The sequence below is a fragment of the Molothrus aeneus genome, chromosome 8, assembly GCF_037042795.1.
Source record: "Molothrus aeneus isolate 106 chromosome 8, BPBGC_Maene_1.0, whole genome shotgun sequence".
NCBI lineage: Eukaryota > Metazoa > Chordata > Aves > Passeriformes > Icteridae > Molothrus > Molothrus aeneus.
In genome coordinates, this window is record NC_089653.1 from 7,280,694 (window position 1) to 7,855,872 (window position 575,179).

General features: G+C 43.7%; 9 protein-coding genes across 15 annotated transcripts; 6 read left to right on the plus strand and 3 right to left on the minus strand.

The window, feature by feature from the left end:
• The first annotated feature begins 30,400 nt into the window (after window positions 1–30,400).
• ANK3 (ankyrin 3) lies at window positions 30,401–223,290 on the plus strand. The gene is made up of 44 exons (XM_066555067.1): window positions 30,401–30,672; window positions 85,387–85,488; window positions 85,938–86,036; window positions 86,416–86,514; window positions 89,835–89,933; window positions 93,158–93,343; window positions 95,174–95,272; window positions 105,152–105,250; window positions 112,365–112,463; window positions 116,948–117,145; window positions 118,894–118,992; window positions 120,661–120,759; window positions 121,997–122,095; window positions 124,150–124,347; window positions 124,837–124,935; window positions 125,653–125,751; window positions 129,438–129,635; window positions 132,104–132,202; window positions 139,646–139,744; window positions 139,840–139,938; window positions 140,256–140,351; window positions 143,413–143,485; window positions 143,678–143,740; window positions 151,453–151,576; window positions 154,504–154,606; window positions 159,898–160,004; window positions 166,928–167,152; window positions 170,204–170,358; window positions 177,294–177,505; window positions 179,331–179,538; window positions 180,072–180,168; window positions 181,366–181,594; window positions 182,176–182,301; window positions 183,113–183,235; window positions 183,741–183,767; window positions 185,495–185,576; window positions 188,857–196,542; window positions 197,181–197,255; window positions 198,089–198,220; window positions 199,229–199,372; window positions 202,787–202,874; window positions 204,778–205,156; window positions 218,779–218,871; window positions 221,883–223,290. Exons 1-43 carry the CDS (start codon window positions 30,559–30,561, stop codon window positions 218,845–218,847), a joined length of 13,005 nt encoding a protein of 4,334 aa, XP_066411164.1. The 5' UTR covers window positions 30,401–30,558; the 3' UTR covers window positions 218,848–218,871; window positions 221,883–223,290.
• Window positions 223,291–230,792: 7,502 nt separating this feature from the next.
• Window positions 230,793–282,028, plus strand: CCDC6 (coiled-coil domain containing 6). 2 transcript variants are annotated; one of them, XR_010783995.1, is made up of 10 exons: window positions 230,793–231,104; window positions 250,424–250,573; window positions 257,799–257,927; window positions 262,858–262,961; window positions 264,244–264,404; window positions 266,931–267,087; window positions 270,256–270,356; window positions 274,061–274,185; window positions 276,520–280,353; window positions 281,461–282,028. XR_010783995.1 is itself a non-coding variant. In XM_066554386.1 (9 exons), exons 1-9 carry the CDS (start codon window positions 230,793–230,795, stop codon window positions 276,709–276,711), a joined length of 1,431 nt encoding a protein of 476 aa, XP_066410483.1. In that variant the 3' UTR covers window positions 276,712–282,028. The 2 variants fall into 2 exon arrangements, 1 of the variants encoding a protein (XP_066410483.1); XM_066554386.1 differs by having other exon boundaries at window positions 276,520–282,028.
• Window positions 282,029–298,109: 16,081 nt separating this feature from the next.
• Window positions 298,110–317,194, plus strand: SLC16A9 (solute carrier family 16 member 9). Of its 5 annotated transcripts, none has more exons than XM_066555038.1 (7): window positions 298,110–298,148; window positions 302,863–302,918; window positions 304,359–304,585; window positions 312,464–312,607; window positions 313,448–313,543; window positions 315,058–315,966; window positions 316,284–317,194. In XM_066555038.1, the coding sequence occupies exons 3-7, from the start codon at window positions 304,390–304,392 to the stop codon at window positions 316,460–316,462; spliced, it is 1,524 nt and encodes a 507-aa protein (XP_066411135.1). In that variant the 5' UTR covers window positions 298,110–298,148; window positions 302,863–302,918; window positions 304,359–304,389; the 3' UTR covers window positions 316,463–317,194. The 5 variants fall into 5 exon arrangements, with proteins under 5 accessions (XP_066411135.1, XP_066411134.1, XP_066411136.1 ...); XM_066555037.1 differs by lacking the exon at window positions 298,110–298,148 and adding an exon at window positions 298,734–298,816; XM_066555039.1 differs by lacking the exon at window positions 298,110–298,148 and adding an exon at window positions 299,234–299,393.
• Window positions 317,195–345,624: 28,430 nt separating this feature from the next.
• PKD2L1 (polycystin 2 like 1, transient receptor potential cation channel) lies at window positions 345,625–361,969 on the minus strand. The gene is made up of 15 exons (XM_066554824.1): window positions 361,552–361,969; window positions 357,652–357,765; window positions 356,195–356,322; window positions 354,828–355,084; window positions 353,750–353,974; window positions 353,141–353,369; window positions 352,602–352,772; window positions 351,719–351,900; window positions 350,611–350,731; window positions 349,932–350,030; window positions 349,072–349,193; window positions 348,639–348,756; window positions 348,273–348,409; window positions 347,387–347,531; window positions 345,625–346,348 (listed from the first exon to the last, which is right to left on the minus strand). The coding sequence occupies exons 1-15, from the start codon at window positions 361,844–361,846 to the stop codon at window positions 346,163–346,165; spliced, it is 2,529 nt and encodes an 842-aa protein (XP_066410921.1). The 5' UTR covers window positions 361,847–361,969; the 3' UTR covers window positions 345,625–346,162.
• Window positions 361,970–377,103: 15,134 nt separating this feature from the next.
• Window positions 377,104–398,242, plus strand: SCD (stearoyl-CoA desaturase). Its single transcript, XM_066554517.1, has 6 exons — window positions 377,104–377,492; window positions 381,249–381,531; window positions 388,156–388,286; window positions 391,594–391,799; window positions 393,045–393,277; window positions 394,501–398,242. The coding sequence occupies exons 1-6, from the start codon at window positions 377,466–377,468 to the stop codon at window positions 394,698–394,700; spliced, it is 1,080 nt and encodes a 359-aa protein (XP_066410614.1). The 5' UTR covers window positions 377,104–377,465; the 3' UTR covers window positions 394,701–398,242.
• A 23,356-nt stretch (window positions 398,243–421,598) lies between these two features.
• On the plus strand, window positions 421,599–433,364 carry WNT8B (Wnt family member 8B). The gene is made up of 6 exons (XM_066554804.1): window positions 421,599–421,657; window positions 427,707–427,740; window positions 428,681–428,819; window positions 430,158–430,283; window positions 432,271–432,413; window positions 432,807–433,364. The coding sequence occupies exons 1-6, from the start codon at window positions 421,599–421,601 to the stop codon at window positions 433,362–433,364; spliced, it is 1,059 nt and encodes a 352-aa protein (XP_066410901.1).
• A 4,720-nt stretch (window positions 433,365–438,084) lies between these two features.
• Window positions 438,085–473,192, minus strand: SEC31B (SEC31 homolog B, COPII coat complex component). Of its 2 annotated transcripts, XM_066554453.1 has the most exons (27): window positions 473,109–473,192; window positions 468,707–468,795; window positions 466,586–466,709; window positions 465,598–465,793; window positions 464,757–464,852; window positions 463,537–463,677; window positions 462,908–463,050; window positions 462,572–462,671; window positions 460,497–460,658; window positions 458,525–458,677; window positions 457,557–457,787; window positions 456,043–456,117; window positions 455,417–455,497; window positions 454,379–454,487; window positions 453,816–453,994; window positions 453,042–453,168; window positions 451,830–451,975; window positions 450,268–450,441; window positions 449,465–449,647; window positions 448,543–448,759; window positions 447,850–448,173; window positions 446,771–446,809; window positions 443,864–443,919; window positions 442,488–442,634; window positions 441,953–442,069; window positions 440,478–440,549; window positions 438,085–439,953 (listed from the first exon to the last, which is right to left on the minus strand). In XM_066554453.1, exons 2-27 carry the CDS (start codon window positions 468,783–468,785, stop codon window positions 439,774–439,776), a joined length of 3,651 nt encoding a protein of 1,216 aa, XP_066410550.1. In that variant the 5' UTR covers window positions 468,786–468,795; window positions 473,109–473,192; the 3' UTR covers window positions 438,085–439,773. The 2 variants fall into 2 exon arrangements, with proteins under 2 accessions (XP_066410550.1, XP_066410551.1); XM_066554454.1 differs by lacking the exon at window positions 446,771–446,809.
• Window positions 473,193–475,234: 2,042 nt separating this feature from the next.
• Window positions 475,235–477,909, minus strand: NDUFB8 (NADH:ubiquinone oxidoreductase subunit B8). Its single transcript, XM_066555060.1, has 5 exons — window positions 477,787–477,909; window positions 477,491–477,617; window positions 476,766–476,865; window positions 476,148–476,303; window positions 475,235–475,460 (listed from the first exon to the last, which is right to left on the minus strand). The coding sequence occupies exons 1-5, from the start codon at window positions 477,884–477,886 to the stop codon at window positions 475,368–475,370; spliced, it is 576 nt and encodes a 191-aa protein (XP_066411157.1). The 5' UTR covers window positions 477,887–477,909; the 3' UTR covers window positions 475,235–475,367.
• A 1,998-nt stretch (window positions 477,910–479,907) lies between these two features.
• On the plus strand, window positions 479,908–489,486 carry HIF1AN (hypoxia inducible factor 1 subunit alpha inhibitor). Its single transcript, XM_066554917.1, has 8 exons — window positions 479,908–480,173; window positions 481,120–481,370; window positions 482,614–482,762; window positions 484,427–484,572; window positions 485,056–485,162; window positions 485,559–485,622; window positions 485,849–485,959; window positions 487,079–489,486. Exons 1-8 carry the CDS (start codon window positions 479,943–479,945, stop codon window positions 487,121–487,123), a joined length of 1,104 nt encoding a protein of 367 aa, XP_066411014.1. The 5' UTR covers window positions 479,908–479,942; the 3' UTR covers window positions 487,124–489,486.
• The last annotated feature ends 85,693 nt before the right edge of the window (window positions 489,487–575,179 follow it).

The following is a 575,179-nucleotide window of genomic DNA, read 5'->3' on the forward strand; positions in this document are numbered from 1 at the left end:
GAGCTTGAACATGATAAAAATAGTCAATTTCATCTATGCCAATGTCTGGAACTGGCTTCCAGATTTTTCTCAGTTCACTTCCTTTTCTCCCTGATATGTATTTAAAATACATATGTGGCTTATAACGTTAAAAAAAAATAAAGTTCTGATAGGTTTTACAGACATTTTAGCTAATGACAGTGGCTTCTATAGCAGCCCCTTTAGCATTTTTGAAAAATGTCAGGTATAATTTGCAAGTCTAGATTACTTCATTCATACAAGATTCAAAAATATATTCACATCCAGGACAAGTTAAAAAATACAAGTTGATTGGGTTCTCATTTTTCATTGCCACATATTTTTCTCAATAGCTGTTTCAGCAGAAACCAATGACAGTTCTGTGAAAAAAAGCCCACACCACAAATGAATGTGCCTTAATAACCAGGTGTTTACAGGTTAATGAGGCTTGTCATGAAATCTCAGTGGATTGCCAGTTTCCTCTCTTAGTAACAACCTCTTGTCTGAAGACTTTTATAGATTATATCAAGTATTAAATAATGCTGGTAAAAAAATAGTTTGTTATTTCAGACAACTGTAATAATTCTATATATGAATAGTTAGCACAGAGCTCAAAAATGTTCTTACTTGACATATTCCCATTAATTATTCTTTATTCATGCTGGGTTTTGTGTACATACATATGTATGGAAACAAAGGTGGAGGTTAGTTTTTCTTCCCTCCTTTCTTCCTCTCCAATGTGTTAGATGCTTTTTTTACCTAATTTTAATTCTATCTAGAAATAACAGTGAAAGATTATCTCCCTTTTTTATGCCGTTCAAACTAAACACCCTGAATGTTGCTGTTTTTTGTAGCTACCTGATGCATCCCCTTAACAGGTTCTCACGCCTTCAGATTGGGCTCAGATGCTGCAAATGTATCTCAAAACATTTAGCTGAATAAATGGTGGAAAATAACATGGTTGAGTGCAGCAGTTTGGTGAAGTGGTAAAGCAAATGTTAACCAGGCTCAGGAACAAACACAAAAAAACCCACTTGTATTTTACCCATCTTCATAACAGTGGGTTGGTTCTTCTCTCAGGACCCCTCAGCTTTCTGATTTGGGGAGTCTACTTCCAGTTGAAATGACAGTTTAGTCTGTTTTTTCTTCCCATTTGCTGCCCCAAAATGACTCAGCATCTTCCTTCTTCTTCCTAATGCCTGCTCCCTGGGGTTACATTGTGCTCTTTTTGGGTACTGCATCCACCAAAGTTGTGTTCTTAGAAGCTCTCCTCACTTTTCAGGACTGTGTTACCATGGAATAGTTTGATTTAACAGGGACCTTTAAAGTCATCCAGTCCAACCCCTTGCAGTGAGCAGGGACATTTGCACCTAGACCAGGCTGCTCAGAGCCCTGTCCCTGAGTGTTTCCAGGGATGGGGCATCCCCCACCTCTCTGGACAACCTGCTGGTGTTTCACCACCCCCATTGCAAAAAAATCTTCCTTATATCGAATCTAAATCTGACTTCTTTTAGTTTAAAACCATCACCTTTTCTCCTACCACTTCAGATCCTTCTAAAAAGTCTTGCTTATAAGCCCTTTTAAAATGTTGTAAAGCTGCAGCACAGTCTTACCATGGGTTTTGTTTAAATCTTGAGTTGAATACAGAGATGATTGTGTGGATTAAACTTTTCTAAAACACTTACACCTCATGAACTTTGCCGCTTCAGATGCCCCACTCCTTGCAGTGCTGTGGGTCTGCTGGAAGCCCAACATGCCAGTTTGCCTTTGCTGCTGCTGAGTTTGCCAGAACTTGCAGCTGGGAGCTCTTCCTTGTTGCTATAGCTGTGGGGTGCTGTTCAGGCTGCTCAGGTACTCACTCACCTTCCCAGCAGTGTAAATTTAGCTGAATTTAGCCCCTGTTTCAATAGGCTACATGTCCATCCTAACAGCAGGACTGCACTTGAGGGAAAAGAGGCTCAGAAGCAAATAGTTATAAATTTGGGGGTGTATACCGTGCTGTCCCCAAAGTGGAAGCTGCTTTACCTCACCCTTTGCCTTGGCCATGGCACACCTGTAACCCCAGGCTTGTGCAATAATGTCAGTCACAGCCCTTGCTGACATTTGGCTGCTCCTGAGCCCCTCTCCCTGTTTTTCTTACATAATTTCTTCTCAGTAGCCAAACCCTGAATCTAAACCTGGCTGTAGAAGGCTGGGAATAGTGTGTCAGTTCTCAGAGAAGGTTTGTGTTGGTGAGGAAAATGCCTGTATTTGGAGGGGCAATTTTTGACTTGACTCTACGTGGTCCGTCATGTAGCCTATGTGATCCTTTCTAAGTACACTGGACAGTGCTGCTCCTGTATGAAATCTGCATAGCCAGCATAGTTCCACTGAAAAACGAGTGGGAAGAGTTTGTAAAGAGCCTCTTTAGCCTGTTCCTCAGCCTCAGAGGGGATGTATCTCTGCCTGCCTGCTCTGTGACCCTGTGCCTCTCCCTGCCCTGGGGCTGCTCTTCCCGATGTTCACCTGCTGGGTGTGTCAGCAGAGCTGTCCCTGCTCCTTCTTCTTTTGAGGAAGCAGCTGAAAGCTCCTGCCAAACGCAGGTTTTGGAGTTCCATTACAAACCCTGACACTGAACTGCTGTTCAGTCCATGACCTCCTGCAGTCCCGGGCTGTGGCCACCACCCCAAACTCGTCAGTGCTTTGCTTCTCAGGTCGTTTGCAGTTCAGTCCTGCTCAAGGGCTGACTGGGAACCCCCCTTGTTTGTTTTTTCCAGGCAGAGAAATAAGAAGGGAAGCTGCTCAGAGCTCTCCTGAACTGTTATCCATGTTTACTGCCTGTTCTGATGTTCACTTTGGTTTTCAGATCCAGGGCTGAAGCCAGGCTGCTGTTAAAACATCATGTCTTTTTGAACAAAAAAATAATGGAAATGGTAGAAAGTCAGTCATACCACTGCTGTAAAAACAAACCTGCAAACAGCAACAACCTAATGGTTGGGCCTGGATAACTTGGTAAATCCTGTGATGGAACTTGTACTTTTGTAAAAATTTAGCTGCCACTCTATACAGAGTCAAAAGTATTGAAACCAGCTGGAGTCTAAAGCAAGACAGTCTCCCTGGCTCTAGAGTGTGCGCACTGTCTGCCAGTTGAGTTATTTGGAGAGCATGAAGGGAAATAATCCCCCTGAATGTAAATTGAACATGCTGTACATATGTGGTTCAACAAAATCATTGAAAGAGTTGAGTCATACCAGGAGCGTTTTATTATTAAAAAATGTTATCAGTAATTTCGATTTAAGACACAGAACAACTGCACCCTCTAGTGACAGACGGCAGCTGTGCCAGGGCATCAAAGCAGCCTTTGCACTGCGGCGTGGCACGAGAGAAATAGAGATTTCACCTTGCAGAACAGACCACCTTTGATGGAAAAAGAGCATTAGTTATTTTTTAAGTGCATTGATGAGCTTCTCAGAGCACTGCTTTTGCTTTTATGGACGGCTTAGCTTGTCACTGTGTGTCAGACCATGAATTGCTATTTACGTTGAGTACATTTGATTAGAAAGGAGCTGTCACATTACTTGTCAATGTGTCATGTCATGCTTTTGGTTACTGCTTAAAAGAGCTTACCTCTTGTTAGGAATATCATTAATAACCCCCTGTATGTTTGAGTGGTGTAATGTGACAGTGTGTCAAGCGTGCTGTAAGCAACAACGATTTCTCCTGTAGAGAAACAAGCCATGTTTGGGTTATTTGCATGCATTAGAAATGCACTTTCCTCTCTGAACCTGTGCTCTCTGGGAGCCTGCTGCTATAATGCTGCCATGGTGAAGGTTTCACTGGAATGCTCCCAAGAAGTCAGTAATTAGCTAAATGTAGTTGCTGGTAAGGGCTTACGGGGCAAAAGTTGAAATTCATGTGTTGATAGACAAGAATATTGTTAAAATATGTAGCTAAACTCAAAGCAGAGTAATACACTGTTGGTGACTGCATTCAAAGCAGCTTTGAATCAGGCAATATTTTGGCTTTAGATGTTTAGGTAGAATGTAGGTTTTAGCTGCACTCTTCTCTCCTATAACTCCTCAAGTGATTTTGATTTTTCTTGGAAGTGCTGCTGATGGCGCATTGATGTTGCTTTGCTTGTCACCTGCTGATTCAGTGGTGTCACCTCCTGCCATCCCTGCTCGTGGCCACTGCATTCCCTCTGGAAACCACCCCTGAGGGCTGATTTTCCTGGGAAATGGGAGCTGTGTTTTCATCAGGGAGCGAGGGTTTGTGTTGTGCTGGCTCGAGGGACTCTCAGATGTCAGGATGTGTTTGTCATGTATACTTCTGTGATCTTCCTGCTTGTTGTTGGACTGGGTTTGGAAGTAGCCCCATAATTAGCAATGGGACATGTTGTGGTTTTCAACAGAGAGATAATATCACCATCAAAATTATTTTCACATGAAAATTATTTCCGTTGTTGTTGTTGTCTACTAACGAGCCCATTTCTTTTGGGGGATATTAAGTTACTGTTGCTTGCACTAGTCAAGTGCAAGCAGTTATTTCTTCCTTTCTAAAGACAGATATTACATAAAAATTATGGGAATATATTATTGGCTGTCTTAACTAAATATTGATATTGTGATATATTTATTACTAAACCCCTTAAAAGTCCAAGTATTTAAACTATCAAAGGTGTGTTTTAAAAATATTTCTAAAAGGAAACCATTACAAATATGCATCAACTCTAAATATAAACCTCAACCATTTTGTTTGAATGTCAGAACACCAAAGGAGCGGAGCTCTTTGAAAACTGTTAAATGTCTTCACATCTATATTTGCCTCCAGTTAATGGTGACAAATGTCTGTGCTCTGAAGCTCATAGTACTGATACCCTCTATTAGGTATGGATGCACAAAGGGTACACGTGTGAATTTTTATACTTGAAAATTTTCTTTGCTGTAAATACCATTAGGTAATACTTACTGTAAACTCTGGGGTGGAAGATCTCACTCCCAGTTGAATTTATATTTATTTAAAATACAATCTTTAAAAATATTTAAGAGAACATACTTCATCAATTATATTTTGCAAAAAGCAGGACATTGCAGATGGCAAATTTTAGCAGCACTTAAAAAATAATCCTTAAACAAGGCAAAGATTGGATTTTTTTTGGGTTTTTCTTGGTTTTTTTACAAAGTCACAGAATAGTTAGGGTTGGAAAGGACCTCTGGAGATAATCCAGTCCAACCTGCCTGCCAAGGGAGGCTCACTTGAGCAGGTGACACAGGAGTGTATCCAGCTGGATTTGGAATGTCCCCATAGAGGGAGACTCCACAACCCTCCTGTGCTCTGCCATCCTCAGTGGAGAGAAGTTCTTCCTCATGTTGAGGTGGAACTTCTTGTGGTTTAGTTTATGGGCATTCCTACATATAATATTTTCACAGAAGGAATATTTATTCTTAACAAAAAAGTATTATTGTCAAGGATATTCCAAGGCTCCCCTCTTTATGGGACAAGTTGGAATTGCTGTCAGTATACAAGGGATTAGATTAATACTGAGATGAATGTATTCTACTTCAGTTACTTGTTTCTGTTGTTCAAGGGCATTTCTATTAACAGAGCTCAGTGGAACAGCATCAAAATCTGAAATCTGATCAAGACATTGGTTCAAATCCCAAACTAAAATTTGCATGTAATTTTCTCATTAGATACAAATATAAATTCTAGTGGCATTTCCCACCATCTCTGCAGCTAAATCACATTTAGTGACTCCAGGCATCTGAAATTAGAAGGAGCCTCTCTTGGGCACTGTCACATTGGTCACTGGCTGTAACACAGTTTGCTAAAGGGCAGGCCATCACTTCCACTGCAGTAACTCATGTCATGGATAGTTCAGGGTGCCCTTAAGCAACCCTCATTTTTATAAATTCAGAAACCATTTCATAGAGCAGGCGTGTTGTTAACTCTGCATTAATGACTGAGCTGTGAAGCTGCTTTCAAAGGAGGGTATTTTTTAACCACCCACATCCGTGATAGAAACCCCCATAAGGGTGTGGGTTTATGAAATGCCATGGAATGTTCTCAGTCAGTGGTGCTGTAAATATGGGCAAGAGCAAACCAGGGTTTGGGATTGGCTTGTCCTGCTGTGCTGATTCATGGAACTGATCCAGGACATCCAGCAGCACTGAAGGCTCCCATGGGCTGCCCAGCATTTCCCATTCCCTCCTGACACATAGGCTCATATCCCTCTTTGGATCAGGTATAAAACTGCCAACAAGAACTGTAATTTCATTTCATTTTGGATGAAAACCAGGCTGACCAGATTAGTCAGGCTCTATCTGTTGTCTTCATGTCTGCGATTTTCAATCTAGACAGCAGTTTATCTTTTCTGGTCTTTATCTAAGTGGTGTAGGCACTCCTTCATTAAGAGGTGGATTTGAGCTCCTCCCATCCCACTCCTTTAATGTCTCTAGTCAAGTGTTAATGTGTGTTACCATTGTTTTTTCTGGCTTGGGTAAATTTTCAGAATGATGCTGTACTTTCCCTCCTTAACGACATTGATATCTCAAGTATTTTTAAAGGTTTCCTCTTCCACAAAAATTTAAACAATTGACGCATTCTCTAACTCGCAGCAGAATTGATTCTTCTGGTGGTGGTTGTATTTTGAATTGTTGCTATATTTCCCTGCAAATAAAGTGAAAAGCCAACAGGGTAATTTAAAAGTTCTGATCTGTGATTTCAGTCTGGTCTTTAGCAGTGATTGGTGGCCAGCACATGACTAAAAGCAGAAAGCCACACTTGTGTGTTAATCTTTGTAGCAGTACCTTACTCAGAAATGGTGACTCCCATAAATACCATCTACAGCAGTACCTTAGTGACAGCTGGTGACCCCTGTAACCACTTGATCAGTTGTAGGACTTGTCAGATGGCTCATTACCCATGCTAATCCTAGAAGAATTTTTGCTTGCTGTGGAAGAGCTGCCAGGTATGGTTTTAATTCCTGGCCTTGAGAAACATTTCTACAATGTGGTTTAAGTATAATTTTGGGAGAAATTGCATTTGCTCTGAAATATATTTTTCTGCGTTTTTGGTGGACACATTATGTTGATGCAATATCATGTTTCTTTATAAGTGTTTTAACTTTTTTTTTCTGATGACTTCAATTCTGCTTAATGCTCATTTCTTTCTTACTAAACTATGCTATTTATGATTTTCTTTTTAGATAATCTGATACGATGCAAGTCTAGGAAAGCTCTTCTCACAGAGGTGGTGTTACACCTTCCCCTCACACCTTTCTGTTCAGGCACTCCTAATCAGAATTTGTCTTTAAAGTTATTTGTTGTGACTTAAAGGGGTCTGTCTGAAAGCTATAGGAAACTGGTGCTACTGCAAGAGGTGATGGATTTTTGAAGAAGAACATTTTGGGTTGAGTTTTGTTTTGTTTTTAGTATGTGCGCCAATTCTGGGTGTTCCTGGAGCTATAGGTTAAGGTCTGCTCGTCACCAGCTTTATAAAACTTGCAATGAAAGGTCTGTTGTACTTTATTGATCAATGTAAACTAAGTAGGTCACCAGTTTGAAGGTTTGGCTTGTTTTCAAGGTCAGTGTGTCCTCTTCCCCTGAAGCAGGGCTTGGCAGAAAGGAGGGCTGGTTGTGGGTTCCAGGGAACAATGTGATGGGGGCGAGTAAGATGAGGGAGCGCTGGCAATGGACTTTTTAGAAATAGAGAGGGAAGGCAGAGTATTGCTTAAAAATTGACAACACTCTCAACAGAAATACTTGGAATGGTGAGAGAGTTTTGGATTAGGGAATTATCAAGAAGGGATAAAGGATTAGGGTATCACTTTTATGCTGGGGAAAGAAGTGGTGCTGTCTCTGTTAAATCCCTGCATGTGATACTGGCTGTTAAGGCTACTGAGTTGGGAGCAGGCTGTTGGTAGTGAATATAACCAGGCAATGAACCAAAAGGCTGATGTGGGTTCTTGTTCTTTATATACTTATTTCATTACACTGAGTTAAGTTCTTAGATCATGTCATTCTTCACAGTTTAAAATTTGTTAGCATATTTCTGGATGCTCACAAGAAATATCTTATGCGAGAGAGAGATATGCAGAAGAATGAATCATCATGGAAGTTTGACTCTATTGCAGAGAAGTAACACCCACAATAATGAGTTCCAGAAGGCAACTTACCATATTTTAAGTGTTTACAATATGTTACAATATGTGTGTAAACACACACAACATTTGTCTATATACACACATGTAAATAATGTCTTAAAATGCATTTTCACAAATATAACATGTATACATTCACATGTTTATGCACAAGAATGTGTGGTTAAACATTGCTAAATTAACCAGCCTAAGCAAACTCCCAACACTGGCATTGAGTACCAGGCTGTGGTTTTATTCTTCAGGCCACAAAGTGCAGCTGCATCTGCAGGGGAAACTCCCACACCTGTGCAGGTGAGAGCCTGAAATTGTGCAGCAGAGGACTGGGGCCAGCACAGTATTGAACTTTATCTTCTGCAGCTGCTCTGTGTGAGCTTGCAGTTGTGGTAAGAGCCTTCTCCCAGGAAAGGCTGGTGCCACCACACCTTGGTGCTAAGCTGTCAAAAAGAAGTTGGATGCAATCTGCCAAGCACTAAGAAATAAAAGAATCATTCCTTGTTCTATATAATATTTACCCCATGCAGTTTTGGGGCTCTTTTCACAAATTAGTGTATCAACTCTAGTTATATATATATATAAAACTCCACTTACTGTTTTTCCTAGATAGTCCACAAGATGGTAGTGCACCAAAGTTATGTCTCTGTATATCATGCTGCATAAAAATTTTATCTAAAACTCATATCAGTTCACTTTCAATTCAGCACACAAAAAAATAGATTGTGGGTTCAGCTAGGTTAAGTAATATATTTTGGAAGTAGATATACTCGAATTTATCTGGGTAACTCCTATTAATGCTTGTCATGCAGTTAAATACATCAACTCAAGAGGCTCTGTGATCTCTGAGATGGGTTTCTATTCTATGCCTTTGGGAGAAAAGCTTAGAGTTAAGAATTAAGCTTCAGGCACCTGATGGGACTTTTTGTTTTTACTGCCTAATTTCACTTTTCTCGCTCTTGCACACTCTGTGTGTCAGTACTTTAATCAGTAAATATTTGTGTTGATAATATTTTTTTATTGATTTCTTTTAATGTTCATCAAAAGTATTAATTTTCAAAATATTGAAAATTCCCTGATACTGTGATGGGTATGAAAAATTTCATAGGGAATAACTTTGTTAATTTCTGGTGACTGCAACTTCCACTTGTTGGGGAAACACTATTGATCACTCTGTGTGCTTAGTTTGCTAGAAATTGTTGTTCTGGGATGGAAGGAATGGATAGATGTAAATCCCTCTGCTTTCTGTTGCTCTTTTACTCTTTAATTACTGTGGCTGCTTCAGCTGATTCTGGCTTTCTCATGTGATTCCAGTGAAGTCTGCCAAAATTTTTCATTGGTGCTCTGGTTGTCCCATGCCCAGTTGTGGCTGCTGTAATTGTGCTGCCCTTACTGATCTTAGTGCAGCTCTCCTGGCAGATCCATGCACGTGTCACTGGTTGGTGATTATGCTTTAGGCTGTCATGAGAATAAAGGAGCCAAATGCTTTTCTTCACAGTCTGTACCTCTTTGGTCTTCAGGAAAACAAGGTTTGATCCTTGACAGTTGGAGCAGGAGTCCTGTGGCACCAGGAATATAAGTAGAATAATTCCTGAATAATTAGAAATCCAGGTTACAGGTGCTCTCAGACTTGCAGCACCTCTGTCCCTTTTTGGGCCTCCACTGGGTCTAAGGGGCATTGAGTTCTGTCTGACCTGGATATGGGGAGAAGGAATCCCATCTTATCAGAGACTGGAGCTGCTTTCTCCAGCAGCTTTGATTCAGGGAGCAGCATGGCCGTGGGTGATGTTGGTGTGAATGGTCCCTGCTCTCAGCTTCCAGGCTGCTGCCTCCCTTGCTGAGCTGTCAAATCCAGCAGGTCCTACTGAGCCTTGCAAGAGTTCCCCTCTGGGCTGCTCACAGGCACTGCCTCCCTCTCAGCAACTTGCATTTATCTCAGTTCCTCCAAGCAGCTGAGCTTGCAGCTGTCCCCTGCAACAAGAAAAGGATTTGTATGGGTTGGACAGGGATATCTGTGCTGTAGGGAAGCTTTTCCACACCCTTTCTTGGAGCTGCATGGGAGCAGCAAGAGGGTGGTGTGCTCACAGGCCATTCAATGACAGCAAGATTTTAAGTCTTTGAAGTGCTGGAGTTGCAGGCTTGGGGAGATGAAATCTTAGTGATCCCAAAGCCTGTGGACATCCTGTTGCCAGGATGTAATGATTGCACATACCACTACATGAAGAAGAATGCTGATTTCTAAACCTGCCAGAATGTTCATAATTTAAAGGAAAAATCAGGAGATGGCTGATGGATAACAGCTGGTTAATAAGTACCAGTTTGTGTCTCTCTAAATAGGTGATAGGTGGATTTAATGTCAGCTTTATGGGTCAGGTTAGTGTCAGGTGTCAAGATACTGTGTAAGTTTCCTTACATTTCTTTTCATTTTGTTTGTTAGATGTTTTTCACTTTGACGAATCTATTAAACCACGTTTGGCTACAGCATTTGCCTGCCAAGTTTAGTTTTAGAGTAAAATAATTTTTTCCAGCAATTGAAGCATAAAATAGTCTTTAATGAAAATAGCAACAGACACTTAACTCTAGCCCTTCCAGCCAGATGTCACATTAATGTGAACCATCAAAGTGAAAAGTCATTGTTCACAGGTATCTTAAAATCAGTATTGACAGGAGGTAGTTGGTATGATGTGCAACTTCACCATATTCTTTGTACCTCTTTTTGAAGACTGTGGTAAAACCAGCTTGGTTTTGTTGGGGTTTTTTTAACGAGCTTTGCTCCTAAACTGGGTGGCATTCCTTACTTTTGGTTAATTTACAGTGCCAACTAGAAGTATTTTGTTCATGTTGTTGTTCAGAGAGTCTGCCCCTGAGGTGTATTTTGACATGCTTGACTCGCTTTGCTGCCTCTTCTTGTATGGCCCTGACTGTTTGCCTATGGCTTCATCTGTGCCAGGTATGACACAATCCTTTGCAGCTCCCAGTGTGAACAGCGTGTCCTAAAAGCAGCAGGATCCAAAAGGGGAGCAAATGTTCTGCTTGGGGCCAGGTTTTGGGTGGCTTTGTTGAAATCCATTCTCTGCTCTCACAATGGTTTTGCAGAAGCATTCAGTATATTCTTGACTGAAGACCTTTTTTTGGGGGACTTTTGCCTCACTTTTATTCATTTATTCATTTACTTCTTTCAAGGGGCCCGGTGCTTGCCTTCTGATGCTAGAAGCTGTATTATCATCTGCATGGTGAACAGGTGACCTGAAAATTCAAATACTCCATAGGACTGGGTGAAGTCAGCCTTTCCCATTATCATATGCATAAAACACAGTGGTGGTCACTGGGCTGCCTGCAGTTATTAATGTGTCTTCTGCATGGATTTGTGCTTGTGCTATAACTTTGTCCCCTGCCAAAAAGAGGATGATAAATGATGCTTTGGGTTATTTACAACTTCCTTGAGAAAGATTTAAAATATGAGTAAAACGTGAAAAGCTGTTGCTCATCCAAGTTGGGCGAGTTTGTTTTAATAATAAAGCAAAAAACCCAACCAAATATATTGCACTGAAATTTGAGCTGGAGAGAACTGGATTTATTCACTTATTGCTACAGTGCTCTTTTATGAAAAGAGTTTGAAATCCCAGTGATGAAAAGAACTTTATTTCTTGCTTTGGTGAAGCAAATAAATCCTGAGTTGGATTTATTAACTCCAAATACAGAGCTGAAGTTTGCTGTGTCTTGTGATCCATGATGGCTGGAGTTAGGCTTGTGGGAAGGACTCATACTGGAGCAGGCTGCAGTGAAGCACATGGGTTTAAACAGATTGGAGTGGAATTGCAGGTTCTCTTTTGCACCTGAGGGAAGACCTAAGGTGTGGTCTCAGCAGTAATCCACTCAGTTATACTGTTCTGTGTTTTTCTAATAATTAGTCTCAGCCCACTTCTTTTTTCACACTTGTTTTTTGTTCATTTGGGTTTTTTATTTGGTGTTGGTGTCAGGTAGCTTTTGCAATTATGAAAAGACAAGTCTCAAACTTCAAGGGAGTGGCTGGTCATTATAAAAAAGCTGCAGCACCTTACCAGAAGTCTCTGGAAACAGCTCAGAATGATTTTATGCTCGTTCATCAAGAAATCAGATCACTGTGAAGCAAGGAGATTGTTTGTGGAATAAGGGCCAAAATTTATCACTTCACCTTTGGAAATGCTTAAATTCCCTTTCTTTTAGACATGTACCCTCCTGCCTCTTTGAGCAGATCATTGGGAAGGGCTTTTAAACTTTAAGTTGACTTTCCATCTGGGTTGTATTTAACTGATGCTTTTAACATTGCAGACAAGTTTCAGCCCCTTACTGGGATGCTGCCAGGGCCGTGGATGAGGGAATATCTTGTAGCTCTTGCCTCTGCCAAGCTGTTACTAGCTCCTGTTACGTCATTTTCAGAAACTCTAACTCAGTTTTGTCCTGAAATAAATGAGCATTCATTTGTCTGTTGCTCACCCTTTCTTCTGTAATGCCATTTGCAAATGGCTTTCTTGTCTTGGTGGCATTTCTGGGAACATGCTTTTAGGCTTGCCCTGCCTTGCTTTGTATCAGTTACTCAGCTATTGCTTCATTTGCCTCAGTAGAATGACTCCTGATTTGTGCACCCATGGAATAAGATCAGAATTGTGTCCTTTGTCCATAAAAGCATTAAAGGATTTCCAGTGATTTCAAATCCTTTGTGAAGTTTGACTACTACTGAGAAATACATTGTACTCTTGGGAAAAGATGAAAATCAGTCAGTTAAATCAGAATTGGATAAAGCAGATGAAGTGTAAACATATTTAACTCTTCTTTCCTGAAAGGCAGACTGGAAGAGATTAACACCTGTCTTCCTTCATCTGGTGCATATCAGTATTTGAACAGAGCCTTGGTGTTCTGGATTTCTTTACTTCTTTGTTTAGTAAAAACAGTGTAGAACATGCAGGTATTTCCTTAATGTGTCTGCTCACAGCCCAGTAGTATGATCAGAAAGGTGGGTAAATAACACTGGGAATAGTTTGCAGGAAGACAAAACAAACTTACATTCCTTTGTTGACTCTTGAATTGAGAAGAGCTTCTGTGTTTCCACTACCCCATGTCCTATTTATTAAAAGAATGTAAAATGAGAATGGGTCTAAAGAGTAGCAAAAGAATCACTTCTTGTGTGAGAGGAGATTAAATAGAGTAGATCTGTACAGCTTGAAGAGGAATGAATAAATGGGAGTAGATAAAGGGGAATAAAATTGTGCCTGACGTGGAAAAAATGAGCAGGAATAAATCACTGGTGGTTTTATACAGCTTAAAGGAAACAGCATTTCCATGTGCAAGGTGCATTAAATTGTGGAGTTGCTGCTGTATGGGTGTGAATGCAGGAAGTGTCTGTGCTCCCAGCAGCAGCTCCTGCTCCCAGCCTTATCACCTGCTTATCTCTGTATGGCCACATCTGTCACTTTGGAGCCACCAGGTGTCAGTTCACTCAACCCTTCACAAACACAGGCCTTGAAAGTGCTTCTCAGACACCTGAGCCAAAGCCCTGCATCAGCATCAGGCTGCCTTTCCCTGCAGAGTGCTGGAGGCTTCCTCTAGACAAATGGAGAGTGAAAAAGGAGTACCTGCTTTCTTATGCCCATGGTGGTCCTTCTCAATTTTTCCTGCAAGACTCCCATGGGATCCTAGAGAAGTTTTTATCACCTCTGGTCCTAATCTCAGACCTGCCAGATGGCAGCAAGTATACTCAGGTTTGTCTTTTCTGGCTTCCTGTTCTTCAACCCTGATCTTGCTGTATTCTCTCCAATAAAGCCAAAATCCCACCCCAGCTTTTTTTGCCTTTATTGTAGCTTATACACTTCAGGTTAAGTAGAGATGGTAATTTGTACTTCAAAGGTAATTTTCAGAGAGGCAGAATTCTGTTTCAAGTCCCTGAACATGGTGTGGTCTCCTGGCCAGGCCTTTCTGAAGGGTAGGACACACTAGGTACAGGCATGTAAATGGAATTTAAACCATGTGGACATGGCTCCTATTTCCTTTCTTGGAAAGAAATTTTGGACAAAAGTGCTATCTAGTTATTTCTTGCTCTCCCTTGATTTAAGGGTCTAGCTTATGCACTAAGAGATAGCCCAGGCCTCCAAATTTGCTGCTCATCAAAACCATTTATTGTAAAAAGCATATAATTCAGCTAATTTCTTTTTTGTTTGTGATGTTGATAATGTTAATTGTCCACATTTTTAAATTGTTCTCTGAAACCCCAATTCTTTTGGTCGCCAGATATTTGCATAAGGTTATAAGAACTGTCCAGAGAAGCATGGCTTTGGGAAATATGTTTTCCTTAGCAAATGATTTTCAATGCTAAGAAATATGAAAGAAACAGCAGAAGTAGTTTGGTGCTTTGGAAATGAAAGTTCTGGAGAATTTTAAGTTTATGCTGCTGGGTCACATTGCTGTAGTAACAGTAAACTGTGTCCTCATCTATAATTTTAAATGCAGCTGAGTTCAATAATCTGATCAATGCAGTTGGGTGCTACTCACCCCATCTTGGTGTATGAGTCTGATCTTTTCCTCAGCAGACTTGATAACAAAGGTGCAGAACATCTCTGATTTGTGCTTGGAGCTTAAAAAGTGAAAATAATTAAAACTTATTCAGTACCCCACTGTGCAGCTTTAAAGATTCTTTACATAGGCTACCTTTTCAGAAAGGGGTCTCTGTATGTAATTTTTCTTTCATTCTTTCATTCTTTCTTGTCAAAACATCCCATAAAAAAAAATCACAATAAGGAATGTAAAAATCTATTATTATTTTCCTTTTGTGGGTCAGGCAGGCAGAGATGTCTTGCTGGTTCTGGTTGATAAATCCTTGCTTCATTTTACTTAATTTGTTGCACTTTTTGCTGATGTACTTTAAGGCAGTAATTATCTCTGTCTCCACTACTATTTGGAGAGCAGTAGAACATGGAGGGAGTGCCCTTTGTAGGTAGACTTAATTTTTCTTATCAGGTTCTTTGTATTATCAGGTAATATTGACTGTATCAGTAAATTGGGTTTTTCCTGTATGAGACAGATTGCATTATTCTGAATCTCCATAGGTTTTGACTTCAAAATCCCCTTTGGGCCTTTGCAGTTCTGTCATCATGTAATTTTTTTTGATTTTTAAAAGCCTCAGATACTAGAAGTTGTCCCACTGAGAGAATAAAAATCTGTCCAAAAGCCTGCCAGCTGAAGGAGAACATTGAGGGCTTCAGCCTTACTCACTGTGATCTTTTCTAGATGCCTTGAAGATTACCCAAGCACGAAATTGAAAATTCATCTTCCTGTTTACCTATTACTGGGCTAATTAATTTTAAGTAAAATTTAAAAAGTGCAGGGAGCCGTTATTCCACAAACTGTCTCTGATTTGCTGTCACTGTGCTTTGTGGTGGGGAGATATTGAAGTACAGAGAAAAGCTTGTTCTTCCTACCTTTTGTAACAAAATACCTACAGTTTCCACAGGGCTTCTGCTCTTCAGTTAGTGTGTGTGTGTGTGTGCAATTTAACTCTGGTTTCCTGAGGAAATCTAAGACTGTGCAATCATAAAAGGCATTTTGAGAGCCACAGGGATTGTGTCAGAGGACAGGATGCTGTGGTGGTTCAGTGATGTGGGCAAGGACCAGGGAAGGGCTGGAAGGGGAGCAGCGGCAGGAGCCCGAAAGGAGCAGTGGGCACCTAAAGCTGGTGTGCAATGAGTGCTGTGGAGACACCTCACCCACAGGGATATGGAAAATCAGACTTAATCAGCTCTGATTTCAGGGAGCAGCTTTAAACTGGAGACTTTATGCAGGATTTTGAACAGTTTACCTGTGGTACAGAGGGAATAAATTCACGTGCACATCGGACTGAGTGTGCCTCTCGTGGCACAATGATTTATTTTTTTCTTAGGAATAAAAGTGTGTCCTTCTGAGAGATTTCTATTCATCTCTTTCATGTCCTGGCAGGACAGCTCCTAGTCCAGGGAGCATGACAACAAACTGCCAGAGAGCTTTTCTCTTTTCCCATGTACAGCAGTGGCCAGGCTGGGCTGTCCTGGAGCTGGCTCCAGCAGCATTCCAGGAACTGGCACACTCTGGTGCTGTGGCAGCTGTTCTCTTCTGCACTGAGGCTGGGCTGCTGAGACCTCATGTGCTGTAAGAGCTAAAAAGGACAGACACGCTTCTGTGAAACTCTGGAGGGTGACACTATGTGTCTGGGAATGAGACTCGAGGAGTCTGTAGGGTGGAAATCCAGCTGGAAGCAATCCACAGCCATCCTTGACACCAGTTTGTACTGGTGATAAATCTTGGCTGGCACTTTTAAGTTGTTGCAAGGGCTTCTCTTTCCTTGACCTATCCTTGTGTGTGTCACTTCACCACAAAATGTATTAATATCTTACTAAGGCAGGTAGAGAGATGCTTCAGCTCTGTGGGTGGGCTGCTTGTAATGCCCATGTCATGGGGGCAGAAGTTTCTGCCCTTTCCAGAAGAGGCAGTGACAGCTCAGAACACACTGCAGTGAGGGTGCTCTTCCTGCCTGTCCATCAGGAATGGAAATCTCTCATCTGATGCTCTTCTTTGTACCTTGGCTTTCTCCATGGGCGTTGGTGGTGGAACACTGATCAGCTTTCCTTTCCTTTTTACCAGCGTTTACATGCTTAACCAGACTTGTGGCTGGTGCTGATTTCCACTGTTTTGTTAACTCCGAGAAAACAATATAACTGTGCTTAAAACCAGATGGCACCAGGCTCCAATAAGAGAGGAGAGAAGGGGAAATGGTGGCAAAAGGAATGTTTTATCCCCTGGTCTCAGTGCAAAATAGACCCGCTACCTTTGTGAACCAGAAATTAAATGGAGAAAATGAGCTACAGAACAAAAAATTGCATCTCAATTTTTATTTTATTTATCAGGTGCATACTGCTAGTTTTTATTACTGCTGATAGCTCTGCTATTTCTTTTGAATTAATGGCAGAATGGGAGATGTCTTCATAACAATGGGAATGCCTGCCTGTGCTAGTCTGTCTGCAAAGGAAATCTATAGGTTTAGTGGTCTGAAAGCAAAGGCATAGAAAATAACAAGATTACACCCTGCCTGCATTAACAGGCCAGGGCTGGAGCTCCAGAGTAGGATTTTCCTCAGTTGCAAGGAGCAAGAGTGCCTGTTGTGGGTGTGAGAGTACCAGCAGCATTTTGGATCTTTGAGTGCACTGGTGAGATCATGGTTATCACAAAGGCTGTTATCATGATGAGACAATTATTCAGCCTATGCAGTGGGAGCCTGTGAGAACTGGCTGATTCTGATTAGTGCTTCTCTTTTTTTCTTTTTTTTTTTTCTGAATAGTGTGTAAGTTTTTCATTTGCTATTCACAAACACAGTTCTTGTGATGCAGCCCGGAATTTGATTTTTATTATTGCTGTATCTGTAGCCTCTGCCAAACTCCACAGCTACTTAGACTGCAGTTGTACTGGATTGTGGCCTCTATAACTTGAATATTTGTTAGTCTGTCTTGATACAGTCTGTAAATACCCTTCAGAATATACACTGTAACTTTAGAAAGCAGCTCTATGGCTAAAAATCAAATTTTAATGTTTTTACTGCTTTTATAAGCCATGTAATATATATTTAGAAGAAATGCATTATCAATTACTCTGATTTCTCTAAATAGTTGTAATTTTATGTAGTGGTTTTGCAAGTTAGTGCCAAAAATGTGGCAATTTCTCGAAAGAGTCCATATAAAGTCTTGATTTTGTGTGTGCTGTAAAACAGGGCATCTTAATGTGTAAGGAAAAACAGTGCCTAGGATTCCATGTGGTTATAAAATGCTCTGGTTGGGCTGGAATGGACCTTAAAGATCACCTTGCTCTGACCCTTCTTCATGGCAGGCACTGATACGAGGCTGACAGGTTCCTTGTAGTTTCCTTCCTTTCAGGAAATGGGGGTTATGCTTCCCTTTTTCCAGTCAATGGGAATGTCACCAGCCCACCACAAGTTCTTGAATATGGTGGATAATGGCTTAGGAACTTGAGCTGCCAGCTCCCTCAGGACCTGCAGGTGCATCTCATCATGTCCCATGGACCTGTGCACCTTCAGGTCCCTCTGATGGTCTCAGACAAGGTCTCCTCCTGCAGCGGGCAGCCCCTCATTCCCCCAGTCCTGCCTTTGCCTCCTGCACTCGTGCAGTGCAGCTGGAGCATTTTTTGGTGATGGCTGAGGCAAAACCTGGTTGGGTACCTCAGGCTTCTCCATGCCCAGGGTAACCTGGTTTCCTATTTCCTTCCAGGGAAGGCCCACGTTTTCCTGCATCTTCCTTTTATCACCAAAATACCTATAGAGACTTTTCCTGTTGCATTTGATGTTCCTGACCAGGCTTAATTCCATCAGGGCTTTATATTTCCTAACCTGATCTCTGTCTGCTTGAACAATTTCTCTGTATCCTTCCCAGGCCACTTGTCCTTGCTTCCACCCTCTCTGGATTTCATTTTTGTGTTTGAGTTAATCCAGGAACTCCTTGTTCATCCACTCAGACCTCCTGGTGTTTTTGCCTGGCTTCCTCTTGGTGGGATGCATCACATCTGAGCTTGAAGGAGATGATCCTTGACTATCCATCAGGTTTCCTGGGTCCTTCTTCCCTCTGGAGGCTTTATCCCACTAGGCAGATCCCTGAAGAAGCCAAAGCCTACTTTCCAAAGCTTGCTGTGCTCATCCTCACTGGCCTAAAGATCTTCAACTGCATTTTCTTTAGAGTTCATTTATGTGCCTGTAATTTAGAGCAGACTTCTCAGCATACTCTATGGTTCTATATGGTTTATTTTGTTTAATTCCTCTTTATTTTTAGACTTATGGAATAAAAGTAGTTTTTTTTAAATTCTATTTTTGATACATAGAGAAATATCTTTTTAAGACTTTCAAACTTGCCAGAATAATTCAAACACATCACTGTTGTCTTTTGATTTGGATCTTCATTTGGAGCTCTGCTTCTGATCATGTGAAGCAGCTAATGGTCATAGATTTTTATATTAAGAAAATATATTTCTTACTGTCAACCTTACTGAAGTATACAGCACTGAAATCAATAAAATAGTTTTGTTCTGTCTCAGTAAGCTTGAATTAAGAACACACTTTTGGGAGCTGGGATAGCTCTTGGTACTGTGCTCATAGGATGGTCACAAGCAGCACTGATGAAAGAATGACCAAGTGGATCCTAATAAATATTTTACAAAGGAGTTAGAAAATTTCCATTCTGGTCCCTTGCATGCTGTTGCAGAGTTCCCTTTGTGTTAAAAATTCTCATAGTATCTCACCCAAATCTGGTTGCTGCAATTGGAACTTCTACTTCTACTACTATCCATAGTAATGGTGGAGAACAGACAATTTTCTTCTGTTTTGTCAGGTTTTGATGGACTTGAGGACTGTTGCCATATTCCATCAGCCATCTTTTCTTCAGGAAAAAAGAGGATGTGTTTTACAGACTTCTGATTGCTCTTGTTGTTTCCCAAATATCCATATTTTCCTGGCAGCAGGACAGCAGAAATCAGTCACAGTATACCTGTGGCTTTGCAAATACTGAATGGAAGAGAAAAGTGATTTCACTGTGCAGCCTGTCCCTTCTGTGCTCTGCTGCTTGTCTGTTGTCCTGTGTTGAACCTGCAAGGTTTTATACCCTGCAGACAATGCTGAACAACAGTCCTTACTTGTATAGCCTGTGGGAAAAAAAATTCTCCTTATTTTCACTGAAATTCATCTGTTTTGGTTGGTTTTTTTCCCCCACACCATTCCTCTGGTCTTACTTATCATTTTGGTCTAAAGTTTCACTCTTGAACCTGCACATGCTCCTTGTAGTTTCATGTTTGCATCGGTAATAAACATTTCTTATTGCCCAAATCATTAATAAAACATTGGAGAGAAGCAAATCCAGGACAGACTCTTGCAGAACATCCATCCTTTTTGACAGTGAACGTTAATGTCTTGTTCCTGAGTTCAATTACCAGATCCCTCCTGGATTAATGTAACAATCTTTTCATCAACACCATGTTCCTTTTCTTGCTTATGAGAATGTCAGGTACAAGTATTGCTCTTCTCCAGTCTCCAATGCCTGTCACCTTGCATGAAATAAAATAAAATTCATTGTATACAGTTCTCTCTTCACAAATCCAGATTGATTGCAGTTCCTCCCGATAACTTCCAGATGTGACAGATTCAGACACAGGAGATCTCTAGAACTGGAAGTTTGGCCAGACCAATGTACAATTTTATTGTCTCCTGGTTTTTTGAGTTTTCTTTCCCCACTCTGTTCTTTCAAGTTTAGTACTAATTTGGTCTTCAACAGTGTTTTGCTATCCTGCCTGTTTTCCAGGAAGTCTCAAAAAAAAAAAACAAAACCACAAAGCAAACCCAGAACATCACAAAACTGTAGTGGCTGGAATTTTATCTTAAGCCTATATAATTCCCATGTCCTAGCATGAACTGCATGGAATCATTGTTGTTGTGTACCTTTGTTGTTAGTACCCATTTTAGTACCCTTGGAGCTGTTCTGGGCAACAGTTCTTTTTATGTTTTCTTCTCTTCTGCTGTGTGAAGTATTTGATTATTTGAAGTTCAGGTTCATTAAACATTTTGGCCAGAATTTATTCTATCTTTAAAAGGGGGACAGTGCCTTTATCCCTGAACAGAATTTCCATGCAATATTCCTCCTTCTCAGCTTCTCCACAAACTGATTTAAAGTAAAACAAATCACAGAAACAGAAATTTTAAAAATTCTAAAAAATTGAAAAAGACTAATCTTTAGTTTTTATGTAGGTTTGCCTAATGTGGGGGGGGAAAGGAAAAGCCAAGGGGACTGTGAGGGGAGAGAGGCAAACGAGCAAGGTTCAATGCTGGCTGCTGTTTGTCTTTGCTTAGAGTGTATGGGTATGCAAGTCCAGAGCTATTTATTACTAACCACAGATGCAGGGTTGTTTTCTGAAGAAGAGCAATTTCAGAGTTAAAGCAATAAATTCATCCCATCTCCAGCTGACAACTTTTTCCTAGAAATTTAGTGCCTGAAATAGGACAGAGTGTTGCAGATGAGACCCAAGCAGAGCTGTGGAGGAGAGAAAGATTTCCTTCCTGTGTCTTCCAGGCTGTTACTTTTGTGTTTACATCCCCAGTGCATAAACTTGTGTTGGTGTACATTTTTTTTGCCATGCCATACAAACTAAACAGCTCCCCTCCATCTTCATCCTCTGCTCTTTGCAGTCACCTCCTCTAAAGCAGGAGGGATGCACTCCCTCCCAACCCTGAGTAGTGTGTGTTCAGCTCACAGGCAGATCTGGGCAGGAATTGCCACATTCTGTTGTTCTGAATAGGGCACTAACATTACCTGGGCTTTCAGGCATCACATCAATGCTCCTATCCTGTGATAATTACAATTGTTATACAGGTAAGTGGGTTTTTTCTTATGCCCACTTGCTCTTGCTAGGCCATGAAAGAACTTGGCCTCCTATGAATATTAATAGCTTATGTGAGATTTATGAAGAAACAAAACATTTCTGAATTTTTTTAGTGGCATTGATTTTTATATTTTCTTAATGAATATTTTGTAGTTACCTTTCTTGCTCCAAGGGATTCTTCCAGCAGGATTTCAGTATCAAAGTACTAATGGCTGGACTTTGTTGTTTGGTTTGGGGCTTTTTAGGTTTTGGTTGTTGCCTTTTTTTTTTGTTGCTGTTTGGTTGGTTTGTTGGTTGATTTTTTTGTGTTTTGGGTTTTTTGGGGGGGGTTTGTTGGTTTTGGTTTTTTTGTGTTTTTTTTTTGTTTGTTTTTTTTTTTTTTTTTTGGTTGTTGTTTTGTTTGTTTGGGGTTTTTTTTTGTAAAATATATATCTCTGTTAATTACCCTGAGGAGGGTTTTTATAATACTGGCTGTTTTTTTAAAGAAACTGAGAATTTTCACATACAACTGCTTCAAGTGTAACCTTGTAGATTTTTTGACTGGTATATGAATTTACTTTAGAGAAAGTGAGAAAAATGTCACCTGAAAAACATGCATTTGATACCTTTCTGCCTCTTGTTACTGATTGCTAATGATTCTGCTTTTTTGCATTTTTTTCCCCTATAAAAGTCAACTTACTGCTGCATGGAGCATGCAGAACACTTAAAGCACTAAAATCTCACTCAGGCAGCGTGTTGAGATTTTAATGGTTCCATGACTTAATTATGGAGACAATCCTTTGGGAATGAGGCAAAGATGGTCATTTCAACATAGGAAAAGGAATAATGAATAATTAAAGACTCTAATTAAATGAGTTTCTTATGCTGGAGTGGGTGGGAGTTATCTTTTTTGCTTTATATTTCCCTTTCAAATGTTTCTTTTTGATTAAGAAATTGTGTGTATACTGGCAGGGATTAGTGTCTTCACTGGAAATTCTGCACTTAGCTTGGCTAAAGTGGAAAGTATGCAATGAAAGTCTGAGTAAATATGTCCTGTGTACTTGCTGAGGGAGCCTTGGTCCAGCACAAAATGTGGCAGTGATCAGGGAGAAACTGCAACTCTCCTCCATGGCTCACGTGTACCTGTTTTCCTTGTCTTGGGCATGCTACATGTTAATAGTAGATTTTTTGTGTATCTGAGTAGTTCAGGGAAGTTTAAAAGGAAAAAAAAAAAACCTACCCTACAAACAAGCCAAAGAGCCTTTTTTTCTTCCTTTCTTATAATTTCTGCATTTTTGCACCACAGAAGATCAACAAAAAAAGTTATACAGCTGGAAGTCTTGGGGCAACTGGGAAATGCTGGCAACTTCAAAGAGCCTTTCTTGTGACCTTTGCAGATGGGTCCTTTGTTACACTTGCTCAGCAACTTTTTATTTCAAAATAAAACAAGTAAGCTGCTCATAATGTGCAGAGCTTGACAACAGGAAAATATGCGGGCACTGGGTCACTCAGTGCACTCCCTACTGTTGGCAGTGGGTGGGGGGAATAACCCATTTCAGAAGGTGATAAAGAGCTGCCTTTGTCCAAAGTTAAAAGTACTTTTCCTTTTGGGGCTGTGTCGTGGTAGGGAAGGTTAAATGATATTTTCATGATCTCGGTACCTTGCTAAAGCAGGGAGGCCCCTACCCTGGACACACATTGTGCAGTCATTTAAGGCTCGCTTGGTCAAAATGCCTTCTAGCCTAAAGTATATATTTCTGACTGAAACATAACAGAAATCAAAGAATATTAATTAAAGAGTACTGGAAAATTATCTACTAACTACAGCAAAGGTGTTGCATCTATTTGTGACTGATGCCATATCCCACTCTGTTTGGTAGCTTCATTTGCTGAAGCACATTCACTTCCTGGCACCATTGCAGGTTCTGCAGTGGTTTTTAATAAAAGCTTTTTGTGTAGCTTTTATTATTATGAGACTGCTACTGCTCCAGAAAAGAGACAGCAGGCGGGGGGACTTGATGCTGAGAAACTTGAAATACCACAAAGACATTTTCTGCTGCTGTTTTGGGTTATTTTTAAACCACCCTGAGACAGGGAGTTTTCCATCTGAGATGAGCAGGGAATAACTCATCTTGTGTCTGTTTGGGGACTGGATGACCTGGCAGAGGAGCTTCTGAGAGCCACCTCCTTGATACCTGTTCTCCTTATATTGGGGGAGCCCCCAGCTCAGGCTCAGCGTTCACTGGATGTGCGAGCAGATTGCTTTCATGTGTTGGAGCAGAAGTGAACAGATGCAGCAGTGATTAATTGACCACTCAGGGTGAAGTTTGTAGCTGAATCATAAAATCCTGATGAATGGCATTTTGTGTTTCTTTTTTTGAAGCTCTCCAGGATGGGATTGATCCTCCTATCATATCACAGACAGCGTTCAAGTTCTGCATGTGGGAGTGCAAAACTGATAGCAGACCTGCTTTTGCACTTATTCCTATATATGCTGGGGTAGCTTTCCCTGTCTCTGCTGGTGTTGTTTGCAGACACATCTAACTCAATTTCCAGATCAAAACTCAGTTTGATTCCACTGACCTCCTGGTCATCCTGCTGTAGTTTGCAGTAGCTAGGAGATCATGGTGAACTAGGCAGAGAGAAATGATGAAAGTAGGAGGTTAATATTCTGAAGTTAGTATTCTGAAGATACAGTTTCTAACCACCATTGAGTAGTTCCAAGAGAGGGTTGGAAACTATGTCACTGTGATCTAGTGTCAGTTTGGGATACAAGTTCTGCCCCTTAAGATGTGTGAAACCAGTTTAATACCATTTCTTAGTGATCTTTGTCAGCATCCCTAAGACACTGACAATTCTATATGAGAGTTTCAGTCCAGGCTGAAAATGCCTGGTATTTGAATTGCAGGGGAAAAAGGTAGAGAAATGATTTTTTTGAAGTGCATGTTTGTTGCACTTGCAGTGGTTCCAATAAATATAGGGTTTTAGCAATGTTATTCTTGGCAGAGGATGAATGGGAAGAAAGTTTTTGGTGTGTTTGCTCTGCAACCATTTAGAGGGTATATATAAAGTATAAAACTCTTACCAGTGTTTCTTGCATTGGATAAACTTCCTGGGCTGCTCGGCAGTTCCATGCACAAACCCCCACAAAATCTATCCTGCAATTAGTGTGCCTCTATAAATGAGATACATCAGTACCTTTTCCTCAGTTGGTCATGAGTCAGAGATGAAACTCTTTACACCATCTTCTCAGAAGAGTTAATACTAATTTGTCACAGTGAGCTCCCTTTCTCTGTGTAGGCCTCAAACAAAATCACCCTGTTTTGAAAGTCAGGGTTGGTGATCTCCAGTCCTGGGTGCTCTTCAGTCTTCTGAAGTCTTTTCTCCTCTGCTGCTGCATGAGCACCTTGTTTCCCTCGCCCAGTTTGTTTGCAGGAGGATTTACCATGCTTGTGCAGTGGCCTGGGACAGCTGAAGATTTATTTTCCCATTTCTTCTGCCCCTGAACCCATGGGCTGAGTGGGCTTTGAGTCAGCTTTTGAACTGTCCAGATTTACCAGATGTTCAAGTCTTCAGGGCAAACAAGAGCCTGTAGTAGTTTTCTTTAAAAGTCATGCCTCCGGCCTGAAGTTAAAATTCACAAACGTGTCAGCCATCCTCATACTCTGAGTAAGCTGGACCACAGGAGGTGTAATTTCATCAGTTATGCCAAAATGTGTCATCCTTGCACAGAGAAATAGTAATTTTGCACTTCATTCTATGAGCTTAAAAGTGGCTGCTGCTTTGATCTTGTATCAGCTCAGAAGGCAGGTGATGTGTCTGGGGAGGGCTTAGTGGAAAGCATATTCCAGGATTGTTTTCTGTGTGGGTGTTTTGGGGTGGTTTTTTGAGGGTTTTTGGGGTGGTTTGGTTTAGTTTTGGGTTTTGTGGTGGTGGTTTGTTGGCCATGGGCTTTTGTTTGTTTGCTTGTTTTTGTTTTTACAATTGTTATCATTTCTACTTAAATTTCCAGTCAGAAATTTAAGAAGGGTCATTTAAGAAGTACTAAGCCTCTGGCTTTTATCACTGCATCCCTGAATTTGTGTCATTTCCAAAGCATTTTTAAGCTCTTGTGCTCCAAAGAAATCAAATAAGAAACAGAACATAAATTCAGTGCCATTCCAAATTTTATACTGTAAATTCAAAGAAGGTAAGGGGTTAGCACTGTAAAAGTGGTGTACAAAATGCAGTTTAAGTATTTTCCTGCTTTTTTAGTGCAGTGCATACATCCCTTTCTGACTGTCATGTTTCCCCAGTTTTTTTGGGACTGTTATTGCCAAAATAGAATTCTGCTAGAAGAAGCAGGTGGTGGGAGAAACTCAGTGCAACAACACAAAAGAGCCAAACAAGCCTTAACCTTTCTTATTTTCAATTCATTTGCTGCTTAGTGATCTTGATCTTCTGCATGTTTGGAGATGGGTCCATCCTATCCTGGACATCAAATGTGTGAAGTAGAGCTAAAAAGTATAACTAGATGCTAAATAGGCTTTTAGTCTTGTTTGGGTTTGTTTGTTTGATTTTGAGACACAAGGCCTGCTAGCCTGAGGAGCAGATGAATCTTAAAAGACTCATGAGAAAGTTTTTTATGGTTAACCCACTTTAACATATTTTTTTTAACTTCTGCCTAGTCTTCTCCCCAGATGTAATTTTCATTAATTTCTGTCTTATATCTAATAAGTCTTGTTCTTCTTTTTTTTTTTCCCTTCTCATTTCCATTGCTTTACTCAACATAATCCAAAACAGGGCAATAGTGGCATTTGTTCTGTACCAGAAAACTCAGAAATTAAGAATATAAGAGTAGCCTAACAAGAACTGGGTTTACTTCTCTCCATGTGTTTTCCTTTCCTTTGCTCTCTGCTATTTCTAGTCTACCTATAATGCTCTTTTCATCTTTGGGAAAATGTAACATTCTTTACCAGTAGAAGTTGTCAGAGTGACCTTCTAGCACTGTGTGTGATTAGAAACCTTTTTGGATTCATAGTGATCTGAGAAGTGAGCATGTTGAATGTTTCTGTGGTGTTCCATCTTACCTAAAACCCTTCAGATTTTCAAAAATCTGGTTTTTGGCATTCTCTCAGTAAGCTAATATTTTCATGAGTGTCTCATCTTTTTTTTTTTTTCCCTAGTGCTGTATAATTTGTTTAAAAAAACCTGTAAAAGTGGTAGTGCTATCTTCACTCTATAAGCTGCTGACCGGTTGATGAATTAACAGAAGTAATTAGATTGTGAACACCTTTTCCTCCTATAAAATTTCATGATTTTTTCCAAATCCGTCTCAATGTTATATGCTAATGCCGTTTTGCAGTCTCTTGCATCTAACCGTGGGACTAACATCTTAACCTAAACCAAATGACAGAGTTTCAAGTTGATAAAATCACTTCCTGACATTATTATTGTGACTTTATGAGTAGCTGAAGCTAAGTAGACATTATCCTTGTGCTAACAGAAAGTGTAAATTTCCCATTGTTCGAGTGAGATACAGTTTATCATTCTTTATCAGGACCCTATGGATTGTGCTGAAACACTCATTGGCATTTCATTAACTCTGTAATTAAGGGTGAAATCAAATAGCTTAATTATTTTACTGAAGTCTGAAAAGAAGCACTTAATGAAGATTTCCAGTACCCAATTCCCTTGAAGTGAGTTATGACACATCTGGCATGAAAACCTTCACACTTCACCCAGCTTTCATCTGGCAGTGCCCTATCGCCTTCCAGTGAATGGTGCCACTTCACCATTTCCCCAAAAGCAGGAGTTGTACTTGTACAGTTGCTTTTCCACAGGAGTCTGAATCTTTTACTCACACTTTATTTGTAACCTCTTTTCTGTTGGAGACTATCCCAGCCTACAAGCTGTAAGGGATCTTTCTTTTCTTACGTTGATTTTTTTTTTTTAATCATAGCTAAAAGATAATTTCTCAAAACCATGGCTTGAAAAGGCATTTTTCTCTTTCTGAAGTCTAATTCTGGAGGAGTTTGGACTCTGTAGTTCAAGCAGGGATTGTAATCCACATAATAAAAACATCTGCATGTTATGTCCAATTGATTAATTAGCTGAAAAGATCCTTGGGATGAAGCAGTCTTGGCTGACAGATAAAATCCTCCAATTTATGCATATCTCAAGGGATTGGGTTAGTTCACTTATTATCCTCATTTCTTAGCATTTTTCCTCATTAATAAAAGCTTGGGCTGCTTTCTACCTGCATAGAATACAACCTGCGCATAGGGTGGCACTTGGGTGTTTAAGCTGGATATGTGGATGCTATTCCCTGTGCCAGCATTTTTAAAAGTATGCTTCAAGTATTTCAAACACCTTACACTTGATAATGCATTATTTGTATTTTCATTTAATGAGGTTATTTAGGCATAAATTACAGGCTTGTATGGTTAAAAGGCTTATAGGACATCACAGGATTAGCCAGCAAGCGGTGAATGACAGCAGCATTCACTTCAGCTGTGGCTCAAATAAAGTTGGTTTCCTAAGGCAAAGACTCATGAGTCTTTCAAATCCAGATGGAAATATGCTGGGAATAAGAGGGATCCAGCTCTATTGAATTTTGTTGAATCCACTTTCAGTTCTGGTTCTGCTGTATTTTCTAAGCATTTCTCTGCTAATAACTGCTTTCTGTCAGACAGGGGAACTAATTTCAACTTTATTTTACAAAGATCTGAACTTCCAAGAGGGTAACTGCCAAGGTCATGCAGGCAGCTTGTAGGCTAGAAAGTAAAGCTTTGGGTGCCATTTCTTTGCCTTTTTTATTTTTTTAATATGCACAATGCAGTCTTCCATTTCCCACCAAAACTTGAGATCACTGTCGTTGTTGAGGTACCTTCTTCAGCCCCCATGAATCAGCAGCCTGTCCAGCTCCTCTCTCTGGTAGGGCTCTGGTAGTGCTAGAGCAGAGTTTCCTCATGGCTGCCCTGGGTTCCCTTGAATAGCTGGGCCAAAATCCAGGTGCCTGCCTGAGCCTGGCCTTTGAAAGCCTGCAGTGGTGCCCTGCAGTTCAAAGCATGCTCAGGGCATCCCTGGGGTGTACTCTTGGCATCTTCAGAAATGTGTTTATTCAGGTCTCTATAGAGCATAGAGAAGTGGGAGTTGACTGCTTCTGGTTCAAATCTAGGCATTGCCCAAGTGCAGCATTCCTCTTCGCACAGCTTTCCAAAGGCAGTGTTCTGTGAGGCTTCAGAAGCCTTTCAGTCGTGGAGGGGGAGTGTGGAGAGTCACACGGTGGTCTATGGGTACAGGAGGTTTGCATGCACACAGAAACCCTGGTTTTACTGCCCCAGCAAGAAAAATCCCTACGGTCGCACAACTGTGGCCTCCATCCTTGAGCATTTCTTAAAAATCACTCCAAAATAAACAACTTTTTAAACCTGGCTTGTTACCTTGTGAACAGGAGACAAACAGTGCACTGTGTGCTGCCCTGTGGACAACATAGGATGTGTTCAAAGTAGTTTCTGTTTTGGAGACTTAAAAGATTATTTTTCTTTTAGCCATGTTATGTGAAAACTAAAGCATGTTGCTTGCTGGGCCTCAGCAACCAGAATTCAAAAAATGTCTTTCAAGTTTAGGGGAAGAATATTTACAAATGTGTGAGACATCTCTGGATTTTATGCTGCCCTGAGAAGATTCAGCCTGATTTGGCTAATTGCACTTCAAATGTAAATTTAACTTAATTTTTACAACAGATTCAGGTTTCTTTTTTTTTCTGGAAAGAAATGCTAGTACACTGTCTAATACACTGGTTTTGCTTGGAGAGACTTTTGGGTTTTATCTGAAAGAAATCAGGCTGCCTTAAAATGCTGATCTTCATTACAGTGAAGCATGCTGCTAGGAATACTGGGAAAGGTTAAAAACAGCAGTCTTGAGGCAAGCTGCTGATTGTTCATATTTGTGCAGAAAAAATATGGTTCCTTATTTACGAGATGCTTGCTCTGTGTTCATCCTAGTAAAAGATCCTCCTGCAGGCCTTAATACTGCTGCTATTTTACCTCCCCTAATGAATATTCAAAAGCTGCAGTCATTGAGGACTCAGGTGGCAAAAATAGTAAGATGATTGAAGCAAGCCTTGACATAAAAGCCTAAAAGTACATTTCCAACTACATGGCAATAATGCCGATTTCCCTTTCTGACCACGTAAATGAACAGTGCCAGAAAATCTCCCATGAATTAAATGCCTGTTTCACACACCAGTGTGATTGCATCTTTCTCTCTGTATGATGTGTTGTAATAAGTATGTTAAAAAAAAAAAAAAGGAAAAAATACAACAGGGCTTTTTGTAATCCTCTGTCACAAAATGTATTGGAATTGAAAAATCGGTATAAAGGACACACTGTTAAGATATGGCAATGCATGCATTGTTTTCTACATAATGCAGTCAGAGTCTCCGTGGTAAAAAGAAATTTTTATTTTATTTTTTTTGTCACCATCAGCAGTTAACCTAAAGTAGGAGCTGCTCCATTTCATTATAGGTTAAATGGCTTACTATACAAAACTAGCTGAGAGACGTACAGTGCTAACACTGCATTTTTCTAGTAGGTTTTAAAAACGTGCTTGAAGATCAGTGAAGAAAAAACAGTGCAGCATATGTTATTGTTCTGGAATTTTTTTTAATAGAAAGCGCTCCTTTTCAGCATTCCCCCTTCAGTGGAGTCACTTAGACACTTCCAGCTGGTGGCAGGGGATACAGCCATAATACAGCTTTCTCTGTCCCAGCTGTCTTTTTCATTACGTTAAATGCATTACGATGGCTGCACTGCTTTACAAAGGCTCAGGTGCAGGAAGGTATAGGAAGAAATCTGCAACTATGTGTTTTTGTAGTGACTGCAAGCTCCTGCGAGATCTCTGAATCCTGAATGTGTTCCTGGCTCTGGTCACAGATCTCCTTCCAATCACTGGAACATTTGCTGTAAGGGCTGGCTAAAGGTGCCCGAGGAAATCACCTTTTACAAGGGAGCATTGTTGTAAAGGATTTTTAATGCATTATGGCTCACGCAGCATCACAGTTAAAGAAAAACAGGGATTTAGAAATAAATGCTGAGGAAGAAACTGAGAAAAAAAGAAAACACAGGAAAAGATCCCGGGATCGGAAGAAAAAGGTATCTAGATCTGTGCCAAATTCTGAACAGGGGTTCTTTTGTTTTAATTTTCTTACCTTGCAATTGAAGTATTAAAAGCTTGTTCTTGCCTGTAACTTGGTAGCTGTGGGAGTAATTTGTTAACATTGTAAAATAGCATTTGTAACCACGGCTGTGGGGTTTGCAAAGCAATTGAATGTTTAATTGGATATTAGTTGATTGCAGTGATGATGCAGAAGGTGTGCATTCGTTTCCCACTTATGTTACTGTGATATGCAAACTGTCTGTGAGTTGAAAATAGTTTGTAACCATCATGTGGGGTTTAATGCTGAGCTCTCTTGTAGGTTTAATAGCAAAGCATAGCATAATAGTTTAGTCTTACATGCAGGTTACTTAAAAGGGATGTGTGTAGAGGCAGATTTTTTTTTCTTTGTGTTGGGACTGTGTCACATGTTTGGCTTCTGAAACATCCATTTTTGGGATAATGTTACAGAAATAAGGTGTTTCAGTGTTTCTGTTTTTTTCTTAACAGTGAGCTGTTAAATAGAATTGAGCTATAACAGTCTGTTACTAGCAACTTTCTTTTGTTAGGAAAATACGTGGCTGAGATTACAGAGCCTGGTTTTTCACTGCTGTAGATTTGTCTTAGCTGCAGAAAACCCTTCAGCAAACTAGGATCTGAAAAATTCAGTAGGCACTGCATTGCTCATTGTTCAGGTCAGGAGCCTCTGTGTGATTCCAGGCTTACTGTTTCTCTCTAAGGTATAAAGCAAAATAGTTATGGTTTGTGGCATAATGACAGATAAAGAGGCCAGCTACTTTGGCAGCTCTGAGGCTGTGTCCTTATAAATGACACCTTGTACTCTGCTCCATAGAAATAAGGCCCTGCCACAATTTCTTGTCTGTGGCTGCATTTCATGATAATTTTTTCAAGAACATATCAAGGAGCCAGCTGCCTTTAGAGAAACCTGGGCATGTAGTATTTCTGTGCGCTTTTGTGAAATCCCCCTGAGGGGGGGATTGGGTAATCTTCATGTGCTCAGAGAAGCAGTGCATGTGCTTCCTAAATGACATATAGATTTCCTCTAACATATGTGCATCTTTTGCTTGGGCGAGAGTCAGCATTTCCCTGCCCTTTTCTCTTTTCCCTCTGCTGTGGCAGTCCTACACCTAATGAAAAGCACTGAGAAACCCACTGCCTTCTGTTCTAGGCAGCACGTTAGGAGACTCTTAACATGCTGCAGTACATTTGCTGCAGCCAGCTACACTGGAGGCATTTTTTCTGTGTCAATGTATAGGTTCTTCTGAATCATCTTCCAGGATAAAGGGCAGTATGAAGATAAGTTTCTGTCTTTGAGGTGAATTTTGAGGTGCTGCTGTTTGAAAGCAGCCTGAAATAGTGATATTTTTCTTGGCTGCTGTTTAGGTTATGTGCGGGTTTGTAGTGTTGCTGTCAGGGTGGGTGTCCCCCCAGCTGAAAACGATCACAGCAGTAAGGAATTAATTGTAGGAGCTGTCCCCATAGCCCATATTTACCTATGGCTTGTGAGCTAAGATGAATAGTCTCTCAGCTGAATTTACTCATGCTGCAGGGAGCCCACGTTGTTCTTGATGTGCTCAAGTTTAACAATAGCGTGCCCAACCAGATCCATGCACTGTCTTTGTGTAAGGGAGCTTCCTCAGAGCTCAGAATTAGAACAATATAGAAGGGATATGGCAGTGAGAGGCTCTTTATTCAGTGAGGTGAGACAATTGCTTTGTGGACAAAAATGCTTTATTGTTTATACAACACTGCTGTAGAAAGGAAATCTCTCAGCAGCCAGAGTGGCACATGGATAAATATCTGCCTATTAATCTCAAATATATGGGTTTCTCTCAGTGTTTTATTTCTGCATCTTAAGAATAAGAGAAAATAGAGAGCTTTTGCTCCCCCAAATGCTTTTTTTTGGTTCTCCCCCCCCCCCACTTTGGAATTTGGTAGCTTATTCCAGTTTCTTTCTGAGTTTCCTTAGGACTCTGCAGATTCAGGACAGGTAAAGGCCCTCTCTAGTAGGAGAATGGAACAAAACCCAGCAATTGCTTCACTTTACTCTCATACATTGGGGCATCATTGTCATGTCAAAGACGTGGTTTTGCTACCCAGTACATAGGGCGTAGGAAGTCCAATAATTTGGTTTGCCATTTTGTGCTTTCCTGGCTATTTAAAACATTTTCCCCCCAAATTTTCCACTATGAGTAGTGAGTCACTTCTTGTTCCTCTGCACCACCCACAAGCAGGCAGTACTCGGGGATTTTTTTGTTGATCACATGATACTGCACAAAGCTTACCCTTTGCTTAAGCAGCATGCAGAAATATCCTTTAGAGTCTTCCAATCACTTTGGAACAACAAAGAATGCTAATGTTTCTGGATAATTTATACAGTGAAGAGCCCAAGGCAACCAATGGTTAGAAAGTAAGGCTGGTGGGATCAGCCAGTGTCTTAGTCCTGTGTGATACTAGCAACAGTCATGCTGATTTATGTTCCTGTTTAGTTGGAGGATGGCAGTCTGAGGGGAATATTTCACTGCTTTTGACTGGTTAAGCAATTTACAGTGCAGTAACATTCCTGTGAAGGCTTGCTTCGAGACTTGGATGAGAGAAATGACCTTTTTAAAACACACACAGAACAACAACCTGTGTTTTGTCCCATCCCATTTAATTTCAAGGTGAGATATTTTCAAATTGCCCCTCTTAGCTCTGTGGAGAGGCTGTGATTCTGTGCCCTATGGCCCCACTACACTCCTTCTGTTTGCTTGCATTCAGGACATTCCAGGCCTTTGCTGAAGGTTCTGAAAGGTTCAGAGCTTACCGGGCTTAACTCAGGCAAGAGAAAGGGATAGGGCCAGCAAGTGAAGGATCTGCATTGTACAGGTTTCCCATTTATTCTGTTCAAGTTCATATTACAGCTTCATACAGCTCTGCCTCTGGATGGTTGTGCAGTGTCCTACACTGAAAATAGTTTGAGTACATCCAAGGGCAGACCTGAGCATTTAATGGTTATCACAGAACAAGCCAAACCACTCTTAAAAAGAAGTGATTGATAGGATAGCTTGCTTGATACTTGCCAGTGCAGCTCTGTCATGTGTAGTTTTGTTTGTAAAAACTAGAAAATGTTTATCCTATAATACTGTCTGGACAGAAATTGGTTGCTTAGTCAGTGCCTTTCCTAAAATAAAGGTGAAACCTCTGAAGGGTTTTTTGTGTTCTCTCTTGGGTACATATCAGAAGAGAAGGACGGGTCTTGGCACACAGTCAATGATTTATGTTTTATACAATATTTAGTAGGACTGAAGTGATTTCCATTTACGTGTAGTGCTCAGGAGCTCTTGTGTTCTTTGGGAGCACAGAATAATTTGATCATAATGCAAAGCCTGGCTGCTGCTGTCCCTGAGATGTTAAAGGCTGTTGCTGTCACAGCCTCTGCTGCTGCAAACTTGTGGGCAGCAGGGAAAGTAATCCATGTGAATCTCACAAATCCTGCTAATTTCATCATAAGGCTCACGGTGTTTGAAGGTTTTATTAAACTCTCAGATATGCTGCAAAAATTGCCTTGCTGTTTCCTAATGGAAATAAGTGGAAATGCTGTGTCAGGAATGATCAGCCTGTAGGTGTTGCAGCTGCTTTGAGGGGCTTGTGCATCTTCTGGGCTGGGCTCTGCTGCCAGCTCCAAGGGCCTGTGAGGGATGTCTTGGGCTGCCCAGCCTTGCCGAGCTGGGAACACCTCCCAGGGACACCAGGACCCCAGGAGGGCATCATCATATCCCACTGGGGGATTCCCACTTTTTCCTTTCCCCTCAGCACTCCTGGGGCTGTCAAGTGTTTAACAGATCTCAGCCATGTGAAGGTTTTAGTGCAAATGGCAATTTTCATACGCAAACAAGTCGACCAGTTACCAGGTAAAGCTTTAAACTCAGATAATAAGTTAAAATCCCCATTCTTTTTTCTTTCAAGTAATTTCATTATTTTTAAATAAATCTCAATTAGAGATCTGTTTCGTGGCTTCTGAACAGTTGGACTTGAATGTTGTAGAATCTAGATATGTTGAGTACAAGTGATTGTCCTTTTACTCATTTGTGTTAAAGCACAAACCAGGCAGATGTTGTTTTAACATCTGGGAACCATGACCTCTGGTAAGGGAAAAGATTGTGTTCATTAAGGGTCTGAAAGAAAAATTGATAAGTCAGTGATCTTTCCTAAGTGTGAGAAAAATTTCAGTCATATCCTTGATTTTGGACATGATGCTCTGTCAGAGGCAAATCAAATGAAATAGAAAGGTATTTCTGATAGATGATTAGGGTCACTGGTGGATGGGATATCTACCAACAATGCTGAATTCTTACCAGCATGGAGCTTGGTGGTGAAAGAGTGTTTCTATTCAGCTGGAGAAACAATTCCCTCTTTGAAGATGACCCCTAAAGGAATGAAGCTATTCCATTGTATTGTGTGGGGAGCACTACAGCATCATTTGAAGTGGGCACTGCTCAGCGTTACTCTGTTGTTTATAAACCCAGAAAAAATTTTGCGCTGTTACATTTTTATTTAGTGGGGTTTGGAACATTTACCTTTTCCTTTTCACCTACCTGGTGCCTCAGGGTTGTGCTGTCACAAGGGATGGCCATTAGTCACTGTGCAAGTGTCAGTTTGGGTTAAAACCTGTGTTGTGCCAAATGCTTCCAGCTTGTGGTGGGAGGGGATGGGCAAGAGCAGGGAGGACCAGCCATGGGCAGCCTCACTGTTACAGGGAGGTGGCTCCACAGCTGGATTTACAGCTGGACTCTCAGGCAGTGTGAATCAATACTGCTGCTACTGCCTGGTTGGTGTTAACACAGAGTCTTTTATCCTTCTGGTTTTTCCACCCAGGCTGTGCTGGTTTTTTGGTGGGATTTGTGTTTTGTTTTTTTTTTTTTTAATTGAGAGTTGAGGGAAAGGGAAAATGGGATGTTCTTGAAAGCAAAAGGAAGTGCAAAGATGGTTAGTGAACAATGATTTAAAAAGAAAAAAACTTCTTATATGATTATGAGTGTATGAATATTCAACCATGTGCCAAAAGTCAAAACTCTGCTGATTTCAAGCTCGTAACTTGCCTGAATTGATGACTTCAGGATAAATGTTGCATACTTTGATGCTACTCCCTTTGGGCATTCACTAAATATTTGTTACTGTGAGCCAAAATACTTGTCAACTAGTGGAACTGACTGAGCACCTGCTAAAATTGAGTGTTAGACTCATGCAGACCTAGTTTGACTGGAGCTGGGGGGAGGAGGTGGGTTGAGAACTAGGCTGATGTGATGGAGCATTCGTGGACAGAGGAGACAAATAGAGAAAATAAAGCGTGAGCTGTAAATTGTATTAAATAGAAAAATTACTTAGACAAAGCCTGAGATTGGCCTGAAGTTCAGGCAATAAAAGGCTGGATTTGCTGCTGTTCAGAAGTTTGTGCAGGCCACTGTTAAGAGTCGTATCAGGGATTTTGTGGCTGAGGAGTGGGATTGGCACAGAGCTGCCTTGTGAGGGCAGAGCCTGGGGCCTCCAGGCCTTGATGGGCTCCTGTGCTCCTGTCCAGCTGGAAACCTCTGGAGGCCTTTCAGCACTCTGTAAAATGATCCCTTGATCCCTTCCTGTTAGACTGGGATGTGCTGGGGGGACTGCAGGTGATGAGCTCAACAGAGGTGGCACAGCTGCCCCACCTTGTTCCTCGAGTTACCTAACCCAGGCTATACCCCTGTACCTTAAAGCCAAAACTCCAGGTGCCTTCAGAGGATAATTCAGTGTGTGGGGGGCAAGTTAAAGGAATGCTCTTGTTGTCAAGGTATTGAGTATTCTCCAGCCTTGCAGCTTCAGCTTTGGCCATACTGCATATCAGGCTCTGGTATCTCTGGTGGATTTTTGGGCTCATATAACACTTAAAAAAAAAATTTCCTTGTGTCTTGTGTCTGTTGCCTGGTGTGGTATTTTTGTGGAGTTCTGCTTGGTTAGTGCTCTACAGGGTGGATAATTACTGACCACCACAGAAGAGATCAGCTTCACCTTTTATTTTTTGGAAAGATCACTGTGTGGTAACCTTGGAAGGGAAATTCAGCATGGTATTTCTTTAGTATTTATTCAAGACTAATGTGGAAAGGAGAACTAGATTGAAATAAGAGATTGTCTTGTTAATTGAAAAGAAAATTCACTCTGGGATGTATTATATTTTTTTATAAATCATAATTTTGCCAGTAAGCTGAAAGCTCTGACAATTTAGTAATATGAGTTTGTCACATATAGGATTTATTGCACTGAGATTTACACAAGCAGTTGCCTTTGTATTGTGTACCAGAACTAAAACTTTGTTTTGCTTTTTTAGTTGCAGAAAGGACATGATCTATTTCATAGCTGCCTTCATCTGAAAACTTTAGACAACTTCATATGATTTTGTTTTAAAAACCTGAATTATGTGTTTTACCCAGGATTTTGTTTATTCAGCAGTGTTATATTCACAGTTTTGGATTTCACCTTATTGGGCAGCCAAATGCTATGCTATCACAGTTTATTTATAATTTTTAAATCTCAGTTTGAGAAGTCATTTCAGCATCTTTTATTTTTTCATTGAAAAATCATTCAGAATTAGAAAGTACAAGGTAGAAGGGTTCACTTATATTTCTGATACTGTAGTCCATATTTATCCAATTGAAATCAATGGGGTTTTATGAAAGAAGTTACATCTTGGTCCAAGTGGTGTATCCATGTCCTGTGATGGCACACTGACTGCTAGTGAGTGGCAGCAGGAAATGAAGGTCTGTACCTTTACAGGAATGCACTGCCCCATCATGGCAAAGTACCCAGACTCAGGGTCTCCATTTAATTCATGGGTGCTGTGTGACATTTCACAGAGCCTGCTGGAGCTGCCTCAACAACATCTCCACCAGTGCCATTAGGCCTGATGTGTTTGGGCACTCCATCTCCACCAGGAGCCTGTCAGGCTCCCAGCTGTGCCTGGTGCTTCACCTGTTAAATTCATAATTTAAATGATAAAGAAAAACCTCTCTTTGATCTGGTCACTTGCTTCCCTTGTGAAGAAAGGGACACCTGGTCTAGTGGAAGGTGTCCCTGCCCACGTCAGGGAGGTTAGCACTGGGTGATATTTATTATATTTCCAACCCAAGCCATTCTATGATTCTATGGATTACATTCATGTATTCCACACTCATTTGTAATTGCCCTGTAAGTGCAAATGCATAGATGAGAGAAAGGTGTAATATGTCAGTTGTTTGATTTTTGAAAGCAGTGAAGTATATATGGTTTTTCTGTGAAATCCTGTCAGCTCAGCTCTGAGCTACGGGCCTGTCCTTAACCCTCCAGCTACTGCCTCTTGAACTAAGCTGCTCTTAAGTACCCAGGCTCTGCTGGAGGAAGAGAGGAGAGTCAGAGGAGGAGACAGGTAGTTGAGTTGTGAGTGCCAGGAAAGGATTTCCTGGAGCTGCTGTAGAGGCTGTTCTTGCATTATTGTGTTCTCAAAGCAGATCCTTGAACTCTGGTGGACTGTGGGCAGCTAGTAACTGATACAAATCCAAGGACTTGCAGGGTTCCCTAATGGTGAGGAGAAGCCACAGGGTGTAACACAAATACCCCTCTGCACTAATGATGATGTGGTCTGTCGAGCTGGGATGGTGCTCTGGTACACAGCTGCTTGTGTGGCATCCTTGTGCTCTCCTCAGTCCTGCTGCCCTCTGTAAGTGCAGGATTTACACACAGCAAAACACCTTTAATGCTCATATGGCATGGGTCTGTGTGTGTGCTGGGGGGAGCTGGGGTCAGGGCCTTGCCTGGGACTCCCCACCTGCGTGTTTTGCAGCAGTGCATCCTGAGCTGGGCATCCCCAGAGTGTCCCTGCTTCCCACAGGGAGCCTCCTTCTGTGTTAGGGACCCCTTACCCTGGCAGAGGTGGCATGGTGCTGCAAGGGGTTTCATTCCAGAGGAATTGTGTTCCCTTTCCAGTGGCTCCAGGAAAGCCTGGCTCACCCAATGCCAGAGCTGCTGGCCAGGCTGGGTCCTTAGGGAGAAGCTGCCCACAAAGTTGTTAACAGTGTTTTCAGAAGTGCTCTGGTAGTGTATGAATATTTTGTTTCTTCATTTCTGTAATTTACAGTGATTCTGTTCCATTGCTGTCATTGTTTCCAAAAGGAATTATAAATCCTGTTTTTAATGAATGGACAATTTGAAAAGAACAAGTTGTTAAAGCGAAAAGTTTAATGGTCTTTTTAAACTTGTCTCTTTTCCTTTAAAATTCTTCAAATTAAAGTATCAGCAGTGATTTCTGCATCACATTCTTAGTTCACAAAGCTCAGAACAATGCACAAGTCAGTGTGGTTGTTGATATCTAACCTTTCAGTTAGAGCACCCTTGTTTGCATATTCTAAAAAGCTTTCCTTAAAGGCTGTATAATAAATAGAAACCATCTGACACTATCCTGCATGTATCCTCTAATAAATGCTACTTTTACCTGCCCTGTTTCTTGTTGTTAGAAGACACAGTTATGGAACTCACTTTGTGTTCAGCACATTGGTTCATTTTCTGGTGAATTGTAAATGTCAGGTTGCAGAATAACTCCATCATTGACTTCCTTTAGTTAAACAAGACTTTCACAGTTAGCTGGGCTGTTGTCCTTCCCTGTCTTCTCTCCAGATGGGTGAACTTGAGGACGTGCTCCCCAGCCTTCTCTGGGAACTCGCAGAAAAGCAGAGCTGTGCAATATCCATTGGATAGGTGTTCCTTCTGCTCCCCAGCATGAATTTATAGAGCATTTTACTAACAAAAGGCAGAGGTGGAACTGAGGCACTGACTGTGGTTAGCTACAGTCACTTTTCCAGCGTTGAATCAGTGTCTTATATATACAGGCATTCAGAGCTTTAGATGAAATTCCTTCATAGGTTGAATAATTTTATTTTCTCCCACACAGCTTTTTTTTTTTTTTTTTTCTTTCTCCCATAATTGCATTACCACTTTTTCTGGACCCTACTGGGGTATCTCTGAAATGGCAATAATTTCCCTTTCATTAGTCACTGCCTGGGTGGTGAGCATTTGCAGCCATCCCAACAGCTGAATGTACCATTGGCCCATGAGGAAAGAGTGCTCTCAGTGACTTGTTCTCCTGCTCCCTTTGGATTTGTATGAATCTGGCAATCACCCCAGGTGCTGAGGCCAGTGTTGTCATGCTCAGACTGTAGGAGGAATGAGTGCAGATGTTTTTCACAGACAGACTGCTGGCTAGACCCTGAAGCCCAGGTGGATGCGCCACGCTGGGTGCTCGCTGTGCCCAAGGGGATAGATCTCCCCAGGGAAGAGAGATGTGCACCAAGCTCCTCGTGCTGCAGCAGGTCAGAAAAGGGGCTCAATCTGTGACTGAGTCAATGCAGCATTTTCCTGAAGGGCTGAGGAGGCCTCTCTCAAAACAGGCCTTTTTTCTTGGCCAGGCAGGAGCAGACAGTATGTTCTGGAGGGTGGCTTCTACAAAACAAAACTCTGAAAAGTTAAAGCATTGCATAGTGAAATATTGCTGAGATGTGGGTGGCAATGGTTTCCTCTATTACATTTTTACCATCTAAGCAGAAAAAACATCTTCAAGGAGAATTGGTGAAGGCACTGGATACCTGCAGTCCTAGTTTTTCTTGCCACTTGATTTAATATGAAAACACCACCACTTTGAAGCTGTTAAACATCAAAATTCTGATAACTAAAGACTGCTGTTTTTCTACCAGCCTGAAAAGATTAAAAAGATGTTGAGAGGAAAACATGTCTCATGACAGTGGGTGCACAATCAAAGTTTCTAAGTAGGGCAGCCTGAGGAGCAGCCAACGCTTTTTAACAGTTATGGGAAAGTGTATGTTTTTTTGATGTTCCTATCTGATATCTTTCTACCTTTTTTTTGTACTATCAGACTGTCTGTTTATGCCCAAAGAAGCCTTAATAAATGTTTTGCACACTCAGCACACACTGCCCACATAAAAGAGGAAAAGTATGCCAACTTCCAAGTCATCCAAGCAACAAACAAAGAGTAGGGGGTTCACCACTGACTCTTCCAGTTTCATCTTAAACAGTTTATTTAATTGCTGGGGGTTTTGTCCATAAAATATCTCCATGTTTTTGCTCTTGTGCATTTTAAGCATCTCTTTTCAAATGTCAGGCACTGGCTGTTTTTCTGTTCTCGATATAGAATGTATTTTGTATGTCTTGCATAAGGTTCATGGCTACAAAATACAAAACCCTGTGCAGGGTTTAGAGTTTTTTAATGACCTTTGAGCTGCTGAGTGCTGTCCTGGTGTGTGACCTATTGGCTGTGTCCACAGCTATCAGGAACATTTTTGCTGGTGTCTTGGCATAATTCTGGAGGAGAAATAAATTTTTTTAAAGAATTGTGTGCTTTTTGAAAAGCTTGTGGTGGAGAGAGGAAGCATGCGTGATAACAGTTCTAATTATGGTTCCTGGTATTCAGTATAAATATCCAATTTAGTGTTTTTAATTATACCAAGCCTTTGATTAAAGGCTGTTTTAGAAGGACTGATCATATTAGGTAAGTTGCAGATAGAAACCCATATTGTTTACGAAAATTTTGCAAAGCTCTTTCGAATTTTTTCTGTGTCCCACCCAATATACAGCAAAGTTATCCAAATCCTGGTTTTAGAAGTGCATGAGCTTAATCTAAAACAGCCAAATACAGTGTATTTTATAATGTTGTATGTGTCTTCTTGTTGGCCTATGTGCTTGTTATCCTTGAAGTTAAACTCACTGAATTGTGGTCAAGTCAGAGGTCCAATTAGCAGAACCACTGAACATATGCAATAAATTCAGCTTGAAAGGCCACATGCACAATCTGCCTTGGGTTGGAAAGCCAAGAGACGCTGTGACCAAACAAGATCCGCAGGGAAGCTGCTCAGAATTGTAGCCCTTTGTTCCCAGCAGCAAAGCTGCCCCTTTCTCCTTGTTTACTACCAAATGCAAATGAGCCAACAGGGCTGGTGCACTTTTAAAACTAGTCAGTTTGAGGGAAGATGGGAAAAAAAGGAGTGAAGGGATTAGAAAGAGCCTTGATGTTGAAATGGGAGCAGCAATGGCAGAGAGGGAAGGAACGGCTGAGGCAGCTGACCCAGAAGTTTGAGTTTATTTTGGCTGTAACTAGGTGCTGGAAGATTAACTCCTCATTCTGAAGAGCTCCTTATTAACTCAAAATGTTTTCCCAATGCCAAGTCAGTAGGTGAAACCTGGGAGAGAAGGAAGCAGAATAGGAAGGACAAAGTCAGCAAAAATTCACCCTCTGCTGGGGCCTGGGCTCCCAGCCCTGCTGAGTTCAGGGCGGGCTGCAGCTCCTCTCAGGACAGTGCCAGCAGCTCTCTGGGCAGCAGGGGTGATCCTTGCCTGGAAAAGTGGCCAAGGGGGGGACATGTCTCTTCCTTGAGAGCATCCTCTGCACTGCAGGTGAGCAGGCAGGGAGCTGCCTGCAGGGCTGCTGCTCTCAGAGCATGGCTGCAGGGGGACTGCAGTGGTGCTTGTGAACCCCCCTGCCTAGGCTGGGGGAGGGAGTCAGCCCTCAAGGTGGGCAAAATGACAAAACCCTCTAGCTGTGTATAGCAGAGTGAGAAATTTAATTGTTTGGGTGACATCCAAGCAGTTGCATCTGATTAAGTCCTTGAAAAGATAATATCTGTTACCTGGTTGCATGAATTTATACAGGGGTATAGAATATAGTGCTTTGTCAAGGTCCACATACAAAGAGTTAACCACAAATTAATCGGGGCTTGTCAGGTTTAAGATATTTCTGGTACAGTGTTGAACAATTAATGTACGCCCACAAAATAGCAATTGTTCCCTAGAATTGTAGTCTGCTAACCAAAATATATTCTTTTAAATTCTTTAAGGGTGAAAATGAAATTCAACTTAATGTCTTTCTGTGTGTTTCTTTTTCATTTGCAGTAAAATTTTCTCACATTTTCTCGACAAGTCAAAATCTCTGTCCTAGTTTTTGTAAGAAATGCTCTCTGTGCCTTTCTATTTCCTAGAAAATAGTTGTCCAAATGAGTTGTCTCAGAAAGGAACAAAGGTCATGTCCCAAAAAGGAAAATTAAGTCACGGATTATATTAATTTTCAAACTTAATAATATCTTAAGGAAAGATTGAGGAAATACACAAAAAGAAAAAATAAAACTTGAAGGGGGGAAGCAGGAGGAGATTGGGCAAAGCTAGCCAGCAAAATCCCTGCCAGAGCTTCTGGGGGCTTCTGACTGGAACTTTACAATGCGTTGGGTCCTCCTGTTCATTCAGTTTTGTCTGTTTTAGTTATTCAAAATAGCATTTTTTTCATAAACATGTGTGCTTTGTAGTGGTAGTTGATTTCGTTAATATCAGTTATTTTGTGCATTTATTGTTCAGATGGCCATTCAGTCCTGTGCCTTGGATAGTTTTGTTAATGCAAACATAAATTAAATATATGAAGCCTTATTAACACAAGGGCTGCCAGGAAATGGTTTTATTTTGTAGCTAGCCAGCTATGCAATTCAATAAATGCCATTGTCTGTAGCTGTTATATTTGACAATTACACATTAGGCCTGCATAGCTTTAAGGGAGCATTTTCTAGCAGTAAAATTTAGGTTTCACATGTAGAGACCTTATTTTGAGTAGATCCTGCTGTTTGGTGAAGAGACATTGGTGGCTGCTCAGGGGAAGGGTGGTGGCAGGAGAGGACAAGGTCAGAGGGAACTCAGGGGGTTGCATTAACCAGCCTGAGGATGACAAGATACATGTGTTGGAAAGGGCACACCCACAATGTTTAGTAGCTGACAAATAACAATTATGTAGGATTTTGGACCCCCCTCGGTGCTGAGAAAAGGATGAGTTGTTTCCTGGGAGAATCTGCTGGTACTGGATACCAACAGTGCAGTCAGGGGAGCAAGCCTGCTCCTTCAGCCTTGCACTGTTCATGTACTGCTGATATATTAGAGAAAGATTTTCTTCGCTTCTGATCATATTGAAAACATCAGGGTTTCACTTTAAAGATGCTGCAGGTCTCCTTAGTCTGGTTACATTGTACTTGGAATTTTCAAAAACCTTAGAGCCATGAGCCAGGGTATTCTTGCCTTTCCTGAGTAATGCTGGCAAAAGCAGTGGGAGTGCACATGGGAGTCCACACTGGCAGCACAGCCTGCAAAATGAGGGAAATTCTCATCAGGAAGGAAGGACTTAAATCTTTCCCTCTAGAAAAACCTTTGCATTAGAGCAAGGAAAACTTATCTTTGCTTTTAAAACCCTCTAGCTGCTGAAGATGTACGTGCTATTGCAGTTGAAATGCATGGGAGAAAATGATGCTGTGTGCTAGGCATATATTTTGGGTTTCAGAAAACAAGTATTTTGCAACTAGCTAGATTGATCAGCTTTATGTGTTTAGTTGATAGCAAAGAAAAGCTTTGGGCAGCTTCTGGTTTTGAAATATTTAGCTTTTACTTCTACTTTCAGACAGAAAAGCAGCTGGTGGAAAGGTGCACTGTTGTTTCTCAGAGCTCTCAAATGACTAAGCAAAGTGCATTCTATCTTTGCTTTTGTTGTCATGGGTCTGGTTGGTCAAAAGTGCCAAATATTCTGGCTCTAATCCAGCCAAGTTTCTAAGCCTGCACTCAAGCCTATTTGTAATTGGGGTGAGTACAGAGGGAGCACTGAGTGCTTAAAGCTGAGACCATTCTGGAGTGATGTTTGATTACCTTATCAGAAGAGGGAGTTTTCAGGAGGAAAGGTTCATCCTGAAATGCTCTGGATGATCCCAGCTCTGAGGGATATGTGTGAGCACCCAAGAGCTGGAGTTGACATAATTTACCTTGACTAGTAGATGGAAATCTGATCAATTCAAAAACTTGGTATTTTAAAGACATTCTTTTCTTCATAGACATGTTTTGAAAATTGGTGTTACCAATATTTAAGTAGGTCAAACACTGAGAAAACCCTGAAGACTGAAACAGTGCTAAGTCCATTACATATGGCATGGAAGGCCACTTAGCACTAAGTCACAGTTAAAAATTTCATTCTTATTATTGATTTAATCATGCTTATTAAGCAGCTAATTAACTCATTGTATGGATAGTGTTACAGAGGTATTAATCCTATTCATAAAGTGTTAAGCATATAAATTCTCCTTTGGGTAGTTAAGTATGTAGTTAGTAGTAGTTTAGTAGTTAGTTTGTATGCCACAAACAGCTGTAAATTTGGAAGATACTAGCCAGTGCCTAGCAGATAATTCAGGCCAATTTTTTCAGCTAAGAGATTCTTAATTTGAAAAATATAGAGTTTAATATGCTTGAAGTCACAAATTTAGGCTCAACAAAGCATTTAAGTCAATAACAAGATGAACACATTCTAGAAAAGTATGAAGAAACAAACCCCAAAATAAACAACCCATAAAATGCTGATTAAGTTCTGAAAATTAAAAGTTCCATCACTTGAAAGCTTTGTTTTGACATGTTGAACCAAAGGATTTTTTGTTTATTTGTTAATTTTTTTGTATTTTGAAATTTCTTTGCAAGCGTTTTTGGAAGGTGAAAATTTTGATTACCACATGTCATTTAAATTCAGAGAGGGATTGCTGAAATAATTTCTGTGTAATCTGGTGGGGTTTTTTTCCGGATTTTTTTTTATTGCTGTGAGCAAAGGGAGCCTTTTCAATCACTCATGCTGCTCTCTTTGTGACAGCCCTTCAAATACATCATGACCTGATAGCAAAATCAGTCTTGTGCAAAGTATTAAGGATCAGCTTGCCCTAAGTCTGCAAGTGAAATGAAACCTGAGCCCAAGGTGATTGCATTAAGCATGTGTTGTCATTCTTGTCACATCTGTGTTCTGGAGACTCAAAAAGCAGTAAAATGGTTAAGTATCAGTGATATTTAGAAGAGTGTGTTCTTGGTGACATTGCACAAGTAGAGCTCATCTTGTAAAGCAAATTAATTTTCTAAAGTGTTTTCCCAAATCCAGGGGTGAACCATGAACATCTCCATTATCATTAATACAGGCATTTCACGCTGTGTGCTCCTCTAGCCACTGTTCCATTCAGCACTCACTAATTACAAGTCACTAAAATCTGGGCTGCCTGCTGAACTGGGGTGAATTATGCATCTGGAGGTTCAAGGTCCTTCACCTTCCCAGCCCCTGAGGGGAAGGCTTTGTACAGAGGTGGATGTCAAGGGGAGGCCAAGGGCTGGAGAAAAACACATCAGTTCTGTAGGCAGGTTGATTTACATTTGTGTGTTTCCCTTTCTTCAAGATAATAGACAAATTTTTTTAGTGTTTTGAAACCTTTTAGACACTGATTGAGGTCAATGGAATAAAACTTAAGATGGCAAAAAAGGGTGTTTAAAATCATAGCTATTATCTATTTTAATTTTCTCTGCTGGAGTGTACCCCAAAACATTCATTATGTGGAGGGTATAATCTCTGAACAAATGACATGGTGGAATTAATGAACAATTAACTATGATCATACGTTATAAACAGAGCTGATTAGAATCCACACATGCCTGGGTTTTAGAAAGACTCTTTTTTGACTCTGCTTTGTGTTGCTTAGATAGGACCACACAGCTCTCATTTCTTATTCATTGTGTGAGCATAACATCATTTCCTCTGAGGTAAGGCTACATCTCTTAGTTTTCATGGCAACCAGACAAAGAATTAATCTAATCTTCAACTTACTATGTGTGGGGAGGGTAGGGGAGAGGAAAATAATGTGTTTTCCTCATATCCATTTGTCTAATATGCTTAAGTTATTGACTTCCTCCTATAACCTGGAGACCATTCTCCAATATCCCACATGTGATAAATCAGAGTATTTGATAAATCAGAGTATTTCCATGTGATAAATCAGAGTATTTTCTTCAAAGCTGGAAGAAAGGGAGTATCTGTCCCCAGTAGCTGCATAGTGGTGAGTGCAGCCTGGAATGCAGTAACTGCACTCTGCAATTTACTGTCTTCATTAAGTCAGACAAGAGTCAGGTGAACTGTATAAACTCCATCTGAATTCACAGTGGGCTCCTTGCATGCTATTTGCACTTCTTCCCTCTCGCTTTATTTAACTTCCACATGTAGGTGCTTAATAAGTGAATACCATTAGAAACTAGGATGTTTTCAAAACCATAATGTCAGATACTGTGATTGTGAGTATTTTTAACCTTAAAGAGAAGGTGCTTCTGGCATTTTAAAATAGAAGCAGGCCCTGGGCTTTCCTAATGTCATTGGGGACAGGCGAGGATTTGTTTCAGGAGCTGCAGTGCAGCAGCAGGCAATGACTGGACACACAGCTTGATGATTTTGCATCACACAAAGGCACTGGCTTCCCTGTTATCGCCTCCCTGCTCTGATCATCCTGAAAAGTGAGACAAAAGAAGTGGCCCACTGTATACTGACCTTCACTGTAACAGCAGAAACCCTTCGTTATTCCATCACAATACTTGATACCCTCAAGGGCAATGCATTTGAAACTAGGAAATTTCACTTGCAGGAAGCAGGCATGCAAAATTTCCATTACATAAGGAGAGGTGGAGTTTTACACATGTACTCTGTGTGTATATGTGCTTCTCAAAATATATACACTTGAGGGATGCTTAGACAGTAACTTAAAGAAGAGTTCTTTAGTCAGAGACTATTTTATCTGAATAATTTGTTTTCAAGGGATAAAAAGTTGTTTCTGAAGTAGGAACATGTCAGTCAGGTACAGCACTGTATGTGGGGGAATGGTTGGTTTGAATTAAACAAAGATGTGTTCAAATGGTGCTTTTCATATGCCTAACATGCTTATTGAGTGTTCTCCACCAGTAGCATTCTGTGCTGCTAGGGGCTACCTGCCAAACAGTAAATAACTGGTCTGGAGGGCTTTTAGCAAAACCCTCAGAATTCTGAGGCCATTCATGTTCATGACATTGACTGTTGTACTGCAGGCTTTGGTCTCTCTCTCCTTTGCAAAGGTGAATGTGAGGGCTGTGAAATTTGTGTGCATTTGTGCAGGCTCTCAGCAGTTCTGGGGCTGGAGAGGCAGTGCCTTTGACCAAAGACTGGCAGTGAGTGTAAATTGGCCCCAGCGCCCTTGGGGGACTGTGGTTCTGTTTGAAGGTCACAGAGCACAGTCCCCAGCAGGACATCACGAAGGGAACACTGCAGATCAGCTGCAGAGAGCTGTAACGGGGCCTGGCTCACTGTGTTCCAGTGGGAGGGAAAAGTGTAACAGGTTGGGGTGGGGGTCCAGAGGAGAGCAAGAGTATATGTACAGGAGGTAGCAGGTTGTCCTTCTTGGCTTTTGTGCAGGCTTTGTCCTTCTTGGCTCTTTCAGCTTTCCACAGACTGGAGAAGAGCAGCTCCCTGGGCCTGGAATATCCCCTCCCACCTGCTCAGTTTTAGAGCTGCTTGACTGTTGGCTGCCCTGCCTTGAGCAGATTTACAGTTTCTGACAGTGGTTGTCAATGTCAAAAGTTGCCATTAGGAAGGATTTTTTTTACCTTCAGTAGGAGTGACAGTGAGATTTTGTTCTCCCATCTCACAGTATCAGGGAGTTCCAAGGCAGTGAGATTTGAGTTTAACACTCAGGCATGGAAGGCTTATCCTGGTTGGTGTCTGGAGTCCCAGAACTTTATAGCTTGGCAGTGATTTGCTTTTAGTTTTAGAGTTCACTACTGTTCTCTTGTTTCTGTGGTGGATCATGCAGGCATCTTTAAAGATACAGAACTTTAAAGCTCGGTTGTCTTTGTTTCCACAAGCTTGATTGCAATTTTGGCCCCAAAAGTAATTGTCAGAGAGAACTGTGAATTTTCAAAATCTGACCCTAAAAGTCACATTGCTGTCAAGTCTCTGAGCTTTAGCATTAAAATATTTTAATTTCCTCTCAAGAAGAAACTGAAGAAGAGCTGGTTGGTGAAGCTTTTGCTGCACACAAATAACGAGTCACAGCATCAGTAACACCCAAGTGTGTGTGCTAAGGTACAAATGGAATGCCTGGGAGGGAGCAAAGGCAGCTATGATCTGCCTGCTCCCTGGCTGGATGGGGTCTGCTGACGAATCAGGAGGTCTGAGCCCCAGAGAAAGCTGCAGGCCCAGTAGATGGAACCTCTCCCAGCAGTACTGACAAGGGCAGCAGGGCTGAAGACAGGCATAGAATCTTAGGACTTAATATTTCATGGAAAACAAAGTGAATGCTACCAGAGGCTGACTTCTACCAGTACTTTCCACTTTCCTCCTTCTTTCTTCCATCACACTGAACATATGTTGGGTTCCTTTCTATGCAAGAGTTGGCCATATGCTGAACAAGTCCTCTAGGAATGGCTTTCAGAGTGCCAGAAAATGCTCTGCTGTGGCAAATTGACGGGTAGACTAATGCTATTATCCTTTAATGATGTTTTAACATAAGCAGAGATTTGATGAAGGAGGGCCTGAGGTTTCATAGCAGTGGTACAAGAAAATAAAAAATCATGAGCAGTGGTTTAAAATTTTCCCCCTAGCTCAGGTAATTTTTATTAAAGAAGAGGAGAGTTTAGGCTTAATTTGTTTTTATGTTGGGTCCTATGCGTGTGTTGACCTGTTGGTTTGAAAGGAGTGCTACAAGATTCAGCTCTGTTAATGGTTAATCTCTCACCTCTTTTGGTTCAGAAGTAAATAGTTCCATGTGTAAAACCTCAGAGAAACAGACCCTAGTGAGCAGGTTTATCCCATTTAATGTTTCAAGGAGGAGGAGTAAAAAGCTCTCCATTTAAACCTAGCAGCAAGCATACACATGGGCAGGAAGAATCAGAATAGCTGAACACAAAGATTTCTTGTCAGTATTTAGAATCAATTGGAATGATTTCTTTGAATACATATATTTTGCTTATAGACAAGGTATGTTCGTTGCTTGCAGACAGAAGTCTGTGTATGAAAAAGAATCAATACATTTAATTTCAGTTGCATCCTCTTTTGATAATGCACACTAACATTTCTCCAAGGGAACAAGTGATTCCAGGGTTCCTCAAAGAAGAAAAATGTGTAGGTGGGGTTTTCTTGCAGTATCATAAGAAAGCACCCTTCAAATGGAAGCTTTTGAGTGTATATATAGCATAGCAGTAAAAGCAGACACATTCCTGTGGGTGAGCAAATATAAACTCCTAAAGACTACAGAAACTGAAAATGAAAGCGGCAAATTAATCTAGAAACCTTTCTGCTGTGCTCCTGATCTGGCCCCAGGTCTTCACAGTAATTAGAGGAAAGAATGATTTCTGGGTTTTTTCCTTTGGTTTCTTTGTTTGTTTATTCATTTTAGAATGAAAGACGAGGATTTTGAATTATTGCTTGATGTGCATTGCATAGATAACATTATTTGTTGCCTGTGGCTTCTCAGGAGACTGAGCAGAAAGTAGGAATAAGTAGCAGGTCTTGGGAGACCACTTTGGCTGCAGAACTCTTGTGGAATTCAGCACATTGCCAGTGTTGTGGCTGTTCATTGTTTGGTTCAGCTTGGCTTTTTTTGTAAACTAAATTAGTAGAACTTTTCTTTACAGGGTTGAGTCTTACTTTTCACTTTTATGTTAGTGCAATATTCAGTTCTCAATGTCTCAATAAGCATAGGAAGTCTAAGGCAAACCATAATATTTGTACTCCTTTTGAGGGTTAGCATTGGCCATTTTTTTTGAAATGGTAAATGTTTTTCATGCACAAAGGTCCATCATCTCTTGTCTGAGTTTACATGTACGTGTGTGCACACACTGAAGTTATTGGGTACCCTCTATAGTTACTGCAGAATGCCAATGAAATGACACAGCCACCATGACACAGAAAGAGTATTAAATATTTTTCAGCTCTAGATTAAATTTCCCAGCATTCCTTCTGCAGTGATTCCTGCCCTGATAAAATGAATAGCTCATCAACACCTCAGTAAACATCAACTGCAGCCTGCAGCTTTATTTGTCCATCATTAAACAATTGACAATGCATTCAGTATTCCAGCCCAGCTGATCATGAGATAAAGTGTGACTAAAAAGTAGATCATCTGGTGGCTGCTGCAGTGTTTGGTGGGACACAAAGGGCCCCTCTCTCCTCCCCAGCTTGCCCGTGCAGCTCCTGCTGCAGCCAGGGAGCTGTGCGTGCCTGTTTGGGCACGCTGCTGTGCCTCAAACACTCGCCCCATTTCATCAGGGACAGCAGCTGAGCAATGGGGACATTCAGGCCAAGCACAGCCACTTCCTGCCTGTTTGTACATTCAGCTGCTTGCAATGTTAGCTTTAGTAGCGGCTGAGCCTCTCCTTCCCGTCTCTGTGTCCCGCACAGAGTCCTTGCATGGGGTGTCTGCGCATAGTTTATGCTTTCCAAGATGCCTGAGGATGGTATTAGACATCTCCATTAACTATCCAAGAAGGATTTCCTTCTTTTCATGGAATGATGGCTTACAGCTGGTGAAGGTGCAGCTTGCACCGTTCACACCAAACCTTTGTTGGGAGGACCATCCCTGGGTGGCCAGCAGGCACTACAGCTCCCATGCCCAGGTGATGCTGGAGCCACTAGATGTGACCTCTGAACAGAGCTGCATTCTGTTTCTGAATGTCTGTGGGTGCAGGAAAAGGGAGCTGAGCCTATCAGATCTCTTCTGTGCTTCTTTCACATGCAAAATTCCAGAACTGAGATTAATTTGGACTAATGTTAGGGGCTGAGAAGCTTCCTTTGGAAGGTTTCTGCTGCCAAATGTGTCATTGCTTTTTCATGGATGGAGATAGTCTATAACAGTAATTATTAAAGCCTTGTGTGCTTTTGAACTGTGGCTTTTGTCCTTGTCACAGGAGGGGCAGTGGAGATGGCAGTGGTGTGTCACAGCCTCTGTGCTAGGCAGGGCTGACCCCTGTTGGCCTCTTGGTTTAAATGTTCCTCTGTATCCCAGTGCCTGGGAGCTGGGGAGCTTTGCTTTTTTCCTAGTACCCTGCAAGGGACCAGAGACCTGTGGCTCACAGGCCAGACACAGCTGGGAGCTCCTGTGGATGTTGTGTTGTGGGTGTCCAGGCTGATGAAGACATTTGGAAATACTCAGCCCTCTGTAAAGAGTCAGCTCCCCACACATGTGTGGGAACTTGTTGCAGCTCTTTTCCCAGCCAACACTTTTGTAAAGAAATGAATTGGGACTGCATCTATTGCTGCCTGTGTGTCCAGAACTTGATTTGTCTCCATGGGAAGCCTTTACTCAAGCTTTCTGTCTGTATTTTAGACTGTATCTCTGTGGACTTTTATCTGGGCAGACTCTGTATTTCTAAAATAATGGTGGAGTTAAGGTGGAGAGCCATGCTAGGAGCACAGCAGCACCCTAAGAGTTGAGGTGGCCTTCCCAGTAGAGTCTATCAGGTCCAACCTGTCAGAACCAAAGGTGAAGATAGGCTTGTTGACAGAAGACTGCCCACTCTGCCATTGCCAGCTTACTGCAAGTGTTGACATGAACGCAGTTCAGAAGAAGAAATCAGGGACAGAGTACTCAGTTAAGAAACATTTACATCTTTTTCTTTTAGCTGTCATTCTTGTACAGTTGTACATTCATTGTGGGTTTTGTTCAGCATTATCTTTTTTAGTGCTTATAAAAGTTGATCATAACTGGGAGAATTTCTTTCCTATTTAAATATGTGAGCTTCGTGCAACCAGCTGTACCTTTGCATTCCTGGATCAGTTCAGGTGTCATCCAGTGGGGTTTTTTGCACTTTGCTCAGTGGATGGTTCTCAATTCAGGTTGTCAGGGGCTGATGGAGCCTTAGCCTTCTGTCTGGAGCCATAAGGAGGCTGTGTGGTGTTTGGCATGTACAGCCTGGAAATGGCTCCTTTGTTATACAGCACATGGACATAAGAAATTAAAAATGCAGTTAGGGTAAGAAGCAAAATGCAGTCAGGGTTTTAATATCCTGAGGGACTAAAGAGCACCCACACAGACCCAACTACACAAGGGGTACCAATGGCAGCGTGGCAGGCTCAGAAAGTTTCAGTTACCAGCACATGCAAAAATTGTAAATGGTCTTTTTCCACAAAAGCTGAGCTTTGGCACTCATGCATGTGAATTCTAAATCAATCTGATTGATCTACCTCATAATTGTGATTCCGGTATGTTCTCTCTTCTTATAAAACAACCTCTGATAGCACTGAAGTGAATAATTCTATATTTGGCAATTATTTATTAACTGCAGATCTCATAAATACAGCAGATGCATTTCCTGGATGGCAGCCATTAGTGCATCTGGGAATTTATTTACTAGTTACTGAAAATACTGGACTGGAAGGGAAAAAGAAAAGATGCTGCCTGTTCTTCCTAATTTTCATTTAATTTCTGAGGTGCTCCATAGCATTCCTTCCTTAGATTTGCCATGTTAGAAACAACCCTTGACATCTTTCAAATATTCAGTTGTCTTCCAGAGTAACAGCCTTATAGAATATCCTGCAGGCTCTGCTTCTTGGAGATTTGTATCTGAAACCACTTAGGGCAGCAGCCTCTTAATTTATTCAAAGAAAAATAAGAAATCCTTGCAAAGGATTCTTAGCTGGTTATTCTTACTGTGCTGAGTGTGACTAAAAATTAGAGAGAATTTTTAGGGTAGTTGAAAAGTGAAATTGGATCTGTTTGATGCCTGGAGATTTTCTGTAATCTACATGAATAAACCAAGGTTTGTAGTGGAGCCAGGCACAATTCCCGTGTGCCCTTAATGCACCTGCTCTCCTGGGCTGGTGCTGGGCCTCAGCTCACCTGGCAGGCACCAACAAATCACAGCTCCTCCTGAAATTTTGGGGAGGGTAAAAAAAAAAAGCTCTGGGATACAATGGAACCCTTGCTGATTTTTGCTGTTTTGCAAATGTAAGTGTGCAATCATTCCTGATTTCAAAACTAAGTAGTAATAAAATGGGGAAAAACACCTGCTTTATGCTCATCTTGAGGATTTTTGATCTCAATGACAAGATCTTACTTTATGTAGATTTCTTTTGGTTTCTTTCATCCAAAACTGGTCCCAGTATGGGGACTATTTGATACTCTCTTTCTTCTGCTTATTCTCATTCCTCCTATTCCTCCTATCTTCTGGGTTTGTTTTTTTTTTTTTTTTTTGTTGTTGTTGTTGGGGATTTTTTTGTTGTTGTTTTTGGGTTTTTTTGGTTTTTTTTTTGTTTTTTCCCCTTAATGGCTTTCTTCTGAGAAGGACATTTCCAGTTGTAATTAGGACAGGCCAAAAGGATGGCATTTGGATTTGTGGGTTTTTTTGCCTCCATGCCTGAGGTGAAAAGAGGGATGATTTCAGGCCATTAAACATGCAATAAGGCATGAATATCTTTGGGCTTAGAATTTCCTCTTGCTGAAACTTATAGAGATTCAATTTTAATATGGACTTAGTCTAGGGAAGAGCATGTTCTTTACGATATGGAGCATTTTGCTCCATGTGTTAGTATTTCAATCGTGAATCTTTATGGCATTGGAATTGAATCCCTCTGACTTCCTTGGGAGGCAATGTAGAGACAGGGTTTGAGTATCCACTTCTGTTCATGGAGTGTATTCATCTTTAATGGGAAAGCAAATACCGGGGTAATTTCTTTAGCTGTGCATGATCTTATTCCCTCTACACATTTGCTGTATGTTGTATTTTATATGTAAAGTCCAACAGTTAAAGACACAGAGTAAAATAAGTGCCAAGTCAAATACTCATAGAAAAGCACTTCTAATAGGCTTATGAGAACATACCTGTTTTTGTGGTAGGCTGTCACACTTGATATGTCATTGGCATTTTCCATATTGAGCTGAGGCCACAAGAAAATGCTTAGCAAGGGACTGGAATCCTAGAAGCACGTATAAAAATGTTCCACTTCTCTACTGATTGTACTGATAGTTGTGAGCTTTGGTGTCATCACTAGTTGAATATTTTTGAAGATGCTTTTGGCTTAATTTTGTTTTTAAAACAATACTATTAAAAAAAAAAAACTGTAATTTTCCCTCTAAACAGCTTAACTACAAATATTCTACTAGTCATAATAGAGTTTGTCATTTTGAATATGAATTCATTTCCAGTCTTCAAAAATGTCTTGGGGCTTGTTAATCTACAGCGTGGTTGCGAATGTCATTTGTGATAATTTTCCTCTGCCGTTTCTTTCCAAGAAATAGCTTAAATTTTCTAAGGGGCCATTAGGGTTTGATGCAAGACAACAGCCATAGCAGTAACACACAGCTCTCGGGTACACACTTCTCTGTTACCTTTTGTGCAACAAAACAGCATTGAGATGCAGCCTTTCAAAGTGAACTATGTTCCTAAAAATAGATTAATTGTTTTTAAACAAGATGTGGGTGGAAGTGGACCCAAAAAAAGACCCCCTTTCTCTGCCAGTGGGTCTTTAGGCATTTCTGGTAACTGCTTTTGTATCGGCTTCCACGTGAGCCCCTAAGCTTGAGGGAGGCACTCAGAGAGGACACTACAGAGCACTTGACAGGGTTTTAAGTAGCAAAGTGTGTGTGGTGTGTGCACCTCAGGGCATTTTGTAAGGTAGGAGTCTGCTGTTAAGGCACATCTTTGTGTGCTGGCTGTGCGTCTGTCAAAACCAGGCTTTTTCGTGTCACGTGAACTCCCTGCTTTCATTTCTCTGCAGTCTCACAAGTCCAAGTCTCAAGGCCAAGTCTGCAAATAGTCCACAGTGGAAACTTCTACTGCCGCCTCCCTGCCATTCCCCAGAATTCATACTGAGTCTGTAGGTTAATGGCTCTCACTCACTCATCTGTGACCCATTAGAGGCCCACAGAGTATTTGCTGCTGAGGTGATCTTCCCCTTTTGTTGCTGCTTTAAAAGAAAATAAATGGAAAATACCCGATGTCTGGGAGTTTATTTGTAGAGTGAGCTGGGTCACAGACACAGGAAGATAAGGAATATCTGAGTAATAAAAGGAAAGAGGGTCCACAAGATTGTTTCAAGTGAGGGGTTGCCATTGTATGGCGGTGAGCTTGAAAAGGATGGATTGCACAAGGATGCAGGCAGACTGTGCCCTGTGTTGGAAGCCAGGCCTTGCTGAAAGCTCCATTCAGCCCCAGACACGTGGGCTGTGGAAATGCAGACATGGCAGCACGAGTGGTTCCCTTGCCAGGCTCCCAACCTGCTGCTCTGTGCAGCAGCCACTATTGATCCTCCCACCTGTGCTGGGAGCTGCAGGACACAGGTGGGACAGCACGTTCACTGCAATCTCCCACTCCACAGGGCCTCTTTGGAAGTAGCTTGCCTCAGTTGATGCTGGGCTTGAGCAGTCTCCCTCAGGTCTGTAGGTCCTGCCTACAGATGTGGGTCATTTGGCATCTCTTCCTTCCTGCTGGTGTCACTGGGGATAACGCCGTGACATCAGTAAAATGGCTGCCATCAGCAGGACGCCAGCACTGTCAGCTGTAATTAAAGTCCTTAGCCTAAATAATCTCTTCTGGACTCAGGCAACAGAGGGACTGTGTGCATTCCCCCTGTCCCTGCTGAAGTGAGTGTCAGCCCCCAGAAAAGCACAGCTTGCCCAGTGTGGTGAATGTTTTTGGCTTGCAGCTGGCACGAGCAGGGTGTGTCCTTGGCTCTGGAGGGAATCAGGTCAGCCTGGTGGGGCAGTCCTTGGATCTGATTATTTTCTTTAGGGAATCACACAATGTACAGAGACTTTGGAGTGGGTCACCTCCCATCTGAAGAAGTGAACCAGGTGGACAGTGTGGACTCATAGTGATGGTGGTGATCCTTTCTGCACAGTGCAGTTCCCATCAGGTGAAAATGTCAGGAACAATAGCAGGATAGGGCAGTAGTGCTTGGGCACACAAGGAACCATCTCAGCCTGATATCTGTCCTTTTCTGGGCCTAAAAAAAGGGCAGCTTGGTTTTAAGCTAGGAATTTTTGTGCCTGTTTTGGATTTTTTTGTGCTTTGGTTGGGTTTTGGGTATTTTTGCGGGGGGGGGGGGTTGTTTGGGTTTTTTGTTTTGTTTGGTTTTTTTTTTATTTTATTTTTGGTATGGTTTTTGTTTAGAGACTTGAAGAAAGACAACTTGGCCTCAAAAATACTCTGACTGGTTGAATTGAATTTTTCAGAGGCACTTGAAATATGGTCATAGCTGTAAGTCACAAAAAACCCCAAACCAAATCAACAAAAAAAAATACATTAAAATCCTAAAACCAAAGCAAAAAAACAAGCAAGCGAGCAAAAACTCCCTAAACCTCAACACATCTTTTCTGTGGGCAAAAGATCCTCTTGGCTACTTTGAGCTTTATTTGGGCAGTTTGTATCCCACCTAAATCTCTTATCCTGGTATTTGCTCTGGGCAAAAAAAAAGGGGCAGGGACTTACTGCCTCTTCTGCCTTTTGTGGAATCACCAAGAAGTGACCTCAGTCTGAAGTCATGTTGCTTCTATCCCTTAGAGCATACAAAATGTAGCATGGGAAGAAATGGTATTTACCTTTGTTCTTGCCCAGTTGCTCACAGTGGAAAGGGACCTCTTCAGCCAGTAAAATTGTCTTTTCCTGGAGGGAAGCATTGTGAGGAAGTGCTACCACAGAAATGGGAAACCGGGTCCTGGCAGCTCTGTGGTGTCTGCAGGTGGTGGCTGTGGCAGCTGCTGTGCTGCTCTAGAGAAGGCTCTCTGAATCTCAGTCTCCAGAGATGCTTTGTGTCAAAACCTGATTTATGCTATTAGCTTACTGTTGGACAGCATATTCCTCTTGCCAAACCTGTGAGAAGATGGAAAGTACTTGGTGAAAAAATGTTTTATAATTGCATGTAGTTTTATGTCTATTGATTGTGTGTTACATGAGTTTGCTGAAAGATCTCCATCAATGAATTCCTGTAAAAGCTAATATCATACTGAAAAAATTGCCAAGCAAAGATAATCCAATTAAGCAGCTACACATAGCTGAGTTTCTAAATTATTGATATTGTCTTAAAATGGGCTGCCTTATAGTGCAGTAAAAGCTGCAATGTAGATGATATATTTAGCTGTAGTCACATTGTGATATCACTGTGCAGTAATTTTTTTTAAAAGGTACACAAAAGAAATTTTTAAAGAGACATGGATTTTTTACGGAGCACATACAAAAGAACATGTTTCAAATGAGCATCTGGGAACTAAATTATAGACTTGTGCCTGCATTTGTCCTTTGTTTGTCTTCAGAGAGATGGGTCCTGTCTTTAAGGCTCAGAATTTGCATGGTGTTATTGGCAAAACTCAGGACAAAATCCATATTGCAGTTGCCCAAAGGGAAGTCCAGCTGCAGCACTGCATTTGCTGAAAGGAAGTATTTTTCTACGCTGGCTCTAAAAATAAATAAATAAAATAAGCCCAAAACTCCAGGGCAGTTGAGGAAGTTGAGTGTCAGTGGTTCCTGTCCATGAGCTTGGCTGCAGAGGGCTGCAGCTCTGCTCACTCCCTGTGGCGTGTGGGGTGGCTGCACAAGGCTGTCAGGCAGAATGATCCAAAACTACTCAGATCTTTGGTTTTTGAAAGCTTTCAAACTCAGCAAACAGGCAGCAGCTGTGGCACACTGATGTTATGTTTCAAGGGAAGATAAGGAGCAGCTAAAGAAGAGTGCCCTGCACTAATCCAATCTGGAGGCGATATTAAAGCTTGGATCATGGTAACAGAGCCTCTGTCCAAAAGCAAAGGGACAAAACGTCCTCCACAGACAGATTAAAGCAGTGGTATTGATTACTGTCTCTGTTATCAAGCATCTGGGACTCTAATCAGCATCTCAGTTATGCATTTTAGTAACGAGGGAGAGCAATGATTCAGTGGTTGGGAAGGCAGCAGGATTAAGTGGAAAGGAAAGAGAATCATTATGCTATGTTCTCAGCTGCTGTCCACAATGGAACATTAAAACCCATCATGATTGATTTTTGTTTTCTAAAGGGACTATATAAAATATTACTCCAACAGAATATCCTATTTTAAACTTAACCTGGATGAGTTTACTATTTCCCATATGTTTTTGTTAAAAACAGCTTGCAAAGGCTCACATACTCCCTTAGTGAAGGCTTTGTGCCAAAGTGGGAATTAACCCATTAGTCATTTAACAGTTAAAAGCTACTGTTAAATGTAATGTGTAAATCCCTATGAGATATTTCAGTTCAGCACTTGTTATTTGCTGCTCTTATAGTGGTGGTAAAACATAAATGGAGAGAGAGCTCAGATCAGATGTCCACGACATGCATATGAAATAAATGAGGAAAGGGGCTGTTTTGAACATCTTTGGTGTTGAAAATGAGAAGGTTGTCCCAGCTTTCAGCTGTCTCTGGGATCAGGTTGATGGCACCTGAATTAGGACCCTCATGCCCCTCAATAGTCCATGGGAAGAGACAGGGCAGTGCTTTAGAGTAGTTCAGGCAACCTCTCTCCATGCCCGTGACCCTGCCTGGACACCTGAGGTCAGCCAGGGCAAGCTTGGCTCTGTCTGCCTGGGCCAGACCTTGTTCTTTTGTGTGTTAGTATTCAACTGCCCTGTGCCCCAGCTGTGCCAGCTCATACCCATGAGGTCAGTGGGTATTTTATGGCCTTGCTGGCCTAAGAGGGAGCTTATTAAAATGTTGTGATTTATTGCTGTGAGTTTGTTGTTCGGTGTAACGGAAGTGAACACCTGTGCTGGAGGGCTCTAAATTCTGCTTGGCAGGGAAGCTCTTTAAACTGCTGTCAGCTGACTGTATTTAAACTAACTAAATAAAATATCTACAGAAATACAAGCTGGAATTTCCAGTTTGCACTTTCTGCAGAGTATGTCTGAAGAAACTGAATCTCTCTTACTAAGCTGTATTTCACTCTGCAATTCTTGAGACCTCATTAATAAAACTGTTCCAAAAGAAGAAGGAACACTATATTTGCATTTAATCCTCACAGGTTATCCATATTCTCCCTTGGCCTCTATATATTACATAGCTTTAAAGGTGTCTTTCAAAAAATATTGAGTACATTGTTCCCTGTTGCTAGAAATCTAAGCCATTTAGGGTTAGTATCTAGTTTGCTGGCTAATTGTTATAACTGAAATTGCACAGCCATAATTTCTGGGAATAGTGGATGTAGTCAAGACAGGCTGAGTGCCTGGCAAGTTGAAAAAGCAGTGGAAAACGTTAGTCAAGCTGGGATTGTTTGAATTAATTTTGCAGACGTACCTGAGGCTGAGTGTTCAGTGGCATTGACCTGTTGCCATTATTTGCATCTCTCCTTTGTGGTTTTTTTCATTATCTATTATATTGTAATTTTAATGAAAAAACCCATTTATTTTAATTTTAAGAATCCTGAATGGCTTTGCAAACTGAATAATTCATAATTTTTTGTATATCCAATCTGTTTCTGTGTGTGAAAAGTAAGAGGGGGAAAAAAGTAGTGTAAGAAACCTCTAATGTTGGCATCGAAAATGTAGGAAATGCAGCCAGGAGCTGAGGTCAGCAGATAAAGGCTCCTAATGTAAGTAATTGCCACTGCTCTGGGAGCTGGGCTAGGGGCAACTTAATTCCCTGAGCTGAAATTTTGTCATGACATCCCCTTACCTCTAAGTTTGCAGAAGGCACCCTGGGATTTTTGTAGACTGTACACTTCAAAGGGGGATTGTGCTTCATCCAACCTCTGAGTGTTAATAAATAAGTGAACTATAGCAGCATAAAGACATGGGGGGGGGCTTTTTAATGTAAATTTATGCAGTTGTACAGGTGTGTGAGCACTGGAACAAGCTGCCCAGGGAAGTGATGGAGTCACCATCCTTGGAGGTGTTTAAAGATGTGCAGATGTAGCACTTAGGGGCATGGTTTAGTGGGGGATTTGGCAGTGCTGGATTTATCGTTGAGCTTGAGGATCTGAGATCCTTTCCAACCCACACCACTCTGTGATAGAGTGAGAGCCATGTGCTCTGTGTATCCCTGTCCAGTGAGTTTTTTCCAAATAAATACACACTTAACTCCCAAATCTTGCTGATGTTTCATCCTAGTACTCCCCCCTCTTTGTTTTATCATCATTTTTTCAGAGTCCAGTGATATTTTCCAGCTATCACAGTGCTCTTACACAGCACAGATTTACATGATGGGCTGAATTAAGCAGGAGGACACTGTGGAGGGATAGAATGTAAGAAAATAGTGCAGAAGGCAGTCTCACACCTGAGGAGTTGCAGCTGTACTCATCACCAGAGATTAGGAACAGGCCTGCCCTTAATAGGCCACAGCTGTGTCCAATAAGAAGATGAGTGCTACAAAAGAGTTGGAGTTTGTTGGCTGTGCTGTGAAGAAGGAGGAGGAGTCAGTGCTGTGAGGAGATGCCCTTGAGAAATCACCAAGAAGGTATGGGGACCTTTGCAATAAGATGGCAACAGGACACTACCAGGAGCAGCACATCCACCATCACTATTGTCACAAGGGGCAAGGCTGCTGCCTTTCTCTTTTTCTTTTGTAAGCTTTTAAAAGGAATCTTTCAGTTTTATATGCATATGGCAAGATTAGATCAGAGCACTAATGTAGTCAATAATACAAATACAGGAGACTGGTTATTTATGTTCCGCATGTATCTCTGCTAACAGTCTTAATCATAAGGACAAGAATAATGAACTTTTACTCGAGTCATACATACTGATGGGATATTAGGTGTGTGGATGGTGCTTATTTGAAAGAGCACTCTTTTGCCACTAATTTTTAGGAAATATGATTAGTGTCAGTAATGACATGGTTTTCCATCCTGGAGCAGTCTGTCAGGGCTCTCAGGAGGGTTCATTTTAGTTTAATATTCATAGATGAACTAGCCCTTTTAGAAGAGCTTTACTGCTTTTTTTTCTATTTGCATTTCAAATAATTCCATGGAATTGTGTGGGAGCAAGAGAATTGTCTGCTGAATGCTGATGGATGAAGTAATATTAATAGTAATAATATCATTATCAGTGGTAAGGAAATAAGTAAATCACAGAAATTTGCATGTGCCTTATTCTATTCGGTCCTGCAGCTGTGTATTTTTCCTTAATTTACAAGATGCTTATTGCTGTTTATTCTGAATGGATAAAGCCCTCCCACCCACTCTGCACTGGCATCCTCCAGAGCCCAGACACCAATTATCCCCAGGTGAAGGTCAGCATTGTGCACCCACAGTGCAGGATCATCTTACCAGAGTAATGTTTTACTAAGTGCTGGATCTGAGCTTTTGTGATGAGCACCCTCTTCTAGGGTTTGGTCTGTAAATCAGAAATGACAGTTTATAACAGGGGAAGGGAAGAGAGGGAAATGGAGCTGAACTCTGCATTATGGAGGGACTGTAGTTGCTCATTACAGCCCCAGGAATTCTGATCTACAATTCTTTGCCAATGAATGGCAGCTCTGCTGCCCACAGGGCTCTGTATGAAGGTGGGGACAAGATTGCCTTAATGCTTTGGGTTGGAGGAGAGCTTATTTTTGTTTTTATTGTGGGTCTGGAAGAGGTGAGAGAAATAGTTTTATTCTTGTTTGTTCTTTGTGTCATGTCCAAGTGGCATTCCCAGCCAGTTCATGAGAGGAATTTATAAACCAATAGTTTTACTAATCTGCAGGCTTTGTAGTTCCACAAGATGGTGCTTACAATTCAAATCAAAATGGAAGTATTTCTCCTCCTCTTTTCTGCTGTTAAATCTGAAATGAGATCCATTGTTACTGTAGAGACTACTTGCATGCTCCAAACTGCATCATATTTGCTAGACAGTATGTAATAAATCCAATTGAATTTGAAGCACAGGTACTAAAGAACATTAATAAAGTACAGTTTCTGATGCATTCATTTACCCTTTTCATGGTGTTTGTCACTTTAATTTCTACAGTCAATTTATGATGCCTGGTAATTAAAAATGAGATTCCTTAATACATCACGTGGGAGCTGGGTCAAATTTTGAATTCAGATTCAGAAGTGCCATGTCCTAACTTTGAGCAGGAGTGGAACATGTGCAAATCTAAGCAGTCTTTCATTATTAATGGAAAAAAAGATGGGTTTTACTGAGTGGTTATGCTGCTTGGAGTCTCTGGAAATCTTACTTACATTTTCCTCTTTGCTAAAGTCAGTAAAATCCAGTTGATGAGGTCCATGGCTTCCTTTTGTTTTACATGCAGGATCACACCATTCTCTGTGGTTTTCAGCAGCCATCTGCGTGTTCAAATGTGTTGGACTGGGGAATGTTTTTCTGAGTATCTAAAAACCCACAAATTCTCTGTATATGTGTGTGTGTGCAGAGTATTGCTTGTCTAAACATGAAGATGAGTCTTGGAAAAGATCTGTCACATTTCCTACCATTACAAAAATGTAGGTGAGTTATTGGAGAGATTACTTTAGCCAGAGTGGATCAGTGCTACGTTTATAGTGTGCTTTAAATGTCTTTTAAAAAGCACATTAAAGTCTTGGCTCATCTGACATGGCCTCAGAGTAGAGCTCGTTAGCCACTGGCCCGGGGAGAAAAGTTGGGAAAAATCAAAAAACTTATGGAGTCTGGGATTATTCACAGAAGGTGTAGATGCAGGATTGATGGTTTGTCCTGGCAGTTCATGAGTGATAACTACATTTTTAGTTAGCAAATCCAGCATGCTATTTGGATGCATTAATAATTTTGGAGAAAGCTCTGGGCTGCAACATGAGATACGGAATACTAAATTTATATTAAATAGCAGTGCCTGCTGGGGGGCAGGGGGAGAGAATTAGGAAGTGCCTTCTCTGTGTTATTAGAGAAGTTGTAATTGTTCATGTCTTGTTCAGAAGTGAAAGGGTTTTATGGAAAAGGAGAAAGCTCTTGTCTGTGCAGGGTGCAAGATGCCCTCCTCCCTCTGATGGCTCCTCTTGAATCCGCAGCACAGCGAGCCAGGGATGCTGTTCAGTGAGGCACCAGCTCCTCTGGCTGCTTCTCTACAGAGTTTTATTTTAGGCTAATAGGTAACTAAGGGAAAATGCCAACTTATTGGGCTGTTAATTGAAGCTAGGATTTATAAATAGGATTTTCATCAATCAAAAAAGGCATAGCTGTAACGGTAAAATATCTGTAAAATAAATAGATTTACAATGGAGGATAGCGTTCAGCACCCTAAAAATAGCAGCTGCTGCCTCCTCCATTATGCAGTGTGAACACTAGCTAGTTTGTCCTGCCAAGGGACTGCTTTTTCATGAAGCATCGTGGAGATAATACAGATATAAGAAATACTACTGCTATACAGTAATTTTAGAAGTCCTTTGAAAGCTATTTAACATCAGATTAAAAAAAAAACCAGTTCACAGAGAGAAAGGAAACGTGAGAACTAGCTACAATAATAGCTACAGGCTTAAAGGTTCTTCCAAGGAAAAGAAATGCAGTGCTAACTAAGCAGGTTAAGAAGAAACAGATTATGGCCATGTGTGCTATTTAATTGACTGCATTATTCATGCAGTCATTCCAAGGTGTATTTCTGGATCTGCTCAAAATGTTTGATGTGAAATCAAGCGACAAAAGCTTCATAAACCCCTTTCACTGATGTAGCACTGAGAAAAACCCTGTGTTATTCTGACCTCGTGTAGTTTGAAATGCATTTGGGTAAGTGCAGCATGACTGCCAGGGATGATGGAGTGTGATGCAAAGAGAGCTACAGAGCTCCGTTATGAAGATCTTCAATAGCTGTGGCTCTTGTATTTCTCTATGCAGATAGGAAAAGGAATCCTACATTTCTGAATTGGAACTGCTTTACTGTAAGCTTTACTGTAGTTTGAAATACCTGCTGTGTAGCTGGACACTATTGCACTACACCAGTGTCAAATTCCTGTGCATCTGGAAAGCTCAGCCTAACTTCAGGAGTTACCCATTCTGCAGCTTCCTCTTGCCCTCCCATCCCTAATTCCTGGGAAGCCATATGAGGGTTGATGCAGTCTCTGAAGCTGCCATTTTCTGTGCTTTTGTAGTTCTAATGCAACATCAGAAAGCATCTGTCTTAGCTGTGGCCAGCCTCTCGTGTGTGGGAGACACACAGAAGCAGTAGCAGCGCTCCAGGGACAGCATTAATATTTAGCCAAGCTGCCAGCACTCCAGTGAGAACTGAGAGATGTTTTCATACATCTGTGCTGACAAATAGAAGTCCTGTTTGGAATGCAGTTTGCACAGCTGTCCTCATTCCCCAGCAGCATGTCAGAAATGATCTTGATGAGATAATTTTTTTTTATTCATTTTACTAATTTTCCTCTGTTTTAGGGAAATTCCTACATCACCCCAATGCAGAAGAATGTTTACTCCTTCCTGGTCTAAGACATCTTGAGGTTTTTTACATCTGAATGCTCCCAGTGTTCTTGGAAAGCTCTGTGCACAGTGTTAGCTCTGTTGCAGTAACAAAGTTGAGGCAGTATGAGTCCAGTGTTACTGCCCTACCTAATATTTGGGAAGAAAAGGTTCTGGAAGTTGCTTGTGTTTGCTTCCCAGACATTTCAGTGTGGAATTTCTTGAGAGATATTTTTGTACCAGTTCAGAACACTGAACCTGTAAGAAGCTGAAAATTCAGCCAGTTCATATATATTGCTTTATACATTGTCCATGCCTCGATTCTGTGCCATTGGAGAGCTTGGAGTGAAGGTTCAGAAAGAGGAAATAATTTGAGATTTTGCTGTGACTGTGTTTAAGGGCAACAGTTCACTTCAGAATGTGTAACTCCTGGAGCTTTCCCCTTGGTTCTTTGAAAATAATGGTGCCTTAGGAAAGGAAGTTGATAAGGAGGAACCTACTGACTGGAGAGCTTAACTGGATTAAGTTAAAACTAGATTTTAGTCATTCTGCAGAAGAAATCCAGGTTAATTTATTAACTGAGAGCAACACCATGTAACTGTGAGTGGTTACTCTATGGCAATCTTTTGGCTATTGGTGACCAGCTTGTGTCCTAGCAATTGGGCTGTGTTAATGCTAAGACTGGGGATAACTTTTGAATTATGCTGAAATCAACCACAATTACATTCATTTATTTTTCTTTGGTTTCATTGCATTGTAACATCTTGGGGTTTCATCTTTGTAATGATTATGAGAAATTAAAATTTTAAACTTGCATTTTTCCTGGAAAGTCTTCCCAAAGTGTAATTTGAAGAAATTTTAGAGTACTTTGAAATGCTGACTGATGAAGGGTGAGAGGTCCCTCAGTGCTGACAGAGTCCTGGCAAACAGCACTGAGGCTGAGGTGAGAGCAGCAGGTTCTCCCATGCAGTGTCTGTGGGCAGAGCTCAGGTGGATTTTACCTGCCCAGGCACTTGGGTTCAGTGGCATCTCCCCCTGTGACTGACCCTGAGTGTGGCTTGCTTGCAGAGGGGCTCTGATGGCCCAATAAGTCAAAGAATCATTGGAAATAGGGGTAGGTGTGGTGTCAAGAACTCCCTATGTCTACCTTCATCCATAGTTGTCTTTGTTCTCTTCTGACCAAATTCTTATTTTAATTCTATTTTTTAATTTAACTCTGTACATATTAGAAATCCTGGGCAAGCTATTCTTATGTTAGTCTTCTCATGAAAGTTTTACCTTGTGTCTGCACACATTTTTACAGTGTAATAGTTTGTCCATAGTCTGTTTGTTGGAGTTGCAGCCTAAATGTTGTTCAAAAGCCCTGGTCATAATATTGCTCCACTGAATTGTCTCCTTTGCATCTGGGAATGGACTCATGGGATTAGTTATAGTTAGTTTAGTGTTTTTCTTTTTATTGAGTACTGCCCTACTCCATCTAGAAATGAAACAAATGAGAGGTGTGCTCAGCTGTGCTCGTTTCCCAGGGCATTGGACACTTTCATGTGCCTGTGCTGAGTGGATACACTTGTCTATTTTTACTGCATTTCTTTTTTTAACCAAGCTTCCTTCTGTTTTCATTTGAATTGTTCCTTTAAAAGGCCCTTGAGGAAGGAACAGAATCAAGGTGCATAGTCAAATATCTTAATTGTGGGTTGGGGGTTTTTTGGCCAAGGTCTTGCAGACAGTAAATTTGTCAGTGTCCCAAAAACTGCTGCTTTCGGAACATATCACATGATATAAATTTCTTTTTCTCTGCGGAAGTCATGTCTGAGCATTTTGAAGCCATCTGGCAGTTTAGTGGCTTCATGTCGTGGTTATGTTCTGAATAAGCCTAAAAGATAGCCAACAGAGAGAGGGAGTGTTTGGAAGGGCTAATTTGGCAGCAGTCACATTTCTGGTGCTTAACTCAACTCCACAATGAAATACTTTGCTGTTGTCACCATGAATCTTAATGATTAATTCTTTGCTTCTGGCAGTCATGGAATATTGAAAATTGCTAGAAATACGATCCAGACAAAGAGTGAGCCTGAGCCAACTTCTTGTCACATGGATGCCATATACAAATGGATGGTATATTTTATATAACATCCCTCTAACACTTTCAATTAGGGTTGTTTTGGTTTTTTTTTTATTCTTAAAAAAGTGAAAAAGTAATTTCTGAGCTGTTCATTGTTTTCCTGTGCTGTGGTGAAATAATTAGATTTGCATGTGATTTTTATGTGCCTAGCTATGTGTTCACACACCTATGTAGACCAACCAACAGCCACAAATTTCACAAGTGCACCAGAATTATGTTCTGTTAACAAGTAGAAGTTCTATATTTAGTCAAAATGCTGAGGTCTGCCGTTCACATCCAAGGAATCTCTACTTTTTGGAATCCTATGCATCAGTGACTTATCTCAGAGAAGGAGCAAGGCAGCTGCTGTACTTGATTTGTACAAAATCCCATTTTTCAGTAGGACTTGGAACAAGATGCATGGCATGCAACAAGCCATCTGATTAATCAGCAGAGAAATTGCAAACATCAGCAATGTTTCAAGATGACATAGGAAGATCTGATACTGTGTCTCCTTGTGCTTTCCATATATAGATCTTTGCCCTTGCTCTTCCCCTCATCTCCAGGAGAGTTCATGTGAGGTTTGTAGTTTGACTAAACACAGGCCTGCCTGGAGTCTCTGCCTTTTGTTTTTTGCCTTCCTAATTGGCTTTTACTGGTTATTTTTCAAGCATGATGGTGTCAAGTCAATTTGCTCAGGAGTCAATCATGTGACATCTCGATGCTTATGTAAACACTTCCTCCAGTTTGCAGCTTTATTACCTCGCTGTTTTCCAAAGGTGCTGTCCAGAGCAAATCAATGACATGGGTGTCCTCTAGGGTGATCAGTGGGACAGAAAGAAATCTTAATAAAGCCAAGGGCTTTTGGTTGGCTTCACTGAAGCTGCTTCTCCTGGTGCTTACAGAATGATATAATGAAGCTCTGCTGCTCTTTTTAGTTCTTTATGATCTGAAGGGTGTAGAGTGGTCTTGACAGCAAGAAGTTGCCTTGGTAGGTATTATCTTAACCTCTATTTTCACAAAGTGTGAAAATAGAGGTTAAGATAATACTTACCAAGGCAGTTGTGGGATTTCTGTGATACTGTGGCAGTGGTTTTGCAAAATCCCACTTCTCCACAATACAGGTGGAAGATGCTTTTCCATGTTGAGTCAATGCATTGATGGGGGAAGAGAAATTGCTCAAGTCTCAGTGGTGGAAGGTGTGACTGACTTATGGTCCCTTTTTTGGGTTTAGCTAACAGTTTATATTCCAGCTGGCCACAGTTTTTCCTATTCCCAAGAGACAGGGTTATGTTTTAGTCCCAGGGTCACTGGAAGTTAAAGGAGCTTTAGAACCTAGGCACAAAAACTGCAGCTGATGGATGAAAATGAAAGAAAAATTGCTCTTTCAGAAAGCTGGAGTTGATGAGGGCCCACTGGAAACACACATTCTACTCTGCTATCTGAAGGGAACAATGCAGGGTTAAAAAAAGGAACTTGGAGCGGATTTGTGGATCAGATGCTGTGGGCATACCACTCATACCTTGCATGTATCATTTATTTTAGTCCCGCATCCCAAGAGCCCTTTGCCTTGCTGTTGAAAACACAGGCACACTCTGGGCAGTGCTGGGGGTGAGGTGAGGGGAGCTGCCAGGGATCCTGGCAGATTAAACACTGCAGTGTCCTCCACAGGCTTTTGGGATATCTGCAAAGGGCTGGATTTCACAGGTCACAGCAGGGCTGGCTTCGAGCTGTTTGGAAGGGTTTGGAGACTTCTGAAAAATTACTGCAGGCTTTCCTTTCATAGTGATTGCATTTCAGTCTTTGAGGTTTGATCTCACGTGCTGCTAAAAAATAGGATGGGACCACAGGCTTCCTGTTCATTCTTTTGGAAAGCCTTTAAAGAGAAGTTTTAACTATCTTCTAGCAGAAGTTAGAGAATTTGCTGTTTTAAATTTTGTATGATAGCTGATATCCTTGTCAAAGTAAAGGAAAAAAGTTAACTAAAGGATTTACAGGAATGGTAGATACCTTCTATTCAAGAGCAATAGACTACAGAGGAGCATATGGCAGATTTTTTGGGGGAGAAAGTGTTGGGCTTAGTGACTTCAACTTATTTAATGAGTATTGTTTTCCTATCCTCATTTTATGTTTAATTTTTTTTGCATTAATGAAAGAGAACGTATGCTTCTGGCTGTAAAATTCTAATTCTGTGGATGTTTTAGCAGATGATCTGAGCTGGCATAATTTAAATGGCAATATAGCAAACATAATATTTACATGATGGATGGTGGTTGAGCAGACATTTAAAAAAAGTATCATACTCAATTCACACAGATCCTTTTGGCATTTTATAACTCTGAATTTTGTTCCTGTGGCTGCACATTCTGTGTGTCCACAATTTCAACAGTTAGCAGTATAAATGAGTAAACGCCATGCAAATGTAAGCAAATTTTGTCCTGATAGTAGCCCCTTGTAAATGCCTGTTAGATGTGCACAGAGGTGTGCACTTGAACTCCCATTCACAAGTCTCATCTGGGGCACACATTTGCCATTATTTTAATGACTAGAAAAGAATTTTTATATAAGTAAATATCTCAGATGCTACCATTGGTTTCTCTGATATAAGAAGTTTTAAAACGAAGGGCCCTTCATAGGTGTAAGCTGCATGAACACACATCTATCCTGATCCTATTTGTCAACCATTTGCTCTCTGAAAAGGGGTTCTGAAATACCACAGAGATAGAAATCCCCTGCACTGGTGGGCTTCAGCTGACTCTTCATCTTTCTGAACTGTCATCCACTATAGTTACAGGAAAAAAAAATTCTCCTTGCAAAATCTGGACCAGTAACTCCAGATTATGGTTTAAACTATTTCAGCCTGCCTTTCCCTTTTTTGGAGAGCTATTTATATTGTTTTGCATCTCATGTCAACCCATGTTTTTCTTGCTGCTGAATTCTGCCATGTGTTGCTTTGTTTGCAAGTCACTTCCAAGCCAGTAATCATAAGCACTCCATCTGGCTGGGGAGCAGCGTAGTGATAATGTAAAAGGACATTTCTACTATTCTGTTTAAAAGAATTCTCCATCTGTACCAAATCTGCCATTTTAATGAGATTGTAAAGGGGTTTTGTTGCTTTTTTTCTAGAGGGGAGGAGATTGATTGTTGGGATGGTTTTTATCTCGTGTATCTACTAATTACATGATTGTATCCAAGGCCCTTTCTTTTTCCTAAGCTAAGAATTACTATAGGAATTTTCAGATCATGTAATTCAGGATGCAAAGGAATAAAAGGATCCTGGAAATTTTATCCAAAATCTATAAGACATTGATTTTGCCATTAGTATTGAGCCTGTCTGTTACTACCCTTTGTTAATAGTATGCATTGAGAAATCATACTGAATGCTCTAAAATGGATTCACAAGGTTAAAAAAGAAAATACAGTGTCACTGTGATTTATGGCAGTCAGTAATCAGAGCTGAATTGATGGATGTGAATGTGCTGAGATGATTTTTTGGTGCTGGCAGATTTTAATTTTTCTTTGTGCTTTCTTTTGTAATTCTGATCGTTGCTCTTTTAAAATTAATGGAGAGAGAATTGGGCAACTGCTCTTGTGGGAATGTCACAGCCTAAACCAGGCTGGTTTTGTGGAGGTTAATAGGCAGTGGCCTGGGTCAATCATCCACTGGTGTCATCACAATGATGTGAACTCAAAAAGCCAAGAGCCAGCGACTGAAAAGGCAGAGCAGCCGTGGCAGAGGAAATGAGCAGGCAGAGTGTGGGGAGGGCAGTGTCAGGGGGCTCCTGGAGGAGCAGGCTGGCACCCAGACCAGGCTGGCGCTGGCCACAGCCCCGGGCTGCCTCAGCAACAGGGGCCACGGCCCGCCAGCAGAACAGCAGAGGCTCTGTGGAATCCTTGTCCCTAAAAATGTTCTTTCTCCTCTGCCAGCTTGGCTTTGGGATTGCCAAAAATTCTGTGTCGCCAGCCCGTGCCAGGAGGCTGCACTCCAGAGGCGTGGGGCACCACCCCACAGTGGCCTTGGTCCTCTGCAGAGACTTGTGACTCTCTGTGAAACTGCCCCATTTAATCCTTTCACCTACAAAGGAGACCTATTTGGCAAGTTTTAAATTTCACGTGATTCCCTTGAATCCTATTGCAGAAATTATCATATTTCCTTTCTCCTTGTTCTCAAGCACCTTTTCAAAGGCAGAAGAAAGCTATTTAGGTACCTGGGCTTTATTCAGAGCCAGCTTTTCTTCAGTTAGAAACAAAAATTCAGACACTGAATAGTAAGCCTGTGATCTTGGCTTTCTAGAACTGGGATGTTTGCATTTATTGTTTTGAAATTACAGTTCTCAGCTCTCAAAATTAACAGTAATGCTAAATCAAAATCCAGTTTTACAAATTGAATATTCAGGTTACTTTGTTTTCTGTGGTGGCTCGCAGTAACAGCATTGCTGAGGTAGCTGTGGGGCAGTGGTTGAAATCTCTGCTACAGGGAGCTCTGTGCAGGTATGTCAGTGAGGTAAATTGATTTAAACTGGCTTGACCATCCTTTTGTGCTTAAATTGAGGTGGAAGGCTCCTCCACCCTGCAGACAGCTGTTGGCTTCACTGTATTTAGTCAGTGGGAGAAGTGGGTCTTACTCATGAATCCTATAATGCCCTCAGCAAAATGTGCAGGAACACAGGGTAGCTGTTAATAGATTGCATCATCAGTGACATTAATGAAGTATTTTCCAGCCAGGTCCACCTGAATGAATGGCTGGTGCACCAGGGCCTCAAATTTTGCATCTTCTGAATGCAGAGGTGTCTACATAGAGAACTGGTGTGATAACAATTTGGTGTTTAAACTCAAGAGCACAGAGCTCCTCCCTGGTGGCTGCGCTCAGGTTGATGCAAACATGGAGATCTATTTCTGGAAAATTGAAATTATCCCAATGGTGTTTTACATCCAGCTTATTTCCTTTCATCAACGTGTCTCAAATGAGACATAAGGCCTGACCAAAATATTAGGCCATGATTATTTTCTTCTTCCTCTTTGCTGTTCTTCTGTGCCAGTGGATATCTGTTTCCAGCTCAGAGCTGTGAGGTGAGATGTGTGACAGGCAAGTGCAGTGCAGGAGCTTGTGGTGAATTGAAGATATTTCAATATTCCCCTTCTCAGAAGGTGGGTATTTTTTAAAGCCACTCCTCATGCAGGGAAGCACAAAGAAAATTCCTGTTGCTGATGATAGCTTCCATTGAAAAGGGAGAAGTCTGCTTCACTAAAATCAGGAACCTCTCTCTGGGCTTCCCTCTGAAGCAAAATTATTTTGCCCTGGTGTTGCTTTTAATCTCTCTAGTTTAGGAACTTGAAGTACATAGAGAACAGGCTTTTAGTTCAGGAAAATAGCCTCTAGAACAAACGGCACAAACCTATCATAATTAGTCATCAGAAAATCTGAATAAATATAAAATTACCATGGAGTGGGAGGCAGGCATATGTGGTATTCAAAACACACGGAGTGTAAAATGATGTTATTGTTGCCTTTAGAAATAGTTCAAAGTAGTCTGCATTAGAAAGAGCTGATAAGCAGAATGACAAAAGCTTGTTTCATGAGTGATTCCAAGCAGCAGTGGTTTTCTGATCAGCTGATGCTGCAGCTATTTTGGGTATTCCACAGATCATGATTACATACACGGGGAATGATTGGAGGCAGCAAATATGGTAAGTGAGCCAGGAATCCTGGGACACGCTCTGTCACTAACTTAACAGTCTTCTATTCACTTGTCCTTTGCCATTTCAATCGCCAAGGGAAGTGCAACAAGTGACCGTGCTTAGTTCCATTAAAAAAAGAAAAAAAAAAAGAAAAAGGAAAAGCACTTCCTGAGGCTGCTATTTTTAGCAATGGTGCAGTGTCCAAAGTGTTAACTAATTGAGTCATCAGGTTTCATATCTGGCCACAGAAAATGGCAGTGGAAGAGGGAGAATGCTTTCCAGAACAAGTAAGCATTTGTGGATTCTGAAATGAGTGAAATCTGCATATCGAGTTTCTTGTGTTGGTGTTTTAAGTCTTTGATTGTTTGAGGCAAAGCTGGACGTAGGAAGAGGTACGTTTTGGATTGTTTGGTGTGTTTTGTTTTTGATGGCTGGATTATGGTATAGGCTGAGGTGGCAGTCAGAATATTGCAATTATTTGTTCTGTCTTGCCAGTGGCTACATCGTGTTCAGAACGCTCTGTAGAAGACTCCGATTAAAATTGCACAAACATTTTGAACATTGTGCTCTGTGATTAGGGCCTTAAGTTACACAGATATTTGTAACACTTGAAGTCTTTTAGCCAATCTTGCATATTTAGAAAAAAAGTTTAAAATCTATGCTTTAAAGGTGTATTTTTCAAGTAACACACCTCTTCTACTGACAGTCCACAGGTGAATTAAACTTGCAGAGGAGCCAGCTGTAGTGCTAGTAGTGTGCTAGTAGTGACCTTTAAGGAGGAACACGTACCACTCTTACTCTGAGAGAGCCCCAGTGACCTTCAAGGTGCTCCCTGTGGGATTTAAAAATTGCTGAAGTGAGGAAGCTGCTGTGGAAGGACATCCTTGTACTCCATGAACCAGGTTCAGAGGGTTTCAATAGCTTGGGTGATTCACATCAGTTAAAAACCACAAAGCCAAATCAGTTCTCTAGGCTACTCTACTGCAGAATTAAAAAAAACCAAAAAACCAACAGGTTCCCAGGAAAGTGGATTTGTGTTTTTAGTACTGATGAGTGCCAAGCTTTGTGGAAATGTCAATTGGTGGCAATATTTTTTTAGCTAGAGATGCTACTGATGCCAGAACAGAGCTGTTTAATAGCTAATTTCCATGTCAGCAATAGCTTTGTGCTCTGAAAAGAGTACTGCAGTGAGTCCTCTTAAATGTGTATGCTGTTGTTTACTTGTGTCAGCACAGAACTAGATGTTGTTCTCTGCTAAAAAGCATCTTGGAAAACTTTAGTTGTTTTCTACTGTAGATGTTCTTTCTATAAGCTTATTTCCACCAGTAATTTCCAAACTGTGAAAACATTTACTGGGTTATTTTTTTTGTGAAGAAATTTTTTGAAGCAGCTCTTATTATTCAGATATCTTACAATACTCGATTAAACTCTCTATTGTTCAGTCCTGAGAACTTTATTTACTCTCTCCTGCCTTTTGTAGCACGGTGGTGTCTATTTTCATGGTGATAAACATCTTTGCTGATGCTCCACACGAGCCCAGCAGCACAGAGCCCGCCAGGCACAGTCCCTGCAGGTCCTGTGTGCAGCAGCTGGGCGAGCAGAGCGAGCTGCACGCGCTGCCCCAGCCCTGGCGTTGGCAATGTGCTGGTCTGCAGGATGCTCTGCCCCTCTCTGCTGCACCAGGATGGTATTTTCTCTTGCTTTACAGGGGTTTGTTACCAGCTGTATAGAAACTGCTCTTTCTGTTCTTTTGGATGTTATTTGGGGAAGGTATAGCAGCACTGTTATTTTGGGTTTAGCATTGGAGAAGGGGCAGAGTATATGTGTGTTAAGCTTCTCCTTGCTGATAAGTTTTTTTCCTTTATGATAAGTTTTGTTTTCATCCCTTATGTAAATCTTACATAGGCTGCCCTTCATATTTGAGAGGCAAGAGAGAAACAAACTCTATTTCACTATGTGTTTATGCTGTGAATTTGCTGTTCAGGAGTGATACTTTAGCACTGTACAGTAATGGCCCATTCTATCATCAAATTCTAGGGGAGATTCACTGTGTAGGGCTGGTATGGTTAGTTGTAGCTTATTTCTGTGATAAACTGATCTTCACTTAATTGATAGCACTAAAAACAAGTTCTAAATCTGTGTCTGTTAGATGTAGTAGGAATAAAGTCTTTTTGGCCAGTTTGAAAAGTTTTAATTCACTAGTATTATACCATTATATTTGATTAAACTGTTATGTGTTTTTCAAACGTACTTCATTCTGATGCTAAGTGGAAGTGGTAATTTTTGGACTAAAATAAATTAGCAAATCTGGTTAAGGTGAGGTAAAATATTAAAATTGTTCTGATGTTTGTATTTTTGTTCAAAAAATTGAAGGCTCTCCAGAGATATTAAATTCCTTGTGATGGTTCTGCCAAATCCTGGCTTTCTAATGCACAATGGCTTTGAAAACCAGAAAAATATTAGTTCAGCTCTGTAATTGAAAAGTCACTGTGTGAAAATGGCATCACCCAATCTGCAGTGATTTAGCTGTATATTTGTTAATTTTCTCTCATTATGAAACTTTTCTTTCTCCCTGCATTGATCTCAAAGATCCCATACAGCTAAGGTTGTTCTCACTGTCATACAAACCTGTTTGTGTCTGTAAATGCTGGTCCTGCCCTTGCCCCAACAGGGATTTAGATTCCTCCTTCTGCTTTAGAACAGAATTTTTTATTTATGCAGGATTTAAGAGTTTTAAACTAGAGTTTAAAATTTAGGTAACAGATGCAGAGCTCTGATTTTTGGTCACAGATTTTGGTGCTTGGGCTGGAAAAAGCACTTTTCCTATTGGAATCTGAGCTCATCCTCAAACCCAGAACATGTGGAGTGAGGAACAAAACACTTGTAAACTAATTTACGTTTGCTGTGCACGCCACTGAGTGCATTTCATCCAGACAGCCCCAACAAATGCTCTGACAGAGCTTTCCATGCCACTGCACAGATTCCCAGCAGTGAAATGCCAGTGTTTAATCGTGGCAGGGAGGGGTGGGGGCTGGTGGCTCTCCTGTGCCCAGCCCCACAGCTCTGTGCAGACCCCATCCCATGGCACCACAGCTCGGAGAAGGGGTTCTCCTCTGTGTTTGCAGCAGGAACAGGCTGCAGTGTGTGTAGCACCTGCTCTGGCTTGCTCTGCATTGCCTCTGTGGTTTACAGAGGTGTGGTGGGTTACAAAATGGGCCTGGAGTGACTGGGTCAGGTCCACAACAGCAGGCTCACATGGAAAATGAGCCATGGGAAGTTGTGGGCAGCAGGGAATTGCAGCTCCTGTAGGAAGGACATGGCTAAGCCAGCACAGCCTGAAGTATCCCTGATGGTATTCCCCAGCAGGGCTCAGGCATCTCCAGGCCAAGATTAAAATTGTTTCCTGGCAGGTTGCTCAGCTCCTGCACTGGGGACTGCTAACCCTCCTGTGTGAAATTGCCCTCATGAGTTCGGGAAGTGCTGGGTAGGTATTTTTCCTCCTCAACCACAAAATTACCTCGGTCAGTCTTTAGCTCCAGGAGGACGTTTGAAATCTTTAGTTTCTTGGTTTCATTGATTCTTTGCCATTGTAGCAGGTCTGTGTGTTTCACAAGGAGGTGTCAGGACAGCTGGTTCTGTAAATGTCACAAGCCCTCCTGAGGTGAGCTGCTATGACAGACCTCATGTGATATCTCTGACTGCCCCTGCAGAACTTACTGATAGAAAGTTTACGACTGTTTTGCAAATCTTGAGTCCTCTTAGTACTCAGAAACTCTTTAGATAATTTCCACTGGCCCTTCAGGTTCTCTGTCTGTCACATCAGCCACATGGAGTTCTCCAGAGAGAAACCCTTCCACAAAGTGCCCAGGTGTGTAAAAGGAAGAGGTTCTTTGCTCCTGATAGGGGTCAAAATCCCTGCTGTGGAAACCCATGCATTGGCACTCACAAACTGATCAATGTTTGTAATTCTTGTAAGAATACTAAACCATATGCCCCCTCTCCCCACAAAAAAATTAAACCTCTAGTATATAGCTTTAGAACTACCTATTCAAATGCCTTTAAAACCTAAAAAGGCAGAAATTGTAATTATATGTGGGGTTTGCAAAGCTTGCAGTGTAAATTGGTGTGTGTCTGCGTGTATTTTTGCCACCTCTGAAATGGCTTGACCAGTTATCATCAAAATCTTTCTGTTTAATAATTAGAATTTCAAAGTTCCAAGGCAGAATCAATTTGGTTTTAAATGAGAGTTGAATTCAAAAGCAGGCATTAAGTAGAAACTTATGAATTCATGGTACTGAAAGCTCTTAATAGATTATGTAGTTTGTCTATAATTTCTATAGTTTATTTGCTACCGTATTTTTGGGGAAAATTTATGTGCATGACACTTCCCCTGACATGGAGTTTTCTCCATGTTACTACCACTAATTTCACCAGATCTGATTGACGCATATTTACATGATATTTTTATAATCAATAAAATCTCTCCCCCTAAAATCAATGGTATTATCTCATTTAGGTTTGTAAACCCTCCATCACCCTCTGAAATTATAGACAAATAAAAGCAGTGTACAAAATATTTCAACAAGAGTTGCAGAACTCTTTTCCTCTCCTTTTTGGGTCCTGATTCTAAAATGATACTCACAAAGGGAAGAGGAGGTGTACTGACTGATGTTATTGATGCAGTGATCTGAAGAAAGTGACTTTAGCATGGAAATGGCTTTAAACTTGGGCCTGAGATGTGCTGAAATTATCTCCTTGCTCTTTGGGTAGTCAGCTCCTGAGAGGAAAACAGCAGGGAAGAGATCAATGGCATCTCATCTAGCTTGACATATAAGAGAGTTATTATCTTCAGGTGAATATAAACATGAGAAGAAACCCTGGAAGCACATCCAGCCCTTCTCTGGCTCTTTGTGACTGTGGTAGCAGTTATGAAAGCCAGTGATTTATTTTTCACTTGTAAATGCATGATAGGAAAACTTAAGAGAGGGAGAGATGAGTCATTATGGATTCAGGAGTTTCTTCCCAGAATTTGAAATAAACTTCTAGCTGCTGAGACCTTCAGCCTGGAGGATGAATCTTGGATTTGAAATGCCAAAATCTTTTGCCTTTTTATGCATCAGATCCTTTTCATTACGTATAAGTGTGAGTTGGTCACAAAGGGCCTGGTTCTTACGCTGGTTGTTACTTTTAATGGAGTTCAGTGGTTCACTGGTGAAACCAGGGATTATCCCAGTCTTAGGGTCTTGAACAGAGTGTGTCCCAATTTACCTTGTCATTTGTCTTTTCATCCAGTCCAGTCTGATAGCTGAAAAGTCACTATTCAAGACTTTTATGGTCTTTTTATGGACTTCTTTGTTGTTTTCCCATTTAAATTATTCTTGTAATTTGTTGGTCTTGCATATTTAGAAAGATTGTGTGTGTTTTGCAGTTGTACATTGATTTTTGTAGTCCTCAATCTTGCTGTTGGTGTTACTAATTTGATACTTTCATACCAGTAATTTTTTTCATAAATTCTTCAGGTGAAGCTAGCACATGAAACCTGTGCTTCAAAATCTCAAGTCTTTGTCTGTGCAAGCTGGCAAAGCATATGGAAATAGTGCAGACATTCACCTCCTGTCTGAACTTTGTCCCTGTGGGGATCTGACCTCAGTTCAGATGGTTTTGGTTGGGTTGTCAGATCATAATTTTGTATAGAATGGCAGCTCAGTTTTTCTGTTTTTGTTGAGTTATCTATGTTGGCAAATAAATAACGTGGAGATGACATCTTTAGGAGCATTTTCAACTTGCATGGTGTGTTCAACGTATTATAGATATTATATGTGGATGTTAGGCAAGAATTTGCTATAACTCTATATCTTTTGTGCCTTGGAAATCACAACCCTCTTTGCTATTTGCAGCAAATCAAAAGAATAACAACAGTTTTTCCTTTCTATGTTGTGCTTGAGCTTTCTGAGGAAGCAGGCCTTCAGGCATTTAAGGACACGCAGGTGGGATTGGTGGTGTCACAAGTCACAGGATTGAGTGAAGGAGGCTGCATGCACAAAGTCTAAGCACCTTTCACAGTGAGAAAGCTGCATCACAGCTCCACAGCAGGTGTTTGTCACTGCAAACAATGTCCTCTAGACCTCTCTGTGCTGTTCAGGGCAGTCACAAACACCTTTTTTACTGATTGGAAGCTGTGAAATGTTCTTGGATGTACCAGCCGTGACAGCTCAGGCTCTGGGTCCTTTGGAACCACCTTCCACTCCAAGTGGTTCATTTTTCATGGGAACAGGGTGCATATTCAGCATTTTGACAAGACAGACTTCATGGGACCAAGAAGGCTCCATGGGATCTTGAAAATGGTTTATACTAAACCTGCACTTTGTCCTGTGGTCTAGTAAGCAAAGAGGCTTGTTTGCATGAATGTTTTCCTAGTTTGGCCAAAGATTTCTAGAAGGAAGGACCTGCATCTAAAGTGCATTTTCCACTTTTGTTTTGAACTCCTTAGATGTGTGATTTTTTCAGGAAATGTTTCATTTTTCTCTACAGGCATGATAAGATTGATCACTGAACAGGGATGGAGCCTCAGTTGTTGAAAACGCAGTTGGTTGTAGATTCACATGCATATTTTGCAGAAGTACAAGAAGTTTAGTCCCCAGCAGTGTGACCAAGAAGAAAGTTTCACACAGCCTAATACCAGTGTGGTTTTTAACCTGTGGAAAGCATACTGTAGTTACCTAGTTGGAATAGAGCCCTTTATGGGGACATTGCAAATAGCATCACATCTTTGGCTGCTTTATCATGCACAATTCAATAATATGATCAAAGAAAGTTGATGATTAAATTGTGTGATAGGGCAAACAATTAGAGGGAATAATTTGGTTTTTGATTAGTAATTATGTTGTTTCTCTTTTTGCAATCATATTCAAAACAGCTGGCCTTCCCTAGCCAAAAGATGTGTCCTCTGAATTGTCAGGCACTGGGAGTGAAGCTTTTCCTGCTGCCCTGAGGTTGTATTTAGAGCTGTGATCCCAAAAGCAGTCTCTGGAGGGTAATTAACAGCACAACTGCAGATAGCAGTGGGCCCCAGGCTGGTACATCCTTATCAGAAGAAAACACATATGGTAGCATGGTGTGTAAAGTGTGAGTACTTGTTTGCACAGAGAACATCATTCATCCACTGCAATCAGCCCCCTTTCTAATAAAGAGGATACAATTGAAAATGTTTAATAGTGATATCACTAAAAGGTAGCAGCAGAGAGATACGAGGGATTAGAGCCTCTTGGAGGATGAATGAAGAGGCTCCCCTTGACAGTGATGTCACTGGTTTATTTCATGTGGTTCAGACACTGATGTTAATTTGCCACTGTTGTTTATTTGAATAAAAATTCATTGCTTACCCAATGGGGTAACACATTTGCATGGAAGAAAATTCTAAATTAGCATAGGAGCAAAATCTAAGAAATACCAAGGTCCTCCTGTTTCTGGGGTCATGCTTAGTGCCCATCAGAGTTGAGCCTTCCTGCAAAAAAAAAAGCCAATGGCTGCAATAAGCCCACCCTTATCAAAATAAACTTATCATCCATTTCCTCAGGTCACCTCATGCTGCTGCAAGGACTCTCTTTGTTGAGCACATTTCCAAATGGAAGTAACATAAGTTCATCCTTTAAAATGAGGTCATTGCCTCTCCCCACAACAAATGTTAGGCATGGTTAGCATCTTTTTGTTGGGACTCAAGCCAGAATGCATCCTGCTCTGGCACAATGGGAACCTGCTGGGGGTTTCCCTTCACAACAGCTACTGTTAAAGATGGAGTGAAAAACAAAACCCTGCTCCCAATGTGAAAAAAAGACTGGATTTTTAATCTGAAAAAGAGGCCACTGTAAGCAGAACACAAAGGAAAGAGAGATGAGCATAATAAAATACCACCAGTATGGGGGGAGGCCTGTGCATGTTAAAAATAATGGCTTTGCACTTTAGAGGGTTCACTCAAAAATACAGATTCTGTTTTCTTAAGGGACCCTCTCTAGTGCCATGGGAAAACCAGGCCAGGCCCTGGACTGACAGTCAGTGAAAATTTGCTAATAGTTTTTTCTCTTTAGCCGTGATAAATAATCTCTTACTTCTTTGGAAGCACTTAAAGAAAAAGAGTGAATATGTATTTGCTAGCATGAGTCAGCATCAGCATTTTCTGGAGGTTTAAGGTAATATCCAAGTGGCTTAGGCATTAGTCCTTGCTGTAATAGAAATATTTTTAATTCATGTAGCTTTTCCTGAAAATGGAGAAACAGTTCTCGGGTCCCTTCGTCTTGTGGCAGGACTAGGGGACCATAAGGTAGAGAAGAGTTGGCAAATGGAGTGCTGCTGCCAGCACAGCTTATTCAGCCCCAGCCCTTTCCTGAGATGTCCCTGGGATGAAAATGAGCTCCAGACTGGAAAACCTGTTGTGTGCTACAGGCAGTCTGCAAGCTCATCAGCCTGCTGTACATTAGAGAGGGATTTTTTATAGCAGTGTACCTTAAAGGGAAATGCATGAATCTAAAAGAAATACACATTGCATAAAACCTTCCTTCATTAGCCAGTTGAGCACATTTGCACATTTCTTAAAACTAGAAACAGTCCCTTTTTCTTCCAAGAAAGTGTAGGGAGAGAGGGGAGAAATCATACCATCTGTGAAGAAAAAGCTTGGTATTATGCATTCACCAGTACTGGTACTCCCATAAATCCACTGTTTATTAAATATTCTCTGAATAGCCATTTCAGAGCTCAGTGCTGTGCACAGCACCTGAAGTTTGTCTCTCCAAGAATTAAAACACTTGTAAAAATCTTGATTTTTAATTTTAATCTGCATGTAAAGTTTGAAAAGGCAGCAGCTACAGGAAGCCTAGGAGGGAAGGGCTGCACAGAAAGGGCTGCAATATTCATGGCTGACTGTAAGAGGTGCTTTGATGTGTGTTCCATGCCTGTTGTTCTCATGATATCTGTCCAGACCTTGGAGAATCAAAAACCACTTTTCATCTCCATTTCGTATTGGGATTGATTACAGAGAAAGAGAAAGGGATTTGAACTGGCCACAAGCATCCAGAATGCTTCTCAGGAATACTGAGGTTTAATTAGTGAAGAATAAATCTTTGAGGTCTGGGGGCAGAATGTCCTGTAGACAGAGTGTCTATGTCTATTCTGTCTGTGTGGAACTCTTATTCTCAGATGCCAGCGAGCGTGGAAGGTGGGAATGGGCACATGGAGAAGAATTGCCCACAGACAGGAGCATGTGGGTGTCCTGAGTGATGGTTGGAAACCCAAAATCCTTTTCCCCCCACTGTGGTTTTAATGCATTTCATATAGCAGGATCTTTATCAATTTATGACATGGGCTTCCAGGAATGATGGCAGTCCAGGTAAATAATTACTAACATTCTTATTGCACTTCTTTGATCTTTAAAATTCTCCATTGGTTTAAGCCTAGGCTCTGTTGTTGTTTCTGTCTGTACTGAGGCAATTTACAGGCTCTAGCAGGGACTCCAAGAGGCTCTTTTTTAAACAAAACAGTGTCAATTGAAAGTAACACTTTTCTACTCTTCTGAAGTATTTAAAAAAAAAAAAGTCAAATTTAGGCTTAAAATACAAATGTAAAGTTGGGAAATTTTGGGTTCAGAAATGTAAAAGTTTTGGATTGATGTTTTTGATCAATTCCTTAGGTTTTGGATGGAGAGTGTTCATTGGTTCTCGTGGTTTTGAAAGTGACATGTCTTAACAAGGATACTCAAGACATTTTGTGAGACAGAAAAAAGTTTGCAGTCTTTCCTCTGTGTGGGTAGGTCTGAAGTAATGCCTTAGTTCTAGGGGAAGTAGAAGCTGGCAATGCTGCTTTTAGGGAGGCTGAAACGCTTTTGGTTTCCAACAAGGTCGTCTCTGTTTTCTCTCTAATGTTACTGCTTGTTTCTGCTGATGGTAGAAGTAGAAATGGATGGAGGGACTCCCAAAAGCCCTCTTTGCACAATGGTACACCCTCAGTCTGTTATCCCTCTGTGCAAGTCTCAAAGCTCCTGTGCGTGGTGGCCCAGAAAGGGTGAGCTAACCCCATCTGTAGGCTTGGGAGCATCAGCCAGGGTCAGACACAAAAGGTTTTCCCCTTTCTCAGAGCACAGGGACATGTTACACCCTGTGTGCTAAGGCAGCTCGTGCACTTGCACACATTGGCTCACATCATGTTCAGGTAACTGGAAACCAGTAACAGTTAACCAGTAACCAGTGCTGGGTTACTGGTGCAGGCTGACAGGTGAGCAGGATGCTGGGCCCAACACCTCACCAGCCCCACTGAGGGATGGCAGCCTGGCTGCTGGTGTGGCTGGACACTTGTAGCTGCTTTGGAGTGAGTTTTGAGGGATGACTGGCAAAGGAGGACCTGCTGTTGGCTTGAGGGATTCCAGGAGTGGATTTGTGCAGCACCTGAGATAGTTTGGTCTGAGACATTTTGATATGGCCTCAGGCTGGGACTGTGACCTGGACTTTATCCTTCCTCCTGTTAGTGAGTGCTTCCAAGGCTTAACAGCTGCTAAGTCTTCAGAACCCCTAAGTCCAAAAGTCATGCCCAAGTCTGTAAGAGACACAGGCATTGTTCTCCTTCCCCAGTGAAATTGCAGTTAGAGATTAATGTGATTATCAAATATTTATTGCTGCTTCTGCCTCTCCCCCTCCATTTTGTTTGAGCAAATAGACTGGGACGTGTCTGCAGAGGAGCAGTGCTCCTTGTCTGGCTGTATTCCTGTGACTGCCTGCTGGAATCTGATTTTCCCCTCCCCACCCAGAGCAGCTGTAAACAGCTGATGTTAATTCTGGTCCCCCTGCTGACTGTGCCAAACAGGGATGCCATTGCCCTCTGACAAAAAGGCTCCCGCTCTATTGAGTCCTCCCTCCTACCTTTAGTAATGCTGATAAAATGCTGACCTGTTTTTTTACCCCAGTGACTGCTGTTGCTAAGCACTGAGAATATGACCTGTCTCCTGTAATAATCTGCATTGCACAACTCAGATGATCTCCCAAATGAAAGCAGCTCTCAAGGCAGCTTTTCTTGCCCATGGTCTTTACAGTTATGACTGTTTACTTTGCAGGGGCACCTTATTTTTGAGAAAGCTTGACTAAACACCAGTATTTGGGGGCTGGATTTGGGGGCTGTTCTGTTGGGAAGGACATTGCAGAAGCTGGTTTGTAATGATCAGTGTGGCATGCTTGGAAAAGAATGATAAAGAGCAGGGAAGGCTGTAAACTGGTGACTTATAACTGCAAAGTGTGCAAAACTCAGGAGAAAATGAGGAGTTCATAAGTAATGGTTTTCTCCTTAGAGGGGAGAGCTTGTTTTATTGGAAGTACCAGTAAAATGGTCTTGTAGCTTGTATGGGTACAAGAAGAAAAGCAGATTTTCTACCCACTTATCATTTTGCTGTCACCATGCCCAAGACTGCTTCATCCTGCATGTGAAGGAGGCTTCTGATGGGCTTGGGGCAATTCTTGAGCACAACATCCAGCTTGCAGTGGCTGTATTGACAGGAGAGGAGAAAACTCTATAGCAAATCCAGAAATTTGGTGTTAAAAAAAAAAAAAAGAAAATTATTTGAGCAACAGATAAGTAACTGTGCTTTGGTGCCAGGCTGGTTCTTATTTCTCTTAGCACTAACTGCCTTTATTGTTTAGTGTAAAGGTAGTTGTTGCACTCTTTCAAAATGTTAAAGCATCTCAATGCACTGGTAGCTGCAATGATGTAAGCCTGGGAAGAAATGATACTGAGAGGCAAAGAACCCAGACAACTCCTGCTTTACCAGTCTACAAGAGGGCACAAAAAATATGTTGACTGCCCAAGATGCCAGGGAAAGCTGTGGCACACATAAAAATCAAAGACTGTGTGATTTGTCCCTCTTGAAAGCTAACCCAGTTCATTGCATTTGCTCCAAGGCAGGATCAGCATTATCTAAACTGTCCTCCCTGGATATTTGCATAACTTGTTAAAACCCTCTGGGGACGGGACTTCCTCTCAGTGATTCTGTCATGACTTAACCAACATTTCTGCTGTCCTTACATTCAAGCTGAAGTCATCATAAAGTAAATTTGTGTAACTATCTTTAATGTAAGGTCTGAAAAAAAGGAAAATGGAGTTTATATATTGACACTGTACCTAGAAATTTCTGGCTTCTTCACTGAAAGTGGACAGGTATTGTCAATAAAATGTGCTATAAAATGAAGGAGAATGGAGAAAATAAACCAAAATGTTAGCAGATGTGAAATTTTATAATAGATTCATTTGTAGAACCATGGGGTTTTTAATTGCACCAACCTGGTCCTTCAAGGTTGAGTATTTTGAATTTTTTTTAATCTCTCAGATTAATTCTCACAGTACTGGTTGGGTTTGTTGAGCTTGGACATGGGAAGTGGTGTGGCACCCTGGGGAAGAGCAGCATGGTTGGTTTCCCTGCAGCCCAGTCCTGAGGGAGGTTCCCCATGGCCGTGTGCCACACGGGGTGCCAGACGTGTCCCTGGCTGCCGACCTTGCGTGTGAGACCCTGCTCCATAATTCATGTTCATGTGTGGAGCCGAGCCTCCTGCTGCCTGCTCGGGGTTTGACCCACATTTCACAAGGTGGTTTGGGATCCTTTCCTGTCTAGTTAAGTGGATGTACAATGTGCTGTATCATTAATAATTTCTTTGCCACTGAAATGTGTTTTTATACCGTGCCGTGATTTCTCATGGGACTTCTCCTTTTTTTCTTGTAGTCTGACACAAATGCAAGTTACCTGAGAGCAGCTCGAGCTGGCAACTTGGAAAAGGCTCTTGACTACTTAAAAAATGGAGTGGACATCAACATCTCAAATCAGGTTGAAGAATATTTTGGTCAAATTTTCTGGATAAATACCTTTCTTGCTGTTTCTCAGATTCCTCGTTATATTTGCATTTCATGTCAAAGATATTTACATGTTTTTTGATGAACCATGTTTACATATCTTATCAAATTATATTTCTTAAAACCCTTTACTCAGGCACCATTTCACTTGCACTTGGGGAATATGCTACCTTATCTTTCATTCCATTTGTATTGCATTAGATCATGGAACAACATACAGAATTCGAGACCGCAGAGCTAGTATATATTGATTAAATTCTTACTCTGTCCTTATAATCTAATTCTTGTGAAGTTTGCCTTAGTTTTTGTAAGCTCATCTCAGTGGGATGGTAATAACTTGTCTTCTCATATGCTTGGTAAGCTGGAAAACACTTGGTAATCCTTCTTATTGCTTTACTTTTTCCCCTCCCTTTTTCAAACCAGAATGGGTTGAATGCTCTCCATCTCGCTTCCAAAGAAGGGCATGTAGAGGTTGTCTCCGAGCTGATCCAGCGAGGTGCCAGTGTGGATGCAGCCACAAAGGTCAGTCAAGCCTATCTGGTTGTTCCCTTGTTCACACTGCTGGCCTGGGCACAAGGTGTTGGCCAAGTGATTACAGACTGTGCAGCAGTAATTGCCCATTTTCCACTGCTGGGGGGGGGGGTCCTCAATAATTGCCTAATAGAAGCAATTATAGTAATGATAGTAAATGTCACAGATTGCTAGGGAGGAGATTTACTGAACAAACTGTAGATTCCTGTTTTGGATTCTGTCCATGCCATGTCTTCCAGAATAACACACCCATTAGAAGTATTCAGCAAGAAATTCTGTATTGTAAAGTGGAAGATGTTCTTGATGGTATTGTTATGTATTCAGGCTCAGGTTTTGTGATCTTTTCAAATGTCACTGTCTCTAATTCCAGAAAGGAAACACAGCACTGCACATAGCATCCCTCGCTGGACAAGCAGAAGTTGTCAAAGTGTTGGTTACAAATCGGGCCAATGTCAATGCACAGTCTCAGGTAAGGCCACATGTCCCTGTTCGCTACTGCCAACAGCTCTGCTGACACTAGAGCTGTCCTTCTCTTAGAAACTCTGTTTTTAGCAAATATATTTGGTAGATCTTACTGTATTAATGTTGGCTCTTGAAAATAGAGTTGATAATCAGCGAGATCAACCTCAGATGTGCCCTATGAGCTGCTGCTTGTTACAGCTGGAAGAGACAAGGCTAGAACAGGAAAGTGGGAGAGAATGTGTTCAGAGGGATCCTGTTTCACATCATTCATTGTCTCAGGCTTAGCTGAGCCCATCCCCTTTCCCTGTACAGGGAGGTACTGCAGGCATATGCAGAGTTTGTAAGTCTGGTTCAAGTCCTTTGAATAAATGTTTAGGTCAATTATAGAAAATTTGAAATGAGAGAAAACAGCACTGGTGCTACAACCAAAGCAGTAAAACAAAACAGAAAAACTCTGGCTTGAAAAATGCACAAACTACAGATTGTTGAGGTTGCGTGGCTGTGCCAGCAGTGTCCTGCACACCACCCCATTCCTGCTCTCCCTGCTCAGGGGCTGGCAGGCAGTGTCAGAGAAGGGACAGTCTTCTCATCCAGCCCAGGATTACCATTTTGCGGTATTATAAAGATGTGGGCATGAAAATAAATGTTTGTTAGAAAAAAAAATTAAAGAAGGAGGTTGGGGTGTTTTATTGGTCTTTCAAATAATAGGAACAAAATGCTTAACAGGATCTATTTGGAAAATGTTGGTTATTTGTCGTCTATATTTCATGGGTTTTTTCACTTGAGGAAAAGAAATAAATGACTCCGTTCTCTTTTCTTACTCTTTTATACTAGCTTAATACAGCACTATTTAATTCCAGGAACCATATAACTTAAATTTAAAGAAAACAACAACAAAGTGTTTTTAGGTAAAATCTCCCATGGCTGTTAAGAAGTAAAACAAAGCAGAAATATTTGCCATAGTTTTCCTGTTAAAGAACTTAAGATGGGATTGACAGGATTCTTTTCAGCTTGTGTTTGAGAACTTGTGTATTCAGCCCTGAAACTAAAAATAATCTGAGATTGTAAACATCTTATATAACTGCATTGTCCATACACCCTAAGGTTTTGCCACATGTTACTCTAACTTTGCTAACATGCCAGAATTAAAGATTTATTTCTCCCCCACCCCACTATGGAGGCCTTGGATGTCTTTACTTGGAACACCCATGTAACACCTCTGTTGGCTATTCCACACCAATACCAGCTGGAATTCAGCTTTTGAGGAGGTCCCTGGTGCTCTCTGTCACCAAATGGCCCTGGACCAGCTTGGTCTGTGGTGCTGAGCTCCACTTGAGCTTTGTTTCCTCTTTCCTTGAAGGTAACAGCTCTCCCATGCTGACAGTTCCAGTGTTAGGCCTTCTCTAACCAAATCTTCCTGTCTGTAAAAAAGGCCAAAAAACAAGCCAGAATTTTTTGCCAGGGTTGAATTTTACACCTGTTCTAAGGGTTATTTATTACTATTCAAGACAAAATGTTTTTTTCAGACTTGTCTGGCAATTCCAGCCTCTTTTTAAAGAGAGAAGCAAGTGTAAAGTGTGGGGTGGAAAAATATTTAAAACCCTACAAAAACTTAACATAGGAGAAAAGGTTCTACTCTGCCTCCAAATGCTAATAATATTTGGTTTTGAGAGTTTTTTGCCTATTTGTTATTTCATGAAGCTAACTATTAGGTAGAGTTTCCTGCTTCCTTTCTAATTGCAAATGTTTGAAACTAAAAAATTAATCTTTGTTTCCAGCTGAGTTAGTAAATAGAATATGCCATGAAACGATAGAATGCCAGACTCAAAACCAGACTGCTGTAATAACTTGTAGTGTGACATATGAGGTACCTTAGCAAGTGCTTCCTGGCTTCTCTGTTTTTTAATTAAATAGAATTTTGACTGTTTGGTGACTGAACTGTTGAACCTCTGTTCAGGAGAGTGCATTAAACACATTTCTATGTTGGGGCTTGGGCTCTGTGAGCCCTTCAGTGCCTGCTTTGTGTTTGTAGCAGTGCCTGCCTGCTTAGAGACCAAAATATCAAATCCTGGAGCAGCAGCAGGCCCTGCCACCTGGGCAGGCCTTGTAAACATGTGGCTTCACAGCTGCTGGGTGCCTTGCTGCTGCTGAAGTTCCTCTTGGATCCAACATCCATTTCCTCCCCGAGTGTCCTTTGTTGTGACCCCCTGTGTGTCCCTGCTGCCGTGTGCTTGGCCTCAGGTCACCTGTGCTGGGTGCTGGATGTGTGCCCTGACCCTGCTGGGACAATCAGGTGTCCCTCAGCTGCTCCCCTGCAGCTCAGCCCAATTTCACTGCCATGGGTCTCCCTCTGCATCTCTCCAGGGCCCAGAATGTGGATGTTTTTTCCTTTGGTGTAAACATACGGGCAAACTCCTTTCAGCTCATCTGTTTTCAGCCCCATTGGTTTTCTGCAAAATCTAGGTCAGTGTCCTGTGTAACTGTAGGAGAGATTTCAGAATTTCTTTGAACAAAAGGTAAAAAATGCATTGCCTTAATATTAATCCCAAAAAATTCAGTTTCTCACAGGCTGTTTACAGTTAAGGCAAAGACAAAAGGTTTGACTGTGAGACAAAGGCATTCACCAAAGAATGAGTTAAGCTCTGCAGCCTCTAATACTTGCATTGCATTGATTGAAATCAGTCACTTAAGCATAATTTGAGAGATGCTCTAATGTGTTCAGAAACACTGATAAATCTCTGTCTCCAACTGCTGAGCACCAATGATCCTCACATCTCCTGGTGCCTGAAATATGAAGTAGCTCGGTGCCCAGAAGCAGAGTGTGCTCAGAAGGCAGCTCTTTGAGGAGATAGTAGGCAGAAGTAGCTGGCACAAGTGAAAGAGAAGTCAAAGCTAATGGAAAGAAGAGAAAAAAATGTCAATTACTCTGAAGAGTCACTGCTCTTGCTTTCACCACAGACTTGTATTGTATTTCCCTGTCCTATTTTGTATTTCCAGTGCTGTGGCTGTATTTATCAGGAATCATAACTCATTGCCACCAAATCATCTGTCCAGATTGATTTTTAGCTTAACTTCTCAGCAGACGTGAAAGGAATTGCTCTGGCTTAGCTGTGGGAATTGTACGTGGTCAGCTGAAAGATTCTTCTGTGTACTTTTAAATAATATTGCCCTTCTCACATCTTCACTTAGGCCAGTGTAGATCATGCCATTAACTCATCTGTGAGCAAGCAGTTTTTTCACTTTTCACCTAATCTTCCCTCATTTGGCAGATGAGTTTCATGTATAAAATGTTTGTGGGGTGTTTACACTCTTGTTTTTGTGTTTCAGAATGGCTTCACTCCATTGTACATGGCAGCCCAAGAAAACCACCTGGAGGTTGTTAAGTTTCTTCTTGACAATGGTGCCAGTCAAAGTCTTGCCACAGAGGTAAAAGTTTGAATTTGACACTTTATGAACAAAGCAAAATGTGTTTCAGCAGTGATTTCTGCCAGCTTATATCAAACTAGTCTTTTAAATACAAAATTAAATACGAATAAAAAGCTGTCTCTGTGAAGTGTGCTAATGAATAGAGTTATGGGCTTTTCTGCAATTTAAACTGTCTCTTGCCATTTCTAAAATAAAAAAAAATTACTTTAACTAGAGACAGTTCTAAATATAGATGTGTTCTTAGTCATAACTGCTAATCTTTCAGGTTAAATGCTCACATAGGGAAGCTGTGTGTATAATATAAAAGTTCTCTGTACTTTTATTAAAAAAAGTGAACAATGAGAAGGGTGGCAGCCATAAGGCAAGAACAACTGTTCACCTGTGCTTTGGACCAGCCCTGGGATATGAGAGAAAACCCAGGGTTCCTTGGGGCTTGGACATTTGCTGAAGTGCCTCATTACCATGGTGGTACCCTCTCTGTGGCACCCAGTTACCCCACCTGTGATGCAGGGAGAATTTCAAGGTGACAGAAAGATGCAGAATCCATCCTTGAAGGTGTTCTGTGATCTTTCTAGAAGAACACTTCGCATTTCTTTCTTTGAAAAGCAATTCTAACTCCAGTACAAAAATAATTCTAACTCAAATAAGGCAACCTGTGAGGAAAATAAATAACAAATATATTAATAGTTGTAAATGTATGGCATTGAGAAAGGTGTTGAATCTGGTCAATTTTCAGTTGTCTTATTACCAAGGTTTTGCTACCAAAATATAGAAAGGTACTTCAGTGTGTGCTCTCTTTAATATTTATTGAATTCTGATTGCTCTACCAGTACTGTTTCCATGAAGGAAATAATGCTTTTTTGGAAAGGGCCCAGTTTTTGAAAAATAGGAAATGCACAATTAGTTTATTGCCACCTATACCTGATAGTATCACTGTAAAATGGTGTAAAAAGGAAATCTTATTCCACTGTGAAAAATTAAGTGCTAATGGATCAAAAAAAATCACTAGAAGTTAGTTATAACCTGAAGTGTGCATCAGAACTGCTTCCTGGAAATGCTCAAGGATATGAAAGTCAAGATAGACCAAAATAAAATAATTTACATCTGGAAAATTAATTTAACATTGTCACTTACAACTGTATGATTTTCTGCAAAGAGATTTTAGAAAAAATTTTGAAGGGCTACTAGGTTGTTTTGGTTTTTTTTTTTTTTTGTTTGATATTGTTTTTCCTTTTTTCCCATCTCAGCTTGATGATAAGGTACAATCTAATTTTATCCATGGAGAATTTATTTGAAGATAGCAGACTACAAAACAGTGACACCTTTATTGCCTTCCCTGTGTGGGAAAATTGCTTATGGGTTCTTTCTTATTTTCTCTTGGTCCAAGTTTTCTTAGAAATCTGATTTCTCTCTATCATTCTAAGTGCAAAAACTTTTTAACTAAAGGATTGCCACTTAGCTAAATATTCTTTAAAAGTAACTATTTAATCATGGCATTTTAATCTAATTAAAGGAAATAATTGGTTCTATTTCCCTGCAAGACAAAATGTTGTGGGTGTCCACACCACTTTTCTGTGCCATTTTGGGATGTGTAAATAGAGTAGGAAGCCAAGGCCTCCAGGGTTTCTGCAGGCAAGAGCCCCCATTTCTGCCTGAACAGCAGAGCAATATTGCCAGAGCCCTTTCTGGGGGTGCTCAGGGAGGTTTTTTGGCCTTCAGGGCTGCAGAGCATCTTTCACACCCTGTGGCCCTGTGGCTGTTTCACCCCAGCACTGCAGCCCAGTGCCTGCCCCTGCTGCTGGAGGATGGGGAGCTGCAGGCAGCAGGGAAACCTGGTTAAATGAGCATGAAATTCCTTGGGAGGCAGGGAGGGTGTGGTGGAAATTGCTTGTTAGGACCCAGGAATTTCAGTGGTTTTCTTGGATTTTCTTCCCCTCAAAAACTTTGATAAAGCTCTCTTTTTCAGGACCCCTCCTGTTTCTCGTCCTAGATTGAGGTGTTCTTGATTTTGAAGCTAGAGGGAGAAATTCCATTTTGAAAATATTACTTTTCATTCCAAAAGTTATAAAGTTAGCACTTCAATTCTGCACTGTTGACATGGAGTGAGGATCTACCTCTTTCTCTGTCACTGCTGCACTTTTATTTCACAGTTGCACAGTTTCACCATGGTAGCAGAACTGAAAAGTGAAAGAATGCGTTTGCTTGCTAAGATGCAATGAGGTTTGGTAATACAGGTTTTGGATATATTCATCAGGAGACAAACTGAATAAATAAATATCCAGAGTAGTTTGCCTTTGTGATTTTTTGAGTTATTTATGGGTATTATCTTGGGCAAAGCTGGATGTGCTCCTGGGTTGCAATGACAGATATTTGGGACCGAGTAGAACGTAAATGACAACTCCTTCATTCTTTCGTTTTCTAAAAATCCATAACATAAAATTAAAATTAAGATGTAAAGCTATAAATTCCACACTGTACTTTTTATGTGTTTGAGGAATCTGCTCTAAAATCTGTTAAATAAAAACCTTCTGTTTTTTCAGGTTTTTTTATTCTACACTATTTTGGTTATTAGCAAATCTGAAAGGAAATAACTTGTTTTTGTAACAGGATTGTCTATCAAATTATATAAATTTTCATAAAGGGAAATCGTAGTAGAACATCACTACATTGAGAGAATGTGGTATTCTTGATCAATTATTATATTTTAAATGTACATATATATTATGTTAGAGGATAGAGCTTGTTTTGTTTGTTTTTGTTTGTTTAGTTGTTTGGCTTTTTTTTAAATAATCATAAAAATGTAGATTATAATCTGTCAGGAATGGATGATAATTTACTATTGAGACATCATTAGCAATTGTAATTTTAATATTCCAGCTTTTTATACTTTTTATATCATTAAGCACTTATATAAATATCTGCATAATTAACTGTAAATCTGTGAGCAATTTCACGCTTTTTTTCCATGAGTCTCAGTCATTTGTGTCTTAAAATTTTATGTTGTGTCTGGAGTGCCAGAAAGGTGTTTTTGAGTATTTGGAACCTTGTTCACCAGCACTTTACTCCAATTTGAGGGTCATTGCAGGGTACTTTTAACTTGCACCATGTTACACTGGGTTTAATTTGGGCCAGCTCTGTTCATAAGGCTGCGATCTCTTGGCTCCCCCTTCCCGCCCCGTGGAAGGTTTGGAGCACACCTTGACGGTGCCCGTTGTGTGTTGCAGGATGGTTTCACACCTCTGGCAGTAGCTTTGCAGCAAGGCCATGACCAGGTGGTTTCCCTGCTGCTGGAAAATGACACCAAGGGGAAGGTTCGCCTGCCCGCCCTCCACATCGCAGCGCGGAAGGACGACACCAAGGCGGCGGCTCTGCTCCTGCAGAACGACCACAACGCTGACGTGGAGTCAAAGGTCAGTTGGGAAAAGCAAGGAGCTTTGGTGCTCTCAGGTGCTGACCACAGCCAGGGGAGGTCTCCCTCGGTGTGAACTGTTTTGCTGCAGTTACACAGAACTTTCTCCTCTAACACCCCATAGAGAATAACATTTGACTTGCGTCCTTTGCCTCTTTCTCCCCTGTTCCCCGTCTGTTTAAATCAGGCTTAATTCCTGTTGCAGAAACCTTGCAAATGGAAAATAATAAACAAAATATCATTTGAATTATTATCTTGGCAATGAAAGCCACTCCTGAAAGCAGTGGCGAGCCGTAGGTACTGCACAGTTGCCATTTGATCGGCTGTCTGTGCAATTGCTGCTTGGAGAACTTGGGTAAACAGGTAACAATTAGCACTCAAAGTACAATTAGCACTCAAAGTACAATTAGCACTCAAAGTACTCGCTGGTTCTGCTTCCACCCTGTGGAGCTTCCTGTGTGTGCCGGGCGTGCTGCCCCCCGAGCTGCCGTGCCCCACAGCCATCATGAAGCTTTCCGCACCCATGTCACCAGTGGTGGACTAACCGTGCATTTTTTCCCCCTCTTTGCTTCCCAATGTGTTAACCTAGATGATGGTGAATAGAACAACAGAGGTATATATAAATATATCTATGCATCATCACTCCTCCATGACTTAGTGCTGCTGCATCATTTCTCCCTCCTGTCTGCATCGCATATTTTAGGATAGACACCTGCTTTAGATGAAATGAAGTAGCATGTGCTAGAGAAGACTGTAGTTTAGAGACCAGGGCTCTCTGCAGCTGGAACTAGAGTTTAAAAGTAAGAGTGAAGCATTCTTGGGAACTTAACTGCTATCATAAAAAGCCTGTATTACGAGAGATGGAGTTTTCAGGGATTCTCATGGAGCATACGTTTATCAGATGTTCTCAGAGCTGCAGACAACCCTGTCATGTTGTGCATCCAGGTCTGATTCTAGGCTTCTGCATGACACTTACCTTGATGGTGTCAGCAAATAGAATGATCTGAGAGTGGTTTTACAGCTGCAAAATTCCCAAAGCAAGGCAGTGGCAGCTAGCATGGCTTGCTAACAATTTAGAAATGCATCTAGTTCCCATAAGGTTTCATACTTTGCAGGACTGATGGAATTGCTGCATGTTTTAGCATTATTTTAAAAGGAAGTAAAACTACTTAAATATGAAAATCAGTTGCTGAAGTAATTTTATCAGTAAGACGTGTTTTAATTAGGGTGGTAACTCATGGTGTCTGAACATAATCCAGTGTGATTGCCCACAGTGGGAGACTGGTCCTTATGGCGCTAACCCTTGGAAAAAAAACCCATATTAATAATTTAAAATAGCCTTTGATGTTATTTTCATTTGCATCTACTTTGAATTTATAAAAACCAGTTAGCAAATATCATTAAATGACTTGTATTTGAACTTCTGCAAAGAATCTTTAAGATATTTAACTTGCAAGATTGACATAATACCAATAACTATATTTTTCTAGTTAGCAGCTAATTTCTTATAAAAGTCTGATCATTGCTTTAATACTCAAATGTTTTGCTGCTGTTTTCCTGGAATAACTGAAAGTTTTATTCAACTTCTTTTCTTCTAGAATAATTATGTTAATTTTTTTCCCTCCTGGATAGCAATGTGATTTTATTTAGATTCTCTGAGATACTATAAATAAACATCAGTGAGTGAAAACCAGTACAGAACTGGAGTGGTGACTTGCAGCAGGCTCCTATTACTAGCCTTTGTCAGTGATGTGCCATGAATTGTGGAATGCCAGTGTGATATTGTTTTTAAAGTATCTATTGGTTGTGTTTTGTTTTGTTTATTTTGCAGAGTGGGTTCACTCCCCTGCACATAGCTGCTCACTATGGGAATATCAATGTAGCCACGTTGCTGTTAAATCGGGGTGCTGCCGTGGACTTCACTGCAAGGGTGAGTGTGGAGCCAGTTGTGCTCAGTTTGCTTTGTGGCCACAGCTTTTGCACAGGGCTGTGAGAGGCACATCTCCCTCACCAGCCAAGGGGCCTGACCTGGCTGAGCTGTTCTGTTACCACCTGGTGTAAAGGGGCTTTCCCTGGGCTGCTGAACCGAACCCGAGCTCGAGACCTCACCTCCCAAAACTTCTGCTGTCATCAAAAGGAACTGCTGCTCTCGTGGCTCCAGCCTTGCAAAAGGTGTGCTGGGATGCAGTGGCACAAATGGTTCCACCTGTAGCTGTGACATATGGCAGGAGTGATGTGTCCCTGCTGAATTCTCCTCATCGTGCCGCTGCTTCCAGTGAACATCAGGTGTGGTGCTGAGGAAAGCATCTGTGCTTCCATTGCATGCACAGGAGCAGGTGATTCATAAAGGAAATCTGGAAACTGGATGAGTAGGAGATGAAGTGAGACCTAGGGGTGGAGTCCATAGTGTAAGGAGAAGGAAGGCAGGAAACAATAGAGGGAATTTAGAGTTGGGAGAGCAGGGGAAAGACCCAAACAGATATGGATAGGGATACAGCACGAAGGATAGGGGTACAATATGAAGAGCAAGGAAAGATGGTGGTGCCAGACATGAGACCAGATAAATAAATAAACCCCAAAACAAAACAAACTGAGGCTCTGCAAGGCTTTGGCTCACCAAGCCTTACCCAAACAAAGCCAGGCAAGAGATGTGGTGGTGATCCAGGACAATAGGGAGATAAAATCAAGGCATTCAAAGTGAAGGCAAATGCTGATGTAAGAGTAAATAGGCATAAATTGACCATGAATAAATGTTGTCTAGAAATTTAGATATTTCCTATTAAATCTTAGTAATTAATGTTATTTAATTAATAACTGCTTAATAGTGAATGTTAAATATAACTAATGAGTTTCTGGAACAATCTTTCAATTAAAGTAGAAAAAGTAAAAAAGATCCAATGTAAATTCAAGAGTATACTTATGAGGGGAATTATGTCACGTGGATAATCCAGCAGCTCCTCTTCTGAGGTTTTGATCGTGTGTTGTTTATTGCTTTTGCAAGAGGAGAAGTACTCCAACACTGCTTAGAGCATTTGCACAAAGGGAAAAGTGCATTTGCAGTATTCTACTTCAGATAGTTTGTATGGCTAAAAACTTGAATGCTTCTGTAGTTAAGGGAATATTTACATGTAGCAAAGTTTTTCAGAGAAGCATTGCAAACCCCTTGCTCTGCTTTCACTGATAGCATTGACCTCTGATTTCCAAGTCCTTTAGCTGACCCAAGTAGAGCATTAAAGCATTTCATACCATCCCAAGCTTTGGCATTGTGGATTTGATAAGCCCTAATCACAGAAGCAGGGATGACAAATGGGGTCTTGGGTCAACTCTTTCCCACTCAGAAACAAGATTAGGGATTAGCAATGCTACTACATTAGCAATTAGCAGCATTTAGTACCAGTGCACTAAATACCATCTGCCTATGCTTGTTTTAATAGAATAATAAGTCTTAGGCTTCAGCAGCTCTGTTTTGGATTAAGGGCACTTGTGGAGAGCACATCCAGAGTAAAAAGGCCATTCTTGCCTCCTCTTCAAGATCTGGACATTCTAAATTCTGCCTCCATTGGTTGTCATCATCAGAGTTCTGGGATGGCTGGGGAGGTGGGGATGCAGTAACATCAGCCTGAAGGAGCAGTGGGCTGAGGCTGTGGCTCAGGGGGCACTGAGCTCTTGTTTGTGCTTGTGGTACTGGGCAGGGGCATCCAGAGAGAGAGAAGAGAGCTCATCTCCAGTCCGTGGCAGTTGCAAATCTAGATAAAGTTGTTGTGACAGAAAGAATTGTAGCATAAATAACAGTAATATGGAGCTGAATGTTGTTCTTTAGTGCTTATCAGGCTGCAGGGGATGAAAGCATGCACAGGAGGATGGGTTGGGTTCCGGCAGAGCAGTGGATATGTAGGCTAACACAGCACTTCCAATTATCAGCACCAAGTAGCAGAGCCCTTGCTTGACCCTTGATTACCCAAACTGCAGAACAGGTACTGAAAATGACCCACAGGTACAGCCTGCTCATTGCCACCTCATGGCCTCTTGTTTTAATTTCTGTAAGTGCTATCCACTGTCTATCTTCCCTCTGCAGGAAAGGCCCTTATTTGAGTTGCTGACAATGTGAGATGAGCAACAGAGCAAAGATATGGAAGGGCTGTAACCCAAATAAAATATTACCATATGTACTGTAGCTTTCAGAAGTGCAAAGAGCAAACTTTTAAGATGGGGGTGTCAAATGCACTTTGTGCATTTTTGCTTTGTTCTCACTAAATAAATAGAAATTAGCACTACTTTTCTATCTCTCAGTTTATGTTCAGACTCTTCAGGAAAGTACGTATTTTAGGGAGGGGTTTGAACAAGAGAAGAGGATTATGGTAACAAAAGAAGCTTGTGTGAGCAGGGTAAAGTGAAGACAAATGTGTGACAAATAGCTATCTGCCATCTGCCACCATCAGTGTAGGCAGGGAGGGGAAAGGTGGAGGAATGTGAATGGATGTGTAGGATGAAGGCAGAGCTGTAAGGCCAAGGGCAAGTGTGGTGAAAGGATGTAAGGAAAAGGAGGGCAGGCCTGTGGCAAAGGAGATCTCCTCAGCTGCTGTTCCCAGCCAGTTTCCAAGAGCCCTGAGGGAAGGAAGAGGCTCCAGCAGGGAAGGCAAGGAAGGAGATGAGCTTGCTGCTGGCTCTCAGTGTGTGGGCAGGAGCAGCAGTGGTGCTGTGCTGTAAGTAAATGATGTCCCCAGTGATATTCAGGAGCAGCTGCTCCCTCAGCCCCGCTGGTACACACCTGCCTGCCTCTCAGCTGTCACATATTCCCTTGGACCCTTCTTTCACTGCAGCCAGGGGACAGGCACAGCTCCAGCAGCTCTTACAGGTGTCACAGTGCCTGCCAGCCTGTGTACCTGCCTACTGTAGAGGCTAGGGGTTGGAAATGTACCTCCTTTTACAGGTTTGCAGTCCTGCAGTCCAGTGACTGATGTCATGTCAGCTCTTCCCATGAGCTGCATTAGCACTTCTGTGTCTGCTTTCTCCTCTTGCCTTGCTGCAAGTGCAGGGAAGGTGGCACAGCAAACTCCCCATTGAGATGGATGGAAATAATTTCAGTAAATCAGCTTCTGATGCCCTTTATTCCACCTGTAAACAAGGAGGCAGCTCTGGGAGCCATCCTAACCTCATTCCAAATGAAACAAAATCTCCTTATTCAGCTGGATGTTTGCCATTTGGTAACAAAGCAAAAACAATCATTCCAAATTGCTCGACTTCTTGGGCTCAAACTCAACAGAAAACCTGTCACAATTACTGGCAGGGTATGCATTGCAGGGTAACAGGCATTTTATGACTACTCATCATCCTTTTCCTGTTGTACATTATCGTGTGTCCACCTTCTCCAAAATACTTCAAATACTTCATTGCATCACCATATTTCCCTCTTGCTTAACTGGGAGACAATCACACAGAAACTAAAGAAGTGCAGGAGGACAATAAAGGGTAACTGAGGGTGAAGTCTGCCTCCTTTCTTGGCCAGATGAACACTTGAAAGCAGTCACTGCTTGGGCTTTGAAGGATTACAACACCTCCAGGCACCCTTCTCTTAGCTGACAGTGTGATGAATCCTACTTACAAGCTGAAAGGTAGCCAGACACATATAAGTGAATCTATTTTATCAATTTTTTCAACAGGAAAAACGAATTCCTGTCATTTTAAAACTATTGTTTATCAGCCACTTGTGCCTTTAAATCAAACTGTATCCGATGTCTTACCTAGAGTTTTAATGACTTAATGGGGGTCTTACCTAGAGTTTCAATGATTTTGAAGGCATTTTGAGTAAACTGGGAATTATATTTAGGTAAAAGTTATCTTTTGGGGGTTCACACAGTCTTCAGATAGCCTTCTTCTGTCTGAGATGGTCTTCCAGTGGCAAGATCTGTTTAGCCCAGGTGAGGAAATGCCTTTGAAGCTGCACCTGTCTCTGAGGAAAGCAGTGCTTAAAAAGGAAGGACGAAATTCTCAGCAGCTTCCAGAGCAATGGCTGAGAGAAACCTCTGTGACCCCCCTCATCCACTCTGTGCTTGAGCAAGTCAGAAGATGGAGGCAGCCAGGGAATCCTCTATGTGAAGGTGACCTCTCCCTCTTACTTGCCAAAGCAAACAGGAGGAGCTCCTCACTGTGCCATAAAACTGCATCCAGCCCTGGGAAAGCCTTCCTGATCCACAGCACTCCTTATCCTAGAGGAGATCTCGGTTCCACTGGGAATGAGCTTTGCCTGCAGAAAGTTTGCTTACTGGAAGGTTAGGAAAGGATTTGGTAATTTTGAGGGTGGTGTGAGGACAACATGCATTAATGATGACCCTGAGGCTGAGGAGCAGAACACCATTAGCCCATCAGAAAGAGCAGGCAATATCTAAGTGACAGTGGCATAAGAGAAAAGCATCTTTGTTTCCCCAGTGGTAGTTTGCCATAAGAGCCCTTTGCTACAGTCTTCCTTGTTTTCTTCTAGGATTCATTTTATACATCTCAACCCTGAATAAAGTTAAATATATAAGCATACAAGAACTAAAATAGCACAATATAAGACTTACTGGCATTAAGAAGAGAAGGAAAAAAGCTGGAAAATTGTGTACTGTTGAGGGTTTCCTGGAAAGCATCTGATTGTGCATTTTTATCTTTAATTTCTGAAACATCTAGACAAGCCTCAGTGATCCCAGTGACTGCTACTAGAATATAAGACTTTTCTCTGCAGGAATTCTGTGTGGTAGCTCCAGTTCTGAATTACAGAAAAACACGGGAGGATATTGGGTGTTTTAACATACAACATGTTGTGTTCGTGCATAGTTGCATATGAGAATCTTCAAATGCACACCACAACCTTCCATGTCTCTAGGATCTGGTAATAGTGGTAATAACAATGCAGTGGTGCTGCTGACAATTCCAGTATGCAAAAACTACCATTATGCTATTTTCTCTAATGCTGGAGGGATTTTCTAGGCTCTATAAGAAATTTCTGTTGTAGCAGTCTGGCTGTTTTCAGCTTCTGTCTCGCTCACACATTCTGTGTCAATATTAAGCTCTTCCTAGAGGTTGCTCTTAGTTGAGGAGTGAGAAGAACTGTCTTACTAAATCCCAACTTAATCTGAACATTTTGGTAAGAAACTGTTCTGGTTTGTTTTAAATCAAGGAAGTGAAATTTGAAATCAGATAGTGTAATTTTTCTGATTAAAACTGCACTCCACTGAGAGGCTGGGAGAGCTCAGAGGTGGAGGTAAGTTCTCTCATTGGCAGCAAGAAGAAATGCCAAGTCCATGTGACTGGCAGTGACTTTTCACAGTCCTGATGTGATCAGCTGCTCAGTCAGCATTTAAATCAATGCAGCACATGACTAGGAGTTGTTTTCCCTTTGTTTCATGCCTTCCTTTAAGGTGAATTTCAGAGCCCAATATGAATCTGTAAGTGCAAACATTTACTTTTCTTGGTTATTATTAGCATCTTTATGCTTGTAAGACTCCAGCTGTGATAAGAGAAAGAGGCAATCTCATAGGACAGCATAGCACACCAGAAACCCAGGGGGAGTTCCTGGTTTTCTAAAAGCATTAAAATGGAACCATAGAAGGTCTGCTTTGCACACTGACAATTTTAACCCTATTTTTTCCTTGGCTTCCTAACCATCCATGTGGCTAAATTGTCATAGAAAGGAGCAATTCTGACTGCTGTGATGGATAACACTGAGTGTCATCAGGGCAGCTGGTCTCATTTCAGCTGGGACAGGTTAGGTGGCTCATTTCTCAACACAAGATAACTGAAAAGTTTTTGAGTTTTCTTGGGAAGCTGTAGATAGAGAGCTGCAGCTGGAAAGGCTCGGTGTTCCCTCTGATCAGGCAAAGGCCCCTGATTGTAAAAGCAGGTCACTCCTCTCCCATTGTATTTGTGGATGTTGTCATGTGGATTTGTGGCTCTGGAGGAAGGCACAAGCCCTGTGTGAGGGGGCTGCAGCAGGCAGTGGATGGACACAGAGGGAAAACCACCATCCACAATGCTGTGAAGTGTAGAAAAGGTTGCCTGCACCTGATCCATGGCATTTGAGCTACGGGCAGCCTCAGAGGACTTGGGGTCACTTGTCCCAGGAAGTCTGCCAAGGAGAGGAAAGGCTGTGTTCTAGCTGATAATCCTATGGCCATTTTCTTCATCGTTTTAGCTTGCTATTCTCACAATGATGTTTCATGTTCCCTGTAGAATTTATACTCGGAAACTGCACCTCAGTGTGAAGGGGTCTGCCTGAGACATTACCCAACACTGGATATTTCAACAGCAAGGGCAAGCAGCACTCCAGCAGGAACTCTAGATATGATCCACATATTTTAACAGCAACTTTTGAAAGGCATTTCAGCTTTATTACTGCAGGAAAACAGCTTCAAAAATTTCCTGATTTACTATTCTATCTTAAGAACAAAGGGAGAAATTTATAGAAGATCAAACGGATAAAAATAGACTGAAAAGACAGCAGATGCTGTTGATACACTGAAGAATTAAGAACCTTACATTTGGTGGCTATTTTGTTTGCTGATACCACAGTTTTAGTGTTAATAAACAACAGCAAAGTTGCACATATTATTAAGCTTTTTTATCTCTTGTTTCTTGTGACAAGTACAAATAACTCCATTTTGAGTTCCTTGCTTTACATTTTGTCATCAGAAGAATTAATGATGGTGTTGTCTGAGGTTTTTTCACTTCTCAGTTTGTGATCTTAATTGTGAGGTGAGAGATGGAGAAGGACCATACATATGAAACTTCTAGCTGTGATTCTTTAAGACTTGGTACAGCAGAGTATTGACCAAAGCCAAGTTTCTTGGCCTGAACATCAGTGTGCAATTATTCAAGCATTCAAATAATGCATCTCTTCCTTCATCTGTTTGGAGTCAGAACTCTCAGCCAGCTGAATTATTACTTAGCATTCTTTGCTACCAGTAAAAGCTTAAATAGCTAAACAGCAAAATTAAATTCTAATAAAGACTTGCCCCCCCCTTTTTCCCCCCCTTCTTTTCCTCACAGTGTTTTCCTGAGATGTTAAGGGTGAAAAAGGTTAAAAGTGTTTTTAATTATTCATTCCTTTATTTTTTTTATGAACTGCCTGATCAGGTTAGTAAAGTACAACAAAAAACTGCAAACTACTGCCAGGGAAATGAATGCTCTTTCCTAGGAAAGAGAAGCTCTTTGGTCATCCATAAGGATAAATATTACACTGGACATATAGAAATTAATTGATTCCTCCTGCTCCATTAATTATTTCTGGGAAGCTGTGTGTAGTTGGTTTTTCCTCACAAAACTTTTCTGGAGTAATCACATTCTTTGTCCATCCATCTCTTTGTAATGTGAACTTGCTGACTATTTTCAATCAAAAGTAACTCCAGGTTTCAAGATGCTGAAGACATTAAATTTATATGTTTTTTGTCAAGACAGGTGATCCCATAGAGCAAAGATGGATTCCTGGCTCCTGAGCTTAGCCCTTATTCAGTGCTGGAGAATTTCCTCACATTTCCAGCCAGCATGATCACGCCTGTCAGAAGCTGGGAGAGAAATATGCTGTCCTAATAGTTTTGGTAGCAATCCAGAAATCTGAATGTCATTTGAACAGGACTTGGTTTTGAACATGAAAGTGGATGTTTTTCATTTTTTCATCAGTGCAAGGAAACAGTGTCACCTAACCCTTAATTGCTAAGAAGTCATCTCTCCTAGTTCTGAGCTGTGTGTTTGCCAGCGCTCATCCCTCTATTCCAGAATCCACTCTGCTCCATTCATGGCAGCAGGAGCTTTGACTGGCAAATAATTAGATCCAAAGTGAGCGTTCTTGTGTGGTTATGCCCTCCCTTGTGCTGCACTAGATTCAGCTTAGTGTTGAGATGAATGAGTAGCAGACTTCTAACAGGTGTTTGTCTTTCCTTTTGTAATGCTGTCCCTTCCTCCTCCATTTCTTTCTTGATGCTTGGAAAATGCTTTTTTTCTTGTCTGTGTATGAGGCAGTAAATTCTTAGTACTAAATTATTTTGATGTATTAACAGGGCACTAGGATCTGTTAGGCTGAGTTAACCTCTTTACCCTTTAACATCAGCAAGTAGAAAAAGGTGTTTCTTTAATCTAAATTACCTGCAGTACTCTTTACTTGAAGACAAAAGTTATTTCCTTTACCATTTTTTCCTCAGGAAAGTAGAATTCATCTCTCTCTCCCTCTGACCTCAGTAACATCTTTCCTTCTGGGAAGAGAAAAAAAGCAGAAAGTATCTCCACATAATTGTTTCTCTCCTTTTTTTCCTCTCCTTTTTGTGACTGCTACAGTAATGTAGTGACCTCCTATTATATCCAGTGTCAGCTCCCAGTCAAATAGAATTAACTCTTTTTTTCAAAACCATTTCACAGAAAATTTGAGTGATCGCACAGTTTTACCTCCCTGAAAGGACCAGACATGATGCACTTTCTGTTTAATGTGCTAAGCATCTTCTTGCTTTACTTTGCTTTTTAAAGGAATGAGAAGCTACCCTCGCACAGTCATCACTTTGATCCTCTAATGATCATGAATATTGTAGAAAGGATCTCTGTCATTTAACCTTGCTAACATGTATTTTACCTCTCAGATAACATTAATTAGTACTTTCTAGTAGCTGTGAATTTGCTTCATAGTGAAATTTTGTGTAAATGAAAATGTAGCAGCTGCATGAGGTACTTGGTGTTATGATTAGGCTGTGAGTCAGCTTGTCACAGCTTAGAGGGGATCTTTTCCTGATGCTGGCTCTCCATCACTGCACTCACCTGTGCTGCTGAAGGCTCTGTTAGCCAGGTCAGACAGCAATACCCCTCCCTGCTGCTCAGGGTGCCTTTGATCCAGCCAGCCACAGGACACTGTGTGTGCTGCTTTCTGCTGGGTGCCAGGGCTGCTGTCCTACACAGCCAGCTGTTTGTGCTGCCCCCAACACTCAGGAACACATCCTTTACAATTCTCTGTGTCTGCATACCCTAGCTGCGTGCTCTGTTTAGATCCTTTTATTTTTCCTTGGCTCCATATGATCAGATACACACAGGATGTGGCCTTCATAGGGCACGAGATAAAGGAGTCAGCAGAGCATGAAGAGACGTCCTGGCTGCATCTTGTTGAGGAGTGCTGCCTGTGTGTGCTCACAGTGGCTTATGTAACTGTCCTGGATGTGCAGCATCCCTGCCTGTGCCAGCCTGCCAGGCACACTCAGGGAAGCACACACACTTCTCTGCAGCCCCACTTCCTGCACGGTGTTACACCATTAGAGGAGCAAATTGAGGAGGCAAAATTAATGGTGGAACTGAAATGAAGGTGCTTGCCAGGCTTTCAGGGTTTGCTGGTAATGTTCAGAAATAAGTAATGCTGGCCTCTCATAATTTTTGTATGAGATCTGCAGATATAATGGTTTTGTTTATTTTTCAATGGCTCCTACAAGGCCGGTGAAGTTGAGGTATGAATCCTTATCATACAGGCTCATAAACAACCACAGCTGGATTAAATTGCTAAGATTCAGTAAAATTGTATAAGTTCAACCCTTAAGCAAAAGTTGTGAGCTGAGGCACAATCATGTCATCTTATAACTCTAGCAACAATTTGACTTTTGTCTTCACTGTGTGTATGTTGAGATATAAGGCCAGTAATTCACATGTGAAGTTGAGCACAGCTTCCCTTTGCTTTCATGCTCCCAGGGAAACAAACTGTGTTATGGTTTAGCAAATTGGGCATAATTCATTCTGTGAGCAAACCAAAAATGGAATTCCTGAAAGACAGATATATGCATATTTATTTTCATGTTGTTTTCTTCCACAGAATGATATCACACCGTTGCACGTTGCATCAAAAAGGGGAAATGCAAATATGGTCAAACTCCTACTTGATCGAGGAGCTAAAATTGATGCCAAAACAAGGGTAAGCTCAAGTGTGAGTGCTGTGAGTGGCTGTGTGGAATGACCGCCTCTGACCTGTGTGATGCTGTAGAGCTTAAATCATTCATCTTCCCAGGAGGCTGCTACAGCTGCACTGCATTTATTTTTAATGAAATTATTGCAGTAGGACACTAACATTTAAATCTCTTACAGCAGTGTGTGAAACACCAAGGATGGCAAAGCTCAGAGCCAACCATTTTCCATGGTTTTTTTTCCAGAGTTTAATTAGGAGCTGCTTTTATCTGCTTGGGGAGTACAGGTGAATGTACAGGAACATGCTAAAAGATGAGAATTCGAGTCAGATATTTCAGAATTTGAATGCTAGCAGGGTAACTTTGAGCTGCAGTGTGTGTTTGCCTTTCACTATGCACAGGCAGTGTCACAGAGTGTGCTGTGGCTGATGATTCTCCTGCAGCTCAGGCCCTGTGTGGGATTTGTCAGCACATGGGGCAGGCACAGGGATGGTTTCCATCAGGCTGACACCTAACTCAGTGCCCTGAGTGACTTAAAAACCCAATGCATGGGGTTATGTCCAACTGCTGTAGTTAAAACCCAGCCAAGCCAGGGATATTTTATTTACTTGCACAGCAGGAAAAAAAAAAGAAAAAGAGAGAGAAGGAAAAAGTTCAAATGTTTGGAAGTAAATGGGGAATTAGTGGTGCTGTGGGCTGTCAGGGCAGTCTTTGCAACACACTCAAGAGCTGTCCCAGTAACTTCCTGACAATTATCATTTTCTTGACATATTAATTTATCACCTCTACCTTTTCCATTTTGAATTCATCAGTATAAGTTCTACCATTCAGAATCATTCTAAGCAAAGTACATGAATAACCTAAGAATGGTTTTTCTGCAGTTGTTCCTGTATTCACAGGTTTTTGTTTGGTTACTGTAGTGCCTGAGATTTCCTGCAGTGCTTGTTAGGCACATTTGTGTTTTGGTTCTCTGTCGAATTCAGAAACTGGGTCAATTTATTTTGTCATCTCTTCCTTCTCTCCACATGTTGTTCTATTTTACCTTTAGCAGCTGATGATTTATTTCTAAAATGTTTAAGTTCTTTTCTAGTTGGGCAACAACATGGAAGAGATTACTTTTCATGGGTGATGTGGACAGTGGGTATAGTTCCTGGACTGAAATTCCAGCCTTCTCTGTGCCACACAGGGGTACCAGGATAAGGGGTGTGCCTCTGCCTTGTGGTGGCGGAGGGACACTGTTTGATGGTGTGTGACAGATGTGCATTTGGTTAGAGCAGGGAGAAAGGGACTTGGTGGGGGATTAGTTGCTTCCCTCTGCATGTATTTGTATGGCCCACTGCAGTCCAAATCATTAGGGACCAGTATTTTAAATAGTTGGAGTCAAGTTAGTTCTTTCAGTTAGGAAAATTCGTGCTCTGCTTCATTTCCTCTGTCACAAGCTCGGGGTCAGACACTGGGATAATTTATGTAACTAAAAATACAGGCTGGGACGGAAACAGGATCTAGGAAGAGGGCAGAAGCATTAACAGCTCCCGAGCCTGGCACAGCTTCCCACTGAGGCAAAGGCAGCGATGAGCGTGGCTCACGAAGCACTGGTTTGTTTTTCCTGGCTCCCCCAGAGCCTGCCTGCTTCCCCAGGCACCCATCCTCTCCAGAGGCCAGGAGGGGTGTGCCCAGCTCCTGCTGGACGTGTGCCCCAAGGCTGTGGTGCTGGCGCTGGCAGGGGCGGGTGTCCTGCAGTCGGGGCTGGGTGAGGCTGCGCTCCCGGCGGCTCCCGGAGCCTCACACCCCGAAGGGAGAGCACCAGCAGGGCTCAGAAATCAGTACCAAAAGGCTGAGAGGAGTGTGGTGCTGGGTGAAAAAGGGCATTGTTTCAGGAGAGCCTGCCTGGTTCTCATATTCAATAGCAAAGATGAATTGCTCTGAGCTGGCGCAACACATGTTCCTGCTAAATCTCTCCTGTTGTTCCAACCTGACCCAATGTTGTCTTCCAAGGCTGAACAATTAAGATATGTCAACTTTGCAAATATTCCTTTTTTTTCTTTTTAATCACTATTTTTCTTTTCAATGTCCCAGATATAGAATGGCCCTGCAAAAATACAGGCTCTGGTCGTATCCTTTACAACAGCATCACTACTGCTGAATGCATTGAAGGGCAAAGAGCAGCTGAGGCTGTCTTTTCTGATACATGTGTCAAGCCCTGCTTATCAGCTGGATGCCCAGGCAGAGCCCAGCCTTATGTGTTCTGTGAGGGGCAGGTGCTGAATGCACACACAGCTTGATAACAGGTGGGATTTGCATGTGAAAATAAGTGAGTCTCCTAGTGCCATATTTATAAATGTGAGTCCTCTCTCTTTTTTTCTATTTTTTCTAAGAGATTTACAGAATTTTTGTATGTAAGAGATAAGCAGATTTTTTTTCTATTAGGATAGTTTTTTTTGTCTTGGGCATTCTGATACTGTTTAATTCAAAGATTGATTATTGAAGATAAAATACCTCCTTAAAGGAAAATGGCAAAGTTTCTGTACCTTTATGAAAGGATAAAAATAAAATCTTGAGATTTCTGGTTTCTACTGCTCAGGAGTAAACTAAGAAACTCTTAGACCTACCTTTCTCCTGTTTCATGTCTGTATTTCACCTTTAAATGAGAATGCAGAACATACTGTTCTGTGTTGTTGACCAACAGAGCCAGGATTTGCTACTCTGACTCTTAGATGGGACAGATTTATCTATTCAGCTGGCATTTTGTTCCTGCAATCCATCCTCTGTATGGGATATTGGCATACTCTCCACATAATGCTTTTTTTATTGTTCACAAAAAGAATAATTTTATAGATAAATTAACCAAAAGCCTTTCCTGAGCAATAAGTTGAGGTAATGATTTCTTTTCCTTAGTCATTAACATGAGCATTTGCATTTGCTGCTGACAGATGGTCCAGGAAACTGCAGTGCTGAAGTACTGCACAAAAGGTTAACACGAAGGGCTAAATCCTTATCCTGTTTAAATTACTGGAACAGTAATCCAGGAGCTCCCACTTTCTCTGGATTCATTAGGACTGGGATTTGATGAGCACCATTATCCTCTTACACACCTGCACACTGTGTTTGGGACTTGAGAGAACATGTGAGACACATCCCAAAAATTATGTTCAAACTATTTTGAGACTCAGACAAGCCTTTTTTTTTTTTTTCATTTTAGTTCACGCTATGTTGCATTGTTTATTTTAACCAGCTGTTCCTCTTCCCTCTGGTTTTTTTGTGTGTGAGATGTCTAGCAACTGGTATTTGGGGCTGGGTACTGAATTCTTAAGGGTACCCCTCAAGAGCTATGTGCTGCCAGGGCAGCTTTAATCATTCTGGTTTTTAGCCAAGAGTCTGGGCAAAGGCCTGTTAATGCCTCATGTAACATGTTTACTGAATGTTGCCCTAATTATGTTTCTTCTGTCTTCCAGAAAAGACTTTAAAAAAGTAAAATTTAATTAGAGAGGTTGATTAAATTAGCTTGATTTGCTTTGGCTGTCTAATACTGTATATGCCAAAGTGAATTTGTGTCTGAAGCAGGCAGCAAGCAAGTTTTAGCCTGGATTAACAGTAAGTGTTTATAATCTTCATTCTACTGATTTTGCAGCTGAACAACAGGCCCAGCACTCATATCTGCATGAAAACACGTGGGATATGCTCTTTGAAGATGCATCAGATCATGCATAAGCTGCTCCAGAAAACCCACATGTATTAGGATATGAAATAACTGCAGTGGCACTGCCTTGGCATTCTGAGTGTGCTTTGCCCGTGCAGGGAGAGCAAACCTTGTTTGTTGCCCTCTTGCCCAGGAGGGGCCATTTGCAATAGTTTGCCAATGGAGTGAAGAATTCAGGAGAGCTGGAGCATGGAGTGGGACAGAGCCCTGCTGGGCTGAGGGTGTGCATGGAGATAAACCCTGGAGGCAGCAGGAAGGGCTCCCCTGGCAATGTGTGCTGCTCCCTCTGGCCCGGGGGACAGGAGGGCCTGCTGCTCCTGCCAAGGCTGGGGACAGGCTCTGGGGGCTGGCTCAAACTCTGACAAGCTCTTGCTGAATGTTTACATCACATTTCAGTTTTATTGTGCTTGGTTTCATCGCTCTTGGACCAGGTTAGAGGCTGATGCTCACTGGTGTGAGAGCTGTGTCACTGAGGCTGCTGTGGCTTTGGGAGACAGCCCAGGGGATGCCACGATGCAAGGGGAATCCTGAGTGAGCACTGACAGGAAATTGGTAGCTGGGGAGCACAAGGAGGCTGCTCTGTGCTGACCCCACACTGCTCAGGAGTCCCTTAAAGCCATTGTGGTGGTGAGGAAACACACAGCAGCAGGAAGGCTCAGACTCAGGACAGTTTAGAGTCCAGTGTAACAAGATCAGAGAGCTACACAGGTACCTGAGTGTCAACAGGGACCAGAAACAATGCTTAGGTCTCATTTGTGTGTGTTTAAAAGAAAAGCTAAAGCAGGCAGCAGCCCCTGAGATGGGTGTGCAATGCTAATGGGCAGCTTGTACCTAATCATAGCTCCTCCTATTGTCCTCTTGGCTTTGCTGAAGCTGCTCTCAGGCTCTCTGGAGGGATAGATAATACAGATGATATGATTTATCATGTCAGTGCACACTTACAGAGTCCTTAATCTGCAGATTATTGTCATAATCGTTTGTAATGGTTTTTCTGAGTCATTGCAGACTCATATTAAGGCAAGTTTGCTTCCTAATACATGTAATATATTTTATGCTTCACATGGTATAGTCTATGTGAACAGTAAATAAGCAACTAGAAAATCTCCTGACAAAGTCAGTGAAGTCTTGCTGAGCTCATAGCAGTCTGTTTTAATCTTAGAATCTCTTTTTAAAAAAAAGAAGTCTTTCTTATCTGCGTTTAAGATTACCCCTGCACATTTCTTTACCTGCTCTCAGTGTCATGTGCCAATTAACTAAACCAGTGAATAGTGAATTGAAAATACAAAAAAAAAAAAAATCCGTGCTGCTAAATTATCTGTCTTGGAGTGTATTTGCTCTTTGCAGAGGGAGACCTGACATCATGGGAACAATAACTGTAGATCAGCTGTCCTGACAAGCACCTGCATGCATTGTCCTGTTGTGTCACACAACAGTGACACACACCAGTGATGCCTCTGCTGGTAGTGACTGCTGTGTGGCCCAGAATGAGGTGCAGCTGGCCAAGCATGGCTGCTTGCTCCTCCTGAGCCACAGAAACCTTGTCAGCCAGAAGTACCCACAGAGGGGTGGGTGCTGGCAGCACTGGAAGGGTCTAGCCTGGTACAGGAAGATGACCAAATGTGTCTCATTCTCTGTGAGCTAACCATGGTATGTTGGTGAAATGACTTGGGGAGGTGTTAAATCTGGAAAATGGTCTCTAACTTTAGTGCCTGATCTCCTTGAGTATCTGTCTTTGATGTACCTGCAGAATGGGATAATTATAGAAAGTAAAAAGAGTGAACAATTGAATGTGCGTAGTGATCTTCAGCTCTTGCCTACAGGTCTGTAGTTGCCTGGCCTTGCTGGGTTTGATTTTCCTTCCCATACAAGTTTTCCTATTTTTGTGGGTGATATTTTCATATCAAATGTTTGTGTCTGCTCAGTACATGAAATGCCCTCACCTGTGGGAGCTACTGGTATAAGAAATATGCATTACCCATTTTAAATGCTTGTGAAGCTGTGGCAAAACATTTGCAACTCAGCTGAAAAATGCATAATTTGTGGGTTTTGGTATCTTTTCTCTTTGTCTTAAGTGTTTTGAGCAATACATCTTGAATTTGTGTAGTATCATTTTAACAAGATGCACTTCCCAGTACTTTATGGGCTGAAATAGCAGGAAGAAGCAGAAATTACAGTAGAATTGACTTGAGAGGTGTCAGTAAGAACATTGTGGGCCAAGCTGCATTCATCTTGTGGGGAAAAATGACTCCCTGAGTTAAGGGAGTTAAGTCTGAACCAAAATATTTTTTTCATCTATGTCAAAAATATATTCCTTACTTTAAGTGAAAGAACAGGCACAATGAGAACCATGCAAGTTTTAAATGAAAGTAGCAGGAAAAGTTTATCATGAAAATTCCTACTTGTTATCTTCCATAGGTTTATCAGGAGCAGGCAAAAATGTAGAAGCAGGAGAATGTAAGGCTCTCTGAACCACGTCCCCCCTCTCCCTGGCTGCCCTCCACACTTTGCAGGGCTTAAGCTGATATTCCAGTAGAGTGTGGTTTAGGAATTACCAAGGAAGAATAATATTCCACATGAAAAGTATTATTAAAGAGGTACCTTAATAATACTTGCTATCATATGGAAATAGAGGGGCAGTGCATGTTGTGAAGAGAGTATGTGAGAAGGAATTTTAGATAATCCCTTGTATAGAAATGATGTGACATACATATTCTAGACAGTACAACGTAGGTGTTTTAAGAGCAGTAGAAGACACCAGAGAAAAGCCCCTTCCTTTGTGATTTATAAATGGAAAAGCCAAAGTTTCTGAAAACTTTGACATCATTATTTGCAGCAAGCATTAGGATGTTGACTATTACCAAGCCAGCTATTCCAAAAGGGGTATGGGCAGTTTGCCTTGACTCTAGGCCAGTCATTCAGCTGGGGGTCACATAAGCACAGTCTGCACAGAGAGACAGAAGTGAATCCAACATACTTCCATCACCTGGGATTAAGATGCTTTTCTCATCTGCTGCACACTTGTCAAAATCAGTGTAATAAAAAAGTCTGAGGAGGATTTTTTTTCCTCTCAGACTGACTGACTATCCGCTGACTCCGATGCATACTGACAAATGAGAGACCCACTTTTCTCCAAGGCATGCAGGCAAAAAGCACCTGAAGTGCAATCTCATCTTTTTCTTGCATGTGCAATGAGGGCCTGGAAGGAGCCCATTGCATGAACACCAGTGTGATATGGCTATTTACATGTTCAGAAAATCAGAGCCAGAATGTGCTCTCTTGGTTTGAACAAACAGGTTCAAGTGTTCATCTGCAGAAGAGCAGCGCCTTGCAGGAATTAATGAGCCTCCTGGGACATGACAGGCCTCTACTAAAGTGTGCAGGACTTCAGCATGTCTGACACTAATCAGTTATAACTCTGTGTCCCACAGGATGGGCTGACCCCCCTCCACTGTGGAGCAAGAAGTGGCCATGAGCAGGTTGTAGAAATGCTGCTGGATCGTGGTGCCCCTATTCTTTCCAAAACCAAGGTAACTGATCCTCTTTCCTGGTGGGATAATCCTTGCACCTTTTTTTCTTTTTCCTAATGTAATTCTGTATGTCTCATATATTTAAGGGTTTGGCAATAACTTTCCTATTTCTTAGTTATTTAAAGTAACTGTGTGGGAGCTCTCCAAAGTGAATGCCGTATGTAGAGCACGTCTGCATATGTAAAATGTGTTAAATCCAGATATACAAGAAAAGATTTCTGTGCCAACCAAAAAGGCTTGTGTGGCAACCCTATCCCTCAGAATTTCAGTAGCTGAAGAACTCTGTGTCTATCCTGGAATAAATACACAGTGATTACAATAAATCTTCAGCTTGTACCAATTTACCCTAAGGCTAGAGAAGAGACAAGAGATAAAAATAGAGCAATGTCCCTTTGCAGAGACAGCTCATATTTCCTAAGGACTTAGCCTGATTACCAGATTCTCTCCTTTCTGTCTCTCTACAGTTTATCATGCAAAATTTTTCCTGGTAATTTCAAATCACCTGTGCCAGGGTGCACAGATTGCTTTAGACCCAAGGGCTGGCATTAAAGGAAGCACTTGCCAGAACTCTGCAGGCAGTGGTCTCTGCTGTGCTGTTGGTGCTGATTTCAAATCTCAGAGCAGCAGCCTGCTTTGCACCACTGCAATCCATGGCTTCCCCATTCAGGGATGACATTTGGGCTGTGCAGTTTGTTGAGGTTCTTTCCAAAGATAACCTTCCACTACATGTTTTTTTTTCCCTTAGTCCGTAACCAATGTGTTTCAGCAGCATTCCTGTTCCGTTGTTATTTCTTTTCTCTCTCTGTCATCCTGTCCTATTCTGTCTCAGCACCCTTCTATATTCTGCTTTTCTCCTCCCTCCTTTTTTCCCCCCCTTTACTGGATTATATTTAGCATTTGTTTGGGGACGTTGGCACCACTTTCCTCTGCTCAGTGAGTCACTGGCAAGGGCTGTCATGGGTAATCTGACAGACACTTTTCACCCATCCTCTGCATGTGGGATTTCCATGGGCTCCCACAGCCCTAGCTTGCAAACTCCATGAGCAGGGGAGAACCACAAGGGGCTGTCTAGGAACCCTTTGGGCCACATCTGCCACTCCTGGAGCCTGAAGTTCATACTCCAGGGAGAAAGGCTCTTCCACCCTCTTGGAAAGCTCTTTTTATCACTTAAAGGAAAAAACAAACAAACAAAACAAAACAACCACCAAACAAAACCACCAACCAAACAAAAAACCCTGCAATAACAACAAACCAAAGGACACCCACATAAACATACACCAAATTTCTTCCATTTCCAGCATTGTAAATGAAAATCTCTCCTAAGGAATTACATTTCTCTGTTGAGTGGATGTTGTATTTTCAGGTGTTACCCCTAAACTTAAGCTGCTGTTCCAGGACTGTAGGTTTTGAATTTGTTGCTCTTCCTGAGCAGACTCACAGAGCCTAGCCCAGAGTTCACTAGACAAAATCAGGCAGATTACAAGGGATAGTGGGTTAGAAATTGCCTAAGGCTGAGAGGCAGACTGAATGTTGATCTGCACAGGCTTATATAAACAACTTCTGCAAAATAAGAGCCTCCTCTGGAAGAGGGAAAGCTCTTACATGTTAAAAAGTGAACAGAAGAAAGTGCAGAGCTTCCTGCATTTCCTTCTGATGTGTTAATTTTGCCACTTTCAGAAGGTGAGCTAGGAAGTAGCTCTGAATGGCATAAATGAATTCATTCATTTGGCACTAAACTGCAGTACCATCCTCTGCAAAAATAAGTGGCTCCATTCTCTTCAAATTAAGTCATATATTATTGGAAATAGGACACATCTTTGAAAGAATTTGAACTTCACAAAGTTTTCTCATGTTATATAAAACTCTTTCAGAATAATAACCAGGCTGCAGTTTGATAGCTATTTCCTGCTAGAGATGGTTTAGTGTAGTGCTGACCCTTTTTTGCACTGGAAGAACCTTAGATTTATTTTCAGGGAAGGTGATGACCTAATGGATTATATGGGGGTTTCTATAGGCAAAATGAAAAGGGAATTCTAGTCCTGAACATGCCAATGATTTTGGATGCAAGATATTACATCCCTGTCAATAAAGGTCCATCTTTTTAAAATTACTCCACACTTCTTTGGCTCTTTGTCCATTTTCTTTTTCTTTTTTCTTGCCCTAAAGCTAATGCCACCCAGCTACAAAATAAGCTCAGAAATTTTATGTTTATCTAGTCAGACAGGTGATACTTTTTTTCCTCTCTGTGGTCCTGTCTTCTTCTGAGGTTTTTTTATTTGGTTGTTTTAAGGTAAGGTGTGACCTTATGGTCCTTAATGGTCAATATCTTTGATTAATCTTGACCTTCTTTCCCTTTAATATTTTCTTGGCAATCTTTAAAAAAACAGTAATGTAAGAGTATTTATAAAGTGGCTCCATCCTAAAGTGCCAGATCACTTCTTAGGGTTGTTGTGTCTCTCAAGAAGGATATGGGCCTGGAGAACACCCTTACATGTAATATTTTTATTTTGAATGTGGCATTGAAATATTGACTTGTGTAAGGTTATACAGTATCATCAACTGCAACAGAACTAGGCCTGGTTTAGGGTATAACAAAAGAAAATTCTCCAATTTTATTTTTGTCTTTTTTTTCTTCTTTAGCATCCAGTCTTGTCTCTTACTTTTCTGCCTGAGGTCTGGCTAGCTGCTGCGCTTCTCACATCCATGACAGATTTTTATCAAGTATTTTGCTGACTTTTCAAATTGGCTCTGTTTCTTCCTTTCTTTTCCATCCATGTCAGTCTTTTTGATACAAGTCTCTCCTATGAGAGAGTCCCATATCAACTTCTCAATCTCTTACTCCATTAATAAGTCATGGAGTAAGAGATTGAGTTTATGGTTTATTGGCTGTTACTGTGAAGAACGGCACTTTTCACCCGAAGGATCTTTCTTATAAAAATGGAGCAGGATGGTGTTTAAAGTTTCATGATTTTTTTACTCTCACCTCTAAAGCATCATCAGTTATAAACTGTTCCCAGGAGGACTTGGTGACCAAGGGAAATTAATCTTTTTTGTTCTACTGTTAACTACACTAGAAGACAGTGAAAACATTTAAAATGCCTTGCTTGTATGAAGCTTCCATGCAGCTAATTGCTGTAGTAGCCTTTGGGAATGGGAGAGAGGCTTATCCAAGCCAACATAAATCACAAGTGAGATGCCCATGAGATAATCTTACTTGAAAGATGTTACTGTGTCCGAGAGTGTCTGTGTCTCAGCACTGCCAGTAAACTGCTCCTCAGCTCTGACAGGATTCACCTGTTTGCTTTCACCATCCTGCCTCCATCTCGATTTGAAGTATTGCTCCACGGCGTATTTCTGCCTTTCTTTGGAGTTCTGGCTGTTACCACATGGCCGAGGGAAGGGTCTGTGTCAGAGCCCGAGGTCCCGGCTGGTTTTGCCTTTGCTGGCTGCGGTCACACGAGGGCACTGCGCCTGTGAGCAAAGGTTTGTGTTTCCCGATGCAGACACAGTGTGCTGGCAGTCACTTACAGCTTATAAACCATTGTGTGCTGCTACAAGAATAGATTCTGCACTCAAAACTAAATTTGGCATCAGAAGAATCGAGTTAAAAAAGCCCCTACAGCTGGAAGGAGGAGCTATGTACTGCTGCTAACAAAGGCTCTTTCCTTCTGGTGTATATTTTTAATCTTTCATCATGAAATAGTGTCAGTCCTTTCAATTTTTGAGAATTTTCTCTCGTGGTTTTATTCTGTAAATATAATATATTTTGGCAGCTTGTTCACTATTTTAAACATGGCAAGACACAATTCACTGGTGCATGAGTCTCTCTCAGGTGTTTCCCTGGTGGGACAGCTTTACCACTGCTGCTGGTAGGTCACAGCATGGAGGTTTTATTCAGAGATTGTTAGCCCAGTTGAAACTTCTGGTGTTTTACCTATGTGGACTGGGAAGAATGGTCTCCAGAGCTGGACAATGTGGTGTAAGCATGTGTACAACCCAAATTCAGGAAAACACAAGTGGAGGGATGAAGGAAGGCTGTAGTGTTCACTGAGGGATGCTCTGACCTGTGCTGTCATGCCTGGTTTATACAGGCCACGTTTAGAGTGGTGAGTTTAACTCAGCTTTAAAAACAAGCAAATTCCCTGGCTGGGGTGTTAAAAGTCACAAAGTGCTGTTCCTCATGTAACTCATGTAAATTGAGCAGCTTGTCTGAGACATGCTGGTGGAAGGAAGCTGCATTTAGAGCATGGCTGGCATGTTATGACAGTTTTTCAATGTGGGGCTGCTTACAAACTCTTACCAAATAAGCTCCAAATTCTGGAGTAAGAACCCCCATCCTTACACTGAACATTTTAGTGTTTATTTTGGGTTCTCTCCGAGCTTGTAAAATTCTTCATACAACAAACACTCCCAAGAACGGCGCGGAGGAGTTTCCCTTCTCTGAGCATCCTCTAACCCATCCTGCTGGGTCTCTCTGTTGGCAGAATGGCTTGTCTCCATTGCACATGGCAACACAAGGGGATCATCTAAACTGTGTGCAGCTCCTGATCCAGCACAACGTGCCTGTGGACGATGTCACCAATGACTACCTGACTGCGCTGCATGTTGCTGCCCACTGTGGCCACTACAAAGTCGCCAAGGTTCTCTTGGACAAGAAAGCTAATCCTAATGCCAAAGCACTGGTGAGTACACAGCAGGGCGCTGTTCACAGCCAAACATTCCTGCAAAGTTGTGCTGGGACTTCCTGGGAGATGTTTTCTGCCTGCTGATGGCTGACAGAGAGGATGGGCTGTTATTGCCACAGCCCAAGAACAAACGCTGGAGGTTCAAAGTGTTGATAATGTACCCTGCAATCAGAGAAGACCTTTGCTTGCAGACAGTCAGCAGTGATTTATGAATTTCTAGTGTAACTAGAGCACTTTTGCCTCCTGGCAGGTTTTTATGATTATGAGAAGATGAAAGAGCTGCAGACATAACTGCTGTAGTTTTTGGTATGGAGAGAATCCTTATTTTCCAAGTGTTTGTACACAGAAAATAATCAGTGACGTTTAAAACTGAGGGAATTTTTATAAGTTCTCAGTGATGTGAAACAGTGAAAGGTAGGAATGAGTTGCATAATGAGTGTTTGTGGTATTCCATGTCAATGGAGTCATATGCCTTTCTGCTTTAGAAACAACTTCAGCAGCAAAATACATTAGTGCAATTAAACTGCATACAAACAGAATACATTAATGCCTTTTGTTCAAATTGCAATCTCAGTCCATTCTATTTAAAATGTCTCTTTGATTTGTTCTTCAAGAACTGTTCCAAACAAATTTACATTCTGACATGAATTGGGTTGATTGGTCTCACAGCCTGATGCTAACTCATTCAGCTCCTGAAATGTTTTGTGAGCTCCTGAAACCCTCTCGAGCCAGGTGGGATTGACTCTCTTGGAGGCAGCACAGGCTCCACAGGTTTCCTTCCCTCAGCTCCTGTGCTTTTTGTGGCAGACCAGCCTGCATTCAGGTGTCTGTGGTCAAGCTGTTAGGATATATGGAGCACAGCTGAGCTCCCCCTGGGCATTGTGCACTGCCAAGGAGAGGGGTGGGAGCTGCTACACTGGAGCAGACAATGACATGGACCTCACATCAGGAAAACAATATTCTTTACTATATGGCAGGTAAAAAAGGATAACTTTGATCAGATCTGAGGGACCAGCTCTGCTAGTTGTTTTCAGAATGTTCTGCAAAGGCTCTTTTGTACTGAGCAGCGTTCAGTGCTCTGCATTCAGTGCTCTGATGTTGCTGTACCAATCGTGGTAGTTCTGGACAGCCTATTTTCCTGATTTACTTTTTTTTCTGTGGTATCATCTCACACTAAATAAAATGGCAGTTCTAATGTTCAGCCCACTGCACACATCTTTTTTAAAGGAAGGGGTGAAATACTTCTAGTTGCAGTAAGCTGACAGAGAATGAATGGAAAACAAACAAACAAAGAAAACAAGTAGTAAAAATAGTTTAGAAGATGTAAATTCCAGAGCCTGTAAAATGTAAAGTGCTTTTTTTACCAGCAGTTCTAAAAGGTTGAAAGAAAATCAACCAAAAAAACCCACCCCAAATTCCCCAAAACCTCCAGCAGAAAACCCTAGCCAGGTAAAAGTGAATATGGTAAGCAAAAAAGAAGGGTTTGACAGTTTTGCATGACTTGAGATTTTTAAAAATAGATTAATTATTGGAGTGGGCAATATATTTCATAATTAAAACTGGATATATGAAATAGATCTTTATCTTCAAAATATTTACTTTCTATTACATGAAAAATGTAGTAATGCCAAAATAAATTTGGGAGCTGTTCCTTTAAAACAGAAAAATCTATTTTGTGAATTCCATACCCAGTTCTATTTTTTAACTACATGAGGGCATCAAAAAGTGTGTTCTCTCATTTCCAGAATGGTTTCACACCTCTTCACATTGCCTGCAAGAAGAACAGAATAAAAGTAATGGAACTACTTCTAAAGCACGGTGCATCAATTCAAGCTGTAACTGAGGTAAGAAATGGTCTTTCCATGCTTGTCTTTGCTTTTCTTACAAAATTCATTGCCTCTGTATTGATTAATATTTCAGTATTTCTGAAAGAGCATGGGCCAATTAAGTCAACGATTATTTTCAACTAGATATTATGAGATATAAAACTGATCAATAAATCACAAATCACAAACAACTGATAGATGTTGGGATTACAGTGAGAAAAACAAGTGAAATGTAACAGAAGAACTTCCTAAAATCCACCATTTCTGCCAGTTTTCTTTCTGTAATTCAAGATCTTAAGGATGAAATTTGCTCTGCTACAGACATCAAGGTGAAGACTATGCTTCGCTCAAGTCCTGTTTTAAAAGGTGGTTTAGTTCAGACCTTTTTTTGGCTTTCCACAAAGAAGTTCTGTTCTCCCAAGATCATAGGGCATCACAAATCAGCTAGACAGAAATCAATAAGCTGTCACTTCAGTCAGCATGAGATAGTCTGCACCCAGACTAATTGTTCTTGGAACAATTCTGAGATTGATTAAGTACCTATGGGAATTTTTATCTCCATGCATGTATATTGTACCAAGTTAGGAGTGGAGCAAAGATCACATGTGTGACCACAGTGGAATGGCCCATGTTAGAAAATGACAGTTAATTCCATGGATTAAACAAGGTGCAATGGGGAATAGTTCATCTCCACAAAATGGAGTTTGATTTCATGTGTGTGGGGTTGTTCTAATTATGCAGCAGCAAACCATACAGATCCCTTCCTGGCTTGCTTGAGGGAGAAGAGTCTGCCCTGGCTGCAGTTCATGTAGCTCCAGACTAGTGTTTAAAAACTTTTAAAAGCATTTACTAAATTGTTTGAAACAGGTAAAAGAATTAACACACTTGGCCAGTTATTCTGCCTTTCTGCTCATGTTTGCTGTTTTGCATGACAAAGGAAGAAAAGTGCTTTCCTCACTTCTGCTTTCTGGGACTTGTACATATCTGTGGGGAAGCTGCCTAAATCATGGGGATTTCCAGAGCTCCACTGAGCCTTCTCCTGCTCTTGGTGGCCAAAGGCCCTTCTGGAGGCTCTGGCTTACTCTTGGTGCAGCTGTGCAGAAGCAGCTGTGAGGAGGCTTTAGGGTGATTCCACGTGGGGAAATATTAACTGCTGATTGGATTTTTAAAGCAAAGTCCTTGAGGTCATGCCCTGCTGAGTGACTGCTCCCTTTTTTTTCCCCTCTCCTCCTCTCTCCCTCTCTTTCTCTCCAGTTGGGCTCTCATATCCTGTGTAAGGGAAGTGGTGCAGATTCATGATGGTGATCTTTTTTGCACAACCTGAATGTTTCAGAAAGCCTTGCCTTTGTGGCAAGAATGCTTCTATATATTCTTTTTCATGTTCCAAGACAATATTTAGCAAATGCCTAATCTTAATTTTGCTTAGCTATGGTTGATTTTGTTGATGAAGAACTACTGAATTCCTAGAACATTTATATATTTGCTCACTAAGCACACTCATAGGTGTTCCCAATTCTGTGTGCCCTTTCATTTAAGCACATGTATGTGGTTTTAGGAAGATAAAACCCTCTCAGAAGAGCAAGCAGCTGGGTTTACTCGCTTTAGAAAAATTTATGTTTTTTCCATGATGTCTTGTAAAGGTATGTGGAAATAAGCATTTTAATTGACCTTTGGTCTGTTTTTCAGTCGGGCCTAACTCCAATCCATGTTGCTGCCTTCATGGGACATGTAAATATTGTATCACAGCTAATGCATCATGGAGCATCCCCCAACACTACCAATGTGGTGAGTCACAGGCTTCCTTTCAGCAAGGCAGGACTGGGAATGAATGTGTGATAATATCTGGGAGCAGTACTGGGATGGAGTGCCTAATTCTGCTGTCCACCACCCACCTCCAGAGCACCTGTGGCTTGTGCTGGAGTCATGGCCAAGTGCAGCCTGCTGACTCCTACCTGGGAGATGCTTGGCAGGTTGAGGAAATGTCCAAGGGGGCTGACCCTAAGCAGGCTCTAATCTCTTGATTTTCTGAAGTAAAGAATGAGAACATACTGTAGCTTCTCAGTTGTAATTTTTGAGATCTGTGCTTGACTGTTGAGCGCTGTTTTCCCAAGACCCTGGGGGTCTGCCATGTAAGGCAAATTCAACAGATTGCAGCAGATTGTGGGGACATATTGCCTGTGTCCATCCAGCCTCCTCTGCTGGCTGCGTGCTGCATGCCCCAAGGCTCCCAGGGCATGTGTAAAAACTGAACTTGCTCTTGGATGGGTGTGTGAAAATTGGGAAGTGGAAGAGAAGCAGAAGCATGTTGATCCTCTTTATCAGTTTGGCCTCCTTTTCACTTTCCATACACAGGTGCAGCTAGGGGACAATATTTTGTAAAAGTCTTCACCTGCTGATTCTATTAAATTGTGTAAAAATGCAGCACCTTTTGTTAATTAGCAGATGTTTGTACTTAAAGACACATTGATAACCAAAAAGGTAGAAACCACTTTTCCCTCCTGAGTTGTTCTAGTCTCCTTGGATTTGTCTTTCATTAAGTCCATGAAACCTTAGATGAATGTATTCAGTAATGATTTTTTTTTCCTTCTTGTTCAGTTGCTTCAGTGCTTGTCAGATAACAAATGATAGTAGAGGCATAAGGCATTACAGAAGGAAAGCCAAATATATGTGTGCCTGAATATGCAAAATTTGAAATACATTTTTTACTAAATTCAGGATATATTTTTAAACATTGCTAATAAAATACTAGTAATATAAAAATTGCACTGTCTCTTTTCAGCAAAAAAATAATGACAAAGGCATACTGAGGTTGGGAAACTGACCCTGCAATAAATTGCTTTGCAGCACACAGTGTCAGGTCGAATACTGATTTAATCCTGCATCTTACAGACAGCTGCAGCAGAGTTGTCTAGTGGAAATCATTCTGAGCTGGGTCCCTGGTATTTCTGTGTTTATGAAGCACGCTGGTGTTTGTTCTCCCTGCAGTGTGTCTGACTCTGTTCTGTCTTTGCTCTGTGTGCAGAGAGGAGAGACAGCGCTGCACATGGCAGCCAGGGCTGGCCAGACCGAGGTCGTCAGGTACCTGGTACAGAACGGAGCCCAGGTGGAGGCCAAAGCCAAGGTGAGGACATGGCCCAGGTGGAACAAACCTACATGATCCATGCTGGGCAAAGCAAGGACTCACCTTCATCTTGGCTGTGCCCTTCTGCATGAGGAAGAGGTGAAGCCAAACCTTTGTGGTGCCCACTGATATTTTGTTATGTACCCTCCTACTGTAGCCACGAGTGATCTGTAAGAGACAAGGCAGAAGATGTCAGGTTGATGCCATCCCAGTTTTTAATATAAATTATCATGGGTTTGAAGAGTTTTGTTTTGAAGTGGGATTTGAGGAGGGAGAAGAGTTCCTCAAATCTGCTTTTATTTCAGCAGAACTGGAAACCCTCGGCTTCTGGTGTCTCCTGTCACGTCCCTAAAGCAGCAGCCTATATATATGTAAAAATAGTTAGACTTCTAAAGAACACCACCTAAAGGCAGGAGGCACAGTGAGGGGATGTAGCAGAGGGCTGGAAAGAAGGAACAGATCCTATAGAAACAATTGCAGTTGAGGAAGATAAGGGTGGAGGAAAAAGAAATAGTCAAGAGGCATGAAGGAACACGCAAAATTAGGAAATCAAAAGAGTTCCAGGAAACAGGCAGGGCCAGGAGATAAATGGGTGTAATAAATAGCAGTCTTAATAGGTAAACTCAGGAAATATTTTTTCCCCAAATGGTCATAAAATGGATGTAGCCTAAAAAAAAACCAAACTATTTTTCATTGTGAAATTATCTGTGAATTGGGTCACAAGGAAGTTTGCTGTTGAGATTATCTACTTATAAGGAACTCTGACTAAATATTTCTAGCTGATACACTTCTGCAAGGAGCCTGACAATAGAACTGATTCATGTGGTTTGTAAATCTCCAAAGACAATCTTGAAGTGAACGGCTTGTGCTCAGAAGCAGTCATGCAAATATTTTCTGAGTAAATTCACAGAATGATTTAATTTGTGCAAACTGCCATTGCCTGTGATCAGTTTGTTATCATAAATAACAACTAAATGCAAGCAGTAGATTATACACCAGTGCTAACATCAGCTGTGAGAAATTTGTAGGAAAAAGGCACAAACTGGGATCATTTAAGAACCACAAAGATGCTCCCCCAGTCTCAGGGGAGAATTGCCCTGCAGAGGAGCAGCATGTGTATCCTGGCATGCTCCCATCCTAAATTCAGAGGTGTAAAATCACTCTTGTAGGATGGGCATGGGCAGAAGTCTCCCTTGCAGAGAACAGCCCAGAACTGCAGGACAGTTCTCAAAAGGTAGGAAATTCAGCAGGGGAAAATGGGGATCAAAAGATGCTTGGCCACACTGTTGTGATAGTGTGCTTAATCCAAAGATTGTACAGCAGAGAAGGGAAAGGACAAAAATTCAAAAACAAGATAGTGAAGAGGTGAGAAATTACCTCTTAAACGCTCAGAACAAGGTCACAACACCCTAATATTTTCAATTAAGGAAAAGAAATAAACCATGAGCTTCGTGACAGGGAAACACCATACTTAAAACTATTCAGATTATTGTCTTCTGAATGAGAAGTAGAAAGTGACTTTGTTCCACTTTATAGTAGGAAGTGAATTAATTTCTACACCATGTTCTATCATCAATTACACTTATGGAAAATTTAACTGCAAAATTCCAAACAATCATTTACCAGTAAAAAAAGCACAAAAATTATGATACTTCATGCAAGTTTGCAGGTAATAATTGATTAAGCTATTAAATGTAGCTGTGGAGTATAAAAGAGATCAAGATGTGAGGGAACAGAATTATGCACTAGCTTTGTTTTCAGAAAGGCCTGCAAAGCAAAGTGAGGCAAATCCAGATAAGGAAGAAAATTGATCAGTTTATTAACTTTTATGGATTATGTCACTGTCTGGAATATTTTGTGATGCACTAACAGAGAGCAAGGTATCTTTGTGATATGACACAGAGAAAGCCGGTGTGCACCATTCCCTAGCTAAGACCTCAGCAGAATTAACGCTCATGTGCAATTCTGAAAAGTGCCAGAATGTGGGCAAATATTGCCCCCAGTGTGAGGGGCAGTTTTCTCATGCATGTCTGTGTTGTTCCCTGTGTGTTTAGGATGACCAAACCCCGCTGCACATTTCTGCCCGCCTGGGCAAGGCAGACATCGTGCAGCAGCTGCTGCAGCAGGGAGCATCTCCCAATGCAGCCACCACGTCAGGCTACACACCCCTGCACCTCTCTGCACGGGAAGGGCACGAAGATGTGGCTTCTGTTCTTCTGGATCATGGTGCATCTCTGTCTATCATCACCAAGGTGAGCGAGCTGCAGGAGTGGCAGAATCACAGAGCACACCTGCAGCAAGGGCTGCTTGTGAATTAAATGCTGCAGGAGCCATATGCGCATACAGTCTAAGTGTGATCTATGTTTATTAAAAGGGTACAAAGCTTCATGCTTGTACCTCAGGCCCTGATGTTTAACACATCCCAGTGAGCAGACATGAATTTTCTTGGAATGGGAGGAATGCAGGGCAGAAATTCCGGGTGGGTGTTGATAGGCTTGCCCTTGGGTCTTTGGTAGTGTGAAGAAAGGAACAGACTCATCCCCTGTTTAAAGTGCTTTGCCTTGCAAGGGAGGGGCCTCCAGACCCCACAGGGCAGTTGGGAATCTGCAGACTTGCTGCCTGTACTCAGGACTGTGTAAGGGGGTGGATGGAAGCAGCTGCATCCTTGCAGATCAGAGACAAACCTTGTTTGCCCTGAGAAGGAGTGCCCAGGGCTGCTATATTCCTGCTTTCTCTTACAGAAAGGATTTACTCCACTTCATGTGGCTGCAAAGTACGGGAAAATTGAGGTAGCCAACCTCCTCCTTCAGAAGAATGCATCTCCTGATGCTGCTGGAAAGGTAGGACAGAAGAAACCACTGCACAGCAAATATCTCAAATCAGACAATAATTTATTAATGTGCTCCTACTTACTTACCATCACACTAGTATCCACAGCCTCGGTTTAGCTGGAATTGGTTTCATTTGGCATTCCAGTCCCTGCTGGGGCTGCTAAGAGCCAGCAAACTCTTGACAAAGTGACTTTTAATTGTCATTAATTGACAACAAAGTGATGTGCTCTGTGTTCACATCCAGGGGAATGGAGACAAACCATTCCCCTGTGTTCCTACCCAGACTATTTACAGTCCTTATCAGAGTATTTGGGTAGCTGGCTCTGCTTCCCCAGCTCTCGTGATGGGGTAGGGGGCAAAGGCCAATAGGACCTCAAGCTTTCTAAACCAGCCCAGCTTGGATTTTTACAGATCCAAGGGGCAGTTTACTTATCCACTGCAGTAAAAGGAAAATATTGCCAAGGGTGTGACCTCCTTACCCTGGGGCAGCACAGATTTGTGCTTCTCTCTTCATCTTCCCTGGGAAAAGTGAACGGGGCTTTCACAGCTTGAGAAGGATTTCCAAATTTGTTTTATTTTTTGATTTGAAAAGTTCCCAAAGACTCTGGATACACGAAGGAGTAACAAATATGGTTTTTCACCTTATCTACTGGAATTTTCCAAACCCCTGAGTTTCCCCTGGAGAGGGTCTGTAACAGCACTTGTTTGTTCTGCATGTGTTTCTAGAGCGGTTTAACACCACTGCATGTAGCTGCACACTACGATAATCAAAAGGTGGCCCTCCTCCTGTTGGACCAGGGAGCTTCACCTCACGCCTCTGCCAAGGTACAAGTACTGCCCACTCTGGGGAGCAATACCCAGGCTTTTTATGTCACTTTATTCCCTGTCTGCCCCTGTTCTTTCTAGGCTGTTATGCTTGCAGTTACAGGAGGCTCGGTGACCTTGTTTGTTAATGTCTCACGTCCACATAAAGCTGCTAAGAATAATCCTGCAGGTGAATAAAACAGCCATAAAAAAAGCAAATAAGGATGCAGAAACACTTTAAATCACCAGTTTCAGTCTCAGAAAATGCTGAGCCTTGCTTTCATTTGTCCAGCCTCTTCAGTAACTTCTCCAAGCTAGCCAACTTTGTATCTTTGCATCTTAAGATCTGTGCAGGGCAAGCTTGGGGTTGAAGCCCAGCTATGCATGGGTACTTCTGCTTGTGCCACAGGATGACATCTGAGGCCAGATAAGTTTCTCAGCACAATATATGTAATTATTCATGTGCTTCACCAAAATATTTCTAGCCCAGTGTAAATGGACTGGCAAGAAATAAAAGTAGTCACAGCCCTGCTTTGATTGTAATTTACTGTAGGCAAGACAATGCCTAGTGTAAGGTTTCAGAGGATATGAAAGAATAAATATGTAAATTTATTCTGGTAGTGCATAAAACAAAGAGAATCTAGAGAAGCTTAAAGTATTTCTTTTGTGGATCCCAGTTTTAAGTATGGGATGGATAAATACTATAATCAATCAGAGTATAATTGATATTTGAGCAGGAACATTAGGTAAAGCAGGATGGAAACATATGTAGGTTAAAGCAGATTAAGTGCAGTGGAAATACCTAATTTGAAAGAACCCAGACAATTTCCTTAAATCTGCAAAAGAAAAGCCCTGTGGAGAAGGGAGAGCTAATGGAAAAGCCAGTATTGTAGTTAGATGGGCAGTGCTCCTTGATTGCCTTCTCTCACACATGGCTGAGTGCAGCCATACCCTGGAGCCCTTCTGCATGGCTGCAGGAGAGGATGGAGTGGGGGTCCCAGGGTTGGTAGTGCAAGGAGGGGGAAGTTAAATAAACACGGGCTGCCAGCAGCACAGCTTAAAATCAATGCTGTCGATAGCGGCGATCTGCCAGAGCAGTGCCCGGGGAGGGGGGCAGCCAGAGTGATCTCTGATCTTTCACTGCTGCAGCACAGCACTCTCAAATGCCACTGGGGGGAAGGAAGGGCCTTCTGGAGAGGATGAGAAGGCACTGACCCAGTTTCACTGAAAGAAGCTGCCAGTGGGAGCTGTGCATCCTATAGGGACAGGGATTGCAGCAGCCCCTGCCAAGGGCTTGGGAAGTCCAAACAAGGTGGAAGCCCTGCAGACTGTGGTACAGCATGGCACAAACCCTCGTGTCAGGTCACCTCAGCTTCCCCATCTGTAACAGAGCAGTTCTGCAGCTGCCACTTCAGGCCTCCAAGTGCCAGCTGTAAGTGTGCCTAAAAGAAAGCATTTGTTAGTGCTCTGCAGCAAGTGAGCCACGGCAGCAGCCAGCAGAGCGTCAATACTAAATAAAATTAACCATAACATGTTTGTTGCTTCGGGCACCCGCTGTGCACTCATCCAAAAGATGATGTTGGTAACAGCAGATGATTTCCTGTACTTTTTGTAAATGTGGTCCAGTAAATAAATGTTATGTCATATCTCATCACTGGCTCCACAGTTAGTTCCATCAGTGGTTGCCTTTCCTGTGACACTACTGTCTTTAACACTGATCTTAATTTAAGAGTGGCTCATTAGCCAAGACCAGCAAAATTTGCCCTGAAGATTCGTAAGTGACAGGGTATGGGAAATGAGCATGTCAGAGTCTAGTGCTGTGGTACAGTTATCCTGATGAACCATTCTTCTCTTTCATAGGCAAAAATTGTGCCTAATTTCATGTGCAGCTTATCCCTAATTTGAATTTGGCATCCACTTCACAGTGCCTTTCTTCCTCATCATGCCATCCCCAAAGCTTTAATTTTCCTCTGTCCTTTTATGTTTAACCATTTTCCCTCTTTCCACTCTTTTCCCCAGCAAGCAGAATAACCCAATACCCTTCCTTCTGAACTTCTCTGTTCCCTTCTCCATCTATGCATTGTGACAGAGTGCTGCCCTTATGAGGAGAAGATGCAAACGGGGACTGAGCTGAATTTCAGCTTTTATTTTTCAGCTCTCTTTTTGCCTTTTCTTGGCAACCTGCTGCTGTCCATTCCACTGAAAGCAATATATGCCCATTTCTGAGGAAAAGGCTTAGAAACTGCATTTGTTATTTTATATAATGTAATATGAGCTCCATTTCAAGGAGTTATGTTTTAGCAGATATGCAGGATTTAGCATGTAGTATTTAGGATTTATTAGGTGCTCATGTGGCAGTGGTTGTTTTACATGGCAGTGTCATGCAGGAAGTCTAAGGGAGAAGATTGTTTGTTTTTCCTGAAGCACTTTATCTTCAAAGTGAAAATTCAGTGGCCATGTGCTTCCTTTATTGATTGTGGCACTGTGTTTCCTGAGTGTCATTTTCAAATACCTTAGTATCCAAGATCTGAACTGAATCTTAATTGAATGTTGAAGGTTACTGAACCTTTTCCACATGAAACTAGTGCTGTGCATCTCTTGCTGCCAGTTTCCTATTGAAGCTCTCTTGTAATCATTGGTAAGTCCCCATGTATTTATTCCCTGCTCATACCTGCATTGCTCTGCATCTCTTCCTTTTTAGACCAGCCCTGCTGCCCTGTGGGTGCAGGGAGGAGCCCAGCCAGGTGAATGCTTTGTGCCTGTAGGTAGATTTTATTGGGCATGGTAATCTGAGATGCAAATGGCACTTATGATGCCATACAAAAATACAAAATGGTTTATGCAGCTTAGGTCTCGTCCCCCCTGACCTTGTCTCTTATTCAAGTGCAAATGTGTGCACATTTGTCATTTACTTAAAAATGAGGCCTAATAAATTTCTGAAAGACAGGAAGTTCTTGACTAAACAGTCATTGCAATCTGTACCACAAAGTGGTCATACCGCTATCAGAGTTTTGGTATTTGTGTGCTGATCAGTTATTCTTTATATCCATTTATCTATTTTCTGCCTATCTGTCTCTTTTTAGAGTTACAAAATTGTATCAGGCAAGAGATACTGCATTTTTAGTAGTGGGCTCCCTGGGTACACATATTGGAAGGAATACAAAGATGCATGACTCTAAAGTTACATGCTTCAGTTTTCCCTTGATCTGAAAAAAACCAGCTTGTCAGTAAGGTTTAGGGTAAATTCTGCAAGAAAGGCCATATTTCATGTGCATGATGCTTTCGTTCACATTGGGAAATGGGAAAAAAACCCAAACAATAACAGCTGTTCTGAGTTATGAACACTTATGTTGCTCTTCTGTTTGTTAAAGATTTTATGTACATTTAAGGAAAAGGGGCAAATCTCTGTGAAACAAAACTCAAGCTCCTATTTCTATAGATTGTCCTTTCCTGAAAAGATATTTTTTCCCAAATTTGAAAATTTACTTCAGAATCCTCCTCTTTCTAGCAGTACTCTAAAAAAAAAAAAAGATTGCCTAAAGGTCAGATACATTGGTTCATGCAGCTTGTTAACATTGCATTTGACTGAGTTTGACAGAATTTTTAGGACTAATGGCATAATTACTCACAGAGTTGAGGAGGTACAGAAAAGTGATTTATCACCCTGTTGAATGAGCAGCTCTCAGTGAAGTGCTCTCTGTTGGCAGAATGGTTACACACCCCTGCACATAGCTGCCAAGAAGAACCAGATGGACATAGCCACCACGCTGCTGGAGTACGGCGCCGACGCCAACGCCGTCACGCGGCAGGGCATCGCCCCGCTGCACCTCGCCTCGCAGGACGGACACGTGGACATGGTGTCCCTGCTGCTCGCCAGAAACGCCAACGTCAGCCTCAGCAACAAGGTGGGTGTGCCCCAGCCCGGGGCTGAGGCTGTGTGTGATGTGTATGTCTATGGAAGAGGAGTAGAGGGCCCTGCAGTTACGTTTTGCCCCCTGAAAGCCACTGCAGGTGTCTGAACGCACATCGTCATCTCTGCTAGCAAAGAGCAGCGTGCTGTGTCACACTGAAGGAGCCTTTGTAGTACCCGAGGTCTGGTGATAACTCATGCTGCAGTGGAATTTATCAATCCAGCATTAATTTATGCTGGTCTGCCAAAGCATGGCCAGAGAGAAAATATCTTCCCCACAGGGGAGCTGTGGCGCTGGCACTCGTCATTTATCAGCCTCTAGGAATATGCCTGCCCATTTTTCAAGTGTTACATGTGTAAAAGTAATTGTAATTTCCTTTTTTTTTTGTATTTGTAATTTATTGTTATTGTAATTTTTTGTATCTTTTTTGTATCCTCTTTTTTTGTATCTTTTTTTTTGGTAACATTTTTAGCACTATAATATTTTATAACAAAAAAAAATTGAACATGTACCAGAGAATGGTAACAAGTATTACCACCTCATGGTAACAGCTGACTTGTTCAGGTTGGTGACTTTTTTAATGGGATAATAACAGCAACTTTTCTGAGATTTTGTTCCTTAATATAAGTGGTTCTTCCTCCCCAAGGTATGTTCCTTAGCCCACAGTGACGTTTGGTGTAATTTCTCCTGGTGGTAGGAAATGAAAGTTGAGGTATTTTAGTTTATGTGTGAATTCATAGGCCATTAATTCTGCTCTATAGTAGTGTTTCTAGCAAATGTGCAGCCTTAGTTCTTTAAATGTCCCACTAGACATTGTTATTTGACATTGTCAATTGCAGTTTCAGAATGTATTTGTTTGGCTAAATTAGGCTATAGAAATTTTTATTCATGGAAAATATTTCTTAGCAGGTAGGAAGAGTCAGTATCCTCTGAGGCAGTAGGTGTTCTGCACAGGGCTGCTGTGTTTTCCTGCTTCTAACTTTCCAATTTGATTATCTGTGGGTCCTCCTTCAGAAAGCTTCTCTTGCAGATTTGTTTTTTTTTTCCCCACAAGTCTTAATTGTGTGGGGGCTTATGCAGTATCCCCACAGGGAAATTTGCCACCTACATGTTCTGCATCCATTGGCTATCCCATTTTGCTGCTGAGGCTAATACAGGGAGCATGATTGAAGTGCTTGGCACATTGATTCAGTGCCACCAGAGGTTAATTACCTGCAGCATCCAGCAATCTGTTCAGTTGTAATCTCCAGTTTCTCATTGTGCTGATAACACCACCTCTGGGGAGTAATTCCCCTCTGTGCTCTCTCAGGGATGCACATTTCCTCAGAGCACAGCACCTCTACATTCAAAGCCAGATGTTTAAAGCCCACTGACTTCTGCAGTTTTGCAATGGGAGTAAAAAGAGAATTTATTTCTTCAGGACCCACAGGATGGGGCTGCATACTCAGAGCCCCCATACTGAGCACTTACTAAATCTTTTTAGAAGGTTTGGCCATTAATATCCTCCATTAGGAGGCTCCATTAGGTAGTTTATAGTTGGTTACTGTCACATATTTGTGTCAGGTGACCGACCTAAGCTTTGTTGTCACCAGGATTGCATCTTGGAGTGAAATGCAGTGGGGCCATCTCAGAATAACTGGCCTTGGTAGGGAGTGCACCATGGGTATGGGTTTGGGCTCAAGGGTAGGAGACTTAGTGAGTGTTCCTGCCTGATGTGACAACTGCTACCACTTACTCTTCTGTCCTTGGTGCTGTTCCTGTAGGAACAGGACAGAAAATTAACCATAATTTCCAAGGAAAGGATATTCTTTTTCATTCCTAACAACATCTCCTCAGCAGATTCTCTCTCCTTCCCCTTTTATTTTCTACCCCTTTTATGTGGCAGAAAGTTGCATAGTTTTCTGAGGTTCTAAGGATATTTAGATCTTGAGTTTTAAATAAGAAAAATTACTATCAGTATGCATTTTCTATCAAGTCTGTATATTTTCTGAGCAGAGAGAAATGGGCCTGATCTCAGAGAAATGCAGTTTTATTCTTTTGTGCTTATGTCTGAAAATGATCACATAGAGGAGTAAAAGCTAAGGATAAAACTGAGTGATTGTAAAAAACTTGCAGAAGTGTAAACAATGATTCAATATTGCTTTTAAAGTCTGACTCATTATAGGGGAGTAAATTAGGAGGGAAAAAATACTGTGTGACTTTTCCTTAAATTGCTCTAATTTGCTATCCCACATGTAACACTGCATGGAGAAATGTTCCTTGTCTTAAAGAAGCATCATCTTCCTGGCTTTTGAATTGTACTTTCCTGCTGATCAACAGTGTGATAACAAAGCACCTTACACTGTGAAAGTGGAATGTGTAACTTCTTTAAGGATGTTTAGAGTTTTATTAATGCCTGAATTTGTGTTTTAGTAGTCATGTGCCTCCTCTGCAGATTGTTACTTGTTGTTTCTGATTTCCAGAGCGGACTGACGCCCCTCCACCTGGCTGCCCAAGAGGACAGGGTCAATGTAGCAGAGGTTCTGGTTAACCAGGGAGCTGCTGTTGATGCACAGACAAAGGTATGAACATCACTGTCACATGAAACATTTCCTTCCAGGGAGCCATGAGCCTCCAGACAGGGCTAGGAATGGATTTCAGGGTGAAACTGAAATTGCAGCAGGGAAACGTTCCTTGCAATAAATTATTGCAGAATATATTCTGAAAACTGAAGATATATAAGCTTAGGTGTTTAATGTCAAGCTCAGCCTTTGAGCAGGAAGCTTATTTCTTGCCAAATATTTAGATCAATATAGGTTTAGATTGTATCCTATTACTGTGCTTCACTGAAGGTAAGTGGGATTGATCTAGTTAGTGAGTAAGGGAACTGTTATCTAATGTGAAATACATATATGCAGTGGTGGTCCATTTCAAATTTACTTGCCTAAAAATAATTTTGCCTAAATGTTTGGGCTCCTAAGTAAGAGATCTGGATTTTCAAGGTGCTTGGGGATGGCTTTTGAGACCCCCAGCAATGACACCTCCCTTCACAGTATTGCTTTTTAAGATCCATGTCCTGAAGCAAAGACCCTTTGCAGAAGAGGTTTTATGCTCCCTAATGGGGTACAGTGCTCAGAATTTAATGATAATGATCTCAGTGTTGATTGCACTTACATTCCTCATGCATTGTCTAGATCTTGGAGGCATTCCTTTAGCTGGGCAAGAAATCAGTTGAGGTCAAATACTTGGACTGTAGTAGATCAAATCAGCTAAATGAACCGGGTCTCACCATCTGACCTGCACTCTTTTGCAGAGGAGTAGCTTTCACAGCTCTGTGCCAGGTGTATGCCACAAGTATGCTGTGCTTGCATCCCAGGAATGTTCAGGTGTGTCAGACTGCCCAGCAATATCATCACATTACACTGACAGCTCAGAAAGGGCTGAGTCCATCATCATGTCTGGCTGCAGCTCAGCTGATTATGGTCTGTGGCAGAGGGAAAAGTCATTGTTATCTGATTTCTCTACAGTGTAATTCCAACTGTACTGACTGCTGATTTCAGTAATATTATCCTGATGTAAACCTGAAAGAGTTTTGCTAAAATCCCAGGAGCTTCTCCAGGTTTATACTTTTGTAACATATCCTCAGTCTGTATTTTAAAGAAGAATCAGTCAGGGTTCTTATCTGTCAGATCACCCAGTAGTAGATGAGGTCTGCCCTGGTTCATTCTTTGCACAATATCCTCAGATGGATGTGGTTGCCTTCCTAGAGGTAGTTTCTACCTGGTGTTGGTTTCAGTAGCAGGACATTGCAGAACCTGTTCTTTAGACTTGGCCAGAGCTGAATCACCTCCCAAGCCATACAACTCATCTGAGTGTTTGCCTTTGCCCCTCTGTGCAGTGCTCTTGGCTGTCCCACAAATAGCAAGCAGTCTGAGGAGACATTTATACTGACAGGTGCAGGCAGACACACGTGTTTGCTTTGCTGGCTCTCCAGTGTCCCAACAGGATCCCAATCTGGGCTGCAGTGGCCTTTTAGTCACATTAGGGTGGTGGAAACATCTGAGCTACTGTCACAGCTGAGAGGCAGGCAGGGCATGTCCCAGGGACAGCCTGGTGCAGCTGCAGGAGCTCTGCACTCAGCTTCAGAAAATGCAGTCATATTTGACTGTGTGCAGCATGGTCAGTAATGGATATATAATTTTAAAGAAGACAGAAATACATCTCTTGTTGTTTACCCTCATTCCTCAGTTATATGTGTAACTAGTGTGAATAAAGAATAGTTTCCCAGTACACTCTTGTTTCCATGGAACTGCTCCATAATTGTCAGGAAGTGGCTCAGGGACTCATAAGTCAGGTGAAGTCAGGCTGTATTTAAGCAGGACTGCTTTGGGCTATAAGATGTCACCTGTCTGGGGAAATTCTCCTTCCTGTAGGCTTCTGTGGGGAAGAGCATCCACAGCATCTTGTCTTCCTGTTCCTCCTCCTAATTAGTCCTCCCAGTTAGCCCTCCCTGCTGTAGGGCACTGTCTGCTCCTGGGGAAGAGGGTGCCCACATGCCTGGCAGGACTCTGTTAGAGTGGAAAGAGCTCGATGCTCATGCACTGGCATGGGCTTGGTGCTCTTCCACGGGCTTCTGCAGGGTCCCATCTGCTGGGTTTGTGCAGCAGTGAGCCCTGCAGGCTCCACAGAGTCAGCCATGTGGAGCTGTCTGCCAGATATAAGGATATATCCTGGGATATAAGGAAAGGGCCAATGCAGTACCAGGTGTTTTAGCAGGGAATTGTTTCTGGATAAACTGATGATCACTCAAGTTCCTTCCTGAAAAACCCTGAATTTCTACAGTGAGGGAAAAATGTTATGCTCTAAGAATGGCCATACTTTGACCTCATGTTCTATACAGTGAGGGTTAGATATTGCCCTGTAAAACAGCAGCCCTGCAGTTACAAGCTCTCCCATTTAGATGGATTAACTGTACGTTCTGCCTCTAAAACCAGAGGCATTGGGGGACAAGATAAGCAACAGCTGAGTTGGCTTTGGAGAGGCACTGTTGCTATGCTTGCATGTTTGCACAATCCTGTCCAGCATGTCCAGTTGGGATTCATTCCTTTGGACACACAGCAGCAGAGATGTGGCCATCCGTGCCTTAGGAGTCAGTGAAGCAGCACAGCTCAGAGTGACATTATACTGGGGATCTCTGCTACCAGCAGTCTCACCACTAACCTCCTGTTTTCTTCCCTCCATTTCACATCCATGTGCTTCTCTTACCTCAGATTTCAGGGTGTGGATGACTGTTCAGCAGTGCTTTTTTTGGTTGGTTTTATTTATTTATTTTTCCTCCTTATCCTATTTCTCATTTTCCCAGGATAAGCAAGCACAGATTGTGTCACTCCAGCCCAGTACCTGTCAATAGGGGGAGAACACTCCCTGTCATTTAATTTAATATCACTAGGTCACTGAACTCTTGAGTAGGGACCAATGAGCTATCATCTTCCTCATCTTTAGTCACCATTTATGTATAACTTACCCTTCCTGGGGGAACATCTAGAGTCTGCAGTTCTGACACATGGGGGTTCTGACCCTGCTCACACTCTGGGGAGTTTTCAGGTGGTTAAAGGAGAAGATGGGGCAGAAACACATTTTGCATCTTGAAGCTTTATCAGGGAAGAAAAAAAAATCCAGCAGAAAACCACTTGTACAGGGGATTAGTCTGTATGATTAAGATCAGTTCTGGCTGTTATGAGCATTTTCAGAATTGCTCTCAGAAGTGAACAATTGCATCTCTGGGTCTCTCTTGGGGTGGTTTCCCTCCCAAGAAATTTTTTTCCTGACCTTTGTAGTAGAAAGTGGCATGAAAGGAAGAATAGCTTCTGCTTATGAAGTGCATTTATTAATTGTGTTGTGAGATCCTTCTGGTTTTGCTGCATCAATTAACTAAATAGCCTCTAGTCCCAGAGCTGCAGGAGTCTAAATCAATGCTGAAGTGTAAACAACACTGGTGCAGCAGGCCAGAACTAGTGCCTGAGAGGCCATAAGGCTGCTTCTACCACTTGAAAATGAAATTTTTTTAGGTGGTTTAAACTCAGACACGTTAGAAAATACACTTTGGGTGGTAAAGTTTGACATGCTTCAAAATCCTTCACATCTAGAAAGCTTTAATATTTGAATTTGGTGTTCACAGAAGGCATGTTAGTGTCCTGCAGCAAAGGCAGCAGCTCTTGTCTACTCTGATATTGCATTTTTTTGCCTGAATTTAGGTATGCTGAAGAGTTTTTGGTGCTGAAAATGTGTTGTGCAGTATAATGCTTAACACAAAGCATGCTCATCCATTCACAGTAATATTGGGAGTTGAAAATCAGTCTGGAGCCATGGCTGTGAGCAGATATCCCTTCTCTGGTGGTCATGCTGAGTGTCAAAAGCTGTCCTGGTACATGTGATGTTGCTTTTGTTTCAGGGCTTTTGTGCTGGTAGTTGGCACGAGTAAATATTGTTTCATGGCTCAGCAGGTCCCCACATGTCATTTTTCCACTGTTTATTCCATTGGAGAGTGTGGTTGTAGGATACAGCAGTACTGTGATGGACTGGCAGGGGAAGACTGAGAGAAAAGTGCAGCTTCAGTCAAGGATGGAAGGCAGGCTTTGGAGTTTTTATTTCAGTGCAGGTTTTTTTTAGTCAGTCACTACACTGCTCTTGGTGCTGGGGCTCACCTGGGGGGATTGATGGTCTCCCAATCCCTGGCTGATGACAGTCTGGAGAACAAATGTTATTAAAGTATTAAAATGCCTTTTGTTTCTAAAACTGCAGTTTTGGTAGGAGACAATGGTGGCTGAGAGGTCACGGTGTTCTTTTCCAGGTTGAGCTGGGATTTTTATTTCAGATTTATTCAGGTCTGCCTGCTTTGTTCTGACAGGAGCCCCATAGCAGCCTGAGATCATAACAGTGATCCAGCTTTTCCACTGGAATATCTAATTCTCAGATGCAGGAAGAGATAAGAAGAAGGGAGGGAGGGAGGGAAGTACTATTGAGAGAAAATCGCTTTCCTACAGCACAAACACTCAAATACAGGTGTCTTCAGTATATCTTCATGGTGCATTATCTGTCTCTCCTTGGCTCTTTGTACGTGCTCAGTTGTTATCAAGAAGTTTCTGTGGAAATTTCCAGCCTGATAATATGCAATAATGAGCCTTTGCAAGGTACTGCAACATGTTAGGTCCTGATTCAGCAAGGCAGGGAAGTGTCTGTGTGTGTACACCTAGGTTTGCCTGTTTCATTCAGTCAGGCCTTTGTGATCTTTGGATCTAAAGCAATTTCTAGCCCTGTAAACAACAATGCTGTAGCTTCATTGTCTGACATTTACAGCAGAAAAACAAAAACTGAGCAGCTTGAGAGTCAGCATGACTAGAAAGATGCAGTAATTCAAGCTGTTAAGATTTATGGTTATTGCCAGTGGAGGATATTAAAGTAATTCACTGACATGATATACAAGACTTTTGATAATTCCCCTCAAAAGTAAAAATTGAAGGGCAAGAGAATAAGGGATTCTTTATGTGTTCCATTAGAAATGAAAAGTTCAGTATTTCTGATTTTTTTTTTTCTTGGCACTTACTCTTGTAGCTTTTGATAAAACCTTCCCAGCTGCTAGCTCCCCTGGTGCTGCTCATTCTTTAAAACAGCCAGAAGGTGATGTCTGTTAGAGCTGTGTTAAACAAAAGGCCTGGTTTTCTTGGAAGTAACTTTTTCAATATTAGGCTGCCTCCTAAATCCCTTAGTGCTTTGCCAGTAATTATAACTAAGCCTGAATGGCTGTGCAGAAATTTATATAATTGTGAGCTGGGTTTTGTTGTTCTGTTTCTGCTTTTGGTTTTGGGTTTTTTTTTTTTTAATGGAGTTTTTGTTGTTTTGGGGTTTTGTCTGTTTGTGGGTGGGTTGATTATTACTATCTTTTGAAGCAAAATATTTCAGCCTCCCAGGCACCTTTCTATAGACAATGAAAGTAGCAAGCTCAAGTAGCCTTGAGATTTGCTGCTTTTATTGTTCATTTAACTGTGTAATTGCAGAATCTGCCAGTTGGAGTGTTTCAGAGCAGTCAGTAGAGTACCTTAGTTCATGTGGGGACCTTGAGGTACAATTGCTGTGCCTTCCTGAGCTGGCAGGAGCTGAGCGCAGGCACCTGAGCTCTCAGCGAGAAGTTAAGGCTATGCTCCCCAGGTTTCAGGCACTGAGAGGGCATTTTGCTGGCCAGTTGTACTTTGGCCATGCCATCAGTGCCCGTGCTGCTGGCTGGGAGCAGGAAGATGTCCTGTGCTGAGGCCCAGCCAGCCGTGACACGGTGTCACATCCCTGTCCCTCTGCTGTCAGCGGCTGCTGGCCCAAGCAGGACCTGACACAAAGTGACCACAGGCTACAGCAAACTAAAAAGGGAGCTCCCAGGACCTCAGGCAGGGGACTGGTGCTTTGCCACCAGGCTCAGCAGGTGCCCACAAGGCTGCTGGGGACATGTGCAGTGCCTATGGCAGGAGCTGCCTTTCAGTGCACACCCCTCCAGCTGCCACACACAACAGCAGAGCTTCAGAGGAGCCTCCTTCAGATGCAGCTGGATTGTGACCCTGGAAATGTCATGATTTCCAGTGTTAATTGGGAGGAGAAGGAGGAAAAGTTTTCACTTAGTCTCAGATTTAAACAGCAGACTGGTCAAGAGTGACAGAGAGCATCAGTAATTGCTCCTCCAGCCATTTTTGTAGGCACCATGTATAAGTTTGTGTGTACCATTTCTAAAAGGAAACTGTCATTGCACTGCAGTAAATATGGGGGGTTTGAGAGCTCCTTTCTCAGTATTCATTGTTACAGGCTGGAGAGGAGCCTTTACAGATCACTTCAAAGGGAAAGCTGAGATCACAGCTGGTCTGGGCGCTCTGATATGCTCCAGATTTTAATGTTTTAGGGCTATTCACAGGGGGTTCTTGGCAGGTGGTCCTTGACTTTGGATTTCATCTCTCCAGTTGGTTTTATGCTGACTTTTTTTTTTTTTTTGACCTTGCTGGTCATGTTAAGAGGCCTGTATATTGAAGAGGGAGAAGGGAATTAAGATTTTGTAGGACAAGGTCTCACAGCCTTATTTTTTTTTTTACTGTTTTTTGAACTGTTTTGATAGCTTGGCCATCCTTTAAACTGAGTTTATCTTTGGCCCATGTAGAGGCAGGGGCTGTAGAAGCTGTGTTTGAGGTACATGACTGTGAGTCATCATTCTGCTGAAGAATCAAGGCTCTGGACAGCCAGGGAGCCCTGTCAGAGAGTCAGACTCCAGGCACTCCTAGGAACAGGAAGTTATTTGGCCAACCCTAGACTAACAATATCTGTGAGATGAGGTCCATGTGTTCAGTTCATGATGATGTTTAAGCTACTGCTCCAGTTCTTACCACTGTGGGTTATTATTCTGTGCAGGAAAAGTTCCTTGTAGTCATTTGGCATCTGATCCAATGTTCACATAAGTCAGCAGAAAGTTTCATTCTGCTGATGCCAATGGAATTTCAGTTCAGTGCTGTTTCTGACACTGATTAACTCATCCTGGTTGTCAAAGTTAGTAGTTTCTTTAGATGTCAAAGGGTACATCATTAATTGGAAATGATTGGCGCACACAAATTTAAAGTAACTGTCACAGCTACCATCTCCTAGCCTGTGTTAATACAACTGAAATTAGGTAACCTTGTGTGAACTTCTCCATAGTCCAAGGGAAATGGTCAGCAACCTGCAACATCACCTAGAGACACACACACATGTCTATGGGCTCAGATGGGATCCACCTGCAGGCACTGAGGGAGCTGGTGGAAGCATCCACTGAGCACTTTCGGTGACTTTCATAAGAAGTGTGGTATTTCCCAAGGCTGGAGGATTTTTCACATAGTCCAAAGAACTAAAGCTTAATGGGATTTTTCCTGTTTCATACCTGTTTGCTTTTTTTAATTTTTTTTTTTTTAAATCAGGGCACATGTGTGATATGCCCCTCTACTAACTGCTGCTGTTCATTCTAGATGGGATACACTCCTTTGCACGTTGGCTGCCACTACGGAAACATAAAAATCGTCAACTTCCTTCTGCAGCATTCTGCAAAAGTCAATGCCAAAACGAAGGTGAGTGTCCCAGCTGTCCCCTGGGGGGGCTGCCCTGCTGTGTGTGTGTGCTGTGCCCACCTCAGGGTTGCTTTTTTCTCTCCTGGTGCCTGCAGAACGGGTACACGCCGCTGCACCAGGCGGCGCAGCAGGGGCACACCCACATCATCAATGTCCTGCTCCAGCACGGCGCCGCGCCCAACGAGCTCACTGTGGTAAGTGCTGGCCTGGAAAATGGGCCTGGTGGGACAGGAAAAGAGCAGAGGAAGCCTGTTTCCATCACCACCACATCCTCTGCACCATCATCTCTCCCAGAGAGATTTGATGAGAGAGAGAGAAGGACAAACATCTGAAAACCTCCTCATTTTCGTCCCATTTCATCCCACTTATATATCCTACTACCCAATATTTATTTCCATCAGAAAATGTAAACAATTTTTATTTTATTTTACATTCTTCTGTAATTAACCAGCAGTTCCTACATTTCCCCTTGCTAATGTTCAACTTGTGTTACGAATGTTTCATTTGCTAGAATGGAAACACTGCCCTGGCCATTGCTAAGCGACTTGGCTACATTTCAGTTGTTGACACGCTGAAGGTGGTGACAGAGGAGACCATGACTACAATTGTAAGTACAGCTGACTTCAGTAGGGAATGGAAGAATTTTTCCAAAGCCAGAGTATGACTATAACTAAACTTTGTGTAGTTACACGACTACCAAAATTCCTGCCACCTATTTCTTTTTAGCAGTATAAAGTCGATATTAAGTGCAACATGAGCTGTCTGTTTTTAAGGTAGTAGACACTGTGAGGATGTACCAACTAACCAGAAAAAGGACTGGTCACAACTGCAAAGTCTCTCCACAAAATGTTTGTCCACACATCCTGTTGTTTAGGGAACAATTTTGCTGCTGAAAAGATGTTCCTACAGGCTTGTGTAAACAGAAGCTGCTTGAGAGCATTTCCCAACCATCTGATGCTTAATGGCTTGAATTTGACCTAAGAGGACCCATTCCAGTATTTTAAAAAATGGTTGGAATTTACTTGAAAGCTCCTCATTGTGTGGTTTCTGGCCCCTTCCATGGGATGGTGAAAGGCTGTGTTCTGCAAGCAGCCACAGCCAGCCCCTGCAACCCCAAATCCCCATTCCCTGATGTGGATGAGAATTCCAGCTTGTGTGTCCTGCCTCTCAGAGAGCATTAGCCAGGAGGCACTGAAGGGACTAGCAGTTGTCAAACATTACCTGCTGTCAGAAACATTCACAGAATGCAGAATATTTCTCAGAAGGATCTTTTGTTCACTAATGTTTTGCCAAATTGCTCTCTGAAGTTTTCTGAGGCAAGGTACCTCCATGCATTATCATAATAATAAAGCCCGAATTGGGTCTGAAGAACATAAATTCAGAATATTGGCTTTCAGCAACTATTTTTCTTTTTCTGATTAAAAAGATAAAATGCACATGTATGTGGTTTTAGACATACCAGGGGTGGAAAACAGTTACTGTGTGTGTTCCATGTTTTGTCATTGCCCCTTTGTGTGGTCTCTGTGCAAGCAGGTGGTTGCAATATGATGAGCTTTTGGGATGACAGGCAGATTTTAGTTCTGTTACTGCATGCACCCTTTCTTCCTATGACTTTTCTGGCTGTGGTTTCAGTAGTTTACAGAAAATCCACCACACAAACAATAAATTTCAGAACAATAAGATATAGTGGAAAATGCTAGAAAGTAATGCTGATTGTTTTTTTCCTTACATATTTTCTCTGTTTTCTCATTAATAAATTTCTCTTTAGAAAGATTACAAAACATTTTGCCATGCAGAGAAATTTGATGGAGAATTTTTCTGTGATAGCAAAACTTGAATGACTACCTACTATTCAGTTAGATAGCTGCAGGAAAACCACATATTTATGCTAAAAATTCTCAATATCACAAGGCTGTTCTGAGCTTTTAAAACCAAGATGCTGGGAATGTTTGTCCTGCATAAAGTGACTGACCATTTATCTTCTGTAGATGAAGAGTAGAGAGATGGTGGGTCAGGCTCTGAATGGTGCTGGAGGAAATGTTAGATGCTGAAAGACCTATACCACCTCAAATACCTACTCTCAAGAAAAGCCCAGAAATAATTTCCATTAAAATCAGAATATGCTACATATCAGTGTGTAATTTTGGGATCTTGGAAGTCTAGATGTGAAATCTGATTTACAATTGTGGGTTTTAAAAACTCAGTTTGACTGCTGAGACTTACATTTTGAGGCTTGTGGCTACACAACTCCCAAAGCTAAATTTAAAGGCATCAGGGATTAACATAGCTAATTTTACTATAATTTATACTCAAACACCAATTAAAAAAAAAAATTGAATCCAGTAGGATCTGGAAAAAAGTCCAGTGATTTTGCTGGTTTAACAATGTTTTAAAAAGCTTTGCAAGTAATTCCCACAAAATGAATTGCATGAGGATTTTCTGTAGGTTTTGTGATGTTTGAGCATGGAGGAACTCTTCTGCCTATATTAAGTGATGTTAGTAGCCTAAGAAACATGAAATGCCAAGTGAGTACTCATAAGGCCTGAGAAAAACTGAAATCTTTTAAAATAAGTGAAAATGGAAAGGCTATTTGCCATCCTGAACTTCTTAATCATTTTTTATTTGCATATGAAGCATGAGAAGTAATGGTGGTTAAAAAAATACAATCTAAAATCCCCATAAAGATGGGAGTGGGTTTTTGTTTGAGGTTAGGTTTGGTGGGGGGGGGGGTTTGTTGTTTTTTGCTGGTTTTGTTTGTTTGTTTGTTTGCTTTTTTGTTTGTTTGTTGGGGTTTTTTTGTGTGTGTGTGTGTGGCTTTTTTTGCGGTTTAGTTTTGGTTTGGTTGGTTTTGTTTTTAATTCCACTGCACTCCTTGAAAAGTATCTCTGCAGAAGTTCTGGTCTGACCCAGACCTCTACCAGTGGTTGTTGTGCTGGAAAAGTAAAAAGTACATGTGCATGTCATTCTCAGGATACAGGTTTTCTAGGAACAGATTTCAGGTGCATTCAGAAATATTTTTTTTCTGCTTTTGTTTTTCTTTATATTGGTCTTTGAATCTGAATCAATATAAACATAGGGATAAAAACCATGCAACCGCTTCTGAGTGTCTTTCATGCACAAAGCCCTTCAGGGGTATCATTTAGCCTGCATGTGGTTACAATTGTTCTTATTTGTGGGAAAAACACACAATTCATGCTGAGGCACCTCTGAAAAAAATTCACATAGGTTCAGCTGCTCCCAAATTTCAGAATTCCTCTGATGTCAAAGGAGAAATATTTCCCTCAGAAGATTGGTTTTATTAGAGATGATATATTCCTTGCTCAAAATTTAGATGATTACCTGGAGTTCTTATTAAGCCCCTAAAATGAAGTTCATTTCAGTATATGTGATTCTTCTTTTGATATCATCATCTAAGCTTTCTGCTCGTGCTTTTTCTGATATGCCAATATGAACATAGTTTAAAAAACAAATACAATATTGCCTATTTCTGTAGTTTTTTTAATTTATAGTTCAATGCATCTTTAAAATAGGAAGTGAATAAGAAGCTAAAAATTATGTTGGTTTTCTAACTTAGATAAAAACCTTATCTTGCATTTAATTTTAAAGATAAATAGAATTTTGAGAAAAATTATGGCTGCATTCTAAAATTACTTTTTTTTCTATTACAGACTGTTACAGAAAAGCACAAAATGAATGTACCAGAAACCATGAATGAAGTTCTTGATATGTCTGATGATGAAGGTATTAAAAATTTTAGATTTTTTTTTCACTCTTTGTGGTTGTAAGAAATGTCTGTTTAAAAAACCCAAGACTAACACACATTATTAGTTGGATATGGTCATTGCACATCTGTTATTGTTGTACATTGATTTTTGTTGACACATCAATAGTATGTGCTTTTCTTTAATTGTTTTGTTTATTTAAATCATGCAGTGCGTAAAGCCAATGCCCCTGAAATACTCAGTGATGCTGAATATTTGTCTGATGTTGAAGAAGGTATTTGTGCATTTTTGTATTGCACTGATATTTAACTTATTCCTCTTCCTTTTAGTTCATCTGTCTGAAAACTAATCCTTTCAGATAATTTTCTTATTATCCCACTAACAATAACTTCTGCTTTACAATTAAGAGTGCTTTCAAAAATTCTTTGAGCTATTGCTGATAATCCTCTAACTTTTTTTCTGAATATCTTACGATTTTTTGATCAAATTACCTTCACTTTCCTGGAATAATAATTTTGCTGCTGCTTCTATAAAGTAAATGAATGTTTTATTGTTTGAACTGAAAAATTATATACTGGACAAGAGGGTAAGGTATCAAAACATTTTGGAAGAAATGGCTGATAGTCAAAGTCAATGGCAGAAAGAAAAAAGTTCTTGGTTTTTTTAAAGCAAATGACTGGATTAAATTTTCTTGTTTTTCTTTAGTCAATCTGTCTTTCCTCATCCCTATTGATGTATTTACTTCTAATTTTCATAGCATTCAAGCAGCAAGGTGTAAAAGATATTTCAGTTCTTTGTGTGCAGCTCTTGTTTAATTCATGCATTGAGGCTTTTGGTTTGTTCCCCATCTGTCATTGTGCAGTTCCAAAAGGATCATGTTCTTACCATACATACATGTTTCCCAAATAGCTCTCCTGGGCCATTGTCCTGCTCAAAACACTGCATTGTTTCAGCTGACAGGAACACTGATGCATAACAGTGAGTGAGCAGGGCAGGAGCTTGCTGTGTCCCTCTGCACAGAGAGGTACAGACCAGAAACATCCTGTGGGGAGCCTGGGTGCTGGAGTTAAAAATGTCAATTGTAACCTATGGGATCCTTCTGAAAGCCAAATCTGTGGAGGTTTTTTCTCATCACTAACTCTCAGTACAACAACAACAATTAGGAATGCAGGTAGTACAATTGGTTCCTTGCATGTTGCAGACTGTGTTCTGCATCCATGTTGTTGCCAGGGGAGCTGAGAGAGTCATTTATACATAAACAGTTCTGCTCTGCATCCTTGTGTCTAAACTGGAGAGGGAGAGTTGATGGATGGACAGCTCTGTGGCTGAGGAATTGGCTGGATGGGGCACTCAGAGTTGTGTTCTAAGACTCAGTGTCCAAGGGAGACCAGTGATTTGTGCCATTCCTCAGGGACTGGTGTTGGAACTGGTGCCATTTCACAGTTTTGTTGGCAGTGTGGACAGTGGGATCAGTGCACCCTCTGCAGGTTTGCTCTGTGGTGTGGATGACTTGCTGGAGGGAAGGGATGCCACCCAGAGGGACCTGGACAGGCTGGAGAGGTGGGACTGTGTGAAACTCATGATGCTCAGCAAGGCCAAGTGCAAGGTCCTGCACTCAGACTGGGGCAATCCCAAGCATAAATACAGGCTGGGTGGAGAATGGATTGGGAAACAGCCCTGAGGAGAAGAACTTGAGGTGTTGGGTATTTATATACGGAAGCTCAACATGACCTGGCAATGTGCACTTGCAACCCAGAAATGTCCAGCCGTGTCCTGGGCTGCATCCAAAGCACCATGGGCAGCTCTCAGCAGACCCCACCTGGAGTGCTACATCCAGCTCTGGGTTCCCAACGTGAGAAGGACATGGAGCTGCTGGAGCAAGTCCAGAAAAGACCACAAAGATTATCAGAGGGCTGGAGCACCTCTCCTGTGAAGCCAGGCTGAGGGACTTGGGGTTGTTCATCCTGGAGAAGGTTCCAGGGAGACCTTAGAGCACCTTCCAGTACCTATATGGGACCTATAGGGAAGTTTGAGAGGGACTTTCTACAAGGGCATGTTCTGACAGGACAAGGGGAGTGGATTTAAGGTGAAAGAGGGTAGGTTTATATTCAAACTTAGGAAGAAATTCTTCACTTTGAGGATGGTGAGGAGCTATTACAGGTTTCCCAGTGAGGATGTGGGTGCTCCATCCCTGAAAGTGTTCAAGGCCAGGCTGGATGTGGCTTTGAGCAACCTGGTCTAGTGGAAGGTGTCCCTGCCCATGGCAGCAGAGTTGGAGCAAGATGATTTTAAGGTTCCTTACAACCCAGGCCATTCTGTGATGCTGAGATGACAGGGTCTTTTTCAAACCCAGGCTGAAAGGGAGCTCACAAATCAGATAATAGGGTTTTGCAAGGCTTGTGATGAATTACAGGCTTTGAGGTGATAACCACTGGCCTGTGTCTCTTCCCTGACTTGCAGATCTGTAAAAACAACTCGGTGACGCCCATCACTCAGTGTTAGTGGGGTATTTATGTACAGAGCATCCACTCACACCAGTCGAAACAAATCTGTTCAAGATGGTAAGGCACTCTGACAAATCTCTGAGCCAGGGAGCTGATTTCCAAGTGGGAGAAAGGCACAAATTTAGCAAACAAATCCAAGCTCTCCCTGGCTTGGCTGGTGTTCATATCATCAGCCAAAACTCTTCAGTGAGACAGACTTGTTGAATGGCTTCTCAATGAGCCACAACCCTCAAGGTTTCTCTCATAAGAGAAATTGAAGACTTGGAAAGTAGAAACTCAGAGCTCAGGGACAAATGTCAGGAAACCATTTCCTTGTGTTTTATGTCTTGCTGTGCCCACTAAATAAGTATTTACATGGGAATTGTGTAATTTCTCTTCCCTGCTGAGGACAGTTTGGTTTGGAGTCAAACTGGTTGAGAAGAGATATTTTTTTAATTCTTTTTCCTAGACTGTTCTGGCAAGTCTGCCCAAGTGAGGTTAAGTGTTGGGAAACTGCTACACCGAAAAAAAAAAAAAAAAAAAAAAAAAAAAAAAAAAAAGTGTTTTTTGAAAGATGTGAACATGATTTTGTGGGGAAAATAAATGAGGGCTCACCTTCATACACAGCAGAGTTTGTAGAAGAGCAATTCAACGCATGCTGAGCGTGTGCTGTGCTTTTATTTTTGAAGAGACTGCAAATCTTACAAATGTAAACCTGAGAGTGGGAGAACTGGGACTTTCCTCTCACCATCTCCAGCTGTGAGCTGGCTCCCCGTGCAGCTGGGAGTCCCAGCCCTATGCCCATGCCACGGAGCTGGTGGGGAGCAGGGCTCAACCGTGGTAAAGCTCCACTCCAGTTGTCTGCAGGAGGAGGCCTGGAAGGAATCCCCTCCTCTGCAGCTGTGCTCATCCTCTCAGCATCCCTCTGGGCAGCTGCAGGAGCTTTAGTCTGGTGCAGGGAGCTGGAGCCCTGCTGTGCCTGCCACAAACCTGCCATGGGCCCTGTCACTGCAGCCCTCCCTGAAGCTGCTGCTGTTGTCCCAGAGGGGAAGGGACAGCAAGCAAGCTGATACCAAGAGGAGAGAAACTGTGAGCAGTGAAGGGCAAAAAGAGAAAATTCAATCCATAAACCCAATCTGGTGTGGAGAGTTTAGACATTATCAAAACCCAGTTATTCTTGAACTTTGAATTTATTTATTTTTTCATTTGGCCTTCCGGAGATAACAAACTTTTGGGTGTAAACCAGGACACAGTTTTAAACCCATTTAATGGAGATGCCTGCCTCAGTAAGAATAAATATCATGATAATCAATCCCTGGAAGATTAGACAGATGTCCTAAAAGAACATGAATGCACACTGCCTGATCCCTGAGTAGATGTTAAGATACAGCAGTTGTGAGTGCATTTAAGACAGGTCAGAACACTACCATGCATGAAAAATCTGTTACTGGTCATTTTGGGAGGGGTTGGTTTATTTTATAAGCTCAGTTTTTAGAATTTCTTTGGCTCCATAAAATTTCACAGGTTCATAAAAGTTTCAGTGGTTTGGTACTGGCTGTTCTCCATACTTTGTGAAACCAGAGCCTTGGCTACAACTTGAAACATCCTCCTTTTCCCTGTGGCTCTCCCTCTTCTGCCATCGAGACAGCTCTGGATAGGCTGTGATGAAGGAGTGGCAAAATCCTCAGGTATCTTTAGCAGAGCCAAATGACAAATGCTCATCTGGATCCCAGCCTATGATTAAATATTGTCTGGGACTTTTCCCAAGCCACATGATGCCTTCTCTCCTGCTGCCAGAGAGCCTGTATTTCTCACTGGCCTCTAAAAAGAACACCTTCCCTGTGCTCCTGCAGTTCCCAGCTGCAGTTCCCATGCTGGGGGACCAGAAAAACAGGGAAAACTTGGGATGAGAAAGATGATAAGAAGTAAGAAAAATATTATTAGGGGGAAAAGACTAAAAACAGTAGAACCTTCTATCCCGGAAAATAAAACCAAACAAATTGAGTGAGGGATAGGCTGGAATATAAAATGGGTGGCAAAGTGAGTGGCAGTGCTTGCTGGTCTCCAGAAGTCTAAAAAGATGTGGCATCAGTGAAACCACAAGAGGCAGATCCAGCTTGAAAGGGCTGCTTCTCCCGCAGGAGGTAGTTGACTTTTATGACTCCTCGCAGGGGTCCTTGGTGTGGGGAGCATAAAAAATCTACACTAGTTCAAAGCGTAACTGGAAGAATTTAAAAAGGAAAAAAAAAAAAAAACCAAGAAAACCAACCATAAACGTGTTCATGACTATATGAACCTCTTTCAGGTTTAGAAAACATGTGCTCAAGTCAGTGCCAGCTAGAAAAATGTCTTGGAGTACTTCCGCTGGTCCATGTTCCCATACTCTGCTGTGAAATGTGGCTGCTGTCTGAGACAGGGTACACTAGAGCTGATGGGCCCTTGCTTTGACCCATTGCTGCTGTTTTTCCCTGGACTTTGAGCTGTTTACTTGTGATAGCTGTGTTTAACCATTAGCAGGGACATCACCTTTCTTCAACTTGTAGCCTGTTGGAAAGGGAAGGATGACAAAGGCAGCAAAGCAGTGCGGTATCTGTTGGTGTTTTTTCATCGGTGCCTCATTGTTGGGCATTTCTCTATTGTTTGTGTTCGGAGTTTTGTCTTCACTCTTCCCTGGGACCTTCTCCGCAGGAATTCCGTGTGCTGAGAGCAAACACGGTGCTCAGTGTTACCTGGAGCGTAGAAGATTAGGCTGCAGCACCTAATTAAACAGAACGGGATTGCTGAAACGTGCACTACCCATTCTGCCCCAGCCTCCCACGATCACAAAACAATGTGTGGAATTCTTTGAAATTACCACTCCTAGATGCAGTTTTTCCTTTGATGAGAGCATTTCATCAGAGTAATCCTGCCCCGGCTGGATTAGCTGCAGAGCAGGATAACATCTGATGTATTTTACAGCTCGACTGAATGGGGGTTCGTTCTCATTGCCTTTGACAAACGATGCCCTTAAAGAAAACGCCTCCTCTGCTCCTTACGGTGGCGTAGCGCTTTTCTTCAGGTATTGCAAGGGCAGAAGTTTCCAAATTTAGTGGCTCAGTTGGTAGTTGCTGAAAGTCACCCGGACCTCTCGCTTCTTCGTCTCCCAAGCTTCGGTCCTGTTTCCTCTCTGTCCAGCAGCCCCCCCACACCGAGGGCGGGGGATGTGCCGAGGCTGGGCTCCCCCAGCCCCCCGGGCTGTGCTGAGGGTGGGCTCCCCCAGGCTCCCCCAGCCCCGGGGTGCGCGCAGGCCGGACTCCCCCCCTCACAGCTCCGGGGTCCCCCAGGCTCCCCCGGCCCCGGGGTGCGCCCAGGCCGGGCTCCCCCCTCACAGCCCCGGGGTCCCCCAGGCTCCCCCGGCCCCGGGGTGCGCCCAGGCCGGGCTCCCTCCCCCGGCCCCGAGGTGCGCCCAGGCCGGGCTCCCCCCCTCTCACAGCCCCGGGGTGCGCCCAGGCCGGGCTCCCCCCCTCACGGCCCCGGGGTGCGCCCAGGCCGGGCTCCCTCCCCCAGTCCCGGCCGGGAGGGAGGGCGGGCAGAGGCAGCGCCTTCCCCGCAGCCCCGCGCTCCCCGCGCAGCCCCGGCATCAGGTTACAGAAAAACTACACCCTCGCAGCACCCCTATTTACATACAAATAACTGGAGTGCCTGCATTTATGTCACCATTCAAGAGGCTTGCCAAGGGAGGCTGTAATCCAATCAGCAGAAGCTTTAAAGGGATGTCTGCAGAGTGATTAAGAAGGGATTTTTTTTTTTTTAAACTTAGTACTTTTCGTTTTGTTTAATATTTGCAAAGAACTTTAATCTGAGTTGAGAGGACAAAGATGCACATGTCCTAAAATACATACGAAGAGATCAAGATGTTAAGAAGATCTCAGTTGTTGTGTAGAAAGCGAATATGACCCACAGGGATTAGTTTGCTTGTGCTGGTTTGGAGATTAAGTCTAAATCACTGCTTAAGGACTAATAGGACTAATAGGAATTCTTGGAAACACCAGGGGGAAAAAATCTTATAGACCAGGCTGGTGAAAATGGCTTTCCAAAACAGTAAGACTTTTTAAAGTTTCGCTTGATGTATCATGTTTCTGTTTCGGGTTTTTGAATGCTTTACGGTGTATTGTGGACATTTTAGCTTTTTAACTGCTGCTTAAAATGCTGGTTGTCGCTGGGCTGGAGGAGAAAGTTGGTCTGTTTGTTTGCCGTTTGCGAAGCAGTAGCTGAAGGGGTATTTTTAGACTTGATTGTTAGTTTAAAACCGGAGCTCGCCTGTGGTTTCCTGAGTTTAGTGAATGGAAACTAGTCTAAACTCCTTGAATGAAAGCGGGAAACGTGAGTCTGGGCTCGGGAGTCACTCACCTTCGGGATCGCGCTGTTTGTTAAACTTCTCCGTTGTGCAATTTAAACGTAACACACCTAGAACGCGTTCACAACAAAGGGGCAGAGTGAATATCGGCAAGCCGTGAGTCTGCGGGAGCTCTCTGCTCCGTGCTGTTGTGGGAACGGGGCGGGGGGGACCCGAGCACCGCAAAAGGCATATTTTGGACGTGCTCTGTCAATGCAGGAATGTAGGTTTGCATGATGTAATGGCATGCAAATGCTCCCCGCCGGGCAGCTGCTCCGTTAACCCTTTGTGGCGCCTGCCCGCCTCTCCCTACATCGAGCTTTCCTTCCTCTTGGGGGTTGTTTTGGATAAACCAGCTCAGGATCTCTTTCCGTGCGGATGGCCGTGTCCCACGTGTCCCGGCCGTGCCCGGGGTCCCGGCGGGCCCGGCTTTGTCCCCGCCGCGGGGATGGGGACGGGCAGAGCGGGGTCGGGCAGCGCTCACCTTCGCAAACCAGCCTGGCAGCGCGGAGCGCTTCATTTTAAAAACTATAAATTAATTTATAAAGTCCCGTCTTACACTTCAACTTCCAAAAGGTATTGAGAAATACCCAGGGTGGAAGGCGGGCCTCTTCCTCCCCTACTCAGCCTCCATTCAGGCTTGCTGCACTTTTCAGGACTGGTGGCTAACAAGCTGTGTCTCACAGCCGGGGGTTGGTTTGATTTTGTCGATTGGTTTGTTGTTTTGTTGGGTTTTTTTCCCCTTCGCACGGAATGATCCAACTTTGTCGGCTTGGGCTTTTTTCTTTTTTCCATAAGGAAAGCAAAAGTGAGCGCAACGATGCAAAGTACAGAGGAACTCTTTAGCTTGCTGAGACGATTGGGCAAAAGTCATCCCTCGTATAACTTTATTGGGTTTACGTCAAGGTGGAATTTTGCTTCTTTCGTTTGTCCCCCAATAAAATTATTTTCTCAGGCAGACTCAGAGGGTGGATAATTAACATCCAACGTGGAAAGAGCCTTAGGGAAAGTGGGGGTGACTGGATTGATTCCTTATTGGCGAGCAGGGAAGGGCGTTATGACTTAGTAAGCGCACAAACATCTGCCCTACGTGTAGCTCTGATTCCAGCCTGGCTTTTGTCCCGGCAGGTGAGGATGCAATGACAGGCGACACAGACAAGTACCTCGGACCCCAGGATCTGAAAGAGCTGGGAGATGATTCCCTGCCTGCTGAAGGATACATGGGCTTCAGCCTGGGAGCGCGCTCCGCCAGGTACTGTATTTGCTGCTTCTGACGTTCGTGTGTCACCACAGGAACAAGTCCTTACAAACCAAGTGTGCTCTACCGCACAGCTCCGGAGTCTGTTTTGAAGTGAACTAGAGGGGGTGTACATCCTTTGAAGCATATGTTCATTGCAGTTTTATTTCATATTCTGTATTCATGTTGGCTTCTTATGGCAATGATACACAAAACTTAGCAATTCACTTTTTCTGGTCTCTGTTCATGCTCTGAACATCTCCAAGGTACCTCTTTGCTAGCAGTCTGCAGCTGCTCTAGAAACTGATCCTGAGCAGTCAGCAAAGCCTGGTTACTTTTGGCTACTACTGGTCAGACTGATGCTCACAGTAGAGGGCTCCTTAATGGGTGTGTTTTGCTGAAGAATGTAAATGCCAGAAAAACTGAATGACAGATCATTTTGCTATTTGGTGCTTTTATTTCTTTAAAGGTGCTAGTGAATAATCCAACTGAGAAAGACAACATTAAAAAAAAATGCTCCTCCCTCCTAAAAAAAAAGAAAAAAAAAGGCAATTTTCCTCTTAATTTGTTGGAGGATTTATTTTGACAGGGAATGGATTACATGTTACTAAAAACAGGCCAAAATTCCTGTGAACCTGATAAAACATTGTAACATAATATTTTGTCTGACTCATGTTAATTTCAATGCAGATATTTCCAGATCAACATTTTAGATTTTATTTTTGAATGTTGCTAAATCCTTCAGTGTGTGTGTTGCTCAAAACAGTTAAAACTGTGTGAGCAGAGATTGCTTCCATAGTTGTGGATTTGCAGTGTAGTTACTGACAGTTGAATTGTACTGAAGCTAATAATTAAACCTCATAAGCTGGAGCCCTGAGGGCTTTTTCCTATGCTGTAGTTTAAAGATCTGTTTTAAAAAGTGAGTTCATTGTCTAGCAGCAAATGGCAACTCCCATAAGGTAAAGCTTAGATGTCTACCCTTCAGTCTTGTTTCTTATGGCCACATTAGAAATGCAGGCATGCAGTGGAAATTTGCTCTTTAGTAGTCCCCAGCCATGCTGTGCTTGATTTACAATTTTTAGGGAAGTTAATAAGTATTTATGAGATAATACATTTCATGAGAAATGCCAAGATGCTTTAAGTAGTCCATTAGCCAGAAAATCAGCAAATTAGATCTGAAGGGAGAATCTCGTGTCACAGTAAACTGAATTAACAAAGCTGACATGCTGCTCTGCTTTCCAGTCCGGTGTGAGCAGGGTGATCTCACAGCCCTGCCACTGTGCTCAGGGCTGGAGCAGGGCACTGGGGATGCAGAGGGAACATCTCTGTGTGCAGAGCCCCACAATGATTTACCTGTCACCTTTCACCCCTCACAGCTCTCTTCTTGCACAGAGTGTGCAGGTGGGAGAGCAGATTGCACAGTCACCATCTGTTAGGGAGATGTGAGGTTCAGCCCCATGTTATCTTTTCTTTGAGAGGAATCTGATATTCCCATGCTTCTGGTTTTAGCAGTGCCATTACTATTTGTTGCTGCCTAGCTCATTTTTTGCGTTGCCCATGTTATGCTCAGAGGAGACAAATACAGTGATTTTTTTTCTGTGAAGTATTTAATTTAGCAAAAAAAAAGTATTCTGTGGATGTATCTTACTACTGATTCTGAGTGTAACATTAAGAAATGAACACATTAAATATATAAGCCATCCAGCCATAACATCTTGCTTTTCTTGTCTGATTCTTTGCTTTCTATTTCTCCTGTTTCTTTTCCAATGTAAATTGCTTTAGTCCAAAAGTCAGGTAAGAAGGCATGGCATCGTGTTACATCTCTCTCATCTTTCTGCTGCTGCCATTGCTCATCTTCATTTTATTTAGCATTGGAAAGTGACATGCTTTTATTTGGGCAGGGGGTTCAGCCCTAGAGAATATCCCTCTGTTATAACAAATGTAACTTAAATTCTTTATGCCCTTTATCATGTAAAAGTCTGCTTAACATATGCCTACAGTGTGTAATTAAGATCCCAGTTCTGCTTCCAGCACAAGAAGAAAACGTGTGCTAAGGGATTAGAGAAATTCAATTAGCAACTACTAAATGCATGAAACACATTGTAGAGTTCTGAGTGTGAAAAGTGTTGCTAGTTCAAAAGTGTAATATGTTGGTGGATGTTGCTTCGTATTAATTCACGTTTTTTACTACTTTATTTTTTGTCACGTAGCAAGCATGTCTAGGCCTGCAGCATGTTTTTAGCACATACCATAATGTACCTTCCAGGGCTAAATGTAAAACACTCCTACGTTGGGTTAATTGCAACACGTTAAGAGTGATCATAGTTATTTCTGAATAGTTTAACATGCACAAAATAATTCCCAAACATCGGAATCTGTTCTTAGTTGTCATTAAGCAAATTTATTTCTCCTTTCATTTCAAACTTATTACCCTTTCCTTTCTAACTATAGGGATAACTACAGTGTTTGTAACAATGTCAGAAGTGGTTCAGCCACTAAGAGAATGGCATGACATAAATCTTGCTCCCAGTTAAACCTGCCTCAGCAACCTGAGCTCTGTGGGCAGGCACTGTGACCTACCCACAGCTCCCCTGGGACCTGCCCTCGTGGGTCGCCTTCAGGATTAGGGCACGGAGATATTTATCAAAGTTCATCTAAATACTTGAATACACCTCTCTAGATTTATTCTAAAGCCACAACATTACTGCCAAAGCAGTAAGCATCTGCTGAGATTTTGCTTATGCATATTGTAGGGAAGGGAATATTTAACTATAGTCAAATACTTCTTATTCCATTTTCCTCCTTGTATTTATTTCACAGATGATGTATATTTTGCCATTTGATGCTATCCCTGGAAGTTGCATGTATTAATTTTTTTGTTTTTATTTTCTGTTCACCTCATTGTCACCTGCACTTTCTCTGATAAATGGTAAATACAACAGCCTCCGCTCCTTCAGTTCGGATAGGTCCTACACGCTCAACAGGAGCTCCTATGCCCGGGACAGCATGATGATTGAGGAGCTGCTGGTGCCAGCCAAGGACCAGGTATGTGCTGTGTCCCTGCCACAGGGCAGCTGTGCTTCATTTGTGCAGGGCATTGCAGCGTGGGGGCCTCAGCTGCCCTTCCAGAGGCTCTGGCTGCTCTCTTGGCTGGTGAAGAGGGGCAGGAAAGGAGCTGTGAACAAGAGATGGTGGGGTTGCCATTCTCTGGGTTTGATCCTGCAAGGGGCAGGTGGTGGGGTCCCAAACCAAAAGAGTCTTTAGGGGACCAATTATGTCTCTGAGTGTTATTGGCTGAGGTCAGTGGGTGCTCCTGTGAGGCTCCTGTGTATCTTCAGAGTGCTTTGATAACCTGGGAGCAATGAGTTTTACACTGAGCAACCTTTGTACTGCACAGACTGGGAATTACTTTGCCTGCTCTGTCCACATGGAGGGGAATCCAACTGCTGTCCTTGTTTTTTCACTCCTGGGAAGAATTTGGCCTTGTAAAGATTAAGCTAGTATAGACTCTTCAGTTTATATATCTTCCAAACACTTGTGCAATGACTAATGCAACAAAAGCAGCATCTTTTGACCTGATGATAGCGTGGGAAAGTCTTCCCAAAAGCTGGGGATGATTGAGTACAGTATGCTTTGTTTGTGAGTTCCCCAGAATTTTCCTTGGTGGACTTGCTTCAGATTTCCAAATCTAACTGAATTACTCAAAAATTTCTTGGTACACAGAAGTCAAAGACCTGCTAGGAAGCTGGATAAAAATTCACATTAAAATCCTTACTTGGAAAGGACTGGAGTGGAGTGGAACTGTTGTTTATGCCCTGGAAGAGCATAAGGTGGATTGTAATGAAACAGAGCTTTTCTGCTGCTGTTTTCACAGAGCATTCATGCACTGGGGGGGTTATTGATCTCAGAGGATATTTTCATGGGGAAAAGAGTTCACAAAACAGGACTAGTACATTTTAAACCTTGATTGTATTAGTCTGTAAATTCTATTGTGGGATAAGCCATCCAGTTTTACTAGAACTTTTATACACAGTTCTGGTAGTATTATGAGAATGGCAGAAATCGGATTCTCTTTAGCAACAGAATGTTTATTATTAGATTGTTACTTTTAAGTGAAATGCTGTAAACCTCCAATAACCTTAATTTGCAACAGCCATCTAAGGAGAGTTTCCAAAGTTTGCATAGCAGTGATTTTTTTGGTTTTGTTTGGTTTGAAGCCATAAAGCAAAATCTGCAACTACTGGCACTGGAAATTCTATGTCAGGGCTGAGCACCTAAAGCTGCTTTGACGCCTTCTAATACTAAGACTTCATTAAGCGTTCTTGATATGATGTAAATTTCAGAGGAGAGGAAGACTCTTCAATCTGAGAATATATTGCATCATTTTATGATGCTGGCTATGTTTGTGATTCCCATTAAAGGAGATGTCATGGTTTGAGCAGCTAGGGTGCACATAACAAGGCTTAAAACCAGCTCTGTGCTTAACAGCTCTCAAAGAATGTGGTACGGGAAAAAAGTATCAGTCCTGTCTTGAGAGGTTGGTAAAGCCATGATTCTGTGCAAAACAAACATGAGAGCAACAAACTATGTTCATGAGAAAGGGAGCCCAGCTAAAACTTTCTGCCATGATTTCTCCAAACCTCCATGTCCTGACAAAAATATATCCATCCTCTGGAATTCCTGTGGCTTTCTGCCCAGCCCAGCCCTAGCTTTTGGCTGAAACAGGAGAAGTGCATTTGGGAGATGGAGAATATCCCTGCCCCTCTTTCTCATCCCTCTGCACATTGATGGACTCCTAGATAAACTCTGCTATGGCAGTAGAAAGCAGGGGGGGAAAAAAGCACCAATTTGTGTTCCACCAATGGGATTCACAGGAACAAAGATCTTTGTGGTTTGAAATCAATATTCTGAAAGTCTGTCTGGGAACTGGGAGGAGTTAAGGCTATTTTGGGAATCACACTGCTCTGAAATAGAGTCATCCATTGCCTGTCTGTGTATGCCATTTCCTCTCCTTTTGTACAGCTCAGACCTGTCTGGAGTTCATGGCAGCAGCAAAGTCAATTATTGGGAATTAATTTTATCCCAAACATCAGTATGTAAAAGAGCAAGGAACATTTGCCAGCCTCTTGGTCTGGTTAAGACAGCAGATCCCATCACCTTTCCCCAGGATCCTTGGTAGACTTGGGAGACTGGGAAGAGTCAAATGAAGAAGATTTGAAACCATTCTTACTGAACCTCACAGCATAACACATGGAGTGTTAGAGAAGAGCTTCTAATAATTCTTTAGAAGTCATTATATTCTCCATTGTTTGCATTTGGTGGTTTATTGCTGACCCTGTTCCCAGGGAACTCTGAATCCAGGCCACACTGTACCTCATCACCTGGCTGGAGCAAAGTTAAAATTTCTGTGTTCTGGCATGTTACCTTGGATGCAGCAACTCAGACTAAATCCAAATGACTTCTCCATGGAATAATTTACATCAACCTCTGAATTTAATCAGCCAAAGGCAGGATGACTCGAGCTGTCCATTAAATAGCAGCTTGCTGAATCACTTCAGTCTGGATAAATTCATCTGGGAGGAAGCATAAATTTTTCTGTTTGCTGAACTTTGATATTACACAGCCTGGATATTCAGTTATGCAACCAGCAGGATCCTTGCCAGCAGAACCCTCAGTATTTTTATACACACATTTGGATCCAAGGCTACCACACCCTTTAGAAATGCATTTTTAATCTACCTCAGTCCAGGGAGGGAACACTGGGATCTGACCAAACCCAGAATGGATCCTGTGATTTAATGTCACTGACAATGTACTATCTTCTGGACTGCTTATATTGCAACTTACACAGGAAGATTTTTTTTTTTTTTTTGCCTGCATGGAAAATCCAGCACCTCAACAGGCTGAAAAAATGAGATTCACAGATGTGTGCTGTGTGTAAGATGAGTGGGTCCAGCTATCAGCTTTTCCTACTCCCTTTCTCCACCAAAATTATTAGCTGCAGACTTTGGGCTTTTGCTTGCTCTACATATGCCCAAAAGATCTGTTTGATTGCACTTGGTCAGAAAGGAATGCTTTAAAAAAACGCAGTCAGCTGGTGTACAGACCATGTCTGAGGACATGGAGCTGGACTGAGGAACCCCACCCAGGTGTGTAGGCAAACCTAGAGCACATCCAGGTGCCAGAGCACCTCTGTCTAGCACAGATTATTTTGGACTGATGGTATTTCCTTGGAATTTATATGGCTCTATGTTTAGTTTTCCATATCCCACTGCTAAGGGAACATAAGTATTTTTCATCTGTTACAGGACACCTGACCCCACATTTATTTGTTGATGTGTGTCCTGTACCCCGGTGCAGTGATGCTGTACAGCTTAGCAGGCCTTTCAGGGACCAACACCAAATTGTGCTGTTACTTTTGGCCCATTTCTTGTGTTTCTTTCCTTTGACCTATTTTTGATGATAATGTTTATCACTGAGCAAAAAAATAAATTTATTTTTGTTTATCTGAATTTTTACAGTGCCTGTGACAACCTGTCTGAATCTTACACTGTTTGGTATCAAAAGTAATAACGTGCTCAGTATGAGCTCTTACAAATCACTTGGAATAGCAGAAACCCACAGTGTTGGCTTTCCTGCCTGAACCACAGGCTCTCCAGGAAATGTTGGAGAATCCCTAGCATGTTATTGGAAAGACTAAGAAAACTGTCCTCATTAAACTAAATTACAACACATATTTCAAATGGTGCCAATTAAGTCCACTTTGGATGCTTAATTGTCATTGTTTTGACAGCATTCATTTTACTTTTTATGTCTGATGGTGTATTTTGCTGTTTAGCATATGCAAGTTTGCCCTCTATTGTTGTTGTCTGTGCTCGAACTGTCAGGCCTCAAGTACATCTGTTAGAGCACAGAGTTTAACAAAAGATCCTTCATAGAAGCCTTGAGCTAAGGAAGGGAGGAGGCACCGAGCCAGGAGTGACAGAGCAAAGCTGCACTCTGCAGGGGTTTCTGTCAAAGAGCAGTAAATTACAGTGTCAATAGTTTTTGGAAGGAAACCTTGGAAGGAAACCTCATTTCTAATGAAAGAAATGCCTAAAGAGTGCAGATTTTAGGAAACCCCAGAGTGATGGGAGTGTTGCACGTTCTGGCCAGCAGCACAGCAGCTATCTGCCTGCTTATCTTGTGGAAACTTCTCAAGAGAAGTACTTTTGTGTGCTTATGACTGAATTTGCCAGATTTACTTCTAATGCTGATATTTCTATTCAAAATAATTAATTTCCACTACCAGCATGTGTCAACAAATAAAAAAACCCAGGTGGGAATAATAAGATTTTAGAAGCGTGTGCTTGACTCTGGTTTGACTTGAACCCATTGAAATTGATTTGAAAACAGCCCGTGAGGTTTCAGTCCAAACAGGCTCTCTCTAGCTGCATTTGCCTCTAAGCAGCAAACAACCTACTTACAGGAAACACTGACATTTTTAACACCATCTTGGGGGAAGATTGTGTGTTGCTTCTTCACTTACTTGTATTGATGTAATTTATGATGGTGCTTCATAAACTGGGGAGACGCTTTCATATCCCCCTGGAAATAGGGGGAAACAGTATTTGAAGTTTAATTGGTTCAATTTCCTAAGACAAGAGAAACAAAGGAAAGCAAGTATTTTGCTGGAATAGCTTTGCTGCCCAGTAGGAGGATTTGCAGTGTGAGGGATGTTGTGGGGCACAGGATGTGTGAATGTCCATGTGCGCGGGCAGCAGGAGGAACAAGTCACACCTCAGGGAGTTAATTATAGCCTCACAGGGTTAAAGCTATTTCTGTCCACATGAGTAGGGGCAGTGGCACTCCACGAAACAGTGCCCATGTTGGTTGTGTAAAACCAACCTGCTCCTGCCTTCACAGCCTCACTGAAACTCCCAGGAAAGTTATTCCCAGGTTCTGCTTGAATAAGGATCTATCCAATGGCACCCTCTGAGGGGTGGTGTTACACTGCCTGTCTGTATGGTGTATGACTGCAGTACAAATGGTAATTCCTTTTTTTTCAATCTTTTTAACCTGGCACGTTAAAGTAAGTAAAGCTTGGGGAGAGACATTCTTGAAACTGAAGGAAGTGCAAAAAGTGGGCAAAAAGAATGTTTGAAGAGACAAGAGTTTGTGTGTGTATTTCATGTTTCTGTTACAGGATTTCCAGTAATTTAACCCTAGAGGTATCAGCACTGTTAAATGGAAAGGACCAGATCTAAATTTAACAAAATTATATTAACAAGCTTGTATTTAAGGCAAGTGTTTCTAATGTTAATTTTAATTTTCAATGTATCTCTTTTGTTTTGAAGCACCTGACGTTTCAAAGGGAGTTTGATTCTGATTCTCTCAGGCACTATAGCTGGGCTGCAGACACCTTGGACAATGTTAACCTTGTTTCCAGTCCCATCCACTCCGGGTAGGTCACTTAGCAGTTTTCCTTTATCTGTAGATGTGGAACTGTATTGTTAGCTGCAGAATAGAGCCTGCTGTAATGGCTGATAACATGTCTGTTCCTGCTCCACTTGAAGCCAGTGGCAAAATTCACACTGACTTCAAGGAGGGTGCTTAATAACAGGAGTCAGTTTAAATTCTTGAATATCAAACCAAAACCTTGCTTCTGAACTTAATTTTCCAAATGCCTAAACATTGTAATCATGCAGGCTTCTCTTTAAGAGGCCTGTTTTGCTTTTTCTGTTGCTTATGCTTTGCTTTCAGTGTCATAAATGATTTTGTTTGCTTTGTGTTAAATTATTTGGACTATAAATTCAGAGATAGTATGTTATGTTTTCTGTTCTTTCATAGAGGAAAAAATGGGGGGCTTTAATTTGGGCTCTTTTTTTATTTATACTTCAAGCTCCTGCCTAGTCTCCAATAGCTGTAGTTTGATTTTAGTGGTGCTATTTGTTTACTTATGAGTCATCACTGTAATTTAGGTGCTTCTTGACAGTGCCACACAGACTTGATTTAAATGCAGTAGTAGTGATGTCTGAATGCATATTGTAAAAATTTGCAAATGAATGTGTAAGTAATCTTTGCATATTATTAGATTGTCTAGTGTAAATATTTGTTGTTTAGTTTTTGAGATCAGGGCATAAAATCTCATATCCGTTTTAATTTACTTCCCCATTTTGTGCCTAATTACATTCTTGTCATAAAAATGAGTGTGGCACGTACCAAAATATTTCATTTCCAATACAACAAGCCCCACAAATCTAAAGCTACAGTCCCACAATGCACATCTGCACCTGCATCTGCTGAACAGATCTCTGCAATGGTGGATTTTTAGGTCCCAAGCTGATAAAACGCTGGTCAGTGCTAGCTTTAAAATGTCAAGAATTGCAGTATGAGAAGCTGAAGACTGTTGGTTATCATGGAATGCTGCTTTGGCAAAGCACCTCAGAGAACTGGTAGCCCAACCTTTTCCTTTACTGTAGGATAAAATGTAGCCAAGCTATTTCTGAAAGATGTTTAATGTCCTAATAATTCCTGAAAGATGTTTAATGTCCTAATAAATGTAGCCAAGCTATTCCTGAAAGATGTTTATTGTCCTAATACTTGTCCTCCCCAGCTTCAGGAGGCCACTATCTTTTGTTTTACTATTTCTTCCCCTAATGCTCAGCTTAACATTTCATTGCTGCAGACTAAGCCTATTTCTTACCCATGGTGGATATCCATTGTCATGTCCATAGTGGGCATGGAGAACAAGATCTTACTGGTCTCTTAATGATTGTTTTCTATGTCTGAAGACATGTAATCCTGTCTTTTAGACTAAAACATCCCATACCCTCCTTGGTGGTGCTTTCCCCATGCCAGCACATTCCTGCTGCTCTGCCCCAGCTCTCCCCTCTCTGATGGGAGCCTGTTTGTAAGCCAGGAGTGCCACCTCCTTGGTCTGACACATAGCACAGACCCACAGCAGTCCCACAATGAGAGTTATCCCTTTGGTAATTTCAATTTCTGTTGGTGAATGTTTGTGATCTGCTAGAATTTCTTGGCTCTCTCTTGAAATCCTGAAGTTTGGTGAATTTATACTGGTGTTGTGTTTGTTTGGTTTCTCCCCCTGTTTTCATTTGTCTCTATAGTATTTCAGTTTGCTGGTTCCAGCCCCTTTTCCCATTTTTTAGCAAGAGAGCTTTTAATTCTGATCCTATTTTCCAAAGACTTTTCAGACCTTTTTTCTGTGCTGAAATTGTGAAGACGTTTAGCCAGGTACCTGTGCCAGGACAGCAGAGTGAAATATGCCCTTGAAGTTCCCTTTCAGTGTAACAGGAAAGCACTGATGGTATCTCTTTTGAGGTAACTTCTCAGGTGATCCTGCACTTACCTTATCTGTTCTGTACCTGCTGAGGTACCAAGGCAGTACTTCCACACATCAAAGAAGGAATTCAAATTCATTTGGCATTAATTGCTCTTGCCACTTATATTTTTGGTTTGTTTTTATTTTGAGACCGGTGGTAGGAAAGGTGTAATATCTTGATTAATTACCTTGATCCTTTAGGCCCTTAGAGAGTGATTATTAAATAATTTATTCCTGAATATTTCTTGGTAATTTGGGTTAGACTGACTGGTCTAAAATTTTCTGGTTTCTTTTCATCCTGATAGAAGATAGGTCTGATGTTTTCATCCTGCCAGTCCTCTGGGACAATACTTGCCTGCCCTTAGGTCCTCAGCACGTTCACCAGAGGTTCCAGCCCTCCTAACATTTTCTGTGGACATGGGGGTTTCACATAAGATCTGCTCCCTTGGTACATGGCCCCTCTCAAATGCAGAGATGGTAAAGCTGCTGCCCACAGGGGAGCAAACTGTGGCAGGGAGAGGACAGGCATCCTCCAAACATGTATAGCTCTCCAAATGGGCACAAACCAAAATATTCTCCAAACATTTAAGGCTTTTCTGGCCCATTACATTTCTTAGTTGACATAGAAAATCTATCAGAAATGATGCTCTGAGGATTCAGTTCCTTTGTCAAGGAAAAAAGCCCCAAATCTCACTTGTTGCTTATTTGCTTTCCAGTTGTGGCCCCATATTATAATATCCTGTCTGATTTTCCTGGTTATCTTCACCTAGAGGCAATCAACAGATGTTCCCTTCTAATCTTCCAGTACACACATCTGATATGCAGAGGACTATGACTTTTCACATCTCTTCTGCCAGTCTTTTCCTAAACAGCCAATCCTTTTCTGTTTGGTTGGGGTCTTCATCCCTGTCCTTGTCCGCAGTTCTGTCTGTGGCTGGGAGCAGAGGCTGTGGTGGCCCTGTGGCCAGGCTCTGACCCCACTGCTCTTGGCCATCTCCGTCATCCCAGGGCTCCCCTTGTGCCATGCCAGGAGCAGCACTGCTGCCTCAGGTCACTCTTTCCCCATTCGGCCCCTGTCAGGAGAAAGCATCAATGTTTGCTCTCATTTCCTCACCCAGGCAGAAGGGGAGTGCTGGGAGCAGGATGTGGAGATCCAGCAATGTATCAGTGAAAGGAGGAGAAAGGAGAAATTGTTGGCACTGATTTCAACTCTTCTGGTTTTTCCTTTTTTCAAGCCAAGAGAATGTTTTATGTTTTTCTTCTTGAGTTCAGATAAGTTGTTTTGCCAGCATATGTTTTGAACAGGGTCCATTGTAAGCGGTCCATTGAAATGCATCATGAATCTTGAGGCCTCTGGAAGGGTAGAGACCCTCACCAAAATGACCTTCAGCTGTCAGATGTGAGCTTACTCCTGTAGCTTTCCCAAAGGCAAATGTGGGTGTTGTCTCTTTGTGCTGCCTTTAACTCCTTCATTTCCTTAGCTGAAAGAAACAAAGGAGTGTGCCACACTGCCTTCCAATATTGAAAAACTCAGAAATACAGTCTTGCAAAGTGTAATAAATTAGATTCTTTATAGCTTACTGTATTTAAAATTATATTAACTATATGTAGTTTAAATTAAATTAACTGTATATAGTTTACTCCAGCCTGCTGTACACACAGAACTCATTTTTGACAGCAGTGCAATGGATGGCAAGGACTGATACTCCTTTCAAGCATCCTGCCACACATATGTTTGCACATTATGCTCTGGAAAACAAACTGCTTTAGGAGAGTGCAAGAACTGGTTTTCCATGGCACACAGGAGCATGTTTTTGGAATTTAATGAAGAAGTTCTGTTGCAATAAATTCTCTGCTGACTGAGTAAACAGCAAATGCTTTTCTCCTTGTGCTTCTGCATTTTCCAGAGAACTTAGAGAGTTGTACTGACTAATTAAATGAACCCTCCCTTTCAGATTTTTTTCCCATGTGTAGTGTATTTTATATGACATATGTCACAATATGTGAAGCAAAAGCCAAATAATTTCTAAAGCTGGCCTTCAAACATGTTGCTTTTGTTATTTTTCTGATTGTTACTTTTTCTTTTCACTTATTGATATTTTCTGTTGCTTGCCTCTAATTATCTTACATTAATTTTCCCATTTGCTTTCTAAATTATTTTGCAGCTATTCCTCTCCACTCCCCCAGTATGATTCAAGGTGATAACTCGGTGCTTTCTGTGAATCCTCATTTTATTTTGTTTTTTAAACTTTTTTTCCCCACAGAGTGTGTGTAGATGTTTGTAGTGCATCCAACCACATCCTCATCCCTTCCATGTATCCAAGTAGAAATGCTCATTAGCCTTTAGCATTGTGTTTTAGAGGTCATACCGTAGTTTCCATTATTAGTGCAACATTAATTTAGGTAAGCATCAGCTACTAATGTTTTTAGCTAGAAAGTGCATGAAATACTGTTTGGAATTGTTATTGTTTTACACGGTAAGTTACTAATCAGAAAATTAAACAAGGAAATAATTCATTAATCAGCTGCTGACAGTGATTGCCCTTCTTGGGAGCAATGTGCACAAAGGCTGGTCTGCTGCAGGTTTGGTCTGCTGGAGGCTGCAGTTGGTGCACACACCAAGCTGGAAGGGGCTGGCTCCTGCCCCGGGGCACAGGCTCCTGCCCAGGGTATTCACCCTTGCTGTGAGCAGCATGCAGGAGCAGTGCAAAGCTCCTGGTTGCTGAGGCTGGACTGACCTTGAAATCTACAGCCTAAACATCCCTGGTAACTCAGGGACTGAGTTTTTTAGGTACTTAGTTTTAACTTCTATTGATTTTTTAATTATTTTTTTTTTAATTATGAATTTAAGACAGTTGATTTGGGTGCCGAGAGATTTTTGGCAATTCACTCTTACATACTTTTCATCATTTAAATAGTTTGGGTACAGAAGACAGCATCTTATTTGAGTGTAAGTTTTGGCATTTTTGCACTAGATGAAAGCCTCCTTTTCATTATTAATTCTGAGGTGGCTCAACAAGCCAGCAGCCGTGTACACGATAGGCAGCTCTCCAAAACATTGCTTTGTGCTGAGCCATCAGGCCAAGCCCAGCCTTGCCAGGCTCCCCAGGAGGCTCCTCCATGGTGCTCTGGCCAGCTGTGCCTCCCTGGAGCTGCTGCAGCTTCAGCCCTGGGGATGCTCCAGCCAGGCATCCCTGCACCCTACAAACTTCCAGTCTGAAAGGGCCCCAGCTCCTCTGCAGACAGAAACCATGCACGTTTCTAAAAGGCCAGCTAAACATCCATAAATAATAAGATTATAATCACCTATAGAGTGTATAATTTAAAGATTGAGCATCCTGGTTCTGACACAGGCCCAATGTTTATGGAAAGTGTTTGGTTAGCCAAGATCCTGTCCTGCTGAAACAATTCTTCTTATGAGGAGCTGGGATACCCTAGTGGCAACATTGGGATTTGTTAGAGAGTACAGTGCATTTATCTGGGAGAGAATGTGGATAGTTTTTCTGTATGAGAACTACTGTGAAATACCATGCCTCAGTTTTGTTAAGTGTCTGGTGCATGAGAAATTGTAAATTTGGGCTAGGGTAATCTCAGAGAGCAGTTTTACCTCCCATCTTTACTGATGAATTTTAATTTGAAGAAAGGCAATGTAGCAACTTCTTGATCTGGAATTTAGCTGGACAACATTTCCACCATACTTCCAGTATTTCTAGCTTGTGTCCCTACTTGCTTCTCTCCTGCAGACCGCTAAATACCAAATGCTGATTTCTTTCCTGCTTTTGTGCAAATTTTTCCCACCCATGTTGGCCAGACTTCTGAATACAGTTTATTTGCAGTGCCTGTCAGCTGCTGCTGTTGATATCCTGCTGGTCTCAGAGCAAATTGGGACTGTGTTGCACAAATTCCCAGTCATAATTCAGAGCACTTGGGGGCTTTTTTCCAAGAGCCATCACAATCCCCTGGATTACTGGCTGACACCCTTAGTTCACTTTGCTGTCAGGAGCCAGGAAATTGAATGGATTCACCTGTTAGTCATGTGAAGGTTCAGTTCTTAAAAGCTGGAAGTTTTGGCAACAGCCTTGAAAATAGTGAAGCCACATGACAGATGTGTCAGCTATGTCACTGTCTGTCATACAGAAGGAAAAAACAAAATCTGTACTGGCTTCAAGACTGAGCTGGTAACTTGTATCCCTCTTGTTACCAGCCTTTTATTGCATCTTCTACCTGAAGCTATTCTAATATGAATTGTTAATTTTAATTATTCCCATGCTAATAGAAAGAATTTTATTAAAAAATATATCACTCATCATTTACAAATATAATTTCTTACCCCCTTATGAAAAAATGGAAAATTATGCATTGGATATGACACTAGCAAGTACGATTTTTCTTTAATGTCCCTTTTTTTTGCTAATGAATCTAATCTTCAAAGAGAAGTGATGGCATGATTTCCTCCAGGGAGCCAACAGCCTAAAGGAAGTTATGTACTTGGTAGTCATCACTTACTTTCCCCATCAGTGGAAACCCTTGGTAGCCTGGACTCTCACCCATGGTGCTGGCACTTGGTCTGGCAGCCATCAAGAGTATTGGCAAATGAGACAGTGGGAAGGTTTTAAAGACTGAGGTTCCTAAAATAATAAACATTTTTGATTCTCCTTTTTCTGCACTGTCTGGTTGCTTTATGCATGTGAGGCTAATTGCTCTCATTTGTGGACAATAGAGCTAACAGCAACAAAGGGATGTTTTAAAATTCTAACAAACCACTACTAATACACTTCTTGCGTACACTTTTAATCCAAATTGCCCAGTAGAACATGGTCATTTCACCATGACGTTGCTAGAGCTTTAGCAATTCCTGCTTTTGATAACCAGTAGTTAACATGCAAGTACAAGTTTTAAAAGGATCTTCGTGCTCTTTTTAGTTTAGCTGGGATCGGGATGACTTTCCTAATGTTTTGAAGTCTGTGTCTGCTGACTTTTTGCTGATCTTCTGCTTGTTTTGAGACGCCTTTCACTGAAGCATTTCCTTTATTTTGGTGCAGTTTCCTGGTTAGTTTCATGGTGGATGCCCGCGGGGGCTCCATGAGGGGCAGCCGGCACCATGGCATGCGGATCATCATCCCGCCGCGGAAGTGCACGGCGCCCACGCGCATCACCTGCCGCCTGGTCAAGAGGCACAAACTGGCCAGCCCACCTCCCATGGTCGAAGGAGAAGGGTTGGCAAGTCGGCTTGTAGAGATGGGGCCAGCAGGGGCACAGTTCTTAGGGTGAGTTGTTCTGTGAGTTTAATTGTTGATGTTCATGTCACACCTTTTGTTCCCTTTATCCTGTGGATCTAAAGTTGACTCTACCTCATCTGAGCACGTAGCACAGGCTGCTTAGCTTAAAACATTAAAAAACGCCAACCTGCCATTCCTTCTGTAAAGAACCCTTGCATTTTAAGGAGAGTTTTGCCTCTTTGATGACTGCAGGATGGAGGTGAAGGTAAGGAAAACCATGGGAAGGCCAGGTCCCACCCCCATCTACTCAGGCAACCCTGCCTTGGAGGTCAGGAGGAGTCACACACTGAAAACCCAGAGCAGGTTTTGACCCTCTTGCTTGTAGAGTACCTAGAGAAACAGCACTATCACAAAGAATTGTCTGGAGACACCCACAGGGACCCAGATACTGAGCTCTGTTCCCAGCGTGTGCACAGCTCCCTCTGGAGTTGCTGGGAGCTGCCTGTCTCCGTCCTGTGGAGCAAAACCACTTGGAGTGACCTGCTGTGGAGTGGTGGTACAAGTAGTACCAGTGCTAGGAACTGACTGTTTTTAAAGCTTAAAACAGGGGAAACAATCCACTATGATGTGGCCTTTTTTTTCCTATTTATAAATTTTGTTCATTACCGTGAGTGGCACCCTGGTATAAACTGCTGGTTCTGTCGGGAATGACAGCTTGTTCCTAATTTCCCCTTCTCGTTTCTCTTCCTGCTGCATGGATGTTATTCAGTAAACTGCATCTTCCTAAAAGTCCTCCCCCTCTAAATGAGGGTGAGAGCATGGTTAGCCGAATCCTGCAGCTTGGTCCACAAGGAACAAAATTTATTGGGTAGGATATGTACGGAAAAGATACAGAATGTCTACAGTTTTTATTTTGTTTCCAATTTTTTGTTAATCCCATTATTTTCTTTAAGTTTCCTAAAACTTTCAGTTGATTTCTGTCACTGAAAGAAAATCATAGTGGCTTGATTTAATATAGCTCTGCTACTACCTTGTGCTTACAGGCATGTAAAATTCACTGCCAGCATTCTGCTTTCATAACTTCTGTGCTTTTGTAATTTTTTAAATTTGAAGTGTTTCTACTGCATTAAATACATTTTAATACACAGTGGCAGTCCTTTAAGTTCAACCCTGTGGTAGAGAAGGTATTTACAGGCCTCAAGTGAGACTGTTTTGGGAAGAGCATTTGTAAAATGTGATCGCATAAAGTCCATTACTTATGAAAGATTATTCAGAAAAAAATGTTATCAAGTGAATGAATTGATTCAGCAAGATTGGAGAAATACTAATCTTTGCAACCTGCAAGAGGCATCTTGTTAAAACAAATTTACAAAGCCAAGTATGCTACCCAAAGGGACTGCTGTGTATAGTCTAAACATGTAAGGATGTTTCCGTATGTTTTTGACTGTTGTTTTCAAACCACATTGTGAAATTTATTGCATTAGGTTTTCAAAATATTGGTGAGTGTTTGGTGTTCCAAACCTGTTCAATACCTTCTCACTGAGTATTCTTGTTAAATGTCATGCACAAAATTGTGTAGTTTCTAAATATTTACAGAGACAGTATCTGAAATATTAGCCTGCAAAGATTGTACTACAGCCTTAGTTTACAGCTTGTGCTCTTTTTGAACTAGAGAGTAAATATCTTAAGCAATGTATTTGAATTTTTTGTATTTTCTTGATGTGCACAATGGGAGAGAGCAGCTACATTCCTGTTTTTTTGTTAAAGGACTTGAGACTTGAAGAATAGACTGGGTGTTCCTAAAAGCATCTAAAATATATATTAATTCAACTATTTTTATTATTTTCATGGGGAAAAAAAAGACTAACTCTTCTCCCTGGGAATTTAATGTGCAAACTGGGCCTCAAGCTAGTTTGTTTTTTCCCCATGATGGCTGTGGTGATTTCATGCTCAAGTGATGGATTGGTTAATGCACCCAACGCCTGGCAGATGTGCAGGACCACAGAAATGCTGCACCCTTCTCCCATCATGTGACGCTGCTTTTAACCAAGTTGTTACAAAGCAGTTAAACCCTTTACAACCTCTGTAGGAAAATGATGATACTGTCTATTTAAATGTCTTAAAGCTGCATAATCCATAAATGTTCACTTACTGTGTGATTTCAGTCGGTTTGTCTTAGCATACTTTAAAATGCATATCCTGCCTGTGAAGTGTTTGGCAGCAGTGTCTGTTTTGTTGAGGAATGGCACATGAAGTGAATGGTGGTTTCTGTTGGTTGTTCATACAAACTGTTCAGTAATGCACTTGCAGTCCTCTGTTGAAGGTACATTGTCTGGTGACATAGGTGTATTATTAACCACCTTCTCATTCCCTTTCCTTCCCCCCAAAATGTTTGACAGTAACTAATATAAATGTGGTTGTGATGTTGTTCAACCCAGAGAAGTCCATTCTGAAAGGATCTAACGATTCCCCTGTGATGTTTGCTGAGCAGAGGTTGCAGCTGTGATGCTCCAGAAAGTGGAGCTAAAGAAAAACAATCTCTTTTATTTCACAGGAACTGCATCAACAGAGAGCCAGGGAGAGCTTTGAAAACTATGGGACTTAGTTTGAAGTTCAAAATCTGCATAAATGCATGGTTCCTATTACAGTCAGTGGCTGTTGCATGCACTGGGATAGACAGACTGCTTCTGAACTGACTTTGTCCCTTCAAACTCTCTGAGCCAAATCCAAACTTTGGCTATGCTAATGCCAGTTAAAAGTCAGCAGTGCTGTGTGTGCTGGAGGCAGGTTGGGTCACCTACACCCTCAGATAAATGAGCAAGGAGGACTCTCCTTACTAAAAGTTGTCACTATTTTTTTCATGGAGGCAGATACTTCAAAATATTTGCACTAAAAACAAGCTATATATTAGTACTTTTGATTTATCCATTAATATAGTTTAAATGACAAAGGATTGTGCAGCTTTGGCAATTTTAAAAGCATTTTTACTGTAAGAGTGTTTACTATTAAAAATGACTGTAGTTTTCTTAAGGACCCATAGGAAATTGAGGGCAGTGAGGAAATGTAGGGTTAAAAATAACATGGTTCCTTTTTCCCTAGCCCTGTCATAGTGGAAATCCCACATTTTGGATCAATGCGAGGCAAGGAACGAGAGCTGATCGTCCTCCGGAGTGAGAACGGTGAAACGTGGAAGGAGCACCAGTATGACAGCAAACATGAAGACTTAACTGAAATACTTAATGGCATGGATGAAGGTAAATATTTTCTCAAAGCTTTAGCCTTGCCTTTGTGAAGGCTTGCTAACATGGGCTGACTAAAGCAAACTAAAATAAAACAGTGCAGGAGATGTCTGACTTCAGGGAATACAGTGTGTGTTCCATATTAAACTGATGGAAAGGGCGTAAGGAGAAACTGTTCTGCAGTGGCCTGAGGACATCCTGAAATGAGTGGTGAATTTTGGTCTGAAGTCTTGCCAAGCTTAAGCAGAGTTTGCACAGTTGCTTTCCAGCATGAATTTGAGAATAACACCCAGCTGGAGGCACACGTGTGTGTGCTGCTCAGGCAGGGCCACAGGAAGGTCATTGCAAACCAACAATGAAGTGTAAATATCAGCTCTATGGGGCCTTCCCACGGCCCCTAGAGCATTCTTATTTCAAATGGTCTTGTTAGAGATTGCCTCCCACAAGTACACAGCCTGCCTTCCTGATGCCCATCTGGGAAGTCTGGCTCCCTTGTTTTGCTTGAGCATTGCTGTTGGTGCGAGAGTCCCTCAAGATGAGGGGACCCAGCTGTACAAATCCCTCAGAAGATGCTCTCACAGATGGTCCCTGAAGACAAATCATGGGCAAAGCCAGGCTGTGGGGCTGCAGTGATCCCTTGGCACCACTGCTTTCTTTTCCTGGCAAGCATTTTTCAATCCTCGTGCTGATAAACCATTGCTTGAGCTCTTTGCATCTGAGTGTGAATGAAACAGTTCGTGGTGTGATCTTTGGTTTTGTGGAAGGATTTATCCACAGGATTTTCCCTGGATAACCTACAGAAAGTCATAGTGTGAGTACAAGCTGCGGGAAAGTCCTTTCATCATCAGCACAAGCAGGTGAAGGAAATGAAGAGGCTGTGGATGGCAGCTCTGGCAGTATCTGTGGGGCAGCTCTGCCTTTGATTTTGGCCTCTCCTTGTTTGATGAGCCACAGCAAAAGGCATGCCTTGGGAATGTGGGAGTTGTGCTGCTGTGAGGGTCTCCCTGGTCATCTGAAATACAGTATTTTTTATCGATTTCCTGATCTTCTGGCAATGAGGGCAACAGGAAAGGCTTCACTTTGAAGTATTTGAACTACACCTGAGTTTGTACAAACACAAAGCAACAGCAAAGATCTGCTTGTTTCATGAGGATCTATTGTAGCTATTTATTTCAAAATAGATGTAATAGGAACAACCAGACAGGAGGGCAGAAAAAGTGCAGATGTTCTGCCAGTGAGTTTGGAAAAATAAATTAAACCTCATCACTGAGGAGTACCTAAAAGCCGTGGAACAGGCAAGAGATGGTCATGGTCCAGGATAGTATGGCTTGGGGAATTATGATTGCTGCAGGATTGAATGCAGTAGTTGCAGCCTTTGAAAAAGAAAAATCTCACCACTGCCCCTCCTTCTCTGCACACTGGCATGGGATCAGAAGTGATGATTTGCTATTTGGGTGAAGCAGTGGTGCCTTGACAGGGGTGAGGTGGTCAGCACTGATCAGCAGCTTGCTTATTTGCTTCATGAGCTTTTCTATCTGAGCTTAGTTTGATTTGGGAATGGGAAATATGGGCACAGAAATATTGTTCTGAAGTGCTGCAGCTTGCAACACTTAGGGAAGAGCTCGCATATGGATAAATTGACAATTTACAGAGATGAGCTCAACAAATAAAAACACTTTGAGGGAAGTGGGCATGAAGCCCTCGGTACTTAGAGCCTAAAATAGTAAGTTTCACAATATGGAGCCATAGGACAATTTTCTGATCTACTCAGGGTTTCAGGTGGCTCTTTCCTTCTGGGGAACTGCTCTTTGAGGTTGGTGGGTGTAAGTGCAGCCAAATAATCACACAAAGTATGATGGACCTTATTCTGTTAGAGTGAAAATATTTGACACCTTAAAAGCCAAACCTCAGGAATGGCTTCTACAAATCCAGTCAATCATTTGTGAGAGGAAAAGGAGAAAAATACTGTAGACACGTTCACTGTAGTGATTATTTGTTCAGTTTGTTTTAGCTTAATCCTTCTCTAGCTAGGAAAGCAAAATAAAATGAAAAACACCATGCATTAAAATAGTGCAACGGTTTTGACAAATTCCACCATTGTTAAATGACACCTTTGCAATGTAAAAGGCCTTCCAAGCAATGACCAAAAAATTACAAATTTGTAGACTTGAGTGGGTTGGCTTTTTTTTCATCTGAACTATTGGTGTTTTGTTACAAAATACCACAGCCAGACTTGGCTCAGGGGGAGTATCTTGCATCTCAGAAGACATAACTTTGGAAGAAGTTTTATTCCAGGTGTGAACTCTGGAGGCAGAAGCAAGCTTTAATTTAAATAAAAAGCAGCCACATAGTCATTTAGAGAAATTTAGTGTGTTTTTGCAAGAAAACTCATCTGCATAATCATCTCTAGGTGCCAGGAGGTGCTGCAGGAGTGCCCATTTTCTGTTAATAGCAGCTTCTCTGTCAAACGTGCTGTGATCACAAGTCCTTTCCTACCCTGTAGTGCAGGAGGGCAATCAGACCTTTATTGCAGCTCCTTAACAGGCCAAGTTTTAGTGATGCAGTTTGCTGCTGTGTTTGGTTGTTCCGGCTTTGCTCTCCCCCTTAAGAACAAAACCAAACATGCTCTGAAAAACTCTCAGCAAATACTGCAGGGAACCTTCTGAGATTTATAGTGTAGCTCTACCATTTAGCTTTTAGGAAATCAGGAGTAAATTGCTGAATAAAAACTAAACATGAATTTCACTAATAATCACCCTTGAGAAGGTTTCCTGGGGTAAAAGAAAATTCTACAGAAAATATAAAGAAAATAGAATTATCATTTAGAAAATAATTCTGCATGCAGGGATGAGAGCAAGGACATCCCTCAGTCACAAAGCAGAAGCTTGCTCTGTGCTGGGAGCAGCACCATCTGCTGGGAAACCTCGTCCTAGACCCCAGAGGCTCCCGGGCAGGAGGCACTGCTCCAGGGCTGGTGCACCATCAAATAACAGCAGGACTTCGGGGTTATTATAATGAGAGAGCAGTGAACCATGATGTAAAGAGCCTGGGTTTTTTGGTGCAGTCAGGTTTCTGCTTAAATAGGTTTTATTTTAAGGAGGGTGCTGCACTTTGGCAAATACAGGGAACTTGGCATTTTTAGGAGTAGGAGGAGTGTGGCTCCAAACACAAGGGTAGCAATTCACAGCTCTTGGCCATATTACATTTATTTATACTTTGATCAAATAAAATGTATGTATTTCTGGAATTTATTATTTTTTTAGGAAGAAGCTCTCTGCCTTGTAATTGGTAAATACATCATGTTTTCAGACAAGCTCCTTTTATAGATAACTTGTGTTTGCTTTTAACATTCCTTCACCCTTTAGAGGTACCTGTAGACAAATTGTGGGCACAAATGCACACACTGGGGTAGCTAATATTTTAAAAGTTATTTGCAAACTAGGGAGTGAGCCAAGAAATGCAAATGCTTGTGGCTGCAGTAAGCTTGCAGCTGCACAGTGTGGTTTCAGATGGGAAGCAGGAGTTTTTACATAACTGAATCGACAGATCAAACCAGAGTGTGACCTTGTTTATGCTTGAAGTTTAAAATACCACCATAAATCACTCTGCAGTGATTTTACCATCTTTCCAAGAAAGGTTTTTAAACATATTGCTGTTAAACTGTATGCTGTGAATAGCAGGATAAAAGACCACACAAAAATAGCCATAAAGGACATTGCCTTATTTGAGGGTGAAACATCCTTGTGGCACTGGGAGTGTCTGGTTGTGTGTGTGAAACGCTGAGGCTGGGAGGGTGGGTCTGGCTATCAGCACCTTCCTGCCTTCAGCTGCTCCTTGCCATTTGCTCTCCCTGCCTCCATCCCCCTCCTGGATTTTTCTCCATGTGGAAGCTGCCTCCTGCATGCTGTGCTTTGAGTGCAGCAATTCCTGAATGGGCACAGCTCTGTGTGGGGAGATCTGGGACCCTGTGCTCACCCCACCCTGCAGCCTGGGCTCTGTGACAGGGTCAGCTCTGCTTCAGCCAGGACTGAGGCAGGGTTGCACAACTCAGAGCTGTTCAGTCAGGTGAGATTTGCTTTTTCAGTGCTAGCAAAATTCTTTTGAGGCCCTGGCAAGGAAAACCAGATCCACACAAAGACACCTTGAAGCTCATGAAATTTCCAGGTGTTCTGTGACTTGCCTTGTTCTATTTTGAGTCAGAAGATTCTTGCTCTGAGTTACCTTATCTGAAAGTAAAAAAAGAAAGGTATTAGATGTGGATGAACTTGATCCACAAATGCCTCTCACCAGAGAGAACTGGTGTGATTGCTTTCCTTGACCTGAGACAGCCTGTGTGAGGTCCCTCTTGACCTTGGAGGACATGGCTGGGTTTCTCTTCTCCAGTCCTGGAGCCTTAATGTTCATGTGGCAGCGTGCACCACACTCTGTGATGTTCTTTCCCTGCCTCCTTCCCCTCTGTCCATCTCCTCTCTCCTCCGTCACCCCTGTGGAAGATCAGGCACCAAACCATTGCAGGATAAGTGTACCACACACATGGGTGGCAGGAGAAGACTTCTGCACACATTATATTCACAACACCTTTCTCTTGACTCACTACAGCTGAGTGGCTGTAAGAGTTCTTGGGCTGTTAGCACAAGCCTGGCAGACAGTGGCATTGGGAGATGCTTCCCAGTTCTGCCACTGACCTTTCTGCTTTGCCTCTCCATGCTTTGCTATCCCTATCTCCATGATGGGGTGCACAGCATACTGCTCTGTGGCTAAAACCCCTTCCCTGCAAAACCCAACCATCTAACCAAAAAATGCTTCAAGGTTTATCATTGAAACACTCTGCCCAGGAATGAAGTGTCAGCAGCTGAGGGAAATAGTAATGATGATATCTCCCTCTGTAAAATGCATGAGGTGTGTTTGGGAAACGTGACCTCTCCCAGGACTAGTTTTCCCTGTTTCATTAATTCTGTCATGCTAACACTGCATTTCTCAGGGCAGTGAGAGACGTGGTTTGATTGCTTATCATCTTTTTTTTTTCTTTTCCCTGTTAGAGGGCAACTTCATATAGGAGCTTACATATGTATTATCCAAACATAACCTCCCTATATATTGTCCAACTCCTCTCCATGCCTGACTGTTGCTCTGCCGCTCTTATCTTCCTGTCTTCCTCCTCTGAAGGAGAGTGCCTGCCAGGCTCAAAGGACTTTGAAATGTTCTTGTACAAATCACTATTTTTCCACTTCAGGAGAATTTTAATTATTCTTCACCTCTGTGAGCATTTTACAGTGGGTTTTTTCTCTAGCAACAAACAGGAGATGATGAGGATTTACCAGTCAAGATGATACCTGCCTGGGAGTTTAGGAATCCAGTTTGTCTCCTGCACAAGCTGTTGCTTCCAGAGGCTGCAGGCAGAGTGACTAATTCATTAGAGGGCTCCAGATATCAATCTCTGAGTCAAAGTAAATGGAAGCTGACATTATGATAAGAAATTATCCACTTCTGGTAGGTACATATGATCCACAGCAACACTGTGAGATTAATCCAAACTATCTGCTGAATGTTTTAAAATGGAAAACTGACATTTTACCAAATTTGCATTCTAATTCTTTTGGAATTGTAATTGAGCTTACATGTTTAGAGGAGGAAAATGTCTCAGTCACAAAAAGTATTTTACAAGTGTCTTTTGTCTTAGTATTATTTCTGATCTTCCTGCTTTCTCTTGCTGAATCTGATAAAAATGTCATCTTTTGAGGAACAAACTTTATTTAGAAATTCACTTTTTCATGAGGAAAATAAGTGCTGAAATTTGTGGAGTGCTGCAATGAAATCCAATTAGAATAGATAAAAAGGCCAGGTGCTAGAAGTTACAAGGAGAAATGCATGACAGTTATATAATTATCTCCATTTGTGTATGGTGTTTATATTGCAGGAATTTCACCAATGCATTTTGGCACCAATGCAAATAGATATATGTATATATACACACATACACATCCACGTGCAGTTGCAAAAGTCAAATTTTTTGTTGTATCAGAGTTTTCCCCAGTGCATATATGGGGAAAACTATGTCATGTGCTTAACTAATTAACAGGGATAGGTACTCTATGCAGCTTTCTGAGCCCTGGTGACCCTACAAACTGGTATTGTGGCTGAGGGCACTAATGGTTGATAACCTGACTCTGTTTCAGTTGTATGTGAGGATATCTAAGGTTCTCTAGGAACTGAGGGGCACACTGATTTATTTTGGGACAGATAACCAAATGGCTGGAATCCTGATGGGGAAGGGAAGCTCGCTCTTGGTTCACTGGTGGTGCTGGGAGACAGCTCTGTTGCTTCCACAGTTTCATGGAGAGCTCGGTGTCTGGTTGGGATTTTTTGGATGCCAGTCTGGGCAATAACTGTCTCAAGTGCCTCAGGTGGCCAAGCTCTGGATTGCACACCTGGCATGAAGGGAGATAGGTCATGGACTGACTGTGATCTCCTGTGGTTTGCTTTATGTCAGAACTATATGGAGAAAGAGGCTGGGAATGATATGGAGCTATGCTCCGAAAGATCAGATAGAAACAAGAGAGGGAAGAAGCTTGACTATCTCCTTCAGCCCTCCTTGGACTTCTATGCTGTGTGACAAACCTGTCATTCTGTGGCAGCTGCTGAGACTGTCACACCTAGGGATTTCCCTGAGGGATTCAAAGGATTCTATACCTGACTATTTAGGTGTCCTAGCAAGTGTTTTTGCCTATTGCAGTTGGCCCTCATTGTCAAGATTTATACAAAAGTTCACAGAAAAAACAAACCTTAACTGATAACTGATAGCGCTGCATGACTTTTTTTTTACTGCTGTAGTAAATAAACAATAATAAACCTCCCAACCTTCTTGGGCATTTTATGGCTTATTCAAAGGCCCAGATGTGTGTGGGATGGACCTGGGGATGCCTGAATGATTTACCTGTCTGTGCCCACAGAACTGGACAGCGCGGAGGAGCTGGAGAAGAAGCGGATCTGCAGGATCGTCACCAAGGACTTCCCCCAGTACTTCGCCGTGGTTTCCCGCATCAAGCAGGAGAGCAACCAGATCGGGCCCGAGGGCGGCGTGCTGAGCAGCACCACGGTGCCACGGGTGCAGGCCGCCTTCCCCGAGGGGGCTCTGACCAAGAGGATCCGCGTGGGGCTCCAGGTAAGGCTGCTTTAGTGCAGCTTCTCTCAGTGCACCTGGCTGGATGCACGAGACTGGAAACCACGGAGCTTCCAGGAGCTTACACTGCTCCTCAGCAGTGGGGCTTCTTCACACCTGAGCTCTGAGTTGGCACAAATCTGCCTGGGCACGTCAGTGTCCCTGAGGCACGGGTGGTGCACAGTCCTCCTCCCTGTGGCACAAGCCCAGCTGCCCTTGGATCACCTCCATGGTCATTGCTTAGCATCCCAGGAATGGAGAGAGGGAAGCAAAGACCTGGAGCCATCACAGTCCCAGCAACTCTATAGCCCCTGTGCAGTCCCTGTCTGCTGTGGCAAAGCAGCAGCTTGTGAACAGGGTCATTGGGCTGCCCTCTGCCATGGGAATGTGTTTGGTAGGGATTGCATGCAGCTGTTTGCCAGCTGTTACTGGGTCAAAAACCTCCCATCTGCTGTGTACATCTGCTATGTCTTAGGATACCAGTGGCATTTCTAGGGGTGAAATCTGGGAAGATTTCATCTAGGGGTGAAATCTGGGAAGAGCATATAGATTAAATTCTACGTTAACTGCACAGCAAGTGGAGAAATATTCTGTAGGAATAGGAGGCATCTTTGAGTTCAGTTAGTTATCGCTTAAAATTCCCTTAAGAGTATGACAAGTCTGATGGGTTCATGAAAAAGAGATGCTGGTTTGAATTAAAAACCTCCCATGTACATCTGCTGTGTCTTAGGATATTCACCACTGGCATTTCTAAGGGTGAAATCTGGGAAGAGCATATAGCTTAAATTCTACTTAAACTAACTGCACAGAAAGTGGAGAAACGTTCCGTAGGAATAGGAGGCATCTTTGAGTTCAGTTCATTATCATTTAAAATTCCCTTATAGTATGAAAAGTCTGATGGGTTCATGAAAAAGAGATGCTGGTTTGAATTGCAGTGCTTGAAATTCACGCTGAAACATTTCTGTTAAAGATATTTCACATCTCCAGATGGTTAATCTTGAGAAAATGGAAGTTGTGCTGTTCTGGTTATGCAGTTGCCTTGCCAGAGCTCTCCAGTGTGAGGGGAGTATGACAGCTCTGTATGCAGTGTTGTGACTGCTGAGGCTGCAGTGTAACTGCATGTTCTCTGCATATCAGTGCACTCTGCAATTTGAATTATAGCAAGTCATGGGTCAGCCTGATTGAAACAGACATGAAAGTTTAAAAAAATTAAAATGGCAAATGGATGAAAACTCCCATTGCCATGTCTATCACTTTTGACTGTAGAAAATGTGAAATTTACCTCTAAGTCTTTTCTAACTTCATGCATTCTTTGTGATTTGACCCAAACAAGTATTTCTTTCTAATAATCACAGGAAGCACTGAGTACAGAGGTCAGTTGGGAGTGCAGTGTTCCTCAAGAGCATGAATCTGTGTTTGGCAGAGATGTAAGAATTGTCTATCACCTCCAGGAGACAGTGTCTAGTTTGCACTTCTCAAGTGCAAAATAGGCCTGGTTTTGCATTTTGAAATTGTATGTAATGTTAGTAATCACTGCAAATTAAGAGCAAAACCAAACATGCTCTGAAAAACTCTCAGCAAATACTGCAGGGAACCTTCTGAGATTTATAGTGTAGCTCTACCATTTAGCATTTAGGAAATCAGGAGTAAGTTGTTGAATAAAAACCAAACATGAATTTCGCTAATAATCACCCTTGAGAAGGTTTCCTGGGGTAAAAGAAAATTCTACAGAAAATATAAAGAAAATAGAATTATCATTTAGAAAATAATTCTGCATGACTATAAACAGTTTGTAGCTCTAGTTTAAGTATGTTCCCCATGTTGACAGGCTCAACCAGTTCCAGAAGAGATTGTCAAAAAAATCCTTGGAAACAAAGCAACATTCAGTCCCATTGTCACTGTGGAGCCAAGAAGAAGAAAATTCCATAAGCCAATAACCATGACAATTCCTGTGCCACCTCCATCAGGAGAAGGAGTAACCAACGGGTACAAAGGAGACACGACTCCCAGCCTTCGACTCCTATGTAGCATTACAGGTTAGAGAAAACCCTGCTCTCTGCCAAGGTTGCTGTGGCAGCAGCTCTGTGCTCACTCTCAAAACTCCTGCATTCCAGTAAGGGGACCTTGTATGCTGGGCCACTGGGGCTCAGGTCAGTTCTCCTGAGCAAAGCCAGCTGAGGTTATTTCCAAGGCTCCCGCTGGTTCCCTGAGCTTTGTATCTGGTCCCATTGTAAAAGTACTCTCCCAACGCATGTTAAATTTCAGTCTTGGTTGTTAAACGTGCTTTTCAGTAAAAGTAGCTTGCAGAAGCAATTCTGTCTTAGTTGATATCAAGGGGGGGGGTTGCTGTTGACTTGTAGGTATGTTCTTTGCTTACATCTTTGTTTTTTGTTGTGCAACGTGTGATGCCGTGTAGCGTTGTTGATGCTCCATGATAACATGGAGCTGAGCTGTTGGAGAACATTATTGTCTAGGCTCTCTTTCAGTGTGTGGAGATAGAGATGTTCTTTATGCAGTCTGTGTGTGCCTAGTGTTTGAGAGGAAACCTGCCTGGTGTGTGTTTGCACAGGAGGCACTTCGCCCGCGCAGTGGGAGGATATCACGGGCACCACGCCGCTGACGTTTTCCAACGACTGCGTCTCCTTCACCACCAATGTTTCTGCCAGGTATGGGAGCAGACCCTGTCAGCTGCACCTCAGGTGTGCCTTCCCTTGGCCAGCACCTGGCTGGGGGGTTGTATTCTGGCGTTCTGGAAGCCTCTCAGGAGGCTGGCGAAGCGGGGATGGCCCAGATGCTGCTGTGTCACTGCCCATCAGCGTCCCACACACCCAAAGCTCTGGCCTGGCTGCGACAGGGGCTCCTGGCAGGCACACAGCCTCTTCCTCTGAAGGCTGCCATGCCACACAGGGCTTTGGTTTTTCTGTAAATGGCAACAGAGGAAGAAAGCTCAAAATGTTCATCCCGTTAAAAAAAAAAAAAAAGGGGGGTGGGGATTCATAAAAATGTGTTTGTTTAAAAATTTAAAAATGCTTAATTTCTGGCTGTGGGATTTTTAGTTGAAAAATATATTTAATTGCTTTCACAAAAATATATTTTGTAAAAAATTATGTTGAAATTAAGCTTGATGGACTTCATGGACTTACATGCTAAATGGAGGCATTTACCAGGATCTGTACAAATACTAGTGAAGAAAATTCATGGCATAGAAGGTAGAGAGTTTATCAATCAGTAAATGACATTGCAACTATAAAAACCTTTATGAAAAGAGAGAGAATTGCTGGAAAACCAAATAGATAAGGGCTGAAATATTGTGGGAAAGACTGATACAAAGTATAAATTATTTATAATTTGTATCATAGTTGTCTTCAAATTCTTAATCATAAGGTGAGAAATTAGCAATAAGGAACCCTTACCTGTCTCTGGAGACTTCACCAGAAACTTAAAATGGGCATATTTGGTTCAGCCTGAATAGATGTGATTTGCTGTGTGTGTTATAAAGGTGTTTGTTTTAGCAAATCAAATGTATAGTGAAGCATCAGCACATTACAGGAAATTAAAGAAGGTCACATGAAATTCAATTTCCTCACTTTGACTTCAAATGAGCCTTCAGATAGATAGTTTTATGAGACACCAGTGTGAAAAGGGTTAGATAAGTATGTCAGCATTTCATTGCCAGGTATTCCCATTTCTGGATGGTTAAACCTGTGCTGAGAGTAGAAGAAGAATTACAGCTCTGGCAATTTTGCAAGGACAGTACACATGCAAAATGACCAAGGATACAGGACACAGTTTCTCTTTAGGCCTTAAGCAATTGTTGGAGCATAATGAAAAGTTGATTTAATGGTTTGCTTTTCCCCACTCAGATTTTGGCTTGCAGACTGCCACCAAGTACTAGAGACTGTTGGGCTGGCAACACAGCTTTACAGAGAATTAATATGTGTTCCTTACATGGCAAAGTTTGTGATATTTGCCAAAATGAATGACCCCGTGGAATCCAATTTGCGCTGCTTCTGCATGACTGACGACAAAGTGGACAAAACTCTGGAGCAACAAGAGAACTTTGAGGAAGTTGCCAGGAGCAAAGACATTGAGGTACATTCCTTGCAGCTGGCTTCCTCCTTGTAGGTGGGCAGTGTGTTTTCCAAGTAGCAGCAGCTCCTGCAAAAGCCACACAAGCCCTGTTAAATAAAGGTTCACAGCAAGGCTGTGGCATGAAACTTCTCAAAGGAAGAACAGAACAGGATGAGACTGGAGGAGCATGAGGACTTGTGGGTGCCCCAGAGCAGTGTGCAGTGGGGTTTGCCCTCACTGCTGTCAAGTAGCCCTGGCTGGGCTTTGCAGACGGAGGGAATTCCTTCTCATTGGCCCTGTAGGCACACAGGCATGAGTAGGACTGGCTTATGGTGAAATCAGAGTCACTAACTTAATATTTCTCTAAGAAAATTACACACTCTTACTTTAGAAAAGCCAGTCAGGTGGCTTGTGGTTTTCCAAACTGCCTGTACTCATAATACCTTGCCATAATGCACAGTGATATTCTAATTTGTTGTTGAATGTAACCAAGTGGGACTTGTGTTAAACTCAGGAATGATGTTGGGGGAAATCGTGATGTTTATATGCATGAATCTACTATTAAAAGAGGTTTTATTGACTTTTATTTCTTGCTTTGATAGGTTCTTGAAGGAAAACCTATTTATGTTGATTGCTATGGAAATCTGGCCCCTTTGACTAAAGGAGGACAGCAGCTTGTTTTTAATTTTTATGCTTTCAAAGAAAATAGACTGCCATTCTCTATCAAGGTAAAACAAAAACTAAATAAATGATCCTGTTGCTTCCCTCCCTTCCCACAGTCCCACTTCCCTTTTTCAGCCCTACAGGACTACCTTGCCCCTGGGATGTAAGTGTAGTTCTTTAATATGTGAATAACATGGAGAGGGTGCTTTGCTTGAAGCCACAGCAGAACTGCTGGCACATCCGGGAACAGAATACCCATGATACAGATTGACAGCCTTTTACTAAAGCCATATCTCAAATTGGAACCCTCACATATTCACCAGTAGGTCACAATTTCTGAGGGATTAAGCAAAGGAGATGCATTCAATAACATCCTGTACCGCAGAGCAGCCTTCAGAAGGTGTGTGCAAACTGTTCATCTCTAAATGGCCAGGAATGGTGCTCACTTTCCTTAGCCTTGTCACAGCTGCCCTGCTGGAGAGGTTGTTAAGCATTTTGGTAAACACAAGAGGAAAAGGTGGCAGAATAAAATGCAGTGGGCAGACAGTGCCTGTCAGTAACATCCCAGTACGAAACTCTCAGGTTGGGCTCACTCAGCACCTTGTCTTGCATCAGGGAGCTTCAGGCTGACCTAAAACTCTTTCACAGTAACACATGTTCTCCTTCAGCACCTCAGGCTGAGCTCCAGCTTGGTATTACTAGTTTTGTACACACTAGAAAGCTCCTTGTAGAAAGAATTCTGAAAACTGTTCCAGAAACCTCCTCGAGGACTCTGAATTACTACATATTACTATTACTACTATATTACTATTAGTACATCTTACTAATGCCTCAATTACTACATATTACTATGCTGAAGCAAAATTTCTTTTTTAGGTAAGAGACACCAGCCAGGAACCCTGTGGTCGATTATCATTTTTGAAAGAACCAAAGACTACAAAAGGACTGCCACAAACAGCTGTTTGCAACTTGAATATCACTCTGCCAGCACACAAAAAGGTATTTGTTTGGAAAAGTAAACATTTTTCTTAGGGCTGGGTTGGATTTGTTTTTGTTCCTTTAGTTTTTCTCTCTCTTTTTTTTTTTTTTTTTTATTTCCTGCTAGTCATAAAGAAACCTTGTGAACTGTCAGTAATGAGAATGCTTTGGAATATGATAAAGGCTTTGAAAATGTATGTTTTATTGGTTTCTTGTATGTAGAACGCTTTAAAAGTCTCTTGTTACTGTGGTGTCAAGTTCCTATAATTTTTACAATTCTGTTTACAGCTCATGCTTCAGCCTGCAAGTCATAGGTTTATGCTTTCAGTAATGTCACGTGTTTATTTGCATTGGATGTAAGATTTTTTTTTTCTTTTCTTTTGTGTTGACATTTTGGATTTGCTTTGCCTTATAAATCAGCTTGCATTTTGTGCTCCCAATTTGGTCCTTTTCATATCCTGATATTCTTTTCCCTGCTGTCCATTATAATATTCCTTGTCTCTGCAATGCATCTTGGGACCAAAAGGAAACAGAGTCAGATCAAGATGATGAGGTAATATACACACTGTCTTCTGTTTTTATTTCCTTCAGATTTAGTGAAGAAAAGTAGTATGTTATAGAAAAAAACAAACAACTATTTTTAATGGTGGCGTTGAAATGATACCTACAGAAAAGTAACCACATCCTCAGCTTCTGATAAGCTGTTGTAAAACAGTAGAGCTACACAAATGTGGAAAACCCCATGATTATAAGTTATGAAATTAAACCAAGCATTGAATAAAAGAAGTCTAAAATTTAACTAATTTTCTTTTTGAAAAGGATCTATTTATGACTGTCAGAAGTAGTCAAATTTTGGCAAAATCAAGAGGAGTTTAATGGATAATATTTTACCTCTTGAGGTAATACTGACATTGCTATGGTAACTTGTATTTCTGAGAAGGAAAAAGGTACTGCTGACGCCACAATAGTGGCCTTTAATATCTTACCTCTGTAAATAAACTGGATTCTTTCAAAAAAAGCAAACCAGCCAAGAACAATTTCTAAATATTTTGTTCTAATCTATTTTCAAATGAACCTCAGATATTTGCAGCTTAAAACCCCACTGTTTCATGGAAACTGCAACATTAGATTGTCAGAAAACTGAGTGGGTTTTACTCATTAGAGGTAGGTAGAGATGAGATCATCTTGTAAAGGAAACTACATAGGTGTTTCCAATTTACCTAGCAGAAATGTTTTTTTCTGTTCCTGGTGGCAAGTAAATAGCAATTGTCACCTGCTGGTTAGAGTAGCTAAAAAAAACCCCAAACAATGCAACCCAAAGCATTCCTTACATGTTAAAAATAATAATAGCAAAAACATCACTTTACTTCCATAGAATTTGTTTCCAATGAGCTATTATATAGCTATAATAAGAGTTCTCTTTCTAAACAAAGTTTATTTTTAGCCATATATTCAAGTGAGTTTATCTCTGAAGGACTGTTAATATTAAAGACACCACACTAGCAGCTATCCCTCTGAACTCAGCAACTTATGAGGCAATTTATTAGTTAACAAGAGTAGTCTGCTTTCTAATCCACATCTTTGCATTTTGTGCATATTAAAAAATCCCCTCCCATGCCTTTTTTTGTCCTTAATGTATTCACTTTAAAGCCCAGTTGTACATTGTGGTGTGTGTGCTTTTGGGACAAGCTAGTCTGGGGGGAATACTCAATCGGTCACTCACTCTTATGAATGTTTTGTCTGTACCTGTAGTCTTTTGTGTTGACCTCCTGTTTCTAGCCAGAGGTGGTTTATTTTACAGAGAATGAACAAAATCACACCATTTCTAGTAGTGTGAAGCAGTTCATTAAGTGATAATGCAGTAAGACAGTATGGAGGTACTTTAAAGCAGGATAATGAGCTGCTTCTGCTATCTCAGCTCTTCTACCTCACGAGCAGAGGAATGAACCTGAGGGCTCACTGTAGGGTTGCAGTCCCTCCCTGCTTGCTCCAGAAGGGTGGTCACTCACAGCAGGTTTCTGTGCAGCCACGCTCCCTGCTCGGCAGTGCCTGGCACTCATCTCACGGCACCCAGGAACAGAGGCTGCCTCTGCCCCCTCCCTGCCTGCTCGCCCAAATTCGGCTTCAGCATGCCATCCTGAAGCTGAATGGAAGCACCCATTCTCCCCTCTGGGGTTGTGTGCCACGAAAAGCGGCCCATCCTGCTGAGGTTTGAGGACTGGTCTGGTCAGATGGAGGCAGCGGTTCCCCAGCCCTAAATCCTGCTGTGTTTCGTTGCAGACGGAGAAGGCTGACCGGCGCCAGAACTTCGTCTCCCTTGCTTTACGTAAGCGCTACAGCTATCTGACTGAGCCTGGAATGAGTGAGTTGCTCTTACCAAAGTACTAAACCATGTAGATGTGATTGTTCATAAGAAGAGACATTTTTTCTATAAACGTTGTATTTGGTGTCATTCTGGGGGAAAAAAAAAAGGAAAGGAAAAAAAATCCTGTCTAAAACAAAACTCTTGGATGGTCTGTGAACTCTTGTGTTGTGAGAGCTTGAAGAATCCTGACTGGCAAATTATGTGTGTTAGTTAAGTAAAAATATAATAGTTTTTAAAAATGCAATGTAGTTCCAGAGTAGGAGGATTGCAAATTGCTTTCAAAAGAGTCTCTTCTTCTCCCCTTTGAAGCATTAGACAAAGATGCTGTAGTACAGAATGCCAAACAAAAATTCAGAAACCACTCAGATAAGCACTTAAATGTTTAGTTGTTTAGCCAAAATAGAGTCTCTCATATTTTATATTTTCCCTCTTCTTTCTCCTCCCCTTCCCTTTTTCCTCTGTTCCCTGCAGATGCTTTTTATTCCCTGGCACCACACATTGCTTCTTCCTAAACATGTTCCCCTTGGCCAGACCTGTGGCATTCTTTTCCTCCCCAGTTAAATACAATAATGTATTTGGCTTAGCTTTTCTTCCTCACTTCTCCTCTCTAAGGTCAACTGCTATTGTTCCCCATTTCCAGGCTTTTTCTTGCCTTTTTTTCCCCCCACTTTTGACTTCTCAGTTGCTACCCTGCGACAGACCCTTTGATATAATTCCATAAAATCCATAGACAAACTTCATCGGGTCTTGGGAGTTCCCACTGGATGGCTGCTGCTTAATTATCCTATAAGATCTGTGGCTTCTTTGGATCAGATGTGCTCCAGAATATGTTACACTTCTCAGGCCGGGAAGAAGACTCCAAGCATATAACATCTGAAGAAGCTATCAGATCTGCTGAGACATCTTGATGGACTGTTAAGGTATTGTCACAGGCTTGATGGGAACTGAGAGAGAGGGAAAATGAAATTGCTGGAAAGAAGCTTGATGACTGTGTATATCGCTCACAATTCCCCCCCCCCCCCCCCCGTCACTGAGAGGGAAAAAAAGTATTATTTATTCACCAAAGGTCCATTAAGTCTCATTTGCAAAAAATTGGCAGATTTTTTTAGCTCTTCAACTGCAAAAAGGAGCACAGAAGCAGCATCTTAAATGTCTCTGAATCTGTGATGTGACAGACAAAAAGGAGTGAGGAGGGCAGCCTGTGGGTTTGCTTGCCTCTCCAGTCAGTTGTGACAGACCAGCTAGTGAGGGTGCAGTGGGGTTCCAGTAAAGACATGTCCTAACACTAACTGCTGAACAAGTTATTAGCTCTTTTCAGAATCATTTTGGGGTTGGTTTCTTGAACTCAAGACTCTATGAACTTCTGGTGAATGTTAGCAGCTACTGCTAATTAAATCTTCATAATAAATAATAGTATTTATAATATTTCATAATAGTTGGTTTAATGAAGTACATTTTGGGTTGTTTTTTTTTTTTTTTTTGGGTGGGGAGAGAGAGGTGTATTTCCAATTTAAAATATTGTAGTTAGGAAAATAGGCATTTCTTGATTCAGTCTGTGCCAGTCAGGCCTAGTACTCAAGCTCTCTTCAACATAAATGTTTTTATGAAGTATCACCAGCCATCCACACTGACTTCTGGGCTTTGATTGGCTTCTATAGGACCAGCACATTTCTCCTTGCAGGATATGGACCTGTGGTGCACTGAATATTCACTATTCTATAGGAGTGTGTGTGCTGCAACAGTTCAGTGGTAGCCTTGTTGAGCTTCTTTCACTGTGCATTACTGCCTGTCTATAAGACAGATCAAGCAGGTTTGACAAATTATTAGTGTAACTTCAGAGAAAGGTATGTTGAATAAGTTCTTTGGATATTTTAGCTCCATTTCTAATTCCAACTTTAAAGAAAAAAAAATTCCTCGAAGTTGCTTTCAGTGTCAACTCTCTGAATGTTATTGCTGTATCAGAGGATATGTTTGTGTAATGGGATTCCCAGAAATACTTTCTGACATGAGTGCCTCCTGTGATGCAAAATGTGGTTGATGATAATTCTGTTCAAAATGCCTATGAATAAGCTGAGAGTTCTGGGGGATGATAACATTTAACAGGTTTGTCCTTGCTAGGAATTTATTTCATAATCTATTTTTCTTTGACTGCTTTTCTAATGTTACCTTTTGAGAACTGTAAAGTTGAACAGGTCTGTCTTTGAGCTGATACAAGAAATCTCCTCAAAAGGTACCAAGACACTACATCTTGTAGAAAAAGTGTACTCTTCTTTTAATGACCTCTTGTGAAATTATTTTGTAAGGTTTACGTATTTGTGCTTAATACACCATATGAAATGGATTAATCTGTGTGCTCGTTCTGACATGACATTTGTGCATGAATAAAAACTGATTCAGTTGCTTTGCCTGCTCACTACATCATACTTGCCATATTTCATTTATGACATATGCTTCTTAAAATCATTTCATGAAAAGTTTTACTTTAATTTTTATCAGACAAAAGGAATATTGCATGAGAAACAAATGCATATGTTCCTTTCTTTCTTTTTTCTTTTTTTTTTTTTTAAATATTGACTCAGAAAAGCTCTTGCTCTTATTGGCTTTGTGAGTGTGAAGCATATCCGAATTGTGCATGGAAGATATAGATTTGAATTTATTCCAGTTGCTTCACAGTTTGCACATCAATTGCCTGTCACTTAAAGGAATTTTGGTTTCTGCATGAAATAGTTCTGAAGCGGTTTAAAAAAATATTTTAGCTACATAATGTCATTTTATGCAAGTTTATATTTTTGTGTAGGATCAAATCTGAACAGAACAACAATAGAAATTATTAAACAGATAATTCTAATAGTTGCACAAAGCAGAGACATACCTAAACAGGCAAAATAAAGCTGATATGAGTATTTCAGAAGTAGCACATCAGAAAGTCAATAGGAAGTAAGAGAAGAAATTTTGATGTGGCTTTATTTTTACCTTATGGATTCCTTTTGTGTGTTTTCTGTTCTCCATTGTTTGCAGATTTGGTTGCTATGTGCTTTCTGTCTTCCATTTCATGTTGCTTTTTGGTTTGGACCAGTTATCAGTATATGGCTTGTTCCTAATTTTTTTCTTTCCTTTTTTAAATCTTCTTTTGCCTCTTTCATCCCAACTCATGCAAACAATTGTACTTACTTTTTGTAATATTACAACGTTTACTGACCAATTTTCTTCTCTGGTCTCTCTGTTTTTCAACCATTTTTGTTGATTTTTATGTTTGATTTTAATTTAACAATTTAAGAAACAGTTGAACGGAGTGCAGGAGCAACAAGATCCCTACCTGCTACTTACTCATACAAGCCATTCTTTTCAACACGGCCATATCAGTCATGGACAACAGCTCCAATTACAGTGCCTGGGCAAACCAAATCAGGCTTCACTTCCTTATCAAGCTCTTCCTCTAACACTCCTACAGCTTCCCCATTAAAATCAATATGGTCTGTTTCTTCTACTTCTCCAATCAAATCCACGTTAGGAGCTTCTACCACGTCTTCAGTTAAATCTGTTAGTGATGTAGCATCTCCGATTAGATCGTTTCGGACAATCTCTTCGCCAATAAAAACTGTGGTCTCTCAGCCTCCCTACAACATGCAGGTCACTTCAGGCTCTTTCATAAGAGCTCCCGCAGTCACAGAAGCTGCCAGTCTCAAAGGGCTGGCCTCCACTACCACATTCCCCTCTCGGACATCTCCAGTGACTACAGCAGGATCTCTCTTGGAGAGATCATCCATAACCATGACGCCTCCAGCATCCCCCAAATCCAGCATTAACATGTACTCTTCGAGCTTGCCACTCAAATCGGTCATCACATCAGCATCCTCACTTTTATCGTCCCCTCTAAAGTCAGTGGTGTCACCTGCTAAGTCAGCAGTTGATGCTGTTTCATCCACTAAAGTCATGATGGCCTCGTCTCTCTCGTCGCCAGCAAAACATGTAGCTGGGCACACAGACGTACCATTGCTCAATGGGTCTGTGTCACCTCTGAAATACCCATCTTCTGCCAACTTAATAAATGGATCCAAAGCTGCAGGTGTTTTTCAAGACAAGATCTCTGCAGCTGCACATTCTGCAACTTGTGCTGCTAACGCAGTTGCTGACACGGCTGAGAGAGTGTTTTCAACAGCTACAACAATGTCATTTTCTCCACTCAGGTCATTTGTGTCTTCAGCACCATCAGCTTTCCAGTCAATGAGAACTCCTCCTGCAGGTGCTTTGTACACAGCCCTTGGGTCAATATCTGCAACTACCTCATCTGTTACTTCATCAACAATAACAGTGCCAGTATATTCTGTAGTCAATGTTTTGTCTGAACCAGCATTAAAGAAGCTCCCAGAGTCGTCTTCACTTACAAAATCAGCCGCTGCGTTACTGTCACCTATTAAAACATTGACTACAGAGGCGCGCACGCAGCCTACCTTTACTCGAACTTCATCTCCAATAAAATCATCCTTGTTTTTAGCACCCTCTGCTCTCAAATTGTCCACACCATCTTCCTTATCCTCCAGTCAGGAGATACTGAAAGATGTTGCTGAAATGAAAGAGGATCTGATAAGAATGACTGCGATATTGCAGACAGATGTCGCAGAGGACAAGCCGTTCCAACCTGACATACCAAAAGAGGGTAGAATTGATGATGAAGAGCCCTTTAAAATTGTTGAGAAAGTGAAAGAGGACTTAGTAAAAGTTAGTGAGATTCTGAAAAAGGATGTGTGTTTAGAAAGTAAAGGGTCGGCTAAAGTACCCAAAAGTGATCAAGGACACCTGTCTGAGGATGACTGGGTAGAGTTCAGTACAGAGGAGATTGATGAAGCGAGACAGCAAGCTTTGACAAGCCCTCCTATATCTGTTCCAGAGAAGGTTCAAATTAAAACCAAAACCATGTCGGAAAAGGATTATAGCTTGTCAAAAGTTATTGATTACTTAGCGAATGATATCGGTAGCAGTTCATTAACAAACATAAAGTACAAGTTTGAAGAGGGGAAAAAAGAAGGTGAAGAGAGACAAAAGCGCATTTTAAAACCAGCCATCGCTTTGCAGGAACATAAACTTAAAATGCCTCCAGCCTCCATGAGGCCTTCAACATCGGAAAAGGAGTTATGTAAAATTGCAGACTCCTTTTTTGGAACAGACACTATTTTGGAATCTCCAGATGACTTTTCTCAACATGATCAAGATAAAAGTCCCTTGTCTGACAGTGGCTTTGAAACAAGGAGCGAAAAGACACCTTCTGCCCCACAAAGTGCTGAAAGCACAGGGCCAAAACCACTTTTCCACGATGTGCCCATCCCTCCCGTCATTACAGAAACAAGAACTGAAGTAGTTCATGTCATCCGCAGCTACGAACCATCTTCGGAAGATATTCCAGAGCAGAAGGCAGAGGAGCTACCAGCCTCAAAACCTTCCCCTACGTTTATGGAGCTGGAGCAAAAACCCTCTGGGTCCATTAAAGAGAAGGTTAAAGCTTTTCAAATGAAAGCCAGTGGCAGTGAAGAGGACGACCATAAGTGCGTCCTTAGTAAAGGTGTCCGAGTAAAAGAAGAAACTCATATCACTACAACAACTAGGATGGTTTATCATAAACCTCCATGCACAGAAAGTACCTCTGAAAGAATTGAGGAAACAATGTCTGTTCATGACATAATGAAAGCCTTTCAGTCTGGACGTGACCCTTCCAAAGAACTGGCAGGTCTGTTTGAACATAAATCATCAGTAACGTCCGATGTTAGCAAGTCTGCTGAAACTTCACCACAACATGCAGAGAAGGACAGCAAAATGAAACCCAAACTGGAGCGAATAATAGAGGTCCATATTGAACAAGGTAATCAGGCTGAACCTACTGAAGTCATTATTAGAGAAACAAAAAAGCATCCAGAAAAAGAAATGTATGTATATCAGAAAGACTTACCTCGGGGAGATATTAACTTAAAAGAGTTGGAAAAACATGATGCTTTTCCTTGTTCAGATGAACAAGGTCAGCAAGAAGAAGAGGAGCTCACGGCCGAAGAGTCACTTCCTTCTTATCTGGAATCCTCTAGAGTTAACACTCCCGTGTCCCAGGAAGAAGACAGTCGCCCTAGTTCTGCTCAACTCATGTCTGATGACTCTTACAAAACACTGAAGCTTTTGAGTCAGCACTCAGTAGAATACCATGATGATGAGTTGTCAGAACTAAGAGGGGAGTCTTACAGGTTTGCTGAGAAAATGCTTCTTTCAGAAAAGCTAGATGTGTCTCATTCTGATACTGAGGAGTCAGTTACTGACCATGCTCTACCCCTTAGTGCAGAGTTACAGGGGACTGATAAACGATGCAGAGAAAAAGTAGCTACTGCCCCCAAAAAAGAGATTCTCTCCAAAATCTATAAAGATGTATCTGAAAATGGTGTAGGTAAAATGTCTAAGGAGGATCATTATGATAAAGTGACAGTGTTACACTACACTGGAGATCTTAGTAGTCACAAACATGCAATGTGGATGCGCTTTACTGAGGACAGATTAGACAGAGGTAGAGAAAAGTTGATATATGAAGACAGGGTGGACAGGACTGTTAAAGAGGCAGAAGAAAAACTGACTGAAGTATCCCAGTTTTTTCGGGATAAAACAGAGAAGTTGAATGATGAGCTACAGTCTCCAGAGAAAAAGCAGCATAAAAAAAATGGCAAGGAAATACATTCTAGCCAGAGCTCTGCCAGCAGCAGCCCCGAGAAAGTTCTGCTCTCTGAATTGCCATCATCTGGGGATGAATGGAGTAAGGTGAAGCAGTATGCACATGATGGGAAGTGCTTTCCCAAGGTGGATGAAAGGAAAGCATCCAGTTTGCCCAGCAGCCCTGAAAAAAGGATATATGTGCAACCTGCAGAGGACTCTAAACGAACTATGGAACACAAAGGAAGTGCTCAGCAGACTGGAGTGCCTGAGACTGGATTTCAGCTGAAGCAATCAAAGCTCAGTTCCATTAGGCTTAAATTTGAGCAAGGTATAAGTCCCAGAAGTAAGGACGTAGCTCAAGAAGAGAAAAAGCTGGATGGTCAGTCCAAAATTCCAGTTAAAAAATTGCAAGAAAGTAAGTTACCAGTGTATCAGTCCTATTCAAGAGAGAAGCACGCAAAGCAAATAGAGGTCATTGATGGGAGCACAGCTTTACAGAAAGAGGTGAAAATACAGGAAGACCTTGTTCCAGGTAAAGGGAAAGCTGTGGAAGACTCTCGTGCTTCAGACACACAAAGAACTGAGATGAGGAAAGGCGTGCCAGAATGCATTTCAGAACCACGGGCAAAAGACCTGGCGTATGGCTCAGACTCAACAGCGAAGGGACACTGGGACAAAAAAATCTATAGGACGTGGGAAAGTCCTGGAACTTCTAACCATAAAACACAGAAGGAAAAGCTTTCACATGTGCTGGTTCCAGATACAGTAAAAGAAAACCATGTTGATCATGCTGAATCTAAAACTGACCAAAAAAGTGAATTTATCACTGTGACAGAGCACAAAGTGGCCTCAAATGGAATCCATTCAGAAGAAGTGAAGGAACTGACTGTAAAATCCCCCTCAAAAAGGGTTTTATACAGAGAATTTGTTGTCAGGGAGGGGGAACGTAATGGTGAAGTGGCTGATAAAATATCCAAAAGGAAAGAAGAAATTGCTGTGTCCCATATCCCAGTCAGAATTGTTGAGGAGAAGAGAGCCATGCTTGATGGTGTTTATGAACTTTCAGCTAAAGTATCCCAGTCAGCTGTGATTCAGGAGAAAGTTGAAAGGCAGATTGATTATGTGGAAGATGAAAAAATAAAACATTCAGAAATCAGAAAAGTTACCAAGCAGCAGAGCTCAATAGGTCTAAGTCCTCCTGCTGAGGAAACAGAGCTATCCCCTAGCAAATCACCAGATTCTTTAGAATGTAGCCCAGGAAAGGAATTTCCTTCGAGTGACATAGCTGACCCCAGTGCCAGTGATTACTTGAATAAAGTTGCACCGCTAGTGAGCACTGAGGGAGTAAAAGAAATTAAGACTCTACCTGTTTATGTCAGTTTTGTTCAAGTAGGAAAGCAATATGAGAAAGAGGTGCAACAAGGTAGTATTAAAAAAATTGTCAGTCAGGAAAGTAAGACAGTACAAGAGACGAGGGGGACATTTTACACAGCTAGGCAGCAAAAACAGCCTCCTTCTCCACAAGGTAGTCCAGAGGATGACACGCTAGAACAAGTGTCCTTTATAGACAGCTCTGGTAAAAGCCCTTTAACACCAGAAACACCAAGTTCAGAGGAAGTGAGTTACGAGTTTACATCTAAAACACCTGACTCACTAATAGCTTATATCCCAGGCAAGCCCAGCCCTATACCTGAGGTGTCTGAGGAGTCAGAGGAGGAAGCAGAGGCTAAGTCAACATCTGTGAAACAGGCTGAGGTTGAGGAACCACAGATTGACAAAACATTACCTAATCTCATAAATAAGGACTCTAACAAAAGACCCAAAGGTAACAGAGTTGCCTATATTGAATTCCCTCCTCCTCCACCACTGGATGCAGATCAAGGTGAATCAGAAAAGAAGCCTCATTATTCCACTGAGAGTGAGATGGAGATGACTGAAGTGAACTTGCAAGATGAACACGACAAGTGCCAACTGGCTGAACCTGTCATCAGAGTGCAGCCACCTTCTCCTGTGCCACCGGGAGCAGATGTCAGTGACTCCAGTGATGATGAATCCCTCTATCAGCCCGTTCCGCTTAAAAAGTATACGTTCAAACTGAAAGAGCTGGAAGATGACCAGAAAGAGACCTCAAAACCCAAAGCCCCTGAAAAGATTGAGAAACAGAAAGAGTTAGGACATCCCACTTCTGGGAAACCCAATGAGTTTGACAATGGGGTTGATTCACCCCAGAATGATGTAGTGCAAAATGGGAGTAACAATGACCAGTCTGTCACAGAGTGTTCCATAGCAACCACTGCAGAATTCTCCCATGATACCGATGCAACAGAGATTGACTCTCTGGACGGTTATGATTTGCAAGATGAAGATGATGGTTTAACTGAGAGTGATTCTAAACTTGCAGGTCCGGCAGTTGAAACCAAAAAGGACGTATGGACTACAGAAGGCATTCTAAAGCAGACTGATCGCTGCTTTAGCCAGAGTAAGCTTGAAGTCATTGAGGAGGAAGGCAAGGTAGGCCCTGAAGAAGACAAGACACCTTCCAAAGGTCCATCTTCTGACAAAGCTGGAGATAAGAGCGATAAGAAGTCAGGGGCACAGTTTTTCTCTTTGGAAGGCAGACACCCTGACAGGACTGTATTTCCTGACTCGTATTTCAGTTACAAAGTAGATGAAGAATTCGCAACACCTTTCAAAACTGTGGCCACCAAGAGTCTAGATTTTGACCCGTGGTCGAATAACCGAGGTGACGATGAAGTGTTTGAGACTAAATCGAGGGAGGATGAGGCTAAGCCATTTGGTCTGGCAGTGGAAGACAGATCTCAAGCAACAACACCTGACACAACACCAGCCAGAACTCCAACAGATGAGAGTACGCCAACTAGCGAGCCCAACCCCTTCCCATTTCATGAGGGGAAGATGTTTGAGATGACTCGCAGTGGTGCAATTGACATGAGCAAGAGGGATTTTGTTGAAGAAAGACTCCAATTTTTTCAGATTGGTGAGCATACTTCTGAAGGGAAGTCAGGGGACAAGGGGGAAGGGGATAAAAGTACAGTCACTGCCATCACACAGCCACAGGCAGGGGACAGCACTGTAGAAACAAACCTAGAGAGACCAGTAGAAACAACAGCAGTTGAAAATATGCCCGGCATCCAGGCCAGTGGAGATTGCATGGAACAAACACTTGGTAGTAACTCACTGGAGAAATCATCGGCAGCAGTAAACGCTTCCAAAGTTGATCCCAAATTGCGCACACCAATTAAAATGGGAATTTCTGCTTCCACCATGACTCTGAAGAAAGATGGCCCTGGCGAAGTGACAGATAAGATAGAAGCTGTGATGCCAAGTGGTGAGGGATTAGAAAATGAAACTGTAGCAGTGATTGCGAGTTCAGCTTCTAGCCAGACAAGCTGTAGGCAAACAGAAAACACTGATTTTCCAAAAGATAATTTTAATAACAACAACAATTTGGATTCATCTGCTGTCCCTACAGATGATATTACCTGTAATGTAGTGCTAAAAGAACATTTGGAACCGAAATGTTCCCTCCAGAAAGCTAATCAAGCGAAAAGCACTTCAGGAAAAGGTACAGGGACAACACAAGGACACAGAGTAAGAGATAAGCAAAAGCCACATGGAGAGCAGCAAAAGTCAACAGAGTTGGTAGGAGCTAGAGGAAAATCAAAGCTTCCTGTAAAGGCCAGCTCAGTAAAACAAGTCTTTTCCCAAAATAATCTCCAAAGCAATACAGGGAGCAAAGCAAAAGAGGCTAGTAAGCCTGACAAAGCAAAACAAAATAATTCTTCTCCCTGTCTAGAAGCAAGGTCTAGGATTCCTGTAAAAAACACACATAGGAGTAATCTAGCTAGAAGAACTCCAGCCCTGCCAAAACAAGAGCAGGTAGAGAAAGAAAAACCAAAACAACTTCCTTCTAAATTACCAGTAAAGGTAAGATCTACCTCCGTCACCATGACAACAGTTAAAGTAAAGAAAAATCAGCTTAGGGAGGTATGTAAACATTCTATTGAATATTTTAAGGGAATTAGTGGTGAGACATTAAAGCTTGTGGATCGTCTTTCTGATGAAGAGAAAAAGATGCAGTCAGAGGTCTCTGATGATGAAGAAGACAGTACATCAAGGAACACATCCTTATCAGAAGCTACTCAAGTTTACCTGCCTTCCATTACACCGAAGTCTGCTAGAGACATGAGAACAGAGGCAGCATCTATAAAATCAAAGATTGAAAAGGCCGACAGTGAGAGGAGGAGGAGTAAGAGGACTGGTGAGAATGAAGGCAGTCAGGTTTCTGGAGCTCTCATGGCTCACCTCGTGGAGATCAAGCCTAGTTTGTAAAACTTTCAACTTGTTGATCCTAGTGCATGAACTGTTGTGATTGCCTGTGGAGTGACTTAACTGTAGTTTTCATTCTGTCATTGTCATCTGTATGTGCTGTCTTATTCTCTTTTTTCTTCCTTCAAACAAATTCTGTACTGTAGAAAGCTAGTGAAGCATGCCAAAGACATTCATGTAACTCAGAAATTGATGTAACTCAGAAATTGAAACATGTCTTTTGTGACAGTATATTTGTTCTGTCAAAGTAGAGAAAATAGACAATAATCTGGCCTTGGTGGTTTTCACCAGTAATTGAACAACTTGTCTACAGTCTAACAGATAGATTGTCAGCATGTTTGGTTTCATTACACAACATCATGTAGTTTTACATTTTGGCTTTACACAGGTGAAAATCTAAAAGCTGTGAAAAAATTTTGTTTTGTAGGTTATTAGGTCACACAACCATTCTAGTATACAATATAAGCACTGTCAACTTAGTCAATTAAAGCTATTATTTATAATAAACTATTATCCGGTATTGTGGTTTTCTGTGCAAAACCTTTTTAATTGAGAAATTGTAAATCACAGGTCCACAGAGTCCATGTGAACGGACAGATATAAGGATGGCAATTGTAGCTGATCACCTAGGACTTAGCTGGACAGGTAAGCTTTTCTGCTTTAATATTGAAATCAGTCTTTGCTATTGCATTTTTAGATATTCTTTTACCAAAAGATGCAGCAAGACTGCATCAGGCTCTCCCAAATTCACAGCTTCCCAAAACACACCATGTATTGCTGGCAAAAGATGCCTAATAGGAAGTTATTCCTTGGTCTTTCAGTAAATCAAAGAGAAAATAGCTAAATGGCTTTCCTCTCAGGATGTTCTCCCAAGGAGCTGAGAGGCTCTACCTGCCTGGGCTCAGCACTGCTCCTGGGGTGTTTCCTCTCCCTGGATTGCAGTTTTTTCCCCAAGCCCTGGCTGCAGGGAGCCCAGCAACCAGGCAGGTCTCTGCTGGAGGCTCTGCCCACCTGTGGCCCCCTGTGTTGGTGGGCAGAGCTGCCCTTCCTGGGCTCACAGCTGCAGCAGCCAGCTCTGCCAGGGCTCAGGTGATGACAGCACCACTGCTGAGCTGCACAGGATGCTCCCAGGGGAATAACAATCAGAGGAAATTAACAGAGTTTATAAATTAGCAGTGATGAGGCAATCTCCGGGGAGGGCTTTTTCATCATGTGTAAGTGGCTTACTGAGTAGAAGTGTGATAATCACTCCCAGAGATGATTGAAATTCAAAATGATGTCTTAGCAAATTAAAGTATGGGGATATAATGCCATGTTCATTGTTATCTGTAAAGTTTGTGTCAGGGAGTTTTGTTGATGTCTCTCTGAACTACTAAAGTTAGTATTTTAAGCTTGACAAGGCAGTTGAGAGATTTGTGCTTTCTTTGGTGTTTTGGGGTTTGTTTTCTTTTCTCGCTTGCTTTTTTTTGTCTTTATAGAACTGGCAAGAGAACTGAATTTTTCTGTGGATGAAATAAATCAAATCCGAGTAGAAAACCCAAATTCTCTTATTGCTCAAAGCTTCATGTTATTAAAAAAATGGGTTACCAGAGATGGGAAAAATGCTACAAGTAAGTTCAAGTAGTTACTTTTGTTGTTTATAAGTTGTAGTCCATTTCATCTGTTGCCAAGCTGAAGAAAACATTATGAATGTCCTTCACAAACCATCAATGAAAAAAGAAGTTTCAGTTACATTTTTACCAGGAGTCAGACATATGTCATATTTATTCACTATATATATGCAGAAGGAAATGATCTGTTCTCCACATCCATAATTGATGGGACAGGTAATGAACTTGAGCTCCAGTAAAGAAAATAATAGGCAAAACTTTCCAATAGCAAGGAATGTGGAATGTGGAAATGACTGCCTGGAAAATTTAGGTAGTCTCACTAATTTGCTGGTCATAGGAAAAGACTAAACTTCTTCCTATGAGGAGTGATGGAGACGCTGATTCTGTGCTGATGATTATGAGTTTATCATCTGTACATTTCACTTGAATTGCTCAAACTGAAAGAGAGGGGTTGATTTTTGTGAGGTGTGAATGGTGTTCATTACCCTTCTCTGATCCACAAACTCCTACACACCATTTGAGTCTCCTTTGATCTCTTTCACTGTAGAAGTGATTTCCAGTATTACTGTGTTCTCACAACAGGATTATTGTAAATGAGATTTCATGATGTACTACATGAATAGCCTTATAGGCATTATTACCTACATGACTGCATATTCTGCCTCAAAAGAGAATGGTAACAGGATTTTTACTCTCCATTTACACTCCAGTAAAAGGATATTTTGTATCAGTAGTAAGTAAATATGTTCTTTAAGAACTGTCTGACATTCTTTGTGGCTTTTGTGATGTAATATAATTGTACTTGGAGAAAGTGTAGACTCATCATAGATATGTGTCTTGAGTAAGTAGGCAACTGAATGACTGCTCAGACAAATGCTGGGCTTTGCTAGAACCAAAGGCATTGGGACATGACAGCAATTTGTAAGTAATGCAGTGTGAATGTAATTGAGAAAAATGATCACACAGTTCTGCAATGCTGAACCTTTTTCTGATTTTTTTTTTTTTCAGCTGATGCCTTAACTTCTGTATTGACAAAAATTAATCGAATAGATATTGTGACCCTGTTGGAAGGACCAATATTTGATTATGGAAATATTTCAGGCACCAGAAGTTTTGCAGATGAAAATAACGTATTTCATGATCCCATTGATGGTAATTGAATTCTGTAGTCATATTTAATTCAGTGACATGCCCAATAATGCAATAATGTTGTATAAACTAGACTTTAAAGAAAGATTGTAAGTTCTACAGGAACAACAATTTAAAATGTGTAAAAGGGTTTTCCTCTCCTAAAGCATGATACAATAGAATCATAGAATATCCTCAGCTGGAAGGGACCTATGAAGATCATCGAGTCCAGCTCCTGGCCCTGCACAGGACAGCCCCAAGAATCACACCATGTGCCTGAGAGCATTGTCCAAACACGTCTTGAACTCTGGCAGGCTTGGTGCTGTGAGCACTCCTCTGTTCCAGTGCCTGACCACCCTCTGGGTGAAAATCCTCTTCCCAACATCCAGCCTGAACCTCCCCTGACATAGCTTCCTGCTGGCTCATGTTCAAATTCCCACTGACAAGGGCCCCCAGGTCCCTTTCCACGGGGCTGCTCTCCAACCTCTCATTCCCCAGCCTGTACACACAGCCAGGGTTGGCCCATGCCAGGTGCAGAACCCAGCACTTGTCTTTGTTAAACTTGTATGACTGGTGACTGCCCAGCCCTCCCTGCCTGGGAGGTGTCCACAGCTGCTCCCAGTTTCCTATCAACAGCAAACTTCCTTAGTACACCTTCCAGTCCTGCATCCAGGTCATTTTTGGGGATATGTAGCTTGCACATTAATATCTCAAACACTAAGTGCAGTCCCACAGATGTGTGCCTGAGTGAACACTGGTTCCCACCAGCCTCAGGGTCACTTGACAAGACCAAGCTTTTCTCCTGCAACACTTGTCCTTTGAGGCTTGCCCATGTCTATTTTTTATGTACTTGGTATTTAATGCTTGAGAATTTACCTGGAAATATGTGTATTCTTTGGCTTCTTGTCTAGATATGTAGTAGTAAAAATTCTTAAAGGAAAAAAAAAAAAAGAAGAACAAGGGGGGAAAAGGTCATAGTATTTGCATGGAATAAATTAATGTGCATTTTACTACCAAGCCTCTTTGAGACCTGGGAACATCGATTGCTTTATGATTTTCACTTGGACCATTTCTCTAATGGCAGTAGAAAAATAAGAAACTGGTTTTTTAGTGCATGAGTGAATATATTTTTCAGCCTGCTAATGGGTAAAGTTGTGTAATAATTTCCTCATGAAAGCTGTATCAAATGATAGCAGAACTGTGCAGGTTAAATTTGTGTCAGATTAAAAGCAAAAATGAAATTCTTCTTGTAAAACAAAATTTCCATGGAAGTGCTTTTTATTTATCAGTATATTGAAGATGCTAAATGTTGACTTTTTCTTCTTTCAAATGTTAGGTAACAGGCACTGGATTATTACTGTGATTTTATTTGCTTGTATTATAAATAGCTCCTTAAATAAGACTTTTTTTTTTGTAAGTAGCATTTCTTTTGGTTTTTGTAATTTGTTCAATTATGTTTTGGCTTTCTCTGTATTTCAGTAAGATTTTTTTTTTCTTCAGAGCATATGAGCTCAGTGTACCTCCATTATTGAGCAGCATTGCTGGTCATTGAATCATTGCACTACAGAAATAGTTTTCTGTTGACATTTTAAGAAAGTTTCTCTTGAAATGTTGCTTGAGCCTTTTAATAGTAGCATCAATGTTTTTATGAAAAAAGCGCTTCTCTGCAGTTGCTTTGTGTCTCTCCTCTTCTCTGAACCTTCCTCAAGCTTCCTTTCCTCACCAAGACCAGACCTCCTTTGCCTTTCTCTCGGCTGGTTCAGGAAACAAAGCCCCAGTCCCTGTTGATGCACCTCCCCTTGCAGGCAGCACAATGGCCAGTTAACCCCACAGCATGTATTTTTTCCTTTCCTAGGTTGCCCAACCTCATTTGCCAGAATGCGAACTTAAGGTTTTGTTGCCATTTTTTTATGTGTATATTCAGTTTAATCCTTTTGTATGTTTTTTTTTATGTTTTCATCAATTTTTCTTTTTCTCTTTATTTGATCAGTGTATCTGATTGTACCAATGTCACCAAGATCACCTCAATCTTCAAGATCACCAAGATCTCCTTACTCACCACAGTCCTCTCACCCGAATAACTTCACTGTACCTGAAATATTCATATAGCTCTCCCTTGTTTATTCTTTTATCCCTTTGTTAACTTCCTTACTTTAGTTTTTTTATCCTGCTGTGTGTTTAGATCTACTATCTTTTAGTATCCTCATTAGGATCCATGTCTGTTCTTCATTCCTCAACTAGTCCATTCTTGTAACTCTGTGATTAAATTGGAGGTATATGCTAGTAACACTGTATTTCTGGTATTGTGTATTTTTATATAAAAGCATATTAAAAATGTGGACCTGTTTTAGAAAGAATACCTACTGACAAAAAAGTGGCTGTCCTATGTTATGATCTACTGCTGTCTTTAAAATCTGTTCATTCAACTTCCAAATTAAAAAAAGAAAAAAAATCTTGGAAATAAAGATTTACACAATATGATTGCAAGAGATTGTCTTGTGTGTAAAGGGACAACCACCCTTGTCCACATTTGATTTACTGCATGCCCATAAGACAATCTGCTACAGCTTGAAAACATTTTAAATGGCTGCACAAGCAATTGCTGAAAACTTTGCAGACTATTAAAAAATAGTCAGAAGTACTGGCTTCACTGTAAAATTCTCTGGCAGTACTCATTCTTTGTTCCATCTCTTTGGGACAAAGTAACAAAACCTATCAGAACTGCATTGGTTCTTATACACCTGCACCTCCTTGTGTGTTTCATACGCTATGTAACCCATGAATCATTTGGCATTTGCTTATTTGTTGCTCCATGTTTCATCCCAGTCAGTCCAAATGTGCTGTCTTCCTTAGGTTATCCCTCCATCCAAGTGGAACTGGAAACTCCCACTGGGTTGCGCTTCGTGCCGCCCACCCCTTTGCACCAGGACGATTTCCTTAGCGACACCTCTAGCCTAGAGTCACCCCTTAGAACTCCCAGTAGGCTGAGTGACGTGTTAGTGACCTCCCAGGGACACGTAGATGGTACAGCAGCAGCCCCGCCAGTGGTGACTGAAGAGGACACTTCACTGGATGACAGCAAAGTTGATTTCTCAGTGCCTAGAGAAGGAACACCTAAAGATATTTCCCTAGGCGAGAGCCAGTTGGAGGAAGTGGACCTTAAAGATTTTCCGCGGTATCTCGGTAGTTATGGCGGGATATCCAAAGATGCTAAACAAAGGCAGAGTGAAGAGACTAGTAAAAGAGGAGTGAGGACTGAACAGCCCGAGAGAGAAAAGTCTGGTACTGATGAGGAGATGACGGCAGAAAAGTTTAAGTCTCTGTTTGAGGACATTCATCTGGAAGAAGGAGCTGAGTCTGAGGAGATGACGGAAGAAAGAGTATGGTCAATTCTTAAAGGTGTTCAACAAGCAGAACGCGAAATGTCTTCAATTACAGGTTGGCAGCCTGACTCCTCCAGCGTCTCCGAGGCGCCGACGTCGGGGCGCAGGATAGGCGGCAGCCTGCTGGATCGCCTGGATGAGAGGTGAGCGCCCCTGAGCTGCAGTGTGCCTGCCAGCAGGCTGCCCACGCTGCCACCAGCAGCACTGCACGGGCGGCTGCTCTCTGAGAGCATCTCTGTGTGCTTGTATATACATGTAAAAGAAAAACTTGATTTGGCCACAAATGTATTTGGCTTTAAAAATGTGTATTTGTCAGGTTTCATTCTCGATATAGGCATTTGAGAAGTACATCATATTATCTTTAGCAGGTAATGTTTCTTTATCTTTTCATGTTCTTTATCTTGTGTATTTCTGTTTCTAATTAATCTCAGTATAGATGTAGCTGGAATCAAAAACATTATCTGAAATCAAGATACTACGTTACTCTTATTTTCGAGCACCTTTATAGCAGTTATCCTTTCCATATGCATCTCTTTGCCTTCCCTCAGATAATTGTTAGTTTTCCTGCTGGCTCATGTTATTGCCATAAGCCAATTTTTGAATTGTCACTTTTTATAACACTTGCTTCAAGCATATTATGTCATGCTAATTTACTAGACTTTTTAAAAGACGAGTTACAAGGCATAAGAAGGTAAGGATGGTGGTACCAAACCCACCTAGTCCTGTGTGTTGTGTCCCAGCAGTGGCTGTAGAGGAAGGAGAGGGGATGTATGTGCTGCATTCCCCCAAACTCCACTTATCCTTGGTAAAATGACCTGCTGAGAGGGATGCTTTCTATGTCTTTATCCTCAGTGCATTTTCCTTGCACCAGCTTTCCCAGCCTGCCCTTTCAACACTGACAATATGTGTTGTGCTGTCCAGCCCTACTGGTGCCCACTGGGCAAGGGGTTCCTGTGATCACTAATTGAAGGAGCCAGGCCTGCAGGAGCTGTAAATCAGCACAGAAGGATTATCTGCACAGTGATCATTTGTCTGCCCGCAGTTTACATCCTCTGCATCTTTGACTCAGGATGTTTTAAGGTTCAAGGTAGCATTAGATACTCTCTTATCAAGTCTAGTGGGAATTTGGTCATTGATTTCAGCAAATTCATTGTCTTTCAATCCTGTAAAGCACTTGAACTACTACTGATGTGGTTCCTTTTGTTAAGCAAGTGTTGTTTTTCTGCCTTTTATATTGTGTTAAATTAGTGAAATAGATCACTTCTGGAAGTAAAAGGGCTTCCTTAAGAAGATATCAATTTCTAGCTAGATGAATTCCCTTTGCTGTCTTTGTAAGAGTCTTGCCAGCAAACAGCTGGCATATTTTCATATGTCAGCATTACACGGTCATAGTTTTTAACAGAAAGTGAGCAAAAATACAAAGGAAAATAAAGCTGTTTATCAGAAGTGCAGGTGAAAACTCTCCATAGGTAATCTGACCCAAAATTTTGGTCAGCTTTCTATCTTTTAGTAACCTTCCTTGCCTTTGGCTCTGCATATTATTGAGACTCTGCAGTATCTAAGGACCTATTTGCAGATTTTTTAAAAGGCAAGACCTATCTGGAGTGCAGATATTGTACTTTTGGGGGAAAAATAACTGGTAATTGCTTGGTACCAGATATTTTCATCACCTCTTTGATTAGAGAGTGGTTTAAAAATAAGTGCCTTGAGGCTTTAGCTCATGATTATACAAGAGAACTGCTAGGTTTTGTTTATTTTTTTTTCTCTTTTTACTCCCCTTCACCAAGTGGAAGGAGATTAACATAAAACATTTGGCCTTGTTTCCAGTGTCCACCATATTTTCATTGCTTCTGAAACGATGCCATGATGCGGAAGACAAGGTTGTTAAATAGATTGATGTCTGCAAGTGGAATCTAAAATTTTACTTTTCTCTGTATGAAATGTATGGGCTCAGACTGAAAGCTCAGTAAGAGGCTTGGTGCTTTGCCCTTCTGCCTGTGATTTAAGCCCTGAACAGCTGTCTGTTCCTTTCTCTTTTTCTTGTAGTTCGGACCAATGTCGGGATTCTGTTACCTCATATGTCAAAGGAGAAGCAGGGAAGCCAGAAACAAATGGAAGCCTATCTGAGTCCACATCAGAGGCAAAAACTAAATCCTACATCCAGGAAGCTTTAAATGATGTGGGAAAACACAGTGACAAAGAAACCCTGAAAACAAAGTCCCAGATCTCAAGTGGTACTGATGAGCAGACATTATCATCAGCAGCATATCAGAAATCTTTGGAAGAGACCAGCAAGCCAACAACAGAAGGCAGCAAAACATCTGTGCCTGTCAGTGTGAAGAAGATGGGCTGGAGTACTTCTGAGGATGGCAAGCCAAGAACAAGCATCCAAGAGGAGGAGGGAGCAGTAATGTCTGAACAGAAGGTACAGTATGTCCTGTAATAATTAACAGTGTGAGGAGTCCCTGTTGCTTGACATATTGGTTGACAAATTTTTTTTGTGCGACTTGCAGTGTTGTTCGTGACAGGGTTAGGGGATTTTTTCCTTATCCTTTTTTATGCCTTTTCAGTTTATTACTGAATTGAGAAAAATGGAATTGAGAAAAATACTGGAAATTTTTATTTGTGTTGTGACTAGAATGGGGTGGAGTCAGGATAGGCAGGGGAGCCAAGAAGGGCTTGCATAATCCCCTCCCTGCCTGGCCCTGAGCCCTGGAAGAGGCTGGAGCAGCTTCTGGGAGCACTGTCCCTCATGGCTGGGGCACTGCCCCTCCCTGCCATGACATACACCTGTGCAAACAGTGCCAAACAGCTCAGCTGTCCCCATCTGTTCCCGCTAAGGTGTTGCCACTGGTTTCCCACTCTTCCTGTGACATTGAAGCAAATTATAGGAGCAAAGAAATATAGGGACCCTTCAGGCTCTGTCCTGCTCTTTTTCCCCAAAACTACCTGCATTTTTTTCACTCTGTTAATTTGCAAAATAAATTGATTTGGGGTGATATTTAATCTCCTCCTTAAAAAAAAAATCTTTTATTGGCCTTGTTCATCCCAACTTCAGAGTCCATCCAGCCAAGACAAATCAAAAGATTTCTAAATGTGTAAAGCACTTTTCCAGGTGCTGGTTCTTTCTCCTTAAAATGCTGCCAAGGGGCTCCCCTTCCTTTCTACCTTGCCTGACTTGTACATCCTTAACTGCAGAACCCCAGTTATAAGTTGCTTTCTGAAAATAAAGATTTTGATAGCTTTCTCAATTGATTCTATTTATTTACCAGAAGCTTAGAAGGAAAGTTGACTCAAAGAATGGCTTGTAGTCCAGTAGTTGTGTGCACCTCACACCCCAGGAGTGGGAGGATTGCCACAGAATAAACCTCAGGGCCAGCAGGGAACCAGCCTGAAAAAGGGAATTGCAGAGTTTCTTCTACATTCCTGTCTCTGCTCAGATTGTCTTTTCTTGGGTATAATACAGGAGGAGATTATAACTTTTGGAAGCAAGATATTTCAGTAGAATTATTTCTACATGATACAGATTTTTTTTTATTGTAGCACAATAAAAATGTTGGCTGTGGTGGGCTGCAGTAAATCACTCAGGTTTAAATTAGTTCATTTAAAGCTATTCTTTCGATTATACAACCAAGAATTCTTTTATTAGATGGTAACATAATCAGTTTCAGCAGTTATGCAGCATATGATTGTTATTATCTTGTTATTAGTTCGTGACACAGTAAGATCTTTCCTAATGTTTGCTAATTACTGGAATACTTTAAAAATGTAAAAGCCTTTGCCTTCTGCAAAGGCAGCTAAAGGCAGATGGCAGCGTTCCTCAGTGTTTGTAGGCTCTGGGGCAGAGCTCAGTCTGGTGGTGCCATGCTCTGATTAAATGCAGGAGTGAGTGTGGATGCACACTGTAATGTGCTGACATGCTGCACTTCCCCCTCTGCATTCCCATCAGTGGGAAGAGAAGTTGTCACCCACTTTTGTGTGCTCTTTACTGTTGGATATCCCATCTGGATTGAGAAGAATAAGCAAGTGCTTTTCTTAGGCGCGATCTCTGCACTGCTTTGCTTTATTGGTGAAGGCTGATAATCCTATTTACTAAATAACAAGTCCTTTTATAGGCATGATCTTTGAATAAACTGGTATGTGAAAATAATGTCATTTCAAAATGTGAGTCTCTCACAAAGCCTAAATGGGTAAGAAACTAGCATCTGTTAGAATGACATGAACTGCTTCTATTATCTTGATATTTCTTCAATAATGCATTATAATCTAATTTAAATTCGATAAGTTTAATTACTAAGGCAGTCCAAGTCATGGGGAGATGCTTCACGTGCTGTCATGAAAACAGAAAAAAATTTCTACTGCAGTCTTTCTGCAAGGCATTCTTCAGAAATGCTCTATAAAGAGAAAAGTATGGAAGAAACAGATTTACTTCTGTGGAGAGAAAGTGGGAACAAACTAAAACTACTTGCCAAAGTAAGATATTTTTGTCTGTGACCCATTTGGAAAGAGGCAGGAAGCAATAGTCACCCATCTGCAGGAGAAGGGCTGCAGCAGTGTTTTGGCACGGAGTTTGCACCAAGAGATGGATCTCAGACTGGTACTGGTCTGACGCCTGGTGACGTGGATGAAACAAATCTTTGGCCTCATTCCAAGTGCACATAAACATTTACAAAAGCATTGCAGTAATGGTGTAGGTCATATAATTCTCTACAAATGCTCAAGCATCAGATTCCAGTGATCTTTTTAAATGAGAAGAACACAGCACAGTTGCTCTGTTGTTCCAAAGAGGATGATGTCCAGCACATGGTCAAGGTGACTCTCAGTGTCAGAATTCCATCACAAATAAACCAGTTGAACCTGTTTATTAAAAAATAACTCCTCCTCTAAAGCTTTCATGCCCTCTGGAAATCTTCTGCTTTCTTGTTACTTCTTCAGGAGAGGATTGGCTTACAATTTTTTGTATCTATATTTGACTAGTGCCAGAGGACTGCAGATGAATTCTGTCATCCTGCCCTAAATGCTTTTTGTTATATAGTTATTTTTCTCCTCCACCCACCTGTGCCCACTCTTATTTTGCACATAATTTCTGAGAATTGCTTCTTGTTTAGGACGTCTTGGGCCAGATTCAGAAGGAGAAATAGATATGCAGTTCCCAATATCCACGATTTTAAAATCAGTTTGGGGCTGTCATTGAGTAAAACATAGAGGAAAATATCAAATTTCTCTGTTCAGGAAAGGCTTGGTTCAGCTGAATATCATGGGAAGAGGGTCTGTGCCCTACATCTGTCACACACAGAGGTGGGAAGCTCTTTGTCCAGCATGTGCACACAGAGCTGCTCAGCTCCAAAGCTGAACTCCTTGGGTTTTGGAGGGGAAAGCACTGGGGCTGGCAGAGGGTGCCAGGACAGAGTAACACCCGTGTGTAGCTGCAATACCTGTCAGGCTGAGACCAGCTCAGGGCTGTGCCCATCCAGCTGAGCTCTAACAGCTCCCTTCCTGGAAAAATGCAGGGTGATTGTGCTTCACACTGCAGTTTTGCCACTTATAAAAGCAGATAAATACTGAGCAGGAAAGCCATTTACATGGAGAAATTCTTCAGAAAGCTTTTTTATAATGTTCTATGTGGAAGTGCTCCACTGAATCTTTCTGTGTGACTGTCTTCTTTTTTTGTATTAGGAAATTCACTTCCCATACCTTGTGAATCCATAAAACTTGTTTGAAAGAAAAATTTTTAGGAAAAAAAAATCAACGAGCTATGACAAGGTTATGGGGTTTTTTGCATAAAATTTAAAAGAATTACGTAAGGTTTTGAAATTTCACAGGTCAGATGCATTCCAAATAGCATTTTCTGAGACTTGAGAGCTGCTGAGATATTCCATAGCTGGTGGAATTATCAGGTTACAGTATGCCAAGGAGCAAAAAGGCCTCCTCCCATTGTGTACTCCAGCAGTGAAACTGCAAGTCATCATGTACATAACAGGGACAGGGAAAACACTGTCCGTGATAACCTCTGTTTTCTTCTCCTAGTCCTGATCAGCATGTTCTGTCTTGCAAACGTGCTGTTCAAATGTACTAAACCTGCATTTATTAGGAATGTAGTGACAGTGACAGTGAGATTGAGAGTGACTCAAGCTCAGGTGAAGAGCAGAGAATTACCACGAGGGTTTACCGGCGGCGGTTGATTCTGAAGGTACTTTGTGATTTCCTTTCTTGAGGGGATGCTGGCATGAACCTGGGTTTGGTCTGCTGTGTCAGAATGTCAGTTTTGGCATACTGGAGCCCCTGTGGTAGTGTGCTTTCTATGGCCATATGGATTGATAACCCAGTGCTAGGTTGCCTTTCCTTGCTTTTAACACAGGGTTATGGGTGTCTTCTGTTGGAAAACAACTGTGCTGCATGGAGTGCTGTGTCCTTCACTGCCACTGCTGTGCATGGCATCTTAAAGGCTGCAGCTAGATGCAGCATGTTGGTCTCCTGTAGAGCAAATATGAGCCACTGAGAAAGATGGGTAACAATATTTCTTTTTTTTTTTTTCTGTCATTTTAAAAAATTCTGAGTTACAAGTTAAATATTTGCAGTAGTATATGAGTGGGATATAGGCAAGTATGAGGCACGTACTCTGGTTAAAACTTGTGGTCCTAAGGGCTTAATGTGTTCTGGAAAACTTTCTCACTGCAGCAGATGATCCTGATTTTAAATCTACTGAAGTTAATAAAAGTCCTTGCATTGATTCAGTAGACTATATTTAGTATCTTTATTTACAGATAGCCTTTACTTACAGCACAATATACTATACACACTGATAACAATGGTATAATCATATAAGTAATTGTATTTGCCCTTATAATATTTTTGTGTGGTCATACAGTATGACATTATTTTCCTGCAGCACAGAGCATGAGAAAATAAGTCTCTAACATAAACCATTATGTAATTCCTCAGTAACTTACAGGATTTATTAGATTCTTATTAGAAAATCATGCAGTCAAGCCCTGACAAAAACCAGCAGGGCACCTTGGTGCTATTACAGCACTAGTGCAGTTTGCCTAAGCTGTAATTGTTACTTTAGGAATAAATTGTGACATTTCAATTGCACATATCTATATCACTGTTGCTTGCATGCTTTGTCAAGAGGAGTCTGCACACCACAAAAGGCACTGCACCTTTTGTGTAATGTGGGTGGCAGATAGGCTGCTCTGCACAGCTGCCAAAGAGTCCAAGGTGCTTTTGGAAGAGGAAGGGTGACTTTTCTGGCTGCCTGCACCATTAATTCCTTCAGTATACCCGTTCAGGACAGGACAGGAACGGCAGAACTGAGCTCAGCAGAAATGAATGTTTTGTCTGATCCCCCATCTCCCCAGGCAGAACCTGCTGCCTTCCCTGAAAGGCCCTGGGCTTGTCAGGGTATAACCCTTCCTCAATTATTCCCCCTGCAGATAAGCCCTGACTGCTGAGGCTTAGGAATGTAGTTTCTGTTTTCAAACAGGGCAGGCCCCTCCAGTGCTGCAGGAGTCTCTGGTAACACACAGAGTGTGAGTGTGCTGCAGATTCAAATGCTGCATAGTTGGCCTGTGGCTAAGGGCCCCCACCCAATTTATGTCTGAACTATTTTGGTGTCCTCTGGTTTGCAGTCAGGAAGTGCTGGAGTAGAAAAGAGGAAAGTGTGTCAAAGGCAGCTTTCTCTTGCTGTCTCATAGCCCCTGTGTTCAGAGAAAGGCACGGAAAATTGGTTTTAAATGTGGTGGTATAATTTGGGGCAGAACTTTTAGCAGAGCCGTGGCAAAGCAGCATATTTAGTGTTGGAATCTGCAGCTAGTGCAGACCCAGTGGGAAGGGTGTGCATGGCGAGTGGAGGCGGCTCTTGGGAACGTGTCTGATCTCAGCTGGATTGGAGCTGTACCTGTCTCTTGATTAGAAAACACATGTGATTCTTTGGTTATTTTCTGATCATTTATAGCTTCTTTTTTTATCCCCTACTCTGCATCTTAAGACAAGCTCCAAAGAGAACAAGAGAAAGTTTGAAAGCAACCGTCAGGCCTTTTAGAGAAATAATTTGATCGTGGAAGCAACCATTTTGGTCATGTAAAGTTAATGAAATGGTGGTATGAAATGGAAAAATCAAGATTTAACATTTTTAGGGACCTGGACTTTTTTCTGCACATTTCCAAGAGCAGAGGTTCACTTTGGGTGAACTGAAAACACAGTGAGAGCGTGCACAAGCTGAGGTACAGCTCCTCCATCAGGGAAGAGCTCTCAGGATGTAGAGGTCTGGAGCAATGCTCACAGCCTGCAGAGGGAAAAGAACTCCCTCTGCTGCTGCAGGGCCCCAAGCAGTGACCAGGAGCAGCAGGCTCTCACTTGCCAGTGCCTCAGTGCCTGGCAGAGTGGGTGCTGTGCCCACAGCCAGCTCAGGTCCAGCAGCAGTGGGCAGGGGATGAGGGTGGGCTTGGAGCCTCCACTGAGCAGAACCACATGTGAGAACTGTGCTGTTTTACTGTAGCCTGTATTAATAGGATCATAGAATGGCTTGGGTTGGAAGGAACATTAAATATTGTCCAGTTCTAAGCCTGTGCCATGGGCACCCACCGGTAGACCAGATGCTCAGAGCCCCTTCCAGCCTGGCCTTGAGCATTCCATGGATGGGTCATCCACAACTCCTCTGGGCAACCTGTGCCAGTGTCTCACCATCCTCACAGTAAAGAATTTTTTCCTAATATTAATTGCTCTTCCTAGTATTCATTACTGCCTGCATGTTGTATTTAAAGCAATAGAGGTACTCACACAGCCAGCAGGCATAAAGTCTTCTGGCACTGAAACCTTTAGGATAAATTGAGTCCTGTGGAAAAAAGGTTTTGCCATGTGCCACCACAGGTACAGTCAGGGCTGACTTGCTTCATTACCTTTGCTCTTCTTTCCCAACTTGTTTTTCCTTTCCTTGCCATCCTGCAGCATTGCTAACACTATTACTTCCTTTTAACTGCTACCTTAATTCTCTGTCCTGGCCCAAATATGGGGAAAGACTTTTCTCTCCCACGGAGGTATTTTCCCAGCAGTACAGGAGCTGAGTCCTGTCAAATGCTCAGTACTCTAGAGCACATTCCCATGGGATTTAGCACTTCAGAGGGCTGAGCCCATAAAACCAGACAAGCAAGGACTGATGCCCATTTCCACATGTAATAGGATCCTATTCTAACCTCAAGGTAGTGCAGATGTTTTTGTTTTTCTTCCTCTCCCCTCTTGTATTCACATGGTGGATTGATGGGATGGGGCATTGCAAAAGAAATGGGTTTATGGTAGTGCAGGAATGCGAGCAATTAGCACACAAGGGGAAAATAAGAGTGCTTGCCACAATGTGGACATTCAGAGCCTGATCCAAAGCTCCTGTTATTCAGCCATACCAGGAATCAGAGTCCAATTTTTCATGCTTTTTCAGAGATTGTTAAATCTTTCATGGATACAATTTTTTTGGCTAAAGCTGTTTTAGTAAGGTTCTTGCCAAAAGGTTTATGGTAGCATGTAATGGACAGTAAAATATATTTCTAAGGTTATTCAAATCTAAGGTAATTTAGTGTCTTGTATTTTTGCTATTTCTTGACAACTTTTATCGAAGATTTGTCCCTTTCTGTGCATTTTTCCCATGAAATGCCCCTTTACTGATCGTGGAGGGTTTGGTTCAGCCTGCAGGGGAGAAGTGGCCTGAGCAGAAGTTAGCCAAAGCTAGAGCCAGCAGCTCCCATGGTCTTGCTATTCAGGGGAAGTTATTTATGGAAAATAGAATGTGGCCATCCTGTAGGTGATAAGAATTAAGTGCCTATGCCCTGTGTGAGGAAAATGGGAACCATTTCCTTTTGTGTATTCAGCTGGGCACAGCATCTCCACTGCAGTCTCTGTCTGGCTCTGGAGAGATGCAGGTAAATGCCCTCTCCCTGTCCTGCCCCATGAGAGTTGGAGCTGCTGGCCTCAGTAAGGTAACATGGAGTAAATCAAACCCCAGACTGCAAGTGCTGTTCTGAGGTGTGTCCTCCATGCCACATGCACCAGACCTCTGCCCCAGCTCCCAGCAATGGACTACACCCTGCCCCATTTGCAGCACCCTTGGCTCTCAGGTCTCCTTGCCTTGCCTGGGATTTTTTGTTGGGATTTTTCCCCCCCTCCTGTGGCTTTAGCAATAAATCTGCAAACAAGCAACTACAGACTCAGCATGGGCGCAGGCAGAGAGTTGTGGCATCTGATTAACAAGGTCTCCCTGAGTAGGCAGAACTCACTAATGAAAATGACCTTAATGAAAGATGTTTGTTTCTCCTGCTGCTGCCACAGAGGCTCGAGACCCCAAGGAGACTGAGGCGCAGCTGCTGCTCATGCATTACAAGAATGTGATCTCAGGACTGAGGGGATTATGTCCTGGTGCTGGCTTAGGCCTGTGAGGGAAGAGGTCTGAGTGCTCTGTGCAGCTTCTGTTCCCATTGCGGCATCGCCTCTGGTCTTTGGCAAAATTAAATATTTAGGATCTTTCCGTCTTGCTTATTTCCTCCTGCTTTTAAATTCCTTTTTATCCATGTTGGTAAGATGCATCCAGCTGCACCTTTTTTCTCCCCTGTTTCAACAGCACTAGATGTATGAGAGGAATAAAAGGGACTATTATCCCTCTAGTAACAAAACAAACATGAAAGAAAACCAGAGCTCTGACAAATCTACAGTGAACTTTGGCACAACACTGCAGCACTGACTGTGTAACTCCATTTATCTGAAGGTCCCTGGGAACACCCATAATCTGCAAATAACTGTTAAGAAAATCAGTGCAGCTGGCAGAGCACTTGGAGGAAGCTGCTCTTTGCTTCTCCTGCCCTGGAGAGCAGCAGGGAGAGGATACCAGCTGGTTTTGGCAGGACTACACTCCAGCGAGCAGGGTGACATTAAAGCACTCTGCTTTGCAAAGCTTCCTGGCATGTTCTGGAGCTGAGGCTTGCAGACTGCAGCCTTTGTATGCTGTAGTCCCAGGGATATAACTGGGCTTCCAGTAATCACGGTATGAACTTTTCTCCCTGCCTTTCTAAAGCTTTTGGTATTGTGACAGTGATTTTGACTGGTCGAGGGTAAAATGAAGCCCACATAAGTATGATGCAGCGGAAAGAATTTTATTCTCTAGCTGTGACGCAGATGCACCAGCTTTGTGTTTAAAAACAGCTTTTGTTGACAAGGTCATCTAATGTGCCATTCTAACCCAATGTTGGTTTGAGCTCTTGCGACTAAAACTGCCAGTGGGTAGGTTTTTTTTCCCTAGCAAACATTCATCTTTTTAACTGCATAGGATTAGAAAAGTCAGTAAATCAGATCTACCTCCTGCCAGTTGTGAGCCCTCCTGCAATTTGTTTAACTACCCACCAGCAAGAGAATTGTGAAAGCTGGATTTCGTGCACGCTGACTGCTGAGTGTTTACAGCATTTATCCTTAAATTGTGCTTAAAGGAGCATGTAGCTAATTAAAACCCAAGATTCACCACACCTTTAAAATTGCATTTTCTTCCAGGAGACATCTTTCAGTACAGCAGTACACTTTTCATTTCATTTGAAGCAGAACACAGTAATTCTTGCTAGGTTGTTTTAAGGTTTTTCACTTGCTCATAGCTGCAGTAAGGAGTCAAAAGAACCAGTACATGAAAGTGGTGTTGGTGTGCCAAGTAATCTGATGACTAGTAGCTGTCTTGCTACAAGCCATGCTGTTTTATTTCTGGTTTTCATGGGTTTTATTGTAGTGGCTTTGGAGATCCTACTCATGAGAGAGAACCTTTCCATACCTCTGTGCTCCATGGGATGTCTGTGCCAGGGTTCTCTCCTGCTCCTTGGGGTACCATGTTGGAGCCATAAGTGGAAGTCCAGGAAAGAAACTGTGCATCTAGTTCCCCATCTGCTCTCATCTGATTAAAGTGTGAAGTCTCCAGAATCAGTCTTCCCCCCTCCCTTCTCTGTGAGAGTAGGAAAGCCCACAGGTTTCAGTTCCCAAACCCTTTGCCCAGTTGCTGGCCCTGCCTGGCAGCAGTCCCATCCCTCTCTGGTGAGAAAGGAAGCAGCCGGCTGCCGCTGGGGCCCCGCTCACCCAGGCACCAACCTCACACTTCCCTCCTCCTGCACAGAGCCTGGAGCCCTGTCTGGCCAGGTGTGCCATTTCTCCTTCTGGGGAGTGAATTTTTCAAGCTCCATCTGAAAGCTTCAGTAGCTGTTTGTTGTGTGCTTTCGTAGGGACGCCAGCATTCCCTGGCCCAGGCACCTCAGCTAGGTGTTCTCAGGCACAGCTCCTCATCCTTATGTCCCTGTGCAATGGAATCCTCCTGGCTGGGGAGCCTGTCCTTCTCTTGGCAGTGCTTCCTGAAGCACCAAAGTTCAGCAAGTTGTACAGCTCGCTAACAGTCTGTGAAAGCCTGGTGAAAAAAATGTGTAAAATATCTGAATTCCGTTGCTTAAGTGGTGACTTCAGTACAACTGTCAATGCAAAACCAGCAGAAATTCTGTACTTGTGAAGCAGGACAAACATGGCCAGGGGCTCTGCCCTGCAGTGCTCCCCCCTGGCTCCTGCCTGCTGCCATTGTCCCCAGGCCAGGAAAATGGAAAAGCTTGGCTAGAAAAGACCACAAATGGCTTGTAAACAAAAGGAAAGGTTTGTTTTGCTTAGAGCTTAGAAATAGCATACAATCCCAATGTTACATTGTACATCTTGAAAAAGCTGCTTTAGTAGGGAATACTGTTTTAAAAAAATACACATGGCATCACTGTATTTGTTTATTATAAAGCAGTGCCAGGAGCTTATGCAGACAACTATGTAGTGTATAGACCACAGTAAACAGAAAATATATTTGCCCTGTGGTGTTCGGTACATCGAAGCATTACAAAAGCTGTAATAGTCTCCTTTCAAATATTGTTTTGTAGTTAATATTGTTATAATGTGTTCTATACAATGTTTTCTTTCTGCTTCCTCCCTCTACTTATAATTTTTCCATAGTGGGTTGAGAGTGAGGGGAGAAGAAAAGTTTTAAGGAATTTTGTTTGTTTGGGTTATTAATTTACAAGTGGAAATTTTTCATATGTAGGCCAGCTACAGTATCATTATGTTTGCCTTTCTTATATGAAAGATATTAGCACAAACAATGGATATTTTTGAAGCATCAAAAGCAGCGCTTGCTTCAGCACCCGGGTTTGGAAATGTGACTTTGTGAGGTAAAGTTAGCAAAGTTCTTTTGGAACATAAGTTCATGACTGCCAGCTGGGCTCAGACTCTAAACTAATGTCATTTATTTATGATTTAAGCAATAATTCCTTTAAGTGGAATTAAGTCACTGGCATAGCAGCTAGGAAACTGCTTTTACATTTATTTACACTGGTGCTATAAATTGCTGGTGCTACAAGAAGTGATGGCTGGAGTGCTGCTGATCTCAGTAAGTCATGGACCGGGCTGCCGAGGCTCCTTGCCACGGTGGCACCGTGCCGGGCAAAGTGTCACGTAAGATAACTTCCTTCATCTTGTAAGTGCTGAGAAGTCCTGTCTGTCTTCTGTGTTTATGTTTAAGACCTCGTGTTCAGCAAGCTATATGCAGAGCTGTCTTTTTAAGTCCCACATTTCCCCCATGTTAGACCATGTTTCTGCGTGTGCCGAAGCAGAAACGCTGCTGAGTTTCACTGAGAAGCTGTGAAAAGCTAAGGGGTGTCTCACAGGGCTCAGACTGACCAATTTTGTTGCCCAGAGAGTTCCTGACATGCATTAGTTAATAAGAGCAGTGGGCTAGAAGCTCTCTACAGGCTTTAAGGAAACATCTTGTAGGACAAATGCACAGGTATTGCATTGCTAAATGAACGAGGCTTTCAGTTCGTGTGGCATAAAGCAAACTGTTACATAAAGTTGAAGCTAGCATGTGCTTGTTGCTTGGATTGGTGTGGAAATATGTGTGGGTTTGACAGAATATAGGCTCTATTGCTAATCTTATAACACGTTCTTTAGGGTGAGGAAGCAAAAAACATTCCTGGTGAATCTGTAACAGAGGAACAGTTTACCGATGAAGAAGGCAACGTCATCACGAGAAAAGTAATAATGAATTACATCACTGCTCTGAGTCTTTGCATTCAAGTAACTTCTTTTAACATACTTTTTCCCTTTAGAATCTAGGAAAAAAATAAAAATCGATACTTTTCATGTATTGCTTCCCACAGATCACCCGGAAGGTAGTGAGACGTGTTGTTATCCCCCATGAGAGGAAAGTTGGTGAAATGGTAATGCCACGGGGACTACCAGCAAATAACAGTAGGCTCAGAGGGTTGTGTTGACTGCTAGAAAGTGCTGCTAAAGGGCTGGAGGTTTGCATTTATAACAAGAAGCCTTGGCAAAACATGCAGTGCTTGCAGTTACTGGCAAGTTATGTGTTGGGATCACGGGGCAGGGGCAGTGTCGGGGGGCCCGGCTGAATTCTGTCAGCACAGGGCATCCAGGTCTGTTTCTGTAAAACAGGCAGCAGGTCTGAGCTATGGGTTTGGGGCCTGCTTTGTGCCATCAAGTTGAGCAGTGTCTGTGTGTTTGGTTAAGCCCTTGCAGAATCTGTGCCTTGCAGCTGTAGGTGGATTGTGTGGCTTTTCCACCAGCCCAGAGGAATGAGCTGCAGTGTGATCCCAGTGGCCTCTTGCTCACCTTGGTGTGATACCCCTGGTGCTGGTGACTGAGGGTTTGCAGGATTCAAGTTAATCAGAACATACCCAAGCAATGGTATCTTTACAAGCAAGCACCAAGACAGGATTTTGTCCCTGGGGATCAAAATTGGAAGCCTTCTGCAGGCCTGGACTATGCCCAGCTTTATCACCCTGACAGCAGGAAGAGTAGGACTATTGTGTGCCATCACACCCCAGCCCCTCTTGGGAAGGGCTTCAGTGACAGGGGCAGCAGTGGGCAGGCTGTGCCTCAGCTGTCTTCTGTCCCCAGGAGGCCTTGGGGGAATGGGCATTGCCTCTGAAAACAAATGGCTTCAGAGGAGCTCGTGCCTTCTTCCCCAGCACATGGCCCTCAGACATCTCTGCTCGAGTAAAACTGTCACTGGGGCTAATGAAATTCTTGTCTGAGTGAAAACAGATTCAGAAAGGAAGATAACAAATACCCTTTCTTTTCTGGCAATTAAAATAAAAAAAGAAAAAGAAAAAAAGTCACAGAAATAAGAGAATGGAAACAAACTTATTTCCATTCCCTCTTTCCTAGTTGTTCATGAAGGAAAAAAAAAATCCTGCCCAGCAAGGGGTAAACATTTTCAATTTGCTGCACCAGATTAGATTGGTTGGAAACTACAAATAGTTACAAATACATCAATGCAGATCACCTGAGGGGTAAATTCTGCCCATAGCCACACATAAACAGATGCCATTCTCTGATGTGAATGAGGCTTGTGATTACTGGAGAATTTATTTTTAGATGATTATTGAGCTGCTTTTAATGAGCAAAGATGAACTTTATTTTGGGGTTTGCTGTTTTAAAGATGCTGAAACCTGCACTGCTTGTCACTGTCATTGGTTTTACTTCTGTGCTGCTTCAGTGGTGGTTTTTGCTGGCTTTCTTCCTCTTCCCTTTATTCTGTTACTAACCTGCTCACTTTGAAGCACAGACGTTGTGAAACATCACAAGAGCAGCCACAGGCTCTGCTGTTGGGAATGCCCAGCAATTTGTCTGACCAGGAGGAGAGCTGGGGAAGGGGATTTTTCCCTGTCAGTGGCACTGGCTCCCGCTGCAGTTGGCAGCAGGGGCTCTGCCAAGGACTGACTGCCAGCCGGGCACTCCAGCCCAGGGGTCAGGCTGAAATCGTAGAGCTGTGTTTTCTACTTGAAGATGATATTTCAGACCTGTGCTTTTGCAGCTCAGCAGAGTGGATAAATAGATTGTGTGTATCTTTGAAATGAAGTGTTAATGTGATTTAACTGCTTTTTACTTATCCTGTTACAGCAAAATATGTATCCTGTTTTGGAAGCTGGTTTACAATTACGAGTGCTCTCTGCAGACTGTGTTAATGTTTATACTTTTCCTTTAAAGCAGGGAGAAGCTTATAAGGTTAAGACAAAGAAAGAAGTCAGACACGTGGAGAAGAAAAGTTACTCATGAAAGCTGAAAGCCAACCACTGAACGGTCAGTGTGATCAATTTTCTTCCCTTGTTGAAAGCTTTTGCCAGCATGGGGAACAGCATTGGGCTGCACAAAGGCTTTCCTCTGCTACCCTGACTTTGCTTTCCAGCTGCACACCTGAATAGCTGGCCCTTGATCTTGTAAGCAGAAAATGACCTTGTGTTCACATATAAAAATTAATCTTTACTTCTTGGAAAATAGAACAAAGCAATACTCAGGCATGTGTAAGATTTCTCGGAATTTTACAGTGTTTGTAATCCATAGAACTATCTACCCCTAAAAACTTAAACACAAATAGTAAAGGAGCTGCACACAAATAAACCTAGGAGTGAAATGCTTCCTCCACTGTCAGACATGTGATCTAAGGGCAGTTATGCAAGTCAAAGTCCTTGTAAGTGAAGTGTCTCAATATTTGCCAACAAATAATCCCTACCAACTGTTCCTTGTGAATTTTATTGATCCAGCCTTAACGACTGTAGCAAGCCAGCAGCTGATGGTTTAAGGGCTTCCCAAGCTAAACCCAAATGCACAGACTGAGACACCCTTGCAGGGCACTCTGAAAAGATGTGAAGAAAAGAAGCCAGAGGCTGCTTTCTCTCACTGACACAGCTACACACAGAGATGTGCCTGTGTGTCTTTCAATGCTGGTCCATCAGTCATGGCTCCAAGTGTGTAGGTTTACCATGGACATGTCTTTTTTCTGCTCTTCTCTCTTAGCTTTGCTGGGTTTCAGGAATTGGACAGAGGAAGAGTTTATGAAGTGCAAGACTGTGTATTATCTTTTTACTGTACATATGGTATAGGAATGACTGTAAGAACAGAATAAAGAAGACCTGGCAAATGGAGCAGATAGTAAGGAAAGGGACAGACAGAAGCAGAGTCTCTCTTGAGTCACCAGTCCCTTCTAACTGATGCAATGTAAGGCAGCCCCTACAGCCCCCTGGCCCTACAGGTGCTCTGTGCATGTGAGTAGAGCCATTTAGACACACAGCACTCAGTGTGTGGGATCTACTCAGGGATTTATGGCATCAAGCCCCAAGGAGCAAGCTCTGTGAGGTGACTGGTGTGATTTCAGTATCTGGTAAGCACCTACTGAATTCCTGCTTTTACTGAGAGTCCTCCTGTGTGTGCTAATAGAATAATACCGCTTCTTGTGGCTTGGTGCTCAACATACTCATAAAATATTTATTGTTTGGAAAGGGGAGGTGATTCTTTTGACACAGCTTTCCCCTTTATGGAGCCTCAAGCATGTGGGAGTAAAGCAAGCCAAAGCAATCGTGCTGTTTATATGAAATTGTGTCCCATGTTGGGTCCCGTGCTGCTTCCACTATCAATCTGCAGGGGCAGAGCAGCAGAAATGTGTAAATTCAGGCATTGAAGGCAAGATGGGGCATTGAACCCCATAAGCAATGCGTCTAAAGAGCTTGCCAACATATGAGTTTGATGCAAAAGACACCAGGGATAAGCATTTAATTTTAAAATAAAATTAAGTAAATTAGGCAGTCTTTGCCTAATGTATGAAACAGTCTGACCTTCAGGAGGCCAGAGTCTGAGTTCCTCAGAATCAGATCTGCTCCCATGACTGCTGATGCATTTCTCCTGTGATTTCCAGTAGGCAAGTCTTCCATGCTAGAGCCCCTGAGGAACTCAGGGAGTCTGCCTTAGATAATGAACCTTTGCTCTGGGGGGAACTTTGTCCTGTAAGATGAATCTCTGTGCTCCAAACTTTGATACGATAAGCATGACCAAATGTGCCCTATGTAATGGTGAGTCTTGTCAAGAGCCCATTAAAAACATTTCATTTGGATGCAGAAGTGGATGTGTTTGCAGAGGCAGGAGATTCTATAGAAAAACTGTTTGTTTTGTAATCACAAAAGACAAAAAAAATCCTCTTTGGCAGGCAGAGGTGGTTCTTTTTTTTGGAGTGTTTGTAAAAAATGACGATGTTAGCTAGGTTTTGCTGTGGAAATGTCCCTGTCACCACTGCAGATAAGCCCCCTGTGAGGCATAGGTTGAAAGGAGAAGCCAAGAACTCCTGCGTGCAGTTCCGCAGGACAGCGCAGTGTGAGCTGGCGTGACTGCTGCAGAGGGAACAGGCGGCTCTCAGCAGCAGGACAGATTTATGACAACTGTAGATATGGGCAAGGACAGATTGCTTTAGCGTGGAAGGAGACTGTGAGCACTCCTGGGGGATGTGTGTGGACCTGTGACCTGATTAGTGAGCAGGCACGTCCGTGCCAGCCTGAGCCCCGCCGGCGCCGCGCCAGCCCCGCTGCCCTGCGCCCAGGTGCCCGAGAGCTGCAGGGCTTCCAGCTCCTGCTCACTGCTGTCTTTGTGCTTCTGCTTCCTGCCCTCTCTGCTGCTGCTGTACAACACATGTCACAAACTTGCTGTCCTTATGTGCATGGCTCTGGTTGGAGGGGTGAGAGAGCAGGAGCTGGACCGTCTCTCCTTGTGCCACTCATGCAAGCCAGGCGGGAGGAAGATGGGTGGCGCTGCTCCTTGTCCCTGCTTTTGTCCTTCACCAAGCCTCCTAAAGGCTGGGTGCTGCATTCCTGCCTCTGCAGGAATGTTCCCTGAGCAACTGGCAGAGGTGGATGTGCAAGGAGAGCAGGTTTTCCATCACTGTGGGGATGCTTGCACACAATGAAGAAAAACATGCTGTGGAAGCAGCAACTCTCTGTCTGGAGATGATGCTGTTCCTTCCACAACAAAAGAACCTATTCCTTGTCATCACTGGATCAGATGAGCTGGTGGCACATCCAGGATGATGAAATGCAGTGTGCTGCAAACATAATCATAAATCAGTTCATGAGCAGTGTGCACATCTGCAGCTGCATTTTCCTCTCATGCTAGAGCTCAGCTAATGTCATTGCCTACCTAGAAGCTGTGTGATTTAGCCTATTGCAGAATTCCATTGTGCCAGTTACATTTCTGTTTGGTCAGGGAAAGGTGTGAAACTGATTCTAACAAGATATTTCTGAAATGATTTGTTCTCTGTTTTCTCTCCACAGTGTGCTTTTACTGCCAGTATTCTAGAGGGACACTCACGGAAGAAAAATCAACAGGAATTAAAACATTCACCTATAAAAGTGTGCGTGTGTTTGCTGCTTCCCCACATTAACCGCATGGTTTTTATGCAAAAAGAAAAAAAAACCAAACAAAAAAAAAATCCCAAACAAAAAAATTAATTTAGCATGAGCCAATTTACAGAGCATGGAAATTCACGTTCATTCACAGGATTGGAGGGTGCTCAGTTACCAATGCAGTGTATATACAAGATGCCATGCTGTTAACAGCTTCTCTCAAGCAGTTTGATGTCATCTCAAAAGAAATAAATTCCTGTGGCCAGAGAGGATGTGCGAAGACGAAATGGTTAAACCATGGAAAGACACTAAAAATACTAAAATCCACAACAGCTCGCCTTATTTTTCTTGGACCCAAACTGTCAGGGTATAAAACACTATTTGTTTCTTTTTTAAACATCAATAGTTTTGCTGTAAATAAATAACACTGTATAAATTCTAACAAAATAGAATAAGTGTTGATAAGGCACTGCCTTTTCGATCACAAACAGAATATTGCAAATGCATTGAGCAGGCTAGGTGTCTCAAATGGCTGCACCTACAGGGATATTCTGGGTGTATCTTCACAGATTCTTGTATATTAGCAATTATAATGTTTGTATATGCAAAATCGCTAGCTTGATTTTAAAAAAATCTTTAAAATCTGCTGCAAATTTAAATGATTCCCAAAATGAGGAATTCTGTAGTTCTGTGAAAATTTTTCTTCCGAGTACTAATATTTTGATGCATGTGTTTCACCTTATTTTGATTAAATCTTTTCCAGTTTTGCAAACACTATTCCGCAACATGAAAAATAAGATTTTATCTGTAAACACAAAGCCCTTCATCTAATATTTGTTGCTGTTGCCAATTTTTCAATGAAATGACCTAAGACCCATAACATATACAGTAGTTGCATTATGGGGAGGGGGGTGCTATCTGTTCTTGCTTTATAATGGGGGTAATGCTTGCAGCTTTAGAAGTGGGTTGGTGCTCTAAGGAGCACAAGTTTGGGATATTTTTAAATGAACTGAAGAGAAATTATTAGCTAATAGACTGGCAGCACGCTGTAAAATTATTACTGTATTGTGTACTGGCTATAAGATGTAGAATCTTTCAGTAAGCCAATCATCTGTAATCATCCTAGCAGTGTAATATTAGGTTGTTAAGGCTGCTGTGTTTTAAAGGGCATTTTTATTTGGTTTTTGGTGAAATACTTTAATTTGTTGATTATATTCATATGGAAACAGCATTCATTGATAATAGCTCTAATTACATATGTATGAAAACAACAAACACTGGATGATCTAGTTGATTATTTAAGCATAAAATAAATTGTGTTAAAACTCTTGGATAACGTGTATTTGGCAGTGTTCTTGTACCCCACAGATGTGAGGCTTCGCAAGGCCAGCAGTTATCTGGCCCTGGCTTTCAGCTGCTTTTCCTCTCTGTTTCTTTTGTCTAATCCACCTCTTCATCTTCCCAGTGTGACAGGCCATCACTTGGCAGGCTCTCCCCAGGTCGGGGCAGCAGGAGGAAAACACAGCAGCCAGCAGCACATTCCCAGCAAGGCTAAGGAAAACCCACTCCCAGGATTGGAGATTTGGGGAAAGGGCCTGTGCAACAGGGGTGTGTGCAGCCCTTTCTCCAACACATGTGAGCTCTGCACCTCCTGTGAATTCTTTGGCCCTGTCAAGAACCAGGAAAAGTACTACCAAAAGCAATTTTCTCCCTAGTACCAGTCAGATCAGTAACAGACACACAGCCCATGAGGACATTAAAATGTGCATCCCCTGTATATTGCATGCACTTTCTGTATATTATGGGTGATGGAACACTATAAAGAATGTGGCCAAAACAGAGGTTTGTAGGCAGCATCAGTACACACTGCTGTGAAGTGCAGGCTGCTGCTCAGGTGCAGTAAATACAGTTTATTGCTCAGGGGTCTGTTTTACCTGGCTTTTAAGGCAACATGAAGATGAAGTACTTCACCCCAGCTTTGGCACCTGAGGAAGCTCCTCTTCTACAGATCCACCTCGGTTTGCTTGTTATCTGGTGATCCCCACAGGATCAGTCAGCAAAGCTCTCCTGACTGTGATGAACAACAGCACTTGGAGAATATAATAACAGGTTGGTTTGTCAGTGTCTCTGAGTTACTAGGGCCACTGGTTTTTGAAGCAGTGATGGTAAATGAAGTTTTCATCATTTGAGCAGCCAGTTTGTATTGCAATGTATGTTTTACCTAGGTCAGGATACAGTGCTGGTAGTTCAGGTCCTTATGCCAAAGTTTGGAGGACAAATGCCACTTAGACCACAGGAGAACAAGTGCATCTTCCTGGAGTTCACGGTCCGACAGCAGCGATCATCCTGCAGCCTCACCATCCAGACGCCTCCCCTCCAGCACCCTGACCAGCTGAATGAGACAGAGGGTTCTCAGGAAATGCTGTGAGATGTACATATATGTAATATCATGATTGTACAGCTGGAAGCAAAGGCCGTGGTGACAACCAGCAGGAAGGCAGGAGCTGTACTGTAGAAGAGCCTCTCTTCAATCTCTAACAGCATCCAAAGGGCAGCGTTTTGTTTGACTCATCTCTTCCTCTGCCTGGTTCCCCCTTAGTGCCGGGTGCTGGTGTGGAAAGAAGCTGTGGCTGTCCCTGGAATGGCAGCTCTGGCAGGCAGAAGAGCTCTTTGTGCAGACAGAGAAGCGAGGCTGCCTGTGCAGGTGGCAGAGTGTGTAGGTGAGTCTCACAGCTCTCCTGCCCGTGCTTTGTGTGGCAGCTCCGCGCTCTCGCCTGTCACAGCGCACTCAGGAGCTGCCAGCTCAGCTCAGGGCTCCGAGGGTGCTCCTGCAGCCCAGCCCTGTCACAGGGGTGCCTGAGCAGGCTGTGACCACAACAGCCTCTCCTGGGCCAGCACTGACAGGTCCCACTGTTGGCAGGTGCCAGTCCCCAGCTGCTGCTGCACAGGCACACCTGTGTCACAGTTTGCTTCTCCATTAAATACAAAGAGACACAGAGAACAGGAAATCTCCAGCTATATTCACAGAGTTTAAAATTTAATACTAAATGCTGCACAAACAGGATTTTGTGGGTGTTGGTTTTGTTTTGCACTGAGTAGTTCCAACAGTAGCTCAGCATATTTGGGAAAAAACAAGGTTAAAGTGTAAATGGTCATATGAGAAGGAAAACAGAAATCCTGCCAGAAGAAGCAAATGGCAAAGACAGCTCTGGAGTGAGAGAGGACCTTACCTAAATGTACACTTTTGTCTTTTTTTTTTTTTTTTTCATGTTTTCCTCAGTGAGAACATTCCCCTTAGAGGCAAAATTGTAAGTCATGGGATTCTGATTGCATCTATTAAAATAAACTTGATTGCTAAAAACAGCCATATTTTCATCCTTTGATATTTGATTTAGCACTAATTAATAATGCTGTAGAGTATCCTACCGTACTTTTTCTATTTCTGAAAGAATATCAATTACGTTTTATTTGTGGCCAGTAACAATTTTAGTGTCAGAAATTCTAAGAGCTCCCGTAGTGTGGAGCCAACATTAGTGGGATAAGTGGCAGTCACTTGCAGGATTGCAGCACCCTGTTAATTAATGCTAATTTCCTGAGGGGTTTAACACAGGCTTTGTAGCACACAGTGTGCAGGAAATTGAGGTGCTCTACTGGCGAGGCCACTGCAGCCTGGGATGTGGGGCACATGCTCCCAAAAACCGCTCCATGCCCTCTAGAGGAGGAGTTTAGCAGGACCAAGTCGATAATATTTGGTGAAACTCCATGAAGTCCATCAGTGGCAATTTTATTAACTTTTTATGCAAACTCAGCACAAGCAGCTTGGCCTGGAGGAGCTGTGCCAGCCCTGCATGGTTGGAAGGGCAGCACAATGGCTTTGTGGCAGCCCTCTCCCTAGGGAGGGGGTGCAATCCAGGGGGCTGGCACTTGCCTGGCTGGGGCTGGTGCAGGGATGCTGGGCAGGGTGTTGGCAAGGAGCTTGGTTCTTGTCCGAGCCGCGTGCATGATGTATGGAAAAGCTGCTGCTGATCCATTGCATTCTTGGCCTTGGGGTCGTGTGTGGGGAATGCAAATAGGACCTCTGTTTTTAGGGCAGATCCGACCAAACTGGGGCTGGAGGAGGAGGAGCTCCTAGTTCAGCTTGCCTCTAACCCCCAAGCAAGCAAGGGAGGGGATAATGGTCTCCTAGTGCATAAGAAAATATTCTTGCTTGGTTGAAAGTACAGCAGTTTTCTGATGGAGATGTGGACTCTTTAGCCTCAGCCTGCTACAAAATGCTTGATGTAAAAAATAGTCCATTACTGGGAGAGGAAAAGGTTAGTGAAGGACAGAAAAATGAGCTGCTCAAGGAAAACCTATGTATGTGCCACATTTTTCATAACTGCTGATGCTAAAAACAGCATGCAAATTGTGCATGTCTTTATTTATTTGACCCAAAGTCCTGGAGGATGGTGAAGATTTATCATAAAAGTTTTGTTGGTACTTTTCCCACCACACTAATGTTCAATTATTGAGAGCTATTTGGGTATAAAACAGCAAAGTACAGCAATCCCCTGTTCACCAACTTCCTTGGAAGGCTTCCAGGGGCTGGGTATCATTATGACATGGCCAGACCAACAGAACCAACCTGGTATGAACTCTGAAAAAAATTCCCTGGGGAGAACAGGGATACAAAAGCAAAGCCCCAGAGATGAAGATGCATTAGCTACTGGCTGGCTACCACACAGCACATTTTCATAGTCAGACACTCTGTCCTACTAAGAGACTTTCTTAATACAGCTTTCTGATTAAATAATTGCTAGTCAGAAAAGCAAAGCAGCATGACATTATTTTCATCTGAATTGCTTGTTAGAAAACATGTTTTAACTTGCATCAATAGATGCCTTAATCCACAATTTGGGGTTTTTCTGCTCATATAAATATCTTTCAAACCAAGCTTTCTCCCCTTCTACAACCTCTCCACATATGCACTCCATTTCCCCCTTTCAATATTCCCTTATGTACAGTTCATGTTCTTTTTAATGCTGCTTCAGTTTATTTTCCTAGCAATATATTTCATTAATTGCATTTTCCTGCAACTTACTTTGTCTTTCCATTCCCTCTTTCTCCTCCACCCCCCCATTTCAGTCAGGTACTCTGAGTACTGTGCAGACTTTTTTTCCTTAGGTTAATTAGCTTCAGTTGGCCTTTCCCTCTTCAGTCTATAACTACTGAATATTTTAATAAAATTGTATTCTTATAGGAAGTCTTCCAGCCAATTAATGGACCTCTGGAATTACATTAAGGATGACATTAAATCTCTGAACATACCTCTTCTAACCCCTCACACCTAGAAATGTATTTTATACAATATTTCTGCTGCTGATGTGAGTTTATGGAACACTGTTTCTAACTGCCCATTACCTCCTGTAATGATAGTTTCTGTGAATAAATCCCTGTTTTATTATTTCTTCTTCTTGATCGGTCTGCTCTCCTGCTATAACAGTGCTGGTGACATTTTCATATTCTTTATTTCTACAAACACCTTTCCTTTCCCCCTTACAGTTCTGCTTTATTTTTCATGCAATAAAAAGATACTGAGGCAAGGAGGGTGGGGACCTTGTCCTGCAGGTGCTGTGGTGGTGGCAGGACGGTTGTGGTGGCTTTTCCTGTGATGCCAAGCCCATCACTGCCTGCAGTGGGGACCAGGAGCAGTGGCACCTGAGCTGCCCTGTCAGTGGGGCAGACTCTGCTGTACGTGTTTTAGCAAAAGGGGGTTTTGCTAATTTTGCTCATACCACATATTTATACTTTTTAATTGATTTGGTTAACATCCTACAGATGTGAAAAGCATGTGATTTTTAATTTTTGGGGGGTGCTAATTAGGATAACATTTTCTGACCCTGTTTAATCTATTAATTAGGAGTAGTTGGCTGTAATTGTAATTAAATATACAGGTGCTATTTTTTAAATGACTGAACTGCTGTTGCAACAAGAAGGATGCTGTCTCAGATCTAAACATCCAGGGCCCCTGAGTTTTCCTCCTACTCCTCCACTGACTCAGTGTTTGTCATTGGGCAAGTAACTCAGCTTCCTACCTCCCTTTCTTGCCTTCCAGGACTATTGTGTGAATTAATTAGTTAATGTTTCAGCATGGCTTTGAACTCGAGACAGCCACAGAAGTGCCAAGTTATAATTCACTGTTATGAAAGTCAGCATGCTGGCTGGGAGTGAGACCTCTGATGCCAGCCCAGCAGAGAGAGAGGCACAGCAAAAGTGGCTGGGGGAGAGCTCCCCTGTTGCCTCAAGATCCCTCATCTCTGTAGCTGCTCTCTGCAGCACTCCAGAACTGCTCTGCTGAAGGCAGCACCAGATCTGCCTGGTGTGATCCCAGGGATGCAGCCCCTGGCTGAGCCAATCCAGCCCAGCTGCTGGGTCGAGGATGTTGCCTACACCTCCCTGTCTGTTTTCAGGCTAATTTTAGTGTCTGAAGGAGCTAAGGACACGTCCTCTGAAAAATTATAGTGCTCCAAATCAGCAAAGCACTTAAGATTAACATGGATAGGTCTGAAGAGTGGCTTAAGGTTAAGCATGCCGTGGGGCTTGCTGGGTAAGATTAGGCTGGAGCAGATGTGTGTTCTGCTGATTCAGGCCTTCAAAATATTTAGGCCTTGATTCAGCAAGACTGAATGCTCACATGTGAGCAGTCCTGCTGAAAGCAGTGGAGATAACTGGCTGATCAGAGCTGGGCAGACGGATGGAGCAAGAACATTGAGGTAGAAACCTGCTAGTTTAGAAATTAGTATGATTTGAGGAGCACATGTGCATGTGCACAGAGACAAACCAGCTTTGCAGCTCTTGCCTGTGCTGTGGATGAAATAACATTTCCTCATGACCCTATGGTGTCCAGCTAGCTTCCCAAATATCAGCACACCTATTTGAAAGCAATTCTGGTGAAATGCAGCTACCTGTCCAAAACAGCGCTCACTATTTTTTGGATCCTATTTTAATGCCTCAAGGTTTTTACACCACAGCCCATGCTGGTGGAAAGGCTCAGCCTGAGCATGGAGCTGGCAGCTGCCCAGGTGGTCAGGCTTGTGTGCCCCTGCAGAGCCAGGAGTTGCTGCAGGGGCATTTTAGGACAGCACTGAAAAAGGTCTCATGAGACCTCATGGACACCATCAACTGCTCTGTGCATCTATGGCAGCATCTCTTGAGGAAAATGCTCTTGTGTTTGGGAGAAATCCCAGCCTAACTAAGCCCAGAGATGGCAAATCCAGCTGAGGGGCAGCAAGGGTGGTCATGACGGTTGCTCGGTGTCTTTATTACATGTTAATGTCATCACCAGGATCAGTGTGGAGGTAATGGGATGCAGGAGTGGGCCTCAGTTTCCACAGGGCTGGGAAGGGGATGCAGGACCTTTTCTAGCCTGAAAAGCCCTGAACTGATGCCTCCTGGTGAGGCTGAGGAAAAGCTGTGGGTCTCTGCTGGCGCTGGATGGGGACTCCCACTTGCCCCCCTCTCCATTCTGAGCCCTGTTTGGGGCAGCATTGTGTGCCAGGGACAGACACACGGATGGAGATCAGAGAAAACAGTTTCCAAAGCTCAGAACTAGGAACAGCCCTTTTCTTGTGATTAAAAGACCAAAAATAAAACGACCTGCACTCATATTCCCAGGCAGGTGAAAAGAATAATTACTTTACAGAGATGGAATTCCTCCATATATTATAGTCATTAAAAAGAGTAAAATTTGAAATATACTATGGCACGGAACAAAAAGGTAGTGCAGTTAGAGATAATGAAATCCTTACTTGCCACTAATGGAAGAATTACTGTTGTTAAAGACCCCTTCATAAATAATTGAGAAACCAATTATACAGTCTTGGGGACTAATTTATCCAGGAGCAATGCAGTCCATGTTTTGCCATAGAATGAGTGGCACAAATTCTCCACTATAGCTCGCTGCTGCTCTGCAAAGAAATAGTAAAAAAAAAAAAAAAAAAAAAAGAGAAAAAGAAAAAAAAATTGAAAGAAACTAATGCACCTACTAAAGGAAATGTGTTATCGGTAATGAGAGATGGGTGTCGATATATCTTAATTCAAGGCAGTTTTGCTGATGTTTGGAGGGCTGCGTTAACCTGCCGGTTGGTTGGTCTGTGTGCCGTGAGGGGAGCAGGGCTGGCGGCCGGGGCTGTCCCCCCAGACCCCGGGGCTCGGCAGATGGGGGTCCCCGCTCCTTCTGCTCCGAGGGGCTGCGAGCTGCCCCGGGGAAGGGGCCTGGGCCGGGGGTGCAACCCAGGCAACGCCGTGGGCCGCTGTGGTACAAAAATTCTCAAACAAGACAAGGTTTGGGGCAGTTTGGGGGGTGTGTGGCGAACCCCCGGCTCCCCAGCACGGGTTTCGTGGTACAATGAGATGAGTCCCGCGAACGGGCTGTTCGCCGCGGAGCTCCCGGGGTACAGTAAATCCCCCCCGGGCACATCCCGACATCGGGCTCGCTGTGGGAGAGACCCTCCGGGCACATCCCGGGTACAGGATTCGGTGAGCAGGGAGCCCCCCCCCGGGGAATATCCCGGGTTCTGTGTGTCCGGGATCCCGTCTCCTGGCACATTCCGGTGTGTCCGGGATCCCGTCTCCTGGCACATCCCGGTGTGTCCCGGAGTGTCCCGGATCCCGACACATCCCGGTGTGTCCCAGCGTGTCCCGCTGTGTCCCGGCACGTCCCGCTGTGTCCCGGCTGGCGCGGTGCCGGCGCGGGCCGCCAGGCGGCGCTGTGGGCGGGCGCGCGGCCCGTCTCGGCGCCGGCGCGCGGCGGGCGCCGCCCCCTGCTCGGGCGGCGGCGGCGGCGGCGCGCGCGGGGCGATGGCGGACAGCGCCAGCGAGAGCGACACCGACGGCGGCGGCGGCAGCGGCGGCACCGCGGGGCCGCTGTCGGGGGGCGGCCCGGGCGCGGGGCCCGGCTGCGGCTCGGCGGGCGGCGGCGGCGGCTCCTCGGGGGGCGGCAAAGCGGGCGGGATCGTGATCTCGCCGTTCCGGCTGGAGGAGCTGACGAACCGCCTGGCCTCGCTGCAGCAGGAGAACAAGGTGCTGAAGATCGAGCTGGAGACCTACAAGCTCAAGTGCAAGGCGCTGCAGGAGGAGAACCGCGACCTGCGCAAGGCCAGCGTCACCATCGTGAGTGCGGGCGGCGCCGCGCCGGGCCCGGCGGGCGGGGAGCGGGGGTGTCCCCGCCGCGGGGTGTCCGCGCAGGGCGGGCCCGGCCCCGGCCGCGGCCTCCCCGCCGGCCCCCGGCTGCCTCCCGGCTCGCCGGGACGAGTCACCGCGGGTGGGCCCGGCTGTCACCGCGGCCCGGCCGCGGGGGAAGCGCACAGGTGGGGTCACCCCGCGCCCTTCGCGCCCCCTCCGGCGCCGGGAGGGCAGCGGCAGCGGAACCGGCGAGGAACCGAGGCGGTTCCCCCGGCCGGACCCGCGTGGCCGCCCGGCTCCCCGCGGGGAGGCGACCCCGCCGGCCCGCCCTGCCCGGGGTCCGAGCGGCCGCGGCTCGGGGAGGGGCCGGGCAGGGGAAGGGCGATGGTCTCCGTTCCCCTGAAGTTTCTCAAAGTAGAGATTTCCTTGGAGTTTAAGTAATCTGCGGAGATTACGGATTATCTCTTCGGCCGTCACCTCTTCAGCCACTGTGCAGAAGAGGCGAGCTGCAGGAATAGCGTCTTGCTCATGAGGAAGTGTCTGGTTTGTTTGTAATGTTTTGTTAACTGCTGTATTTCAAGTTATTTGAAAACTGATTTAAATAAGACTCTTAAAAATAGTGTGAGTAGAGCAGTACTATGTCCCGGCAGGAGCTCAGCTCCTGGTTTATGAGCACTGTGAGGATAACTTGGAGTTTAACACCATTTTATGTGATGCTGTTAGGCAGGAATCCTCAGAAAAGTGCATATCAAAATACTACAAAAATATTGTTCTGTTCTTGTCTATGAGCTTGGGAGTTAGGAGTTTAAATTATTGGCATTTTTACTAATTCAGTGGCTAAAAGCGGTTGTTCAGGTGTTGTAGTGGTCATGGCCTTCATGCAGAGTAGGTAACTTGCCAAAGACCTGTTAAAGGTAACTCTGATACTGTCCCGAACATCCTTGCCAGTGCAGGTGGAGATGTTTTAGGAGACACCAATCCCACCTGTGTGTGTGCACTCTCATCTCATGTGATTTTTCACAGGGGATACTTTGCTCTGAGCATAATGTCTGTTTTATTGATACTCAGCTTTTCCATTGTCAATCCATCTAGCCAAGAAATGGAGCTTGCCTAGGCATACCTCTCATCTGCTCCTAGTAGTAAGCATTCAGTGTCTAGCAGGATGTGGGCCGGAAGAGTGCATGAAATACAATACAGAAGTAATTTATTCAAGGATGACAAATATAGTGCTAGTCGGGGAAATGTGTGCTTTGTTAATACTTTACGAGAAGAGAATGTGCCTTAATTAGGTAGCGGCGGAGTGCCTTCTAATGTTGAAAGGGGCTAAGGCGCCTTGTCAGTCAGACATTTTCTCTCTGCCTGTTGGAAAGGCACAGCATCTTTCTGAACCCCTGGTAGGTGTATTGTTTGTAAGCAACTTGGAAAAAATGCTTGTGTGCATTACAGTTCTGGCAATGTCTCTAGGGACTGATCAGCTTACATTTTCATCAGATTTTAATTTATAAAAAGGAAGTATTTTCCTTAAATCTGAAACTCTGCCTGTTTTTGACATCTTGGATAAAGAGAGGAGAGGTGTTAGACTTTAATGGCAACCTGTAGGCTGTCTGGAAAACCGACATCTTTAGCTGATGCTGTGGCTTGGTATGCTATACTGTGTGCACGACTGAGTAAACCACTTCTAATTCAGCAAGCAGTGAAAAACTGAGTGTAAAACATAACTTTTTTCAGGCCAGTGAGATCTTGTGCTGTGATTTACATAGTCCATAATGTAAACACATTTGCAGTCAGAATACTTTGTTGTGTGGCTCTAGTATGCAGGTGACTGGAGATGAGCTTTATTGGAGTGTTGAAATATGTGTCATTCACATGTCAGAGGAATAGAAAATTTTCTGATTGTCTCCACTGTGATTCTAAACCCTTTTCAGTTTGCTCCTCCACCCTCCAGCTCCTCGCAGTGTTGCTGTGCTGACAGAAGGGCGCTTTGTATGTTTCCTGTTGCGGGCATTGTAATGACACAAATCAGCTTTGATTTTTATCAAGAGTTGAGGACAAGCTGTGAAGCACAAATGGACCTGACAGGTAGCCAAAATAGCAGGTGAATGACTAAACCTGTGTGCTGTAGGTGACTCCTTGAACCACACAGCTTCATCTGCAAACCTTTCACTGATCCTGTTGGAGGTTTTTAGTGCAAGGCCACAGAGACTCTTTGCTTTCTGCAACTCACACCATTGTCTCTAATGATTTTGAATATTTTCCCTTTAAAGTTTTCCAGTGATGGTCTTCCTCCTACTTCTTGTGTCCATGCTGGTGTGTTAATATGGCATCTCTTTGTGCTTGCAGTATTATTGGTGTCAGCGTGGATATAGTCAGTTTAGGAATTACCTAAATTGCTTGCCACAGAGGATCTTATTAGTTGTATTTGTAGTTCACCCTTGTGTCATAGGGTTGAAAATAAAGTGTTAATTAAGCACAGGAGACCTACATTAAGTAGTTGCACTTGGAAAACTGACTGGGAAAGGTGTTGGTTTGGCAGGCTTGTGTGCTCACTAACTTCACATGTGCTCTCATCTAAAACATGTGAAAACAAATGCTGCTTTCAAGCTGAAATTGGTGAAGTCAGCTTGGACTAAGCGTACGCCCAAAAATATGTGCGAGCTGTACTGCTTCCAGTAGCTTGAAATGCAAATGAAGTTATGCTGCTGTTCATGTGCAAGACTGTGAAAGTAAGTAAATATATGTGATAACTTTATCTCACCTGCTATTATTGGTAACAAACAGTGAGAGAGGGAACAAAGCAGGGAGAAAGCTGGGGGTATTTCAAGTGCTCTCTGGCAGTGCGAGAGCATTACATCAGAAGGTGCAGTTTCAGATCAGATATTAAGAAGAAATTACTAAGATCACTCAAGCCATTTGCAGAGGGTTCATTTATATGTATATAGCAATCTCAATTGTATGATCTCATGGTGTATTTCTGCAAGGTCTTTTTTAGGAAGTGGAATGGCTCGTGCCTGGGTTGGGAAGAAACAGGCGCCTGAAGATCTGAGATGCTGTGTGTTGGGATGAGAAGCAGTGAGTTTTGGTTATAGTGTGCATTACCAGAAGTGGATTTCCTGTGTGAATTTCCTTAGTTCTTTGGTGAAAAAGGTCTGTCAAGGAGATGTCATATTTAATGGGCTAAGCCTGGCACAGCACAACTTCTCTAGTTAAATAAGACTACCTTCAAGCCTGGGTGGTGGAGTGACTGCTTTTCAAAAGAATGAATTGCTGCATGTAACAAAAGCTGAAATACTTCAGTTGGGTGTAGGTATATATTGGTCAGGAAGTTTCTTTTGAAATTGTTAGAATTTGGATTTGTAGCTCCTTTTTTTCTGCTCTTCAGTATTTAATGTAACCAAGCCATCCTATTTGAGTGAAAGCCATGTAATCTTTAGCTGATGCTGGAAGCATTTTGCTTTTCTTTGTTATTGTTTTGAACTGACAGACCTCATGCGAAGGGAATGCTTCTAAGAACAAGAGGAGTTTTAGTCCCTGGCTGCTACATACTTTCTCTAGGATGTTAGATTTGGTAATTTAACTCATGTAAATTCACCTACTATAGTAAGACATTTCCTGTGGAGTTAGAAAATTAAAATATAATAAGCCTTATTCTGTTACTTAGTTTTTTAACTGAGGTGAAGACAGAGTATTTGAGAAGCATTAATTTAAAAATGTTCCCACTCCAAAATGCCTGATGTAGCACTTTTAATGCATTCTAGCATTTTACAAGAACACCTCTCTTTAATTCTTCCTGACTTTGCTTTGTAGGGACAAGAATTGTCCTAGAAATCCCAATTTGTGGATCCCCAACAGGATCACCAATTTAGATGAGCCAGTCTGATCTGAAGTGCTGATGGCATATGCTGGCTTTTGTGAGCTTGCCATGAGTTATCACTGTCTGTAGTGCCTGCTTGCAGCACTTGCTGCCAGGGAACACTGGGACACGGGACTGCTGCGGGGTGTGAGTGGCAGTATTTTACTGTGAGACCTCTGCTGCCCTTGTTTCTGTAGCTAAACCTGAGCTCTGCACCTTGGCTCCCAGCTTAACTCTTTTCATTCCTGGAGTGCTGGTAGAGGGCAGTTGCATTTCCTGGCTTTTTGGCCTCCTCTGCCATTCTGCAGAGCTGTGTGAACAGCCTCCCACCTGTTGAGAGGAACAATAGAAAAAAAAGCCTTACTCAGCTCTTATTTCCTCACCCCCTACTTAAATCCTGAACAAAGTTGTTGCTTTCAATAACAGCCATCTCCTGAAAGCAAACAGGCTTTCTGATCAGAAAAATCCTGTGTGCTAATGTGACCTGTTAGAGTTTTCCCAATGACAACCAGATTTGGACGCTGGAAATAATCAGAATTTTGCATTTTGTTCTCAATGAAGTGTGCAGAGGGATTCCTGTGTGTGCATGAGATCTGCTGTTCTGGGTCTTCATGGAAAATGTCAGCCTAGACAGATAGTTTGGGAAAGTGAATGGGTGTGCTGTTTTGTCAAAAATCTCCTGCAAAAATGTTTTTTTCTTTTCTGGAGTTTGCACCAGAATTTCAAGGCAGAACACCTGTTCCAGTACAGAATGTGTCTATTAATAGTAGAAGAAAAAAGGCAGGATAGTCTATCTGAACTGAAATAAGAACTTTTAAAAGGTGCTGATAAGAGCATGAAATCAATTAGTAGCAGAGAGAGGTAAAAAGCAAACCAAGAAAGCAAAAATATTTTTACAAAATGTATCTGTGAATCTGTTATTTACTCTTGATTTTAAAGTAGGTCTTGCTTGTGTGAAAAATACTCTCAGTTCTGTGATGTCTTTTGTAGGTGTAAGAAACCTGCTTGGGGCTTTTGTATCCTGCTGTGTCATTTATCACTCCAGTTTGTAGCTGGACTAAGCTGAAAGTAGCTCAAAAATAACTTATTTTAGAAATGCTTTGCTTACCTGCTTTTGCTAAGATTAGCAAATCCGCCCACCGAGAAAGTCCATCCGAAATTTTTCAGGCATGTTTTTTCCAAGAGCAGGCATGTAGGAAATGACTGTCTGGTATTTCAGTTTTACATTCCCTTCTGATTCTCAAGAAGCTTCTGTTGAACTTCTACAAATGTCTGTAAAAGAAGAAGGAAGTTGAATAATGCCCTTTGGTGTTATCTGCCTTGGCCCTTGGGGTAGCATGGTCAGAGCGCTGCTGCTTTTGCTGCATGGCTGGTGAGCCAGTAGTAGGGAGGTGTAATAGCATCTGCTTGCCTTTGGTAGTTACACAGCCACTGGCATATCCAATTCCCAGACAAAAACATCATCCACGTGCTGTTAACAGAGTGTCACTGGCGTGTGTTGTAGGCCTTCCTGAATGCTGTTTAATATACAAACAAAAACCACAGAAAAAGTCATTGTTTCTGAACTTAATTCAAATATTAATCAACAGGAATGCTTGTACTTTAAGGGAGTTTAAGGCTTCAGAGGTTTATGTAATCATCTGCTTTAATTTTTGTCACATGGTTTTATAAGTTTTTCCACACTGAACCTTTTAACTAACCTTGAAATGTGTCTTTGAAAAGGGCATCCAGTTTTAATTTGAAGACTCTTGAAGAATCACTGTGCTTGGAAAGGCTTTGGTGTCCTGCCTCCTGTTCTTCCCATCAATTTCATCAAGGCTGAGCTGTTGGTTCCTGCTGTGCCTTTTGGCTGGGTTAATGAGTATTCTGAATTCTCTGCTTTCTCCTCATGAAGATACAGGCTGTAACAGGCAACTTTAGTTTACACTGACAAACTAAAGTAAGCTCTCAGGCTCTGAGATGCTGGAAATCCGAAGTGTTGGATTATATACGATGCACTGGTCTAGTCTAAACATCCTTTCCTGCTTCAAATTTGCACAAATGTTTCTGATAGCTTAATTTGGAACTTTACCTATTTTGTTTTTTTCTCATCCAGTGTGGTCAGTTGTCTTTAATGAGCTTGCTGCTGTGTGCTTTGGTTGTTTTGGCAGAAATAGAGTTGCACACCTGTGCCTTGTTCAGGTCAGATTTGTACTGCTGGGTTGTCCAGTAGCACTTGGTTTAGAGCAGAGAGTTAATTAATTGTGGAGAGAATATTTTAAACAACATCCTACTCAGTGCATGTTGGTGAAATGGAACTTCCCACTGATGAGTATTTTTGAGGTCAGCAAGCCACTTTGGAAATCCTGATGTATACTTTATTTTATTGCCATTTTAAAATAACATTTGGCATGTACTACTAAATCAAAAACTCATATGGGTGTCTTATACACACCCTACACCTTTGTGGTTATCTTTATTACAAATAGTCCTTGGCTGAAAGATGAATATTTGCTTATCTGCCACAGCTTGTTCTCTATAAAACCATGCTGAATGACCTGTTTAATGTTTCTGTCCTTTATACTGTAAATTAATTTGTTAGCAGTATTGCCATTGGGTTGATGCCAAACTCTGATAACCACCTCGTTTTGCTTGCCTTTAAATATTATACAACAACTATACTTTTTTATCAGTTACTTTATATGATGTTCCCATATTTAATAATGGTGGAATGTCTTCAGTCAGTAGGCATACTGGTATATTGCTCTGGGTTACTTTGGGGATGAAAGTGAAATAAGAACTGAAATTGTAGAGTACATTTGGGAATTTTTAATAAGGCACAGTTCTTGGTATTTCTGTGGGCTTAGTATTCTGCATAGAAAGCAATTTTACTTCTTAATCAACTTTCTCATTGAGGTTGTATCATGAATTCTGTGTTAGAACTGGTTTGTAATCAGCTTTTATTTTAAGAATAATCTTTATTGTCAGATTTGAACATTTACTGAGATTAAGGGCCATTCTTCCTTGGTGTATCTCTAGTCACTTAAAAGCATTTTGAAGGAGAGGTTGCTTTGGTTTTTACTGCATTTTACACCTAACAGGTCTGCTTTCAATTGAAATAAAAATAGTTATATGTGCTCCTGCTGTATATCTGCCAGACATTTTTAACCTTCTTTTTAGTCACCTGCCCGATTGACTGTTTTTGCATTATTCACATCAGCTGATTTAAAAATCAGTATTGAGGTTTTTAGAACTTCTAGTGCTGTTGCTGATCCATCCCAGTATTAGAAAGCTAGTATAGACAAGATTTTAGCACAGTTTTCAAATCCTGGTAGTTCTGTATTTCATTTTGGTTGTGGTTTTGACTTGAATGGAGTTTGAGTTTTAATACTGATTTCAAAGGATGAAGGAAAATTATTTCACTTTATTAAACTCTTTCTTTTTCCAGGGTAGGTAGATGGTCGTCTGTGGTTTTCTTGCACTTGTTAATTCTGTTTACTTGTTCTCATTGCTTGTTTCCTCCTGCTGCTGATACTGACTTTAATGTTGAAGCTGCTGTTTTCCAAGTTGTTGGTTTTAAGTGTTGGTATTCATGTTGGTATTTTCAGCTACAGACTCTTAGTGCCAAAGCTCCTTGTAGTAATTTAGCAAATAATACTCATCTGTGGTGAGCAAGCTTATGCATCTTCTGGAGACTTCACCAAAGGTTTTGTTCCCACTGCCCCTCATAAAGTGTGCTGGGTGGGATCCCAGGTGGGGACTGGCAGCATTGCAAGCCATTGAAATGGTGACTCTATGGCAGCTGCAAACAAGATGATCAGGCAGCTGGGCTTGTGGGGTGCTGCAGGACAATGGAATGCCAGTGTCTCACAAACAGACCTTGAAAAGTGATTGAAATGAAGAAATGAGACAGTGCTGTCCTTCACAGGAATGAAAATTGTCAGCAGTAGACATCTGATGTATCTCAGCATAGCCTTGTAAAAACAGTGAGAGAAACAGTTGCTTTGCTGCTCTTTTTTGGGCAGGGGGGTAGGAGGAAGTTGCTGAATTTAGTAGGAGGGCATGAGGTGAATCCTTTCAGTCTTCTTCTTAAAGAAAAAAACCCATAAAATGAAGTAGGAGAGTAGGGACAAAATGTACAAATTGAATTATGCACAGGGTTTGGGGTTCAAACAATGAACGGAAAAGAGACAAAGACATGCTCTAGAAGAGAGGCAAAAAATACAGTATAAAGCAAGCTCCCCTGGCTGTGTAACAGGAGATATTCTTGTGATGTCCTGCTTCCAACGCAGCAGCCTGGGGATGGCCAGAAGGGAACATCTCAAGTTCCTGTTCTCCAGTCAGGTCCTTCTGTCTGACTGAAGATGTGTCTTGACCTTTAATTAGGTAGTCTGTTAGTGTCCCATTTCAATGTATGGGATGGAGAACAAAGTGAAAATGACAGGCAAGACAGTTGAGGTGAAGTATTCCACAGTAAAAATGTATCTTAAGTGGGGAACTCTGAATTACAGATGTGTGGGTTTCACATCTCTCCTGTGGGGTGCAAGGGTTACTTGATAAAAGCTGAAGCAATTTTTATAGAAATATTGAAGCAGTTTCTAATCCTGGCACTTGAGTTGTAATTATTTCAATTATTCAGTTGAAATACAGGCATTGTAGGCTAATTGGTGTCTATGGGGACGATCCTTTCAGCTCCTGAGAGTCCTCTTATCCCTTCATGCATTCCCTTGCAGCAGTTTTATTCCTGGAAAAGTAGGTATTTCCTCAGCTCAGCTGATAGTCTAACTGATGGAGAAACTCTTCAGATAAGGCTTCTCTTCCTCTCTCAATTCTGAATTTTACTTAGTTTGAAATTTCTAATATTACACACAGTCTGGTCTTAGTTTGGGGAGGGCTCAGTGAAGTGGATGAGCATCTGTTCAGCCCTGCTGTAGATGGAAACAGCCTAGCAGTGTTCCAGCTGTCTGTAAAGTTTCCTCAAATGCTTTAATTTTTTAAACTGCCTAAAATGTGATGTTTCTGCTTATTACTGTAAAGCTAAGGCCTTTTTAATTCCCTTGGTGGTGGTGGTGGTGCTAATCATACTTAAAACTCCTACCACATATATAAATAATTCCCACCATGATATGCTTTGGTCCTGAGTGAAAGTATAAATGTTTCTTAACAAGTCAGACATGATAAAACCCAGCAATGTTTAGCATGCCACAATATGAACTTATGCTTCTTTCTCTGACCTACGGTTGAATTTCTACTTTCACCAGGTGGTGGGATTTGCACTTTGTTTTGCTTCATTTTCAAATAAACAGCAAAAGCCACTATTACCAAATTTGCAAAATGTAGGGTTTCAACCACCGCTTTTGCAAGAGCTTTAAAGTGTATGTGCTTCTCACATCTGTTAAAAATGAACAGTAGACATTTTGTCATGGCTCATCTTGCCAGGAATTATTAACTAGGCAAAACCTCTGTCCTCACAGGCCATGAAATCCTGGTTGGGTCAAGAAGAGGGACACTCCCAAAGTCAATTTCACAGAGTAAATTTATCCTGAAATTTAGATATGCAGAAAATCCTTTGTCTCTGAATATTGCTACATGTAACTGGATTGTCTTTGCTCTGTGAGTGGAAAGGTGGCTAGGCATTTCCTAAAACTTTCTGTGTCAGACCTACTTCCTTAGTTCTGTATAGGAGGAATATTCAAGGATGATTGCATTCCCCCACATCCTGCAAATTTCTGTTTGTAGGGGCCAGAGACAGAGAATACAAAGGCCAAGGACTTATTATTTCATATTCCTCATCATATTTTCATACACTACACATTGATAAACTTGTTTCTTGCCTCAAAAGCATGGAAAGAAATTTCTCTTTAGAATATTGTGATAGGTACTGTAAAATATCCAAACTGTAGAGAAGGAAAAAAAACCCAAAAAACTACTCATTGACTGCTAGGAGAGGTAAGTAGAAACATTTCTTTTTCTGTAATGGAGCTGGAGCTAATGTACCTTAACAGTGAGTTGGACAGTGTTGTGTTCACTTTGTGAATATGTTGGTTTGGTTTAGGAAAAGGTATGATTATAATTAATAGCAAGTTTCATCTCCAGCTCTCGTTAATCACTGTGAAAGTGTTTCTCTGGAAAGTCAGTTTGTGTAAGAGGAAAGTGGGGGAGATTTTAACCCTCTTAAGAGGTTGTTTGTGTTGAGTGGCTAAGGACACCTTGCTACTGTGGGGAAAAACATTGCCATCCCTAATGATTACCTAAGCTGTATTTGAATTCGTCATATAAAACAAACAAACAAAATCCCAACAACAGTCCCATTTCCTGCCTCTCCACCACCAAATAAAAAGGGTTTAAGAGTTTTAAAGACAGTTAAGAAATTACATGGTGAGCATCTACAGTTTGAAAACCCCATAAATGGATCTTTATCTGACGGTGTTTATCCCTAGTTTTAAAAAACTTAAAGGAGAGCAAGTTGATTGATGTAGATATACCAGAGGTTATACACACTTGAAAGAAGGATCTACAAGTGCTGAAAGCCACTTTTACCTAGAAGGGAAGGATGATGAATACACAGGCTGTGGATGCTCAGGACCCAGTTGAAGTGAGAAAACGTGCAGTCTTCTGCCTGGGAGCAGGGACAGTCACTGCTAATACCTTGGTATGCAGGTGGCACTCCTTGGCACATGCCATGCAGCTGGAAAAACCTGGGTATAGCAGATTTACACTTCAACTCTCATTATGTACTCCAATGAAGAAAAACATGGTTTTCATATTTACATGCTTGCAACGAGTTACCTGGACCACATGAAGTGAAGTAGGATTTTTGTGGAGGTTATTTCGGAGGGTGACTGTTAAATCTCTGTTCAGTGCTTTCACTTGTGCTCTTGTGCCTTTGAGTAGAGAAACAGCTGTGGCTGCAGAGCTACTTGTAACAGGAGTTTGCTGTGGTTGCATCTTGAGCAGTTGGTATTTTAGAACAGCTCAGTACCTGTAGGCTGAATATACCTCTGAACAGAAGCTGGGCATTAAATTAGTCAACTAATAGTCTACTCTTCTGCTAAATCTTTTGCTGTTCCTGCTCTGAAATTTTGGGAGTGTGCAGTTTTGAGTTTCCTAATTGGTCAGTTCAGCAAAATGAATTAGTTAATGTGTGGTTACATTGAAGATAAATGTTGATTTATCAGTGGTCAGAAAATAGACTAAGAAACATTTAAAATATGTTAATTTAAGAAGTGTTTATGCATTCGACATCTGATATCAGAATAATTTGTACTAGGGTGTACTACATTCCTTGTAGGTCCTAGCACTAATGGTGCTGAGATTTAAGTTGTTGTTATTAGTTTCTAAGTAGCATATCAACTAGATTTCATTACATTTGAGTATTGTAGATGCAGGTGAAATAAACTGCAGCGTTTTAAGATGTGTGGTTATTCCAACGATCACATAGGCTGTGGAAAATTATTAACACACACCACCTCCAACAAAACAGTGTATGCTACAAGATGAGAGCAAAATGATCCTTTTTCTGTCTTTCACATTGACAAGTCTGTGCATTTGAAAATTCAGACAAACTGAACATAAAACTACTATGTGTACATGTGCATCTTTGTGATGTTTTTCAACATTTTTATATTGAGGTTGAGCAAAGCAAAACCTGTTCCACATGCTTCTGTTTTCCATTTGTTTTACACTATTAATTAACTAGCAAACTTTCCAGTGCAAAAAATCCAGCAGTAAAACAGCTGTGCAGTTAGAAGTCAAAGAGTAAAGCACAAATTTCTTTCTAGTAGTCATCAGTAAAGGATTAATAGAGAGAGATGTTTCAAACTTTGGTTCAGAGTTTGATATGGCAGTGTAGCTGTATTTTCCATATTGGCTGTCTTTATCAATGCAAGGTGCAACCTAGCAAAGCTGGGGAAGTCCCTGGCAAAGCACCATCTTCTGGAAGAGATGTGCTGCTGAAGCTTTGTGCTGGGAATGGTGCCTTGCCTGTGCTGGGCTGATGGAGGTGTCTCACAGGGTCCCATTCTTGGTGCCTTCCTGGCTGTGATTGCATGTGCAGAAGCAGTATTGGCTTGTATGCAATGAACTTGAGGACTTAGGGGCACTGACTTCCAGAGCATGTGTAAAGTATCATGAACATAAGCATGATATTATTATATGCTTATATACATGGTACTTACTCTACACGTGCTCTGGAAATCGGTGCTGCTGAAAATGCAGCAAGGGTAGAAAATGTATGCTGCCTGTGCAGCCATGGGACAGAGGAAGGGCCTCATGAAATAGAGCCATTTGGAAAGGTCTGCAGGCTAGATTTAATTTTCCTGCTGGGTCATTCCTGCCTTGGCCTGAGACTTCTCTTGGCTCAGGTTACAGCTCTTGTGTGCTGGAAGCAGAGACTCCAGCCCTGATAACAGTCTGGGAGCTTGTTCTACATGATGATGTTTAAGTGAATGAAAAATAAGAGCTATAAAGCATGTGTCTAATGAATAGTCAGATTCTTAAGGTTGCCATGTTGAGTGTTCAGAATAGGAAGTGTTTAGCATGTGCCCTGATACTTTTTCCTTGATGGTGCTTTGTTACCATATAATCTTTAGTTATATTAAGATTGCATAGCAATATGTGGTCATGGTTAAAGTGCTCAGTGAAAGTTATTGATACATTTTTCTAAGCTTTATCTTGACATTTTGTCAGTCACCAGAGAATGTGGCTTTTTCACATGCTGCATTTTTATTAACTACTTAATGTGCCAGTATTTTGATATAATAAAAAGTCTTGAAGGGAGTATATTATTTTTTTTTCTGTTTTGAAGAAAGCTGTTTAAATTATTTTTCAATTATGTAAGTAAATTCAGGAATTGATTGTATTAATTATGAAATTCATATAGCTTGTTACACTTAGTTTGTAATTAGCCAAATGCATTCAATTTATAAATATTTATGCTTGTCAAATGAGCTTGTTTTCATAACTTGCTTATTTCATTTTTACCACTTGTGTGTTTCAGTTGTGCAAGGGTTTCAGGTCAACATCAAAATGCAGAGAAGGAAGTGTGTGCAATGGGATTGCATACCATCAAACAATTTACTTCATTGCTGATGCTGAGATTATTCAGCATGAAAGAATACCAGTGACTTCTGTGTTTAGGAAGCTGGTCACTTCTGAGAGCTGTTCTCAAGTGCTCCTCCCAAACCACAAGTTGTGTGCTCCCGAGTTTTTGGGAGAAGATCCCACCAGGCTGCACGAGCTGAAAACATTTGACTGTGGTTAAAACTGACTTGGGAGAAGAACGCATTTCTTATGTTGTTTGAGTCAGCTCATTTCTCTCGTCAGTGTGCATCTGCTGTGGGTTTGTGTGGCCATGTGTTGGATCACTTGCTGGGCACCGAGGGAAGGCATCGCTGTGCCTGGAGCTGGCAGCAGCAGTGCTGTGACAGAGGCGTTTGACATGGCTGGCCAAAACCTGATTGACCTTTTACAGGGGAGAGGGGTGGGGGATGAAGGGGACTGAGAATTTCCTACTATAAATGGAGGTTAAAAGGAACTGTATTTTCATACTTTAAACAGTAGCTTATCTTAGAGTTATTCCTTTATTATTACAGTAATAAATTGTATTATTATTATTATAATAAAAAACAGATATATTTTTGTCTCCTCTTGCAGCAGAACTCATCTACTAAATAGCTGTAATATAATAGGACTTGTGCTTTGAAGCAATTCTGCTTCAGTGGCTTTAATGTTGCACAATAGGTAATGTTTAGAGTAGTTGAAGTTCTCAGGATGAGTTTCAATAAGGAATTTCTTTCTTCCTTAGTGTATTTGGAGAATAACTTTTGGTAAGCCTGGAAGTTTGTGATTTTTCTGGTGGAGGGTGGTGTCTGTTTATTTGTTTGTTTGTTTTTAGAAGCCAACCAACCAAAAAAATGCTTTCCTCCTACACCACCAGGTCTGTGTTAAAAAAAAAATAAATAAATCAGCCAAGCAGCTTGGGGTCCTGAAGGAGCCATTCAAAGGTATTAGTGCTTGTTTGGGGTTTCTGGGAAGTACTGTATGCCCAAAGATAAAAATGCATGGCTCTTTCTATTGCTCTCTTACTCCCGAAAACTCATCTTAAAGAAGGGAGAAGAAAAAGAAAAAGGTACTTTTATGTCAGAACAGAGGAAATTGCCCTGCGGGTTTGTCACAGATTAGACAGGAAATCTCACTACAAATTGACCCCAGAACTTGAATTCCAGCTCACCACTTCAACCACAAGAGCATTCACTCTTTTCTCTCAGACAGGCCACCCAGCTGAAAGAAATACCTTCCCTTGGGTGAGGGGAAAGCTGTGCCCATGTCCTTACTGGGGCTTGGGTGGGAATTCCTTGTCCTTCAGCCCTTCCAGGCAGGAATGTGCTGCTGAGCACTCACTGCAGTTTGGCACTAGTGGGAGTTCTCCGAGTTGCTGTTGACTTCTGTTCTTGTGGTGGTTCATGTTTCTCACTGTCTATAAGGCACATTGCATGCACTGTGGTCATTTCAGATGCAGCTGGAATGTTTGTAGGAAAAAAAAAAGCTGCATTGTAAAAGTTTCTCCTGTAAGGGAGCAGTATCAGCTCACTGGAGTGTTTATTGCATTTGTAGTTTTCTGTGTCATTTGAACCTGGTGCCAGAGAGTATGGCCGGAGCAGTCACTAGTACTGAGAGAGGAGGAGTGTGTACTTCAAGAGATTTAGGAAGCTTAGGTTTTATTTTATGCAAGAACTGCATATTCAAAAATATGTAGCTTTGTAGCTTCTTGCACTTGTCACCCTGTTTAGCTCATCCTATTAAGCAGAACTTTTGGGAGGGCTGCTTTCTGCAGTGACAGCTTTAGTTCGGTGTAACATGTGCAGTAACTGAGATCATCTCTTCCCAAACCTGTCCCAACCCTCCAGTCTATATTCAGTAGCAAAGATTGAGTTTCTTGTGGCAGATTAAACTGCTCTTCAGCTCCATCTACAGGGTTACAAGCTGCACCAGGAAAAGTTGGATGAAAGGTAAAGAGGTCATGGTGGCTCTTGACATAAAGATGAAAGACCTTCAGGGGTGGATTAGATCAAAACAATGCTTGGTAGGCTGTTTCCAGTAAGATCCCCTGAAATCCTGTGTCATCTTCACCCTGGATGCTGCTGGAGACAGCCTGCAGGCTGGGCATGCCTGGCATCCGCCTTGTGTGGGTGCCTGGGGCAGTTTGTGAAATGTTTACTGCTGAAATTGTCTGAAATGACACCTGACACTAAAATGCAAGAACATGTTCATGTCAGGTCACTGATAATGTGCTGATACTGATTACAGAGCAGGTATTAATTGCATCGCTGAACTTGCTTGCTGTGCAGTATCAGGAAGGCTTGTGAGGCTTTTAGAAGAGCTAGTGGTGGGGTGGAAGGGATTTTTTAAAGGTTTTTTTGTTAGAGTTTATTTTTTATGTGACTGTGTGTAAGCTCATCAGAAGTACTGAATTTTGCTGCTTCATGTAATACAGTGCCACTAGAGCAGTGTGGTCAGTGTATGGGGCAGTGATACAGAAAAAGAGCATCCCACTAGAAACAGAAGCTGCTGCTGGTGCTAGAACCAAGAGAGCAGAGGGAAATTCAGCAGTGTGAACCTGGTCTGCTAAAGGTGTATTTGCAAGAGGAACTGAGAGAAGGAAAGTATATTTTAATGGCAAACCTTTCACCTTATAGAAGTATATGCAGCATGTGAAAAAAGAACTTTGGTGCAGCTCACTTCCTAATATGATACTTGGTTACTACGTGAAGTTTAGGAAAATATGTTTCCTTAGTTCTTATTTTAAAATGACTTGAAATTTAAGCTCACAAGGACAGATTTTTATGACACTTCATGCATCAGCTCTACTAGTGATCAGGATTTCACAAGCATCTGCAATAAAAATAGTAAGATTTTTCTTCCTCAAAAGTATAAGAGGTTTTTTGTGGTTTATATGCATGTGGTGCTTTTTATCTCCCTCTTCATTCTTGATTTCCTGCAAAGTAACAGGATAGCCCTTGCATTTATAGTCTTGACCACAATAATTAGGTTTTCCTTAGTGGATGCATCCATGGAATGCTCCAAGTTAGCAGTGCATGGAGTCCTGAGACATGGAAGACAGGTGGATATGTCTGTTGTTATGCAGAAAATCTGTGCTGAAAGTAGATTGCTTGTTTCAGGTTTCCAGAGATTGACTGATCAGGTGTTATCATTTTGTATCACTCAGTGCCTTAGCAATTTATTTTGTAATATGGTACACAGAACAGAGTAAGTGGCTGTTAGTATTATTGCATGTCCAGTGTGATATGGATAATAGACGAAAACCAAGAACTCTAGACCCTTGTGGAAGATCTAGCATTTCTGATGTCTGTATTTTGTTTCTCTTTTTTTTTTTTTTTTTTTTTTTTTTTTTTTTTTTGCTGATGATATCAGGCCTTTTCTCAAATACAGATACTTAATAAAAAGACAGGTTATCCCTTTGGAAAAACAGTATATTCACATCCAGAAAAATCAGTTTGATTATTGGCTAAATGAGTAACAGATTTCAAGACTTTAGGCAATATTAGGGTAAACATGAATTATCCTATTACTTGAGATAAGTTAGCTATCACCAATTAATGAGTAACAAGATAAAGGGCAAGTTTCAGTATGAAATTTAGAAGAAATGTGGTAATGAATTATGAGGTTTGTACCTAGTCTAAATAACTGTCTGATGTTTTTCAGTTAAAATGTCGGTGTTGAAAGTGCTGACCCATGGGAAATTAAATGGACATTCAGTGTATTCAGTGTGCTGTGTGAATATGTGGGGCTCACAGTTTGTGTGCAGATGTGTAGGGTTGCTGCTGTTCAGTTGAGAAATGCGTTCTTTGTGTAAGGGAGGCAGATTTAATCCTGCCCATCCTTCCCAGAGCCTCCTGCAGGCTGTGAGCACAGGGTTGTTGCAGGGCAGTTGTTGAGCAGGTACAAACCAGGGCTGCTCCCCCTGCTCTGTGTGCCAGCACCACGCTGCTGTGTGCCACGCCAGCTGGGGAGGCAGATGCAGGAGAGGACAGAGGAGGAAGGGAAAGGCTTGGTTCCTGGGTGTCTCCTCAGCCTGTGCTGGCCTGCTGCCTGGCCTTATGAGCTCCAGAGGGGCATTGGCCAGGCCAGGGAGCTTGGCAGCTTGTGCTCCTGTTGGCCTGAGCACCAGCGTTAATGTGACACCAGGATCTGGCAGGGAGTCTTGTGCAGACTTGGTGCTGTAATAATGTGATTTTAGAGCTTTTGACTGCTGCAAAGCATGAACAGAACAAATCTGTGCAAGTTACACACAATAGAAATCAAAGCAGAAACACCCTCATTCTTTTGTTTTTCAGAACCAAGTGCTTTCTAATTTAATTTTAGGTAAGCTTGGTCTGTGTTACTGTCTTCTGTTGTCTGAAGCATTGAAAAACAGACACAAGTAAAAATCCTATGTAGTGAAGGCAGTGGAGGAGTTGATTTTGGAACAGTATGCATGAATTTTAATGATTTGAGGACAATGAGCCCTTGCAATTTGACTTGTTTACTCTGTTCTGGAATGTCTCTGAAGACATAAGATGGTTAGTAGCTCTAAGTAAAGCCACATTTAGAAGCTGATAGATGATGTTATCAGTTAGATTCCAGATAGATGATGTTAGATCAGTTAGATTCCAGGAGTTTTAATTCGTTGAGATGTGAGCTGACAATGTAACATTTCTTCAGACCTCTTGGACAAATCTCTATTTTCTTGATGTGACAGATAACAATACCACTGCTGAACATGCTGGAGTAGCTGTTCTCTGCTGTGGAGATGCAGTACATTAGAGAGGAGGTGTTGTGCAGGACCTAGGCTGCTAAGCCAGCAAACTCTGCCTGACCTGGCTTTTTCTTTTCTTTCTTTGTTTTGTTTTGGTTTTTTTTCTGGATGGGTTTGTACCAGCTCTGGTGGTGACAGGGAGAAGGGAGCTAGATTGTAGGAAAGGGCCGTGTAAAGAATGTAGGGATGGGAGAAGACACAAGAAGGCAGCGACAAAGATGTGAAGAGAAGGACTTGATGGAATGAGGACTCAACTGAGAAGTTTCCAAACCACTGCTTTAGATTTTATGACATTGGTGATACCATGAGGAAAATTTGTAATTGTCCTATTGTTTCACCAGATTGAAAGACAGTTATGTTCTTTAATTAACTTTTCTCCTAGATGTTGAAGGTGTCTAATTAATTGGCTCTTGGACCACTAGGGAATATATCATTCCAGTTAAAAGATCACTGACATAATGAAATCTTTCAAGCATTTTCCAGTGTACAATAAGTATAAAGAGATTGTTATTTTGGCACATTTTGGCCAGAGGATTATGGAAGATAAGCTTTCAGCAATGTGTCTCTTTCTGTTTTTCCTCTCTCTAAGTTTACTGAAATAAAGCTTGCAGAATGTTTGCATAAGCTATAAGCTGGTGTAATTTTATTAGAATCAGGGCCAATCACATATGTGCAGTTCAAGTAATGGTTTTTATTGCAGGGAATAAAATCACTCCTAACACTAACTTGCCTCATTGGTTAAATGCAGTATTTCTGTCATTTGGTTGTTCTAGGCTTTGAACTGTGGCATTAAGAGTTGACTCTACCAATTTGTAGCTGTGATCATTCATTTGCCCTTGTGAAATACCCTTCATGGCCTTTCAGAGCAGGCTTTCAAAAGATCATTTTTATGTTCCATTTATCAACTTTATGCTTAAAAACCATACACACATCTGAACTGTAGGGAATGCAAGAGAGCAGTGTCCCAGGCTGGCTTTCTGTGGAGCAGTGCAGAGTGCAGTAAGCTGAAATGGAAATTGTCACTTCTGGTAATTCTGCATGGAGAAGATTTCCAGAGTAGCTTGGGGTAAAGCTAGCCCATGACATTTTTGTGAGTTGCTGTTGTATGTAGTGGAGTAGCAGCTGTGAGGAGTACCACAGCTGTTTTCCTGGTGGAGGGGAAGGAATTCCTGTGAGAGGAGCGGTGCTGCCTCTGGCTCTGCGTATCGGGGTGAAAGAAGAGGAGCATTATTTGACTCCTGGAAAGCAGAGCTCAGTCTAAGGGATCTGAGAAGGGGGCACAGTGGTGCATGCAGCAGTCTGAGCTGTGCTTCAGCTTGTAATGGAGAACATTTAGACAGGGGCTCCTTTTCAGGCATAGAGTAGGTAAAAATAGTTGTCTGAATCTGTAATGCTTTTACAAAGTTTGTAAGGCTGAGGAGTTTGTGCATTTGGCTGGGAGGAGGCCACTTTAAAGCACCAGTGCAGTTTCTCAAGTCAAAAGGTTGAAAACAAAAAATGAAAAAAGGTCCTATAACGTTATAAAAGGGGTTGGTAACAGCACTTAGGTCCAGCCTACAGGCCTCCAGGATGATAAGCATTTAAAGGGGAATGAAATAATTGCAGCTGTTTTGAAAGGAACCTTGCTCCCTTTTTTCTCAAAACTATGTTTTTATTTCACAGCAAGCAAGGGCAGAGCAAGAAGAAGAATTCATCAGTAATACTCTATTTAAGAAGATTCAAGCTCTGCAGAAAGAAAAAGAAACACTTGCAGTAAACTATGAAAAGGAAGAGGAATTTCTCACTAATGAGCTCTCAAGAAAACTGATGCAGGTAATTGGTGCCTTTACTGATGTTTCTCCCAGGAGCCTCAGGACTGACTGATGACTGAACTTTTGTGTTTGTGTGACTGCACTCTGAGAGAAGTGGTCAGGTTGGAAAGCTGACACTTGATAAAAGCAAAGTACAAGGAGTGTAGTGAGTGACCTTTCTTTTTAATGTGTTGCTTTGAAGTTTGCATCTGTGAACTCAGCTTTGAGAACCTGAAAGTTTGTATAATGATGCAAAAAATGGGTATAGCTTGCAGTAAATCTCACCTGCCTTCCAGACAAGAGTTACTGATTAATTTAAAATGTTAGTGAAACACACTTTCTTTTCTGGAGTATTTGGTGCTTAACACAAGTCCTGAAATATTAAACTTTATATTCAAGAATGTGCAGCGATGCGCAAAGGAAACTTTTTATGCAAATTTGTCCATACTTGTAACAAAACCCTGGCTTCTACTGAATTAAAACACATCAGTTTGATGGTAAAAGTAAAAAGTTGAAGATGCTGGGAAAATTTGTGGCAGAGAAACCTCTTTCCATTAACCAAGTTACTAATTTTTAGAAAGTGGTTCAGTATTTGTTGGAAGTGTTCTACATGGTTGCTCTGTTCTCACAGTCTTGCCTAAATACCTGCTGTTGGCTCCTGTAGGAGACTGGGTACTGAGTTAGGGGAGTGTTTAACGTGATCTGCCTGAGCTTTTTTTCATGCCATCACTTCTAAGCTTTGTCATGAAAAACCAGGCACTTCAAAAGGAGCTAATTTGTATGTTGTAAGCATTGCTGTGTTCTGCAGCTGGAGACTGAAGGCATGTTAGGAAATACAGTGTTTGGAAACACCACCAGAGCTAATCCCATCTGGTGCTTTTGTCACTGAAAACTGGGCCTTCTCTCACTTTGTCTCTTTGGTGCCTGTTATCACACAGGAAGCTCAGTAGCAGCATAAAATATCCCTTACTTGGTATTAATGTTTCCCCTTGCTGTTCTTGAGGAGTGACAAGGATGTTTCTGAGTGAGAGGCATGTTTGGTTTCTAAGCCATACATTTTCATTAAAAACAGAGAAGCAGATGGCAGTAAAATAGGGGTATCAACTGTTCTTTTCTAATTGAAGTAAGATGTGGATATCACTACAGAAAAACCTTTCCACTGAAGTCTCTTGCAGTAAAGGGAGAAATGGTACATTGAACAATGTTGTTTAATTGAAAGGGAGATGTAGACATCTGTTACAGAACCAGGTTATGTGGGACTGTACTATACATTATAAAGAGGAAACCAAAACTTACTTTAAATGTAAAAGCATGGATTACACCTGATTTGTTTGAAGGGTTTTGAAGTCATATCATGACCTTGGACACAAATTTGTGCCACAAAGTTCTACAGCAAGTAAATTGTTGCATCAAGTAATTGCTTCAAATATGCTTACCCTTTTCCCTAGAATGAGATTGTTTTAACATTTTTTTAAACTATCTTTAGTAGCATTCTTAAATTGCTAAAATTATGCAAAATAGGTTCATACATTGCAAAGAGAAATATAAACTTCTTGTCAACCTAAAAGTACAGGTTTTTTGGTTTTTTTTTTTTGTTTTGGTTTTTTTTTGTTTGTTTTTTTTTTGTTTTGTTTTTTGGGGGTTTTTTTTGTTTTGTTTTTCTGGGGGTTTTTTTGTTTTTTTTTTTTTGCTATGGGCATTCAGAAACTATCCTTTGACTTTTGCCCCAAGTTAAAGAAAAAGGAAACATTCTATTGTTCTCAAAATGGCTAAGAGGTGCTTGGCTTGTTGTTATGTATGAAACAAGGCAAGGGCATTGTGCTGTTTGTCTGCTGGAAACCCTTAACAGGTGAAACTTCATTCTCATTGGTGAAAGAAAGATGCAGAGAAGCATCTGAAACAGAATGCAGACATAAAGCTGGAGTTATTCTCACCTTTCAGACAGCATCTGGAGAAAATCCTCATTTGTGGATTCAACATCATCCCATAGATACTGCCCAGCTTTCAGCAGGCAAGCTGCAGGCTTGTGCTGAAAGAAGAAGCTGTATAGCCATACCTACAAGAGTATGGAGGTAAAATTCTGATCCACACCTGCAGCCTTGGATTTCATTCCATGTGGCCTTGCTGTAAGCCTTTGTGATAAACATGGTTATGTCAGGCAGAAGATTTTAAAATAATTCAGAAATGCAGCTGTATTCCAAATTGTTCGTCCTGAAGCTTTGTGATTTCTCTCAGCACCATTAGGTAGCAATTTTTGAGAGTAAATTGTGAGTTTGTCCTCTCTGAATAATAACCCAGGTAACTTGAAAAAGAGAACAGCTGTCAGCATCCTGGTGGTGTTGGTGGTTTGCCTGTGAGGGGTGAGTGGCATGGAATTTCTTGCTTCACCTGAAAACTTCAGTGCACAGAGGAGAAAAGGGTTATATCAATGCTCCTCCACAAGGCCAGAGCTGAAGCTTTTGTGGCTTGTGCATAGGCACCAGTGGTGTTTCTGTTTATGGCATATGCTGAAGTGTTATTTACCCTTCCCTTTCACTGGTCAGCAGATTCTGTTTTCCTTATTTCTGCATGACTTTTTATACCTTTACAGTGGCTCAAAAATTACAGTACAGGTGGAGCACTTGTTTTAAAGCAAACAGTTTAGTATTAAAACTGTTTTTCTGTTTGTGTGTATGCTGAATGCAGATCTTATTTCATGGCTTGATTATGTCTTTGATGTGATAAAATTGCTGTGAAATACAAAACCTGGATATTAATCTATTCTCTTAAACATCAGTAATGTGGTTAGCAGCTTATAAATGATACAGAAGAAATTGTTCCTTCCACTAAAGAGCTTACCTGTAGAATTAGGGAACATTTCAATATTACCATATGTTTCCATGAAAGTAATTTTTCAACTCTTAGAGATCATGGACTTAGTAAATTGACATTAGACTATTGATGATTTGCAAGCAACTTTTTTAAGCAGCAAAGAACTGAAAATAGTACTTGATGTTCTTTGTTTTCTGAAAGATTATCTGTTGTCTGAAGGTTTTGATTCTTCAATGTTGAATCCTGGAAATTATACCCACATAGAACAACAGGTTAAAAATTGGAGAAGAGAAACTCCTGATATTAAAACAAACTCATTTTTTGGAAAAGAGGGCATTATTGGGACACATCACATGGTCAGTTTAAAATTTATTACAATATCTTTTCTGTAATTGGATAGTTTTCCTGTTATACAGATGTAGGGCTACAGTCTTGGCTAATGTTTTTTTAGACCAGGAAGGTAAGATAATTATAATTTCCTTTTTTTTTATTTCCTGAAATTTGTGGGTGCCAGTACTTACCATTACTCACTAGAGTGTAGCAATTCTACCTTTATTAGGAGAATAATGAACTCATAAATGCCCACTTCCATTTTTGGCATCTTTGCTCTGCAGGGAATTCTAGCTAAATTAGATGCAGACTTTGAGTAATGACTGACCCAGGAATACAGTAGTCTCCAGTTGGTTACTCCACTGTTCTTTGGGATTAACTCTTAATCTCTGGGTTTGCCAGGCAGTGTTGCTCTGACCTGGAACTAGACTTACAGCATTCATGCTGGCAGACATTGTACATCAAATGGCTTCCTGCCTTTGGGATGAGTAAGGGAGAACAGTGCATAGAAATCTGTTGTTTTGTCTAAAACTTTGCATTTTGGAGCTGAGGAGAGGTACTTCTGCTAAACTGCATATGATTTGCACTCTCCCAAGTGAGAGCATTTACAGCTCTGTGCCTGTTTCAAAATTACTGCTGTATTACTCTGTTGAAAGGCACCTAGCAGAGGGACTTTTTTCACAGTGCCTGTGTGTTTGTTGCTTTGTCAGACCTTTGTTTGTCACAGTTTCAGGGGTTTATGCCTCTCATTCAGCCTGGCCTCTGGAATGAGCTCCCAGAGCATTAAAACATTTTGAATGTGGGAGCTGCCTGCCAGCGCTGCAGTGCTCCTCCTGACAGCCAGCAAGAATCCCCCAGTTCAGCACCATGTGCATTACTGTTATAAATCACAGGCTGCCATCAGGCTTGCAATACCAGAAATTAATTTTGAAACCTTTTACTATATGCAAGATTGAAACAGACATGGTGGCACGTGAAGGAAGGTGTTTCCACTGGAGTAACACTTTCTTTCTGGTGCCATGCCATTGCTTAAAAATATCTCCTTAGAAATGGAACTTTCACTGCCTCTACAAGCCAAATGAATGAATGTACAATCTTATTAGATAGATTTCCTTTGTTTTGAATAATTATTAATTGTCTAGGTTGAGTGTTGCAGGAATGAAGGAGCACATGCATCTCAACAGAGATCTTACAGTAAACAGATTTTTATCACATGCATCCCTGATAAAGTTCTTATAAGCCTTATACACATTTACTATATTTTCCCATGTACTTCATGTAGTTATATTTTTGTTTACCTGATGAAGTCTCTAAAAAAGCATGGAGAATGTTTTTTATAGCATCCTCAATTCTTAGTCATTATAGAATGGTAGCAGTATATTGCAGAACATCATGAGAAGTGTTTTGATGCAGAGGCTCTGTTCTTGCAGCGGTGGACATGGACCTGTTGAGTTACTGTTTTGAAACTTAAAGTAGTAAATCTTGAAAATTTACCATTTGTGAAACAAGGCTGCTCCACGAAGAGCAGCAACATTATTGTAAACAACATTTTTTAAATGTAAACAACATTATTTTTAATGTAAACATATATGTAAACAACATTATTTTTAATGTTGTTTAATCTTACAAAGTCAGTTGCTTTAAATTGGGCACTAGTCCTTTTCAAAAATCAAATTCAGATTTTTTTTCAACACCCTTATATTTTTGGAAGTGCAAATTGGTCCAAGTAGCTGTCCTTGAAAGAAAGATATTAAAACATACCAGGATGATAGCATGTGTAATCAGGCAAGGTAAGTAATTGGATGTCTGTACAGAAATGTTTCTTATGTAAGTCTGATTCTTGACAATTCTTTAAAAAATTGTGAGCCTGTAAACATAAGCTCTTACTCTTCCTGCTCTCAAAATACCATGCATCAGCTCAAGGATGCTAATGGGATTGTGCTGAATAAACAGAGCCAGCTCATCTATCAATTATTTGATGAACATCTGGACATAAAGAGTAGGCAAACTGCTGATACAAAATTGTTAACAAATAGGACTCTGAGGATGCAGTGAAGGAAGAAGTGGACAACTTTTGAGAGCCTGGATTACCTAAAAATAGATTGTACAAGGTCATAGTGTGGGGGATAAATGATGGTTCATTTTCTAAGGGGAACTTCATCCACTGGCTCCATTACTTCCTAAAAACACTTCCCACTATCCCAGAAGTAAACCAGCACAGTAAGGAAGGAAGGCAAACATGGCCCTGCCTTGTATGAGGACACTTGTTTCTGCAGAGACAGAGTATTGCTGTAGTTGTTTAGAATGAGCTGAGGCACACGCTGCTGCTGCTAGGCTTTGTGTTTGTTAGCCCCATTCTCACTTCAGACTAGTCACTGTCTCTCTTGCACCAAACCCATCTCTAATCTTACAGAGCTGAAAATTCTCTTTCAGTTTTCATACGCAATTCAAGGTCTGTAAGACATTGGCATCAAGGTGACACTTTCTAACACATTTTTCCCTCTCCATAGCTGTGGCAGGTGTATCTGTAAACCATTGTTACTATAATTGCATATAATTCAAATCAGTTGGGAAAAACTCTTACTTTACTAAGTAAAATAAACACTAGCCACCTGTATTGTACCAGGGGATATTTTCTCATTGTTAGCAATTCTATTATTCAGCATTAAGGTTGCATCAATAACTAGATTTTGATTGTCTTGGTTTGTTTTTGTAATTAAAGGAAATAAAAGGGAAAAATTATTGTACCCTATGTAAGTGACAGACACCACTCATATATTTTGGGGGTGTTAGTAATATTTTTCTCTCTCTTTGTAAAATGAAGTCAATATTTTCTGTTCTAAGAGTTTGCTATTCTGGTATTTGTTTTAAATTGTGAAAAATCAGATCTCAGCATTGACAAGCCCTGAAAACACAACCCCCAAACTTTTCCCATATCTATATTGCCAAGTAGTTGGTGTCCGCCTGTTGCTCTTCCTTTCTGAGCCTTTGCCTTGATCTCTGTGGCAGGCTGCACTTCACAGACAAATTTGTCTCTAAATAGGAGCAAAAGGAGCTGAATTAACAAATGAGCAATTTTAGCTTGTTTCAAAATCCAAGTCTGTTCCTTCACTGTGGCTATCCAGCAACCTTGATTTGTGTCCATGACTGCAAGGTGTCTCCATTTCCTCAGGTTTTCCTCACACATTTAACACTGTGGTCTTACAGATTGTTATGTGCTAGCCAGAAGAACTGGCATAGAAAAAAGAAGCAGGTGGAAAAAGGTGCTTGCAATTGTCAGTGGATGGTCAGAACACAATGTAACGACACCATTGTCTGTTGGTGACATTTGCTTTTTCCCAAGGCAGGTTCACATGTTTGTACCATGGTGCCAGTCACACTGTTCTATCCACAGGCAGACTTAGATCCCTGTCTCAGAGGGACTCTACTGCAAGCCATACTTTATCTTAAAATGAGGGGGGATTTTTGTTTCCATCTGCTTGAGAGTTAAATTTTTCTTCTCCATTGGACATGTTAAATGAAAAAAAATCCTTTCAATATTAAGAAAACATGTAACATTGATTTGAAATAACCAGTATTTTTATGTCATCAGGACAGTTTGATTTTAATAGCATAGGAATATAAATTAGAAATTGTTGTTGTTGTTTGTAAACTAGTTGTACAGCAATTTCATTAGTATGATTTCAGTCACGATTTTCAGCTTTCAGCTGCCTGGAGAAGGAAGTGCTAAGACCTGCATTTTGTGATTTGGGTGCTTTTGAGATAATGCATTTAGATTGAAATTAATGCTTTTGTGAACATTATGATAGATTTTTACTTTGGAAATGTCTATAATACATTATATATAGTATATAAAATAACCTATTTTAATTTGACTGAATTCAGTAGTTGGAATTACTTTTCTCTGCATTGTACATATGCAGCACAGGTTAAAATGTTCTTTTTTGTGGGGCTGTTGGGCGGGTTGTGCATTTTCAAGTTTTTTGAGAAGCATCAGTAGAGAATTTAACATGCAGGAGGAATAAATGTGTGAATAAATATATAAAAGGTGCATAAGTTCATGCTTTTATTTGTTTAAAATATTTACATGTCTCCTAAATTTTTAGCTGCAACATGAGAAAGCTGAACTGGAGCAGCATTTAGAACAGGAACAGGAATTCCAAGTGAACAAACTGATGAAGAAGATTAAAAAACTGGAAAATGATACAATTTCGAAGCAGCTCACCCTGGAGCAGGTAACTCTTTCATTGCATCATTATATGACAGAAAAAACCAAGTCCTTCTTTTGTCTTAGATTTGACTTAATGTTTTAAGTGTGTAAGAAACTGGACAGTATCAAGAATATAGAAAAGTCAGTTCAGCTTCCAAAGCAATAGAAAAGTAACATAGTTTATTGTGAGAAACTTGAATTAGTTTTTTTCATGGACATTATATCTATAAGTATCTATAGTATTATATCTGTTATAGTAGCCTTTTTATGGACCTTCATGTCTGCTGGACAGCTGTGACTTTTGCAAATGCAGCTTTTTTGTAAATAATGCTGCCTGTTGCTGTTCATCATCTTCCACTCATGCTGCTGGTGAGAAAAGACTGTCACTTCTGATGGTGTTAAGCACAGTAGTAAATGATCTGTTTGTGGTCTGGTTGTGCTCTAGGTCACCTTGTGGTGGCAGCTTGGATAGCACAGCCCTGCCACTGTGAGTTGTCAGCTGCGTGTATTCTTCAGAAGCCTTGAAGTTCGACTGCATCCAGCTCCCTTTCTCCCTAGACAGTCATGAAGATTGCAGAGATAAAACACCCCTTGTTTGGCTGTGTTTCCACAGGATGTTTAGACATTGGGAATGCTCATGTCTGATTTTAGGCATCTGCATCTCAATGGTGTCAGTAGGAGACCTTTTGGCTTAAAAGGTAAACTGGTGAAACCTTTAGGCTTGTAAAGGACTCTAGATTTTCTGGTATGTGCAGGTCCAATAATTCAGGTGATGTAAATATAGTGTGTTATCTCTGTGATTTCTTCTGCTGTGGAACTTTTTTGTTGCTGGTAATCTGAATTGTTACCAGTTTTGTATGAGTGTCCTTTTTCTGTTGGCCTGGATAAATTAGTCCATGGCTATCTAAATGATGAAGTGAGTTCTCTTGATTCTCATGGTAACATTCTATATGGGGAGACCTATGGAACAAAGTGAAAAATTAAAAGGTAGGAATGCATAGTTGCCAACAGATCCTTTACCCAGCATGGAAATTAGCATGAGGTTGAAATAACTCTCTTAGCCACAAGGTGGTGGTGGCTGCCACTTAATCAAAATGCAAAGTAAGCTTAACATACTAAGCTGTTGTAGTCTTTGAAATGTTAGCATGAGCCATGGCTGAAATCTTCATGGTATTATTTTAGTCTAATTCTGGACAGACTGACTTGTGAAATCATAAAATTTGAAACTTGTTACTACATCTAAATGTCAATGATACACTTTTCAAAAAGCATAGAAGCACAAAGGTACCTGGCTTTGAAAACTTTGTGAAGATGTTAAAATTTGGCTGTCAGTCTTGCTTAGAAATTCCATGTGAATTTAGTGTAATTCACAGTATGTCTTTGGTTTCCCTCACAGTAAGGTAGAGTAAATGTCAGGTTACTTAGGGCTGCAGCACACTTTCTTTCCTCACACAAAGTGCTGATTGTGCTAATTAACCAGCTGAAGCAGCAGCCTTGGGGCATGTGCTGTACCTAGCAAGAAGCAACCCAAAATTGTGAGGAGAGTCCCATTGCCTTTATTGCACACAGAGAGAATTTAGGAAGAGGGATTGTCACAATCTGCAGCACAACCATCAGAACACCTGTTAAACAGGGCTTGGAAGGAGAACTCCAACAATGCTTGGAGCTGGGCTACATTGAGATCTGTCACTAATCAGTGAGCAGATAATTACAGCATATGTTCCCTGAAATGTTGTTTTTAAAATAGAGAGGGTGAATTATCTGTGCTTTGTGTTCTTTCTTTCTCCTTTCCTTTTTTTCATCTGAACTGCTTATACCACAGGTGATCAGGAGGCAGCTGATTTCTGGTGGTATAAAATAGTATTCCTTAATAAAAATTAAATTGGATCTTAGAATTCACATGTGCCCTGAAATAATTTCTTAAGTCAGCTTTTAGTCAGGAGAGCATTCTTCTCTGAAGGCAAATGGTGAAGAAATTTACAGCATGTGACTATTTCATTAACTGAATGACTCAGTTAAAACGAGCAATAATGTTCTGTGTTCCAGTTCAGTGGTTTGATAGGAAATAAATAGCTGTCAGGATTGCCCTACAGAGGCCAAGTGTGTGTACTCTTGCTGTTACTATTTTTAATTGCTTTTCTATTTCATACAGTGCAGTGAGAAACTAGAATTGGTGCAGTTAGGAGATGAGAAATAACAGCTAAACTGCTAATAATCATCTCCTGTGTCTGCTTTGAAAGGAGAAGAGCATGAGATGGTAAAATCTTTGGGAAATACTTTCTTGGAAAGCAGCAGAGAATTAAAGCTACAAAGGGCATGGTGGAGATGAGGAGCAGAGAAGCAAAATTTGGGATAGTGGGCTTAGGCAGAGATGAGTATATTCAGCTTTGATTTGGAAGACCTCCATTTCAGGAGGGAACAGTTGTGCTTTTTAATAAGTTGGCAAGACAGCTGACAAATCAATAATACAGGAATACACATAAAATGGATATTTTAGCTGCATTTTGAAGTAAAATAAGTGCGTGTGTGAGAGAGAGAGAGAGCAAGAAGAAGCAGAAGTTGGTGGTGAGGAGGGTTAAAAGGAATTTTACTTTTCCTCTGAAGGGAAGTTTAAGGTCTGAAAAGCAAGCAATGCTTCCTTGTTTCAAAGGTCAAAATCAGGTGATGCTTGATTGGAATGTAGCTCTGAACCCCTGTAAACTGACACTTGTATGACAGAGCTACTGAGCATAATCCCATCCTGCTTATTTTATTTCAAAATATTACCACATTGCTAAAATAGTTACTGACTGGAGTACGTTTCAAAGTTCACCTGAAACTATTGAGTACCAAGCCAAATACACCAATTCTTTGAATTCACAACTCTCAGCAGGATGCTCCACTTGCCTCTGCTGTTGGTGCCATTCAAGGTGCTCTTCCTCCAAGCTTGAAAATCCTGACAGTGGGAGAAAGTGGCACAACACTCATGACAAGAAAGGAAGATCCTTGTTTCCAGTATGTTTTCATACTGCTGGAAATGTGGAGTTCTAGATCTGTTTCACCTGGTTTCTTTAGTGTTTTGTCAGAGCAGCTTCAGGACACAACACAAGGCTTATTTGTGTGTTGTTGCTGATGGTTTGACTTTGCCATTGTGCACGCTCACCTACAAGCAGATTTATAATTAATGGACTCCACTGCCTTGGTGATGGTTGCTATAATACTAAATGTAATCTTAGATTTTTCAAATCCAGGCTTATAAATAATTCACTCTGTCTTTAAATTCCGGTGTGCTCTTCTTCCTACCATTAAAAGATACGGATTTCTTTTCACCTGTATGTTCATGTGGGTTTGTTTGTTGCTAGATCAAAACATAGTTGTAAAAAGACTAAGGGTAGTGAGTCTAAGCCATGCTGCATTGAAATGGCTAGCTGTGCAGTGTAGTGGAGATCTGGGTTTTGCTAATGCAGAAGCACAGTGTGCACATTGCCAGGACATTTTCTGTAGTTTCTTCCCTCTGCACATTCCCAGCCCCAGGCATTGGCCAGACTGGCTGTGGAGCCCTGAGGCAGAGTGCCCTGTGCTCCTGGGGCTGAGCCCTTTGCTCTCCTACCACTCCACCTCCAGCCATGTTGGGAACAAAGTGTTGCTCAGGCTCCAAATTCTCCTCCTTGTGGGAAGGCTGAAGCATGTTGCTCCTGACTTCTCTTTTATTGAGATGTAGGTTCCCTGAGCTGTTAGTGTTCATCTGGAAACTCAAACATGGAAAGATTTGCTAGACAGTGATTCTAAGTATGTTCCCTATTACTCATCAACATATGTCTGCTTTTGCTCACAGTAACTAATTCCTCTAATCTTTAAAGGAGAAAGTTTTACATTCATTAAACTGGTACCTGAAGTGTGTGAGTTTATATTTTGTTTGGGTTTCTCAGTGTTAATTTAGTGGTTAGCACTAATAGTTTACAGATTTAGATGCTGCAATAGCCCTTCAGCCAGTGATGTAGTAAATGGAAAATGCTTATTTCTGTTTTCAGTCTTTCCATTTTCCTATGTGAGATTTTTTGCCCAGCAGAAAAGTGGTGTTAACTAAGCTTGGCTTGGAAAAATGCTTCCATGCTATTTTCCACCTGTAAAGGTGTTGATCTGTTCTCAAATATTTTGTTATTGACAACTTCTTGAGCTGTATTGCTACAGAGTAAGATCAGCTGTGCCTCTTAATATTCTCTTCTTAATAATACTTGTATTGTATTTCTACTTAAATACTAATAATAGGTTTCTTCCTGTGTAGGTCTACATTATATCTTCTTTTATTAACTTTAGAGTAGAAGGGTTCTGCATTGTATGTTTTATTAACTTGTAGTAGAATCAAGAATGCTTGTTCACACAGTAAGTGAATGTGATTAATATCAAGTTAAGCTTTAAATTTTATAAAACCTTTGCTAAGGTAGAATTACATCGGTTTTGCTAGTAAGGATTGATACAGTACCACTTAAGGCAGTTCATGTAACTTTTTCTTTAATATTGTTATGTCCTTTACCTAACACTATGCACACAAGGCAAACATGGCTATTCTTCTATTTCTGGATTACTTAACTGTAGTTCTTCCACCAGAAACATCTAAAACTTTTTAAAAGATTAAAGATTACTGTAGTGAACAGTAAATTCAATTTGAATTTCATAGATTGATGGTATAGGAGATGTCTTTAAATAGGTTTGATACATCATCAGTACCTGCATGTCTAGGGTTCATGCTCCTGCTTATTGGCCAGGGACAAGTTTTCTGAGAAGAGCTTGTGTTAAGGAGATAACAACTGTGCAATCTCGATTTTTCCAGTGCATTGTACCTGAATTGTGTCTCTTCTTCCCCCTCTCCTTGCTCCTGTGAAGCATTACATAAAATGGTGTTGGAGCTTTCCTAATGACAGTTCCTTGCAAAATATCCGTGCCCATCATTTTCAGTAATTGTTTTTCCTCTGCAGCTAAGACGTGAGAAGATTGACCTTGAGAACACTTTGGAGCAGGAGCAAGAAGCACTAGTGAACCGTCTCTGGAAGAGGATGGATAAGCTTGAAGCAGAAAAACGGTTTGTCCTCTTACAGTGCACTTGTTACTGTGGGAAAGGTTTTTTGTGGCATTCACATTCTCTGGAAAAATCCCTTTGCCCAGGATTTTTCTCCTGGAAAACTGAGAGGCCTCGGGGAAAAGGAAAACAATTCTTATCTCATTTGCTTCTCCTGTGTTGTGCTCACATGTGGAATGTGTTTGGAGATTGTTTACCCACAGGTGATTGTTTCATTGGATTCTGCTGGGAGTTGTTTTGGCTCATTGGCCAGTTGGGGCCAAGCTGTGTCATGAGTCTGGAAAGAGTAATGAGCTTTCATTATTATCTTTTTAGCATTTAGTAAGTATGCTTTCTGTATTCTTTAGTACAGTATAGTATTCTTCAGTACAATATAGTATTATAAAGCAATAAATTAGCCTTCTGAGAACTTGGAATCAGGTGCATCATTCCTGCCTTTTTCAGGGAATTCCCAGCAAATACAATAGTTTTTAATATATTATGTCTGGATTAAATATGTTCATCTCTGTCCCACAAGAGTTGTCTAATCTGTGAAAATCTGGAAGATGAAGCAGTTGTGAAGTTCCTTGTTAGCATGATGCCACATTATTGATTGCTTAAAGTAGATAAAACTAACTAGTATAAGAAATTACCTAGGAAAGCCAGAAGGAATTTATTGATTTTTTTCTACTGCTGCTAACCTCCTTTTAAAGCTTCTGGTTTGTGGTCAGCCTTAAATTCATGGTATTTTATTGTGTTTGTGATATGAGAAGCTCTTGTTTCTTCCCTGTCTGCTTAAAGAAAACTTGAGCTTTTTCTCAGTGGTGTGCACTCATGTCATTGAGACTTCCCAATGCTTCTTTAGCAGAAGTTAAGACAGTGACTCTTTATTGGAACAGCTAAAATTAAAAATACATATGAAAGCAACCATCTCTTAAATGTTATAATAACAAGAACTCAGTTTGAGGAGGAAATAGGAGAGACTAATGGTTAATGATTATTAATACCTGATATTTTTACATGTCTATTGTTATGTTAATGTGACCCTCTGAATCTTGGCTGGGGCCTCAGAAAACACCTGAGCCTGAATGAACTGCAGGTTTTGTAGTTTACTATGACAACAATTTTTACCTTTTTTATTTTAAGTTAAAAACTAAACTTTCTAACTCCTCCCCAATGTATCTCCCCTCAAACAGTAGTTAAAATAAACCCTGCATACCTTTTAGAATCCTTGCAATGGCTTTCTGGGGGATGCAAGAGGTTTTCATTAGAATGGAAGGTAAAGTTTGTACTCTTTTTCATACAGAATTTTGCAGGAGAAATTAGACCAGCCAGTATCTGCTCCACCATCACCCAGAGACATATCAATGGAGATAGACTCTCCAGAAAATATGATGAGACATATCAGGTTTTTAAAGAATGAAGTGGAGAGGTTAAAGAAACAACTGAGAGCTGCACAGTTACAGCGTGAGTAAACGACTTGTTTCAAATCTTCTCAAGTTTTTGCATTGTAAGATTGTTATATGTACTTTCTTGAGTTTGAATTGAAGGTAGAAGTGGAAAAACGTGGGGCAGGTTCAGATTACAACATTTTCATAATTGCAGTGTTATTGCTTGTTGATGTATTTATACTGTAGTTTAGAGGGTTCTTTAGCTTTGCTAAAAGGATGCCTGAAAGAATCAAAAAATAATCCTTGATTATTTTGTGCCATAAAAATATGTATCTATCTTTCTTTTCAGAAACTTAACAGTATTTCAACATGCACATTTTTCAAACATATTTTAATGGCCTACTTTGTAGGAGTCCTGTTGCAAATTAAGAATTACTCAAAAGAATTAACAGCTAGTGAAATAAAGGTCAGCTGTATGTAAGAATTTCACTTGTTAATGATTGTGGCAACCTGAGGCAGCTGTTGCACAGTATAGCAGCATTAATTTGCTGTGTCCTTTCCTATGTAAGATGGCTCTGAAGCATAAAGAGCTGTTCCATAACACATTCCTGTTGTGCAGGGCTGGGGCCCCTTGGCCAGCAGTGGGAGCTGCATTTGCCCTGCCTGCCCAGGAGGGGACTGTGCACTGAGCACAGCTGCCAGGAGGCTGCTGGCACCTTCCCTTGGATTTGCAGTGCCAGTCCTTCATTCCCTCCTGCTGAATCTGCAGTTCCTGTCTGGGAGGCAGCAGCTGTGCCTGGTTCTGAGTCAGTAGCGTTGCAGTGCAGTTGGTGAGTGAGGAGATGTCTCAGCACATGGCCAGAAAAATCTGGGCAAATGCAGAGCAAGTCAGGATCAGCCCCCTCTGGCCAGCCAGGCTCACTGGAATATTTCAACCTCCATTTAGAGAAGGAGATTTCTAAAGGCAGCAGCCTTCCTTCAAGACAGGATCAAGAGTGCTCTTTTGCAGAGACCTTGTGTACAAGTTTGTGGCATTAATAATTTGTGGCTGTTAAAAGAAGATAAGGACAGCTAATCTTTGTACTTGCAAATTCTGCACTGCAGCCTTCACTGACTGAAGTTCAGAACAAGAGCAAGGCCTTAGATGAAAAGTACTCTTTGTGCAAATCCAGCCTAATTAATTTCATTTCAAGTATCCTCTATTTTTTAAGTGGTTTCTTTTTGAACTACTGTCATTTAGAGTAAAAAATTGAAAGCATTAACGCCAAATTTACATTGAAAATAAGAGCTTGGTTTAAAAGGACTCTCTCCCTTTGTGAACAGGTTAAACAGAACTGCAGTACAAAGGGCAGAGCTGGTAGGAATGGTGGATGTGCCAGCCTGCAAGCAGAAGATGAAACTGAAATGCAGTTTTCAGATTGCTGTTTATAATACATGGTCATTAGAGAACCTCTAGTATTCTTTTTAAGTACTTAATGAAATCTGCTTATGAAATTCTGATACTTGTATTACATTATTTATTTCTGAAACACTTCTAGGAACTGGTGTGGTATGATAATAGTGTTCAGGAAGTGACGCTGTTACATTTAAAGGTGATATTTCCACAGAAGAGAGATAAATCACATGTTGTTAATAGTTTGGGAATAGGTTTCTGAAGCAGGAATATTCTTTACCTTGAAAGTTGTTGCATAAAGGAGTGATGACAAAGCATGATGAATTGTTTTGGGTTTTCTTAATGTCAGGGATTTAACTGCAAGCTTGCTTAAATGTTACAAAATCTCACAAAATACATTGTGTGTCTCATAAGACTTCATCATATATTCCATTTTATTTAAGTAATCTGTCACAAAGCTTTGTAACTTTTCATAATTTGACTTTATCACCTTAAATAATCTGTGGTACCAGACCATTTAAGTGATGTTTGCTGAAGTTGTTTAGAACTGACAACTCAAATTGCCCTTGGATGTAGAGTGGACCTCTTGTTGGTTTTTAACACTAAAATTGAATACAGTTTTAATATTAGTATTTTAATATTGGTGCATGTCCTGTTGGACAGCTTCTATGATAAGACATGTAATTGAAAGAGTGCTGTAGAATATATATAAGGTAGGAATTTTAATACAACTTTGAGTTTGGAGTTTCAGAACTTGTGCTGTTGCTTCCTCCTTCAAAATGGAGATATACCTTTAAAATAATTTCTTCAGTGTGTTGCAGGAAAATCTTGGTAAATGTGGAATAGCAATATTTTAATGGAGCAGGAATCAGTATTTTTTCTTAATGGTTTTAGTAATGTTTTCTTAATAAAATTTTTCTTTCTTTTTAAATTTATTTAAAAAAAATACTTTTGGTTCATGTTGGTGAGTTTTGTTTGTTTTTCTTATATTTTATTTTCAAACTTGATGTCAAACAGTAGTTTATTTTAGTAGCTACTGTTCTGAATTAGGCTTTGAACTAATGACTTCAAGGTGAAAATTTTCAATGATCTATCCTGAGCATTTTCTACACCTTCATCTTGAAGTGTTGGAGTAAAATTAGGCACAACATACTTGGCTGCCTGAGAAATTGAATTTTAATCAACTTTTAACAAAGCTGTGAATTTCAGACTCAGAGAAGATGGCACAATACTTAGAAGAGGAGCGACATATGAGAGAAGAAAACTTGAGACTTCAAAGAAAATTACAGAGGGAAATGGAACGTAGGGAAGCTCTCTGCAGACAACTGTCAGAAAGTGAATCCAGCTTAGAAATGGACGATGAAAGGTTTGTATTTTTTTGGCCATCCAGATGTGTTGGACTTATTTATCAGTATTTATACTACTTTTTCAATATTATGGAGTAATTTTAGAAGTAACTTGTATTTGGGTTTAATATGCATATTAAATTCCAGCATAGTCCAGGAATTGTATCAGTGTTGTACAGAATTTGCATTCGTTTTAACAGTGAGTAAGAAAATATTTATAGCTGAAGATTGTTTTGGGGTTTGATAATATATATTGAAATAAATACAGCTGTGGAGTTGAAAATCAGGATAATTTGATCACAACACTTGTTTTGTCCCCAACTTGGTAGCTGCAAGGAATTCTGTGAGGTAGGAACAGCATCTTTAGTGGGGCCTGATTTGTCCTTTGCAGAAAGTAAAATATGTTCAGCCAAATACAAAGGGATACTGTCTAAAACCTTTGAAAGAGGAAGCATTTCCAGAACTGTTGGGTTGTCCTTGATGTCCAAACCATAACATCCTTGATTTTTTTTGTCTTTTTTGCAAGCTGCTTTGCTTGCCTTGACCTTACAGATAGTCTTGAACCTTTCATGGTGTATATTGTGCCTTCTGGTGCTCCCTCATATCATAGAAACATGACATTGTTAGATCTTGAAAGAGGTTTTAAGTAAATTTTGAATAAAACATTCTTAGTTCTTATCAAATGCTCATTATTTGGTTGCATTGTTGTGTATTATTTTGGATTTATGGTTGTCCTTTAGAATAAATTAAAAAGTTACTCTGTGCTTTGTATTTTTTCTGATACTGAGAGATTTCTGTTTCCTCTTGGGTCCTTAATATATTTGTTATAAGGTTTAATTTATCAGAAACAAAGTACCAGATATTTTGTGGTAGGGAGTACCCTTAAAGGTCAAAGTAGTGTGTTCATTCTAATGAAACACCAAGGCAACTTGACCTGTATTGCTTTAGCATCTGGTATTAAGATGTAGCAGATGCTATATAAGTTAAATTGTTAGAAATAGGGGATTCTGAGGTTAGAATTTTTTCTTATTAGGCTTACCTTTTCTTCCACTCTTTATAGTGGAATGGAAGTACAGTCTAAATCAATGAGAATTACCAGTATTAATCCAAAATTGTGGAGTATCATAATAATTTTTTTATTGCCCACTTGTAAGTAGTGGTAACCAGGAAGATGCAGGAAAATTTGATTAACTATTCTGTGCTTTTAAGAAATTGTCATGTCTGATTTTTTTGGTACTACAAAGGCTTGACAGAATAACTCCAAATCTGGTATTTGCAGTGTAAGTAATAGAAAACAAAGTGAGGGACGAAGCGGGCATTAGTAGTTAGCCTGAGAAGACAAAATACTTGCAGGACTATGTACAATCAGGATTTTAAAATGTCAATTTTTGTCAGCTTACATCTTCCTAAAAATGATGGTGGTGATGGGTCAGCTATGCATCTCTTTCAGTTGCATTCTGTTAGCTGATGATAATTATTGCTTATAGCTGAGAGTAGGTGAAGATCCTTTCCTGCACGTAAAGGACACAGCTCTCCCAAAGCCTCTTTCTCCAGACCAGCAATAGCTTTGTCTTAATCCTCCATCCTGTCTTTTGGAGTAGCAGGGTAATCCCTGAAACCAGGACACATGGCTAATGGGGTGCTGCTGTTGCACATCACCTGAGGCAGGTAGTGGGATGACTTTGAGGAAACTGTTTGTGTAGGATGCAAGAGGATTAAATCAGAGATGCTGCCTTGCTGGAACTCACACACTGGTCTGCATTGGAACCTACTGTGTGTTGCAGAGGTAGCTTAGTTCAGTTTCACTAACCTTGCCACTGGTAGCTCTTTAAAAAACTTGTATATTTAGTTAAACCCTAATTTGTTAGTTTTCTGTTGTTCTCTATTGGAACTACTTTTATTACCTGGTCTACCCAAATTCAAACCAACTTTGGTATCACCACAGTGTACTGCCTGTGCTAGGGCATGTGGCTTGTTAACTCTGAATATCCTGGGTAAAAACCAGCAAGATGCAGTACCAAAAAGTGTATGGACAGATCTCAAAGTAGTCATTGGGAGTTCCATCAGATAGGAGTAATGTTAAAGCTGTTCCATGTTACTGGGTTTTTTTATTATGATGGGGTTACTAAGTGCAGTTACTAAGAATTCCCAAGAACACACAGGTAGGAGACAAATAAGTCAAAGGGCTGTTAGGTAGCAAATTTGGCCTGCTGCTCTGCTGTGTCCAGTAAAGAAACACAGCTGAATCTAGTAATATAAACCCATGTGCGCTGATTTACATCCACCTGGAGAAGGTGAGCAGGGGGGCATCCAATCTAGAGAGTGACTGAAAAATCTAAGTGGAGAGTGCCTAAGCAACCTGGGACTGCCAGTGTAGTACTGTGGGGAAAAAACCCACAAAATCTCTTGAGGTAAAAACAGTGAGTGACAAGTAGGAGCAATTGGTGTTATTTTTATTCTTTTATATAGCACTTGATATCTGTGAAGAAGCTTTACTGTAGTCAGTGAATAAAGGACAAATAAATATCACTAAAATTATTACAGGTGGGGAAAAATGCCTTGCCTCATGTTGTGATCTGTTCAGTTTATCATAGTGAGGTGTGGGATGTGTCTTGCAACACAGCCTGGAAGTACCTTTAGTGGGATGGTCCTGAGCTGAAAATGTCTCTCTCTTCCAGTGGCAGAAGATGGGATGAGCAAATGTTTAAATGTTGGGGCCAGAGGGATTCAAGTAGGAAACAGGACATGTTTTAATGCTATGGCTGATCAGCTGTTGGAATAAATTGTTAGTACTTTAATGATTTCTTCACCCTTTTTCATAATTTCAGATTAGTGCTGAATGCCTTTCTGGAAGATACACTCCAGCCAACCAAGCTTTTGAGTTCAATGTAGAAATGATGTGTGAAGTGCAAGAATGTAGAATGGGTCAGATTGGATGACATGGTTTACATCTCTGACCTCAATACATACTATTTAATCATATACAACTTACATGGTTTTAACTGCAAATGCCTAAGAGAAGTCCAGCCGTTTCCATGGAAAGTTAAGCCAGTGTCAGCAATGACAAGAGTTCCTGTCATGACTTCCTAATGTGATTCTTATGGGAATTGAAAAAATCACAGTGAAACATTTAAAACATGGCACATTTTAAAGGTTTGATCTAATTATTCTTTGCCTTTTTTTGTTAGATATTTTAATGAGATGTCTGCACAAGGATTAAGACCTCGCACTGTGTCCAGTCCTATCCCTTATACACCCTCACCAAGTTCTAGCAGACCTATATCACCTGGTAAATATTTAACCCAGTTTCTAAAATTATTGTATGCATCACATAGTAACGTGCCCTATTAATATATTTAGGTCAGTAGCCTTTCAAAGCTAGTTTGGAGAAAAATCCTGCATCATAAATGCAAGAATAGTTTTGCCTTAGGTATCTTCTACTGCAGCATGTTCTTGGATGGTGACCAGATATTCTGTATTTCAGATCTGTGGACAGATATTGGATATCAATTAAGTAGCTATCACTTGAACTTTATTTCTTTTTTGCTCTTTTTTTCTCTCTTGCTGTCTTTTTATTCCCCCTCCCTTCCCACACAAGCTGCTCAACAGAACACATAAATCAAATGGATTTCTAGAGTCTGATGAAGAACTAGCAATGAGATTGATATTGTGCTCTGAATCACAACTTCTTAGAGAAGTTTAATTTTGAACATGTTGGAAAAAAAGTCAATTTTCATTTTAAAAGCCAGAAATGGCTTTTGTACTTCTGCTGTTTTCTGTTATTAAACAATATCTGTAAAATTAATAATTCCTATCTCACATACTTTGTATAACAGAAGCAAACAAACCTTTTCTGAGTTTTTAATTACTGAATATATTTTAAGTCAAATTAAATGCATTTGTGTTACTAACACATTTATTGACTGAAATTTAAAATCCCTTAAAATTGCATTTGGACATTGATTACAAGTTGTTGGCAGTGGGTATTACATGGTGCTCACAAACACCTGGTACATAACAAAGTGAATTGTGCATGCCTGGCTTTCCCACGTTCACCTTTAGAACCTGCCAGGCAGATGAGATGTGCTCTGTGTTGACACAAGATGGGAATGAGACATTTTATTACACAGGTCTGCTAGAACATATAAATGTCTTTAGATCCTTGAATTTTCAAGGCTGACTGTGGTTTCTCAAAGGACTATAAGTAGTTTTCATCCAGGTGTTGCATGTATGAAGACCAGCTATGGCCATAAGCCATGTTATGGTGTTAGAGATTAGCAGTGTGACTATGAGTTTTCAGAAGGCTTTTGCATTTCTGAAATAATCCAAATGATTTGACTTCCAATGTTTTGCAAGGTGTGTTACCAAGAAAATGATTCACATTTTCTTACCCCTTTCCTGTAGCTGGGTGTACAGAGGTGTAGTTGTGCCAACAGCTGCTCTGGAGGAACAGCCCCATTTGTGGTTCTCTGTGTGCAGCATTTATAGCAGTACAGTATCCAGCTGCAGGTTGGATCTGCAGTCACACAGAAATTACAGCTCTGTGTGGGACAGAATACCTGCTAACTTACATCATTTAGCAATGCTCCCTGCTCAGGTGCTGATGTGTCAGTGCAGGAGAACTCTGTCAGTTTATTCCTACACTGAGACTGAAGTGCTTTCCTTGTTCCCCGTGGACTTGGTTTCCCATCAGGAGTTGATACCAGACTGAAAATTTTATCCCACAGACAGAAAATGCTGAAACACAGCTGAAATTACTATTTCTAACAAGAGTTTAGAAGTTTGGAAATGTTGGTGTGGTAAATGTTCCAGGCTAGCTTGTCTGCGCAGGCAGCTGCATTAATCTCCTTTTCATCTGATAAATTAATATCAGCAGTTGGGAAGTGTCAAACTTGAGAAAAATAGAAGCTGCAGTTTGTTAGAGAACTAATGAGATCAATTGGGAATTTTGTAGAGCTGTCTGGGATAAATTAATGCAGTAATGGATGAAAACAAATAGGTTTTGAGAGTATTTTGTATCTAAAGTAGTACAGTAAGATGATGCCAGAAGTATCAGCACAGAATAATAAAACAGCTGTGTGTTGCATCAAGTATTTGTATGACTTGGCATATTTCATTTGGGAAATGACATGCCCTGAATATGTGGAAGCAGAATTTGTAACCAGTTAGAAATGCTGTAATTTCATGTGGATAGCTGATTGAATGGATCAGATACTGGCTACTGAATTCCAGAGTCTTTTGTGCCTGCATGGCTTGGGATACTACTTTTGAAGACTCTTTGAAGCTGAGATACTGCTGAGATTTCTAGCAGTGATGTGTGCTAGAAATCTTTTAGAACTTTGAAGATAGTGTAATTACTGCTGCTCCTAGGCAGCTGGGGATTAGTTGTTCTAATTATCAGTTATTCTTCAGTGTAGCTACTGTTCTGTGCTTTGCTGCTAGATAGATGTGTGGGACTGCAGAGATGAACTGTCCTGAGTGTATGTGCACTGCTCTGGTTTTGTTTCTTTGGCTGCCATATAGACTTGCATTTTTCAGCTTGTGGAGCTGGATTATTCCAAAGCAGTTCAGAATTGCCACATTACAAAGGTGGCTCTGTTTTGCCCCTTATTTCCAGGCTCTTACCTCTGGCTGCCTTGTCACCTCCCTGAACATTGACTTGTTTCTATCCTTGTTGCTTACAAAAGCACTTAAATATAACACATGTGCTCTACAGAGAATTAGATTGTGTAGTCAAAAAGCAGATTAATTTTGTTGTTACTCTGTAGTGGCAGGGATTTCATGGGTATAACTTGTAATTTGCACCAGCCATACATTGACAATGCAACAGAATCAAACAGAATTGAAGGAAGCACAGGCAGGTTTTGTTTATATGACTTCATTATTGATCTGAGGCTTGTTCTGTTTTCTTGTCCAGATCTTGTCTCATCTCTTGTAGTCAGAAGCACAGGTGCATGCAGACAGAGATGGTGCTGGGTGTTGCTGCAGGGACATTGTTCTGTATTGGTTTAGTGTTGAAGTGTGAAAACTGTTAAATCCAGTGTGGTGTTATAAAAGTTTAATAGGCCTTCAGAAATGTTTTCTGGTCATTATTCTCCAAAGCAGTTGCTTGAGTCTAATTGTAAACAGCTGAGAAAAGTCTTGTCTCCTTCCTTATGATACTTTTGTCAGAAGGCAGAAAGGAGCAAAAGGTTTTGGAAAATGTGCTCTTTTGAGAAAGTCAAGCTGTTCAGAACACTTTAGGTGTGAACTTGAAGCATTTGGCAGTTGCTGTTTCTGTTTTACTGTTAAATAGACCTCTACAGGAACTCTGCATTTTTATAATTGAGTTCTTACAAAAAGGAAGTATTTGGATGAAAGAATTAGATATTTGCAATTTTGAATATTGGGCTTTCCTTAATGTAGATAAACCAAGTTGCAATTTTAAATGTTAGTTGCTGGCCTAGTCCAGCTAGTAACATTTCCCAGCATGTTTTAATTTCCCAGTCCCAAAGGTCTTTAAAATGCTGAGGCAAAAGAGAAGATTTTCTGCATACCTCAGTGCAGATCTGGTATGCCTCGGAGAAGCCACCTACATCCAGTTTTTTTGTGGAGCCTCATTGTGACCCAGTGCTAGATGGCTTCTCCAGGCAAAACCTCTCTGCTTCTTCAGACTGTATGTATTTCAGGGAGCCATTTCCTCTGTGGAGAAATGGAAATAATTATGGACTAGAACTAAGCTACTATGGGAGTCTTACACCATTTATCTTTAGTGAAAAGTTATGTTTAACATTGTATAATGTATGTTTGAAACATGGTAGTATGCTACAGGAAAAGAAAATAATTTGCATCACACTTGTCAGTACAATTAGTATTTTCTAGATGGTTAATCTGTAGCACTTACCAGTTTTTAGGTTATAATTGATTCAGAACCAAAAAAATAAAAAAACCCTCACCCTTTAGTTTTTAATATCAAACAAGAATGTTGATGTTACCTTATTTTAACAATTTTAGGTCTGTCATATGCAAGTCACACAGTTGGTTTCACACCACCAACTTCGCTGACTAGAGCTGGAATGTCTTACTACAATTCCCCAGGCCTTCATGTGCAACATATGGGACCATCCCATGGTATTACAGTAAGTATTTAAATTAGTAAATACCTTTTACCAATATAGTTTGGTTTTTGGAAGTTATGATTGGTTGTCCTTAAGCTTTTTTACAAAACATTTTTGTAAATGTTTGTTTTTGTCTCCTTACTCCAAGACACCTATTGCTGCTTTCTTCAACCCTGATTTTCCTCTTCACCCCTCAGAAACTGATTCTTTTTGGAGAACCTTGTTTTCTGCAAAAGAATAGGATGTATTATCATCTTAAGGACAGTAATAGGTATCATCTTATGGATCAGCAGGCAGGGTGTGAAAAGTGATGTTCTAAGCTACTAAGCCTATCCCAGGAAGTAAAAACATTGCTTTCATTTTTCTCCTAGTCTCCACCATCTGACGGATGAGTCATCTGAGGTTGCTTCAAGCTCAGGTTTTCTTCAGGATGACACACAATGCTACCATCATGTCACTGTAACAGGCAGTTAACTCTTATTTTCTATTGTCATTGGCAAAGAAGAAAGTTAATATAAACATTTGTTAGGGCAATTTCTCATATCTTTCAACTGAATTTATTTCCTTTTTACCGGCGATGTTTGATGCATTTCCACTTCATTGTGTTTCTTCTGAATATTTGTGGAGTTTAATGAGCAAACAAAGCCTAAATATTAACCATATGGCAAAATACCTTCTGGTTGTTGTATCAAGACCATTTTGATTTTTCTCAGCAGGTATGGTAGTATGTAAATATTCATCAAGGTTTTTGCTTATACTTGTCATTCTCAGATGTGAAAACGTATTTTAATAGAATTTTTAGTACAATGCTAAAATATGGCTGCTTCTGGTTTAGGTGGGTGTGCAAAGGTAATTGTTACAATTTCACTGAGCTAAGGTGGGTGGGAACACTGCAGTGGTAGGTAGAACAGAAAGGAAGCTGGAGCTCAGCAGGAGAGTAGAATTCTGGTTGGGGCTCAGCCCATGGCTGTGTGTCACATGAGTTAGCCACAGGAAGATCTTTATGATTCTGGAAAACATGGAAACTAATTTTATACGTGAGTTTGTCAAGGAACTTGCTCTGTTTAGTCTCTGTGAAATACTACTTTTTCTGAAAGACTAAATGAATTGAGTCACTGTGAGAAAGATCATCTTGAGGACAAAATACTAATTGTTCAGAGAAAGGTGTCGACAAACAGCTCATGGCTTTGTCTCAATACTGATACCAGGTCCCCTTATATTATATGTATGCAAATGCAGTAAATGATATTAAGTGTTTCAGAGGCATCAGTCAGTTTTCAAGAATCTCTTGGGTTTCACATATAACTTTAATCTATTGTACATAGTTGTGCAGAAAAACAGATAAAATATATTTGATTTGACTAAACTGCAGTTTCATTCTTGACTCTTCATTTTTTGATCCCCATTACAAAATAAATTTGACTTTACATTTGGTAGTACATTTGGTATGGAACTGTAATCATGCTTCTCCCCAGAGCTGACCACCTGTGGTTGATTAGTAATTGTGGGTAGGTGTTTTGTCATGCCATGAAGTTGTTGATTAATGCTAACCAGATTGGTAAGTAATGAGCATTTTTGTTTCAAAAGTGCAGAAGTTAGTGTTGTGGAGTGTAATTTATACTTTTGCATTGCTGACATTAAAGATTATCCTTTCCCTCCTACCCCTCAGTTTGTAAAGATAAAGTGGGGTTTCAATCTTCATTTAAATGTACCAGTTATTGAAAATCTGTGGTTTCTTTTGAGGGGATCTCTCTAACAACTGCTTCACTCCTGCAGCTCAAAACATTGTAATATTTTTTTTGTTCTCCAAAGAGCAACTTGTATTATGCTTTGGTTTTGCTCCAGTGTGTGGGCTAAGAGTCTTTCAGAGAGCTAGAGATTGTGGGCAGACTGATATTCAGAGCTTTCCCACCCACACTCAGGTACCACATCCTGGTACCTCAGTGCCAGCAGCATGAAGTCAAGGCTTCCTCAGCACCTGCTGGTTGGGCAGGCACAGCTGGGAGGGGCTGTGCCTGCAGCATCTCATTTCTTTTTAGGTTGCTGGTCATCATGGGTAAACATATCTGCAGGACATGTCTTGTGTTCATTTCCTGCAAGCTGACAGGAAGGAATGCATGTTCTCTTTGATGTCAAGAGTACTTCCCCTTTCCTTTGCTACTCCATTTCAGAGGAACATTTATTTTATGTAAAAGTTGTATTGTGACTCCTGCAATGTTTTGAGATTTCTTCTTCCCACATAATTGTTCAGAATTCTTTGTGTGATTGTTTTTTTTTCCTTTGCCAAACTTAGAGGACTTGCACCTAACATTGTCCAGGAGTGTGTTAAACATGATTTCAATATTTGTTCTGCAGAGGCCTTCACCACGAAGAAGTAACAGCCCCGACAAATTTAAACGTCCCACTCCTCCTCCTTCTCCAAACACGCAGACCCCAGTGCAGCCACCTCCGCCACCACCTCCGCCACCCGTGCAACCTCCGGGCCAAGGCGCGGCATCGCAGGCAGCCAATTTCCAGCATTCAGTGCATCCCTCCTCTCAGCCTTAGTGCATGTGCTCTGCAGTCTCTATGTCAGAAGTGGACTCATAACACGGAGCAGTTTACTAAAAGCCAAAGGCTTACTTGGCATATTTGGATTTGACTTATTTGCACTGAGGTTATATAGGCTTCACTGTTAATTGTGTTGTAAACGTTTGTATAAAATGCAGCCAGTGTTGTGGGTCTACAACACTAACTTAACAAAGTTTTCCATCAGTGTTTACTTGAACTACATGTATGTCCATTCTCTGGCTGGAACATTTGCTACTCTGTTTGGTAATACGGCATTATGTCGTTTTGCTTGGCTCCAAAGCTTCATTTTCCTGGCTTTTAGGTTTGTAAAATTAAAGGGATACCTTTTTATATTTTTTCATGACAATTTGCAGAAAATGAAAGGCATGATGGGCTACGTGATAAATTCTGAAATATTACAGTGTTTACCAAGCTTATGGAAGATCAGCACTATGTTTCAGTCATTTAAATTATCAGCTTTTAGTGCAAAAGTGAGTCAGACACCCAAGTGAATCAGTGCCCAAGACACAAGCTCTCTGGTATTTCCTAGCAAATAAGCTTAATTCACAGAGGACACATCCATACTTCTCCTGTTTGAAAGCACCTCAAACACATGGTACAGTCAGAACTTTACACTGAGGGAACTGGCTTGTTGGAGTCTGTGGAATGTACAATTTGTGGACCTTAAGATTTGATGATGTCACTTGACATTTCTGCTAACCTGTAAGCTGCCCATACCGTGTGCCCTGTCACAGTGACTGTAGGGGGAGTGTGGTCCTGCCCACAGGTTACTGAGAGCTGATTCAAGTGTGTGCTCCTGGATTTTTTTGCTGCAGAAGGCGATGTGATTGTAGAGAACAGCTGATGATAATTTCTTTCTTGTTAAAATATATTCATTGTGATTCCCCTGAAGCAAAGTTTGAACAGGTATTTTAAATGTTCAAAAGTCTGTTAGAAAACGAGATCATCATAGAGGAATATATTGGCTTAACAGCCAAAACTTTGTATTGCTTGGTAGAAACAGAGTACAAGAAAGTAGCACAACTTGGCACTAATGAATGCTTATTTAGCAGCCTAAGCCGGTACAATGTATAAAGAAATGTATTCCAAATACATTCTTTCCATTCATTTAGCACAAATAAATTGGTTTCACTTTGCAGTGGAACAAAGTGTCACTTCTTGATATTGACATCCTACTCGGTTACATTTTTCCTGAGGTTCCTGTTGAGTACTGGGGTTTATATATTATTGATAATTTTAAATGGTTTACCTCATATATATGGATATGTGGGCCATGGAAAATGACAAGAGAATGTTTATTTTATGAGAATATGTATCTGGCTATAATCAGAGCAGAACATGAGTAATTTATCTTTTGTTTACAAAAGTTTGTTTGACATGCTTAATGCTTTATTAAGGACATTTTTAAGAAGGAAGTACAGCATTCTGGTAGTATACTAACACTTGTACATATAATGTCATGTTTGCCGCTCACCTATTCAGTCAGAATTGCAAACTGAAAATCCTTATGAAAATAGTGCTCTAAATCAAAGTTGTAAGTTAAAATAATGTTGTAAAATGTTCCGCTTAAGGCAAAATTAGAATTTCTTCACCGTAGCTATGTAGTTTCAGCTCTGAGAGAACTTAGAGAAATGCATATATAGTCTATTACACTTCTTAAACCAATATGGGATCAAGTGCATTATCAAATTACATTACATTAATTATGGTAGTTACTCTCCAGTCAAACAATTCTCAAGTTTGTGGCAGACCTAAAATTTGACCACTGCTTCCACCTGAAAATAATTGACCATAGCAGATGCTCAGCTTTCCATAGAGGAAACTCAGCTCTGAGCATTATAATTAAGCAGAGCTCCTGAATAAGTGATAGGATTGAATGGGAGAAAGTGACAGATATCAGAGGTGGGACTAAGGTCAAGACAGGATCAGCTTAGTTGGAAGCTTGTCCTTTTGTAAACATAAGACGAAGAAAAAAATATACTCTGTATTAAGTAGGATTCCAGCTCAAGTATCCCAGAATTTGAAATGGTGCCCTCCTTTCTGAAGTGCTTTGAGATCCTTGGATGTATGGCTCTGTGGAGGGCAATCTCATGGTGGTGGTAGCACAAATGTGGGTGGAAAGAGAAGAGCCTTTGATGGTGTTTTAAGATCTCAAAATGGAAAATTGCCTAGTATAATTTACATTTGAAGCATATTCCAAAACTGAATTTGTGTAACCCAAGTTCAGCTGCTGTTATAAAGTGTCTTAGTGAACTTTCCTTACTGTTCCAGTGGGACTGTTACCAGAAGAAAGTAAAGAACTGACAAATGTATACTAAACCTTGAAAGTGTAAAAAGGCACTAAATTGGCCTTATCGAACTAAGAACGTTGAACAAACATTTGCTTGCAATCAGAAGTGTTAAACTCTATTTGTAGACTTTTTGAATAAGATGAGAAATTGTGCACAACCATCTCCTAATAAATGTAAATGGATTTTCAGTTTTCCTTGTGAATTATAGTCATGAATTATGATTCTGCAGCTGTGATTTTATCAGATCTATAGACTGGAGAAACTCACTTGACAGTGAGGTCCAGCTCACTATGAGGGCTTAAGTGCTTTGTTTGTCTCAGAAGCACCTGGGTGGTTTTCTGACGTCCTTTTCATCACTAATGCCTCTCAGTTGCACACTGCATTGTCACTAGCTGTGTAAGTCCACAGAAGCAATTTCTAGCTGTGTGGAGCATTTTGTGAGCGTACCTCTTCACAGCTAAAGATTGAAAAAAATAAAATCTACTTTTCAGCGGTTTCAGCAGTGCTTTCCTCTCTGACAATCAAGCATACAATACAATTCTTTTTGTATTTTCTCTCAAGGGATCTGGCTTGGACACTGGAATGCAGCTGATACTCTGTAGAGCATTAAGAGTTTATTTTATCCACGATTTGTTCCACAGAAGTTCTTTGGAAGAAGAGGTGGGACTGTTCGGAGGTAGTCTTCAGCTAAAAGCCAGATAAGACTGTTTTAATTACGTGTACTCTTCTGAGAGCATATTCCCAAGGGCAGAAAGTACATCAGAGTTTTTCCAGAAAGTGTTAGTGCTGTTCTGTTGGCAGTTGCTGTTCTGGAGCTGTGCAGAACAGGATTCCTTTCCTGTTAAAATGTTTTCATTTAGGAATCCAGCTGCCTGGGTGGATTCCCTGTGCACTTCAGATGAATGAAAAATGCAGTCTTGGAAGCAGTGAAAATGAGAAAGTTCCCTGGGATATGTGCAGGTTGCACTGCTGACAGGAGAGTATATGGACTCTGTTAAATAAATGGAAACTGATCATGGAGACAAAAGAGCCTTAAATAGTTTGTCAATCAAAGAAACAGTCTCTCATCCTCAGTGTCAATTATTGCTTTGCTAAGAGGATGCAGCCAGGGACATTGATTGAGCTTTACAGTGTTTTTCCTGATCCTAATGCTTAGTTTTACAAGCAGTACAAATTCTAATACTGTTCAACTCTTTCTGATGTTTCCTTTTTTTCAGTCATGGCAGTCTATTTCTTTTTGATCCTTGGGAGTCTACAGAGCATGGACTATGCAGAGCATATTTCTCCAGTTCAAGCCATCTCATAAGAAACCAGAAGGTTTATGAGTGTAAGCTATAAAATTATAATACATGCATATGTTACAACAACCTCCTTGAGAGGAAAGATCTCTCCTCTTGAGGAGAGAGCCAACAGAGCCCCTGAATACCAAATGGACTGCATGCATGGAGACAATCTGATTTCCTCAGTTCCCTGAGGAGCTGAATTCCTCTCCCAGCCTTTTTTTTTTTTTTTTTTGGATAATGGTTCTTAAATTATTTTAAATTCCATGTCTCACTCTAAGAAGTACTCAGGATACCTTCATGTTAATTTTGGGTAACAACCGTGAGTCCCAGTACAAGCAGAGTTTGAGTCAATGCCACTGTGTGGACAGGAGGAAGTCACTGAACATGGCAGACCGTGGCCTTTGTGGTGCAGTTAAAGTGGGAGTGTGTGCTCATATGATGATTTATTTTTCTAAGCAGCTGGTTTTGGATTTAGATGTGTTCTGAAGAGGAGATAAACTGTGGAGTTAGGCACTGCATTACAGGCAGCTGCTGCTACTTTAGGGAGAAGAGTGCTTGTGCCTGTTCTGCTAGTAGGGCTCCAAAGAAAAGTACTACCTCATCTTTCAGTTGGGATGATGTGGCCACAGGGTCAGCAGAAATGCTGTAGCTCTGTTAGGTTTTATTCTGCATGTGTTACCTGGATGGGAGGCTTTCCTCACTGGAATGGGGTTCCAGAGGTTATAAAGCTTCTGTAGAGGAGGAGTGAAGTGTTAGGACAGATGGTTGAAGGTTGACTTTGTGAAAATTGTGTCCCTGTAGTAAAATTGCTGCTCAGAGTGCTCTTTTTCTAGGCCTGGAGATTGCCTGTATTAAAACTATTGAGGGGGCGGGGGGCATTTTTTTGTGATTTCCATTGAAAAAATGCTGTGTTGCAGTTCTTCAAATTTAAGGTGTTGGTATCTAATTGAAAAACAACAACCAAAAAAAAATCACAAAAAGCAATTCCCCTTTCCCCAGAAATATTGGAAGTAGTTTTCTGTGTGCAAAGGTGGGTTTTCTCATGATAAAACATAATTCTGTGTCTATAAACTGAGATGTTTTATTCTAGTGGTAAAACCTAAGCTGTCCAAGGCACTTTAGTTTGTGATTGCTGACTTTTGTTTTGGCAGGTGTTTCAGATGAAATCTAAGCCTCCTGTGGAGGAAGAGAAAAATCACCTGACAGCTGTAGACTGTTCCTTTCCTGCAGAAATACAGCAATTTCCTCAAATGCAAGTGGAACAAGCATCCTTGAGCTTTTCTGAAGCTTATATTTAATTTCAGTACCTTGGTGATTGCTCTTGTATAGTTAGAGAATCAATGAAGCCTCATTATAGGTTGGTTGGGTGTCTAGCTGGTTGTTCCTATGTTTTTCTGTTCCTAGTGAAGGAAGCCTGTTGGAATTTGGGTCAAACAATGGCCAAAGTGCAGATTTGTTGAGCTTGAATCCAAGTGGTGACTTTAAGAACATTCACTGTGTTGGTGTGGATCAGAGCTTATTGTAAGAACCTCGGATATAAAGAAGTTTGGTTTTTTTAGCAGGTTGCATTCTGTTCCTGTACTAGCTGTATTATTGCTTTTTTGTATATCTCAAGGTGTTTACATAACTTGTAATTGTTACAATGTGTCTGTAATCAAGCTCATCTGTGCCTTCATGCAGACTTCCAATAAACACTTGATTTTTTTGTATTTACTTGTATGGAAGACTACTGGGTGGATGTATATTTCCTTCTCTGTCAGCCTGTCAGTGTGGGAAAAAGAGGAAGAAAAATGAGAACTAGGGGTCAGAGAAAGTTGCATGTTTGTCTTTGTTTTTGCTGTCTTTGATTCTAGTTGGGCCATTCCTTGTGTTAAATGTCTGAGTGTGTAACCTGGGGAATAACCTGTGCACATAATAAAGTTTGCATAGGAGGTGCTCCTCACTTTGCATTAGGTGGATATTCAAAGTACAAAGCATGCTTGACTCCATCAGTTTTGCTTCTGTCTTGGAAGAATGCAGCTATATTTCTTGAGTTATTATTGTGGGGAAATTCCAGAGTACCTTTCTGAATTAAACATGTCTGTTTAACTTCTCACAGCTGCCTTCCAGGGGCGTTCAGGCTTTTGTTTGCCACAGCAAAAACTGCAGTATTTTTTGTTTCTTAGTTGACCTCCTTACCTTGAGAGTACTTATCCTTGGGAGGGTGGAGTGGAATAGGAAAATAATAGAGTTTCATCTTACCATTTTTCTCAGTTCATAGTAGCAGAGAGGTATATTTGTACAAAGTTAGAGAAAAACATCCTACATGTTCTGAGTCAAAAGCTGTACATGGCAGGACAGCTGTTTCTCTAATCTGGTATCAACTGTGAGAAGGAGAGAAGGCAAAAAATGTTTCCTTGCCTGTGCTAAGGGATGTGCTGTGTATTCTGTAGCTCAGAAAAGAGTGATTTTGCTATTGCTTTGTAGTAAAGGTCATGGTATCAGGTGCTGTCTTCCAGCTTTTCTTGATTGTCTTGTAGTCACACCTGATTGTTCAATCGAGTCATTCTATGATTGATGGATTCAGTTATTTTCGAATGGAGATCTGTCTTAGGAATCTGCCATCATTTTTGCACTTTTGACATCTTTTCTTAGGAAAACCTTAATCAGTTATTATATTTAATGATTTTAGAGCATGAGCCAGTGTAAACTATAGATTGTATGTATTTGTGTAAATTCTGTGAGTACTTTGTTGTGCCATCTCTTTTGATGTTTCTGATTTCTGATGTTTCTTTTTTATTGTGTACATTCACTTGTCAGCTTAGCACAGAGGTCACCTGTGGCATGCTCAGTAGCTTGTCTAAGTATTACTTGCTGTGTCTGGGTGTTTTGCCAAGATTCTGGGTTTAGATCTGAAAGTCTCAGAGTTACTTAACCTTATCCTGTGTTCAGTGTCTTGAGTGTTGCTAAACTTGTTGGTTGAATCCACTCTCTGTCCTGTTCAGCTACTGCTCTGGCCTCTCTGTGACTGCTGCTCTGCTCAAGTCAGCACATTGTGCCTGCAATGGAAGTGTGCTCTTCCATCCTGACCAGTGAAATCCTTGGGTTCTGATGGCTGCAGATTGCTGGGCACCAGGCCATGGGTGTATTTCAGCCAATGCTAAGCTGGCTGATCCGTGTTTCTCTGCCCTTGGAGCACAGGCAGTGTTTTAAAGGCCTTTATTCCCCTCAGGGCCTGCTGCACATGATGAGCAAGCAGTTGTTCTGCCTGTCCCTGACTGCCATGGCTGGTGGGTCTGGGGACTGGGGGAACGGGCTGATGCTCTCTTTGTGCATGTCCTTTGTTTTCTGGCATTTCTCTGAACAGAAATGAGTCACTTGAGCACTTTGAGAATAGCAGGAGAAAAGGTAGAGATGACACGTTGCTGGTTTAAGTTCAGATTGCCTCATCCAGGTGATCACCCCTTTAGATGGTTCTTTTTATTTCTTCCAGTGCTTGTACCCCTTTATAAAGGAAAGCAAGTTGGAGGGGTTAACTTAGAAATCCTGGTAACTGCTGAGAGTGAGAGAAAGAATGATGCATTGCACAGCAAGCAATTTTAATAAGCCTAATCCTTCCTGAATGTAAAGGTGCTGGCTTGGATATCAATCTGTTTCACGTGCTTCTGAGACTATTCCGTACCTTTCCAAGTACACATACAGCCATCCTACAGCAGCAAGAAGAGGTTGAGGTCAGTCCTGCATTTCCCAGATGGACACTGAAGGTATGTATAAAGACTCTTAAACATTATTAATTCACTTGGATACAGAAAACAGTAAGTACAATTGGAAGGTCTGAGATGGGAACCTTGAGGCTTTTGAGCCTCAGGGCTGTTGATGAGAGTCATCTGTGTTCCAAATTCTGTATATCAGTGAAAATGCTCTGCACCATGTCCTGTAGTTTTATTCTCTTAAGCCTCAAACATAGCCTGGCATGTGAATTTAATGAAACCAGAACAGTGATCTATGGGAGTCTCAGCTATCTGTGGTGTGACCATCTGGCATTTTTGGGGCTGAACTTAAGAAGTGTACACTGCTGCCTCCTTTCCCCTCAGCCCCTGTAGGCACCCTGCCTTCCCTCCTGTCACAGAGGGCCCCTCGAGCTGGTGTGAAAAGCACTGTTCTGAGCTGGGCTCTTGCCATGCTGCATCTGGGTGCTTTTTGACAGTGCTGAATGAAACAGGGTGTAAAATTCACTACTTTTCTAGTGAATTTTAACACTAGCTTGGCTGTCAACAGCAAATATTAAATGTAGAAGAGGTCAAGAATAAATACTTTTATCTTTCTGTCTTGAGGTGGGAATTTTAGATCTGCTTTGATTTTTTTTCCACATTTCCTAAAAATCAACCTGATTTTTCTGTACCTGTTCAACACTGCTACCTACTTCTGCTTATTTTCTAGCAGGGGAAAGAATTAAGGCAAATAACATGAAGCAGTTTTCAGTTCAGCTGTGATTGGTACCTGACTTTCTTTGGAATATGCAGATTGCTCATCTGCATCACCAGATTAGGCAGATTGTTTTGGATCACTTGTATGTGAATTTTTGCAGTTGTTTTGATATGAAAAACATTGGATGGTTTGGAGAGATACAAAACCTATTGGAAAGTGTCCAAGAAAGGGATGTGGAGGTGGTCCTAGAGGGGAAGCTGTGCCAGGAGCAGGGCTCACGTTGCTTGGTCAGTTCAGCCTGGAGAGGAGGAGGCTGAGGGGAGGCCTCACTGCAGTCACAGCTTCCTCCTGAGGGGCAGAGGAGGGGCAGGCACTGATCTCTGCTCTGTGTGACACTGACAGGAGCCAAGGGAGTGGCCTGGAGTTGTGCCAGGGCAGGTTTAGGCTGGATATGAGGAAAAGGTTCTTCCCCAGAGGGTGGCTGGGCACTGAACAGGCTCCCCAGGGCAGTGGTCACAGCCCCAAGGCCGACAGAGCTCAAGGAGCATTTGGACACCGCTCTTGGGCACAGAGTGAGATTTCTGGGCTGCAGGGCTTGGAGTTGGATTTGATTATGCTTGTGGGTCCCTTCCAACTCAGAATATCCTGTGATTCTAATTTATATTTTTTTAAAAACTTCCCCCTGGGTGTTGTTGCCCTTTCAGGGTAGCTGCCTGCCCTGGGGTGGTGGCACCAGGCTCAGGTGCCCCCAGGTACCCTCAGGGTCCCCTGGGCCCTTGGGTGGATCCCAGGCTGTGGGATCTGGGGGGAGCTGTGTCATGGGGCCCCCTCCATCCACCCTTGGAGCTGAGTGGGGATAAGTGGAAACTGGAGCAGACTTGGCAACAGAGAAATTAAAAGTTCCTGAGTATGATGAAATCCCCAGCAGTGGTGTATATTTGCAAAATCTGTATTTCCACAGAAACTGTAGCTAGAAATGAGTTTCTGTGGGTGAATGATTAAAGGGATTAAGGCTTTTAAACTTAATGTACTTTGTGTTGCTTTTGGTCATCAGGACATAGTTCTGCATAATTTTTAAATTGTTTAGTCACCTTTCCTGCACACAGATATTTATACAGCAGACTTAGAAACCAGTAAGAGTCCTAAGTTTTATTTAAATTTTTTTCCTGGGTTTTCTGTTCAGAACAAGTGTTAGCTGTGACAACATACCAATGAATTGAACCTGTTAAAAATTACTGCATTCCTCACACTATTAAGGCACACTAGGATTAGTCTGGCTGTTGTCTTGAGTATTCATTAAATACATTTTTTATGCTGTTAGTTTCTGAAGGTAATTGAAGGGTTTCAAGTTAACTCTTTCTTATTTTGAAAAGACATTCAATTTCTTTTCAAAAATTTTGTATGGACTAAAGCATCCCATGCTAGTAAATATACATATTGACACCATGCAATTGAAATTAATGTCTGAATTCAGAGGGGAATCTATCTTTTTAGATTAAATATTCCAAGAACTTCCCAGAGATACTCCCAGGAATGCTGTGCCCTTGTTCTAGCAGCCTCCCTGATTTAAGGGACAATTTACGGCAAGAATTTCTGTGAATCAAGATTGCACCATAAAGTTGACTTCTCTTTTATGCTGTATTTTAGGAATCCACCTAACTGAAATGGTGGCTCCTTGCATTAAAATTTATGCTAACTATAATTCCAGCTCAACTCTTACCTATATTCATGGGAACACAGTCTCTTGACAGCAATAACCTTGCTAAGCTTGTCTGGAGCATAATGTTATTTTTTTTCCTTGGGATTTTTTTCCCCCTAGGGAAATCTACACGTGTGTGCAAATGGGGTTAGAAATGCCTACCAGATAATTCAAATTATGAAATGGATCATTATGGCAATACATGAAGACAGTTGGTGTGTACCAGAGGGATAACAAGGGTGAGGAGAACACACAGGGAGCAGGATACTTGTCTTTGCATGGCCTGGAGTGAGGGGGAAGCTCAGCTTGTTTTCTAACAGAAAATGGGGCAGATCACAAAATTTTTGCTACAGTTAAAGAGCTCAGGGTTTTCCAAATACTTTCACTTTACTCAGTCATTACAAAACTTTCATCCTGATTCTGAAGCTATGTCTCAGTTCCGTGTTTCTGTTAATCATAAAAAGATTTCTGTTATCCCAGGTTACCTTTTGGAAGACAACTTTAGAGGAAACCAGTTTCTTCTCCCCAAACTGCTAATGTTTAATTGATTAGAGTCAAGGTGCCTCATGATAGTAAAATGTTTGCTCAAGATTTGATAAAGATTTACAAGGTCAAGCCATTAAATGTTGAATAAACTACACAGTTAGAACTGGTTGTGAGTGAGATAGTCTTTCAGGCTGCAGAATTCACATCTTGAACAGTTTATACTGGCATGAAAATATATTTAATCCTCTTGCCTTCATTATTTAATTTGGATGTTTCATTGTTCATTGGGGTGGTTGTGGGTTTTTTTTGGTGGGTTTTGGTTGTTTGGGGTTTTTTGCTAACATGCTGCCAGTTTTATTTTCTTACTACTTGCTTATCTTACAAACCTTGTTCTTTGGTCCCTGTGGCATTTTAGCTATGTTGTAAAATCTTTCCTTTATCAGTGCACCAGTGCAGAACTACATTTTACAGTTTTAACTGTAGTGGTACAAACATCCTCTAATTTACAGATGATAATGAACTTCAGAAGGTTCTACTGTCATCTGCTGCTGACAGTATAACTTCCATATTTTCAGCTATTTCCTTTCTTCCAAATTCCTGGTTTAAAACCTGCTCTGAAAAAAGAAAAAAAAAAGCTTGTAATGTTTTTATTTTTTAACAGCACTGCCACTTGCATTTATGAATTGTCACCTGATCTTACTTAAAATTTATTATTGCAAGGAATCTGTTATGATGTGATTCAGCAAACATCAGTCAGCCTTTGGTAAGTTTTCCAAAAACACTTGGATTTGTTGAGGGCTGAAATTGGCACTTACCTAGACATTATGGGTCAGCTGTTGTTCTTGTTCTCCTGGATGGAATATCTACAGTGAAGTTGTTTTGGACTTAGAAGGGCAGAAATGAGGACTGAGTTTGGCTGCAAATTCCAAATGGATGAGTGGGCTGTGAAATTAGCGTTGACATCCACACCTTTTTGAAAATGTCACAGTGGTTTCTAAAGTGAATGCTTCCTCCCAGCCTCAGATCTCAGGGTTCAATGAAAGGCACAGCAGCCTTATTCCCACAGGGGCAGAGGGAGCCAGGGAACTGTTTCCCTGGCAGTTAATGCCCTCATATTAAAGTTGCTCACATGGCGCTCAGGCTGCGCTTTCTCCTTCCACAACAAATCCCCAAAAATAGAACAGTCACTGAAAGCCTGACACTTGCTACAGCTTTGTAATCCAAGTTGGCCTAAGGCTGAGGTGGGGGAAGTCTCAACAAAGAGCAAGGACTCAGCAAAGACTTTTGTTGTTTGTTTTTCCCCTCCCAAGTGCTCTGCTCAGAGGCAGGGCTCCCGGCTGCTCCTCTCCTGTTTCCAGAGCAGTTACATAATTGCTGCACCGTTTCTGAGATGGGTTAGCGGAAGCCATTAAGGGTGTTTTCCATCTCTGGACTGTAGAAACTTAAGGTGGTTTGTCAGCCTAAAGAAGAAAACTTCCCTTGGAGGAAAATAATTATGTTCTGCAAATGCAGCTTTAATTCACTGTTGACATATTCAAATTTGCAATTCATCTTTTTAAATCTGTTTTACTTCAGCTCTGTTAACTGGGGTACATCTCCTCTAAGATTATTCTCCTTAGTGGTGGATATATAAAATAATATTTAAGAAAAAAAAGTTCTGCAATTTGAAGCAATGGCATTTCCTATGAAACCTTAACCTGATGTTTAGGATGCCATCTTACTGCATATGAAGTCTGTGCCAGTTGGATTCTTGGTTGAATTCTACTGACTTCCTTTAATGACCATATGGGGAGGTGGGAGAGGAGAAAATAGCAGTAAGAAAATAGAAGAGGAAATTCAAGTGTCAGTTTACACAAGTATTAACTGTATAGGAATGCTTTGTCTATTAAAAATAAATTGCAAGCCTGTGTAGAGATATTTAAAACAAACTTTCTCTAGTGTTTCAACTGTTTCCAAAATGCACAGGTAAGTATCATCAAGTAAGGAAGGTTCTTTTTTTGATTAAATGAACATTGTTTTCTTTGCCTGAAAGACTCTGAGAATTTTAATGTCCTTGCAGATCCTTATCCTCATTTGAGGGACTTTCCATTACGTAAAAGTAATCCCCTTGAGTCAGTGAGGGAATAACCTTTCTCTGGGGCAGGCTCATCCCTAAGAGAAGAATCTGAAAAGCCCAGTCCAAGCCCTGCCTTAACCCTCCAAAAATCCCACCCCATTGCTGAGCCTTGGCCTTTGGTCTCATGTCACTGTCTGACTTGTGCAATCCCACAGTTCAAGGCAGGACTGCTTCCTTTCAGGAAGCACCCTGAATTCCTGCTGAGAGTGGTCAGTATTTGTCTTTAATACATGAGTCAGCTTGGGGAAAAAACCAAACCAAGCAGCTATAACAACAGCAGCTTCTCCAAAGCCCTGTGAATCCAAGGACAAGGCTTTACTCTCTATATTAGATGTGGTAAGTGGGCTAATTGCTCACCAAAAAGCAAAAGTTTTTGAGGTTCAGCTGTTGTAAGGGGTGAGAGGATCAAAGCAACCCCTACCTAGAAACTGTCCAAATGAGTTTGGACTGGACATGAACATGCCACAAAATTTCTAAAGCAGGCCTGTCTGTGCCTATTAGAGTGAGCCACTTGCAAGTTCTCCAGTGACACTGTCTGAATGCCGTCTAAATCAGTCACTTGGGGCTCTGTTTATGTGTGAGAGAGCACTGGGTTTTATAAGACTGAAGTCAAAGGGCTGGTGGTTCAGCCTCTCTTTGTGCTCTTGCTGTCATGGAGTGTTTTTTAGCCTGTAGAAAAGGAGGCTTGGGGAAGACCTTATTGCTCTGAACTTGCTGAAAGGAGGTTGTAGCCAGGTGGGGTCAGCCTCTTCTCCCAGGCAACCAGCAACAGGATGAGAGAACATAAACTCAAGCTGTGCCAGGGCAGATCCAGGTTCAGTATCAGGAGGAATTTCTACACTGAAGGGATGTTTAAGCGTTGGAACCCTGGCTGACCAGGGATGTGTTAGAGCTGCCATCCATGGAAGTGCTCAAAAAACGAGTGGATGTGGCACTTAGTGCTGAGGTTTAGTTGACATGGTGGTGTTTGGTCAAAGCTTGGACTCAGCTGTGGAAGTCTTCTCCAGCCTTAATGATTTCATTATTCAAGGTGGGATTGCATGGACTGAAACACACTCTTAGGAATCTCCCATTTGCTGTCTTGCTTGGATGTGTGATGCACAGACCTTTTCATCTGCTGTTTCTGAGCCCAGGAATTCTGTGGCTTAAAGGAAACCAGGGCACAATAGATGCACTTGGCAGAAGAGGTGTGTTCTCCTTGCCTTGTACATCTTTTTGGCCTGTGTACTGGGAAGTGTTACGAGCACCCCTTGTGAAATAAGGATAACACCATCTGTCCAAGGCCCAAATGCTGTAAAGAAACTCTTTCTGCCTTGTTCAAAGGTTGAATTCATGTTTCTGAATATTGACAGCAGTTATGAAGAGCTGTTTGTGCTAATGACCTTGGTGCTCCTGCATGAGTCTAGGTCTGCTAGCAGGATACAGCTAATGCCTGATTTGTGCTCAGCAGCAGGTGCTCTGCAAGACTGTTAAAATGCCATGGCCATGTTGGGTGAGGAGTGTTATTTGTGACAGGTTTCTGGAGTCTTCCTCAAATAGGGAAAAAGCCACAGACAATGGCAATCACAAGTAAATCCTGATGCTCACAAAATGGTAGAGAAGCTCTGTAGGGCCTTGTGCATGACCTGCTGTGTGGATATGTGGCATTAGAAGTGTCATGTGAGAATAAGCAACCTTCCTTATCCTGTTTTCAGGTCAGGGATGTAACACACATTTACCTACTGAATATTTGGTTTTCTGATTTTTCTGGTTGTTCCATTACTTGCTGTAATGATTATTGGACAAGCTGGAATACTTCATTTTGAAGTAGATTGCAAGGGTTTTGAGGATAGATCTTGTTACATAAGGCAGTTGATGGAGGCTGTATGTCAGAGTTGAAAGCCCTCTAGGTTCAGCTATTACCCTGAGGTTTGGAACCATCCCAGATGCTGACCCTACACAACTCTGCCTCTGGATCAGCACAGGAGCACAGCATTGACACTTGGGCTGCAAACCCACTGTAAAACAGCATTCTGAGCCTTTCTTCTGGCAATCTTTGCTGTAAGATCTTCAAGCAGCAGAGCCCAAAATCCAAAGAAAGTTTAACATAGGTACAGTTAAACATTTATGTCTGGTTTACAGTAAAGTTACAGAGGAGTTCCCAAGTTGTTTCGGTGAAGACACGGGGTTTTTTTGTGTTTGTACTTTTTTGGTAAGGAAGCTCCAATAACCAGTAAACAGACAATGGTTTCCAGTTCTCTTCACAGTCACTGGGGAGATGATTCACATAAGCTTGGAGAGAATATCACATTGCAGTGGCAGGACACACTGGATATGTTTACATTGTAGTTGTCAGATCAAGCAGGTTTTCAGCTAATTTATTGATTGTAAGTTGTCCAAGCCCTTTGCAAATGCAGTGAGTTTCCCAGACCTTGGGACAGAGGGTCCAGCACAGCACAGTGTTTATGCTGCAGAATAAAAGGATTGACAGCTCAGAAGCAGAGCAAGCATTAACAAGGGGAGGACAGGAATAAGCAGGAAAACAGAGTATGGAAGCCAGGATTTCTGAGTGGCAGAACAATGCCCCACACCTGCCCAGCACAGGCTGTTTCCTGCATTGTCACATGTGAGCCACTGCAGAGGCTCAAGGAACGTGTCTGCACAGCAAACCATGGTAAGTAAAAGAGCTGAGCCTGAATGCTGCAGCCCCTTGGTGTGCTTGCTTCTCTTCTTGAGAGCTTAGATGGCAAAAGTGTGCTGCCAACAGCAGGAGATAAGCTTTTCTTGATTAATGCTTCTCTTTGGATGCAGAAACCCGCTTACAAACTATTTTTTCAGGAATTGGTTATGATTGAGTGCTATTGTGGGCCTGGGTGTGGATGCAAATCTTGTCTGTCATTGCTGAGTAACTCTGCTTGTGTCTGCACTAAATGCAGACTAAGGGTGTTTACAGTGGACAAATCTATATTTAGACAAGCCCTGGGTGTCAGCTTGACATAAGCTTAAAATAACCTTCCCCCATTGTGGGATCTTGCTTTCCCTTTGGTCTCTGCACTCACCAAGTTTGTCTTGGCAGTCAAAATTAAAGGATGTGGAGTTTTTTGTGGCTTTTTACAGACATTTGGAGTGATTAATTGTGAACTATTTCAGCATGTGCTGTATTGCTAACAGATCAATGCATGAACATAACCAGAAAACTGAGTGTAATTTGGGAACCTGATCATAGCCTGTGAGGACCCAACACTGAGCTGAGGGCAGCATTAGAAATAATGCTACATCTGAAGTGGCAGGACTGCCTTATACAGAAAAAAACCTGACAGCCTTTGCACTGAAACAAGATAGCAGTGAAATGAGTTTAGGTTTCTGGCTGTTTCGTACTGCTGCTATTATCCTCTCCATTTAATTGACAGGAAATAGATGCCTTCCTTGATACTTCAGTATGGTTAAATAAGAGAGGGAAAAGCTAACTCAGGTCTATTAAATGAACTTAGTACTTGAGCAAGATGAAAAGAGCATGTCTGTACTCTGCAGAGTGTCACAGGAATGCATTGTGCTGCTTCCTGCCCTGGTAAATGTGTGCCATTAAACTTCAGTACCCTCTGTTGGCAAGAACAGATGAATTTTCCACAGCGAATAAGCAAACACTGCTTCTGAGGAGCCATCTCGAGGATTGATGCTCTACCTGGTGACCACCTCAACAGAAATACTTGCCTTTGATTTGTTGAGGTGGCAAACATGAGCCAAACAGATGACTTCAGCTCCAGAGCAAAAAGATGTCAAAGTCTTTTTTGTATAGTCTTTGCAAAGAGTAAAAGCCACCCATGGGGAGAGAACCGAGGATTTCTGGAGCATGTGACTGTCCCAGCAGTGAATGGTTTGAGTCCCACAGGAGCAGCAGCAGCGTGTGATGTTGGTAACAGCCCCCTCCTTGTCATGTGCCAACAGGGAGAGCCTGCAGATAATTCTGTGTAAAACAAACGAGTCATTATTTTCCTCTAGGATGTTCTTTAATGCCTTTCAGCCACCTCACCATGCCCTCTGCCACAGCTCTGATTGCTGCAGCCTTCACTGGAGTTTGGGACATTTGGGATTTGCCTTGTTCCTGATCACAATGCTTTTCAGCAGTGCTAAGGACCAGTTCTCTATTTTCTGTCTGTCCACTGCTGAAAATGAAAATATGTTTAACCATTTTGGATCATATTCTTCCATAGAAGTGGTTATTCTAGCCCATTAAAGCATGAAGCTAATACAAAATAGAACTCAGAAAGGAGATTTTATATTCCAGATTAAGAACAAAAATGCAGAGATAGCATAAACCAGTCTGCCTCCCCCTAGTTAAACAAGCCCTTTATGTGCCCTAAATACAATAGCTCAGAAAGGAGTGTGATGGGGGAAAAGGGTAAGTTACTGAGTTGTTTTCTGAAAAAGCAATTTATTTATGTACTGTGATTTCTTTAATATGCTGGTACTTTCACTGTCATCTGGTTCTCTAATGTAACCATACATGCTCATATATACCAGATTTGCTGCTGTAAGAGACAGCTCTGACTCTTGCCTTTCTCTGTAAGGAATCTTCTGATCTCTAAAGAAGACGGAACCTTTTCCTAAAACAGTGAGTGCTTTCTTGAACTCTCCCAGTATGATAATGCACCACCCTAAATGGGGATTAGCTTTACTGTGAGGGGCATGTAACAGGATCAGGAAAGGGAAGTTGGGGTTGAACAACATAAACTTTGTATCTCAGTAGAAATAGCATTTGTGGTTTGTACTGGCATTGATCTTTGTGAATTTATGGCAAACCTGAAGGTCATGAGGGACCTCTGCCATAATAAAAATATCCTGCTAGATATTTCCTGGAAGAAAATAGAACTGATAAATCCCTTTGCTTAGAGATACAGGGCTAATTTTATTTCCATTTTACACTCTGAGCAGATGTGATTCATGCTGTCAGCACTTACTTGTCATTACATGGTGCACTTTTGTATTTCAGTTGAAGTGTATGTTTAAAGTGTATGATTTTTAAAATAGCTTTAAAATAATGTGATTTTCTCTAATGTTCTAAATATGGAAAACTTCATTATTTGCCAAATCCAAATAGTTCCTTTATCAGTTTAGGGAATGCAAATATATGCAACAGATTAAGAAGATTATGTTGCATAAATATTGTTGCAGTTCTCTAGTTTGTTACAATGAACTTTTACTAAGAAACTCTACCTCAGACATCTTCAAAAAACATTCCTTGCAGCTGCATTGGTTGGTTGTGTTGTGTAGCAAGAGCATTGAAGTGATAAGCAAGTTAAAATTGCTTTGATTAAATGGCTTTTCCCTCGTTTGGTAATACCCTCATGAGGACATACAGGTGATGTCCTCGTTACCTACATGGGTAGTGTAAGAACCTAAAAAGCCCTTCACCTGTTCAGTCATATAAAAGTAAAGAAACAAAAAAGAAATTATAGAATACAGTTTTTTAAGCTAGATGACTGCTGCTTTTCTTTTGTTACAAGCTTAGCAGGTTTGCATGTGAGGTTTATTTTGCACATATGCGGACTTGAAGACAACATGGGAAACTGATTTATGAAGCAGCATTTGAATCATAGGATGGTTTGGATTGGAAGGAACCTTGTAAAACATCTAGTTCCACCTCCCCTGCTATGGGCATGGACACCTTCCACCACTCCAGGTTTTTCAGGGCTCCATCTAGCCTGGCCTTGAATGCTTCCAAGGATGAGCATCCACAGCTTCCCAGAGCAACTTGTGCCAGGGCCTCGCCACCCTCAAAGTAAAGACTTTTTCCCTATTATCTATTATACACCTCCCCTCTTTCAGTTTTAAGTCATTCCCCCTTGTTTTGTCCCCACATGCTCCTGTACAAAGTTCCTGTCCATCTCTCTTGTGTGCAGCTGACCGGTTTGTCAGACATGGTTAGACTGGGGACACCGTTCATCTGACCACACACTTCAGGCCTTACCCATGTTAGGGGAGCTCTGCAGAGGATGGTGGTGTGGAAACCTTGGATTTAATGTTATCAGTGACAGCCAGCCTGTGGGAGGGACAATTCTGCCACTATATCTGCATCTTCCCGGACAAAGTAGGAAATATTCCGTCAGTGTAGCTGTGATGGCACCAGGGAGCTTTGTGGTACTTTATTGGCTTCTCCTAGGAAATCTCTGTTCTTTGCAGCTGTAACAGTCTTCTTCCCTTTCACACAGATCTGAGAGAAGGTCTAGTGACCCTGCTTGAAGTGGTCAAATAGCACTTGACAAACCTAATGCTTCTCACCTCTCACATGAAGGGTTAATTTATAACTTCGGAAGCGTTGTCTTCTGTGGCTGCTGGAGACAAATGAGTGTCCTTTAGACTCTGTGAGTGCATCAATATTTAATATGTCTGCTTAAATTAAACTCCAGTCAGACTACTGATTATTCTCCTCACCTTGTTCCCCCTTCAATCATTAATGGACATTTTCCACAAGCAAGTTAACAAAACAGCTACAATGGCCTTTGCACATGCTGGCCTTACCCTTTCACTGCACACTCTGTCCTCCTATGCTGATTGCGTAAGGACTGCAGAGATACAAAAGGATGCTCCCCGGCCTGGACCATAGTTTAAAGGAGAATAGTTGATCAAATATTTAGAATTGGGTTATGCTTTGAGATTTTCCTCCACTGCAGAATCTGGACCTTTGTTAAAATCAAACAAGCAAGCAAACAAACAAAAAAACCCCAACCAAAACCCCCCAAACCTGCTGCCTCTCTACCCCCGGGTGATAATCCTTTTGATCAGATTGAGGGTGTTCAGCACCAGCTACATTCCTTGCTGGGAAGGACCCCTTCCAAGATGGCTGTTTGAATACCCTCTAATTTTCCTCTCTGTACCTTCAGGAGCTGCTGCTAGTGCACTGGCTGTGAAGTAGAGAACATTCCTCGATCATCTGTTCACTGGTACGGCTGCGAGTGACCCAGAACAGCACATCCTGCAGCCATGGTGTACCAAAAATCAGGTAAAATTTAACTAGCTGCTGCTCTCATCCCTGGTCATGCTACACAAGTACCTTTATCCTTTGGATTCTTAGACCCCACAGGCTGAGGGGAAAAGTGGCTTATAGAAATTATTCTGTATTTTACTTCATTTTCTCTTTTTAATGAGGATTTAAGAATTCTGGTGATGTGTGGGATGGAAGTGTGGTTGTGAACAGTGTAGTTATAGCACTGTTACAATTCACTGGGCCTTGGAAGGCCATGTAGGAAGGGTTTCTGAAGGGAAGAAATGAGAAGATTAACCAGTGATGTGTAATCTAAGCCAAATGGCAGTTGCCAAAATACTGTAGGCCAAGTGAGCAGAAACCTAGAGTTGAACAGAGCTGCATTGCCTGTTATGAAACCAGGGACAAAGGAGACATGGAGGAGGGACTATTTCCTCTAACCTTGTTTTCTGTAGCTTGTTTTCCCAGTTCTGTTCCTTCCCAGCAAGGTTGGCCTCTCAAAATTATGGTATGCACTTGACTGGCATGTTCATATTAAGAATGGGTTTAATTAAAACAGGGGACTTGTCATCAGGAGGACATCCAGAGAAGTTAGAGTAAAGCAATTAGGGTCAATATGTATTCACTTAAAGTGCATAGTTATTCTCAAGTGGGGCTTCTTGTTCAGGGCCAAAGCTGCCTGTGATCTGATCTTGGTGTGGTTTACATCTGACTGGGCTTGCTTCCTCTGCATAAGGATCCAGGGAGTGCCAATGTACTCCTGCCACTGATGTGCCTTAACTCTTTTTCATGTGCCTTAACTATTCTTGTACAGCTAAACCATTGTGAACTTGTGAATACACTAATTTTTTTCAGATGCTCATGACCAATTTTGCTAGAATGAAGTATTTCATTTTACGAGATTGTTTTTTAAGCTTCTGTATCAAGCACAGATACTTCTGTATCTGTAATGGGAACTGGAGCTTTAGATGCACTTGTTTGCAAAAAGGTTTTGTATTGAAGTGTAGGAAACAGCATATCTTGGACAGTTAGTTCAGAATTGTTTTTTCCCAGCCATCTCTTGTGTGGCTATGGGAGGATTTCACTTACCCTTTCAATTTCAGCCTGTGTCCTGAAGCCCAAGAAGCAATCAAAGTAAACAGTGGCTGTTTACTGTCTGGGCAGCTGTCTTCAGTGATTTGTTTCAGCAGCTCCAATGCACATGTTCCCAAAATGCTGTGCTTCCCAAAGAAATCTGTGCAAGCACAAGCTAGCCTAGCTTTTCCTAATATCTGTAGCAATTACCTGGGGTTGGAATTTAAGCCTACTCACCTCTTTTACGTGTCTAATGCATATATGCAGAACAGTTCATTCCTTTTGCTTCACAGTAACCTCTTAGAGTTCTTGAAGCTCTATGATGTTTCCCCCGTTCCTTCTCTCTAGGTTAAATGCCATTTATTTCCGTTCTCGTCCCTGGAACAGTTTTCTAGAGCTCTTGGAGTTCCTGTTCTCCTTTCTTCCCCCGCCCCCCCCCCCCCCCCCTTCAGCTGGCTGCCCTTTTCGACATGAGATACACAGCACAACCCAACACCAGCTGGGATGTCTTAGAAGTGAGGCTTGAGTTTATGTCATTCTTCTCTCAGTCCTTCCAGTAGCAAGCATTAATTTTGTTATTTACCTGAATACTGTGAGGTGTGGATCGAGACACCTCAAAGACATTTGAAGTTCACAAGCCTTTGTAAATATTGCATGAAGGAGTAAGTCTGGATTGCGGGTCTGAAAAGGAGAATGATGGCACACCTGTAGGAACTGCAGAGGCTGTGAACATCTGAGGTTGCATCAGAATTTCAGGTCTAGGAATATTTCAGCTCTCAAAATTTCACTCAGCTCTGGGAATGTTTATATTTCCACCTGCAGTGTGTGGGTTACATGAGCTCTAATTGGGTAGAGGTAGCAGCAGAGCTGTCACCCTGAACACGCCCGAGGTAGGGGCTGGTACTTGCTGGGTGTTCAGTCAGCTTCTGCGGCAGCCTTTGCAGTCTGGAGGGTGAACATCGCAGGTGGCTGAACTTGCGCGACTTGACGACTGCCCTGCCGCCTGTGTGACAGCGCTGGACGTGCCATGCACACGGATCCGGGCCGGGGCTCTGATGAGGCGGCCCCAGAAGGCAGTGGGTGCGCTGACACACGAGTGAGTTGTCTCTCCTCTGAGCTGGCAGGCTGGGATAGCAGTGCCGCATGTGCGCTGCCTGCATCGCTGTCTGCAGCGCAAGTTTGCGGCTTTTTGGCACGGCTGGCGGCGGGAGCCAGCGCCCATGCCCGCCCTGCGGCCGCTCCGCCGCCCTGGGGACCCGCGCGGGTGCCCGGGGGAGCCCGGCCTGCGGCTGCCTCGGGGCAAGGAGCGGGGGATGGCGCTGGGGGTCACCGTGCCCCGGGGCGCTGACAGTGGGGGGCTGCGCTGGGGACGGGCACCCGGCAGGACAGGGCGGTGAGCGCCGCTCCCCCGGCGCTCTCGGGGCTCGGGGGCGGCTCCCGCTCGGCTCCGCTGGGGACGACCCTCGGCCAGGGACGCGTGTCCGCCTGTGCCCGGCGGGAGCGGGGCAGGGCAAGGCAGCGTTCGGCGGCGGAGGTGAGTCCGAGCCGAGCGGCCCCGCCTGCCCGGAGGGGCGGGGGGTCGGGGCGGTCCCCCCGCGCCGGGGCTGCGGGCGGAGGCGGTGGCGGCCCCCGGCAGCTCCTCCCCCGCCCGAGTTACAACCGGTTCGTGCCGGCCGCGGCCCGCCCGCCGCGCCGCGATGCGGGGCTGCCCCGGCTCCCCGGGGGCGGCTCCGGGCCCCCGCCCCACGGGCCGCCGGCCCGCAGGTAACGGGGCCGGGACCCGCGCTTCGGGCGGGGGGCGCGGGGAGCGGAGCGGGGCGGGGGCCGCGGGGGCAGCCGGACGGAGCCCCCTCAGGGGCCGCTGCCCCCGCTTCGGCCCGGCCCGGCCCCGCTCTGCGGCGGGAGCTGCCCCGGGGCTGGGGCGGCAGGGCCAGGCCGGGGGCCCGGGGCGGCTCTGCGCGGTCTCCCGGGAGCGGCTTCGGGAAAAGGAGCAGGAGCGGATCGTGCCGCCCACCCGGGGCTAGCTCATCCCGTGCGGTGCCCATCGACGACCACCCCTCGGTGTGGCTGTGGTGCCTCCTGGTGTGCCCTGTTGGTGTCTGGTGGGCACTGGGCGGTGTGCGACATCAGCACCTGCCGCGGGCACATGGCAGCGGGTGTCCGTCGCCATCGGTGTGTGCCCATTGCGGGAGCCCACCGACCCCGTGTGTGCCCATTGCGGGCTCCCCGTGTCACCTCGGCGGCTGCCCCGGAGCGGGGCACTGTGGCTCGGCCGTGTGTGCCATCGGCACGGCCAGGGCGACCTTCAGTCACCTCCTGGAGCGCTTCAGTCACTGCGCGGGTGAGCGCTTCCCGTCGGGACCGGCCTGCAGCTGGAAGGCGTCAATGTGTAACGCGGGGCTGTGGGCTGGTCCTCGAGGGCGTGGGGAGAGGCGAGGCGAGCGGGGGGCTATAAGAGGCCGTCCATCCTCACGGAGACCCTGGCCGAGGGGCGCGCACGGACTGAGGGAGCAGATGCTGAAGGGAAGCCTCGCAGGTTGTGATGCGTAAGGCGGCGCACAACAACATCGTGCTCTCGTTTTGCAGAGGAGATCTCTGGTAAATCATGTTGGCTGGTGGTTTCTAGCAGCGCCGGCTCGCATCTGCCTGCATGGATGCGTGCTAGTGACCGACAGGCTCTAAAGTTGTGCTTTCGGGGGGTTTCCATCCGCTCTGGAGCAGTGAGGCTCTGGGAACAGGTAGGACTGGTTCTGCTGAGCTGACAGATTTGTACAAAGCTGACTGGTTTATGTGCTGACCCACTGATGCTTCTTAATGTAAACTAATTTTGCACAATAGAAAAACATTATTTTGTTGTTGGTAAGTTTTGTTCTGGTGTTATGTTTTGTTTTAAATTTCACACTTCCGTCATCCGTGAGAAATAGGAGGAAACATTGATATTGACAACTCTCTTATTTAACTGACAGAAAGGCAAGTAGAGAAATGTGACAGGCAGACCTGAATATTGAGATGTAGAAGGCAAATAGATATATGTGTTCAGTGTCACACAGGCAGCTACTGTACTTAGAACACCAGTTAAAGTCAGATGTTGTGGAAACAGAGATGCATCTTCCAGTGAATTTAATACAATGCTTGTGCTGTAGAGTCAGTACACGTGCAGCTGTTGGAAATGATGAGCATGTTAAAAGCACCTATAATGCACCAGTCATGCTCTAGGTGTTACTTGCAAGCTAAGGGTAGCAGAAGTTTCGGATGATAATTGCAAGAACTTGCCTGAAAAATAAACAGAAATTTACAAGAAGTCTGATTCAGCTAAAATGAGGGATGCTACTTTTCTGGCTGGTACCGTCTTGATTTGTAGCAGTGCCTTGCAAAACTTGAGGAGCCCAGTGTTAATCACAGAGTGTGTCTGCTGACATCAGCTCTCTCTGCAGCCATGTGCTGCTCGCAGAAAGCAACACGCTTCCCCGGGCTCTGGCTGCACAAAGAACAAACTGGAAACAATCACATTGCTACTGTCTTTCTCAAGATTCCCTTTGCCACAGATTAATACAAGTTGCTGTGCTGAGGGCTAATGTTTCAGTGGTGCTCATGTTCTTTTTTTGTGCTCATCTCTCATCTTTAAGCCAAATTCTAAGATTTATAGGAAGGGAGTTCACTGTTGTGATAATGGTGCTCAGAGCAAAGCAAATAGTTGCAGCCAGACACTTCTCTCTTTCCACATTGAAACTGTTGTTCAGTTTGTTCTCTAGAGTTTCTTTTTGTTGTGGTTGGTAAAGGCTTTCATCGAGCAGCTCTCTTCCTCTGATTCTTATTCGCAGTGAGTACAACTCACTGAAAAGCTTTTTCTCACCAAATTTCAAGTTACTATTCAATTCTTTATGCTTCGTGTCTCTTTTTCAGTATTTTTAATTTAATTTGGTTTCCTGGAGCCTGAAACAGTATCCCTAGGCTGAGTGAACAGAACGGTTTGTGAAACTGCTCCCACCTGAATGCTGAATCTTAAACAGTTGTTTATCTGTTACCAGGATCACACAAGTCTTCCTGGTTGGTTCTGAGAAAAAACCCCACAACTATTGACTCCCCTCACTGCCTTCTGTGTGGGCTTCTGCTTCTTCGTTTTTGGTGCCCACATTTGTCTTTACAGTTTGTGTCCTCCTTCTGCACAGACAGAAAATAGTGAAAGGCACTTTGGATCCCTCCCAAGTCGATGCACAGATTTGGTGTCCATACAAATGAAGGTTTAATTCTCACTGTCAGTTCTTTTCTCTGCTACCAAGCTATTACAGTACAACTTACCCCTTTTGGAGAAGCATTAAATAATGTGCCAATAGAAAGTTGATATCTATGGTCCCAGCAGTGGCTTGGTTGTGCAGGACATCTTTGATTATCATAGCAGAGGGCTCTGGGGAGCAGGCTCCTCATGCAGCTCTGGCAGCTCCCTGCTCTCTGTGGCCTTGAGCCTTCAGGGGAGTTAGAAAATGCCTCAGTTTAGGTATCAGGCACACAGCAGGGCGAGGTGAAGGAATAACCTACAAAAACAGGAGGAGAAGGGAAGGGAAAGCCAGGTCATTCAAAACTGACCCTGGGATTTTATAGACCTGTTATACCCCAAGGATGATTTCTAGGGAGGAAATGATGGTGATTTTTACTTTTTGCCTGACAGTTGTGGACTGTAAATGGCTTGGAACATTGAGAGAATAGAGATGGTTGGTACCTAAAGTTTTGTTATTTTGTTAAAAGATGCAAAAGAGATCTGTGATGCAAAATAGGAGTTGTCAGCATGTAGGAGGTCAGCACTTGTACTGCTGTAAATTTGGTAGAGTTGGTTAAATTCAATTATACTCTGCATCATTGCAACAGGTGACAAACTAATCCAGAGGTTTTTAGTCTTTCTATTAGAGGAGACTACGTGACCTAAGTCTACAAAACCTTTTTTCCTCTCCTGCCCAGTCCTTGCTTCCTTCCCATGAAATGTTTAGAATAGCAGAACTGAACTCAAGAGTTGTCTTTGTGCTAAATTTTAGGGCACCAATATAATGGAAATCAATGTAACAGCTAAAATGTGTTTGTTTTCTAAAGTTTATTTTTAAACAAATATGAGTTGGGGCTATTCACTGTCTACCTCCATTATTGTAAAGTTTTTCTGAAAACTTCCTTGCTTTGTCTCATTGTCTGCTTTTAAAGCTGTTACTTATTTCCACTATTTTTTCCTCTAGGCAGGGACAAAACAAGCCAAGTGAAAATTACTTAATTCATGGACAGATGCATAGGTCAGCTCTTGAGGACTGCATTCAAATAACTCAAATATTTCATGCAGAAATACAGGGATTCCTTTTAGTGTAAAGGGTATTGTTATAGGAAAGTGCCTGTAACTTCTGGCTATCCCAGCTGCCACCCTTGCGTCTCACAGGATCAAGGGACACTCGCCAGGTATTGGAGTGAGTCAGAGCTTACATTTATAAGGTGAAACAAGTAACTTTGTAACATTTGTAACTGGGAATGTTGTATCTTCAAGGACAATCAGTATATTAAAATTGTAAATCACTCCCAAAGGACCCAGGATGTCAAAATGTATTTTACATTAGTGGGCGATGGTTTTGTTATTTGAGGGCTCAAGGCTGATGTCAGAGGTTAATTAATTGCAGGAGATCAGTACTTCTCCACTGAGATAACTTGTTTGCTTCTGAAGTTCCTCCAGGAAGATTTTAAAAAGAAGAAATTTCATGTGAAGCCACCATTTTTTCAGAGTTGTGTTAACTGTTGCAGTGATATGTTGGCTGAAAACTTGCTTTGTTGTTTTTCCGCAGGTGGTTGTCACATGAAGGCACATTTATAGGAAGCTGACAGATTTTTGCCATCATCTGTGAGTATCTACCCTCAAAGTAACATTTAAGTGCATTGTAAACTAGAACTGGCCTTTTTCATGTCTCAAGACAATTCCTCAAAATTTTATACTATAGTGTTTTTGTTAAGTTTTCCATGCAAATTCTTAAAAATTGCCCAAGAAAAGGGTGTGAGGATCTCAAATGGGAATTCTGTTATTGTCTGCTTGTTTTCCCCTTTGCTTTCATACAGCAGTAATTTTTTTTCCATTTCCTCTGGGTTCCTAAGTCAAAAAGGCAGTGCAATGGATTTATTTTTCTGCTCTGCCTCTTGGGAGTCTCCCAGAGCAGAGCTGTTACTGCAGCAGTCTTAATGCTTAAGCTGCAGTGTGGAGATGGTCCTTGAGAATATTTCATAAAGGAAACAGGGTAAGATCTTTCCTCTTTCTGTCTTCCAGGGTGAAGGAAATGAAACTGTTGAGAATCACATATCTGATTAGTGGCAGAGCCAGGAGCAGAGCATGTGTTTTGTGTTCATCACTTGGGCAGATTGCTCCCTGTAGAGAGGGAGGGCAGGCTGGCTGTGTGCACAGGGAGATTCCAGAGCAATGTAGCCTGGAAAACCTCTAAATTTTCCAGGTGTTAGAAGTATTGATCCCCACATTCACATGCTAGTCTTAAGAAGATGTGAGGGTGGTGGGTTATTTAAAGCCATAGATACACAGGTGATGGGTTGTGCCATGCCCAGGAGCAAGGTGGTGCTTCTGGGGTCCAGACAGTGATTGCCAGTTTGGGGAAGGCTGATGTGTACAGAGGGCTGACACTCTAACAGGTTATAGCAGATTTTTGTGTGCATGTTTGCTGCTGTCATGCCTTGGAATATGAGCCACACCTGTACACAGTCTTAGAGCTCACTTCACTAATATATTCAAAGTGATTTTTGGATGCAGCTCTCTACACATCGCTTTGTTGACAGAGCAGAGTACTTAACTGGTACTACTGCCAAAATGTCAGTCTTCCTCTTGATCTGCCCCTCTGAGAGTGCACTATCTAGTGGCAAACACCTTGGTAAATGGAAAGATACTGTGCTGAGAGTGGAACTGAGTATAGATTTTCTGCTCCTTTTTTAATATTCATGACTAACAGCAGGTGACCATGGGGCTTTTTTGCTGAACCGTGGCAGATGTTATTGCCTGAAGTTTTCACAGGGCTTATTTAGCACTCAGCAAATGAAATGCTTCTCTGTCATGCAGTGCTGGTGTATGTACAACTCGTGATGCTTTAGGTGCTGCTGTTCTGCTATCCAGCAGAGGTGCAGTGTGGCAGCTCCAGCTCCCACTGCCTGTGTGCTGCAGCTGTTCCTGCAGGATGGCTGAAGCCAGCCCCTGGCTGAATGTGCCATCTCTGCACAGCTCCCCTGTGCTCACAGCCCTGGTCAGGCACGTTTCTGACCCTGCTCTCTCTGGGTTTTGTCTGCACAGGTGCTGCCCTGCCTCTGACCCAGCTGCCAGGATGGCGTTTCGGAAGCCCCCAGACGGAGGCTGGGGCTGGGTGATCGTTGTGGTTTCCTTCTTCACCCAGTTCCTGTGCTATGGGTCACCGCTGGCGGTGGGAGTCCTGTACCTGGAGTGGCTGGATGCCTTTGGAGAAGGGAAAGGCAAGACTGCTTGGGTTGGATCACTAGCCAATGGAATTGGATTGCTTGCCAGTAAGTGCAGAAGCAGTATCTGTCTTAAATTGAAATGTTTCCAGTTGATGCTTTCGTCTCTTGGAATTGTATCAAAGATAGCTGCAAATGAGGGTGCTGCCTTTTTGTTTTAGGTTTATATTACATTTATAGTTTCCTTTATAGTTACATTTATGCATAAACCAGAGGAATATAGTGATACAAAGAGCAAGAAAAATATGCCCTTTAGAAAATTCAAAATTATTGTATTTGAATAAACTAGAAAAGCCACACTCTGAGAAGCTGAACAGTAATTTTCTTGATGCATTTTTTTTAATGAGACTTTAAGACTAACATTTACATTATTGTCTTAAAATCAGAACAAGCTGTTAGTCCAAAATTGTTCAAGTGCTTTATGAAAAAAAGTCAATAAACGAGTTGCTAATTTTTCAGCTCTAGCTGTAAACCTACCGGTGAGGGTGAGTGAGGGCTTCTTTGCATTCTTTATTTGAGAAAAAGCTTCCTTTGAAGGCTGGAAAGTTATGGGTAACAGTAGCACTAAATAAAGCAACTTTCCCGGAAGCTTTTCTGTAGTAAAGCATTGTCACTTGGAGAGTAACAGCAGAATTTTAGGGAAATAAGACCCCACCTTGAAAATTCCTAGGTTGTTGTTTTAAGATCAGGCATGGGTATTTAAGGGGTCATATCACTAACTTCTGTTTTTCAAAGATTTACCATGGGAACTATTATCTATTTGCTGGATCTGGAAAAAAATTCTTGTCAGCAGGGGAGCTGCTACAGGCAAAAGCAATAATGTGGTTTAATGGACAAAATGCAGCTCAAGATCCTGAGGAAAATCTCCACAAAAGTAAGGTGATGTTCCAATAGCAATACAGACCTGAATAAAGAACACTGCTTTGTATGGCCCTGGAACTGATCAAATACTGGTGTCACACCTGTGTTAGGGTTTTTTACCATCAGGCAGAAGAGAAATGGACAAAGGCAAGTGGATCACTAAGCACAAAAATACTCTGTTCAGTCTGAGGGTGTTATTGGATACAGGACTGTAGATTGCTCTTCCATCATCCTTTTTTAATTTTCCTGTATTATGGCTATTAACTCCTGCTATTCATCAAGACCTAAATATACTTGAGTGAAAGAGTGAAGTGGGGGAAAATAATGATAAACAAGGTAATTACTGAAGGAAAAACTAGGCAGAAGGAAATTCAAGAGAACACCCTTTTAGGAGACCAGAAGTCTCTGGCTCTGTTAAGAGCCTCAGTCCCCTCTCCCTTATGTCAACATCGTGCTTATTTCCAGATGTTAGTGCCCTCTGACTTGCTGCTGTGAGCAATTCTCAGCAGTGTGCTTTGTAGCTGGCTGGCTTTTCGCTGGGGTAGAGTTTATTTTCTTCTCAGTGGCTGTGTTTTGGATATGTGCTGAATATAGGGTTGATAATGTAGAGATGTTTTTCTTATTGGTGAGCAGGGCTAACAGAGCCAAGGTGTTTCCTGCTGTTCCTGCTGCCAGGCTGGTGAGGAGACTGGGTGTGCACAGGAGGTCAGGAGGAGAAACATTCAGGACAGGTGACCCCAGCTGACCACAGGGATGTTCCATGCCATGTGACATCATGCTCAGAATATAAACTGGGGGGAGAAGGAGGAAAGGGGGGGATCTTCTGAGAGATGGCATTTGTCTTCCCGAGTCACCATCACATGTGATGGGGCCCTGCTGTCCTGGAGATGGCTGAACTTGCCCTGCCATGGGAAGCAGTGAAGGAATTCCTTGGCTTGCTTTGCCTGCATGCAAAGTGTGCTTTGTTTTCCCTATTAAACTGCCTTTATGTCAGCCCAGGAGTTTTCCAGCATTTGCTCTTCTGTGTCTCCCCATTCCTGCTGGTGGGGGGAGTGAGTTCGTGGCTGCGTGGGCCTGGTTGTGGCTGAGGTTAAACCATGACAGCAGCTATAATAATGATGAATAATACAAATCAATGATGAATAATACAAATCAAAGCCGCTCTTGTGACTGATTTTGGTATGGAATGATTAAATGAAGGTTTAACAAGTTAGGAGAAGTGCTGTCTGTCCATGTGATTTTATTCTTTCAGTTTGGCATTCAGAAGCTTAATAATCATTCCTACCTCTTATGCCTTCAAAAGAAAGTACAGGGAGGGTCCTTTAATTACATTGATGTTATCAGAGTTGACTGAAAACAAAAGTCTATGTTCCCAGCTTTACCTAAAATGAAAGTTCCCACCGTTTGTCAAGCTGGGATCTGACCCTAATGATAAATCTGCTAAATTTCCTCCTTAAAAGTATGCAATTTTATGATACAAGTTGTTTAGTTTTAGTTTTCAGCTGATGAATAATGTTATCTTTAAGTGGTATATTTTGAAGTGCCCCTTGATTAGTGTGATGAATGTCTAGAGAATGTCATCAAATTACTTCTAAATTTTCTTTAAAGCCTGTAACTTGATACAGTCTTTTTGCCAAGACTCCCACACTTTTAATTGAGACTCTACTGGGGAACCATTAAGACTCTTCTGTGGGCTTTCTTCAACTTAACATCACCTTTATGAAGCTGTAGATGCCAGACTGGAAAAGGAATGACAATTATGGTAGATTAGCAGCCACAGACAGGAAATAAATCAGAGTCCATTTTCTTAGGAAGACTTTTCTCATTAATAGCACTGGCAATCACATTCACCAGCTTCTGTAACAGAGAAAGTTGGGACCAGTGACTCTGCTGTATTAGTACTGTAATTTTACCAAACCAAATAATATATATATAACATCTTGCACAGAAAAAAGTTCTCTGTCTTCTCCCCTTCCTTCTGCTCGTGTAATCTGAAATTTCTTTTTAAGCAGCTGATGCTGGTGAGCACTTTCATGTTTGCTGCATTGGTATCCTTACTAAAATGTTTACTTCTGACTTATGTGAGAGCTAAACTTAGACTGGAGACATAGAAACCCAGAACAGCACCTTGTTTATTTGGATCCATTTCCTGGGCACCTGGTGTTCGATTTCTGTCCTTTTGCTCGCAGCACAGACGGTGCTGCTGAGGCCAGTATCCAGCCTGAGCTGAACTGTTCACCTCCAGTCAGCTGGAGAAGGGAATGGGGCAGGGATCCTGTGAGCTCCTCCTCACAGGATGGCTTGGGTTGTGACTTTCTGTGATGAAACCTTTCAGAGCAGTGCAAGAAATGTGCCTAGAAGAGTGACAGACAAGCATCAGGGTTGTTGTGGAAGGCAGAGGTGAGAGCTGCCCTGCAGAATTAGGTGTTATGACATTGGTCAGGCTATGGTAGATGGGACACATGGCTCCAGGGCTTGTTTGACAGGAAGAAATTTACAAAGCTTAGTAGGTTTCCCTTACTAAAACAGGCCAGAGGAGGATATTTATATATACTCTTGAACATCATGTGCTTCTTCTGCACCAAATGTTCTTAATTTTGCATCCATTTGGAGCCTGAAATTAAATTTAATCCATGTTCCACTTGTTAAAAGCAAAACAAAGACCTTGGCGCCTGTAATTGGCACCACAGCTGTTTATAGTAAGAGTTGACTTCACAGTCCTTGGCATAGGAGGAGCGATGTCTCCATTGCCACTTCCCTTCATTAATGGAGGGAGAGCAAAGGCAGGATTCTCTCTTGAAAGGCACGCCTTGATAATTTGATGGGATGTTTCTGCTGATCTGAGGCAGTGCTAGATGTGTAAAAAGCTTAATTTTGTTTTTTCAAGCAACAGTTTTACTACGCTATAACTGCTTTTGCATCTACATATTTTTGAACACAAACCTCACACAGCCATGGCCCCCACTGTAAAGTATGGATGCTGTAAATAGCTTGTGCACAGGAGAGAAGGGTGTCCCCAAGATTCCTCTGAAGAGAAGCCCAGTTCATATAACAACTTTTTTTAGAGGGGAACTGTCTTTCCAATCAGTTGGGAGTGGGTTGCTGCCCAGTGTGAAAAGCCTTTTTTCTGATCTATATTCATATCCAAAGTACAGGCATTTGGAGAATGTTATGTTTATTATAACCAGCTTTTAGAAATGCGTTTAATAAACAAAACATTTTCTTGTACTCTGTCCAGTGGATTTTACATGCAGTCCATGACCATTTTTTCTACTCTACAGTTTCAACAAGCTCGGACAGATGCCCAGGTAGGGTGGGTCAGATTAATGCAGATGATAAGAGAAAGAACTCAGTTGTCCAATATAGTTTGTTTAGCAAAAGATTTTGTGTATGAGGTGAAGGAAGGAGGATCCTTGAGATTAGTGAGTGGAGTGGAGGGAGGGAGGGAATGTTGTTTTGCAGGGTTTTTTTACTTTATGTGAAAATATTGAGGAAGTGTTAGTTCTGGATGTCCATTAAAAAAACCAACTTTGTGCTTGTCAGGAGGACAGCACATTTCTGTAGGTTTAAGTTCCTGAGTGCAGCAGTTGCCCTTGTTTTCGTGTCTCAGGAAGGGCTCACAGACATGTCCCCATCTCATTGAGGGTAAAGTATTTCATTCAAAATAATTTTAATAAAAATACCAATGTACAAATGATCCCTTCTAGGCGTTCTTCCTCTTTGGTCCCTCTGTATGAAGATCTCCTGTGAAAACCAATCTTCATTCTGCTTCCCATTTTGTCTGGGGATCTTGTTGACTGCTCCCCTGATAATTGTGTTGCTGACTGCGAGCTGTGACAGGTTGTGTGCAGAAGAGCATTGTCTGTTCCTGTGCTGAGTCTTTCTTCCTAGAGTTAGCTGCCATTCCAGTAAACTGTGCTGCTATCTCTTTTTGATTGAGTTTGTTCTAGTTTTAAGATCCATCATTTGGAAAGGAAAAAGCCCTAGGGATTTTATTTGTAAAAGAGGTAAATATTTATCAATGTCATAAAAGATTATACTAGTTCCAGTGCTAACCCCTGGAGCTGCTGGCAAACTGAAGAAAATGCTGGCTTAAAAGCTATTTCTCATGCTTACTATTGAGGATTGCCACTGGGAATTTTTTATGTTGTTCGTATTATGGTGAGAGTCAGCTAATGAAAACCCTTATGCTGCCTGAAGATCTGTTTCCTATGTGGCTGTAGGCAGACTCCTGCAGTCTTCAGAATGGCCATTTTGAGCAAAATCCACAAGGCAGGTCTCAGTCCCACTCTGTGAAAAAGTGGGAAAATTCTAGTAAAAATCCAACTCTGTGAAAGTTGGATTTTTACTAGAATTTACTGCCTTGAGCCCATTTTTCTTCAAATATTTGTAAAGAATGACAAGTTTGTGTACAGTCAACTCCTGTGCAAATACCATGGTGATAACTGAAGGTGCTGTGCCTGGTGGAAAAAAAATGCCAGTGCTATGGGAAACAGAGAAGGTGAAGCAGTGCAAGGAGGCAGGAAAGGACAAAGATGCTGGCTATCCAGGGGATTTTCTTTTGTGACTCATTTTCTAGCAGTGTGATGAGTGTGAAAGTCGTGCCTAGTGTGAATGGGAAGATGGAGCTGCTTTTCAGCTCAACTCAGAGACCTAAAATAATTATTTTAATGTTTACACTGGCGCTCCTTCTTATAAACAGGGCCGTTGCTGAGTTGCCAGATGTCTTGCTGTGTGAGATGGCAGATTAATACTGAGCTCTCTGGAGCAGGTTCTTCACTTTAGTGCAGGTTGTTTTCCATGTCAGAGTGAAAAGATCTCTTTGTACTCTTTGTTCTCCTTTGGGATTAGATTTTGCAAGTGGAGAGGCTGGAAGAGCATCTCCTTGGGCCTTGTCAGGGATGCTTTTGTTCATGTTCCAGTGGAGATGTCTTGTCAGGTTATGAAGGCACATCCTTCAGCTCTGTGTCTCTCTTGTTCTGGCTCGGGGTCAGAGGGTCCAGTTTCACCTGGGGTGCTCTGGTAGGGGTCAGTGACGTCTGTACCAGCACCACCACTCCAGACTGGACAGACACCTTCTGAGAATAGCTGTGTCCAAATATAGAGAGCAAGTGGAAGGGAAATGCTGTTTGTTTTAGCAAGGTAGTAGGTCAGAAATAAAGAATAGAAAGAGTGCAAATTCCTCTGCTTAATTGTATTACATTAACACTGCCTTATGTTCTTTTAGTGTAGAAGAATTCTTTATACAATAGAGAGTCAATCCTTTGTTCATTTTTAAATCCTGTGGTTTTAGGAAACATAACAATCTTAATTTGCCAGTTCTAGTAATTAATTCTAAGAATCAGCAATGTTCTTAGCCTTTGTTCTCAGCATGTTACCCTGCCCAGGTTATGCTGGCCAGCTTTCATTCCCACAGTGTGCTGACTCTTGAGAAGCAGTAAGTGCTTAGATCTTCCTTTTTCATTGCTTCCAAAATCCAATTAAACCTTTCTTTCCTGGAATATTTTCTTGATTCCTCTGTAACTCTGACTCTTTGCCTGGATAAGCACCAGCTCAGACTCACCCCCCTTTATGTTCCCTGGGCAGATAGCTCTAATGTAGGGCAAAAGTTCTGGCCTGCCTTGTCTCTGAGGATCATTTCACCTGCTGACGAGTCTCTGCTCCTGCCTGCCTGAACTGCTTGTCCCATGGCTGGCAACCACAGGAAAACCTTGCCTGCATTCCCAGCTGCTCTCTCCTGTCTACAAACCTAGGCAAGCACCATCCCCAGGCTCCAAGTGTTTACCTCATATCACCTTTCTGGGCTCACCTCCCATCTGCTGGGAATCTGTTACGTGACTCAGGGAGCACTAACCTTGACAAATGGCAGACTCCAAAATTACTGCTTGTGCAGATTGAATCGACCATGGCGTGTATGTGCATCGCTTTACATGAGATGCAGATGTTGTAAGGTGTTTTTTTTTGTTTGTGTTAAATAATGGCATTCAGCTCTGCATCTAACTTCTAATCTCAAAGTTGCTGAGTTTAGAAATGAGGCTAACATCTGAGTTTATGTGTGAAGGTTTGGGACTGCAGGGTTTCAGATAAGTTGTCTTTGCAAGCCAAGTCTCTTGCTGGTTGATTATTTATGCAGGGCACCAAGCTTGCACGCTACTTAAGACTAAAAGGTGTATTCCAGGTCACACAACTGAGAATAAGTGCTTGTTCTACAATTTCTGTGAGGAGAGAACTGGCTGAATAGAGGCAGGGTGTGAATTCTGCCTCACTTGGTTCTTGTTTTGAAGAGTTAAGAGAGCTAAGAACTGAGAAATATTGGGGAGTGAACTTGAATGTTGTTGCGGCTGCTCCCAGTAAGTGACTTTTATTTTTTGTAGTTTTACAGGAGAGCAGAGATAGGTAGTAAAGTGTTCTTTGGTAGGGACACCTGACCAGTGGGTATTTAATTCCCTCAAAAATCAGGGTAGAGAGGTGTTTCTCTTTGCCTGGTATGCCAGCAGAGGTTCCCTCTGTGTAAGCACCAGGTGGCATTCTTGCTGTGACCATGATCCCCAGTGACTGCTTTTCCATTCCAGTTTTGTACATCACATACCAAGATGGATACAGATACTGTGTTTCTGAAACACAGTTTTTGTGCTCTGGCAAAAAATACCTGCTTGCTTAAGGCCTGGCTGATGGTCTGCCTTGGTTTTGTGTTTCAAGATGGAAGATTCTTTTCAGAACCTTTGTACACCTTAGTTCTGTGATGACAGTGTTACAGTCCAGTATGTTTTGGATCTCCCTATGTGTAAGGAATGTTTCCCTTGCTCTTTCCCTCCCAGCCCAAGGACCCTTTCATGGCCTTGATGTTCAGTTTCTCCTTGAGAAAAATTTTGCAAGCCTGACCATGAATATTTTTATAACTGCTTTAGAGAACCCTGTGAAAATGAGTACTCTGAATTGTTATCTAATATAATTATACATGTAAATAGTTATCATAAGAAACGTTTCCAAAGATTGATATATTTTTAGAAGTTCTTCCTGGTGCTGATGTTTACTTGGAATGTTTTTCCTGTTTTTTCCCTCTAGGTCCTGTCTGCAGTATATGTGTATCATCTTTTGGAGCAAGACCTGTAGCTATCTTCAGTGGCTTTATGGTGGCTGGGGGCCTCATGATGAGCAGTTTTGCACCAAACATATACTTCCTATATGTTTCATATGGGATAGTTGTTGGTAAGAAACACCTTCTCTTCATTTTGAGACTTACTCTTCATTATTTTGAGTGTTGCTTTATGAATAGGAAATGGGAAACTGATTCTCAGGGGCAGTGGTAGTCTGGGACTTGATTTATCAAGGAATACTTGATTTTTGGGCAGGGAGGGATGTTGCACGGGCAGGCTGTTACCATGTAGTAAAAGATAAAAATGATGTAAATGTTCATGAGCGTTTGAAAACAGTTTATCCTCTGTTGACACAATTGTTAGAGATGGAGAAGCTGAGGTTTTACCTAAGGCCTGGAATCGAGCAAGTCTTCTGCTGGCATGAAATGCCAATCTTAAGGGAATAATATCTCTTCTGGAATTCTGTCATATACTCATTCTAATTTGATAAATTAGGGATCATTATGGAGCAATGCTGTTCTGCCCAGAACTGGATTGAACATAAAATGCTGTGCTGGAGGCATGAAAGTGCTGCTCTCCTGGCAGGTGGTGACCTGCCCTCTGTGCTGCCGCGGGTGGCTGATCAAATTAACTGTGTCAGGCACTTGGGCACCCCTGTGGCCAGCAGGGCACTGTGCCATGGGCAGGCAGCTCTGCCCAATGGGCCAGCCCTGGGCTCAGAGCCCTGTGGCCATTCCACAGAGCACGGAGCTCGGCTGGGAGCTCCTCAAAGCCAGCCTGCTCCACCCTGCTCAGCAGCAGGGACAGGGAGGGAAGGGAGGTGAGACAGTGCTGAGCAGCGTTAAAGGTACCTCAGTACCCAGGGCACACCACGGCATCACCTGGGGGATAACAAAGGGGCATTCATTCCTAGAGGGTGTAGCATGTTTTATATCTAACTCTTTTTATGCAGGTCTTGGATGTGGCCTTTTGTACACTGCAACAGTTACCATCACGTGCCAGTACTTTGACAAACGCAGAGGCCTTGCACTTGGTCTGATTTCAACAGGTAGCACTTTTGTCATTCTCTCCAGCTTCTCAACTCTGATACAGCCACCCTTATCCTGGAAATAAAAAAACAGAAGATTATGTTTTTCTCAGTAACTTAAGAAAGTTACTACTTTCTTAAATCAAAATACCAGTAGCAATGAAGGGAAAAACTGGGGCTTCAGATAAAATAGTAACTAGACCTGCAGGTTTATGTTATGGGCATCAATATAGATGAGGAAAAGATAGTCACTGAAAACAGACTCATATAGCTTGGGCTGTGTGCCATGGATAATGAGGAGAAGCATTCCACAGTGTCCTCTTTTTCCTCTTTGTTCAAACCCAGGAGCAGAGGTGAGAAAGAGGCTGGAGATGCAGGATATAAATGCTGCATCACTTTTTAATGGCCTGAGTAGGAATGGTTACAGATGGCCCTTGTGCCATGCCTTGCTTTCTGTGTGCCATGGAGTGCCTGCTCTGACCTATTTTCTTGAGTAGCTGTCAGTGAGGAGACACAGGATCAGTGTAGTCAGTGGTGTGAGATACTAATACCTCATCCACACAAGCTGAGTGAAGAGGAGCTTTGCAGAAATGTTCCTTGGGATCATTTTCAGTGGCTTTGTTTTGGATTCCAGGTAGGTTGCCTTAAAGCCTGATCTTATTGTGCCCTGGTTAATTTTAATATCTGGAAGGCAAAACAAGCAAGGATTTTGTAATTGATTTTCCTCTGTTTAGCACCAGACAGTCTTCAGCAAATAATTTTAAAGTTTGTCATATAAATTGACTTGAAAACCAATGTTCTGTGTTTGTGAGAGGACACCCACTAGTTAAAATGGATATGTGCTCACTTCAAACAAGAACCTTTTCTTTAAATCACTGGGATTGCATTAAATTCTTGTCCTCCTAGTAATTTCTCACTCTTCAATGTTTTCTTCTGAATGGCCACATTTCTCAAATGCATGTGTAGTCCTGTAGAGCTTCATGAAATGCCTTTGGGGTAAACTCCCACCAGGCAAACCCTGCTCCTTAAACACCAGGCAGTCAAGGGCTGCTTCTAGGAGGGATCTTGGTGAACTCCTGGTCCATTTCTGCCTGGGAGGAGGAAGGTGGCAGCAAAGAGAAGAAAGGGGATAATGTTGGCGTGGGAAATTCTAACTGCGCTAACTCAAAATGGTACCTGAAGGGATACTTGTATATGAGAGCAGGGCAGAAGGGTGGCTTAACAGTTCTTTGATGTTTTTAATCAGATATAGTATTGATCCTGCTTGTTTATGAAGCGTCTGCTAGTGTTATTTGTCACAAAGTGTTCAGATATTTTGGGACTTTTTTTTTTTTGTTGTGTGGCTACTCAACAAAGAAACTGTAACTTCAGGAGGGATGGTGATTCACTGGTTCATTAAACTTGGGAGAGAGGAGCACAAATGAATTACCATTCCTGTGGCACTGTATTCATAGCTGCTGAATTGTGGAATTTTGTTAGAGTTGAAGAATGGTCTTGGTTCTTCAGTTTAAACCAAACTTATTTTTCTTTTATAGGCTCAAGTGTTGGACTCTTTATATATGCAGCACTGCAAAGAGAGCTTATTGAGCTGTATGGACTGGATGGGTGTCTGCTAATAGTTGGTGCCCTGTCTCTAAATATATTAGCATGTGGCAGCCTAATGAGACCTTTGGAATCATCCAGTTCTCCTCCACCAGAGAAAATGTTTGTAGACAAAGTCCCAGATCAATATTTTGTTTACCATGAAAAGGAAAAGACTGTTGAAGAAAACATTAGCATCCTTGAAAAGGGCTATATTGATGAAAAATCTGTGAACAATGTGCCTGATTGCAAACAGGATAGCATTTTGAATAAGAACACATTGAGCTCAATAAATGTAAATGAGAAAGACACTTACAAAAAGAAAGTTGTAGAACAGACAAACTTCTGCAAGCAACTCGCCAAGAGGAAGTGGCAGCTCTATTTGACCTACTGGAAGGAGACCATGGTTCTTTTCAAGAACAAAGTATTTTCAGCTCTCTTTGTTGCCATCTTGCTCTTTGATATTGGTGGATTTCCTCCTTCTCTGCTCATGGAAGATGTAGCAAGAAGTGCAAACATTAGTGAAGATGACTATTACATGCCCCTTATTTCCATTATTGGCATTATGACGACTGTTGGCAAACTTATTTTAGGAATACTGGCAGATTTTAAGTGGGTTAACACTTTATATCTCTATGTAACTACCTTATTAATGACAGGAGTGGCCTTGTTTGCAATTCCATTTGCCAAAAGTTACCTTACATTAGCGATGCTTTCTGGGATTTTGGGTTTTCTGACTGGGAACTGGTCCATTTTTCCATATGTAACAACAAAGACTGTGGGGATTGAGAAACTGACTCATGCCTACGGGATATTGATGTTCTTTGCTGGACTTGGGAACAGCCTCGGACCACCAATTGTAGGTAAGGGCAAGGAGTAGACATAAACTGAACATGAGCTTGTCACAACCAGACAAAATGCTTTTTGCATGTCTAATACTAATGGAAAGATAAAATTGAAATCTGTAACAAAAAATAAAAGTTGTTTGGCCGATTATGTTTGTAATTTGTCTTTGAGGGAAAACACATTCCATGTCTAAGAGGTCAGACAGCATTTTAGGTTCGGCCTATTTAAATTAAATTTTATTTTGTTGTTTGGGTGTTTTTTAATTGTTGTTTCTCTATGTTACCAGTGCTGTGTTACATTTCACTGATGAGCTTCTCTCTTATCCCACCCCCAGGCTGGTTTTACGACTGGACGCAGGAGTACAACACTGCTTTCTACTTCAGTGGCTTTTGTGTCCTGCTGGGGGGATTTCTCCTGCTGTTGGCGGCACTGCCCTGCTGGAATGCCTGCACCAATCAGAGCTCCAAGCTGCCTCCAAATACTTACTCCTACAAAGTTGCATCTAACACTTAGGTGACAACTGGAAAACACTTTGCGCCTTTTTATATTATATAGCAAAGTATTTTAGTAATTTTCCACTTATTTATGAAGCCCACAAATCCTCTTTCCACTAGAAAAATTCCATTGTTGCTTGTTGTTCAGTTTCTTTTTCTTCTTCTATTTCTTTTTTTTTAATGTTATTTTTAAAAACAGTCTTATTTTGTGTACTATGCACCGTGTTTTCAGCCTTTGTCTACTGTAATTTCCTTTCACCCTGTAAAGGGGGTGTTCTGCTCTATTATCAGCTGTACTTTTTTTTAAGGGGGGTTGGTATGGAGGGGTGAGCACTTTGAAGCAAAAATGAAGGCCTGTTCTTTATAGGAGAAGGCTGGCATTTCTGCCTCCTTCCATAGGTCTCCAAGTTGCACAATTAGGCTTTACAAAACAAGAATTTGCCTTATTAAAATGTAATACTGTGGCAAGGTGCTTTTAACTTCATGCTTAGATTAACTTTTTTGTCTTTTTCACGTTTCTCCAATTTATGATTAAGTGCCAATTGTGGGAGGGAGAAGAGGGGAAACAATCAACCTTGTGTTGCATAACTGAATTGAACATTATGATGAAAGTAAAGATTCTTATTACCACTGCGACTAAGAACCATGTTTATAAATACTGCACATTTTGTGAAGCCTGTTTATAAAACTGTTGAACCAAAACCTTTTAAAACCAAGGAATAAATGTGATTGTTGAAACCGTGAAAGGAAATGCTGACTTGGTTATGCAAGTTCATAATCTTTTTATCAAGGTTGGAGAGATGCTCACTGAAGCCCACAGGTGAGTGTTTCTAAGCAGGGCACCCAAATTCTGGTGGTCCTGGGAGCCTCTCTTGTTGCACAACCACAGTTCAGTGGGTTGAAGCTGCTGCAGAAAGCTTAATAGGGCTTGTAGGGCTGTTAACAAGGTAGACCTGACTAAAAAGGGGAAAGTGTGACAGTAATATGTTATCTTTGCTGTCCTTCTTTGGAATGGATATAGCGAGGAGAAAAGGCAGTAGCAGAGAGCAAGAAAAAGCATGGGGGAGGGCTAGCAGAAGAGGTTCAGAGAAAGCTGATGGGGAAAGAATTGCATCACTTGAACACCAAACAAGTCAGTGAGAGAGAGCCCTTGGAACCTCTTGTCTCTGTAGCTACAGGCCAGCCCTGCGTGCGTGTTGGGTTTGGCTGGGGGAACGCCGTGTGATGATGAAGCCTTTCCTGAGCCAGGCAGGTGCTCCAGCAGAGGCAGGGTGACTCTGCTGTCTCTGCCCTGCCCCGTGTGCCCTGTGCAATGGCTTTTGCTTACAGAGCTGCTCTCGTGCCAAAGCTGTGTCTGCACAGCAGTGACAAATCTCTCCATAGGTGGCACGTCCTGTGCGCTCTGGCTTCTCACTGCAGGTTTGACGTCTTGTGGGGCGTGTTGCAAGGCTCTGGTGGAAGCTCTGAGCCCTGAGTTACAGCCTGCAAATGTCCCAGTAGTTCTCAGCAGTGCTGTGGGCTTCAAGTGTGTGATGTGATTCTGGCTCATTAATAATTCTCAAGGTAAAAGCCAGGCATGTAAGGAGCAATGTGTGTTGTTGAAGTGCTGTGTACAGAGTTACAGTGTTTGCACACCTCATTAGGCAAGAGGGATGCAACATCTGAGTGGGGCAGACCTACGTGCAGAAATGTTCCCTCCTCTGGTCCAAGGCAGGAAAATCCAGCTTGGCTTCAAACAGTTTTTGCTGACTTTCTGGGATTCACTTATGTTCGTTTGTATTAAAACATGACAAAGATGCTGTTAGTTTGTCTCTTTTTTTCCCTTCCATTTGTCAGCTGTGTGAACTACTGTGTGGGTTTTCTTCCTGATTTGCTTATTCAGTGCATGTAGAAAGAATATTGAGTATTCTGGATAGCCATAAATGCAACTCCAGTCCTAAATTGGAGTCCTGGGTATCTGATTTGGATTTGCACCCATTTTATGTGCTCTTATGGCAGCTGTAGTTGTATTTCACTACATTTATATAAAAGTAATACCATGTTTTATACATCTTAAAGAAACTGTGGAGATATCCTGGGTATGATCAGGGCATGTATGCCTTCAGATTCTTCTTTTAAAAGCTCACTTCCTGCCAACAATACATTCTGAGTTCTTTAAATATGAAACTGATGTTGAATTAGTGGTTAGTCTGAAAAAATGCAGCTGGAATTAATGCAAATGATTAGGTGGTACGTAGCACACTCTTGCAATGGAAATGGAGTCTATTATTAGGCAGCCTGATATGTGTGGAAATGTGACTAGTGATCTGTAACAGTTTCCTGATGTAACCCTACCCAGCAGTGAGGAAAGAGCCCTGACTGTTAAAGAATTTTATTTGCCACTGCAAGCAATATGTGCTAGGACTCCTTGCCCCAGCCAGCTGAGCACTGTGATTTTATTTATCTTGTCTTTAACTGGTAAACAAGACCCAAGATTTTAATGTTTTGATTTTCCTGTTCTAGTTTTGCAGGGCTCTTTTCCAAGAGGATATTTTCAGAGATGCTGGAACTTACATTTTATCTGAGAGCCTTTCCTTCTGTCGTCATGCTTCATTCAAATCATGAACCCATAGGTTCAAATGTGTTTTAGAAGGTGGCAGGACAGGTACAATGTGATAATCTGTGCCTTATTTGCTTGAAAAGTAGGTCATCAGCATTGACAGAGTGGTAGGGGTAGGTAGAGGTGGTAGAGGTAGGTAAACAGTTCTGCCATGCAGAATTCTGGATTGTCTTGAGTTGTATAGTCCCTGACAAACAGATCTGGAACAGATGGAACCAGATGCTTAAGTAATTACTCTTTATTGTACAAGATAAAGTTATTGTTTATTGCATAAATTATTCACTTACTGTGGAGTCAGTCATGAATAGAACGTTTATCTACTTCTTTGCAGATCCAATGAAAGTTTATCATAGTTGCTGAAACACAAGACAAATGAAACTGTGAAATATTATTAAAGTGTACTCTGTGCCTTGCTGAATTGATGGGCTTTATCATTAGCTGCAGAAAGAGATTACATTCCTTTGGTGGCTGTTAATTTGTCTACATCATGCTGATCCTGGATTCCTGCATCCAGCACTGACATTGAACAATGTGCTGAGTGAGGGCTATAAAAATTGATGGAGATGTTTGCATAGCATTAAACTGACATGGAGGTATTTTTTATTGGAGAGATATTTCACTTGAGGTCATTCAGGAGGGCCTTTCACATATACATATGGTGAGTATGTTTGGCTGAGCATGCTACCAGCCAGATTAAAAATGGCAAAATTAGAAATTATGCAGAAATCCAGTTCAACAGGACAGAGAAAGTAGAAAAAGTTGGTTTCCTATGAAACAGAATTTCTCAAACTCAGAGGACTCATTTCAGTGATGTTTTGCTGTAGACTCAATTAATTTGAAGAGCGAAGTTAAAGACTTGTCAGTCTTCATACAAGAAACAGTCTTTAGAGGTATGTCAATATGCTCTCTGATTACCACAGTCCTTTTTTTTTTTTTTTTGGATGAAGATATTTGTTCTTTTAAACGTTGGCTTTTAAGCAATCAAAACACTTCACAGGTGATACAAACATGCTCAACTTGAACTGTTCTGTATCATGCAATGATTTTGTTGCAGGAACTGAACCAGGGAATGATTTTAGTTGAAAGGGACCTTTAAAGATCCTCTAGTTTAAGCTCTCTGCCATGACATAGTGATTTCAAGTTTCTCAAAGCAGCTACTGTTCCTGGTTTGTTGTCACTCCCATGGCTCTGTGGGGAAGGATTGACTCCTTTCTTTTATGTCCTCATTTGGGATGTCCTCGCATTTTCTGCAACAGCATCTCATGTTAACTTTCTTTAGAGTGTCCATAGCTTCTTTCAACAACTCTGTTGGTCAGGTTTAACCAGCTGTGTTCGATGTGGAGTACTTGCTTGCTTGGGCTTTTCTCATCAGTGTTAAATAATCTCATCACTCCAAGCAGACTTTATTAGCCCTAGTGCCATTTCATGTTTTCAGAAACTAGAGGCCCACATATCTGAAATGAGAAACTTGCTGAAATTCTTGGCCAGAGCTATATAAAGAGAATAAAATATGACTGGTATGTACACAGATTTCTCTACTTTGCAGATGCTCAAGGCTTCATCTGCTGAGGAAAGGGAGTCTTGTGCATGTGTGATAAAGAGGAGCTGAGACAGGGCAGATCCTGCAGCTCTCCCTGCTGTGCTTTCTTCTCTTTGGGTCTCCTGTGTCAGGTCCAGGTGTTGTGCTGTGTTTGCTGCAGTTTTGAGGGGGAGAAGAGCACATGGCTGGAGTGTGAGGCTGAACACACAGCCCCATCCAGTCTGCTCACTTGGTGTGCAACAAGGAGCATCATGGAATGCTCAGGTGCTCACTGTGTGCCTCAGGAGGCTCCATGTGAGCAGCCCTGAGCCCAGACTGACTGAGTTCCCATGCTGCTGTACAGGGGTTGGGTGCAGTGGTTTTCCAGGCCATAGTTTTGCGTTTTCTGCCAGTCAAAGTGCTTGCTTAAGGCATCCAGCTGCATTGTCGTGGGTGCATTGCTGTAAATGCACTCACAGAACCTCAGAAAACCACAGAAAATGCTTTCTTGTTTTGTCTTCCCCAAGAGCAGCTGGATGTTTCTGTGGTGTGAGCTCAGGTGTAACTGCTGGCACAGTGTGCTGCATGGCTGGGAAGGACTCAGGGCAGTTCCTGTGTCAGCTGCTGTGCAGCCATGGCTCCGTGCAGTGTGACTGCAGCAAACGCTCCTCTCCTCTGCCTTGGCTCCAACCTTAATCTTACCTGGTCACAGTTAAACTTGCAAACTCAATTTCACTTAATTCAAATTAATCTATTTTCCTCCCTTGTTTCTCTCATTTCAAGCTGCAAAATTATCTGCCTAACCCCTTTTCTCCTTTCCAGTGTCACACACAGCTCATGATGAAAAGTAACCACGTTTTCAGTGATTAACAACAGAGACTAGATGCAGCTGAGTAACAAGATGAATACCTACACCCTGTTTTGTAAATGGACAGAGCTCTGACCAACTCTGTATTTACAGATTGTATCTAAATTGTGTGGGTTCTTGTGGTTATAACTTTAAATTTTGATATGTGACAGGTATATCAGGATGGATTAGGTCATGCTACCTCTCACTGGAATCCAATTACTTTGCTTTTTAATTAAAATGTCCCTGGGTTGGAGTGGCTTTGTCCCTGCTTTGCATTACTTAGGGGACCATCCTCCCAAATAGGGATAACTGAAATCATCTGGCATGTCTTTCTCAGATTCGGTGAATTACAATAAATGCTTTGTACAAGGTTGTGCAAGAGATCAGAAAAATGTTTAATTAAATAACATTTGCTTCCAGTTAAACAGAGTCACATGGAGGTACGGGGAACAAGTAGGGAACAAAAAATATATTTGTGAGACTAGGTTTGACAATCTGGTTCCTCCCTGATGTATCCATGATATGAAACTATTAAGAAGTCACTCTTATGGGTGTAGGAATTTTAATTACCACAGAGATTCCTGGGAGAGGGAGATGGGAGGATAGAATTCCCCCTGAGCAGACCATTACCTTGTTGTTTTAGAAAGGGGAGACCTGAATTTTCACATGACAGACTGAATAACTCCAAATAGGGTTTTATCATATCTGAAACTGGGAAGATTGATGGAGATGCTGCTGCCATCTCAGTTCCACTGGGGGGAAGGTCTGCATTTTAAGATTCTTTCTTTGAGTTTTCTCTAATTTTGTTCAAGAATTAGTATCACAAAACTGCATAAAGCAGAGCTTATTGAACATAATAGGAGCAACTCTTTTGAAATGAACCATAAGGAATGGTTCTATGCCATTGGAGAACTACAAAGGAAAAACTGCCTATGCCTGACTTTTACATGGGCTAGGGCAGTGTCCATGGGGCAAGAGGATGCCTTTACTGAGTGTACTCCTCCTTTTTCTTTTCTTTTTTTTATCCTCACCTCAGGTGCTGTGCAAGCTAGAGCCAGAGAGGAGGCAAGGACTAATCCTGTCTTACTTCTTTACAGCTCTTCAAAGAGGCAATTTTGCGTTGAAACTATTATTTATGAAAAATGGTAGCATATGGTGCCAGAGATAATTGCTTCAGCAAGAGATTAATACCCCATGAGCTGTCTGGAGCTGAAGCTGGAAACTGAGTCTCCCTTCAGCTGTGGGAAGCTGTCAGAAACCAGCAGCAGTTTGTGGATGGAGCCTCTGGGAGGTCTGCCTTCCTGGGAGGATGATTTGGGATGCAGAAACTGGCCTGGTACTTGCAACTTTTGCTGAAACTAATCCAACATTTCAAATTCCCTTTGAAAATGAGCAGACAGGAAGCAAACCACGATTGCAAAAAATTGTGTTCCTTTGCGTTTTTCTTTTCATCTTTCTGTTTCTTGGAGGAATTAACCTGGAGTCAGCCAATTTCGTGATATAGACTGAAATATAATAGAAATACAGACTTCAAATAATTTGTAGGGCCTGAAAAAGAGCTCTACTTGCTTCATTATAATAGTTTTCAGCTTGTGGCTATTTTTGCTGGTGTTCTGCTCTTTAGCAACAACAACATGATAGCGCCTTTAGATAATGAAGCAATACTGCATTTCGAATGCTGACTTGTTTTCCCTGGAACAGCATCAAGAAAATGAAGAGGTTTAAGTGCCAGGTGGAGATTAGTAGAAGAAAATGAGATTCAAACCAGGAAGCAGAGAGAGGCAGGCTCCAAAACAACCTTCATGACATTTCACTCCAAGAGAGGGAATATTGGCTGTTATTGATCTGTTGCCTGCCAGTCACTTTCAGTTCCACAAAACTGCCAAGGAATTGTGCAGCTTTCTGCAGGCTTTTCAAAAGCCTTTAAAAGAAAGATGATGCCAGAAGGTTTAATGGGCTGGGAAGACCAAGAAAAAAAAAAAAATAGGGCCAGCAAGCAGTCTGAGCATTTGCCTCCCACTGTTTCATTGGGCAGTTCTCCACATGCCTGTAATTCAGCTGCCTGGAAACAAGCTCAGCTGAGCCACCTCAGGACACCAACACATCCCCTGCCAGAGATGGGCTCAGATAGAGAGAAGCAGCTCCAAGGCTGCCAGGTGCAGTGTCTCCAGTGGAAGGAGCCTTGCAGTGACTCAGGGATATGTGCTCAGGCACAGCTCTGCACTCGTGTGTGCCTGGTGGTGGAGAAGGGGCAGCTCCCCTGTGCCTGGCTGGCCCTGGCTCTGCAGGCACACCCTTCTCTGTCTTCAGGCATCCACTTCCAGAGAAGACCACCTGAGCAGCTGTGAGCAGAAAGCAAGTCAGAGGGGACGCTGCTGGGCTGACAAGGGCTTGCCTGGCAGGAGGTGTTGTGGTCTGTGTGCTCTTCCCATGGGCACAGCAAAAAGCAGTGCAAGTAGTAGCAGGGGAGAGCTGCTTTCTTGTCAGGACAGCAACTCTTCCTTGCTGATAATTTAACTTGGCGAGTAGGCATGGTTGGCAATCAGATTGTTGTGATGAAGGATGTGTGGCAACCAGTCCTTATGTCTCTGCTATGACTTTTACCAGCTAAAATGTAGGAAAACTTATATTGATACTGTAGTAATCAAGAGAGAGAGATGCCTCATTTCTTGCCAATGATTACCTAATATGAAAGGCATTTTTCCATGTCTACTTCTGTCTTGGTTGTAGCTCTTATTTCTATTTTTTCCTTTTGCTTGAAAAGCCCTATAGTTTATCTATCAGGTCCATATACTATAAAATGTGCAAATTTTCAGAATTTACCAAGTTTACTGTTTAGAGTGGCTCTTGATGAATTGGGATAAAATTTACAAATGCTGTGTGAGATGAAAACCTGCTTTGAAAGCCAGTAATACAGGTTTGTCTGAGAGAATCTCAGCCGTGTGTATCATCCCTGACTGTTCTTCATGATAATTCTGGGATGCTTTTATGGGCTTAGCTCCCAAGGGTTCTCAAGGCTGAGGTGGTGCAACTGATGTATCACAGCATGACAGTGCCTCCCCAAAGCCTGCAGCTGGCAAAAGCAGAGCTGCTTGCCCCAGTGTTTGCTGCTAACCCAGAGCCACCAGAGCCTCTCCAGCTGGGTGTGGGCCATGGCAGGACTTGTCCACATCACATCCCTGGGGGCACGCACTCCCTGCTTGGCTCCTGGGCTTTCTTTCCTCCTTGCCTGGATGCTTGGAGACTCCTGAAGCTGAGACAGAGATCACCAAGTTAGCAGAGCAGGCAGCTTGCAGCTTTGAAGGAAAACTTAATGAACCATGAAGCCTCAGTTAATTATTTTTCTTGCTGCTATTGTTTTTTACTGCTGCTGACAGTGGATTTACCTCTGCCCTCTCCCACAGGGATCCTGCTGTTCCTAATGCTGCTGTAAAAACCTGGTTTTCTAAGGAGCACAACTAAACTTTTCTGTTTTCCTTTTGTGTTTATCCTTTCTCTTTTTGAAACATCAGCAATCCTCACAAGTGGCCCATTCAGCAGCTGGAGGAGTGGCCCCAGTGGAGAGAGTACAAAGGCAGCCCCTGCTGCTCGGCCAGCCCCTCGCACAGCCAGGCTGCGGCACTGCCTTTCCTCACAAGCCTTCCCCTGGGCAGCAGGGTGCTGCGAGACCAAAAGCTTTGCTTTTAATTTAGACGTGGCCCTTGAAGTCAGGGTGGCTCCTTAAAGCACCACACATCCTTTTCATACATCTGAAGTCCTGGAGGGGCTGACTTTGATCCCGAGGTTGTGGAGGAAGGGTTGGAATTTCAGCTACACAGTATGAGCAGTTATATGTTTAATTTGCGCTGCCTGCAGCCTCCTCCTCTTTTGTACAGCTGCGATGCGAGGAGAAATCATCCGGAGGGATGCTCGGTGCTGCTCAGCACGAAAGGAAAACCCTGCCCAGGGTCGGGCTCCTTGCCTGCCTGCAGTGGGGCTCGCAGGACCGCCTCTCTGCAAGGCTCGTGTGCCCTCTAGCTGCTGCATCCTCCGGGAGCCCTGCCCGAGCTGGCAGGCAGGACTTGGAAGCGAATTCTTCAATAACTGAAGTCGCAGGAACAGTCGAGACCAAGGGGTTGATTGCAGTGGCTGCTGCCTTGTTATGAGTCAACAGATAAAATTTGTGCTTGCTGCTCAGGGGGAGAATTTGTTGTTTGAAAGATGTTTGCCTACAGTTTACACGCTGAGCTGAAAGCAGGGGGAAGTGACATGTCAGCAGGATGACTCCTGTGGCACCTAGAAGACGGAAAATCAGAATGTGAATCAGAAATATGTACTGTGGGGCAGGTAGCAAAGATTTAGAGAGTTGAACATATTTTGTTTCAATTTGTAGGTTTTGCACAGGCATTTTTGCGATGTGTTTCTCTGCAGAGTGCAGATCTCTGCAGGCTCACAAGCAGTCAGCAGTAAGGTGACTCTGAGTGCTTTGGTCTGTCCCAAAGGGACCCAGCAAAGGTGGGGGAGCTGCTGGTGCTCCTGCAAACACAGCAATTAAGGGTTCGAGGGCAGGGAGGCTGGGCAAGCACTGCTCAGGGTGGCTGCAGGGCAGAGGAGCTGAGTGCAGCAGGGAGGGGTTGTCACACCAAAATGCCCCCTGTGCCCTCAGCCACGGGCACAGAACACCACACTGCTGTGAGAGGGCACTCACACTTGCTTCTCTCTTTTGTCACTCACATTTAGCAGTGTGGGGGTACAGCACCATCAGCCCCAGGACCTCCTGTGGGCCCAGCAGCTTGAATAGGCTGAGCAGCTGCAGCTGTGGTGATGGGCACATCATTTCTAACAGGCTAAATGGCCACAGCTGTGGTGGTGGGCACAGCATTTCTAACAGGCTAAATGGCCACAGCTGAGGTGGTGGGCACAGCACATTTAACATGTTAAATAGCCACAGCTGTGGTGATGAGCATAGGCAGAGCTTGTTTGCAGAGACAGTCCAGGCTGAGAGGAGTATGTGGATTTTTCTGGGGCTAACTCCATAGGTAGAGGAAGGAAGCCCTGAGCCACAGCATTTTTCAGACCATATTGTGGGATCTTGTGGAGAGGTAAGTGGGCTAAAATTCTGCACTAGTTTTTAAGTGGTATTCTTTCTGCTAAGGAAGAGGGATCTATGCTGTCTGTGCTGTACCAGTATGGTGTTGGAGTAACTGCTGCTCTTCTAGTGCTCCACCAAGGAGGTGTGGCTCAGAACCTCTGCCTTTTTTTTTTTTTTTTTGCCTTATGTGTTTTCATGTGTTTTGCTTCTGTTTCACATCTACCTGCTAAACTTGTGTTAAAAATATCCTTCAATTAAATTTTACAGTGCTTCTTTATGACTTATTTCCCAGGACAAGGCTTTGTATCTGAAACAATTATAAAGTGTGTTAGGCTTAATTGGATCTTCATATTTTAAAATAACCGGATGAGTCCTTGCCCATGTGTTGGCCAAAATGATTGTGTATGTGTTATATAAAAAAAAGTGACTGTAGTGTGTATACAGAGGGCCACCTCATAGTATTTTCCTTGCTGCTGTAGCAGGCAGGAGGGACAGCAGGGCAGTAGGAATATCTGCAAACCTGCACTGCAGAAACCCACTCAAGAGCAAATATCAGGCCCAGGATCAGTGTGGCTTGGGAAGCTGTGGCATTGTGTGTGGTAGGTGCCATGGAAACATCTCCTGGTGGTAACTCAGCCCTCAGCTTGTGAAAGGTGCCTCCATGGGGAAGTACTGGCTGCAAGGAGTCCTCTTTTACTATGAGTTAATTTCCACCTTCTGCCGACTCTGGAGGGAAACCACTGATTAAGGCGATGCCTAGGAATTGTACTATGATAAGTTAATTGCAGAGGAACAGCCCCATGGCTGCAGTGAGCTCTGGCCAGGCTGCACGGCTCTGTGGAGGGGAAGAAAGGTGATGGTGTCTTGGAGCAGCACAGCTGAAACACTGGCACTCTGCTGCAGCCTAACATGGGAGCGGGTGCCTCCCTTTCCATCTGTGTAAGTGAACTTAAATCTGGCTGCTTCACTCCTTCCTCATACCCTTCCTCCTTTCTGAGAAGGCTCAGCTGCATCTGAGAGGGGAAAGGGAGGGATTTACAGTCATGGTGCACAAATATTTTAGAGGCTTTTTGTAACATCTTATAGCTTATATACAGAAATGCTGTAAAATGTGTTTGGTACATGCTGATATTTGTTCTTTTTCTGTAACTATTCATGCTGTAACACTAACATCACAGCCTAAGCTTTCCTATGTACTAAAAGAGCAAAATGGCCTGGGGTGTTTCGAGTGCTGTGTGTGCTTTTGCCATGGCAGCAGGGCTGGCCTGGAGCTCCAGCTCATGGCTTTGCTGCAGGCAAAGTGTGTGAAAAACAGCTTCACTAAGGCAGCTCGGCTTCAAACCCATAGGAAAACCTTTCTCTTTTCCTTCTGAAAGCATAGTAATAAAAACATTGAAAAAGAGGCTGGTTTGAGATAATGCTACCAAAAAAAAAAAAATCCCCTACAGGTACTGTTTAAATAGTCCTAGTGCAGAAATGGTAAATCCGGGTGTTCCTGGTTTGGACTTGTGTTCTCCTTGCCTGGTAGGAATGAGGATGGAATGCAGAAATTCCTGTGGGCCATGGCACCTGCCTGTCAGGCAAGCAAGGGGCATTGGGGAGCTGGGAGAGAGGGCAGGGCAGCCAGGACCCCTTTCAGAGTGCCAGGCAGAATTTCCCCTTTTTTAAAATATTCCTGAGGGATATTATTATTAAATATAGAGTTATTATATTTATTTTTAAATGTGCCTGAGCATCTATTTGGAAGTATGTTTTTAAACAGCCCCAGGTGGCCCTGAGGGCCTGCAGAGCCGCTGTGCCCGCCCAGGGCGGCCCTGCCCTCACAGAGCCCCTCAGCCGCCCTCAGGGACAGGGCCCCCACCAGAGCCCACAGACTCCCCAGCCCACGCCCTGCAGGATGGAAAAGCAGCTTCCTCCATCAGACAGCATGAAAAGTGCAAGTTTTTTGTGATTATTATTTTTTTTTTATGCTTTTGCATCAGTTGTTGGGGTAAGAAATTTGGAATAACTGGGTGAGCAGAAAGGAACATCTTCCACGGCTTGCACCATGGCTGCCACTTAAATTCCACTTCAGGTTCCTTCATAATCTTGCATTTTTTTATCCTGAGGAATTAGGTAGAAATTCACAAATTTCATAGAGTTGGAAGGCTGTGCACCAGCAGGGGGTCAGCTTTTTCCTGACCTTTGGGGCTGTTTTGAGGGGTGGTGACCCCTCTCTGTCCAAAACAGCCCATTTGCCTCAAAACAAGGCCACTTTTCCCTGACTGTAGGGTGAGGGGGCTTTACTGGAGTTCACCCCATCACAGGTCTCACCTCAGCTCTACAGAAGAATATTAGTAAGAATATGCAGTAGAAATAAAATCTGTACTAAGATGCTACAAAAAAGACAATAATTTTGCCCAAGCTGTAGATCCTTGGAGGTTAAAATAATAAAAAGCAGTTGATATTTACCACTTGATTGTTTTTATTCCCCAGCAATCATCCTCTTCTATACAAGTTAGGCACACAACAAATAAGGTTTCACCAGAGCTACAGTTCAGCAGAGAAGGAGGCACATTTGGTGTTCCTCTGGAAACCCTTGTAGAGGATGCAAAGCAATGTGGGGTTCCTTCTCTTGTGACACAGATGGTGGAGTACCTGGAGGTATTTGGTAAGTTCATATTTTTCCTGCTCAGCTTCTGGAAACTGATATTCTTTGTTTAAGCTTTGCTTTTCAGCTGTAAATGCTGAAAAATCCTTATTTACAATTATTGTGCTTTCTTAAAGGAGCTCTTGCTTTTTGAACTCCAGTTCTCAGCACAAAGATGTGGTTAAGTAAACAAGCACTGCTCACTGTTCTGCATTTCTTACACAGGTCTGGAGCGTGTCGGTATATTTCGGGTTGGTGGCTCAGCAAATAAAATCAAGGAATTGAGGCAGAAGTACAATCAAGGGGAAAAAGTAGACCTTATTAATGATGGAGATGTTGATTCTGTGGCCAGTCTCCTGAAGCTGTTTCTGAAAGAACTACCAGTGGCTGTTTTTCCAGACAATATTTGTTCTGGCTTACTAAAAACTTTCCAAGGTACAGAATGGGCACCTTCCAAGCTTCTGTCCATTCTCTGACAGTGACAGATAATGTGTTCATTACACTTTCTATAAACAAGGTTTTGTGTTTCCTTAACCTGAAGTTGATATTTAATTGCTTTGGAGGGACCAAGCATCTACAAACTTTTTTACAGTCTTTTTAAAATTCATTAATTCTTTTGGGTTCCCTTCCTTCCTGTGGCAATGAATCCTGCAATCCAATCCTGTTTTCTTTGAGAAAGCTCTTCCTCTGCATGCTTTCTTTTTTAAATTGTATACCATACTAGTTACTGAGATAATATTTTTAGTTTTAATGCAATCTCCACCATAATGCTGCTTGTGTCTTTATATAGCCACTGCCTCACTTTTCTCTTTTCCAAGCTGAAGCCTCTTTTTTTATTTAACCTTCCCTGTTAAAGGAGGCTTTTCTGCACATCACTGTTCTTATTGAGAACTGTGTTTTTAGTTAGCATTTATTTTTCCAGTCCTCTTATAATCTTGGACAGCAGTGTGTGGAGCAGGATGCAAAGCCCACCCAGAGCACCGCAGCAGCCTTCTGCCTGTTCCCTGTTCATGCCTGCAGTGGTTGAGCTCTGTTCTCAGTCTGACTGCTAGCTAATTCAGGTGTTTGCATACAAATATGTGGGCTTTTGTGGGTTACTTTGCAGGCTGCTTTTATTCGAGGTGCCCTAGTAGAAGTTTAAAACAAAGAGAAAGGAAGCAGTTTCATGAGCTGTGAAAGTCTGTGCAGAACAACCTATGGGGCTTTTGCAAGCACCTGTTTTTTTCTACCCTGGACAGTCTTGCTGTTATTTTTTAAAGTTATTTTTTCCTCTTTGTCCCCCTTTCCATTTCACTCATTAATCAGTTGAGCACCATAGGCCTTGGCCTGTGCAGAATGTGTTTTTAAGGGCTATAATTACCCTCAAGGGCACGATTTGCTCATAAGCAATGTCAAAGCTATGCAGATGTGTCCTGGTGATCTATGGCAAATTTGAGCATCAGCTGCCAATTATTGAGCAGTACTGTCATCTCAATTCTAGTAACCAGGAGACTTTATCTTACTGATAGGGAACTGCTGATCAAATGGAGTTGTTTGTGAACCCATTTTCTGCCTTGTTACCCTTCTTTGAAGAATAAGAACCAAGAAAATGTTAAGTATCCCCAAATTAGAATTTTAAGCATCTCTTGTGTAACTGCAGTTGCATATTTATAGAGCAAAGATGTTTTGAGTCTGAGAGCTACCAATTAGTCAGGAAATGAAGATGATGTGGGGCTGAAAGGCTACAATTTCTCATTCCTCCTAATGAGAATCATACAGCATGTGTAAAATCTCTTGGGAGAGTCAAGGCTGTCAACCTTGCACTGTCTTTCAAGGCAGCTTTGAGGATTCAGGTACATGACTCCTGCTTGCAATTTCATCAGGAAAGCAGCAAGTGCTGGATGATTCTGCCTTAAGAGCAAAAATATCAGAAACAGTGAGTGCAAAACTCAATATCTGGAAAACCCATGGTTATTAAATATTTGTAAGTGAAAAACATATACCAAAATTTAGTGTACAAAATCCTTGTTTGGGACCTATTTATTCTTCACATTGGTCTAATATATTTTAAAACTTTCTTTCTTACTTATATCTAATGTCTGTGATGAAATTGTGTTGGTATGAGGAATGTCTACGTTATAAGTTTGGGTTTGGTTTTTTTTCCCCCCCAGAGCACAAAATCAACACAACAGAATGCATAGCGAACCTGAGACAGTTGCTCAGCTGCCTGCCCAAAGCCCACCAAAACCTTCTTCAGTTCCTGTCTGCTTTCCTGTTAAAGGTGTCAACCTACAGTGCAGTGAATTTCATGACTCTGGAAAACCTGGCCATCGTGTTTGGACCTGCTCTGTTCAAGTGAGTCCTCTCTGCTCAGCTGCCTCAAACAGCACAACAAGGTCACACCTCCCAGGGAGGCTTTCTGTTGTAACTCTGGGTCCAATAGGCAGTGGAGCATTTTGTAAGTTCAGTGTTTATATGATGTATTGTGGGCAGATGTGGCAGGTTCTGAGCTGGCTGATCCCTTTCATTCTGTTGGGCACTGACTAGACAGGGCAAGCCTCAAGTGAGAAACTATATGAAGAGACATGAGGGATAGAGAGCTGTTTAATGGCAGCTGCTTCTCTTTTCTGAGCCAAGATAAGTGCTGGCTGTGGGGGCTACTTAGTTGGATTTAATTCTGAAAAGCTCACCCCCACTTTGGCCTTGTAACAGCATTTGATATCAGAGAAATGAATCCCTGTTATCAAGAAAGAGAAGCAACTCATTCTGCCCTTGCCACTAAAATTCAAGTTGACATGCAAGCTGAGCAGTGAGTGCTTGGCTGGAGCTAGAGAAGTCATGTGTGGGGTGGTGGCGAGCGGGCACAAAACTGGAAGCTAAAAATGAGAGGTGGGACAACATGTCATACAAGTCAAGGTGATAAGAAGGAACAGCCTAGTGTGATCAGATAATGGAGGATTTTCCCTTTCACTGTTGACACTACAGGATGTTAAAATACCTGCTACAACTTGTAAATCTTTGTTCTAGTGGATCACAGCCACGCCAGGTTAATATGAGCTATAAGCCAATGACATTTACAAAATATATCTATTAGCAGGTAATATATTCTATGCAGTAAAAAAGCCTTGTTATTCAGTTGGGAGTTTTATGGCAAGCCAAGTTAATTTTAAAAGTATATATTCAGCAAAATTGGTGCCCAGCATCAATGACAGGCTTTGTTTTGTGGAAATGGACTTTTAAGCCTTGCTGCTGTTTCATAGGTCTCTATATGTGGTCTCTGTTTTCCTGCTCTGTGGGTTTATTGCCAGGTCTACCAGAATTTGACCTTTGGACTTGATACAAGTTCATGTATTTAACAAAAGCACAGCAAGAGAAGTGAATCTAACAAGATGTGGTGTGGTTGGAACTAGGCCACTCTGTCCTCTGGGGAAAAACCTCACCATGGAGGATACTCAGCAGTGCAACAAAGCAGTTTTGCAACCAGATCCCAAATTCCTTAGTATCTGAATACTAAAGTTAGTAAATGAGTGGAGACAGATGAGGTTTATTTATCAGTGTTTGGATTAGTTGTGTGGTGATACTTATGAGCATTGGCTGATACTAAAAGGCCTTCACTAAGAATCTGTCCCTTGGCCCCCACATTAACACAAAAAGCACTTCACGGACTGTCACTTTTCTGCCATCAGGTGGCATTTGCTCTCACCTGGGGCTTCTGTGCATGCACGTGCATGCAAGAAGACTTTGTTCCTTTATCTCCATTCCCAAATTATCCCAATGTGTGCCCACTGATTCCTGTATCTGCACATAAGGATCCAGTGCGCTCCCTTATTGATTGATGAGCTGCTTCAGTTTCTAAATATCCCACTCTTCTGGGACATGGCCCAGCTACTTCTGAACATGTGCCTTTGCCTGGTTTTAAGGTACATTCAGTGCTAAATTGAGCACTTGTGGCAATGACCTGTCTGAGAAGCCTTCAAAACAATCAGCACAGGGTTTCCCTGCCAGTGACCTGTCAAGACAACAACTACCATAAACAGAAGTATGTCTGCCATATAAATGTTATCTTCAACTCTTTACAGTCATTCTGATCTCACCAGCTCTGGGAGACAACCCAGTAAATCTGAAGCTCAGTTTTTTGGTTTTTTTTTGTAAAACATTTAACACCATGGTGCTGTGCTTGTTGAGTTACCTCCTAGGGTTATGAAATTCACCTTTTTGGAGGTTGGGCAGAGAGGAGAGCCTTGAAACTGGCACTATCAGTGAGATTGCTCTATACCGCTTCCTGCTGAGTGACCTGAGGCCTTCAATGATTCAGAATAAATCACTGGTATTGTCCTGTATAGCAGCAAAATTCAAGGTAGTCAGCTGTGGCAAATCATATTGCTGACACAGGGGAAAAAGTCATAAATATCCTTTATGTCTTTCAGAGCAAGAATTAGTGCAATTATCTGGCACATTAGGAAACATTTGGCAGCCAGAGTGTAGGAAATTGGGACATATTGGGTAGTACTTGCTATAGTTGTTCAGTGTAAATGTGAAGGTTATGGAAAAAACTGCTTTTAGATCTAATCTGCAGAAATGTGTGCTCCATGCAATTGCTGCAATTAACCTTCTGGAGATAATGGCAGCTCCTCATACAGCATGAATTCATTGCAGGTGTTAAAACTGTTCTTCGTGTATTCTGGCAATCTGCATTTTTGTGAAATTACTTCTTCCTTCTTTGACATTGAACAACTAAATAAAGTTGTTTATGAGCCTTTTAACTTTAAATTTCTTACCTATTTAGATTCAAGTGTAAATTTTGTCTATGATTATCACCTATCTCAATATTTTGGCACTTTTATTTGTGAGTAGGAATATTCTGTAGTTAGAACATGGAACCTTCTTGGGCCTTGGGACCACAAAAGTAGAATATTGAACTTTGTACATTATAAGCCTAAAGTGCACATACTTTGTGATTTGTAGCTATTGTTATTGTAACACAAAAATTACAAGGCTTAGCACAGGTATTATATTGCAAGTCTAGTTAGAGGATCAAGGAAAACTGGTTTTGCTCTCCCAGTATCTGTAAATGCTTAGGAGAATGCTTTTATCAGAGATCTAACTGATGTTACTTAAATTTCCATGGATACTTTGTTATGCTTCATCTTGGTAAAGAGATTTTTAGTTCTGGTCTCAGTGAGCAATTCTTGCATGAGTGCACAAGGACTCCAGCCAGCCAGCTGTTTGCTTCCACTCACTTTGACTCATTGTTTCTGTAAATTTGCAGCAAGCCTGTGGCGGCAGGGAACCTTGGCAGATCTCCTGGACAAAGCCAAGGCAGGGCACTTGTGTGGACTTTTTAGCCTGCACTTTGTGGCAAAGCAGCTTTGGAAGTTTTAGACTCACTCAAAAAACCAGTAGCTAATTCCTGATGGTCAAGTTTTACTTGTTTCTTATTCACAGTGAGTGTTCTCCTGGGATTTGTACTACAACTGATTATGGGGCTTTTGTGGGGAAGTGCAGAATACACCTCAGCAGCTCTGCTCTTCCTAGGATGACATGCCTGGATTTAGCAGTGGGGGAACCTGGCTCCCCCTTACTGTCACCCCAATAATGCAGTTTCTGGTAGCAGCAGAAGTATCTGAACAGGCAAGAAGTGGTTATTTCACGAAATTAATTGAAAGTCATTGTGGAAGGTGGCTGAAGAGAAAACTAAAAGTGTACTCTCTATATTTGGAATGCACACCTGTTGCCACCCATGAATATCTGCTGATGAGACATTGATATTTGGAGTCAGCTGTCTCCTCCCAGTCTATAGTTTAGATCTGTTTTAGGATGAAATGAGAACTGGGCACTCAAATCCAGGCTCCTAATAAGAGAAAGGAGGACTCAATGAGTGGTCTGGGAGCCATTTATCTTCCTGAATAGCTTGTGCAGTGCTCCTTCTGGTGAGGAGTTAACAGCTGGTAGAGGTGGATTCAGGAACACGTCTAAGCTAATAAAAGAAGCTGAAAAAGAAGACAAAGGACTAAAAATACTGCTTGTCTGGCCTGTGAGCTGAGGGTGTTGATGTTTGGTAAGTGATGAGTAATCTCTTAGGATTGTTGTATGCAGCAAAGGCTATTGCTCAGTCAACCACGTTTTACAAGCAGCCTTGTTTATTGTGGAGAAACTGAGTCCATCCCAAGAAAAATGGGAATGCAAGAAAGAGAAATGTTTGTTAATCCTAAAGAAGGAACTGATGACACAGTGGTTCATCCTGTAAATCTCTCTGTTATACCTGGCTATAACCCTGCTTAAACCTTCTGCTTCCAAAAGGAGCCCAAACTGAAGTCCTTACAGAAACAACAGTAAGTTTACAAAAGAGGAACACGAATGAGAGCAATTGGACTGGGCCCAATGTGTATATTTGTACTTTAAAATTGCAAATGAATAATGAATGTACTCATTTGGCAAAGAGAAGACTGGTGTATTCCTGCTCCACATTAGTCTCCTGAGTTTATGAATTTCTTGTTTAAATATTAATATTGTGCTGGGTGTAACAAAGTTGGTGCAGCATGGCTGGAGAAGCTCCATTAAGGGCACAGCATTTATGTAAATGTCATCCAAGCTTCCATATAGCTGGTGAGGGGAATACACAAGTCCTTCAGGGGTTGAGATTAAAATCCTATATAAAGAATCCTTTTAATTAAATTATTCTGACTTGATGGTGACAGTAAAAATTTAACTACTATTCATAAAGACCCCAAAAATATGGAGAGATCAAGCAAGAAAGGCAAAAACCCAACCCAAACTCAACATGGTTAATGGGAACATCTGGAATTTCCACTTCCTGATACAACTGATGTCTATGGATTTATAAATTAATACACTGAAGCAGTTTATTACCTGTGGGTTTGGTTTTTTTTTTCCAGACAGTTCTGGTAATAAGACATTCCAGTGATCAAAGCTCACCTTCATAAATGAAGGTAGAACAAAACTACTCTTTCCACCCCAATGCCAGTGAGCAATGGCAGATTGATAGGGTGCTTTTTGTTTGCCTGTCCTTTTCACCCTTGATTTTTCAAAGCTCGTGTCTGAGCTCCTGTCAGGTTCTTACTCCTTTGCTGTGCTGCCACAAGGATTCACTGTGTTGTGAACCACTGCAGCAAAGCTGGGGCTCTGTGCCTGTACAGGTCCTGATGTTTTGAACCCCCCAAGCTCCAGTGGTCACTGTCCCAGCAATTGCTGCTTTGCTGAATTACCCTGGCTACTGGGAGGGCTCCCTGTGTCACCCATGACCAGCCCCTGATCTGAGAGCTCCTAAGGTTAATCCAGCTCCTCTTCCTTTAGGATTCCTGTCAGTCCCTTGGCTTGTGAAGAACAAAGGCTTTACAATGGCCTCCTGCTGTATTTGCTCCAACACCAGGAGATGCTTTTTGTTGACCTGGACCCTTGCTTCTCACAGAGACAAGCAGATGGCCTTCAGGTAAGAAAGTTGCAGTAAGAAATCAAAAGTGCTTCATTAGTTAAAACCCAGAACTGGAAATACATTTGCTTATACATAGTGTAATTAATGACTGTACCTTGGAGCCAGCAATGTAAATACTCATGATATGCCTAAGCTGGAGAGGAAACGTGAGTTAAAATTCTAATTTGGAAAAAAAGTAAGTGCAAAAGAAAAAGGTCCAGAAGAAAATCCCAAGCTATTCTACTTTAAATATATTAATGTCAAGCTTTGTTAGATCAAAGCCACTGGATTTTTCCTTGAGTGAAACACATTTTATTTTGTGTGTTTTGTCTATACATTGATGATGCAGGAAAGCCAAATCAGAAGGTTTGAAACCCCTCTCTTATTTTTTAGAACTTACTGTGTATGTTCCAGCCTCTCCTTGGGTGTTTTCTAAAACACTGCTAGCTCTTTGATTCCTTTTTTTGCCTCTTTGTTGAAAACCTCATGGTGCAAGAAACATGATAGACAAATCCTGGTTTAGAGAGAGGGTCAATATAAATCTTGTTTTCACTTGGTGATGTGGTGTATCGTTGCTGCTGAACTTGAAACTGATTTTTGGAAAAAGCTATGAAGGAAATGTAGCAAACCCTGCAGTTTAATATTTCACAGTGCAGTTTTGTGATCCTTGAGGTTCATGGTAAAGCTGGCAGCAGTGTGCCAGGTCAAGTGATGGACTGTGGAAGAGATTAGTGCTGCATGTAAATGTGGGTGATGGTATTTGTGTTTGACTCCTAAATTTTCTGGCTTCTTTCTCCAAGTATCCCTGTTAAGGAAAGTTAGCAGACTTTGTATGAAAAGTTAAAGTCAGTATTTAGAACATATTATGTATCCCAAAGAGAATATTGGGCCTGTAATGTTCCTTGGAAGCTTTCTTTGAAAACAAAACCTGTACAGACACAGGTATAAAGAACACGCTATACTGATAAAATGATGTTTCTAAAATATTTCTTGAATGCACGAAGACATGGCCCCAAATGTAACACTAGGATTGTTTCACACTAAAACAGTGTTGAGCTCATGCTCCCAGCTCCCCTTTCTCTCTGAAGAAGTCCCATGTCACTGCCACCTCTGGGAGTTTCTGAAACCAGTACTCAAATGAGCACACGAAATAAAAATATTGGCTGTCCCAAGACATCTGTTTGCAAAGCTAGAGGAAGCATCAGCAGCTAAAAGAAATTGGAGAGGTATTAGAGAAGCCAGGAAACCAGGCTTTCACTTGCAGTGCTTTTGTTTTAGAACCAGCTTCACTCCCTGTAATTCTGCAAAATGTCACAGTCTGTCTGGAATTGTGGTGATGTGGGAAAGAATTCTGCTGAAAAGCTGCTTTCAAGTTCTTTAATAAAGCCTCAGACAAGGCATAGCCATGGGGCACTCTCCTACTCTGAGGTAAGCTTATGAAAGAAATCCCATCTGTGGGTGAGAAGGGAATTCAGTATTCTGTGGCTGATCTTGTTTTTGTAATTTTTGGCAGGAAACTCAGCACATTGGATAGGTACCCTTCATCTTTCATAATATAACAATTGCTCAAGGCCCACTAAACTAGAAACATCAAAGTTAGGTTTACAAACTAAACATATTAGAAGTTCATGTTTTTCTTCCAGTAAAACAAGCAAAAAGTGAAATGGCAAACCTGGCTCAGATTCCTTGTTGCGTCCTGGAAATGAAACTTGTTTTTACTGGCTTTTATACAGATACTTGCATTTGGACTACTTAATTCCTCTGATTTTGTTGTTGGGTTGTCATTTAGCACTCTAGGCACAAAAAAACTCATTATGCTTTTTTCCACCCTGTTGCTTATCGTGTCAAAGCTAGCGCTGACTAGCCTCCCTTACTTGGTTAAAGTGTTGCTTGCCTTGGGGAAGTTGACTTTTGCAAGACTTGCAAGATTATGTTGAAGTCTGACTCTGTCAAGTTTTGTTAATCATTTACTTCATTATCTGAATTCAGAGTAGCACTAAATCCTTAATTGGTTAAAGATAGGGAAGGGTTCAAGCAAATCTAAGAGTAAAGGAAATCAGTATTTAACTAATAACACTACACTGAGATATCATGGGCTTCATTCTGACAGAAATAATGAATAATTAAAATATTGGACCAACACAATTAAGTATTATCTGGTAAAGTGAGTAATCAGCCAAGGATGTCATAGATAAAGCACCTAGTACATCTAAACCACCATGACAGTTCTTCAGGAGTTAAAAAGATGACATCATAAGTGTCCTGAGATTTTTATCGCTCCTACTTGCTGCTGTTAGTAATGTGTTCAGGAGCCTGCTAAAGAAAGCTCCCATGTCCTCTCTGGCCAAGCAGGTCTGGGAGAGACACCAGTCGTGACTGCCCCTATAGTGTTCTCAAGCCTTTAGGACAAGGCCTAGGACTTCAGACCAAGAAGTGCACAAGCACTAAGGCCATAACATACAATCCCCAGTACAATTTTCTCCCACACTCAACCCAAGCTCCTGTGCAGGACTCCTTCAAGTACAATTTGTCTTGCTATTTGTGAGTCAGGAATGGGCACTCCATCCTTCTGCTTCCCTTTGAGGGCCTCAGTGCCTGCAGGAGGCTAACAGGATTAAGGGTGTTTTATCTGTCCCAACTCAGCTCTGCAGAGGTCAGTTCTCTTGCTAGACATGAATGTTGACATACACATTGTTACGTAGGCATTTCACCTCCTTCCTCAGGAGCAAAGTCCAGGCTGCCCTATGAGACATTCCTAAAAACTGTTTAACTTTTATCCACTCCCAAGGCCTGGGCTGCTGCCATTAGGATTTGTTGTGGCAGCCCTGAACACATTCAGACCTTTTTTTTGCAGTAGGTGCTGAACACCCAGAGTTGCAGAGTATTCTTCCCCCAAGGGACTGTACACAATTGTAGGAGTGTGAGATATCATTATAGCAAACAGCTTGCATTCTGGAGGAGAGATAGAAAAATAGCTCTGTCTTATGGATAACTTGTCCCTTCTTTTGTGCCTTCCTAGAGGCTCACTAGTGCTCTATGACCTTGACAGAGAACTACTGTGCCATGACACAAGGCAGAGCATCACAGTAGGTGAAAGAAAAACTGTAAAGGCTCAGAAATCTCAGTTGTCCCCTACTCTGATGCAGACTGCAGGAAAATCACATTTATAAACAAGTAAACTGAGGAAGAGAAACAGGGAATCACCAGGTAGCAAGTGTTATCAAAGATAAGCCAAACCAGAAAGCCAGACTAAATGTTTGGATTTTTGTCTTGAAGATGAAGGCAGTAACAAGGAGGAGAACAAAGAGAAGGAAGCACTTGGTTGCACAACTCACCCAGTAATGCCACAGAAAAAAGCAGAACACTCCTAGGCTACTTATGCCAGAGTTCTTTGTACTCACCTTCCATCTGGCCTCTCTGGTTATGTTCCACTATGTTCCAACTCATCTCTATATTTGGCTTTTTCCGTAAAGCCACTGCCTGGAGTTTGTCTTGGCCAGGACAGCTCAGGTTTTCTGACTGTGTTGCTCTGCTCCTCTCCAGACTAAATTTTTCTCTCCTACGTTGGAAATGGCTGTGTAAGTGGAGATGACAAGTGCACACAAAAGGGGCAGGGGGAGCCCAGGGTCACCCAGGAGCCACTGAAGGCTGGTGAGGTGTCCTAGGCCTGGAGGAAGTTCTCATTAATTAGGAGAGGCAGGGCCGGTAGAGTCACAACAGAAATGCCAAGGTGTGAATGGAGAGTAAATGAGAGCCTGGGTGTAGAACACCAGGAGTGGCAAGTGTTGATGACATTGAGCTTAGCTTCTCACCAGGACAGCAGCACATCTAGGGGTAGCTCCTCCAGGCACTCAGAGTGGGAGAGAAGGGGCAATGAGGGACAAGGCAAGAAATTGACCACTGTCATCTCCGAAAGCATGTGAAAAACACATTCATAAACAACCCTTGGTCACCAGGCTAAGGATGGAGGAGACATGACAGATCTCTAGCTGATGTTCCTTGTTCTGTGTCATGACAAGGACTCTCACCCCAGCCCCTGGACATAGGTCCTAGTGTCCAAATGCTGAACAGTTCCTTTGGGCACATGTCTCCTTCCTCGTGAGTATTTGGTAAGAGAACAGAAGCAAGTACAATCTGTTCTGTTTAACAATAAGGTCATCCAATTCTCTTCATGGTAAAGAATGCCTGCTCACGGCATGGCCTCTCCTGGGCCTGAACAGAATAAAACTCTTTGAAGCAGAAGAGGCAGTATTCCTGAAAGGATTCAGAAAGCCGACCATCCCTTGTTGCTGTAACACTTCTCAATTGTGTAGGAAACTGAGAAGAAGCTCTGCCCTTTTTATCTGTTCCAGAAGTCTTTGTAGGTGCTTTCAATGCCTGCTCTCTTAGTGAACTCCAAACATGTCTGAACAGCCTGGGTGGTTTGCAACATTCCAGCAATATGTCTGCAGGTGTGTGTGTGCACAGATACGGAGTTTTTCTCTCTGAGCTTGCCCTTTACTTTTATTTCTGATGCTTTTTACAGAAGAGGGACCCCACAGGAACTCACAGCCAATGATCACTTGGGATGACTTCCCAGTCCCTTCTCAGGCAGTACAAGCAAAGCCAGCTTCAAGCTCCCGCTTTGCATCTTGCTCTGAGTGGTTGTTTCTTAGGCAGCACCACCCAGAGCAGTTTGGGACATCCTGTGCTCTAAAGCCCTGTTACTGCCATGCACACAGGCTCTCCTGGTAACTTGCTATGGCACAAAGCTGGCTTTGCCTCAGCAGAGCTGGCTGATTCAGGCTGGAGACCAGGCTGAACAGCCTCTGTTTTGTCAGCTGAACTTTTGCACTCCTCCTTCAGCACTCCTCAGCCAGGGCTTTATCTCACCGCACCCCGCGGGGCTGGCACCCCTCTGTCATCTGCCTGAGTGCCTGGCGTGTGTACAGCATGGCTGGCTGGCAGTGAGCTACACCTGGCATTTGCCACCTCTGAAAAAGGGCCATAAGCAGGGCCAGAGGTGCTGCACTGTGCCATGTCTCTCCATAACCCGGCACATTAGCGTTATCATATCCCGTAAGCTCTGAGCCTGGGGATGGGGACCTGGCACTCACTGAAGTTCTTGCTACTTTTACGGCTCTCCACTCCCAGGGTCCTTGCTTTCATGTTCGGAGACTTGGAATTAGGGTTTGTGTGAGCAGCAAAAGGATGGCACATCATCTGGGTTTGTAATCTGCTAGATCATCAGGTGCTGGCTACTCCCCCCCCGTTTTTCATTATTGCTGATAAACTCTGAATACTGCTAGTTGTTCCCCAATGTTGCTCTTTTCATTGTAGGACTCCTGCTAGGGCGTGTCTGTAAAACATAGAGGGGCAGGGCAGCCTCCAGCTAACAACCTTCGGTGCTAAAGACCAGTTAGCAGCAGCTCCGGGCTAATAATAGCACTCACTAAGAGCTTTTCACAAGACTGAAAAAAAATTAGCAAAACCTGTACAAATCCTTTTTACAGGTTGTAGGGAGAATTATAACCTGCCTGAGACAGATAAAGCTTGCAACAAGTCCTGAAGTGTGAGGGTCTAGTATCATAAATTACCTATTGGAATCCATGGATTCTGCTTCTGTCTTTTCTCTGTTACCACAAATGGAATGTTTCTGTATCTCAGTTTCTTTCAGTAAAACAAATGACAGATTTGTTTCTGTGCATTGAAAATGGAAGAGAAGGGACTGTAGGTGCAAAGGGTTGTGAGTAGTGCTGACTGACATCTACTGGTAAACCAAACCAGGCTGATAAGCTTGGCTGTATTTGTAGGGGGTTGGGGGATTTCTTTTGTGTTCCTTTTAAACATGAAAAGTTAGGCTTGCTCATTGTTAAGACTATTGGCATCGTGTTCTTGGAGAGACACGACCAGGAGCTTTCCATGCTCATGGCCACCCTGGTTGAGGCTGCTTATTGCCAATGCCTGAGCCTCCTCTCAGACATCACTGCCGTGCCCTTCCCGGCACACATCCATGAGTCTCTCTCTGCCTCACTTGTACTTTGAATTCATGGCTAGGACATGCCTTCCTTCCCCCTTGGCTCTGGATCAAGAGCACACACACCTGCCAGAGTGGGCCTCAGACAACATCCACTGCAAGTGCCAACATAAGTAACAGTGATAACTGCTGATATCTCTTCAAAGGACTATGCTTTTCCAAACCTCTTCCCAAAGATTTTAACCACTTCAAGGCACAGCTGGCACAGTGCAGTTTGTAAGGTTACCCTCTACAGATTGAAACAAAACACAATCATGCATCTTTTTTTTTGAGGAACAAATACTTTACCCATCAGACATGTATCATCTAAGTAATATCAGCTCCTGATGGGAGGCCTGACAACATGTATTTGAAAAGAAAAGGTGTATGAACTTACCATTTGGTGTATTGATGTTATTTTTCAACCAGCTTGAAAACACAATTGACAATAGCACAAAGAACAGACAAGGCATAGTGGCATAAAAATATACAAGAAATATGAGATTAACGCAGGTACATGCCAGTAACAGAAGTTGTTTTACAATGAGAAGCACTAGCATTACTAAAATCACACCACAGGGGGAAGTGGTCTTTCTGCTGGGAAGGGGGAAAAGAGCTGACCTGGGAGACCACTATAGCCTGCAGTTCTTGTCTGATCACAGCCAGAGCTGGTCTAGGGCTCCTCATCATGGCAGGCTGACTGCTGTCCCCAAAGTCCAAGGGAGAGGAAGCTGCCAGGCTGTCCTTGCCAGAGAGTAAGGGAGAGCTCTGGCAAGCTGGTATAGAGTCTCCTGCCTTTACCAGAGACAGGCAGAGTGAGAGGCAGACATCTCTCACAGCTGCAGTGGCCTGTGGAGGCTCCCATGTCCTTTCTTTGCAGGGGAAAACTGGCTTCCCAAATTTCAGGCATGAACAAACACTGCATGTGAACATTACCATTTTGCTCCTGCTGCTGCCCTAAAGAGCAGACTCAGTGCTTGGGAGCTGGTTGTCTGATGCTCTTGGTCACCGTCCCATGGATCGGAGTTCAGCTGTCACACCTCTGCACTTCGCCTGCCTTCCCTCATAGTTATGGGAGTCCCTGTGCAGAAAGGAGCAGGGGGTGAAGGTTATCTTCTGGTGTGTAGTGACAGGCAGGGCTCTTACACTGTGCTGCTGTGGCTGCAGCACCCCTGCCTCAGTGGGATGTTATCTGTCTGGCTGGTCTTGGGGTTTGGCACAGCTTGGAAGGGGAACAGAAAAGAAACACTGGGCAATGCAGAAAGGGAGGTTCTGAGTCACCTTCTCTGTTGAACAGAGCAGCTAAACAACACTCTCCCTTGTGAGAAATCTGAGGTTTTGTAAAGCCAAGCTTTACAGATAATAAATTTTACCTTCATTTTCTTGTCAGAACCCAATTTCAGGATCCTGTTACCCTCACAGTAGTTATTTCTAGGTTAAGAAGCTCAGTCTCAGCCAACAACATATCTTATACTGGCCACAAGCACAGGTTCAGCCACCTGAAGCAGACAACTGCTGGTTGGATCCCTCCCAAAGTGCCAGACTTAGTTCCTAAAAGATCAGCATCCCAAGCATTTGATATCTGTGCAGAACTCAGGATCTCATCCAGTAATTTGAGTCCATGGAAAAGGCAGACACTTTCAGAAACCTCAAAAGAGCAGCCATTTTTTTTTTCTTGCTTTGCAATTATGCCTTGGTATACTTGTAGTCTGCTCTGGAGCCAGGATCTAAAACAAAGTCTTACAAATTAATTTGTAAGAACCTTCCTCTGTGCCTTTCAAATCACAGAAGACCTGATGAATTGACTACAATGGGCTGTGTGCACTATTTGAGCCCATTATAGAGCACATAGTTCCTCTGTTCAAACACAGTTTAGCATATGAATTTTCTGTTTAATTAAAATTTGGAGGGGGGGGAAAAGCCTATTTTAGGAAGTTCTCCTGACAGGCTGTTTTCTTCTGAACAAGATAATAGCTTCAATGCAGAGAGGGGGAGGAAATAAGCAACACCATTGTTCTGTTTTCAGCCAGAAAAGCTGAAGGTAAGACATTTTGCTCAATTCTGAATTCATTGGAACTGGGAGTGAAGAAACATGGCAATATCTCACAGTCTTGTCCCCAACAGCAGGACCAGCTGATGAAGGGAAGTGAATCATGAGACTCTGCAGTTCCTGCCTCCACAGCTCCTGTTTGAAATCTAAGCTCCCTGTGGGCTGGGCAACAAGCTCCTTCTCACAGCTCCTGCCGGGCCCTTGTAGTTGATTGACAGTCTGCTTCAATTTACAAAGACTATCTTGTGGCTGTGGCAGCCCTGAAACCTGGGCCATCTGAGGACAGGGCTCATCCTGAGGTCCTTCAGACACTGCCAAAGAGGCTTTCCCCAGAATGCAGCGACATATCCATCTTAGAAAAGGTGGCAATACAAGATGCCCCTGCACAATGCCCCTGCTAAACCTGTCACTGCACAGCACACTAAACAGTGTAGCACTAATGAGAACTGTTAGCAGTGGTCTGGTACAGCTCACATTTCTATTGGCTTTAAGCCTATGGAGCCTATTTGAGGTTAACTGTGGCAGAATATCAGTCATTAAGGTATTTGAAATATATTTACAATGGCCCTGTAATAGCAGCAATAGCCTGCACCAATTACAAGGAAAAAGAGAAGCCTCAGCAAACAGAAAAATGCTTGGAAGAAAAGTATATTGCATGTGGTAAAAAAACTGACACTCATTTTCACAATATTCTTCAACACAAATGGTGTCAGCACCCATAACTGCAAATTTGTTTCCTTCACAGAAACAAGAAGCATCAAACTTCATAAAGGGGTGCTAGTTTGCAAGGTGCAAGAACCTTGAGATGCAATTTAAGGAATGTGAAAATAAATGACATATTTCTTAGTGTCAACAGCTATGTTAGAAATCATATAACTAGAATTTTGTTCCCTAACACTCAGACCTAGGACTCCACCAACTGCTTCTCATTTTAGAATATTTCAGACCTTCTCCCAATTACAACAGTGTCAACTCTTATTGTATCTTATTGTTATCCAGAGTTAAGCACCAGTAACCTCTTTTCTCAACACCTGAACCTAAGGTACAGAGAGGGTTACCAAGGTAATCTGGAAACAAACTACAATGGAACAAAACTGGCTGTAACCAGGTAGAAAGAACTACATTTCTTCTTCCCATTTCACACTGGTGATTACATTCTGCTTTCTTTACATGACAGCCATATCTGTCTCCTGCAGACCATCGTGTGTTTGGAACAAGCTGCAATGTGCTTATCTGGACATAAATGGTCAGAGTTCTGGGCTCCCTACTTTTTGGGGAAGGCTAGATAAACAGTGTTGTGCCAGCCTGTTCAGAGGCAGAAACCTAATACATCACCTAGTGCCAAATTTCACCTCTTCCTGACATAGGGGTACAGGGGAGAAGGTGAAGGGGGACAGAAGTTCTAGCTCTGTGATGTCATATATCATTACACTGGAGAAGAGCATCCCTGATTTTTCACATTAAGAATTCCTGGCAACAGTGGTGTCTGTGTCCAGCTCTCTGGATTATCCTAATAGTGGGGGAACAACTGACAGTGACTTGGTACCATGGCAGCCAGACTGGGAGCACTGCTATAGAAGTGCATATCAGACTGGCTAGAGGTGCTTGGGCACCTGAGACCCCAGTACACTTGACTTGGGCAAGATGCGATAGACCCCATTTTGGGAAGAGTTGCCACTCATGTTGTTTCTCTGTATGTGTTCCATCCCCAAACTTTCTGCTTCTTTTCCCAGCTGGTCTAGGCTCTGGGGGCGCAGCTCTTCCCAACTGGCTTCTTCCTCCTGTCAACAAGAAGAAAGTGTGACCTGCAATGTCAGGAAGCTACCAAGAAGTCTAGCAACACTGTAGGAGAGAGGCAAGGTGTGCATGATACTAAAATATCTTCCCACATTCTCTCAGAAATTAGAACAAGCCTGCCTGTCTATTAAAGATCCGATACACTGATGAATGCACACTCAAGCTTTAGACCAATAAGGAGAGATTCATCCCTTTTCATCCTTTAGAGCACCTTCACAGAAATGCTGTGGCACAGCAAATCTGCAAACAAACACTTGCATAAGATTTTGGGCATGTTCACATGAGTAGGACCTCCCAAAACACTCTTTCAGATGCAAAGAGATCACAGGACTACTCTGCAAAAGGGAGACTTCTTTCTGACTCTGCTAGGTCACTTTGTGCTGTTTGGCTATTCTCATTATTGAAGCCACAAAACCTTGGAGAAGTGACACGGCTCCCACATGCCTTGCTGCCTTTGACTTTAAAGCTGAAGATCCAAAATACACTGGTTGACTCAATATGGGCACCCTTTAGCAAAAGTCACAGTGTTATGCTATAAGCACACAGTTGGCCAATCTTCCACCACATGTGTGATAAGTAATCCACAGGCAAGAAGTTAAGATCACAGTCCACAACAGCCATGAGCTGCTTTTGCTGGAAAGGAGCAGCAGCATGATGTCCACAACAGCCATGAGCTGCTTTTGCTGGAAAGGACAGTTTGATCATTTTAATGCCTGAGGATGAACAGCTAGAAAGCAACTGACAACAGGCAAATTTTACCCACTGCCACAGGGCTGAGGTTGGCCTCAAAGGAGCCAGAAGGTGTGTTTAAAGGTATTAGGGTTAACTGTGGGGACACGAAAACAAGAGGCTTTATGTCATTTTGCTTAAACAGAAAAGGATTGATCATACACCCTGCCCAAGCCTTTTTATCTTAAGTCAATGAAGATTGGAAAAGCAAAGATGATACCAGGCCCTTTCTCCCAGCAGAACTAGTCACCTGATCTGAAGCTGGTTCAAATGCATGGTGGAGGGCTACCAACCTTGCTATCACCCAGTGGTTTGCCCAACAGATCCTTCCTCTTCAGCTCTTTTCTTTCTGGCACAACAAGCTTGTTCACCACTGCATCAATCTTGGAGCCAATGCTGTTTATGGAGTGTTCCAGTTGCAGCACACGATGCAGGAGGCTGAGGGAGACATGGAGAGCATTTGTAAGCTTTTTCTTGTGATGAGTCAAGGGATTTGCTGCAGACATCTCCAAGAGACCTCAAATAGAAGTGAATGCTCCCAGATCACTGATTATGTTACCTACTGCTACACTGTGTTTTCATCTGTAATCAGTGGTTCTCTTTAGGATGGATCTAGACACAGCATAATTCCACTACTAAATATTGCACCTGCCTCTCCTTTGATATGGCCCTATGTGGTTTGCTCAGTGTTTCTCAGTAGCAGAATCAAGATATATTGATTCACTCTGCTGTGTTTATCCTGTGCTCCTCCTATGGACATAATAGCCAAGTGTTATTCTTGGACCTGAAGGATAAAGGCCAACTGTAAATCAAGGATATTTATTGCTACAGGACCTTCTGTAAAGGTATCAGCTTTCCTTGGCCCAGTTATTTGGGCCACCTTCTGACCTGAAACATGCCAGCATATTGCCTGTGGCTAGATGACAGCTGAAGAGGTTAATCAAGAGGCAGAAAGCAAAATTTCTTAACTCAGTCTTTTACAGGAAGAAGTAAACTACATTACTAGAACAGTCTCAGTTATCTCCTGACCTGCTTATTTACACATGTGCAAGATAAAAGGGACAAGATCTTACTGAAACTGCTCAGCACCACTGTAAAGAGTTACATCAGGGAAGGAAGCAGCAGGAAATTGGACCCCTCATTTGCTGGGTGTTTAAACTACTGACAGCACAAACATACACTTGGAACTCTTCTTTGGAGACCCAGGTGGCCTTATTAGTGTGGTTATTCCTTGCTTCCATGTAGGTCAGATTCTCATCCAGGTTGTTGTCAGCATAAGATTTCCCCAAATTTTCAATCTCTGTATTCAGAGCAACCTGGAAAACAAAGAAACTCCTGCAAATATGGATACTAATTCTGTTGCCGGCTTTACTGTCAATGACACAGAGCTTCACAGGCAACAATACACTCAGCTGCATGCAGGTAGAGTTGGAACTATATTTTAGTTGTCTGCTTAGTTTATACCATAAACCCAAAGATTCCTGAGGCCACTTTGCAGTGATGTCTGCCAAACAGAATTTTTTTTTCCTTGCCCATTTTATTTACCCTTTTTGCCTCTAGGTCATGCTTCATCTGCTGTTGCTCCTCTTCATCAAGGATGCGGTTGCCATCTTTGTCAAATCTAGAGAAAGCTGCAGTGATCTCATGGTCTGCATGGCCCAGTCTGCAAAAGAATAGAAAGAGAAAGCTCAAAGCATAGAATTATATGATTAAGCTGTAACAGAGTGGGAATTTTGAAATCAGTGTATTGTTTCCTCCTGCCACTGATAAACCTAAACATCCCAAATGGGCAAGAGATAGTTATACAAACCTATTTAGAACAGGAAATTAAATATTTGAGGAAAGATAATTTTTTTAAATCTTAAATTGCCTAGATCTGAGCTAATCACTCTTCTTGTCTTGAAAAGCAGAAAATTTAAATTACCTGTATTACTAAGAGAAAGGACTAAGTGGACATCCCTCAAATTGACTCACTTACTCCTTCAAGCTGTTCTTGAAGTCTTCAAAGTCCAGTTGTTTAGTTCCATTCTGCAGGGCTTTCTGCACATCAGAAATCCGCTCCTTCTTCAGCTTCAGCCTCATGAGTGTCCGGTTGTAGCTCTGTGACCAAAGACACAGACACAGAGTCATGCACACAGAACAGTGAAAAGTAGAGCAGAGCCGGCAGTGTGATACAGGTGAGCATATGCTAAATAATAGCAGGAGTTTTCAAGCTTTCCACAAGCAAAAAACAAAGCACTGCTATAAGAGGCTCATCTCCAAACTAGAATCACACCTTCAGAGTGACATTATCACTCTAATCTTCTGCTTTTCTCACCCCAGTTCTTCCTTTATCGGATTTCCCAACACATCAGCTGTTTAAGATAATGTCTCAAACACTATTCCTTGTAGAATATTGATCTCACAGCAGAATTGTGACCTTCTAGGAACTTTTCTGGAATTTGCCCATGGGAAAGACAGATTTAACCTGTTAGAATTGTGCCACTGTAATAGGCTCAACTTAGCACAGCAGGATTTGCCATGTTATCAATCAAAGTACATTTTATGAAGGACTGAAAGAGCTTTGTCTAGAGACCATACTGGGAAGAAATGTCTCTCAGAAACACTATATCAAGTAACAGGATTCACCCAATACCTGCATTCTCATCTTCCCATTGCCAAAGGGTCTGGGAGCTTGATTTATCCCAGAAAGGAATTGTGACTCTTGTGCACACAAAGAAGGGGGATCTGGAGTTGGCAACCACTGTTTCTCTCTAGTAAATTCCACTTAGGTCAGGGACTTCCAAAAAATGCTTCATGATTTAGCTAGAAAGTAGCACAGCTTTCACTATTCATCACCTGCTTCAAGATGTCAGAGAGCTGCAGCTCATCCTTCTGGCTCGAAAGCTCCTCCTTGACTTCTGAGTAGGTGTCATTGATGATGGCCAGGAACATGTTCTAGGAAAAGGAGAAGCAGTGAGATGAATATGCATGAGACATCCTGCCTGCTCAGCAGCTGAAGCAGCAAGAAACAGACACAGATGTGCAAGACTTAGTTAAACAAGGAGTTGTTTCCCTATGGGACATCTCTTGGGCAAATTAAAGAGGGTCAAGAAAAGGCCTACTTCAGCCACAACATGTTTTCTAAAGTTTTTGCAGTTAAAGCAGTGGCTGAAAGTACATTTGTTCCCACCTCAACTACTACCTTTGGTAGTTTCTCTTGCAAAATCTTAGGTTACATATGGACTCCTGACACTGGGTGTTTAACCTGGTTATTATGAGCATCCCTCTGCATCCATTGCCTAGGAAGTCAGTCAGTTTCAGTTTTTACCTTAAGAGATGTTGGCCCTTAGTCACCCTAGTAATCAAATCCCCAATTGTAGTAACATACTCTTTGCCTACTGTGGTTGATTTGCACTGCAAAGCTGTTATAACTAAAACTCCTTTTCTAAGGATTTTCACCTAACCCAGGGGTTTTCAGGAGGGGTCTCTCAAATACTGCTTTCAGTACAGGGACAAGGAGGACTTTGTTGCTTACCAGAAGCACAAAGAAAACAAAGAACACATAGGTGACAAAGTAAAGAGGCCCAAGGACCCTGTTGGCATTGTCAATGGAATTGTAGTCAAAATCACCAAGAATGATCCGAAACTGGGTGAAACTGGGGGAAAGAAAGAGCACAGGGTCACACAAAGGCACACACAAACAGTCCTGAGGTGAACCTGAACCTCCCTGCAGCCCAGATGGGCACAGGCACAAACCAGAGCAGGGTCTAAGTCACTCCAGAGTGGCAAGTTAAATGCATCCATAGTATTTCAGGGGTGAAGTGATCTGATCTGGTTAGAGCAAGAGGAAAATAAAACATGGTTTCCACACAAATTCAGGTTGTCCAAAGTGTGTTTTGGTATAAATAGAAGTCAAAAACAAAACAACCTGAATTTTCCCCAATTAAAGGCATTTGACTCAACAAAACCATCTTTTGCAAGAAAGTTTGTGAGACTCTGGAGGGACGTTAGAACTGGATAGTGCTCTTCAACCTTTTGTAGTTCATAGCCCCAGTAATGATAGATGTTTAAGCGTATTGATCCTAAGCTTCCTTATCTCTGTTTTCTCTTGTGGACCCTTCAAAGGCAGGACCTGGATGCCCAGAGGTCTGTGGGACACAAGCTGAAAACCGTTGCTGTAGCAGATGCATCTATTAACATCCCACATTATCTGAGCAGGCCCATGGACTGCAGGATTGTCTGAGATGGGATTTTAACTCACTTCCCCAACATTCCCTTCTATGTGTGCTCATCCACCTACAGGTCATCCTTCATCTCAGATATATTGATCAGTATCTGTGGGACTTCTATGGAAATAAATATCCTTACCAATATCCACCATAGCTCTTGTCCTTACTGATAAACACCAGACAAACAGAAATCTGCCTGTAGCCCTCAGTTTTCTTATTGCATTCTTTTGTCCATGAAGATGTCAGTCACAACCAGAAGGCTGTGAGCAACTTATTAACTATTGTGGCTTTATTACAATGAGATACAACAGGTGTCTGATTGTCATTGAGATTTGCAACTGGGGGGAAGAGTGGAAAGCAGTTAAAATTATTTTGATAAAATTATGGAAACATGGTACTAATTTACACACTTACATGCATTTAACAAAGGTACTGAAGTTTTCCACTTGTGTCCCAAAAAGAAGGTAACCCAGCTGGGCATAGGCAAAGAAAACAATGAAGAACATGATGGCAAAGCCCAGGATGTCCTTGGCACAACGTGCCAGTGTGGAGGAGAGCTGGGTCATTGTTTTGTTAAAGCTAATGTACTTGAATATCTGCAGGATGGAAGAATGGGGACAAAGTTAGGCCAAACCATCAGCTAGGTCAGTCCCTCTCATGCATGCACATGCTTACTAAGACAAGAGGCTGACTACAGGACAAAAGTACTGAAGAGAAAGGTGGCTAGGGAATGGTGGCTTAGTCTTCAGGACATTTATGCCAGGTGTGCCACCATCCTTCTCTGGGTTCATAAACATATGACCTTGTTCCCTTTGTCAAAGAAAAATATAAACGGGGGCTGCTAGAAGAACAAATCTCTTAAGGCTGATGAGGAGCCCCTTGGTGGCTTTCCAAGATGATTTAGTTGAAATGCAAAGTCCATGTCAACAGATGAGTCATTTCCAGCTCTTGAATGATCATCATGGAAAAAAACATGGTTTTCAGATTATCCTCAAGAATACCAAAATAGTATAGGATGGACAAAGTTACATGGTACTCAGCATTTTCTAAAACCACTTTTACACCACAGTGTCTGAACTCATATCCCTGACTGTTACCTCTAAATAACCGACCTCAGAATGAAGGGTGAAAAGTTGCCCAGATTTACTGCAAAAAAGAGCATATGACTTCAAGGAAAATTCTCTGTTCTATAGCTGTTACACTCATTTACTCAGAGGGATGGAAGAGACAACCCTGAAGCTATCCAGAAGGAGAGGCCTGACTGGAGACCTGGCACCTCCCAGATCCCCTACAGTACCTTGATCCAGGCAAAAAATAAGTTGACTGCATTCATATTGTTGTACTGTGTCTGCCAGAATGCCAGGAATTCAAAGTCTGCGTAGGTGTTGGGGTGTTCCAGCAGCTCTCCCAGCAGCCTGTTCACCTCAGTGGTGCGAAAGATGTGAAACCCAATGGCAACAATGGAGAGCTGCAAAGAGGAAGAGGAGTAGTCTGCAGTCATCACTGTTCCTGTGCTTTCCATGAAAATTAAAATGTCACAGAACTCATTGCAATCCCACTTCAGAGCTGCAGTCTAGTGGTGGGCTATGAAAATATGGTCTTGATGTGCTGAATGATACCCTGACTTTACAGTCTCTGGGCATCTCTAAGAATTTTCTCCTATCAGTTCTTCCAGACAAAAGACCATGTGTCCATTTACTCTGCTGTTCATTTTAGTATTAGAGCAAAACGTGCCAGTTCTTGTCTTATCTAGACTAATTTCCACTTCCCTTCATTTATTTTGGCTCTTACACACCTCTGCCATTCTTTCCCCAAAAAGTATGCAAGGATTCTCACCAGAATGACAACCACATCCAGAATGTTCCAGATGCTGGTGAAGTACTGAAACTTGTGGATACGGAGCTCCAAAGCCTCTTCCACCACATAGTAGAAGATGAAGACACAGAATACAATTTCACAGGCAACAATGAAGAAGTCCCATGTGCTGACGTATCGTATAAGCTTCACTGTCCGGATTTGCCAGGAGGGAATGGCACCACCAGTGGCTGGAAACTCAACCACTAACCTTGAATGGGACAAGGAAACAATTTCAAACTAAGGGATGGAAGCTCAGAGATAATTTTGAGAGGCATCAAATTCAGCATGAGCTATCCACCAGACCATGACTGGAAGCATTGTGTATGTGTTTTTGCAGCCCTATCTCTGCTGCTTCACTGCCTATGATAGGAAAGGGTGAAAGGTGACAAGAAGTGTGACTGGTTATTTCAGGAAGACCAAGACTTCTCACTAAACCATACAATTTCCACTGACATCACTCAGTAGTAGTAGGGGAGTGGTCACCACCCCACTGGTGAGCCATAATAAAATATTTGCATTTTAAGAAATAAATTGAGGCATTGAGGAAGATGGAAGAGGCTGAAGAATTTTCATCTGGACTCAGCTTACCTCAGAACACAGAACAGATTGATATTTGCATTATACACAGAGAAATCAATAAAGACAACTCGTGTTCCCCGATCCAGCCACAGTTTCTCCTTCAAGACCTGCAGGGCTTCAGCACTCTCTTCTCTGGTCATCTTGAGGTCTATGTAGTATCCTCCCCCACTGTAGCTGGTTAGCCTTCCCCAGTGAGATGAACCACCCAGCTCCTCCTCAGAATGGTACCTCCACCTGCAACAGACAAGGCACAAAGAAAGGCTTCACCTGCCCAGGCTCGAATATGGCCTTGTGCCCTGGAAAAAAATATATCTTCAAGGGGCAGAGCAATTTTCAATTGAAGCAATTGAAGAATTGGCACTTAATTCCTACTCCTGATCTGACCCTACATAATACTGGTAACCATTATGGTTAGTTTTCTGGTTTAGTGCTTCCCAGCAGTGACACGACATGATTTGCAATACTGTGGAGGGAAAATGCTGGGGTTTGTTGGCTATATCAGTCTTGTTTTCATGGAAGTTATTCTCAGCATCTACTCTCTTACCTTCTACCACATCCCACACAACCATCTGCTTAGAACGCTCTTGTACTCCTATTTCCTAATGGATAATAGCTTCTCATTCATGGATAAAGATTCACACAGAGAGAAGTGAGCAGAGATATGAAACTGCAGTTACCTCACATTATTATAGAGAAACAGGTTGTCAAGATGAAAGAGTTGCACTCCCTTTTCTCTGGCTCCTGAAATCCCAGAGGAAAGCAAATAGTAACTTGCCAGCTAAATGCCAGCTTGCCATTTGATGGATCTGGTCCCAAAGGTCTTTATTTATTCTCACTCTCTTAAAAATAGGCAACAATTTCTTCCTATATTCCCACTGGATTTTTTCATGGCTTTCTCAACATGAACACTCATTCTGTTGTACATCCCCTAAAGAGACACTAGACATTATTGATAGACAAAAAGGACTTTCTGCCTCTGACTGCAAGGGTAATTCCAGCCTTATGTGAGAAACTCACCCCTGGCATCCTGCAGCTCAGCAGTTCTTATTTGAACAAGAAGAGACTCGTTTGGATTAGATGTACTTACGCCGTTCCATTGATGAGCCCAAAGGAGACCCTTTCCTCCTTGTCTTCAGAGTATACATCATAGCAGCCCGAGATTTCCTCCTTGAAGTCATCATGGACCACACAGGAGTTGTTCTTCACCTTCAGCTGCCTCATGCGTGGGACACCCAGCAGCAGGTTCTCGTAATAGATGTATGACTGCGTGCTGTGCGCTGCCAGGGACTCGTTGTTGTACCACTTGGTCCAGTACAGGTTGTCCAGCAGGGGACCTTGTGCATACTGCAAAAGAGGCAGAGGAGAACAACTCCTTTGTAGCTCACACATTCTCTTAGTCTGGGATTGAGGTAGTGAGACCTGACCCACCCCTCTCTGATCCCCAAGATGGAAAGTAGCCAAAGTTTGTGTTGCATGTATGTTAAGGAGAGGAAAGACCAGGGCTGGTGGTAGAGGAGGGATGCTGGGCAGCAGGGTCATCATTGGTTTCTCACAGGCCTGTAATGTGTCTGTGGCACCTTCTGTACCTAATGGAGAGACAAAAGCCCTACAAGTCTCATTGTCTCTTCTACTTCAGTCAGCACAAGTCTCAAGGAACTGCCTTGGCACAAGTTGCAAATGATGAAAAGTGCGTATGCCAGTGTCCTGGAAACAGTGGTGGGGAAACAATAGAGCCGTTGTTGGCTGGAGTGTTTTAATGTGACAGAAAAAGGCAACTCTATTTGACAAATAACTTCTGGCTGTCAGAGATAAGTGGTTGCAATACCTCAATGGCCTTCACTGAGGCTCTTGTTATTCTTTCACCCATTCATTGACAAAAATATGTTAGACCCCAGATGTTTTTCCCCTTCACTCTCTTTGATAAAAGTCACTGCAAATTTTAATCCAGCTTCTTCCTAAAGAATCTATAGATTAGACAAGCCCAGGCATGAATTACAGGCAGGTTAATTTTGATGTTCTCAAAAAATCATGAAAACGGACATAGCCTATTACTAAGACACCAGCTTGAAGACATTGAACTCTGGGATTCAAAGCCACTTGTGTAACAAGGAAACCTGAAGTAAATCCCTTGGCTTCTCTAGGCAAGTACTTCCTATCTTTGCAATATCACCAAAATTATTTTTTATGTCCTGCCTGTTTTACTGAGAAATGAACTCTTCTGGGCACACACAAAACTTAGCCTAGCCAGTATTCTGGACATAGTGCTCAGGGATAAACTATACTTGAAATAAGTTAATATTTTGCATGCAAATGTTATTGTGACTATTGCTAGTAGCTGGCAAAAGCTTGTGGCAGCAAAATGCTGAAATCACTAGATAGTACTTCAGAGGGAACTGAATATCCCAGTCTAGCTGAGTTTCAGGGTTCCCCATGGCAGGCCAGATTTGTACTCACCACCCAGAAGTCAGCCATGCTGCCAATGGACTGGAAGGAGACACGGCCATCTGTAGAGGTCTGCAGGAAGAGCTCAGACATCACTTTGGTGTAGTAATAGGCATTGGAACTTGTCATTCCATATGTCACTAAGAGAACAAGAGGAGGGTCCTTTCTTATACCTGAGTACTGGCACCTGATATAACTGCATTTATATATTCACTTTCTGTGTACCTTATATTTTCACAGGTAAGCTAAACAAGACACAGGAGAATAAATTTTAGGGCTTTCTGCTTTCTTAGAGATTTACAAACTTATCTGCTCTGTGTTGCAGAGTTGAAATGGTCAGACTGACCAAATGTAAGAGTTAAGTTGTAAGAGAAGACCATTGGAGGATACAAATGAACGTTCTGGATAACAGTTTTTGTTCCCAGACAGAATTTCTGAGGGAAATTTTATTTCTCAGAACAAAGTCCATGACCTATATTTTGAATTTCTGATGTGAAGTCATGAAGGCACAAAGACCACCTTATTTTCCCAAGTGAAAAGCTCCAGGCAAGTTTTCATCTACCAAGAAACCCCAACAGGAGCAGGCTCTAACTTCCACAAACATGTTGTTTCAACTCTCCAGTGCTCCTTCCTTCAGGAAAACATCCATCATGGTGATCACTAAGAACATGTCCTACTCTTGAAAGGACACCAGGAGAATAAAGTACCTGCCAGTAAAGACACAACCCCCCACACCTCCTGGATGAGTCTGTGTGCGACACCGCGTACGTCTGTGTGCATGTCTTGGTTCTTTAGGAAGGGTGACTGAAGCACTGTCTCCCTGGCACAGCATGATAGTAACTTAGGGTGGAATTGTCTGTCCATCTCTCCTGCTGTTGGGTCCATGAAATATAACCCTCCTCACTGTCCCATGCCACAGGTGCTCACTGGTGATAACGAATGAGCCATTGCAGAACCAAACAGCCATTGTCCTACTGGCACAAAGTCCTTATTAGCATTGCCATTCACTACAGGGACACATTACACTCACTCAAGAACAACAGGGTGAGCTGTCATCTGCTTTATCGCTTCAGCCACCCATCCAGTCTCAGAGGGGAAAATCTCCCTGAATTGTCTTTGCCACCAGGAAGTTTCTAGAGGTACTGTCTGGGGGTTGAGCATTTGCTGTGAAACTGAGAAAAGACCTTGGGCAGATTCTCCTAGGACTGTGGAGTCAGTGGCTAGAACTGATTATGCCAATCAGAAAGTACTGCTTAAGTCTAACCAACATCAGTTAGCACTGGTCAGTAATTTTACTTCTCTGTGCAGCATCAATTCTGTAAGTTAATGACAACTTCTTGCTGCTGTGAGCACCCATACAATAAATGTAACATTTACAGCAGAGCAAGGAAGACTAGTAATAAAATCTCACATTATTCCCCTCATGCTGCACACAGAAATGGTGCCTATGAGATATGACAGCTACTTACAGAGACAGATGTCCACCAAGAACATAACATAGACCAGCAGCTCTCGCAGGGTGGTCTTCACATACAGCTCCCTGTTTTCAGCTGTGTTCTCAGTCAGCGTAGTGCCCCACAGACCTGTTGGGTATAAAGAAGGAACTGTAGAGTTTTTCATGGCCATTCTCAAGGAGCTGTAGTCCTGCTCCAAAAAAGCGCTGTCGGGAGTTGAAGTTTTATGGCTTTTCAAGGCAAAGCCACTTTTCATTTCAAAACTTGTCCAATAAAAATTTGCTAAATACCCCTAAGAAGAACCATTCCAGCATGAATAAAAGATTTGCAGCTAACACTGAAATATACTGGCTTTTTATTTTGCTAAATCACTGTTTGATTTTATGTTTCTTCTGTTTTCTGTTCATTACAGCCTGATCTTTTCCTGACCGTGTTTCAGCTTACTCTTTGCAGCAGTTCAGTCTTTGTCACAAATGCTCTTGAAACCATAATATTTCATCTCAGTCACCCATGTGCCAACAGCTGACCTTCTGAGAGGTCTTCCACTGCAGAACTGCATCTGGTGTTAGCTTTACAACTATTACTCCTTTTAGTCTGAACCATTAGGCCCCAAATATTTGTCTCTGCTTACCTAAAAACTCTTGCAGTTTTCTTGTTGGTCATAAAAATCAAACAATACAACTCAGTATTTTCAGCACAATATTTAGAGCCAAATTATCTTCAGGACATCTAACAATGGAGCTTAGCTGAATCCAATACACTAATTGCACCAGCTAAAGATCCTATTTCTTCACACAACTCATTAAATGTCACCAGGGTTGTCAATAAGAGAGAAATGTTTCCTTTAAAAGGAGCCTTGATATTTTGTGTTTGATGAACCACCTAATACCATTAGTGTATTTGTTTGTTCTTTTTGTAATGGCTTTCTGTTGTGATTTCTGGAATGCTCCTGAAGTTGAAAGGCGTAAGAACTTTCAATTGAAAGCCTACTGATGAAAGCCTTGTCAATAATTGTCATGGTCTTGCTGCTTTCTGCAGCTCCTAGAGAGCTCAGCCCTGATTCCTATCCCCAGTAGGATGAAACAACCTTCTTCCTGCAAACCAGGATCAAAGCTGATCAAAGGCCCCACACTTGAAGTCATCTCCGGCAGATGACAAACTTCTTTTTTGTCTGGAGTAAGCAAAAGTGTTCTAGTGGTCTGTGTGCATTTATCTTGTCATTTTGATAGCTCTTTGTCATCTCAAGAGATTAGACAGTTTTCTACACCATTAACTACCATAGTGATCATAGTGATGTTGCAGCATCTGCCATCACATCTGGGCAGACAAACCAGGAGTCAGTTCTGGACAATCCAGACCAGCAACAGAAATGAGGGCCTGGAGATGATCTCGACTAACTCCTGTGGAGGAGAAAGTATCATGTGATCTACAGGAATCTTCACAATGGACAAAAACATGGGGAAACAATTTGCCCATCTCTTCAGATCACTTTTAAATTACTACCTTCATCCTTAGGTATGACTACACCACAATCTTTTAACAGGTTTGTTTGGGGTTTTTTCCATGAGCAGGGAACCCCTACTATCCATATGTTTAGAGCAAATGCAAAGGCCTTCTTTACTTTTAGTACAGTAGTGTACTCAGGAACACCTAAATTCAAGGAGACTCTAATATCCTTGAGAACTTGGTTCAGACTCTTGCCCAAAATGATACCTGGAGGACCATGAGGCTGCTCCAGTCCTTACAGATTGCATGTAGTAGTTGTAATACTGTATCAGCTGAGGTTTATTTTCAGCTATGTCTTTAGGAAACATGGCAGGGAAATCTATCACCTCATACATGAAGCATGTCCCCATCTGCGTCTCCTTTGGCACCACCTACCCCCTTGGGGATGCAGCTATTTTGGACATGACATTTGGAGTAGAAGGACTCAAGGCTAGAAGATATCCAGTCTTCCTTATGGCACCTTGAATGACCACACAGCACCCACGTGGCTGAGCAAAGAAAAAATAACAGAGCCTAGAAAACAGGCTATGAATGCAATCCATTTATAAGTCTCACCTTCCTGATAGTTAACAAGTAACTGATAAGAATTACTGGCAACACCTACATTATCACCAGACTTGTGACCCGGGTGAGTGACTAGCTCACGGTCTCAGGTACAGCTGGAGATCCTCTTCCAAAGGCAGTGGGAAGCTGGGTATTCCTCATCAACCACCATACACCCAGATACCCAGCCAAGTCTGCCCATGGGCTGGCCATGAAGCAGCAGAGGTGGCAGGAGGTAGGCAGGAACCAGGACACAGCGCTGCTTGGACACTGCTTAGAGAGGAACAGTCCTGAGCAGTGGCACTAGGTGCAGCAGCTACTCACTACTAACCCAGCACAGTAACTGATGAGGACATGAAAAAAGCTTAATAATCAACTATTGCCTCTAGCTATGGACATGTAATGGTTTTTAAGCAAAAAACCCAACCTCTTAGACTCTCATTGTTTAACTAACTTATATGTACTATTTCTATTTTCCATGTGAGACACCAAGGTGATTAAATGGAAAGGGAAAAGCCAGCAATGGAGAGGCAATGAAAAATGATGAGCACCTAGTAAAGATGCAAAGGAAGGAAGCAAATTCTTCAAGGAAAAAGTCCCCACTTCTGTGAGGCTCAAAGAGACCTTTGGTCTGTCTGCACTGGCCTTTGGATTCCCAGCTTTGGTATTTCCTACAGCCCTATTTACCACCCTTATTGTCAGGACACACCGCTGCAACAGTCAGAAGAAGAAAATGATGTGGTATCTTGACAGTTACCATCATTTGCATGCTCCAAATTCAACTCTGGCAGCTCACAAATGGAAATTTGATGTTAAAGTATGGATATGTTTTTCCATTTTAAGTCTCAAACAATGCCTAGACGAAAGCATTTCAGAATAAACCAGGTAAATGATACACTGCCTAAGAGTAATCTGTAATTAGCTACCAAACCCACTCAGCACTGTTCCTTGGCCAGGAGAAATCTCTAAAGCCTCTGCTCTGAATTCCATGTGAAACAGTAGTGTTAGACTGTAACGGCAATGGCAAAAGCATTGATCACAGAGGGGCTGTGCAATTCAGGACCAAGCTATACTGTTTTCACCCACTCGTACTGTTAGAGGGTATGGCTCTGAGAGGGGTTCTTGCCTTCCAAGTGAGGAAAAAAAAGACAAATTGGCAAGAATTTTTTTTCTTTGCTTTATCCTTCCTGTTTTTAAAATATTGTGATTTTATGCCTTCTATAAGAAACTGTTCAAATAATGCCCTTACCCAGGACTGTATTCTGACAGGAGACTTATCTTGCCCCCAGGGTTTTGTTTGCCTCTGAATAAGCCTACATAAGATTTTATTCCCCTTTGTCTTTTAAACTGGAAAATAGCACCTCTTTCAGCTATCTTCAAGCAAAACATTATTTGACACATTGCTGTAATCCCCTGCATTTCAGTCCTGATAGTGCTAGATTTTCTCTGGTAGATAGGGCTATAAGTTCTTATGTTACTGTAGCACAGGGGCCAGTACCATTCTATCCAGAAAATGCACACAAAGACAGAATAGTCTCATCACCACAGTGATGGCTCCTGGGGATTCAGAGCACCTAAGCTCTGCCAACAGATTCACTGCATGACCTTGAGCATGGGACCCACTAAGTCTCTTATCTTATGGTAAAGGTGACAGGACCAACCATGAAGCTATAGCAAGGCACACAGAACAAGGATACTCCTTTCAGGTCAGCCAAAGATGATCTCTGGAGTAATGCTACTGCATGTTGAACAGGTCCCTGGGCTACACAGACACTATGAGGTTTCTACCTTCTGCATCCCTTCTCTTCCTCCCCTCCCCATTGCTCTGAGGGCTAATAAGTCCCTTCTAATGCAATAGAGATTTACCTCGGATGCCTCGGAAGATGTAGAAGCAGCACTTGAGGAAAGGACTTGTCTTCCCATTCACAGCTTTGCTCTGTTCTTCCTGGTAGGGTAGTGGATCCCCAACCTCTTCAAAATTTTCGTAGGGATTCTCCAGGACAGACTTGGGGTTGTAGATGGTTTGAATTTTCAAGGAGGTAGAGGGAGAGCCATTGTAAACAGGATTGTCCCAAGTTTTCTTTCCCACTGTCTCCAGTTCATGCACCTCTGATACTTTAAAGTGGCTCTCAGCTCTGTTCTTTAGGTGAGACAAATTCATGACTACTCACTGCCAGCAGAAGTACTTTTTAGCTGCAATTGTGACGATTGCCTGCCCGGATTGGAATTAAAAGTTAGCAGAGAGATAATCAGTGCCAAACAGCTTGTCTGCCTCAGCAGCCAGGAGAGGGCACACCAGCAGCTCCCCACAGACAGTAAGCATCCTCTCTTTCTTTTATATCAGCTTAGCTGGTGACACCGACCAGAGGGGTGGCACTACCCCTTGTTAGGAGCCACCGTCAGCCCTATTATCCCAGTCGCCCTGGGAACACCGGCAAGTCCAGGAGTCCTTCCCGGCTTCACAGCGGCAATGACAGAGGCGGATGCCGCCGTGAGAAGAGGAGGCAGCGAGGAGCGGCCCCGGTCAGTTCGGGGGCACCCGTGACACCGGGCAGCTCCGCTCGGGGCGGCAGCACCCGCACCTGCAGCCAAGGGACAGAAACTCCCCGAGGCGGGCAGGTGGCACAGCATCCTCTTCCTTGCTGATTGCAAAAGCAGGGGTGAAACGCGGGAGTAGCTGTAGCGGTCGTTTTGGAAACCAGGGGGTGGAATCTCCTGCTTTTGCTGTATTTCTACAAGCTCTGAAGTGCCTGCTAGCCTGAGGCAAGCCTGATTAAAAAAAAAAAAAAAGAAAGAAAGAAAGAAAAAAAAATAAAAACAACAGAAAGCACCACCACCACCACCAAAAAGCCCACAAAACCAAAACAAAATAAAAAAACCCAAACAAACAAGCAAAAAACCCAAACAAAGTGCTAAAAAACCAAGCAAAACCCCAAACAAACAAAACCCCCCAAAACAAACGAAAACCACCCTAAACGAAAACCAAACCCTACCAAACAAAAACCCCATTAAGATAAAAAACAAGCAAAACTGGCAATAACAGTGGCTGGGACTTGCCTGCACCCACCTTGCCACTGGCCACCAGCGAGTAGACATACCAGGCACCACAGGTCTGCAGGTCTGTGACTGTACCCTGAGGGGTCCCAGAGCTTAACCCCAGGACACCACACTTGTCTTGGTGATGAGACTGTAAAAGAGCATGTAGCCTGAGCCTGGTCCTTCCTCAGGTCTGAATACATAACTCAGAAGAGGTGCCTCTCCATGGGTACTTAGGGTTGCCGTTTTTCTGGCATTACCCAAGGAAGCCACATGTAGGCTCATGCTTCTCACACCTGCAGGCCCAGATGGGGGTGTTTTCTCTGGACTCTGATGTCGCCAAGCCACCTAGGAAATACAGAGATGTCCCCTAGATGTCACCTAAGATCGTGGCACTAAGCAGCTGCTTGAACAACAGTGAGACAAGACCTAACTTGGCACAGGGCACTAAGAGGGCACCCTTAGTGGCTGGAAAGTCACTGGAGGTCTGGGTTGGGTCCTTTGACTGAATTTGGTATTATTGGGCCTGTTGTGTTTTATTACTCCCTCACCAGATGAAAGCAGTGTCATGGGAAGTATCTGCAGAGCTCCCAGGCAGCAGCAATCTCAGGAGTGAGGCCTCAGTGAAAGGCCACCTGGCCAGAGCCAGCTGCCCTCCTGGGACCACACAGCAGACACCCCTGACCATGCACAAGTAGCCTGACTTACATGTGGAGTGCTGCTTTGGGGCAATGTGGGGTTTTTTTTCACCGTGCAGCTCTCGCTGCCTGTAGCACAGCACATCCCACCCCATCCTTCAGGAGCCAGGTGGAGTGCAGATCTGCCTTCTCAGAGGCTGGGGCACAAAGCAGGTGGTGAAAGGGGTGACATTGTCCTGTATTGAAAGACCAAGTCACCCACCTAGCCCAGAAGACTAGGTCATGCCTGTGTCACCTGATTTTGAAGAGCCTAACACAAGGTAGAACCAAGAGCACTCTATAATTAAGGAAACACATGCAACACTTTACAGGCAGCATGAGGTGACTCAATTTATGTGGGTCTAAAACACTCCTTTCAGTAAACTTGAATGATAGGAGATGTGTCAGCTGGGGGAGAATATGATCCAGACTTTAGGACCTCATAGATCACTCTGCTGTGCCCTCTGTGGTGTTTGATGTAAGCCATGTGGAGCAGCAGTATTTCCTGGCTAAAAAACAGTGTAGGTCTGGTAGCATCTGTGAGCATTTACCACACACTTTTCCTTACAGTGCCTTGGACCTTATTTACCAAACTTTCATTCTTGTGAAAACCAGCCAACAGAATTTCTCTTCTCCATTCTTCTTTTTCCCTTCTTTGTTGAAATCCATTTTTCAGCAGGCCTAGAGGAAACCTTTCAGAGATGCCCAGGGAAGACTGTTTCTGAAACCAGAAACCACTATCACTACAGGATTCAGCATGTTAGAATAAGACAAAGTGCCACAGCCACTGAAGTTTTTCTGTCAGTGTGTCAAGCACACAGACCTTTAAACAATATCCCACACTTAATTCCTTTGTTTAAAGAGAAGAGAGCACCAAAGTGTTCATAAATTCCCCCCAAAAAAGCACTCTCAAACACTGAATTAGAACTATAAAGCGCTTAGATGTCATGGTTAGAAAAAAATTCCTATCAGTTAATAAGAGCAGTCAGTTGTTGGGACTGAAGGCAAATCTGCTCACCAGACCCAAGAGGTCAGGCTGTCCAGGAGCTCACCAGCCTCTGCTGAAGTGGCCCTGCCTGGTGGGAACATTTTCACCAGCTAGAGATGATGCTGGGACAACAGTTACAGATCAAATTTCTGTGCTGAATAGAGCTGGTAGAGGACCAGGACAGAAGTATCCAGCTCTATAACAGAATCAGTTTCAGCACAGGTTTTGAACAATACTTCTAATTTTCTTCCAGGAGCTTAATCATCATCATTGAGGTTTAAAGATTTACAGATGCCTTGAGAAATCTTGTATATAAGTTTAGCAGTACACAGTATTCTATAGTCACTCTTCACTGCAACTAAAACAAACAAAGAAAGAGACACAACCATGCATAAACAATTCAATATCCAAGTTCCTGTTTTCTTACTTAGGGTGCTATGTTAATTCTCTTGGCAATAATCCATTTTCAGCAGGTTCTCATCAACACAAGCATTTGGTTCCCACTTCCAGGCAAGATAAACAGAGCTAGAGATAGTTGTTATCTCTATGGATTGCATCAGGAATAGGGAAAGGGAAAGTGGTGGTGACAGCACTAATCAACTGTTAAACATCAGAAATAAAAAACCAGACTTCCAAGCACAGTACCTTGGTGTTGAGTAAACTGTTCATGAGACATTTTGAAAAATTTCCCAGCACAGTGTATGAATGCTCATGTGTTTTCATTACTTTTCATTTAGATGAAGTCTTCTCTGTTGATCTCTTTTTCTGCATCAAACAGGTGGATTTTATCTACATTTTAATACCTTTCTTATTCTAGTTATGTTCAGAGGCTAGGGAATCCAGCCATCTCATGAGAAACTTGTTGAGGAACCAGCACAAAAGGTGCTTTCTGCAGATCAAGATATAAGTATTGTTTGAGTAAGCAGCCCTACACGTCTCCAATCTGTCAAGATAAATCTGCCTGAGGAGGAGAAGGTGAAGAGAGAGAACATTTTAGCTAAGGACAGATTGAAATTGATCTATAAAAACTTGTTACCATGATGTACAATTTAGCAGTAAGTTTTCATAAACATCTGTACAAAGACATATGTACTAACACTTACATATTTCCTAACACATTGGAGAGCTCTCTTACATTCATGTACCTGTGCAGTGGCCTTCAGTGGGGACTTCACTGGCTGGCTGCAAATTCACAGGGACTGTGCATGTGCAACTCCACCTGAGCAGAAAGAAGCAGGTATAGGAAGAAGCTATCAGGTCCTTTACAAGATAATGTTGATTTTTTCCTCTTTTTAGAACACAGAACTAAATTTTCTTGATCTCTAAATACAATTTTGATTACGAAGAACATTTACTGTCACTCTGCAGGGTGTTGTTTTCTTGAGACTTCACTGCGGTCCGTGCAGCTGTGCAGGTCCATGTGTGGGCATGTTACCCCACACACATGCAGCAGACACGCTCTGTGCTCCCAGGAACTGTCTGGGCCAATTGGCACTGCTGGGAGAAAGTCTGTGCTTGACACACCGTGGGCAGTGATGAACGCCCAGCTGAGCACCACGCCTCACAAACAGAAGCGCCTCAGGAGGACCAGCTTCAAAACGAGAGGTATTTCCTCCTGTGCAACGAAACCCGCTCTGGGGTGGCAACCAACCCACAGTTTACGCCCAGAGGTGACCCACACTTGTCACAAGTCAGGAAACTTCCATCAAGGGGCTCAAGGAGTCACTTCTCATAAGCTGCTGTCAGTACCAGGGTGTCTGGATACAGGCTGCTCCTGTTACCCAGATTTATCACAGCCAGCAAGAAGAGGGACACGCACAGTCTGTGTCCATGGCATATCACAAGCAAACACCTGCCACTGTCCCTGCAAACACAAAGCAGGACTCAGACCAAAGATTTCTTCCCCAATCCAGCTATCTGCCAGATGCAAGAGAGTCTCTGTATAATATCCCTGAGAACACTGCAGGTTGCAAGCTTGTGTTGAATAAGTGCAATGAGAAGAAGGAATGCTGATTCCTGAATCAGGAATTGGTTTTTGGAGAATGTTGCATTAATACATGTTGCATTAATGCATCCGGGAAAAAAATAGCAGGATGCATCAGATATGAGAGATGAGATTGTCGTTGCCATCAGCTTTGTTAACAGAAGCAAGTGTGATGGAGAATGACAGTGCTACATTCAGTTTTCTGATGGAATGGCATAAGTCATATAATGGGAGACTAGTAAAAAGGTCTCTGTTGTGGAATTTTTTTCCCTCCTCCAGAATTTGTGTGCCTGCTGGTGTTCCCACTTTTAGATGCACCAGCACTTTTTAAAGCATTTAATCTCTGAAGTGTAGGCAATGCCTGTGGTTTTTTACAGTTTATTCACAGTAAATCTTGCACTGAAATATTGTTTGGTTTCATTAACTATTATTTATACTTCAGCACTTTTCATCTACTCCTCAGTTGCATGCTTATGAGTTCAGTAAAGCACTTAAACTCACTATTGTGACCACCGAGGTTTGCTGGACAGCGCTTAGCACATGGCTACAGACTGGCACAGGGTTGCCCTGCTTGAAACGGTGATGCAAGCGAGCTTATCTTTTCTGCCTTTTTGGAGGAATCCCACGAGGATGGTGCTCAAGTCTCTCAGCGATGGCAGTCCAGCCGACCTCAGACAGGTGCGCCCGTCTCAGCTGGGGTGAAATTCTTCAGCTGAGCGCCGCGGGATGCTCCGAGGATGCCCGCGCACCCTTCGGCTCCTGCCGCCGCAGCCCCGCGGGACGGGCCGGGCCGGGCCTGGCCCCGCTCGCTCGGCTCGGTCCGGCCGCCAGGTGGCGGCAGCGCTCCGCCCCGCGCTGCCCGCGGGCTCGGCCGGCTCCTGGGCTGCTACCCCAGCGCCCCGCGGCCCCTCGGGTGCCCCCGGTGCGCTCCCTCTCCCGGGCCCGCTGCCCGGCTCCGAGCGCTCGGTGCCTTCCCGGCGCGGCGGTGGCCGCACGCACCGACCCCCGCTGCCCTGGTGCCACAGCTCCCCCGGGACAGACAGACAGCGCAGCGCAGCGCAGCCCCGGGACATGCCCGCCCTGTGCCCTTCGTTCCGCCGGTCCCCCCCTCCTCAGGTGGCTTTCTGCCTGGAACTGCATTCCCCAGCAGCCACAAGCACTTGAAATCCCAGTCCCATCAGCACTCACCTTCCATACCACGCTGGGCTTGTCCTTTATCAAACTCAGTCAATTACTGCCTGTCACCCCGCTTAACAAGGATACCATGGGCAGAGTCAGCACAGCCTCAACAAGACCCAGCCTGTCCTCGCCAGGACAAAGCAGCAGCAACATCCTACAGCCAGGAGCAAGGCAGCCAGGCTTTTTTAATGCTCAGCAGAGCACTCACTATCAGCCATTCCCTCCTGAGGAACAGTGCAGGTGTTTGTGAAGGGAGTGCAATTTATTCCACCTGGGAAACTTTCTCTAGCTGATTACTGATCTGTGTATGCACAGATCAGTACAAATCATGCACAGATCATGCACAAGCTACAGCATGAGTGGCAGACACATGCTATGGAGGACATACCGCAGCCATCTGCTGAAAGTTTCCAAGCTCTTTGCAGTTTAATCATTGCATGTTGTCTTTAGGGATACTTCCACCTCTTAGGGCCTCTGGCAGGGGCAGGCAATGCCAGTATCCCATGTGGAATAATTTAGGAGAAGTCCAAAGGGTGGGGCTGGGGGTATAAAACTGGATTAGCAGTTCAAACGTAAATCCTCAGCACTGGTTAACTGTCATGTAACTCATTCCTGGACAGGAAACTCACCCTGCCTGTTCCTGTCATGCCTGGAGCAAACTTTAGCAATAAAAGACACTGAAATCGGAGTCATCCAGGGAAAAACATCAGGCATCTCTGATACCTGCTGCAGTAGTATCCCGCTCCCCCTCCTCTAGCAGCTGTCAAGTGTCAGCAGTTGACATTTTGATGTTGTTTTTCCCACAGTCTATGGCTAAGGCTCACATTAACACATGCTGAAGAGGAGATACCCTGTTCCCAGGGGTGAAAGAAATGGTTGTGATACATTCAGCAGCACCAGAAGGAGGGCAGGGTCCCTGCATCTGAAGGCCTGGCACTTCCTGAGATCCAGCTGTGAGCCCCAGAGAGGAAATGCAAAAGAAGTTATCCTGAAATCTTTGGAAACCAAGACAGGAATCCTCTGGATGCTAAAGAGCTGCTCTAGCTTTACCTCAGTGCATCCTGAGCTCACTCCACTGTTCTTCTGGGGAAAGGTACTGGCCAAGTCCTGGCTAGAGACCAGAGAAGCAGATTCCTCAGGAGCTGCAAATGATTCTCTGGTTTTCTGTAACCAAATCATTGTTTAGATGATTTGGTTTAGATGAAAATAAATTGTCTGCAATGCATTATATCCATTTAACTTGCACAGTCCCATGCTGCAGAGTACGTATTTTTCTTTCCTTATTCCTCATCATGTAATTCCAAATAATCCATTAAGTTTATATTTTATAGGTAGAAAGACAAGATAGGAAAGGCTTAGGTGGCCATTTGAACACCAAGAGTCTGTCATCAGTTTTGGGATTAGGTGCTGCATGTGATAGATATCCAGGGATGAGCCAATCACCTGATTAAGCTAGTTTTTTAAAGGATATACTTGAGCGATTGAGAAAGAGGAGGTGAAGAAGGAGTTGGGGCCAAACCAGTGTCTGGCAACATTGTGTGTTTGCACACCAGTTAGCTCCTGCCTGTGTTCCAGTGCTTTCCAGACTCATTCTATCTCAGCGTTCAGGCATGTTAGCTGGGATCCTGGAGTATCAGGCAGCAAAGGATTCTGTCTGGATTCTCCTCTGTAATATTTTTACTGTTCAGGGAGGCTCTTCAAGTTTTAGAGTTGCTAATCTTTACATGCAAATCCTTTTTCAGAGTTGTTATTCCCAAGGCACACCACCGAGTCAGCAGGCTATTTAAAAAGCAAAGTGGCACAGTGGACAAACAAAGAAATCCCTCAGGCCTTGGGTGTCCCCAGTGCCAAGCAGAACCAGACAGTCGCTCCCTGTGTCTGTAGTATGCCCCTATTTGTACACCTCCAGTTGGCCCTGCTTTAGTGTGGCACTGTGAGCACACACTCCACTGCTGTCCACAGACTCTTATCTGCAGAGCTGCTGTCTCACCACGTTACTCTCCCAGCGCAGGTTGGGATAGTTGACTCTTCACCTCAAACCACAGCTTTGTACTTGTCTAGTGAATTGCATCCTATTATTTAGTTCAGTCCATGTATCCCAAGATATTGCCAAGATCTTATTGGAAATCTAAGCAGGGTGACCTCCAACACATTTTCTACTCTTCCTAGTCCAGTACAGTCTACAGGAGGAAGAAGTTTGGTCTGCCTTTCTTCATGTGCATCAGCAGGGAAATTCAAAGTACCTATGGATCCCAGAGTTGTTCCAGCAACCCTCAGACTGAAAGTGGGGGCTCTTAGCCCAGTTTCCCAAAACCTCCACAACCATCTTCATCTAGGTAAAATTAGGAGGATAAGAACAGTAGTGATAATGTCATGTAACTCTATACCAAAAGCCATAAAATTCTGCTAATTCACCCTTACCTTGCTTTCTTTTCTTGAAGAATCAGGAATAAAATCAGCTGGCATTATCAATTAGAGAAAATTGAAGTAATTTTCAACACTGGTTGTTCTTGAAGTTTATATCTGAATTCTCTGCAAACATAATCCTCTCAAACACAGCTCAGACAAAGGAAAGCACCTTCCAAAACATACCAAATGCCTGCTGTGTGAATGTGTGTGGTAATCAATCATTTGCTCACCTCTCCAGTGCCATGAAGACCTGACTTTGTAAGAAGCCTTTGCAGACTGACATTTTGAATGAGACTGCTGCATTAGTACTGTCACAAGACTTTAGAGACAAAATGAGGATGCTTTAAAAAGGGAGCATAAGTAGCTAAGAGCAGATCGTCATCTGCTTGGGCTGCAGAGTCCCCTCAGTGTTACCTGCTCAGGATTTCTTTTACACTTGCAACAGAACTTTCTCTCTCTTAACACTCCAGACACAAACACCAGGTTAATACGGGACATTTTTACCCACCAAAACTAACAGGAATCCAGAAATCTGCAGCCCTTTACTTTAAGAGAGGATGTAGACATGGAAAGGCAAGAGTATTTTCAGCTCCATTCTTTAGAGGAGACAGGGTAGACAAGTTCTCTAAAGACCTGAAAAGGGAGCAAAACCAGGCAGGCAAGTAAAGGAGCAAGCAAGGAAACCTAAAAATGTTCCTGGCCAGAAACCTAACAACTTGTAGGACCTTTTGCTGGGCAGAAACATAACGGCTTGTAGGACGTTTCTCCTTAAGGACTCAAAATATCCTTTACTGGGCCAGCCATGCACACTGCTGCAGCCTATGCAACATGGTGGGGAGGCACTCTGCTCAGAGGGGAATCCTGAAGGATTTTCAGTTGCAAAGGGACGTAGACAAAGACAGGAGCACCATCCGTAGGCAAAAAAATATCCCCAAACCAATAAAATGCTGCTGACAATATATAGCTCTTCACTGGGATAAGCAGAGAGTGAAGAGAGGAAAAGCAAAGCTGGCTTCTGGAGGAGTACAAAGCTCTCTGCTCTAGTGCTGGTGTCCAAGAGGAAAGAAAACATTCACTTTAAAAGCAACTGAGGTATGGATGTAGACAAAGTTGGAAGCAGCACACAGGGAGAGGCACACCCCATCTTTGAGATTTTCACCTGTATGCCATTGATATGCCTAGAGTAGGGAGCATTGGGTTGAGTGTCCAGAAGGTTTCTCCTTTGTCCTTCCTGCTTCTTATCCCAGCAGCATGTGTGCATTCTCAAGGCAACCCCACTCCCTGCCAGGGTATGCCTGCTTCTCCTAACAGAAGTCTATCAGAAACCTCTCCAGGATAAAAATGAATATCTGAGATTCAGCCAGCAAGTATGTAAGGGAGATGCCTCCCAGATCTTTAGACCCCAGGTTATTTTTAACTTTGGTAAACTATTTTTGTTCTCCTAAATGTTGGGACAGTCATCAAAAGGTCAGGCTGCTGTTGCAGCAAGCAGACAGGGTAGATGGCAATGATGCAGAGCACGCACACAAACAGGATAAACAGTGGCATGGGACACTCTGCCCTGCGCAGGAGGCAGCTGCAAACTGACCTTGGATGCGCCCCCGCCATTCCCCGGTGCTGCAATTTCCCCCTGTGCTGACTATGTGGCAATGTGTCCCCAGGGCTCACGCTCACAGCTACGCAGCATCTCGGCTCTCCCCACACGGGTGGAGATCCGCCCGCAGACGCAAGAGGGTGTCGCGGACGTGTGAGGTGCATCTGAGCCGGGCTGACAGCACGGAGCACGGGACACTGCGGCACTGCCCCCGCCACCTCAGCTGGGCCAGATCTGCCACCAGGAGGGGGCATTCCTGCAGATCCCTGCTCGGCGCTCCCACGGTGCTGGCAGCAGGGAATGGGGTTCCTAAGGAGGACGGTCGCAGCCTGAAGAGAGGGGCAGGAGATGTAGGCTGCAGATGTGCGGAAGAAGGCACGGAAGGCCTGGAGGAGGAGACAGGCCAGCCGAGATGAGCCGAGCACGCTGCCACCCGAGGAAGGGAGGCTGCAGAAGCGCAGAGGTGCCGCTGCCCGGCGAGCATGCGGCTCCTTGGCACCTGGCCTGCCATATCTGATGTGGGTAGAAGGACACCAGAGAGCACCAGTGCTGAAGAGAGGGTGGCAACACAAAGACCGCTGTGTTCCTCTGGTCCCCATCCCCTTCTCCCCCTCCTCTCCCAATTTATTTACCCGAGTTCAAAAGACAGCCTCACAGTCCCGAGGGGCTGGCTGAAGTGGCCAAGGGGTGGGCTGTGAGGTCATCTTCAATGAGGGCAAAAATCCAGTATCAACAATGCTGCCCATTGTATGGCCCTGTTTAGACAATACCGGCTGGGTTCTTGCTGCTGGCAGCCCGAGGACTGGGAGCAAAGCCTGTTTGGGGTAACAGGAGGGGAGGAGGTGGGCAGGGTGTGTGGCACCGAGTCAGACCACAAGGGATGGAGCAAAGTGCAGAGACAAGCACCCTATCCCAGTCATCAGCATGTTATCAGCCTAATTCTTGATGCTGATAAGATTATCTTGACAGCTTATTCTCTCATCAATGACAGGGAATTTAGCCATCCTTCCATAGCCTGAAGCCATGGCCATCACCCCAGTTACATTTGCATTCCCTTCTAACCTTGGCAATGAGACAGGACTGATTTCAGCTACTTTATTGACTCCCTTTAACCCCACATTTCCCACTCAGCATCAGCAGGGTGGTCAGGTAAGCATCAGCTTCTTCTTCCAGCCCTTGCCTTTCCAAAGGCAGCTGGGGGTTTGGCCATTGATACTCTTCTGGGTGCTCCCACCTGAGGAGCCCAGGTAATCCATACTGAGTTTAGCCATGCTTGAAGAGTGAGGATGCAGCAGGGGATCTTACGGAATCTGTGGAAATTTATAGAGCAACAGTTGATGTTTTAAGGTGCATGTATAGTGGGGAGAACATGACAGAAAGCATGCAAGTGACCAGGATGCTGCCAGTTCTTGTAAACATAAACAGCACTTTTGGTAAATGCCATGATACCAGGCTCCTCAAGTCACTGCGTCTGGAGCCAGGTGACTGACTAAACAATTCTTAGCTTTCCACTTCAAATATGAAAGCCATTTGCTACCTCTCCTGGACAAGGAAGAGTGTGTGAAAATATAACAAAGAATCATCACCTTCCAAAAGAAAGCATGGGGAGAAAACAACATCAAACAAGGGTGGTGATCCCATGAGCTGGCATCTGATCCCTAGCACCTGAACTCCTGAAACACACAACTCTGAAAGACCTGCAGCTGCCATCATCCTTCGAGCAGGCATTAACTATGAACTCTTGTAGACTGAGCCAGGTCCTGTCCCAACTCATTCTGAAGCCATGGTCCCCTACCCTATTTCTCTGCAACACATAACTGTGCCCAAAAGTCAACTTGTCAAAACCAGAGACACCATTGACCTAAGAGATTGCTGGCAGCAGTGGTGAATGATGCCAGTGTTCATCTGCTCTGCAGACTGGGCTCAACACCTTTGAAGAGCAGATTCTTTATGAGAGTAAGGAGGAAAGAAAGTGTTGGTGAAAGGATGGAAAGCTACCCCAGCAGTGCCCTTTGAATGGAGCACCCACACCCACAGCATGATTCTCCTATCTCCAGAAAAAGCTCTAAAGCTGGAATTGCTTCATACTTCTTCAGAAAATCAATTTTTGCAAGCCTTTATTTTTGTCATAGGGTTCATTTCTTTCCCCAGTTTTCAGCTTATTCCCTCATTACTTGAGTCCCCTCTTCTTGTTTCAACTTCCAGCTGTGAAATATAAGACAAAGTGGGAGACAGGGAATGTTGTTAAAGAATATAAATAAACAACATTAAACAAACCTTGCAAAGCCCTTGCAGCAAGCATTTTTGAGTACATGGCTTTTTCAACAGTTTTGGGAGGGTAACTGAGGAGATCCAATAAAATTTCCAAGATGTCAACACCAGATGAAATCCCCTTGCAAAACTTACTGCTAAATGGAAAAGGTTTTTTGGGGGTTTTTTTGGTTTTTTTTAGGGAAGACTAGGAAGGAATGTGTTATGGCAAAAGAATCTTAGCTTAGTTTTGATGTTTTTATCTGCATTCTGGCACTGTGGTAGCAAAACCAGGGTGGTTAGTGCATCCCAGGACTGGAATGTGACAGTTCTTTCTCTTAAGGTGTCTGCTCACTGATACTGTCTTGTGGTAAACCTCACTGCTGGTTTGTGCCTCGTTGTCCCCAGTCTTGATGAAAAACTGTGAGACCCTGTGACAAAAAGAATTCTGCAAGAATTTTTCACTAGCCCAGTGCCTCAGCTGAGTTGTGAATCTGTGGGGAGGTCTTAGGAAGGTGGAAACAGCCTTGCATTAGACCATGTATTTCCAAAGAAATCCGGTGCTGAAGTTCATGGCCTGTGCTGCCCATGACACAGCTCTGCTCATTGCTGCCATGCACCATGGCCCTGGCATTGCATCAGCTCTTTTATGAAAGACTGTGACCCTGGGCAGCAGTCATCAGATGCAGAAAAATTGAATCTGTTTCCTGAGGGCGATGGCTGAAGCCAAATCTTCATGAAGCAGAGTTGGTGCACACCACGAGCAATGTAATTCTGCTGAAGGCTCAGCTGGGAAGTTCTCCCTGGCAGGAGGGAAAAACCAGTCTAGAGAGATACAAACTAGAGTGGAAAAGCCTGATTTAAACTGTATTGCTGTGTTTATATAAACATTTCTGTTTTCCCACCTGGGCTGCCCAGTGCTCTCTCCACAGGAGGGAGCCTGGCTGGCACAGCATGGCCAAGCCTCTAGCCCACATAGGGCCAAAAAGCTTTTTGACAGCAAGGCCAGATCTGCAGCAGTCCAAGCACTGGAGAAACAAACCACACTGCACACTCTCCACTTCCTCACCAAGGTGTCAATGCCTGAACCTCGTAGCCACATTCAGGAGCATTAACATGTTGCAAAGGTGATGAAAATGGCAACTGGAGAAGTTGGCCAAGCTGTGCAGGGCATTTCTCAGGACTGTCCTTGGCACAAAACACTTGAAACCTGCCAGGTGAGCACAGCCCCAATGACTGTCAAGATCCATCTTTCCCTCTATGCAAAAAAAAATTGTGCTGGTCACCCCCCAGGCTAACTGGGCAGGGGAATATGCAGAAAACTTATTCATGTTGTGAGGGAGCAGCCAAATGTGTTCTCGATTTTAGATGGTAAAAGTCTAGATGCTTTGTATAATGCCTCATAGTTGTACTCCATGTCTGAGGAAAGAAACCTGTGGAAAAGGAAAGGGCTCTGGTGGGTCTGAGTATCTGTAAAACTGCAAACCTTGAATTCCCCAAAGCCTCACTGTCACCCACCAGTAGCAATTCCAGGTCTGCCCCTGGTTCATGACATTGAGATTATTTTCCCCGTGTGTTATGAGCTGGAGAGTACCTCTTTAAAATCATCAAGTACCACCTTATTTTTTTAAAATTTATTTATTTTCTGGTTTTCTTTCAGAAATAGCAGGACTCAGGTTTCCTAGGGATAGTTTTTAGCTCAGTTGGTAGTTCTTTCAGCACTCACATAGAAAATAGGTAGAATCTTTAATTTAAACATAATTTCTCCTCAGTGTTGTTAACCAAACATTTAACGGAGAGTCTTAAAAGAGACGGTTGAAAGTCCCTCCCTGACTCATGTCCGCTTTCACCATCCAGGAACATCTTCCGATTTGGGCTCTCTATTTAAATATTGTCTCAAAAGGTAGGCATGACTCAAGATCCTAATATCAAATTTAAACACATACTTCTCACAGACCTCTTCATCCATCACTGTGAAATGAAAAAGCAGGGACATATTTTTGCCTTTGCTGGACACCTCTGAATCTGGAGAACAAATGGGCCCCTGTTATTTTTCATTCTCACTTTTCCCTTCCAGTGATTACAATGCAACTCACTTTTGACAGCTGCCACTGAATAAGTCACGATAAGTCTGAGCAGGATCAGCCCAGGCATGGACTCTGCAAGATCTTGGTTGTCTGTCTGCACCTCGTGTGGTCAGCTCCATCACTGCAGGAGGGCTCCAGACAGGATAAATGTCAGAGGATATGGGCACACTTTTGCCTTTTCACGTCCCTGCTCCACTCCCAAAATGACTCATGTGTCAGCAGGGAACAGAAACTGAACACGGGACACACTATTGAGTAGGGGAAGAAGCTACAAGAGGTCTTGGCCAGGGTGATGGCATTAGGGTACCCCAAGCCTTGGTGCTAAATGACTGAGGTGTCTGGCACGGTGACCACACGGTGGAGTTAGGAGAGCTGCCTCTGGGCTCTGCCACCGAAAAGGTTTGATTTGTAAGAGCGCTGGTTTTCACTTTTAATGGTGAAGGTCTCTGTGGGATAGAGTTTGAATTTCAGATAGATCTTGGATTTTGGATAAAGGCTGGATATTGCTGGCACCACTGGCTAGCAGGAAGGTTGTTAAGGAAAATAGCTGATGGCAAACTGAGCTACTACTTCTTCCTTCCATCCTCTGCTGAAGGCACTGTTTTCTGGGGACAACAGACAGGATTCTTTTTAAAATGTTACAGCCAACAGTTTCCAAACTATTTGTGCATATCGTGATGTACATCTACACAGACATACATGCTTATCTGGACGTACGTTGTGGGCAGCTTTTCTCTGCAGGGATGTGTGATTTCTATACGCGCACACACGTGCAGATTGCACCCCAGACAGATCCCCGGTACAGAGCAGATGTTTCATGCTGAATCCCCTTCTTCCCCCGCCGCAACCCACATCCAGCTGGGGAAGGGGAACGGGGCTCCTGACATCCCTCACCCCTCGGGAGCCCCTTATTTCATCAGGGGCAGCCCTCGCGGCGGCGGAAGGGGCTCTCGGGGGACCGCAGCAGTCCCGGCGGGCGCGGAGCGGGGCGCGGAGCAGGGCGCGGGACCGTGAGCGCAGCGGGGCGCGCAGTGGGGCGCGCAGGGTGCGCGCCGCGGGGAGCGAACAGCAGATTGCGGGCAGCCAATGGCGAGGGCAAGCCGAGGTGGCACCAAATTTCCCGCAACCAATCAGCTCGCAAGGGGGAGGGAGGGGAGGAAAAAAAAAAAAAAAAAAAAGGAAGAAAAAAAAGAAAAAAGCAGCCAGGCATCATGAGAGAGCCTGGCCCTCGTCATCCTCCTCTTCCTCAGCATCCTTCCTCCCTCCCGCCCCTCTGCCCGCTCCGCCCCGCCTCTCCCCCCGGCTACGTCGAGAGCCGGGCCCCCACCGCGATTCGCCGCCCTCCGCGCTGACCCCGCGCATCCCAGCCGCGGGCAGGGGGTCACCGGGAGGCCGGGGTGCGCAGAGTCCAGCCCCGCCAGCCGCCGAGCAAGCAGCCCCCCTTAAATACCTCCGCACCCGCCTCCGCGAGCTGCAGAGCTCGCCGAGCGAGGAGCCGACCGGAGCCAGCCTCTCGCCAGCGCCGGGGACCTGCGCGCCCGCGTACCGCGCCGAGGAGCAGAGACAGGGCCGCCCCATGCCTGCGCACTTGCTGCAAGAGGAGGTGAGCGGGGCCCCGGGGTGCGGGTGCTTTGTCTTCCCCTCGCCTCTTCCTCCTTCATCTCCGCGGCTCCGACAGCGCTGCGCTGCTGCTGTGTTGGGGAAGAAGGTGTGGGCATCCACGCGTGTCTGTGCGTGCACACACACACGTATTCATACGTGCGTGCCCGTGTCCTCTCCGCACCGCTTCGCAGCCGGGGAGGCGAAGGGGTTCAGTGGGAACGTAAAACATCGCCCATGCCTGGTGGGGAGCCCACGGATGAAGCGGAGACATCCGCCTTTGAGGTGATCTTCCTGGATCCTGTGCCCTCAGGTAGACTGAGCATAAAATACAGGGTTATTTTGAAAACACCCATCGAAACATGCTGGGTCCTTGAATAGCATGAAAGGCTATTCAAGAACATATTTTGTGCCAAGAAGTCATAAGTTTTTTGATAATACTCAGATTGGGATTTTTAAAAAAATTTCTTAATTAATTTTATTTTTGATAAGAAAGGGGTTTTACTCGCAGTGTTTTAAAACCAAATACTGCAGCAGGAAGCGTCTCTAGGACAGACGCAAGGTGAAAGCCGGTTGCCCAGATGAAATGAATGACTGTGTCTGCATTGCTTGAGCCAAGCAAGCATACAATAGGGAGACTGCCCATTTTTGGAATAAGAAGGTCTGAATAATAACCTGACACCAGTTAAGACATGTGGAGCTGTTGGATTTTTAAAGATTTTCATTTTTATTTTTGACCCTTATGGCAGCCACCCTTTGCCCAAGGGGAGGAGGCAGGCATTTGATTCTGGTGTTTGTGCTCTCACCTTCTCATCCTTCCCCCCTCTGCCAATGCCTAGAAGTGGATGTAAATCATACCCCTGCTTTTTTCATGTCACCAGCACCCAGGGTCTCCCTTGGTGCTTTTGTGCAGGTGCCATGACCTTCCAGGGATGCTGTGATGTAAAGAACTTTACTTTTCTCCCCTCCCAAAATGGATGTCAAAGGCAGTGTGTTCAAACCATGTTTCATGGTTTTGGCATGTATTTTGGGTCATATCCTGGAAGCTGGAAAGAATCCTGTCCCTGGGTCATGCTGGGCATATTCAAATATGCCGGACCCGAGATTCAGTGCCCTGGGGCCCATACACCGTGCCCGGTGCAGGAGCCTTTGAGCTGCAGCTGGTTGTATAAGCTGGCTGGATGCCAGGATCACCTATGGCATGTTCAGTGCTGGGGAGGTGGGGGTGTAGATGGGGAAACACATCTGTTCAGCAGATGAGAGCTGCAAAGCCATTCAGAAATGAGGGAAAGCTAATGAAAATTATTTAGCTGGCCTCCTCCCTCTCTCAGCCCTAAACTCCCGATCAATCTCCATCCCATTTTCCTGGGTAGGAGCCACTATGGTCATAAGGGGACAAAAATCTTCTTTCTTTCCTCGTTTCCCCCGTTTCTACCTCTCTCCCTCCCTCATCCCCCCATGCTCCTCCCACCAAGTTTGTAACGGTGGAGCTGTTTCACAGCTGCTTTATAGCCCTTTTGTTCAAGGTTAGTTTACATGTGAGAATTGACCAGCCTGATTATATCGGTGTAATTCCAGCAGCATAGGTATGCTGGTAAAATTCCTCATGTGGCTACTACAACTCCAGAAGAGATCTTTTTTTTCCTCTCTGCTGTTTTCTTTGCGTTTTCCCTCCTCCTCCTCTGCCCCCGTGTATCTTTGACAGTGACATAAGCTATCATGGAGGAGAAAAATGCAACTACAACCCCACATTCTTACTCTGGAAGCAGCATGTCCATATGGGGTGTGTTACCTGTCTAATTATACCACCAATCACTGCCGGGAATTTTTCCTGCATAGACAAGTCTTGGGTCTTTTTGGTAGATTGTCTTGCAGCCAAGAAAGAAAATTGTACCTTTCTGCCAAAATGCTAGATGAGAATATCTAACACTTGGGAACAGGCAGGACTTCTCCTTGCCCAGTCTCTGGATTAGAAGCCATTTCTCATGGCTCTTTGGGTGTGGGGATTACCTCTAAATTCTCTAGCAGATGAGAGTATCATACCCTTAAAACGTTAACTAGGAAAGCAGGCAGAGACAGCCTATAGCCAGGATGCAGAAGAGCCAGTCCCAAGCTCAGCAGCTTGCCTGCCTGCAGTGAAGGCAGCAGGATACTTTGTGTCCAGTTTTTTCCTTTCAAAACTTTGATTCCCAAGGAAAAACTAAAAGCGCTCCTCTATAGAGATCATTTTACTTCCCAAATGTGGGGAATCTGTCAGCCTTGCCAGCTCCTCCCCATCGGAAGGTATGTCTGTAACCCTCCAGTTTCAGCCCTTGGGAAAGGGAGGAGTTGGGGTGGCCACGTAAGCTGCCTGGCCTGATTTTAATGCCTCCCTCAGGAAACTAGGCCATGGCAGGATGGTGGTCTTTTATGAATCCTGAACACCTGAGTGGGAATCTGCTGTTAATTCAGCAGAGATCTCTACTGGGAAAGGAGCTTTCCCAGCTTGACCATGCTCTGTCCCTCAGTCTCAGCCCTCCTGTTCCTGCTGGCTGACCTTTAGTGCCCCTTCACCCATGGAGGCAGCAGTCTGGGGGGCAGAGGGATGTGTCCCAGGGGGCAGGGGATGGGGCCATGCGTGTGGGACACACCCTTGCATCCCATGTGCTTGGCACCCCCGGGGTTGGGGCACCTTGGGCACTTGGGCTTGGAGCTGACAAAGGGCTGCGAGTACCAGCAAGCACAGTACCAGCAAGCACAGGCTGTCTGGATGGAGATGGAAATCGGTGATTCAGGGTTCACTGACCTGTCTCATTAGGGTCAGTCCTGCCTGCTCCTTTTGTCATGCATGCCTGATGGGGCAGGCTGTCACTCAGCCAGGGCAAACAAGCATGTTCTGAGGGAATGTTGTGTCACAGTTACGGAAGGGAGCCAGGAGCCAAGCTGAGCCAACTTTTCTGCTTAAAACTTCCTCTCTACATGCTGGTGGCCATAGATCAGAGGATTGTCTTCCCTTGCCTCAGTTTGCCTGTGGGTGGGAAATGAGACAGGGATAAGAGTCTTAGCAGCAGGCACAGGATAAGTAGCTGCAGTTCTAACTAGAAGTACCTCACCTGACTGCTTCCATCCACTGATATTCAAGCATGTTGATCTTGCCACAACCCATCTTGGAAGGTGAGGCAGGCAAGATAAGGAGGCACCCCAGAGTAATCCCTTTGTGGATCTTCCTCATGTTCCCCTGTGATCCTAGGTGAGGTGACAAATAAGTAGGATTCAGGAGCAGCCCATTGATTTATTATAAAACTGTGTTTCAGACCATATTTCTTTCCCACCTATTTGTTCATTCACAAGATTTCCTTTATTGTTGTCCATTTATGCACAAGCCCAGACCACAAACCCACCTAAAACCATCCACTAATCAAACTGAACAAAAACAAAAATCCTTGCAGTCTGCAAATGATCTCACCAAAGCCACTGGTGGAAAAGAGACTGGCTTTCAAGTATTTTTCTTTACTTTTGGCACTCTACCTACCATTCACCTCCTCTCCAGAAAGACCAGGTCCCCGTCCTCTCAGGCCATGACTCCATGTGGCCAGAGCAGGATCTTTGTGCCAAGGGCTCAGCTGAAAGAATGGAGCCTTCCAGGGAAACTACAGACTGTGAATCTTACACTGCCAGCCTAGATGCATGTGTTTCTATTTCTTGAATTGATAACCACCAACTTCTTATTTTGTTTTCCCTTCTTTCCTTTCTTGAAAATATCCATTGCTGCCTCTTCAAGGAGTTCTCCTCCACCTCCAGCACCACTGCTGGTGGCACAGTCACCTCCCGGGTGACCAGTAAGGAGAGAGAGAAGGAGAAGGACTTACTCAACCACGAGGACTTGGCAGGAGACCGGGGCATGATGGACGATATCTTTGATGAGACATACCGGGAGAAAGAGGGCCCCAAGCCCCCTCTGCGATACGTCTGGAGGAATATCATCCTCATGAGCCTGCTGCACCTCGGGGCCCTGTTCGCCTTGACGCTGATACCCTCTGCAAAGATCCAGACACTGGCGTGGGGTAAGCGCATTCCTCTGTCTGTTTCTGGGCATCTGCAACCCCCAAATCTGTTGGGTGGGGTTTTTTTTCCCTCCAGGCCCATAGACTTGGGGATGAGAGAAAAAGAAGCAGGGAGCTTCTAGAAGCAGCTCTTCAACCAGATTTGTAGCAAGCTGTGGAAGGACCTGCTAGTGTCTCTTGTAAGGTCACACATGAGAAGGAAAGATTTGGCAGGGCTTTGGCTTGTCTGCTCAAAGAACAAACTTGATTCACAGACGTTAGGATTGGAAATATCCTCGGATGTGTAGCTGCTTCTGGGGTGAAGCACAAAAACTGTTTGATAGAGTACTGTGACAGTGCCAGAAAGTTAGGAAGAAAGATGCTACAAGAGCACCTTAACGGGTTTTTAGGGAGGCAAGGTACAGAGCACTACTTGGCATGAGACTGCTGCCCAGATGTGAGAACCATTCCTGTCCTTACCAGGGAAGTGTAAATCCCACAGAGTCTCAATGTGTGTATGAGGGAAAAGAGACAAAATACAGTTGTGCTGAAGATAAAAGTCAAGAATTAAGTCTGAAGCTCAGGTCTTTTATCATTCTTAAAAAAGCACAGATTAGCCACTGTCATCCCGGAACTAAGCCTGACGACTTTCAGAAAATAAATAAGCATGCTCTCCAGGCAGCAAATTCCAGTGGAAAGCACAACCCAGCAGAAGGTAGCTAGGGAAAGCTCTGCTTTCTCAGAGATCTTGCCCTGGGTAGGAACCAAACTTCTCCTCTGACTGCTTGAAAGACAGCTGGGCCCAGGGCCCACTCTGCAGGAGAGCTTCGCTTTCCACGAGCCTTTGTGTGGACCCCTGGTGGAGTCCAGAAACCAAATGGCTCCCAATAGGGAGGTCGAGAGATTGTATCCAGCCCCTGCCTCCCTGTGAAACAGAACATCCTGAAACAAAAAGCAACAGTCTAGATTGAGGTCTGCTGGAGTCGCTTTTGGGTTCAGTAGTGCTCCCGCTTCCTGGTCAGGCTGGCTATGGATGGGGCCTGGGGCGATCCACCTGGTCTGCCACCCTCTCAAAGTCTGTGTTCCTGATGGCTGTGTGCAACAAGTATCACATCTGAACCGGGAAGGAGATGGCTTCCTGGATGGCCAGGCTGACTCTTCCTCTTATCCTTATCAGCCTCTCACAGGCAGGGGTCTGCCTCCTCACTGGAGGCAACAGCCAGGGTCTGGCTACAGCATCTGCAAAAGCAGAGGCCTTGATGTGTTCCCTTGTGCAGCCAGCATGGCCTTTCAGGGGGATGTTGTGAAGGAAGACTTTGCTGGGCCTTTCCCTTGTGAAAACCTGACAGGCTGTACTTTCCCCTGGCCTGGGCAGAACATGCAGCCTCAGCATCATGTTGGAGGAGCATTTCAGGGCTCTTGGTCCTGTTCTGTGTGTCCCGTCCCTGGGCTGGAGGCTAAGCAAAGACTGCTGGCTTCTCCCACTCACTGAGCTGACAGCCTGGGTCCTCCAATTCCAGTCAGATAACCTCAGGATGTTGGGGCAAGGAGAAGGAAAAAAAGTGAGTTGAATTTACTGACTTTGTTTCAAGCTGCTGATATGCTCCATGATTTCCAAATCCATCCAACCCTTCTCCCTTGAGTGCCCTTGGGATACTTATGAGGGCTTGAGCATCTTTATCCAGAAAGTTAATGCTGTTTTGCATTCTGCTAAACCCCACCCTACCCCAAAATGGTCTCTGAGGCAGTGTCTTTGCAACTGTGCACCTCTTTAGGATGTCTGTATGGCATCTCATGGCACTTCCCAGGAATCTGCTTTGCTTTTTATCTGATGTCAATCTTTCCTGCTCTCCTCGCTCAGTCAACTCTGATGTGAAGTGCCAGTTGCTCTCCTGCCACTGTGAGGCACTGCAAGATTCCATGGTGGATTCTGGAGTGACATGTTCTGGGAATGGGAGAAGGACATGGTGTTTGGGGGAACTGCACTGTTCTGGACTGGCTGAAGATCTATCTGGCCTTACCAAAGCTGGAGTAGCTCCACCAAGCTCCCTGTCCTGCACTCCTGTTCTGGGAAAGGACCACTGTTCGTGGCACCTTAGAGCCAAGTCAGAGTTCCCTTATAGTCCATTCTCCTCCAGCACTAACTGAAACTGGAATACTCTGATCCTCCATGTGTCTCCCTTCTCAGCACAAGGCTTCTTGCTCCTTGCATTGCCCTTTTCGCAGCTCATACCTTTATTTGGCATATACAAGGCTTCTGTGGCTGTGATGTCATGTCAGTGACTTGCTGTTTTTTCCCATCACCCTCTGGTAGCAAGGAGAGGACTACAGTTCCCATGTTACACACAAGGATAGTGCAGCAGAGACTTGGGTTGCTCCTGGCAGTACACCATGGGCTCATGGCAGGCCAGCTCTAGCAATGGTAGTTCTGGAGCTGCTGGAGTTTTTGCTTGTTTCTTTGTTTTTCAGATAATTTCTTTCTTAGGTTGTGTACATATAATATGAAATTAGCATGGTCTCGGGTGTTCTCTGTTGTGTTGCAACAGGCAGCTGTGGGGCCTGGTAGCTCATCTACCTTCTATAATTTATCCATTGCTTATACCTACTTCATTCAGGCCACCGTCTCCTTGATGTTCCTCTCCCTTTGAAACCAGTTATATTGGTGACTGTCCTCTTTTGTTTTCATTTCTCTGTGTGCTGATTCCTCTTTGTCTCTCAAGCTCCCCAGCCCTGCCTTCATCATTGTTTGCTGTTCTGCGTTGCTGTGTGCATTGTCTCCCCTGATCTCTTTCTGGTACAGAGCTTCCCAGAATGAGCTCGGGTTGTTGATCAGGTGAGAGCTCACCATCACAAGAGCTCTCTGAGCCTGTCCAGCAATGACTTTCTAGTCAGCTCCCCTTTTATTTATTGTCTTTTCCACTGCACTTCTCAAAGTCTTGCTTAGTCTTTTCAAGGATCATGGGCACATTTTATGTCATTTGCTAAATGGCACAGAGACTGAGTCTTAAAGGGCAGGATGCAAAGGTGATGGGCAGTTTCTTCTCTAATTGCTCAGATCCTTGCTGGAAACATGATTTGTGGGTAGTCTTTTTAGCCCTTAGATGCAGCAGACTGACAGTAATTGCCCTAGCTCCTGTTGGCCTGGACAGCAGTGTCTGTAAACAAGAATGGTTCCTCTCGACATGGTGCTCTGTCAACACCTCAGATCCCTGCAGTGCCAGAGGCTCTAGAAGCATGGGTTGATACCATATTTTGTTGTTGCTGTATTATCTTTGGACCAAGGTGAACCTTGCTGGGTAATTTAGGCAACTCTGACAGTCAGAAAATCTCAGCCAATACTACCCCCAGAGATACGACCAGCAAAGTGTTTACAGTGGTTTTTTTACTTTCCCATCAAGACTACAGCTGGCAACACCTTACCACTTAGTGTTCCCTCCATGCTTAAGTAGCAGGTGGTGTGCTTCTCTGAGTGTGGCAGGGAAGTTAGGTTTCAGTGACAGCAGATCCTATTGCTCCTCCTAAACACTGTTCCCTTTATGCAGCCTGTAAATTTCATTGCCCCTGGTATCTTTCTTCTGAGAGTAGCAGGACTCACCCGGCTAACAGGGACTGGGCAGCAAGGAGGGAACAGTCCTGCACAGAGCAAAAGCCTAAGGACATGCTGCATCAGGAGCACCTCTTTACATGTAAACATCCTTGGTGTTCACTGCAGGTGGCAATGCTTTCAGCACATTCCTGGTTTCTCATCATAGCTTGGGTCTGAATCTGGGCCCTAAAGAGGTAAAGCCTAATGAGTCATAGCTATGACTGAATGCGGAATGTTTTCTGTTTAATTTTTGGAGCATTGAGTGCTTATTACTGTCAGTGGTCATAATTCTTTGTATTCCAGTTTAATGGGTCACTGGGAAAATCACCTGTGAGTTGCCAATATTTTGGATCTCGTGTAGTTCAAAGCGCAGTATGGAAGATTACTTTGAATCCTCAGCTGATGGAGTCCCTAAGTCCTTCAGTTTGGGGCAGCATCACAGGGCAAGTGTGAAAATCTGTGCTACTTTATTTCACCTTCTCTACTCTCTTTCCAATTGAATTCTTAGTGGATGATCTTGGAGGAGTTTTTCTTCTTCCCTGTGAGATGCTGATTCCCTGACTATGCAATGATTGATCATCATTGTACCTGTTTGTGGAGGTGAATTCTCTGAATCGTAAGGGTGCTGGATTCTTCTGTATTCCACAAGGATTTCAATCATTGTGCATATCCTGTCACTGTCACATAAACTCTTAGATATGGCTGATGGATCTAATTGTCTCCAGGTAGGGTCTGGCTTTCTGTGAAGCTGGTGCCAGCAATGCATAGACTGAGAATCAGTTGCTTTGCCACAGAAAGTGTCTGCCCCTTAGCTAAACTACAGCTTCTGTACACGGGCATGAGGCCAGGCAGCACAGGATTATAATTAGAGAGTTATGGCCATTGTAGTGACCTGGGATGCAGGTCCAAGAGAAGTCAGCATGAGCTGCTGAGGTTCATGGGCTTTGGATGGAGGCTGAGTTTGTTCTATGCCGGGGCACCCAAAAGCAGTGGTACTTTTCCAATTTTTTTACAAAATCTTCCAGGAAAGGATACCCAAAAGCAGATACTGGGTTGTCTGGGTTTGGAGTCTGTTGGTGTCCTCATCACATCTCTTTTGTGATTCCCCGTGCTTGCTGATAATGTCATTGTTGCTGGTGTCATCTTTTCCCAACAGGGGTATCCACAGGCAAATTCTGAGAATTGTCTGTATAATTGTCTGTATTGGACAGCTTTGTGAGCTTTGTTCAGCTCTGTTGTCTCTTGCAAAGGCTGGATCCTGCTGTATTTGCATGCTTGGCTCTTCTGAAAGACTGCCAAGGTGCTGGGAGACACAAGGCAGAGTTGTGCTGGTCCAAGGCTTGTGCTGCATTCAGCAGCAGGCAGGGAACCAAGGGAGAAGATGAAGATGGGGAATCACGGTCAGACCAGCAGACAGGGAAGGTCACTCTTGTGCAGTGGGATGGAAGTAAGAAGAGTTCATGCAAGTTTAAGGGGCCAGAAGATGATGTTAAATCAGCCAAGACAGGCTTTTAGCGGATAAGAGATTAGGCTGGGAATGTAGAAAAACAAAAAGGAGGTGACAGAAGGAAGATGAAGCAGGAGATGAGCAGAAATAAAGCCTGTATTATTTTGAATTAAAGAATCGGGCCATGCCTGGCACAGGTCTCAGATTTCTGATTCCAGACAAGTTTCTGTCAGAGTATCTGGTTTTCTGGATTCAAGATAAACTTGATTAGAGCCATTTGGCTGGACTGAATGGCTGAACGTCAAGTATGCTACCAGCAATTCCTATCCATGGACTTACATGAAGGAATAAGGAGCTCTTTTAATGATTGATACAATTGGCTGAAATATGCAAATTTATACCAGGAAAGTTTGCCCTGGGGGACTAGTAAGAAGGCAATGCTTCCCCCAGAGGACTAGAGGTGGATCAGTTGACCTGTTCACAGATGTGCACTCTTCCCTCTTTTTGTCTGAGCTTGCAGAGCAAACCAGCTGTTGAATGCTCTCTTTCTACCAAACTTCCTGACCCTTCCTTTAGAGGAAGAGTTAATTTGCAGAACCAATTTTCTTCTTACCCTACTTTCCTAGTGTAATGCTGCTATGAAACTCTTGGGATCTTTTCTCCATTTCGGTTTTAGGATTAGGTGCTGGAGCTGAGGTTAATTTCCAGAATTCCCAGGAGGGCAAACAGGCACACAGACCAAGGCAAATATGAACTCATGATGTATTGGGAGAGGGATGTGGTTTTTTACTAGATGCCAAAGGGGCAAGGAATTCCTTTTGCCCTGCCTGAAGAGGGAACTCATGAAGCAGCCTCAAAGCTGAAAAGGGCCCAGCAACATCTGCGTCTGCCATGGGCACAACTTGCAAGGAATCGTTAGCCCCGGGGTTTCCTTCTGAGAAAGATGCAGGAGTTGAGCAGAGGGAGGGATCAAAAAGACCCTAGGAACAGTAGCCCCTGGGCAGATTTTAAACCAGTGCTAGAGCTGAAGGTGAAGCCCAGACTTCAGCGGGAGGATAGGTTAGATCTTTTTTTTGCCAGCTTCTGCTGAGAAAGGGAGCAGAAAAAAAGCCTAACCCTGGGCTTGAGTTGTTCCGCTCAAGAATGCTAAGATTATCTACCATCTCTTGGTGAAAGTAATGCAAAAGAGATTTAGTGGGGATTGGTGAGATGGGAAAGCAAGAGCCTGGATTATTTGGGGTGGAAGGAAAGGGAGAAACTGTTCCCTGGTGGACTGCAGTGCTTTTATCACAGTGCTTTATGAAAGCAGCCAGTTTATACAATGTTGACTACTCTGCACTATGACAGATGGCACTATGCCGAAGAACCAGCCCTTGTGAGTCTTCTAAGGGGGAGCCTCCTTCCTTGTTAGAGATGAAGAGCTGAATTGCTTTGTCCACATTGTCTAGGAGGCCTGTGGTAGCTTGGGCAATCTCACATTGAGTTTTATTGCCCCAATCTGCTCTCCATGGATTCCTCTCTTGCTTATACAGCTTTGGGGGTAGGCCCACCTTTGTGTTGCTCTGCCTGAAGCTTTGCTCCAACTGCTCAAACACCTTCTTTTCCTTTGTAGCTCTTCTGTGTTTCGTGGTGAGTGCTCTGGGGATCACAGCTGGATCTCACCGCCTCTGGAGTCATCGCTCCTACAAAGCCACGCTGCCCCTGCGCATCTTCCTGACTATTGCCAACTCCATGGCCTTCCAGGTAAGCATTTCCTCAGTGTCCCACTGGTCCTCAGAAGGAAGTGCTCCCATGAATCCCTGTCCCAGACAGGGGACACAATCTGATGAAGAGGCTCCTCTCTCCTACTGCCTCTTATTAGGAAGAAGACAGCCCTTTCCATCTAACACTGCAGTGCTAGAGTCTGTCTCGTTGTCTTTACCTTGTCCCATCAGAGGCTGACTCTGAGGCAAACCCAGTGTTGAGAGGACAACAGGCCAAAACCAGGGGTAGGAAATCTCTGAAGCAGGAATGTACCTTTCTCTTAAGGTGTGGTCTCCCTGTGCTTGCACCAGGTCCCATGAAAGAGGTGTGGAAGTGTTAAGTGTTTTCCTGGTGTTGCCTCACTCTCCTTTTGCTGTGTGGCTGATAAAGGAGAAGACATCTGCTAAGCCAAGGATTGTAGAATTCTACAGGATGTAGAATTTGCTACTTCATAAAGACCAAGAACTTGTTGGGATTTAGGGGATGTTTCTCTCATTCAGAAGAGTGATATTTAAGACTAATCATGTTACAAATCACTCCACTGGCTTCCAGAGGGTTGTCCCAGGTCAGTGATATTTTAAGGAGAGAAGGGTTGGGCCCATTCAGAGTGGCACAAGTGACTGCAGGCACTGTTAAGCACCTTGGAAGATTGCTTCACCTCTCAAAGAGCTCTAAACTCAGGATATTGCCTAACTACTGTGAGAGTACTTCACAGTCCCCAAAACAAACAAAACTGCAAATCTGTAGAAGTCGGAGTGAAAACCCAGATTGGCATGGCACAGAAAAATAAATCCTCTCAGGCTTGCTGCTGTAAGTCAGCCCTAACAACACTCCATCCTCCAACTGTACTGAAGGGTTGCTTGTCTGTGGGAAGTACTCAGGAAGGTGTCAGAATGCAGCACTTCCTGCTATAAAAAGGTGAACGCGAAAGTATCAGTGCTGTGCTCTTAAGTAATTCTCCAGAGGATATTATTTTTTTTACGTGTAATCAAAACAGAGTAGTTTTTTAAGCTTTGAAAAACTTTCTAAAACATCATTGAACTTCTTCTCTGATAGTACCAAACAGCTGTCTTTGATGAGGAAGGGGAGGGACCAATCTGCTGATTCCAGCCAGTGGTCCAGTACTCAGTGAGGCAACAGGATGGGTTGCTGTGTATTAGCTAGTCCTGTACAAAGACCATCTTTCACAGGGTTATGGGGCAGAGGGGGAAAGAATTTGCTGAGCTATTGCTGTAGGGGATAGGAATAGACAAAGATGAGAGACAGACAGATATTTCAGCTTCAATAGGAACTAATCCAAAGTTTTAGTGAAAACTCAATACTATTCCCCATGGATTTTTTTTAGTAGTTACTTTCAGTGAGATCAAGAGAAGATTTATGTTGAATTTCTCTCATTCCTATTAGTGGCAGCAGAGGAGATCAGGAACTTTTAAGATCACGGAAGTTTATGGACTGTCTTATCTTAGGTCCTCCAGAAAACACCTGTTGGCTGCTCAGAGACCTGTGACTTGTAATTTCAGAGAATTTATGAATTCTGCCTCTAACTGGCTTTTCCACCTACAAGACCTGCCAGCTGCAGCACAACAGAAGGTCTCATGGTTATAGCCTGTAGCTGGGATATGCCAAGAAGAAGACATTCTCCTTGGCTTTGCTTGCTCTTCTCAGAAAGTCATGATTTTCAGTCAGGGTTGCAGTTAGAGGTGGTCCAAAATAAAACCTGTAGAAAAGATAATGTGCTAAAGTTTGGGTCAAGATACAGATTTTTCAGGTTTGAAACTCCTGATTTTGTATGTAGACAGGATGTGGTAGATGAAGTCATACCATGATCCAGCTGTGTTACATGGTCTCTTTCCAAATTTGTGCCTCCTGCCTCCAGCAAGACAGGGAAAACCTTCCCATGTGTGCAAGCCCAAGCTGTCTGTCAACTTTCAGACTGGGCTTTCTCATGTTACATGGTGCTGTGTAGGGGCTGGGATGTGAAAGAGACTTTGGGTCACGGGTGAAACTTTTCCAGCATAGGTACTGGTTGAGTTTCTCTGCTTACTTAGATAGGGAGGGCAGCTGGGCCACTCTCTTCTGGGGGAATACTGAGTGACCAAGCTCTGGCCACAATCAGCAAGGGCTGCTGATACTTGGAGATATTTGGCTGGAAGGAAGGTGGCAGTTCCCACTATTAGGAAACAAACAAGACTTTAACCTTGGCCCATGTCTATCATTGCCTTCTTGAATGGCCTGCAGGTAAATCATTTTATCTCAGGAAAGGAGGAGTGGTTACAATACCTGAAAAGGACTTGAGGAGTTGAGTCTCTGTTACAGGCTCCCTGTGTGGACAAGTCCCTTAGTCTTTCGAGGCAAGAAATAGGGATGGTTATGCCATTTCCCTCTCTTCAAAGTGTTTTCAGGAAAAGTCCTGGGTATGCAGGTGATTAAGGAGCCTCTTGTGTAATACAGGTAATAGAGCCATGGTTAGATCTCTATTTCATGTTTTCTAGGATGGTGTAATACATGGCTTTAAGCTCATTGAAATCTTGATACAAAGAAATGATCACAGGCTTATGAGAATCTATTCTTAAAACCAGCCAAAGCAATCATTTCATAATTCAAATGATAAAAGCATTGACATGTTCCAAACAGTATTGATTTTGCTGCTTAAATTGAACAGTAATGGGGCTGAAGAGAGGTATTTTTGAGAAATGTCATTGAAAGGGTGTGTTTGTTCTCCTTCTAAAAAGGGACCTCAATTTTAAGACTGTTTGATCTCCAATAGAAAAAAAAATTTAAAAAAGCCTTGCCCCCCCGAAGTTAAACATCTGATTAGGCAATCCCAGGACAAGCAAGGCAGGATGACCTATGGGAAATGTCAGGTAGAGGGAGGGGGCAGGTCAGCCTCGCCTGGCACTGTGCAGGGATGGGGATGGGGACAGGGATAGGGATGGGACAGGAGCCGAGCATAGGAGAGGAGGCACCAGCCAGCCAATGAGAGTAGCTGCTGCAGGGGTGGGGCACAGGCTGACCAATCAGAGCCTGCAGCACCATGGGTGTGGTGAAACCCCCCCAGCCCAGAGTTGGCCAATCAAAGAGCAGCAATGAGGCACTCCTGGAGCTGCTTCCCAAAAAACTGTAAAGGTGCAGCCAAAACTCAACCTTTGTTTTAAGTTCAGAAACCTCAAACCCTAATGAGACATAATGCTACTGATACAAGTTCAGGTCAATAGGATTTAAGTATTCAAGCATTTCGGGCCACTTTGTAATTTGAACGGAACATCTCCAGCCCTGTCCCTAAGTTTTCACTCCTGCTGACTTGCAGAATGACATCTACGAGTGGGTCCGGGACCACCGTGTCCATCACAAGTTCTCCGAAACAGATGCAGACCCACACAACGCCATGCGGGGCTTCTTCTTCTCCCACATTGGCTGGCTGCTTGTGCGCAAGCACCCCGATGTCATCGAGAAGGGACAGAAGCTGGACCTCAGTGACATCAAGGCTGACAAAGTGGTGATGTTCCAGCGCAGGTGAGTAGTGGGGTCAGCCTTAGTGGGGAGCCATGGGGAGTGGAGCAGGGACAAATGGGCTGGGAACTCAAGTGGCTTTGATGGAATGTGAGAGGATTGAGGGCATCATGTGAGAAATGTGATTCTTCAGCATGCCCAAGGCTTTGCTGTGAGATGAGCTGTGAGAAATGAGCTGTTCCTCTCCTATGAGAAATGTTTAGAATCCAGTGCTACCTCTAGCCCTCCCACACCCTTCTCTTGCCTGCCTACCCTGCAGCATCTTGCCAGCAGTAGACTGAGATTCCCACCACAAAGCCACTCCACACCTGCTCACCCCACAGCCCAGCTGCTGCTTTGGCTGGCCCAGAGCCCAGACACAGGTGCCTCTGAGACATCCTTGGAGATTGTACACCTTCCAGGCCATGTATGTGCCCCTCTTCCCTCAGTCTCTTGGAAACAGTATGGTGAAAGAAGGGTTGAAAATGGAGATGTGAGAGGTGCAGTATCTGGGAAGAACAGTCTTCATTCACTGGTGCCTCTTGGGTAGGATATCTCTCACCCATCTGGAGCTATACTAGGACACAGAGAAGGTGAGCCTATCACAAAGGCTGCAGGGATGTGGGACTTAACCCATATAGTAACCAGCCTAGTACAGTCAGGAAGGAAGTCACGAAGTTCCTAGTACAGTCCCAGACTGACTTTTCTTGTGGATCATCAGAGCGGTTCACCTTCCTCTATTCCCATTCTTCTAGTGTGAGAGAGCCCACATGCTCACCTGTGCCACTTGCTTGCACTTGTTGATGGGGTGTATTTGTAGGCAGAGCCAAGTCTGCAAGGAGGAGTTGCAGCATTGGGCCAAAGCCAGAGAAAGGACCATGTGTGGGACTCTGGAAGCACGGGGTTGCCTTTATGGGGATCAATGTAGCTGATCAGCAAATGAAAGATGAAGCCAAAAGCAGCAGCTTTTCTGGGTGTCTGAGTGTCTGGACTCTCACTCACCCCCATGGTGATGGGAGCATTGCTTTGTGCAGATGTGAGGAGAGCAGGATTTAGTCTGAGTCTCTTACCTGATGATAGGACTTGGGAATCTCCAGGCATAGCTTCTGCACATCCAGAGCAAAAGATATAAGGCTCAGGAATGAGGCATTTCTGCACTTGATTTTCCCTGTATAGCTGAGCATGAATCCTTCAAATGGAGGACTGAATCAGTCCTTCCTGTCCTGCCTCTGCCACTGAACCCATTCCTCCTGGTCCCTTCCTTTCCAGATACTACAAGCCTTCAGTGGTGTTGCTGTGCTTCACACTGCCATCTGTAGTGCCCTGGTACTTCTGGGATGAATCCATCATCATCAGCTTCTTCATTCCAGCCATCCTGCGCTACACCTTAGGGCTCAATTGCACTTGGCTAGTGAACAGTGCTGCTCACATGTTTGGCAACCGGCCGTATGACCAGAACATCAACCCGCGGGAGAACCCCTTGGTCAGCCTGGGGGCCATAGGTATGTCCAACATCTGTGTCTTTGCTGCAGGGGGACTGTAGAACAGGGACTGCCTCTTGGGGCTGCAACTGCTTCTAGGAATTTCTATCAATCCAGGTGTCCCTATTTCCCCTGCACCTTTCAGCCTTTGCATCTGAGGGTGTTTCCTGTGCTGGCCAGTGAGTACATAAGGGCAGTGGGGTTATCAGCTCCCATCAGACTCTTTCCAGGCTGGAAGGACTCTGCTACACTTAGCACCTTCTTATCTCAATGACAATATTTTATTTACCCTGTTCAGAGGTCTCTCTGCCACGTTCACTAGACTGAAAAACGTGTGCTGCTGTCACTGCATATCTCTCTGAGATTTGTCAACTTGAAAACCAGCAGATTCACATTTTGACATGTTCTCAGGACAGCTGGTGATATTGGGGGTACTTGAGGGTAAGACAAGATAGATGCTTTCATATTTTTTTACTGAAATTTTGAAGATCTAGTAAAGTACATCCCAGGATCAGCATATGCTTTTATCGGTTTTCCCCTGCCTAAATCCTCATCTGTTTTGCACCACTGTACCTCAGTGGGGCTCCAGTGATTTCCAGCACCAAAGGATCTGCTTGTGGAATTTTAGTAGAGAGGGATTTGAACTGCAGAGATTCAGGGGTAGGAGCAGGAGTCAAGGCAGTGTCTTTGAAGGGGTGAGCACTGGAGCCAATGTTGACAGTGTCCAGAACAGATAGTGGCTGAGTGGTGTAGATTACTTAATAGAAGTGTCTGCTTAATGTCTGCTTTTTTCCCCATGTGGAAATGTGCTTTGGATTTGACACGAGGATTGCCAGTGTTGTGGAAGTATTGATTAGCCTGGTTTGTTGGAGGCTTGCTGCTGGTCTAGCTGGTAGCTGAATTAATACTAGAAGATTTCTTGTGGTGGGAAGGGAAAAACTATTAGGAATCCTCTGTTTTTTTGGTGCAGCTGGGGAACCAGGGCCTTTCACTGTTCCCTGCCATATGCCTATTTTCCTCTAAAGCACCAAAAATCCTCTGTGATTGTCATTGTCTCAGCCCTGGCATGCTGGGTCATGCCCAGATGGGATGGGGTAGATTTCAGGAGGGTGAAATTGGGCTGAGAGGAGAGAGGAACCTGGACTCAATCCAGAGCCCATTACAAGAATATGGTGCTTTGAGTCAAGATAAAGGGTCTGTCACCTAGTGCTCTGCAACATCCTCTCCCTGATCATGTTTTTCAGGAGAAGGCTTCCACAACTACCACCACACCTTCCCCTATGACTACTCCACCAGTGAGTTTGGCTGGCGCTTCAACTTAACCACAGCCTTCATTGACCTCATGTGCCTCCTGGGGCTGGCCAGCGATCGCAAGAAGGTCTCCAAGGAGGTCATCCTAGCTCGGAAATTGCGGACTGGAGATGGAAGTCACAAGAGTGGCTGAGTTCCTGCTCCCTTTCACACACACATCCACACCTCTCCTTCCTCCTTTTTTCTCCCTTCCCACCCCCTCCAAACACGCTGGACAAAAGTTTAATGTTCTGTTAACTAACTACTGAATAATGCTACCAGTTTGCTTAAGATAATGATAATGAGTTTTAACGCCCCCCTCCCATGCTGCATTTTGCAGGATGTATTTAAGACCTAGGACTCTGCCATTATAACACAAGGCCACCCTTTCCCTCCTCTCCTTTCCCTTTCTGTTTTCCTCTCCAGCCTCTCTAACCTGTCTCCTGCTTTACATTTTCCCAGTCTCAACCTGCAAGAGAAGCTGGTAGGAAGTGGCCTGGGGAGGCCCATTGCAGTTGGCTGTGTACTATTTAGTTAAGGGAAGCCTGAACCAGCCAGATGAAGAGTTGAGCCAAAGTCAGTGACCCTCTCCCCACTACCTTCCCCCCAAAGTTTCTGCCACAGTCCCTTCTCTTTTCTCAAGGGCTGCTGACAGACATGACATGGCTAAACTGCTCTTCCTGGGAAAAGCAGCCCCATCTCTTGCTCTTGTCATCAGAAAGAAGAGTTGTTTCTTTCCAAGATGTCTCTTGGGAAGTGTTCTCCACTGCTCCTCACCACCTAGCCACTCTGGCTGGGGAGAGAAGAGTGCCCAGACTCTCTCACATCCCCAGGTCCACCACTGGCCGGGGGATGCTGTAACAGCAGTGGGAACTGGAGAGGGAGTACTGGTGGCCTTAATTTGCACTCCCTCTGGTGTCACAGCCTCCCTCCCTGCACTGCCCTCTGTGCCATGAGGGACTGAAGGCAGAGCATGACTCTGAGCTCCACAGCTGTTTTGGAGAGCCACGGTGAGGAGGAGGACAGATGGAAGGGTGTGCCACTGGCTGCCAAGGGGCAGGACCAGCCCATAGTGAGTTTTGTTCACCTCCACCACTGCGATTTTTGCTGGCAAATGGGACTTTGCCAAAATGGAGAGGAGGAGAAGGATGTAAACCAAAGCTCCACCTCTGAGCTAAGCTGCTTTATGTGCTGGAGAAACAGGGTCCCTTCTGGGTGGCAGGCAGATCCACATCTTTGCTGAGCACAGAGATAGGACAAGGGAGCACCTGCAGGTGTAAGGAGGAGTGAAGGTGTCTGCAGGACCAGGTATTTTCATCCTCGGGGGCTCCACTCAACAAGTGCCTGAGAAACATCACTGTGGGGCCAGGTGGCACAGGGGGCTTAAGGAAGTTGAGACCTCAAGGTGAGAAACTGCCACCAATGTGAGCTACCTCTGTGCTTTCTTGCCCAGGGTCTGCTATGTAGGTTTGCCATTCCCTGCTGCCTAGAGGGAGTGGGAAGGAGCTCCTTGTTAGTCCCTTAGCTTGCCTCCCAGCCCCCTCGGCGAGCCATCTCGCCACCGCGCTCCTTTGCCAGTGAGACAGGCAGCGAGGGCGGCTGAGCCTGCAGAAAGGGCAGTTACATCACTGAGCCAATGTGGGCATGCAGCTGGAGGGCGCTGGAGAAAAAAGTCCATGTGGGTGTTGTTTCCTGCAAGTTACAGAGACCAGCTTGAGTTCAGGCAGTTGGTTACATTCTGGATGTTACAGCATCACGCCCCTCACTGAGCTGAAAGTGCTTTTTCCCCCTTAATTCTCCTAGTTATTATTAATTTTTATTACTATTATTGTTATTAGTTGTAGCAATAGTACTGTTTTTGTTGCTTCAATGCATCAATCAGAGCTGGAGGAAAGCACAAGAGGTAGCTGGAACAAAGTGACATTGGAGTGGGGTTTGCAGCATCTCCCTTATTCAGGCAGGCCAGGGAAGGCAGATACAGTGCAGATGCCAACTTCCTCACCTCAGCTCTGCCACGTCGCAGCCAGGGAAGCTTCACGGGAGTGAGTGTCTGCAGCTTTGCTTCTTCCTGCTGCAGTGAAACTCGCCAGGAGCCAGGATAGCTCTGTGATGTCCTCCTTAACAAGAACAAGCTTGTTACTCAGAAAATGAGCCTGTCTCCTCACCTTCCCCTCCCTGCCACCACCATGACCTTGTTTTTGCTCAGCAATGGGACCCTTTGAGTTTTTGAGCCATTAGGAGTGATGTGGTCTCCAGCCAAGAGGAACAAGGACAAATGGAGAAGAGAGTCCTTCAGCTCCTGGTTTCAGGAGACAGCGTCCTTACTGCTCTGAGGCTGTGGACTGCCTGGGTGCTGGCTGGACCAAAGGGAGTTGTGGCTAGAGCTGTATCCTACCATTTGAAAAAAACCAAAAAGCCCTCCAAAAAAAGAGAAACACAGTTAGCTCTGTAATTGTGGGCTGACTTTGCTCTAGTGTAAACCCCTCTGAACTCATCGAAGTCCCCAGAGGATGAATGTGCTCCAGCCAGTAATTTGAAAGGGGTGAGGGGAGGGGAGAAGGGGAGAATTATTTCCTTGCTCCTGGTGCCCTAAAGGTGTAGTGTGACATACTCTACAGTAGAGATGCGTGCTGTGAAATGCAGCTGTATTTCACATCCTCTCAGCAGAGAAGCAGGGCTTGACATCAAGGGTTTCTTTCAAATTTCAAGTGCTGATTCAGGTCCAGAATCTGGAACGAGAGTGGAAGTTGAGGAGCAGTAACCAAACAGTCCTGGTGTTTGTCCAGTCACTTTAAAGGTAGATTGGCAAATATCTCTGGGTGCCTTAAATCTTTCTTTAATATACATAGAAGTATTGACAGCTATTTGCCGTTTTGTTTTTTTTTTTTTTTTGAGTTATGAACATTCAAGGGGTTTCTTAATTATTTAATTGCCTACATTGAACTGTGGGTGCAGGTGATTTTGAATGTACTTGAGTAAGAATTTTTGTTAGATTAAGAAACAGATACAACACTTTAAGTAGAACTTTGTTTGAGATATATATATATATACACCTATAAATATATATATATTTTTGGTGGCATGTTTGTGTCCTGGACGCATCGTCTGTATGTTTAGCTTAAATGAGTCTGTGAAAGGTGGAAGCAGAAAAAGCAGCAGTGGGACCTCATGGCTAAAGCAGCTGGGACCCATTCCCAGTTTACCAACTCGCTTGCTGCGTGATTTGGGACGAAGTCACTTAAAAACACTCTGTGCCTCAGTTCCCCTGTCTGTAACGGGGTGTTACACCCTGCCTCCCAGAGGTGTGGGTGAGGCTCGCTGCTGACCAGCCGAGCACAGGACGGAACAGTACGAACCACACACACCGCTGCTGGCAGAAGCATGGACTGGTTTGTTTTCCAAAACCATTCCCAGCCCTGCTGGTATTGTGAAGAGCAGAAGTCTAAGTGTTGAGTGTTCAGGGAAGGATTGGAAAGTTGAATCTGCACATTGTCTAAGCTCTGTCACTGTTGAAATGTGAGTAGGATACGATTTTTCACAGTTTAGGGATTTCTGCATAGTAGTATCTCTGTTTTGTGTACTGGAAAAAAAAAAACTTTTTTGAAATAATTTCTACTAATATGGAAACAGACATCTGGTTGTGCTGATCTGAAATTTTATTTGTTCATAATAAAAATGATAAATGTTACTTTAAAACTTGTTTGACTGATGACATGGTGGGCAGGGCTTGGTAAAGCACGAGATACGCACGCCATCAGGACCGGAATGCTGTGGCTTACTGCTTCCAAACCCTTCTCTCTCCCAGGAGAACCAGGGGAAAAACGCCTCTGGCTCTTTAAGCATCATGAATGAGTGGATTATAATGGCTTTCATACTCCAGCGCAGGCCAGGCAGGCACACCCCGCCGAGGCTGCCCCTGCGCCTGGGGTTACTGCAGGTTAAATCCAGCCGGGGCCCCTTGCCAGGGCCTTGTGGCTGGCGGATACACATGCGGCACAACACGTAATACCGGCAGCCGCCCGTCGGGCGGGTTCATCAGCCTCAGCAGGGGAATTTTCCTCATGCAGCAGTGAATGTCCCTGCTTATCCCCACCCCTTCTGCAGCTGGAGGGAAGTGAAAGGAAAAGGGGGAAATCCCCTAACCAAGTATCACTTTAATTGACAGTATCTTCCCTGCACCCCCACCCGAATGCCTTTTGATCACAGTGGCGGGCAAGGCCGTCTCCGTGTGGCACCAGCTTGCTCCGTGCACAGGCAGGCAGAGGGGGTGGCCTTGTTTGTGGCATCTTTGCCACCTGCAGCACACTGGGACCCCTGGTCCAGCCCATGTTTGCTGGCACCGCCAGACCTGTGCAGCTGGGCATGCTGAATCCCTGGGAAAAAAAGGCCCATGCTTTGGTTTCCAGCTGCAGCTTCTGTTGCTGGAAAGCCCTTTGGTGGGAAGGCCAGAGCCAGCACACTGCAAATTGGACTGGGGGGTGAAAAGAGAATTACTCAAGACAGAAGGTTGAGGCTCTTCCAGCAGCTGTGTTCTTCCACATGGAAGTATGTGACCAGCCCAACCAATTTGACACATGGCTGCTTTGAGCTATAGAAAAAAGCAAAGCAAATGCTCCTGCTCATCAGCTGGTCACAGCACCATGGCCCCGCAAGTGACAGAGAGGTGCTTCTTCTGGTAACCTGGTGCACTTTTGATCCCAGCTGTGAGAGCACAGCCCCTCCTAAAACAAGTGAAACAGAGAAGGCAAGTCTTCAAAACTCCTGATTATTCAGCCAAGCCTAAAAATAAAGTTAATGATCCCTCTGTCTAGATTTCATGAGTGCAACTCCAATCGCAACCTCTCCCTCTTCGTTAAAGACTGTTATTAAATCCCCTGCCCAAAATATGTTTTCCTACAGTATCAAGCCCTTCAGCAGTGCCAGCTCAGCATTTTAGGTCATTGCCTAGAAGTATTTCACACATGATCATTCCTGCTTTCCTATGTAATCTGCACATTTGGGTTGCAATTCCAATGCACCCCAACTTTGCTCCTCTGAAAATCTCCCACCCACCAGAGGAGAGGGAAAGGAAGAGTTAATGTACAAGCAAGCTCTGCTGAGTAGGAGAGAGCAGGCAAACAAGTGCCTGCTTGTTCATACCCAAGGGAGGGGAGAGCAGGGAGGGCTGCAGGCTGTCAGGGGAGAGTTTGCTGCATCTTTTTGCTCTAAACACAACATGCTGAAGATGCCAACGTGATCCTTAGGAGAAACCAGGTTCCAGCTGCAATCCACTCACTCCCCAGGGGTGGGATGCAGTGTATACAGCTGTGGGGAATCCAGTGTGTCCAGCCCAGGGCCCTGGGAGCAGGACCAGGGAGGGTGCCCAAGGGAGGCAGCAATCCCCCCAGGAGCAGGACTGGGTACCAGCTCTGCTCCGAGCCATGCGCTCCAACCACAGTGAGAAAGCACCAGCTGCTGCCGACCCTCCATGCGGGCCCCACAAGCCCGTGGGGACTTTCGGAAAGAGGGGAACAAAGTCCCAGGAGAGCGCGTGGAGGAGATGGCACCACAGCAGCCGTGCAGAGCAGAGGGATGGATGGAGCGGCATGTGCTGAAGGGCCAACCGCCTCAGCGCAGCCCCTGAGGGAGCTCCTGTCCCGGGGGGCCGCGGCAGCGCTGAGGGGGCGGTGCAGGCCCCGGCGCAGGCAGGCGCCCTCGTAGGCGGGGAGGCCGGGCACAGCCAGGGCCAGCTGACGGTGCAGGGCCGGGATCGGGATCGGGGGGAACACCCGCAGTGGGCTGGGCTTTCCCGGGGTTACTGCCGGTCAGCGGGGCCCGGAGCCGCGTGTGTGCAACAGCCCACGGCGCCTGACCGCGCCGGGCCAATCCCGCCCCGCCGCCCGGCCCGGCCCCGCTGCCGCCCTGCTCCAGCCCCGTTCCCAGCTCCCAGCCCCGCCTCTGACCCTCCTCGGACTTTCTCAAAAAAAGCGCCAGATGCTGGAGTCGTGGGAAATGCGAGCACTTCAAGTCGTGTTTAAAAATGAGCTCCGGTTTTAGCTTTAAAAAGACGGTAGAAAAAATCCGGAAGGCAAATCATTGTAATTCAGTATGCGTGTGGACGCATGTAGTCACACTCAAATACGGACCTTTATGTACGTACACATAAATAACCCAAAAGTATCACTCATAAAGCAGAATACTTAGATTTGTGGGAGAGGCTTTAAAGTACGATTTTCATGCATATAAGCATTAACTGTGTTATAATCTGGTAGTTTTGTAACTGTATTTTGAAAGTTGGCATTACATGAAAACAAGCAAATCCTCTCTCACTTTTATTCAGTTAATTCTTAACTAAAGAAAAAAACCCTTCTAAAATTGTGTCTTGCATTTCTTTTTAAACTGCATGGAAAGATACAACATTTTGCAGAACAAATAGTATTTCATAATAGAGAACACAGTGACGACAGCTCTTACATGCCACTTTGGCTTTGTAACAAACACAGCTGTTTGTTTTACTTTTTTTTTTTTCAGTTCTCCTAAAATAGCTTTTTATAAAACTCTGGTCTTAATCACTTAAACAGAAAAAATGCTTATCCCTTTTGAAAATACCTATGACCTTCAGGCACCTTATATGCTAAGTGAAGTTCTCATTTTGACAAAATCATCCTAATTACGTGATCCTTACGTGTTCCTTCATCTACAGAGCAGTCTAACGTTCTGTCACATTTACAAAGTGATATAAAATTAAAAATTTCTAAGCTAATCACATAATTCTGGTAACCCCTTCCATGTGACTTTTAATGTTCAGAAACAGGAAGACACTTACACAATCATAATATTTCTCTTCTTCCTTGTCTTTTTGAGTTGCCTAATTACATACTGGTGATTCAAATATCACACATTTTACTCCATATTATCAGCTAAAATAGATTTGGCCTGATCCTGAATCCCAAAGAAATGATGCTTGGATATGTTGTTCTTGGGTGGTCAGTGGTAAGTGCATCGTTAGTAAACAAAGATAATTATTTTAAAAGCCTTGAATGACTACAACTATGACTGAGGTCAAGATGTTTTCTCACCTCAAGCAGGTGCAGAGCATCAGGCTGCTCTTCACTCACCTGTCCACTATCCCCCTTCAGCCAAAAGTCTTTCAAGATGACTCAGACATCATGTGTCTCTTTTCAAAGGGCAAAGATGGTGGGGAGAGGTTTCAATTAACTTCAGCAATTTTAAACATGTGTGAAATCCACTTTGGATTAAATAAGCATCCTCTAGTCAGAGGAGACACGGAGGTGGTGCTTACAGTGACTCACAGCAGCAATCTGAGACACCTGTTTTAGAAAAGGGTGAATCATCTGCTGGTGGTGCATCTGTAACTTCTATATACGGATACCCGGATTAGTTTTTGGATGCCTGTCTTTTAGATCATGAGTTTGGTGCAATGAGTTCCACACCTGGATATTAATGAGGAGAGCCCTCAACTCTAAGCATGGGCTCTGAGTGCTCAGAGTGAGAAATATATCATCTGAGGCATCTTGGTGGCTTTGACCTATGACTAAGCTTCTTTGTTTGTAGCTAAGGAGTTTTAAAATGCCCCAAGAATTACTGGAAATTTGAAATGCACTTGACATATAAGTATAATTTGGTTTTTTTCCTACTGGTGGTGATTAACTTCGGGAAATTGTTTCCAATTTCCACAGCATCAACAGGTTCACCAGTGCTTTACGGAGACTTACAGCAAACAAGGTCCATAACCAGATGGTAAAAGCAAAGATGTGCCCTCTGACACACACAAAAGGTTCATGGACACAGGTCTGAGTGGAGCAGACCTGGAACAGCCTCACCCAGCTTGCAGGCTCTCCTAAACATCCTCTCTGGCTGCCACCGATGGAAAATATGCCATGTCAGGCTTGTACAGCGGGATCAGGAGTAGTTGCCAGTAGTTACCCTGCTCTAAATTCTGCTTTCATGAGAGTTCCTGTTACAGCATGGGGACACAGAGGGCTGTAATCACTGTGGATCCCATGATCCCCCCAGCTTTGGAGGCAGCACTCCCATTCCTCTACGTCATTTCTTCCAGATCTTCCAAGTCTCTTCTCAGGCTTTGTTTGAGAACTCCAAGCCTCTAAGAAGGCCAGCCATCAAATTATCAATATGTTTGATGGCACATAATAAATACTGCATCTTTGGGAAAGAGGCTTATAACTGAGTTTGCCACTCCTGACTAACAAAGCCATCTCAGACTCATAAATGAATATGTCCTTCAGACTAATGGCCACGTAACATACTGGAATTGATGCTGTGGAAGATTCTGCAGACATGAGAGTATTCAGGAAAGACATCTCTAGAATTGCAAGTAACAATGCAGTAGCTTTAATATTTGTGTGGTATTTATTTTCTGTGTTTATGAGATTTTTTTCTTTGTCTCTAGTCTCTCTAATGCCAGTTAAGCTGAGTCATATGCTGGCGGAGCATAAGAGGTTAAAATAGAGAAGCATCAAAAAGGGAAATTTTTGTTTCACAACTAGCTTTAATTTGGATTCAGGAAGGTGAAAAATTGAAGAAAAAATTTACAAAAACTTTTTGGATTTATCTGAAAACAGACAAAAAGCTCTCAGCTTTCTTGTGTGGTTGATTGTTCATGAGGCAGTTTCAGCCTTAAGTGTTTGCCTTCGTTTGTCTTTGATTTGTTTCTGTCCATTCCATGTAATAGTAAACTGAAAATATTCAAACCAGGAAATTTCAAAATGCCCAGAACATCTTTTTTCTCCTTCTGGTTTCAAACAGTGTTTCAACTATGATGACCACATTTTCTGCTGGCAGGTGGCTCTCTCAGTGGAATTTATCCAGTCAGAAGGATGATACAGTTTTGTATGGGCTGGGCCAGCCTCTAGTCTGAATCACTACTAGTGAATTTATTTGGTTCCCACTCTGCTGTTGACTTCCTACGTAATGATGTGCAGGTCTCTTAATCCTCCAGGAACTGGGAAAATTCTGCTTTCCTCCTTCCCAGGTTTTCTGCTGTCCTCTGTGGACAAAAGTCTTCATGTTCCACATTCAGCACAGGGAAGCCAGAGCATGGTTAGGGATGTTTTAAGACAAAGAGCTGTCATAGAAACCTTCCATTTTACCTGCTTTACTTAGAGTTCAGCCATTCCTGTTTCTCCAAAGTTCACAAGGCAGGTCCTCAGGCCATCCCTCAGTCTTTGAGGAAAACCAGAGCACAGTATCCCATCCTTTGCTACTACAAGAAACCCTTGCCATAACAAAACTCCTTTGCAATGAAAGACACTGAAACAGTGAAGCTAAACCACCTTATCCCAGGATCTGCATGTAGAGGTTTTCTTTCTCAAGAGACTCAAATCAGTTCCAATTGCACATTTAAATACATAATGCTTTTGAATGATTTGATGGATTGAGGCACAGCTCTCCTAGCTTGTTCTATGCCCTCATCCTTATATGGATGCCTTGAGCTAACAGAACAGCACAGACTGATAATAAATGTTTCTGCCATGAGAACTGGACGCATTTAATTTCTTAACAGCATTCTTAGCTCCTTCTTCTATCTGAGCAGGTACAGGACATACTGCAAGGATCACTAATTTCTTGACACGTCTTTATCAGTAACCCCTTAGCTGAGTTTTCCCTGCCCTGCTGAGTTACTTTCATTGAGCTGCAGTATGGGCTGTGCTGTGATAGATTCCTGTTTGGCTGGAGAAACACTTCTGCGTCTCCTGCCCAGTGCTGCTCTGCCATGCAGCAGTAGAGCCACTAAGCTGGGGCACAGGAAAGCTCTAAGCTCAGCCTCTTTGCCCTTTAGTTGCACCCTCAAGATACACCTCCTTCCCATATGGCCAGCACATACAGACATTTCCAACCCAAATGTTTGCCTGGGCACAGTGCATGGTATCAGTGCCAATGGCCTCCGGCCTCTTCTGGTGCCCAAGAGACAGGGCAGAGAGCTTTCCTGGCCTCGTGACATCAGCTCTAGCACAAGGGTGGTACCACACACATCCTTATAAATGTGCTTGCTGTTCACTATCAGTGTTCAAATGCATAAGACTTTATGTTCCAGGCACATAAAATAGCATACAAAATAGTAAATATTTATAAGATCAGTCTGTGATCAGGTATTCCAGCTTTAACACAAACCCCTTCAGAGGACATTAGCTTATTAAATGCACTCAGTTCCATTCTGTGAGGAGACTACTGCAGAGAAAGAACTGATTCCTGGTCATGAGGAGGCCACAGTGCAGCAGTAAAAGAGAACAGGGCTCTCTTAGAAAGTGAGTTAGCTTAAAGATAATTACCTTCATCCTCAGTGTAAAGTATGAGACACTGTAGACTAGCTGGCGTAGATAAGGCACCTCTCAGTAAAAGCTCAGATTTAGAACAACTGAAAAAGTGCCTCCTTTCTGGTGTACTTGCAAATAGCTTTTACATGGCTTAGAGGACAGGGTTAGGCAGCTCTTCCTGTTGGGGGAGATAGGGACATTGATACAAAAGTGTTCTTACTGCAAGATAGTGATTACAAGAGTACCATTGCAGAGAAAACAGCAGCAAAGGCTGAGAAATAACCAAAGAGCTGCCAAAGAGCTGTTTGACTGAACCGGCAGGGAAAAGTGGGTGGGAGCTAATTCCAGTTAAGGGCATGACTAGTAACAAATGCTTCAGTTGCCATGGCTGGCAGGGTGTCTATGACAGTGACAAATAAATAAAGAAGAGAAGGCACTTGGCACTGCAAACCCCCAGTGAAGTCAATGCAGAGCATGGTCTGTCAAGAAGGGCTGCATGTGCCTCTGATTTCCCAAATGACAGCTCTGTAGTAACCTGGGTAAGAAACTCAGCTTTGTGAAACAACCTGTAGCACTTCACTTAGCACTTAAATCCACAGCTAGTGACTCTGCTTTACTGACATGTCAGTATGGCCTTTTCACACTTTCCTGCTGGTTTATACTTTTTATCATATGATACACAAGCTACCCCATGTTTTAAATTTATAGTTGTGTGGGGGACTTCTGAATGTTGTCTCAAACTAACAGCAAATGCCAGCGAGGGAAACACATGGGATGTATGCTAATCTGCACACCTGCCAACTTCACCTCCCCCATCACAGGGAATAGCTACACAGTGAGCTGTCATACACAGCAGCACAACCCTCTTGTTTTTCTTCACTGGGCTATGGTGGTGAATGAATTTACTAGTTCAGAATGTTTCTCCATTTTGGTTCCTCCTAAAAAGCCCACTTCTCCTGTTTCCCTGGTTACAGTAGTCAGATTCCCCCATGCATCCTGGCTGCCCTGCAACTGGCTGTGATGTGGATCAGAGCATCAGGCTGCTGATAGATCAGATGTACTGGGTCTGCTGCAGCTGCACTGAAAGCCAGCCCTCTGGGTAAGATGGGGAACAAGATCTGAGGGATCCTGCTGTAGGAAAGGGCCCATGTAATGGTGATCAAGAACCCTCAAACTTCTCTATCTCAGTGCTCCTTTAACCCAACCCTTATTCCCATCCACTTTGGCTTTTCAGGGCAGGAGCCTCTTCAGAGGGCCAGACTCCATGGAGGTGAAAAGGCAAGGCTGGATTTAGGAAGAATGTCAGAGCACTTACCCGTTTCCTTCACTGTGGGCACCCAAGATGGTAATACTCCTTTCTTCAGGCTACCTGCTGGCTTTACATTCAGGCTGGCCAGCTCTACTCCATCTACAGCTCAGACTTCTTTGGAGATGCTTGCTGTGCAGCCAGGAATAGGGTTTTTTCTTTCAGAAGCAGAAGATCAAGACTCATCTGGGCAAGACCACAGAAAGCCAACCAGGAGCACTAGCAAAAGCACCAGTGTGAGCCAGTGCTGCTCAAAAAGGAGCCAGACTGAGACCTGCTAAAGGAGCAGGCTGTCTCATTAACCACATATCTAGGAAAGCCCCAAGCAAACCTATTCATGAGTAACCAGCACTGCATGCCATATGGCTGGGATCCACAGAGCTCTCTCCTGGTTTGAAAGCTTGGGCCATCCTGCTCTGGTAAGTTCCCATATAGGGCAGAGATGTAAATTGGTATCTACTGGGTGCTATGCAATTACACTGCTCCTCCCTAGCCCTTCTAGGGTCTGCAGGGAGCTCTGTTCTTCACCATGCTGGGCATTACAACACAGCTGTCAGAGGAGGTCACTGCTCCATGTATGAGAGAGCTGGAACACCAGGGGACCCCCAACCAGCCTGCAAAACATGAAGAGGTGCTGTGGCAGAGAGTCTTTCTATGTGTCACATACAGGCTCTTAAACCAGTTGGAGTAGGTAACTGTCAACTCCATCCATGGGAAGATGACAGCATCAGTGTGCCCAAGTACTGGTATCCATCCAGCTTATTCCAAATGAATTTGAGCCCACCTTAGGCCACAGTATCACATATTCTGCAGAGGACGTACATGTTCCACCACCACCCCAGTTAAATACTATCTCCTGGTATCATAGAAGCCCCCTATGTACAACTTTGTAGGCTTCTATAGATTCAGGTGTGGAAATAGTTACCGGGAAATATTACAGGACACAGTCAAGATAGATATATGCTAAAAGATATTATATGAAAGTTTCCTAGGGGCTGATAAGCTTCAGAGATTACTAATCCTCATGCAAGAAATTATAAACTTAGACCACCAGTGTTTAATGCTCTACAAGGCTGCCAGCACACATTAGAACCTGCAACAGGTTGTATAATTTGGATCACACCAGGAGGGCAGCGGCTGCTCTACACAGATTAAGATTACAGAGTTATGTGTGCAGGTGGTGAAACAAAGTGTCCTCTGAAGGAATTTCTAAAGACCTGCCCAGAAGGCAGTGGTGAGCCAGGATCACCTTCTGCTTCCAAGCATTCACATTGGGATTGGCCTTCTAATGGCTGCTCCCACTAACGAGTGAACATGAATGAGTGATGTGTTGTGTGAATAGCTATCCGCTTTACTAATAACACCTTGATTCTATTAACAGCAGCTGATGAATAAAAGATATTTTAAGAAATAGCAGTTGTAATCGGAGTTTTTCCCCAAGAGTATTCCATATAAAAGAAAATAGGACCTTATACAACCTGTTTGGGAAAAACATGTTAAAGAGAGTGTGGCAAGCATAACTCTTCATGGTGGCACCTGCAGATCCAGCTAGGACAGACAGTGCTAGCACAGGACAGCTTCTGTGACAAAACAAACCACGTGGAAAGCCCAGTGAAACACATGCTACTGTTTGCCAGAGAGAATTGGTGGCTGTGGGGAACATGTTCCTCCCCCAGAAATATACTATAGGAAATTCAGTCAAATTCAGCCCTGTGGAGGGTCTTGACAGGAACCACGTGCATGTCTGTAAGGGCAAGATCTCTTCAAAAGGAGAAGGTCCCACGTAAGAGCCAGCTAAGTGCTTTCTGCTCCACCACCCACATGTTGTCTTCCCTTCAAGCTTCAATAGATGCATGGCTGGGGACCATGAACTGGCAGACCCAACTCTGCCACTTTGTCACTCTGCAAACATGGGCATTGCTCGAGTCTGCTGTTTTACTAAAGTATCTCCACATACCTTGTGGCTTCCACAGATGTCCAGAGAATCTGCAAACTCATCACTTCTAAAGCAGAAAAGTAACAAATGTTGGAAGTCACACTGCTGCAAATAAATGAGATCCCTGACAATTTATCTTAATAAACCTCCCTTTTAATCTGCCTCCAGGTAATCTGCATTCCCATCTCTCCAGGGCTCTGAAGTTTGTACCTCCAATTAAGCAACAGTCAGATTTTTCCATCTATAAAAAGAATGTGAGGTTGTTTGACTACCTATTGCAACAAAACTAGCTTTATTGTGTCAGACCAAAGGTATCCTTTGACTAACCACCACCAGCAGCAGATGCTTTGAAGATGCTATAGAAGAACAGCCAGATTATATCTGGACCTCTATTTTTAATAACTACAATAACCTCACTTTCTGTGAAGCACTCCTTCCATGTAAGTACTGAAAGGTTTGAGCAGATCACACAATCTTGCAGCTCCTCCCCAGAGAGAGTTTATAACCCAAGAGGTGAAATCCCCATCTACAAATACAGGCACAGAACTTCCTTGCAAGAGGCAGCCCAGAGCATTCATGGCAAAGCTGAGAATCAAATGCAGTCTCTTGCCACTAGGTTATATTTTCAAAACTATCTGTCCAAAACATGACAAAAGTGATTAAACTAAAGAAACAAAAGCTTTGACAGATGAAATCTCCTTCCAGATTTTCTGGTGCTGTTTCAGCCTGATCACTGAAATCCCTCATGCACACCTGACCTTCGAGCATGCAGGAGCACAGTGCTAGCTCATGCCAAGCCATTCAAGCAAAACTTCCTGCTTGATGAGCTTATGGCCTCCAGTAACTCCTTCAGTACCAGCACACTGATATCAGCAACATTATGATTTATTAAGACATGCAACAGATTTTTCCAGTGTTTTCCCTCTCCCACCATTGTCCTCACTGATGAGGTTCTGGCTTTATGATCTTTCTGGGTGCTGGCAGCTGGAGCTGGCAAGCTGTGGTCAGCAAACATTTGCAATCAGCAGCTGACTTCCCACTGTCACCTGCCTGCATGGGCAGATAAGGAAATGTTTGCTTTTGTGCCGAGAACCTAATTTGGAGGGCAAAAGAAGGCCCTCCAGGCTGTGGGACCTCCTGAGCCTACACATTGCTTACAGCTGTTGGATTTGTTTAGTGCTCAAGTGAAAGAAGCCAAATAGTGTGTGATCGAAGACCAGGGAACATGAGCTGGCTCAGCTATGCTTTAATGATATTACTAATGAATTTTTACTCACTCAATGTTCTCAATTCTTGCTTTCCTTTTTCCTCTAATCTCCTTCATCTGTGTCAAATGGGTGGTATCAGTCCCGCTGAGACAGTCCTGAAAACTTTGCTTAGCTTTGTTACTTCCACTTCTGCCTCAGACTTTAAGGAAAGCCTTTGGGGTGTAAGCATATGTAGAGCTAGAGGAACTAATTTCTAATCCTCTCTACCAGTGCCAAAACATTGTCAAACCACCACACTTCCACCAGAAGCCTCCCAGGTTCAGAATGCAACATGCCTTCACCTCTGCCCTTGCACCGGCAAGTATGGCAGCTGATGGCACGGCTCCAGTGCCCTCTAAAGCTTCCCCACTGCTGCTGCTGGCAACCTAAACAGAAGTCACCTCTTGTGGCATTTAGAAAGCCTTAGGGCATCAAGTGAGAGCTCTCCAAGGCTATATTGCCAGAAATGCCAGAGGGGAGCCAGCAAGAACACTAAGATTAAATCCCATCACTTTAGAAGATAAATTAATTACAGAGCAAGGAAATCTGTATGAGGTAATTTATACACCTACTCAAGTTAAACCCCGGTTACATCCATTCCTTCCCCTTAGAGAAGTGTCTCTGGTCTGGCTCTGTATGCAACAAGGTGAGCATATCAGCTTCTCCATCAATAGGGCAGAAATTTCCCACTCCCCTTTACCCCTGTAGAAGTCTAATGAGAATTTAAAAAATGTGGGTTTTTTCCCCCCTGATGCATAAAACACGAACTGGAGCTTATTCTCACTCTGCCACTGATCAGCTGAGTAACCTCTTCCATATCTTCCTGTTCCTTCTTCACAAGAAGTACTAATCCCACTGCACCTAGCCCTATGCAACAAACCCCTGCTGCAGCCTGTGATCCTGCTGCACCCATTAAAGGAATAACTGGACCTATCCTATATGGCCAGAGGCTTGGCAGAGCAGTTGGGTTTGAACCATCCACAGCCTATTTGATTCTGCAATCTTGATTAAGATCTTTTTTGCAAATGAAGAAAAAAGTCAATTGTGGGCCCAAAAACCTTTTAAAAATTCACATCAGTAAGTAATAAAAAGGTTTGCAAACTGTTTATTTGCCTAGGGATGAAAAAGCAGGGGTATAGCTACTGGTAGCCTTTCAGGTTAATACCTGCTTTTCAGATATCAGAGATATCTGTTCAGATCTAGTAGGGGTCCCAGTGGACACTGTTTGAAGATCAAACTCTCATTTTCCCTCAGACCAGTTCCTGTCAAGCCCTGCAGGGACATGGTCACACTAACACAAATGCCAGATTTTCTGTTTGGCTACAAGCACCAGGGAGTTGCCAAATCTTTGGCTGAGCACAGAAACCTGAGAACAGTGACCCTCAGATAAGAGTGGTGCCAGGCAAATGGCTGTTTGATACAGTCCCACATGCTCTGACATGTGAGGAACAAGGGGTTACTTCAGTGAAATGTCCTGACCAGGCACTGCCAGCACACCAACCTTCACTAAGGATGACATCACCCAGCCAAGACAGCAGGTCAGTGACAGACCTCATCCAAGGATGGCCTCAGTCTCCAGACCTGTGATGGCACTTCCTGGAGCTCTGCCCCTCCACCCCTGTATCTGAGAGGTCATCAGCTGAGAAATACTCCTGGCTTGCCCAAAGAGATCCCACAGCAGACCTGCTCTGGCACAGGGAAGAGCCTACCAATGAACTATTAAGATGTTCAGAGACCTAAAAGCCATAGCTTTCCTGTGCCTCTGGAAGAGGGAACAAAGGCACTTAAAATAGCATACTCATCCAAGTATGCTTCCCTCCCTGAGAGCAGACCATGCATTGCTTTTCTCCCCTTCCCCTCCATGGTACCAGTTATAATAAGTAGTATTCAAATTCATCTGTTTCCCCTTTTCTCTAGCAGCTGCTTTAGCCTTAAGCAATGGCCTAAACCACAGAGTTTCTGAGGCCTAATCTCCAAACCTGCATTACAGTTTTGCTGCAACCCACCCTTTCCCTAGCACATGTCATCAATACCCTACATGCCCGCATCCCCCAGTCTTCCAGAAGTTCTACTCCCATAGTCCCCTTTTATAGGAAAGTCCAACTGCTCAGCTGCCCTCTATTCCCTAGAAATCCCCCCACCTGAAAGGAGGGATAGGGCACAACTGAAGTTCAGTGGGAGTCAGTCTACCTTTTTTCAGCAGAGTAGTTTCCAGCTTGTGCTACTTTCAGTACAAACTCTAAAATGCACAGGCTAAGCCCCTAACTAGGCCTGAAAGAAATTTATTAACATATTTGACTGACCATAAGAGAATGATCCACCATCTTAGCCTTGCATAAAGGACACCCAGCCCAAGGCTTTTATATACAGGTGATTTTGGAAATCCTACCAAAGACAGTGTGAAGCAGAGTTTTCAGAGGGGAAGGACTCTATTTTTCAGAAACCAGAAATTTTTATGACTTTTTTTGTTGTTGTTGTTGTTGTTGTTGATTTTGGTTTTTGTGGGTTTTTTTGGTTTTTTTTTAAGATGTTTTCTGAGTTTTGCCCTTGGAAACTTGGTAGTAATTGCTAGTTCCTCAGGAATTCTGGCTTTTGTTCTGTCAAGATAGCCCAGCAAAGTGGGAGGAAAACCAGCTCCAAATTAGCATTTAGCTGATGCTACAAACAACATATTTGGGGCCACCTTCTCCATGTTATTATAGGGCTCAGCTCATTTTGAATGTGTGTGCTTTGACATGCCTCAGATGAAGCCCCAGCTGTGTCTCCTGGTGGTCCAAGCCAGGAGAGTCACTCAGCTCTCAATGAGAGGCATCACATCTAGGGCACACTGGGAGTAAGGTCACAAGAGGACAGGGCACTGGACACTGTTCCCATCTGTTGTAACATTGAGGGAAGAAATCTCAGAGGACTGAATGATTTTTTGGAGGTCCTACAACCTCCCTTGAGACACATAAGGCACTTGCTCCTTTGGTGTTTGGGAAGATGGTGGACATGACAGGATGCTGCTGAATTCTCCTCTACTACATCATTAATGCAGTTGTTTTGGGAGAGAAGGGGAAAGAGACCCCTTGTTTAGTGGAAATGCTGATAGAGTCCTGATATCCAGATGCTTCCTCTGAGAGGAGAACCTGTTACTGGGGTCAGCTTAGCAAGCAAGATGCCATTTGATTTCTGGCAGTAGGGCCAGAAATGACTGCAAACTGCTTTGCCTTTGGCCAGACATTTGAGAGATTGCCACATTATTTATCTAATAACGGAGTGAAGAAATCTGAACTGGATAAAAATAGCAAGGCTTGGATTAGAAAGTGGCTGGCTAATGAGGAACAGAGGTTCACTGTTGCTTTGGTATGCCTACTGTTGCCAGGAGGATCCTGCACAGTGTGGATATGTGTCTATTGAGCTGGAGTGGAGGAGACACATAAGACACCAAACTGGCCTAAGGAAGCACTACCAGGTCTTTTGAATGACTGACTGATATCTTGGTTAAGAGAGGTAGTAGTACACCAATGAAAAAAACTCTCTGTTGGAGGCTGCACACAGATCTGCTCCTTGCAGCCCAGCAAAGCTGGAAGACATACTCTTGGAGGTGAGGTACACTGGGGGTCTGCTCTTCTGCCACACAAGATGGAAAGTTCACTCTCTTAATTACGGTGAAACACTATTAATGGTTCTTACACTACTTATGCTCAAAATCTCTCCATTAAAATGTCCTTGGTGAGATTTTTTTAGTCAAAAGGAAGTTTTCCTTTAGAACTGATGCTCTCTATCTCCTGTGGTGTTTCTAGCCTGGACTTAAAAATGGAAAAGGGACTAGAGGGCTGGAGGGTCCAGTCTCCTAAAACCTGTGTTTTTGCCCCTCCTCAGATGGGTAGAGTGTTCCCTGGTAAGGGAAGAACCAGTTCCTTCTCTGGTGCCAGTGTAGTACTCAGCTCTCTAAGGAGCTGCTCCCTGCAGAGCCACAATTGCTACAAAATTGCCCTTTGGGATCCAAGACTTGGAGTTAATTTCTTTTCTCTACTCAGTAGAAAACGTCTAGCAGGCAATGGAAATGGCACATACATTGTGGCTGAGGTGCAGCGCTGCCACTTGGAGGGCACCCACCTCCACTCCGACTGCAAAAGTTACATCTTCAGTCATTTCAAAGACATTAAATGGCTTTACATACACAGTTTCCTCTGTCACTTCTTATCATGTGTCTGATCTGGAGTCAGTATGGCCAAAGGATTGTTCAGATAAATTGTTTCAAATATAGACTCGGATGCTTTCATTAAGATAATGAGTGAAGTCTGCCATCAAGATCAAGATCAAGGTCTCCATTGTTCTGGGTGCTGTACAGTATCAGTACTACATTCTGTATTTCCACGCTATGAGACACGCACGGTCTCCAAAAGCTTAGAGTCTAAATAGACATTTGGATGGGGAGAGAGATTGAGGCATGTGAAAGAGGAATAACTTATCCATGATCAAAGGCTGAGCTGGAATTAGAAGAGCCTGTGTCCTGGGTGGGATCTGTTATCTCCTCTTAGCATAACCAACTACTGACACCATCTGTAAATACCCATAATAAGAACATCCCAAGAACAAGACACATGTAATTTCTTAAGACACTCTGTTCTTCCTCTGGTTACAATCCATGGGCAGGTAAGGGCTGTTGCAGCTATATGCAAGGCTTGGGATGCAGCAAAACCAGGCAGATCGTGGTTGTAAGAATGACTCCTGCCATATGCAATCATCTTTCAGCACACCCAGGGTGCTAATAAAAAAATCCTTTCACAGAGTGCAGTGTGCATTCCTAGCCGGAGTAAGAGCTGAGGCAGCATCGCCACCCTGGAGTCGGACAGGGAACTGCAGGCGCAATGTGTCTGACCTACAGATTCCCCTTCGGTCACCCAGATGGCATGAAGTCTGAATTATGTTGCCATATTTCTCTAAACTGAGGAGAGGAAAGGATGGACTCTTGTCTCCAAACTGGTACTGCAATCTGACAAGACAGAGTCTGGGAGTTAGCTAGTCTTTCACAGTGGCAATGGGTAAGGATAAAGCTACAAAAAGTACATTATTCCAGAAAATACCACCCTGTGATGGATAAATATGAACATTTGTATAAAGAAACTATATAAATAGTGTCTTCTAATGTGGTGGTTGGGGTTTTTTGCTGCCTTCTCTCATGGCTTTGTCCTCCACAAAGTAGGGCTCATTCCTACTTTGCATATGTTAATGTGAAACCAGTGCAAGCTCTGATGTTTATTTTCATTCTGACACCAGATACAGGTCCCCATATAAATGCCAGTGTTTGGGAAAAGCTGACTTTATTCAGGATCTTCTTGTACTCCTGAGGCAGTGCCATCCCATTGTACTGGGGTCTCAGCTCACAGCAACCTCTGGCCAGAAGCCAGGATGTTCTTGCATCTTCTGCTATAGGGTACCCTCCTTCTGAGCAGCAATTTGTTGTATGGACACCCTCAGCTCCCTCTTCTCATTATTAACAGACTGTATCCTGGTTTGTTTTCAGCTCAGATGTACCATATGAGACACCATTGGGCTGCCTGAGTCTGGGCAAGTCATTATCTATGTCATGTCTCAGTTACCAGCCTCTAGTCAACAGATGACACTTCATAAGTATACTTAGAGGTTTCAGTAGCCCATGTCCTGGGATGCTGCAGTGATGGAGATGAGATAAGAATGACTTTGTAAAAGATTTATACAAAGTAGGCTTGACTGCTGTCAGTTGTGACAAATGAACATAACAAGCCAAAAGTTTGTCACCAAGTATTGACTCCCCTCAGCAGCACCTGACAGCACAGAGCCCTCTTTCCTACCTGTGATTCAAGCACTTAAAAAAAGCTTTTTATTTCTAGCCACAATTCTCTTTCCCTCATTCTCTGCATCTGCGGTTTTTAGGACTCAGGGAAAATCTTGATTAGGACACAGACCATCTCTTAACTTACAACTGAAATATCTGGTTCATTTTGGATGGGAAAAGAAACATCTCCTTCAGAGAGTGTTGTGCTTCAATAAAGCACCTCTTTGTGGTGGCCCACATCAGTGGTGAAACCTTGTCCAGGCTGGCAGTATGAAAGCCAAGGGGCTTGTTCCAAACAGGCAAACAAGTGTTGGTTTATTGTTTATGCCTCTTTCTTGGGACACTTATAAAAGGGGTCAGGGCTGTCCAACAACAGCCTGTCTGTAACATTTTTCCAACAACCATCATTAAAAGTGCTTCGTGTTTTAGATTGTGACAGAAAGCCTGATAGCGGCTCTGTCAGCAATGACATTTGCAAAGGATTGGTGACAGATTTTGTGATCCCAGTTTATCCTGACCATCTTGGAGCTGTTTCTTCATCTTGGCTGCCTGATTCAGCCTCCAAGCTCATCATCATCATCATCATCATCACCATTTATTGGGACTGGCTGACTATTCTGACAAAAGAAATAGTCCTAGTCAATGCAGATGACACTGGGGAACGCTGGAGCTGGAGCCAGATCCTGCACCCTGGGTTTCATGGGGAAATGATTCAGCTTTCCTTACAGTTCACTGGGAGCCACCGCACCCCATGGGCTGATCTGATGTTCACCACTAAAATGCAGCCACTCCCAATGTGAGGAGTAGCAACAAGTATTACACGCAAGGTCAAGAGGAGTCCTTGGCCAAGAACAGAGCAAAATGCATCCAGTATTTTAATGTACAAACACTGAACGTGTGAGATCTCTCAGGCAAATAGCCTGGACCCACACTCAGCAAGTTTTGCTCAACACAGAAAGGCACTCAGTGTCACTACCCCCATAATTTCTGGCAAGCCTTTTGACATTAGGTGTTCATTGGAAAGTCCGATTGCCTGGAGCCCAGCTTGCCTTTTTTTACGGGAGAACAACATGTTCCCAGCTCTGCCATTTCCAGAGGAAACAAGCCCCAAGAGTACATTAAAGACTTGGACACAAATAGCTTGCACTGTGTATTATTTTCAAGCTGGTCTCATGATTTTACAGGTCTGACTCATTCCAGATAAATGCAGAAGGTTAGTCATGATAGTCAGCTGTAGGCAAAGAGGAAGGACCTCACTGGACTTACCCCAGTGCAGTTTTCATTGCTGTTGTAGGGCAAAGAGCTGAGCCAGATTTGCTGGTCCCTGATCCTGGGTTTGTCCCAGGACCTGTTAAGGGGCACATCAGTGAGAAAGTGTGGACACATATCTGTGCATACTGCTGACAGCCTTACAGCTACTTTCCTGCTGAGAGTTGGGGAGCATCTGCTTGTCCCTGAGCTAAGGCCAGGTGTTGGTAGGGGTCTCATTGGCCACCACAGTGGCTGGCTGTGGGAAGTGTGCTGCAGCACACAGGTGGCAGCTGCACTGTGGCACTGCTGTGACCTCCAGCTGTGGGCACAGCCACCAGCAGCTCCACACCACTGCTGTGACACAACCAGTCTGACTCATCTTTGGACTTTACCTACTCTGAGGCCTCAAGATACTTGGTCTGGAGAAACAGGGAGGAGAAAAAGAGAATTTTTATGCTTGGATCTTGTGCACAGCCTGTTGTCTGTGCTGGACATGGCCATGTCTAGAAGAGCAGCATTTCCCTGCACCCCTACAATCCAGGGATCCTCTTCCACAGGAGTGCTGAGCCGCAGCATTTCCCTGCACCCCTACAATCCAGGGATCCTCTTCCACAGGAGTGCTGAGCCGCAGCCCAGCTGCAGGCCAGGCTGGGAGCACCATCTGCTGGCTTTGACACAGCAGGCTGGCTCATCAGAGGGACAAATTACAGGGTAACCCAGAGCTGCACAGTCATTAGACTGCACAGCAAATCAGAGATGAAAAAATCACAGGGTCGGACAAATCCCTCAGCTAAAGATCCTCCTGTCAGCCTCAAAAAGGGGCTCCAAACCAGTCGGTCATTCTGCACTAGAGCCAAACAAACTGATTTGGGTGAAGGAGATCCAGTTGTAAGTTAGCTGGAGTTATTTAGGGCTCTTGCAGAGCTTGCTAAAGAAAAGAAGCTAAAGCTAAAGCTTGCTTCAGCTAAAGAAGTTTGAAGCATGTCACTGAGCAGTCTTTTAAATTCTTCATTCTTACAGTTCAAAATGTAGTTTTGTTTACAAGTATTCCCAATAATAATAATATTGAAGGGGGCATTGAGAGCCTGAAAAGGAAAGAATATGTACGTCTCCAGTGCAACAGTGGGCCTGTTTAAGCAGCTCCCAAGTAGATTTTTCTTGGGTTCCTCAGGTCAAGTCACTTCCTCTGATGTATGATGGATATGTCCCATCCCCACAGTTCACTGCAGTGGACAAGGATCCACTGAGCTGTCCCTGCATGAACCTTACAGAGAACCTACAAATGTGAGGATCCTCTCAGCACTGGTAAAGCACAAGCAGACCTCACAGGAGGCTGGTCTGCGTGCGTCACCCTTGCACAGAACAGCGTAGGGGAACAGTGCTAGGTTACAAAATCAACCTTACAGCAAAGAGGTCGCACCACTGTTGGCATCTTCTGGTGTGTCAATACTGTCTTTAATGGCACAATCTCAGACTGGTACAGCTAAACACAAAAATAAACAAAGAGGCTTCTGGGCACACCAGCACCTTTCTTGCCTTTTCAGAGCCAAAATGCTAAAAATTCCATGTTTATTTCCATCGCATGGTAGTTGATCTCATGAAAGCTATTGCATTTCCCCAGCCTTAATTTGGCTTTGTTTCTGGAGCCACTTGACTGAAGAAGCAGAATAGCACAGGGCATGTCCAGTACAGGACTGTGAGCAGCACATGCTCCTTCTTGGGGTGCTGCTGGATGTTTTGACAGACTTTAGGCACTATTAAAGATGCATTTAGTCGGTCCAAAAGGCAAAGCTACGGTCAAAACAATTAAAATTCACTTACTGCACTGGAAGCTGGACCTTCCTGAGACTATTTCAGCCCTTTCAGGTTTGAATTCTGTATGTCGCCTACATAAGATTAATTTCCTTTTATTTTGATCTCATACCTTTTATATATCTTTTAACAGAAGAAATGTCAAATTCTTTCTTGACCTTTTTAATGCCCATTTTGTTTTAACAAATCTGTTCTTTGGGCACTTTGCATTGACACCAATAAACTTTTGAGATATCTGTGAGCCAGACTTGGAATTATTACCCCCACTTCTTAACCTCCTTTTTCAAATGCATCTGTTGCATTGGTACTGGGGTGGAAGGAAGCAGGAGTGTTAAAAGGCCTTATTTTTCACTTTTTCTCTGACTTTTGTGATAACTTGTACATTTTAGGATAGTTAGGATTTTCTCTGTACTCTGGAAATTAAACTTCAACATTTTATATTCAAATTTGGTGCTTTTTTGTTTTGTTTTGGGGTGGTTTGTTTGTTTTTTTTTTTCTTTTTAATAAACTGGAAGTAATTACTGCAGATGGTGGCAGGTTCTCTATCTGCTGTTGTCCTCAAGCCCTGCCTGCCATTCTGGGAAATGAACAAATAGTCAAATACACATCACACTGCTCAGTGCAAAGGTCAGAAGAGATCTGTATTGGCCAGTGGGTCAAGTGGGGTGAGGTACCTGTTCTGGCCACAAAATGTTTTTTACTTCTCTCTGCATCCATTTAGTAAATGTACAGAGCTTTTGTCAGTAACAATACCAAAACTTGAGGAACATGATAAACAATTTTGTATCTCATTTCTTTACATAGTGCTTCTTTTTAATAGCTTTTGAGAATTGTAAGAAAATACTTTGAAATATGTTTGGGACAGTTTTGTTTCAGACTTTGCCTCCAGCTTCTTTGGTTTGAAAAACAGGCTTGTTTCCAGGAAAGTAAGTATTGCATTTAATTGGAATTAGATGTTGGCAGAGGAGGCTGATGTTTCCAAAGTTGCTGGTGCTTCTGTGAGCTTGGAGAACGGCCTGGGTGCCTCTTGCAACAGTTAATAAAAACAATTAATTGCATCTGTTTATTTTAGATCCACCTACTATTATTTTTTTTCTACTATTACTTTTTGTAATCTTCTTACTTAATTTGTCATGGAGCAACAAGTACAGCTCACCCCAGTGAACCCAATGGTGTCTTTACTTTCCAATTGGTCAAGAGATGTCTGAAGTGTTGCATGATTTCAAAATGCTGTTGCTGCCAGACCTGAGAAATGTGAAAACTCCAGCTCAAGAATCCTGAAACAGACAGTTGGAGACTTAGAAGACACAACTGAAAATTCTTCCCCTTTCTACCATCAGAAATAGATGCCAAATGCAGGACAGTGGCATCTCCTGCATCTCAGCAGTGCTGTCCCAGTGGGACTGAGCCCCTTGGCAGACCCTCAGCTCCCCTGAGGCAGCAGCAGCCTCTGCAGCTGCTCTCTACACTGAGTCCAGTTCAGCCTGGGAGGGGGAGCATAGCCACCTCCACTACTTGAATTAGACCACCAAAACCATTAAACTGTGCTAAACACCACAGCATTGAAATTTTGTTTCAATATAATTAATAATTAAAAACAGTATTCTTAAAAAATAATTTAAGAATAAATAAAGGGCTCATTTCCCTCACCTTTCAGTTTTTGGTGTTTTATCTTCTACTAAACAAATTCTCAATCTTTTTCTCACCATACTTAACACCTTAGTTTTTCAAATGCTTGGGGCTCCAGGACCTGGGGCTTTAATGAGTGCAAATACCATCAGTCTTGCTGTAATAGGACACAGCTGGGGGCACAGATAGCCCTGGGATAAATTGCTGCCACCTGCATTTTCTTCTCCTCTAGGTGCCCAGAAACTGCCCAGCCACCCTTGGAGTGAGGGAGTGCCCTGGCTGGACAGGCAGGGCTCTGCCCAAAGGTAGTGTTTTGGCAGCAGTGTCCTATGTGCTGTGCCTGGCCAGGGCTCCCTGACTTGAGCACAGCTGGGCTCGGTGTGAGACAGCCAAAATCCATCAGAGAGCAAATCTCTGCTGAGCAGCTTTCCTTTCCTGAGACTCTGGAACCCAAGAGGGACTTTGGTCCACCTGAAGTGTCCCAGAGCAAAGCTCAACCTGCTACCAGCTCTGCCTGATGGCTCAGCCACACGGTCTCAGTCCTCTTCAAATCCTGCCTGGGTCCAGCACTTCTGCTTGCTAGCTGTGCCCTGGATGAAATGAGTTTGACTGGCCTCAGCCCATGTTTTGGCTGATCATGTCCACAGCACAAAATTCAACTGCATAGTGTGGAGAAGCTCTCCCTATGGCTTTGGGACATGGGATACAACTGGTCATGTTGATTTAGGGCCAGTCAGGGTATCTGTGGTGGGTGCTGTGACAGTAACTGGGATGTCCCGTGTGGCTAGCTGCCACAGACTGGATGCATTTCTAAGTAGCTCCAGCAGCTGTTGGCCTGGGATAAGCCCTTAGTGGGAGACTGCTAACCCTTCCAAACCAAAGACCCTATCCCATGGACTTTATAGGAAATGCCAAAAGCAAAAAATTAAGGGGGAATAGGAAGGTTTAGACAGAGGCCTTTCTCTTCTGGGGTGAGGATGGCCTGACGCAAACAGGAGGTGGGAAGAAAGAGCAGGTCACCATGATAAAGGAGAAACAGATGGAGGGAGGAACTGGCCCTGATCCTCCTTAAACTTCTGGGAGAGACTGAGGCAAAGACAATGATCTCATATCTGTGACCCAAGCAGCAGATGCAGACAGCCTGAGCCCAATCCTCCCCCACCAGAGCACCCAGTGCACCCCAGCTCAGCAGTATCTCCAGTGGAGGAGGAGGAGAGGACACTTCAAAAGCAGCCCTTCCAGTTGCCTTTGCCGGGAATGGAGAGCCAGAGCAGAGCTGGTGGAGATTGAATCTAGTGATTACTATAAGGGATTTGCTGTCTCTTTCTTTATCCCTCTCTCTCTTTTTTTTTCTTTCTTTTTTTTTCTTTTCCCCCCCTTTTCCCTCCCTCTTATCCCTTTCGTGGTGCATTTGTCTTCGAGGAACCTGGGGTGTTCTTTTCATCAGTTCAATCTCTCTCTGGCACTTGAGTCTTGATTGGCTGAAGGACTTAGGGGAAAAAAAAAATCTTTAATTAAGTAGATAATCTCTTCTTAGGAAGTTCTGCGGCTCCGTTTCACCAGCCCCCTTTAGCTCTTACTTTAGGATTGGTTATCCTTTGCAGAAGGTGGGATTCAGGAGGCATCCGCCTCTTCATCACACCAGGACTGCTGGGTGGAAAAGAACTCCATCCCTTCCCTAAATTAGTTGTGCTTCTTTTTTTTTTTCTTTTTTCTGGTGGTGGTGGTGGTAACCAAGTTTGGGTTTTTTTTAGGATCTCCTTTCTCCCTCTTTATTTGGATTTTATATTTCACATGGACCCTTATCTGGGCATCTTCTTCCTCACTCCCTTCTTCCAGTCCTGCTATGCCTGGTGAGTATCAAGAGCATCACAGTCTGTGTCACAGGCAGGTGCTCTTCCCAGATACCCTAAGGAAATTCCTCTTCACCTTCCTAAATGTCTCCTCTTTCTCACTTAGCTCAGTTCTGTCTTTAATGGAATCAGATATTTAACCAAGTCCTTACACACTCATTGGCAGAGAGGTTAGATCTATGAAAGTCCCTCTTTTTCCCTGCACTTCCCAAAAATAACTAGGGGCCAGATTGTAAGCTGGGGTAAAATAGGGGAGAGTGGATGCTGAGACCTAGCCCCTCACTTTCAAGTGGGAAGATAACCCAATGGAAGAGCCAGAGACTTCTGTTTTTCCAAAGGCTCCCAGTCAGCTTGTCTTGTCTTAATTAAATGAAGTGGGGCTTCTCTCACGCTCCCCAAAGAGGACAGTCTGTGATTAAGAGCTCAGAGCCCGCAGGGGTGAGTTAGATCCACAGGAGTGTCACTCTGGATGAGCAGCCTGAGAGCCCAGCTCCTTGGCACACACAGGGGCAGAATTTCTTGTCTGAAATTCATGTATTAGGGTTTCCTGGGGAGCTGCTTTTGCTACGGCGATTGCTACAGCTTGGTTTTCAACCACCTGAGTCCCATCAGACCAGATCTGCTGTGCACAAATCTGTGGCCATCTCCTGTGGACCTCTTGCTTTGTCCTGAGGAGGGTGTTATATTTATTTCCCAAAAAGTTCTTTAAGGGTGAACAGAAAGAGATCATGCTTGCATCAAATCCTGTATTGTTCCTTGTGGGATATATCTGTCCCATTCCCAAAGGGAAATGATCTCTGCAGGTATTTTTCCTATGTGGTTTTTACTGAGTACCCAATTTTTTTTCTCAACTGCAGTGATGCCCTGGGGAATCTGCTCAGTGGGTTACAGACTTATCTCTAACGGCAAGCAAAGTCTTTTACCATTCAATTACTAAAATCCCCTGCCTTCTCCATAGCAGATCTCTAGGGTTATTACCATGGATGGAGAAATCAAAATTACAAAAAGAGAAACTAAAGAGTAAATGGGAAATCATTCCTGTTAGTCTGGAAATGAAATTTATGTTCTTTCAGAGATTTTCTACTCCTTTCATTAAAAGAATACGCAACAATTTTTATATGTCCAAATACTATAAAACAGCAAACTCAAGATAAACCTTCCTTCTGGAACAAGGGTAATATGTATGTTCTACAGAACGGCTAGGCAAGAGCTCATGCTGATTTTATTGTTATTTTTCTGCTCTTCCTGTGTATGCCTTGCTTTCCTCAATAAAAATAGGTTTAGAATACATTAAAAGAAAAAACCCCAACATTTTAAAGAAACAGTTCAAAGAGAAATTTCAGCACACAAAGTAGAGCTAAATATGGAAATCCAAGACATTTTCAGTCCAAAGCTGGATGTTTAGATTCCTGTCTCTTAGTAGTTTTTATCTAAGAGAAAAGTTTATAGATCAAGACAACCTCGCTTCTCTCTGCATGTTGCTCATAGGTCATGAGTTCCATAGAGAAAGGAAAATTGCAACCTTTATTTGAAATTATCATTTTGCAGACACTCTCCCTTAACTCTTTAGGAGAAAAACAAATTTGTGAGAGTCATAAAATAATTCTGCTTGAAATTTGTGCCGGTTTTCTCTATCTGATCCAACGGCTTAAAACACGTTATTTTTTTCTTATGATTTAATCACAAGAATTGGGAGTGGGAACATGGTGGGGGAGCAACATAGAACAACAACAAAAAATGGTTTTTTATATATATGTGGCCACTTCCCTTCTTTGCATGTGGATTAGCTTTTACCATTTAATGGACCATTCAACCAATGTACTATTTCTAGGTGATCAAAATGTCAGGGTTGCATTTAGGGACAAAATCTTCAAAATAAATATAACAAAATAGAGAAAAATGAAGAAAAAATAAGTAAAGTTCCAAATGTTATTGAGTTGCTGCCCAGTTTCCTCTCCTGTGGGAATAATATAAAGATCTCTAACTCAGTAGTTTTCTCCTAAATATATTTTTTACACTTCAGCTGTGGGACTGCCTTTGGTTTCCAGCCTCCCTGATTTTCTAATAACCTCGGGGAGTTCATATTGAGAACAAAACTCAGATCCAAAAGGAAATTCTATCCATTTCCTCTATTTACAATAATGACAGTGAAGATGTAAATCCAGCTTTATAATTTTCTAAAGAGCAGAACCAGCAGCATAGTAGCCCGAGTGGGTGGTAAGGTATCAGACAAATATTGTAATGAGAGATTAGGTAAGGCTCTCAGGGCATATTAAACTGAGAAGAGTGATGCTAAACTGATGAGTGTGATGTTATTGGTTAAAGTTGTAAATGAGACAGAATTATCAGAGGCTTATTAGTATTTGATATGAATAAAATATAATGGGACAGCTGCTTGGCAGGGTTCTTTGCTTTCAGATTCAATAAAACTATGACAGAAAACTCCTGCTGAAGATATTTACTAGCTTTGAGATAATTTTCTAATATTGGATCCAATGAAAATCTCTTGCCCTAGATTTACTTTTTACCTGGAGACATAGAGTTGTGCTGAGGGAAGCAGTGTGTCCTGGCCAGGGCCCTGCACAGCCTGGGGAGAGGGCAGAGGAACTTGGGGAGTGTGTGTCCTCCCTCTACCCGCTCAGCTACAAGCCTCCTCCGCTTCAGCCCGTGTAACGCTGTCCTGCAGTTTGAAGATGGAGAGAAAGGGGGTTACACAACTAGAAACTCCCTGAGCTTTCTCTGAGAACAGAAATTACTTCAAATGTCTCTTTTCATGTGTGTGATAGAAAAAAAATCACCAATGTCATACAAATTGGGCTGGTTAACACCAGCTATGAATGCAACTACTTAGTTAGTTTAGTATTACATTCTGCTTTCCTTTACAATGGAATGAAAATTTAGTAGAAGTACATAATTTCTTTTTTAAAATCACACTACAGACAAAACAATGAAGAGAGATTTTGGTAGTGATTCCTATTTGCAGTACAGAGGTGATACTAGAGACACTGTCACTATTGTACTGTATCTGTGTAAGCAGTGGCTTAATTGCTCTCTGCCCTTACTGGAGACTATATACAGAATGGAGATGCATTTTTCTTAGCTAAATTATAAGACCAAAGAAAAGCACACAGATTCTGTCTCCATTACTATCTTTCCTTCCTCCTCAATACAAAGAAAAATTTCAGCCAGCCTCTAGTCATATGATGGTCCCATCTTCCCTTCTCCTGAACCCACCTGAAGCTGCAAGAGTTAAATGTTGGGGTGTCAAGTGCACAAAACACTTAAAACTTCGTGAATCCTTTACTTGTTTAAGTCCTACAAACCCAGCCAGCAGCCTTCCTGTCCGTTGATGTGAGAGCTCAAGGAAAATGCCTTCAGTCTCTCTGACTTTATAAACTGTTTAGAATATCCTGCTGGGAAAATGCTACTGTATCATTTGCTCAGCTGCAGATGGAGAATTGGCATATCCTGAACTTGGCCTTTTTGTGGACCTTGAGGTTTATCCTGGAAGGAACAGATCCTCTGCTTCAATGCAGTCATGTCAATTGACTCCTGCTAACAGGCTGGTTTGCTGTAAACTGACATTGCGGATTACCGTCCTCCTCCTAAAGCCGTCCTTGCAACTTCTCAGATGTTCCTAATCCAAGGGTTTGGATTAGGAAGCAAATCCCTTCCATAAACTATATACTATATACATTTTTTCCCATGTGGGTAGGAAAACCCAAATTCACAGTATATAGTGAATATATATTCACTATATACTGTGAATTTGGGTTTTCCTACCCACATGGGATATATCTCTTCTTTTGGTGACAAAACCAAGATAAGAGAGGACTTGCAATTTACTAGCTCTTGCCTATGCAGGAGCATTTTACCAGAGTTTTCTCACAGCTGCTACCAGGGGCCCAGATTCACACTGACACCATCCTGAGTGTGGTCCCCATAGCAAAGCACTTAAGGTCAAGGCAATGGACAGAAGGGAAACCAGATGGAAAAATGACTTGTTCATGCTGCTACCCAGTTGCGTTAGGATGGGGACCCATGGAGCTTGCACAGTCTGATTAGCCCCAGGTTCATGGCCCTGTGTGATTCAGGTCACCCGATGCTCTAATCACTCGGCTACAGATGCCGTCTCTCCAAGTCCCAGGAAATATTTAATTAGCTGTACAATGCAGAAGCAGCTTCCAAAGGAAAATTCCTCTGCAAAACAACCGTCGACTTCGTGCTAAAGTGCCCATGGGGGTTGGAGCACAGCCGGGTCTGAATCCCAAGCCTGGAACAAAGGGAAAGAATCTCCTGTTCTCACAGCCCACTCCTGTTTTGACCTAGGGGAATCTTTCCCAAAGAAAGTTTCATAAATGTAAACACATTTTCACCAAAAAACCCATAAAAACCAAAGCAAAACAAAAGAAAGCTAGACTTGCCAGAATGAAATGTTGCAAACTCATTCTCCTAACTCTAAACCGTAACAGCAAAGATCAGGTTTCTTGTGATTTTGACCAAGCTAAAGTAATGAGACCTCCTTTTGTGGTGTACTTTGGAAAGGATCTCTGTGGGTGCAGTTCTGGTGGAGGTGAAGTGGGCTTGCTAACTGCACAAGTGGTTTTCCAGGGCAGGACAGCATCCTCTCTCAATCTCTCACGTGTCTCATGTCTGGGCACCAGTCCTGCCACCCTGTCTGTCCCCATGTCGATGGCAGGGCTGCATTTTGACCCTCAGCTTTGGACAGCATTGCCTGCTTCTGACTGTGCTTGAGCCCACCCTGGGATGCCCCCACAGTGTCTGTGCTGGATTTGTAGCACAAAAAGACAGTATCTTTCTGTCCCTTATGCCGGAATACTTGTGGCTCATTTGAAGCAGAACATAATTTTGAGAAGTTGAAGAACCAAGTTTCTATCAGTGCATGCTCTGTCATCTTCCCAATCACTCACTCACTGCAAGATCTCAATCCACTCATTCCACCTCTCTGGCCCCAGTGTCCTCTCTGGGTGATAACAGCAGTCACCCATTTCTCTTGAAGTGTTGAGTTCCAGCAGGGAAAATGTTCCACAGACTCAACAGAAATAGTGATGTTATTTTATAAACCCAGAGAGAGTGGAATTAGGTATTTTTAGAAGACTCTCTCTTTTCTTACTTCACTTCTGATTTGGGATATTTCAAATTGGCACTTGGGCTTCTTCAAAGTGTCAGTCCTTTCTGCCATGATGCAGCTAAGCAGGATTCACCCAGCCGTTCTCCAAATTCTGCAGGTGGTCACTGCACCATATGGAGTCCCAACACTGACTGATCATTTGCACAGAAAGAGTCTTTCTTACTGGAGAAAGACTCAGACCAGACAGCATCCATTCTGCAAGGCCATAGTGTTGCAGACAAGCCGCACTGCCTGACCCTTGGAGATGATCCCTCCACAACTTCAGTGGGAACAGCAGAAAGCTTAGTGTTTTGTCTAGGACCTCCCACCCACCCCAAACCCCCAGGGTCCCCTGCACAGTGTCCAAGAGGATGGGAAGGACAGGTATATTTGTGCTCAGCCATCACCATAACCTGACCAAGACGAGAGAGTGGGCAGTAAGACATGGCACCACAGGAAAACAAGGGACTGTGATGTGGAGAGATGCATCTGGACTCATATTGCAAAAGAGCAGTGGTGTGATGCCCTCCCTCAGCATGGTCCCACTCCTGGGGGCTGGGAGAAATGCTACCCTGACTTTAGTCAAGTGAGGTAAAAAGCAAGGCTAGGGGGACCAGAAAGCTAAATAAGGGGTAGATTGGTACAAAGGGTAGCTGAGCAGAGGAAAGCAAAAGGAGGGAGCAGTGAAGGAACTGCAGCCCAGTACAGTCTGACTGGGGGAGCAGGGTGGGGGGAAGGGGACAGCACTGTCCTGTTCCTTAGGGAGCAGCAAAGGGACATGGTGGAGAAACCAGAGGTGCCTGCAGCCAGGAGACAGGCAGACTGTGGGGGAGCGAGAGGAGAGCCCTGGGATGCCTGGCATTCCCCAGGCCCCTCCACCATCACCCCCTCCCTGCTGACACTGTCTCTATCTTCCAGGTCAGTGAATAATTTCCTGATGACGGGCCCCAAGGTAAGAGAAATCCCTTTGATCTCTGTCCCTGATTCCACTAAACACAGAGAGGGAAGGAGAGAGAGAGAGAGAGAGGGGCTCCTCCTTCCCACTCCTCTCCACTCAGCCTTGGCCAGAGCTCCTCTCACCCCCAGGTTTCAAGCAATAAGGCAAAGAGAAAGGCCAGGAACTTGTGAGCTCCTTGGGCTGCATGAGCACTGAGCAATGCTGACCTGGGGTTCTTTTAAACTGGTTGGGGCCAGATTCTGGAGATTTGTCTATTGATGCCAGCCAAGGCTCTCACCTGACATCTCTTGCTTCCTAAGGATCAGGTTGGCATCAGGGTCCACACTGATACAGCTGGGAAGTATTTTCTATGGGCCCTGTAAAACATACTTCCTCAAGGAGCACAGTTAGAATTGCCAGGACTTTGTTCCATATTTTTGACCCCTCACACCTTTGTGCTCTTCTTTCAGAGGTTTTTTTTCTTAGCCAGAAGCAGTTGAAAAATTTACCCAGATTTTGTTCTGGCTATTCCCCAAGCCCATCTATCTCCCAATACACTGGTGGAGCAACCTTGCCCCAAAGCACTAGCTCTCCCCCATGGGCTGTGGTGAAGAAGGCAGGCTGAGGCACCTGCTAGCCTGGAGCTCCCTGATCTGAGCAGAAAGCTGTTCCCTCTCATGGTGGAGAGATAAGGGGTTCCCATGACAGAGGCTGGCTGACACATTTCCTAATGTGGCTAACAGCCAAGAGCTGAGCTTTCTCCCACAGGAGGCTCAGGCTCTGACCCAGCTCAGCAGGAAATGGGTGTGCTGCTGGTGGTGGTGAGCTTCCCAGGGAAGCCAAGCCAGGAAGACCCTCTGAGCTCTGTAAGTCTTGTCTCTGTAAGATGGCACACAGGTCACTTTCAGTTGAAAATATGCATTGTCCCCGTGCTGACCTCCAGCTCTGTTCCTAGGCCTATCTCATCTACTCCAGCAGTGTGGCGGCCGGGGCGCAGAGCGGCATCGAGGAGTGCAAGTTCCAGTTCGCCTGGGACCGCTGGAACTGTCCGGAGAGGGCACTGCAGCTCTCCAGCCACGGCGGGCTGCGCAGTGGTAAGGAAAAAATTGGATACCACTACTGGGACCCCCTTGCTACAGGTTAGAGCCCATGGCCCCCTCCTCTCTTCCCAAGTGCCTCCTTTTCTTCCCCATTCTCACCTGAGAAGAGCCTCTCCCAGGAATCACCCCAGGGATCTCCCCAGGAGACCCCTTCACCCATCAGCTCCCAGATACAGTGGGATCTAGCTCCAAGGCCTCCTTGCAATGCCAGCCTTACCCATGGACCTGCTGAACCCCAGCTGGGACAGGACCAAACCTTACACAATTGTCTCCCCACAAGGATGCATCCCCCTGACCTGCACATGATCTGCTGGATCCCATGCTAGATGGTGTCCCAGGGTATGCCCAGGGAGGCTGAGAACCAGCACAGGCTGCCTGGGTAGCAAGCAGAGGGATAAGGCTAAAGGGAGCAGGAAAGTTCATCAGCGGCTGTGCTCAGGCCAAGAGACAGGACAAAAGTCTTCCTACATTTTCCAGATGTCAGAATCACCCTAGGCAGAAATCCAGCATCGCTGACCTGGGCCACTGTAGAGCATGGGGCTGTGGTCATTGTCACTGTATCCTATTCCTTACCTATTTGCAGGTCCCAGGAAATATTTCAGTGCATATCTGGCCCTCAGACCTATGTTTGATGCTCATACCTGCTTTGTAAAAGCAGGACCTGGGTGTGGAGGAGAGCCTCAGGCCTCTGGTGGGACTGGCAGCAGACAAGAGACCAGAGCCCCAGGCAGAGGTGGACAAAGGTTTCAAAGCAGGGCCTTGAGGAGACAGTTGCAGCACAAGGCCCGCTCTGAGACCAGAAGCAGGTCCTGGAACCATTCCTGTCAAGGTTATCCATACCATATTAAAGGAAAGCCAAAGGCTCAGGGAAGCCAGCTGATGATTCCCAGACTGATCCTGGTGGGTAGGTATGGTCACTGCTCAGAGCCCTTTCAGCAGAAGGTACGGCTCGAGGGGACTGTGGGGAAGGAGTTCTTTGATACTTGGAGAGAACCCCTTCCCGTTGGGGTGTGTTAGTGACAAGTGGGGGATATTGGCAATCTGTGCTATATCACCACTGTTGAGGTCCCACAAGGACAACCAGGTACTATCTCCTCCACACCCTTTCAAATGACATGAGTCAGTCTGGATCATATTTGGGAGATTCTATCTTCATGCAGTTCAAACCCAAATTAAACTAATCTGATATGTAGGGCCTCTTCTCCACCCCACAAAGTCTTCCCCAATGCAGATGTCCTGTGCAGACTCCTGCATGGTAGGAACAATTTCTAACACTGCCCTTGCCATGAAATCTTTTGCACATCTGCTCTCTTTGTATTCCCCCCGTGACAGCAAACAGAGAAACAGCCTTTGTCCATGCCATCAGCTCTGCGGGTGTCATGTACACACTGACCCGGAACTGCAGCCTGGGGGATTTTGACAACTGTGGCTGTGACGACTCCCGCAATGGACAGCTGGGTAAGGAGGGATGAGCTGCTGCCCCTCACTCATCCCAGGTGGCAGGAGAAGCTCTTCTCTCCTCCACTGAGGCCTGCAGAAACACCTCCCCATCCTGGTCCCCACACCTGGGAATAATGCCCAGAGAAAAGCTTTCCCTGGTTCAAACCAAAGTAGCTCTGTGGAAGTTAATGGAGTCACCTCCAGTTTACACCAGCCAAGCTCTTGATGCTTTCCATTACTTTCTAAATGAGCAGGAAAGTAGAAGGGGCTGCAGTTTCCCTGGTTCAAATCAAGAACTCTATTTAAGCTGCTGGAGAGAATGACTATATCATACAGGCAGAGGAGTGGATCTGTTGCTACGCACCTAAATGATCTTGGTATAGCAGCACAGGTCAGGGACCTCAGGATTCCCAGGGTCTGCAGGACCAGGTTGGCCTACAGCAGAATGACCATGAGAAAAAGCAGGGTGGCATTCATAAACCTCTCTAGCACTCGTCAGCATGACAGGCACACAGGAGCACAATCACTGTGAGTGCACACAGCCATCACACCCTCCACATGACAGTGATTTCCAGGCCCTCAGCCACCAAGCACCCCTGGTGGGGAACTCCAGGCTGCACCACTTCAGCTCTCTGCTCAGCTTTCACAGAAAACACTGACATTTAGGGATTTTGTTTTGAATAGAAAGAGGTCAGATTTCACATTATCAAGATCTTGTAAAAGCCACGCCCTGCCCAGCTACACTAGGCAGTCAGTATGTGTCACTTTATGACAAACTCCTCTGGAGTGTCCAATATTTAGTAATTTACTTTACTGGCTGATAGTTTTGAAAACAGACACTACTGCAGAGGTGTCCAAAGCTTGGGAATGCCCGTCTCTAGCAGAGCAAGACTTTTGGGTAACAACACATCAAATTCTATCTTCTCTGGAAAACCACGTTAGTCATGCTACATTTCCTTTCCCCCAAATATATCTGGTTTTAATACAAAACTTTCCATTGTGGACTTAAAACCTTGTAAGGCACAGGAAACTTTTGGGCTCGACCAAAACAGCATGATTCAATTCAGCCACTGGACTGAATCCAAGCTGGTGAAAGGTTTTTCTACTTCCTTCAGTCCCAGTTCTTGATTTGGACTGCATCATCCACTGCAATTACTCACCTTCCATGAAGCACTCCTGTCTCTCCCTGGGAGAGGGGATCACGATGCCCTGGGGAAGTCCAGGTGAGGACCAGGCCTTTCCAGAGAGGCACAAGGCCTTTAAATCACAACTCCCAACATGTACCAATGTGGCATGTCAGAGTCAGAATGTTCCAGATTTCAAATCATCATTAAAAATTTGGCATCTTTCTCTAGGAGGAAAAGAACGGCATGATGTTTTTCCAGTCCCACTCAGCTCCCACTCAGTTAAGAAAAGTACTTTCACATATTTTTGTGTAATTTCACAGTTCTTTGCTGACTCCCTTGTTTCCTGATGGTAACTAGAAAATTAGACTCTTCTAAGATGCCAAACATCATCTCAGAATTCTGGGTGTGCCAAAACCACAGCCTCCTTGATGCACATGTGCCAGGTTTGGGCTGTTCTGGGCAGAGTGGGATCTGTTCCTCTGACCAGGATCCCTCCACCAGTTTGTTGATCCAAGTTAGCAAGATGCTGTTCCTGCAAGTCACTCTGAACCAGCTGAAGTCAGGGTTTGAGAAGTGATTAGAGACCCAAAGGCTTATCTGCATGTCTGCTAATGCATGGTAACTGATAGCTTCTAAATCCTGCTCTACAGAAAACCTGGAAAGCCCTGTGTTTGCTGTACAGGACATAACCCCTCTGCTGCCTACCTGAGCCACTTAACTATCCAGGCCTCAGGAGAGATGTCATGAACTCAATGGGAGGGAATCTGGGAGTACTGTGTGGTGAAAGGCTGGATTTGCCCCACAGCCTCCATTCCCTCCCATCATTTCTGAAACCTCTTCTGTGTCTTTGACAGCACACATCTCATCTCCTTTCTTAGGGGGACAAGGCTGGCTGTGGGGAGGCTGCAGCGATAATGTGGGCTTTGGGGAAGCTATTTCCAAGCAGTTTGTGGATGCCCTGGAGACTGGACAAGATGCCAGAGCTGCTATGAACCTGCATAACAACGAGGCAGGTAGAAAGGTGAGCGCCTCTCTCCCTCCAGAGCTGACAGTGCATACCAAATTGGCTCTGAGCATTCAACGTGGAGAGTCACAATTTGATGTGGCTAAAAACACATGTCCAGAAGAAACAACTTCCTGGGGGGATGGCAGCAGTACAATGGTGTCTGCCCTAAGGTAGCAAAGCTTCTGTGTTACAGTGTTAATGATGTTTCTGCAGTCCTCCTTCTCCCAGTTCAAGGAGGGGAGCACCGTGGAAAAGCAAATCTGTGAGTTTCAGGACTACTGTGCAGGGAGAATTGATGCCAAACTCCTCCACAGGCCTGGAGCCATGGTTCTTCATGCATTGCAGCACAGAAACAGCCCCTCTGTTTTTGTTTTTTTTCTTGAACTCCTCTCTCTGATCACTCTGTAGGCAGTGAAAGGGACCATGAAGCGGACTTGCAAATGCCATGGTGTGTCGGGGAGCTGCACCACCCAGACCTGCTGGCTGCAGTTGCCTGAGTTTCGGGAGGTGGGCACTTACCTCAAGGAGAGGTACCACAAAGCCCTGAAGGTGGACTTGCTGCAGGGAGCAGGGAACAGCGCTGCCAGCCGGGGTGCCATCGCTGAGACCTTCAGTTCCATCTCCAAGAAAGAACTGGTCCATTTGGAAGACTCTCCTGACTACTGCCTGGAGAACAAGACGCTGGGGCTGCTGGGCACGGAAGGCCGGGAGTGCCTGAAGAGGGGCAAGGCGCTCAGCAAGTGGGAGAAGCGGAGCTGCCGGCGGCTGTGCGGGGACTGCGGGCTGGCGGTGGAGGAGAGGCGAGCCGAGATGGTGTCCAGCTGCAACTGCAAGTTCCACTGGTGCTGCGCCGTGCGCTGCGAGCAGTGCCGCAAACGGGTCACCAAGTACTTCTGTGTCCGCAAGGAGAAGCGCGAGCGGAGCGGGGGTGGCGGAGCCAGCCGCAAGCTCAAGAGAAAGCTCTAAGTTGCTTCTCCTCCTCCACAGTCCTGCCTGCCCCTCTCCTCCCCTGCCCTTCCCATCAGCTCCTGGCACCATTTCTCTTTGGCATAGTTTTGTCTCATTCCCACTGCTGCCTCACTGGCGCTTGGGCAAGGCAAAAGAGCTTTGTATGAGTGCTCGGGCCTTGCCCATACAGGGCATTAGTGCAGTGGGCAATGTCTTCTGGGGAGACCTTCAAGTGTTCACAAAACAAGGTGAGACTCGGTCCCTTCAACTCAGTGTCACTCTATCCAGTGACTATGGCATTATCTCTGAAAGCACAGGAGGTTTTGGTGGTTCCTGTGGTTTTGAGCTAGTCTGCTCTGGGCTTTTGAGTAAGTGAGATAAAAAGTATAAGGAAACCGAGATGGCACCAACAATTGGGCAACTCAGATCAGTAATCTGTAAATGAGAGGAAGCTTTAAAAAAAATAGAGGTACTAAAACAGTTATGGCCTCAGGCCTACACTATGAGGAAATACAAAAGACATGCAACTCCTTTCTCAGCAAGCCAGCCTCCAGGGACCCCACAGCTTTGCTAAGCTCTCCAGTGCTTTACTTTACATTTGAAATGGCAGCAGCAAGATCGAAACTGCTGCTTGACCTTCCCATTACACAGCTGTCCAAAACAGGGGTTCCATCACTTGATTTTTACATGCTTTCTCTGTGTCTTCCAACTCTCCACGTCTGGTGTCCCCTTTTAGGCCAGCATTGCTATCAAAGCCCCTGACTGATGCCATAAAGATGTCCTCACACTTCTCCACTACCTCCTTCCTCCCAAATTGCTCCCACAGAGGAGCTGCCAAGCTGAGCCTCCTCCCCATGTCCTGGTGTACTTGCCAAGCACTCTTACCCTGTCAGCTAACTAACTAAATACTTCTTACTAGTCTGAGAAAATAATGTCAGTTACTATTTAATGGTGGTGTAAATAGGAAAAGTGAAGCACTTTGAAGTTTAATTTATTGCACAGTTACTGTGATGTATACATAACAGTTTTTCCTCTACCACTTATTGTATATATTCTATAGGCTAAGCAAGCAGCAGGAAGATTTGGTTGATGCATCTCTGTTCCCTTGCTGAGGCTAGGGGAGGGAGGTAAGAAGCTGCCAGGTGCAGGACTTGGGGAAGCTCACTGCACCATCACAGCAATCTTCCCCTGTGCTGTGATAAGATCATCTACTTTGCTGTTTGAAGTGTCCTTTAGCCAGACAAGAAGCCAGCAGAGCTGTTACTGGCCATTAGACCCATCTTGTAGCCAATATTTGTAAACCAATAGCCAATGCAATAAATCAGTAGCCAAGTGCTTGCAAAATGCTATTGTGTCTAAGTGGCTGGGTGTTCTTTCGTCCCATTTTGCATGTGTATGTTGAAATTTAAGTGTCCTGGAGATTAAAACATACTGCTTACCCATCTGAGCCCAGGAATACTTAACCAGTTCCAGCCAGCACAAGCTCAGCCCTTACCACAAGGGGAAAGGATGTGCTCTCTCCTGAGCTTGCTTGAGGATGCATCCAACTGCAATGCAACTGCCAGGAAGAAATGGAGTGGGGGGGGGGGTAGGCAGGGCCCAGTTGCCCACTACATAGCTGATATATTAAAGACACTCAGCAGCCTGTATTTGTCTCTCCATTATCAATTAGTCCCTTTACTCTAGGACTACCTCAGAGGGAGCAGGAATTTGGATCTCGGGTCTCAGAGCAAGAGCATTCCCGTGAAGCAAGAATCTGGCCTTTCAAAGATTGCAAGAAACCTTGGCCCATTGTCAGGGAAAACTGAAACACTTCCACTTCATACACAAACCACCACTGTTTGCACAGAAGTTCTTACTAGCACAGTGACCCTGCCCAAGGTCTCTTGCATTCCCAGCAGCAATTCCCCTACGTCCCTGTAGATGGTCAGGAAAGGAAGGAGGAAGCAAGAGCCTCTCGACCACCAGGGAAAGCTCCAGCATGGGCCTCCCTTTTCCTTCTGGCTCCCCCCGTTCCACAGTCAGCTGTAGAAGCTGTAGAAGCCGCTTCCCTCTTCCTGCCACTCGCAGTCCATCTCTCCCTGCTGACACTGCTGCCCGCGCAGGCCGTGGCACACACAGCCCCGGCGGTGGCGGCTGCTGGCGCAGGGGACATGCGGGGCACCTCAGCGACAGCCCCACCGCCACACGCTGCTTCCGCCGGGGAAACGGCGACACCGCAGCTGCAGAATGTGCTGACCTCAGCAGCGGGTCCCCCCTCCCGGCGCACGGAGCCCTCAGCGGTAAAGGCCCTGCTGCCATTGTGGGCAGGATTGGATGCTTCCATGTATTCATTTCGGTTTAATGAAGGCGCATTCCTCAGAGGAGAAATATTTACATTCAGCTTCCCAGGTGGTCACCTTCGCCCAGATGACACACAAACAGGCAGCCCCCCGCTCCCTTTTCCAATCCCAGCCTCTTTAGAGGCCTCGGGAGGAGGGGAGACAGCGGAGGGGGGGCTGCTGGGCGAGCAGAATAGAGAAGGGAACAAAATGCTAATAAATCAGCCAGCCAGCCCTTTTCCCCTCCCCTCAGTGGAGTCAATGGAAAGTGTCATTTCACATGCTAATCCCCCTCCGATCTCTTTACAACACCTTTTCCGAAAAGTGTTTGGGAAAAGTCCTTGTGGCCCGTTTACAGCTCCCCGCCGCTTCAGATTCCTTCTTGTCTAAGGCCGCGGCCCCGGTGTGGGTCTCTCCCTCCAGCAGGGCTCCTTACAAAAAACATCTCAACAAAGACTTTGGAGTTCATCAGCCTCCCACTGAAATTCACAGCTGCTGAACAAACTAATCCCCTCTCTTGGCCTTTCTTCCTTTCAATGGGTTCTTGGCTTCAAAGACACTTTGGGAAAGGACTTTGTGGGGACTCACACTGCTCCCTCAATAGAAGTTAGTGCAAGCATTATCTTCAGAGCAAGTGGCTTTACAAACAAATACTGCCTAACAATCTCTGCCCCTCCAGCTCCCCCAAACACACACAAGCCTAGCCTGCAGACATGATGTTATCTGCCACAGGATTAGAGCTCTGTTCTATGTGCCCAGGGATCCTTCCCTGCTGCCCCCTTCCCCCCAGATTCTTTGTCAACCCAAAGGCCTTCTCACCCAACTGAAATGCCTTCTCTGGTGCCCGGGTGCTGTGAAGCCATACACGGGAGGGGGCAATGCTCACTGCCCACAGACTGGGATATTGCCAGCCAGCAGAGATGGTGCTATAAATGGAGTTTGAAGGGTAATATACCACACCAGGGCTGCAGAGACAGGGCCTCTGCCACAAGCCTCTCAAGCGAGTCACCTAACTTCCCCCTCTGCTTGCTTTCAAAGCAAAGAGTTTCAGGGATGGTGCTTACAGGGGTAAACATGAAGCAAAACTAGCAACTGAGGGGCAGGTGGGAAGGATGCACATCAAAGGCAGGATAAACAGCCAGTCTCTCCATGAGTAGCAGTAGCTATACGTGCTGGAGGGACCTAATGTCATTTGTATCTGAGAGGTATGTGGAAAGTCTGTGCTTATTTCTCAGCAGTAGAAGTGGTCTGAGTTAAAGAGAGCAAAGGGCTGCCTTGCAAAGAGTACTGTAACTGAATCCAAAAAGGCAGAATCTAAGAAATGCCAGGCTTATTAAGTGATCTCAGAAAGCTGGAACTTCCCTTATACACTCATTAAGCAAATGTATGCCACCTGGGCTACCTGTGTGATAACCCCATTCTGATGCTGCTCCAGTGTTACCTTTGAAAATCAGCTTTGCTTGTCCCTGCTGGGGGACAGCTGTTAGGCCAGGCTGTTTGCTAACTGCTCCAGACCAAAAGCTCTTCAAGACTCCTTCACACTGAGTATTTGCCTCTGCCAGCAGCAGAACTACAAAAGCTTGTTTTCCTTGAATGCATGTGGTGTGTCCCTAACACCCACAACTCTCAGAAACCCCTGGGCCCTTCTCAGCAACAGCCCTTCAAATTTTCACCATTCAAACAATCTTTTCAAGCCTTTGCTTCCTTTGAAGTCCTCCAACCTTGGGCCATGTAATACAGTCCTTCATATTTCAGAGTTTCGTGACTGGCAGGGTTGTACATACATACTAGCTAACTGACAGAAAAAAAATCAGAATTTCTTTCTTTTGTAAAAAAGAAGTTTGATTCCCCCACCTTTATCACAATACTATGTTTCAATTCAGAATTTAATTCCTTCTTACCTCCTTAAAAGATTACATGAAATCAGCCAACAGATTCCTAACTTATTAACTTATGATAAGAACTGACAATTCAAGGGTATAGATTTCCACACAGGTCCAATCCTTATCCTAGTTCAGGCTGCATGGCTTCAGTGGTGTAATGTTTTTTTCCAATGGGAGACAATGCCATCAAGGGCTCTCTGTTTACTTACTCACATACTTCCAACTCTTGATGTCACGTGCAAAATCTCAAACATTGCTGAGATTCCCCAAGAGAACCTGAGTCTGGGGCCTTCTTGTGTCTGATGCAGATGAACAGTCACAACTGACGCAGGTGATCTGGAGAAGATCAGTGCTCTGACCCTGCAGCCTTAGGGAGTGCATAAGACCTGAGGTCTCACCACATAGATGCCACCCATAGCAGCAGAGCCCAAAATCTGGTTTGCCCACACAGTTCCCAACTGCCCCCTTTGTGGGTGGCCATGCAGACTGAGGAAGTCTCATGCAGCCAGAGTAACAAGCCTATGAAAAAAAGCATCACAAAACGCAGCTTTTATTTCACTGTTCTGTAATTTCTCAGTGCATCAAACCGCAGCAATAGAAACAACACAGCAGCAACAAGGAGGCACTTTGACCTGGAAAGGAGTGAATGAGACATGTCCTCTTCCTCCCTTCTCTGATTCTCCTCCCTCCTAAGTCTCATGGTAGACTAGGTTGATTTGTGTATGTCACTGAACCACAGGCCCACGATAGCATTATCACTCAAGCAGCAAGCAGAGCAAATAGGGACTGGCTACATCCAAATCTTGGGAATAAGCCTTGCTCTCAGCTATGGATCAATGATTATGCTGCCTGGTTAATAACAAGGATGTTGAGAGAGCAGGCAAGGAGGGAGGAAGAGAGGGAAATAAACACACACAAAGATGTGCCCTAAAATCCCATCTACCTTCCCAGATTTCTTCCTCAGGACAGATATGCTTCATTCATCTACTTCCAGAGGAATTGCCACAGTGATGACAAGTCTCAGCACAATCTGTATCTTCAAGTCCTGACAAGATCACCTCCTGCAGCATATTCCTACCACCATAGTGCCAATGGGCCTTTGAGAACCACCTTTGCATCTATCTGTAGGTAGTATGAATGCACCATACCTGTAGCAAGGAGCTGTCTCTCCCTGCTCAAGTCTGGGCTGGTCAGGGTAGCTCAAGGGAGATCTTTATGGGACTTAAACAATCCCTCCTGCTCTTAAAGCCCCTAGGCCATCTGAAAAACCTGAAGTAGGTGGCTTTTAGATAATACCAGTAGGTGAAAAGTCCAGCTGTGCTAAAGTAAAAGAAGTGAAAATGGCCAGGAGCCAGAAAGGGCAGATTTTAGCCCCAAGACAGGATGTGACTGGCTCCGGGGAGAAGTGCACAGAGCACAACCTGCCAATGTTCCTGAATGGGAGAGTCACAGAAACTGGAAAGGGAAATTAGCCCTGGATCTGAAACACTGTGGGCTTGAGCCTGCAGATGATGGGGGAAAAAGATATAAAGGAAGGTGGATGGAGGGTAAACAGGAGACTTGACTTTTAAAAACAAGAGAGCTGGGTAAAGAAGAGAACCAAAGCTGTCCCAGAGTAGACTAGTAGTTAGTCCCTTAGCTGTAGCAGGATATGGGTGCAGAGGGGTGAAAGGGTGAGTCAAGGATGAGAATGAAGAGAAAGAAGGAGCCAGGAGAGATTCTTGCTGTAGCCCAGCAGAGTGAGGACACACCAGCCTAGGTTCCCAAGGCAGCCCAGCTACCACTCAGGAAGTTTACTCTGCAGCGGGGAATAGAGCTTGAGGCTCTTCTGTGGTGCTGCTGCAGGTACCAGACCTGTTTGTTTCCTGAAAAATAGAAAGCAATGCCAGCCTAGAAGGGAAAGATTTTCCCCTTTGTGCTGGGGATATAGGGAAGAAGAAGGACCTCTGTGCAACCTGGACAGCCTGAAATTGAGATCCCAGGGCTGAAAAGTGGCCTCAGACTAGTAAGAAAGAAGAGAGAAAAAACAGTCTCCAGGAGCTGCAGGCACCAGTGGGCTGTCTGGAAAGTGGATGGGGCCAGGTGTGCAGGCTTAGCACAGTTCCAGGCACTGGCACAGACCTATTTCTCCAGAGTCAGAAGGAGAGTCCACAACCTGCAGCACATCAACAGGTGAGGCAGTCCACCAGCTCCTGGTGTGCACTGGTCCAGCTGCTCCACACTTTACACATTCAGCTTGCCTGCTATGGTCATGAGGACTTTCAGGATGGGCATGAAACCAGACACCTCACTGAAACTGCTGCTGCTCACAACTTGGGTGTGAACCAGGAGACCCTGTGGGTAGTTCTTAGCCTCAATGCATCGGGCAATTTCGTGGAGACCCATGAGGATGTTTGGAGAGAGCTGTGGAGAGGGAGAAGAAATGGGTCAGCATGTTCTGTGATATAACACAGGTCTCTCTCCCTCCACACCCTTCATTACTCTTCTCCACTTCATTTTCACCAAACAGCACCTATACAGTCAAGCACTGGCAGGAAGGATAGCTGCTTCTCCCCCTGCTTTCCCAGACTACAACTGCCAGCTGGCATCAGCAACTGGCATCAGCAACTTCAGAGTTTTCTAAGCTAGTTACACTATGTTCACACTTAACCACTCCCAATTGCCCCTTCCCATCCAGGATCTATGTGCCGGTATACTTCTCGAAGGGTAAAAGCACCTTTCAGATACTCGAAGGGTAAAAGCACCAAAGTTAAGATAGAAGATACAAGGCAGGCTGGATTAATGGTCATTACAAGGTTTGGCACTCCCCTTGTCTTCCAAGAGAATATGTGCCAGTTACACAGGTACAGACATCAAGACCCACAGCCCAGTGCCAAGGTGTGCTCAGGGACCCAGCAGGACCACAAGGAATGTTGGCATCTACTTACGGCCTGCTCGCGCAGCTTCTCGTACAAACACTCCAGCCGCTGCAGCGCGTCCTCCAGCTTCCGTCGCGTTTTCTGAAGCAAAACAGGTATTGCTTGTCTGCCAGAGCTTCAAAGGCACCTCTCCAGAGCCAAAGTGCTCTCACTCAGTCCCTCCCTTCCTCTGCCTTTCCACAGCACCTTACCATTCAGCTGCATCTCAGCCTCTGACAGCCAGGGTCTGTGATACAAGCCAACCATGCTCTTATTCTGCACATATACATACATGTACATATATACACATTCTCTCCCCAACACAGAAAGATGGATTGTCCCTTTTCCCATCTCCCAGCCTAGGCACTCCTCCCTTCTGCCAGTACTTGCAGACCACAAGATAGACTGATGACTTCCTAAGTGTGAGAAACATCCACTAGTTAACCCATGGGGTGTTCAGACAGCCTCACTCTGACTGGCCCAAGAAAGAGCTTCTTCCTGGTCTTCTTAGGGAAAAGAGGGAATATCCTTCCCACTCTAGATAACCACCAAGGAAAGTGTGTGAAGTGAGTACTGAAGCTCTGATGAGACTGACCTCATTAAGCCCATCTTGAATAATCCACTCACAGGTAACTTATTCCACTAACACAAATGCCTGGCTCCGGGCACTGCTGGAACAGGCCTGAAAGCCAAAGGAGTTCAGGTGCCTTGCACTGCTGTACAGAGCCAGCTATGCAACCACCACCTGAGCTAAGTGCTTAAGCCCAAACCAACAGGCCTTTCTGTCCATAGAGGGAACCTTTAGATTATGCTGCAGAAATTGCTATGCTGCACTCACAGAAAGCACAGAGCAAACACACTGAAGATGCTGCTCTAATTGCCTGACTCCGGCATAGCAGTCTGGGCTCAGTGTTCATCATAAAACCTATCAACCAGAGGTATTCTGGAAGGCTTCTTAGTGGCCCCAAGCCCTGGGAAGACTTAGCAACCTAACACAATGTGCAAACACTGCTTTTCTGCTTCCAGACAGTCTGGCCTGACACATTGACCCAATGTGACATGTACCAATAGCATTTCAGGAACCAGGGTGGAGAAATTACATTTACTTGGACAGAAAGATTGTTTGGCTTTCTCTTCCACCTGGGATATCTCAGCCTTTTTTCTTTAAGGTCTAAAGATAGCTGGTAATACCAGCTCTGCAGGAACTGTCTGCAGATCAAACCAGTGAATTAGCTGGGTAAATTCTTCTACTTTCCTTAAAAGAAAGAGCCAGGAGGACAGAATCATTGCTCCAAGAAGGCAATGAGAAGCAGGGGATAAAAGTTAGAGAATGCATCTCAGTTCCCAAAGATGAACAAGCCTGCAGCCTAAAGGAAGGAGGCAAATGGACATTAACTTGGTTATAGGGACAAGACTTTTCCTTTCTTTACCCAAACAAAAGAAGGAAGCACCAGTCAAACATCTATAAGGGGAAAAAATCCAATATCAGCGAAGGGAGGACTTACTGGATCAGTGGCAACAGCTGAGCAGCGTTGTACCAGCCCTTCAAATGTAGCCTTCAAAGCCTGGTGCTCAGGGGGCAGCTCCTTCCTCTCAATGCTTTTCCTAGGTAGCTGGTGATACTGACAGAAAAAAAATGCAGCTGAATGAATGCAACAGGAGCGTGAAAGGCTGGAGCAGGTAGATTCCCCTCTTCAAACAAGAGAACAGAAAGAATTCCACCCCTTCACAAAACTAGAGAATATCTGGAAGCACAGAGTTAGGTTATCTTCAGACTGTGATATAGTTCCCGGCCTCTCTGGATTCTCAACTCCCAGCAGGCTGACAGCCTGCCTGGTCTCCCTCGCTCTCTCCCACCCATACCCAGGTGTCATTTTTCCAACCTGGCAATTCCTCTAATGCTCAGCAGAGATGCCTTGTAGGGGCTAGGGAGCAGCATAAGCCCTCTGCAGCTGCCAAGTAGTAAGAACCTCAAAAGCTGAGCTGTTTTTCTACTTGACAGAATGCTGTGGCTGGGGAATGTCCCACTTTCCCTGGTACCTGTAGGCTGCCTTCCTTGGGTGCTCCTGGGGGTGACTGGCCAGATTCTTGCAACCTGGATAGCTGAGGATGGATCCCTTGGGTTTCAGCAGGCACGCCCATTACTGGAGCTGTGATGGGGGCCAGAGGAATAAATTTCTCAGGCAACTGTCAGCAAAGAAAGGAAAGAAAAAAAAAATCAAGAAAACCAAGTCCAAGGAAGAAGGGCTGGTTGCTTCTCCACAGAAAAATTCAACATCCTTTCTAACTTGAAGAGTCTCCAGTTCTCAAGATGATGAAAGAACATATCCCTGTTCTTTCAGCCCCCTGACTCAGAGAATAGGGCCCTTCCTCTTCCATCCTAGATGAACAGTCAAAGCGACAGCAAGAAAACCCCTCTGGAATTGCTCAATCAAACAGATCCGTTACTCCTGAGAGCACTGGTCCTCAGAAAGCCGCTTGGTCTCTGCAACGGCACGAGTCCTGAATGTAGAGATTAGCAGCAGTAAAGTGTCCAACTGAGCAAGTATTGGGGAAAATCCCACGACATGGGGGGAGATTCCTCTTGCAAACACTTCATCATGCCCCTGCTAAGCCAGAGAGTCATGACAGATTCTCTCCAACAGGGCTAGATCAAAAGGAGATGGCTTTAACAAGAGGCTAATCCTGTTGTAGTGAGCACAGCCTGAAGCAGGTTCCCAGCTATGCTGCCAGAAAAAAAGGGCGAGAAGTCTGTTCCAAGCTAAAGAAGAGGGGTGGGGGGTGGGAAGGATGCCAAAGATGCTTCTCATCACACCTGCCAGCAGGCACCAGTGATAGAAACAGGGTACTGAGAGCATTTGTTGCAGAAGAGCTCAGCTCACAGGCCCTCCAGTGCAATCACGACAAGGCAGAGAGCTGCAGGACCAGCACAGCAGGCAGCTCACAGCTACACCTGTCCCAGCTTCTCAGCACAAGTGCCTTATCATTTGGTATCAGCATCTGAGGAGAATCACTGTTGTGAGGGAAAATGCTGCCCCTAGCTGTCAGGTGTGAAGAGAATGTGACCTCCTCAGCCGCTATCAAAAAAATTGTGTAGGCAAGGGCATAAGATTAAATCTGTATTTTTAACAACAAATTATTGTAGGCAGCCTGGGAAGTACTGACAGAGGATGCAACATTAGAGCTGATAACCATATTACAAAACAGCCACCCTGCAGAACAGCATGTGACTTTGGATGGCAAAGAGTCAAGATTGCTTGGACTCCATTCCTAGCCATGAAGGCAGTGCAGACGTAGACAGAGCAACAGGGATAGAGACCTGTGGAGTTTGACAGCAAGCATTTATAGGAATGTATCTGTCACATGGAACTCCCTGGCTAAAAGACAACCAACACATACTGTAGCTGAAAACTTACCTTTTTCTTTTGAAGGCCTCCTCTTCCAGTAGAGGGATCACTCCAAGATTCCTGAGCTGCCAGGACAGAGGACAAGACACAAATCTCAGACTGTGAGAAGCTGGCTGCAGCAACAATTCATGCACAATTTAGAACTTCCTTCAGGAGATGGCCCTTTGGTTCCAATTCCCTTGTCATTGCACTTTTAGACTTTTTCAGCTGAGGATTTTCAAACCCAGCTCACAGGCGCATGAGATGCTCTTGCTTCCCCTTCCCATTCTTAATTTCATTCTTAGGATCCTAGTGTGTGCATAGCCTTAATGAGGTGATGTCTGATCAGACTGAACTGGCACATACCCACTCCCACACAGGAAACTTTTTTTCTAACTACCTGAAGCTTTCTGGATTCTGTATAAGCTGCAGAAGTCAGCCTCAGAGTCAGGCCTGAACCTTGGTGGGGACCTGCTAAGTGTGCACCTCACATTTCAGGAAGTTCTTGGGGTTCCCCAGAGAATATGGCACTGTGGTAGCACAGCAAGAGCCATGCTACAGGTGAGAGGGCTTCTCACCAGTACTCACAGGAATGCTCATGGTGGCAGTTCAAAGCAATACAGGCTGTTCTGATAAAGATTTAGGGGTGGGTTCAGAAAGATTTAGGGGTGGGTTCCCTTCCAAAATCATGTTCAGAACCAAAGCTTAGCAAAATTTGCTGACTGCCAAATAGAAGGGAATAGACTTAACCAGTAAATGCTTTGGGAGCAGAAGGGTGTCTCAGCAGATGCTTCTGTGGTACTCTAACCTCACTCCAGGTAATTTAAAATCCATCAGACAACATGACATCAAAAGACTTGCATCCACTCTTTGTTCTGCAAAGGTCAAATTGCAACTACCTTGTCCGCTGCTGTCCTCTAAAGGTACCTGCATCTTTAGACAAAACCCCAGTATTAATAACCTCAAGCCCATGAGACAGGAATAATCTGTGAGAAAACAGAGGAATTCTAAGGGGGCAATATCAGAATTGCTGGAGCTCAGAGCCACACTTAATGAGCTACTGATCCTGAACTGAGCTTTAAAAATCGCAGGGGAAAGATGCAAAAGGTGCTTCATTACTTTAATTACCTTTATTATTAAAATCCTGGCAGCCTCTTTTTGCCCTCCTTTTTCCCATGATTTCAAGACTTGCTCTCTGATGAGTTTGGATCAGAAGTTTAATTAAGTTGGCACCTATTTCTAGCTTGGGGATTCTGTGCCCTAGAACTCTGCTGGCCCCCACAGAGCCTGTGGCCCAGCAGTCCTTGGCACTATTCCAACCCAGTGGCACTCTGTATCCTCACTGGAAACAGCTATTTAAATTATACCCTTTAAGCCAGGCATTTAATCATCAGACATGAGAGACAACAGACCCTGGTGCATTTTGCTGGGATGAAATACTATCTTCCCTACGCTACTTGTGAAATAGAATTTCTCACCATCCCTGAAAGGAGTGCCCCATGTCAGCAGTCTCCAGCAATGCCTGTCCTAGAAAAAACAAGACCATCAGAGGCTGGAATCAGGGATTATCCTGGCCAGAAAGGAGATGAGCCAACATGTTGCTGTCTTTCTCCCTGTCCCTGACACTCTCAGGAACTTGGGATTTCTGCAAGTGGAGGTGTCTGTTCATTGTGTTAGTAATAATGTTCATGAGCTGTAGATACTATGTTCAGGAATGTCCAGAGCAAACAATTTTGGCCAGTCAGATTGAGTGATTTTACAGTCCCTTTTCAGATTAAGAGAAATACAAATCAAAACCAGAACAATAATAGCAGGCAAGAAAGCACTCTCAAGGAAGCCAGTTTGCACTGCTGAACCAAGCATGCCATACGCTGCCATTAAAAGCAGGGGCAAATGCTACCAAGGAGAAGGGAATTTCTCAGTCGTGAATTCCTGAAGGGCATCTTCAGCCTAAAGAAGTGCTTGAAATCCTTGCTGTGGAATCATCTTCCCTTAACACGGAGAAATGGAGGTATTTTGTTTCTCTGCTGAAGGGACACCTCCTCCTCTGGAGTCCCACTCCATGTAGTCAGACTGCTTGGGGATCTAAGTGCCTGCAAGTACTTGGATTTCCTAAATGAAGCTGTGATATTTGTGCCTGGTAGATAGATGGTCCTGCCAAAGAGCAGCAATCACAACAGTGACAGCCCACAAAGACATTGAGCCTTACCCCACTGACAGTGTAGATTAGAATATGACTACCTTCCAACACCAATGAATACCAAGGAGAGAAATCAGTACAAAGTATCAGTCAGAAAACCCCTTAGGTCCAAATTTTCCTCCACAGTCAAACTAAGATTCAAAGCCAAACCTCACCCTTTAACTAAAGCCAAAAGGGATTTCCAGTTCCCCTTGGAAGAGAGCCCCCAAATTCTGCTTGGGAAGCTCTACTCCACCACTGCTTCTACTGGGACTCCACCTCATCCAAACCACAGGAGGAAAGCACAAGCAAAACCATGCACAAGGCTGGGAGAGTAACAGGGACAGATGAATTACAACCACTGGCCTGTTCCTCACCTAGAGAACCAAGACAGGAAAACTGTCTGCTTCCCTGTCCTGCTGGCCCAGCAACTGCCTGAAAAGACAGAAACTGAAAAAGGTCTAATACCTCCAGAACTGGAGGGAAATAGAGAAGGAAGAGCAGGAGACATTATTTTCTGTATCCAACCTCATGAGTGATAGCATAGAACTTTTATTTCACTTCCAATATCCCCAGCTGTCACTTATTAGTCCTCAGGACAGGTATGTTCCCTACCCCACCTGGACAGCTCCCCAGGCATGCAAGGGAACAACAAACAGCAGTGAGCATGCACACATGCACACACATCAAAACATGCGTTTCACTGGAAGCAGCAACATTGCCTGCCCCACAGGTCTGGAGGTTTCTCTGGGTACTACCTGCATGATCCGTGTGGGGATCTAGCCAAGGGAAGAAACCTGAAAATCAAGGCAGGGTGGAAAAGGCATAATCACCAACAGCTTTAATTCAGTGAGTAATTTCACTGGAGTACTATGCCAAAAAGCTTTTCAGGAAGGAATCTGTCCAGCTGTAGCTTAGAGCCTTTGGTGTGCAGTCCCCACAGACTTCACACAGTGGGATTTGCTATCCTTGGATAAACACAGGTCAGCAAAGAATTTCAGGTGAAGGCAAACATCATAGCCTCAGATCCTTCACTCTCTGCATACATGTGGCTTGGAGAAGCATCTGCTCAAAAATCTATGGATTGTCAGCCTTGTTGTTAGGGATCGCCATAGCCTGGTTAAGCCTGTCCCTTGAGACAGCAAACAGAGAATAATTAAACACCAGATATTCTGGGAAATAGAAGGAATGCCCATGAATGGGGAACTAGGTCCAACAACACTCTTTCTATTCATCATGCTAGCAAGGACTTCACACAATAGACTGGATTCAAACTATAGACCCAGAGGGGTCTAAAACACTGCAGAGAGGAATCCAGAAGCGATTCCCAGACAAGTCCTTTATGACAACAGGAAGAAAATGGTAGCCCTAGAGCACAGCAGACAGAGGAATTTAGTCCTGAAGCGAAATAAGGAGTATCTCATGGACAGGGAAGCTCTCCCACCATTTCAAATACGCTTCTCATGTAAGTTGCATGAGCAAGGGTGAGATGAGCAAACCTTCCATCAGGCATTCCATGGGAACCATGACCCTTTCCATCACAGCAGATGCCTTTGGAGTAGATGACTATTCAGGGTGCACTGAGGACCTGAAGAGACATCACCTTGCAACTACAACCTGGGAGACAGAACAACTGAGCAGGCTGAAAGAAACTGTCAGCATTGTTGTGTTCCACCACCACAGCAAGACTCAGCACTCTCTGCCTTTAAGGTCTGCCTCAACACCACATTCACTCTTTATGAAGACAGACCAGACCTCAGAAGATCCATGTCCATTACACACTGCAAACCCCACCTGGGCTTGTCCTGGGCACACAAGTCACACAAGCAGTACTTACCTGTGGGAGGAGGAGGAATGGCTGCTGGCAGTGGTTTAGTAGATGGAGCTCCGGGACCTCCCTGAGGATAACCCATGTTCATGGGGCAGTTGAAAGGTGCTGAAGAGAAGTCTAGAGGAGACTGGCTTGCCACAGGGAGAGGACAGGCTGCAGGAAGCTGAGATGATGGGGCTGAGGCTGGAGTGAAGAGGGCAGGTCTGGGTGGTGGAACACCAGGAGGTGTCATGGGCATCAACTGTCCTGGCAGAGAGGGCTGACTGGAGAAAGGAGCAGGACCAACAGGTCTGACTCCCACCGGTCCAAATGGCTGAGACTGTGACACAGCTACAGACAATAAAGGGAGGGTATCAGCATCACTTGTTTCATGTGCCAACTTCTCATGACACTATCCTTCTTGGTAATAAGCCTTCCCTTCTTCAAGCCATATCCTTTAATATTCCTGCCCCCCTAGCCCTGGCTACATCAGTGAAACTGCCACCAAGCCAGCTGTGGCTTTTCCACCCCTATCAGCACACATGCAGCAACAGTTACTACAACTAGATCTGTCAGAAGCACTGAGAAGCCTCTTAGACAGCTGACTTGTTCTTTGTCAGTACAATAGGCCTGTGAGTAAAAAACTAGAGCGGCCACCCACATTGAAGGCTTTAGTCTCAGAAAACCTAGAAATAGACACAACTATCAGACAATGCTTACCTGGCCCTGAGACAGTTGCTGGATTCAAGCCCAAGTTGTACTGTGGGTATGGGTATGTGTCTCTGGAATAGACACTTGTTTGTGGACCTGTGCTGGCCTGGGAAGGGGCAACGTGGTGAGGTGTCACAGGCATTGCTGGCACTGGCTGAGGTGTGAAGAGGGAAGGCACTGAAGGCTGAGATGGTGCTGAAGGGGCAAATGATGACGGATAGTTGGGCTGCAATCAAAAAACATAGAACTTGCAAATGGCCAACAGAGTCATATGCATACACAATACTAGCAGATGCAATTTCTATCTCTGTCACTTCTCAGGAAACAGAAGCTGCTGCTGTTTTTGGTGCCCTGGATGCACTCAATCAAAGGCCTTTCCCACCACGTAACTCATTCAATATGATGAGCACCACACTCTTTCAGAGTATTCTCCAGCTCTCAAAAGGATTAGTCCTCAGGAGCAAGTTCCCATATAATGACTTCCTGGAAGCACAACCAGGAGGAAATAATGAAGGAACAATAATGGAATAATAGAGATTGGAAGCAAAACTTTTTAAACAGTCTTCTTGTGCAAGAACTGAGATGAAGCTGTGAAGCCGTACTACACTAATTCTACTAAGATATCAGGGTAAAATGAGCATAGCAAAATGACCCCAGCCCCTTTCACCCTAAGATTTGAGATCTCAGTGGATCACTACACTTGTAACATTCTCCTCCAGGATCTGCATGTAGGACAGGGCTTTGTGAAAAGACGCCAGGCCGCTGACTTTTGGATTGCCACAGAGTTTGTGTTTGCTCCAGTGAAGGACATCAATGAGGAGTTCCTCAGTGTCTGCAGTTTATGTCATCTCATATTACTTCTTATGCCTTCCACAACCCAGTAGCCTTCCTCCCTCTTCCCAAGCCATGAATACCTGTGTTTAGGGCCTACCTTCTCTGGATGTCTGGGACCTGCTTTATGGGCTGCTCCTTCAAGGATGGAACCACTCTTGGCTGCTGTGGGTTTGATGACCCCTACATTGACACGAGCGTAGGGAAAAGGGGGTGGCTGCTGATCACCCACACTCTCTCCTTGAGCATGAAAGAGCCGGTCTCGGAGCTGTTCAATCAGGAGCTGAAACAAACTATGCTTTAGAAGAAGCACTTTGAGAGCCCCAGATGGAAAATGCTGGGGAGGCATTTAAAGCAGACCCTGACCTATAGCACAATGAATCAAACTGCAAAACTAACCATGTTCCCAACAGCCACCAGGAAAAAAATCACAACAAATGGTAAATGACAATCTGGGACATCACCTGCCATACTATCAGGCAGATGAAGTCTCCCTAATCCTTCCCCCAGTCTTTATAGTATTCCCTCCCCAATCCCTACCCACATTTAGGCACTAGATAGATTTATTTCAAACCGCCAGGTGACCTCCTCATTCCCTTCCTCTACAAGCTAGTTTCAAGAAGAGAGGCAGCTTCCCTGGCAAGCTGCTTCCCAATGTTGTTCTCCATCAACCATTTTACAGTTCTATAACTCTTTCCTTTTCCTTGAATCAAAGGCACTACAAAGAAAATGCAAATGAAGACAAAACCCATATCCTGGAATACCTTCCTCTCTTACCCTCTATTCTCAAGTTAGCATAACTAAGGTGAAACTAAGTCCTGATGCATGACAAAACCCCAGCTTTCTCTCATACAATCTCCCCCACATACTTCTCTTTCCCACAACAGCTTGCTGCTCACTCACCTCTTTAGAGCTGCTGGGTAGGTAATTCATTGCAGCTGCCAAGCATCCTTGTGATGCCAGGAGATTGGCATACTGGGTGATTCGTTCTGCCAAGACAGGGCCTGGTGCTGGTCCTGCAGTGCCTCGGAGCATCTCAATGGACCTGCTCAGCACCATCACCTTCTCTATAAGATCCTGAATAATACAGGGGGAAGGAAGAAATCAGACTACTCAGAATCTGACTGGTTTTACTGGTCTATCTCATGCTGAGACAATACCAGATAGCTCTCCCCACTTTCAGTTGACATCAGGGCCAATGTGGACAGAAGTTACTCCCCTCTGCACCAAATACTGTCACTGATGACCATTTCCTCAGATGCACTTGGAGAAAAAGAGGAACCAGGAAGCAAATCCTGACATTGCTACTTTAATAGTAAGGGAAAAAAAAGAAAATCAGAAGCCACAAGATTGTTCCAATCAATAATTTTACTAGGAAGCTTCTATTGTTACAGGCGATCAACTTGGAAGAGGAAGGCTTAAAACCATACCAAGAGAAATTCACTAGAAAAAAAAATACTACTGCTGGCAAAAGGACCAGAAGGGTTTTAGTTACTCAAAACTCCTTCAACTCCTAGGAATGAAAGCAGTGTTTACAGCTGGAGAATGATACATGCTGATATCTGGCAACTGGGAGGGGACCAGTTTCAGAAAGCACCAGGAGTGCTGAAGATGCCTTTTTTTGCTTTTACTCAGTAGTGCGATTACAAAAGAAGGGGACTCTAGCAGAGGGCATTATCTGCAGATATCCAAGTGAAAGACTTGTCTAGCTCATTCTAGCAAGTGACAGACACAACAGGGCTTAGTCACTTAGCCAGGACTGGTTGAAGTGTAACAGATTACTGAGATTAACTCAGTTGGTCAGAGCATGGTGCTGGTAATACCAAGGTTGTGGGTTCAATCCCCATATGGGCCATTCACTTAAGAATTGGACTCGATCCTTGTGGGTCCCTTCCAACTCAGAATATTCTGTGAAATAATCAATAGGAATGAAGAGAGGTAGGTAACAACATTGACTTAGAAGTCCTGATTTATCTGCAAGGTGTTACTTCCCATATGTGATCATTCTACTTGCAGTGGGAATATCATGATCCAGACTTCATTTTATTTTGCTAAGGCTGTTCTGAAGGTACAGCAAGATAACTGCAGCATTAAGTTATACATGACAAGCACAGCAGCAAATGTATCCCAGGCTACTACCAGTAAAAAAAAGGGTATAGCTCAAACTTCCCTGACCAAAAGGAAGCTCAGAGATGACATCAGTATGTAAGAGAGGCAAGTAGGCTGTAACTCCTGTCAATGGCTGGATTTACGTGCAGTGTAAACACACAAACCCTGGCAGATTCAGAGTGCAAGCCTCCTTTCAAAGTAGGCTCATAACCCAGGCTAGGAGGAGATACCTGGGTGAGTACAAACAGGTCTCCACTGTCTACTGGAAGCCAGATACCCTGATGGGAAAATGCAGACAGTTCAGGGCTACCAGACTGGCCTAAAGAGGAGTCAAACCAACATCATAGCACCTGTACCTGTAGGGCAAGTGGTGATGAAGTCTCATGGTTTTTTACCCAGCATTCCACCAGCCTCTCCACATTGCCTGATGAGATATAGCAGAGGCAGGCATCATTGGACAGGGCTGCATCTCCCTCTGACTCCAGGCGGGCACCCAGCATGTCTAGAGAGAAGAGATGCAGCCAACATTTAACACACGCCCCTTTGGAAGAGCTCATTAACCCCAGTGCTTTGAATCTGCACCTAATTAGTATCATAGAATCATTTAGATCAGGAAAGAACATTAAGGTTGAGTCTAACTATAAACCTAGCATTGCCAAGTCCCACTAAACCAAGATTTTAAGTGCCAAATATACTTGTTTAATAAATAACTCCAGGGATGGTGACTCCACCAGTTCCCTGGGCAGCCTGTCCCAATGCTTGACAACCTGTTGAGTATAGGTGGTTTTCCTAATGCCCAGTTTAAACTTCCCCTGGTGCAACTTGAGGCTGTTTCTTCCTCTCCTATCATTGCTATTTTGGAGAAGTACAACCTCCTTTTGGGTGGTTGTAGAGAGCAGTAAGGTCACTCCAATCCTCCTTTTCTCCATGCTAAACAACCCCAGTTCTCTCAGCTGCTCCTCATAAGACTTGGGATCTAGACCCTTCACCAGCTCCAATGCATAACTGTTGGATAACAGAGAAATGGGAAGGAAACCCAAAGACAACCTGAAAAAAACCTACTTTTGCACATCTGCCAATTTTTATGTCTGCCCAAACACATAAAAGAAAGAAACGACAGATTAATTCAGTGAAAAAATCCAACACTTTTTTTTTTAATTTCCAAAAGAGGTGTGGGAATTTCCAGGCAACAGTAGGGTGCTGAAACCTGTTTTAGGTGGAATGAAGCCCCACTGGACCTTTTATTGTAAATGAAATACCCTTCTCTATGGAATAAAAATCACCCTCTTCATGTCTCAGCCAAAGGATAGCAGCTATCCTGGTTTTTTTTCCATGCTACTTCTAGAGGTCACAGGAAATACCCACATACACAACTTTACACCATGATTCTCAGCTACAGTGTGCACCTATCATTCTCCTAACTCAACACACCACACTTATTTAAGTTCCAGGTAGCTGTAATGAGTAAGAAGTGCTTCCTTTTCTTAACTCTATCCACTTCTTTCTGTAAGCAGTCCAGAGGTACCCTCTGCAAGGGAAATTGTAGCAAAACATAGTACACTGCATACCACAGAGCTGAGTGTAGTCTTCGTGCTTTGAGTATGTTAACAAGATGGCCAGTGCCTCCTTCCAGCTCTGTAGATCACAAGTGCAAACAATATCTTGCCACTTCTGCTGCACAATGGAGGAAAGCAGCTGTAAGGGAAGCAGAAGGCCTGTCACTCACTGAAGAAAAAGATAAGCTGACAGTCTAAGTAACAGCTCACTTTGAAACACGCTTTCCACCATGCAGAGACTACTACACTCACTGTATATTAAGGTCCAACAATCTCAGCATCCCTACCTTAACAGTAATCGGAACCTGATGCCTCTAAGAAAAGTAAAAAAGCCCAACAAAGCACTTTAAAGAATATGGAAACAGCCACACTAGACAAGATTAAAGATCTAACACATATCTTGTTTCAGAGCAGCTGGTATCAATGACTGGAAGCACAGTGTTAAGATATCCAAACCTCTGTTACACTTCCCCATTTGTAAATTAATAAGCTAGGAACTTCCTAGTTGAGCTGTTAAGGGGCAGTATGCACCACAGGTTACAAGCATGAGAAGCTGAGACAGAAACCATTACCAAAAAAAAAGGAATAGAGAACACAGACATACTATGTAAAATTACCATAAAACTACCAAGATATTAGCATAAATGCAATAGGAGATGAAGAGATTCTGCTGACATTCTACTTCCTTCATTGAAGAGAAAGCATTTCCACATATATTCAGAGAAACATTTGGCAAGCCAGTGCACACCTTCCCCTGCTCAGTGTGTACACAAAACCATCACTCACCACGGAGAGATTTGTTTTCCGCTTGGCAAAGTAGCGCTTCTGGGTTTCCTTCAGGAGGTTATCTCCACCAGCTATGGCTAAGATGATGGCATCAGCAAAGCGCTCTGCTCGCATGCACAGCTCCACTGCACCCTCAAAATTCCCCAACAAAAGGGCTTGGCTGATGAGTCCATCTGTATCTACAGAGGTGAGAAGCAGAGTCAACCCAAGGAGTCATCACTCAGATTCATTGATGGTGCTTGTCTTAAAGAGCAGGCAGTAAAAAGCAGTAACAGCTAAAAGCCCACTTAAAAGAAAATTTGGAAACTCAAAAAAACCCACTGAATTGACTCTAGGTCTTCCATCATTTAGAAGAGTCTTCTAAATTTTTAATGGGTCTCTCATCTGGAAGAAGTATTTCTATGTTCAATGTGATATGCTGCGTAACACTTGAATGGGTCATATGTTTTAAAAGTATCCATCTGCTGGTGTGAACTAGATTCTTCCTGGTCTCTCTGAATTTTCTGGTTTTCCCTCCTCTCCCCTTTTCCTAAGAGGGCAGAAACACTCTTTATGTAACATACCTTCTGTGACAGGAATCTCCAATGTGCTCATATTCTGTGGGATGAGGTTATCAAAAAAGGCTGAAGAGGAAGAAACAGCAGCTACATCATCGCTGGAATTCATCAAAAGCTGTGCAAAAAGTGCAAGAGCTTATTTAATTCACTGCACACACATATTCTACTGAAAACAGTTTAGTGGATTACAGGGTGGGATGGGGCTGCTCTCCATTTGGTTGTGCATGCTCATATAAATCTAATTTCAATTTGGAAACTCCTGTCACTGTGCAATCAATCTGCACAGTTTCACAAGGGAAGCAGCAAGAGCAGTGCTGCAATTGGCAAAGCTTAGGAGACTGATGGTGCAAGACGTGCAATGCCAACAGCACTGCTGGGCAGCATTCATCAACTCAAGTGTCAGCCCTTGAGCAAGCTGAACTATTTTGGATGGAACAGAGACAAGAACAACAAGTAAAATCTGTAAATAACAGGTTGGATCACAGCCATGTGTGGTGCTTTACTGAAATGCAGGACACAATTGCTACTCCTAGAATATCTCAGCCAGTGTTTGAGGCTTGTGAAGGTGATTACTAATCAGAGGATATAAGTTTTAGATACCTCAGAGGAGAAAAGTTTACAGTGAACCAGGCCTTGGAAGGCATCTGAAGATGGACATCCCAAAATTATGCGAAAATACATTTCAGAGGATAGAGGTGAAAAAGAAAGAAATACCACAGCAGAAGCTTCACAGAGGAAATCCAGAACAGTAGCCTCAAGTTAAGCTGGGGTGAGGCTAATTCTACCACTGAAGAAATCAACACAGGTGAAGCAAAACTTCTTGCAGGAATAATAGCCAGGAGTCCTTCATTGCTCACTGGTTAGTTTTAAAGCCAGAAGGGAAAGTTATTATCATTTAGTCTGACCCTGTGAGGGTTTGATAGGCCTGTGAACTGCCCTCTGCAATGCCAGCATTGAGACCAACAAGCTGTGGTTGGAATTAGGCCTTCCAGTTCATTCTGCCCTCCTCTGCTCTCCCAAGCTGGCAAGATGTACAGGACATACCTGATCTGGTGCAGCATTTGTATCACCTGCCTCAGGAAGGGGCTGTTTATCTGGGATCCCATTACTCAAACATGAGGCAATCTAGAAAAGTAACAGACACACACAGAGTAAAGCAAAGTAAGCACCTGGACAGCAAAACTACCAAGAGACTGGCAAGCCCCAGACACAATTCCCCCAACTCTTTCACCTGTTTGAATACTTCCACCTCACCCTATTCCTGGCTGGCTGTCTATCACTGACTATTTATCCTTTCCAGAGCATTATCCATCAGTACTATGCCACACTGTCTCCACCTGTCACCTTCTTCCTGTTTGAAGAATCCCCTGAGACGCAGAGAGCTGAATGCTAAAAGAAGCTCTCACAACTGCACAGTTGTTGAACCATCCCCAGTGCACCAACAACTGAAACCAAGATAACTGGGCTCAAGATCCCTTTGGCTGCACCCTTACAAGTGCTGCATTTGCTTTTTAGTGGGGTATACTTCATGTGACTCCCAGCTGAAATTTCACACACTTTGGTCATTTGTGTGTTGTGAGATCACTTGCTCAGTTCCAGTAGGACCCCATAACCCTCCTGCAGCAGCTTTAGTCCTGTAAAGGTTTCTATCTATCGGAAATACCCCTTACCTTTTTTTGCAGATCCTCTTTACTGTAGCCCAGCAGCTTGAGAAGTTTAGTCCTGGACTCTTGCTCCAAATTCACCTGAGTCCCAATGGATATTAAAAAGACAAAAAATATGTAATATCATAGACATCTACACACTGATAATAGTTAGGTACTTCTGGCAGCAGCAAAGTTCAGAGCTCAGTTTATAGATAAAGATTTGAACTATGAAAAGTCCACCTAATAACTATTGTGTAAAGATGTATTAAGTTATAATTTAAGTTATAATTTAAGTTATAATCATGATAAAAGGGCAAAACTCAAGTTTGCCACAGTTACAACTGAGGTACAACTGTGTATCAAGATCACAACTGTATACATACCTAGTGTACTTGGTCATTAATTTTCTGGATAATCTAGGAATTGCCAAGCTAATCTCTTAACAAAGAAAACTGACTGATTTGAATCTGGATGAAACTGAAACAAGGTGGTTGCCTGAACTGCTAGCTGGCAGAATTGCTAGCTAATTCACAAGAATTAGTTAACTGTTACAGAAGCTCCCTGGCTGAGGATATCAGACACTCCCAAAAATTCCCACAGGCTGCACATAGCCTAATTGACAGGCACTATTTATATGCTTTAATGCATGATTTACATTCTGCAATGAGAATCTGTCTCAGTTAACTCCCGTGCTGCTTCTTCTACAGAAATGATCAAACTTACATGTGTAAAATACTTGTAAACGGTTCATTTCAGAAACTGTTCCTGCAGAAGCGGGAATGGTGCTGCAGGACACTTTTGTACAGAACCCTAGTTTGTAGTTTAAGACAATCAATTGTAATATATCCTTTATGTGCTGGAGTGGTCTCTCAGGACCACACACCAGATAGATTATAAAAAGTGACTCAAAATGACAGTTTGATGTGTCTCATTTAATGCAACTGAAGACATTGTTGCAATGGAGACCCCTTTCATCACCTAGATTAACAGCTGGCCATCCTGTTCAAGATTCCTCACACAAATATAATACTGTGGCAAATATCTCAATATTTTGCCCTCCACACAGTCTGCTACAAGTGTCTGTAAACCACTGCCAAGACTAAGCCCTGCCTCTTCAGAAGGATGACCTCTTCCTAGTACCAAACTCTCATGCTACCAAATTGTCCACAAACGCTAGTCAGTCCTCATGCCACCACAGCTCTCTCCTTTGTTCTGGGGTATCTCATTGTCCATTTGGACTTCACCTTGAAAAATAACAATGTACAGCTCCACAGGCTGCAGGCAGATATAGCTTGGCAATGTGTTGAGTTGAAAAGATCCTGTTTCAGGAAGCCCAAACAAGTCCACTGAAAAGACCATTCCTAATGAAAACCAAGATAACCTCCAAGACCTCAACTTTCAGTAGAAAAATAAGAAGTATATTCATTCAATTCCATTTTGTATTTTAAAGAACAGGAATATAAAGGGCTAGAGAGGATCATATTCCACCCCAGGACCACAGAAGAACTGACCTCTGTATTTCACCACAGCCTTCCTACCTTCAAGAAGTTCCAGAGGTTCTCATCAAATGGCAACTTGGCTGTCTGGATCTTGCCCTGGCAGTAATCAAGGAGGTTCCCTGACTGCAAGGCCATCTGCAGTTCTTTGGATCGGAGTAAAAATTCAGTTTCAGTAGTGACTTGACTGATGAATACCTGGTGTGGATAAGTCTGCTGCATTTGCTGTCCAGGAGCTTTGGTTAGACCAAAGGTAATCAGTTTTCCTCCAAACTGAGAATGACAGAAGAAGACACAGTAAGTATTCTTATAAACAAAGGTGAAAGCTACTCAGTTCTTCATTTAGCAAGACAGACCCAAGCTCCAGCAGCAATCACAAGGAACCCAAGAATTTGGTGTGCAGGGATGGTATGAGCACTGAGGGAGCTCTCATTACTAGCCCTTCAGCTGAATTCAACACTGATAAACTTGACACTTGTGCATATCCGATCAGCCTAGCCAATTGCAAGTGCCAGAGAGGCACAGAGGAAAAAGTACCCTTGAACAGAACTGTTAGTTCTTTTGTTACATGGAGAGGCAGACTGCCATGATAAAAACTATCAGGTGAAGAACAGGCGCTATACAGACAAAGGACAAGTCAAGCAACAGGCTAAAAGAATAATTCAGCCATCCAATTTAGGAGGAAAGATGTGAGGAAAATTAAATGCCTGGATAGGAACGAGACAGAGGAGAATGGGAATGCATGCCAGCCTGCAAGGACAGCTTTTACAAATTTTTCTTAGATTATATTGACTTCTACTTATAATCTCCCATTCTCTGCTACAGGACTCTCTTGTTGAAAATATATCTGAATATTGAGAGTAAACAAACTTCACTTCATGGGACACTACAATGCACCTTAAACAGGCATTAAGACAACTAACAACAGGTTCCTCCAGTCAAAGCAAAGGATTGTGTCACAAGACAACACATCTATTGCATTTTCAGCTAAGGATGCTCCATTCACTTACTGCAAATGAAACCCCCACAGGCCTGCGAATCCACTTGGGTGGTTTTTTTAACGGTGGAATCAAGGTGGTCTGAGTTACTTGCTCTGGCACCTGCAGAGGAGGAAGGCTCTGTCCTGTGCCAAAGGGATCCAGGTTGTTGAAGGAGGAAGAGATCTAGAATCAGATGGAAATAGGAAGAAAATGTAATTCAATTCCTCTCTGTATGGAGTAAGCATGAAAAATGAAGCAAGTACAGCACCTCTTTCTGGAATACCACTGAGTCCCTATACAAGAGAAATGGCATTCCAAAACAGTTCCAGCAATCGTTTCTCAAGGAAGTTTTACCCTAAGAGATTTTCAAGTAGTTTTTCCTTAGCAAGATGCAAATTTCCTAATAAAGCACTGCTAGCCCTAGCACACAGCTCAAACAGAGGAGTTGCAAAACTACTTGTTTTTTGCAAGACAATGACAACATATGGTCAAAAGTTGTCCAACTTATTTCTTGTTTTTCCCACAGAGGAATTCTGACTCCCTTTTTGTTGCTGGAATCTTTCAGTTGGGTTAGTTTCAAGGACTGTCTCAAGCTTTTTTGGCTTCAATGAGATTGAAGAAATACAACTTTCTTGTCTAGACAAGACAGTGACAAAAGTGGCCCCTGAGCCAGATTTCTTACATTTAGGGAGTCAGCGAACATACATACAATGCTGTTCACAAGCACTTTTCATTTTTAACATTGTTCGCATAGATTTTTTGTTTGCTAAAGATAATCCTGTTCAAGTTTGGACTGTAGGGAACAGCTTTATAACTCAGCTAACCAGCATGCCCAAAAGGAAGCAACATCAGGCTGATCAAGCTAAGGCTGACAAATCTTAGAATCACAAGCAATATTTTGTCTTTCTTCAGAGGAAACTAATTCCAAAGAAAGAATAGTTCTTGAGGAACAGCTTATATCCAAGAGACAAAACACCCTAAACCTTAAAGAAATAAATATACATAACCAGGTCTGCAATAGAGTTTCTGTCCTAAGACTGTTGAATTCATAAGAGAAAGACCTCTTGGTCACAAACTCCCTGTCACCATAACTGTTATTATCTCCTGCTTGTGCTCTTACTTGATATTCAATTTATTCAGGAATTATTCAACACTACTGTTCCCCAATTTTGAACAGTGGAAGTGTGATGCATACACATGAAGAATGCAGAGAAAGAAAATTCTCCATGGGTTAAATAAATCCTTAATCTCCCGCAGCTGTTGCTTGATAAAGTATTTTCTGTCTCTTGCAAATCCTATGAAACTGAACCCAGTCAGCTGTAAATGACTATATAAATAACACTTAAGCCAGTTCATATGTATTCTCTTAAAACCTGTATTGTAAGGTATTTGTTGGCTGGGACAGAGGGAGGGAATTAAAAGACTAGACACCAGATTAAAATTAAAATTTTAGACAGTAGTGACATTTAATCTGTTCAGAATTTGCTCATCTATTCATTGGCTAAGTAATGGGTTTCAGTATCAAAAATATTAACATGCTCAAAGTTGTAGTCAAAAGACTTGAGGAAAATTGATAATAGTGCTTTATAAGCCACTTTATAAAATTACCTTCTAAACTAATGAAGAATAACATATCCTATTAATTAGTATCAATGTATTTAATGTTAACCTAATAACAAGAAAAGCTTGTGTACTGCTTTATTTTTAGGCTAATAGTAATAACAATAAAATGTATCTTAACATCACAACTGCGCTCGCTCTCGGTTTTCTTTACACACCTTGTCAGAGGCAATGTGGTCTCTCTTTGGGATCTGGTGGGATTATTAAACCCTCATACAGGCAGCTTCTGGTTCCCACACCATACAGCCATAGGTCCAGGTGTGTGGGAAAGATTGCATTGCTTAAAAGTGACCCTTGTTACACACGTGTGCTTCCAGCACTCTGAGCAGTCATGAGAGAAACTGCCAGTCTGTCAAGGTCTAACACGGTCACAGGACTTTACCTTGTCAGCCTGTGTCTTCTGCTGAGCTTCTAAGTTCCCACCCATAACAGAATAAATGTTGATCCACCCATCAAAAGTGGCAGCAGAGAAGACTGAAGGATTCCTAGGACACCACTGGACATCAAAGCACCACTGACTCCGAATGGGCAACTCATACACCACCTATCACAGAAAGAGAGAAGATGGAAGCACAACACAAAGAGCCTCCTGCTTTCCCCAAATTACTTGCCCACAGCAAGCCTGTCACTTTATTTACATGTCATCATTGCATACAAATCTCTTATTTTTGCTTCTTGAAGGGTGCATTTGCAACCAAATTATAGCACCTCGAGTCCAAACAGCTGAAAGTCACAGAAAACTCACATTAAACTGGATTCTGACTGTAGAATAAAATCCAAAATTGAGAAGTCACTTTTGCTCTGCTTCCTGAGTACTACTTCATCAGAGTATTATAGCATTGTCACATTTGCTGTTAACCGAGGGAGAGACACCAGAAAACAACACAATAAAACCAGAAGTCAAGAGGCAAGAATGTGTCATGAGCAAGAACACAAACAGAAAGAATAGTGTGGAGTAACAAATGTGACAAGGAAAATAAAGAGCCTAAAGAAAAAAAAATAGAATAAGAAGAGAGGAAGGTAATAGCTGCACATGAACTATAAAGGGCATTGCAGCCAACAAGTTTATGGCTCAGCATTCAAAAAGCCAAAGTTCAATTCACAGACTTCCTGCCTGATGTTGGGCAACTCACTAACACAGCCTTGACTTTAAACCTCCCATTTGTAAAATGAACATATTTCTTCTATGGTTTACAGAAACAAAGTATAGACAATCACAGCTTCATCTTCTGTTGTAACATGATCCGTGTTTTCTGTTCGAGATAGAAGCAAATTAATAATTTGCTTATATTAAAATCTAGATTGCCAAACAGAAAAACTAACAAACAAATCCCAAGAAACCAAACATCCCCCAAAGCCAAAGAAACCAATACTTCCCTCAAACTTACGAGATCAGCCATTCTGTATAACTGTATTAATTCTTAATACTGCAAAACTTTCCAACCTTTTTTACTTGAAAATTTGCTGTTCATTGGTAACAAGTCAAAAAGAGCCCCCTAACAGTAGTTTATACACAGAAGTCTAATTTGAACTTGGACTCTGCACATCTACAGCAGCATGCAGGCCAGCCACAGTATTTTTTTAAGTTTTCCACTAAAAGACAGTGAAAATATTTTTGTAAAAATTAGACATCAGGAACGTTTCAGAGTCTGAATCTCTTCTAACCACTAGAGATCTAGACAAAGTGAGCATCAAATCACATGAAACTACAAAAGCAGCATTGCATGCATTTTAGGAAAACAGATTCATTTTTTTCCTTGTCTCCAAGGCAAAAGTGGCCAGTGAGTGATATTGTCCCATGAAATTAATCTACCCCGGGGCTCCCATCTGGACTTTGCTCAGTATTGTTAGAACACTTTCCCCATGCTATCATCAAGATCAATGTCCAAAGTTCAGTTTTATCCAGGATCTCCACATTGAATGAATGGGTGTGCATAAATAAAATTATAAATAGCCCCACTTTAATTCAGGTGATACCTAAATATACCAAGTATGGTAATTCTGAGATACATGACTAGATAAGCACATACATATGAAACCATTTTGCTATAAAGTTTACATGCATTGTTTAACTACACTGTTCCCTTCTCAGTAACCCTCTCCAACATGTGCTCCTTGGTCTCCTTCAAATTCCTTCCCAAATAAACTTACTATTCTAGGAGGAGGAAAAAGAAACACATGGAAAGAGAGAACTCTAAAGTGTTAGCATAGCAAGAGTAATCATAAGTAATTGAAACTAAATTTTAAGTTAAAGTTTTCTTCCCTCTCTGATCTCTGGACAAAGATGTATCTATTTCAGTCTGGATATGGACCACACTCGTTCACTTCAGAAAGAGTGCATAAGACATGCTTGAGGGAATTACATTGGCACTCCACAAGGATAAAGGGAAGGACACACACACAGCAAAGCACACAGTATAAAGCAGACCCTGTGTACTGATAGCTGTGGTAACGTACCTCTCCCATACTTGGGTTCCAGCACAAGATTCGGTTGTCTTTGGCACTACTCAACAGCAGTTCAGGGTCAGCCTGGCACCAAGAAACAGAGAGAACTCCCCTAAAATAGATCAGAAAGAAATCAGTCATATTTCCTGTACAGTTTGTTCTGCCATCCAGTCGCTAAGAAAGCACCATGCACCAGCACCTTGGCTCAGAAATGCAAGTTCTCATCTCTACCTTCAATCAGATTCATCTGGGAAAGAAAGCAGGCCCAGGAGAAAATCAGAGTTCCCCTAAGTCCAGTCTCCCAGCTGTCTGCCTTGAAAAGATGTAACACGACATGCAAGTCCTCACCTGGTGTGCCCTTCCAGCTGGCTAAGAGGAGAGGTAGCAAAGCGTAAGTCCCATATTTGGATCACTGGCAAACGGTCATCCTCAGAGGAAAGGATTAGCTGGGTTGCAACTTCTGGATGCCAGGCCATTCCTGAGCAATGCATCTAGGGACAAAAATAGCACAGGCTGAAAATTCAGCAATGCAAGTTGGCAACAGCACAAATGGGCCAAAGCCATGCCATTCTGTACTGAACTCGCCTAGAATGCTTGACATAAACCAAGTCTAGTAATGTCTTGCTCCAGGCAGCAAGCATTTCTACCATCTCTTCACAGCAAAACCAACCCCACTAACCACATAGAAATCAAAGCCTAAAGCTGACCTAGGAAGAAAGCTGGGAGGCTTTTCATAAATGAGTTGCAAACACAGAAAGTGAATGCAAGAGTGCATGAATTTTAAGAACACTAAGAGGCCTTGTTTCCCCATTTCATTCAGGAAAAAGGAAAAAGAGGTGCCTTGATGCTACATCTCCAAGAGAACAAGTTCCAACACCTCCTAGAATAAAACCACTTGTCCCAAGAGTCTGTGCCACTATGTAGTCCCATGTGGCACGTTGTAAGCTAGATAGAGATGCAACCTTTTCTCCACTCACTCTGTTGCTGTGGTCACTGACTTTGATGATGGGCTCATTCTTCCTGAGGTCCCAGACCACAGCCTTGCCGCTGGGGTGAGCGGAGGACAGGATATGCTGCACCTGCCGATTCCAAGACACCACACTGATGTCTTCATGCGGCTGCCAAGACAGGAAAGGCCACACATCCATTATTCCCAAGGTGAGGGAACACTCACAGGAGTCTGTCAATAGTTTAACTGAAGGATTAGGGACTTGATGATACATAGATTCCTCTCTTCAGCTGCTGATCAACTAACTGGAAATACCAGCAGCACTAAAAAAAGACTAGGGAAAGTCCTTTACTCAGAGTACAGTGGAAACTAAAATTCTATAGGGGAATGTCACCTGGAAAAGTACCTCTGCATTTGATGAACAGGCACTGGATTCTACATTGGCCAAATGTGTTATAAATCACTCCAGATAGAACTGCAGCAAAGCACACATATATGTTTCTACCCCAACTTCTCAGATGAACTTAAATGGAAAGATGACCTTGTGCAACATTTCAGGAGTGCACTGAAATGGAAAACAATGAAGTATTCATGCCTAATTGCTGATATTGTATCTACTGCAATGCAGGAGATAGGCAAGGAAACAAACAGGAGACTTACTGGAGGAAAAACCTGGACTGCTTTTACTGAAGTTTACTATGATTTTTCTACTTTCAGGAGTTGATTGCCCTGAATAATACAATAAGCATCAGAAGATCAGAAACTTCTTCCTCTTCAAACTCAGGAAATATTATCTGGGAGCAATAGACAAGATGCATTTAATGGCTCACTGGCTCTGCTAGGGATATGACTTTCATGAGATATGAAAAGCCTCAGCTGAAGCCTGAAATAAATTCATTCCTCAGAGAAGGTCCAATAAACCTTCTTAATCCATCACACATGCCCCAGCTGGATCACAAGATAAACTGGTCAGTTACTTGATTCAAATCCACAAAGAGCTTACCCATCCATGCAAAGTGCATCCTTCCAGAGCTTGCCAGTCTACCTCCCCTCCCTTTACAACACTTCTTCCACCCCCAAGAATGAAATCAATCAGTCTCTTCTGATTCATCTCTCTCCTGACAGACTTCAAAGTCATCCCCTTTCACAGACTGACTGACTAGGCTAGGATTCTCCACACATATCTGTTTGTCTCGCCTACTGAGATACAAAACTGCACAAGTATTGCCCAGAGGAAAACTCATTTACCTGTGATTTAGTCCCCGGAGTCATAGGCACACTGAAATTATTCAAGTCCCAGATGAAAATTTCAGAATCATTGGCTCCAGAAGCCAAGAGATTATTCTGTAGGGAAAAAAAGGAAATGCTCAGTTGCGATTCCTGCTCACAGATTTCTTAAAAATAAATGGAAGCAAAAACCCCAAAATCTTCTATAGTGAGATGAGAGCTGTATTTCACAGCCACTGGCATGCATAAAGATACTAACTGGATTATAAACCAAGCACATCTCTGGCCTCCGTGCCATCCACTGCAGCATAGTACAGACACATTAAAAAAATGGCTGCTGTTAATCACGATGCAATTCTGCCACAAGCCTTGAAGCCACCGTCTCTGGCCAGCTGAGCCTTTGCCTGGCATCAAGGACATTTCTTCTGAGAAGATGCAAGTTTCTCACAACTGACTGCAGACAACTTTCCATTTGCCTTTGCGCTACCACAAGAAACATGTTCTGTTCACTCCTCATTTATGTTGCAGTCCTTTCAAATGTGATCAGAGCCCCACTGAATTAAACACCAACTGAACAAATAAAAAAATAAAAGTTTTTATTTTGAAAGGACAATGGTTTGACATGTAACAATATTACAAGACATGTTTTTATAGAGAGGTATGTGATTTGAACAAGATCACAGGAGAATTCAGAGGCAAAGCTGTGAAAAGAACCCAAATCTGAGTCTCAAACCAGTCTTGTGTGACAACTACTGTGCCTCTTAAGTTAAAACTTGTCCCTTCACTTTATGAATCTATACACAAAGGAACATATTTTCTAACATGGAGATTCACTTTCCTTTGGTATCTTTATGTTACACACCTGGAAAGGGTTGAAGTCAAGAGCTCGAACAGGCCCTGAGTGCTTCTCTGCCTGCGCAATGACGGGGTCGCCCTTGGAAGCCAGGACGCGGTGCACGCTGTACATGGTCAGCACTCCGTTATCCCCCCCACCAATGAGCACTCCAGAGGACTCTGCAGACCCATTGCCAAAGTTCCCCCAGATCAGCTTGTGAAACCTAAAACAAGAAGAAAATAAAGCTGGCATAGGCCATGATGTTCGGTGGAAATCAAGACACCCTCTTCATTACCAAAACTCACATCCCTGTTTCAACCTATCAAACATATCCATTGCACTTTAAACAATCATCTCCCTTTTAAGAGGACTGCGGCTCTTGCATGCAAAAAAAGAAATAAGCTTCCTTCCAATGACTTTTCAATGAAATTTAAAAGGGAAGAGCTTGTCTCCAATTTTTCGGCTGTTTTGTTGGTTGTTTAAAACTTTTAGGACCTCACATGGGATTTGGTGAGTACAATCCTCTAGCCTACACTTTACTGAAAATTAGTTAAGAGATCTATGTGCCTTCATTTGCAGACCTGTTATCTAAAAAATATGTTTACACCATTTAAAATCTGCTAGTTAGAAATCCAGGCTGTGTTTCACAAGGGGCAGACATCACCTACACTGATAAGCCTAAGAAATCATCTTGCTTTAAAGAGCTGGAAAGTAAGTTTCACTCTCTCAATAGTCTCTTCAGGGCAAATTGTTAGCCCCAGCAAATTCACACTATACATAATGTCTCTACTGACTGACTACCACACAAGTAATTTCAGACTTCTCTAATAGTCTACCTGCTCTACTTTTATAACCAATATGATCTCTATCAAAAAAAATGTTCTGTTTTTGAAGAGAGGTCAGTTAACTCAAAACATCACTTTATATGCTGTAAACATTCTCCTGCTCTCCTTTCTCACACCAGAAAACCTTTTTCATTTTCATTGATTGATACATCAGTATGAACCTCTAGTACCTGTTTGAGGCAGGAAGTGCTCCTTTCTGCTTCATATCCAGGGAGGGATCCCTGAAGTCAGCCTCAAATATTTCCAAGGTGGCATTTGTACTGAAGGACGCATCCAGTTGTTGGGCAGATGTTCCTAGTACAAGAAATACAAGAGCAATGCAAGTGGACATTTTTATCAAAAGCACAACATACAAAAAGAGTAAGGCACTGAAAACCTATTCTTCATAGTCAACACAACCTTGCTGTTGTAACAGTTCAAAAGAGGACATGTTTGAACACCTCAGAAAAAAGAATCAACAATTATGACAAACTTTGAAAGAAATTAAAAGTTCTTCAGGAACTTGATCACCAAAGTTACTGTTACACAGATAACTTTCTTTCTTGGGATAGGTGCAACTCATGCACCTTCCTCCAAGTAACTATGGCTTTTGATATTAATTCTTCTCTAAATTACAAAGGCACTGACATAACGAAATCCAGCTACAGTTACAATCCCAAGTATTCTGCATACTGCTCCTCAATCATGACATGTCTTAATCAGACCTTGTAAAGCTACTCTACAGACTAAGTTCTTCAGCTGTAACCTACTAAACATGCCTCAACAACCCACAGACACTAGCAGTCACAAACTGGTAGGTTCCTTCTTTCTCCTTATTCATATGGAATAAAAGCTACAGGTTGATTTAACATTGCCTAGTGGGACACTGCCAGGCAAACTGTCCCCCAGTTACCACAGGGATGCTTACAGCATAGAAAGTGCCCAAAGGACTATTAAAAAGCAGTACAATTTATGAAACCACACAGCTTCTGATCTAAAGCAAACTGAAGCCAAGACCTTTGGTTCAATCAAAACCCTGGCCTTGTTGTCTGCAAACTTCCCCAATGTAAATCCTTCCCAGAGGCTGCAGCTCTTCACAGAGGATCCAGTGTGGGTCCCCTCCATGGGGGGGTCTTTCAGAACAGATTGCTCCAACCTCAGTTCCCCATAGGGTCACGAGTCCTGCCAGCAAACCTGTTCCAGCATGGGCTCCTCTCTCCATGGGGCCACAGGCCCTACCAAGAACCTGCTCCAGAGTGGGCTTTCCACAGGGCCACAGCATCCTTTGGCATCCACCTGCTCCAGCATGGTGGATTGTAGCTGGGTATCTGTTCCACCACAGACCTCCATGGGCTGTGGGAGCGAGAGCCTGCCTCACTAAGGTCTTCACCAGGGGCTGCAGGGGAATCTCTGCTCTGGCACCTGACACACCTCCAGCCCATCCTTCTGCATGGAACTCAGTGACTGACTGCAGCATTGTTTCTCTCCCATATTCTCACTCCTCTCTTGTGCTTCAGTTACACATGGCATTTTTTCTCCCTCTTGTTAACAATGTTACCCCAGAGGCACTCCCTCTGCCAGGCTCGCCCTGGGACAGGGATGGGTCCATCTGGAAGGTGGCTGGCACCAGTGCCAGCAGGCACAGCAGGAGCTCCTGGCAGCTTCTTACAGGAGCCACCCCAGCTACCAAAGCCTTACCATGCAAACCCAACAAAACCACCAGAGCTGTCAGCTCCACAGACAAACTTGCCTGCTGCCAACTCAGTGAATAGTCTCACTTTTTGTTTCAGGAAATAAAATTACTATAAGAATAGTGATTAATTAATAAAATCAACAAAATAAAATTTAAGGTTTTACAAAAGTACCGAAAATAGAATGTTAACCAAAACAGGCAACTTTACAGATAAGAGGTTTATAGTATTTGATTGTCAAGCTACATGATTATGACTGAAGACAGAGAAGTACAAGTGACCTTAAACAAACATTACTTGAATTAACTTTTTCCCCCACAGGCATAGGACATGTGTAATGCAGAACATCAAGCAGTGTTGGAGTCTTAATTAGAAATCAAAAAAAAATCATGTATTCAACCTTTGAAAAATCACTCACATTTAAAATGTCAAAGTTGGTCACAGAAGTAATTCTCTACCAGTTACTTTAAACATAAAAGCTGTAGTGTTTTTGGTATATTGGTTGTAAGTTTTCCAGGGACTATCAAGGTGGAAACTGTTGAAAGCTAAAACCCATACAACCCTACATAATATTTTTCTGTGATTCATACTCTAATATTCACAAATTGTGAAGAACTTTACCTGTTGCTAGGTAAATAGGGTGGTTGTTTGCTGGACTCCATGCCTGCACAGCTGTTCGCTCAATTTCTTTTAGCTTCATTTTCTAGACTCTGAAAGAAATTTCACACAGAGTTTAGAACAGAGAGACACAGTTGATGTGAAAATATTCACATCAGAAACATGATGAGAACACCCTGCTCTCAAAACAGTGAAGTTAATTGCTACTTCCTGAGGCAGTGAATACGGGAATAAATCAGGATATTTGACAATTCATTAAACCTGCCCCAACCCCCCCCGCAAAATCCCACTGTCTGACCCCAGATTTTCTTTCATATATAGCTCTCTTTTTGATATGTCCCAATTACAGGAGAGTTTCAGAAAAAAAAGAAGGGGGTCTAAATTAACATACTCAAGTCTTCACTGCAGGCTGGCTTAAATCAGCTGCAGAAATTAATTTAAACAAATGTATTTTGATCTAGCACTAGTTGCTCTCTCCAAACAAGCTAATGTCAGTATATACATAAGCAAAAAGGGAGCAGAAGGAATCTCAGGGCAGGCTAAATTCCAAGCAGAAAAGTGACGTGGCAACAGAAAACAAAGTGCAATGCTATCGTGTGCCAATTCAGTTCATGTACTTTGTTCTTGCTCCTCCAAAAAGCAAAAGGAAAAAAAAATCATTTGACTCTCTCTTTGAGCTAGGAAATGGCAGAAGGTGAGAAGAAGTAATCCACAAGTAACTACTGGGTTTCAATCTCAGCACTGATAGCAACTCTTTATTTACTCAGGATAGATTGAGCGACACCTGTAAAACGGGAACCAAATTTCCCCATGTCTCTGGAGAAAGATTAGTTGGGCAACAATGTAGCAGGTTAATTGAAAATCAAACATCAACAGCAGGCAGGTAGCAGGGTGCAAAACTGAATATAAAGACAACTGAATACAATACAAATAATTATTGTTCTGAGTAGGATCCCATTCTTACTAAGGAGGAAGCACCCTGCACTCCATTCCTGACCACAAACAGGCCTTCTAAACATCATAAATGATGTGTGCACATTCACAGGTTAGTGGGGTCACTCTCATGAGCACTGCCTAAACTTTTCAAGCTCGGATGCACTGCAGTCTTTTAACTTCAGCTAAACAGAACTGTATGCTTAGATGATATCATGCTGAATAAAGTAAAACTGTCAGCAGGCAGCACAGCAAAACCCTCTGCATCTTGTCAGTTTGCTGTGACTAACCTCTCCTGGTTCCTTGACACTGTTTGTGTAAACCACAACCTGCATCACATGGCTCTCTGTTCAGATGCAGAGCTTATGAGAAACTGTGGTCTCCCGGGGCCCGCACAAGGGGGAAGTTTGGTCAGCATTTCTTCTTGGGCTTGGACCTCCCAGCTAATAATTCTACACCTCTTTTTAGGGTTTCTTCTGCCTCAGGAGTCAGAAGTTAAGGACATCCTCTCTTTTTCTCTGTCTCTCCCATGCACTATTAGGATATGCTGATTGACTAGAATCTATTTAATGTTTTTTAGCATTAGTCTGCAGCAGTATCTCCCAAAGCTCACACTGCCAACTGCTATTTGCACATTAAGCTTATCCCAACTTAGGTGAGGCCCAACAGAATCTGAACAGAACTCTTGTACAATTAAAAAAAGTGCAACTATTTCTTCGTGCCCCCTATGAATAGAGGTGGAAAGGTCATCTCCTCATTACCATAACAAATCTCTAAAGCTTCCTTTCCAATCTTCCAGCACACACTTTGTGGGGTACTCATTAAGGGTCTACCACACTCTCTTTGTGGTGCATCTCTCAAGATGTTCCAGTACCTACTCATGTCTCCCATACTACTGCAGAAACCCTGCCCAGGTCTTCTCCGTTCATTGGCAGAGGCGAGTGAAAATATCCACAGTACTTAGGTGAATCTTCTAGCAACAGTCTATTGCACAAGGCTCTAGCTCACACCACCACTATGGGGGACAGGACAGCTGGTGTGCACCTTACAAGTCCCTTTCTTGCCTCTTCCTCCTCCAGTTACAATCTACCAGTTGTAGGAGCTGGCTGTACACTCAGGCCTCACTGCTTCTTGGCTTTTGAGAAGGCAACTTCCCTGTGAACATTAATAGACAATGGCCAAGAGACCTCTTCCCTACAGGAAATTAACTGGTGAGGAATCAGTGAAGAATACAACTATCACAAACTTAGGTGGGTAAATGGTACAAGCTCCCCCTCATTACCTCTGTGCTGGACCAACTACACTGCTGAAATAATTTACGTTTAATGTGCAAATAAAGATAAGCTGCAAAAATTGTGCAGAACAGTATTGATCAATTGTTTGGCTTTTCTTGTCAATAGAGCGTTTTACATAAGAAAGTCAATTACTGCATCATTAGTGTTCTCTTTTCACAAACTTAAGTCAGGACAGAATGTGAAGGTAAAGTGTCTTGGTCATGGTAACCCACCCAAATGGAGGAAAGCAAACAACACTCCATTTAGAGTGGCTCAATGCCAACAGAACAACTGCAGAAGTGCTGGATCATAGGTACTGAAGAGGTTCACTGTGTCTCTGGCCCTAAAGGCAAACCAGCAGTGGTTCCACAGACTTGAGGAGGCCCCCAGAGGATGCATAAGAAGCTAAAAGATCACAGTATCACACTGTCTCTTAGGAACGTCTGAGCAGTTCAGCTCCACTGCAGCTGAGGATCTGCAGAGATACAGCAGCACCCCCTCCTTAAGTCAGTGAGCTCTGAGTTTCAAAGGGGAAAAAAAAGCCTGATTAAGTGAGCCTTCTATACACTATCTGTACCCAGGAGAGGACTCATAATTCTTAAAGAAGGAAAAAAACTCTTCTTTAGCAAACTCTTCTGGCTCCCTGAGAAAAATTTGCAAGAATTTAACTCTCCCACAGTAAAATTTTTAGGGAGAGGTTGCCACCTGCTGTCATCTCTCAAAATAGCATCTAAGACTTCCAAGAAAGCTCATGCTTTTCTCAGGACTTCTAATTAATTAATCATGACAATTCCTCACCCTTCCTCTACAGATCTAATATATGAATGATTCTCAGCCCCAAAGGGAGTGGACAGAAGCAGCAATTCCCCACAGCTTTCCTCAGACATGACTTCCTGCACAGACCTTAAAGGGTAACAAAGCAAAACCTGACAGGTCAGAGCACACCTCACCACTGAGAAATAGAGAGCATGCTGCTAAACAGTGAGCATTCCCAAATTACATTAGACCATGCAAACAATGCTGTCAGAGGCAAAAATTTCTCACCTTTGCTAACCTGAAATACTTATGGCTTTACAGTACACTATAATAAGACCATGGTTGTTGTTGTATGAATTAATTGACCCTCAAAGCTGTCATAATAATTATCCCTGATAGCACCCTAGCGAGGCGCTCTCTCTTCTGCACCACCCCAATACTGTCAATCAGAAATCCCCTCCCACTGACTTTCCCAGTCCTCCTCCTGCCACTGGGCACCCAACCATTCCCCTCTGTTCCTACTGATATTGGACTTCCAGCACTGCGCACAAAGGACCTGACAGGCTGAACTCCCCACACTTAGCTAAAAAGTGAAACTTGGGCAGAACAAGATTTGTCCAAGGTCACCCGGGTGACAAGTAGACACCCTAAAACCTGTAAAACATCCCCCAGCCATGACACAATGGTTAAGACACAAACTGTCGCTAGAGTTTCCACATCCCAGCATTGATTTAAAATCTCTGTACTGCCCCTTTTCCCTTAGCACTGTCCTGACATGACACGCTCCTTCCACAGCTCCCCAGCTCCCCACAGCCAGACTGTTCTCGTATGTGCTTATTATAAACCCCGATTACAGAAGGCAGAGACACACTCAGCTAATCTCAGCTAATCACTGGTGTGTGCAAGGTGGGGTTGTTGCAGGGCAGGGCTCAGCACATTCCTCCATGACAGCTCCAATGGTATTTAAAGAAACTTCTTGTGCTCTGCGCAGTTTCAGAAGCTGTTGCCCATTGCACGGCGCTGACACACGTCCCAAGTGTGCTTGTCTGCACAACAGCATTACTCCGTGGGATGGTGAAAAAGAGCAGGGGTCTAGGAGGAAAGCATTGACCTCGGACACTGTGTCACACACAGGCTCCGGGCTACGCCAGAGGCCTCTCCGCGGCCCAGGTCACACGGCTGAGATCCCCGGCCGCTCCCCGCCCGCCGCCAGCCGGCGGAGGAGAGACAGGAGACAGGAGCCGAGGCTCCCGGGACAAGGACGGGGCCACGGGACCTGGGAGCGGAGTCTCGACAGAGGCGGGCAGGGCAGCACAGCAGCCCTGGGCTGGGGGGACAGGGGCGCGGCGGGGCAGGGCCAGCCCCGGCTCGGTGTCCGAAGGGCGCGGCCTGGCCGGGCCGGGTCGGGGGGCGGGCGGCCCTTACCGGCTGGCTGCCCTTACCGGCTGGCTGCGTGCTTCCCGCGCCGCTCGCTCCCGCAGCCCGGCGCTCCGACGGTGGCCGCGGGGAGCCCAGAGCGCCGCCCGCCCCGCCCCGCCGCGCCTGCGCGGGGCCGGCCCCGGAACACGGCCCGGCCCGCCGCCCCGCAGCAGCGGCCGGGCCCGACACCCCCGGGCTCCTTCCCCCTCATTAGGATACCTGAATCGGCTCCATCCGTCGGTACCGGATGGTGCAGCCGGAGGCCAAGGACACCACTGCTGGACCGCGGTGGTCTAACCGCAGCAGGGCCTGCCATACGGCTCATATGCGGCTGCCATACCCCCTCAGAACTTTGCCTTAGCTATACATGTAACGCATCCTGAGCGTGTGCAGAAAGGAAAGGAATGTATTTTTCTAAAAGTATTTTAATTGCCAGGAAACAATATGCAGAAGGACCCAGGCCTTCTTCCCGTACGTCTCTCCTGCTTTAAGAAAAAAATTACCTACATTACAAACTCCATTTTTTAGGATTTCTGAGCCATATCTGCCCAACCCATTATGCCATCCCCATGGATGAAAACCATAATTAAGCTACTGTTTAGAACAAACTGGGATTGGAAGCCCCCAAAGCGGGCAGCAGCAAACAGCGCTGGAATGCTGCACAATGAGCTGGATGGGCCTAGCCCTGCCTCAATACAAGTGCTACACTATCACACACACCAAAGCTCCCATTACTGCTCTGATCACCTTCATTTTACTTAAGACTCTTACAGCTCTCATAACATTTTATACAGTGCTGCATGTAAGTGCTGTGGAATGGTAATTCTCGACTCAAGTATCCCTAAGGAGTGTTTTGCCCTGCAAAACAGAATTCAGTTTTAAGGTCCCATAGCTCATAAAAAAACACTTGAACGCCCTTCTGAGATAAAACATCATTGACTATAATTTAAAAGCAAGCATTTCTGTAATGAGAAGGTGACAGCTAACAAAATCTATGAGGAATGTTGATTGTTCAGCACCTCCAAAGGAGTTACAAATATTTAGGTGCAAATAAAACTATGTCCTAGCATTCAATCCTATCCTTCCTTTAACATATATCCTTAAAAAAACCCTTACAAAAAAACCTAGCTAACAGTCTCTTTAGAATTTGGGGTTTAAAATCTGTACAGATGGAAAAACTGTGAATCACTGTCTTTATATACCTGCTTCTCTTAAAGCACAAAACTACAAGTTGTGACAGGGTACTGAGAGCAGGGCACAGCACCCAGTTTATAGGAAGCACCTAGAGCGGACCAAGCCTTCAGCCTTCTGTGATCACCCACTCCTGCAACTAAACAGTGGGGTTAAGGCATAGCACAGCACAGTTGAGAGAAGATTCACTATAAATTAGTACTAAAGGTACTGTCTCCTCCAGCAACAAGAGGAAAAAAAATTATGTTAGAGTGTACCTGGCCAAATTTAGGAGCTTAATATAATTCTATGTATAACTTTCCCAAGCAAACTGTTGCTGAAGCTATAGGAGGTCCAAGACCAGTGGTTTGCAGTAAAACAGGCAGATGTCATGGGTCAGATGGAACTCCAGGCCAGGTGGATGAACTCAGGCCATAAAGGAAAAATTATGGGCACCTGTACACTTGTATCAAAGCAGATCTGGCCAGAGCTGAACTTGCTCATTAGCCTTTCCATACTGCTGCTATCCACACACCTCTGCTGTCAGCTTCAAGCTACACTGCAAGGCTCTGTGCCTCACAGGTGCTTCCTACTGGTTATGCAAACTTCACTTGAGAGTGCATCTGGACCTGGAAGAGATCAAAGTCAACTCCCAGTAAAGGCAGACACAGTATAAGACTCCCAAGGACTGGCGCTTGCCAATCTGTTTCTGCCTGACGTTTTACAGTATACAGTGACACTCCAGTTCAACTGCCAGCAGCACCTGCATTAAATGCCTTTGTTACAGGCAGTATTGCCTACATAAACAGGGACAGGTGAGGAATGTTTGTGCACAAGATACATAAATGACCAGCAGTCCTAGGTCTGCACTCATAATTTTGCCCCCTAGATACTATCCCCTTTAGAAAAACGGCAAAGGTCACACCATTTGATTAGCTATAATTCAGCCTTCTCAAACCAACAGATGACAACTAGCACAGTAGGTGTCATTGATATATTTCACTGCAGTTAGCAGCTGAGCATTGAAGAACAAGTGTTAACATATGCCAGTGAACACTAGACAAGATTTCTTCCCCAGCAGAACTGACGGAAATGTAGGACTTGAACAACTTTCAAATTTCATAGTGTATCACCGCTGGTGGCTTTTTATTGGGGTCTCCTCCTCTCTCTAGATACAGGTCATTGAAGGGATATTGCTTCGGTCCCTGCAAGGAGAGACAAACAGTGGCAAATTCACCAAGCAAATTAAGGGGTAAGAGGAAAATGTCTCATACCATCCCACCCCTACCCAAATGAAGGCTTGTAATTTATGACCTAAATTTCTATTTCTTAAGTGCTTCAGCTAGAATATTAGAGTATGAGGAAAGTAAATTCAGAAACATAGGGTTCCTTGCATAAATTTTTTTTTTAACAGAAACATCAAGGCGGTCTTGCTTTTAATCATAATCAACATTTTATCTCACAGCATGAGGATAACATATTGCAAAAGCTGCTTGTGTATTCAGACATATTTTTCAAGAGTACATTTCCCAAATGATACAGCTCATGAGATATAATTAAAAACACAGGGCAAGAGAAGAGTTAAAGCATCTCACTTGAGTAGATGCACACACAGGGGAGGAGAATACCTAGACCAAAGAAGCATAGCTCAAATTAGTTCCATGTGAACAGGAACTGCACACTATGAAGCAGCATCTGTGAGCTGAGGCAGACCAGCCCAGAGAAAAACTCAGGTGAGATGAGGCCACAGGACATCCGTGGGCCCATCCACTGCCAGCAGCAGTTTTGCATTCACACCCATCACTCATCTTCAGCAAAACCACTCTTATGGGCATTGGCAATAACAAGAAATACAGCTACTTTTTCTCCCTTTACCCTCAGGCTTCACTCACCACAGGCCTGTAGGATGGGTAGATCTCTCCAAGACCAAACATGATCAGCATTATGCTCAAAAAGAGAAGGAAGTGTTTGCTCATGGTGTGCCAGGGAACGACAGTGGGGGATGTATCAACCCGGTTCCGAATGTACATGTCAAAATCCCAGTGCATCTAAAGAACAAAGGAAAACAATTGCACATTTACCAACAGTGGTCAAGCTGCTTCTCTCAAGGGAAGCAGCACATTACAGCATTCACAAGGCTGCAAGATGCTGCACTAAAAGGACTTTATTCAAATGGTGGCTTCTCTGCCAAACAATTCTGAATCAGGCTCTCATACTGAGTCCTATCAGGCAAATAAAATTACTCCTGCAGGGAAAGTTACGTTTGTTAAGTCTGCCTTCTCATATGTAACATAAGTTAACTGTCCTAAGTATTTTACAGTATTTTACAGATGGCTAAAGCCTAACTTTGCCTTGAACTGACTGTCCCTGCTTGCACAGGCAACACACACCGACACTGGTGATGAAATTACACAAAGGATTCACCAGGAAGCACTAACAAGAGGTGCATGTTAGAATTTAGTAACAGGAGCATTGGTGAGCAACTTGAGAAGTGGAAGTGGTGTTCCTACCGGCTCTCCCCAGTTGTGCCTCATGTCTGGCTGGTCCCACTGGTACCAGGGGTCCCTCTCGTATTGAGACTTATTAGGGAGCATGGGATAGTCACCATACCTATGAGAAACAAACAAAAGACGAAACATAAAGAAATCTGTACTAATTTAGATATAATTTATAAGAGACAGTATAAGACAGGCCTAAGGAAATAGTATTAAATACTACTTTGTTTTTATAGCTTTTATGCATATAGATTTTTGAAATGCATTAAAACAACTAGCACAACAATAATTACCTTGACACCAGTCACCATAACAAATGGCATTCCCCAAACTGGCCTTATTGGGCTCTACTAGTTGAAAGAAAATGCAGCTTAACCAAAATATGGAAACCTAGTTATGTTGGCATACGTAGAAGTATTCCCCAACATTTAAACATCTCCTGAAACCTTTATTCTAGACATGGCTTTCAGTTCATCCCACTTAGCCTTGCAGTACAGCAGCATATGGAGTCTCTCAAGTTTCTCTCACGAAGTCTCTCGTGTTTTATTCACATAAGCCTCTAATTTATTCCATTCGTTCCTATTTTAAAACACTGAAGTGTCTTCAAATCTCTAAGCTCACAGTAGAGCAAAGGCAGGCATTCACCAGGAAATACGAGCCTACAGCACGTCCCCACAAAGCCAGGAGCTACTGGCCCCGGACCGCTCCCGGCTGCGGAACGACGGCACCACACAGCTCACCCCAAGCCATCGTCGGGGTAGGGCTGATAGTCCTCCACCCGCATGTTGTACTTCTTCGCAGCGGCCGCCCGCTCCTCCGGAGTCCGCGGATACGGCCCAGGCAGCATGTCCTTGGACATCTCCGAGGCTGCGGGAAAGGAACGCGGCAGAGTGGGCGCGGGCCCCGCCGGCAGCCGCAGCCGGCCCGGGGAGGTCGCGCCGCCCTCCCGCCCCGACCCCGCAACCACCGGCCCGTCGCCCCAGACACCCCGACCCCGCCGCCGGCCCCTCGCTCCAGCCTCCGCCTCCCCGCTCACCCGCCCGCGCCCCCGAAGGCGCCGCCAAGGCGGCCCGGGCCGCCCTGAGCCCGGCGGCCGCCCGGGGCCAGAGGACACCGCGGAGAGCGCCCGCCGCCATCACCCCCAGCGCGCAGGCGCGGCCGCGGGAAGGACGGGGTGGGACCGAGCCAGCCCTCAGGAGCTCGGGGCGGTGCTCGGGGCCGGGCCGCTGCCGGTACCGGTCCCCGCCGGGGCTGGGATTGATCGGCCGCGGGTGCAATACTGACACGGGGGCAATGGACGGAAAAGGCAGCGGTGCGATATTTCGCTTTGGCTGTCACCGTCTGAAGCGGGGCAGCGGGAATGTGTAGTAGGAACTGCCTTCCAGACGCGGGGAGCCTCCTGCGGATCGATGCTCAATCGGATCGATGTCGTGCCCGGCGGCGTTATGCAAATCGCCTTCTTTGTATCAGTATCAATATTATTAAATTCAATACCCAAATGTAATCGTCTTATCTCCATGGAGCCAGAAGAAGGTGGACAGCAGAAATGGCATGTTAATTTAGCAATGTGATTCTTCAAATGTAAGCAATGAATTATTGTAAATAAAATCAATATGAGCATTAAAGGATTTTGCAGTTTACTTCATTATGTAAACTCTGTGGTAGTTGAACTCATTTTCCTTCAGTTATTCACATCAGCCATAATGGGTAATGTCTCTATAACGATTTATGTTATAAAGCTTTGCAGCTCAAAAACTATCACAGACAGTTTGTCATTAAAGCCATTCCTTCTAATAACAACATTAATTTTAAACCTAATAATTGAATGAAGATAGTGATGAACCATGAAACTATATCTGAGATACAGCATGCCTGAGATGGGGGCTTTGTTGCAGATAAAGAACAGGATCCTTTTACCTATTGCAAAGAAAGGCCTATTGATGTCACTTTAATTCAGCCAACTCCCTTACAAACAAGTGTGCATTGAAGTTACTCAGTTATCTAATAAAGTTATTAACTCAGAGCCCAAAGTTCCAGTGTAGATGCTGCTGCTGTTTTCCATGGAGCAGCATTTGGAGCCTCTCCCACCTCTGCAGCCCAGAGAGCTGTGGGGACAGCAGTGTGGGGATAGATAGCACTGGCAGTGCTATCCATTGACTCGGGCTCAGGCTTGGATTGTGGTCAGCTGCTTCTTACATCAGCTCTTCACCACTGGGTATTTATTTTCTGAGCTATGTTTGAGTTTTCCACAGCTGTGTTTCAAGTTTCCTAAGCACCCAAATATATTTGCAAATACACTGTAAAAAATGTTGTTAACCTGTACAGCAGAAATGTTGTAGATTTAAAACGTGAGAGGACACTCATTTTCCCAGAAACTAAGTCTATTAATAAATTTTGGAAGGACAAAGGGAAATTGCCTTATTCTCATGAAGGCAAAGTTCTGTGCAGGCAGAACAAATCCCAGCTAGTGTAAGATGAAAACCACTGTATGCCAGAGACCAAAATCTCCATAGCTGATGCCTAATGTGGCGCGCATTCTTGGGAAATAGCGATCATCATTCTTGCTGTTTGCAGAGTAAAAACCAAATGTAGACTTTGTCTCAATAAACATACAAGAAAATAATTCAACGGCTCAGCTTCAGTCACACAGTTCATGAAATCCTGCTAAAATGATGTAGCCTCCACCACAGGCTGGGTGTTAGTTGCACCAGGCAGTGCTATATTGTTTTTTGTAGCCGGTGTTAATTAAGGATCTCGTTTTCAGGCGCCGAGCTCCGCAGCGAATTTCCCGCGGCCGGGCAGAGGCAGCGGGTGCTGCTGTTTCCATGGGCAATGGAAATGCCCGAGGGCAGCGCTGGCGCCCGCTCCGCCGCCTTTCAGGGGAAGGGGCGGCCGGGGCCCGGCCAGGAGGCTGCAGAGCCGATCCTGCTGTTTTCTGCAGCGGGTCCTGCCCTGCTGCGCTCCCAGCGCCCAGCGGGGCCTGGGAGCCTCGGGAAGGGACCGAGGCCCGGGACAGCGGAGCCCCTGCAGCCTCCGCCCGCGCGGGGGCGCTGCCGCCGCCGCCTCCGCCCCCTCTCGCCTCTCTCTCCATGTCCTCTGCCCTCCGCCTCTGCCCTCCGCTTCCGGCGTTGCCATGGGTGCGCAGCTTCCGCTTCCGCCTTCCTTGGGACGGGTTCTCCGGTGGAGGCGGCGATGGCGGCGGCCTCGTCCTCCTCCTCCTCCTCTTCCTCTTCTTCTTCCTCCTCCTCCTCCTCTTCCTCCTGCTCCTCCTTGGCGGCCGCCGCGGGTTGCCGGGAGGGCCCGGCGGTGGCGGCAGGGCCCGGCTGGAGCGACTCCCAGTTCCGCCGCTACTCGTTCGAGACGCGGCCCATCCCGCGGCTCAGCCACAGCGACCCCCGCGCCGAGGAGCTCATCGAGAACGAGGTGAGGGGGTCCCGGGCGCAGTCACCGCCTCATCCCGGCCCTGTCCGCCCTGGGCACCGCGCGGGCTCTGCTGTAGCCGCTGTCCCATTCCTCTCTGCTGTGGTGGACATTTTTCTTCGGTGCTACAGCGTTGAGTTGTGAAATTGGCAGCAAACGTTTGTTTTAAGCCCTTTGTTGTCGGGGTGGAAGTTGTGGGAACGTTGTGTAAACCCCTGGGCACATATTGATTGTTTTCTAAGTGCCAGCGACCACAGATGTAAAAGTTCCTTTAGAGTGGTGGCTCTCGTACTGGTTTTGTACCAGCTCAGCCTCCTTTTGTTAGGTTCGGTAGTTGGGTTTTTTAAGGAAAGTCTGCAAGAAGTTGTGTATGCACAGCTTGGGAACACAGTGCTGCCTTGGTTAGGTTGCTTACTGTTAGATGAGATAGGTGATGTACTTTGTCTTCCTTTTGTAGAGGTTCTTTTTTTGCTGTAGAAGAGATGGTCCGTTTTTGGATGGTGGTTATCTGCAGTCCTCTGAGAAAAGAGATGAGTTCTGTTTCTGGATTCAGAGGGGTCTTTTTGCTGGCACATACCCCTTCACAGCTGAGGCTGGAAGTGACCAGCCAGAATCAACCTTGTCTCCTGGCTACGTGTCAGGACCAAGAAGGCCCAGAAGTGTTGCCAGCTAGTGTTTGTCGAACCTTGCTGATGGAGACCGGCTAAGTAGATAGTGCAATCTGTTGTCCCATTGCTACCAGGAGCTTACTGTAGCCCCAGGCCACCATTTTCTTAGAATTTCCTATCATGTCTTGCTTGGTTTTCTCCCCAGAACAAATATACAATTACTTCAAATGCCTTTTCCAATTCCCCATTTTGAAAGGGAGTTTTTGTGGGTGCAATAATGAATGTGTTGGTTCTTAAGTTCAAGAGGTCTTTGAATCAATAAACTTCCTGTTTCTCTCCAGGAGCCAGTGGTGCTGACAGATACAAATCTGGTTTATCCTGCTCTGAAATGGGACCTGGACTACCTCCAGGAAAACATTGGCAACGGGGACTTCTCAGTGTATAGTGCCAGCACACACAAGTTTTTGTACTATGATGAGAAAAAAATGGCCAATTTTAAGAACTTCAAACCCAAGTCAAGTAGGGAAGAAATGAAGTTTGCCGAGTTTGTGGACAGACTCAAAGAAATACAACAAAAAGGGAGTGCTGAGAGGTAAGTGATAAGTGGGTTGTGGAGGTTTCTCTGTTTCTTCAGACCTAAGTAGGAGCTAAGTTTCTCTTCAGTGGGTGTTGATGATTAAAGTGTCATGAACTTTTTGGAATTTTTATTTGTTTCTTCTTAATGACCCTGCTTTTCCTGCAGGGCTTCTAGTTGACAGCAGCCTTGTTACCTTATTAGAAAAGTCAAACCAAACAAACTGTTCACACTGGCTGTAGGAATTTATTTATTTTTCCCCCCTCTGTGTGAGGCAGGGTTTGTATAGAGAAAGAATTAAGCTTCGCTTTTTTTTGGCAGACTGTGGTATTGGTAGAGAAGCTTGTTGTCTGATGTAAAGGTATAGGCTATGGCATTCAGGCTTTCCCACAGAATCCCAAGGCAGCTGGAGCTAACCCTCTTTGGGAATATAGACCAGGTGGTGCACGTGCTGTGTACTGGGGATGATGGCCTGTGCCACTAACAGAGCTGTGGGTCACTGAGAGGAGCTTCAATTGGACATGGAATAGAACTGTCAGCAGCTTAACCCTTAGTGTTTTCAGTCACAGCCCTCTAAAAGGAATTACAGATGTTTAATTGTATCTTAATTGGAAGCAACACTGCCCACTTGTCATCTGTGCCTTTCTCTTCTTTCTCAGCTTTGGGTGTGCTTTTTCCAAGAGAGAAGTCAGTCCTTGCTCTTGGAAATGCATTTTTTTTCCAGCATTGCAGACAGCAGTCTGTAATACTGTGATTGTTGGTACAGAGGTTAGATTCCTCTGATCCTCTATGTCTAAATGTAAACATGGCTTTAAGTAACTTGATACTGAAATGTGCAGGCTCTCCTGAGCCCTCTTTTTCCCTCATGTAGTTCTGCTAGAAGAGGTAACTGATATTGCAGGTGAATTAGAGGGGTGGCATTCATCTAGGGATTTATTTGATATTTGATAATGGCCAGTCTGTTTAGAGTTTCCTCCTCCTGCCCTGCGAGAGGGTTGTTCTTCCTTAAAATTGTCTTTTTCCCTTGTCATTGTTCAAGTTGAACCAAGATCTGTTCTCTTGTGTACTGGGAAACCTTACAGCAAAGTTTGTGGACTTTTTGAAACTGTTTTCTTCCACAGGTATTGAGCTGTGTAGTGATAGAACAGAATCTCTAGGAAGTACTTCTCTGTTTTGAAATCTTTCTGAAGAGACAAGAGTATGTCTGTGCTCATGACAAAGTTTAATACTTGATTTCTGCTTTCTCTCTTGAACAATTCAGGCTATATCTACAGCAAACACTGAATGACACAGTTGGAAGGAAGATTGTAGTGGATTTCCTTGGCTTCAACTGGAACTGGATTAACAAGCAGCAAGGGAAACGTGGCTGGGGTCAACTGACTTCTAACTTGCTTCTTATTGGCATGGAAGGTAAATAGCTTCCTCAGACTGAAGGAGAAAGGGGGAAGATTGCATCAGCAGTTCTGTATTTCAGTTCCAGAACGTCTTTCAAATGGATTTTCCCCTAGATCTGTGTGTTCCTTTAGAGGAGGTAGTGTAAAGCTTTGCTGGGAGGAGACTGTTGTCACACCTTGACTTGGGAAACAAGGAAAGGAATAGTCTGTATTTTGCCAGGGATGTACTGTGAATGCCTGAATGTAATGTGCTCATGGAAAGGCTCTGTGTGATGCTGGTGGGACTGTGTTTCTAGTAACTGCTAATGATATCCTGGGATCTGTTTTCTGTTTGCATGCTTCAGGCACTGTAGATTTAAAAAGCTCGAAGCCTGCAGATTCAAAGTGCAGAAAGGTTTGCAACTTGAACAGTGTTAGACTTCTGGGCTTTTCTGAGTATGTCCAATGTCTGCCCAGGAGGAAATCTGATTATTTTGTGAAGCCTTTATTCTTATTTGAGCTAGTACACTGTGAGGAGGAATTTTCTTTTGATTAAGACCTGATATTTTTTTCTTGAGAGCCTATAGGACAGTGGGAAACTTGAAGATGGGTAAATTTTAAAAGTATTTGGATAGAATAGAATTCCAAATTCATGTGGAGCCTGACTAAGAGGCAAGTGCCTTAGAAGACAGAGAAACCACTAGACTGTTGACAAGGAGAACATTCTTTTAGAAAGTAATCTCAATAACTGGGGAAGACATGTACACTGTTCTGTGAAGTGGGAGAGCCAGTAATCAACATGGCCAGTATATCCAATTATAATTGTTCAGTTACACAACTTGGATGGTTTTTTCCCCTTTGCACCAAGTCCTACTCAACCTACAGTAGTTTGTCTTTGCCACTTGTTTTACTAGCTGAGAAAACATAATATAAAATCAGTGGACCAACACTTCCTTACAGGCTATATAGTCACTAAAATCTTATTAACATGTTAGCACAAGAACCAAGGAATTGTCTTGAGCCAGCATGTGCTAGAAAAAAGAATCTCTTTAGAGCAGCATGTGATCGTATGATCTATTTAATGAAGTTATGGGGTTAACTGTTATCTTAATTCTTGCAGGCCAAGAGAGTAATATCTGAATTGGCAAACAGCCTGAAAAACAGTTGTGAGGGGTACAAAACAACCCCCTGCATTTAAAGATTTGATTAAATTTCAGATCTAGTGGCAACAGTCAAGCACTGTTAATCAGACTTCAGCGGGTGCTATTGGGAGCTCCATTGACAGAGATTGTTTAGTTGTTTTCTTGAAAAACTTCTGGGACTTTTTTTCAAATCCAACCACTGAACTCCTTTTCTCTAGACTAATAATCTTTGACAGTCTGTTCCACAACTTGTCATTTAAGCAAAGTGTTTTATGAAAAAGCTTCCTATCAACATTCAGCATCTGCTGTTCATTGGAACAAGCTGGAATTCCTAACCTTGTAGAGCATAAGTTGCTGAGTATGGATTTAGAATGGAAATTAAGTGGAGTAGCAGCTCCTCAATAAAGGCTGATGATAGGGTGTTTGTAACATTCCTATTGTCATTTTCCTTGTTTAGTTTCTGAATATGTGGGAGTATATTTTCTGTCTTCAGCAAGGAATATAACTTGCATCTCTTTCATACCTGAGAGCGTCTTGATTTTCTCTTCTCTCTGTGTAGGGAATGTGACACCAGCTCATTATGACGAGCAACAGAACTTCTTTGCTCAGATTAAGGGTTACAAGAGGTGTATCCTGTTTCCTCCTGATCAGTTTGAATGCCTCTACCCTTATCCTGTGCACCATCCATGTGACAGACAGAGCCAGGTGAGAGTAGCAGATCTGTTCTCTGCTCCTTGCCAAAAATGGGCATTTGTAAAGATGCTAGGTGGGAGGAAGCTGCACTGGAGTTAAAGCTGCAAAACACTTGCTGAGCTTTTGCAAAACCTCTGCTCAGTTTTGTTAAGTGGGGAATGCATTGGTGGTTTTCTGTTTGTGTCTTGTTCCGACTTGCAAGTGCTAGGGCCATAAAAACCTCCTTACTGATAAACAGTGGGTCTGCAGTTCTACGTCCTCTGTTCTCTTTCACTGATCACTGGTCAAACACAGATTTGTTGACAGACAAATTGCAATATTCCTACCTATATGGTACTTGGAGGGTACTGCAGGACCTCACAATAAAGTTAAGATACAACTGGAAATGTAAAAGTCATGTAAGGGGAGACCAGGATGATTTGACACTGAGAGCCAATAATGAGGATTGTCATTGCAGGAGATTCTTCTGAGTTTCTTATTGTTTTCTCCTATTAGGTGGACTTTGACAATCCTGACTATGAGAAGTTTCCAAACTTTCGGAATGTGGTTGGCTATGAGACGGTGGTGGGTCCTGGGGATGTGCTGTACATACCTATGTACTGGTAAGAAGGATGGCTGGACTGCACTGTGATAAAAAACAGAGGTTCAAAATGTTTTCTACTTAGTGTTGGGTTGGCTCTTAAGAGTATTTTGTTTTTACTTCTCCAGCAACTGTGATATTTTCTGTGATATCTTGGGCCAGCATGCTTCTAATTCCTATCTGTTGGATGGGAATAGTAATTCTCCCTGACACCACTTTAATTGTGCATGTACTTACTAACGTGTGAGAAAAGGATCTATATTTAAATAAGGAGAGCTTTCCAGAAGTTTTGAGGTCTTGATGCAGGAGGTATAGGGCCAGGCTTGTCTAGTGCTGTCTGAACTCATCATCCAAGGTATTTCACTGTAAGCTACAGCAAAATAGTTTCTTTTCTTTTTTTTATGTGATTTCCATGCAGGTGGCACCACATTGAGTCTCTCCTGAATGGGGGGATTACCATCACTGTGAACTTCTGGTACAAGGTGAGTACAAGCACAGCTTGGTTCGCCCCATCTCAGATGATTTTTTCAGGTAGAGATGTATTGGCACACGTTGTCGATATGAGAACTTCGTGGCACCAAGTCCTTTGCTTCTGGAAGCTACTTTTTCCTCTTCAGAGTTGTGTGTGTGAAGAACTGGGTGACTGGGTACAGTGGAATAAGCTGCCAATACAGGAAGCGTGCAAATGACCTCTTTTTGATATTTCAGGGTGCCCCAACCCCAAAGAGAATTGAGTATCCCTTAAAGGCTCATCAGAAAGTGGCAATAATGAGGAACATTGAGAAGATGCTGGGAGAAGCCTTAGGAAATCCACAAGAGGTATGGAAAGAACCATGTGGTCACTGCTGTTGAAATCATTAAGGCATAATGCAAAACTTGAGATGACAGCTACTTGGCTCTCTAGGTGCCAGAGTGAGGGTGGGAAAGCAGGATTGCTCTTTGCTGATTCTTCCTGCAGTCTTCAGAAGGTCATTTGCTTACAAAACTGCAAGCTCTTAAAATTACAATTATGGAAAGGACCCCTACAAACAATGAAGTAGTTGTTCTTGTATGTGGGAAAAAAGTGTACTTTGACTTTGGGTACTTCAGGAAAGTGTTGTTCCCAAAAACTCCTTAGTCTTCTGTGCAGCAATGATACCCATTTACAAAAAAAAAATTGAAACTGTTTCACCTGTTGAATCCAAGTCTCTTAAATAACAGAAATTTCCTCTATTAAGTCCTGTGCTCTTTAACATGTCTCTTGCTTGTGTCTGAATTCTTTGCAGTCTTAACTATCTGGTATATCAAAAAAAATACACTGAGGTACTAAGTCTAAAAAGACAGAGGTACTAAGAGTATGCCTTTGAAGATCTGATCATCTGAAAGTGGAAATGCAGGTCAAGGATAGAAATGCTTTCATGGTCTGTAATCCTTACCACTGTGGAGAAACTCCTCTTTAGCCTTTCCCCTGAGATTTTTTTACTGCCATAGCATTCCAAACTTCCCTCCATGATTAGGCAGTCCTGAGATGTGGGAGTGGTCTTGACTGAAAAAAAAACCTGTAGCCCCCCCCTCTTAGTGACCCCAGGGACCAGAGAGGATTCAATGAGTGAGAATGTTCCTTCTCCCCCTGAAAAGAGCAACCCGTGATGACTATTGATTCTCTTTAATAGCATCTACTTAGAAATCACAAAGGTTAGGTGGGAAGTGAAAATGTTTCGGGCATGTTTCCACTCTGGTTGGAATGTTTTGGTGTCACCTGAAGTCAGGTGTTGACAGAGAACTGCAGTTTCGGTAGGGTATTTTAAGAATGTGTTCATGTGCGCCCCAGTGTTTTTCTAGAAAATACTTTGAAAGTGATTAGGTGTATCTTGGGCTCTGTGATGCAGAGGGAGCAGGCTCTGTGCTGCCATTTCTGTGTAAGTGTCCTGGCTAATGACTTGTTTTTGCTTTGAACAGGTGGGTCCCTTGTTGAATATGATGATTAAGGGCCGGTATGACTAATGCCTGGTGGCCATGGCTGATGTTGGAGCTGCTTTGTTCACAAGCAATGGAAGATACTGAGCGCTAGTATTGCACGCAGCACTTAACAGACTGATGGGTTTCCTGGCCTGTCCTGCCCCCACTACAATAAAGGGGCTACTGGAACTGCAAAACCATTAGTACCCTATTCATCCTCCACTCTCATCTAACTGAACCTCCCAAGAAAGAGTCTGCACTTACTGGAAGCTGGATTCATGCTCACTAACTTGTTTATTTTCTTCCCTCTGCCCTGTTTGCCACAAGGAGCATGGCTTCTGGCACTCGGATGTGTTACTTCAGGATTTTCAGGCATATGAAGAAGAGCTTGGAGGATAACCAGGAGCAATATTGTTTCCTCAGCCTCGTGAGGTTTGGACCTCTTGGCTGGGTTTGTGTGTTGGTGGCAGCAGTGGATATAAGGCGGGAAATGTTAGGTTTCACAGTCCTCTGTTGTTAGAGGACCTGTCCCTGCTCAACTCTGGCACCTTTTTGTATTAATGGAAATGAACATGTGAGATGGCATGTGTGTATTGAGCAACTGGACAAATGATTCAGTTCCTTCAACCTAAGACATCTATGCTTTGGATGTAGTACAGGGTAGAGATCAGAATGAATTTATCTAGTGTGTGAGCACCAAATCCTATGCTGTCCAAATAACATCTGTCTTGTATGAGTCTAGATAAATCTCCTTTCTGACAGCTTTTTCTGGGGAGTGAAGGCTTCTCTCCTGCTCTTTTGAAGCTGCAGTATGGTTCAAAGGGGATGTAGCATTATGAAGGGAGATGCATAAATGCCAGGGCACTCTCCAAGTCATGAATGATTAAGCCACATTTTTAAATTAAATTTCCAAGGGATGCTGAGCTCAACTGTCACAACACAGTGTCAGATAGGTACAGAGCCTCACTTCTCCCCAGCAGGGTGCGGCTCCTGAGACTAGCACAGGAAAGTGCCCTTTTTACTGAAACTGCAAGAACTCAAGTGTGTGTGGCTGCGCACAGGTGCGCACATTTGTGTGATTTTGTGTGGCTCCTGTCCATCAGTTAAATCCATGCCAGTGTGTGGTTCTCTTCCTTGTACAGTCATGTGAAAGAGTTCAGGGCGTTTTGTTTAAATGTGATTAAGTTTATCCTGATCCTTTTTGTGTTCTGGGACTTGACATGGCAGACTGGAAGTGACAAGACCAGAGCACAGGAACCAGATAAGCCTCTGTTTGAGTCCTCAGTAATCACTCTGAAAAGTAACTTTGCTTTCCTCCTTCTCTTCCATGCAGAAGCCTTAGGCTCATGTGGAAGCTGGCTTTTTATTCCCTGAGGTGTGCTGCACTGCTGTCCCTGGTTTGGGGAGCGGTGCAAAGATCTTGTACTTGTGATGTGGTTGTAATGGGTTCCAAAAGCTAGAGGTGGGAGAAGCTGTTTCATAGCCCATGTATCTCATCCCAGAAAGTGTAGAATTTGTTTTGTTGAGACTTCCCAGTGTTTCCCCTGTTGTGCTGGGCTTGTTCTGATGTGGGTTCTGATAAAAGTGTAACATGCTACTTGAGAAGTGCTCCATCTTTGGTATCAGGTCCCATCTTTTTCTGGGATAGTTCATGCACCACTTGCAGTGGGCTTGTCTTTCACAAAAGTGAAAGGCTTCTCAAACAGGAGGAAACAGGAGGTCCTGAGGCAAGTTTTCTGGCTGCTTTACTGGTCAGAATAAATGAAGTTTAATTGGCAGCTACAGGGTCCTTGTTGAAGAAATGTGTGTCACTGAGTAGTCTGACTGCCATGTTGCAGGCTCTCCAGAGCTGTGGTTAGATCCAGACGAAGGTCACTCAGCTGGATGCTTATCAATGCTCAGCCTTTGGACAGCTGGGGAAGAAACTTCTGACTGGCCAAAAGCAAGGCCTTCCCAGGAATCTTGGGCACATGCCCTTTGTTGAAAGATGCTCAAATTAAATCCCATTCTGTGCTATTTATTCAGCACATGGTAGTCTTCAGTACTGCTTGTTAGACACCATCAACTCTTAAAGCTCAGGGTGGGAGTTCATATCCCATGTGGAGAGAGAATGGTACTTACAGAACTTTTAGGATCCTTTTTTTTCTTTTATTTGCCAAAGGTCTAACTTTTAAAGTGTCTGAACAGGTTTTGCTGCACTTGACTTTGTGAAAGCTCATTTACAATGCACTGATGGACTGACTCCCTCCCCCTTCCCTTTTCACCTTGTGCTTTCAATGCCCCTTGCCATGGTATTGGGAAGCTGTGTGTTCTCTGCTAGGGGTGTGTGTACAGGGGGTGGGGTGTGACAAACACATGGTACCTTCTGAAGTGTAGTTCTTAAATACAACCAATGTTGAACAACAGAATGGTGTGGCTTTTATTTTGTGAGTGGCTGTGTAGAAGGGCTCTATAAGGACGTGTGTCTAAATCTACCTTTCAGTCTGACAACTCCACTTGTGTTCTTCACTGGTGAAGGCTGTTGGTCTCCAGAACTGCCTTCAAAACAGCAATACCAATTGCATTATTATGAGTCTTCACAACTTTCACCATACTACTGCCAGAAGCCTGAAAGGAAAACTGGGAATAAGATAGTGTGCTTGTACCCTGTCAACAAGAAGTGTTGGTGGGCAGGGAAAAATTCCCTTCCCTGCTGACCTGAATGGTGTCACCATACTCTGACTGGATGATGGAGCAAACTACACAAGCAGGCCTGATGAACTCAATTAATTGTCCTGGAGATTTTGGGGGGAAGCTTGCTGTGTGTACCTGTGCTGTATGTTAGCAGCCTTGGGAGATGGAGTCCTCTCTACCTAGTAAACAGAAGTTATTTTACAGTAATATTAACTCCACAGCAATCTTGAAATGTAACCATTGGTGAAACGCTGACTAATTCTGAACAAATGGCTAAGATGTAGTAAAATACGGAAGAGTCGAATAGTACGTGAAGGATGTTGGCATTGTGGGAGAGCGAGATGCCTCAGCCTGGGCCACTGCAAATGGCACTCTCCTCACACCCTTGGGGGACAGGGTGAATGTGAAGGGAGTAGGGAAGCCAAGTGCAGAAGTCTGACTCTGGGTGCTCACCCTTCCCTGCTGTGCCTGCTGGGATCATCATCTCTGAACACCCTTGCTTGTGCTCCACTGAACTTTGTGATCTACTATGTCTGATCCTTTCAGCCTCTTGGATAACGTACAGGTGGCATCATAAAGCTCAGAAATGTTTTGGTTGTGCAAAGAGCAGAGGAAACTGAGATGAGAACCTTGTCATTTGAAAACTAGGTCAGAGGCCAATATTTTTCACTTGTACTTATAGTCTTTTTCTTGTTTTATTTTATTAACTTAGGTTCCTTAATACCTTTCTTCTCCCTTTTTTTTTCCTCCTCATTTCCCTGCTCCTTGAAAAGAGGGATTCTTATGAGGAGAAGTCTTAATCCTTGTAAATCATAGCTGCAGAATCTTTCCTGTGTAAGGAGAAGCACATGGATTTTTTAGCTGATCCACTTGTTCACCCCCTTGTTGACCAGGGTCATGCTCAGCTTAGGGATATTTGGAGTGATAAATCAGGTCCAAGGCGAAGCCAAGAGGTGAGGATCAGGCCTGGGCTGAGGAGGTATCAGACACAGCTGCAGTGCAGTCTGACTCAGCTGGGGGCAAGGGGTCACCCTTGGCATCAAAGCAGCTCTTGAGAGAGAGAGGGGCAGGCCTGGGCAGAGACTTCTTTTGTTTGCAACGGCTCTTATCAATGGCCAAGCTGACCTTGAACACAGCCAACTGTCCTTTAAAGCCCTAGAATGGGGATAGTGCTCTCAGGGTCTCAGCAGTCTCCTGGCAGGCCTTTGTTAATGCATGGTCTCAGCCCTGGAAGCAGAGCAGCAATTGCAGCAGAGGTATTGCCTTTGCTCATGTGTTTCTACACTTAGAGAAATGCATTTCTGCCTCGTGTGTGTGAGAAGCTTCCTTGCACTCTTGCTTCTGGTCTTCATCTTCTGTTCCTGTTTCAGAACAGAAAGCAATCTCCCATCAATGTCCTCAGAAGCTCTGAAGCCACCATCTTCCCTGGACACTTCTCTGCATTGCTGCTGCCTAGACTGAAAGGGAAAGATGCTGTTACTGTGACAAACACATGCAAAGTAAGTTCTAATTACTGCCTCGAAAAGTCAAATATTTGTTGCAAGCAGAGGACTAATTGTGGGGGGAGGGAGCGGAAGTCGAGGCTCTTGGAGTGAAAGTGGAACAGATGCCCGGACGCCTTGGGGAAACGCAGCTTTCCTCTACAAATCAGAGCTTTAAATTACAAGGCTTTTACCAACGAGAACAGTTGTGGGAAGTCGTCTGCTCTCATTTGCGTAATGGCTTCTGTCACTGGTGATTAGACACAGGATGAAGGAAAAGAAATTTGACAATTAGGAATGAGCGATCATTAATCAGAATCTTTGTTAGAAGGAGGGAAGGGGGGGAGAATATCCCACAAACAATGGAGGCAGCCACTAGAGCCACTGTGAAGTCCACAAGATGCATAACTAAGTGCTCCTGTTGCTCCACAGAGCCATCTCTGCCTAGGTACAGAGCAGCAAAGAGGGTTTTGTGAGGCTTGGAAAGCTTGGGGAGGAAGGCAGTGAGGCAGAATCCTTCCAGTCCTACTTAGTAAGGGAGAGAGCATATCTGGGAGACCAGTCCTTCCCCCACTGACACCTTGCACTTCCATCTCGGTGCCTGGCCACAAACTGACAGCAAAAACCACAGAAACAAGGTCTTAAATTTTCTGTCTCCTTTCTCCACATTTTGCATGCAGTTTGTGGTGTGGAAGAGAGCAGGCAGGGGCCTTGACTGGCATGCAGCAAGCTTAGGATAGGCAACATGAAAGCAGTTTCAGGCTCTTTTCCTGATAATGTCATTTTCTACAAGAGCGATGAAGAACCTGATGGACTGCATGACAGATAAAGAAAAGAAGGCAGTGGTGACTTCTCTGTGTCTGTCATTTGCTGTCTTGCCTCATCATCCACTCATGCACAATCCACTATATGCTTTTGTTTGGGTTTTGTTGGCTTTGATCAAATTATCATACATATGGAATCTATGTTACCTGGTTTTCCTACAGCTGTCATTCATGGTCTTGTCAGGTTAAACACTTTGGTGTAGTTTGCATGAAGAGGCATTGCCTCTGATTAAATCAGCAGTTCTAACCTGGGAGGGGGCATGACAGACCATTTGTAGGCATACAGTGTTGGTTGGTTCATCTGAACACTTAAGCTTACTGGATCCATTGATTTCAGTGGCAGTTCCTGTCTTTGCAAGGCTGGGTCATTTACTTGAGGTGAAGGTCTCCATCAGGGCGATTATTCTTTCTGCGACTGGAAATCAAAGCAGATACAAAGGTAAAACAGTGGGAGCTCACACCTGTGGCCCACTGGGCCCAGGACACTGCATTCCAGCAGGGAGGGACTGATAACAGACTGAGTGAGCCGAGCTACAACCCACAAAGAGGACTTTCCGAATTTTTCATCTCTTCCGAGCAGCAAGAGGTTTTGTTGTTTAGTATTGTTCATTTTTGTGCTGGTGAATGCTTTGCCTGCTAAATAAACAGTTTTTTTCCACTTTTCTCCAAGGAACTATTTTCCCAGACCAGTTAGGGGAGGGGCTTGCTCGAATCTGCTTTCTAGAGGAACCCCTTTAGAGGTTTTCTCCCAAATTTGCCCTAAACCAGAACAAAAGGGGAGAGCTGAAGCCATGTTGTCTCATTCCCTGCTGGCTCTGAGCTCAGACAAATGAGAGCAGCTTAGATTTTCAACCTCTTCCCACGGCTAGTGTTCACCACAGGAACTCAAATGAAAGAGAGAACAGTAGATCTCAGGACAGGATCAAGCAATGATCTAACAGGGTTTTTCATCCAGAGCTCATCATGACAGCAGTTAGGAGAATCACTGGTCACATTGCTTAGGATAGGAAGATATGTCAGGTAGTGACTTTTATTCCCTCTTGAACACAAGAGGAAGGCTGCTTCTCATTTACAGCAACACTTTTAATGTGTGCTTACATTTGGAGTGCACCTTGTGCTCTTTGTAGAGGGGGAAGGTAGCTTGTGCTGTAGTAGGTAGCGGGGTCAGAATTCACTTACCAAACTTGCAGTAAACCCTGAGCAATCAGACTTTGACATGGCAGGGCATTGCCCTTTCTGTAAGAAATGTCACTCTACTGGATGGCAGGAGCACAAGTGTGACTTTTGTCCCAGTGTCAGCTGTGGGGTTTTTTTTTCCTGAATAGTCAGGATTTGCCATTGAATGCCTTGATGGGGAGGACCTTTGGATGTGACTTAACCTCTTGGGAAGCCAGGAAGGGAGGCTCTCCTGTGTGTAGGTAATCTGTGTTACCAGATCTGCTGCATGCTCTGTGCCCCTTGAGCTGCTTAAGCAGTACTGGCCTCATGCAGTGAGCTGTGTGAGGGCTCGAGCTGAGCTGAAAGCAGCTGAAGGGGTGAGGTCAAATAGTTTGCTTCTATAAAAGGACATTCTCCATGTCCACAGAGAGGGCACATGGGCTGATAATAGCATCCAAGGGGATAGTTTCTGTAGAAGAGATTAGTGGCACCGGCAATGGGCTGATTCTGCTGCAAGTTCCCTTGCCAGGACCTCTGATATTCTGAAGCTGCTCCCAACCATCTGTGTTTTATTGGGTTAAAATCCTTCTGGCAGCAAAGAATTACTGGTGCTGGTGGGTATTTGGGTCAAATGCCAGTCAATACAGGCTGTGGAGCTGGAGGCAAGGCCTTGCTTGGTATTTGAGGTAATAAGCTTCTGGTCTGTCAGCTCATGGGAACTGCAGAGGTTTGTAGAAATGAGGTGTCACAGGACCATGTTACTTGGGCTGTCAGGTCTGACACTGCTCTGGTGGAGCAGGCCTTAGTGCTCTTTGAGCTTGTGTTTGGGAGTGGTGCACACCTGAGGAAGAAATCTCCAAGTGGAATTGGGGGCTGTGAAGGACCCATTCATCTGCCACCAGTTCACTCCAAGCACAGCCTGGGGCCTCTTGCTTCCAGTTCCTCCCCAGCACAGAAGCAATCCTGTGTCTCCTGCTTTTGCTATTTGTTTATAGCTCTCCCCATCCCATCTGTCTTTCTCTTCTCCTTCCTCCCGTTCCTTTTCCCTCCCTCCTCCCCCTCATTCTCTGTAAGCGATTAATCATTTTGACAGGCTCAGCGATGGCCTTTATTTCCTTGAGGCAGCCAAGAAATGTCTGTGAGCACCTTCTCTGCCACCCCTCGTGTTCCCTTGCCAATCAGATCAGCCACTTCGCTTGGAGTGACTCCATCAGGAACATGGAGAGGGGAGCAGGGGGGAAACTCCAGCAGGGTCAGCTGGGAAATGGGCAGTGGGGCAGCATCCAGTTGGGGTGCCATGTGGGCCCCCATAAGCTGTGATGAATATGTCATTTCACTATAGTTTGAATATGTCATACTTTGCTCCCTCTCTCTCCTGAGGCTCCCCTTCAAATCTTGGTTTCAGTGCAAAGGCAGTTGAGAAGAAATCGGGCTTCTCAGGAACATATCAGCCTCCAACAGAGTGGCTGGAGGGAAAAGCTGTCAGAAGAGAAAGAAAAGCAGGCTGAGATCATCAAGAGAAAAAGAATGAGGATGATTTTGCAGATGGATGTGGAAGTCTTCCTGGGAAACTCCCTTTTGTCATGTGCAGGAAGGAAGTTGCTTCTGAGTCTCTGTCATGGTTCACCTGGACTTGTCATGTTGTCATAAAGATGTCTTCTATTCACCTGCAGCCTGAGAACCTCTTGGGCCACAGTACCTGCTCTTGCAAATGCCCTGTCACCTAAATAGGATGAAAATGGGGTACATGAGATGTGTGATAGTCCCAAAAGGATTTTATATCTGCTGTTATCAAGCTTTACAGTACCCACTGTCCCATCAGCATGGAACTGAGGAATGCTATACATATAGAATTCTCTTCCCTCTCATGGATGAAAGCTGATATCCTCCACAGTGTGAATGAGAAGTAATAATAACCATTCTCCTTAGGGGCTCTGGGGATCTCTAGGGCCCCTTTGTGCAGGGCACTGGATTGTAACTAACGTTTACAGAAGAGGTTGTGAAGGAGAGAAAGAAGATGTAGGTGATGTGCTAGAGGTCAGATGGAATGTGATGTAAAGATCTAGGACAAGGTGGTCAAGTATCATAAGGTGGGAGACTGAATACAGAGACTCAAGGGATCCTCTCTGGCTTCGTGCATTAAACCAGTAAATAAGCCTTGAGTTGAGCTTAGAAGAGAGTTAATAGTCTTATCCCAGATAAAAGGCTCTAGCATGAGACTGTTCCAACTCTATTAGACCAAGGAGCATGGTGGATAGAATGAGCTGTGCTTTCAAGTCGCCACATCTTGCAGTGGGAGGGAGGCAACAACACAGGGCCAAACCCCAAAGCTCAATGCAGCTTCTCCTTCGTGAGATGCAGCCAGGCAGGTGATAGCTCCCAGCTGAGTCTAGGAAGCTCAGACCCTCTTACTATTTGCCATGTGAGCTTGAGTTCTTGCCCTACATGAAAGGCATGAGAGTTCTAGCAGCAGGCTGAATGGGCTCAGTGAAGCAGCCAAGAAAAAAAACACAATCTCGCTCCTACACCTCTTGGTGTTTGTTTCCTCCTCAAAAAAGTTGCCTTTTAGGTACAGACCTAAAAACTGATACAACCTGAGTCCCAAGGGAGGGCAATGAACTCATCTGGAATAAACACCTGTGCCCCTTGAGGGCTGACTGCATCAGATGTCTGGAAGGTAGGAAGTCTCCAACAAAAGAGGAGTTAACAGGCATTTTCCAGCAGGCAGTCTGTGCTCCCTCTGACAGACATGCTGTCCCATGTCTTGGGAGTGGCCTCTGCCAGGGTCACTGCTGGGTTTCTCTCAACCAGCATTTCTCTCAAGTAAATATTGATTTTGTGCTGGTGGTGCTAATCAGTGTTGTTGAAAGAGAGGCTGTAAATGCTTGGCAGAACAGTGGTGGTCCTTCTTGGCAGCTAGACTCACTTATTTGCCTTGTTTTCTGCACACTTGTGCTCATGGGTCCAGGGTGAGGAACGCTGGCTTTGGACTGCCTGACTAGTGACCACTAACAGCTTTAGTGCCTCTTCTCCTGTGTAGGGTGGTTATGTTTGCTCCCATGAGTTCAGTCAAGGATGTTCATTAGCAGCAGACATGCAAACTGCCCTGTCCCTGGACAGTTTGCATCCAGTAAGAGGTAGTAACATTTCTTTCTTGGGCATAACACAAGAAACAGTCTGAAGGCAGAACATAGATCGGAAGGCAGAGGCTATCCCAGATAACCCAGGATGTAAGGGAAGTATCAGGTGATTCTATTTCTCTATGTAAAATCTTTTGTGGATGTTGTAGGCTATGTTCTTTGGTCTCCAGAGTCATGAAGAGCTTCCTCACCAAACTAGCCTTATGTCTGTCAGCAGAGCTGGTCAGCAGTGCCAGCTCAGGCGGATGGTGATGGAATGAGAGCTGTTGATCATGACAGATGTTTGCCACTTCCCCACAGTGAGTGTCCACACCAGGCAGTGGAAAGGGTGGGACATTGCAGGGCAAGGACTGTAGAAGCAAAAGCACTATTGCCACACCAGCACAGTATTGAGGCTTGGCTCACTGCTGCAGCTGAGCCAGCATTCTCTGCTCTGTGCTGTGCTGAACTGGTGAAAAGAACAAGCTCACATGGGGATGCCAATGTTGCTGTGTAGATCATGTTGCCTCTCCTCTCCTGGAAGACTGACCTGGTTGACAATGTGACTTGCCTAGTTGCAACTGGGAAGGTTTAGCCATCAGGAGTTGAAATCCCCCACAATAAGACAAGCTGGACTATGTCCAGTTAGTTGAAGACTAAATGAGAACTTGCCTTCACTTTTCGGGGTTCAGTATCTAATTTCAGAACTTGTCTGTGCTGCATGTCGTGCTGTTGCTGTCCCAATGGATTTTTTTCAGGTTCAGGTGCTAATCAACCTTGTAGCAGCCTGGGTCATCCTCTGTCTCCTGGAAAATCTGAGATATCCTTGGGTATTGGCAAGCATGTCCATGTTGTGTAGCTGTTCCAGACTTACAAGCAGCACCTGGTGCTTAATGGGAAAGCTGGAGCATGACATTAACTTTGCACATTCTGTTAGGTGACTGAGGTGTTTGTGCCCTTGGAGACTTCAAAATTGGAGACTGGGTCAGTTGGTTTTAAGAATCTCACATTTTGCAGTGTCCATCCAGTGGAGACATTTGTGTCTGAGCTCTGTCTGTCTGGGCTGCTCTGAACATTATGGATGTGTTGCTGCTGTCTTTGCGGAGTGGATGAAAGTGTTTGTGGTAAAATGTAATCAAGTGGAAAATTGCAGTGCATATAAACACATATGGCACTCAATGACTGGGCATTAGGCACAGTGACTGCAGGCAAAAAAAAAATTATCTGTAAACGTTTCGCAGCAAGTTTCAAAATCTTAAAGAACAATAAGATATTAGCAATTTAATGGGGTGATTCAGCGAGGCAGCGATCCTTGGGTTGGGAGAACAAGGATGCATGCAGCTGCAGTGACGGGAGTGCCTGGGATTACTCAGCCAAGCTCAACAAGCCCTGTCTCCCAGCACAAAACAGCTGCCAAAGGTTTCCTCCACATGGCAATGTGGCTGTGCTTGGAGAGGAGAGAGCCAGGAGGTGGCTCATGAACCTTACCATTGCCACCTTCCAGCCCCCTCCAAGAGCCTGCTGTTTACAGCAGCATTTGGAAGAGGTTGTGTGTGGTCAATGAGGCAGAACTGATGGGCGAGGTGGATCAGGCCTGGCTCAGGTTGGGAGCTGTGAAGGCACTGCAGGTCAGTGGCTGCCTTGGCCTCCCAGAAAGGGAGAGCTGGGTCTTGTTCATCTCCTGTGCCTTCAGGCTCCATCTGCTTTTGCTGCCCAGGATAGCACCTTTCCAGCTACTGCAGAAAACACAGCAGCCCAAATCCTTCCTCAGGGCAACTATTTTGCACCTTGCCAAGGAGCTCTGTCATCTGCTGGAACTGCACTTGGATCTTGCACATCTAAAACCATGGGAATCACTGCCTGAGCAAGGTGTCTGTCTCCAAACCCATTGCTTTGATCCTACCACTTACAGGGAACATGCCAGCCTGTGAAAATTATTTTTTCCTGAGTGAAAGGAGTACCAGAAAGGTGTTTTTCTTTTCTTGCTGTATGCTGACTCCCCTTTTTCTCACAGGAAAAAAGCTACCTGTGAGTAGGGGGAGGAAAGAACTTTGCCAGTGTCACCTGGCTGTACCTTTCCCAAAGGACATAGGAAAGTAGCTTGAATACTAGAAGGAATATTGTTTTGATGGCTCTAACTGACTGCCTTGAGATCCTGGATCTGGGAGACAAAATTGCACAGCAGTTAATGGGAGAACAGCTTCTGAAAGAGTAAAGAGGGCACCAACTAGGAAAACGAAGGCTATTGGCAGTTTGGCCCAGCAAAGCCTGGCTGATTCCAATGCTCTCTGGGGAGAAATCTTCTCAAACTAACCTGTGAGTAAGATCTGCCCAAGTGAAATAAAAATAAACAAAATCAGTGTTTCTTGACCATAAGTGGCTGCTTTCCAGGAATTCAAGGAACACAGTGGGGCCCAAAGCTGTTGCAAGTAGAGCAGTAGGTTCTCTTCAGGTTTCTGCACAGGTTCTTAAATTTTCAGACAGGTTCATATACCACCCTGAGAACATGCCTTTTCTTGTATTCAATCCTGGAAATGGAGACCCAAGTACCTGGATCATTAACAAAGTGTAACTTTGGTGAGATTACAGGCAGGCATGTGATGGTGTCCTCAGCTTCATCTAACAGACTGCCTAGGGCTGGATTTTGGTAAGACAACATGCCTGCCTCACTCGCATATTCAACTCTGTATAAAATTGGTGAAAATAATGGTGGGAGAACCTTTTAATGAATTTTTATTAAATAAAGTTTATTTTCAGTATATGTTTTTATCTATTTAAAAAATTCTTGCTTTTAATCTAATCTCTTTAAATGTGGTATATTAGAAAGAAAGCTTGTATTTCTTGCCTTGTGTCACCTGCTGGTTTAGGCAGTTGTGGTGTTTACATCTATAAGCATTCTTGTTCTTTCTGATATATAAGTACTATAGGGAGGTTGTACAACTAGGAAATCAAGCTGATGAGGCATGTCTAGCACTACTGAGTACAGATACATTTACCTACAGAATTCCTCTGTCTTTATAACAATCAGATGAAGCCAGCCCTCCAAAGATTGTCCAGGAAACTCACAAAGCTCTCTGCTGTGGTCAGTTTTGAATGTGAAATTTTTCTCAAGACTTGTCTCTTTTCAAAGGCTCTGCATTTGCATGAACTAGCTCCCTGCCTGTTCTACTCTCTGCTTTATTACCTATGGGCTGTACCTTGTTGCTACCTTCCTATTTTCTCTGGGTGTTTCCATGCTCCTGCAGCACTAAACCCAGTGGATTTGAGTCTCCCTCCCTCCCTCCCTCAGATGAAAGGTTACTAATCCCTGTCCTTTGCCAGCTTGATGTCATCAGTCTGCACAGATCTGGAGGCAGAGGTCTAGACCATGTACCTGTGGTGTCCAGAGCAACAAAGTCTTTACCTACCTACCTACATCAGCTTTCTGCTGAGAACAGCAGCTCTTACCGCCTGCAGCTGAGAGAGAGGATCACATCTGCTGGCTTTTGGGTGCAGATCTAACACCCAATTTCCACAGGGAATGGCAGGACTAAAGAACAGTAAGGCTTTCCCTTTCTGGGTACACTGGTATCATAAGACCCTGCTACTCTCTGCCCTCTTCTCTGTCCACCCATAAATCCTCTTGTGAACCTTGCATGCATGGTGCTAGATAAAAACTCATCCTCAGGATCTGTGGACTACTCAAAGCTCCCCACTCTGGTTAGTGTCTGCTTCAGATGGATTTCAGATGCATTAGAGGTAATTTCACTCATCCTGCCCTGGGGTCAGATCAGGCATGAAGCCTCTGGATGAAGGAAACAGAGCTGTGATCCAGGTTGAGCAGATTCCAGTGCAGATGGAAGTAAACGTGTGATGGCTGGATTTTCTTGGAAGTATTTATTATGGTGTGTTTGTCTGAGGCATGCCTTGGCCTAGATAGGGGTCTCTGGCATCAGAGGAGGCTTCTAGGTGAGCTCTCAGTCATGGAACTGCCCTTCAGCATGAGCAAATGAACTACAGGCTGAGGCAGGACGCTGCACTTGTGAGCTGATGTGCACCAGTTTCCCCAGGGAATTGCTGGGAAAATGTTGGCTTAGTTGGGAGAGCCTTTGCTGAGCTGCTTACAAGGGAAGGTTCTTCTGAGGAATACTAAGAGAGGGAGGGCTTTATGGTTTCCTGTGGGCAGCTGGTATCTGCCCTCACCCTGAAGGTCCTACCTGCACTGGCAGCTGCTTCTGTGCCCAAGGATTACAGTACTGTTGCTGCCACCCTGGTGAAGGTCCTTTGAAGAATGACACATGGATCTGCCTTCTGTCTTATGACCCCAGGAGGGGAGAAAGTCCATGAGACTTTTGTGTCTCATGGCAGTTGTGTGAGAGACTTTCTAATTAGCTGCTGAACCAGAAGACTGCTCTCTTTGAGTAGGTACAGTCACCTCCACTGTTCCTGTGACTCAAACACCTCTCTGAGACAGGCAACTGATGGTGGTGCCCTTAACGCAGGTCAAGAACAGAAAAATACTCCTCAGCAAACTTTACTTGCTTGCTGTAGCAGGTGGTTTGATGCACAACAGGCAAACTAGAGATGGTAGGGTTGATAGAGTGCATGTGCTGGCTATTGATATGACAGATTATGAAACCACCTGAGTCACTTGTCCCACTGTCCCCACCCACATGGAGGCTATGGTACTTGAGGCAGGTCTGCCTGTCACACCTGAAAGAGCTGTGCAGCTCAAGCACAGCCAGGGAGAGATTTTTAAGTCAAAAAGCAGCTGTTCAGTCACTTGGTGTAAGCTGGTAGATAACTGAGGGAATTCTCCTTGTTTCTTTTGTCTAAACCCCTCCTTCCCAAAGGGGCTCCTGTCAGGGTTTGAAGGCACTGGGACAGAAAATGTACTGTTGCTCTGAAGAATTTGCTGCAGAGGTGAAAGGCTCCCATCACTTCATATAAAACCCATCACTGAAAATAGGAATTTTTGACTGAAATTTGTCTGCATTTACTGTAGGTCCTTTTTTTTTTCTGTCAGCATCTGAAACTTGTATGGAAAGGGTTACACTCCCCTGGCCCCCAATACTCAAGCTGCCTTTGACCTCTGAGTGCTGCTCCAGCTGCTGTGCTGATTTTTGGTTTATTTGGGCTGCAGATGCCCTTGCTGATCAGCAGCTGCACCTTGCTGGTTGGCCTGGCCTGTCCTGCAGGAGAATTTGCCATCAGGCCAGCTGCTGCCTTTTCCATACCTGCAGTCTCTGATGCTGTGATGACAACCTGCTTTCCCAAAGTGACTCTCCAGGTCTGCAAGGGAGGACTGCTCCTCAGGAGCAGCTGTGATGAGCTCTCTCTTGGTGCAGCGGCCAAGGCATTGCTGTCACCTCTGGCAGTTGCTGTACAGCTCTCAGACTCCCTTGCTCCTTCCCTACAGGACAGAGCTGGTGCTGATGCCTGCTGATGCTGGGATTGCCTCCTGCATCCAAGAGACTGGATGGTGGTTGCTGGTATATTAGATGTTGCCTGTGAAAGGTTCTGTCAAATACTGGTCTTGCATCCAAGACACAGCCAGACAAACACTGCCCAGCCATTTCCAGGCACTGTTCAAAGTGTATCTACCTGATGCTGGATGTGTCTGCAAGTGCCCATTCACACTGAGACTACAAAAAAGCAGCAGTGGGTAAGCAAATTCCCATGTTATGGCCCTGCACGAGGGGTACGGTGAAAGGGGGTGGCTGTGGTGGAAAATGAAAGCCCTGGGATCTGACAGTGGCAGTGTTTTTCAAGTGCTTTAAGGCAGACAAATAATCGGCTGGTGAATATATTGAGAGCCATCCTGTGCGCCAGGAAGAGGAGAGCTCAGACCCAAAGGGGCCGGGTTTTGAAGTGTCTGGACTGTGATCTAATTCGGGGACAATGGTGTTGAGGAAGGCGTCTGAGGTAAGTGCAGGGGGAGAGCAATGAAAAGGCCCGGCTAAAAGCAAGGCAGACAGACAAAACCAGCCCCTTCCCTTGTAGGAAAGAAAAGACGGCGAGGGCAGGGATGGGAACGGGCAGCTCTAGGGGCACGTGGCAGTGACCCGCGGTGGGACAGTGACCCGTGGGCACAGCCGGAGCTGCCGGCCGGGCCGGGCGGGCAGTGCCGCTGGAGCCGCCGTGCGCTGCCCGGCGCGGCCACGGCGTGGAGCCCGCGCTCCGCGCGGCGCTGCCGGGGCTGCCGCGGGCACCGCGCCAGCGGCAGCGGGGATGCTCCCGGCCTGCGGAGGGGCTGCAGGGGCTGCACCTGAGCCGTCAGCAGGGTCAGAAACCTAATTCTGAGCTGAGAGACCTTAGGAGCATTTTTCCCATGGAAATATTCACCTCTGGCACAGAGCCCTCGTGTCAGATACACCAGGCATGAATCTGAATACAGTTTCAGCCTCAGTTTGGAACCTATCTGATAGACCTGGGTTGGACTTGCCTCTTCTCGACCATACCTAGAGTTTCTGGGGATGTACGTGAGACCAGGCACCTACACTGAACACTGGCATTAGGAAGGATGCTGTCTGCTGTGCTAGATGCTGTACAAGTACAAGCATATGGTGCAAGTCATATTTTCATTGTGCCACATATGTTGTCATATACCAACACAAAACAAACCTGCTGAGGTCTGTGTGTACTCTAGTCACACTGCCAGGAGATCTTGCATATATGAACTCTAATTTTGGTATATGTGAACTCTAATTTTGGTTACTCCCATTTTCCTTATTCCACCCCCCCTGCCCCACTATCTTAAAACAAAAGACAAATTCCCCCCAGTTTAATCCGATTCTCTAGCAGATAAATCAAATCCAGACCTGTTTTCCATGGCTTGCATTGCTTTTTTTTTTTCGCCCCACTGGCTACTTTTCTATCTTTCTCTGCACTGGAAATAACACTGGGGTGTACCTCACCTCAGCTTAGAAGAAGCTTCGAGTACGTCTCTGTACTCACAGCTATGGAACAGCCCAGCAGCCTGTGGGTACCCTGGCCTCAGCTGTGATGTCTGTCTGTCCACAGGAAAGGTGGAGGGACAGATGACACACGATGCCCCTTCCGAAGACGTGTTGCTCTGACTACTGTGATCACTGTTGCCGGTGCAGGGGGTTCTTGTTGTGCACCCTGTTTTACACCACCAGCAGGATTGGGACCGGGTCCTGGGGCCCCTCTCAGTGCTCCCCGTCCCACCTCCCTCGGTCCAGACCCAAAAAACGGGGAGCTGCCTGCCTTTTTCGCCTTGCTCTTCCTCCTGCCAGGGAAGGGAACAACCTGTGCCTTGGCTCTCTGCAGGGAAGGTGCGGGGGGGAGCCGCGGGGCCGGTGCGGGTGCGGGGCTGCAATGAGCGCTCTGGACCCACGAGGGCAGCAGAACACTGCGGGAGAAGCGGGCTCAGCCCGAGGTGTCCCCCGGCTGGTGACAAAAGGGACCCGACTCGGGGCTCTTCACAGGCAGGGGGGTCCGGGACTGCTGCCTGGGACGCTCAGAAGATGCTGCGGAACAGGTTAGGCACACTGCCTGTCTGGGGAAGAAAGGATCCACCTCCTGGGACCAGGGCTCCCCCCAGGGTCTGAGACTTCGGGTCATGGGAATGGGGCTGTGCCCCAGGCAGATGCCAAGGGGATGGATCTAGAAAAGCACAGCATTACACGGCTGTGTCCTCACCCTGGTGCCAGTTGGAGCACTTCTGGGTCTGCCCTATGCTTGGCCATCACCTCCTGTGCAGAGGAGGTCTGTCCCAGGAAACACATTGGAAGGAAATCTGTTTTGGTGGTTTTCTCTGCATCTGCATGCCAGAGCTCTCACAATGCTCACCAAGGATCATCTGTATTTCTCAGGGCTCAGAGAAGCCTGAATGCTGTTTTCAGTGCAACTACAGAGAGAGCATTCTGACTCTGGCCAGGTAGTGTGGTCAGGGGCTGAACTCACACCTTCCTCCTCTCTCGGCAGAGGAAAAACCCCTCAGGTGGAAACAAGGGAGTTCTGCTGAATTCTGCAGTGAGCCACACAGCTCTGGGTCCCCAATGCTCCTGAGACCTGGGGATGCCAGTAGCTCAGGTGAGCTCTGACCTAGGCTACAAATGCAAAGCCCTGAATAAAGCAAAGCAATGCTGTGAAGAGCTCATAGCTTTCCCCCTGCTAGTTATGTACCTACCACTGCAGCCAAGCCATACAGTGGCTGCAGTGTGTGACTCAGAGACCCAGAGAGCACAGCCAGACACTGCCACTCCAGACCTCTGCTCACCAGGTCTGTGCTTCTAGCCCTCCTCTGGAGCCCCCTCCCATTCCTTTCTTTCCAATCCTCTTGTACTGTATTCTTGGCAAGGGTGCTGGCTCTCAGCCCCTGCACCTCATGTGCCCTATTGATAGCTGGTAATTTATGTAAATCTCCTAATATATGGATTCTGGGATCAGGACGGAGGGTTTGTGTGTGAGATGAGATTAATATGTTTGCAGATTCTCTCTGCAAAGAGAATGAGAGAGGCAGGCAGGGCTGGGACGCTCGCCCTAGGTCTCTATTAGTACCTCTGCAAGCACTCACCGTGCCCAGGCTCTGCCTCCATGTGCAGGAGCAGTGCAGGGGACTCTCCCTGCTCTGGCCACCCTGGTCACCCACAGCCATCCTTGTGAGCCAGCTGCCCAGGACTGCCCATTTCTGGGAGTCCACAATGTGCCTGGTAGTGGTTTCTGTCTCTGTGTGCTCCACCAAAGTTTCAGCATCTCCGGAAGGTGGCCAGGCTGAGCTGTGACAGGGACTGCTGCTGCTGCAGGATTTTGTGGCCCCCTGAAAGTGCTGGAAAACTGTGGCTCAGCTTTATTCTCACTGTGAGAGTTCAGGGCAAGGGAGGCTGCCTGTAGCCACTGGCCTCAGTGTGCAGCTGGGGCTCAGCCCCTCCTGCTCCAGGTCAAAGTCAGGGATAGCAGGGCATGGGCTGGGGGGGACCAGTGTGACAGAGGGGCAGCAGGGTACAGGGCCCCGGGCAGGGGGAAAATGGTGATGCCAGTTTTGATGGCCACACACTGGGCTGACATGCTGTGCCCAGCTGAAGGATTTGGCAGCGGGCTGCCATGTGCCCCTGTGCTGTCTCTCCTGAGGACTGCAGTCTCCCAGGTGAGAAGTGCTACCTGTACACCCAGCCCTGTTCAGGGTGTGTGCCTTATCCATACACATCTCCCAGCCTGGCAGCAGCACCCGGCTGCCTGGGCTTGGCCTGGATGGGAAGGCAGAGCCCACCAAAGCATGGTAGAGGCCAAGAGAAGTTGGGGAGCTGGGGAGTAGGTGGCAGGGAAGGAATCCACCCTCTGATTCAGATGTTCCTGAGGAATTCCCGTTCTATACCTGACATTTAGAAACCAGGAATCCTGCTGATGGATAGGATTTGATGTGGTGGAGTATATTTCACACTGTGTCATTTATCCTGGTGCTGCCTCATGTGAAATGTCAGCCGTCCAGGAGGCTTTTCTGATCGCTCTTTGAAGTACTGGTTTCTGATAAACTCAGGAGAAAGGTGCTTTTACCAACCCAGGTCAGGAACCAGGAGGGGGAACAACTTTTCTCCTCTCTGTGCAGGTCCCTTGGTAGGACCTGCCAGCTCAGCCTGACTTACGGAGGGTCACAGGGGGGGTCCTGCTGCCCCTCCTGCCCCTGGTGTATCCCTTGTCGTTTTTGGGCCATACAAACCCCTTTCTTCTGCCCCAAATCTCTCTGACAGCACGCTGCCTCATGTTCTCTCTCCCCACCTGTGTCTGGATTTGCTCCCAATACTCTTTTTAGCCTTTGGAGGAATATTTTCAAGTCTCCTGGGGTTGCTGCTGTTGACAATGGAAATCTATTGTGTTTTATGTGCCTGGAAAATGAATTTCCATGTCAGAAGAGGAGAGCAATTACCACAAGCAAGAGAGATCAAATTGGGTCTTTAAAAAGAAAATAAAGTTCAGATCTTATCTGATTAATGAGATTTCTTCCAAACCTTAACAAATCTTAATTACAGTGACTCTGCTGGAAGGGATGAGGTAAAGCTAGGATTGGGGGCTATCTAAACAGAACCGCTCTCTTCCGAGCTACAGTACATCCCTGCATGAAAGCAGCAGGGACAGCCATTGAGTGTGGAAAGCTGCTCAGCTGGAAATCAGCAAGGGAGGATTCTCCATGGAGCCTGAGCAGCTCCTTCCCCAAAGGCTCATGGTGCCGGGGGAGAACCCCACCAGCCCCAACCAGCAGCGAGCCCTCTGCTTTGCTCTGCCCCAGATCCTGGCATCCTTTTTGCTCCAGATCCCTCTGCTTCTACAAAATTTTCACCTGTTTTTTTTCATTTTCTGTAATAAGAAAAAATACTCAATTCATGAGGATTTTTATTCTCCCTTCCCCAAATTTTTAAAAAGAAGCCTCCTGCTTAAAAATAAGCTGAGGGGTGCTAAGTTGTTTATTCAGTTTAAGCTCACAAAACATTTTTTGATGATATGACCAGATTGCCAGCATAACACAGAGCAGAGATTGTCCCCCTGCTACCCCTTTACTGCATTCAATAACTTTCTTCCCGAAAGAATACGAGTCTTGAGCCGAAGATGTTGAGAAAGAGAAACTCCAGTGCTTCCCGTAACAGCTGCACTGATGGTTAATCACCCTGACTTCCTTGGACAAAGTGAAACAAAATTTAAAAAGGTCCAGTACTTTATTTTTAATTGGACTTGTCTGGCTTCAGCATTTATCCATTGGCTCTTGTTACAGATTCCTCTGGCAGATTAAAGAGTTTTTTAGTATCTGGTATTTCTTCCCTAGGAAGAAATTTATATACAGGAAGCAAGTCACCTCTTGATCCTTTTAATAAACTCAATAAATGGTTCCCCTTGGTGTAGTGCATTTTCCCCCCAGTTTTGGGTAATGTTTGGGGTTCTTCTATCCTGTTACCAAAATACTAGCCGAGACAGAAAGAAGGGGACATAGGAATGAATCCAAACCACTAGAAAATCAGACAGCCAAACCTTCCCTTCTCTTTGTCTCAATGTGTATGAACACATTGTTTCCCCTCACATTATCTTTGGAACAAATTTGGGAAAATATCACTCATCTAAAAGGTATTTTCTCAATCTCTATAATTCTAGACTAATTATTAATAGCCATAACCAGAGCTAGAACTGGCTGTCAGCATCTGAGTGAGGGGTAAAATGACAACAAATCAGTGTATTTAGGCAGGTGTAGGTATCAGGTACTGGTGGGATTTAGGGAGGGCTGGTGGAGTGGCCGAGCCTCCCCTGTGTGCGGCACAGGGCAGAGCCGGCCGCGCTGGGGAGCGAACGCCCCGCCGGGAGTTTGTTCCCTGCTCGGCTCGGGGAAGGAGGCAGCCCGAGGAGCTGGGGCTCTGCAAGAGAGCCCGACACAGCAGCATCTGAGCAGGAGGAGGAAAATCAGACAGCTACAAGGATGCACATATATCCTCTAAAAACTTTCTGCTCTTGGACTTCTAGGATCTTTACCTAGTGCGTTTCCAGCTTAAACTGCGAGGCACAAATATTACTTGTTTTCCTATTCACCAGGATTTCACCCTCTCTTCTCAGTCCAGCAAAGTTTCAAAATGTGTGAATAATTTGAATTATTTTTGCCTCATTTCCACTGCCTGATAAGATTCTCATCTGCCTGTCTTGTTTGCCTGATTTATGAAGGTTTGGGTTTTCTAGACATTGCTTCTTGTGTTACTGAGGGAGAGATTTTTTTTCTTATAATAAATTTTGGGTTTACTGTCAGCTTTCTCCTCAAGGCCCTGATTTGGTGGACTCCCTCTGCAGTTACTCCACTTCAGGCTTAAATCTTCTCAGAAGAAATGATCTTGGGCACAGAATTTAAAATAAATATTTTCATAAATCGAGAGTCAAATCTTCAGCACATATCCAGTTTTGCTTTGCTCCTAGCTGTGATTACATTTGCAACTTTTAATTTCTTTCAGGACCATGAGTGGGAGAGGAACAACCACAAATACATTTAGAGAAAACTGTTTTTCTCCTTCTGTTTCTTTACACTTTACCACAAAAGCTGGTTTTAGCATTTAAAGAAAGGACACTTTTCCCCTAGTATAGACAATTTTAACTGCTCAAAAATCACAGAGAAAGCCCTCAAACCAGGAAGATTTTAAAAACAACATAGTTGGGATTCTTGTACTGGCTTTCTGTGTTAAGGGGATGCATGCATGCATCACATTTTCAAGCCATTCTCTGCATTTTCCAAGGTTAGAAAGTTACTTTTTAATTCAAGTCTGAATTCCTGATCTGAACACATACTCCTTTTCTTCCTGTGCCTCCTTCTTCCCCAAACCCTGCACATTATTTTTAGCCCAAGGATCTAATTTCTGCCTGTGATACTGCTCTCCCAAGGCAGTGCCACTGGGTTAGGAGCAGTAAAGTGGACACTGAAGCCCACCAAGCCAGAGTGAATCTACAAGCCTGGCTTGACTGTGCTGACTCTACAAAAATCATGGGCTTGATCCCCATTCACCTTTCACAGTTGCAAAACTGGCTTAAAAATCACCATGTTAAAAAAAAAAAAAGGGAATTAGCAAGTGGCTTCTTTTCTGATGCCATTGTGTTGTGGAACAGCAGGCCAGCTTTCAAGCTTTTTGCTGCACCCACAACAAATAGTTATTTCTTAAGAAAAAGGATTAAAAAAGTCTGCTCAGAGCTTTGCATATAATCCTATGACTCCAGGACCCAAGGCTTTGAGTAATATCAAAATCGAAATAAATTCTCCCTGTGAGAATCATAAGAATCTGCCAAATTAGTTCACAGGGGTAAACAAACAGCCAAATATTAGTATTCTACACTAAGAGCTAAATCCTATAAGTGGGGCCAGGGTTGCACATGGATTATCCTTTTATAGTTCAGGCATGGATTTACCAAGGGGATTATAGGCCTTCCCCTCCCCACCCTCCCTTCCTGTCCTCCATCCCTGGTGCTGCCCAGTGCTGCACACTCCCACTGCACTGCAGAGTTCCTCCCACTGCCCCGACACCCTTCCCTGGGCACAGGGATGCATCTGCCCCCTTGCTCTTCCACCCCAGCACCTGGGGGCAGTCACCCCCCTTCTCAAGATAACAAAGGCAGGACAGGGAGTGATGCAGAAGTCAGTTAGTTCCAGGTCCTGAATGGGTGCAGAATTCCTAGGGGATGGGGGATTAGTCCCCAGATGTCCCAACCTCCTTTCTTCCTGCGACTACTTTGCCTTGCCTGATGCTGTTTCCTGAACAGGGATAATAACAATTCAAACTGACACTCTGCTTCAGTTTTCCTTCTCTACTGGTCTGATAGTGCAGTCCTGATGGCTTGTCACTCTTAATATCCTGCACACTTCCACTGAGTCCCTCGGAGCGTCGGAAGGCTTTGATTGTGCCCAGGGTAGCCTGCATGATGCTGAGGTGCCACATACTTACAGATTTGATGAACTTATTCCTTCCTTGACTCTTTTTCCCTACTGTATGCACCTATATATCTGCATGTGCATGCACAATCACACACATAGATTTTATTATCAAGGCAGACATGGGTATTTTTAACTGGAATTTTGCTGCTCCTTTTAGGCAGAAACAATTTTGCAACATCATTTGTTGGCTCTGATATTTTTATTTGTGCATTTTATAGATTATTACTATTATATAAAAGTGCCCAGTGCTTTACGAGACACAAAATACAGATAATCTCTGTCATGAAGAGTGCACAATCTAAACAAAACAGACAACATAGACAGGGCTCCCTGAGAGGCAGAGAGGAGTGAAGATTAGTCCTGTTTTGGTTTTATAAATATACTGCTAACATTATTGGACAAGAAGTAGGCATGTTTTCTTCTTCTTCCCCTTCCATCATCTCATTTATTAATGCTTCCCTCTCGTTCACACAATAGAATTATGATGCAACATGAAATAAAGCCTGGTTTAGGCTCCTGGCCCCAATTCAACAACCCTGAATCCCATCCTTGCTCCCTGGCGCTCACGTGCTTAAGATTTCTCTGGATTGGTGCCTTAGATCATGCAGTCTATTGACAGCTGCCCTTTTGCTTACAAATGAAACCGACCCTAGATCAATAAGGAAAAAGCGTTATTCTCTTCACCTGTTTAATGCCACGGCTGTGGGTTGCTGTAAGATTTGTAAACAAGCTGATGTCTACGGGGAAAGCTGTAAGACAAAGAACACCTTCCCTACCAAAGGGAGCGGGTGTTCCGTGTTTACATACAAATCACCTTCTGGGGCTTCTTTCAGTGGGCTCCAGAAATTTGCCAGGTGGGCTGACAAGCAGGGGCTGTTTATTGTCTGGTGTGTGTCTGCCTGATGCACAGACCCAGCACTATAAAAGGGCACTCGCAGCTTGACCAGTTTGACCAGTTTTCATCAAGGCACATTTTGGAAAGAATCTGCATTTGAGTAAGGGGCATTTCTGAAATACTTTTATGATTCTCTCTTTTTTTTTTTTTTTTTTTTGCCTCCTTCCTCCACACCCATACTATACTTACCTCTCCTAATAATTTAAAGGATTTGAGGATTGTAGGAGCAATAGAATTGTATGACTGAGAGGAAATAATGTGTGCAGTCCTGGTCCTGGACAAAGGCAGTGGAAGAGGGTTTAAAGTCAGTGCCCAACCACATCAGGTACAGGTCCCTGGAGTAGAAGAACTGTCTGGCTGCAGGGGGCTCACCTGGCACTTGGCTGACAGATTTACTTGCATTGTGACCCAGGTCCAAGACACTGGATGTCCTCTATGGCTCAGATTCCTGTATGGAAGATAGAGAAGCATTATGAAGTTAGGGAAATTCACATGCACAAAAGAGAATCGAACGTCAGTTGAGATGCTCTGCATGTGTCTCATCTCAGCATACTTAGTTACTCAAACTTCACCTTTCCGGGATAGTGTCTGTAGGCACCTCCCCCCTAGACCTCAGTCACAGAGGTTTGGAGAGCTGGGGAAGGTGCTAGGAGAGACCCCCTGGGTATCCCTAAGTGAGAGGAGGACACTTCAGGAAGGTATACTGGAAAATGCAGAGATGAAGCCATGATGTTCCTGCCTGAACTCACTGAGTGAGACACAGCGAGGCTGGGAGGTTGAATGTTGGCCACAACTGTGGCTGTGCACTGGCCTTGGACCAGTCACTTATCCCTCTGCTCCCTCTTTCCTTTTTGCTGCTCACGCAGTATTTCAGCATTCTGGGCAGGCAAGTCCTTTCCTTTGGCCATCCACAGTGCTTGACTGCTACTGAAACAACGGCCCACATCTATGGCCCATGGTCCCCTCCCTCCTCCTCCAAGCAGAGCTCAGTGGGTCACATTGCTGGCATGCCATGGCCATGATTCAAACCCTACAGATGACCCACATTTGCTTCTGCACCCAAGTTGTCTCCTGCATCAGACCAGCCACTTCAGCAGGGGGCTTTGGCTACTGCCCCAGCGAGTGAGATCTCAGACCCTGTTGGTCTGATACTGCCTTCTCCCTGGGGGTATCTCCACTGTCATGGCTAACCCGGCTGACTGTTGTTTTTGCCCATGCACAGTTTCATTCCCAGCACATTCTTCTTCTGAAACTGATACATCAGTTTTAATTAGTTGGGTTTTCTTTTTTCTGTCTAGAGGAGCCTCCTGCCTTCAAAGACCAACTTTCAAACATTAACTCTTCTAAATGTTTCCCCCCACATGTGAACCCCTCCCTATCCTGCCTTGTAAATTATGTCCAGTCCTGTCCTTTTAGCAGGCAGGTACTTAATGTGATAAATTCAGCTTAGTGTCTCCTTAAGTGTATGTATGTGTGTGTTTATCTGTGCGTGTGTGTGTGCATCTGTGTAAAGAAGGAACAAAATAAAATTTTATCAAGGCATAAATTACTCCTCTAACATCATAAATTGCCAAGGTAAAGCTCATTTTTTTGACTTTTCTTTCAACTAAATGAGATTATTAATGTAAGAGGGGGAAAAAAAAGGGGGAGACCTTCCTCCTCCCTGGAGCCCTTAGCCTTGATGTTTGGCTATGAAATGCCCAGGTTGCTGTGGGGTGAAGATCTCAGTTCTGGAGTGGGGGGAAACAGTGAAGGAGACGGAGATCTGGGAGGGTGGGGGTCATGAGGATGGGCGAGTGCTTTCATTTTGCCAGGGCTGGTGGGAGGGCCTGTAATGCGGGCTGTGACCCTATTTAATAAAATGCCTAGGAAAGCAAGGGGCCAGAAGGGGGGGTGAGAGGGAGACGGAGTGGCTGGGGCTGGCAGGAGACTGTCATGAGATGAAAGTGTCCCTTCGTCCATCCCTTTCCTCCCTCTCTGCTGTCAGCACTTTTTAATGTCAAACAGTGTGAGTGGTCGATGGGGCTAGCTTCTGTCTCCTCATATGTACTTTTTTTTCACTTTCCCCAGAACTTTGGCCAGATGAATTCACTGCTTGGGAGCAACTAGAGAGCGGTGCGGGTGGCCCTGCAGGCGTCCTTTTCACAAGGACCTTGAGCTGAACTTTTTTCAAGTCTTTCTCTGAGGCAAAAGCTTGTCAGGGAATGTCTCCTTTCTGCCCTGCCACTCTCAAGTCCTAGACCACCCTGGGTGTAAAGCTGATCTTACAAAGCTTCCCTTGAGAGCAGTGTGGGCATCACACAGTGAATACTGTCCACATGATAATCCAGTTCCTGCACACTGCACTGAAATTTAGGGAAGTTGTGTGTCTCTTTGGTCCCTGCCACCAGTCTGTTGAGAGACACTAGGTCATGCATCATGCAATACCTCAGTTTCCCTGCCTTTAAAATGGCAGTCATCATCACTACTTCATTTGTCATCAACTTGGAGGTGTATGAAAAATGCATGGTGAGAAACTTGCTTTTTTGAGGTGTGGTAATCTGTAGGTGAGCTGGTACCACACAGCCCAAAAATGCCCTGTAACAAGGTGACTGGCCTTGCTGGGACTATGGCCACAGGGCTAGGTCATAAGCAATGCCACAGTCACTGCACATGTGACATCAAGATCTTAACATCTCTGCTGTGTCTGTGGCCCTTGCTTGGCAAGCTGAGCAACTGGGGGAGTAGGTTCAATTTTGATTAACCCAGCGTATTTCAGAATGGCCCAGGGGTGCCAGCCCTTGTGGGTGAAGAAAATTCATCTTTGCAGTGAAGCTGAGCCACAAGACCCCCCAAGAAAAGTGATTTCTGTAGCTTTGCTGATGGGAGCTACCTGATTAAAGTACGACAAACTGATTGCCTATGTTCATGAGCCTGAGCTGTGCTTTGTTCTGCAGCTGCAGGTGAGGGTACTTTTTGACACTGATGAAATGAAACTATCACCTTTTTTAAGTTTAAGCTCAGGTAACCCAGCAGAGGCAATTGCATTGTCTGTCATTTGTCCCCATCCTCTCCATAATGTTTAACCTACCTGTCAATGTCAGCCATACTCGACACACGGACAGAGACCACAACACTATTCTATGCCTACAAAATGTGTTTAAGTTAATGATGGGGTAAAGAAACAAGGTTCACATTGGTGCCAGCACCAGGACTACTCCATCTTCTCTGCTGGCCAACCACCCCTCCATGCCCAGTGACCAAACAGCACATGGCTGTGACAGCACACAAGCTGAGAGTCCTCCTGGGGCAATGAGAGGCACGGGAGGAGAATCTGTCCTCTGCAGTTATTGTAGTGGTGATGGCGGGAGGACAAAGGAATCAGGACACAAAGCTAACAGAAAACATGTTTCACTAGTCTTGTCAATCCTAAGATTTGCTTTGAATTCTCTTTTTTATATCTATGGAAAATGCTCTACCTCTTCTCTGGCCTAGCCATTGGGTTGATTGATTGGGACAACCTAAAGCTGCAAGTCATTTTCTACCTGGAAGGGTGCAAATGGGAAGGAGGGGAAGGGTTTGAGATGGGCACCTCTTCTGGGGTAGTCAGAAGTCCAGGTGAGCGTGGGTGGAAGCTCTGACACCTTTGCCATGCCGCGGTGGTGTGGGGCAGGGGGATGGTGCCCATGTCTGGTGTGTGCTGTGCGAGGGGCGGGGGAGCTGGGCTGCTCTGCAGCCTGTGGGCACTGCTGTGCTGCTCACAGCAGTGTGTGTTTGGTGAGGAGCTTTGGCTGTCTTAAGCACCTTTCGAATACATTGGGCACAGCTCATTGAATCCTCTAACAATCCAGCTCCTGTCTCCTCTCCCCCTTCTTCCCAAGAGCCAGTGTCTTTTTTCAAGAAACAGCAGCAATGCCTGTGCCCCACACTCCTGTGGGCTCTGTCCCTGTTCCCTCCCATCCACAGACTGTCTCCCCTTGCTGCCCCAAGACACAGGGCCCCTCTGAAAAGAGGATTTTGTTTCTGGCAAATGGCTCCTTGCTGGTGAGGATTTTCCAGAATTCAGCACTTCCCAGGCCCTACTCCTGCATGGAGAGAGCTAGTTAATGAGCCATTAACCAGAGGAAGGGAACTCTCTGGTGGCTGGCAGCAACAATAGCAACAAAATAACCCAAAAACAACAAAGCATACCCAAGAAAAATGCACCAAATATGAGGAGGAGTTTCAGGGGAAAGAGAAGGAAAAAACAAAAGCAAATCCAGAGAGATGTGATTGTAATACCTTGGTTAGAAACAAAATCCTTGGTAAAGTAATTGCCTTCTCTGGTGAAGAGAAGGGTTTAGACTGATTCATGCAGTCCCAACAGCTATTCTTCCCCTTGCCCTCTACAGCTCTGTCCCAAAATTCTCAGTTTGGACTGGGTGCACAGCAGGAGGACAGTGAGGAATGGTGCCTTGGGACCCAGCATGTCTGCCCAAGGTAGTGGCCCTGCTCTAGGAAAGGTAGGAGGCAGTGTCAGGAGATGAGGGATGGAGTGGATACAAGCTCTGGAATGTGGGTAGTCAGGGAGAGTCCTCTTTGGAGAATGCAAAGATGTGTTAAAGCTTGGGGAGTGAGAAGCTGGGGGGCAGGGGTGCTGAGGGTGTGCAGATGGAGGCTATGCAGGGGTTTGAGAATGAAGCAATGCAGGAGCAGACTTGGTACATGCAATAGCCACAATGTCCCAGAGCTAGCTCATGCCAATGGCTGGTAAACCTTCAATGGCCTACCCGGGGAGTTGAGCTCTGCACCCAGTAAAGCCCTCTGGGCAGGGAATGAGCACCCACCTGGGAATTAGACCCGTGTTGCTAAACTGAGGCACTTGTCTCACTAGCACAGGCTGGGGAGAAGCTCTTTTTCAGTAGGACTGCAGAGTGCTCTGCCCAGGAGATCCCCGGGTGCCTGGAACCTCCGGCACCACTGCAACACAAACAGTGAAAGGTATTCTTTCCAGAACTGCATCCACATTTTCACTGTTCTCATTGCAAACTTGCTTGCTTTGCTCTCCAGCTAAATACTTTGCACCTGGAAACATGCACTTGAATGCCATTTTCGTGGTGCTTGCTGGTTGGAAATCAATATTAATTTACTTGTGCGTGTAAATACAGAAATGTATTTATAAGTTTCAGATCAGTTGCAAACACATGCAAATTCTGTACATAAATTCTCACTCATTTATGTAATCTTTCCAGTAATATCATTAAAGAGAGCACATCTACTGCCTGACTAGAGTTACATTTGCAATGTGCTGAGATCAGCTGTGACTATTCACATACCACACTCCCTTGCCCATGCAGCTCCCAGCAGTGGGTGATGCTCTGGCTCCAGGTATCTTCTGCTGTTTTCCTGTGATGTGTTATTACTTTTCTCAAGGGCTTGGGTTTTGGTTTTGGGTTTTTGTGTGTGTCTGTGTCTTTTTAGCGCAAGCAGGTCTGAGTTATTCTGAGGTTTGTGGCATAGGGAGGGAATTGTGGTTTCTTTTGGACTAAACACCTGCCGCAGTGATTGCAAATGCACTGGACTTGATTGCATAGCTGGTCTCCTCCAGTCCTGTGTCTGTCCAGCTACAGATCACAAGAAGAGTAGGAATTATTTACAATTCTACAAAAAAGAAACATGGTCAAGCAAGACATCATTAAAATACACTTTTAACAAGACATGGTGTGTGTATTTCTCAGAGTTGTCATTTGAGAACTGCCCACTAAATTACTGCTCAGAGAAGTAACTCTGAGTGAAAGGAAAAATCGTCTGGTTAAACATATTGTATGTCAGTGCTGAGAAAATCATTAACATATATATGCTGTAGAGAAGAGAATGCACCAGCTAAAGTCTATCAATAAAGATATACCACATTTTTATGATACTGGAATTAAAGAGACCTGATAGAAAAATATCACACTCATTTTATTAAAAAATATGATCTTTTCAAAGCTGTTTCCTTTCCAGGATAAATGAAACTCAGCCATATCAATATTACTGATTTTAAATCGTCATTTTTAAGCTCAATGCTTTATTATTTATAATTGCTTAATAATTCCAGAAGATGTGAATTGGTCGAACCCCTGATTTCTTGTTAAGACATTTTGACTATTAAAAATACTACAAAAGCAATCCTGAAAAAAAGGCATTGCATTTTAAAGGCACAACAATATATTCAATAACATTGCCATTTTTTACATCAAGCTATTTCTGAAGAAGGCTTTCAGTTCAATGAATAGTCCTGCATTTAAAATTATAAAATAAAGCACACAGGAGCTAAGACTCTTCCTTGTATGTACCTAAGGTGGAGGAAAGTGTGTACTGTGTTGAATTATTTGATAGGCAATATACAGTTATAGCAGCTGACAGAGTTTTACTCCAGGGCAGAATTAAGGCTAAATATTCACTTTTGCAATTTTTATTTCCTGTTGCATAGGAGTCTGCATTGCATGAACATAAATCTTTGCGTTTGTTTCCTACACTATTTTAAAAAAGGAAAAATGAAACAAAGATGAACAGGAGCAAATAAAACTCAAGAAAAAGCACATGCTGATGGTAGCTGATGGCAACAAAAAGGAGCTACTTCAGTCAGTCTATATTAGATCTAGATACTCAAGCATGTACCTGTGGTAAAAACTTCAGGGTGATTACTTAGCCCAAGGAGAGGTTCCAACACTCCCTGCTTACAGAAAGCTGGAGTTCTCTCTGCTTGCTGTGGTAGGTCCAAGATTGAGCTCACTATAATGTATCTCTATATAGGGCATATTGGTATTAAAATAACTGTCTTGCAGGTATGTTTTATTGTGCAGTGGATACACAAGATCTTTGTTGCATACATGCTGGCTCAGTTTTTCTGAGCTGAGGACATGAATCATCCTCCAAACTGCCATCAGAGTTGATGAGAACTGGGTGGCTATTTGACTTAGATGTCTCAGTCGATGGAAGTAGATCACACTGGAAAACGTTGGGAGAAGCACACACACATCGCAGGAGGGTGTTTGGTGCTGGCCTGTGGCTTTGCTGTGGAGCCAGAGGGAAGGCAGGCCTGGGCAGGATGGTGGAGAGGTGTGGGCAGTGTTTCCTCTCCCACACGTCGCGCTGGGGCTGCGGGGGATGTGTGTTGGATGCACTCCACACACACGCGCTTGTTGGTGGGCAGTCTGATGGTGCACGGTCGCTGGGGCCGGTGCGACTCAGTGACTCCGCACGGGGCTGGGTATTAATTGCACGCTTGAGAGCCGTGTGTGTGTGTGTGCGCGCAGCCGTGGGCCTGGGGAACACCCCGAGCTTGTCACGCACTCCGTGTGCTCGTGCAGCCGCCGCAGGAGGTGCAGAGCCGTGACCCTCTACCCATGGCCTCGAGGTCTCACTGGCCCTGCCAGGCAGCCCCTGGTGCCAGGGTGTGCGCAGCAGGGTGGGTTTGCTGCCCTCTGTGTGGGCTTTATAGACTCTGCGTGTACCATCCTGAGCACAGTGCCGAGACTACAGCCAGCTGCTGAACTCTGGTGGTAACAAACAGCCCCATTAATGCAGTGTCACAGATTTCATTAGGGCGTCAGTCCCGACCAACATGGCCATAAATCAGGGAGATGGTACAAGGGCTTGCAGGCCCTGGTTTCAAGGGCCACATAGCCAGAGACTCATAACGCTCAAGAGGAAATGATCATGAATATTATTTAAAAAAATCAGAAATGTATATTAGAAAATCTCTGAGCTTATCAGATGGAGTGAGGTTGGGTAATAGCTGTTATTTATACTGCTTGTGCAGAGTGATAAAGTGGTGCTTTATGACCTGTGGTTTATCACTTAGAATAAGAGTCATGTGACTCCATTAAGGATCCTTCTGTAGAAATGAAAAAGGGTAAATTAATGTGGTTTTTTTATTGTTAAATATTTGCACTCTCCTAAACCCAGTTTTTATTTTCTCTACTTAAGAAGTAGCGTATAAGCACAAATAAGTTTAAGTTTTGATTGATGAAGAGGTGGGGTGAAAACTCCCTTTATGTCAAAGGCTCTCTGGAGTGAGCCAGCCTCCCACCCACTAATGTCTATCAGCGGGGTTGGGTTCAGCGAGGAGGGAAAGCCAACACAGTCAGCACTGTTACACCCTAAAAGTCGCTCCCCTTGGCCTCTGCGACCCATCATCTTCTGCAGAAACACACTGTAGTCCTGCTGCTGCCTCAGCCTCACTGCTGCTCTGGGAAGGGAAAAGGGGATCTGTGGAGACCAAGGGTGGGAGCAGCCCTGGGCAACCTGAGCAAAGAGATGAGATGAGACACTCTCAGGGTCTGCCTGAGCAAAGAGGAATTGAACTCCTCAATGATGTTTTAAGCACTAGAAACTGTCCTTACAGACCTACATATGAGCCCTGCCATGGCAATGAGCTCCATGGAAGCCATGGATAATCTGCAGGACAATGCTGTCACTGGAACCTGAATGGGGGAGCAAAATCACAGCAGTGCTATTAAGAGGTCATACAATTGCTGTGGGGATATGCCCCCAAGCCCTGTGAGCTGCAGCTGCTGGAGAGGCAGTGAGCACACAGTGCTGGTGGGCAATGGCCACGATCACCAGGGCATAGGAAAGGAAAAGAAGATGGAGGAGACTAGTAAACTCTAAGGAGTTGCTGGAATGCCACAGGAGTCTCTCCCAGACCTTACTGGTTTAGTCTGAGATGCTCAGAGATGGGGTTTCAGGAGAGAACCAAGACTAAGCTGCTCAGAAAAAAACCATGAGAGCAGGCAGATGCAGACAAGGGTTTTGCTAAGGGACAGTGATGGACACACTCCTCTGTCACCTCTGGTGACTCCTGTATTCACAGTTCTGCACCACCTACACTGTGCCTCAGGGCACTTGAAAGGTCTCTCAGCTTCCCAGGGGACTCCCTTTAGCGGTGATGAGTGTTGGTCAGCAGAGCAGTGGAAGTGTTGGGTTATTAACACCTTTACAGCCCCAGATATACAAGTTGATCAGAGCACACTATGTAGCTAATTATGGGACTCTGCAGTAAAAAAGAAGATTCCATAGTGAGGCAGAACTACCATATTTGGTTTTATGTGTATCTGACTCAGTTTTCCTGCTTGTAAAATGGGGTTTACCACATTCATCTTCATCAGAACATATGGAAAAAATTACTTAAAAATTACCTGTGGAGATAAAAAGGACTGCAACTTTGCTAAAACTTTTGATAAAATTTTCTTGAATATTTGTTCTCAGAATCTGGATCTTTTTCTGTTTTGAAGAATAAAAGTATTGTTGACTTATCAGAACTGGAGAAAAGAAGTTTCAGTAAGCTAAAAAAACACCTGTGAGAAAACTGTCATCATATTTTTGCCATCTTTTCTCCCTTTGATTTTGAAAGAATAGTTTGGATTCTTGGCTCTTGTTTTAAAATCCAAGTCTGCAAGAGTGCTTGCGGGGAGGGAGCTGCCTGGAAGTGAGAGAGAGTGATGGTCTGGGAAAGAAGGCAACAGACAAACCTGAAGGAGAAGAGGAAGATTATCACATTATTTTGTTGGGGGTTTTTTTTCCAATCTGTTGCTTATATTTCATCTAATAATAAAGCCTTCTGAAGCTGAAGTCAAGTCTGTACCCTTAAGGGCAGTTGCTGTGAGTCTTTCCCAGGCTGAGTTACAACTTGGGGTCCTGTTGTGCTGAGAGCAGAGTGTCACAGCCATAAAACAGCTCAGATTGGAAGAGACTCTCAGAGGCGTCTGGACTCACCTCCACCTAAAGCAGGGTCAACTCAAAAAGGCAGGCAGAAGGGGCTTTGAGGGCACACAAAATCAGTGGCATAACACGCAGGAGGCTGAGGCCTCTGCCTCCTCCTGGCCAGCTTTCCAGAGGACTCTGCATTCAGACTGTACCCTGGATCAGATGTGTCCTAGAGGTGGTTCAGTCCATTTTGTTGCGTGTTCTGCTCAGTGATGGAGGTGGCTTTTCTCTCCAGGTGCAGAAAGCATGAGTAGTGGCTTTCAAGTGACCTTGTGTGTAAGCAGAATTCAGCCTAATGTCTAGCTCTCAGAGCATATTGCCTGTGTGTTCCTCACAGTCATTTCCCATCATGGCTATGTGCTAATTGTCTCTAAGGGAAGTGAGAAGAAGACTTATTAATCTGTGCACTCAGGAAAGGTTGTAAATCACTGTGTGTTTCCAGCGATAAAATTGGTGAAATAAATTAAAACAAGCACTAATGACCCAAAGAGAGCTCTGATGTAGTGGGAGTGGGCTGGGGCATATAGCTGTGTTTGGGTATAGGGTACACCTCTGTCATATACTTTGTTCTGCCAGAACTCTTGCATATCTCCAGCCACAGTCCCTTGACCCCAGCCAGTCCATTATCAGTACTGCGTATTGTTCTCTCCTCTCTGCTGCAGTGATGGCCTCAGATTTTTAGCTCACCTGTTCTATCCCCTTTGCTTTTTAGTCCAGCAGAGCTTAGAGTTAATATATCCTGGTTCTCTGCCACTTCTCAACAAACACAGTGAACTTTTCTTTAATGCAGATATGCTGAGCAGCTTCAAAGCCAACAGAGGCATATTTCCATTAACAACTGTACAACTTTCCTTTTAGATATTAGTGTAAAAAGTCCATTCGGAAAGACTTCATGCAGTAAATAAAAAAGCAGGTTTGCAAACAGCCTTTCTGGTGATGAACAACCAGGGTGGAGAAGCCACCTCATAGTCCTGTTTTCCAGCAGCCTCTTTCATTTGGGAGGCCCGCAAAATCCTTCAGTGCCTATTCATCAAATGCCACTGAACTGTCTGATCTTTCTCTCTAGAGGAGATGTTAGTACCAGACAGTTCTATGTTTTCTATGCAGCAACTGTCCCTACAAGAAATCTTCTGAGAATATCCTCCAACATTTTCTGGGATGATTAAATACTACCTGTTTTGCCTCACCATACAGCTTCAGCCTCTGGATATTAACCAGGAATGACTCATTTTATACCCACCAATGTAAGAGCTACTTCTCAAACCAGGAGCAGTCTGCTACTGCTCAGGATTGCTCACCTGCTTGTGGATGTACCTTGCTACCTTCCTTGGAGACCATAAGAGATCATAAGGAAGAAGAATTTTCTTGGTATGATCTTCACAGTGGACTCACTGAATCATTGTATCCCTCAGCCCCTGTAAGCTCACCAACCTTTTGCTTTTTCCCCAGAAGATGCAGGTCTCTGGATTTTCCCTAACAAGCAAAAAACTGAAGGAGTGCTCCTGCTGCAGTTGGCCACCTCTGCTGGGATGTGCACAAAGGTCAACAGCAGAACTGTGGTACAGTGAGGAACATGCAGCACTGCCATGTGAAGTCATGGTTGTGAGCAGAGGCTCCTGCTCCACAGTGCACTCTTTATATTCCAGAGTCCTCTGTTCCCAGGACCAGTTCAGACAAACCCCTTCTCACTTCCTGGTGGACTTGGTCCTTCTAGACATCACAGGCAGAGAGGTAAGACACTGGAACCAAGGATGGCAGTGCCTGGGCAGAACCTTGTCTGCCTGGACAGAACCACAAATTTCTCCAGGAGCTGAGTCCAGCAGCATAACTAGACTTCGATTAAAACTGCTTTCAAGGAGCTCCCTAAACCAATGTGTGCCTCTGCCACACAGGAGCTGAGAGCACCAGCTGTCCACTAGCCTGAAGCTGTACTTGGGCAGCACCTCCAAATTAACAGTATTTATCTTGCATCAGTTTCCTGAGTTCTGTGGTGCAAGCTCTGGTTTGTATTTGTATCTTATAAATGTAAGAAATGCTAGGAAAAATGTTTTCAGAGTGGTTAAAAAAATAAATTATGTCTTTCTTTCAGTTACACTTTCTGTGATAAGCATATAAATGGATGGCACCAACCCAGCCAAGCTCAGAAGTCTGAAAGGCTTTTATTCCATGTGGTATCACCACTGCACCAGTCCATGTTAGACACCAGCTCAGTCTCTTGGACCTTACTAGAGCTACTTTCTGTGTTTCCCTACTGCAGGTTGGCTCACGATTTGTTCTTGAAAACACAAAACTTTTTGTAAACAATTTTCCTCTTTGAGGTTTTTCCATATCCTTAACTCAAAATATTTTCTCTTTTCATTAAATGTATTTATTTTTCTAATTTTTGATTTTTGCCTACTTAACATTCTTGCCCCTTTTCCTGATTCCAATAAAAACCAGTAGGATGGTAAAAGAGAAATGGGAGAGATAATCTCCTAAAAAAAAAAAAAGATCCATTCAGAAAGCCAGGAAACAAAATCAACAAGGAGAGCTTTGAATGTTCTGTTTTGCTCGGAAAATTGTCGATTCCTTTTGCCTCAAGTGCTGGACCTGATTCTTCTCCGACAGAGTGCAGCCAAGAATTACAAAGCGAGTCAACAGACAGTGGAACTGAGTTCATCTGAAAAGTAGCCAGAAAAAACCCTTGGTCTGTGTTTGAGGTGTCCATTTTTAGAAGGAAATTTGCTTAGGTAGAGGAATACCAGCATATTCCGGGTGAGTGGCTCTGTGTGTGTGTGTATGTGTTTTGGATCTTAGCACAAGGAAGGGATGTCTTGCCACCCCCAGGGGTCGGGAATAGTGCATGCATGGGGAGGACCTATTATATTATTTTTCTTCCACCTTAATGAACTCCTCTCATGTCCACCTCTGATCAGTGGAGTATGACAGAGGGTGATTGAAGGCCAGTCTCCCAGGAAATGAAGTTTGTTCACAGAGACCAAGTATGCTGGCCCTACTCCTGCCTGCCTCTGATTTATAGGACCAAAAATTCCTTCCTCTGGTAACAATAACGCTCTTAAACTCCAGACCCCTCTCCCTCACAGAACCTCCAGACAGGGCAGCCTGAGCCCAGGAGAGACGGGAGGCACCCAGCAAATATATCCATCAACACAACTCAGGTTTCAAAGGAATATGAGACCCCACAGGGTTAGGCTCACAAAGGTGGAGAGCAGAGGAGTGTGGCCACAACCCTGAAGCACCTCCTCCTGGGAAGGGGCAGCAACAGGAATGATTCTGCCATGGACAGGGGCAGGAGCCACATCGTGCCCAATAAGCCAGATGGCACAAGCCCAGGGTAGTGTTTCCAGGGGAAATTAAGGCCCTCTGGTTGATGCTTGATTCTAGGGCTGGGAACAAGTCTGTTCTCAGGTCTCCTAACATCAGAAGTTTCTTCCTGCAATGTCTCCTCTGGGATGGAGCTGGTGGCTTGTGTGCTCTCCAAATGCTTCATCTCTCACGTTGTACTTGGTTTTGAGAGGTTTCCTACGAGCTCCCTGTGTTTTGTAACACTTAAAGACAGCAGCAATGGCTGGTGCTGCTGGTTCTGCAGCACCATGGCTCCTGTGTGGCCCTGCATGGCTCATGCTGAGAGAGGGCATCACAGGAAAGTGCCACACTGCACTTCAGGAGCATTAGAGCGTGATGCAGCCCCAAGGTGTGGCAAGTAACGGTGTCCAGGGGTGCAGGGCATGCTGGATGGGGCTGGAGGTTTGATCTGTGCTGTCTGGTGCGGCTGGTTGGTGTCACAGGCTGTCGCCATGCAGTGTCTGAGAGACAGAACCTTCCCCCAGCCAGGGAGCTGGTAGTTAAACAGTAGGAATGATCTGAGGGCATATTGTTTCCTTTGTTCTGTTTAGTAACATAGACAGGGAGATACAGCGGGGCCATCAGGGCAGCCTCTAAACTGGCAAGACCCGTGCATACACAAACACACACTCTTTTTGGAGCTATGGGTCACATATTCGTGCTTAACATTAGAGCCAGAGTTTTGGTCAAGGAGAGATAAAAAGAGCTCTTTTGCAACAGGACAGTTGTGGTTGCCAAACTGCAAGGCAAGTCCTGGAAAGAAACAAGTTCATTCTGTAACTTTTTTTTTTATCATTTACTTATTAACAGCTCTCTCTGGCTCTCACCTGAAGTTGCTGACCTGTTCCTCCTAGACAGAGCAATTAACAGGGAGACAATGATCTGCAGAGGGCAAGGAGCAGCCTGTGCTGGGGAGGGGGCAGAGGTGGGGAAGGGCTGTGGGAGGCCGAGGGTCACAGAGGATAGAGCTATTTATGGCCTTAAGAGGGAGGATCAGTAAAGAGCCATCTAGCTTGACTTGACTTCCTCTTGACCTATCACTTCTGGGAGATACTGATGGAGCTCCCTGCCCCCATGGGCTTCAAGTGTCCCCAGTGCTTAAGTACTGGGATAGACTGGTGAAGGTGGTCGTGGGCAGAGGAAAATGTGGTGGACCATGTATCAGCTCCATTAAACTTGTGGTGTTTTAAGTGTGAAGGAAGAGATCTTGCCCGTGTATTGTAGTCTTCTCCAATAATAGCCCCTGTAACTGCTTCTGGAAAGAGAGACAGGAAAGCTTTTTGCTCTGTCCATTGGCAAAGCACAGTTTCCCCTCCCAGTTTTAGCTGTGGTTATTTGGACAGAAGGTCTGTGGGACAGTAACTCTGTGTTCATGCTGGTAGGTAGCACAGAGGGCTCTGATCCCTATCTCACAGTCTGTGCTAAACACAGTGCAAGTAATTGCTTGACAAAGAGAGAGCAAGTCTGCCTCACACTTGTATCTGACTTCCATATCTGGGCCAGCCCCTTGATGTCCTGCTGTGAACACTGTTTTGGAACATACCCCTTGAAAATTATGAGTCTTTGCATTTTTGTGTCCTTCAGACCACCTTTCCTTCTTTGATGGAATGTGCCAAGACTGGCCACAGCTTCAGAGGGGATTCCCTGGTGACACCTTGTCAAGAAATTAGCTTTGTGTTGTAGCTGAGTGACATGATAAAAGAAGAACCCTTCCTCTAAATAACTGTCTCCAGAGAAGAGGCTTAAAAGCATATTATGTTAGATAACCATGTTAAATTGCATCTAAAAAAAGAAGTTGATAATTCCTAATATATTTTTGATGAAACATGAGCTTTTTTAAAATGAAGAACATTTTTATGGAGCAATCCTATGAGATGCCAAATGTTTTGGCCCTGATCTAGCTAGATATTTAACCGTGCACTTAATTTCTTAAGCTGCTTGTGTGCTTAAATATTTTGCTGGATTGAGTCCAAAGCTCTCAGCATTCTGTGTGGTGTCAAAGGACCAGGTCTGCGTTTGCAGCAGCACTGCTGAACTCAGCCTATAATGAAGTAAATCTTCACAGAGAATGCACTTTCAGTTAGTGTACTATCCAACAAAAAAGTTAAATTTCCTTGGGATTTCTCTCTTACGTGTGTGTTTTCTGATGGTGTTCTAGTAGACAGGTGTGCGAGTCAGAGTATTTGTGGAACAGGGCACTTTTAAGTAAAATTTAGTGGGATCTAATGGAAAATTGTTTTGTTCTAAAAATTCGAGGATTGTCATCCAAGACCTGACTTTAAAAGGAACTGAAGACTCATGGGGAAAGAAATGGAGTGTGTAACCACTCCATCCAGTCAAAGCTGACCAAGATAGTTGGAATCATTCACAGGAATTATTTAAAAAATAATTTCAAACAACAGATGGGGAGGAATTATCACCTGATGGCAGTCAACCGGTGAGCAGAGACCAAGTTCTTGAGTAAAGTAGCTCTCTGCAGATGGCTGAGTTCAATAAGAAAGAATAAAAAATTAAACTGACATAACAAAAAAGTGAACAAGTGGGTTTCATTGGTCTTACTGAAGGGAGTACAAAGAACAAGAAGAAAACAGCCCTAGGTGGGAAAAGGTGAGTCTGATTTCTAATCTTGTGTGTTGTAATTATGGTGTTAAATGTGCAAGTGTAAAGTGAATAGATGAGATGGCATAAGTAGAAAGAATTTGTTGAAGAGAGCTGAGCAGAAAAAGGCTCTGTCAAAGCCAAAAAGGATGCATGCCAATGTTGTTTCTCTTGGCATAGGTCAAAAAGCAGACTGTGTGACAAGAGAGAAATTTGAGAAGACTGAGATAATGCCCAATTAGATCATGCAGTTCACCTCCCTGAGGCCTGTGACAGACTGGTAAGGAATTTTTTTTTTCCTGAGGAGGGAAAAAAATTGTCAGAAATTTGCATGTTTTTTTAATTATTTCTCCCAAAAACTTAACTCAAACCAAAACCTCACTGAAAACTGTCCCTTTCAGCTTAATATGTTCACTTCCCTTTACAGTCTCATAGGAAAAAAACAACAGATACCTACTGTGAAAAAATGCTTAGTAAGTCCATGCTGCAATTTCCTGCAGCAACAAAATTTTAGGAAGACCTAATCATGCCTTTTGTTACCACTGAAATCCTTCTCAGTCACCTGTAATCCTGAGCCCCACTGCATCAGACCATCATAGATATTTTGTTCCTTAGAGTGCATAGCCAGAGCAGAGTCTGACTCACCAGTTCCTGGGTTAGCCCAAGCTGGGATGAGCCATTCACCCCACAAAGCTTAGCTGCTTCATTCTTGTGGCTCCTTTTCATACATATTATGCCTTCCAGGAACTCTTGCATCTCTGGGGGGAGGCTGTCCACCTCCATAGCAGCTTTCACGTGAATTGTGAGCCTGCCTCCCTTTTGAGAAGACTTTGTGGAATTAACATTCTCTTGAACCCAGAAATCATGATGCTTAGGTTACCTCTAACTGAAAGCCTGACTGGCTGTGCTAAATTTGGCAAGTGATTTCTGTATGTTGGCAGTTGGAGGGATGGGAGCATTTTCTGAACATGTGCCAAATTTAACGTGGTGAGGCTGTACTCCAAACTGGTATCAGGACCAAGAATAAAACTGTGATTCCCCAAGCTCTGTGTTGTACCACAATATCTGTTCAGGCTCTTCTGGCACCCTTAAAGCCCTTTTCCTCAGTGCAATTTTCTTAGGGCTTTAAATAGTGAAGATTCCTAGTGAGTTTCATTGACAAAGAGTTTCTCCCTTAATTTTAATCTGCTTCATTTTTATTTCCTTATCTTTAGAGAGGAGTCCTTGCTGTTATTTTTTCATACTACCTAACTCTGGTTTTGTTACTATCTTCCACCCAAACTTACTAGGCTTGTCTCCATCTTTAGCAATGTTTTTAACACTCCTGGGATGTAGGACTGAAATTCTGCACTGTGGTGTGCTGGTGGGGATGTAAATTCAGTTTACCAGAGAGTAACAATCAGAACTATAATTTATTTTGAAAAACATGACTATGAAGTATTTTCTTAGCATTACCAGATTTCCTTTTTGCCATGTGCAATAGGTGAAGTTGGAGACACCTGCTGCAGGGAGTGCCTGGCTGATACATACATGGATCTTCTCTCAGAAGAGGAGTGGTCCTACTCCTCATTATGTTCTGTAGATGGGCTAATGAGTACTGGTACCAGTATCTACAGTATGACTGGTGGATTTGAACCTGAGCTGGTCAGATGGCATGTGCAGCTGGAGGGAGAACCGGGGTTTGTGACAGCTTCCAACAGAAGGAAGCAGGAGGGGTGCAAAATCACAGCAGCATTACGTGTTTGTTAGGAGGTGGTTGCAGTTGACTGGCCTCTGACTCATCCCTCCAGCTAAGTGTTGAGGGGAACTCCCAGGTCTGGGAATGGCCACCCTCTGGGACAGAGATCTGGGCTCCTCCTGCATGTGTGGTACCGGAGGGGTGGATGGCAGAGGGGGCTGCTCTGACATTTCCTCTCCCGTTGAGGAGGGAACCTTGTCCTTGCGAGGCCGTTGACAGCCAGCTCAGCCCTGTGTGACCAACAACCACCGCTCCTGCATCCTTTCCCCTCAGGTGCTGCCTTCATTAGCTGAGGCCTCGGTTTTATGGGAACCCTCCCACCCAGCTTCCTCCTGCCTTAATGACAGGCCCATTAAAGAGAAGCCAATAAAGCCACAGCGCAAGAACAGTGTGAGGGGACGGCTGCCTGCCCATCCTCTTCATGGGTGAGCCAGGTCTGAGGGCAGGAGGAGGCAGAGATACTCCAGCCTTGCGCAGAGGTGACCCCTGGGAGCAGGCAGAGGCCGCAGCCTGCAGGACAGCTTTCATGCTCCGCCTTGGGGCTCTCTTGCATAAACTTTTCCCAGTGTGGGGTTGAGGGTTTTTTGTGGGTTTTTTTTTTTCATCTCTGAGGAGGGAGGAACAAGGCCTTTTAATGAGGGAAGGATTAACAGGCCATAAGACTCTGCCCTGAAAGAGCCAGTCTGTCTGTGGGGCCGCTCAGCAGGACGCAGGGTAATTGGATTGGATCCCGAAGAGCACCTTGAATCGGTTCTGAGGCGGCCACAGCGGGTTGCTCCAAAGGGGGCCGGGGGCCAGGGAGGAGGGGAGCGTGTGGCTCTTTAGAGTAGCCAGAGCCAAGATGGGGGATCAGCCGGCTCATTAAGGGATTAGAGTGTTTGTTCTTCTCAAGACTTTTGTTGCTAAAACACTTTGCACAGCATTTTCTGGAGCCTGGGGAGCTTAAAGAGCTTGTCAGAGCCCTGCTCCTGTCTCCACACAGGAGCAGAGACGCTCTTTCCTCTGGCCTTCCTGCCAATGCTTACAGCAGCTATTGCTGGTGACAGCTCCTCTCTTCCAGCCCTTCCCATCTCTGGTCATAGTGCTTCTGTCTCCGTGGGGTTGGAGGTAAAGGGGGAGGATGACAAAGAGGATGAAGCAAAAGATGCACCTCAGGAGTGAGTCCTCTGACAGTGAGGGACACTCTAACTTACACTTTTTCCTTGGTATTTGTAGCACAGACAATGAAAGACTTTGCATGTTCTGTGGTTCTTTGCAACCTTTTACCTCCCCATGGGCTATGTTCTTGGTTTCCAGAACTTGTGGTAGCAAATTTGCGACACCAACTAATTTGTGTATCTGGCCTTCATATGAATGCTATGGCTAGAAATTATTACATAGATGAATTTCCCTAACAGCATCATCTGAAATGGGCTGGCTGGTGAGATGCAGTGCCAGAAGAGGCTGGGAAGGGAAGGAATAGTGCAGTGAGACCTTCCTTGAGAGCACAACTGGCCAGGAAGCTTGGTTCTCCTCTGGACAGGGGACAGAAACTAAATTTCTGAAGTCCAAATAAAGAAGCACTCAGCAGTGGAAGGCTATTAGAAAATGTCAATGGGGTATGTGGATAAAGCACAGTTGTCATCAGTTCATCCATCCTCATGGCCTACACAGAGACTTATCCAACTCTCCCTTACCTGAGCTGCCCTGAGGCACATAGCTCTGGGCATGAATAAACCCTGTCCTGGCTGGCCAGAGGTGGGAATTATTCAGGTTTTTACCTTTGGAGTGAATTTGGCCTTCACCTTCAGAGAAACATGGGGGCTGGGCAAAGTGGGGTTTAATCTGCTGCGTGGAGCAGCAAATGGAAAGGACTTCAGCAGGACCTCTTCAGCTCCCAGTCTAAATTGCACTCCCACCTCCCGTCTCTGCTAAGTATGAATTTCAATTGGGGAAGGAGGGAGGGGGGAAGAAGGAGACAGACAGGCAGGCAGGGGAGGGGTAGGGGGGAAGAGAGTTACAGGGAAAATAAATGAGACTCCCCTATAATTAATTGTTTGAAGGGAGTGCCCCACTCGGCTGTGAATTCTGAAATGATTATTGGATTTGCAGGCAGACGGGGAACAGAACGGGTCGGGTGCACGATTAATATCTTATTGATAGCGGATTAAGAGAGCGAGATCAAATCTTTAACTGAGTGGAGATGCAGTTTATCAATTTGTCACAAAAAATGTAGCAATCAGAAGTGGAGAACATCAGGGGCGATTTACGGATCAATTCACGTCAGTGCCTCACAGTGTGGCTCCAAAAGGAGACCAGCTTCCCCCCAGGTTCCCAGAGAGCTGGCTTGGTGCTGGCCATGCTGAGAAGGGTGGGCCCAGAGACAGACGGGCCCCCCAGGTGCAGAGGCACCACCAGGAGAGCAGCAGGCAGGTGAAGCCATGCTCCATGGATGCTGCACATTACTGCTCTGGTGTGGGGTGCAAGCACAGCAGTGGTGCCCAGGGAGCACAGGCTTCCTGAGATGGTTTCAGTGGGACATCTGAAGGCTCAGCCCTTAGTATGGCAGTAGATGGGCTTGCAACCAGCCAGGGCTCACTATGCTTCGGGGCAACATGAGGAACCTGCTAAAAAAACTTTTCAAACTACTTGAGGTGCAGCTGAATGGTACTGGCACCAGTGTTAGCTCACGAGCTGTTGGGCCATATAATGCAAAGCGGTGGGTGCTGCCTGCATTGCTGGCTGCGAGCTTCCCTCTCCTGCTAGAGACCTCATGTGTTGCTAACATTGGGATGTTGGTACTTCTGAATTCTGTTCACAGCTCTGCTGTTTGGATTCTGCTGATGAGAGCTTTCCTCTGAGCAGCCTGGCATTGAAGAGCATTCTGTGTTTTAGTAGTCCAGTTTGTTGACCAAGTCCTCAGCTTTGATCTGCCAGTATTAATGGTTCGTGCATGAAAGTTATCTGCAGCTACTGAAAGCATTTCCATAGCTGGGAAAAAGGCAGGAACTCCAACAAAAATACCCACCTTGGAAAAGTCCTTTTCTGCACTGTGAGGTAGTTCTGTGATGTGAAACCCCTTTTGCCAGCTCTGATGCGTGTATTGGTTACTTGGGGCCTTCTCTAAAACCTGATCTCTTAGTTGAACATCTACAATTCTCAAATTGAAAATAAAAATCACTTCTAGTTCCTGTGGCCTTAAGCTTTTCAAAAGAACTCCTAAAGGCTAAGAGCAGAAACCAAAAGAAGAAGAGCCTAGAGTCAGATGGCTGGTAATATTTGTTTTTATTAAATCAAACTTTTGATTTGCAGCCCTCTATCATAGATCTTTGTTGTGAATGTTTGCTTTTAGCAAACAGGGAAAACAAACCTAAGGCAAATGTTTAATGAGCACCTCTTTCCGAGCAGGCACTGTAAGCAGCTGTGATGTCTCTGCAGCAGAGCCTGGCACCAGACTTCAGTCACCAGTTGGACTCCAGCATTTTTTATTTTTTATTGCTAACGTTAAACTTCCTGCTATTCCAACAGATGGGGGATGGCCTGTAGAAGCCAGCAGCCTCCTTGGTGGGCTATGGAGTCAACAGGAGTCTCTGATAGCAATTTCCCTTCTCTTAGGGCCTTACAGAGCTGTTGAGTCCCTTGGGCCTTTGCAAAAGATGTTCTGCACCTGGGTGACGCGTGTGATTGTGGAACTGAAGGCAGCTTCTCCTGCCAGCACTGCTAGCTCTGGAGGCAATTACATTCTCGCTAGGGTTGTTGGGTTTCTCTATGAGGCCTCCTGGCTCTTTGCAGTTGTTCTCAGGGTCCTGGGGTGCAATGCAGGCCTCTGGGGCTTGGGGTGTGTATGTGGGGGTGCAGGTGAGAAAGCAGCCCCAGCTGAAAGCCCTTACCCTTGAAAGCTAGAAAGAGAAAGAAGAGGAGGGGAGAGGAGGGAGGAAAATAAAAGTTGGTTAATCATGGCCTTGGTTTACTGCCTGCTGTTTACTCCTCTATACTATACTGCTTTTGCCTTACCAGCATGTCAGAGCCTCTGAAAGGCTTTGACTACTGCCAGCTTTTTGGGGGTGCTTGAAGATCCAGAGAGGGACACCACACTGCTGTGAGGGCTGTGAGCATCATGAGGGACGGTCTTGGAGCTGATGAATCCTTAAACTTGGTAGCACACCCAGCTAAATCATGTGATTTGGCTTGTTCTAGGTTGCCATCAGGACAAATGGCTGTATGACAGTCTGGTTTAACTGGTATGTGTTGGCTGAGTGAGACCAATGCACACTAGGCTGCAGATCCCACAAGTGATAGGAAAGAGAAAGTATCACACAGAAGTGTAGGTGTGCACTGAGATGCTCTCTGTCCCAACTGGTTCACAATGGAGACCATGGGAGGACAAAGCTGCTGGCCACCACCTTTGAGCTTGTTGGGGAGTCAAGTGGGACAGGGACGGGCAAGAATTAATGACAGAGCCATCTGCCTTGGTCTTCATGCATGACCTCCCTCTCCCCTGCCTTTTCCCTGATCCTACCACTGTCACTAAGGTCACATATTGCTGGTGGCCTTCTTCCCTCTTTTTGTAGAAACTGCTTTTGTACATGTGATAGAGTGGCCTCTGCTGAGGCTTGAGATGGATGTTGTTTAAATCCAGGGGAAAGAAGGCAGAGCTAGGGTGGACTCTTCCCTTTGCTAGCAGCAGCTTCCTGGTGTGTGCTGTTGTACTAGGTCTCCCATAGCCATGAGCTTCCCTGTGCTGTGTATCCCCAGGTGGAGCATATGTGGCATCACAGCCATGGATGCCTCACAGCGGAGCCTTGAGAAGTCTGTAGAAAGTAAAGCACGCGTGGCATGGTAGTAATGCATGTGTGGCATGGTAAAAAATCAAAAGTGAATTTGTAGCAAGAAAGCATTGGAAGAGAAGGAGACAATGCTGAACATGTGCTGAATGTGTGGTGGGTAGGGAAGGCAAGGAGGCAACAGACAGGGAGGGGGCCCTTGAGATGACACTTCACTGCTTTTTCTGTCCACTATTGTGAAAACATGTTGAAATCCATAGAATGCCTTTGTTTTGGAAAGAGCCCTGAAATAATTGTGATGTACTGCTGCCCTTAGATAAGTTCTGGGCCCCTTGTTCATTTCTCCGCACAGTCTTTCAGAGCATCACCTCCACTGCCCCCTCCATCTCCAGAGCCGGCACCTGCTCTGAGCGCCGCTCCAGGGGTGCCCACACACAGGGGCTGGCACCGGCACCCAGCCCCGGCCTCCCTCTGCCATGTCCCACCCTGCGGGGAGCACCGGGGCACGGTGACGCTCCTCGTGGCGGTCATATGAGCGGTGTGGCCTTTCCCAGCACCGGGCTCGGGGGGCTAATTAGCGCATTCAGGGGCGCTGCTGGAGTGGAAAGGCGCTCGTCTGGCGGCGGGGGCCGCGAGGTGCCCTGGGGGGCTGGCGCTCCCGCTCTCCTCCTCCAGGCCACCGGCCGGGCCTCCCCTGGGCCGTGCGGGGCTGGGTGCTGCAGCGGCCGGGGCCGCAGCGGCCGGGTTGAGGGGCGCTCCGGCCGGGGCGCTGCGCTGCCTCGGCGGGCAAGGGGCGCCGCGGGGCCCTCCGCGCTGCTTTCAGTGCCGGCCGGTTCTGCTCCACAGACCGTCCCTTTGTCCGCCCTCTGAATGGAGCCCTGCCTGCCCGCGGCCCCGCTTCTAATTAGGGCTTCCGCCGCCCGGCCCGGGCTGCTGCTCCCCCCGCCGCTTCTGAACCCATGGGCACAACTCGGCGCTCGCTCTCGCTCGGCCTGGCCGCCGGCCGGCGCGGGAGGAAGGCGAGGGGAAGCCAGCCGGGGCGCCGGCGGCCCGGCACGTCCGGCTGCCCGCTGCAGGAGCGGGCACGGGGCCGTTCTGCCGCTGCCGCCCCGGACCGAGCGGCCACAACCCCGCTGGCCGGGCTTCCTCCGGGGAACCCCCAGGCACCCCTCGGCCGCCAGGGCTCTGGGATGGGCAGATCTGGAGTTGGCCCATTAAACGTGGCTGAGACGTGGTTTTGTTTTTTGTGAAATCTGAATTATACTTCTCGTGTCAGAAGTTCTTGGGGGGACCTTGCTGGAAAACAGTTTCACATTTTTGGGGCAAATGCAAGGGAGCGCTGTGTTGTTAAGGTTTCTGTCTTTGCTTTGGACTGCATGGTGCTACAAGATGACAATCCAGGAGTTGATGGGCAGCCAGGATTTTCACAGTTACAGCCTCCAGACTTTTCTAGACCTCTGGCATATTTGTACCCAAGGCAAAGATTTGCATCTCTATCTACCCAGAACACGTTTTTATGTCTCACAAAGATGCATCTTCAAGAGACTTGAATGTGTATGAATAGTCTCTTATGGGGAACAGTGATTTGCTGTTTATGCAGATAAAATCAGGGAAGGAAAACGGCTTCAGGCAAGATTTACAGATCTTTCTCTGACTGGATCACAGCTTCTTGGCTCTTCCTTGGGATATTTGATCCTGAAGGCTCCCTTTGGTTTTTGGTTGTCACTTTTGCCATTAAGGCTCTTACTTCCTTCAGGTGTGACCTTTCATTTGCTTGAAATGCAGTTGTCCCCTCACAAGCAGCAGCTCATGCCTCAGTAACAAGGGAGCCCTGTTGCTCCTTGTCCCTGTGCTGTCCCTGTGCCAGAGGCCACCAAGCCTCAGGGCTCTGGAGTGTGACGCCCCTCATGGGTCCATTGTCTGCATCCCCTGCCATGGGTGGGCAGAGAGGAGTTTGGATGGGATAGAGTCCTCACACCAATTGCTGCCCCATCTGCTGCTGGATGGGTTTCTGGGTGACCATGGAGAGTCTGCAGGATAGAAACCTCTCCAGACTGGGAGGGGTTTAGGGGATGGAGAGAAGTTCCTCTTGGTGTCACAGTTCTCCCTCTCCTCAATCAGCAGCTGTGGGTAGGTGTGAATCACAGCTCAGCCATGCACCATGAGCGCTGTCTCTGTGGCTCCAGCTGCAGGAGCCCCCCCAGCCACCTGCCCCCCAGCACGAGGCAGCCCAAGGGCACCACGGTGCCAGCAGCACTCGGTGAGAGCAGCACGGCTGCTCCCGGGCTGCCCGTACCTGCGCAGCCGAGCCCGGCTGCGGCCAGCCCTGCGCCAGCTGGGTTTGCGCCATGGCGGCAGGGCCCGGCAGGCGGGAGCTGAGCAGATGCTGAGGTGCGAGCCAGGGTGGGTGGTACAGTTTGGATGTTTCTACCTCATCTGATACAATCAGCATTGCTGTGCACATGTGAGGAAAGTTGTTCGATAGGAATGACCCATGATGCTGGGTTAATTCTGTTTACAAAAGAATAAATATTATAGCGGTGTCTTATAAAAGAGAATCAATAGCTTCCCTTTGCTGGGTGATCCCTTCATGTCTTCGAAAATCGATTCCCCCCCCGTTCCCCTCCTCCTTGCTGCACAGCTATCTGTTTTTCGGGGTGACGGGGGGGTCAGGCGATTATTGAAGTATATGTGAATTTACAATATTAACGACTCACGACGGTGTGTCCGCAGGTTCACGGTGAATTAATTATCTGTTTAAGAAGCCATGAAGAAATCAATCAATGAAAATTTCTCACTCTTTTGAGAGTGAGGGAGCTTGTCAGTTTTTTTTTTAACATGCACCACATTTAAAGGAGCAGTACATTTTTTTTTTGCATCAGAGAAGGGTCAGGAGGAAGCTGGTTTGGGGCTGAGGGACTCCTGTTCAGTTTTGTGCACTATTGACAGGAGCAGCAGACTCCTTTTCTGGTCTCTTCAAAGAGTAGAAGACACTAAGGATACATCCTGAGGTGGTTTTGTCCTAGAGTGAAGCCGGTAGTGGCCTTCTGTGGAGGGGAAGGCATGGTGTTGCGTAGTGTGTGCAAGCACTGTTTTCATGGGTCTGTCACACACATGACCTTTTTCCAGCTCAGCAGGTCAGCTCCCCCTCTCCTGGACATCCATTTGCCATTGCTGAGCTGGCAGAGACCAACACCTGGCTGGGCCTCAGCTGCTTCAGCCTGTGGGCAGTGGGACATGCTCCCATGAGACAGGGAACAGCAAAGAAAGAAGAGCAACTGAAAGCAGGTATCTCTCAAATCACCTCAAGATGTGCTGGAAGAAGTTTGGCAGAGTGCTTTGGGTCTCAGCCTTCAGCATTGACTGCCATGTCTAAACTTGGGACAGGCACTGGCAAGTGTGCAGCTTTGGGGCATAGGCTTGGAACTCCTGGACACAGCCCCACTGGGCCTCTCTTTGGAGGCAAGGTCAGGCAGCTCTGGGCAGCAAATGGCCTGGGACTGCTTGTCTGTCCACCTGGTGCTGAAGCTACAGCCAAGGGAAGGACCCTTTTGTTCATATGGACCTGATAACTAGTACCACATCCCCAGGGGTCTTGGAATCATCCAAGGCATTCAGGAGGACATGGGGGTGGCAGTCTGTGTAGTTTATAGTGTCTGGCTGAGGTCTTTATGTCACCTTGATGACATTTTTCTGTTTGGATTGAGTTTGATGACATTTGAATACTGGATGTGAGTGGTTTTGCTGCATTTCAACTTTTGGCAGGCAAAACCACATAGACTTTGATGGTGGTTGAAAAGCTGGCAGGAGAAGATGGCTCTCACAACTGCTCAGAGGGTGAAGGGGTTTGTCTGCAATTCCTTATACCTGGCCTGACCCTCCTGAAACCTGTCCCATCTCACCTCTTGTGTCTGTGAAGGATGTAATTTATTGACACTTGTGCAATGACTGATATCCCAGTTACAAGGGGAGCAACTGAGGCAGGGTGAGACAAGAGGAAACTGAAAGGAGAAGGGTGCATGAGGGATGTAGAGCCTTTGACAGAAATAATTGGACAGTGCCCCTTTCTCTCATCCCTAATCTCCAAACAGGCAGCAAGGGAGGAATGTTGCAGAGAGAAAGCTACAATATGTGGGTAGCAGAGGACAGAGAGAAGCGTGTGGGGATGGCAGGCAGCTGAAGATCTTGATAAAAAGACTGGAAGAGGGGAGCGAGCAGGGACAACCTCTGAGTCTGCTTCTGCTCTCTAAGCCCAGGCAGTCATGGCCCCTTCCCAGCCCCATAATCCTACTGGCCTGTGCCGAGAGGAGTCCTCGCCAGGCACACCCATTGCTGTAACCAGAACGGAGAGAAGAGCCCATATTGACACAGGAGCATCTGTGTCAGTAATTGTCATGCAGCCTGGCAAATTGCTTCAATGTGCCATCCCCTTCAGCCGCACAGCTCAGCGGTGGCAACAGGCCTGGGGGGCTGTGCTGTTGCCAGAGAGACAGGAAAATGCCTGGATGTGGTGGAAGGGGATCAGGACCCACAGAGACCACCAGGTCCCTGTGTCTTGACATAGTCTTGCCTGATGGCTGCTTGGTGGCTGCTCTGGCTGCAGTGCTCTTACTCAACTTCATCAGCCTCCATGGAATATTCTCAATTCCAACCACAGTGAAAGAGGGGGAAAAATTCCTGTCAGCCTTTATACCAACAAAAAAAGTATGAGAGAGGGTCATGCTCTCCCTCCCTCCCTCCCTCCCTCCCTCCCTCCCAGCTCTTATTTGGCTGCTGGGAGCAGGGGATCCTCACCTATTTACTCCAGATAAGCACTCAGCTTTTCTTCTGTCTATATATGCAACTGCCTTCTGAGTCTAGACAAAGCCAAAACAGAAACAAAAGGTGAGGTTCCCCTAAAAAATTAGGTACTTAGTTTGAGGCTGCATAAACCACAGCTTTCAAGATGATGTCATAAACTGGAGCTATTCAGTGCTCTCTCCAGGTTGACCAGAGGTGCCTGTTCTCATTCCCATCTGTTCTTTTTCAATAAGCTCTAGTTCTGTATTCCTGTGCTTTTTAATGGCAGTGTAGTTCCAGCAGAGAACATTGAATTTGCCTACATGGATCCAGGCATACAATTTTGACAGAAGACTGCTAGCCTAATCATGAAATTCTGAGATAAGCAAGGTCTAGAATTTGGTTAAGTGTAGGACACCATTTAAAAAATGCAGTTATTTGTAAAATGTCATGATTAAAGCCAGCTTCCTGATTGGTTGCTAGTGGATATATGCTTCTTCACCTAACAGATGTCCTGTCCCTCTTACACTCTAAGTTCTTCAGTGATTAGATAACCAGCCAGCAATGTAAAAAAACAAACCAAACAATAAACACCCCCAAGCCCAAGCATATTTCATACTAATGATTTTACCAGCACTCCTTTAATGGCTATTTTTACCTATCAGTTGGAAAATATCTCTGAGATGAAGAGTCCATAGTGTGTCTTTCAGAGGAGAAGGTACTACTGATCAGAGAGTTCCCAAGGCATGATATGATGTAGGACTGGAAGGTCTCCTGGGCTCTCCCAGTACAGTCTAGTTGGGGGTGCAGTTAGTGTTCTGACAGGGGTAGTGGGTACAGAGATCCATCATGGAGCCTGTGGGGAGTTAAGAAGCCGAGTGTTAATGCCTTGCTTCTTGCTGTGGGTCAGCATTGGTCCAGTGCTTTGATTTCCTGCAGGTGCGTCTCCAGCCCTGGCACAGTCAGCATGGGGATTTTGAGCGTCTGGGTCTCTCCACTGCTCACAGGTAGATGTAATGTCCCAGATGCCAAATGGATTGAAGTGAAGAGATACATGGATTTTGACTGAGTTGGCTACTGAGACCAACATACTTCATTTCTCTGCAGAACTCCCAAGGAACCATGTAATAGCTTACTAATGGGGCATTTGAGTCCCATGTCAAAGTGTCTGTATTAGAGAGATGAAATGACTTCATAAACCCAGGAATTTCCATGTATTTTCCTGTATCTACACAAGCAAATCAACTGTGTAAGATAGTTGTGTTACACTCTTGGAGAGTGACTCATTCTGATGGTGCTGTGCTATGAAAAGCAAATGGATATCCCGTGCACAAAGGGTGTCATCCCTGTGAGAGGTATGTGTCAGATGAACCACTCTTTGTCCCAGGTTTACTAGGAAGGAAAGCTCCAGCTGCCCTTTTGCCACATTCCTAGCAGTTCAGAAATGCCATGGGAGCAATCAATGGAAAAGCCAAGCACCACAGCTGCAGCATTGATTGAAAAGACCTGAATCAAAGGCAGAACATGATGGTGCAAAGCAGGGCTTCTGTGTTTCATATTACTGGACAATATTACGCAAAAGGGGCAGAGAAGCCTTAGATCCTAATGCACTGCTAGAAAATCAAAAACAACTGTTCTCATAGAATATATCTATGGTCCTCACATTGCAACTACTGCCAGAGTACCTAACAGGATAGCTGGGGAATTCATGAACTTGTCCAGTGTGTATCTGATACAGGGCAAATGTTTATCTGAGGCTACTCTGGGCTTGTGTTACAAGATAAAGGTTTTTCTGCAAATGCTTCAGAGCCTAAAGACTTTTAAAATGGAATGTGTATTTCTGAGATCTGATTTCCACCCCTTCCTTTCCTGCTAGAGACAAACTTCCGTGTGTTTGACTCCTAGAGTCCAGATAATAGCTAGGAGGTTCCAGTCAAAGTTACATCCATTGTTAATCCGTTCAGATAAAAGCCCATATTGGGGCATATCTGCCCTGCAGAAGATCCCAACCAGAGGTCTAAAAGGAGAGAGGTTCAGCCTGTGCCAGTTTTCTGTGTCTCGATATATTCTTCCCAGGCTACACATGAACAAATAAGCCATGCCTCTTGAATCCAGCCAATTCCAACCTCTCCTGCATACTGCCATGCTTCAGAGCTCAGTTCTGAGTGTGCCTGCCAGCCCAGGCACACCCAGAGAGAGACAGTGCCTTCTGTCAGCTGCCGATGCTCAGTGGAGAGAGCTGGCCAAGGACACAGAGGAAAGGAGTAGAAGAGTGAGGGCTTGAGCCTGGATCCCAACCAAGCACACTCTGTTTATGACTGAAAGCTTGAACAACAACAACAAAAAGGTTGTTTTTTTACCAGGGAAGGCTGTGTCACTGCCGACTTGCTGTGGCCTTTCTGGCCTGTTGGAAGAGGATGTTCTGCCAGGCAGCCAGCCTGACTCCTTCAGTTCTGCATGAGGCAAGGAAGGAAAGTCCACTTCTGCCTCTGAGCTGGTACTCTGCAGCAAATGCAGTCTCAGCTATACTGGCTGATTCTTTCCTGGGAAATTTGGCAGACCCACACCTAAAGGAGGAGTTTCCAGAATAGAAATTTCAGCTGGTCACCTGGTGGTAAGAACTTGGCCTCTGCTAATGAACCAAGGCATCAGGGAGGGAGCTACATATCCAGTGCATTACTTACATGTGTTTTGATCTCAAATTGCTCCTGCATCGGCTGGCATTCCTACCAGCAAGGATCTGTATTTTCATCTTTTCTATTCCTTTTTAATACTTAAATCCCAAAGGCTGGATTCCTCTCTTGACTATGCCAATCAGAGTGAAAATCACCTGCAAGAAAGATCTTTCAGAATCACACTTGAGTGATGAAGGTCAAAATTGTTAAGCCGGAGGAGTTTAATTTACAGTTTACGAGTTACTTAATGCGGCTTAAGGAAACCCACTGAAGCCCCAGGCTTCCTTCTTGATAATTTGCAAGTTGAATCCAATGTGTCTATCACCAAGTGTCACCTGTGTGCATGTCCCCATACCTCAATGTGGTAATATGACAGGAAATCTTAAAGGTATCTAGTGGCACAGACTTTACCACTACTCAGGTTCTCAGATGTCTTCTTTCTCAAGGCTATGATGTGATGGTGACAGCAGAGGTATCAGCCATTGTGTCTTGTGATGAGAATGGGCTGTGGTGCTGGAAAGGATGGGTTTTGGAGGTCTGCATGGAACATAAATGCCCCTGTATGTCTTTTGTATGTCTTTTGCCCTGCTACAGTGCCCAAGCCTCCTTCTCATCACTGCTGAGGAATCCCTCTGCAGCCCTGCAGATTAGGGACATATCTGAGTGGCTGCATGAGGGCCAAGCAGAGGGATAACAGGTTGTCCAGAATTCAGACCCGGCTGCTGTGGGCTGCAAGGAAGCCAGCACCTGCAGGGGTGGCCTGCTCTGCTTGTGAGATGCTGCACCTTTGTACGTGGCTGCAAGGACACCCACATGTCTTTGCAAAGAGACATTGCATCTTTGTATTAAACCAAATATTAAACCACTGATGACTGGGGAAAAATTGAACAGGTTTGGCTTCCTCAGGGTGGCTGCAGGAGTGACCTTAATGGGAGAGCTGCTGTGTCCATGACTAGGGGAAGGGTTGGTCATTTTCTCTACCCCCCCTACCACACCTCAAGTTTCCCATCATCTCGCCCCTTGACCCAGTAGTGCTTGGAAGAGAAGGCTTTGCAGCTTCCTGCTGTCCAGGTGTCCAGAGCTGGAGAATCAGGGGCTGGCAGTCCCACACTGTCACTCCCTATGGGTCTTTGGGAAACCTGTGTGAGTGTACAAGTGAGACACACGTGTCTGGGAAGGGGTGTTGTGTACACACTTCTCCATACATAGTGGCTTAGCTTAAGTGCCACCCTCCCTCTCCAAAGCATCCCTGACACTCTAGGTGAATATTTGAAAGACAGGATCGGGGCTTTGGTTCGAGTGCCTCTTTGTACAGTGCTAACTGGTTTCAGGGCTGTAATTATCTCTCCAAGAGAAGCTGTAAATTGGATTAAGGCACTGAGTTGCAGCTGAGTGCGCTCCCTCCATTGCCCCACCTGGTGGGCTGCTGAGCGATAACAAAAAATGCCGAGAAATCGGATTTGGATTCTGCTTCACACTCATGGCTTCCTTCTGGAAAAAATGAAATTTTTCCGGCAGAAAGGGCTGGCATGGGTTTGCTGGCAGTATCAGTCCTGGGTTCGTATCATCTGCTGGCACTCTTCCGGAAACGCGATCCCCTCCGTTATCAGAGAGAAATAAATAAATAAACAGCAGGAGATGTTTTGGCAAGGAAGGAGGAATTGCACCAAGAGGCGTGCACATGCACGCACACACACACACACACACACTCACCTCAGCACTGTGTCTTCACAGCCCGAGCTGTCTGTTGCAAGCAGAGGTGGCAGCACAAGCCCAAGATGTTTTCTACAATTTTTTTAATTCCTGGTCTCTGGGATGAAAGAAAAGCCCATTTTTAACAGCTTATGTTAAAGGCATAGATCACCTGGGCCTTGTATTGCTCATGGTGCAAAACATCACCTCCCCCTCATAGGATATTTCCCCGTGCCCTTGAATAAAGTGCTGTTCCTTCCCCATGAGTGCTTTCAGCCCAATATGGGAGGCACCAAAACTTACATGGGGGGCAGTAAAAGTTCCATGGCTGATTTCAGGATCTGTCCAGGACAGACTGACACGAGGCTCATCACACTTGATCCTTCCCTTTTGGCATAGGAGACGCTTCCTATCTAGGTTCCTTTTCATACAGAGGTGTGTATTTCCCTTTGGAGACACAGGTGCTCTGTACTGCAGGTACCTATGGAGGGGTCAGTAGGAAACCCAGCAGGAATGAGCAGGAGCAATGAAGGTCCTTGAGCAAAACCCTCAGGTTACACTCTGAGGTTGTGGGGCCCATGCAAAGTAACATGGCAGACAAAGTTTATGATGGAAATTTCTGTCCATGGAAGGATCAGATTAACCCAGGTTTGGACACAGTCTAAAGCACTGCCTTCTCTACACAAGTAGAGATGCCAGGACCATCTTTTCAGGGGGGGCCAATCAGTGGTTTGTCTATAATCAGATTTATTCTGGTTTTAACATCTATCAGTGGAGCTTATGCCTGCAGTCTTTTGCACACTGCTGTCTGCAGGGTTTCCTCTGGCTGCTGGGCAGCTCCAACCAACCAGCAGCTTCCCACCCTTCCTGGCCACAGGGGACACTGGGAAAGGTGTCCCTTGTGTCTGTGGTGGTATCACCTGTCTCTGATTGCTTCTCTGGCTGCCTCTGCCCATCAGCTGCTCCTTGCCAGCTGACAAGGAAGCACCACAGGCAGGGACTGCTATGGGCTGCCCCAGGCTGCATGGCTGCTGAGGGAGGAGGGGTGCCTCTGACAGGAGACACTTCTTGCACTCCAAATGACCTAAAGATGAGTGACAAGCCAAGGGAAGTGAGCACCCAGTCAGCTGGCATCTCCCATGAACCATGAGACCAGTAATCCACCATACGGCTCCACTGTATCAGCCAAACCATTCAAATGCTGTGGAGGTGTTCTCCAAACTGCCTCCCAATAGAGCTTCCAACCCCTTGTGTCCCAGACATCCAGGTCTCAGCTGAGTCCCTGCAATTCCTCTTGTTCTGCAGTCTGAGGGCAGCCATTGGCCCATGTCCGTGTGGGCTGATGCACCCTGTGAAGGGCAGCCCCAGCCCCGAGGCAGAAGAATGCTCTGCCAAGCAAAGCTGCCCTGAACCTGTGCAGAGGAGGCCTTCTGCAGCCTTGCTCCTCATCACAGCTGGTTCTTGCCTTATGTTCCTTTTCTCTGGTCCTGATCTTGCACTATTATGCAGCACTACAGCAGCATGCCTAGAACAGCCTGTTGGTCTCTCTTCTTTCCCCTCAACCACCAAGAAACCTATTTTCTCCTCTGCTGAGTTCTTAGGAAGCCAAAGAAGTGTCCCAGGGCTCAGCACTTGGAACTGAGTTCAACTTGGATGTATGCCCTGAAAATAGAAAGGCCACATTCCTTATCAGGACCCAGATCTCCTGAGGATACATGTAGCCACATTTTCAGAATGTCCCAGCAACTGCCATATATCCTACAAATTCCCCCCAAATCACAATGGGGTAGCAAGCAATTTCCTACTGGAAATTCTGCCTTCCTTTGGGTGCCATCTAATGCAGATCTTTATGTTTCTGTCAGCTTAACTTATTATTTGGTATTCAATTTGGCAATAAAATTTTTATATACCAAGCACTGTGTATTACAGATACACAGATAGATACATGTTTATGTGTGTGTGTTCCTGTAAATTATAATAAGAATTTTGTTCTTTTGTTCATCAGGCTTAGCTCCATTTTTCATGACTATAAAGCTTTTGTAAATCCTAACATGGAGACAACAAATACATCTATTCTTATCACTGTTAAAACTTCTTCAGTGATAATGTTTTTGGGGTTTTTTTTTGCATTTAAATATTGAAAGACAGTAGAATGAGAGCTGCATGTTTAACTCCAATCTTCCAAAGGAGGACTGAACATTTGTAAATTATATTTTTATTTCATTAGTCATGGACTTTACCATTCCTGAACAGATAAGGTTTTAAGCATGTGCTAGGAGTTCAGGACATACTTAAGTGCAGAGTACTTAATAAGGAATTTTAATTGCTGAGTGCCTCTAGTAAGAAAGATGCTGAATTTTTTTCCCAGAAGTGGCTATAGTTCAGTGATGAGATTTAGGTGGTCCTTTCAAGCATTTTGCCAACCTCTTCTAAGGTCCCTGAGGTCATGAAGTTTGCATGGCTGTACTGATCATCCCTTCTTGACTGCTCTCCCTGGGAGACTGTTACATGTCCTCCATACAGTTTTGGAAATTATCTTTATTTTCTACCTAGAATCTTGTCTTTGCAAACATTTTCCCTCACTGTATGGATCTGTGTGTCTTTCATACCTTTTACTGTGTGTTTTATTACCCTTGCCATTTTAAAAGCAGGAACATGATTTATAGATGAAATTAATGAGCAAATCACTTGATGGTGAACTGATCCTGGATGTCACAGTGCTTTATACCTGATGCTGGTGCAAAAAGAACACACATATCTGGGCTGTTCCAGATACCCAGTCCTCCAAATGATAGGTTTATTTACTTCTGCCATTCTATCAGGTTGTTTTTGTCTCTCCATGACTTTCTTACTTCACATACAGGATGTAGGACGTGGCAGGTAGAATGCCTCAATTGTACCAGTGTCTAACAGGATGACTTTGGCAGAGCCTTTTAATCTCTCTTTCCTTGAGTCCAGCTGCTGTTTTTTTCACCTGGGTTGTTAAAGTGCAGCTTCCTTTTCATGCCCCAGACAGCTGTAAAGAGCCAAGTGAAAACCTCCCAGGATATCTGTTGGAGCAGTGCAGGTAGTCTCTGCACCCAAAAGCTTGTAAATTAAATAGCCAGGAGGGACAAGTGTGGAGACTGAATGAGCCAGCAGTCCAGCTTTTAAATGGAGAATTACACATTCCCCAGAGTAGTCACTGTTTTCCTGCAGTTTCAGCCTTCCTGGTTCTTTTTTCCCACACAGTAAATTTCTCACAAACACCTGTTCTTCTCTTTGCTAAATTTTAATGTCTTTTTTTTTTTTTCTCAACAAAATTCAGGCTTATTCCTGATCTTAAAGCAACCAAACAGGAAAAGCTGAACTGGAAGGAAAATTAGTCCCATTGCTACTCTGAGGTGTGCACCATTCTCCCATTGCCTGTACTTGCCATTGCAGAGAGGCTGGGCTCAGGACTCATTTATCCCCATGGGGCTCTGCAGGGAGATGGAACTGTCCCTTAGTGAGAGATTTAACCATGGTTCCATGGTGCCCCACAACTGTGTTTGCTGGGAATTTCTAGAGAGAAGGAAAGGCTGACGCAAACGGGGCTGAAGGGATGAGGAAGAGAAGGGAAGGGAGAGGAACAGTGGATGGTCAGGAGTCCCATTTTGGCTTTATCTGTATAGGAAATTTTAACTGTGGCAGCAGGATAAGCACAGTACATTTCCCTGTAGCATTTACACTGGTAGAAATAGGCTTTTTAACAGTTTAACTTTATTCTCTTGTAGGCATGAAATTAAGCTACACAGGTATTAGGTACACAGATAGCAGTACAACTGTGCTTACAGTCTGAAGGGTTTATATTGATTTAGCCACAGGGTTTTTTAAGCAGATTAAAGAAGTTAAAAGATGCTATTTAAACCATCACTAGTAACATACATCAGTTCCTAGCTGCAATCCTCTGTTATCCATTTTCACATTTCCTGTACTGACATACATACAGACACATGAGTTTTTGCATCTCAAACATGCTAATTGTCCTCTTTATTTTCCCCATTTTGTTCTTTTAACAACAAGTGTATGTGCAGTGAATAGTGTGTGCAGTCTGAAGTTTAATTTTGTTCTTCCCTTCTTTATAATTTGAAGTTGCTTTTCTAGCTTCAGAGAACTGTAGGGATGATGGAAGGAAAATAAAGATTTGCTATTGCTCTGCTTTTTCAAACTCCCTCAATTTTAAACTAATTGCAGAATAACTAAAAGAAAAAAGAAAAGTTTAAAAGCAAGCAACCAATGAAAAAAGACAACATTTTCTGCCACACAGTCAGCATCAAGTGTGAGTTGGAAAAAATTCTATTGCCTTCTCATCAGCCCCACTTTGGGAATTAAATAGTTTTTCAATATTTCTAATTCCAAATTTTTATATATACATGTATTTTTTTTAAGAAGGAAAATTAAGGATGAAAACAAGAAAAGAAGAACAAGTAGAGAAAAATACAGTTTGAGAACAAGAGGGGATAAGAAGGTAAGATCGTAGTAAATCTGGAACAAGGGAGAGGGAGTCGGGAGTAGGAAAGTGAAGTTTTGTGTAAAAATATAGTCAAGGTGGAAGGGAGAAGCCTTTGTAGCCCATCTCCACCTGCATCCCAAGCACAGTATATTAAAAAAATATTTTATCCAGCTCATGACAATGCATGCTTCTGTGCATTCATAAGGCAACAGATCAGGCTCGCTGCTGGCTTAAACCCTCTCCTTCAGCCAGTGGTTTAATTCTGACTGAGGCTGAAGCATCAAGTATACACCATTGGCTGCAGCCAGTGGAGTCCTCTCAGCCATATTGACTAGCAAACCCTAGACATGGCCATGAAAAATGATAAAAACCTTAAGTGCTGTTGAAATGATTGCCTCCCTGTAAAGTCTCACTACCATCCCCACTCACCTTCTTCCTCAGAGAATTAAAAAACAAACATGAAACCAAAACAATAACATTTTGAGGGATTAGTAATTTACCAGAGAAAGCCCCACTTTTATGAAAGATCCCAATTTAAATAAACTTATTTGGTTTCCTCTGCAAATTTCATTAAATGCAGAACGGATGGAGCAGCCATGTAGAAAGGCTGAGGGCTGGATGTTCAAAGGCTGGATGTTCAAAAGTGGGAAGCAGACTTGACTAGAGCACAGGTATGTGGGGCTGGCAGATGGGTAGGTGTGTCACAGGTGTCTGGAGGGGCAGCTGAACATGAAGGTGACAGGAATCTACTCTTGTGTGGCTGGGCTGACAGGCAGAAAGGATACTTTAGAAGTGCAGAAAACTTCTAGTACAACTCTCTTCTGTTATCACCTTTCAGATGGCCCTGGGTAAAATCACTCGTCTTTCATATGTGGCAGTCAGTCTCAGTGGAAATCCTTCAGAGACTAAGAGATGCTCATATTCTGCAATAAGAGGGCTCAGCCAGACTCATCAGAGGGGATACAGACATGGACAGTGGCCAGGATACTCTGGGAGATCTTTGCAGTGGTGTAAGTTCCTGTCTTGGTCTGCTACCTCACACATTACCCTGGTGATCCTTATTAGAGCCAAGCTCCAAACAAGTTCTCCCAGTGTGCTGGAATGTTGTCACTCTTTGGAAACTTTGGACCTGCTATCGCCTTATTATTCTTATTGTTTCAATAAAGGTGGTTTTAAACACCATCTAAGGCAGTTGGTCAATGCTAGTAATTCAGACTGAGCAAGAGTCCAGAGACAGAACATCTCTGAACTGCTTTTCTCAGATGGAGTCTGTAGACAAGCTCCCCAGCACCCACATCAGTGTGAACGCGTCTCTGCAGAGAACCAGTGGGACGAATAGCAAACCATCTGCACCTTCAGTCACTAATGGCTGAAATGATGCTAGGAGAATTCAGCAAGTGTTTTAGTCTACAGAGATTGATAAACGTTTTCAATTTCAGTCTACTGACAAAGTGCAGGTTTAGCTTTATCTCTCAGTGGCATCTGGACTATGAGGAGAGCCATAAAAATGGGGCATTTGAATGATCTTGCAAGAACATCTTGCTGGTTCAGCAAAGCTCCAAGGATTTTTCTCAAGTGACACCATTCCCAGTTGGAGCATATTTACGTTATTGTGGAAAAGACTTCTGCTCCTGATAATTGCCATGGTTGACTCTGAGGCAAGGTTGCATGAAGCCTTTCAGATAATGCTGCAGTAAGTCTGTCATAAACACCAAAGACAGATTAGATCAAAACCTACTGGTGGTAGTCATGGCGCAGAACCCTCTGAATTTAGTGTAGCTATTCTCACTGGGGTTTTTTTGTCTGGTGAATCTGTCTGGCACCACTTGTCCTGGCTCTTTGGTAGCTAAATGGGTAACAGGAAACTTCTTATTGCCAGGGGCTTCTATTTGAGATGTCCATCTCCAGTGGTCATCTGTGGGGCATAAGAGAATGGGGTTTCCAGATAGGAGAGATGTTAATCCAAAACCTGCAGTTATGCCTGTTCACATGTATCCTGACTGGCTCTGTCAGCCTATGTGAAGACACTGACTTCCAGGCCCAGTCTGAACACATTTGGATTTGATTTCCTTCCCTTTTCTTTTCTCCATGGGTTCTACCGAACTCCCTCCCCAGTCCCGGATCCAAAAGCATAATGGCTTTATGTAGCTTGTAAAATTCTATTATCTCTGTATTCAAAACTCAACAACTGGGAAATGGCTGTAATAAGCGTGTTATTAAGCGTGTAAATACACTTTAACTTCAGACCTCCAAAGGAAGTCTCTTGCTGTCTTCCTCACTTTGCCCTCCATGTTTTCACCACGTGTTTGGATTTCATGGATATGCCTACTTTTCCCCTTCTTCCTGAGTGGTGTGCTGTCCCATTTGATTGTGTTGAGGACAGTGCTCCACTCTGCTGAGCCTGCCATGGAGTCTCCTGGAGAACCCAAGGTCTTTGAGGGAAGACAGATTCTTGGTGAGGATGGGGGTTTTGGGGAAGGAAGGAGGAGGGTGAGGGTAGGGAGGGGAGGAAAACATTAAAAAAAAGAAAGAAGCCAAGTGCATTCTTTCTGCAACACTCAGGAAAAAGAATGTTGCACAGGGGATTGGAAAGGCGAAATTTTTTCACATCCAAATGGATTGCAATTTCCCTCCATTTAGCACCTGAAGGTAATTAGCTCGAAGAGACTGTCGGCTGAGAAACACGTTCATGGAACATTAACTCTCATACATTCTCCAGTTGCAGGGAATTAATAGGAAAGATTAAAGTTTAAAGAGAGCAAAATGCCATTACCTCGCAAGCCACCTCTCTCAGCGGCAGTAACTAGCCCTCACTAACCTAAAAGCACCATTGGAGTCCCTGGCTCCTGCTTCAGGCAACGCCAGATGAGACGGGCCCCGCTCTGCCCCTTGCTGCCCGTCCGTGGGCTCGGGTGACCTGCCGTGGGCAGCTGTGGCATGGGGCTGGTGGCTCCGGCAGGGACGTGTTTGCCGGCTGCCGTATGAGTGTGCACGTGCCCGTCACCTTGGGGCCAGCACACGTGTGCAGGCGCCCCAGATGTGCACTCCATGGGTACTGCTGATGCCTCCTCAGTGATACATGAGCTATGGGCACCCCAGGAACGAAGCACCTGGCAGAGGTCCCTGTGTGCTCCCACCGGTGCCTCAGGTTGGCATGTGGGGCAGCAGGGAGGGATCTGCCGTGCACCCCTGGGCAGCCCTGCATTGTCTCCATCCTGCTCCTGTTCCCTGCTAGCACGCCAGCACCTGTACAGGGATGCTGGCAGCCTCCTGGACTGATGTAAAGTCCAAACTGCAGCGCTGCAACACCAAAACACCTCACAGCTGAACTGGTTCTGTGAATGGTACCAACCCTCTCCTGATGAGGGATTGTGCCTACTCCTCAGATGCAAGACAAAAAAAGCATTAAAAGATGGGGGCACTATTTTGGGGTTTTGGGGGTAAAGTTTATATAAGCTTCTGCACTTTAAAGATTTCCACGTTGCTTTAGCATTTCAGGGAGAGAGCATGAGAGAGAGAGAGAGAGAGAGGGAGAGGGAGAGGGAGAGAGAGCGAGAGCGAGATGAAATTGAGACATGGAAGAATTTATTGCCCAGAAAATTCCATTCTGCTATCTGATTCGAAAAGTCCAGTCCCCCCAGCTTCGGAAAATCTATTTTCCACATTTTAATACCCTGCAGAACAGTCCTCATAACTCATCCGAGTGTGTTAAGCACAGTTTTATTAGATCTGAAACAAATTTTGGTGGGGAGATACTATAGGTCATTAACCATGGAGTAATTTTATCCTTGTTTCCCTAATGATGCCATAATGGCGAGCGAATTTCTTAACTAAAGACCAAAGAACATTTTGAAGGTCAGTTTCATCTGTGAGCTCCTTCAAGCGCTTCTCGGAGAAGATTGGAAAACTCGCCGATTTTTTGAAGAGTCATTAATAATGTGAAAGCTGAAAGAGCTCTCTCCCATTTGCGTTCCTGCTTTTTACCTTTTAATTTTATATCGCTTTAGTCCCTTTCTTTTTCTTCCTCACTCTCTCTCTCTTTTTAACTCTCTTCTGGAGTGGCCCCTCATGCAGCTGAAAAATGAAATGGGCCATTCCTGAGGGCATCCTGAGCTGAGCTGAGGCAGGGCAAAGATCCAGGAGGGGGAAAGGGCAGCCCTGGCACTGGGTGTGCACCACCACAGCCCAGCACCTGCTGCCATAAATGAACCCCCAGCATTCCTGGGTGCCTGGCTAAGGGGCATCCTGCTCCCCCCTGCTCCTGTAAATCAGGAGAGTGGTTGTTTGAGCCTACAGCACTGCATCCCTGCTAAAGGAGGGAGAGGGACAAGGCTGTCCCCTCCCTGCCTAATGTGTGTTTTTACTCTGTCTGAACAAGCTCACATATAGACCTCTGAGGGTTGTGCTGGCCGAGTGACCTCTGCACTGAGAATGAGTGTGCCTGAAGGTGCACATGCCTCTGAGTCTGTGTGTGTGTGTGTGTGAGCTCCATGTGTCAGGGGCCATGCGACATAGCAGGGGGTTCTGCAGTAGCGATATATCTTATTTTTTAATGGATATATATCCACACCTGTGTGTGAATTGCCATTATGGATATATAGATACATTGCAAATGGATTAAATTGCTAAAACAATAAAATAGCAATAAGCTGTATAAGGATTACATGTAGCCAGTCTACACACATGTTCTGGGACTGCAGGTGCTTGGGGGGGCACATGGAGTAGGAATTAAGGTGTGCAATATTCAGTTTTTGTGGATTGCTGTGCTCAAGATTAGAGTCTATATGTATGTTTCATACATGTTTGGGGGAGCACATAGGGTATCTGATAGAATATTGATTTATAACTCTGTGCCTGCGTGTGTAGTGAAAAGGTAACAGGCTCAGACTGTGTTTGTGTGGGGGGTGTGTGGTGGGGTTTCTGGCTGTACCACAGGCATCAGTGGCAACAAGAAATCTTTTGGTATGTGTGTGGTGCACTGGAGGCCTGGCACATGTGTGTGTAGGCATGCGCAGGGGGTGTGTGCCCCAGAGAAGGGTTTGTCTGTGCCTTCATTAGAGAGCTCCTGGCAGTGAGCAGGCCTCTGTGTTTATGTGTTTTCCTCTCCCTGGGTGTGTACGCTTCAGGCGCCTGCATGTGTTGCTTTTGCAGATGATATGGGCTACATCCTCAGCTGATGTAAAGCAGCACCAGAGACTGAAGCAATTTACACCCACTGCTACTCCAGCACAGCCTTAGGCTGGAGGCAGTGGGTCTGGGGGTCTGGGCTGAGATGCTTTTCCATACCATGGGAATGGATGACTTCCAACCTGAAACAAGACCTTCTCTCATCCCCCTCTGCCCCCTGTCCCCCAGCCTATCACTCACATTTGAGGCAAGAACTATGGGGGGATGTGTGTGTGTCTATTTGGGGAGGGAGCGCTCTGAGGGGAGGGGGGCAGTGTGGTGACACACTCTGCTCCCAGATGTGATACCAGCGATAATTTCAATTTTATGCCTTTGTTATGGCTTTAATCACTTTCTTTATGCGTTTTGTTCCAGCGATCAGGGAGAGACACCTGATAGGCAAAAAGGATATCAGGGGAACAATTTTTATTTGGAATGTGGTGAGAAGTCTAATTAGAATTTGAATTCTGCTGAGCCTTGAAATGGTCGGTACTTTATCCTGATCGCCTTAGATATTGTTTCGAGTCAATCATCTGTCATAGTGCGGCACGCTGGAGAGAAAGGCTCTCCATCCAGCCTGGTCTCTCTGTCGGGCTGGGGGCTGCTGCTGGGGAAAGGAAGGGTGACAAGAGGGAGGGCACTGGACTTGGCTCTGCCAGATAGGCTCCCTGGGAGCAAGCACAAAGGGAGAAAACCCTTGGCACAGAGGTTTGTCTTGCTGTGTACTCCTAGCCCTGCTGTGGGGTGCTGTCTTCTGGCCCCCCTCTCATCATTGCAGGGCTGTCCCCTTCTAACAGGGATGAGGAGGATTGAGGAGGACTTTCAGCATACGTGTCCCACCAGCTGCTGCCTGGGAGACGAGCACCTTCTCAGAGCTAGTGAGCTCCACGTGAGTTGAGGATTTTGCTGCTATCTCTGCCGTGCTGATTAAACACTCTGGAAGGTCAGTTCTCCCACAGACAGACAGCTAGGCTAGGATGGATGGATGGACAAGTGTGGGTGGGAATGAGATGGGTGGGAAATGTATCCATCTGATACAAATCCATTCAGATAGATTCATATGGGACAGAGGCAGAGGTGGTGAACCAGTGACACACAGGGTTGGATGTGGAAAGGTGGGATTGAAGATGGATGTGCCTTCTCAGACTAAGGACAGTAGGCACTCTCATGGAGGGATTTTTTCAGACTCAAGTTGATCTAATTTCATTTGTGCTACTAGAACACAAGAAAAACAAGGACCTGGGAACATGACAAGACACACAGCAATGTTTGCAATCCTTTTGGCTTTAAACTCTGTTCTTATTAGTTGAAAAAAACAAAAAAACCAAAGAAAATACACACACCTCCACCAAACCCATTATGAGTCCTAGCATTTAAAAGCTGAAAGCCACTCCAAAGCTCACCAGAACATGTCCAGTAATCCCTCCTCCTTGTCCCCAGTCCGCAGTGCCTCCCCTTGGTGAGACCACAGCTTTCAGTCCTGATCAAATAGCTGCAGTATGGAGTTTGAGATGAACTGCACAATGGTGTTACCCCTGCTACTGAGGAAAAGGAGGCACACAGGCAGGACTGCAGCATGATCTATGGACCAGGAGAGATGAACTGAAGAGAATCATGAACAATAGAATCATTCCGAGATTCCTAAACTTAGGGAAGTTGATGGTAAAGCCTTTATTCTGTGCCATTCCTACTCTTTGAGGTGGTGCCTCATTCTGAATGCAACATAAATGTCTGTAACATGAAAGATACAGATTGGTTTGGCTGTTGAGGAAAAGACAGTTGAATGTTTTGCCTCCTGAGAGAAGCAGAAAATGACCTGGGACTGGGGGCTAATTAAGAGAGTTGCAGGCATCTGCAAAAATTTGCAGATAGGAAAGCCATTTGAGTAGTTCTTTCTAAAATGTCAGCTTTAGGTTTCAGAACTGACATACTGAGATGGGTGTACGCAGCTCGTGCCTTTCTCAGCTACAGTCCAGGCTGTCTGCGACTCAGGCAGACATCACTGTATGTTTTTATGTTCAGTTCCCTCTTTAACAAATCAGCAGTGCAATACCTTTTTTTCTTTTTCTTCCATCTACTTTTTTTTTTTTTTTTTACACTGAGAAAGTGGATAGTGTCAAAGCTTATTTCTAAGGACTCATCTACAAATCCTTTGATAGTCTTGTTAACAACCTTGGAATGTCTGACAGTAAAGTCAGTCTTTCATTTACACCTCAAAAATGCATATAGGATTGCAAATGGAGAGCAGCAGACATTAAATATACTTGCATATATGTAATTAGAAAATGGTTTAGCAGTGGACTTAGCAGTGTTAGGTTTAACATTGGACTCAATGATCTTAAAGGTATTTCCCACCTATATGGTTCCATGATTCTGTGATGTGCTGTCATTCCAAGTATATTCAGTTTTGAGTCCTAAAAATGCAATTCTGGTAAAGCAGGAATGTACTAAGTAAAAATCCCATGCTACCACACAAGCTGTACAGTCCAGCCATTAAGCCAACATGTTCATGTGAGGGAGAAGATTACTGAGACCCCAAGGCTCTCTGCTCTGATTATGCTTGGTCCCAGGTGTGGGGTTGTCACATGGCAGGAGAAGTGCCACTGATCCGGCCTGCACTGGGAGGATGGGCCTTGTCATGAGGCTGGTGTGACTGCAGGACCTTGCTGATGTGGAAGAATCCCACTCTGGCGTCTCCTCTGCCTGGATCAGCAAGACACTACAGCAATTACTCCCTCATTTTGGCCCAGTTTATGGTTCTTATCTTAGGAGGATCTGGACACAAAGTGCTGGAGCCCACTTCCATTGCCCTGTTCCTGGCTCCAAAAATAAATACCACTATTTGCCTCCCTCCTTGGGTTGTGGGTGTGTCAGTGTGTGTGAAATTATAGCTGATCTGTGCTCCTTGCCTTAAGCTTTCAAGCTTAAGGAGAATGAAGAAGGAAATAATAATATTTTGTATTCTGATGGACCTACCTAAAACAAAAGAATACGCCCCCCCCCCCCCCCCCCCCCAAGCCCTTGTGAACACTGAGCTACAGATTTGGCCTGAATCCTCCTTATCTTCACTGGAGCCATAATCCTCAGGGTTGTGCAAAGCTCTTTTGACTCAGGGGAGGTCTGGAGGGAAGACTGGATTGGAGACAACTTGCAAGGACCTGGATTTTTGTGCCATTCTGGAAGGCAGAGTGCTAATTCTAAGCCTTGATTGTCATTGAACTCTGCCTTCATGGAGTAATGTTTACTGTGCCAAATGGATCTTTATGCATCATGTGCTTTGTTCATGCTCAAATGTCAACTGATGGATGTTCAGTTGTTCTTGATGGCCTCCTGGTTTCTGCAGCCTGCTTTACAGCCCACTCAGTAACACAGGAAAGGGCCAGGAACTGAAACCAGGGAGAACTGAGTGGGGAGAGCTGCTGTAGGCACTGCCAGCACAGGATGGGAAAGGGTGCAGAAGGATCAGAGGAAAATCCAGTAAACAGGTCTCACTAATTTAAATCTCAGTTGACTCTACTTGTTCTTATGTTGTGATACTCTGAATGACTACTTTCTTTTTCTTCTCAGGTTTTGGATATAGAACTGTTTAGATGAAGAATACCAAACAGCTCAGCCCGTATTATCACTATTGTTATCACTATCATTATTATCATCACCACTATTATTATTACTACTACCATTTGCCTCCTAGCACACCTCAGAACAAAGACCCCTGTTGTGCTGAGCACAGTACAAATGTACTGGGAAAAAATAAACGAATGCATGTTGACTTGCCTGAGTTTCCATAATGTGACAATGTCAGGTCCAGGAATATAAACTAAACCTCTAAGTTGCTCTTGCTGAGGCAGGCATGGCCATTGTGTGCCTTCAAGCACTTTGAGCAGGTCTTTTGAGTCATGACTACACCATGCAGCTGTCTGTGAGCCTGTGTGTGCACAGGACTTCTGGCTAGTGCCACACTACCAGCATTGCTAATGACAAAGCCAGAAGGAACAGATTTAACTGTATCTTCTTGGGCTCCTGCTGCAATTTCAGTCCAGCTCCAGTTGGGGCATCCCTGTGAAATGCTTCCAGAGTTCCCATCCTCTCAGGTTTTGGCCAAACAGATTTTGATGTACTTCTTGCTGGCTTGGGAAGGTTGAATAACCGTGCAAAGTCTGCGTCCACTAGCTGAAGCCAGGAGATTTGTTTTAGACTATTTCTCTGACCTTCTCACTGTTTCATTCCCTGTTCTCTTATGTTTTTAGACTTATTGAAGTGCTGATTTTCCCCCCTCACTGTTCCTGAACACTCTAATCCATGCACAGTCCCACCTAGCTTGCCAACTCTGGCTGAGGTAAATTTTGGCAAAATGGCCTTAGCCTTTCCAGAAGACAAAGCTGAGACAGATGATTGTATCCAGCTCCCTGTAAAGGCAGAGCATGAAGTTGGTCATTCCCTAGGACCAACCTCAACCTAACCAACCCAGATAAGGAGACCTGATTTCTGGGTTCAAGCAAGAGAGCTCAAAAGAGATTATTGGAGAAGGTCTTTCTGGGAGAGAAGCAAAGATAAGAGCACTGTACCCTTTGTGGGTTCTTTGGGGTCTATCACATGAACCCACACCCCAGTGAAGTGCCTGCTCTGGGGACTCGGAGAGTGCTGCATGGCTCCCTTTCCCACCAGCAGCAGCCCTGTGTCTATGGCTCAGCTCTGTCCTCCCTTCCAAAATGCAGACATCCCTGGAGCTCCAAAGACTTTTCCCTAACCAGCCCATTTCCCCATTTCCCCACATTGTCCCTGTCCCACATGGTCCTGGGACAATGTGGTGCTTGCAGACTCTGAGGTGCCTCTATCATTGGCTGTCAGGTGAAGCCCTCCCTAAGCACTCCAGCAAGCCCTTCTTTATTTATTTTTAAAATTCCCCTGAGCCTACAAAGGTCATTTGAACAAATTGGAGCCGACAGACATTAACTTGGAAAAAAGCCCATTGCACCATGATAAACTCTGTTTAAAGAGAAGCAAAAGTGCCAGGCAAGGGAGGACCAAATGATGAGAGATTTGTCACTGTTACCATAAGTTTAGGAGTTGAGAATGTCAGCTCTGGCCTCACCGTCTCCCATTCTGCATTATTACACATTCCAGCTTTGCTGTTTCCACTGCAGTAGCTCCTGACAGAGCAAATGGACTGAACTGGGATGTTGTGCAATGCTACAGGGACAGCCATTCCCAGTGCTAAGGAGATCATGAGGGCAAATTGAACTGGTGGGCCATATACACAGTGAAGAGGGAGGGAACCAAAGCCCAAAGATGACGTGCTTCAGTCCAGGTCCCACAGACAATCACCATCTGAGCTGCCAACCAGCCTCAGACCGTAAGTGTCCCCCTTCCAGTCCCCAATCCTTGAGCCTAGTTTGCATCTCTGTGTGATCTCAGGAATCCGTGCAGGAGTGGGGAGATGAGTGAGGTTTCATACTTCAGTGTGTACCTGGCTAGGGAACACAGCACTGCCATAGCTCTGAGCCCACCCTCCACTGAGGACACAAAACCAGGTGCCTCAGCCCAGACACTGAGGTTTATCCTTCAGGGACCTGCATTGCAGAGATAACCTCAACAAGCCATGGCCATTGCCAGCTCTTCTCTGAGACATTGGGGATGGTTCTTTCCCTTCAGCTGACAGCCAGGAGAGCCACCTGAGGGGTGGAGGGAGATGGAGAGGGAGAAATCAGATGTATCAGTCTTAGTCAGTATGACTGCTGATGGAGCCTGTGCTCTGTCCAAAGATATATCCTAATGCCTCCCATTCAGTTTGCACATAGTTTCTTTATGCTTTGCTTAGTGTCCTTGAAGCAAAGGCAATTGGTTTCTCCTCTCCTCTGGGCATCATGTTGATCCAAGTGGCTTCAGACCCCTGCAGAGCCACAGCAGCTGCCAATTGTTCTGACAAGCCAGGATCAAATCTCAGAGAAGAGCAGGCCTGGGACTGTCACGCTTACCTGGCCAAGTTCAGGCCAGGGCTCCCTCTACCCCACAGCGGAGGAGAAACAAACTTCTCCAACTGCAGATCAGCACAGTCAGAAGTGGCAAGAAGTGACTAACACATCTTACAGACAGGAACCAGGCCATGGTTCTCCTCATGTCTCTTTCTTCTGCAAAAATGAAATAGTAGTTTTTGTGCTCACATTTTGTCTGGGACAATTACTAGGATCCAGTGCAGTGAGCCCAGACTCAGCACTAAAGGCCTTCTGCAACCACTGAGTTATAAATAGCATCTGGCTAACCAGGCTGAGAATTTAGAAGTGTCTCAACATGGGCACTGCAGCTACTGTCACCATCTAGGCAAAACTGTCAGCTGCAGGAGACCTGTTCCTGATCAGTATCCCTTGAGGTCAAGAGTGGCCCCAAGTCCTGGCAGGACTGGATGCCTGGGAGGAAAGCCTTAGCCACATATCCAGCTGTGAAGAGCACCAAGAAGGTCTCTGCTGCTCACATGTGGCCCTGTGCCCAGCAATCCCTGTCAGGAAGAAGGAAGGCCAGGCTCTTCCCTGGGTTCTTTTCCAGGTTGCAGCTGCAGCTTAGCAAACTCTCCTCCAGCCCTGGGTGCACTGTCCCTCTGCAGCACTGGCATAAACGGGATGGCCAATTGCTACGCTTGAGAGAATTCCAGTCTTGGCTGAATGTTCCCAATCCACAATGACCTTTGTTCCAACAGTGAATGGTGTTAACCTCAACTTTCTGTGTTTGGGCTCCCTGCCCAGCTTTATGGTTAAGCGTTACAGCAATGTCTTTCCCACTGCCCAGTTTCTCTCTTGGAAAAGAAGATCTCATTTCTGCAATGCTGCAGTTAGACCTGTTTGACCTTTCCCTCTCATGTGGATGTCCAGACAAGTCAGAGGGGGCTGGGTGAAGATGGGCAATGTCCTCACACCACAGAAACAGACAATTTACCTGATTGCCTGCACCATTCCACCTATGATTTCCTCAAGGCTTGCTTTTCAGTTCTGCCTGCACCCACAGTCAAGGTCAGGTTATGTTTTCCCTCCAATTCACACTGCAAACACCAGTGGTCAACCCTGAATGACCCATTCAGCTGGTCCCTGCTGATCTCTGGCCATGAGACGTGGCTCACCCCACACTGACCTTCAGAGCCACCTCCCTCTGCTTTGTTGTGGCTTTAGAAATCACTTGAGCATGAAAGCCCTGGGCACAGGAAGTCCATCAGGGCAATTGTGCCCCAAATCCCACGTTCCTCATCTCTTACCCTATTGCAGCCCCTTTCTTCTGAGCCATCCTGTTGGGGTTATGCACCTCAGTCCTGCATAAAACAAGACATCTAATTCTCCCTGTAAGTCCATGCCCTGCCTCTCAGTTCAGAGGATAAGCCTGGTCCTGTTGGTTTTCAGCTATTTTGGTTTAATGGCTGTCTTTTACTAGGTGTATGGGACATAGTCTTGATCGTGCTTAGGCCTGATATTTCTGATCTGTAGGTAAAAACAGCAATAGTGACTCTATTACTGCACCTAAACCTTACAAAACAGTCGCAGCTGCAAGCAGAACTAGGGCAAGCGTTGAGAAAATGTTGTAGAAGTATTCCAGTTTCAATATAATTTCTGTATAGTAGCGTTGCAATGGGATTTCCTGAAGAATGTGTGTAGAAATTAAAAGCTCTTTTTCTAATAGATTCCTTCAGCTTTCTAAAGCGTGTTTTCATTGGCATTATTTTAGAAGTATTTTTCTCCTTTTAGAAGTATTTTTCATAGAAGTATGAAGCCTCTTCAGTCAACTTAGGTTACAGATAGGAGTTTTAAAACTGGGGTTAAATATGCTGGAAAACAGAGTACATTTCTACTGATGGCAATTCTTCATGCAGATTTGACCTTTGGGGGAAGAGGAAGGTTGTTTTGTAACCAAAATATTCTCTTGCCAAAATGTTGCCCTGGTAACTGATGCTGTAGAGAGCAGCCTGGATCCTTACACTATCCATTAAAGAGAATCTGACTCAGGAGAGCAAGGGGTGGATGCTGGAGAGCTGTCTGGTGATGGCTGAGAAGGGCTGGAGGTGCCAGACATGCCTGTGTGAGGAGGAGGGAGGAAGTGTGTGGGATGAAGAGCCATGAACAATGAGTGCAGGATGAGACTCACAGGGGCTCAGGTGGTTTGAAAGACTGATAGTGGCAGAGATGGTGTTGGAGGCCGTAGGAGCATGGCAGTATCCATATGCATGGAGGGTCTAATGCAATGCCTTCCCCAAGATGCAGTGATGTTTTGAGATTCCCTCCCTGCTGTAGCAAAAATTGTTTTCTGGGCATCCCCTTTCCTTATCCCCCAGCTGTAGTCATTCCACACCAGCCTCAGCCCTACCTTCCTGGCCCCATCAGCCCCACCTCACCAGTAATGAGGGGGGATGTGTGGTCTGCCTTTCCTGTGCTCCTGCGCTTCCCTCTGGATCCCAGCAACAAGTTTAATTGGAAAAAAACAAGGCTGACTTGGAGGCAAGGCAAGGAGGCAGGGAGAGCCTGTGCCAGCTGACACCATGATCGATTACCTGGAACTCCACCTGACACTGAAATTAGGGTTTTTTAATGATAGGCCGACTCTCCCTGGATGTGAAATTCAAATGATCTCCAAAGCTTCCCTGTGACCATCAGTCGCTGCACGCAGTGGTACACGCCACATGCAGGTACTTTGTCTCTGTCACTGCTGAAAGGACATTGTTATTACCAACAACTCTTTGTATTAACCAGTCTCCTACCTAATAGACAACACTTTACGTTCTGCACCGTTACCCAGTCAGGGCTGCTGTGTGCCTGAGAGACACACGCTTCCCCTCAGCTCCCCTGGGGCAATGGAAAGCCAGTGCTTAAAAAGAGACACCAAAATGGAGGATGCACACACACCTTGCTCCCCTGCTGCCTGCTCTCTCTTGTGTTGGGGGGTGGTTTTCATTTCTTCTCAACTGCAGGCCCACAGCACAAACTGGTGGGGCAGGGGCTGGCTGCACTGGGATGTGCCAAGGTGCCTGGCAAGTAGGTAATTGCCTGAGTTTCTTTTGGATGACAGAGGGGAGCTTTTCCTCCCATGGACATCTTTCCCATCCCAGGGCAAAACTGGGGGAAGCAATACTCCAGGCAGCTTTCCCCATCTTTATCATGCTTGGTGAGCTATTAAGGAAGTGCCTGGTGCACTGGTAGCCTCCCATGCCAGGGCAGGGTGAGAGAAAAGCCATCTCATCTAAGAGTCCACAGTGTTGCTGAGCCCTGGTGTATCTCAAAGCTTTGGCACCTCTGTGGAGGGGTTGTCACTGCTGGTGGAGGCTGTCTCCTAAGATATTGTCCCCACCTTTCTTCCTCATCTCTTGACCACTTTTGCCTGGCTCTCTGGAAGGCAGAAGGAAGAATGCTGTGAGTGGGAGCAGCTACTCTGTGGCCATGACCTGAGCATTGACTGTCTTTTCTTACAGGAGATGACAAGAGAAGGACCAGTTTTCTCCTTCTGATGGACAAGGATGGAAAGGAGGTGATGATAAAAAGAGAAGGGGATTAAAAAAAGTTAAATAATGTAAATACAGCATAGAGAGCAGTAGCCTGTAAGCCACCATGCATTAAGGAGGATTTCCTACACCTTCTTGCTTTACTGAATGAGGATTTGGAAATCCACATGGAGGGAAGATGTCCCAACACAGAGAGTGCTGTGGTTATAGAGTCTTCTAACAGCACTGTGGAAGGCTTCATCACCAAAGGGAGTCTTTGGCTGTATTGTAAAAGTTTTAACAAGGAGGGAACACAAATTCTGAATAGTGGAGATGTTGGGAGGAAAAGGGAAAGGTCCTGCATCTGAAACTGTTCACTGCAAATCCAGATTTCCCCCTGTGGCAGGCACAGTGAGAAGGTTAGATGGGGACACCAAATGTTTCCAGCTCCAGCAGGAATTGCTTTGGGCTGTGTTGAATGAGAAAAGCTGGACACACATGGGTCAGGACAGAACTGCAGGAAGCTATAATTCAGACCTTCTGGTTTGCCTCAGCAAGTGAAATGCTGGGTGATGACACTGACATTTTTTCAAAGACTGACCTCTACAGTGCCCATTTCTTCCTTCATTTAGGTACCAGCATCGGCATATTTAATAATATACTCCATGCAGCCTCAGTTTCCCCTTGCTTATGAGATGTTTCTTGTATTTGATAACTTTTGGCCATCTTTGACAAGGAAATGCTCTATGAGTTGCCATGGAAAAAAATCACATGTTCTCTCAGTGCTTCAACTCTCCCTTCCCATTTTACCTATATTGTTGAAGGTTGCCTTTTCTTAAGTGAATGCTCAGCACCAAGCACCCCTTGGCTGCAGCCTCAAGTCTCCTCTGTGGCCATGCCCTGGGGAGCTCAGACCCCTTCAGTGTGGGAGGGGGTCAGTCCTCCAAGGTGGTGTGGTGCAGTGGGAGGGCAGTGCCGTGCTTTGGTGGCACGTGGGATGGATGCCTCTGCCCTGTCCCACCCCCAGCCAGCTCAGTGCAGGCGCTGGTGCCCTCGGCAGCCTGTGCTGATCGCCCTCCAGCGAGGTTCCTCTGGGAGCTGAGCAGAGGGGATGCATGCAGACAATGTTCCCTGCTTTCCTCCATCGCCCGGTGAGCAGCCCCTAATCTGAGGGGCGTGCCAGTATTAATGCCTTTAATAACGACGGATCAGATCGTATGAAGAGTTTTAATTGATGTCTATATCCCTGGAAACATAAAAACAGCCATGTGAGCGTCTTACCACTATTATTTTATCAAAGGTTTTGACGTGGCTGCTGCATAGGAGATGTCAGGGAAAAAATTCATGTCTGCAAGGCACAAACAGGCGAAGTAATGGGATATAAATCAAAAACAGTGAAAGGGGAAAGTGGTTAGTCACAAGATCATAGAGTTTTCACTAAAAGGGAGAGCAGTGAATTCTCAATACAAGCAGTAGAATCCATTCATTCTATGGTGCTGTCAGCCCTTTCTCCCTCCCCGTCCCCAGTACCTCAACTCCCTGCCCTAAGGACACACAGTCCTGGGCCAGGGCTGGCCATCTTGGATCTGCCTCCTGGTCAGAATGGTGAGTGGCATTTCTCTTCTTTGTCCCCTCCTAGTTGTACAGAAGTCATGGAAACATAGCCCAAAAGCAGGGTTACGAATAGCAGCCCCTTTTCTTTGGCTGGTCAAGAGTGTAGGTAACCTTTTGGTAGGTTTGTTTACTTTGCCTCACGCGGTGGTGTGTGAACACAGAAATGGTTCTTATTACAAAGAGGACAAACTGAAGTGTGGGAGACAAAAGGGGCTGATAGGTTACTCTAGGCTGGTGCAAAGAGGAGGAAGGAAAGCATTAATTGAGTTCACCTTGTTTGCTTTGGGGCAACTTTAGGACACCACCATGCAATGCCAGGAGGAGATCAGTTGCAGATCTGCTGCTTTTCAGTGACTACTTCTGGCCTTCAGGACACAGGAATGGCTGGGACCCTTTTGATGGCTCATGACACTGTTTGACCACGTTGTCCCCTTTCCACAGCCAGAGCCTCACAGAGCTCATCCAGTGGACCAGGACAACCAAGAACCACCTGTGAGACCCTTACAAACCGTTCCTGCACTGATACCTTGCAAACTAATTGTTTCTTGTGGCCAAAGTGTCCCACAGGATGTTGTTCTGCCACAGGAAGGTGTTCAAACTGGCCAACAGCTGGGAAGCCACGGGTACAGTGTGAGAAGTGACTGCCTTTTCCAGGGCACTGCTGAGAGGAAAGCTTGCAGCATGGCTTCCTTGTCCAATTGCTTGGGTTGCAAATGTAAAAACCTGGAGAGGGGGGTAAGAGTGGAAGGAGGAGAGGAAGGGAGGAGAGGATGAAAAGGAGGAGAAACTGGTGGATAAAAAGAAATTTGAAAAAAAGTAAGTGAAATATTCAAACTGGAAAGTGATATTATAAAAAACTGCAGGGAACACGCTTGAGTGCATTCAAATTTATTCAAACTCTGCATCTGACATTGATGAATGCAACAGCTTTTTCCACAATATGTAGAGCGCACAGGGCATTTAGGATTGCAGCATCCCTTTCACTGCAGCTGTCTGGGGGTCTGTTCCGAGCGCTGTGGAGACCCCTACTCTGGGCCCTGGTATGCCCCCTTAAAGAAGAGGCCAGGAAGCCATTTGGGAAGGAACAGAAAAACAAACACAGAGGAAGGATTTCAGCAAAAGATCATGGTGGACAGATTTCAAGGCTAATCCAGCCTTACTGTGTGTGAGGTCTTTATCTTTGTGGCAGGACTCAGTTTCTCCTCTTGCAGTGGTGAGAAGTTCTTTCCAACGTGCATGAATCCATAGGAGGGGGGTTGTATTGGGATGCACAAAATTACTGTTTTTCTATAGGTCTTACAAAAATTACATAATTTAGTATATTGATATTTTAAAAATAATCATATCAATAATAAAAAATGCCAAAAAGACGCGTCAGTGCAAATATACTTTGCAAGCAAGGACTTCAAGATCCTGTTCTCTGGCACCCAGTAGCAAAAAGATCATGTGGCTCTGGACCAACATAAGACCATGAATGAGTCATCTTCCTGCAGGGAGCACTCTTGCACCCTCTTTGCACGCCTCAGTGGTAGGCTGGCACCCCAAGCGATGACTTCTACACTTCCCTCCAATTTCTCCTCCCCTTGCCTGGGAAGCATAGCAGCTTTTAGGAATAACAGGGTACAAAAGAGCTTGAGTCAACAGCCACCTGCGACTGTTCATCTCTAGATTTCATGCTTGCAGGGTTTTTTGGGAAGAGGATGGATGGAGTTATCTTTCCGATGGATGCTCGTGGAAAGAGGTGCAAACCTGCCAATGTGCCAAGCAGGCACTGAGAGAGCTCCCACTTTCTCTTCCACCTCTGTATGTGGACAGAGCTCATCTCTGCAGACTCACAGCACAGCAAGAATTTCCATGGACATGCCTTGAGGTACTGAAGCTGGCAGAAGGCTGGGAGGCAGCCTGGAAGACCTGGCACCCTCAGCAGAATGCAGATACTCATAGAGAGGGTAGGATTCCTTCCTTCCTTCCTAGTCTCTCTTCCCATGGATGCCTGAGACAATCTCCGATAATTTTATTTTTTTCTGTGTCCTAGGCTTTTGTTTCTTCATGTTAGAAAGAAGCTGATGTCTAGGACATAGGAGACCTGAGTTCAGCTCCCAGATCCACAGCAAACTCCCTGTGTGGTTTGGGTCAGGTCACATCAACATTGCAGGCTGAATTCCCCACATGTGATGTGAGAGCAAGTATGTAGCAGCCTGGTGGTTTTTTAAACAAGAGATGTTTTTACGGTGCCATCATTGCAGACTGTCATGTTTTCCACAGTGTCTTTATGCTACTGCACTATATATATATAACACCTATAATTTCTGTTTTAGTCTGTTTTGTGTTTCCTTTCTTTCTCCTTTCCTTTTCAAATCTCCTCTATGCTACTGTGGCTCCATCTTTTGCTCAGATGGAGACCACTGTGTCTGACACATGAAGACGTTTGGCTGCTCCAAAGGCTGGCCTCCACGATCTGAGTGGGGCCCTGTGAAACAGGGGTTTCCTGCTCTTTGCTCTCCAGTGCTCTGCACAGCTCCTGTCTGAAGGGGCAGAATGCAGATCTGACCCGGCTCTGGCAGTCTCCCTACCAGAGCAGCGACCTGGGAGAAGAGTGGGTGGGTCACTCTGTGGGGCAGCACCAAATGCTGGGGCCCATCCTGGTGTGTGCTGAGAAACTGCTGTACCCCAGAATCATGCCTGGACCAGCCTGGAGGCAGTGGGAGCAAGGCCAGGTCCCTACCAGAGGTTAGTGCATGGAGTCCTCACCTGAGCCCTGTCATAGAGATGGGCCGGATAGGAAGATAAGTGGTGGGGAAATGCTTCAGGAACACAGGTATGACAGGTTTTTGAAGAGGGACCTTGATTTGTGCAAGGTAATAAAGGAGTCCAAATTTGAGCCTATTTCCTCCAAGTTCAGCTTTTCTGTGGCCCCTTGCTTCTAGCAAGGATCATTTCTAAGTCTTTAGGAAGACCTTTGGTGGAACTGGTATCTGGTTCATGGTGGTTTCAGAAGGCCGCTTAGGCCAACGCTGGACAGTCAAAAAGACCAAGTAAGAAGCAAGAAAGTCCACTGTGTCCTGGGAGTAGGATATCCTCATAATGTCTCTCTTAGGATGGCCTTGGGAAATGACACTGCCTTGCCCATGTCCTCAGAAGGACAAGATCAGAGAGGCCACCTCTCCCCCTCCCACTGTAGATCAGTCTCTGCAGATGGGCAGGGAAGGCCCTGCCAGCCTGGGATCCTGCTCATGAGGTCCAGTAAATGGTTTGGGGATATTTGCTGTGGCCTGACAGGGGAACCGAGAGCTTCTCCCTCTCACTGTCTCTCATTTTCTCTTTAGATCGTCGTCATGGTGTAAACAAACAAGCTAAACTCTGTGAGATTTACAGTGCCCAGCTTCGGTGGCTTCCAGTGCGGCGCAGTGAGATATTTCTGTACAGGCAGGCTAAGCACTTTCCATTTTATACCTCAGCGGCTTTATAGCATCTTAAGGATTTCTGTGCATGCCTGGCTTCACTCAGAGGGAAAAAAATCAAGCTTGTAAATAAATACTAAATATATATGAACAAAAAAGACAGAAGGGAAGCGAGAGGGACGCACGCACACACACGCGCGCATGCACACTTACCCGCACTGGCAGAGGGAAGCAAGGGGAGATGCAGAGATAGAGGGGGCTGAATGAGAGATGGAGAGACAAGAGATAAAAAAGAAAGAGCCAGCTGAGCAGCAAGCTGAGGACGGGCTCTCCTCCACCACAGCCAGATGGAAAGAAAATAAGCCAGAGTGAGCAGCTTTCTGGCAATTTGGGGAATATTAATTTCCCATCGGGTCAGATGAATGACTCTGCCTGAGGTTAAGCTGAAATAGCAGGTGAAGGTGCTCTGTTCTGTCACAGCCCTCAGCCCAAACTCAGACACCCCCATTGGGCTGCTACCCCTGTACTCTGCCCCTGTGTCATTTTGCCTCTCTGCTGTTTGACAAGTCCTTCCTGCAGTCAGATCTGCTCCTGACCCCAGATCAGGAGCAAGCTCCCAGGAGCAGAAGCTGCACCTGGCTCTGCAGGACTCCCGTACTGGTGACTCCTGGGCTGAGCCACTCTCCTGTGCTCAGTTCCAGTGGGACAAGAGTGGCAGTGTTCTTCCTTCCCATTTTTGTGAGTAACCAGGTTTTCTCTCTCATCTTTGCCAAAAGGACAAAAATACAGCCTTTAGCCTGAAGCAGGATCACAGCAGGTTCTGGTATTCCCGGATTTCAGTGCTAGTGTAGGTAAGGTATCCCCAAAACCCCACTATATAGCTTCTCTGTCTTTAATATCAGCAACATTTCCTTGAACACTTGCTGCCTGGTGAACTCCTAGAAATGAGCTCCAAGGCAGGATTTTTGTGCTTTGTGTTTTGTTTTGATGTTAACGTGTTTAATCCCCAGTCAGGATCTTCCACCTGCACCTGTAATACGGAAAACAAGCTCAAGGGCCAGCTGCATATGGCAGGACACAGCAGCAGGACAGGTTTCTTGTAAGATCCTTTGTCAGTCCCAGCACTTAGCACCAGCTCCACAGCCCCAGTACGTGAACATGAGCCTCCTCCATGCTTTCCAGGTCTCACTGCACCATATTGTCCCAGCACTAGGGTCAGGGCAGTGAAAGAAGAAGTGACATCACAGTGGTAACCTAAGGAATCGTTGCCAGAGATGGGAGCCAAAATTTGATTTCTGCAGAATTGCTATTGTGTCATCCAGGGGGACCACACCACACACTGGGTGACATGCAAGCTGACAGCTAGCAGGTGTGATAGAGCTGCTGCAGCTCTGCATCCAAATGTGAATGTGGTCACCCTCACATCCTGGCCGAGCTGAGCTGAAGGAGCCCTGGGAATAAGGGCTGCGGCCAGTGGTTTTACATACAAACAAGGCCAGTGTGAGGATAGTATGTCTGCCATGGCTTTTCTGTCACTTGCCTCATGTGGTTTCCCTTCCTTAGTCCTGGCACATGCTGACCTTTCCTGATGTTGGCTGGTTTATCACAGCAGGAGGTCTGTGTGCTCCAGCTTTTAACCAGGCTGCTGCTCATGTGAGCATCCAGGACAGACTAAATTTGTGCATTTGGGGAGCAAAAATCTCTGTCCACAATGCACAGGGGCATGTCCTGCCCCGCTGTCCTGGAGGTGACCTGGCTGCCAAGGAGATGTCAATTCACACTTCCTCAGGGAAAAGGCTGCATGCCATGCAGCAAATGCAGGCAAATGCCTGCAGCTCCCTAGCTTTCCCTTGAATGACCTGCACCATGAAATGCTGCTTATGAGGCTGCATGAAGTAGCTGGGCCAAATTTTGTTCTTTGTGTGGTGCGAAAATGTTCGTGCAAGGCTGTGCTGGTGGGGCAATCCCAGGCTTGAGTGTGGCTGGCTCCATCTCCAGGTGTGAGCCCACCCTGCTCTGCTCCCAGTGCTGGCTCCCAGTGCTGGCTCCCAGTGCTGGCCTCCTGCCCAGAGCAGAGGGGCTGCTGGGCTGGGGGAAGGGACTGCCCTCCCCTGGGTCGCTGACAATTTCTCACCATTCTTTCCGTGCCCGGGACTCGCTTCCCCTTCTCAGATATTAAGTATTCAAACCTCATTTACATCCTTATTTTTCAATTTGCTGCCACAGTAGTTTAATTTATTCTATATAATTTCTTTTTCTGAGGGGACATTAATCATTGCCCTGTGCTTTTTGGCGCCTGTGGGATATGTGTGTGTTTTTTTTTTAAATCAATAAAATAAAGCAACCTTCCTTCCCTCTACCCACCCCCCCACTCCTCCCCACCCCCAACGTGCCCCTTTGCCAGAGGAGAGAAATATCATTTCTCCATCCATTTTTTTACCCCCATTGTTTCCTTCGATTTCAGCCCAAACAGATTAACTTGTCTTTTTTATTTCTGATGAAATGCTGTGTGAATAGGGTGTCTGGGTGGGGAGAGCTTCTGGCTGGTGCTGCCCTCTGTGTCACTCAAAGGGCGGGTTTAGGATGACGTCCCTGCTGAAGTGCTGAAGCCCAGAGCCTCTGGAAGGGGAAATTTGGAATTTCCAAAGCCAGATCTTGGAAGGAACAAGCCTGCTTTTGGGGAAGGGATGACTGATTAGCTGGGGAGGATGCAAAATCACTCAGCCCAAAGAAGTGCAAGCATGAAGCCCTGAAGACAGGGCAACGTCTGCCATGACATTCTAAGGGAAAAGAGCCATAATCATGGGGAAGAAAGAAGAAGAAGAGAGTTTGAAGGAGGAAGAGAGAAAGAAAAGCAAAAAACCAATAAAAAGGAAAGACAAAATAATTTGGGAAAAAGAGAAAGACCAGAGTGCCAGAGCTTAATGGCTTTTCCATTTGACTCTAGCTGATTCAAACACAAGGAAGAGTGGTTTGTTCTCCAGGCTTAGCCCAGTGTGGGGCTCATGGGGCACAGGCTGCTCTGCCATGGGGTGTGTGACACAGTGGTGCTGCAGCATTGTGGGGACACCTGTGGGGCCCCCCAGGCTGCACAGCACAGGCCTCCTGCAGGGCACAGCATCACAGGCTCCCCCACCACACACCCCAGGTTTTTGTCCATTACAGCTGCTTTCTTCTGTTGTTATGTAATCTCCGATAATGAAAGTCCAGTTTGAAGAGGATGCTTAATGTGGTATTAGTCAGTTGAAATATAAGTGTAAATTACATGCCTGCAGCTAGAAAAAAAATGGTTGCAGCAGAAAACATTCCTCTTTAGTAGCATAGTATAATCAAGAGAGCTGATCAAAAAAGAATTTTGATGAACCAGTATTCCATTGGTAAATGCAGAATCCTCCAAATTGAACCATTTTTGGAAATGTTAAATGTTGACTGGAATTCTTGGCAGAAGTTTGAACTGACCCAAAATGCAATGGATTATTTGGTTTTGCTTTTCTCATTATATTTATAAGCTATTTTGCTTTTTCAATGCTATCAAAACAGAAACTTTAACATTATTTTCATGCCTCTGCATTGAATTTCCTTCAGAATTAACATTCTGTTCTGCCCCATTCTGTCCATTTCATTTTTCATTTCACTTCATGATGAAAATAAATGTAGAAATAACAGAATTTCCTGTAAGCTGGAATTTCTACTTTTCTATCCATTTCCAGAGATCAGCAATTCTAGGGGGTAATGGAACATTTTCCCCAACATTATGACAAGGCAGAGGATGTTACTTGGAAAATATTTATGTCTATTGAAAAGTGTCTAGTTATTGTAGAATAGGCAAAGTTCTGAACCATCTCCCAAAAATAGGGTCAAACACAGCAGGTTTGTCTACACTGATTTCCAGAGCCACCCATGCAGGGAAAGGAACTGCCATGTACGTGTATGGTCTCAATCACATCATTTGGCAAACTGCAATCAGTGATGCTGATGGAAGGAGGGGAGAGGCTGCAGCCCTCGTGCCCACCAGTGCAGGCATTGCTGTCTGAAATGTGCAGATTTCTGGGAGCTGTGTCTGTATTCTTGGTTTGCTGTCACAGTTTTTCTGTGAATGTCTATCTGTAACATATTTGAAAGGTTTTTATGGAGGAACATGGAAGTGTTTTGGACATGTAACAGAGAAAAGATGAATTCATCCTTGGCTTGCAAGAAGCATAAGCTCCATCACCCAGCCATGAGCAGGCCTGCACTAAAGACTGTCAGCACAAATCTAGAGCTCCCCTTTGCCTCCCTGAGGTCTAGGTTCAGGCTGGCAGTGCAGGACTCTGCTGTGTGGTATCAGAGAGGGCACCCTCCAACTAAGGTGTGCACCAGCCACCTTGGAGCCCTCAGGGCCCAAGGGTGGCACAGACAGATGTCATGAGCTGGTTTTGATGTGTGTGTGATGGCTCCGAACCGCAGCTCCCTCCTGGATCCAGGTGATGCTGAAAGAGCAGCATGTAAATGACAGGGACCTTGTCCCCAGCTCTCTTGTGCACCCTGGAAGAGTGATTGCTTCCAGTCATGGACCATGAACTTGCAAACACTCACACAGTCCTGTTCCTGCAGTTTGGATTGGGCTCACCACTGTCACCCAGACTCAAAGCAGACTCTTGCAGGACACCTACCCGAGCAGTGCAGCATGCCTCAGCCAGGGTGGGCAAAGCCTCTGGCCACTTGTAACTCTGAGGAAGGAACTCCTGGAATTGAGCACTTGCATCTGTGTTTCAAGCATTTTCTGTGCTTTTGTAGCTGTGCTTATGTTTCTTGCTGGTGCCTCAGGGAGCACTCTGTGAAGCTGAAATAATGTAAGATCTGTTCTGCTCAGGGTGTTTCACTCCCTGGATGGTAGGAATACTACAAGAAGACCAGATCTTGCAGTATTTCAGCCCCATAAGTGGCTCCTTGAGGCAAAGAAAGACTCATGAAGAAGAAACACAAATACAAATACCAAGATATTTGGTTTCCCAGTGTGATCTCTCTTCCTCTTCTGCTGTTCACGTACTCACTGGTATCCATGCAAAAAATAAAATAAAAAGAACCACCCTAATCACAAACCAACTCTATGTGAAGCAGATATTATGGGATATGGCTTATGATTTCATAAAATGCTTTCACATACACAAACAGTAGAGGCATAGATGGGACAAAATAAATATCAAAATTTGTCTGTGATTTTTCCATAAGATATGTGTGGGTTGGGGCCCAAATGCATGATATCATAGACAAAAGCCAACTCATATATGTTCATACACAGAATCACCATGGAGCATCTTCACAAGTGTTCCTGAACTGCCACAAGCATGGCAAAATCAGACTGGAACACCCCCAACAGCTTGGGAATTTGGTCATGTACATGTTGGAGTGTGTCTTACAAAATATGCATAGGGGCATAGTGAAATGTGCAATAATCATGGACACGTGTGTCAGAAATCGTATGTTCACGTGTGTGCTGCTGAGCAGAGGAGGGAGCAGCCAGCAGGGGTGCTGGAGGCCAAGATTTGCAAAGCTACTTAAAGTTAACTTCAGAATTTGCAACTTGTATGAGAAAAGAACCCCATCTTTTTGCCTCCTGTTCTGCTTTGGAGCTGTCTGTAACAGCCCAGATGCATTTGGGACATCAAAAACACCAACGTTGGTGGATATGGAGGGTTGTCAGTAGGCCACTTGTTTGGTACAAGGTAAACCCAAATCACATGTTTCTCAATATCCTGGGTCTTTTTTCTGGAACCTGCTTCCCTGTGTTGGGCTGGACGGCGCAAAGTGAGACTTTGGGGCAGGAAAGGTACAAGATGAGCATGAAGGTACAAGCCTGTGTCTGGGAAATGGTCCTTCCATGGATATTTCTGAGAAAATGAGTGCTTGTTCAGAGACAGGGAGGGACTGGACCTTCTATGAAAAGAATGGTGTAAAGTGCTAGAAAAAAGGACACCTTTTTTTTAAAAACCCACATGTCTCAGCCAGAACTTCTGTTCAGAGGGATGGCTGGCTTTTTGCCTGAAAGTTTGGCATGCAGAACTACTGTGGTGAGTTGTGTGTAAGGTACTGTTTTCCAGCCAGGTTTGTTCCTGGCTGTGCTTCACTTTCATTTGTTCTTTGTCATTTGTTCTTCTCCTCTTTGAAACATTTTAATTGATTAATCAGTTTGCAGAGTCATCAGCGTGTGAGGTAACAGTGTCTCTCACACGTACACAGGCCTTCCTCCTCGATCACGTCCCTGTGAGGAGAGGTGAGCAGTGGGCACCTCCACTGAGGCATGGAAGCAAGGACCAGACTGCACAGCAGCCAGAGAAGGCAGTGGTGTCCATCCAGACTTTGGACAAGTTATGGATGGGGAGCTGATTTGTGTGATGCTGGTGGGACATGGACAGTGGTGCACCACTGTCCTTGGCTGTGTGGAGCTGCACACCCTGGACACCCAGCAGGGCTGAACAAGATGCCCTGGCATCTTGGTGCCTCCTTGCAGCTGGGATGGGCAATGTGGATGTGTAGATGCCCTTCTGGAAGGAGAAGGAGGGGCTCTGATAGAGAAGTGCCATGCAGGTCTGTGATAGGGATTTGAGCTTCACAGGATGACAGTGCTGGTGGGGCACAGCCCTCTGTGTGCACTGGGCTGAGTGGTGCAAACAATGATGCTTGCTGCTGACAACCTTGGAAATTTCCTGGAATTCGAGGGAGCCAACCCCTGCTCTGGGGAAGGTGGATGCTGCGTCTCAGTCCATAAAGTCCCCAGAATGGGAGAAAGGGGTGAGAGACACACAAAGTCAGTAGTAAAAAGAAATGAAAGTCGGCAGCTTGCCACAGCGGAGTGCAGACTCTGCAGAGCTGCCTCTTTTATTGGCGCCCAGACTGGAGGGAGGTTTATGCTCTCAAACAAGCCAAATTGGAAATGGAGCACAGGCCAGAGCCCTGCATGCAGGCTGCTGCCCCTGGTGCCAGGAAGGGTATGTGGGCACCTGAAATCCTCGCCTTTCCCTCACCCTTCTCTTCTCCATCCTTCCTTCTTTCCACTCATTTTTCACTGTCCCTTTCCATGTCTCAAATTTTCCCCTTCCTATGGCTGGGCTTGTCCCCCAGTGCTGATTTCCCAACAGCTCCTGCCATCAGCTGGTACTGAAAAGCCCTTTTGGTGGTGGTGATAGGCCAGGTTGCTCAAAGGAAGCCAGTCTGGGTGGCCCAGTGAGTCTGGGAGGAGTTATCTGTGGGTCTCGATCTTTCTACTGCTTCTCTGCTAAGTGTAGAGGAGCAATTTGCATTTCAGTGTTGCATGCCTGTCCTTATGTTTCTGTCCTGCTACTAGGAAAAGAAGAAAGTGTGCAAGACATGGAAGAATCAGAGCAAACAGCAGACATGATGTTGAAGGCATAGAGAGGAGACCCATCACCCAAGGACCTGGCACATAACCTAGCATGGCCAGTGGTGGTTAGCAGCTGGATGCCAGATATGACATGAAAATAATTTCCTAATTAATGCAAAGCCTAAAGTCATACAGGCAATAGGTGGGGAGAATTGGGTGTTCCTTCCTCAGGAAGCTCCCCAAGTCTGTGCTGAGCAGAGCATGGAGACCACTGTGATGCTCCAGGATCCAGCTCTGACATGCTGAGTCTGTTCTGTAACATCCAGGAATGTCAATAAAAGAGCACTAGAGACTGAACATGAGAGATCAGTCACCAGCTACTCTGGGGACCTGAGGTCTCTTCTCTTTTCCAGCTGATTTTTTTCATGTCATTTCATTTATCCAATGCCTCAGTTTGCTGCCTGCAGAAAGCCCAAAGGGATTATGACATCTGTTGTCAGATTAAAGTGCAGTCTTGACTATGAGAGGTCAGGTACCATGGTGGGACCATTTCCAGTCTGAAACCATGCTCCCATCCCATGTGGTGCTCCACAGCCTGGTTTCATTTGCTGGGAAAAGGTCCTGCTAAAGTCAGCTCCATGCTCATGGACTGTCTTCCAGCCAGCATGCAGGGAAATTGTTTGCTCTCTTTCTTTCCTCCAGTTTTGGCTGTTGAAGCAAAAACACATAATAAAGTAAAGAGGGTTTTAATGACAATCTGCCGGCATGTTTAATATTCCAGCTTGAGGAATGATCCAGTTATGTACTGGAGCCAAGGGAAAGGATGTCATTACTTCCAGTGCACACTGAATCAGTGTCTTTGCAAAGAGAAGCAAACATCACAAAGGACCTGGCTGCTCACCACTGACCCACAAAACAAAGCCATTGCTCCAACAGATATTGAGCTTTAGAGTCGGGGCTTGCTCTCCTGTAATCACTGTGTTACAGATCCATAAAGAAAGAGAACTTGGATGTTCTATGCAGCTTTATTGAGTATTTTTTTCCCCTGCAATGCTCAATAAGGTGGTTTTTTTTTCTGCTCAGGGAAAGGTACAGGAAGTTTTTTGTACAAAACCTTGGCATTCCCCAATTCAGGTCTGAGAGAGTGATTCAGATGTGTGCTTTTGCTGCACTTCTTTGTAGCTGAGACTCTCGCCACATCTGCTGGATTTATGGCCCCAAATTGGCTCTCTCATCCAGTAATCCTTCCTGTGCACACAAATATTTGGACAACTCTCATTGTTTCAGAAGCAGACTAGCCTGTGTGGCTCCACTGACATTACCTACTCTGCCAGGCAGGTGGCTGCAGAGAAAACAGCTTTATTTATACAGTGCATTGGAATGACATAAGTGGATTCTTGATAGCAAGGAGGATGAGGGACCTCTGGATACAAGGACCAGTTGCCCTTTTCAGCCCAATTGGCAGTGGAATCTGGTCTGCTCCTGCCATCAAATCAACACCCCGTCTTCCTGGGGCAGAGCTGGATTTTGAACTGACTGGAGGTTGAATCCAGGGTACTTGTAGGGGTTCCACTGCTTCCAGATACACGAGGGCAGGCAGAAAATCAGATGAAGAACCTAAGGGTTGTAATAATGTCACAGAGTGCAAGTAGAGCTTCTTAAGAACCAAAGCTGCTTGGGGGGCAGAGCCAGAGACCTCTGAGAGCTGAAAACTTACTGACTGTTGAACTTTTCCCAGCATTTTAGAGTCAGGATTTGAGAGATAGTGTGCAGTAAAGTTAGCAAAATCATAGCAGGAATGTAACTGATTCATTCCATTGAATCCTTGTCTGAATGGAA

Bases quoted from the DNA above. Each gene is read 5' to 3' on its own strand.
- SLC16A9 (XM_066555038.1), top strand. From the start codon at position 304,390: ATGGCGTTTCGGAAGCCCCCAGACGGAGGCTGGGGCTGGGTGATCGTT. The intron at 304,586-312,463 runs GTAAGTGCAGAA...TTTTCCCTCTAG, and splicing joins TGGAATTGGATTGCTTGCCA to GTCCTGTCTGCAGTATATGT. The intron at 315,967-316,283 runs GTAAGGGCAAGG...TCCCACCCCCAG, and splicing joins CCTCGGACCACCAATTGTAG to GCTGGTTTTACGACTGGACG.
- NDUFB8 (XM_066555060.1), bottom strand. From the start codon at position 477,886: ATGGCGGCGGGCGCTCTCCGCGGTGTCCTCTGGCCCCGGGCGGCCGCC. The intron at 477,618-477,786 runs GTGAGCGGGGAG...CCTTTCCCGCAG, and splicing joins GCCTTCGGGGGCGCGGGCGG to CCTCGGAGATGTCCAAGGAC. The intron at 476,866-477,490 runs GTGAGCTGTGTG...TGTTTCTCATAG, and splicing joins TACCCCGACGATGGCTTGGG to GTATGGTGACTATCCCATGC.
- CCDC6 (XM_066554386.1), top strand. From the start codon at position 230,793: ATGGCGGACAGCGCCAGCGAGAGCGACACCGACGGCGGCGGCGGCAGC. The intron at 231,105-250,423 runs GTGAGTGCGGGC...TTTATTTCACAG, and splicing joins GCAAGGCCAGCGTCACCATC to CAAGCAAGGGCAGAGCAAGA. The intron at 274,186-276,519 runs GTAAGTATTTAA...TTTGTTCTGCAG, and splicing joins GACCATCCCATGGTATTACA to AGGCCTTCACCACGAAGAAG.
- SCD (XM_066554517.1), top strand. From the start codon at position 377,466: ATGCCTGCGCACTTGCTGCAAGAGGAG. The intron at 381,532-388,155 runs GTAAGCGCATTC...TTTCCTTTGTAG, and splicing joins GATCCAGACACTGGCGTGGG to CTCTTCTGTGTTTCGTGGTG. The intron at 393,278-394,500 runs GTATGTCCAACA...CATGTTTTTCAG, and splicing joins GGTCAGCCTGGGGGCCATAG to GAGAAGGCTTCCACAACTAC.
- SEC31B (XM_066554453.1), bottom strand. From the start codon at position 468,785: ATGAAGCTAAAAGAAATTGAGCGAACAGCTGTGCAGGCATGGAGTCCA. The intron at 466,710-468,706 runs GTAAAGTTCTTC...TTCTTGTACTAG, and splicing joins CCCTATTTACCTAGCAACAG to GAACATCTGCCCAACAACTG. The intron at 440,550-441,952 runs GTAAGTCCTCCC...GTTTTGCTTCAG, and splicing joins CAGCTGTTGCCACTGATCCA to AAAACGCGACGGAAGCTGGA.
- PKD2L1 (XM_066554824.1), bottom strand. From the start codon at position 361,846: ATGAATTTGTCTCACCTAAAGAACAGAGCTGAGAGCCACTTTAAAGTA. The intron at 348,757-349,071 runs GTAAGTGAGTCA...ATTCTTTTGCAG, and splicing joins TTCAAGAACAGCTTGAAGGA to ACTGGGCCATGCAGACCATG. The intron at 348,410-348,638 runs GTAAATAAAATG...TTTGTTTTCCAG, and splicing joins ATGACCTAGAGGCAAAAAGG to GTTGCTCTGAATACAGAGAT.
- ANK3 (XM_066555067.1), top strand. From the start codon at position 30,559: ATGGCTCACGCAGCATCACAGTTAAAGAAAAACAGGGATTTAGAAATA. The intron at 167,153-170,203 runs GTGAGTTGTTCT...CTTTTTCCCTAG, and splicing joins GCAGGGGCACAGTTCTTAGG to CCCTGTCATAGTGGAAATCC. The intron at 179,539-180,071 runs GTTAGAGAAAAC...GTGTTTGCACAG, and splicing joins ACTCCTATGTAGCATTACAG to GAGGCACTTCGCCCGCGCAG.
- WNT8B (XM_066554804.1), top strand. From the start codon at position 421,599: ATGGACCCTTATCTGGGCATCTTCTTCCTCACTCCCTTCTTCCAGTCC. The intron at 427,741-428,680 runs GTAAGAGAAATC...CTCTGTTCCTAG, and splicing joins TCCTGATGACGGGCCCCAAG to GCCTATCTCATCTACTCCAG. The intron at 432,414-432,806 runs GTGAGCGCCTCT...ATCACTCTGTAG, and splicing joins ACAACGAGGCAGGTAGAAAG to GCAGTGAAAGGGACCATGAA.
- HIF1AN (XM_066554917.1), top strand. From the start codon at position 479,943: ATGGCGGCGGCCTCGTCCTCCTCCTCCTCCTCTTCCTCTTCTTCTTCC. The intron at 482,763-484,426 runs GTAAATAGCTTC...CTCTCTGTGTAG, and splicing joins GCTTCTTATTGGCATGGAAG to GGAATGTGACACCAGCTCAT. The intron at 484,573-485,055 runs GTGAGAGTAGCA...TTCTCCTATTAG, and splicing joins CATGTGACAGACAGAGCCAG to GTGGACTTTGACAATCCTGA.